The following is a 576,716-nucleotide window of genomic DNA, read 5'->3' on the forward strand; positions in this document are numbered from 1 at the left end:
CCAAACTCCCAATCCATGCCCCCACCCCCATGACTCGGCAACCACAAGTCTGTTCTTTATGTCTGTGAGTCTGTTTTTATTCTGTAGATAGGTTTATTTGTGTCACATTTTAGAGTTCACATCCAAGTGCAAATCCACTTGTTAGTAATGACCCTCTCTAAGCAAGCTGCCCCTAAACACTGGGCTTTTCATTTATTCCCTAAGTATTTATGGCGTTCAAGTGAGGACTTGGACCTGCGCCCAGGATCTCACTAAAATCTCAGAATAAGAACTCATAGGCTAGTAGAGAAACAACTGGACTTAGGAAATCCCAAACCCCTATAGTCTGTGAAATCTGATGACCATAGGTGGGGAAAAAAGACCATTTCAAAGCTCAAATTCACAAATCATACAACTATCTACAGACATGAAATTCAAATCTCCAGCCCAGTCCCCGGCTTCTCAGTATAATGGTGGTCAGCATACTAACACAGATCACAGCCCGTCCCAGCTCTGACCATCCAGACCCTATCAGGACAGGGGGACCTGCCTGATGGATGGCTCACTGTCAGGAAAGGTGGCTGCACACGTGGATAGGATACATGAGGTGGCTCGTAAAACTTATGAGCCATGTTCTGTGCTGTGACCTGGGTGAAAGATGGTTCAGCTTCAGTGGAGGGATAATTAAAAACAATTAAGTGTCACTGAGAGATGGCACAATTCAGCTCAGGACTTCAGGGGTACAACCTCGGGCTGTGAGAGGGCCAAGAGCCTAAGGCCCACATCTTATTTGCTTAAGAAAAATAAAAGATGGCTGAGCAATGGGCAATCCTGCATATTGATTAGTTGATGCCACATCCTCCTGTGCCTCCCAAGGTGCTGGGTTGCCTGTCTCTGAGAGGCACACCCTGGGGTTCCTTCACTGTATCCCCAGGTGATCCATAGGCAAAAGGAAAGAACACTCACATTCAGTATTGCATTCCTTTCTCTGATTCCTTGGCCATCATCTTAAGGAAAATGGCCCAAGGGTACAGAGTAAAGGGCAGAAGAAAATGGTTTGGAGGAGAAAAAGTGAAGAGAGACAATATTTAAGGACAGACAGTTCTAGGTGGAAACACAGAGGCATGGGATTCTTGGGGGTAGGGTGGAACCGAGCCAGGAGAATCATGCGAAATTAAGGGGTCGGTGCTGCTTTAGGATCAGAGCCGACATTAACAATATATTGTCTTGACTTCTTAGGGAATGGGGAATAATAATACTCAGAAGACGGATGTAGCACCTAGGGTATGATCATGCTCTGTCACTCAATTTTGTCCAACTCTTTGCGACCCCCATGGACTGCAGCAGGCCAGGCCCCTCCACCCATGGAATTCTCCAGACAAAAATACTGGAGTAGGAACCATTTTCTCCTCCAAAGGATCTTCCTGACTGAGGGATTGAACCTACATCTGTCGCCTCACCTGCATTGGCAGGCAGATTCTTTACAACTGCACCACCTGGGAAGCACCTTGTAGGTGGTCAATGAATGGCAGCCCCTTTGACAATCACTTGTGATTATCACTTTATTACTCCAAATATTATAACCTACTTGATAAGTGTGAGCCCCTCTTTGAATTCTAACTGTAGTCTTTCTTTGGGGGAGAAACAACAATTGTCACCATGCCATCCCCTCTAGAATGAGATAAAGAAGATGAAGGCTTGAATTAAGATTAAATGTGGGAAATATCTGTAAAGAACAAGAAACTAGGGGTTCTCGACTCTTGACTTCTTGCACTTCCAAGGGAAAACAAGAGCAAAGTTTTCCGGCGTTAGTTGTTCTCCATCACCACCTACACAGTTTAAGTGTCAGGGGGGTCAGGGTGGTGGTGACAAAGTTTGTATATCTCAACCATCAGCTTATATTGTATTTTGCATTCTTTCTTAGGAAAGCAAAAGTAAGAGTCTATCTAGCCTCAGCCCAGACACCTCAAATGATTTCAAAATACTTTTAAACTATCAACAGAGAAGTATAGAACCTTTGTCTTAATAACATAAGTGAATTTCCTTCTGAAATAAATAGGAACAGTCCTACAGAGGAAAGTATTAGTATATACAATAGGAATAGTATCTAACATTCACTCATTTCACTTTTGACCCATTTCCCACATGCCTGTTGGAATGGTTCATCCAAAATGAAAACACAATCATCACACACCCTTGATTTTAGGTTTTAACTTTTGGACACTTTACAGTCCTTCAAGGCTAAAACCTTTCACAAGGCTCTGTGATGCAGGCCCTGTCTATCTCATCAGTTTCATCTCATTCCCTTCACCCAACACTGGCTGGCTGGATCTGGATGCTGGATTCAGGCACAACTGCCCACTGGATCTGCATGTCTCTCCATTTCAACTACATCCTGAACCTAAACTCATTAGAGTAGGTAACAGGTCCTCCGAAAGCCACCTCGTACTTCTCCATTTATAGTATATATCCCAGGACAAAGTAACTAATTGTAAAACTAATTATTTAACACCTAATTTTGTTGATAAGACTCATTAGGGCTGGAATGGTGTTTTTCTTCCTCATCTTCTCAGAGCCTGGAAAAGTGTCTGGTACATAGTCAGAATCACTACTGAGTGCTTAGTAAGTGCTAGTCACTGTTTTAAGGGCTTGCATACATTAACCGAAGTAACCCTTATCACAGCCCTATGAGTCAGACATCATTATTATCCCTAGTTTATATTTGAGAAACACTGAGGCATGAGGAGATAAAGAAATTTGCCAGAAAAAAAAAGAAAAAGAAGAAGAAGAAATTTGCCAGAGGTCCCATAGCTTTGTGTGGTGGAGGTGAATTGGGAACCCAGACAGACTGACTTATGACTTCTCTTTTCTTAATTACAATTCCACATTGCCACATAGTTGGCATTCATAATTTGTTAAATTGGCTTGTCCATTTGGCAACCCAAGCTCCTGTCACCTGGCTCTGTACTTGATGCAGGATAAAGAATAGCAAAAAAGACACAGAGAACCCACAATAGGCTTGTCGTTTAGTTCTTAGGTCTCTGAATTCATAACATCCTTCTAGTTTTTCATGCCTGAAAAGGGAACTCCCAGTACAGTTCAACTGTTACCACCTCTGTGTGATATTCATTAACTATATCACAGATCTGCCCCCACATTTATGCCTTTGGAGAGTTTTGTTAAATGAGTACCCTACTTATGTCATCCCAACTTGCAGCATTAGTAGTAAATAAAATGGAGGAACAGCAGTGGGATACTGATTTGGACAGCATTCATTTTCTGATTTTAAAAAAAAGTACATTTAATCAGGAACTCATTCTGGTGCCTTAAAACTCTAAGAAGTGATATTGGACCACACTTGGACAAATTTGAACAAGCAATTGCTGAAGATACAAAAATGATTTCACTTTACCTATATTCAGCAGCAGCTGCAAAAATTCAGTTCAATTATAATTTTATGGCAGCATTTCTAAGTCTAGAGTTCTGACCTAGCCTAGGAGTAGTACTTGCCAAGAACTTGTAGTAATTCTTTCTTTGCAAATAGTTTGTAATATTTTTATTTTTTTTATTTTTTTTTTATTTTTTTTTTAAATTTTAAAATCTTTAATTCTTACATGCGTTCCCAAACATGACCCCCCCTCCCACCTCCCTCCCCACAACATCTCTCTGGGTCATCCCAGATGTATACTATCATGTAAGAATTGAATCGCCAGTCCATGTCTGACGTAGGGTGCAGCATGCTTGGGGCTGGTACATGGGGATGACCCAGAGAGTTTGTAATATTTTTAAAAGTTAAAAGTGTATGAAACCTGCCCACCAAAAAATGGATTATGGTTGTAAACACAAACACATATGCCCTCACACAGATTCAATTTTGCCTTCAGTAGCAGGGAGTTTATAAGCTTGAGACAGATTTGTGGATCAAGAGAGTCCCAAATTAAAAATGTCTGATCTAGAGGAACACATGGTCACAGAATTTCATAGACCAGTGCTGGGCGAAATTTGATACACAAATGAGTTGACTCAGCAGATCAGCATTAGGGTCTGAGATTCCTCGTTTCTTACAAGCTCCCACATTAGATCACTCTTACAGACCCATATGCCACACATTGATTAGCAAGGTGTGAGACAATCTCTTAAACATCAATTTGAGACTTCTGTTAAGTTTGGAGAAGAGGTTAGTTTGAAATTGAACCCTAGGCTGAGAACCTCTAGACTAAATTACCATAAGCCTTCATGGAAAAGACACTCATTTGCTTTAGATTAGGCTTGCTAAAAGCATCAAAAAACGTGATTTGTTCAACACCTCTGCCCAGAAGTGGCCTTCAGAACAATCTGCATGTATGGCCAACATAGTCCTACAAAAGCATTTGGATTTGCTTGAATGCTTGAGTTCAGATAACAGTGGGTTTCTGCCATGAGAGAGGATTTTCAAGCAAGTTTGTGGCAGCTACCACCATTCTTCATATGAAGTCTTTAATGAATGACAAATCAATAAATGAAATCAAAAGGAACACGGCAAGGATGTTCTGGTTCACCACTCCTATGAAACACTGCACCCAAAGTCAGAGCTAACTCAGTAAGGAAATAAAGTGACAATACCAAATGCTGGTGAAAATATGGAACTCTCAATGCTGGTGAAGATACAAAAAAAATCTTTTTTTTAAACCACCTTCATTTCATCATCTACCACCCACTCCCATCTATCTTCATCATCAATCTATTTATGAATTTGGTGGGGGGGCTTTTTGATGATATTCACTTTTCAAATACTGCTAAAAATTGCAGGGCACCATCAACGAAAGCTTAAAGTGGTAAAATAAAGGAAAGGAAGAAACAGAGAAGAGGAAAAACTCTGGAAGACAGCTGGAAAGTTTATTACAAAACTAAGAATACTCTTACTGTATGGTCTAGCAATTGTGCTCCTTTGTGTTTACCCAAAGGAGTTGAAACTTATGTCCACAGGAAGCCTTAGACATGGATGTTTATACTGGGTTTATTCATAAGCGCCCAAATTTGGAGGCAACCAAACTGTCCTTCATAGACTGGGTAAACTGTGGTACATCCAGACAACACAATGGAAAAGTATTTAGTGCTAAAAAGTAAAAGAAAAAAAAAAGAGCTAGCAACTCATTAAGAGGTGCAGAGGAACCTTAAATTCATATTAAAAGTGAAAGTAGCCAATCTCAAAGATGATATATGGTATAATTACAACTAATATATGACATTACAGAAAAAGCGAAACTACAGAGACCGTAAAATAATCAATGGTTTCCAGGGATTGGGCGACAGGGGTTGAATAGACAGAGCACAGTGGATTGTTAGGGTAGAGAAACTTCTCTGTATGATACTAAAACGGTGGACTCATGTCATTGTGTATCTGTTCAAACCCATAAAATGCACAACACCATGAGTGAACCTAAATGTAAACTATGGAGTTTAGATGATTTTGATATGTCAGTATAAGTTCACCAGTTGTAATAAATGGACCACACGGGGCAGGGGGTGATGTTGATAATGGGAGAGTCTATATATGTTGGGGGGCAGGGAGTACATGGAAAATCTCTATACCTTCTCTTTGATTTAAAACGTCTCTAAAACTTCTCTAAAAAATAAAATTTTCCAATTAATAAATTAGAAAATAAAACTGCTTTCCTTGTGGGTTAGGAGAATGTGAGGGAGAGGGAAAATCAGAGTTCTAAGTTTCTCAAAACACCTCCTTCCAGCCATACTGGTACCTCTGGAGTGCCTCTTAAAAGTTTCTCTCAAGTTCACTCGGAATGCACCTTGAAAAACACTGCAAAATTAGTGGGAAAGAATGATTTGGATCTGGGTTCCTAGCAGGTCGCTTCAACAGATAGGTTCTGCAGGTTTGGCCCAGATGACAATGCATTCACTTCAGGGATTTAAGAGTTAAAAAACTCCAGCGTTGAGAGGTCCTTCCCATTCCAAGATTTACATCTGCTGCTCTAAAAGTCTACGATTCCATTCTTTTCCAGCTTAATTAGTGCTGGTTTAAATACAGCATTAAACATTTTGATATTTGTCCACCCTTCCATCTCCCAAAATAAAGAGGCTGTTTTGTTAGAGGACTTTCACCGGACAGAAGTCACTTGTAATGAGCCTGATAATTATATTCCTGCTGCTGAGAACCCAGACCTTGCCCATTCTTTTCTCCACTTTCAATTCGAGTGTGTGGTTTCTGTGTGGTTTTTTTGAGACAATATTAACTTTTCACTTAACTGCTGGACAATACAAGGAGCAAACAACGGCAGCTAAAAGTCACGAAACAAAGGAAAGTAGAGGAAAAGAGCAGGGGAATTCTCTGCTGCTAAGGGATTTGTTTAAGGGAGGGACACAAAGATTTTATATTTCATAGCAGAGAACATTACAACGACATAGCCACACACAATGAAAACCTTGTGTTTTATTAAAATGAAAACGCTCGCTCAAGGCCTCCATTACTCATTTCCGGATAGAATGGCAAAACTTCAAGTCTGAAAAGACTCAAGTAACTATAATCAAACTTTCCCTGGTAGCAGCTGATAACACTCCACTTTCCAGAAATCATTCTGTAGATTGTGTAGCTCAGTTCTTTTCAGGGCTCTTAGAGGCTGAATTCCACACAAAAAAGGGCAGCAGCTCAGAAAGCCAGAGGACCCTTCATGCTGTGAGAGTCATGCCCACCATCTTATGGCTTAATCTGGTGGGTGACGCAGTGGGTGAGAAAACAGGGAACTACCATCCCACGAAGGTCAACACTGCAATACATCCGTCCTCCCACTCAGGAGAAGAGGCACCAGGGCCAAGCCACCCCGAAGCCTACTCACCCTGCTCAGCGTCTCCGGCACCCAGAAGGCCGGCTTTCAGAGATCGAGGTAGACCTCAGGTAGCAAACAGCAACCTTCCTGCCAGTGTCTCATTTGAGCTAGAAAACAGGCACCTGGCCTTCATGAATGTTGCTGCTGTGGTTAATGCGTTGCAGGTGTGAAAGTGTGTGGCTGAAATCTGACAAAACACCTGTCTTTTGTGGCACCATTAGATCCTCCTAGTGTGGGACACGACCCCCTCGGGTGTGCTTTCCCCTGCCTTGAAAGCCACAGTAAGCATTGTCCTGTAATTACAAAATCAGAGTCATCATTGCTGGGAAGAATTCCTTAACAAATTATACCTAATTAGTCTGAAATTACCTTTAATTCATGGTGAAACCATAGGCTTAACTGTGTTCTATAACACCTTCCTTTTTATCTTTATGCAAATATGATTATACACTATCAAACTGGCACCACCAGGCACAAAAAACAGCTGCAGCTACTTCTTTGGTTACTAAATGGGAACTGGACGGATGCCATTGATTATGTTTTCTGGAATGCTGCATCAAAAAATAATAATAATATCAGCCAGTTCCTTCCCTGTGAACTTCAGTCTTCTCTCCCGCCCACGGGCTGCTAATTGAAAGCTGTGAGATTGATCTCCCTTCCCCAACCCTCCCCCACCTCCTCACCACATTTTCTGTAGACACACGTGTGCATCTCACTGCTGCCCAATCTTTTAGAATGTCATCAAGTGTCAAAACATGTCTCATTTTATTTTTGATCATAACATCTTATTATATAGCTTCTTCTGTTCCCATTATTCCCATCTCAGAGATCATACACCTTTTAATTCAGTGCTCTTGGGTTTGTATACTTTGCCTTCAGAAGTTATTTGCATATGTGGCATGATCTAAGAGCTTTACTTGTACTTCTTTTTTTAATCTTTGCTGCAAACCTAGGAACTAGGATTCCTGTTATCATCCCCATTTTGCAGATGAGAAAACTGAGGCTTAAAGCGCTTATGAGGTCCAACAGCCAGAAGAGCTAAAACCGAGATTCTCACCCAAGCCACTTGCCTCTAGTTTGCTCTTATCACTATAATATGCATTCCCAGTAATGCCCATGGTCTCTCACTGATCCTCATCATTTCCAGTTCTCTTATAACAAATCTAGACACAGTACTGTAGGAATATTTTTCCAGTTAGTTGGCATGCAAAGGTATAAAGTACCTTTCTCATCAGAGGAAAAAATCATGGCTAGCATCTCACTTGGTACCAAAAAATTTGTCTGCTCATTGTATTTCTTCCTCCACCTCCCATGAAAGCATTATCAGAACCAAAGTCATGTTTCCTGTTTCTGTTAAAATTAAACAATGTTGGATGTTATCATTGGCATATAAATAATGGAGAACATTACAATGATGTAGGCCATGTGTGTGTATGCATATATGTATATGTGTGTGTGTGTGTGTGTGTGTGTGTGTGTGTGTGTGTGTGAAATGAAGTGAAAGTCACTCAGTCATGTCTGATTCTTTGCGACCCATGGACTACCGGCCTGCCAAACTTCTCTGTCCATGGAATTCTCCAGGCCAGAATACTGGAGTGGGTGGCCATTCCCTTCTGCAGGGGGTCTTCCCAACCCAGGGACTGAACCCCTGTCTCCCTCATTGTAGGTGGATTCTTTACCAACTAAGCTACCAGGGAAGCCCAAGAATACTGGAGTGGGTAGCCTATCCCTTATCCAGGGGATTGTCCTGGCCCTATAAGCTGAGCTATCAGGGAAGCCCACATATATAGGCACACACACATATACATATATATATATATATATATATATATATAAATTGAATCATACTTGGGTAACTTTAGCTGTAGTATGAAGAATTTTTTGAGATACTTTCTCAAATTAAGCCAGAGTCTAATTCTTCAGAAAGCAATTCCTCCTCCATTCTCTGGATAAATTCCTTGGAAAGTCAGCATTGGCTTTCAAACAGTCAATCCCATCCTACAAACAATGACAGCCCATATTATCCCTGAATTTAACCCAACCCCAGGTTCTCTGAAGACTGTTAGCTTGAAAAAAGAAACACAGATCATATCTAGGTTACTTTCTAACAAGCTATGCTTTTGTAACTAAAAGAGAGATTAATTTCTTGAACAATTTCAGGCATGGTATGCATAGCCAAACACATATCAGGTGCAGACATTGTACCAGGCACCTCCATAGGAGGTCTTGACATTCCCCTGGAATGCAGTGGTGAACTGGTTAAAAAAATAATTACAACAGGACTAGCAGTAAGGTTTTGGCTGAATACTACTCTTGTTCAGTATCAATCAATTAAAATAAAAGCATTTTCTTGATGGTTGCTCATAACAGATATCCAGACCCATCTGTGGCTATTTTATTTATGGCATTGCTGTTCTTCGCCAATAACACGTTGGCTAAAAATCAGGTTTTAGGATCTTAATCAGAATCCAAACATTGTCTTCTTATTTAACGCCTCCATTCAAGTTCATGTTACTGCCGTGCAGAAAATGGAATCTGCTTTTTGGAGACCGACCCTTACTGCTGCACCATGGTAATCTACACAGCCGGCCCACAGCTGCAGGATGAGCTATATTTCTTTACAGTATTTTTATTAGGCTGATTCCCACAAGTTAAGAACATTGTAATTGGAGACACTTCAGGGTCACATTAGTCTGAGCCCAATAAAATGAGTGGAGGAAACTAAACTCTCCTAGCTCCTTTCCGTGAAGCTTAGAATTTTCAACTCATTTCAAAGCAGAGGATGTCCCCTTCCACATCTTTCAAGTTTTGTAAACACTGAAAGTGCTACTGCCTTCCTTTTAATCAGTAAAGGCCACCAGCTTATGTTTATTATTCCTAATTATTAGACCCTCCACAAGAGAACATTATTTCTGACAATTTAGTAACGATGCAACCTGGCTTCCCTGGTGGCTCAGAAGGTAAAGAATCTGCCTGCAATGCAGGAGACCTGAGTTGGGTCCCTGGGTCAGGAAGATCCCCTGGAGAAGGGGATGGCAACCCACTCCAGTATTCTTGTCTGGAGAATTCCATGGACAGGGGAGCCTGGCAGGCTACAGTCCATGGGATCACAAAGAGTTGGACATGACTGAGTGACTAACACTTAACATTGACACAACCTGGTTGGTCCGTAGTATGATCCCCTCCTCCATTCTTCCCACTGTTAATGATTATGTTCATCTAGAACCTTCACACTTTGGTGCACTATGTTTTTCCCCCAAATAATTTCCTGTGACACTAGGTAGCAATTTTGAATTCCTATAACCATGGCTGGGTCTACTTGATGCCAAAACATCCAGTTGGGAAAATTTGGTCCAACAACTGGATGTTTGAACTGCACTAGGTCAAACATCTGGATGCTCCCAAATATTTTTTTTCCAACATTTGGAAATATCCACAGATTTTTCCCTCATGTAGACAAAACATCCAGATGATTAACTGAAAGCTTCCATTTTCATATGAATATTCGGCCACTAAATGTTCTTTGAGTCCTCTAGGTAAGAATAGCCATCTAGCTGTTTCACAGGCCATTTTTATACCAAAATAAGGGAAAGAAACACTACCCAATTCTCCGAGGCAAATATTAATTTTTTTCCACTAATTTTTAAATAATTTCACCACTCTCAAATACAAGTTATCTCCAGAATTAAAATCCTGCATTAAAAAAAAAAAAAACTTCACAGCCCAGGATATCATAAAATCTAGGAAGAGTCCAAGTGTTGATCTCAAAAAAGCAAGTTTCTTATTCAGTTTTCACAACTTATAAAAGTATTTTGGGGCTTCCCAGGTGGTTCACTGGTAAAGAATATTCCTGCCAGTGCAGGAGATGCAAGAGACGTAGGTTTTGTCCCTGGGTCAGGAAGATCTCCTGGAAAAGGAAATGGCAACTCACTTCAGTATTCTTGCCTGAAAAATCCCACGGACAGAGGAGCTCGGCAGTCTGTAATCCATAGGGTTGCAAGAGAGTCAGACATGACTTAGTGACTAAAAACAAAAGTATTTTTGATGCCATTAAAAGTCATTTATGAGGCTTCCATCTTTGTATTCCTTTCCTAGCAATGCTCTTTATGCCACCACCAATTGCCTTGTATCCAGAAACTGACAAAGCTAGTCTAGAAGATGGATATAGTAAAATGTTTACTATCATTGTGGTTAGATGAAGTTAATTCAACATTGCACCAATATGAAAACTAAAGAAAATGCAATTTTTAAAAAAGCAGCTCTGGAAGTTGGTAACCACCCTAAAATATGTTAGCTCTCCCTAAAATTGTGTATAAACATTGACATAACTATGCATCAGGTGGGGAAGAGAAAGAGTAGCTAGAGATTTAATCTGTCAAGTACTGTTTTTCAATGAGTACCTTCTCCTTAATAGGCATATTTTGAATACTCTTTATAATTATTTGTGAGTTGAGAGAACAGATGCCACTGATCGTACAGAGCTTATTCCCAGTTTTTGGCTGTATTGAAAAGTAAAATGAAAAAAATTCAAACATAGCAAAGACACTCTATATGTAATCACCCATAGCATCCATTCCCTCTTAGCCACGGTTAAGTAGATCTCATGAGGCTGCTATCCATACAGGCTTGTAAAGGACAAGGAGTATAGCTTAAGGAATCAGAGACATTTCTTGGAACCAGATGGGGTAAAATAAAACTGGGTCCCACAAGGAACGAGAACTAGGACCTGCAAAGCACAGAGGCCCAAGGGAGCCACGCTTCTCCTCCCTGTTTTCCTGAGATCGTGTGGTCATTCATCTCTCTGACCTCTGTATCCTTCTTCAATTGATCTCATCTCTCTGTGCCTTAGTTTCTTCATATATAAAATGAGAATAATGGTAGTAAAAAAAAAAAAATCTACCTCAAGGGTTCGACTTGCCTATGAATGACTTGATTCACAGAGGGTGCTTACTTAGAAGAACACCTGTCACATGATGAACACACAATAAATGGCATACATTGTTTTTGTTGTCAATTATTATTTTGATGGCACCCCACTCTAGTACTCTTGCCTAGAAAATCCCATGGATGGAGGAGCCTGGTAGGCTGCAGTCCATGGGGTCTCTAAGAGTCGGACACGACTGAGCGACTTCACTTTCACTTTTCACTTTCATGCATTGGAGAAGGAAATGGCAACCCACTCCAATGTTCTTGCCTGGAGAATCCCAGGGACAGGGGAGCCTGGAGGGCTGCCATCTGTGGGGTCACTCAGAGTCGGACACGACTGAAGCGACTTAGCAGCAACAGCAGCATTCTTTTTGCAAACCAACTCGCCTGCTTGCTCAGTGCTAATGGCTGCTGAATAGCTGCACTCCAATGACAGCTCCCAGCTCCCCAGCTTTTTCTATTGTCCTTCTTCTCACAGTTAACTGACTGCAAGGGTGTCTTAGTTGTTAAGTCATTTCTGACTCTTTAAGACCCCATGGACTGTAGCCCTCCAGGTTCCTCTGTCCATGGGATTCTCCAGGCAAGAATACTGGAGTGGGTAGCCATTCTTTCTCCAGAGGATCTTCCCAACACAGGAATCAAACCCAAGTCTCCTGCATCACAGGCAGATTCTTTACCATCTGAGCCACCAGGGAAGCCCAACTGACTGGTTCTTCCAAATCTGAAATTCTCAGGAGAGAGAGTATAATGAGCACAGCTTGGGGCAAATGTGTACTTCTGGCCCCATCAGCTGTTACCTAACAAGAGATGCCAAGGTGCCCACTCACTCACTCATGAGTGACCTGGGCAAACTCCTAAAGAAAGGAAAGTGGAGTAAGAAGAAAACAGAGGACATGACTAATGGGAGTATCAAGTTTAAACATTTTGATCATCTGTCTTTATAGTTTAAAATTAGAACATACAGTTGAACATAAAGAAAACAAATTTTTAATCTCTACTCAGAAAAAAATAGATTTGTAATATTTTGGTATATACTTTCTCATATATTTTATACATATATTTATTTATACTTTTTACAAATATAAAATTATACTCTGCACTTTTCAGTCATATTTTTCCACTTAATAACTTACTGTGGATATTTTCCATGTTACTAATTGTTTCTCTACAATGTTTTTCTTAATGGCAGGATAAAATTTGACTAAGTAAAAAAATATATAGTATAATACAAAAGCCTGTTGAACATTTGATTATTTCAGTTTCATAACTTACAACTGCTGCTCTAATAAAGCTTCTTTGGCATAAATCATTGTATATATATATATATATATATCATGTTCTTTACTTTTCTTGTCAAATTTCCCCCAGTCCCAACCAATGCCTCTAATAACAGTCAATCTGATCTCTTTTTCTATGTGTTTTATTCTTTTTATTTTGGGAAGCATAATTAACCTACAATTGTGTTAGCTCCTTTTACATGACATAGTGATTTTATAATTCTATACACTGCAAAATGATCACCAGGATAAATCTCATCACCATCTGCACTCTTCATTTCAAGTTAAAGAAATAAATATACACCAGGTCATTTTATTTTCTATTTTTCTTTTTATTATATTATCTAGGGGTTTGTCTATTTTAGATGGGGAAACACTGGAAACAGTGGCTGACTTTATTTTTTTATTTTTTTATGATGTATTTTATTTTATTTTATTTTATTTTATTTTTGGCATTCACTTTATTTTTTTTATTTTTTATTTTTTAAATTTTAAAATCTTTAATTCTTACATGCGTTCCCAAACATGACCCCCCTTCCCACCTCCCTCCCCACAACATCTCTCTGGGTCATCCCCATGCACCAGCCCCAAGCATGCTGCACCCTACGTCAGACATGGACTGGCGATTCAATTCTTACATGATACTATACATGTTAGAATTTTTAGGGGCAGCAAAGTCACTGCAGATGGTGATTGCAGCCATGAAATTAAAAGATGCTTACTCTTTGGAAGGAAAGTTATGATCAACCTAGACAGCATATTAAAAAGCAGAGACATTACTTTGTTTACTTTGTCAACAAAGGTCTGTCTAGTCAAGGATATGGTTTTTCCAGTAGTCATGTATGGATGTGAGAGTTGGACTATAAAGAAAACTGAAGAATTGATGCTTTTGAACTGTGGTGTTGGTGAAGACTCTTAAGAGTCCCTTGGACTGCAAGGAGATCCAACAATTCCATCCTAAAGGAAATCAGTCCTGGGCGTTCATTGGAAGGACTGATGTTGAAGCTGAAACTCCAATATTTTAGCCACATGATATGAAGAGCTGACTCATTTGAAATGACCCTGATGTTGGGAAAGATTGAAGGCAGGAGGAAAAGGGGACAACAGAGGATGAGATGGTTAGATGGCATCACTGACTCAATGGACATGAGTTTGGGTAAACTCTAGGAGCTGGTGATAGACAGGGAGGCCCAGCGTGCTGTGGTTCATGGGCTCACAAAGAGTTGGACACGGCTAAGCAACTGAACTGAACTGAACTATTTTCTTTTTTTTTTTTTTCAGAGAAACATCTCTTGGATTTATTTATCAATCTATCAGTCATTATGATGGCTTCAATGAGGGCCAAGCTGAGAAAGTTAAAGATAAAATTTGAGAACATAGTAAGATTCAGGGTATGACGAGGTTGTTGGTTGAGTATATATATTTTTAAATGAAATTAGTGGGTTCTGTTCTTCTGATTCTATCAAACTTTCTGAGAATGCAAAGTTCCTTTACCAGAGGGAAAACTTCAAGGCTATGTCATTACCCATTTACAGAATGCAAAGTTCCATATACGACCAATAAATCAATATTGTCAATAGTACTACTTGGATATTTATTTATTTATTCTATCTGTTTCATGCCTCAAGCACAAAGGAGAGGTATAATAGAGGTTCATACTACTATTATACCTCATCAGTTCTCCTTGCTTTTTGACATTTTCTGCATTATCTATTTTAATAATATATTTAGAACTCATTGTAAATTCACTGCAGATTGAAAATTCAAATACTTACATTGGCTTTCTTTTTACTATTTATTATTGAAAAAAGTGAAACTGTTAGTTCCTCAGTTGTGTCCAACTCCTTGTGACCCCATGGACAGCAGCCCACCAGGCTCCTCTGTCCATGGAATTCTCTAGTTGAGAACTCTGGAGTGGGTAGCCATTCCTTTCTCCAGGAGCTCTTTCTGACCTAGGGATTGAACCTGGGTCTCCTGCATTACAGGCAAATTCTTTACCATCTGAGTCACACAGGAAGCCCGAACTGTTTATTATTAGTTGCCATCAATTCTTGTCAGTCATATAGCAATATTACCCACCCTGTTTTTTCTGTCTGACTTGCCCAAGATACTGTTCAACATATACTAATCTGAAATAATTAGTTTCATCAAAAGAAAAATTTCCAAACAAGTTCAATCCTGACTCCCAGGGGAACAGAGAAAGGAACAGGAGTTAAAGATATTATTTAACTCATGAGGGACCCAGACACAGTCATGACCAGTTCAAAAGAGGATCTGAAGGAAGAACGGACATTATGGATCAGAGATATTGACATGAATGTATAAATGGAAACAAAGTAATGTTTTGTGGGGAGAGGGGGAGACCTAGAAAAGTAGTTTGACTGTCCAAGTCAGGACAGAATTTGCATGCTTATAGACAAGAATTAATTTGCTTTGCTATTAGTTAGCTACAACATAGAGTTGCAAAATAATGCAAAGAAAATGCAAGGCTAGAATTAAACAATTCAGAAAGGTATGCTGTCAGGAGACAAGGCAGAGTTTTCCATTATAGCACCTGTTTCCGTACAAGTTTTGTACTCTGTCACTTTTTATACTTTCTGTGTTTTCAATCCTTCCTTGATGCTTTATTTGCTTTCTATTTTATCCAGATTATGTCTCTCCCTCTCCCCATTCTCAATATTTATAAGAAATTAACCTAGCACTTGCACATTTTTCAACTGTGCATAAAAAATGTATTTTCCTCTAATCATTAACTTTAGATAGATTCCTTAAATGAGAAAATGAAAACGTTCACTTCTTCTACCACTTTTTTTGGTATAATCCAGTGTTTGAGGTTTAGTTTCTTGCTTTCAAAGGGTCACCCTCTTTTTAAAATACATTTATTTTAAGAATTATTAACATTTTATTGTTTACTTAATTTACTTAACATTTTATTGTTCACTTAAGATCAATATTTTTCATGATAATAGCCCTTTTTTTCTGTATTTCATTACTTCCTTACTGTTGAGTTTGTGTTTGCTATTCATCTCTTGGACTGCAAGGAGATCTAACCAGTTCATCCTAGGGGAAATCAGTCCTGAGTGTTCACTGGAAAGATTGATGTTGAAGCTGAAACTCCAGTGTTTTGGCCACCTGATGTGAAGAGCTGACTCATTTAAAAGGACCGTGATGTTGGGAAAGATTGAAGGCAGGAGGAGAAGGGGACAACAGAGGATAAAGATGGTTAGATGGCATCACTGACTCAATGCACATGAGTTTGGGTAAACTCCAGGAGTTGGTGATGGACAGGGAGACCTGGCGTGCCGCGGTTCACAGGGTCACAAGGAGTCGGACACGACTGAGCAACTAAACTGAACTAAACTGAAATGATTCATCTCTTAGTTGTTAGGAAACTTTGTGCACATGTAATTTATGCCTGTTAAGTGAGTGATTGTATAGCCAATAATGTGTTTCTGTTAATTTGTATGTGAATAAAACCTAGCTATGGCATAAAAATCTTCTGTTACAACCTTTTCTCCCCTTTAAAACTCTTAGAAAATCACTCCATAGTCTTATGGTGCTTCTTACTACAGAAGAAGAATCTGAGGCTGGATGGCTTGGCTTTTTTCTCTTATGTAGATGACCAGTCTTATCTTTCTAGATGCACATCAGATTATTCTTTGTTTTGTTTAGTTCTTTAAGACCTTGATCAGAATACATTTATTTGTTGAGCTATTTTCATTAATATTTCCTGGGATTTGTTGAGTTCATACAGTTTGCAAAATCAGAGCTGTATTCACTAGCCCATAGTTTTTTTAATTATTTCTTCCTTTCTACTCATTCTGACATCCCCTTCAGTAACACTTACTTTCTATAAGTGGGATCTCAGTAACATGCCCTGCAAATTACTTACTTCATCTCTTATTTCTTGGTCACTATCTCAGAATCCTGGAAGATTTCTATCTAGCATAGTATATATCTAGCGTCCATTCCCTTCTCAAGGGATTTTCCCGACCCAGGGGTGGAACTGAGGTCTCCTATATTGCAGGATGATTCTTTACTGGCTGAGCCACCAGGGAAGCCCACTATATATTCAATAATGTTGGTTAAATTTACAGTGGTGTTATTTGTATTCTTATTGCCTTTTTTTAATGCTGTTCTTAAATGTTTACTTTAGCTATTTTTTCTTGTAACTCATTTCAAGTTTCTGCTCATCTTTCAAATCAGCTCCAGTTTCAAATCTATTGTATTATCCTCTCATCTTGCAGATTTTATTTTATTGAACCCATGTTTTACTAGTAGATGCAAGATCCAAAAATAGTGTATATAATGTATTTCTCTTTCCTTTACTAATTTTTAAAATATGCTTTTCTGTATAAATAGTATGATCCTAACTGTATGTACAGTGAATTAAAAAAGCTGAAACCTAAGACTGCGGGAAAAGAACAAAATGAACCAAGAAGATAATTCTGTATCCCTCAACCCTAGAGAGTCTCATAAATTGATTCATCCAAGTATTGCAAAAAGCAGAATTGTAAGGTAAAATTAAAAACAGAAGAAATACTTGAAAATCTCTGCCACAGATGTGCTCTGACACTCCATATATTCAGCCAAGAACCTTATCCTACCCTAAAGGAGATTATGTCCCTGGAGACAGAAAATCAGCCAGAACCCATATCCTGAGCCCTCAGGCATAGCTGAAGGTGAACATGAGATACTATGCTGAGAATGGGGTTGAGGATTCCAGCAAACAATACGTGTTAAGTTATGAAACCTCCAATATCCAGGCAAGAACCTGGGGGCTTCCTCACAGAAATGATTCCCCCCCAAAACGGTTTCATATAGTGACACTTGGAGGCCACCAGCCTACAGGCCTCCTCACTTCAAATGTGAATATATGGCTGAGGTTCACCTCATATTTGAGGAAAGCATCTAACAGGAAAGATACACCAAAATAAATAAATAAAATATACTGGGAGGAAATAACGACAATGCAGCAAGCAGCAAAAGATTTTCAAATTTAAAATGCAGTATTATTAGTCTCTAATCAGAGACAACCTCTGCATCATGAAATAAGAACACGTTGCCATTTAGAAGGGAACTTTCAGAGAATAATTAACTTAAAATGATTTTTTTAAAAAGGAGGTGTGGGGGGAGGAAGATAATGAGATAGCTGAGGAAATCACCAGAAAGTGAAGCAAGTGCACAAGAAAATATAGAAATAGGAAGAAAAAAATTAGTACAGTCAGACAAAGGATCCCAGAGGTCCAACATCAAAATAATAGGAATTTCAGAAAGCGGAAATTTTTAACTTACAAAGAGCAAGTAATTATCAAAGAAACAATACAATAAAAGGTTCCTTCTTTAAAGAAAATGGATTTCTAGATTACGAAAGTCCAAGTGTCCTATAAAGAATAGACCCATGATGTGAAATATCTTTGTGAAATTCAGGACACCAAGAAGAAAGAGAAGAGCCAAAAGGTCCCACCCAAAAATAACAGGTTGCTTTAGAAGAATGGCAAGTGAGAATGGCATTTGACTAAGCAACATCCAGAGATAAAGGATAAAGGAGCAAGGTCTGAGTACACACGCACTGGGTCTTCCAAATTCTGTCTGCAATTATTTCCAAGTCAGAACCTTCATTCCAGCCAAATTATAAATCATTTGTTGAAGCCAAATAAAGACAGTTTCAGACTCTCTGGGCCTCAAAAAAAATGCTCTCTCTTGCTCTTTGCAAGAAGTCATTTGTGGGTGTGCTCCATCAAAACACAGACATAAACCATGAAAGATAGAAACGGAAATTAGGAAACTGGAAGTCCCATACAGTTAGAAACTACGGGAAATCCAGAAAAATGGTAGAGGGAGAGCCCAGGATGACAATTGTACAAGGAACCTAGATGGGGAAGGAGAATGGAGTAACCAGAAGGCCTGTGCCAAAACTGCTTGCCTAAAATAAGGAGATTTACTTTTTATTTGGAGAGTTTAGTGATAACTTAGTCATAGACACATAGATGCTAAGCAAACAAACAGAAAGAAGGTAATTATTACCTCTAGCTGAAACAAAAAGTTGTACAAAAAAAGAAAATAATACAAATGACCCAAAAGTGGCTCCACTGTGAACATTATTTACATACTCAGAATAGTGTGAATACGGGTTAATAAAGCGCTGCTATGATTGCAGTGAGAGATATGGGGGAAAGAACTTATATCCAACAACAGGAAATAATATCTAAACCTTAAAAATGAATAGCATAATGTAATGGTTACATTTGGAGGCAGCTAGTAAGAGTTATAGGCGCTTGCCTTAGAGGAATGAGAGAATTGGCAATGAGGAAAGGAGAAGGGAATTATAAATCTTTAAACTATCACTAAATACATGTTAGACAAAAATTTAAATTTACAATAAAGGAAAGCTAAAAAGAACACACTCAAAATATTTAAGATTCAGAGCATTCAGATTTAAGATTCAGATTATTTAAACTATATGCTCATTTCTTTATGATTCAGAATTATTTACAGGATCCATTTTTCCCTCAGTTTCTCATATTGAAATAGTGAGAAGCCTATCCAGGGCTGGTATTTCCCTCAGAAATAGGGTGGAGGATTTATCTTGGCTTCAGTTAGAGGATACATTTCAGACTTCCAGGTGATGGGCTTGAAGGTCATAGTGACAGAGGTAGGGGAAAGGGTTTCAACCTGAGTTTCTGGTAAGGCTACTATTCCAAGATTAGACCAGTTGTGAGGCTACATCCTTCCAGGAACAGAAATACTCTCCCTGACTATTCAAGGAGAGTTTCTTTACCATTTATGTCAGCCCTCTGCATCCAGTGCCCTGAAGATCCCAGGCTCGAGTCTTACCAGCAGCTCACACCACATCAGGGAAGAAACACACTCTCTCAAGAAGCTGCTTCTCTAGAACTACTACACCTGCAAAAGCTGGCATTCTAATATAACTACCCCTTGACAGTCTCTTGGACAGCAAGGAAATCAAACCAGTCAATCCTAAAGGAAGTCAACCATGAATATTTATTGGAAGGACTGACACTATAGTTCAAACTCCAGTACTTGGCCACCTGATGTGGAGATCTGACTCACTGGAAAAGACTCTGATGCTGGGAAAGACCGAAGGCAAAAGGAGAAAGGGGAGACAGAAGATGAGATTGTTGGATGGTATCATTGACTCAGTGGACATGAGTTTGAGCCAAGTCTGAGAGATAGTTAAGGATAAGGAAGCCTGGCATGTTGCAGTCCTTGAGGTTGCAGAGTCAGACATGACTGACCGAATGAACAATGACAACTCACATCCATGAATCTGCAGGTCAGATTTCCCCATTAAGCTTTCTGCTGCATCAATTAAGATCACTTTAGTTTCAGGAAATGACTTTTCCAGAGCAGCTACCACTGGTGCTTCTAGAAGCTCCTGCTCAGTTCATCCAGCCACCCAAAACTCTCACCTCAATTCTGCTGACCCCATTGCTGCTTTCTTCATCATCTTACACCCTTCTCTGTCTCCAGTCGGTTTTTGCCAAGTTCTACCATTGTCCCTAAGGTCCAAGATTTCTTATTCTTGTTTTTCACAAACCCACAAAACTCCACTGCAGTTAGTATTCTACCTTGGGGTGGGGGGGGGATCCTTTTTATTTAACCTCCATTAAATCCACTAAGAATTTCTCATCATTTCTGGCATTTGAATAACTCTATCTCCAGCCATCAGTGCTGAGGAACATTTTTTCATGACCTTTTCTTTCATTTATATTAATGTCACCATAAATATGGGCTTCTCAGGTGGCTCAGTGGTAAAGACTCTGCCTGCCAATGCAGAAGCTGTGGGTTCATTCTCTCAGTTGGGAAGATCCCCTGGAGAGAGAAATGGCAACCCACTCCATTATTCTTGCCTGGAAATCCCATGGACAGAGGAGCCTGGTGGGCTACAGTCCATGAGGTCACAAAAAGTCAGACATGACTGAGCGACTAAACAACAGTAGTATAAATTGGGAGACAGTAAAACTCAATGAAACTAAGCCATGCCATGTGGGGCCACGCAAGACAGGCAGGTCATGGTGGAGAGGTCTGACAGAATGTGGTCCACTGGAGAAGGAAATGGCAAACCACTTCTGTATTCTTGCCTTGAGAACCCCATGAACAGTATAAAAAGGCAAAATGATAGGATACTGAAAGAGGAACTCCCCAGGTCGGTAGGTGCCCAATATGCTACTGGAGACCAGAGGAGAAATAACTCCAGAAAAAAATGAAGGGATGGAGCCAAAACAAAAACAATACCCAGCTGTGGATGTGACTGGTGATAGAAGCAAGGTCTGATGCTATAAAGAGCAATATTGCATAGGAACCTGGAATGTTAGGTCCATGAATCAAGGCAAATGGAAAGTGGTCAAACAGGAGATGATAAGAGTGAACATCGACATTCTAGGAATCAGCGAACTAAAATGGACTGGAATGAGTGAATTTAGCTCAGATGACCATTATATCTACTACTGTGGGCAGGAATCCCTCAGAAGAAATGGAGTAGCCATCATGGTCAACAAAAGAGTCCAAAATCCAGTACTTGGATGAAACCTCAAAAACGACAGAATGATCTCTGTTCATTTCCAAGACAAACCATTCAATATCACAATAATCCAAGACTTTTCCCCCCACAGGTAATGCTGAAGAAGCTGAAGTTGAACAGTTCTATGAAGACCTACAAGACCTTTTAGAACTACCCCCCCCCCAAAATGTCCTTTTCACGATAGAGGACTGGAATGAAAAAGTAGGAAGTCAAGAAACACCTGGAATAACTGGCAAATTTGGCCTTGGAGTACAGAATGAAGCAGGGCAAAGGCTAATGGACTTTTGCCAAGAGAACACACTGGTCATAGCAAACACCCTCTTTCAACAACACAAGATAAGACTCTACACATGGACAACACCAAATGGTCAACACCAAAATCAGATTGTTTATATTCTTTGCAGCCAAAGATGGAGAAGCTCTATACAGTCAGCAAAAACAAGACCGGGAGATGACCATGGCTCAGATCATGAACTCCTTATTGCCAAAATCAGACTTTCCCTAATTTCTTCCCATTGAAGAAAGTAGGGAAAACCGCTAGACCATTCAGGTATGACCTAAATCAAATCCCTTATGATTATACAGTGGAAGTGAGAAATAGATTTAAGGGACTAGATCTGATAGATAGAGTGCCTGATGAACTATGGCCAGAGGTTCATAACATTGTACGGGAGACAGGGATCAAGATCATCCCCAAGGAAAAGAAATACAAAAAGGAAAATGGCTGTCTGGGGAGGCCTTACAAACATCTGTGAAAGGAAGAGAAGTGAAAAGCAAAGGAGAAAAGGAAAAATATACCCATTTGAATGCAGAGTTCCAAAGGATAGCACGGAGAGATAAGAAAGACTTCCTCAGCGATCAATGCAAAGAAATAGAGGAAAATAACAGAATGGGAAAGACTAGAGATCTCTTCAAGAAAATGAGAGATACCAAGGGAACATTTCATGCAAAGATGGGCTTGATCAAGAACAGAAATGGTATGGACCTAACAGAAGCAGAAGATATTAAGAAGAGGTGGCAAGAATACACAGAAGAACTGTACAAAAAAGATCTTCATGACCCAGATAATCACGATGGTGTGATCACTCACCTAGAGCCAGACATCTTGGAATGTGAAGTCAAGTGGGCCTTAGAAAGCATCACTACAAACAAAGCTAGTGGAAGTGATGGAATTCCAGTTGAGCTATTTCAAATCCTAAAAGATGATGCTGTGAAAGTGCTGCACTCAATATGCCAGCAAATTTGGAAAATTCAGCAGTGGCCTCAGGACTGGAAAAGGTCAGTTTTCATTCCAATCCCAAAGAAAGGCAATGCCAAAGAATGCTCAAACTACCGCACAACTGGACTCATGTCACACTCTGGTAAAGTAATACTCAAAATTCTTGAATCCAGGCTGCAGCAATAAGTGAACCATGAACTTCCAGATGTTCAAGCTGGTTTTAGAAAACGCAGAGGAACCAAAGATCAAATTCTGAAAGAGATGGGCATACCAGACCACCTGACCTGCCTCTTGAGAAACCTGCATGCAGGTCAGGAAGCAACAGTTAGAACTGGATGTGAAACAACAGACTGGTTCCCAATAGGAAAAGGAATACATAAAGGTGGTATATTGTCACCCTGCTTATTTAACTTATATGCAGAGTCATCATGAGAAACGCTGGGCTGGAGGAAGCACAAGCTGGAATCAAGATGGCCAGAAGAAATATCAATAACCTCAGATATGCAGATGACACTACCCTTTTGGCAGAAAGTGAAGAGGAACTAAAAAGCCTCTTGATGAAAGTGAAAGAGGAGAGTGAAAAAGTTGGCTTAAAGCTCAACATTCAGAAAGCTAAGATCATGGCATATGGTCCCATCACTTCATGGGAAACAGATGGGGAAACAGCGAAAACAGTGTCAGACTTTATTGTGGGGGGCTCCAAAATCACTCCAGATGGTGATTGCAGCCATGAAATTAAAAGACACTCCTTGGAAGGAATATTATGACCAACCTAGACAGCATATTAAAAAGCAGAGACATTACTTTGCCAACAAAGGTCCATCTAGACAAGGCTATGGATCTTCCAGTGGTCATGTATGGTTGTGAGAGTTGGACTGTGAAGAAAGCTGAGCGCCGAAGAATTGATGCTTTTGAACTGTGGTATGGAGAAGACTCTTGAGAATCCCTTGGACTGCAAGGAGATCCAACAATTCCATCCTAAAGGAGATTAGTCCTGGGTATTCATTGGAAGGACCGATGCTTTGGCTACCTCATGTGAAGAGTTGACTCATTGGAAAAGACTCTGATGCTGGGAGGGATTGGGGGCAGGAGGAGAAGGGGACGACCGAGGATGAGATGGCTGGATGGCATCATTGACTTGATGGATGTGAGTTTGAGTGAACCCCTGGAGTTGGTGATGGACAGGGAGGCCTGGAGTGCTGCTATTCATGGGGTTGCAAAGAGTCGGTCACAACTGAGTGACTGAACTGAACTGAACTGAAGCATCTGTTATAATTAGATTCAATTGAATGACAGAAAACTCAAAACAAGCTTACTGAAACAAGATAACACAAGTTTCTTCCCTCACATGAAGAAGTCAGGAGATAGGCATCTCAGCTGATACAAAGGCTCTTTTCATCTCATTGTTATGCCATCATTCCTAGGAAGTATTGCTTCTACTCATGATTCAAAATGGCTGCTAGGATTCCACACATCAAAGCTGTGTTCCAGGCAGGAGAATGGAGGAAGAAAGAAGGAATTTTGTGAATGTTCCCTTTAAAGTACACCTGCTAAGCAGCACCCAATTCTGCTTACATCTTTTTGCCTTGAGTTTACCCATACAGCTTCACTGAGCTTGCAGAGAAACTTTCAACAACATTGGAGTCATAAAAGTTCCTTAGAGATGACATGAAAAATAGTGGTTTTAGGGAAGTTAAGTGTATTGTATAAAAAAAAAAAAACCAAATCAAGGAAAAAAAGGTATGTGACCCTCTGGTATTCATAGTCTTTGATATGTTAGGAGAATAAACCACAGATTAAAATCAGATATAATAAAGAGAAGCAGAAAGAAGGGAGGGAAAATATATTGTTTCCACAAGAAAACTAAGTTTTCATTCTCTGAGTCTCTGCATAATTGAATTTGGGTATATTCATGCAAGAACAAAATGGTAACTCCTAAATAAGTATAATGTTGGAATAAGCAATCATAGTTTGGTCAATATATATTTAGATTATTACATTATATAATTTCTGTCAAATTCAATATTGTAATAGTTTCTTACAACTTAATGCATTCCAGATTTGAGCAAAAATCCTAGCACAAGTAGATGCCTAGTAAATACATATTAACTGAAGAACTGAGTAAATGGAAATTATACACACACACACACACACACACACACGCGCGCGCGTTTGTTGATGTCATGCCTTTAATAAAGAAAATTTGTCACATGCTAATTAGCAAGTGTTTATGAAGCTTCTCTAGTATACAGAGGGTAGTTAATGGATAATAAGAAAATAGGAGAAAATAGAATACATGGTTAATACTATTCTGAATCCTAAAACTGATCACCTGAGCAATACTTTAAAACCGATGTCAGGAGACAAATAACATCACGAGTCCCATCTTCTGCCACCAGCTTTCTAAGATAGGTGCCAACAGGCAGGCAAGAACCAACACACATCTAAACGGAAATAAACAAGGTACAGAAAATGTAGTCTGTTTACTAATCTCTGGCCAATTTTGGCCAGAATCCACAGATTCCCATCAACTTGAACCACACAGTGTTACCTATCTGCAAAGGCCTTTTTATACTGCCCATGTGGTAGGAAATTTTCTTTCTATGATTATGCTCTCAGCATCACAAGAGGTTTACAATGGTTCCCAATGAAAGCAAATAATCAAGTTTCATAATATAGGTTTGAGTCATCTCTAAGGAAAGTATTTCCCTGCCCTTGGTTGAGACTTCCAGTCACTCTTACCACAGTGCCTAGTGCTTTACTGGTCCCGACAATACCTTAGAAAGTTTAGGACTTGAACTTTCAACTTCGCCTCCCACCGCCCCTCTCCCCATACCTCATCTCTGTGACAAACCATGTAGAGTCACAATCTCCTTTCTGCCACTTTAAAGAAGTAGAGGACAAAGCTAGGAACTGAAACACAGAGCAAATGATCCAGGGAGCCTGAGTCAAGGTCCTCTGTACACACGGCCCTGATGAACGGCACCTTTGTCTGACACATAGGACAACCCAAGTGCAACATATGAGTCAACCACACTCTAGAAATGGCTTCTGCGTCTCCTGCAGCCTGATACTATGATAGCATTGTGGTTGCTCCAAAAACCCTAATGCAGACTCTGTGGATTCTTCTCTTTACTATGTGGTTTGAAGTCGGGCAGAGGGGAGGAGATCCTGGAAAGAAAAATTGCCCAGTGCACCATGACAGCTGTATAATTAGGCAAGGCAGGCCAGTGCTTACAGCATTTGTCATTCAGCAATTGTTCACACTCCAGGTTCCCTAGCCAGGTGCTTTGAACAATGAGGTGATGATAATATCTTTATGTGACCTGAGCCCAGAGAACATTCAAATTCAAATAGGCCAGGTTGAATCCCTAGTGGAGTAAGATGAGGTCTGCACTATTTTTTTAGTGTTTACCAGCCGATGTGCTGTAAAAGTGAAATGGGGTTTCTTAGCAAATTTTGGACATTACTAAAACAATATGCAAGGAAAAATCTGTTATATTTTGCCTCCAAATTTGGAGCTCAAGATGCAAGGCTGTATTTGTGAAAAGAGGGATGGAGGTTCATGACATTGTACAGAAGACAGGGATCAAGACGATCCTCAAGAAAAAGAAATACAAAAAAGTAAAATGTCTGTCTGAGGAAGCCTTATAAATAGCTGTGAAAAGAAGAGAAGTGAAAAGCAAAGGAGAAAAGAAAAGATACACCCATTTGGATGCAGAGTTCCAAAGAATAGCAAGGAGAGACAAGAAAGCCTTCCTCAGCAATCAATGCAAAGAAATAGAAGAAAAAAATAGAATTGGAAAGATTAGAGATCTCTTCAAGGAAATGAGAGATACCAAGGGAACATTCCTTGCAAAGATGGGCTCAATAAAGGGCAGAAATGGTATGGACCTAACAGAAGCAGAAGATATTAAGAAGAGGTGGCAAGAATACACAGAACTGTACAAAACGATCATTATGACCCAGATAATCATGATGGTGTGATCACTCACCTAGAGCCAGACATCCTGGAATATGAAGTCAAGTGGACCTTAGGAAGTATCACTACGAACAAAGCTAGTGAAGCAGATGGAATTCCAGGTTCAGTTCACTTCAGTTCAGTCACTCAGTCATGTCCAGCTCTTCAAACCCCATGAATCGCAGCACGCCAGGCCTCCCTGTCCATCACCAAATCCTGCAGTTTACCCAAACTCATGTCCATTGAGTCGGTGATGCAACTTAACCACCTTATCCTTTGTTGTCCCCTTCTCCTGTCTTCAATCTTTCCCAACATCAGGGTCTTTTCAAATGAGTAAGCTCTTCATATCAGGTGGCCAAAATACAGGACTTTCAGATTAAACATCAGTCCTTCCAATGAACACCCAGGACTGATTTCCTTTAGGATGGACAAGTTGGATATCCTTGCAGTCCAAGGGACTCTCAAGAGTCTTCTCCAACATCACAGTTCAAAAACATCAATTATTCTGTGCTCAGCTTTCTTTATAGTCCAACTTTCACATCGATACATGAAATGAAGTAAAGTCACTCAGTCGTGTCCAACTCTTTGTGACCCCATAAACTGTAGCCTACCAGGCTCCTCTATCCATGGGATTTTCCAGGCAATAGTCCTCTACTGAATTGCCATTTCCTTCTCCAGGGGATCTTCCCAACACAGGGATCGAACCTGGGTCTCCCACATTGTAGACAGATGCTTTACTGTCAGAGCCTTGATTAGATGGACCTTTGTTGACAAAGTAATGTCTCTGCTTTTAATATGCTGTCTAGGTTGGTCATAACTTTCCTTTCAAGGAGTAAGCATCTTTTAATTTCATGGCTGCAGTCACCATCTACAGTGATTTTGGAGCCCAAAAATTTAAGTCAGCCCCTGTTTCCACTGTTTTCCCATCTATTTCCCATGAAGTGATGGGACTGGATGCCATGATCTTAGTTTTCTGACTGTTGAGCTTTAAACCAACTTTTTCACTCTCCTCTTTCACTCTCATCAAGAGGCTCTTTCTTTCTTCTTCACTTTCTGCCATAAGGGTGGTGTCATCTGTATATCTGAGGTTATTGATATTTCTCCCAGCAATCATGATTCCAGGTTGTGCTTCATCCAGCCACAAGTTTCTCATGATGTACTCTGCATATAAGTTAAATAAGCAGGGTGACAATATACAGCCTTGACGTACTCCTTTTCTTATTTGGAACCAGTCTATTGTTCCATGTCCAGTTCTAACGGTTGCTTCCTGACCCGCATATAGGTTTTTCAAGAGGCAGGTCAGGTGTTCTGGTATTCCAATCTCTTTCAGAATTTTCCACAGTTTATTGTGATCCACACAGTCAAAGGCTTTGGCATAGTCAATAAAGTAGAAATAGATGTCTTTCTGGAACTCTTTTGCTTTTCCAATGATCCATGGGATGTTGGCAATTTGATCTCTGGTTCCTTTGCCTTTTCTAAAACCAGCTTGAACATCTGGAAGTTCTTGGTTCACGTATTGCTGAAGCCTGGCTTTGAAGAATTTTGAGCATTACTTTACTAACATGTAGAAGAAGGCAATGGCACCCCACTCCAGTACTCTTGCCTGGAAAATCCCATGGGCAGAGGAGATTGGTAGGCTGCAGTCCATGGGGTCGCTAAGAGTCGGACACGACTGAGCGACTTCACTTTCACTTTTCACTTTCATGCATTGGAGAAGCAAATGGCAACCCACTCCAGTATTCTTGCCTGGAGAATCCCAGGAACAGGGGAGCCTGGGGGGCTGCCATCTATGGGGTCGCACAGAGTCGGACACGACTGAAGCGACTTAGCAGTAGCAGCAGCAGTTACTAGCACGTGACATGAGTCCAGTTGTGCGGTAGTTTGAGCATTCTTTGGCATTGCCTTTCTTTGGGATTGGAATGAAAACTGACCTTTTCCAGTCCTGAAGCCAGTGCTGAGTTTTCCAAATTTGCTGGCATATTGAGTGCAGCACTTTCACAGCATCATCTTTTGGGATTTGAAATTGCTCAACTGGTATTCCATCACCTCCACTAGCTTTGTTCCTAGTGATACTTGCTAAGGCCCACTTGACTTCACATTCCAAGATGTTTGGCTCTAGGTGAGTGATCACAACATCATGATTATCTGGGTCATGAAGATCTTTTTTGTATAGTTCTTCTGTGTATTCTTGTCACCTCTTCTTAATATCTTCTGCTTCTGTTAGGTCCATACCATTTCTGCCCTTTATTGAGCCCATCTTTGCATAAAATGTTCCCTTGGTATCTCTCATTTTCTTGAAGAGATCTCTAGTCTTTCCTATTGTATTTCTTCTATTTCTTTGCATTGATCGCTGCAGAGGGCTTTCTTATCTCTCCTTGCTATCCTTTGGAACTGCTGCATTCAAATGGGTATATGTTTCCTTTTCTCCTTTGCTTTTCGCTTCTCTTCTTTTCACAGCTATTTGTAAGGCATCCTCAGACAGACATTTTACTTTTTTGTATTTCTTTTTCTTGAGGATCGTCTTGATCCCTGTCTTCTGTACAATGTCATGAACCTCCATCCATAGCTCATTAGGCACTCTGTCTATCAGATATAGTCCCTTAATTCTATTTCTCACTTCCACTTTATAATCATAAGGGATTTGATTTAGGTCATACCTGGATGGTCTAGTGGTTTTCCCCGCTTTTTACAATTTAAGTCTGAGTTTTGCAATAAGGAGTTCATGATCTGAGCCATAGTCAGCTCCTGGTCTTGCCTTTGCTAACTGTATAGAACTTCTCCATCTTTGGCTGCAAAGAATATAATCAATCTGATTTCGGTATTGACCATCTGGTGATGTCCATGTGTAGAGTCCTATCTTGTGTTGTTGGAAGAGGGTGTTTGCTATGACCAGTGCATTCTCTTGGCAAAAGTCTATTAGCTTTTGCCCTAATCATTCTGTACTCCAAGGCCAAATTTTCCTGTTACTCCAGGTATTTCTTGACCTCCTACTTTTGCATTCCAGTCCCCTATAATGAAAAGAACATATTTGGGGGGTGTTAGTTCTAAAACATCTTGGAGGTCTTCATAGAACTGTTCAACTTCAGCTTCTTCAGTGTTACTTCTCGGGGCATAGACTTGTATTACCGTGATAGGAGTGGTGCCTGCACAATGGTGCAGGAGTGGCAGCTGTGGAAAGGCACAGGAGCTACCCCATGCCCAAGCTCAGGGGCAGCGGCCAAGAGGAGCTACCCCACATCCAAGGTAAGGAGCAGCGGCTGCACTTTACTGATCCAGCTGTGAAGAGATACCCCACGTTCAAGGTAAGAGAAACCCAAGTAAGACGGCAGGTGTTGCAAGAGGGCATCAGAGGGCAGACACACTGAAACCACAATCAAAGACAACTAGCCAATCTGATCACAAGGGCCGCAGCTTTTCTAACTCAATGAAACTAAGCCATGCCCTGTGGGGCCACCCAAGATGGAGATGTCATGGTGGAGAGGTCTGATAGAATGTGGTCCACTGGAGAAGGGAATGGCAAACCACTTCAGTATTCGTGCCTTTAGAACCCCATGAACAGTAGGAAAAGGCAAAAAGATAGGATACTGAAAGAGGAACTCCCGAGGTCAGTAGGTGCCCAATATGCTACTGGAGATCTATGGAGAAATAACTCCAGAAAGAATGAAGGGAGGCAGCCAAAGCAAAAACAATACCCAGCTGTGGATGTGACTGGTGATAGAAGCAAGGTCTGATGCTGTAAACAGCAATATTGCATAGGAACCTGGAATGTTAGGTCCATGAATCAAGGCAAATTGGAAGTGGTCAAACAGGAGATGGCAAGAGTGAACGTCGACATTCTAGGAATCAGTGAACTAAGATGGACTGGAATGGGTGAATTTAACTCGGATGACCATTATATCTACTACTGTGGATAGGAATCCTTTAAAAGAAAAGGAGTAGCCATCATGGTCAACAAAAGAGTCCGAAATGCAGTACTTGGATGTAACCTCAAAAACGACAGGAATTCCAGGTGAGCTATTTCAAATCCTAAAAGATGATGCTATGAAAGTACTGCAGTCAATATTCAGCCAATTTGGAAAACTCAGCAGTGGCCACAGGACTGGAAAAGGTCAGTTTTCATTCTAATCCCAAAGAAAGGCAATGCCAAAGCATGCTCAAACTACCGCACTATTGCAATAATCTCACATGATAGTAAAGCAATGCTCAAAATTCTCCAAGCCAGGCTTCAGCAATATGTGAACCATGAACTTCCAGATGTTCAAGCTGGTTTCAGAAAATGCAGAGGAATCAGAGATCAAATTGCCAACATCCGCTGGATCATTGAAAAAGCAAAATAGTTCCAGAAAAACATCTATTTCTGCCTTATTGACTATGCCAAAGCCTTTGACTGTGTGGATCACAATACACTGTGGAAAATTCTGAAAGAGATGGGAATACCAGAACACCTGACCTGTCCCTTGAGAAACCTGTATGCAGGTCAGGAAGCAGCAGTTAGAACTGGACATGGAACAACAGACTGGTTCCAAATAGGAAAAGGAGTACGTCAAGGCTGTATATTATTACCCTGCTTATTTAACTTCTATGCAGAGTACATCATGAGAAATGCTAGGCTGGAAGAAGCACAAGCTGGAATCAAGATTGCCAGGAAAAATATCAATAACCTCAGGTATGCAGATAACATGACCCTTATGGCAGAAGTGAAGAAGAACTAAAGAGCCTCTTGATGAAAATGAAGAGGAGAGTGAAAAAGTTGGCTTAAACCTCAACATTCAGAAAATGAAGATCATGGCATCTGGTCCCATCACTTCAGGCAAATAGATGGGAAAACAGTGGAAACAGTGGCCGACTTTAATTTTGGGGGCTCCAAAATCACTGTAGATTGTGATTGCTGCCATGAAATTAAAAGATGCTTACTCCTTGAAAGGAAAGTTATGACCAACCTAGATAGCATATTAAAAATCAGAGACATTACTTTGTCAACAAAGGTCCATCTAGTCAAGGCTATGGTTTTTCCAATAGTCATGTATGGATGTGAGAATTGGACTATAAAGAAAGCTGAGCTCTGAGGAATTGATGCTTTTGAACTCTGGTGTTGGAGAATGCTCTTGAGAATCGCTTAGACTGCAAGGAGATCCAACCAGTCCATCCTAAAGGAGATCAACCCTTAATGTTCATTGGAAGGACTGATGCTGAAGCTGAAACTCCAGTACTTTGGCCACCTGATATGAAGAGCTACTCATTGGAAAATGCCCTATTGCTGGGAAAGATTGAGGGCAGGAGGAGAAGGGGACAACAGGATGAGATGTTTGGATGGCATCGCTGACTCAGTGGACATGAGTTTGGGTAAACTCCAGGAGTTGGTGATGGACAGGGAGGCTGGCGTGCTGTGGTTCATGGGGTCACAAAGAGTCGGACATGACTGAGCAACTGAACTGAACTTATGCCATCTAATAGAAGAAGGGTTTCTCTTATGGCTCAGTGGTAAAGAAGCCGCCTGCCAATACAGGGGATGCTGGTTCAATCACTGGGTGCTGAAGACCCCCTGGAGAACAAACCGGCAACCTACTCCAGTATTCTTTCCCAGGAAATCCTGTGGACAGAGCAGCCTGGTATGCTACAGTCCCTGTGGTTGCAAAGACACAATTGCATGGCTGAACAGTAGCAACAACAGAAGAAAGGAGGAGCTTGTGTAAGAGTTCGTGAATCTATCTCAGCTTCTCCTGGCTCCCATTTACCCAAAAGAGCATATCTCCCATTGGTAAAGTGATGATACATCATAACTTATGGTCATTTGTTAAATGGTTAAATACTATCAAAAATGTTTATTTCTTGTTGTTCAGTCACTCAGTTGTGCATGATTCTTTGCAACCCTCATAGGCTGCAGCACACCAGGCTTCCCTGTACTTCATCATCTCCCAGAGCTTGCTCAAACTCATGTCCATTGAATCAATGATGCCCTCCAACCATCTTGTCCTCTGTCATTCCCTTCTCCTCCTCCTTCTATCTTTCCCAGCATCAGGAACTTTTCCAATAAGTTGGCTCTTCACATCAGGTAGCCAAAGTATTGGCACTTCAGCTTCAGCATCAGTCCTTCCAATGAATATCCAGGGTTGATTTTCTTTAGGATTGACTGGTTTTATCCCCTTATAGTTCAAGGGACTCTGAACAGTCTTCTCCAACACCACAGTTCAAAAGCATTAATTCTTCAGTGCTCAGCCTTCTTTATGGTCCAACTCTCATATCCATACATGAATACTGGAAAAACCATAGCTTTGGCTAGATGGACCTTTGTCAGCAGAATAATGTCTCTCCTTTTAAATATGCTGTCTAGGCTTGTCATAGCTAAGGAGCAAGCACGTTTAAATTTCATGGCATCAGTCACTGTCCACTGTGATTTTGGAGCCCAAGATAATAAAGTCTGTCACAGTACCCATGTATTTGCCATGAAGTGATGGAACCAGATGCCGTGATCTTTGTGTTTTGAACGTTGAGTTGTAAGCCAACATTTTCACTCACCTCTTTCACCTTCATCAAGAGGCCCTTTAGTTCCTCTTTGCTTTCTAACCAGGGCTTATTTCCTCTTCTGGTTTTACAGAGAGGTGGCAGGAAAATGTAAAAGTCATCAAGGAAGCTTCCTTAAGCCTTCTGGCTCCACTTGGCCTCTTCCGCCATGACTTTTCATGCTTCTGACACTCTGTGTTAGTCCCTCTGGAGCCCTTATCTCCCATGACACTCAGTGCATAGAAGAGAAGCTATTCCCTCAGTTTCTCACAGGTAAAACTGGCTTAATTCATGTCTGCATTTTACCTTCTTCTTGTCTAAAAACCATATTGCCTTTTGAACTTATTTTCAATTTGTTTCCTTTCATGATGCTCTACCTTTACATGACCTACTGGTTGGAATCAAGGTTGTTTTTTTCTCCCATTTTTTCTTCTTTTACTTTCCATACCTTTCATCATGCCTTCATGCTCCGGACTTCCCGGGATACCTTATAGCAATGCCATATTTAATATTATCTACAAATATCTACAGATAATATCTGCTATTGACTGCTATATAGAGTGAACCCAGCTCACTCTGTTCTCTAAAATCTGTCCCTTTTCCACTCTCAGTGTTAAGCACACACAGCCTTTATTCTTATCACATGAACCTCACATTTTTTTATCCCCCATTCCCTCCATGGCTGATGGGCATGGGAGTCAAGGCTGTCAATCAGATTCTCTCACCAGGGAATTTGGAAGGGCACAGAGGATGCTGGAAAATCTGAGATGGTGTCTGGAACTAGCTTCTATGAGTCTGGGAGCTGTGGAGTAGCTATTCACATAAAGAAGCAGACCTAGCCTGTTTAAAGAGAAATGGGAAAGTGTGAATACATAATGTGATATAAGAGGCATGTAGCCTCAGAGAGAGCAAGGAAAGACCAGAGATCACCAAACTTGACCACCTTCCAGTTTTTCTCTAATCTTTACCAGGCCACTTTTCCTATACTTAGGATCTAGGAGATTCCCCCTGATCTAATCACCATTTCTAAGGTTTTCTTCATTCTACTCAGCTAATTTGAGGTAGGAGTCTCTTGTTTCTTTTGATGTGGGGGTGAAATTTCTATTACTTGAAAAATTCCAAAATAGGAAATTGTCTTTCTTTTGTAAGATACCTTGATGAACTACTTGGATGAGAAAGTGAAATCCAAACACCTGGCTGGTGTTAAGGTAACAAAAGAAAATGCTTAACTACTCTGCACTAGCAGATTTTTTCTGAAGAATAATTAATAAAAAGGAGAAGCAGAGGAAAGAATAAGAACAGCTGTGAAGATCAATCAAGGCTGAAAGATTTCACAGAGTGCATTTAAATTCCTCAGTGGTGGAGGTGTTCGCCCATTTTCAGCATGGTCACATTTAATGTTCAGATTGACATTGTCTATTGCCAAGGAAAGTTATGACCAACCTAGACAGCATATTGAAAAGCAGAGACATTACTTTGCCAACAAAGGTCCGTCTAGTCAAGGCTATGGTTTTTCCAGTGGTCATGTATGGAAGTGAGAGCTAGACTGTGAAGAAAGCTGAGTGCTGAAGAATTGATGCTTTTGAACTGTGGTGTTGGAGAAGACTCTTGAGAGTCCCTTGGACTGCAAGGAGATCCAACCAGTCCATTCTCAAGGAGATCAGCCCTGGGATTTCTTTGGAAGGAATGATGCTAAAGCTGAAACTCCAGTACTTTGGCCACCTCATGTGAAGAGTTGACTGATTGGAAAATACCCTGATGCTGGCAGGGACTGGGGGGCAGGAGGAGAAGGGAACAACAGAGTATGAGATGGCTGGATGGCATCACTGACTCGATGGACATGAGTTTGGGTAAACTCTGGGAGTTGGTGATGGACAGGGAGGCCTGGTGTGCTGCAATTCATGGGGTTGCAAAGAGTCTGACATGACTGAGTGACTGAACTGAACTGCTATAATGCAAACCCACGCCTTATCTACATTCCACCCTCCTGTCTTCCATACCTATGCATCCTTTGTTTGCATGTGAATTTTTATAGAGATGGTGCTATGGGCTGAGTTCACATCTACTTATTACGGTATGGAATTAATTTCAAGCAGCAAGAACCAAATGTAGAGGTAGGCATGACCTCTTGGTCTAACCTTGTAAATTCTACATAGTGTAAAATAGGGATTAAAGACCATTTTATTAGAATCCATAGAGCCCTGCCTCACATGTGCAAATGCAATGACTTTGACTCAGATATAGCCTCTCTTCTGCCTACAAATTCACTTGTTTGCAAACATATTAAGCATTTCTATATTTGATTCAAGTCCTCATGGATATATAAATCTAACTTGAATCTAAAAGCAACACTCAAAACACATTGCTCACAAAGGCTTTTGAGGTCTTCAGGTATAACGTACTAGAGAAGAAAGTGGGATGAGCACAGCAGTTGAACTAATACCCTCAGTGGCTCCATGAAATTGGAGTCAAGATATATTAGAATTGAGATTTCATTTTAAAAACAGACTTTTTTTTGCTTTCCTAAAAGATTCATGCTCGCTTTCCTTTAAATAACAAATTTATCTAATGCATTTAAAATATAAGATTTCATTTTGCACAATTGATTTGCAAGTAACTTTTTAAGAATCCATCTATTGACTAAGGAGAGGTATATCTGTTATGCAAAGTACTATACTTAAGTACGTTAAGAGTAATCCCAGTCCATTATTTCTTAGCCCATCAAGTGGGTATTTATGTTTGTTTTGTTTTATAGCTCCCCCCCCCGCCACACCCGGCTTTGATTTACATTTACGAGACAATCGAGATGATGTGAAATGGTTTTTATTTTTATGAGCAAAAGGAACCGCACCAACCACAAGCAGCAGAACACTGCCATGACTAAGTTATGTAGGTCTCCCCAGTGGAATGAAAATTAAAAGGGCATTTTGTCCCTATTTCCATATCTTATGGTGAAGTCATGCCCTAAGGATGTCTACTGGACTGCTGCTGCTGCTGCTGCTAAGTCGCTTCAGTCATGTCCGACTCTGTGCCACCCCATAAACAGCAGCCCACCAGGCTCCCCCATCCCTGGGATTCTCCAGGCAAGAACACTGGAGTGGGTTGCCATTTCCTTCTCCAATGCATGAAAGTGAAAAGTGAAAGTGAAGTCGCTCAGTCATGTCTGACTCTTTGCTGACCCCATGGACTGCAGCCCACAAGGCTCCTTCATCCATGGGATTTTCCAGGCAAGAGTACTGGAGTGGGGTGCCATTCAGTCTACTGGACAACTCAATTACAAATACAAACTTGTGTTTGCCCCTACAGTTGTTACCAACCTAACTCAAAACCAATTTGAATGTATTAAACTTCAGTCAAGCTTTGGAGGGTTTTTTCATGGTTATACCCTAGCAACTAACAAAAGAATCAGTCGAAATAATAAAGAATGGTTCAATTCACCTCTTTTCATGACTCCATGAGAATATATCATGAGTGTTGAGTTGGGATTTAGATATGCCCACCCTTTCAGTGCAGGAGACATGGACTCGATCCCTGGGTCAGAAAACTCCCTGGGAGAAGGAAGTGGCAGCCCACTCCAGTATTCTTGCCTGGAGAATCCCATGGACAGAGGAGCCTGTTGGGCTATACAGTCCATGGGGTCACAAAGAGTTATACATGACTAAGGAAATAACACCCAGCACAACCCTTCCTAAAATAAAAGTAAAGTTCAAGACTACATCACACTAGCTTCCAGTTATCCAAAAACTATCTATGTACATATTCAATCAATGAATTAAATATAACCCCATCACTGGTGCTACCCTACCTTGCCTGCCTGCACACACACACACCACCTCTGTTACACCTGAGTATATAAACTGGCAGTCTTTGAGCCAAACCTAGCCCACAAATGAGCTTCCTTTGGTTTGTATGTCAGTAACCATACTGTTATAAAAGCCTGGGAATTAACATTTGAAAATGAGTACATGTCACATAGAAAATCATATCTCTAGCTCTCTTAAGACATATGTTTCACATGGCAACAATCAACTAGAGCTGAGATGCAAGGTGCCCTACAAACCCCCTTGGCTTTGCCACTGTCCCTACCATACCTCAAAACATGTCAAGTCCACATGGCACACTTAGCTTGCTGGCCTCTATAAACATTTGGGTTTGCAACTTCTATGCCCCAATGTTTCCCTGCTTTCTACTGTACAATGAAATCAAGTTCTCCTTGAGTTCACTAAAAGCTATGCTGCTTCAATTAGTGAGCCTCAGGAAATGTGAGTTCATGTCTTCACTTTCTGCACTTTGAAAAATCCAAAACTTTATCCCTATATGTAACTTTTGGCTCAGTGGTAAAGAACCGGCCTGCCAAGCAGGAGATGTGAGTTTGATCCCTGGGTTGGGAAGATTCCCTGGAGGAGGAAATGACAACCTAATCCAGTATTCTAGCCTGGAGAATTCCATGGACAGAGGAGCCTTGTGGGCTACAGTTCATGGAGTCACAAAGAGTCAGACAGGACTTAATGATTATACAGCAACAAATAATTTTAAGTCTTAAAAACACAGGTGTGTGACTCTTAATGATTCTAACCATAAACTTATTTAGGTATCTTTTTTTCCAGCAACATGTTTTCATCTAACTAAATTGTTTTAATCCAACTGATTTAAAAAGTAACATAATTGTTTAAAATGATGTTGTTTTGAAAACTAATATGGAAGTAGAAAAAGGAATCATTGTACTTATAGCTTAGTGTCTAGTTTAAAAAGTATGGGACTTTCGTGTGTGTAAGAAAAGGTTAAAAAAAAGTTGATTGAAAATATGTAAAAGAAAGCCTGTATTAAGAAAAGTGCTAATTATGTTTGGGAAATGAAGGCTATTGTTTTTAGGAAAAATTCAGTGTAATCAAATATTGGATACTGTCAGGGGATGCTAAGGTGTTGTAACCATATACTTACAGCCAAAAAGCATCTATATTATTGAAATTCCTGTATTTACAATAATAATAGTAATTTTGCTGCTGTGCCTCTGAAATGTATAACCCTTGATCCTCTCTTTTCCCACTGAAGCATTTGTTCTATGATGCATGATTTCCAGAGAGTTCTCCTATTGCTCCTTGGCAAAACATACTGTATTGGAGGATATGGTTTGCATCAAAAAATGTTATTTTTGCTCCAATTAGGGGTTGTAATATTTTATACTGAGCCTTCTCTGGCATATTCAAAGATACCTTATTGAGGAAATTTCATTTTTATGCAACTTTTAATGTTATTATATACTTAGTAAAATACAACTAAATGACATAGTATTATCTGAGGAGCTCCAAGTCCCCTGGAAGTGATCTCTTTTGTTATCACCAGACACATGGTGAGATGAACCATTATTATCCTATTTCAAATGAGGGAAGTAAGATTCTAAGTTATTTGTTCAGTTCATGTGGCAAATTAATGAAAGAAACATATTCTGTGGAACAAAGACAAATAATATATCTAGTTCTCTGTCTGAATTATCTATAGACCTAAGATTCTATAAATCATTTTTAAATAAATTTGTCTCTGTAGAGGGATACAGTTGTTGGTCCCACAAACTATTGAAAAGAATGAATAAATATTGGCTTGGAATGGAATCTAGCCATGTGAATTTAATCTCTTAATTCTCTCAGAATTTCCAATACTTTGGGGACCTGTTGCAAAGAGCTGACTCATTGGAAAAGACCCTGATATTTGGAAAGATTGAGGACAGGAGGAGAAGCAGGTGACAGAGGATGACTTGGTTGGGTGGTATCATCAACTCAATGGACATGAGTTTGAGCAAACTCCGGGAGACAGTGAAGAACAGGGAAGCCTGCTGTGCTGTAGTCCAGGGAGTCTCAAAGAGTTGGACACAACTTAGCTACTGAACAACAACTCTCAGTTATGTAGTCGGTGTGAGAATCATTCTTCATTAGTTTTGGCAAGACTTAAATTAGATGATATACCTATTAAATCTCTTTGTTATAACAAGCTAACTTAACTCAAGATCAGTAGTTAGAGTAGTTATCTACCTACTGTTCAGTAGTTAGTTATTTTAACTATCTCACTAATTCTTAAATATGAGCATGCATCAGAACAACCCAGGGGGGCTTATTAAAATGCATATTATCAGGCCCCCTCCCCGGAGTGTCTTATTCAGTATATCTGAGGCCTGAGCATTTGTATTACTACCACAGCAAGCAGAGACATTACTTTGCTGACTAAGGTCCTTCTAGTCAAGGCTATGGTTTTTCCTGTGGTCATGTATGGATGTGAGAGTTGGACTGTGAAGAAGGCTGAGTGCCGAAGAATTGATGCTTTTGAACTGTGGTGTTGGAGAAGACTCTTGAGAGTCCCTTGGACTGCAAGGAGGTCCAACCAGTCCATTCTGAAGGAGATCAGCCCTGGGATTTCTTTGGAAGGAACGATGCTAAAGCTGAAACTCCAGTACTTTGGCCACCTTATGTGAAGAGTTGACTCATTGGAAAAGACTCTGATGCTGGGAGGGATTGGGGGCAGGAGGAGAAGGGAACAACAGAGGATGAGATGGCTGGATGGCATCACGGCCTCGATGGACGTGAGTCTGACTGAACTCCGGGAGATGGTGATGGACAGGGAGGCCTGGCGTACTGCGATTCATGGGGTTGCAAAGAGTCGGACATGACTGAGTGACTGAACTGAACTGAATTGAACTGAACCACAGCAAAAAGTTCAAAATGAAAACTAGTCAACCTTATTAGGTTTTGCACAGAAAAGCAAACCATAAACAAAATGAAAACACAGCCTACAGACTGGGAGAAAACATATGCAAATGATGTACTCAACAAAGGCTTAAAATCCAAAATATAAAAAAAGCTCATGTAGCTCAATAACAAAAAGTCAATCCACCCAATAAAAAATGAGCAGAAAATCTAAATAGACAATTCTCCAAAGAAGACATACAGATGACCATTAGGCATGTGCAAAGATGCTCAACATCATCATTAACTATGAGAGAAATACAAATCAAAACTACGATAAGGTATCGCCTCACACCAGTCAGAATGGTCATCATTAAAAAGTCTATAAATAAAAAAGTGTTGGAGATGGTGTGAAGAAAATGGAACCCTCCTACACTGTGGCTAGGAATATAAATTGGTACAGCCACCTTGGAAAACAGTATGAATGTTCCTTAAAAAACTAAAAATAGAGTTCCCATAAGGTCCTGCAATCCCATTCCTGGGCATATATCTAGACAAAACTCTAATTCAAAAAGATAGATGTACCCCTATATTCATAGCAACACTGTTTACAATAGCTAAGACATGGAAACAACCTAAATAAATATCCATTGACATGAATGGATAAAGATGATGTGATGTGTGTGTGTGTTTGTGCGTATGTACACACATATACCTATAATGGAATAGTACTCAGTCATAAAAGATGAAATAATGCCAATTACAGCAACGTGGCTGGACCTAGCCATTATCATACAAAGTGAAGTAAGTCAGAAAGAGAAAGACAAATACCATATGATAGCACCTATATGTAGAATCTAAAACATTTCACAAATGAGCTTATCTGGGAAACACAGACAGACTCACAGACATAGAGAACATATTTATGGTTGGCAAGGTTGGAGGGTGGATGGTGATAGGGAGGGATGAATTGGGAGTTTGGGATTAGCAGATACACACTATTATATATAAAATGTATAAAAGTGAAGTCCTACTATATAGTAAGAGTACACTGAAGTATATTCAATAACCATTGTAATAAACACTTAGAAAATAATATGAAAAATAATATATAAATATATAATATGTATAACTGAATCACTTTGCTCTACAAAAGAAATTAAAACAATGTTTTAAATTATACTTCAATAAATTTTTTAAAAAGAATTTGAATTTCTAACAAGTTTCCAAATGATGCTAATACATCAAGGTCACTCACTTTGAGAACCACTGCTTTAACACTGTAGCTAAATCACACTAAATATAATGCTTGAGACATAGGCCCCGAAAAAGGCATCATTATTTCACTGTTTATTGAAATTCAATGGACAAATACCAAATTACTTACAGGTCTTCAAAAGAAATTCTAATAAAAGTAAGAATAAAATAGCAATATTAGATGTACTGTAACTCCTATTTTCTTCAGTAAATCATTGATTTGGCTGAATAATTTTATTACCTGTCCAAAGCAATATGCTGACTTCACCACTATTTTCTAATTCTGTTTCTATAGGTAATTCTGTGATGACCAATTCTGGTGATTCAATGGAACTCATAAAAGATAGGCCTATCTATTTTATTAAACATAGTTCCTTGATATGGGCATTTGGTTGCTTTTACATTCTATGAGTACATGAATAACTCTGGCATTCAGAAGTGATAGTATTCTCTGCTCCAAGATCAAATCAGAAAGCTGTGCACATTCAAATAAGTTTAAAAGAAAGAAGACCTGTCTGTCTCAAGTTCAAATAAAGCATGACTAAGGCAGTGGAGGAATTATTTAACAACAGATCATCCTGGTAAAAATACTACTTCTGTAGCCAGGCCAAGGTGAGGATCGGGTTAGGTTATCTGCAATTCAAGTGCCAGATGTGTGTGTGCCTGCCTGTGGGTGGGTGTGCATGTACGTGAACTCCCTTCTAGACACTAAACACTCCCAGCCATGACTTCACAGAGAGTTCTCCTTACACAGAGCAATGTTAAGTAATGTTGCGCTCTGGGTAATGTTGTGCCCTCTTCATTCTTTCCCTCTCTTTTTTTGACACTCTGTCGAGCTAGCTACTGTTTTTCTCCAACCCACTAACTTTTCAATAAGTTTCCTGTCGTGCATTGGGATAGCAGTGTTCATGGAAAATTGCCTTGCCTGGGTGATGTGAGCCAACTCCCTCCCACCTTTCTAAAAAATAATTTAGAGACAAGTGCTTACAGTGCAAGAATTTACTCCAGAAGACTCCAAACCATTTGCTGACATTCTACAGTTTAATCCCAGCTTCAGTTTCATAACTGGCGCTCAAAGCAGAAGAGATGCTCAGAGATGCGTTCTTGAAAAGACACTTAGAGCCATTCACTTGAGGATTTAAAAAACATAAACCAATGTACTCAAATTGCCTGGAAATTATATGGAGCACTAGTACAGTTTGCTCTATAAAGAATCTGGGATATGAGAGCCAAGAGCAGTTCAATAACTAGTTGTGAAGGTAACAAATATTGAAATCAACATTTTCACAGGAGCCTATTATTGCTAAGAAAACCTGGAAAGTTCAACTATTTCATTTTCCAGCCTCCACACAGGACTCTCTAAAAAAGTATCAGTTTTGGAAAATACCTATTTTGGCCCCCATGTCAAGTTTTCTGATTGATGGTGCTTCAGCAAAATGACAATAAACTTAGCTAGCACATATACACTGTTTTTAAAACTGTGTTGTTGTTGAATCACTAAGTCAACTATTTGTGACCACATGGACTGTAGCCTGCCAGGCTCCTCTGTCCATGGGATTTCTCAGGCAAGAGCACTGGAGTGGGTTGCCATTTCCTTCTCCAGAAGATCTTCCTGACCCAGGGATTGAACCCGCATCTCCTGCATTGCATGTGGATTCTTTACCACTGAGCCACCAGGGAAGTCCACTTTAAGAATTTTACATGCATTAATTCATTAAAGCCACATAACAGGCCTGTGACTTAAGTTTTATTATCATCCCCACTTTTCCATTTCAGGAAGCTGAGACGCCCAGGGATCAGTAACTTGCTCAAGGTCACATAGTTTGTAAGTGACAGAGCCAGGATCTGAACACAAGAAATGTGGGTCAAGAGACTCTCACAGTGGAAGCTCCTTTGGACAGTGGAAAAACCATCCCCCCCCCAAATCCTTCCCAAACTGTCTCATGGAAAAAAATAATGAAATGTATTTACCCTAAGGCCGAACCCCTAGTTGCTTCTTTTTTTTCCACTGGATTGATGGTTAAATTCCATCAATGTGTGGAACTCCTGAGAAGCAGCTAACAGAAACAATCCCAACTATCTAGAAGCGACAGTGCTTCTGCCAGGTAACTAGTTAGCCTTTTGAACTCATTTCCTTAAGGCCTAAATTAAGGCAAAGGCTAGAGGTCACCAGACTCCCAGGCCACTGGCCGTCACACCCTCCCTTCTGGGTCGCACAGCCCTGGTGGCGAGGAGAACCGCAACAGCCACCAAGACGGAAAACAATTTTAAATTTATGTTTCACCCACAAAAACTCCATCTTCCTCAGATAACAGCTCCATTATCTCACCTGAAAACTCAGTCTTGACCTTTGCAAAGATCAGAGTAGTCCTTCCTGATTTTAGAATCTGAGGAAGGGGTTGTGTCAGCAACATAATCGAGGAAAATCGGTGCTGTGTTCCATCATGCGTGCCTCCGAGATCATCTGCGGAGTTCAGGGTACCCAAACAGACATAAAGCTGCCCTCAGGCCTTGCCTTTGACACTAGGAACCATCAGAGGAATCACTTTTACTCAGACACTTATTCCACACATTTATTGAAATCCCAGGCCAGGCTAATGCTAAGACAGTTAAGAGCTAACATCTACTCACGAAGACATTCCAAGTTTATTCCTCTCTGTGCCTTGCTGTCTTCCAACCAGAAACAATACTTACCCTCAAGTCCTTCCCAAAGATGGCATGCGGATATTTAGGATAGGAAAAATGCAGGAAGGAAAGTTTGTGCAAAGCCCCAATCCTTAGAAATGCAAATGTCGCTGCCACAGTCCATAACACACACACACACACACACACACACACACACACACACAGTCTCTCTCTCCACCCCAACCAGCATCGCTCCCTTCCAAGGAGCCGGCCAAGACACAGACTCAGCAGGAGTACTGGTGTCTCCAGCTAATGGCCCGCTTTAATTCCTCTCTTCCCTGAACACTTTTAAACTTTTTTTCTGGAGTCAACCCAAGCTGGGCAGAATTTCCAGATCCGTGGAGGTGCAGCATGCAAGCAGCCCATTTCCTGACAACGCTGCAAAGCTTCAGGGAACACATTTTGTTATTTCCACATTTATGAGTCCAGTTGAAGCCTTGAGCCTGACTCCTGACCAGGCCGCTCCCACCTGGGAGTCTTGTAGGGATTGGGGATGGGGGAAGGGAGGAGAACAGTGCTAACAAAGGAAGGGGCATGCGCTGAAGAATTAATAAAAAGAAAGTTTCCAATGGCTGCTTAGACAGAAACACTGGCATCCGAGGGGGTCTCTAAAAGGGACTGAGGTGTGAAGACTATTTTCCGAGCCCTGTTCAAGGCTCTTCCCATGATAATGTTCTGGCATTAGTGCAAAGAAAGCAAACTTGTGAGAAATGTGTTTCATTCTCTAAATGAACTCTTTCTCTTTTAAAGCAATCTAAAAGAAGCAAATGGACTCCACAGTATTTCAACAATAATAAAACTGCTCAGCACTTAATATATACACAATATTGTGCTAGGCCCTGGTGGATGGTATAAATAAAAAAGTAACTAGGGAAATTATTTTTTAATAGCTGTAAGGTGTCAGACAATGTGTTAGCCACCAGAAATGCCAAGACAGATAAGACATGGCTCCTGCCATTTGAGGAACTTTTAATCTGGTTTTAGAGAAATCATAGGGAAAAGAAAGCTGGCTATATTGACTGATGGTATTTAAGAAGCAGAAGCCCTTAGATCTACTCTTGTTTTTTTCTGTTTTCTTAAGCTGTATTGTTAACTGTCTGAAGTGGCTTGTCAAGAAAAGAAAATGTCTTTTTACATACAGATGGCTAACAGATACATGGAAGAGATAGTCAACATTGCTGTTTATTAGAGAAATGTAAATCAAAAATACAATAAGGTATCATCTAACAATGGTCAGAATGACCATCATCAAAAATTCTCCTAATAATAAATGCTGGGGAGGGTTAGGAGAAAAGAGAACTCTGCTACACTGTTGGTTAGAATGTAAATTGGTGAAGCCGTGAAGACGTTTATGGAGAACACTGGAATTCCTTAAAAATGCTATATGATCTGACTCCTGAGTGTATATCCAGAAAAACTGAAAACTTGAATTCAAAAAGATATATGCACCCCTACATTCATAGCAGAACTGTTTACAATAGCCAAAACATGGATACAACCTGAGTGTCCACTGGCAAATGAAGAAGCAAAGAAAATGAGGTGTAGATATACAATGGAATATTATTCAGCCATAAAAAATAATAAAATGATGCCATTTGCAGCAACATGGATGGATTACCATACTAAATAATGTCAGACAGACAAAGACAAATATCATATGATACTTATATGTGAAATCTGAAATAGGATATAAATGAACTACTTAGAAAAGAAGCAGACTCCCAGACACAAAAAACAAACTTATGGCTACCAAAGAGGAAGGGGGTTGATAAATTAAGAGTTTGATAGATACACTCTACTATGCATGAAATAGATAAACAACAAGGTCTGACGGTATAGAACAGGGAAATACATACCAGAAACTAACACAATATTGTAAAACAACTATGCTTCAATTTTTTAATTAAATAAATAAATAACATTTTAATTTTCAAATTAAAAAAAAAGAGTCTTTTGTTGACAAGACGGCTAGGAAGGAAGGAGCCACACCATTTCTCAACTGTAACTAAAATCATTAAAGAGAGGAAAGCAAAATTTTAAAAGGTGAGTCAAAAACAAAAATGGAACTCGCGGTGTACCGCTTCCCATTGAACTTCACCAGGGCAGCACAGCTGGCGCTACCAATACGGCTGACGCTGCCACGTGTTAGTAACACATTTCGAAGTAAAGGAAGACTTTACCTGTCTCTCTAGGTTTCAGCTAACGTGCAGTTTGAGCACGCGACAGGTAAATTCCCCACATTCTAGTTTCAAAGAATTAGAGGCCAGCCACTTCCCTAAGACTTACCAAGAGGCACCACATCAGAGGCAGCCCTGCACATGACACCCCTCTCTCCTTTCACACCAGTCACTATGGAAGGAAGGCTGAGGGCTAAGAGAAGTTGAATTTCTGTTTAAGGGTAGCACTGGCAAACATAGGTTAATTCCTCCTGCCTCATTACAAAAATGTTGTACACTACTTCTTCCTAGTTGGAGAGGAACGCTTTGGCAGAAGCTGTCAGGCAGTGCATTGTAGGAGATAAAATCTGATTAGATGTAGAGGAAGACAGGCTGGAATCAAAGCTCCCAAATCAGGGAACCTGGAGTGGGAAGCTTCTGCAAGTCCTTGGAAAAGGCACATACTTCACCCACCAGTGCACAAGCACTTGGATATCTGTAGCAAAGAGTCCATGGATGGAATCTGATCAACCAGCCTCCCCAGGCAGATGGCAATGTCTGCCTTCCTATCCCACCTCCACACTCTGACAACAGATGGGCAGAACAGAAGAGAGGAAGAGGTTGGGTGGTCTTATAATGTGAGATGGAAGGAAGTTGGTATTAATAGGCACAAACTGTTAAATAGGTACAAACTGAAACTAGTCCTGGACAACCAAGATGTATGATCACCTTGGTAGGCATGGAGGGTGTAAAAGAGCAACTCTGGCATCCCTTCATCTCCTTCCATCCTCATTATAACTGTATCCACTCGACCATAAATCAACCCACTTATTCTGGAGTGGGGGAGGAGGGGAGGAGAGGAAATGTTTCAAAGCAAGTTTGAGACTAAAGTTTAAAAGTAAATAAATGTCAGGATGAGATTTCCCAAATGACAAAAGAACCTGAAATTGGTAGGATCTGTTCAAGATGGCATTAAGAGAGATGCTGCCTTTAGAAAGTACAATTTTTTCAACACAACACAGTTGGAAAACTAGGGGGGAAAAAATCACCTTTAGATTTATACCAAGAAGTGGAGACTTAGGTAAAGTGGTTTCAAACGCATGCGAAAGCACAAAAACCCTTATTGGCCAAGCAGGCCTGTAAATGTATTCTAAGGAATAGAGAATGCACACTGATAAATATAATGATACCATTTAAATGAAAAGCAAACAGCATCAGGTGAAAACATATTTCCCTAAAAATGAGCAAGATAGTGTGGAGGTTCCTTAAGGAACTAAAATTATAGCTACCATATGATCTAGCAATTCCACTCCTGGGCGTATATCCAGAAAAAAACGTTCAAAAGGACACATGCTCCCCAATGTTCACTGCAGTGCTGTTTGCAATAGCCAAGACGTAGAAGTAATTTAAATATCCATCAACAGAGGAATGGATAAAGATGTGGTATAAATATATAAGCTGCTGCTGCTGCTAAGTTGCTTCAGTCATGTCCAACTCTGTGCAACCCCATGGACAGCAGCCAACCAGGCTCCCCTGTCCCTGCAATTCTCCAGGCATGAACACTGGAGTGGGTCGCCATTTCCTTCTCCAATGCGTGAAAGTGAAAAGTGAAAATGAAGTCGCTCAGTCATGTCTGACTCTTAGCGACCCCATGGACTGCAGCCCACCAGGCTCCACTGTCCATAGGATTTTCCAGGCAAGAGTATTGGAGTGGGGTGCCATTGCCTTCTCATATATATATATATATATATATATATATATATATATATATATATGGACCCAGACATTTAAAAAAACGAAATGATGCCTTTTACAGCAACATGAATGGACTTGGAGATTATCATCTTGAGTGAAGTAAGTCAGACAAAGAGAAATATCTTATGATATCAGTTATATGTGGAATCTAAAAAATAATGATGCAAATGAATTTATTTACAAAACACAGACTCACGCACTTAGAAAAGGATCTTATGGTTACAAGGAGGGAGGAATGGGGGGGAAGATTAGATTGGGAGTTTCATATTGACATGTACACACTGTTATATCTAAAACAGATAACCAACAGGACCTACTGTATAGCACAGGGCATGGTGGACTGTTCAATATTCCATAATAATCTAAATGGGAAAAGAATTTGATGAAGAATGTATACATGTATATGTATAATGGAATCATATTGTTGAATACATGAAACTAACACAAAATTGTTAGTAAACTATGCTCTAATATAAAAAGGTGGGGGGAGATCTATCCTGTTGGGGACTTTCATATATATGGAACAACATACTACTAAATATAATATATATATGGAATAATATACTAGCAAATACCAAAAAACAAACAAACCATGAGCAAGAGGTAAACATGCAAAACACCCGGTAAAAGTGCACAAGTCAGCAAACAGGGTTCAAAATCTCTCATTCATTTCTCACTTGGGGATCCTGCATGAGATAGTTAACCCCTCTGAGTTTCCATTTCCACATCTGCAAAAAGACAATCATGTAACTGTCTCAGAGAGCCGTGAATTTATATAAAGGCGCTGACAACAATAGCTAGTTGTGTTGTGGTCAACAAAGGCTTGGCTTTGGCTTCCCCCTCCTCTGGTTTCTCATAATAACACCCCAGAGTTCCTTGGAGAGAGAATGAGATAATGTACTAAAAGTACCGAGTACAGGGCTTAGCACAATAACCATAGATTTTCTTCTTCCATACTTAAATTGCTGAGCCACCATGCAGCTGGACTCTTAACAGCACCTAAACTCTGTGTTCTTTCTTACCTATTCTGTGTGTTCTAAGATCTCTGAACCAGTGAATCATCTGATATAAGATCTCTGAATCAAACTCGTGAATGTGTGTATAGACTTTGGGGCAGAAGGAGAAAAAAAGTTGCAGGTCCTAACTTTCTCCATGCTCACCCCTGTCCTAAACTCAGAAAAGAAAACAGGTGAAAAGTATTTAGGCTCAGGCATGGAAAGGATCAACTCTCACAGGGTTCAAGGAAAAGGAAATTAATATATGCTTTCTTCTTTCAACCTAATCTCAGGAAAAGGCAAAACTGGTTCAAAATAGAGTCAATTTTAGTGTGTAAAGGTAAAATAAGACCAAACAAACGAAGATGCAACATTCAACTAGAGAACTGTGTGGAAAGGAGATAAATTTACCTTCTTGATTTTGGATGTGGATTTGGGGGTTTACAGGCGAGTGGTACATAAATGAGTCTGAACTTCTCTCTTGCATCCACGTGGGCATCCTTTGGCTATTCCCCAGTAGAATACATTTGATACTGAATTCAATTAAACACATTTGATACTGTATTTGAGCAGTGGCCATTCATCTAGTTATGGTGACAAAGGCCAGACTCTCTAAGAGATGTTTCACAAACTTTGGGTCATTCCAGTATATACCTTCCTCTGGAACGCAGCACAGAGGAAATTGATTCTATCGTGGTAGGACTCAAAGCAGAAGCAATTCCTGAAACAAAGACCATGGGCTGGTTATAACATTAAATGGTGACAAAGCTTAGATTCATATATAAACGTTTTATGAGAAAAATACTTTCCAAATCACATATTCACTCTAATTTTAAGGGTGTCATGTGTATTACCTGGTTTAAGTATGGTATTATAGTCAATGTCGGATGACCCAAATTGGGAGATACCATCTGTACCTGCATGTGTTTGCGCATCTATAATGGGAGTGGAGGATAGTGATAAGTCATTATAAGGTGTTCAAATGGCAACCCACTCCAGTGTTCTTGCCTGGAGAATCCCAGGGACAGGGGAGCCTGGTGGGCTGCCATCTATGGGATCGCACAGAGTCGGACACAACTGAAGCGACTTAGCAGCAGCAGCAGCAGGCAATCCTTACTGGGCCTTCAGTAATTCTCATTTTGATGATGATACGATCCATTGGGAAGGTTGACCAAAGTGTGAGGATCTTTTTGTCATCAAAACTGAAACTGGGAGTTTGAACTGTCATTTAGTAGGTCAGGGCCAAGAAGGCTAAAAGTTAGACAACGCATAGATCTACCTCAAAGGCAAGAGAGTTAAAGGAGAAAAAGAAGACTTCTTAAGTATTTGCTCAAATACCGATAATACACCAGATGCTAGAGTAGGATGTTTATATATATAATTTTAATAATCTAATTAAATCTTAAATTTTTTTCTTTAATTTTTTAAAAATTGAAATATAATTGATTTACAATGTTGTGTTAGTTTCAGGTATACAGAAAAGTGATTTAGTTATATATAAAAATTTCAATTACTTCCATTACAGGTTATGACAAGGCATTGAATAGTTCTGGGAGCTGTATAGTAAATCTCTGTTGCTTGTATAGTAATTTATAACTGTTAATTTAATCTCTAAACAACCTATGACTCGTCTATCAAACATGCCAGTTGATCCCTCACTAAGATACTTTTCTGAGCTTTCATTAGTTTCTATCTCCAGACTCTTACAAATGGATCAGAAAAAATGGGTGGCTGAAATTGACTAAGAAAGGATTCAAAACCCATTGAGATTTTTTTTTTTAACATGAAATAATCTGATCTTACCAGTGGAGGTGATGGAATTCCAGTTGAGATATCTCAAATCCTGAAAGATGACACTGTGAAAGTGCTGCTCTCAATATGACAACAAATTTGGAAAACTCAGCAGTGGCCACTCCAAGAGGAGCTATCCTGCATCCGAGGTCAGGGGCGGCCAGGAGGAGCCACCCCAAGTTCCAAGCCAGGGGCAGCGGCCAGGAGGAGCAACCCCATGCCCGAGGCCAGGGGTGGTGGCCAGGAGGAGCAACCCCACATCCAAGGAGCAGTGGCTGTGTGGGCGCAGGAGGGCCTAGAGGAGCTATCCCATGTTGAAGGTCAGGAGGGCGATGGTAAGGAGATACCCTTCGTCCAAGGTAAGGAGCAGCCGTGAAGAGATACCCCACACCCAAGGTAAGAGAAACCCAAGTAAGATGGTAGGTGTTGCAAGAGGGCATCAGAGGGCAGACACACTGAAACCATAATCACAGAAAACTACACAATCTAATCACATTAGGATCACAGCCCTGTCTAACTCAGTGAAACTAAGCCATGCCCACGGGGCAACCCAAGACGGGTGGGTCATGGTGGAGAGGTCTGACAGAATGTGGTCCACCGGAGAAGGGAATGGCAAACCACTACAGTATTCTTGCCTTGAGAACCCCATGAACAGTATGAAAAGGCAAAATGATAGGATACTGAAAGAAAAACTCCCCAGGTCAGTAGGTGCCCAATATGTTACTGGAGATCAGCGGAGAAATAACTCCAGAAAGAATGAAGGGATGGAGCCAAAGCAGAAACAATACCCAGCTGTGGATGTGACTGGTGATAGAAGCAAGGTCCGATGCTGTGAAGAGCAATATTACATAGGAACCTGGAATGTCAGGTCCATGAATCAAGGCAAATTGGAAGTGGTCAAACAGGAGATAGCAAGAGTGAACTTCAACATTCTAGGAATCAGCAAACTAAAATGGACTGGAATGGGTGAATTTAACTCAGATGACCATTACATCTACTACTGTGGGCAGGAATCCCTCAGAAGAAATGAAGTAGCCATCATGGTCAACAAAAGAGTCTGAAATGCAGTGCTAGGATGCAATCTCAAAAACAACAGAATGATCTCTGTTCATTTCCAAGGTAAACCATTCAATATCACAGTAATCCACATCTATGCCCCAACCAGTAATGCTGAGGAAGCTGAAGTTGAACAGTTCTATGAAGACCTACAAGACCTTTTAGAACTAACACCCAAAAAAGATGTCCTTTTCATTATAGGGGACTGGAATGCAAAAGTAGGAAGTCAAGAAACACCTGGAGTAACAGGCAAATTTGGCCTTGGAATGCAGAATGAAGCAGGGCAAAGACTAATAGAGTTTTGCCAAGAAAATGCACTGGTCATAGCAAACACCCTCTTCCAACAACACAAGAGAAGACTCTACACATGGACATCACCAGATGGTCAACACCGAAATCAGATTGATTATATTCTTTGCATCCAAAGATGGAGAAGCCCTATACAGTCAACAAAAACAAGACCAGGAGTTGACTGTGGCTCAGATCATGAACTCCTTATTGCCAAATTCAGACTTAAATTGAAGAAAGTAGGGAAAACTGATAGACCATTCAGGTATGACCAAAATCAATCCCTTATGATTATACTGTGGAAGGGAGAAATAGATTTAAGGGCCTAGATCTGATAGATAGAGTATCTGATGAACTATGGAATGAGATTAGTGACATTGTACAGGAGAGAGGGATCAAGACCATCCCCATGGAAAAGAAATGCAAAAAAGCAAAATGGCTGTCTGGGGAGGCCTTGCAAATAGCTGTGAAAAGAAGAGAGGTGAAAAACAAAGGAGAAAAGGAAAGATATAAGCATCTGAATGCAGAGTTCCAAAGAATAGCAAGAATAGATAAGAAAGCCTTCTTCAGCAATCAATGCAAAGAAATAGAGGAAAAGAACAGAATGGGAAAGACTAGAGATCTCTTCAAGAAAATTAGAGATACCAAGGGAACATTTCATGCAAAGATGGGCTCGATAAAGGACAGAAATTGTATGGACCTAACAGAAGCAGAAGATATTAAGGAGAGGTGGCAAGAATACATGGAAGAACTGTACAAAAAAGATCTTCATGACCCAGATAATCATGATGGTGTGATCGCTCATCTAGAGCCAGACATCCTGGAATGTGAAGTAAAGTGTGCCTTAGAAAGCATCACTATGAACAAAGCTAGTGGAGGTGATGGAATTCCAGTGGAGCTATTTCACATCCTGAAAAAGTGCTGCACTCAATATGCCAGCAAATTTGGGAAACTCAGCAGTGGCCACAGGACTGAAAAAGGTCAGTTTTCATTCCAATCCCGAAGAAAGGCAATGCAAAGAATGCTCAAACTACCACACAATTGCACTCATTTCACACGCTAGTAAAGTAATGCTCAAAATTCTCCAAGCCAGGCTTCAGCAATATGTGAACCGTGAACTTCCAGATGTTCAAGCTGGTTTTAGAAAAGACAAAGGAACCAGAGATCAAATTGCCAACATCCACTGGATCATGGAAAAAGCAAGAGAGTTCCAGAAAAACATCTATTTCTGCTTTATTGACTATGCCAAAGCCTTTGACTGTGTGGATCACAATACACTGTGGAAAATTCTTAAAGAGATGGGAATACCAGACCACCTGACCTGCCTCTTGAGAAATCTGTATGCAGGTCAGGAAGCAACAGTTAGAACTGGATGTGGAACAGACTGGTTCCAAATAGGAAAAGGAGTACGTCAAGGCTGTATATTGTCACCCTGCTTATTTAACTTCTATGCAGAGTACATCATGAGAAACGCTGGACTGGAAGAAACACAAGCTGGAATCAAGATTGCCGGGAGAAATATCAATAACCTCAGATATGCAGATGACACCACCCATATGGCAGAAAGTGAAGAGGAACTAAATAGCCTCTTGATGAAAGTGAAAGTGGAGAGTGAAAAAGTTGGCTTAAAGCTCAACATTCAGAAAACTAAGATCATGGCATCCAGTCTCATCACTTCATGGCAAATAGATGGGGAAACAGTGGAAACAGTGGCTGACTTTATTTTCCTGGGCTCCAAAATCACTGCAGATGGTGATTGCATCCATGAAATTAAAAGACACTTACTCCTTGGAAGGAAAGTTATGACCAACCTAGACAGCATATTAAAAAGCAGAGATATTACTTTTCAAACAAAGGTCCATCTAGTCAAGGCTATGGTTTTTCCAGTGGTCATGTATGGATGTGAGAGTTGGACTATAAAGAAATCTGAGTGCAGAAGAATTTATGCTTTTGAACTGTGGTGTTGGAGAAGACTCTTGAGAATCCCTTGGATACAAGGAGAGCCAACCAGTCCATCCTATACAAGATCAGTCCTGGGTGTTCATTGGTAGGACTGATGCTGAAGCTGAAACTCCAATACATTGGCCACCTCATGTGAAAAGCTGACTCATTTGAAAAGACCCCGATACTGGGAAAGATTGAAATCAGGAGGAGAAGGGGACAGCAGAGGATGAGATGGTTGTATGGCATCACTGACTCGATGGACATGTGTTTGGGTGGACTCCAGGTGTTGTTGATGGACAGGGAGGCCTGGCATGCTGTGGTTTATGGGGTCACAAAGAGTCGGACACGACTCAGTGACTGAACTGAAGTCAAGTGAACTGATCTCACCAACATGTCATAAAACAAAAAACACCTAAACATTAAACAAGGAAGAATAACATTATCTCAGAATAAAACATGGTCAGTATTGAATATGTTTAGCTGTGAAAAGCTCACTGGCTCATCACAGTTTTTCTCGCTCCACCACAGAGCACTGACAACCTCATCAAGGTCTACGTCCCAGCTCTGGATCAACATTTGTGATGCTGACCCAAACATCTTGGGGAATTTGATCTTAGCCAGACCACTGCTTAAAGGATGGGGTAAAAACTCAAAGACTAATTCATGGTCCAGAGAGAGCAGAAAGGTCCCAAACCAGTGACCCTGAGTAAAAGAAGGGGGTTGAGTGGGATGGACAAAGGGGAGAGAACAAGCAGCTATCTTTGGAGAAGGACTATCTAGATTTCCTGGAGCTTTCCTCTGCTTCTTAGTAGGATTATTATAATCAGAAACCTATACTCTGAAAAATTCACTCTTTAAGAGTACTCTTTTCTTCTTTCTATAATTTGGCAAAAGCTTAAAAGCTTTTCTCTGACTCACAGAGTTTGTGATATCCATGGGTCTTTCCTTCTTTCTTTCAGCCCTTTTGTTGCTCTTTCTTCCCCCTCTCCAACATAATAGCAACATTTTCTCGGCCATTTTGTAGTTGTCTTCTAACTTACTAGAAGCTCTTTAAAACCAATTCTGCAGTTTAGTTATAACAATCAGGCAAAGCTACCAGCAGGAGAGGTAGAATATACCTGAAGCAGAATGAAAAATCCACAGGATTTGGAGCAGGTGGGTGAAATCTGCTTTTTGTTTGTTTGTTTGTTTGTTTTTGTTTTTTTTTCTATTTCATTTTTTTTTAGTTTTTTATTTTTTAAATTTTAAAATCTTTAATTCTTACATGCGTTCCCAAACATGAACCCCCCTCCCACCTCCCTCCCCATAACATCTCTCTGGGTCATCCCCATGCACCAGCCCCAAGCATGCTGCATCCTGCGTCAGACATAGACTGGCGATTCAATTCTTACATGATAGTATACATGAAATCTGCTTTTGAATCTCACGTAAGAGTGCTTCTTGGAAACACTGCTTAACTTCTTTGAGCTTCAGCTTCCTTATCTGCTAGATGTGTTTGCTGCTGCTGCTGCTGCTGCTGCTGCTGCTGCTGCTGCTACTAAGTCTCTTCAGTCGTGTCCGACTCTGTGCGACCCCATAGACGGCAGCCCACCAGGCTCCCCCATCCCTGGGATTCTCCAGGCAAGAACACTGGAGTGGGTTGCCATTTCCTTCTCCAATGCATGAAAGTGAAAAGTGAAAGTGAAGTCACTCAGTCGTGTCCAACCCTCAGCGACCTCATGGACTGCAGCCTTCCAGGCTCCTCTGGCCACGGAATTTTCCAGGCAAGAGTACTGGAGTGGGGTGCCTTTGCCTTCTCTGGCTAGATGTGTTTAGCCCTACCTAACTCACTGGGATGAAGCTTAAATAAGTTTATGTAGATCTAGCAGAAATTGCAATCAAGAAAAGCTAGTTTTTTCATCTCCCATTCTCCTTCTTTACCAATTTTTCAGAAATGTTCTGCCAGTTGCCTGTTTTGTAGGTCTTTCTAGTCTTTTAATTTATTCATTTCCTGTCATTATAAGCTCACTGTGATGGAAGATAGGCAGGCTTCAGCCAAGAGATTCAACTAAAACCCATTGGTTTGCATAAATATTGATAATTTTCAAGCACTGCTGACAACTCCCAACTTGTCTCTTCTTGTCTCTCTTGTCTCTCAGATATTCTCCCAGACAAAGAGGCCTCAGCTTCACACCAGCATCCTAAATAAGCAACCATCCAGGGCTCAGCTACCTGAAAGGAAGACTGAGAGGATTCAGTATGATTTTACATGGATTAATGTGATTTGGGGGAGGGAGGTTCAAAGATTTTGGGGGGGGAGTGTTTTTGTTTGTTTGATATCAGATAAAACCTCGTTTTAAAAAAGTACCCAGCATTTCCCTGGTGGCTCAGTGGTAAAGAATCCACCTGCCAATACAGGAAGCATAGGTTCTATACCTGATCCAGAAAGACCCCACATGCCGCAGAGCAGCTTAGCCCTATGTACCACAACTATTGAGCCTGTCCTCTGGAGCCCAAGAATCATTACTGAGCCCACATGCCACAGCTGCTAGAACCCATGCTCTGCACCAAGAGAAGCCATGGAAATGAGATGCTCACTCACCACTACTAGTGAGTAGACCCTGCTCTTTGCAACTACAGAGAGCCCACACACAGCATGAAGATCCAGCACAGTCAGAAATAAAGAAATAAAATTAAAATAAAAAAGAAAAGAAGTACCTATTAATTCAACATAAGAACTATTTGTTTTCTTTCTGCCTATATTTCTCCTAATGAGAAACAGTAAATCAATACACAGTTCTTATAGAGAGGCAAAAAAATTTGGCAGTTAGCCAGTCAGTGTGGGTTTTAATTCCAGCTCTGCCACTTACTATGTGACTGTGCCTCAGTGTGCTCACCTGTATAATAGAGTAATAATATTTACCATATGGAGTCACTATAAGAAATCAAAATTCAATAATGTAAAGTGTTTAGGACAATGTCAGGTTCAAGAAGATAGGTGGTCAGAGATTATCATTATTATTAAGTATTGCAGTAGTTTTTCAACAATAACTAGTGAATACTTATTGTTAGGTGCAGTGCTACAGCTACGAAAGGTTTAAAAAGGATCACCAGCACTTTGCTGTCAGGGATCTTATAGATAGGGAGTAACGGAAGTAGCGTAGATGATTTCATAGCTTATAAAGCACTTCCCAGAGTCAAGAGGTATAATTATTATGATCCTCAATATTTTGCACATGAATAGGTAGCTTTACATTAAGTGTCTTGCCCAACATCACTTGACTAGCAAATATCAATCCCTGAACAACCAATCTTTCAGGGATTTTGAACTCTAGATACCCATACTACTTCACCCCCAGTACATTGTGATTCGCACCATGTGTCAATGAGGATTTTACCTTCCTTCTACTTTTTAAGAATTTACTTGGTGCCTAATGATTCAAGTGAAGCCACAGCAGTTAGGCAGAGCATTCTTTCTCCCCAGGCACGTGGGGGCCAGGAATCCAGGGCATCCTCCCCATTCAAGAAGGAGAACCTTCAAATGTGGACACTGCCTTGTCTGGAAGCACTGTCAAAAGGCTTCCTTGCCCAAACTGAGACTAGAACTACAATCAACCTTCTAAAGGAATGTTTAAAGCTTTAGATCTATACTGAGAATGAATAATGGAATCTTTCAATGATTTCTGTCTATGGAAACAAGTGTATTTATTGATGATGACGGAAGAAAGGACCATTGGTAAAGGAAACACGGTTCATGTGCCACTGCTTTTGGAATGTCCAAGAAATGCTTTTGCCATTATGACAACTCCAGAATTGAGCACAGCACCTGCCACATAGTAAGTGGTCAATAAAAAGATATTGTGTGAATGAATAACTATGTTCTATACAAACTGTTGAAAAAGACTTTAACAGTCTGTTTTTGGCTTTTATTAAAATGAGAAACCAAGTTGGCTTTTAAGAATACTTTGTGGAATTTCAACATGCTCTGTGTGTTCTCAGTCCCTAAGTTGTGTCCAATTTTTTGAAACCCTATGGACTGTAGCCTGCTAGGCTCTGTCCACAGGATCTCCCAGGCAAGAATCCTGGAGTGGGTTGCCATTTCTTCTTCTAGGGGATCTTTCCAACCCAGGGGTCAAACCTGCATCTCTTGAGTCTCCTGCATTGGCCAGTGGGTTCTTTACCATTTGAGCCATCTGGGAGGCCCTGTGCAATTGCAATGGCTAATTCTGTCTTTCCGTTTCTTCTCTGATTGTGAGGGGAACAGCTCGGAACTACTGAAAGGGCAGTGGACTAGCTATTGGCCAGACTGGATTTCCCTCCAAGACGTGACATGGAATTGATTCAGTGACATGGAATGAAACAAGTTAAGACCTCCTCTCCAGATCTTGGTTTTCAATTTTGTCAAGTGCCAAGCTGGACAATGTTAGTTCAGCTCTCAATGTTTGTGTATTCAAATATAATCTTTATATCTGTATAACCTGAAAGATCAGCATGAAAAAGTATCTAATTAAAGTGAAAAAGAGGGACAAACATTGTCCTGTGTGGACCTCTACCCTCGTTTCAGGCAACTTCCTTTCTAGAGCTTGTCCTACCTTGACTGAGGTATTTGTCATCAAAATAGGTTTTAGTTTTATCAACTGCTGCATTACAAATTACCCAAACACTTAGCAGCTTTAAACAACACTCAGTCTCCTAGTGTCTGTGGGGCAAGATTCTAGGCACAACTTGAGTGCCTCTGGCTCAAGTTTTCTCAGAAGCTTACAATCAGGCTATTGGTTACGGCTGCAGTCATGTCAAGCCCAACTGAGGCTGAAGAATCTGCCTCTAAGCTCACTTTTGTGGCTGTTGCCAGACCTCAGGTTCTTGCTATGGTGGCCTCTCTCCATGAGCTATCTGAGTGTCCTCAAGACATGGCAGCTGGTGGTCTAAGAAGGGAAAGTTACCCCAAGACAAAAGCCAAGGTCATTTCATAGCTATTATTGAAAATGACATTCCATTATTTCTGCCATATTCTATGTGTTAGAATCAAGTCAACAAATCCAGCTCACACACAAGGGTATGAGTACTGGAGAAGTCATTGGGCCCATCTTAGCAACTGCCCACCACAGTCATCATTTCCAGACTCAAATGAACTTTACATATATACTTACTTGATAAAAGGGCAAGGAAGTTATCTCAGGCCTCTTTATTAGGGCATTAATCTTGTGTACTAATCACTTCCCAAAAGACTCCACCTCCTAATACTATCGTATTGGCCATTAAGATTTCAGTAAATGAACTGGGGAGGAGGGGAGGGTAACAACCATTCAGATAATGACCCAGGGTATATTTATTTTCATTGTGGGATACCAGTCTATGTACACTCAATAAGGAATTTCATACATGCTTGATGCAGGGCAAAAGTGAGGTGGTGATATAGGGAATACCATGGGGAGGAAAAGGATATGGCTCCCATTAAAAGGGAAACCATAGCAATAGTTATTGTGTCCTGCCATATACTAAGCATTATGGTGGACACCCAGCAGATATATAAAATGAGTTACATAAAATGTGTTCACGGGACACAATATATTTGCTCTTGTCTACATCCCCCAAACCTCTACCATCCTGCAAAGAGAAGAAACTGGAAAAAAAATTTCTCAACCCACTAGAAGACCAGAGACAGAATGCTATAGTGAATGGAAAATACAGATCTTTTGCACCTTCCTAGTCATAAGTATGCGATTTAAACTCTAGAAATTTCTTTATCTGAAAACAAAGCTGATATCACCCAATCTGAGCATCTCACAAATGTATGAGATATATGTTGAAGAATTATTCCAAGAAAGTGCTTTAAATATTAAAGCACTATGAAAAGGGAAGAAGGTGTTATGATTATGCAATTTGGGGGGGCACAGTGAGGGCACCAACTCTTGACCTGTCCCCATTTTTCAACAGATATGTGCAAATCTCCATTGGTCAAATACAGAAAGTATATTATTTTCAAAAAGTATGAGCCTATTAGCCAAACAATGCTCCACTAGTCAAAACTGCCTATATTGTGGTATGGTGACAAATAACCCCCAAATCCACATGCTGTAAACCACAAAACATTAATTCTTGCTCACACTCTATGTCTGTCCCAGGTTGACTGATGCTCTGCTCTGTGGCGTGTCAATTTGATGGGTCTTGGGCTAGTGAAGCAGCCATTGGTCCATGTAACCGGAAGAGGGGATGAGGGAAACTTACACATTGACTCTTAAGCACTCCGGTAGTGACACAGTTTTCTCACTGCATCATCCTAGGCAAGCTTTATGATGGCCAAGACTAACTTCCTAGGGTAGAGAGTTCTTCCTCCCATGTGCCAAGGAAGAAAGGAGTATTGTGGGAATCAGGAAGCAAGACTGCCTTCTGAAATGATAAAGAGTTTGTATTTCCAAGCTCCAGGGGACAACTAACCTGTGACGGAGTTCTAATTTGTAGGCAAAGACTTTTATTTATGAATCATTTAAGACTTTTTCTGCAAAATGCCTGATGACATCAGATTATTTTTTATTCTTTAAAAAAATGCAATATTTATTAGAAAATCCTATCCACATTTCCTGCTGTGTGTCTCCAGGTCATCTTTTCACATAGAGGAGTCTGAAGTGGAGCTGTGTGTGTCTGCATGTGGATGTGTGTGAGCATGTTCTTGGGATGTTGGAAAACGGCAAGGCACAACTGCCTTAAGGTCGAATTTAGTCAGTGCTTATAAATTTCTATTTGTAAGGTTAGTGACTTTGCCTCTTCTTATTTAGTGGCACTGAAACTTGTTAGAAACTTGTTATTTCACTTGCATCTGCTTTAGATTGGCCTTCAAATCACAGACTGTTCCCCCTCTCTGCCCAAGCCTCCTCTCCCTTGGATTTGTAGCACGAAGCTCATCCAAAAACACAGTGAACCGAGCCTTCATTAGTTCCGGCTTCTTGCCCCAGCTCTTCCATTAACTAACTCTATCACTTTGGGAAAGCTGCTTTACCTCTCTAGGCCTTATCTCTAACATGAAGGAGTTGACTGGAAGAATTCCTTCCAGCTAAAGTCCTTATGGTTCTAAGTCAGGCTGTGAAGTCAGAAAGAGAGTATGTCTGTTTCTTCCTCTTTCCTAAGTTTATCAGCAAAGGAAGGGGCTATCTCAGCAAAAGCATAGCCTCCCAATAGACAGCAGAATGCCTTTGAAGCTCATTCACATTTCAGTAGCTCTCAATCTATTATTTCCTCAGATCCCTGCTTGTCAGCCTCTGGGTACAGAATTTCCACGAGAAAGTACAATTTATATGCAGTGTGCTTTAAATACCTGCTTCCTTACTTAGAACAAAAAAGGTTGAAAACCATTCCTCTGAGGATTCTAACTCCAATTTTGAGAGGTTTTGTGGTGGTGGTGGTGATGTTGCTGATTTGACCACAGGTTAAGCAAGTAACTGTTATGTGTTTTAATTGTTTCCCCTTCTACATATTTTATGGCCATATATGCAATAATTGATGGATTCAAAACATTTCAGAGCATGGGTCTAAGAGAACAGGGTCATACTCATTTGTATGGTTTTGTTGGCATGAGATCACTGAAGAAATGACTTTAGGAGAAGAAAACCATTTCTTGGGTATGTAACTATAAACAGCTTCCTAAAAAGTGGCTTTGGGACGAGTTAATGATTTGCTTGAGAATGTCTCCAACACCTTGAAAATGGTTGATCTTAGATTCACAGTCTTTTCTGAATTCTTTGAGCTCCAATGAATAACTCGGGAAGTCTAAATATTTTGGTGTAATGTACATTTTATTCCAAACTCTATTGACTGAGCAATCTTGGGCAAGGTACTCTAATTCTCTGAACCTCTATTTCTTCATCAATAAAATGGAAAGGATATCTATCTAGCAAATCACTGTGAATAGTAAGGAAACTAACATAAATAAAGCTCAGAGCATAAAGACTATACAATACAGATGACCAACATCTTCATTCATGCAAAATTATCAAGATCAAGATAAGATTTGTATAGAGTGACATTTGTCAAGCGATACGTATCAGCCCATTCCAAGCTTATATCAAAATGTTACATTAGACATGTAAGGAACAGGGGAAGAAGAGGGTAAATTATATTTTGGCAAATTTGTCTCATGAGTAAAGACCACCAAGTATTTGGGTTTTGTCACAATGTAACTGGAGTGTTTTTAGCTTCCTTCCTGTTGATCACTGGGTTAGTAGTATTCATCCCTATTTTGTTTTATTCTCTGACTTCACTGGTTCCATAGTACACACAGAGCTGTTGTGTGTGACTAGATGTGGAAGGAATGGATGCAATGTATTAGGCATCTATTAGGTGGGGAATCATGAAAATTAATGCATATATAACTCTTTTTATAACTTTTATAAACAACTTGAGCAATTTATTCTCAAAGATCAAATATTTCATCATCATTCAAAGAACCACTCTAAGAAATTCCTTCCTAGTCATCAATTACATCTGAATTGGACCATAAATTACCTTGTACTATCAATGTTTTCAAATAGAAATCCTGAGAAGACATTGAACAAAGCAAAATTTCACCCTAGCAAGTTGTATCCGTCTTTCTGTGGCTGTTGCTATTTGGTCTCTACGCAGTGATTGACTGAAACCCCATGGACTGTAGCCCACCAGTCTTCTCTGTCCATGGGATTCTCCAGGAAAGAATACTGAAGTGGGTTGCCATTTCCTTCTCCAGGGGATCTTCTTGACCCAGGGATCAAACCTGTGTCTGCTGCACTGGCAGGTAGATTCTTTATCACTGAACCATCTTGGAAACCCATCTATATACTTCTACTTAGGAGCTAAAACAATTCTTAATCTCCATTGGTCACGTTTATCCTTCAATCTTTATTTCATGTCTTCAGTTCATTTCTTAAATATCTTTATAACTTCCCCACCATTTTCTGAGGAAAAGAACCAATGCTACTTCCCATGAGTTTCATGTCTTTTTGAAAAACTCAACTCGAGGCTCTGTTTCCAGGTCTCTGCTCATTCTTGCACATTACAATTTCTTACTTCAACACAGTTATCCCTCTTACTTGCATTCTTTTGCTCCTCTAGTCAAATTCCATTTGATTTTCTCAAGCCCCAACCAACCACACAATCTTAGCACTAGAAGATTTTCTCTAGTCTTCTTTCTATATGTGAAGAAACCTACACCTTGGAAGATAACCTGAATGGTACTTTCTAGCTCCAAATGCTTTTTCATATGAACCAAGCTTGACCTCTCTCTTTTTTTTTTTTCCTGGCTAAATAGAAAAAAATAAAAATAACTTCCTTTAACTTGAACATGTAATTTTTATTCTTTGGATTATTTCTCATCAATGACATTTGGGTGTTTAGATTACAGAGCAGTGTGGAGGAGAATCCGACGAAATAAGATACATGGCATATAAATACTTTTCCAAGCTCAAAACTCATGGTTAATACAGAGTGTAGTCATTTAGTCTAAGAAGAAGGGGAGATAACTGACAGACTTATTTCTTTTTGTCCGATTGCCACCTTACATCTGTGGTCTTGTGGTAACATGGCTGGTACAATTAGAAACCAAAATTAGAAACCAAGCAACCACAAGAGGAAAAGACTTCAGAACAACTCTAGGCCCTGACCCAGAATTTCCGGCGAAGGGCATTGCAGAGCTGATGCTTTGCTGCACACAGGGGCTCCAGTCTGTGGCTCTCTGAACAGCGAGCAATCTCCACGCACCTCACATGCATACCTGGCAACCTTCAGGCTCATTTAACTGAGACTTTTCAACAAATCTCAGAGCAAAAGAAAACTGGATAACCAGTTACTTATCTAAGGGCCATAACTCAACTCATCTTCAGGTGTCATCAGCCTTTCTACTGCCATGATACACCATCTGAGAAATATCCAAGTGTTTCTCATCAGGACCACTGATATGAACTTCCCTGACATTGACCTATGGGCTTTATTGTTATTTTAAAGAAAAATTATTGTCAAACACATGAATTTTTAAACATCTGTTTTTGTTCTGAATTCCTCTTTCCAAAGAGGTTTCATCAGTGAGAATTACTATCAAAGACTCAGGAATTTGAAAATATTCCCAAACTTGTACACAAAATTTAAACAAGTTGTCAAAGAAGTCATGGATTTTGGAGTGAAGGGGAGGAGGTTACAAAACATTTGTCCATGGTGATCTGGCCTCCAGGAACACCAAAGTTAAAAAGGATCTGCTAGATTTTTCTCTTTCTATCCAATCGTGCAGTGACATGAGGATAAATTCCAAGATTCACCACCAGTTTAAAACTATTTCATTATGATCCTTGGGTTGTCTGACATGTACATCACAAGCTCATCCCCCAGAGAGCCACAGTGAATTAAAGAAACACTTCAGAACCCTGCAGTCCAGAACTCTGGCCCTTTACCCACCATTGACACTCAGCTGGGTCAATAATGTTTGCTTTCTAAAAAAATACAGGCTTGCGATATTAGTCCTTTATTAAAACAGCCTTTTGAGCTGGTCTGTTTATGTGAATTTTAGAAAAACATTGTATTGGTGAATTATGTTACAATTAGTGAAATTTCAGGAAGGAAAGCATTCAGGACGTATGTTTCATGGCCATGTCACCAGAAATATTATTGCTAGTGTCTGATTTATCAACAATCTGCTAGAGGGATGATGTTCTTTTCTGAATTTTTAGAGAGTGGGAGGAAGACTTAAGCAGTTTGATGTGGCCAGAGACTGATTTATGTCTTTATTATATTGCTTCCCGTAACAGTCAAATAACTTTGTGCAGAAAAAAAAGGGGGGGAAGGAGTCATTGTACAGTATAATCACTATAAAATATACTATGTCTCTTTACACGGTTTCTCAATGTGAAGTTCTGTGTGACATTTAGAACTGCAGTTGGACTTTCAGGTCTGCTGAAATCACAATTCTCAGGTAATTACACAAGGTACATACTGTGGCTTTGCAACCACAAAGAGATGGCGTAGAGCAGAGGAAAAGATATCTTGGGGTGGAAGCACGTGAAATCCTGTGTTTTTTTCTTCACAGCTAATGAGCAAAAATAAACGCCACCCTGACACTTGAGGTTTTGACTCAAATATGAGTACCTGCGGGCTCAAAGGATACCACTGAAATCCACCTCAGGCCTGTTACTGACCACATGTGTCGCGTATGGTGTGTTTTAGGAATAGGGCTCCACAACCAGGGACAAGCTTAACTCAGACTACACTGTAGCTTAGGAGAACATGCCTGCTAGGATCCTGAATGCACTTATACCAGCCAGGGCTGGGTCAAGAGAGTATCATTTGGTCCAAGGAGAGAAGGCAAAGGCTATTTTAAGAACAATATGGTTTGGGGGGATCTCTGGGAAGTTTATAAGTTGTCAGAGAACATAAAATTTGCTCTACACATATAATTAAAATACAGGGTAACTGAATTCATGTGTAAGTCAGAGGAGAGCAGAATGGAGCCAGGGCATCATAATAAGCATTCTGGTTGAAGTGAAAAGCAATTTGTGGTGGGCCTTTCAAATTCCTACTTCAGCGGACCGACTTGGAAAGCTCACAGAGTCTTCCTGGCTGGGCAGGCTTACTTGCAGAGTTCTTTCATTTCCTACTCCCAGCCCACCACCCCCCAACCGAAAAAACACCTCTAAAAATAGCAGTGGGGTTTGGTTTTGTTTCTTTCTGCAGGACAAATCACACAGTTCTATAAATGATGAATGCCTATTTCTTGAGAGCAAACAGCTAAGTCAGACAGTAATCTGCATTCCTGTTCATAATGGGTGAGGGAGGGAACTAGGCCCTAAACCCCATCTCCTCCCACACTTCCACTGTGCCTATCAAATTCCAAAGCATATTTTAAAAGCAGATTTATGAAATGGAGACAGTGAAATGCGGGAAGGGGACTTTACAAAAAAAAAGAGCTCACTAACTCTCATAGAGCTTGCCATTCTTCGGACCAAACATCTGCCCACTGGACAGAATTATTCACTTTGTCCCAGGAGAGTATGGTGTCAGGAACGAGCTGTCCTCCCGTACAGATGGGTTCATGCAGGTTGCTCCACTGTTAACCATGTTACATGCTACTGCAAATTGGTGGGCCTCCTACGTCAGCAAGACTTGGCACCACATAGAAGTATTTGACTGTTATTTCTAATAAGCCCTATAAAATAGATCCCTCACAGTCACAGACCAAATTTAGAATGTGGTTGGCCATGGAAGAGATAGAAAAATACAAACAGATTAGTAAAGAACAAAGGGTCCTCCACATGGTTTTGTATTTAAAATGATCTGTAAAAAGGACAATCAAGCAAAACCTCCTAGATGTGGACCATTGCCTCCAGAATCTCAATGTCCAAATATTTTGGGGAGGACAGTCTCCCTTCCTTTTAAGTGAACTATTAGCTTAAACTATAATCCATACTGAACTGCAGAACATTCGTGTAGAAAGGGCTCTAGATCTCATCTAGACTACTATCATCATTTCCCCTCCTAGGGGAAAAAACATCCAAAGATACAGGGCAGACAGCTTGCAAAACTACAGCCCAGCCCTCTGTTCTGGAAGCAGAGTAGCACAATTAAGACACAAGCGTGGGTTCAGGATCAGAGAGCTGTGGTGTCAGATTCCAGCTCTGCCACATCCTAGCTGTCACTTAACCTCTCAAAACCTCCATTTCTGGCTGTCAGGTCAGGATAACAAGATCAAGGTCAGCAAAGGCCGCTCAGCCATAATTATGGCACCAGCCCCTGCAAAGGTGGAATTCATAATGGGAAAACTGTTTGAATTGGGTAAGATGAGAAGAGCAGGGAAAATTTAAATAAATAACTTTTAGTGGATTGGCAGGAAAGGGGGCAAAAACAAAACATCAAATATTCTGGTGCTGAAGTTTTCCCCAGAATCCTGGGGTTTCTAAAGCCTATCTTCTGAGACCAGAGGGATGAAGAGAGGCTGAGAGCATAGGATTCCAGGACCCCACCCGCTATATTACCCCTATGCCCTCCTTCAACCAAAGTAGCTTTGTAACTTTCTCATATTGGGCTTCCCAGGTGGTGCCAGAGGTAAAGAATCTGGCTGCCAATGCAGGAGACCCAAGATATGTGGATTCAACCCCTGGAGTAGGAAGCAGCAACTCATTCCAGTATTCTTGCCTGGAAAATTCCATGAACAGAGAAGCCTGGCGGGCTACAGTTGATGGAGTTGCAAAGAGTCGTACATGACTGAGCATGCATGCCATGCTGTGACATTTTGGGCTTCTGAGCTACATCCCATTGGAGAAGATATATACATATCACCCTCCCACCCCCATCCTAAAATGTTAGTGGGGAAACAGCACTGAAATGGAAAAGCTGGGCAGCCTCCGACAAGTCACCTACCATCTCTGCATCTCACATCTAACATGAGAGTTTGGACCATTCGTCCTTTTGTCTCCTTTTGGAGCCTCATCTCTTTCCCCTTAAAGAGCAGCCCCCACCCTGCAATGAGAGAGGCGCTTTCCTTTCCCTTCTTGATGGAGAGAAATCAGTAGACTGAGACCCAACCCCCTCATCATTCACTCCTCCACGCCAAGGGGAGGTTTAGCCTACCCAGCTCTCCTTCCCCTGACCACTCTGAAAGAAGGAGAGAAGGAAGGAAGTCAAAATGAACCAGGCATTTCTCTTTCGTCTTCCTAATTCACACTGCTGCTGCTGCTGCTGCTGCTGCTGCTAAGTCCCTTCAGTCGTGTCCGACTCTGTGCAACCCCATAGACGGCAGCCCACCAGGCTCCCCAATCCCTGGGATTCTCCAGGCAAGAACACTGGAGTGGGTTGCCATTTCCTTCTCCAATGCGTGAAACTGAAAAGTCAAAGTGAAATCGCTCAGCCGTGTCCGACTCAGCGACCTCATGGACTGCAGCCCACCAGGCTCCTCCGCCCATGGGATTTTCCAGGCAAGGGTACTAGAGTGGGGTGCCATTGCCTTCTCCGAATTCACACTAGACCCCCAAATATTGTCCTAGTGAGGGGAGAAGTGGTTCTGAATCAGCCCTCGGGGATGAGAAGCAGCTTTGAGTCATCCTGAGGATGCTCCTCATCAAGTGCCGGCTGCCTGTGTTTGTTGAACTCGGAGACTTGAATAATATTGTGCACTTTATCTTTATAGCCTCTTTTATGCTAACAGGCCTAGGGGTAGCAAAACAGGGCAATGTACTGCAGTCTGCTAAAAGCTTTGCCATTTGATTGCTTCATAATTCCACCATTCATCTAATTTGGAGTGCACATTCGTGCCACAAACCTGTCTGTCACCCTTAACAAGCTCTTTGGTACAGACCGGAACAATCCCCCATAATGTAAACAGCCTTCTCCTTCAGCAGAGAAAGAAAGCACACAACACATTTTTAACACTCACAGATGTAATTGCTTTGGACTTTCCCACCCATGGTATTGGATTTCTCAATTCCCAGGACTCCTCATCAACGGATAGCTTTTAAAACATTCTTGTCCCTATTCTTTCTTCAAAGCTACTTCAGGCACATTTTCTTAACACCTTCTGTGCACAAGCCACCGCAGCAGACAAAGCAAGCAATGGGACTCTCTGTTAAGATCTGGGCTTTGCTTCTTCGAGAAGCCAGTGTCTGAAGGAGTAAGACACATGTGGTTTTGCCTTCAGATCTTCCACCCAGTAGCTGTGTGACCCTTAAAAGTTAATCATCCTCCTCCATCTAAGTTTTCTCATTTGCAAAGTGTGGCTCCAGATATTATCTTCTATAAATTAGTACAGATCAATAGGGTAATATATGAGTATATGTGTATACACATATATGTGTATGTATGTATCATCCCATTCCATAACTTCCCACTGCACTCCCTGCCCCAGTCACTCTTTACCTCATAAACATAATACCAAAGACACAACCCAAGGGCAAAAAGGGAGTGAGGGAGAGTTGGAGGAAGTCAAGGGTTTACCACCAAATACATGTGGATTCCCTTATCAGTTCTTCAAGGGCTTCCCTAAAGATCAAGACCCTTCTTCCATTAACAAAATCCCCTAATTTGTACTATGTGATAGCTGACAAAATTGAATTGAAGAAGGATAGAGAGTAGATCATACCATATTGCCACCTATCTGTGTAAAATGTCAAATGTCTCTAAGAATAGAAACTGGGTGAAATAAAGAAAATTCTCAAAAGAGACCTACTAAGTCACATGGGAGAAAGTGAAGGGATGTCAAATCAAAGATGACAATGTAAATACTGTTTCAAAGTTAACAATCAGCTTGATTGATTTATTTCACTGTTTTGATGAGGCTGACTATTGGTTTGTTATCATAAAAAAGCAAATGGTATATTGCAAATTCTGTGAGCATCATGGGACCATTTCTTAATCATAGCCATCATAGTGGGCCAATAAGGGAAGAAACTCCTTCTTGAATGAATGTGTAAAAAAAAAAAAATGATAATAAATGATGTTGAAAAAACGGGGCCCTGAACAGCATCTTTATTTTCTAGAAATATTCAGTGCTGACAAAATAATGAATGAGATAATGAAATAAGTGGATAAATGACTGTAGGAGAACAGAGTGACCAAAAGACTTAATGTGTAGTTGAGCCTGGAGGCAGGTATTTTAAGGAAACTAAGAAGATGACACCATCCTTATGGCAGCAAGTGAAGAGGAACTAAAAAGCCTCTTGATGAAAGTGAAAGAGGAGAGTGAAAAAGGTGGCTTAAAGCTCAACATTCAGAAAACGAAGATCATGGCATCTGGTCTCATCAGTTCATGGGAAATAGATGGGGAAACAGTGGAAACAGTGTCAGACTTTATTTTTGGGGGCTCCCAAATCACTGCAGATGATGATTGCAGCCATGAAATTAAAAGACGCTTACTCCTTGGAAGAAAAGTTATGACCAACCTAGATAGCATGTTGAAAAGCAGAGACATTACTTTGCCAACAAAGGTCCGTCTAGTCAAGGCTATGGTTTTTCCAATGGTCATGTGTGGATGTGAGAGTTGGACTGTGAAGAAAGCTGAGTGCTGAAGAATTGATGCTTTTGAACTGTGGTGTTGGATAAGACTCTTAAGAGTCCCTTGGACTACAAGGAGATCCAACCAGACCATTCTGAAGGAGATCAGCCCTGGGATTTCTTTGGAAGGAATGATGCTAAAGCTGAAACTCCAGTACTTTGGCCACCTCATGCGAAGAGTTGACTCATTAGAAAAGACCCTCATGCTGAGAGGCATTGGGTGCAGGAGGAGAAGGGGACGACAGAGGATGAGATGGCTGGATGGCATCACCGACTCGATGGACGTGAGTCTGAGAGAACTCTGGGAGTTGATGATGGACAGGGAGGCCTGGCGTGCTGCGATTCATGGGGTCGCAAAGAGTCAGACACGATTGAGCGAGTGAACTGAATTGAAGAAGCTAATACAGGTCAAAGAATTGTTTGTGTGTTTTGTTTCATTCTGGTTTAGATCTGCTGGAGACTTCAATTATAAATTTTCTTATCTGTCATTCCTACCAAACCAAAAGATCCTAGAGATTGTTTCACAGGCCTCAGAGCCAGGCTCAGTCTGTAGGAGCATTTAATCATGATGATGACAAAGACTACAATAAGAGTAGTAAGAACAATAGCTATTATAACTGAAATAATAACAGTTAACATTTATTCAGGTCTTACTATGTTCGGACATATTTCTAAAAATTATATGTACGTGTATATTTAATGTTCACAAAATCCCTCTATAAAGATAATATTCATTTTCCACTGTTTGCAGAATTAACTTAATGTCTTTGTTCTCGATAATACACAATTACTTTTCAACTTACTATTCCACTGCCAAGGGCCACGACTGTCTGCCTTGGACCATAGCAAGTCTGCTATAGATAAAGGACTGCAGCAGGAAGAGGGCAAACTCAGAAAACCAACGTTTTGTGCCCTAGAAGTCATGAAGCCAACATCTAACTGGGCGGGGGGTGGGGAGGGGGCTATTCCTAAGTAGATGAAGAGTGTGTAATTTTTTTTTCTCATGTGCTTATTTATAAATTCCAAAATATGTAAACAAAAAACTGAAGAACCATTTTTTTCAAAGGAAGAAATATGCTACAGTCCATGACATGAATTTGAATCAACAGTAAAATATATGGTGTCCAGACATATTACAACCAGTGTCAAACACACATACAAAGAACACAAGGAATAATGTCATTACAAACACTGGCCAGGAACTCAAGAATTACTTTATTTTTCTGTCCAGTTTGAGGCCTGAATTCTCTAGGCCCTGAAAATGGTAATAAAAATGATTTTTGGAAAGAAAAACAAAACTCTCTAGGAAGGTTAAGAAAGCTGGGATGAAGGAAAATAAGAGAGGCAACCTATTAACTGAATTCAAGTGTATGAAACTTGTCATAAAAATGACATGGACCAGCTGTTCAATATCCCCATTTAGGACAAAACAAAACAAGTCTCACTTGGCAGTGAGAGTTCGGTGTGCAATGAGATGATCTTCTTAAAGATAAATGTGATAGACATGGAAAGTTCATAGCTCTCTCTCCCTAGAAATATTTAAATCTAATATAAACAGGAGGCTCTTTGGAGGTCTGCATGGAATAGTTTTACATGGAGCCTGACAAGTTCCAATCTTGCAATTCTAACCTTCCTCTGATGGACTCAATCTATTACATTAGAGCTGGGATGGAACACTTTTCATGTAGGGTATGAGTAAAACAAGCTTCTCCATGATGTGCTTGAAAGTTAACTCAATTGCAACCATATTAACAGTCCATAGCTGAAACAGCTGACCAAAATGTAGGCTCCTCCAAAATGTTCCCTCTAAAAGAAACTTTGTAACAGAAACTATTTTAGAATAATACTGAACCACCGCTCATGTCTTTTCTCTTGCTGAACTATATTAAAAACTAGAATTGTAATTGGACATGGTAGAGTCCTTCAACTGGAACCCATCAAGTTGATTTCGCCAAAACCCTGGTATTTTAGTTTCCTTTTTGGGGGTAAATTAAAAGAACATCCATGTTCCTGCACAAATAAACTCAATAGATCTAGTTTCTTATGTTTCCTGTGTGTGCAGTATTTATTTAATGAATACTCATTAAACATATAACAACGGGCCAAATACTTATGTGATACTTTACAATACTTAAAAGAATGTTCCTCTATAAATCTTATCTGATCTTTATAACAACAATGCTAAGCATATATATTATTATTTTAATGACTCTGAAATTAGGGTGCAGAAAAGCTAAGTGACTTGCTCGTGTCCTCTCAGCTAGTAAGCATTAAGGACTGAAACGGCTGAGGCCATGTGGCTAATCTTTCAAGTCTCTTGTTATTTCACCATTCTGTCCTACTGTCTCCATCTTTTAAGGGTTTACAGCATAGCTGGTGACATGCAGTTCGCAAATTAGAGAATATTAATATCAAATAATTCCATGACGTAGAAGTGTTAGTCGCTCAGGTGCATCAAACTCTTTATGACCCAATGGACTGTAGCCTGCTAGGCTCTCCTGTCTATGGAATTCTCCAGGTGAAAATACTAAAGTGGGCAGCCATTCCCTTCTCCAGGGGTTCTTCCCAACCCAGGGATCGATCCTGGGTTTCCTGCATTGCAGCAGATTGTTTACCACCTGAGCCACCAGGGAAGCCCAAATAATTCCATAAGGCTATGCAAAAGTCACAGGAATATATAACCAACTCTTTGTGACTCCATGAACTGTAGCCCACCAGGCTCCTCTGTCCATGGAATTCTCCAGGCAAGAATACTGAAGTGGGTTGCCATTCCCTTCTCCAGGGGATCTTCCCGATCCAGGGATCGAACCCAGGCTTCCCGCATTGCAGGCAGATGCTTTACCACCTAAGCCACCAGGGAAGCCCTTATAAACAAATGGTTAAATAATGGCATAAATCACAAGGGCTCCCAGAATTTAGAAAATGAAGCAGTCACGATGGCCAGAGAAGTCCAGGAGTGACAAAGGAATGGGACTTGATATCCTGGAGTATGAATAAAGTTTTATAGATTAAGCAGTGAAGAGAAAAAGTTTCAAATAAAGGAAAGACCAGAAGCATTGGGTGGGAACATCAGTGGGAGTTTCAGAGGATCATGAAGAGATTTGCAGGAATTGCCATGTCTGCATAGTCAATAGGGTGTATGATAGAATTGGGGAGAACGTTGGAGGTAGAATTAATATTGACTAAATACCATTCTCTAGGCACTTGAGAAGTCTGATATTACTTATTTCTCTACCCTAGAAGTGGTTATTATCCCTATTTTTCAGATGGGGAAACAGATTTCAGCCATGCTAAGTGGCTTGTTGAAGATAGTTTGGCTTCTTTGGTGCATTTTAAAACAGTGGCCACAACTGCTTCTATATAGAAAGCACATCTATTTTCAATATGCCTTTACCTCTCCTTCCAAAGAGAGGTGCAAAATATAAATTGGTGCAACCACTATGGAGAACAGTATGGAGGTCCCTTAAAAAATCTGAAAATAGAGATTCCATACGATCCTGCAATTTCATTCCTTGACATATATCTGGAAAAGATGAAAGTTCTAATTCAAAAAGATACATTCATCCCACCACTCATAGCAACACAATTTACAATAGCAGACATGAATACACCCTAAATGTCCACAGATAGATGGATAAAGAAGTTTAGGTGTGTATGTGCATATTCATATATAGATGGAATATTACTAAGCCATAAAATATAATGAAATAATGCCATTTGCAGGAACACGGATAGACATAGACGTTATACTAAGTGAAGTAAGTGAGACAGAAACACAAATATCAGATGATATCACTTATACATGGAATCTAAACAATGATGGAAATGAAATGACTTACAAGACAAAACTAGGCTCACAGACATAGAAAACAAACTTACTGTCACCAAAAAAGATAAAGTGGGGGATGAGGTTCAGTTCAGTCACTCAGTCATGTTCCAGTCTTTGAGACCCCATGGACTGCAGCACACCAGGCTTCCCTGTCCATCACCAACTCCTGTAGCTTATTCAAACTCATGTCTATTAAGTCGGTGATGCCATTCAACCATCTCATCCTCTGTCGTCCCCTCCTCCTCCCACCTTCAATCTTTCCCAGCATCAGAGTCTTTCAAATGAATCAGTTCTTCACATCAGGTGGCCAAAGTATTGGAGTTTCAGCTTCAGCATCAGTCCTTCCAATGAATATTCAGGAATGATTTTCTTTAGGATGAATTGGTTGGATCCCCTTGCAGTCCAAGAGACTCTCAACTCTCCAACACCATAGTTCAAAAGCATCAATTCTTTGGTGCTCAGCTTTCTTTAAAGTCCAACTCTCACATCCATACATGACTACTGGAAAAACCAGGGCCTTGACAAGACAGACATTTGTTGGCAAAGTAATGTCTCTGCTTTTTAATATGCTGTCTAGGTTGGTCATAGCTTTTCTTCCAAGAAGTAAGGGTCTTTTAATTTTGTGGCTGCAGTCACCTTCTGCAGTGATTTTGGAGCTCAAAAAAATAACAGTCTGTCACTGTTTCCACGGTTTCACCATCTATTTGCCATGAAGTGATGAGACCAGATGCCATGATCTTAGTTTTCTGAATGTTGACCTTTAAGCCAACTTTTTCACTCTCCTCTTTCACTTTCATCAAGAGGTTCTTTTGTTCTTTGCTTTCTGCCATAAGGGTGGTATCATCTGCATATCTGAGGTTACTGATATTTCTCCTGGCAATCTTGATTTCAGCTTGTGCCTCATCCACACCAGCATTTTCATGATGTACTCTGCATATAAGTTAAATAAAGAGGGTGATAATATACAGCATTGACATACTCCTTTCCTGATTTGGAACCAGTCTGTTGTTCCATGTAGAGTTCTAACTGCTGATTCTTGACCTGCATACAGATTTCTCAGAAGGCATTTCAGGTGGTCTGGTATTCCCATCTCTTTCAGAATTTTCCACAGTTTGTTGTGATCCACACAGTCAAAGGCTCTGACATAGTCAATAAAGCAGAAGTAGATGTTTTTCTGGAACTCTCGCTTTTTTGATGATCCAGTGGATGTCGGTAATTCGATCTGTTTCCTCTGCCTTTTCTAAAACCAGCTTGAACATTTGTAAGTTCACGGTTCACGTACTGTTAAACCATAGGCTTGGAGAATTTTGAATACTACTTTACTAGTGTTTGAGATGAGTGCAATTGTGTGGTAGTTTGAGCATTCTTTGGCATTGCCTTTCTTTGGGACTGGAATGAAAACTGACCTTTTCCAGTCCTGAGGCCACTGCTGAGTTTTCCAAATTTGCTGGCATTTTGAGTGCAGCACGTTCACAGCATCATCTTTTGGGATTTGAAATAGCTCAACTGGAATTCCATCATCTCCACTAGCTTTGTTCTTAGTGATGCTTCCTAAGGTGCACTTGACTTCACATTCCATGATGTCTAGCTCTAGGTGAGTGATCACACCATTGTGTGATGAAGATCTTTTTTGTTTAGTTCTTCCAGAGACAATTTAGGAGTTTGGGAATAACATATACACATACTGGGGTGCTCTTCCCTTGGGCACCTAAAGAGTTTGGTAAATATTTTGGTGTTGAATGGTTAAAATAGTGTTAATTGAAATCTTTTTGAATATGTTTTGGGTTTGGAGATAGATTATGGTATCAATTTATTGGCTGCTATTTAAATGAAAAAAATTACAATGCACTATAATGTTTGTTCTAATCAAGTAATGCTTGAAGATTGAATTTCACACTGCAAATGTGGTGCACACATTTATTTCTGAATGAGACTTTGTGTCCCAGCTGTTGAAATATTTGTGGGAAGGTGAAAGATTTGTGGACTAATAGATAACTGTGGCAGTGCATAAGCTTAATACGGTAAAAGATGTTTTCACTGAAAAGACAAATCATTTCATTTTTCATATATACACAGTCATTCTGGGTTACACGTATGCAAAACATCCACCCAAGAAGGATCTCTGACAGTGGGAAAGAGATATCTGGGAAAGAAAACCCATTTCTCCTCTGGAAACACAAAAATTGGAAAAGTAGAATTTTGGACAACTCTCAAGATGCTAGCTGAGAGTACATCAAATATTTCCAAGAAATTACTAGATTATCATGAAATACTATTTTCGCTTGTGGCAGAAATAAGAATACACAAATGGGTTTTTAAACAAGGTAGTTACCCATTTCTTTAAAAATTATGCAGATTTAACCCAACCAGTATGCTGAAGAAGTTGAAGTTGACCAGTTCTACGAAGACCTACAACACCTTCTAGAACTAACACCCCAAAAGGATGTCTTTTCCATTATAGGGAGACTGGAATGCAAAAGCAGGAAGTCAATAAATACCTGGAATAACAGGCAAATTTTACCTTGGAGCACAGAATGAAGCAGGGCAAAGGCCAATAGACTTTTGCCAAGAGAATGCACTGGTCATAGCAAACACCCTCTTCCAACAGTACAAGAGAAGACTCTACACATGGACATCACCAGGTGGTCAATACTGAAATCAGATTGATTATATTCTTTGCAGCCAAAGATGGAGAAGTTCTATATAGTCAGCAAAAACAAGACTGGGAGCTAACTGTGGCTCAGACCATGAACTCCTTATTGCCAAATTCAGATATAAACTGAAGAAAGTAGGGAAACCCACTAGAACATTCAGGGATGACCTAAATCAAATCACTTAAGATTATACAGTGGAAGTGACAAATAGATTCAAGGGATTAAATCTGATAGATAGAGTGCCTGAAGAACTACGGACGAAGGTTCATGACATTGTACAGGAGACAGGGATCAAGACCATCTCCAAGGAAAAGAAATGCAAAAAGGCAAAATGCTTTGCTGAGGAGGCCTTCTAAACAGCTGTGAAAAGAAGAGAAGCAAAAGACAAAGGAGAAAATAAAAATATACCCATTTAAATGCAAAGTTCCAAAGAATAGCAAGGAGAGGTAAGAAAGCCTTCCTCAAGTGATCAATGCAAAGAAACAGAGGAAAACAATAGAATGGAAAAGACTAGAGATCTCTTCAAGAAAATTAGAGATACCAAGGGAACATTTCATACAAAGATGGGCACAATAAAGGACACAAATGGTTTGGACCTAACATAAGCAGAAGATATTAAGAAGAGATGGCAAGAATACACAGAAGAACTATACAAAAGAGATCTTCACAATCCCGATAATCATGATGATGTAATCACTCACCTAGAGCCATACATCCTGGAATGCGAAGTCAAGTGCGCCTTAGGAAGCATCACTAAGAACAAAGCTAGTGGAGGTGATGGAATTCCAGTTGAGCTATTTCAAATCCCAAAAGATGATGCTGTGAACGTGCTGCACTCAAAATGCCAGCAAATTTGGAAAACTCAGCAGTGGCCTCAGGACTGGAAAAGGTCAGTTTTCATTCCCAAAGAAAGGCAATGCCAAAGAATGCTCAAACTACCACACAATTGCACTCATCTCAAACACTAGTAAAATCGTATTCAAAATTCTCCAAGCCTATGGTTTAACAGTACGTGAACCGTGAACTTACAAATGTTCAAGCTGGTTTTAGAAAAGACAGAGGTACCAGAGATCGAATTACCAACATCTGTTGGATCATCAAAAAAGCGAGAGTGGTCCAGAAAAATGTCTACTTCTGCTTTATTGACTATGTCAAAGCCTTTGACTGTGTGGATCACAACAAACTGTGGAAAATTCTGAAAGAGATGGGAATACCAGACCACCTGAAATGCCTTCTGAGAAATCTGTATGCAGGTCAAGAATCAGCAGTTAGAACTCTACATGGAACAACAGACTGGTTCCAAATCAGGAAAGGAGTATGTCAATGCTGTATATTATCACCCTCTTTATTTAACTTATATGCAGAGTACACCATGAAAATGCTGGTGTGGATGAGGCACAAGCTGGAATCAAGATTGTCAGGAGAAATATTAATAACCTCAGATATGCAGATGACACCACCCTTATGGCAGAAAGCAAAGAACTAAAGAGCCTCATGATGAAAGTGAAGAGTGAAAAAGTTGGCTTAAAGGTCAACATTCAGAAAACTAAGATCATGGCATCTGGTCTCATCACTTCATGGCAAATAGATGGTGAAACCGTGGAAACAGTGACAGACTGTTATTTTTTTGAGCTCCAAAATCACTGCAGAAGGTGACTGCAGCCACAAAATTAAAAGACCCTTACTTCTTGGAAGAAAAGCTATGACCAACCTAGACAGCATATTAAAAAGCAGAGACATTACTTTGCCAACAAATGTCTGTCTCATCAAGGCTATGGTTTTTCCAGTAGTCATGTATGGATGTGAGAGTTGGACTTTAAAGAAAGCTGAGCACCAGAGAATTGATGCTTTTGAACTGTGGTGTTGGAGAAGACTCGTGAGAGTCCCTTGGACTTCAAGGAGATCCAACCAGTTCATCCTAAAGGAAATCAGCCTTGAATATTCATTGGAAGGACTGGTGCTGAAGCTGAAACTCCAATACTTTGGCCACCTGATGCAAAGAAAAGACCCTGATGCTGGTACTGATTGAAGGCGGGAGAAGAAGGGGACAACAGAGGATGAGATGGTTGGTTGTCATCACCATCTCAATTTACATGAGTTTGCGTAAGCTACAGGAGTTGCTGATGGCCAGGGAAGCCTGGCATGCTGCAGTTCATGGCATCTAAAAGGGTCGGACACCACTGAGCGACTGAACTGACTGAACACAATCACAGTTCTTTATAGCATAAGTTTTAAGCAATCCAAGATTTTAAGTAACTTATCCAAAAGTCCATGAACTGTTGGAATTAATATTTGAACCCAGGACATCTGATTTCAAAATCAGTATGTTTGACCAGTGTCCATATGAGTACACATACACACATCAGAGAGAAAGAAAGAGAAATGATACATACATACATACTACATATAGACGTACAAACATACATAATGCTGCTGATTGACCAAATTACCTTTTTGTTCTTTAAATTTCTAAGACTTTGGACTGTTCTTTAGACAGGCATCTCTGCTCTGTCTCCCTTTGATAACAGTACTCGGATTTTTCTCTTAGAAAAAAAAAACAAACAAACAAAAAAAAAACCCTTCTCCTAAATGAACTTAAGACTGACTTCTACTCCAGCTCCAAGAAAATGATAGCTTCAGTCCAGGCCAGAGAACTGCATCCCCTGGCCGCAGAGTTGGTTCCTGTTTGTACAAATGAACTAATCCATGCCAGACCCACTGAGACATTTTCTAGCACACTAGAAAGAAAAAAAAGTTCTCTTTCTACCCAGACATGAAATTGGAAGGCACTAATGCAGTCATCATACCAACATATGGAGTCTGAGAAGGAAGCAAGACTTAGAAAGAGCAGAAATGATTCAAAGATAGAAATGGACCAACTCCTAAGGCCTTTGAGTCCCTCAGTGCCGCCATGGAGAAGGAAATGGCAACCCACTCCAGTATTCTTGCCTGGAGAATTCCATGGACGGAGGAGCCTGGTGAGCTATAGTCCATAGGTTCACAAAGAGTCTGACATGACTGAAGTGACTTAAGACTGAAGCAACTTAACAATGCAGGCATGGCCAAAGCCAATCTTACCCCTCTCCCACATGTATTGTAAACTTGTAAAACACTTTTTTTATGTGCACCAGTTTTAACTATTTTCTATTACCTCCAACAGCAGGAATCCCAAGAGGTACAGTTCTCCCTTCCAAGGAAGACGGGATAGGAGAGGGACAGACGGACCAGCTTCGATCAGAAAAGTAGAGCTCAGAATCTAAGTCAGGGGCACAGGGCAGAAAATGAGATTTCAGGGGTTGACAAGAAAGTATTAAGTCCTCCCAAAAACCTCAGGTTGTCCACTGTGTAGTGAGGCAAGGGTTCATCCCTCCCTCCAAGGTCTCCATCTTTATGTTCCTGGAGTTTCGATAAATAGCAGGGAGCTCAAAAATCCTTATTGAGAAGTTAAGGAGCAACATCAAGGAGCAAAAGCTTTGCTTGCTGTGCAGTACTTTTTTCCCTTTTCTCCCTCTCCCTCACACACATACACACATCCACACATACTTGTAAACACATACAGATCCATGCAACACTCAGACCTCAGTATAAAGAAAGCTTGTGAGGAAACGCCACACCCTTCCTGTTTCTCTCTTCTATCTCCACGTTATCCATAGGAAAATCTCTCCGTATCATGAGGGCTGTAACATAATCCAGGCTAAATCTGGAAATTGCAGAGCTGAGGCTGAACTAGACACTACACCCTTAACTCAATCTCACTGAATCTCTTTAAAACAAAATAAAGGAAAGGACAAAGACACATCATACTAGGTAGCCTAAGAATGGCCGCCTAAGTAAACCGTTGAGATGGGCTGGTCTGTCTCTTGTCAGTGTGGGCACAGACGCGGATGGTGCAGTCAGTGTACTTTTGTGGGGAGTTGTCATTGGCTACAAAAACAAGGCATATCTTTTTGCAGCAGCATTATTATAGACACACACACATACACACACACACCACATGAATGCTTTCTGGCTTTTCTATTGCCCTGTCTCAGAAAGATACAAAAAGATTTCAACTTAAAGGGGAAATGCCATTTCCAAGCCTCAGACTACCTTTTCTCTTACCTTTAGTCTCTGAGACCTCAAACAGAAACTGAGGTCAACAAAACCCAAGAAGCCAGGGCCATTGCCTTGCAAGGGTTAAAACTAGATCAAAATCAAATGGCACGCTGCACCACGTCTTCTGCATGACTGATACTGCAATCGATCTGCAGCGGTTCATTTTCTCTCTGGAATCTCTGCCTACTGAGAACAAATACAAACACATGTGGAACCAATAGGAAGCAGACGAAGGGCTTTAAGAGGGCTGGACCAACCTGTGTCAGAGAGTGCGCACTTAGCAGATGGGGCAATTAATAAAGAGTCAAGCGGGATGACTGTCAAGGTAGCTTGAAGTGCTAACAATCCTCTTTTGTCTGCCCGCTGCAGAGTACAGATGGATGCAGATTCAGAATAAGAACTGCATTGTGCCCCAGTTCCCCCCGTACCATGCCCCAGGATGAACAGAGGCCCAGGTGTCTGACACCTCCCATATTCTAGACAAACATGATACTGATTCTTGCTCCCTGCTAGCATTTGAAGTGCTGACGTGACTGCTAATCTGGGGGAAATAAGACTTTCTAAGTAAATTGGCCTTTCAAAACTATCTGAAAAGGGAGGATTTGCCATCAAAGCATTGACGGTTTGTGTGCACACCTCACTACCCATTGATTCCAATTGTAAATACAAGATTCTTGCCCTTCAGCCAACAGCTATGGGTGACTGAAGTCACTTAAGACTGAACCTCCAGCAGGTGCCACTCTATTTTTTTTTTAAGGTGGAGAAATGAGTGTAATGGTCCCATGAGGGCAGAGGAGGTCACAGTGGGACTCCTGGTGTTTCAGTGAATTTCCAGCTCAGTTCATTGCATTCTGCCCGAATTGCTCACCTTTGTTCTTCTTGGCTCCCCAAGCTACTGCCATCACAGACTGTAACCAATTCCTCTCGAAAACGGGCCCAGACAATGGAAATGTGTCTGTCACTCCCAAGGCAGCTGAGAGTGTGTTCTGTTGCCCAAGCTCAAGGCCAATCCAGAGCAATCTGGTTGGCTCCCAAGTTAAATGCCAACTCTCATAAATTCCTTTCCCACATAATCCCTTTCCCATAGACATCAGAATGGGGCTTCCCAGGTGGCACTAATTTTAAAGAACCTGCTTCCCAGTGCAGGAGACATAAGACACTCAAGTTCAGTCCCTGGGTCAGGAAGATACCCTGGAGAAGGAAATGGCATCCCACTCCAGTATCCCTGCCTGGAGAATCCCATGGACATAGGAGCCTGGTAGGCTACAGTTCATGGGACTGAAAACAGTCGGACACAATTGAAGCAACTTAGCGCACACGCAGACATCAGAATACCGTGAGGAAAGAACACGTTAGTCATTCTCCTGTGAACTCTTTCTAAGCCTTTGTAATATGAGATGCCCTACAGCTGTGAACCATCCAGAGACCTTCTCTTGAAATTTCCCCTTTGCTCAATATTCAGGGGAATCAGGATCTGGAATTGGCTGGAATAAAAACAAAGTTCATCTCCTCAGTTTATGAGAGATCACAGAATGATTACTAGACTGTTGTTTGTTGTCAGGCAGTGACTGACTTTGCTAAAATTAAGATAGAAACTTTAATTAAATTCTACATACCTTTCTGGAGCTCCAGTGTCAGCTGGTTCCAAACTTCAGGTTTCAAGCCTATCAAAATACAGTTAAGTTTTTAAGCTGAAGGGCAACTTCTTAATTCTATCAAGTCACTTGACTTAGAAGTGAGTGACAGAGAATCCAAGTGATGTGAGAAAAGTCATCAGTCTAGAGACAGAATCCGCACAAGAGCAAGCCCACATCTCTTGACTAGACCCAAAAGACTAGTCCTCTCTCTTCCACATTATCCCATCTCCATCTCTAAGTAGATGATGATATTCTATTTTTTTTTTAAACTCGCTAAATTTCACCCTTAGGCCCTGCACCTGTGCTTCTGGGGAGAAGGAGGGAGGAAACTGCTATGTCAATTCTTCTTTCAAAGGAAGGTTGAGAACAGTTCATCCACAGTTGTTCTGACAGAGCAATGTCCATATTTTTCCTCAGGTGACAAGTAGGGAGCAGAAATCAACTAGGGTCAGACCAGAGATCCTATCCTTTGTTAAAGATACCATGATAAAACAATATTGCCACAGGAAGAGTTGTATAGTTGTTTGGCTCACCTAACAATAAAATTCCTTCTGGTAAATTATTCACTATCCAATCTCTGCACTCCTCACTGGCTCCCCACGATTTGCAGAAGCCAGTTCTAACACCATGGCTTAGCACTCTGTTTAACATGAAATGATTTCTGCTTCCCTCCCTAGATATCTCACCTGTACTGGAAGCATTGTGGACCAAGCGAGTTTTCTCTCTTCTCTACGACAGAGTTGAGACTATGTGCATAGGCCAGAAATGACATTTTCCAGCATCTTCGGAAGCCTGGTATGACCTGAAATTAAGTCCTCCCAATGAGAGCAGAAAGGTCGTGTCACATCCAGGTGTGAGCTTTTTGAGTCCCTCTTGTACCAGATGCCAGAGGACACCAGCTGTGAGAGCAGGATCACAGGGAGAAGGTGAAATGTGGTTCAGTTGCAACAGAAGCTTCAGAAGATCTTACTGGGAGCTCTTCAGCTCTTCTAACTGGGTACACAGTCAGAATTATCTGTCTTGAAGTAAGGGGAACTGGCCTTCATACCTCTGTGTCTTAGATGCATACTATCCCAGGGGAAGAGGCAATTAGTTGAGGGCAATTTCCAAAAAGGGGTTCAGCTGAGATTTTTTTTTTAGCCATCAACATTCCCAGTAGCTGGGAGAATGGGTGTCTGCATCCCACAGGGGGTGTCTGGGCTGTGGACTACAGCATTCACTATACTGCACACGAAGCTGGTCTTTAACATCATGCCAAAACCATCCTTTCCTGATTTTGCACAGGTTGCTTTTCCATCTCAGCTCTTCTCCAGATAGCTAACTCCCACTTATTGCCCAAAACAGCACAAGTATTGGGTTAGCCAAAATTTCATTTGGATTTTTCTGGGAGTTGTCATGGAGAAACCAGGACAAGCATTTGGCCAAGCCAATACCTTCTCTTCCATCTTCCCTGACCTCCCTTAGATGACTTTGCTTTACTGCCTCTCCTTTCTATGCTCCCATTGTAACTTTTGCCATGATTATATCACATGACACTGGAATAATGATTTAAGCTCACATTCAAGAGTATACTCCTTGAAGGAAAGTACAATGTTTAGACCTCTGACATTGACGTGTCACCTGACTTATAACAGGCACTCATCCAGTGTGACTCACAATAAATGTGAGTAAATGAATGAGTTAATAACTTAATGAATGTTCACATACGCTCTCATTTAATTCCAAAAAGAATTTGAGGCAGCCAAATTTCGAAAAACCCAACATACTGCAGCTTATGGAGTAGTAGTTGAAAATACACAAAACCTGGCAGAAATGCATGTCTCACTCCACAGAATGGTGTGCTATTGGGGTATAAATATGAGTCTTGGAAAAACCTTTATTTCAATGCTACAGATACCCAGATTGGTGACAGCAGGGTATCTTCTCACAAGGACAAGAGATCTCAGCCAATAGCACTTTCAAGAATGTGCAAGCAAAGAGTTAACAGTCTCACAGCTGCCTTTCATTGGAGGTGTTAATGAGGTGACAGGGGGAAGAGATTCTTAAATGAAATTGCCTTCACTCATTCCAGTTAAATTCCAGTACAATGGAAAGCCATGAATCTCTCTCCACACAGCCTCTTTCCCCACCCTCTTCTAATGGGCTCTGACCTTAGCTCTTGGTTGCATGCCTTGGAATGGTCCGCTAAGAATTTGGAACTGCCCACTTGGTTTCCAAACCTCAGGTTGCCTTGGGGACATTACTATAATTTGGTTACCAGAGATACTTAGGTTAAGGGAAATGATTCAAAACATAATGCATGGTGTGATAGAACTGGGTTATCATCTGAGCAATCAGAAACTCAGGCATAAAGTCATTCTGATGTACTTTCTGCTTGTTTATTCAGAAATGTTCTGTTTCTGTGGCATGAATCAGAAGTAAAGGGCAATATTTTGGAAGAAAAGGATCCGTAAGATACTGTCCAGACAGAATCTTTGAAAAAGTTCTCAAACATAGCCCAAAAAAACCCAAAAGAATCATTCCAAATGCAAGTTTATTGCATCCCACAATACCCCCATCATAAAAGTTAGAGACAAAGATGCTACAGTGGGTAGATAGTGCTTAGGACACCAGTGATCTAATCTTGAGAAGACTACTCTTTCAAGAAACAGGTAAGTTAACATCACTATGATATAGAGAAGAGGTCTACAGTCTAGGGAGTCAGAGACATACTTAAGGGACTTGGGCAAGCCATTCACCTCACTGACTCAGTTTCTCATCTCTAAAGTAGGGCTGATGATTCTACCTCAGTGAATTATTGCAAAGCTTAAATGGAACAAGATGTAGGAAACATTTAAGACAAGACATAAGACTATCATCATCATCATCATTGTTACCATTCCTCATAACAATGAGGAAGAGCATTAGGCGAGGAATTCTCTATTCATCATAAATATACCATTTGTATGTCGAATACTAAAATATCTCATTGTACTATGAGTAGAAGAAGCTGCTCAGTTTTCTTAGGACTAGCTAAAGCAAATATGAAGAGAAATCCTAGTTGTTCAACCAGGATGCTTCTCTCTTTTAAGAAATTACTTGATCTCTTTGAACCTTAGTTTCCTTAACAATTAAATGAGTCTCATAAGGTCTACCTCATAGGGTTTCTATGATGTTTAAATGAGCTAGCAGCTATAAAGCAGAGTACATTCTCTGGCCCAGAGTAAAGAGCTTTATTGTGATGGTCCTTGATGTTTTTCAATCACTCTCTAGTTATCACATTAATCTTTATATGAGGATGCTGTTGAAGAATCCCCTATTTAGGGGAAACAAAAAAAAATGAATGCCCTCACCACCTAATAACTGTTTGTTCCAGTGACAGACAACCTTCAATTTGACCACACTCCACTTTCTAGTGAATAGATTCACATTTCTTGAACAATGTATATTCCCATTCCTTACCAATATGATAAATAAAATGTTCTCATGGTCATCAAAAATGGATAGAGGTTAGGAATATTCCATGGCAACAGCTATGCAAATAACACACACACTTTACATAGCTGAGAGGAAGCATAAGAGATCTCTAGGCCAGTTATTTACTTTTCCACTTACACAAATCAAACAGACCACCCAAAAATTCAATAAAAACTAGGCTAGCAGAGGAACAGAGAAGGAACTGGCAACCCACGCCAGTGTTCTTGCCTGGAGAATCCCAGAGACGGAGGAGCCTGGTGGGCTGCCGTCTATGGGGTCGCACAGAGTCGGACACGATTGAGGTGACAGCAGCAGCATCAGCAAAGGAACAACTTTTTAAAAAGGGATCAATAAGTTAGCAGAACTTTTGTCATATTCCAGTTTAATATTAAAAATAGAAGCAGCCCCTCTGTTCCTTCTGTTACATGTTTCTGTGAACATAAAAATGTTGTAAAATATAGTTTTTTAAAAAATAGGAAAGAGAACCAGATGAGTCTAGACATATTTCACAAGGAAACTGTAACTTCAAATTTGCCTTAAATAGTTTTTAATTTTGCAACAAGTTCAAACATGATATAAATGCACTTAACAATAAATAGTATCCTTGAAAATACTATGCATATTGGAAAAGCACTTGCACACTTACTGTTTAACTTTATCCTCATGAAAATCTTGTAAAACAAATGAGGAGAGCGTATCGTGCCCCAATCTTCACACAGCTGGGAGTCAGGAAGGTTAATAATAAGACCCAGGTAACAGCAAATTATTAGAAGGTTCAAAATTCTTCCAAATCTTCTTACCTCTTACTCCAGCAATATCACTTGTTGCATTTCACACAAAAGGAACACAACACAAGAATTCCATGTTGGAAGGGTTGGAGAAGCAAAGTTGGCGAGAAGCAACATGAGTAGACAGTGATGACTATTCTTGTGGTTAGCGTTATTGGAAAGAGAAAAGAAGAATGGGACTAGAAGAGAGGACAAGACGTTCTTAGAGTCTGGTGTGAGGTCTTGGTGCCAATTCACCATCCAAATACATGGTTTCTAAAGGAAACCCAATATTCATGCCTCGTGACATGTAACCCAGACTCTTTATTGATTTTTGACTTAGAATAAAAATACAGAAAAAGAAAAAATATTTTAAAACACAGTAACAGAGCAACAGAGGATATATAAGATTTAAAGGCGTTCCTGAAGGGAAAAAAATCATCCATGGCTCTCTCTCCTGCCTGTTACTGCAATCCCATTTGCTCCCCCGAGGGGACGGTGTCAGACCCCCATTCAGAAGGAGGACTAGTGCCCAGCAAAGCACTTTGGGAGGGTGGGGCTCTCTGGATGTACCACATTTCAGGATCTCCCTGACCTAGGAATAATGCAGTGTGGGAGGCCTGAATGATCTTAGTGAACCATATACCTCAAATACAAACATTCCTGGGATGTTAACCATATATTCAAGCACAACCTGAAATTTTGAAAAATGTAGCCATAATGTTGAATAACTGGGGTTTTGAACAATTATAATTGATATTTACTGAGCTTGTGAAAATCACTTGGTCATGTCTGACTTTTTGCAACCCCATGGAATTCTCTAGGCCAGAATACTGGAATGGATAGCCTTTCCCTTCTCCAGCAGATCTTCCCAACCCAGGGATCAAACCCAGGTCTTCCACATTGCAGGCAGATTCTTTACCTGCTGAGCCACAAGAGAAGCCCAAGAATACTGGAGTGGGTAGCCTATCCCTTCAACAGCAGATCTTCCCATCCCAGGGATCAAACCAGGGTCTCCTGCATTGCAGGCAGATTCTTCCCCAACTGAGCTATCAGGGAAGCCCTTATTAAACTTACTATTTGTCAAACACTTTACCAAGTGATTTTCTGGATCATTTCACTGAGTTCTCACCAAAGCTATAGTTACTTTTCTTATTTTAAAGATAAGGAAATTGAAGCTAAGAAGTTAAGTGTCTTGCCCAAGGTCAACAACAAATGCACGGAGCAGTGATATGAACCCAGGCTGTTTAAGTCTAGAAACACATTTATAACCATGCTGATTTTTTCTATGCCACTGGGAGCCTGACATTTTTCTTCACTTTCTGTTCTAAACCCCTCAGTTCTCCTGGACATATGAAAGACCTGCTTTTTTGGTCAAGGGTATAAAAAGTCAGAATTTGCTTCCTGATTATGTTATTCTCATAGACATCCTGTCAATTATAATTCTTTACACCAAACAGCAAGTAGCGCTTTTTTGGCACACAGTATAGTTTTTCCCAAAAGTAATGGTATATAGCTGATGTGACTGGCTTGTATGGCAACTACCGTTTCATATATTTTGTTTTGTTTTTCTGTTGGTTTTTATTTCTCCTGGAAGAACGCAGTTCTAAACCATCATTATACTGCTGGCCTAGAAATCTGAGTTAGGGAATTATGACTACCAATTACAAAGATCCTGGTGCCAACTCAGGACTTTACAAAAAGATACTAATAAAAAACTAGAGAAAAGTATGATAAGATATGAAGATGAAATTCCAAGGTTTGATTGACTTCAACCAACCAGCTTTACATGAGTTTGTTTTGTTTTTGCTTTCCTCTCTCAATGTATGTTTGTTTCTATAGTATACTTAAAAAGAAAATCCATTTCCTATTCTTGTTATTACAAAAGGATTCTTCACACCAACCCAAGGTCACTACCATGCAATTAATACTGTATACTGCCAATAAATTTGTTAGTTATAAATTACTACATTCTCCAGGCATAGATGATGGACATAAATTTGGAGACAGTCTCTCAGGAAATAAAAAATAAATGTAGTAATGGGAACATGCCATCCTCCATTGGATATAGGACATTTGCCAAAACAAGATAAATAAGCTAACCAGAATTTCAACATCTTCTTGGTGTCAGGGATTTTCACCTTTATTACTCATGTGCAAGTCCCCCTCTTTCACTTCCTGAACACTTGCCAGCACTGAGACCTACGCTGCAGCAACTGGGAAGCCACTATCCTGTTCTCAAAAGATAATCATCCTCCACACAGTTAAGTATTTGGCACAGCCATGGATTCGGGAGTACAGAAAGGGCTTTGAAAACATAATATTTTAATCATTGCTTTTTTAAACATATGCTTAAACTGCATTTTCCAGCTAAGGAGTGGTCTCGGCTATCATGCACATCTCCCTCACCAAGGAAAAGTTCTCAGGCCAACTTGGCATCTTCGAGCAATTCGGTTGATCTGGAACTCCTTCAGCTCCCCAGTTAGTGTTCTTCATGTCCAAATCCAGGTGCCAAAACTTTTACTGAGCAATAGAACTACTGCTTAGCTGCCTCTCTCACCTGCTGCTGTCACTGAGATAGAACTACTACTATGTTTAGAGCTGCTTCAAGAGAAAACTGTTGCAACGTGACTGCTTCAGGTTCCTTAGCTGTTTCAGTTAGTCCCACTGTGCAATTTCTCACCCAGAAGCACCTTTAAGCCCATTACATGGCTCAGTTGAACCAGGAACTGAGCTCAAGATGAACAGCACATTGGGGTGATTTATACACCTAGAGTGATCACACACTTGATTTGAGACTGTCCTGCATTTTACTGACTGTCAACATATCATTCTCAACAGAGTCCATTTCCACTCAGAGCTGTACCAGTTTGGACAACAATATGGTTGCCCTGATTACACCTATAAAAGACCAAAGGCTGTCAACAGATACAGATATAAGGGATGTTATCTTAAGCTGGAACATCTAACTGGTAAGTTTCATCATTCCCCTCCCCTCCCTTTTGGCAGTTGCCAGCAATTTCACCATCAAAGCTTCAGACCATAACCTCTTATATCTCTAGCATTTATCCGAGTCTGACACAAAAGGGAATAACCTTATGACTCTGTGTGATAGAAAATGTCAAATCACAAGGCATATTGTTCATTCACACCATCCAAAGTTATTTATTATATCACTACTATTTGTATGAACTATGGTAGGCAATAGGGATCTACAATGAAGCAGGTAAACAGTTGTCCTCAGGGGGATTGAAATCTCATGGAAAAGATGGAACTAAGATAATATTAGTGATATAAGTGGTAAAAATATCATGTACAATAGAAGGGTGCAGAAGGGCTAACTGACCTGGTCTTGAGAAATGTAGGGAGACTTCTTAAAAATTGTGACAGATAGAGGTACCATTTCATGCCAGTCAGAATGGCTTCTATCCAAAGGTATACAAGCAATAAATGCTGGAGAGGGTGTGGAGAAAAGGGAACCCTCTTACACTGTTGGTGAGAATGCAAACTAGCATAGCCACTATGGAGAACAGTGTGGAGATTCCTTAAAAAATTGCAAATAGAACTGCCTTATGACCCAGCAATTCCACTGCTGGGCATACACACTGAGGAAACCAGAATTGAAAGAGACATGTGTATCCCAATGTTCATCACAGCACTGTTTATAATAGCCAAGACATGGAAGCAACCTAGATGTCCATCAGCATATGAATGGATAAGAAAGCTGTGGTACATATACACAATGGAGTATTACTCAGCCATTAAAAAGAATACATTTGAATCAGTTCTAATCAGGTGGATGAAACTGGAGCCTATCATATAGAGTGAAGTAAACCAGAAAGAAAAACACCAATACAGTATACTAACGCATACATATGGAATTTAGAAAGATGGTAACGATAACCATGTATGCGAGACACAGATGTATAGGACAGTCTTTTGGACTCTGTGGGAGAGGGAGAGAGAGGGACGATTTGGGGGAATGGCACTGATACATGTGTAATATCATGTAAGAGACGAATTGCCAGTCCAGGTTCGATACAGGATGCTTGGGGCTGGTGCCCTGGGATGACCCAGGGGGATGGTACAGGGAGGGAGGTGGGAGGGGTGTTCAGGATAGGGAACATGCATACGCCCATGGCAGATTCATGTTGATGTGTGGCAGAACCAATACAATATTGTAAAGTAAAAAAAAAAATTTTTTTAATTCTGACAGATAATAAAAGGAAAGGAAAGGAGATGGGAGAAGATTCTTTTCTACATATTACAAAAAGAGGCACATTACAAGAACTGAAAGTTGGCCCCATGACCAAAGTAAAGATGGGAAGATGAGTAAACAGGCTGGCAGTAGGGGTGTGGAAGGACAGTGAGAAGTCATGTATGTCATTAAAAAGACTGGACTTTATACCAGGGTGATGGAGAATAAGAACCAGCCTTTCACAGAAGAGTGACTTGATCAGACTCAATTTTAGATTGACCACTCTGGTTACAATATTATGACTATGAAATCATGAAATGTTTTCTTGTCCTTAGGGAGAGGAGGGGACATTATTTCTGTGTGTGTGTGTGTATGTGTGTGCATGTGTGTGTGTGTTGAATGTGTTGAATCAAATCATCAATGAAGAACAGTCTCCTTGATAAAGTCAGCCATGACTCAACACTGAGGCATGCTGGGTTTAGTTGCTCATTCCAGAGCTTAACTTTCTGGTGTCCTTGGCCAAACTACACTGTACTTACTTGGACCTCAATTTCCTTGTCTATAATATATGAACTGCTGTATTCACCTTTTACACAGGGTGATGTGAAGAACTGCTAATGAAATGCAGCCAATTTATGGGGGAAAAGTGTTACAGAAATGCTTAATAAGTCCAAATAATAGCCAAGAAAGATGAAACGTGTGTGTCAACTGTTTAAGAGTGCAGTGGAAGGGTTTCAGTTATGAGATTTAATGATCTAGAGGCTCATTCTCACTAGGGCTCTGTCCTGGATAAATTTAAGACTGGGGTAGCAGTCCTGCTCATCAATTAAGAGATGATCATCTCAAATCACCTCTGCTCAAAGGCATGTCTTTGTACCTGGACTGGGGCTGACTTTCTCAAGAAGACTTCCCTGAATCTGCTGAGTCCAAGTCACAACTTGGGAAATCATATTCTGAGACTTAGGTCTGCAGGAGCATCATTTGCTACTTAAATGATATTTTAAAATAAAATAAATTGGGTGTGAAATAGTAAGGTCAATGAATCTCTCCAATACATTTCAGGTATTACAAAAGACCAAATTATTAGATTTAAACAGAAGAGTTATTGATACAAATAATTATCATTCAATGACAGCTACCTATATGTCAGGTGCTATTCTAAGTATTTTGGCAAACATTAGATCATTAGTTCCTCTCAATGGACAGTTATAATTATTCCCTATTATATCTTATTTCTCAACACTTGAGTCTGGAGAAGTTACATCCTGCCCATCTGTAAAATGACAGAGCTTGAATCACAACCCAGACTGGTACAAATCTCAGTTCATGCTCAATGTGCTCCGCAAAAAAAAAAAAAAAAAAGACTATTAAAAGGTCTATCATAGCTATCCCGTTGCTGGGCTGTGACTTTCTCATCTTGACCCAACCCTGCTGCTTATACCGTCAAAGGCATGTGAAGTTTCTCTTTCCAAAATGTGAGTCAGTGGAGATAGGAAGGTTAATTTATTTTTGTGGATACATGTCAGTGACACTATTTTTAAAAAGTACATCATGACAACTTGCACATCACACAAAATCCCTTCATGGGGTCATGCCAATATGACCCTAAACAGGAGGAGTGATCTGTCCCATTGGAAATGTTCTATCAAGAGCTTTGATGGTTCACATCAACATATTCAACAACGTGAGAAAAACCTGGGTACTTTTCAAGAAATAGATTCCCATGACAGAATAGAAATATTGAGATAAGACCCTCTGGAGTATAGATCCATAAACCCTGTATTACCGCTACAACACACCAAAAATTGATTATGATGGTTGTACCATCCTCAAGAGACTGAGTTTTAAAACAAAGCTTCAAGTTTTGTTGAATTGCACACCACGCAACTGCTGCAATTGTCCCTGAGAAATTCTGCAAAAACATAACTTAAATTCATTAAACATATATATTTCTTAAATTAAAAGATAATTTAAAAATCATATGCAGATATTCATTTATGTTCATACACACATATGTACACACACATCTAGGCTGAACTCCAGACATAGGTACCCAACTGCCTGTGCATGCCTGTGTGCGTGCATGCTCGGTCACTCAGTTGTGCCCAACACTTCTGACCCCATGGACTATAGCCAACCAGTCTCCTCTGTCCATGGGATTTCCCAGGCAAGAATATTGGAGTGCATTGCCAATCCCTTCTCCATGGGATCTTCCCAATCCAGAGATTGAGTCCAACTGCCCATTTGACATCAAACTTTACTATAATGTGTACAAAATCAAACTCCTGATCTTTCCCGTCCTGTGCTTAAACTTGTTCCATCTGCAGTCTTCTTGCCATTCATCAAGGACAAACTATTCTTCCAGTGGCTTATCATCTTTTCTGACTCAGCTCTTTGCTCACATCTCACATCCAAATCCACCATCACATGACCACTATCCCTCACCTCTACCGCTCTTGTCCTGTACAAGTCCCCGGCATCTCTCACTTGGAGCCTTACGATAGCCTCCTAGTTGGTCCTCTTCAACTATCTTTCTCTGTTATAGTCTATTCTCAGCCCAGTAGCAGACAGAGTAATCCTTTTAAAAGGATCCTTTTATTTGGAGAAAAGCCCACGCCCCTTCAATGACTGGCTTCCCTGGTGGCTCAAATAGCAAAGAATCTGCCTGAAATGCAGGAGATATGGTTTCAATCCCTGGGTCAAGAAGACCCCTGGAGAAGGAATGGCAATCCACTCCAGTATGCTTGCCTGGAGAATTTTATGGACAAAGAAGCCTGGCAGGCTACAGTCCATGGGATGGCAAAGAGTCAGACGTGACCAAGCATCTAACAGTTTGATGACCTGCAGGAGTTTACCCACTCCCATCCCCTAAACTTGCTGAGCTTATCTTCCATGACTCTCCCCACTGGTCACTTCACTCTAGTCACGCAGATCTCCTTGCTTTTGTTCTAACACCTATGGCAGCCTGCTGTCTCAGGGTCTTTGCACTTTGGGTTTTCTCTGTTTGTTCTTTTGCAGAGAGCAGGTCTCTCTCTCAATGGATTTAGGTCATTGCTCAGTGAGGCCTTCCCTAGCCACACCCATTTAAAATTACACACTCTCACCTCAGTCCTAGAATTCTGTATTTTTGTTTTCTGTGTTCTCCTTCTCCACATCATTTATCTCTACCTGATAAACTGTATATCTAGTATCTACCTGTTCATTGCCTATTTCCTTAACCAGAATGCAAGCTCCATGAGACAGGAGCACATGAAGCCCTTCTCTTGTTCTACTGGACTAATGCCTGGGATAGTGTGTGGTACATACCAAGATTTAACCTGCCTGCCAATACAGGAGATATGAGACAGCAGGTTCAATTCACATCTGGATTTGGAAAATGCCCTGGAGGAGGGCATAGCAACCCACTCCAGTATTCTTGCCTGGAGATCCCCATGGATAGAGGAGCCTGGCAGGCTGCTGTCCCATAGGATAGCAATAGACTCAGACACAACTGAAGCAACTTAGCATGCATAGCATTCAATAAACATTTGTGGAAGGAAAGTATGAATGAAAACAGAATGAAGAGGTAGTGAAACAGCAGCAGGAACCTGACCATGTGACTATTGCAGTGGGGTGGTCAGAAAAGACTCTGAGGAAATAGCCTTTGAACCTGAATGCTGAAGAGAGTCCAGCTATACAATGATCAGGAAACAAAACTTTCCTTGAGCATAGACTTTAAATAAGACTTTTAAGTTTGACAAATTTAAAAAGTAAAAAGGACTATGTAGGTGGATTTATGGCAAAAAAAAAAAAAAGTATATCAAACCTGAAAAATTACTGTCTATTCCTAAGGTTTCCACTATGGATGCTAGGAAAAAGTGTCCTCATATTTTCTGTCTGCCTGATTGTGGCAGTCAAGACTGAATAGAGTAATCAAAGAGAAAAACATAGTTCAGTTCAGGTTCCTCTGCCTTTCCTAAAACCAGCTTGAACATCTGGAAGTTTACGGTTTACGTACCACTGAAGCCTGCCTTGGAGAATTTTAAGCATTACTTTACTAGCGTGTGAGGTGAGTGCAATTGCATGATGGTTTGAGCATTCTTTGGCATTGCCTTTCTTTGGGATTGGAATGAAAACTTAATTTTTCCAGTCCTGTGGCCACTGCTGAGCTTTCCAAATTTGCTGACATATTGAGTGCAGCACTTTCACAGCATCATCTTTAAGGATTTGAAATAGCTCAACTGGAATTCCATCACCTCCACTAGCTTTGTTCATAGTGATGCTTGACTTCACATTCCAGGATGTCTGGATCTTGGTGAGTGATCACACCATTGTGATTATCTGGGTCTTGAAGATCTTTTTGTACAGTTCTTCTGTGTATTCTTGCCACCTCTTCTTAATATCTTCTTCTTCTGTCAGGTCTCTACCATTTCTGTCCTTTATTGAGTCCATCTTTGCATGAAATATTCCATTGGTATCTCTAATTTTCTTGAAGAGATCTCTAGTTTTCCCATTCTATTGTTTTCCTCTATTTCTTTGCATTGATTGCTGAGGAAGGCTTTCTTATCTCTCCTTGCTTTTCTCTGGAACTCTGCATTTAAATGGGTATATCTTTCCTTTTCTCCTTTGCTTTTCACTTCTTTTCACAGCTATTTGTAAGGCTTCCTCAGACAGCCATTTTGCTTTTTTGCATTTATTTTTCTTGGGTTTGGTCTTGATTCCTGTCTCCTGTGCAATGTCATGAACCTCTATCCATAGTTCATCAGGCACTCTGTCTATTAGATCTAGTCCCTTAAATCTATTTCTCACTTCCACTGTATAACTATAAGGGATTTGATTTAGGTCATACCTGAATGGTCTAGTGGTTTTTTCCACTTTCTTCAATTTCAGCCTGAATTTGGCAATAAGGAGTTCATGATCTGTGCCACAGCCAGCTCCTAGTCTTGTTTTTACTGACTGTATAGAGCTTCTCCATCTTTGGCTGCAAAGAATATACATAGTATTCTATGTATACTACATAATATACATAATATAAGAATACATAATATTCATAGTATATTCATGCAAAAAAACCATAGTAATACAGGTAAAACATGGAGACAGAATTTTACATCTCAGAAATAAACTTGTTAATATAAAGATCTTATTTTACTTCAAAAACCAATAATTGAAAAAAGTCAATCACTTTCATATGTACCAGTAATGAACAAGTGGAATTTTAATTTAAAAGTGCAATTATTATTTTCACTAGCACTAAATATATGTGAATATGTATGTAAAAATCTAAACAAAAATGTATAAATTTATATTAGGAAAACTAAAAATCTTTGATAAAACTCTAATCTAAACTCTGAACAAAATCAAACAAGAAGAAATTACAGGGAGAGATACTATGTGTTCATGGATTGGCAGACTCGATATTGTCAGTAAGCCAGTTCTTTCCAACTTGATCTATAGATTCAATGTAATCCCAATCAAAATCCCAGCATTATTTTGTGGATTTCAACAAAGTAATTCCAAAGTTCATATGGAAAAGCAAAAGACCCAGAAGAGTCAACTAATATTGAAGAATAAAGTTGGAGGACTGACATTACCCAACCTAAAGATTTGCTCTAAAGCTACAGTAATCAATACACTGTGGGACTGGTAACAGAACAGACTCATAGATCAATAGAAAGAATAGTAACCCAGAAATGTACACACATAATTACAGTCAACTGATCTTTGACAGGGAGGCCTGGCGTGCTGCAATTCGTGGAGTAGCAAAGAGTCAGATCCAACTGAGCGACTGAACTGAACTGATCTTTGACAAAGGATCAAGGGCCATACAATGGACCTAAGATAGTCTTTTCAACAAATGGTACTGGACACCACTGGAAATCCTCATGTTAAAAAAAAAGAAGAAGAAGAAGAAGAAATGATCTAGACATAGATCTTATACTCTTTACAAACATTAACCCAAATGGATCATAGACATAAATATAAAACACAAAACTATAAAACTCCAAGATAACACAGGAGAAACTCTAGATGACCTTGGATTTAGCAGTGATTTTAAATACAATACCAAAAGCACAATCCAAGAAACAAAAAAATTGAGGTTAGACTTCATTAAAATTCAAAATATCTGCCTTGCTTCACTGTCAAGAGGATAAGAAGACAAATCACAGACTAGAAGACATTATTCGTGAAAGACAAATCTGATAAAAGACTATTACATAAAAAAACTGAAAAGAACTTTTCAGTTCAGTTCAGTCACTCAGTCGTGTCCTACTCTTTGCGACCCCGTGAATTGCAGCACGCCAGGCCTCCCTGTTTATCACCAAGTCGCGGAGTTCACTCAGACTCACATCCATCGAGTTGGTGATACCATCCAGCCATCTCATCCTCTGTCGTCCCCTTCTCCTCCTGCCCTCAATCCCTCCCAGTATCAGAGTCTTTTCCAATGAGTCAACTCTTCGAATGAGGTGGCCAAAGACTGGAGTTTCAGCCTCAGCATCATTCCCTCCAAAGAAATCCCAGGGCTGATCTCCTTCAGAATGGACTGGTTGGATCTCCTTGCAGTCGAAGGGACTCTCAAGAGTCTTCTCCAACACCACAGTTCAAACGCATCAATTCTTCGGTGCTCAGCTTTCTGAAAAGAACTCTTAGACATCAACCATAAGGAAACTGAAAAACCAAAATTAAAAATGGGCCAAATACCTTAATGAACACCTCATCAAAGAAGATACACAGATGGCAAATAAACTTATGAAAAGATGCTCCACATCTTGTGAAAAGATGCTCCACCAGGGAAATACAAATTAAAATAAGGAGATATCACTACTATTAGGTATCACTATTATTAGATATCACACCAATTAGGATGGCCAAAATCCAGAACACTGACAACAGCAAATGCTAATGAGACTATAGAACTGTGGGAGCTCTCATTCATTTCTGATGGGAATGCAAAATGGTACAGTCACTTTGTAAGACAGTTTGAAGGGTTCTTACAATTCTAAGTATATTCTTACCATAAAATCCAATAATGTGCCTCTTTGGTATTTACCCAAAGAAGCTGAAATTTATATTCACACAAAAAACCTGCGCACAAATACTTGTGATAGCTTTATTCATAATTGCCAAAACTTAGACTCAGCCAAGGCATCCCTCAGTAGTGGTAACTGAACTGTGGTATATGCAAACAGTAGAGTATTATTCAGCACTAAAGAGAAATGATCTATCAAGTCATGAAAAGACATGGAAGGACCATAAATACATATTTCTAAGTGAAAGAAGCCAGTCTGAAAAGACTACATACTCTTTGATTCCAACTATATGAAATTTTAGAAAAGGCAAAGCTGCAGAGACAATAAAAAGATCAGCGGTTGTCTGGGATTAGTAGAGATGACGGGATGAACAGTGAGAGCAAGGAGGATTTTTAGAGAAACAAAACTACTCTGTATGACTACATTATGGTGGAATCATGTTATGGTGGACATGTGTGTTAGTCGCTTAGTCATGTCTGACTCTGTGACCCCATGGACTGTAGCCCGCCAGGCTCCTCTGTTCATGGGGATTCTCCAGGCAAGAATACTGGAGTGGGTTGCCATTTCCTTTTCCATATGGTGGATATATGTCATTCTAAATTTATCAAACACCATAGAATGTACACAGTTCAATGAACCCTAATGGAATCTATGGACTCTAGTTGATAATGATGCATCAATGTAAGTTTATCAGTGGTAATAAATGTAGCACTCTATGGAGAACACAGGGCTTCCCAGGTGGTGCTATTGGTAAAGAATTTGCCTGCCAAAGCAGGAGATGCAAGAGATGTGACTTTGATCTCGGGGTTGGGAAGATCCCCTGGAGTAGGAAATGGCAACCCACTCTTACCCACTGCAGTATTCTTGCCTGGAAAATTCCATGGACACAGGAGCATCACAGGCTATAGTCCATGGAGCCACAAAGACTTGGACATGACTGAGTGAGCACATGGAAAGCACAGGGCATATATGGAAGCATTTGTAACTTCTGCCCAATTCTGCTATGAACCTAAAACTTTTTACAAAAAAATGAAGTCTATCCTTTAAAAATGAGGGACAAAGAGAAAGTAAGGATGATATAGATTTTTGGCCGAAAAAACTGGACAATGGTGGTGATAGTACTGTGCTGGGGACACTGGAGGAGAGGAGGGTATTTGTGGCCCAGGCAAGAGCTCCACTTTGTAAATTACTCTACAAATATTAACCCTTTAAAGACCAAGAACCCATGTCATAAACATGTGATACCAAATTTACTACTTTCATGTGTCCAGACTTGTAAATAATATTTCTCCATCCATTTTTGTGCAAATACTTGAGCTGCTTTAAACTTTTCTATATGTCTACTCATACAGATAAATTTGGATAGGGATTGCTTAACTGCCCAAGGTGGGCCCACATTAAGAAAAAACCCCAGAAAGAAAGAGAAAAGTCAGACAGAGGTAAGGTTTTGAGTTCCATGCTGGTGTGGGTGGCCTGATCCCTGCACCAAACCTCAGGCTGAATCTTGAAAGACAATATGCCCATAGAAGTTTCCAGATAGATAAAAGGGCCTAAAAGCAGAGGACACTTGCTGTCCCTTTTCTGATTGGGACCCAGAGAGTTGAAGGTCTCAGTTATCTCAAGTACCCAGCAGGGGCAGAACCAGGAAAGTAAGCCACAAATCACCTAGCAGAGGGGCATGGAAGTGTCCCCATCATTTATCATCATCCTGAAGTGGTTGGTTGAACGAAATGTTTCCCATGTGCCAGAGAAGGGCAAAAACAGGAGGGACAGGGAGAAGGGAGAGAGAAGGGAATGAGAACTGAGTCTAGAGAGAATCAGTCAGGACTAGAAGCAGGTGACCTGGGGGAGAAAGCAGCCACGGGCTGGATAAGGATGCTCAGATCTCAGAGGAAATCCGCATGAATGAGCGACAATGGAGGACTCGAGGTCCCTCTCCCTACCCTGCTTGGGCACTATATAAATACCCAGGAGACAGAGCTACAATTTCATGAAGGGGAGAGAAAACCTTGAATTACCTGAAAGTTACATCAAGCCTCCTGGGCTAATAGGAGGTGTGAAAGAACAAAAGTCCAGTTAGAGAAAAACAAAGTTACATTTTAACACCCCTGATTATAGGGAAGGCCTGAGATATGTTATATATAAACACGAGCATCACTGACTCAATAGACATGAACTTGAGCAAACTACAGGAGACAGTGAAGGATAGGGAAATTTGGTGTGCTGCAGCCCATGGGGGTCGCAATGAGTCAGACGTGACTAAGTGACTGAACAGCAACAACAATAAACATTTTCAGTGTTCATCAGAAGACTTGGGTCTATTTGACTAACAAGGAATGTGAGCAGTTCCTCTGCTCAAATTATTCAAGATTCAAATTCAGAGCAAAATGTTTCCATTGCTCTTTTTCAGGCTTTTAGCTAAGTTTATTTGAGGCATATCTTGAGAACTTCAAGGTAAATTTTTTTTAAGTTATAATCTGAACCAAGTATGTTCCTGTGTGAATTAAGATTTCCTTGATATATTGCAAATCAAAATAAAATGTAGCTATTAGCTGGATGCTGAAGTGTGTGTAAGACTGGCACTGTCATCTAACTGCAGCTGAAGTAGTCACGTTCACTAAAGCAAGTCCATACTTTCCATCAACTGACTTTCTAATAACCCATATGTACTTAAACTTTAAAGTGCTTTTAATATTATTTATGTATTTTATAAATTTGAACAGTTTGAAAATGTCATTTCCAAAAAGCATTATTGCTGAAAATATTTATAGGCTACTACTCTATATCGTGGCCTTCCCAGGTGGCTCAGTGATAAAGAATCAGCCTGCCAATGGAGGAGATGCAGGAGACTTGGGTTCAACCCCTGGGTTGGGAAGATCCCCTGGAGGAGGAACAGTTACCAGACTCCAGTACTCTTGCCTAGAGAATCCCAAGGACAGAACAACCTGGCAGGCGCCAGTCCATAGGATTACAAAGATTTAGACATGAATGAGCAAGTGAGTGATTCTATATGATAAAAAATCATTCATTTTAAGCATAAGAATTTGGCAATATAAACTATGTGTGTGTGTATATATATATATATTATCATCATTATATACTAGCTCAATACTACTAATAATATTTCCTTTTATATTCTGAAAGAACACTTAACATGACATCTACCCTCCTAACAAATTTTAAGTGTATGAACCATTATTGTTGACTGTAGGTATGATGTTATAAAGTAGATCACTAGAATTTGTTCATCTTACATAACTAAAACCTATGCCTACTGATAATAATCCACTATTTCCCCCTTTCCCTAGGCCTTAGCAACCACCATCTCAGTCTATGATTTTTTGAATTTGACTTTTAGGTGTCTCATAACAGTAGAATTATCAGTACTTGTCTTTCTTTGTCTTGTTTCTTTTACTTAGCATTATGTCCTCAAGGTCGATCCATGTTCTCAGATGGTAAAGAATGCTTCATTTCAAAGGCTGAGCAGTATTCCATTCTGTGTGTATACCACATTGTCCTTTTCCACTCATCAGTAATAGACATTTAGGTTGTCTCCACATCTTTGGTATTGCAATGAGCATGTAATTACCAATATCTCTTTGAGATTCTGAATTTAATTCTTTTGGACAAATACCTAGAAGTGGAATTGATGGATCACATGGTACTCCTATTTTTAATTTTTTGTGGGACCTCCATAATGATAACTATTCATTATGTGTGACAAAGTATTAAGAATTTACATTTATTATCTCTTTTGATTTTTCAACTCTTTGAAGCAGATCCCATTGTTAGCTCCATTATAACTCTGGAGAAACTGAGACCTAAGTAATGTGTCCCAAGTCAGACAGGTAAGAATTGGTGAAGATACCTGATTTCAAAGCCTGAATCCTTAACCACTAGTGAGATTTTTTTCATTGGTTTCTAAAAACCCAGTAAGTCAACAACAGAGAAGTCTAAATCCCTTGTGATACTGAACCACTTTAGAAAATACTGGAACTTTATTGACAGCTGTGAGTTACATTTTAAGAACACAGTTTCTTGCTCTCTAGTCTCCTGGCAGCAGTGATCTGACAGAGGTTGCTGTAGGACAAAATATTCCCACACCTGGACATCAGGCAGAACTAACTTTTTCTTTCAAATGAAAATCCTTTTCATTCTATGGAATGAAAATTCTTTATCACTCACTGGCATGCTAAAGGATTTTGAGATAGCAGAAATAAAGCAAGACTCCACCTTTATGACACTAATGAGGCCAATAGAGCACAGTTGGAAGAGAAAAACATGATGTTACCAGAAACAGGCCAGCTCAAGGGAATCACTTATGTGTCAGATTCCACATTCTTCATGTGGGGCCATCAACCTAGTAGGGCCCACAGACCTTGGGGGCCTCAAACCCATGGTATGACTCTGTCAGTACCCTCATCCACAACTGGGTGTCTGCAAGTATAACCCACAGGTCTCAGATTCCTTATGACAAGCAGCCTTGAACAAATCTTGGCACATGGAGGCTGTGTGGCAAGTAAAAGAACACCAGGTAATGCTATGGGCAATGGTAGGCTTTTGATTCAGATAATTCAGAGCAAGTTACTCTGAGATCTTCTTTCATCTAACAGCTGAACGTAGCATCGCCTATTACTGTGAATACAATTCTCCTATATATGAATGAGTTCTATTCTTAGACTGCATTCGTAAGTCCAATTTGTTTGTAATTCCAGGAAAGTTAGTCTAGGTACCCAACTAACACAATTGGCTATATACCACTGCTTTCATGCTTGCTTCTGTATATCCTGGGCTTGAAATCAAGATACTGTATTTCTGTACTCTAAATAGCACTGTACAGAAAGTGCATAAAACAACCACTTGTTGAGGATGCACATGCATGACAACGTACCCCAGAAACATGAACTAACTTACATGATTGGACATGTGAATACATGTTCACATGTCTGAAAGTTCACTACTTAAATACTCATATGTAGGAGACTTACTGTATTAAATAGGACGTAATATGGAATTTGCTTTTCCTTGAGTCTCTCTCCCTCCCTCTCTCTCCCTCACCCTCTTCCTCTCAATTCCAGATTCTATCTTCCTACTTGATAAACCACTTAGCTAAGAGACATCACAAGCGCAACATGATTATAAGAGAACTTCTAGTCTCCTCCCCAAATTACACTGTCTTCATGAACTTCATGGTATATCCATCAATGGTAACCCATACCAAAAATTCTGGAATAGCTCCTACCTTTTCTTTACTCTGACAGCCAATGCCATAACCCCCAAGAAAGTTCTGTCCACTTCATGAGCAAACTCTCTCCAGAATATGCCCACTGCTACCTGTAGGCCACCATCACCTCTCTCCTGGGTATGCTAAAGACAACAGCCTCCTAATAGGTTTCCCTGCTCTGCCCTTTCCAACTTCAGTCTATTTCAACACAGTATTTATAGAGTCACACTCTGAAAACCTAGGTCAGATCACATCCTTTCTTTACTAAAACCTTGCAATGCTTCCCCCTTCATGCTGTGAATGACCTGCAAGGTCCTATGGTACCTGCATTGCCCTCCCTGCTCACTGCTCCACTCCAGGCAGACCAGAGGTCCCCAGGCACACCCCACCCTAGGGCCTCTGCTCTACCTACAGACTCTATCTGGAAATTTCCTCCCGAGCTATCACTAGGCCAGCTTCCATCACCTGTAAGTCTTCAATCCAACATCACCTTCTCAGTGGGCCCCACCCTCGACCATCTTACCTCATCTGCTAATTCTACCCCTGGACTCCTAATATATATTACTTTGTTCTACATTTTGTTTTCCACACTTGCCACCCTTTAATGACGCATTTATCCTATTTTCCTTATTGGCTTACGCGGCTGCTTGAATTGAGAGAGTCAATTCTTAGGTAGGCTGATAAGAAGTCCGGGGTCCCCCAAGAGGAGAGAGGGGTCTCAAGTTCTCAAGGAGGAAAAAAAAAGGCTCTCTGGTGGCTTTTGTCTCAAATCCCTAGATATTCCTTTTGTGGAATCTGTGGAAATGAACTGGAAGAATTGGCCCTAGTAGCTTGAGGACAAAAATCACTTTTTCCTCGCTGGTCGACCCTCCACCACCTCTTTTGCTATCATGTATACTAGCGTGGTGACACTTAGAAGGGACAGCTTGGTTGTTGTTCATCTCTTTATAACTCACCAAGTCTATTTTAGTCAGGACAGTACTCAGAAATGTGTACAGGCTCATGGATGATGGATGCTTCCCCTAGTAGTCCTAGCTTGGAAAACATTCCAGAAAACTACTCTGCTCCAGCCCGAGTGTCATCAGAGGAAAAGGACAAGTCAAACAAAGGTGGTGGTATGAAACCAGAAATCAATTTGGATGCCATCAGGTCTACCCCTGGTGTATCACCACCCCACCTCAGAGTAGAACCAAGGAAGGATGAGTAAGGTGCCTGCATTGGTAAAGGGCAAACTAAGTCCAACCAGGGAAGGAAAGCTTGGGTGGAAAGTCTGTCTACATCCCTATCTAGAGCAGGGAGGGACACTTCTAGTGGAAAGAAGCCATGGCTATGGATGCTGCTTTTTCCTCTCTTACAGATGGGAACTACCAGTTCCAGAACCACTCCTTTAAAATGTATTTTAAGAACTGGGGCAAGTTTGATCCCCAGAGTTTACAAAAAGACACACCTGATCTTCTTCTGTGATACTGAATGGCCACGGTATCCTTTGAAAGATGGCAGACAATGGCCAGTTGAAGGGTCTCTTAATTACAATACTGTTTTACAACTAGACCGGTTCTGTAGAAATCAAGGGAAATGGGTAGAACCACCATATGTTTTGCTCTTTAGCACTCTGTGAGACATGCCAGACTTGTGTCCTAAGTGTACAGATATGGGTGTGAAACCTTCAGCTCCCTCCAATCCTCTTACTTTGCCCCTGTATATGAGGCTCCCAACTGAACAGGCTGAGAATCAGAGCACCTGTCCAGGAGAGGTTGCCTCTGTCTCAGTAGAATTTCAAACAGTTCCAATTGTGGTCGAGGCTATCTAGAGGATCCAGAAAAGTACTTAGAAGCTTTTATGTGACTAGCTTTATTTTATGACCTTACTTAGAGAAATGTAACGTATATCTTGGGATAGATGCTGATCCCTGACTCAGTTTTTAGGGTTTTAGGGAAGCTCCTACTGTTGGAGGTGAATAGTTTGAGGTAAAGAGGGAACATGAAATAGCCCTCCTTCCTCCTGGGAGCCAAGCTGCTGCTGCTAAGTCACTTCAGTTGTGTCTGACTCTGTGCGACCCCATAGATGGCAGCCCACCAGGCTCCCCCATCCCTGGGATTCTCCAGACAAGAACACTGGAGTGGGTTGCCATTTCCTTCTCCAATGCATGAAAGTGAAAAGTGAAAGTGAAGTCACTCAGTCGTGTCCCACTCTTCACGACCCTATGGACTGCAGCCTACCAGGCTCCTCCGTCCATGGGATTTTGCAGGCAAGAGTGCTGGAGTGGGTTGCCATTGCCTTCTGGGAGCCAAGCAGTTCTCATATCAAAGCCGCTTTGCCAGATGAATTCTTGAAGGTTTCAAGCGCATGCATGCGAAGACTTTAGACTATGCTAAGTTGGCTGACATAGAACACAGATAAAAGGAGACTCCTAGATAGACTATGAGAGGCTCTGCGAAATTTTACTGATGTTGATCCCAAAAGTGCAGAGAGAGAAATGACCTTAAAAAATAGATTTCTCTCAGTTAGCTCCAGATACCTGCCATAAGTTATGGAAACAGGCATTTGGACCTAATCGGTATTTAAAAAACTGTTACAGCTGGCTCAAATGATATATTATGGTAGAGAACATGTGGACGAAAAGAAGAGGCAAAAAATAAAAGGAGCCATGGTGGGTTTCTCTGCTTCAAGGAAAGTTCTTTCTTCAACTCTGCAAATACCTTCAGCAACGACAATCGTTATGTGATGCCTTTTCTTGATCTGATGACATCTAACAATCCTAAGATGGCCTGATATAACTATGTATATAATGTGACTTTCAATTTTGATTATGTCTTGACTTGGTGGAGATCAGCCCTGGGATTTCTTTGGAAGGAATGATGCTGAGGCTGAAACTCCAGTACTTTGGCCACCTCATGCAAAGAGTTGACTCATCGGAAAAGACTCTGATGCTGGGAGGGATTGGGGGCAGGAGGAGAAGGGGACGACTGAAGATGAGATGGCTGGATGGCATCACTGACTCGATGGATGTGAGTCTGAGTGAACTCCGGGAGTTGGTGATGGACAGGAAGGCCTGGCATTCTGTGATTCATGGGGTCGCAAAGAGTCAGGCACGACTGAGCAACTGAACTGAACTGAACTGACTTGGTTTGGCGGCTACTTTGCCTTATATCTGTAACTGTAAAATGGAGTTTGTTTCTAACCATCTGAAAGCTTTTAGGTTACAAACGGTTGTTCAAGCTCCTACCAGTGTGACAATCTCCTCCAACTATTACTTGGGGCCCCTGGATCAGAGACTCTCAATATGAGGGTTAGGAGAATATGCTGCCTCAAAAATTTAGGCATGATGCCGCTCAAGAGCAGGAAGTAGTTATGGAATAAAAATGATGACCCTTTCCCTTGGCAGCCATATTCTCCTAAAAGAAAAGGGGGAAATGAATGAGTCGGTTCTTAGGTGGCTGATAAGAAGTCCGGGGTCCCCAAGGAAGAGAGGGGGTCTGGAGTTCTCAAGAAGAAGAAATGCACAAACTTATTTTTTTTCTTTAAGCCCACAGCTGATGATTACACAACAAAACAACTCAGCTTAAATTCTGTAGGAAGGGGGGTGGTCCTAAGATGGCAGAGGAATAGGATGGGGAGACCATTTTCTCCCCCACAAATTCATCAAAAGAACATTTCAATGCTGAGTAAATTCTACAAAACAACTTCTGAATGCTGGCAGAGGACATCAGGCACCCAGAAAAGAAGATCATTGTCTTCAAAAACAGGTAGGAAAAGATGAAAAAAGAGACAAAGGAGGTAGGGAGGGAGCTCCATCCCAGGAAGGGTGTCCTGTCCCGGGAAAGGAGTCTTAAAAAGAGAGAAGTTTCCAAACACCAGGAAACGCTCTCACTGCCGAGTCTGTGAGAGCCTCGGAAGCCTTGGAAGCACAGGGGGCAACATAACAGGGAGAGGGAGGAAAAATAAATAAATAATTAAAACCAACAGATTATGAGCCCAACGGTAACTCCCCCAGTGGAGAAGCAGTGCAGACGCCTGCATCCACCACTAGCAAGTGGGGGCTGGGCAGGGAGGTGTGGGCTACAGTGCTTTTTAAGAACTGGGCCAGAATGCCCTGAATGTAACCAGAGCGAACTAACTTGGGGTAGCATACCAGATGGTGGGATAGCTACCCCGCGAAAAGCTCTAACAAGACACCACCAGGACTGTGCACATAACAAAGGATGGAACAGAAATAGCTGGATGCAGACCATCCCCCACCGGTGACAGGCAGCCAGAGCCTGAAGGGCTGGAAGGGGGCAATTGCAGCCCCGGAGAGACTTTACCTACCAAACTGCAAGCAGGCTTCTTTGCTAACTAAGACTTCTTGAGGTTCTGGATAGTCACCATCTGCCTGACAAGGGGCGCCAGCGGTACACCCAGAAAACTGAGCAGCAGGGAAAGGCGATAAGTCGCAGCGACCACACTCACCAAACGTCTGAGCTACTCAGTCCTGGGAAGGGCAGAAAACGCAGGCCCAACCGAATCTGCGCCTCTGAGGGCTACCTGAGAGTGGAGCCTGAGCGGCTTAGACTGGGGAGGTGCATGCAGCCTAGGGCCGGCCACAGACGTTCCCGGCGGAGCAATGTAGAGCCTGAGCGGTGTGCGCTATGTGCAGGGGCATGCCCAGCGTGGCTGAGACACTGCGAGCACACGCCAGTGTTATTTGTTTGCAGCATCCCTCCCTCCCCACAGCGCGACTGAACAAGTGAGCCTAAAAAAAAAGTGTCCACCACCGCGCCCCTTGTGTCAGGGCAGAAATCAGACACTGAAGAGACCAGCAAACAGAAGAAGCTAAACAGAGGGAACCGCCTTGGAAGTGACCCCACACTGCCCACAACACCAGAGAAAGTCCCAGAAATATCTCTTACTATTTTTATGACCATTCTCTTTTCTTTTCTTGTTTTTTTTTTGTTGATGTTGTTTAATTGTTTTTTCTTCTTTTCTTTTTCTTCTCCTTTTTTTTAACTTTTTGAAATTTTTAAGTCCTCTGTTTGTCCTTTAATTGTAATTTTTATAACCTACTATCACTTTTCAAAAAAAAATGACCCAATTTTTAAAGCAAACGTTTTATATATATATATATATATTTATATTTATATTTATATATATATAAAACAACAGTGGTTGTTGTTGTTGCTTTTCAATAATTCTTGTGACTTTTTTTTTCTTCTTGTTCTTCTTTTCTTTAATATTGCATTTTTGAAAATCCAACCTCTAATCTAGAGTTTTAATCTTTGCTTTTTGGTATTTGTTGTCAATTTTGTACATTTATAAACCCAATCTGCAGTACCCAATTTTACCTAAGAGCAAGATTACTGGCTTGACCACTCTCTCCTCCTTTGGACTCTCCTTTTTCTCCACCAGGTTGTCTCTATCTCCTCCCTCCCCCTTCTCTTCTCTACCCAACTCTGTGAATCTCTGTGTGTTCCAGACGGTGGAGAACACTTAGGGAACTGGTTACTGGCTGGATCTGTCTCTCTCCTTTTCATTTCCCTCTTTTATCCTCCTGGCCACCTCTGTCTACTTCCTCCCTCTCCTCTTCCCTGTATAACTCCGTGAACATCTCTGAGCGGTACAGACTGAGGAGCACACATAAGGAAGTGATTACTGGCTAGCTTGCTCTCTCCTCTTTTGATCTCACCGCATCTCATTCCAGCCACCTCTAACTACCCCCTCCCTCTTCTCTTCTCCATGTAACTCAATGAACGTCTCTGGGTGTCCCTCAATGTGGAGAAACTTTTCATCTTTAACCTAGATGTTTTATCATCAGTGCTGTATAGATGGAGAAGTTTTGAGGCTACTGTAAAAATAAAACTGAAAACCAGAAGCAGGAGGCTTAAGTCCAAATCCTGAGAACATCAAAGAACTCCTGAATCCAGGGAACATTAATCAATAGGAGCTCATCAAATGCCTCCATACCTACACTGAAACCAAGCACCACCCAAGGGCCAACAAGTTCCAGAGCAAGACATACCACGCAAATTCTCCAGCAACATGGGAATACATCCCTGAGCTTCAATATACAGGCAGCTCAAGTTACTCCAAAACCATAGACATCTCATAACTCATTACTGGACACTTCGTTGCACTCCAGAGAGAAGAAATCCAGCTCCACCCACCAGAACTCCGACACAATCTTCCCTAACCAAGAAACCTCGACAACCCACTGATACAACCCCATCCACAGCGAGGAAACTCCATAATAAAGAGAACTCCACAAATTCCCAGAATACAGAAAGGCCACCCCAAACGCAGCAATATAACCAAGATGAAGAGACAGAGGAATACCCAGCAGGTAAAGGAACAGGAGAAATGCCCACCAAACCAAACAAAAGAGGAAGAGATAGGGAATCTACCTGAGAAAGAATTCCAAATAATGATAGTGAAAATGATCCAAAGTCTTGAAATCAAAATGGAATCACAGATAAATAGCCTGGAGACAAGGATTGAGAAAATGCAAGAAAGGTTTAACAAGGACCTAGAAGAAATAAAAAAGAGTCAATATATAATGAATAACACAATAAGTGAGATCAGAAACACTCTGGAGGCAACAAATAGTAGAATACCAGAGGCAGAAGATAGGATTAGTGAAACAGAAGATAGAATGGTAGAAATAAATGAATCAGAGAGGAAAAAAGAAAAACAAATTAAAAGAAATGAGGACAATCTCAGAGACCTCCAGGACAATATGAAACACTCCAACATTCAAATTATAGGAGTCCCAGAAGAAGAAGACAAAAAGAAAGACCATGAGAAAATGCTTGAGGAGATAATAGTTGAAAAATTCCCTAAAATGGGGAAGGAAATAATCACCCAAGTCCAAGAAACCCAGACAGTTCCAAACAGGATAAACCCAAGGCAAAACACCCCAAGACACATATTAATCAAATTAACAAAGATCAAACACAAAGAACAAATATTAAAAGCAGCAAGGGAAAAACAACAAATAACACACAAGGGGATTCCCATAAGGATAACTGCAGATCTTTCCCTCCAGACATACTTAAAGTGATGAATGAAAATAACCTACAGCCCAGATTACTGTACCCAGCAAGGATCTCATTCAAATATGAAGGAGAAATCAAAAGCTTTCCAGACAAGCAAAAGCTGAGAGAACTCAGCACCACCAAACCAGCTCTCCAACAAATGCTAAAGGATATTCTCTAGACAGGAAACACAAAAAGGGCATATAAACCCAAACCCAAAACAATAAAGTAAATGGCAATGGGATCATACTTATCAATAATTACCTTAAGCATAAGTGGGTTGAATGCCCCAACCAAAAGGCAAAGACTGGCTGAATGGATACAAAAACATGACCCCTATATATGCTGCCTACAAGAGACCCCCCCTCAAAACAAGGGACACATACAGACTGAAAGTGAAGGGCTGGAAAAAGATATTCCATGCAAATAGAGACCAAAAGAAAGCAGAAGTAGCAATACTCATATCCAATAAAATAGACTTTAAAACAAATGCTGTGAAAAGAAACAAAGAAGGCCACTACATAATGATTAAAGGATCAATCCAAGAAGAAGATATAACAATTATAAATATATATGCACCCAACATAGGAGTGCCAAAATATGTAAGACAAATGCTAACAAGTATGAAAGGGGAAATTAACAATAACACAATAATAGTGGGAGACTTTAATACCCCACTCACACCTATGGACAGATCAACAAACAGAAAATTAACAAAGAAACGCAAACTTTAAATGATACAATAGACCAGTTAGACCTAATTGATATCTATAGGACATTTCACCCCAAAACAATGAATTTCACCTTTTTCTCAAGTGCTCATGGAACATTTTCCAGGATAGATCACATCCTGGGCCATAAATCTAACCTTGATAAATTCAAAAAAAAATGAAATCATTCCAAGCATCTTTTCTGACAATAATACATTAAGATTAGATCTCAATTACAGGAGAAAAACTATTAAAAATTCCAACATATGGAGGCTGAACAACACGCTTCTGAATAACCAGCAAATCACAGAAGAAATCAAAAAAGAAATCACAATACGCATAGAAACTAATGAAAACAAAACAACCCAAAACCTGTGGGACACTATAAAAGCAGTGCTAAGAGAAAAGTTCATAGCAATACAGGCATACCTCAAGAAACAAGAAGAAAGTCAAATAAATAACCTAACTCTACACATAAAGCAACTGGAAAAGGAAGAAATGGAAAACCCCAGAGTTAGTAGAAGGAAAGATATCTTAAAAATTAGGGCAGAAATAAATGCAAAAGAAACAAAAGATACCACAGCAAAAATCAACAAAGCCAAAAGCTGGTTCTTTGAAAGGATAAATAAAATTGACAAACCATTAGCCAGACTCATCAAGAAACAAAGGGAGAAAAGTCAAATCAATAAAATTAGAAATGAAAATGGAGAGATCACAACAGACAACACAGAAATACAAAGGATCATAAGAGATTACTATCAGCAATTATATGCCAATAAAATGGACAATGTGGAAGAAACGGACAAATTCTTAGAAAAGTACAACTTTCCAAAACTGAACCAGGAAGAAATAGAAAATCTTAACAGACCTATCACAAGCACAAAAATTGAAACTGTAATCAGAAATCTTCCAGCAAACAAAAGCCCAGGTCCAGACAGCTTCACAGCTGAATTCTACCAAAAATTTCGAGAAGAGCTAATACCTATCCTACTCAAACTCTTCCAGAAAATTGCAGAGGAAGGTAAACTTCCAAACTCATTCTATGAGGCCACCATCACCCTAATACCAAAACCTGACAAAGATGCCACAAAAAAAGAAAACTACAGGCCCATATCACTGATGAACATAGATGCAAAAATCCTTAACAAAATTCTAGCAATCAGAATCCAACAACGCATTAAAAAGATCATACACCATGACCAAGTGGGCTTTATCCCAGGGATGCAAGGATTCTTCAATATCCGCAAATCAATCAATGTAATTCACCACAATAACAAATAGAAAAATAAAAACCATATGATTATCTCAGTAGATGCAGAGAAGGCCTTTGACAAAATTCAACATCCATTTATGATAAAAACTCTCCAGAAAGCAGGAATAGAAGGAACTTGGTGAAGGTGGAAGGTGAAGGTGAAGTCGCTCAGTCGTGTCCGACTCTTTGCAACCCCATGGACTGTAATCTACTAGGCTTCTCCGTCCATGGGATTCTCCAGGCAAGAATACTGGAGTGGATTGCCATTTCCTTTTCCAAGGGATCTTCCTGACCCAGGGATCGAACCCGGGTCTCCCACATTGGAGGTAGACGCTTTAACCTCTGAGCCACCAGGGAAGCCCTAGAAGGAACATACCTCAACATAATAAAAGCTATATATGACAAACCCACAGCAAACAGTATCCTCAATGGTGAAAAATTGAAAGCATTTCCCCTAAAGTCAGGAACAAGACAAGGGTGCCCACTTTCACCGCTACTATTCAACATAGTTCTGGAAGTTTTGGCCACAGCAATCAGAGCAGAAAAAGAAATAAAAGGAATACAAATTAGAAAAGAAGTAAAACTCTCACTGTTTGCATATGACATGCATAAGACTGTTGCATAAGACTTCACCAGAAAATTACTAGAGCTAATCAATGAATATAGTAAAGTTGCAGGGTATAAAATCAACACACAGAAATCCCTTGCATTCCTATACACTAATAATGAGAAAGTAGAAAAAGAAATTAAGGAAACAATTCCATTCACCATTGCAAAGAAAAGAATAAAATACTTAGGAATATACCTACCTAAAGAAACTAAAGACCTATATATAGAAAAGTATAAAACACTGATGAAAGAAATCAAAGAGGACACTAATAGATGGAGAAATATACCATGTTCATGGATCAGAAGAATCAATATAGTGAAAATGAGTACACTACCCAAAACAATCTACAGATTCAATGCAATCCCTATCAAGCTACCAGCGGTGTTTTTCACAGAGCTAGAACAAATAATTTCACAATTTGTATGGAAATAGCCAAAAGCAATCTTGAGAATAGCCAAAGCAATCTTGAGAAAGAAGAATGGAACTGGAGGAATCAACTTGCCTGACTTCAGGCTCTACTACAAAGCCACAGTCATCAAGACAGTATGGTACTGGCACAAAGACAGAAATATAGATCAATGGAACAAAATAGAAAGCCCAGAGATAAATCCACACACCTATGGACACCTTATCTTCGACAAAGGAGGCAAGAATATACAATGGATTAAAGACAACCTCTTTAACAAGTGGTGCTGGGAAAACTGGTCAACCACTTGTAAAAGAATGAAACTAGATCACTTTCTAACACGATACACAAAAATAAACTCAAAATGGATTAAAGATCTAAATGTAAGACCAGAAACTATAAAACTCCTAGAGGAGAACATAGGCAAAACACTCTCCAACATAAATCACAGCAGGACCCTCTATGATCCACCTCCCAGAATACTGGAAATAAAAGCAAAAATAAACAAACGAGATCTAATTAAAATTAAAAGCTTCTGCACCTTAAAGGAAACTATAAGCAAGGTGAAAAGACAGCCTTCTGAATGGGAGAAAATAATAGCAAATGAAGCAAATGACAAACAACTAATCTCAAAAATATACAAGCAACGTATGCAGCTCAAGTCCAGAAAAATAAGTGACCCAATCAAAAAACGGGCCAAAGAACTAAATAGACATTTCTCCAAAGAAGACATACAGATGGCTAACAAACACATGAAAAGATGCTCAACATCACTCATTATTAGAGAAATGCAAATCAAAATCACAATGAGGTACCATTTCACACCAGTCAGAATGGCAGTGATCCAAAAGTCTACAAGCAATAAATGCTGGAGAGGGTGTGGAGAAAAGGGAACCCTCTTATACTGTTGGTGAGAATGCAAACTAGTACAGTCACTATGGAGAACAGTGTGGAGATTCCTTAAAAAATTGCAAATAGAACTGCCTTATGACCCAGCAATCCCACTGCTGGGCATACACACTGAGGAAACCAGAATTGAAAGAGACACGTGTACCCCAATGTTCATCACAGCACTGTTTATAATAGCCAGGACATGGAAACAACCTAGATGTCCATCAGCAGATGAATGGATAAGAAAGCAGTGGTACATATACACAATGGAGTATTACTCAGCCATTAAAAAGAATACATTTGAATCAGTTCTAATGAGGTGGATGAAACTGAGCCAATTATACAGAGTGAAGTAAGCCAGAAAGGAAAACACCAATACAGTATACTAACACATATATATGGAATTTTAAAAGATGGTAATGATAACCCTCTATGCAAGACAACAAAAGAGACACAGATGTATAGAATGGAGTTTTGGACTCTGTGGGAGAGGGAGAGGGTGGGATGATTTGGGAGAACAGCATTGAAACATGTATACTATCAGGTAAGAAACAAATCGCAAGTCTATGTTAGATACAGGATACAGGATGCTTGGGGCTGGTGCACAGGGATGATCCAGAGAGATGATATGGGGTGGGAGGTGGGAGGGGGGTTCAGGATTGGGAACTCATGTACACCCGTGGCTGATTCATGTCAACGTATGGCAAAACCAATACAGTATTGTAAAGCAAAATAAAGTAAAAATAAAAATTAAAAAAATAAAATAAAAATAAATTCTGTAGGAAGGATTATATAACAACAATGTATCCTACTTGAGGACATGTTTCTCCTTCTCGAGAACCTTCTGACTAATCCTGTTATCTTAAAATGTATATTGTAGGAGTGGGTCTGGTAAGACATTTACAATATTAAGACATTCTTTTGATTTACTGTAATAACCAACTGAAAAAGTATATAGCTCCCTTGCTAAGACTAGCCAATGGGGCACTCTCCATCCCCCTTCTGATGTCTATGTCAGAAGCTTTCTCTGTTTCTTTTTCACTTTAATAAAAGCCTGCTACACAAAAGCTCTTGAGCGATCAAGCCTGGTCCCTGGTCCCGAAGCTAAATCTTCTTTGGAGATCACAAATCTGACACCGTTCATCATAAGCTATCAGAATTGCAGCTCCTAACGCAGAGTCGGACATGACTGAGCGACTGAACTGAACTAAACTGAGCTGAATTGTCAGCAGTCAAGGTCTTCATTGTTTCTGATGCAGTTCAAGCTTCCAGACAGAGCACAGGGTAGGTATCCAGTAAATATCAGTTGAATAAATATGATAACACAATTTTGTGCTTGTGTCCTTAGTTTCTTCAGTTGTGTACAACTCTGTGCAACCCTTTAGACTGTAGTCTGCCAGGTTCCTCTGTCCATGGGATTTTTCAGGCAAGAATACTGGAGTGGGTTGCCATTTTCTCCTCCAGGGGATCTTCCCAACCCAGGCATCAAACCTTCATCTCCTGCGTCTCCTGCATCACAGACAGATACTTTCCTGCTGAGCCATCTGGGAAGCCTGATAACATAGCTTAACACTCATTAAATCTCAACTCCCTTCTCCCTTCAATGTCTCATGAAGGTTGGGTCATTTGCCAAAACAAGCACTGAATAATTCTTAAATCTCTTGGAATGGCTGAAAGAGGATAATCTGGAAGTCTCTGGACTCCTGAACAAGCAAAATCTTGAGACAAATCAGAGAGCTCCAATATCTTTAAAAAACATTTCATGTTTTGATGAAATAACAATATATTTTACAAGTGGTTGGGGGAACCAAGTACTCTTGTACATTTTTTGCTAGCCCATAATAATTAGTTCAATGTCTTTAAATGGCTATTTCTAATGCCTATTAAAACTATATATATATATATATATATATATATATATATACCCTTTGACCTAGCTATTATATATCCAGATATATCTTCTGCAGATATTTGCATATACGTATAAAGAAGCTTGTATGAGAATATTCTCTTCAACACTTTTTTAATAGCCAAAGATTAGATTGGTAGGAGACTATTCAATAAGTTATGGGGTGCTTGCAATGGAATAGTCTGCAGCCAAAGAGAACAAGACATATCTATATGAACAGACTTGGGACTATATCCCAGTTGAAAAAAAAAAGGAGTATGAAACACTGCACTACAAGCTACCATTTGTATATAAAATACAGATACAAAGAAAATATGTGAATAAATAAATAAAAATACTGATAACAACTGTTACCCTAGAGGAGGAAATTGGGCTCTGGGAGGAAGTATGGCTGTGGAGATCTTTGCTCTTTGTACTTTCCTACACTGTTTGCATCTTTTATCAAAGGGAAGTGCTACTTCTTTGAATTAATAACTTTAAAAAACCAAACCCCTCTTGAATACAAATTATTTTGGAGAGTCACTAATCTCTGAAAGACTCTTTAGCTCAATATTTGTTTTTTCAAATTTACCCTTTCAGTTTCTGTAAAACTAGTCCTTTTATAGTTTATTTTTATTACCATGAATGACATGTTATTAGAATGGAAGCAATTTACTATTTTCACTTTCACTATTTTTAGGGTACAAATGTGATGACTGTCCCAAATGTTTCTGATACTATTAATAAACCTGACGCTCACGATCTAGTCTACAACAGGCTGGACAGGTCAGGGGTCCCTAAGGGGCAGAAATGCCAACTCCTTTTCTAGCTATTCTTCCTAGCCTTGTTGCGGGGGCAGGGGACACACAAAAATCAAAACACAAGCATGTCATGACAGCATGCTTCAGAGGCCTGGAAACTGCTTTGGGAGTTGTCGTGTCATGGATTCTAAACTTTATATCGGGCCTCTGGTGATCTCACCTCAAACTCTCCTGACTCTGCCTGGGCCTCTGTTTTCCTGTTTGCAAAGTAAAAAAAAAAAAAAAAAAGTTTATATCTCCTAAACTCACACAAACCCTGTAAGGTAATAGGCATAAATGCCAAATATAATACACACTACTGTTTCCCAATCTCAACAATAAATGTGCCAAAACAGTGGCAGGAAACCACATGTCTTAGAAAACATAACTTAGAAAAAAAATACCCTTAAAGGTCAAGAATTACAGTATTGATTCCCACTCATTTTAGCCTTTGCTTTCTCAGTGAATGATGTCAGTGAAAAACTGTGGACTTTGGAATCTGACAAGTCCAAGCTTGGACTGCCAAAGCAAGAGTCCCTTTAAACTAGGAACTGGGTATCATCTTCAGCTCATGCTCAGTGCCTCCAGCAGCACCCGCATTACTCAGGCAGTTCTCCTCCGGCCACTTTATCCATGCCAGGAGCTTTCATAACCACCTCTGCCTAGAGCCTCATAATTTTATTTCTGCAGACAGACCTCTCATTTAACTCTAGGCATATTTATCCAAATTAGCATTTCATTTTAGATGTCTAAAATATACCTATGGTCATGCTCAAACTCTCAGTCATGTCTGATTCTTTGCAACCTCATGGACTGTAGCATGCCAGGCTCCTCTGTCCATGAAATTCTCCAGGCAAGAATGCTGGAGTGGATTGCCATTTCCTTCTCTAGGTCATCTTTCCCACCCAGGGATCAAACCTGGGTCTCCTACATTGCAGGCGGATTCTTTACCAACTGAGCCACCAGGGAAGCCAAAATACATCTTAAAATACATCCAAATCCAGTGTGATAAGTGTCTACTCAAATTTGATTATCTTTCACAGTTCCCAGTATAATAATGGCCCGCCTATCAAGCAAGCTTTATGGGCAAAACTTCTTGAGTTATCTGTGTCCCCTTTCTCTTCGTCACCCCGACATCCAGTCCATCAAGTTCTTTCGGTTGAACCGCCTAAATAGTTTTCTAGCCTAGCCTCTTTACTCCATCCTATGCCCACCACCATTTCTGCTCTAGGCCAGCTGCTCTCTCTATGGCCAGGTCTTTTACAACAGTCTCTGGCCTCCCTTACCCTCGCTCCGTCCTGTCCCTCTTCTGTCTGCTCTCCACACTGAGACCACAGTGATCTTGTCTTTCATGTGCTGAAAAGTCTCCATTAAATTCAGTGTGTTTCAGACCAACATAAAAACAAACAAAGGGGACCTCCCTGGAGGCCCAGTGGTGAAGACTTTGCCTTCCAATGCAGGGGGTGCAGGTTTGATTCCTGGGCAATGAGCTAAGATCCCACATGTCTCATGGACAAAAAAAAAAAACTAAAACATGAAAAGAAAAATATACAGAAACAGTATTGTTATAAATTCAATAAAGACTTCAAAAAAACTTAAAAAAATAGAAAGGCTTATATCTCCAGCTACACACATACACACACACACACACACACACACACTCCAGCCACTCTGAAACCCTCCAGTCTTCCTGACTTGCCATGCTCCTTCCATGTCACAGACTGGGTATGTTTCTTCTTGGTTAACTCTTACCCTATACTTCCAGTCCAAGTATTTCAACAAGAATGTATTTCCTTCCTTCCCAGAGAATAAACATTGTATGATACACTCTTTTAATAGCATGGCTATCTCCACATTGGCATTTAAGATAGCCGCAGTTTTACATTTATTTAGGACATTGTGTTTTCCACATGAAGCTTTCCATTCAGGGAAGTTCCATGAAAATAAGAGTTGGGTAGATTTTTAGTCATCATTGCATCTCTGCTGCTTGAATCAGGAAGGTACTTAATGAACATCTGTTTCATGAGTGTTTCAATGAATACATTTTTGTGGGGAAGAAAAAGATAACCAAGCTTTGATACATTCTCTGCATGATCCTAAGCAAACAATTCAAAATTTCTAAGTGAAATGTCTTTACCTGTAAACGTATATAATTGATTCACCAGGTTTGGGGGAAGATTAAATAGAGTTGTATCGTGAAACTTTAGCCATGTACCTAATAGAATCTTTTTTTTTTTTTAATTCAAATCCAATTTATGGGTTTTCTAATTGTAGTTGACCTACAGTATTGTGTTAGTTTCAGGTGTAGAGCAAAGCGATCAAGTTTATATATATATATATACATATATATATATATATGTATATATATTATCTTAAATTCTTTTCTATTACAGTTTATTACAAGGTACTGAGTTTAGTTCTCTGTGGTACACAGTAATTCTAGTGGTTCATCTGTTTTGTATATAGCAGTGTGCATCTGTTAATCCCATACTTCCAGCTTATCCTGCTCCCATCTCTTCCCCTTTGGTAACCATAAGTTTTTTTCTATGTCTGTAAGTCTGTTTCTGTTTTGTAAATAAGTTCATTTGCAATTTTTTTAGAGTTCACATATAAGGGATATTATATATTTGTCATTGTCTTGTTATGATAATCTCTAGGTCCATCCATGTTGCTACAAACAGCATTATTTTTATGGCTTAGTAGTATTCCATTGTGTGTGTGTGTGTGTGTGTGTGTGTGTGTGTGTGTATAACATCTTTATCTGTTAATGGACTCTTAGGTTGCTTCCACATCTTGGCTATTTTATATAGTGCAGTTATGAACATTGGGGTACACGTTTCTTTTTGAGTTATAACTTCACGTTTTCCAGATATATACCAAGAAGTAGAATTGCTGGATCATATAGTAACTCTCTTTTTTTTTTAAAGGAACCTCCATACTATTTTCCATAATGGCTGTAACAATTTACACTCCCACATACAGCGTAGGAATTCCCTTTTCTCCACACCTTCTCCAGCATTCTAATAAATGATATTTTAATACAAGTCAGTTCTTTCCTCCTTGACATTGAATCTGATACTTTGAACAATGAAAGTCATCTCTTACTAAATAAACAAGTGATTTAATAAAGACATATGATTTGCTCAGAAAATTCAGTGTTTCAAACAGCTGGAGGGACAAAAATAGGAAAGATAAGTTCCAGGGCTCTAGGTCATAAGTTCCAGATTAGAAGGCAGTAGAAAATGCAAAACAGAAAGACAAAATAATAATCTACAGCAATCTCATCCAACAAAACAATTTTTTCACAAACCCACACAGGATTCACTGTCAAGGGAACTAGAAGTGCTGTGAGTTAAGCAAAGAGGAAGATTTTCAAGCTGGAGGCAGGTAAGACTCAGGTGGGGCCTTTTAGGGTGGGTAGAGGAGGGCTTTCCTGGTGGCTCAGTGGTAAAGAATCCACCTGCCAATGCAGGACAAGCAGCAAGAGAAGAATTGGCAATGTATGTGAGTGGATGTGAGGTGGTCAGCTCTGGAAGGATGTAAGAAAGAAACAAAGGGAGCATGGTTGTTCCAAGAACAATGAGATCAGTTGCCTGGACCAGGGGAGTCAGAGTAGATAAGGCTGGGTGCCTGGTTAATAACCAGGTGTATGAAGTTTTGAATGCTAAGGTAGGGAAATTGGACAGTTCTCTGAACAAAAATACTGAAACTCTAAACTCTTACAAATGTAGATGTATCCCAACCACTTCAAATCCTAATAAACTACAACACAGCTTCCTTAACTTGGTTTCTAAATTTCTCCAAGATCACACTTCAGAGGAAGAAAGGAGGAGAGGAAGCAAAGAAGGAAGGGAGTGAGGAAGGCAGGAAGGAAGGAAAGGAAATGGACAAATTGACATCTGGCAAACAGCTTATGCCTCATAAAGTTTCACATTGCATATAAATACGTGGCTGAAGCCTCCATGACTCCCCAAAGCATGTAGGTAAAGAGCATGTTGGCTTTTAGTGTGTTGGAGAGATGGCATCTCTGCTCCAGTGTATGCCTTTGACACTTTATCCACAGGCCTCCCCATATCAAAAGTTTTTGCAAGGCCCACACACAGAGCAAAGGAGCATGGAACCCCAGACGGGGTGTTCATGTGCTTGACTACAGGCCATGAAATCTTTTGTGAATTACCTTAAGGATTTTGATTCATGGGATGATTCTGGGTGGCCTGTTCTGCCACCTCTGCTACATTCCTCCATCAACCTCACCACCCTCCATTTCCCCTATTTCTCAGCAATCCTAGGAATATATGAAACAAAGGACAATTAGTCTTCTACAAAGTAAAGGGGAGAAGTTCAATACAAAGCAAGTGATATATATGTGTGTGTGTGCATGTATGTACATATATATACAGATATATGTGTATCACAAAAGCAGACTTCTTCATATAGACATGAGGAACTTTAATGCACCTGGAAAATGAAATCTACAAGTTTCAGCAGCAGCCTGCAATGCTCTACTGCTTTTCTGACTTAGCAGGCAAGAATACCAGCTATACCCCTTTCTAAATTCAGTCACTTGGCTTTTCTGAGATTCTACCACCCGAGCAAAACTGAGTACTGTCTCATGACAAAACCAAGCTCTGCCATTCCTCTTCTCCCTGGTGGAAGGGGAGTTCCCTTCACCCTTTACCTTCTGTGAACAACAGGTATACCTATAAGTGTCTAGTAGCCACCTGACTACACGAATGCTTTCAGATTGATCTAAATCCTTCCCTGAAAGTCCATGTCAAACCGCCAAGCACCACCCACTAATCCCAGACTAGCTCAGGCCCACCTGAACTATATTTACAAAGCCAGATCTTTTTTTCATAGTGTTCATCACAGTTCTCAACTGCATATTTTGAGTGTTGTATTTATAACATTTACCCCCTCAATGGACTATAGCTCCATAGGGGCAGAAGAAGTGTGGATTCTGTTCTTACTTATATTCTCAGTGTCTAACACAGTACCAAAAATATAAGTGATAACCTATAAATATTTAAGGAAGGAAGGAAGCAAAAAGGGAAAGAAGGAAGGAAGGAAACAAAGAGGGAGGAAGGAAAGGATGGAGGAAAGGGTTGACAGGGGACCTTCTTCCCATCTAAGTCTTTTAATGTCTCTGCCTACTTTTTCTTCTTAATTTATGAAATCCCATAAGGACAACTACTGACTATAAAGAGACAATAGACTCTCAGGAATTCTCAGACATAAAGGGAGAGACAGAGGAAAGGAAAGGAGGATTAGAGCCTAATATTTACCTAAATGGGACATTGTAAAACTATCAAAAGACTAAATCTTAAGGTTTTCTTTTGTGGGTTACTCATGGATTAGTAAGAACCAGGAATAGTTAGATTCAAAATAACATGTGATAATTATAAAAGAAGTAGACACAAATTGCTGTGAGACTATGGTATTGAAAAGGTACTGATCCCACCTCAGGGAGAAAGGTAAAGTGTGCTACATGAGATCTTTATAGAAGTGACATTTGACCTGGACTCTCAGGAGTGAGCTGAAGATTGTATTATAGAGAAAGAAGAAAAGTCGCTGCCCCAGAGGAAAGAACACAGTGAAGTCCTGGAGAGATGAATGGGCCTGATAATCCAGAAGTTGAGGAAAGGCTTGGGAAAATTAGAAAAGAAGATATAAATTGAGAGCTTTGGGAGCCTGAGCTAGAGAAATTTTCTTCGACATATTTCCCTTTAGAACTGAAGCAGAGAAGGAAGGGGGCAGAACCTGGACAAATGTAGGGAGGAAACATGATAGAGGAAAATGCAACAGAGAGTTTTGGGGCCCAAAGGACAGAACTCAAAGTGTTCCATGGTCTAAATTTGCCCCATTGAACAACCCTTATTTAAACTCTCTAAGCCTCCCTTTCATCACTTGGAAAAATTAATATAATACCTACCTCAAAAACCCAGCACAGAGCTGGGCTTTTAAAAATGTGCATTTCCTCTCCTTTGTCCCAAAGTGCCTTGTGTGGGGTAGGGGAGCGGGGAGGAAGGTGGGGAAAAAAAAATGTTTTATGCTTTCTTTTCTTTATGAGTCTCATTTGACTTCCTTTAACCATCCTTGATCTCTCTTTATCACTACCTCCCCCAAGCAATGAGTGTTGGCTTTGATAGATCATAATTTCTTCAGGTGGCTCCTTTTTGGTCATTGTTTGGTTCCACTGTCATGCCAGATCTTGGCATCTCTACATGTTCCTATCCCTCAAACAGAAGCATTGTCAAAAGGTTTCAGTTTTCTGTTTGTAATTGCTAGGTTGAATACCAGGGGTCTTTTCACCTCCTGCCCAACCCACATCCTCCCTAACTCCCACCGCAGCCAACCATTCACGCTTCCACAGGGCAGATGGAAAAGGAGTGTTGAAGCTCCCAGGGAGCCTAGCTATTGTTTGGGAGAACTGGAAGCCACAGTGCTCAGAGTCCGTCCTCCCTTCTCACCACACACCCTGTTTCCTGTCAATCATCCTGGAACACCAAGTGCTGGGCCGACAGTTTTGTCCGCAGGATGTTTGTTTGCAGGCACTGCCTTCCAAGTCTCAAAGCTCAAGACTTCCGCTGACAATCCAAACACTAAAATGATAAAAGGGGGGAAAACCCTTGGGCAGTTCTTTTAAAGCCTAATAAAGTCTATTTATATTTGAAAATAGCAACAGGTTATCTCAACTTGCAGAGGTTGAAGAGGCTAGGAAGCCTGATCTTTAAAATCCTGAGCTCCTGGGAAGTGGAAATACAGGTTTCCTAGAGGGGACACTAAAAACATGTCCTTAAAACACCTTCGGTGTATTTCCATGGCCATTTTCCATAAATGATCAACTCCTGTTTTTATGGGTACATTGGACTGCTCCAAGGGCAAATACCTTGCAATTAAGCCATGAAGTAGAAGAATTTGCTAAATATATGTGAATAGAAATTTAAGATTCTCAACCAAGTGTGTAGGATAAATTTAAGAACTTGAGGTCACTGGGAAATTCTGCAATACGACTATTTGAGAGACTAATGATTGCATGTGAATCTCATTGATTGTTTGAAAAATAATTTTAAAACAATATATGTTCTTCAGAGAGCAGGTAACAGAGTTTTCCTATATGTTAATAGTGAAACGATACCCTGGTTGTCTTCCTGAGTCACTCAATAGTTTACTTGAGATCCCTTGGCCTGCCTATTCCTATAGATTCTATATAAATAATACACAGGACTTTTGAATATTTTTGTATTTACCACCTACTACTTTTAATCTTTATATCTCTGGGGAATTGACATCAGCTTTCTGAGATCATTTTGCCCGATTATACAGAGTGAAGTAAGCCAGAAAGAAAAACACCAATACAGTATACTAACACATATATATGGAATTTAGGAAGATGGCAATGACGACCCTGTATGCAAGACAGGAAAAAAGACACAGATGTGTATAACGGACTTTTGGACTCAGAGGGAGAGGGAGAGGGTGGGATGATTTGGGAGAATGGCATTCTAACATGTATACTATCATGTAAGAATTGAATCGCCAGTCTATGTCTGACACAGGGTGCAGCATGCTTGGGGCTGGTGCATGGGGATGACCCAGAGAGATGTTGTGGGGAGGGAGGTGGGAGGGGGGTTCATGTTTGGGAACGCATGTAAGAATTAAAGATTTTAAAATTTAAAAATAAATAAATTAATTAATTAATTTAAAAAAAAAGAAATCTACTCGATGAAGAGTTCAAAGTAACAGTAATAAAGATGCTCAGTGAACTCAGGAGAACAGATGAACATAGTGAGAACTTTAATAAAGAGAAAATAGAAAAAGGAACCAATCAGAGATGAAGAATAGGGTAACTGAAATGAAAAATATGCTAGGTGGAATCAACAACAGATTAGATGATGGAGAAGAATAGGTCAGAATTTTGGAAGACAGCATAATGGAAATCACACAAAATTTTTAAAAAATTAATGAGGATATGGGAACTCCCTGGCAGTCAACTGGCTAGGACTCAGTGCTTTTTAATGCCCAGGTTCAATCCCTGGTCAAGGAACCAAGATCCTGCACAAGAAGCAGCATGGACCGAAGAAAAAAAAAAAGGAGGCTAGTTTATGGTATTTCTGGGACAATATCAAGCATATTAACATTTGCATTACAGAGATCTCAGAAGGTTAAGATAGAGAAAAAGTGTCAGAAAACTTATTTGAAGAAATTATGGCTGAAACTTTTCTTAAGCTGGCACAGGATATAGACTTTCAATGAAAGCCCATAGAGTTTCAGGGACAAAATGAAACAAAAAGAGGACCACACTACAGTGTATTATAATTAAAGTGTCAAAAACTGATAAGGAGAGCACTTCCTTGGTGGTACAGTGGATGAGAATCCACCTGCCAGTGCAGGGAACATGAGTTCAATCCCTGGCCTGGGAAGATTCCACATGGCCTGAATAACTAAGTCTGTGTGAGACAACTAATGAGCCCTTGCTCTAGGGCCAATGGGCCACAACTACTGAGCCTGTGTGCTGCAACTGCTGAAGCCTGCACACCTAGAGCCCGTTCTCCACAAGAGAAGCCACCACAGTGAGAAGCCCCAACACTGCAATGAAGAGTAGCCCCCACTCTCTGCAGCAAACGGAAGCCCACACACAGCAACAAAGACCCAGTGCAGTCAAAAATAAATAAAATAATAAAAATAAGATAAAGAGAGAATCTTAAAGGTATCAAGAGAAAAACAACTGGTTATGTATAGGAGAATATACATAGACTATTAGTTGATTTTTTAGCGGAAAAGGGAGTGACATGATATATTAAAAGTTCTGAAAGGAAAAAAATTTTGCTCAGGAAAACTCTACCTGGCAAGTTTATCATTCAGAACTGAAGGAGAGATTGTGAGTTTCCAAGACAAGCAAAATTAGAGGAGTTCACCACTGCCAGCCATACAAAAAATGATAAAGGGACTTCTTTAAATGGAAAAGGTCATAACTAGAAATAAGAAATTATATTAGAGAAATATCACTGGTAAAAGCAAACATATATTAAAGGTAGTGGATCGATAACTTACAAAGCTAGTATGGGAAGTAGCAAAATCAACTATCAGTTCAGTTCAGTCGCTCAGTCATGTCCGACTCTTTGCAACCCCATGAATTACAGCACACCAGACCTCCCTGTCCATTACCAACTCACAGAGTTGACTCAAACTCATGTCCATCGAGTCGGTGATGCCATCCATCACCATCGAGTCAGTGGTGCCATCTCATCCTCTGTCATCGCCTTCTTCTCCTGCCCTCAATCCCTCCCAGCATCAGAGTCTTTTCCAATGAGTCAACTCTTCGCATGAGGTGGCCAAAGTATTGGAGTTTCAGCTTCAGCATCATTCCTTCCAAAGAACACACAGGGTTGATCTCCTTTAGAATGGACTGGTTGGATCTCCTTGCAGTCCAAGGGACTCTCAAGAGTCTTCTCCAACACCACAGTTCAAAAGCATCAATTCTTCAGCGCTCAGCTTTCTTCACAGTCCAAATTTCACATTCATACATGGCCACTGGAAAAACCATAGCCTTAACTAGATGGACCTGTGTTGGCAAAGTAGTGTCTCTGCTTTTGAATACGCTATTTAGGTTGGTCATAACTTTCCTTCCAAGGAGTAAGCATCTTTTAGTTTCATGGCTGCAATCACCATCTGCAGTGATGTTGGAGCCACCCAAAATAAAGTCTGACACTGTTTCCACTGTTTCCCCATCTATTTCCCATGAAATGATGGGACCAGATCCCATGATCTTAGCTTTCTGAATATTGAGCTTTAAGCCAGCTTGTTCACTCTCCTCTTTCACTTTCATCAAGAGGCTTTTGAGTTCCTCTTCACTTTCTGCCATAAGGGTGGTGTCATCTGCATATCTGAGGTTATTGATATTTCTCCCAGCAATCTTGATTCCAGCTTGTGCTTCTTCCAGCCCAGCATTTCTCATGATGTACTCTACACATAAGTTAAATAAGCAGGGTGACAATATACAGCCTTGACGTACTCCTTTTCCTACGTGGAACCAGTCTGTTGTTCCATGACCACTTTTAACTGTTGCTTCCTGACCTGCATACATGTTTCTCAAGAGGCAGGTCAGGTGCTCTGGTATTCCCAGCTCTTTCAGAATTTTCCACAGTTTATTGTGATCCACACAGTCAAAGGCTTTGGCATAGTCAATCAAGCAGAAATAGATGTTTCCCTGGAACTCTCTTCCTTTTTCAATGATCCAGCAGATGTTGGCAATTTGATCTCTGGTTCTTCTGCCTTTCCTAAAACCAGCCTGAACATCTGGAAGTTCATGGTTCACGTATTGCTGAAGCCTAGCTTGGAGAATTTTGAGCATTACTTTACTAGCGTGTGCGATGAGTACAATTGTGCAGTAGTTTGAGCATTCTTTGGCATTGCCTTTCTTTGGGATTGGAATGAAAACTGACCTTTTCCAGTCCTGTGGCCACTGCTGAGTTTTCCAAATTTGCTGGCATATTGAGTGTAGCACTTTCAAGACATCATCTTTTAGGATTTGAAATAACTATAGTAATTAAGGGATATACAAAAAAATGTAAAATGTGACATCAAAAAAGTAAAACAGGTGAGTGGAGAGAGTTAAAATGTAGTGTTTTAGGATGTATTCAAACTCAAGAGATCATAAACTGAAAATAGACTGCTATATACATTGGTTGTCATACATGAATCTCATGGTAACCACATATCAAAAAACTATAATAGAAACACAATAACTTAAGAGCAAGGAGCCCAAACATAACGCTAAAGAAATTCATCAAATCACCAAGGAAGAGAGCAGAGAGAGCAAGAGAAGAAAGGAACACAGAAGAACACAAAGAAAGAAAGAAAAAGAAAACAATTAGGGAAATAAGTATACACCTCTCAATAATTACTTTAAATGTAAATGAACTAAATGCTCCAGTCAAAAGACAGAATAGCTGAAAGAATTAAAAACAACAACAACAACAACACAAGACCTATATATATGCTGTCTACAGGAAACTCACTTCAGATCTAAGGACACACACAGACTGAAAGTAGAGGGATGGAAAATGATATTCTATCCACATAGAAGCAAAAAGAAAGTTGGAATAGAAATATTTGTACCACAAAAAATATTTCAAACCAAAGGCTGCAAAAAGAGACAAAGATGGGAATTTCATGATAAAGGTATCAATTCAATAAGAGGAAATAACACTTGTAAATATTTTGCATCCAACATAATAGCACCTAAATACATAAAGCAAATATTGACAGATATAAAAATAGAAATTGACAGTAATACAATGGGAGTAGGGGACTGTAATATCCCACTTACAGCAATGGATAGATTGTCTAGACAGAAATACAGCTTAAAACACACACACACACACACACACACACACATACACACTCAATGGCCTTAAATGACATATCAGATTAGATGGACTTAAACATGTATACATAACATTCTATCCAAAAACACAGAATATACATTCTTTTTGAGTGCACATAGAACATTCTCCCAGAGAAGGCAATGGCACCCCACTCCAGCACTCTTGTCTGGAAAATCCCATGGACGGAGGAGCCTGGTAGGCTCTAATCCATGGGGTCACTAAGAGTCGGGCACGACTGAGTGACTTCACTTTTACTTTTCACTTTCATGCATTGGAGAAGGAACTGGCAACCCACTCCAGTATTCTTGCCTGGAGAATCCCAGGGACAGAGGAGCCTAGTGGGCTGCGGTCTATGGGATCGCACAGAGTTGGACATGACTACGCAACTTAGCAGCAGCAGCAGCAGAACATTCTCCAGGAGAGGTCTTTAAGCCACAAAACAAGTTTCGATAAAGTTAATAAGATTATAATCATATCAAGCATCTTTTTTATATCAAAGGCATAAAACTAGAATGAAGCACAAGAAGAAAATAAAAAAAAAGAACACAAATACAAAAAGATTAAATAACATGCTACTAAACAATGGGTCAACAAAGAAATCAAAGATGAAATTTAAAAATTTCTAAGACAAATGAAAATGGAAATATAACCTTCCAAAATCTATGAAACACAGCAAAAGCAGTTTTAAGAGGGAAGTTTATAGCAAATCAGGCCTACCTCAAAAATCCAGAAAACTCTCAAATAAACAATACAATTATACACTTAACAGAACTAAAAAGAGAAAAACAAACAAAGCCCAAAGTTAGTAGAAGGAAGGAAATAATAAAGATCAGAGTGAAAATAAGTAATGGAGACAAAAAAGAAATTAGAAAACATCATGAGACTAAAAGCTGCTTCTTTGAAAAGTAAACAAAATTGATAAATCTTTAGCTAGACTCATCAAAAAAAAAAAAAGAAACGCCCAAATAAAGTCATAAATGAAAAAGGAGAAATTACAATTGATTCCCTAGAAATGCAAAGGATCATAAAAACTACAGTGAACAATTATATTCCAACAAATTGGAAAACCTAGAAGAAATGGCTAAATCCCTAGAAATGTATAATCTTCCAAAACTAAATCAGAAAGAAATAAAATATCTAAATGTATTAATTACTGGCAAAAATTTAATTAATAATCAAAAACCCTCAACAAACAAAAGGCCAGCACCAGACACCTTCATAAGTGAATTCTATCAAATATTTTAAAAAGATTTAATACTTAGACTTTTTGAACTATTCCAAGAAATTGAAGAAGAAGGAAAGCTTCCAAACTCACTGTATGTGGCCAGCATTATCCTGATACCAAAGCCAGACAAGGATACTACAGAAAGAAAATTACAGACAAATATCCTTGATCAATATAGATGTAAAAATCTTTAACATAATGGTAGCAAGACAAATTCAACACTACATTAGAAGAATCATATACAATGATCAAGTAGGATCTATTCCAGGGATGCAAGGATGATTTAACATTAACAAACCAATACACTACCCTAACAAAATATAGAGTGAAAATCATTTGATCACCTCAATGACTGCAGAAAATGCATTTAACAAAATTAAATGCACACTTATGATAAAAACTCTGAATGAAGAGGCCATAGAGAGAAAATATCTCAACATAATAAAGTTCATATATGAGAAGCCTACAACTACTATCATACTCAAGGGTGAAAGCTGAAAGCTTTCCCTCTGAGATCTCAAACAAGACAAAGATACCTGCTCTTCCACTTTTATTCAACATGGTATTGGAAGTCTTAACCATAGCAATTAAACAAGAAAAAGAAATAAAAGTCATCCAAACTGTAAAGGAAGAAGTAAAACTGTTACTATTTGCTGATATGATATTATATTTTAAAAAAAACCCTGAAGATTTCACTGAAAAACCTAGTAGAGCTAACAAATGAATTCAGTAATGTTGCAGGATACAAAATTAGCATACAGAAATCTGTGTTACAATACACCAATAAGGAAGGAGAAATTAAGAAAACAATCCCATTTACAACTGCTTCAAAGAGAATAAAATACCTAGAAATAAATTTAGCCTAGTAAATAAAACACCTGTATTCTGAAAACTGTGAGATACTAATGAAAAAAAAAAAATAAAGGTGCCACAAATAAATGAAAAGATATACCATTCTCTTGGATTGGAGGAATCAATATTGTTAAAATGCCATTATTCAAAGTAATATATATGTAGTCAATGCAGTTCCTATCAACTGCAGTTTTTATTTGGATTTCCTTCATGATTTTTTCACAGAACCAGAACAAATAATTTCAAAATTTGTATGAACCAAAAAAAGATTCTGAATAGCCAAAACAACACTAAGAAAAACAAAACTGGAGGTATCAAGGTTCCTGATTTCAAACTATACTACAAAGCTTTGCCAATCAAAACAATATGGTACTGGCATAAAAATAGACACACAAATCAATGGAATGAAATAGAGAATCCAGAAATAAACCCACTGACATATGATCAGTTGATCTACAATAAAGGAAGTAAGAACATACAGTGGGAAAACATCTCTTCAATAAATGATGTTGGGATAACTGGATAATCTTGTGAAAGAATAAACCTGGACCACTATCTTATACCAAATATAAAATTAAATTCAAATGGATTAAAGACTTGACTGAAACCACAAAACTCCTAGAAGGAACCATAGACTGTCAGCTCTTTGACATCATTCTTAGCAACATTTTTTTGGATCTGTCTCCTTAGGCAAGGGCATGAAAAGCATAACAAACAAGTGGGACTACAACAAATAAAAAGGTTTTGAACAGTGAAGAACACCAGCAACAGCACAAAAAGGGAGAAGATAATTGCAGATTATATATTTGATAGAGTTAACATTCAGTATATATAGAACTCAGACATCTTAATATTTTTAAAGTCTAAAATAGACATTTTTTTCAAAGACATACAGATGGCTAACAGACACATGAAAAAATGCTAACCATTACTAACTGTGAAGGATATGCAAAGCAAAACCACAATGATATACTACTTTACTCCTGTAAGAATGGCTATTATCAAAAAAGGCAACAAATAACTTGTAAAGACAAAAATGTGGAAGAAAAAGAATACTTGTTCCCTTTGAGAGGGAATATAGACTGGTGTAGCCACTATGGAAAATAATATGGAAGTTCTTTAAAATTAAAAATAGAACTACCATTGGATCTAAAAATTCTACTTCTGGGTATTTTCCTAAAGAAAATGCTAATTTAAGAACATATAAGCACCCTGCACTCCTGTGTTCACTGCACCATTGTTTATAACAGTCAAGACATGGAAACAATCCAAATGCCCATGGCTGGGGGAAAGGACGGAGAAGGCAATAAGAGTCAGACATGACTGAGCGACTTCACTTTCACTTTTCACTTTCATGCATTGGAGAAGGAAATGGCAACCCACTCCAGTGTTCTTGCCTGGAGAATCCCAGGAACGGGGGAGCCTGGTGGGCTGCCGTCTACAGGGTCGCACAGAGTCAGACATGACTGAAGTGACTTAGCAGCAGCAGCAGCAGCAGCAGGTGAATGGATAAAGAAGATGTGATATACAGAATATATAAGTATATAAAAAATATATACATAAATATGTGTATTATGTATATAGGAATATTGTTCAACCATAAAAGAGTGAAATTTTGCCACTTTAACAACATAGATGGAGCTAGACGGCATTTTTAGTAAAATTAGAGAAAGACAAATACCAAGTGATTTTACTTGGATATGGAATATAAAAGAAAAAACAAATAGAACAAAAATAGTTTCATAGATACAGAGGAGGATCATAGGGAGATGAGCAAAACAGCCAAAGGGGATTAAGAAGCACAAATTTCCAATTGCAGAAAAAGAAATGTCATGAGAATATAATATACAGAATAGAGAACAGAGTCAATAATATGATAATTTTAAACCATGACAGATGGTAAATAGACTTATGGTGATCATCTTGTAGTAAATATAAACGTCTAATCACTATATAGTACGCCTGAAACTAACAGAACTTATGTCAATTATACTTCAGTTAAAAAAACAGCCATCAGAGTACTGAAGAATGTAAGGATGAGGTTGACACAAACTCACCTTCAAATGATGGCAGTAAAGCACAATGTATGAAACCAATATGAAAATATGTAACAAGGTTATTAAAATACATTAATAATTTTTGATCTGTAACACCAGTTGTGTAATACCTATCCTAAATGGAAATATGGTTAAAGCTCCATGTGCAGATTTATTTATGACATTGTTATTTAAAATAACATTTTCATTAAAAATGGAGATACCCTAAATGTCCCATAACAAGGAAAGAGCTAAGTATGTCATAATAATATCAAAAATTATGAAGCCTTTAGGAATTGTGTTTTCAAAGAATGCATAATGATACTGAAGAATAATAACGATGTAAGGTAACTTAGGAAACCAATGAGGCGCTGTACAGTATCTTAAATGCACTCTCTGTATTGTCCAAATTTTCTCCAGTGACCATAGCTTTCTTTTATGGTCCGAAACCAAGCAATGCATATTTCGCCAACAAAAAAGGCTCAGCATTCATAGATGGGCTATTTTAAAACCTGCAGCAATACCCCAACTAACAGTACTTTAGAAAGCCAATCATACTGTGCTTTACATTGCTGTTAATTCAAATATCCACTTAGAAACCCAAAAGATTTTGATATGAAGGAAAAACGGTTGCTATTTCATTTTTCTTGGTCCATATTGCTTTATCTAAGCAAACTGCAAAGTGTCCTAAAAGCCATATGGGAGATGTACTTCCTCACAGCTGCAAAGGAAACATTTGTAGAACAGAAAACACTAGAACTCACAATATATTCTTAGTTAGAGTAGAATGGAAAGCACATGAAATATTTAAAACATGGAGCTGAGATTTCATTTTAAAATACTTTAATTGCCTGTACAGAGCTCTTCCTTTTTTATTTCAGGACTCAGTAGATTAGCGACAATAGATGAGGGGAGTAATAGGGTGGATGAATGAAGGAGCAAAGAACAACGGTCACTTGGAGAGAGAACAATCCCTAACAAACCACAAAGAGAAACTAAGGGTTTTGTATTGCTTTGTTTTTTCCCCTAACAGAATCGTGTTTTGTTTCTTACATAAGTTTTGGTGCTGTAAAATGTGACACGTTTTATTCTGGTCATTCCCTCAGAAAAGCCAAACAGAAACCAGCCCTCATGGTTTCGAGAGAGCAAACCTCCCCTCTCTCATGTTTCAACGACAGCCTCCACTTGGGCCGGGGAGTGTATCATATATCATAAATCACTCTCTGATAGATATTTGGCAGGCACTCAGCACCCCAGGCTATGCAACCAAGTACAGTATGGAAAAATTTTAAGGTGGAATCTTGATTTTGTAACTTAAAGACTTAATAGCACCTCAAAACATTTTACTACTTCCTGGTACACACACACACACAAAGCCAAGAAGTGGAATTCTCCATATGGTTTTCAACTTTATAGGATATATACACAATAAGCCATACAACTATAAACCTGGAGGCATTCTCTTGCTGTTGTTAATTCAATTCCAGTGAAAATGGAAAAAAAAAAAAAAAAAACTTGGAGAGTTTGCTCACAGCCTACCCCTGAAAGAGTCAAGTCCCTAGAAATTCTAGAATCTGCTTTTTAACTCTCCAATCCCCCACATTAACTATTACACACCTTCTTAGAAACTGGAGGAGCAGAAGGACTAGGGGGTGAGAGGCAGATTTGATGGTAAGATAATAACTTGCTGTCAAAGGTACTGTCAAAGATTTCAACAGGAAGGCTTAGCAGTTAACGAGAGTCATAGAAACCCCAGCAGAGTCTGTCTCCTGATTCTGGGCCCAAATCTGACATTTTGAGGGCCTCTGAGTGTGCACTCCCACCTTCTCAGATGTTGTAAACCATTTCAGACTTACATATTCTTCCTCAGGAGGCTCTTTCAACAAATCAAGTGGTTTTTGGAAATTGTAAATTGCCTTTAACCCCTATATCACATCCCCTCAGCCAGCACTGGGGATCGCTGGAAGACTTTGCTCCCAGCAAAGCCACTGCTGTGAAGTCAGGAGAAACTTTCTGTGCACAAAGGGGTTAACTCCATGGTATTTGGACTTGCCCGAATGTTCTCAGTGTTCTGGGGCTGAGTAATTCTTAGAGGGCTAAATAGAAACGGGAAATGCAGTCTGGGCGATAGGGCATTGAGTTCTTCACAAAAACATAATGCATGGAAAGATACAATAAATTCAAAATGTCAGGCTTAAAATTAACATTTCTTTTCTGCTGTTGTTGATGTTGTTCAAAAATTAGCCATAGTTTGGATAGGCTAAATAGAAAACCTTCAATGCAGCTGAATTAGAGTTTTTCTGTCCAGTCTCAATCAATTTGAGAAGAAAGTTGAAGTGAAATTTGGACAAAATGGGGGCAGGTGGGGGATATTAAGTGGTTATATGTGTATGCTAATTCACTTACTCTGACTTACCAGTGCATGTGTGCTAAGTCACTTCAGTCGTGTCCCAGTCTTTGTGACCCTATGGACTGGAGCCCTCCAGGCTCCTCTGTCCATGGGGATTCTCCAGGCAAGAATACTGGAGTGGGTTTCCATGCCCTCCTCCAGGGGATCATAAGTAATTCACAAAATAACTTATATTCTAATCAAATTACATCATTTCCACTCCCCCACCCTGTTGTCACTAATTTATCTTGAGATGCTGCTACTTCCCATCAATGAACATCTCAGGCTTGGTATTAATAAACTCCAAGGCTCACTGTTCCCCTCACAGTCATTTGAGAACCCACCTATAGTTGGCCATCAAGTATAAGACTCACCTCCTAACCACTTTTAGAAGAAAAAAATATAAGGTGTTTTTTTCAGGAAGCCCTCAGCAATGTCCTGTCCAAGCTGGACACATCTAATAGCGTTTCAGTACTCTCCAATCCTCTGCCTCTTAAACCTGTGGTTCTCAGCCTAGGCTGCAAGCCAGGATCCCCTGGGTAGCTTTTAAAATTTTCCAAAGCCCAGGCTACACCCCAGACGAATTATATCAGAGTCTCTGTGGGTGGAACTGAGGTATCAGTATTTTTCAGCCCCCAGGCAATTCTATGTGCAATTCTATGTTTCTACCCAGGGTAGAAAGCACCATCCTGACTGTTGTTTCTGTATCTAGGCTTGCTCTCCTTCAATTCCACTAACGTTAGAAATGGGGTTTCAAAAGTAATACATACGGTCATGTTTTCTTCCCATTTCATGGTTATAAGGGCTCCTTAATGCCTGCAAGAAAATATTCAAATACATTAGCACGACAGTCACATCTTCCTGCACTCCAGTTCCTTCTCCAGCTGTGCTTCCTGCTAATCTCTGCCTCCACACTAGCAACCCAGCATGCAGAACTACCCAAGCCCCCATGTACACACATCCTAGTCTTGGAACTACTTTCTGGCCAGAAAATTCTCTCTCCCCCCTGCCTAATACCGTCTCATATCTATCTTTTATTAATTCACTTTTGGATTCAAGTCTATTGTTTCTCCTTGGGAAGTCCTTCCTGTCCAACAGTCTCAGGTTGGGGTAGATTTTATCACCACTAGTGTAGCCCATAAACCCTAGACATATCTGAAACGCAGGCAGAGAAGAGGCCCGTCAGCACCAGTATTATCCCCGTATCCTAGTGTTCCCTCTAGTATAACTGGAAAGACTGTCCACTTATTTGTTTTCTCTCCAGCTAGATTATGAACCACTGGGAACAAAGATCTTGTCCGCCATTACCTATGGAGCCCAGTTCAGCATCTGGCCCATGGTGGCGACACAGTGAATGACAGGGCTGAGTGAGCCAAGCCAGCTCTACCTAGGAAACTTCACGTTCAAATTCAGTCTTACGTTGTTCCTGATGGGGAATACTTCTCGTGTTCTCTGCATCCTCTCAGTGAAATCCAACCCACTTTTCCTATGGTACCTACAAATGGTCCGCATTCTAGAGCTTCCATGAGATGCTACTGAGAGGTACCTGCGAGGGGACAGCAGTTAGATTTCACATTAAGGGTCAAAAGGCCTTGAGGGTTATATTCTCAGAAGGGAATGACCTCTGCTACATGTCAAGAATCAAATAATTTCTGTGGCTTCCAAGGCATTGACTAACATCCCAGTTGATTCTCATTGAGAAAAAGATAGGAAACACCACCAGACATAGGTCAGCATGGGAAGAGATTTAGACCATCAAGCTCTACTTTGCAGTTGTGATAGCCTGGGTTTCAGCACGAATGGGATGAAGGTAAAGAGAAAGACCTTGATACCATTGCTTCTGGAAGTCCTGCTGGCCACAGCCATGCTGCCTGCCCCAAGAGCTGAGGAGCAAGGGTTAGTCAAGAAGACAGAATGTCCCACGGTGACCTCCTGAAAGCATAAAACTAAGCTAGTGGAGATGGCTGTGTGTGACAGGAAAAAACAGAGAGGCAGAGAAGGAGAAAAAGAAGGAGCAAGGAAAAGGACAAGGGAAGGAGAGAGATTTTAAAGGTAAGATGAAGAAAGGACAGGAGAGGGTTGAGGAGGTAGCCATCAGTATAGAATCACCTGCCTGTGTGCTGTGCTAAGTCGCTTCAGTTATGTTCAACTCTGTGCGACCCTATGGAGTATAACCCACCAGGCAGCTCTGTCCATGGGATTCTCCAGGCAAGAATACTGGAGTGAGTAGTCATGCCCTCCTCCAAGGGATCTTCCTGACATCTTTTAGGTCTTTTGCATGAACCCACGTCTTTTACGTCTCCTGCATTGGCAGATGGGTTCTTTACCACTAGCACCACCAACCCTCTACAAAGTGAAGAGTCAATTTTCATTTCACAGATGAGGACAATGCAACAGAAGGCAGTTAACTGAGTCAACGTTAGGACTCTGCTAAATAATAGAAATAAAAAGAGGAAAGAAAAGGAGTAAGACTCTGAACAGCATATATGTGTAAGAAAAGGAACATGTGGGAAGCAGGAAAAGGAAGAAAAACAGGGAGAAAAGGCTAAGTATATAATTTAGAAGCAAAGAAGGCAGTGTTTATGTGTCCCAGACATGCAGCATGAAACCCACGTTGCCTGGGACCACACCAGTCTCGCCCTTCTCTGAGTATATGGACCTTAGTTAGTTAGTTAGTTCAGTCGCTCAGTCATGTCCAACTCTTTGCAACCCCATGAATCGCAGTACGCCAGGTCTCCCTGTCCATCAACAACTCCCGGAGTTCACTCAGACTCACATCCATCGAGTCAGTGATGCCATCCAGCCATCTCATCCTCTGTTGTCCCCTTCTCCTCCTGACCCCAATCCCTCCCAGCATCAGAGTCTTTTCCAATGAGCCAACCCTTCACATGAGGTGGCCAAAGTACTGGCGTTTCAGCTTTAGCATCATTCCCTCCAAAGAAATCCCAGGGCTGATCTCCTTCAGAATGGACTGGTTGGATCTCCTTGCAGTCCAAGGAACTCTCAAGAGTCTTCTCCAACACCACAGTTCAAAAGCATCAATTCTTCGGCCCTCAGTTTTCTTCACAGTCCAACTTTCACATCCATATATGGCTACTAGAAAAACCATAGCCTTGACTAGACGGACTTTGGTGGCAAAGTAATGTCTCTGCATTTGAATATACTATCTAGGTTGGTCATAACTTTTCTTCCAAGGAGTAAGTGTCTTTTAACTTCAGGGTTGCAATCACCATCTGCAGTGATTTTGGAGCCCAAAAAACTAAAGTCTGACATTGTTTCCACTGTTTCCCCATCTATTTCCCATGAAGTGATGGGACCAGATGCCATGATCTTCGTTTTCTGAATGTTGAGCTTTAAGCCAACTTTTTCACTCTTCTCTTTTACTTTCATCAAGAGGCTTTTGAGTTCCTCTTCACTTTCTGCCATAAGGGTGGTGTCATCTGCATATCTGAGGTTATTGATATTTCTCCCGGCAATCTTGATTCCAGCTTGTGCTTCTACTCCTTTTCCTATTTGGAACCAGTCTGTTGTTCCATGACCACTTCTAACTGTTGCTTCCTGACCTGCATACAGGTTTCTCAAGAAGCAGGTCAGGTGCTCTGGAATTCTCATCTCTTTCAGAATTTTCCACAGTTTATTGTGATCCACACAGTCAGAGGCTTTGGCATAGTCAATAAAGCAGAAATAGATGTTTTTCTGGAACTCTCTACATTTTTCCATGATCCAGCAGATGTTGGCAATTTGATCTCTCATTCCTCTGCGTTTTCTAAAACCAGCTTGAACATCTGGAAGTTCATGGTTCACGTATTGCTGAAGCCTGGCTTGGAGAATTTTGAGCATGGACCTTACCTGGGCCCAAACCCAGGAGCTCACCTGCTGCCTGACCAGGCTGTATTCTGGAATTTCAGAAATAGCTTCAGGGAAAAAGTCTGCTTCAGGTGTTTCTGGCTAAGCCTTTGGTAGACTGTGGAGAGTGTGGAAGAAGATAGAACATGCACCAGACCTAAGAATCTGTGCTTCTGCTTGTGCCTGGGACCCCAGCCTGGTTTGGCTAACATCTCCAGGCCCATTGACTGAGACAAGAGGCCTTTCCAACCCCACATTCGCACCCCAAATACATCCTGCTTGGAAATTGCATCCTGGTTCTCTGGAAATCGCAGGCCAACTGAAATGAGCTTTGTTCTTATTACTGTTGTGCATTTTTTAGGGGAATGTTTGTCAATTTTAAATGTTAATCCGAGTTTCTAAGTTGGAGCAACCCTCTTTCTCTCCTTCTTTCCTTATGTGTTGACACATAAGAGTCACAGCTTCAGAGAGTCTCACCAGCTGGGTGGGAACCATAGATTCAGGATGGAGGTGAGCAGCCCCCAAATTGCTTGCATTCCTTTTTTCAGTTATCAGCCATCATTTTTCAACAGGCTCATATAACATGCCAGCCTGAACCCACAGAGCTCCAAAACTATAGCTATTTGCTATGGGAATGTTACTAAAACAACAAAAACAAGTTGTAACCAAGTACCCGGTTGTATCAGGCATTATGAGGCTAATAATATCACCATAACATAATAACACATTTTATAGAGCACTCAACATTTCACAGATGGTTTTCACACAAATTATTTCATTTCATTGACATTAGCAATCCTAAGTGGTAGGTGGGGCAAATATTTTGCCCTCTGCCTGGATAAACATCATGAGGTCCAGACAGGTTAAGACATTAGTGCAAGTTCATATGCTTCCTAAGAGGATGTGAAATTGAAACTTCTCACCCTGACTTTGGCGCCCTTTCCGCTGTCTCATAGATTTTGATGTTTCACTCTCTTCTAAGAAAAAAATCTCACTATAATTCACACTGGTGGTATTATTTCTGATCTGGAGAATCTTAAAAGAAAGTTTCATGTTTGTTTGCTTTTGTTTTGCTTTTTAAAAAGAACTGGAATGGGCTATTATCTTACTTAAAAACCATCTCTTCTTCAGACTAAATACCACCATTTCCTTCAAGCCGGAAGATCGGAAGAGATGCAGAAAGAGAGGTGTGGAGAAAAAGCCCGAAGACATTCCCTTCCTGGGAGGGCTCAGCACAGAGTGCCTCTGACTTTCTGGGGAGCAAGCCCATCCAGGGGTATCTGAACTAAAGGTCTTGATTTTTTTTTAAAGTACTTAAGCACATTATCTGAGGCATGATTGCTGAAAGGAAAATATCATCATGCAGTAAGTATGCTTCCAAATTACTAAAATGAACTGACCTTTTTAAACAACCCTAAGGTTACTTATTAGCCCTGCTCCTTTCAAACAGTGGAGGAAGATGAGTGGAACTTTTTAAAAAAAAAACTTTTTTTGTTGTTCTTACTCTCATCATTGAATATTTGGTGACCATATGTGCTTGGCTTATTTTTTTTAATTGTGTTTATAATTCTTGAAAAAGCCCGTCTCCCAGGAATGCATTGCCTGCTGCAGCATGCGGTTTTCATGCACGCATGTTCTGTTCATGCATAGGGTATTCTCATTGTAATCATTTCAGTTGAGGTCCTGCTTAAGTATAGCATTTCTTTATTGTAAAGAACTAGCTGACTTTCCTCCTCAAAACTAGAAAAGGGTAAATAGGCAAGGGACCAAAGTACATGTGCTCATGAATTACAATTAGCACACAACTTCCAGGGTATGGCACCATTTTGTTGATTCCTTGAGGGCAAGAACTGTGCTTTATCCATATCAAGGAGATTCCCTGCATCCAAACCTGACTGTCACTTACTCAGTTTGATCTTGGTTATGCTATTGGACCTCTCTGTACCTCAGTTTGCTCATCTGCAATACCACCTTTGAAGAGGTACTGTGAAGGTTGAATAAAATAATGAATATTAAAAATCTGGCACAAAGTACTCAAGAAATATTAGCTCCCTGCCACATTATTCACCTTAGTATCCCCCCAAGGAAAGCACTTGATTATTTGTTTGCTAATGATTTAAGTATGCCAAATTCTTGCTTTAATTCTTTTTTCTCTAAATTAATAATCAGACAAAGAAGATATAAAAATAAGGCCAGAGGATGCCAGATATAATAAAAAAATGTAGGAGGGTGAGCTGGAGGAGTAGCACAGAGTGCAAGCCTGCCCAACTTCAAGCTCATCTTAAAGTTCTAGATGTAAGGAGTGGATCATAAAACATTAAGTGGATGACGTCAGCTGACTTCAAGACTCACAGCTCTTCACAGCCTGAGAGTACCCTCTTTCAGAAAGATTCATTATATAATTAGCACCAAATATTCATGATAGAGTGTTTCAAATTATTTTTGTCACAGCTTGTTTAAAGTAGTGAAAAATTAAAAACAATATAAATGTGTAATAATAGGGGCATGACTAAATTGTAATGACTCACACAACAGAATACCATTTGGCCAATGTAAGACAGATCTGTATTTACTGATGTGGAAAACTGTTTACAATGGTAAGTGAAAAATGCAGGTTACATATACCCACCCATATGTATAAAATGGACAATTTTTTCTGGTATATTTGTGGGCAAATTTGCACAAAATTTCTGGCAGATTATACAGCAAATCATTTTCCTCTGGGTGATGGATTTGGGGTACATTAACTTATCTTCTTTTTGCATTTCTTAGCATTTTCTACTTTGTCACTACTATCCATTGTTTCTGTGATTAAAAAACAGTAAGGATGAAGCACGGAGTTATTTTCAAGTAATTAAATATTTGTCTATAGCTTCTCATTCCTGATAGTCACTGCTTTGAGATAAGGCATCTTAAATTGGGTGATCTGAAAGCCTTGATTTTGGTCAGCAACATTTCAGTCTCTGTCTTAAATATACATTGAAAAATATATGTATTTGATATTATAAGGGGAAAAATAAACAGTTCCTGCCAAACATAAAATGTAATCGAAAGTTTGAGTTTTGAATTGTATTTATTTGCAGTGAATCTGCTTTTTGTGATATGACTGATGGAGGAAGTGCCAAGGTCATAGTGTGCTATTTGCCAAGATATACTAACTAGTGAAGCAATGACAGCAACAAATTGTAAGAAGCGTTTACATACAAAACAAAAAAAATCTTAAAACCAAGCAAATATCTTTAAATATAGCAGCTAAAAATGTAACCATAAACACTGAAGAAATAAAAGCTGTCTCTAAAATTACAGTTAGCTCAGGCAAAGTAATGGGTAAGATCTATCTAACTTTCAAAGGACAGATAATTCTTATATACAACAAATGTTCTCAGATCATAGAAGAAGACGGAAAGCTTCTCAGCTCAATACAAAAAGCTAGTACAAATCTTATATTAAGTGTATGAGGACATTTAGGGAAATGTATAAAGACTTGAGAGGGTACACTTCAACTAGAGGTCAATCTCACTCAGGTACATAGAGGAAAAAAAATCTTAAAGAATAAGAAAATTTAATCCATTATTGTATGAAAACAAAATGAAATAAGATTTTCTCAGAAATGCAAGGATAGTTCAACATCAGGAAATCCATTATATGTTCACAAAATTGATAGATTACAGTAAAATTTTTTAAATTACCTAAATAAATAGATAAAATATTTAATTTAGAAAAATATTTTTCCAAGTATCAAGAGGAAAAGATACATAATTAAAATGGCATTATAATGCAAGACTGTACAGTTAGATCAGTGAAATAGAATAGAGAGTTCTGCTAATGGATCCAGGTCTATTTCCATGTATCAGTGTAAATTAATATTAACAATGCTATATTCCAAAATGATGGAAAGAAACTAAATCATTAAGGAAAATCATGCTGAAATAATTTTGTATTTATTGTCCATTAATTAGGGGGGAATTAATGAATACTCCTAATTCCTATTGTTATTATTGTTTAGTCTCTAAGTTGTGTCGGACTCTTTGCAACCCCATGGACTGTAGCCCACCAAACACCTTTTCCAGGCAAGAATACTGGAGTGGGCTGCAATTTCCTTTTTCAAATTCCTATCGTACCCCCAAATAAATTCCAGATTGTCAAACAAGCTTAATACAAAAATAAAAGCATTAGAAAAGTACATGAGAGAACATCTTCTAGATATTTTAAAGAACAAAAATAATGAATAATTAAAACTTGTAATGGCAAGTAATATCTTTAATAAACTAAAATATTGTAGCAGATTGGAAAAATATTTGTAGCATATGTAAAGGACAAGGGATGAAGATCCAGAAAATATAGATGTTACGAATCTGTGAGACAAATAAACCAATAGAAAATGGATGAAGGCTATCAACAGACTATTCACAGAAGAAATGCAAGGATATATTCAAGGCATATATAAAAATATACTCCACCTCATTACTAACCAATGGGTTATTTTCCCATCTATCAGTTCAGTCGCTCAGTCATATCCGACTCTTTGCAACCCCATGAACTGTAGCACGCCAGGCCTCTGGATCCATCACCAACTCACAGAGTCTACCCAAACTCATGTCCATTGATTCGGTGATGCCATCCAACCATCTCATCCTCTGTCGTCCCCTTCTCCTCCTGCCCTCAATCTTTCGCAGCATCAGGGTCTTTTCAAGTGAGTCAGCTCTTCACATCAGGTGGCCAAAGTATTGTAGTTTCAGCTTCAACATCAGTCTTCCAATGAACACCCAGGACTGATCTCCTTTAGGATGAACTAGTTGGATATCCTCGCATTCCAAGTGACTCTCAAGAGTCTTCTCCAACACCACCATTCAAAAGCATCAATTCTTCCGCGCTCAGCTTTCTTTAGAGTCTACCTCTCACGTCCATGCATGACTACTGGAAAAACCATAGCCTTGACTAGACGGACCTTTGTTGACAAAGTAATGTTTCTGCGCTTCAATATGCTCTCTAGGTTGGTCATAACTTTCCTTCACTCCACGGTCCATGGGATTTTCCAGGCAAGAATACTGGAGTGGGCTGCATTTCCTTCTCCATGGGATCTTCCCAACCCAGGGATCAAACAGGGGTCTCCTGCTTTGCAGACAGACACTTAACCGTCTGAGCCACTAGGGAAGCCCTCCTAGGAGTAAGCATGTTTTAATTTCATGGCTGCAATCACCATCTGCAGTGATTTTGGAGCCCCCAAAAGCCAAAATTTAAATATTGATAATATGCAGTGCTGATGAGGGTGTGGTGGCAGGAAGGGGGGAAGCATTTCATGTTTTGTTGATGGGAATACAATCTGTAAAACATAAACTCTGCCTTTGAAAGGTAATTTGGCAATATTTACCAAATTACCTGTAATAATACTTGCTTGAGCAGTTGCATTCTTAGAAATCTCTCCTACACAAATGCTCCCACTTAATAATGCAGAACCTAAAGCAATTTAACTGTCAATTAATTGAAGTATCTTTAATAATATTAATGGCATTTTTATTCTACAGAATATACAATTGAAAAGAATAAAGTAAGCTTTTATTTTCTGCTCTTTAATGATCTGCAAGACATGTTGCTTTAAAAAAAAAAAGCAAATTATGGAGCACAAAGGGCAATATAATATGGGGGGAGCCCCAAATGCTTGAGGAGGAAAATGAATAAATATTTGCTCTAAACTCTTTTCAAAGATGGAGATATTGGAGGCAAAAGAGTAAAGAGGCACCTTTAGCCACCATCTTGACTTGTGATATCTCATTGTCAGAATCAAGATACTGAAACAGTCATTGATTAACAAAAATCATTATTCGTTCTTGCCTCTAGTTAACTGTTATTTGCTCAAATCATATTTGTAGACTTGATTAGAGTTTACTTACAAAAAACTTCAATTATAATAATACTTTTTGTCCATAAAATGCTTTACAGTTTATATAGTACTTTCTAATTCATTATCATTCTTGGTCTGGAAAGCAAATATTATTACCCCTACTTTCCAGGTGTGGCAAAATCAAATGAGTTGTCTAAAATTACAGAGCTAGGAGAGTATTAAATCTGTGCTTTCCTATCCTATTTCCATTGCTTACGGTATGACATCAGACCCAAGGTCACTGAATGAAAATATTGCTGTTAATAGACTCTTGGATACTAAAAGATGACTCAATTGGAGACCAGCTAAAGGAACTTAGTTATTGAAGAACACAAATTCTCCACTGAGCATTTCTACATGTAACATTGTCCCAAAGCATGAAGACAGCAGTAGTGTCCACTTCCAGTCTTACATAACAGCCTAAGAATTTATGTGACTTCCCTGAACACATGGCTAATAAACAGCAGAGTCAGGCCTAGAACCTCCTTCCTCTGAGCCTAATCCACTGATCTCTTCACCACTGCCCTATCACCTTTGTATCATATTCCTCCCACACAGTTCATCTTGGTATTAAGGATGCAAATTAAATGATCATAGTGGAATATGTACAAATTAAGGTTTCCTGATCCTTCTTGCTAACTACATTCATACTGCTTTGAAAATATGAGAGATTGTGATAAACCTTAGCCCCACGTTATTGAGTACAGAGTCAATTAAAAAGACCCTACTACTAACAAAGTCTAGAAGAAACTTGATTCCAGCAGATTTCTTTTCAGATGAAGGAATGAATGGAAGTCTGAGGTAAAGTGACTTTTTCCATGTGAGTTCAGCAAGTATCATAGACAGCTGCAAATGCTGTTCTCCTCTCATTTCCCTGTCCTGTCTCACAGATTAGAAGATTTCACCTAGCATAGGAAATCCCAGAGAGACTAAAGAGATGAGAGGGTAACAAAAGGAAATCCAAGTCTGAAAACCTATGTTAAAAAGAATTTAAAAAGCAGAACTAATGGCATGAAATTGGTGTTTTTATATGTAGTCTCACAATTTTATTTTTAGAATGGAGTCCATTTATTTAGGGTTTGAATCTGTCATCTACCTTCTTTTTTTTTTCCTACCTATTGTATTCTTTTTCATTCTTTCTTGCCTTCATTTGGATTAATTAAATATTTTATTATTCCATTTCCCTCTTTCTCAACTTTCTGGTTAAATATTCTTTTATCATTTTTTAAATGATTTTCTGACAGATTTCATTATGTGCCCTAGATGTATAGCAATTTAGAGTTAGTAATCTTATTCCATTCTAAGCAATGGGTCTTTAGATACTTAATCATATTTACCCATTCTTTTCTGTATATTCAAATATTTTTATTCTTCTCATATTTTAAATCCCAAAGATATTTTTGTTTATTTTAAATGTTACATATTTTTAAAAAATTCTACTCAACTATTTATTCTTCCTGTTGCTCTCCTTTATTTTCAGTATTCCGCTTTCTATATGTCTTCTCTCTTACAGTATTTATTTCAGTATGGGACTACCAGCAAGAGTTTTTGAAAGTTTCTCACAGTTTGTTTTTACTTTGCCTTCTCTCTTAATGGAAATTTTTGCTAGATGTAGAATTCTAGGTAGAGGGTTTTCTTCCTTCAGCTTTTTAAAGATTTATTACATTTTGGGTTCCATCTTTGCTGTTGAAAAGTCACACTTACTGTTGTTGCTTCTAGGCAGATAATTTATCTTTTTATTGGTTGACATCAAGATTTTTCCCTTTGGTTTCACCAGTTTTTCTAGATTGTATCTAATGCATTTTTCTTTGCATTGATCCTGCTTAAGACATAAAATGCTTCTTGAATCTAAGGTTTGCTCTCTCTCCATCAGTTTGGAAAAATTCTCAGACATTATCCTTCAGATGTCTTATATATATCTGTATCAGTCATTATTTTTCTTCCTAGCGCTTAAGTTTTTATACATTTTGATAAAGAGGAGCTGTGTCCAACCTCTTGTTAGTATCTGCTGACTTTTCATGTTTCTGAGGTATCACTTCTGGAACTTCCATTTGATTTCCTTTATAAATGTCACTGTTTAAATGATCCACACTGTCTTCTATTTTTCTGAATATATTAGTCATAGTTATTTTAAACTCTGTCTGCTTGCTCGAATATTAGGCTCATCTGTGGGCCCACTTTTACTGGCTGCTTTTACTCTTAGCTTCATTTGGTTTGGTTTCATGGCATATCTGTTTATTTTTGTTCAAATGTCAAACATTAAATATTAAAAGCTGTAGAGAATCTGGATGCATCTGTAACTTCTGTCAAGCAGGTAGAATAGGGCACATCACCTTTGTCTGATCAAAAGAGTTAATGCAAGACTGGATTTCAGTGTTTCAGTCTTGGCTTACTTCCAATTTGACCTTTCTGGTAAAGGAGCAGTGTCTTGACTGAAAGCTCAGGGTATTCAACAGTAACCTCACTCCCTTGGCAGAACCTGAAGTCAAATGTTGTCTCTGCATCACCTTGAGACTAGTAAAAACTCCATTTGCTTCCTTGGTACTACTGATTTCTGAATGGCTTGAAACCTTAATTCCTGGCTACCTTCATAACTTTGAATTTCCAATTTTGTCTCCCAGATTCTGAGACAAGACCGAATACCGTGATCAACGTCTCTGACTCTTAAGAGATGTTCAGCTCATCATTTTATAAGTCAAGGAGGGAAATTTGCCTAAAATACCAACCCTATTTCAATCTGTTTTCCTTGCTACTTCAGTTATATTTAAGAAAGAAGTAGACAAAAGCTGAGGCTGGTGCATGCTCAGTTGTGTCTGACTGTTTGCAACTCTATGGACTGCAGCCTGTCATGCTCCTGTGTCCATGGGATTTTCAAGGCAAGAACACTGCAGTGGTTGCCATTTCCTCTTCCAGAGGATCTTCCCCACTGAGGGACTGAACCTACATCTCCTGCATCCCCTCCATTGGCAGGTGGATTATTTACCACTTGAGCCATCAGGGGAGCCCTGTACAGGATCATGGACCTTCAACTCCTGGCTGTTTTGGTAGGATTTTTTTTTTCATGTTTAAAAAGTATGTATTTTAAATTTCACATAATTTCTCCAGTTGTTCTCATTTGAAAGAACTGCTATGAGACATTTAATTATTGGAAATAGAACTCTTATAGAAGATGTGATGTGAGGGAAATAATATATTAGTTTTTGCATAAGCCTCAATTACAAATTTGGTTAATTTTTTGATTAAAAAATACAGCCACTATGGAAGACAGTAAGGAGATTCCTTAAAAACCTAGGGATAAAATCCCATATAACCCAGCAATCCCACTGGTATGCATATACCCTGGGGAAACCAAAATTGAAAAAGATACATGTACCCTAACATTCATTGCAGCACTATTAACAGTAGCTAAAATGTGGAAGCAATCTAGATATCCATCTACAGATGAATGGATAAAGAAGCTGTGGCTCATACATACAGTGGAATATTACTCAGCCATAAAAAGGAATGCATTCAAGTCAGTTCTAATGATGTGGATGAACCTAGAGCCTATTATACAGAGTGAAGTAAGTTAGAAAGAGAAAAACAAATATTGTATACCAACACATATGAATGGAATCTAGAAAGATGGTACTGATGAAATTTTTTGCAGGGCAGCAATGGAGACACAGACATAGAGAACAGAATTATAGACATGGGGCGGGGGAGAAGAGGGAGGAAGAAGTTGGGATATATGAAGAGAGAAACATGGAAACTTGTATTACCATATGTAAAACACATAGCTGATGGGAAAGTTCTATATGACTCAGGGAACTGAAACTGGGGCTCTGTGACAACCTAGAGAGGTGGAATGGGGAGGAAGATGAGAGGGAGATTTAGAGGGAGGGAACATATGTATCAGTTCAGTTCAGTTCAGTCACTCAGTTGTGTCCGACTCTTTGCAACCCCAGAATTGCAGCATGACAGGCCTCCTTGTCAATTACCAACTCCCAGAGTTCACCCAAACTCATGTGCATTGAGTCGATGATGCCATCCAACCATCTCATCCTCTGTCATCCCCTTCTCCTCCTGCCCTCAATCCCTCCCAGCATCAGATCTTTTCCAATGAGTCAATGCTTTGCATGAGGTGGCCAAAGTACTGGAGTTTCAGCTTTAGCATCATTCCTTCCAAAGACACACAGGACTGATCTCCTTTAGAATGGACTGGTTGGATCTCCTTGCAGTCCAAGGGACTCTCAAGAGTCTTCTCCAACACCACAGTTCAAAAGCATCAATTCTGCACTCAGCTTTCTTTAGAGTCCACTTATCACGTCCATACATGACTACTGGAAAAACCATAGCCTTGACTAGATGGACCTTTGTTGGCAAAGTAATGTCTCTGCTTTTCAATATGCTATCTAGGTTGGTCATAACTTTCCTTCCAAGGAGTAAGTGTTTTTTAATTTCATGGCTGCAGTCACCATCTGCAGTGATTTGGGAGCCCAAAAAAATGAAGTCTGACACTATTTCCACTGTTTCCCCATCTATTTCCCATGAAGTGATGGGACCATCTGGTCCCATGATCTTCGTTTTCTGAATGTTGAGCTTTAACACAACTCTTTCACTCTCCTCTTTTCCTTTCATCAAGAGGCTTTTTAGTTCCTCTTCACTTTCTGCCATAAGGGTGGTGTCATCTGCATATCTGAAATGATAGATATTTCTCTTGGCAATCTTGATTCCAGCTTGTACTTCTTCCAGTCCAGTGTTTCTCATGATGTACTCTGCATAGAAGTTAAATAAGCAGGGTGACAATATACAGCCTTGATGTACTCCTTTTCTTATTTGGAACCAGTCTGTTGTTCCATGACCACTTCTAACTATTGCTTCCTGACCTGCATACAGGTTTCTCAAGAAGCAGGTCAGGTGCTCTGGTATTCTCCTCTCTTTTAGAATTTTCCACAGTTTATTGTGATCCACACAGTCAAAGGCTTTGGCATAGTCAATAAAACAGAAATGGATGTTTTCCTGGAACTCTCTACATTTTTCCATGATCCAGCGGATGTTGGCAATTTGATCTCTGGTTCCTCTGCGTTTTCTAAAATCAGCTTGAACATCAGGGAGTTTATGGTTCACGTATTGCTGAAGCCTGGCTTGGAGAATTTTGAGCATTACTTTACTAGAGTGCGAGATGAGTGCAATTGTATGGTAGTTTGAGCGTGCTTTAGCATTGCCTTTCTTTGGGATTGGAATGAAAACTGACCTTTTCCAGTCCTGTGGCCACTGCTGAGCTTTCCAAATTTGCTGGCATATAGGGTACAGTTCTTTCACAGCATCATCTTCTAGGATTTGAAATAGCTCAACTGGAATTCCATCACCTCCACTAGCTTTGTTCGTAGTGATGCTTTCTAAGGCCCACTTCACTTCACATTCCAGGTGTCTGGCTCTAGGTGAGTGATCACACCATCATGATTATCTTGGTCATGAAGATCTTTTTTCTAACGTTTTTCTGTGTATTCTTGCCACTTCTTCTTAATAGCTTCTGCTTCTGTTAGGTCCATACCATTTCTATCCTTTATTGAGCCCATCTTTGCATGAAATGTTCCCTTGGTATCTCTAATTTTTTGAAGAGATCTCTAGTCTTTCCCATTCTATTATTTTCCACTATTTCTTTGCATTGATTGCTGAGGAAGGCTTTCTTATCTCTCCTTGTATTCTTTGGAACTCTGCATTCAGATGCTTATATCTTTCCTTTTCTCCTTGGCTTTTTGTTTCTCTTCTTGTCACAGCTATTTGTAATGCCTCCCCAGACAGCCATTTTGCTTTTCTGCATTTCTTTTCCATGGGGATGGTCTCGATCCCTGTCTCCTGTACAATGTCACGAACCTCTGCCATAGTTCATCAGGCACTCTATCTATCAGAACTAGTCCCTTAAATCTATTTCTCACTTCCATTGTATAATCATAAGGAATTTGATTTAGGTCATATCTGAATGGTCTAGTGGTTTTCCCTACTTTCTTCAATTTAAGTCTGAATTTGGCAATAAGGAGTTCATGATCTGTGCCACAGTCAGCACCCAGTCTCTTTTTGGCTGACTGTATAGAGCTTCTCCATCTTTGGCTGCAAAGAAGATAATCAATCTGATTTCGGTATTGACCATCTGGTGATGTCCATGTGTAGAGTCTTCTCTTCTGGTGTTGAAAGAAGGTGTTTGGTATGACCATTGCATTCTCTTGGAAAAACTCTATTAGCCTTTGCCCTGCTTCATATACCTATGGCTTATTCATGTGATGTTTGGCAGAAACCAACACAATTCTGTAAAGTAATTATCCTTCAATTTAAAAAGCTAATTAATTTAATAAATACATTTCATGACATTACACATATACTTACCTCAAACACAAACAAATCCATATATAGCTAGTGAAGTCCAAATAGGGTCTGTAGATTGGACTAATATCCGTCTTCTGGTTTTGACATTGTATTGTAGTTATACAAGATGCCAACTTTGTGGAAGGCAGGGTGAAGTGTCATTCACCCAAGTTACAAAGCTAGTAAAGCAAAAAATTTAGTAGAGAATTCTTTTAGTAGAGAATTATTCTTTTGATAATAAGAGCAATATTTGCTTTTCATAATAAAATAATTTAATGCAAAAATGTGTAACATAGGATGTTAAAATCACTCTAGTTATCATCACAAAGGAAACTACTGTTAACAATATGATGCATCTTTATTAAACTTTATGTGAAGAGTCATTGTGATTTATTGGATAATTTTAAGTGCCTTCCTGTGCTCAGTCATGTCCAACTCTTTGTGACTCCATGGACTATAGCCCGGGCTTCCCTGGTAGCTCAGTTGGTAAAGAACCTGCTGCAATGCAAGAGGCACTGGTTCAATTCCTGGGTCAGAAAGTTCCCCTGCAGAAGGGATAGGTTACCCATTCCAATATTCCCAGGCTTCCCTGGTGGCTCAGGCAGTAAAGAATCTGCCTGCCATGCAGGAGACCTGGGTAAAATCCCTGGGTTGGAAAGACCCCCTGGAGGAGGGCATGGCAACCCACTGCAGAATTCTTGTCTGGAGAATCCGCATGGACAGAGGAGCCTGGCAGGCTACAGTCCATGGGGCTGCTAAGAGTCAGACAGGACTGAGCGAGTAAGCACAGCACAGGACTGTAGCGTGCCAGATTCCTCTGTTCATGGGATTTCCCAGACAAGAATACTGCAGTGGGTTGCCATTGCCTACTGCAGGGGATATTCCCAGCCCAGGAATGGAACCCTGTCTCTTGAGTCTCCTGCATTGACAGGCAGATTCTTTACCACTATCACCATGCTGGGAAGCCCAATTTTAAAGTAACAGTTCCTAATTATTCTCATAACTTTTAAATGATGGCTTTCTCCTCCATTTCTTCATAATAGACTCAGGATGTATTTTAAATTCTCAGGGACATAACTCTGTTTTACACATTTTCTTTCTGACATTTTTTAATTCCCAAGTACTCAAATTATTCCTTATTGATTTTATTAATTTTCAATCATTTATTCTTTTTTGATATTTTAAAATTGTTTATTACCTGTGTATACTCATTATGCCAAGAAAAGTGAAATTTGCTGTATCCTTAAGGTACAGTAAAATTTTGCTATCAAATTAGATATCAAAGCATGATTTTAATCTAACAGGCAAGGAAAACAAATCTGTTGTTGCAAGGGAGGGGGTGGTGCAGGGGAAGGATGGAGTGGAAGTTCGGGGTTAACAGATGCAACCTATTATATACAGAATAGATTAACAACAAAGTCCTACTGTATAGCACAGAGAACTATATCCAGTAGCCTGGGGTAAAGCATAATGAAAAAGAATATTCAAAAGAATATATAACTGTGTCACACTGATATACCACAGAAACGAACACATTGTAAATGAACTATACTTAAATATATATTTTCAAAAAGCATGGTTTTATTATGCAAGGACATGCACTGTGCTGAAAGAATACAATGCATGTGGATATTCTTAGACAAGCATTCATCACAGGAAAACAGTGGTCACAAAATTTTTAAATTAAAATGGAATATCTTCTGTGGCAAAATTTTTTCACAAAAATAAAAAATGAGAACAAGTCTGTAACCAAACTAAGTTTTCAAGGAGTTCATTTGTTATCCATGCAAGGAAAACTGTTTTCCAATGGCGAGTTATTCAAATAGTATTTGATCAAGCATTTGTTCTTAAGATAGTTTACAGTTATTGGGTGTAGTGTTTTGATGCTATCACTTGTATTTTTCATTTAACACAATCAAATGCATATCACTGTTACATTTTTATGTTCCCTATTCTTGTGTGTATGTATGCCTTCTCTTTTGTTAGGTTCATTATAAACATGCCAGACAACCTATGGGAAACATGTGACAAGTTTGTGTCCCCTTGAACAATTCTTAGCAACTTTCAGTAAACAGACACTAATTTTAAAATTTAAAAATACATTTTCTTAAAAATTATCGAAGCTTTATCTTTGAGAACTGCCACAGTTTTCGCCAAAATGTACCCTTTGTGACGTTATAGGATAAACTTTTGAACAACTCACCTAAGAGACATTCACTTTATGACATTTAAGTTACTCTCCATCTCGACTTCAGGAAGAAGTAATTTTCCTTTGCCACATAAACATGTGAAATTATGCCAATGGGGAAAGTAGGCTCTAGACTCTTTAAACTATATTTTTAAAAGAAATTAGACTATGTGAAGTCCACTGATTCACAGATTGGTTGTTTGCAAGCATGCCAATTCAATTGGGGCAATTTCCTTTAGCCCATTAGAGAAAAGTTATAGAGAAGCCCAGTGTAATCTTCTGAATTTATGGTATCATCTGAGAAGGGATATTCTGTGACTATGAAAAGTTATAGTAGTTTGAGGCTAAAAGGAGTGGGGGCAAATGGTATGATTACGCTTTCCTTCATGAATCAATTCCAGATGTTGCCATTAGATTCTCTGAGTGTTGAACGATAAAAAATATTGGTGCTGGAGAGACCTTAGAGATAATCTAGTGGAAACTTCTCCTTTTACTGAGGAGGAAACTGAGGCCTGAAGAGACTATGTGTGCAAGTCATCTGGTCAGGTAGGAACAGAGATGAGCTTAGAACCCAGATCTCTTGTCTAACTCAATAATAGTCCAGTGATTTGGTTCCCATAGATGAGAGTAATTAGAAAGTACCCAGACAGCTTTCAGATAAGTATCTCTTTTCATCCCTCTACAACCAGGACATAATATTAATCTTTCTTTTTTTTAAGCCTGTATTATATAGATGCCTGAATAACAGAAAGTGTGGGAGGCACATTAGTAGGATAACTGGAAAAGATCTAAGGTCTTTGATGAGTACATAACCAGAAATATACTGTTGAATTATACTATAATTTGTTTCTTCTTAAGCTTCCCTAGTGGCTCAGACGGTAAAGCATCTGCCTACAATGTGGGAGACCCGGGTTCGATTCGTGGGTCGGGAAGATCCCCTGGAGAAGGAAATGGCAATCCACTCCAGCACTCTTGCCTAGAAAATCCCATGGACAGAGGAGCCTGATAGGCTACAGTCCATGGGGTTGCAAAGAGTCGGACACGACTGAGCGACTTCACTTTCACTTTTTGTTTCTTCTTAAATATGAGATATCGTCTAAATTTTCACTCGTAATAAATGTCTCTAACTGAAGAAAGTGTATCAAGTACATGTGACATAGACCTGCTACTCACTGAAATTTTTTCAAAAACAAAAATATCACCTAAACCACTGTACCATTCTTAATATTTCAGATTAAATGACTTTCCCTTCTCTTTTCTAGAACTGTTGCTGTTGTTTAATCACTCAGTCATGTCCAACTCTTTGTGACCCCATGGGCTGCAGCACACCAGGCTTCCCTGTCCTTCACCATCTCCCGGAGCTTGCTCAAACTCATGTCCATGAGTTGGTGACGCCGTGCAACCGACTCTTCTAGAATTCTAATATGATATCTTGATTCACTGTTTATTTGGGGAATTTGAGATGGCTCTTTAAGAATGACCACTTTACAAGTGGTCATCTCATATTCCTCCCTCCCACAGGGACTCGAGTCCAGTATTTAAGTCCCCATGGCACAGAGGCACAATGTGCACTACATGAAAACCAATGCTGGCTCTCCATTCTGGCAGGAGGAACACACGCGAGGGCTGGGGACCAAGGAGGAGGCAAGAGACGAGGCAAAAATCTCAGCACGCAGGGCTGCAATTCATTTCCATTCAGTTCCTAATTACCAGCCGATCCTAATAGAGAAGTTCTAAACTGCACATTCAGTTTGAAAAATTCTATTCTCAAGTTCTTTCTTGCATCCAAAGAAGTAACTTATTAAAGTATTAATTCAAAAAGCAAATATAGGGACAGCTCAATCTAAAGGCATATTTTACGATCTAGTTTGCCAAAGGGAAAGTGTTTCTAAACTCCAAGCTTCAATTTCCTTATCTATTAAATGCTGAAAGTAATCATCTAGATAGCTTTAGCTCACACTCAGTCAACATAATGCACGTAAAAGAGCTATTGGACAAGAGCATTGTTACGGGTTTGTCGTATTGTTGTTAATAGTAGTCTCTCACCATGTAATCACAAAGTACCTGCTTTAAAACAACGGTGCTCAGAAACATTACCTTAGTAATATTAATTGTTAAGACTCTTCATTTCTGAACATAACAGAGCAGAGAGACAACATAAGGCAAGTGCCATAACCATTTAATAGAAAAGTGATACGTATATACACATTTTTAAGCATTCAGAATGCCCAAGAAGAAATCTATGAATATCTGATATCAGTCTTTTAAAAAGTGCAGGAAACTAATAGTTTATAAATTAGTATTAATCTAGAATGATCCTATTACCTCAAAGAAACCAAATATTTGAAGCTTACGTGACATCAAGCACAAGGGGGTTTAGTAATAATACGTAAGTGCATGTACCTCTAAGGAATGTTGAATGGTATTACACAGGAAGTACCATGGGGATTAACTGAATGAAAATGTGTGTTTACAGCAGGATTTTAAAACAGAATTGCCTCATTTTGAATAAGTGTCTTATTAACCTGCCCTACACCCATGTACCTGAATTGAAAGCAAATATGATTGAAAGAAAACAGTATCCCTAGATAGAGCCCAGACAAAGAACTCTTAGATCAGAGAGATAATTTTAGTGAACAAGTAAAATGGTCACCATTCTGCAGAGTGTGTTAGAGAGAAGCTGTATCAGTCAGGGCAAGCAAGGTTGTTCTGTGGTAACAAACAGCCCACAGAAATTTCAATGTCTTGAGTCAAAGGTTTATTTCTTATTTTTGCAGAGTTTTCTACAGATCTGGAGGTCTCTCCTGGTCAGCCAAGCTTCATTTGTTAGCTCAGGATCCCACTCCTCTTCAATCTTTTGTCTCCCCCAATCAACACATGCCCTCATGGTTGCTGTAACAAAAGAGCAAGCTGACAGATATACAGACACAATCCAGGTGGTGTGCAGTGGTAAAACAATCTGCCTGCTAATGCAGGAGACACGAGAGACATGGGTTTGATTCCTGGGTCAGCAAGATCCCCTGAAAAGGGAAATGGCAACCCACTTCACTATTCTTACCTGGAAAATTCCATGGACAGAGGACCCTGGCGGGCTACAGTCCATAGGGTCGCAGAGTTGAACACAACTGAACACACAGTCCTTGGTCCTTGGCATTTCATTAACACATGGGTTTTCACTCACTCCTAACTGGCTAGAATTAGCCACATTGCTCCATGTAAATACAAGGGGGTGAGCAGGGAAGTACACTTTCCCCATGTACTATTGCATGTCACTAAGTCTTTGCCAAAGAGGCTCACTTTCTATAGAAAATTACTGAAAATGACTATACATAAAATGTATACCTAAAATGTTTAAGTCTTGAGCAAATACAGAAATAAAAATGACAACTATTTAATAAGGGCCAGAACATTCCAACACAGACAATATGGAGAGAGGACATCAACGGACACACAGATGTTAAAGGTAATCATTCGAACTAGAGAAAGCACTGGAAATGATCTGTAGAATCAGCTGTATATCTTATTCATTTGGTGGTACTAGAACATACTCAGCAACTTTTACCTGAGGGACACTGTGCAGCACAGATTCTATCTTCTCTAAATGTACCCTTTTATTGGTTTCATAAAGTGCAAATTTAAGACTATCTAGATGGCTGGACTGTTGTAATAACCAAGGTGTTAGTATCAAGAAACAGCAAGATAGACTACAGACAGCCCTTAGAGCATGGTACATATTTCATGCCATCAAATTCAGCCCTTAAAATTTCAAAATGAATCATACCCGAGTGGGAAATGTGCCACTAGACACATTTGTAAGCACTGGCCAAGGGGAAGTTTTGTCTGATAAATTTTCTTTCCTTCAGGATGTCCTCTGAAATAGGTGGCACTGTCATTTGTATCCTGAATAATATGGAGACTTTCCCTTCCTGAGTCTCTCTCCCAAGGCCACACACCAGCAAAAGCTTAAGGCAAGTCAAGCCTATGATGCATCTTCCGAATGAATAAAGCACCAATGGGTCTTTATCTGTTAGGAAGAAGTGGTGACAAGTTGTACAATAATCAAAGGCCACCTAGATCTCATGTCCATATGCAGTCATTTTAGGACCTAGTAATGCCACTGTCATTTACTCTTGCTACTTTTTCTGCTAATCAAAAGAGTTTTTACTCAAACTAAGTTAATCAGGACTCAAACAGTATAGTTTTGGGAAACATGGTATCAGGATCTCTAATCTAGGGAAGGAAACTCCCAAAGCCCCTTTGAATAAAGGGCCTCTGGAGGGAGAGTTTACTGGGAAAGCATATCTTTCCTTTTCTTTTTTTGAACATAGTACAAATTTATGAGAATACCCAAAATCAGACTCGAGCAAATTAAATCAACCAGGAATGTATGCTTCAGGTAGAGTGGAGGGATGGGGCACGGAAGCATGCTATGTTCTGCTGAAAAGATCTCAGAAAGGGAAGCACAGACTCAGCATTTTTTTTTTTTTCCCACAGAAAGAGCATTGTCTTTATTGTCCAAATCTGAAATCTTAAAACTTCCCTTGCATTCTAGAGTACGGTATTCATGCAAATATGTGCCCTTTTGCACTCAGCTTTGTTACCTCTAATAAAAATGTAACACCAACATTATTTTGGGAAAAGGCATTAAGGTATTTTCAGAGGTCTCACAGATAGTTGGTGAAATGTACTCAGTGACTTATGTAAAAAGGATCAGCAGCACAATTTATAGATTAAATTCCTCTTTGTATCCTAGGATTATACTGGACTTCATTAGTTGTTCGTTAAGGGCCTCCCTAGTGGCTCAGATGGTAAAGAACCCACCTGCAGTGCAGGAGACCTGGGTTTGATCCCTAGGTTGGGAAGATCCCCTGGAGAAGAGAATGGCAATCCACTCCAGTATTCTTGCCTGGAGAATTCTATAGACAGAGGAGCCTGTCAGGCTACAGTCCACGGGGTTGCAAAGAGTCGGACATGACTGAGTGACTAAGCACAGCATAGCACAAAAAAGAATTGTCCAGAAATCAGCAGGCAGGATGTAGTTGAGCATTTGCTGATTCTTCTGTAACTAAATGTTTGTTTGAGGTAGTTGACCAATGTGAACTGGAGTTGGATTAATCTCTGACCTGAATGTTCCTCTCAGCAGACAGGGGCCTGGAGTATTCTTAAATGTCCTCATGCATGAAATAGTGGTTCTCAATAGGAGTATGATTGGACCATCTGCTAACATTATTCCAAATACACAGAGCAAAATAAAAATCAAAGGAACTGCAGCCCATCAGATTAAATATTTCTTCACCACAAAAGATACTAATTGCTAAGAGTCCTCTAAGATACACAGGAGAGATCATTGAAACCATTAAGAAGTTGGGACCTTTTTATACAACAATGTATCCACATTTTGCCTGCATGCATTTGCTAAGTCACTTCAGCCGTGTCCGACTCTTTGCAACCCCACGGACTACAGCCTGCCAGTCTCCTCTGTCCATGGGCTTCTCTGGCCGAGAATACTGGAGTGGGTTGCCATGCCTACCTCCAGAGGATTTTCTCAGTCCAGGGACTGAACCAGCATTCCTTATGTATCCTGCTTTGGCCAGCAGGTTCTTTACCACTGGTGTCACTTTTTGGCAATATCAATTAACTCTGCTTTAAAACCGGAAGTGATTTTTATCATTTTCTACTTCCTCTCATTTCCCGTACTTCTACTGTCCAATTTCTGTTGCTTTTCTTCTTTTCCTAGGTTACTGTTTATGACTTTCTTATTCCTTTTTGCAACTGCTGTTCTCTTGGTTGTCTCATCTTAGTTTCATATTTAAATGAATGCAGTGTTTATCACCAGTTTTTACTACAGTCTGTCTATTCCTAAATTCTTTATTTTGACTCAACTTGTTTGGAGTAATTTTTCATCAGTTACTTTTTTCAGGGAAGACTTATGGGTGCCATGTCTGTTGCGTTTGTTCCTATTTCAGGATGTCTGGATTAATCTTTATATCTGAACAACAGTGTCTAGTTTGTTAAGATTCTTTCCTTTTGAATTTGATAGACATTTATCCATTGTTTTTAAAGTACCTATTACATATAACATCAAATTTCTCTTGATGAACATTATGCCCTTTTGAGGAAATTTTCTTTTATTACATTTATAAATACTTTTCCTTTTCCATTTCTCAACTTTAGAAACAGAAAGAGTCCTTTTGCTGAATCATTTAAGATATCTTTGTATCTTCATCTCTGCTTTGTCTTAATCTCCATATCTTTTTCCCTCTGAATTCTCTGAAAATATCTCAAGCCTTCTTCTAGAAGCAGTCAATTTAATTTCTTGTTAGGGTGCTTCTTAACAACACACGATGGAATTATTTTAACTTATTATTTCATAAAAGCAATAGAAAGGATTAATTGATAAGGGTTGATGCTTAAGCATGAACCATATCTGGTTAACTAATATAAATGAAAGTCTCATTATATAAGGTTAATTTACAGTAGAAAATTCACTTAAAGTGAATACATTTAAAACAAAGACTTGACTGAAATTTAAAACTATGAAGGCAAGTTTGTCTCAGTTTAGGTTATAATCTGTTAATTTTTAAAACAAAGAAAAGGATCAAGTGTTTGAATTTCAGGATCATTTTTTGACAAAATTGTATCACTGCTCATTATAATATCTCCTTCCCTTCACACATGACTTTAATGAAATGATCATAAAGAGAGTCATTTCTCAGGGCTTCCTTAACCTTTTGACACGTAAGTCATTGTCTTCCAACATACCAGTCATATGACATTCCTTGGTGATTTTCTATTCTCCAAATGTTAACTGATCTAAAACTACGAGATGTGCAAATACTGTGGTTAAAGTGATTTTCCAATAGCATTTTTATGAAATCTCATACCATTTACAAAGTTTTAAATTTAACCTTGTAATCAGGTTATATTGGTATTTTGCATTTTACTGCTGGATGCTGTAAGAGACTGACCAATTCAGACATCAATATGAAGCATTTTATCGTCAAATAGCATTTGGATGGAGGCAATTTTTACATGTGTTGAGTTCTGTCAGTGTTTCCATTTCCATTTTCCTGCCTACTTTACAATTCCAAATACTTGTAATTAATAAATGTGTGTATTAATGAATAATACATTTATTATTCAGACCCTAATAGTAACAAAGACTATTCAAAAGGTACTACTTCAATAGGGGTTTTGCAGTAGAGGAGAGAGAGAGCTTAACATACAACAAGGACAAATGGAGATTTATAGCCAAGGATCAGAGAGGGGTCAATGGATGACAGATTATTAAGAGGCTAAGGGGGTTATTGCAAGACCAACTCAGAAGGATACTTGCTAAAGGAAGGTCAGGATGATCAGATACCAAGTGTGGGAGATTTTTGAACAACTGGCTCAGCAGGAGTCTTGCTAAATAAAACTGGAGTAAGCAGATCAAGGACAGAGCCCCAGGTCAAGTCAAAAGAAGACTCAGAGGAACCTGACTCAAGTTTGGTCCAGGACGGTGTTTGTCCCAGTACTGTCTGAGCCTCTCTCCTCCTTTTCATCTTATTAGATGGGCTTTGCCCTTGAGTGCCTCTGTCTGAGTCAGTGTCTCATACTGGATTCACCCTTTCTTAAAATAAGGGCAATTAACCAATTTCAAATTTCTCAGCCTCTCCAATGACAACTTCTGTGGCTTCCTCTATTTACTAGCTTACAAATCTACATGGCTCTGGATCCTCCAAAGATATCACTTCTTCCAGGGTAAAGGCATTCTGTTAGTTCTCTCTGCAAAAAGATCTCTTTCCTCATGCTGCTGTGGACTTTGGAGTTTTACAAGCCTCTCTGGATTTAGGTGGGAAAAGATAACTTCCAGGCTGATGGCAACCAGGAAGACACCCCCATTCCTGAGAATTCTTTTCCCTGTGGTTGTTTCCTGACTGCCTCCCTCTATCAGATATCCCCCGGAAGCAGCTGGACTCAACTCTCCTCTGCTTACTGCTTCAAGCAGGATTTCCTTTTTAACTCTTTCTTGTCTAAATATGTGTGGTTGGCTCCAGACTACCTGTAATGGGCTAAAATTGTGAGAACGCATAAATCTAACTTAACAAATAATTCCACTATCTGCAAATGGAAGCAAAATAGGCCTATTATAAATAACTTCTCTATGCAGAAAGTGTATATGTCATGGCCAGGATAGTGTAGCACAAGTTGCTCTTTCAATCTTTTATTTCCACTTTCAGAGCATATTCAGTTGTTGTATGTGTATGAGATATATATGTATATCCCAAGGAATAAGACGGTAATGGATAGATGAAGTCTTTATATACATTAACACATGGATTCAAACTTGAGATTTCTTACTTGCTACCTTTGTGACTATGTGAAAAGGTTATTTGACTTGTTTGTGCCTCAATTACCATATCTCCCCATTAGGGTGACAATGCTTCCTTTACAGAGCCTCTGGGAGGATCAGGGAGCATAGATGTAAAGGGCTTAGCATGGACCTTGGCAATGAGTAGACTCCTGATAACTGGTAATTATTCTGAAGACTAACTTATAATGTTACCAAAGAAGAACCATTTTCTATAAGGGTAAAAGCTTTAATATATGACTTGAATTCCCGTAATCCAAGAGTACAAAGGGATCCTCAGCCTCTGCTCCAGGTTGGGCTGTTTTGAAGACAGGCTGGAGAGCAGTGTAGTAATATATCCCACCTAACCTCTACCCAATGGTGACAAAATCCAACAACCTGCAGCAATGATGGCTTCTTGAACCTTGGATCTTTTGGAACTTCAGGTTTTCCCCCTAACTACCCCTTCCCTTTGGCCTATAAGCAAATACTTAAAAGAGATGAACATCTCACCTTAAGGACCTTATGACAACCAGCTAACAAATAACCCAATGAATCTTCAATCAGCACCCAGCACCCCCTCCGACTTGAAAAATGTGCAAACAGAAAACAGAAAAAGGATTTTCCCCCCAAGAATTCCTGTTTGATATACTACCTTGACCTGCACCCAGCAGTTCAAATCATGAAAATAAGAATCTTTTATGGTTACTGGGAAAACTCATAGTTTATCATATTTTGTCGGCTGGAGAGGAAGAAAAGACTTGGCCAGATTCCTGAGGGAGAGACAGCCTGTCATATTTGCTGAGATTTATTTATGAAAAAGCACTCAGGATGATCCTTTGAGCAACATGCCCCCCTTCTGCTTGGAGCACCATTCGTGCAAGGCGAGGAGGAGAGCCTTCCAAACCGTCCAGAGCTGAAGGTAAAGAAAGGAGAGGACCAAAATAAACAGGGGAACACTCCCAACTGCCATCATTTAATCCTCTTGATTATTTAAACTTCTGCAGAATAGTGATTGCATATTTGAAAGTAATGCATCTGTTCCTTTCCCTCCCCACCCCCATGAGGTTTTCTAATCCCGAGGTAATTACGTTTTGACAAAAATTTATTGGGACATCTGTTTTTTCCCTTAGATCTGCAGGTCACTGTGCGACTCTAACAGCAGCCCAGCAGAGAGCTGTGCTGGGGAAACGGAACACAATGGCTGGGGGGATCCAGGGCGCGTGCTGGGCACTGTGTTTCAGTTACAGACAGAAAGGGCAGCCCCCCGGTGTCACCAGCCCACGCTTTTTTGTGTGCCCCCTTGCCTGGTACTCAGCACAGGATTCTGGCCTGGGAGGTTGAGGGTATCAATGGGGAGGGAAAGAAAGAGGGCTGGCTGGTAGCAGGCTGGCAGTGTGCATGAAGATTCATGCATTTGCTAGGTTGGCATCCAATATAAAAATAATTCATGGAGGGAAGAGGATGGGATGCAATGCACAGGCCATATGTTTGGAACCCCTGCCCATAATGGCTGGCTGTGGTAACCAGCGTCTGGTGCCACCAACTAGATTAAATTATGGTACCCTGTGGAGGCACAGAAATCAGGAAGATTTCACAAACTTTCGGCATTTGCTAAAACATGGAGTATCCTAGGAACTTTACCCATACATAAAACTTCTTCTATAATTTTTTAACAACTTCACTTTGGTTTACTCTTTTCAGTGGATAAACCACCAAAATATGCTAACTTCTATTTTTTCACAAATCTCAGCTCCTAAAGGAAATCCTTAGATCAGAGTTCCACGGGGAACGCCTTTTCTCTGTGTTTTTATGCCTTGGAGCCTTCATAAGGAAGTTTATTTTCCTGGTGTCCAACCCAATATCTTGACCTAATGTTTGAAAAAGAGTCTGAGTGCCTCAGTGCCAAATGAAACCATGGAACATTCTGAGGTGTTTCTGCCATTAAGAACTTAATTAGGAATTTTAATAACTAAAGTCCCATTTCCCCTTCCTCTGGTCTATTGATAAAAAAAAGGATTTATAACCAAGATATTTCTCTTACAGATAGACTCCAAACTACAATCCACACCTTTCTTTTCCCTGAAAAGTATCAAACTAGCTTTACGATTGCATATAAATATCCACTTTCCCAAACTAAATTTTAAAAAACTAAAATGCCTCTGGGTACAATAGAGCATCTCTTTCATGAATGAATGAAAGGCACGCTATTTCCTAAATTTTTGTATGAAGGAAAAGGGGGAACAAATCCCCAGTTTTTTGATGAAAATATTGAGAGGTAGAGACAAGGGACTAAAGGTCTTTCAAAAATACTTTGAGGCCAAGCTGGACATGGAGCTCCAAGTTCTGGACCTCAGTTTTAGGCTCCATTCTTTGGATTATCAAAGTAGCCAAAGATTAAAAAACAACAACAACAACAAAAAACAACCATCTACTGGCTTCATCAGAATCCTGGTATCCCGTGAGATACCAGGTCACCTGTGGGGAGAAAAAAAATGTTTCTCTAGAATAAGTTTAGAAGTACCAGCTTAAAGAAATTTAAGCCGGCCATTTAAGGCTGGGAGTCTTCAATTTTTTATGGAATTATGGCGCTTAAGAGAATGAAAAACCATGGAGTATATCTTAACTCAGACTGCTGTAACAAAATACTATAGAATGAGTGGTTTAACAACAGAAATTTCCTTCTCCTAGCTCTGGATGCTGCAAGTCTGAGATCAGGGTATCAGCCTAGTTAGGTTCAGGGGAAGGCTCTCTTCCTGCCTTGAATATGGTTGCTGTGTCCTCACATGGGGAACGAAGGCTCTGGTGTCTATTTCTATTCTTGTAAAAGTACTAATCCCATCATGGGGGTCAGGTTTCAGGGGGTGCCTCCTCATGTCCTCATCTCACTGTACTTCATTACCTCCTAATAACATCTCACCAGGTTTAGGGCTTCAACAAATGGATTTGGGGGGGCCACAAACCTTCACAACAGGTTGTTGTTCAAACATTTTGGCTGCAAAGTTATGAGTTTTATTTGGACTGACCTTCAGTTTTAAACTTGATGCAGTAGGAATATCCTAATTGTCCTATGGCACACAACACACAGAAAGTACTCAGTTATTTTAGAGAGGAATTCGTTCACTCACTTTTTTAATACTGTTTTTGTGCCAATATCTAGAACATGAATATTGGTGGCAATACAAACCACAGCTGAAAAATTTATGGAGGACAAGTCTGTGTGTGCATGGGGGTGGGGAGAAGTGATGGTGAGTGTGTTCACTACAGTTAAGGGAAAGGCAATTGACATACTGAGGGCCGTTGAGAAACAAACCTTGAAGCATACCAGTGAGCTGCTGCTGCTACGTCACTTCAGTTGTGTCGACTCTGTGCGACCCCATAGACGGCAGCCAACCAGGCTCCCCCATCCCTGGGATACTCCAGGCAAGAACACTGGAGTGGGTTGCCATTTCCTTCTCCAGTGCATGAAAATGAAAAGTGAAAGTGAAGTGGCTCAGTCGTGTCCGACTCTTCGTGACCCCATGGACTGTAGCCCATCAGGCTCCTCCGTCCATGGGATTTTCCAGGCAAGAGTACTAGAGTGGGGTGCCATTGCCTTCTCAGACACCAGTGAGCACACACTCTAATTTGGGAACTAGGAGTGTTACAAGCAGTTCATTCAGGTGCCACCGTGGGTTGTGTATGCACGTGTGTGTGTTGGACACAGGTGAGACTGTGGAAGGGGACCCAATCTTCTGTTCTTTATTTGAACAAAAGCTGTTAAGATTTCAGGATTAAACTCCCTAGAAACCACTGCCCCCATCTCACCTGATATTTTTAATGTACTTTCTTTCCCTCATCCTAATTTTCTCCCTTATTTTTAATTGTTTTCTTGTGTTACTGCACCGGAATTGCATGGTTTATTCATCAGTATGCACTCTTAGCCTCCTTTGCTGTAGCTTTATGTTTGTTTTGCAGTTTTCTTGCTTTGTTTCTCCTCCACAGCCTAGAAATGAAGTTTAATATACAGAACAAGAAGAAATTTCCAGGATAACAAATCTCCACTTCTTTGGGCTAGAGGTTATGGAAATACTTAGAGAATGGACTAGGACTTCTGGTAAGATGACAAACATCTATTAATGTTGGTCTCCAGAACCCATGATATTCCTCATGCTCTCAACATGAAATGCTCCCCACTCTCTGGCTCTTCCCATCAGAATCCTAACCATTCTCTAAGAAACACCTTCAGTACCTCTCCACTAAGTCCTCCCCAGGACCTCACTGGGAACCAGCCTCTCCCTCTTTAGCACTCACATAAACTTTTTATCTACCGCTCTGTCCCTCAGCTTCATCTTCCGTAAGATGAGAATAAGAAGAGGACCAATGCATGTGATAAAACTTTTACATGACAATCCCATGCTGGATCTGTAATTCCTGGGTCCTAAAAACACAGAATGTTATCAGAAGTGTGGTAGGTATTTCATAAATGACCATTGAACTGACTTAATAACAGGACTCCTGTTGGAAGTGACAAGGAGGGCTGTTTTATCTGCATCTCAGAAGCAGCATGGAGGCCAGCAGAGCATCTGGCTAGGAATTAGGGAAAAAAGCTCTACCTCTGGCTTGAGCTAGCTACTCGACACTGGGAAACTCACTCTGCCTCTCTGGACCTCAATGGCCTCCTTCTGGAGATGAAGCAGTTGGGCTGAGTGAGAGCCACATTTGGTGGGCCAGGACACTACAGAACAGCCCAATAACCCAAATACACCAATATTTCCTTCATGTGTGACAGGACAGTCAGTCCTGCATCAGAAAACAGCCAGCAGCCTGTCTGGCTGCAAGGGAGGGAGTATTTGGGGTACAGGTCCCACATTCACATTTAGGTAAATTACAGATGAAACTCTCTCACTCCAAGATGAAGATAATTTGGTACTTCTTGAGGCTATTTTCCCTTCACCAATGTATTTACAATGGCGGTCTCAGTTTTCCTTTCTTGGACATCATGGGGGCATTTTTTTAACAAATAAGATCTGTACCCAAACCCACCAGTCTGTTTAGTAGGACACAGATGTGCTCATTCGAGTGCAGGGGTGTGTGTGTGTGTGTGTGTGTGTGTGTGTGTGTGCGTGCATGCGTGCGTGTGTGTGTGTGTGTGTGTCTGAGTTCTCCCTGCACACAAAGAGTGGCAGCTGGATGGATGGCCTGCCGAGGGGTGAGCAGAGGGCCCTCTGCCAAATGCTGTTCCTTTAATTCACCTAAATGCTGACCTTGAAAAATTGCCCTTTATGGGATGTGATGAGGTGTGAATTCAATCTCCATCTTCACTTGGGTCCTGTCATTTTCTGCACCATGATTGCCAGTTGTGCCAGACAACATCAACTGGCCTGGCAGAGGGTGGGGGAGATTGACAAGGTCCTCTGGGGAAGACTGACATCAAAAGACCTTGCACACTCATTTCAATCCTGCGCCTCCCTCTCACCATCCTTTTTCTTTTTCTGGCTGCAATCAAACCCACAAAAGTTGGTACCGGTTCAGTGACATCACCCATATGGTTTAACCGCACCCTCCTTGATTCTTGGTAAACAAGGTGGGCTCACCTGAGATGAGGTCTTGGAAAGTGTTTTCTTCATTCTCTTCGCTTCTTAAATGTTTTGGGATCCTAACCCAGAGCAACTCACACTTAGTCTGTAATTTTTCTTGTGCTCAAGGAATCAAATGCAGTCCATTTAACTTCATCAAATCACTGACAACAGGCGCTGATACAGAGGATGGAAAATATGCAAGGCCAGAGAACAGCCAAAATCCGACAGCTTCTATCAGTATTAAAGCCAGATGTTCCACTGACTGTTCAAATTTGATAAAAACCCTCCAATGACAAAGGCTTCTCCATGGGATAAGTGGGTCCCAGGGTCCACTCCTCAGTATGGGGTTTGTGTGGCTGTGTTCTAGGCCACTGGGTGGCATTAACTGCTGCACCAGGGCCTCTGTGAAGGCAAAACCGGTCCTCCTTTGTCTGTTGGCTTCTATAGGTTGTTGTGGCTTGAACAAATCTGTTTACGCTACATTTGCTATGGCAACGTTTATCTGATAGGGACAAAAGACATTTTGATTCTTGAATTAATAACACTTGAGTCAAGCCGATGATTCAACAAGATGTATTCAAACAGTTTAAGTGAAGGCAATGTTTTCGCAGAAGCTAATTAATACAGGCACAGACCTTTGGCTGAAGTGATCTAAATGTGCAACAAGCCAGTGTTACCGTGTTCTGTAAGCCATCACACTAGCCCTGCCGTGAGTGAATGGAGAGGGAAAGGAGTAAACGCACATCCTGTTCACATGAGCCTCAAATCAGAGCCTAGGCGATTGCACGTTTTAAGGAGGACCTGCAGAAGGGGCTTTCGCTCAGCCTGACAATGTGTTTGATTGCACTGTAATGGATGAGAGGGCCCTGAACACAGACAGACTGTGACTTCACCTTCCAAACTTCCTCTTTGGCTCCGTGGTGACTGTAGGCTATAGTTGGCCCAGTCCTCCTCCTATTTGCCCCTGGCTGTCACCCTCACAAGGCTCAAGTGACTCAATTTCATGGCAGACCTTTTCTGGAAAACAGATGGAGCCCCAGGGGCTCAGGTAAATGGGTTTCCCTCCTTCCCCCACTACAACTCCCCAAAAGAGGTTTCCTTTTCTTCCCTCCATTGAAAAATTGCCAAAACCCATTCTGTACAGTACAGCTAACCCCTCAACAGGCAATGGAGAATGATGTTAACTTAAACTTCTGCCTTATTAAGTAACAAAACCCAGAAATAATGTGATCAAAGCCAAAAGACACAAACTTCTGCCATCTTTCTTGAGATAAAAGGAGTAAAACACCCATTAAATGAAGGAGGCTTGGACACTTAATAAAAATAGCTAATTAAGTGTTGGAGTAACTTAGCATTTTGCCTCACGAGCCCTGCAATACTCAAGACTAGCCTGTATCCCCTCCAATCTCACTCCTTCCTGCTGTGACTCAGGACATCACATAATTCTTTTTTCATTCCCTTCATTGTGTGCCAAGGACTGTTGTGTGCACTGGGAGTATGGAAGTGAGCCGCAGAGCAGATTCTGACTCTCAAGTAACGAACACTAGCGGTAGTAGGGGTGGAGAGCAGGACAGGACAAGCAGGTGTTAAGTGTTTCGATGAAAATAAATCAGCAGAAGAGGAATGAATGGAGGTGGGACAAGACAGGGGCTGTTAGTTGGCCAGCTCATCTGAATCCTGAAATGCTCATGAGAATTTGTCCCATGGAACACAACCCTCCTCCTCTTACTTGTGCTGTTAGACAGTCTATTCTTCACCAGTGGGAGTGAATTCTGTGCCTTAACTCCAGATAAATTTCCTCTTCTCTTTTTTTCTCACTGTTAATCTGCAAATATTTGTTAACCCCTACCACAGACCAAATAAAAAAACAACAATAACAACAAAAATGAAAAAGGCTCAGGGCCCATTCCATAGGGCCTACCATCTAGTTAGGAAGATAGGCCATTGAATGTCCCTAACTCCAGTAGGTCTAACGCTATGGTTCTCTACCATTCCTGGGCCCCAAGAGTAATCTGAACAGAGAATTAAAATGCATACATCTGGGATCCACCCCAGATCTGCCAAGTGAAGATCTCTGGAGCAGGAAGGAGACCAGAGTATTTGCATTTTAATCACCCCTCCCATAGATTAATTCTAATGTAAAGCACAGAGTGAGTGCAACTGTTATCAAGGAAACAACGTTGGAAGAAATGAAAACTAGTCACTAAAGCTCCTTGGGGCACATCCAAGGCCTTACCTAGTTTGAGATTTTGACCTTTTAATATAGGACTAGCTGGGACTCCATCAGTGAAAATGTTAAGGACAGAAGATGCGAGTTCAAATCCAGTACAAGTTTGGTCCAGTTTCCTGGACGAAGGAGGAAATAATATCTCTTTTTTTTTTTGGAAATAATATCTCTTATGATGAATGTCATGTAATTTAAATGAAAGAAAATATCCAAGAACAATGATTGGTGCTCTTTTCAGGGAATAGATACTTTGAAATGGTCAGTTTCACTGGTGTTGGTTTCCTTCTAGAGAACTCAATGAGATAAATGCTTGACTGTGATTTAAAGTCCACCACGATGTTCCTTCAGCTGTTTCCCTATGAGCAGGAAAATATTTAAGAGAAAAGCATTCCTACTTCCAGGTTTTCTTTCTAGTCCATATTAATGATTTGATTGCTTTAGCAACCAACCATTTTGGTGAGAAAAGAACAGATCAGACTTGATACTAGAAGCTGGCCCGTTGGTCACCAGGAAATTATAGGAACATGCAGCTAGGAGGGCTCTTTAAGATCAGCTAATCCAACCTCCCTGTCTTTTATTTCAAAAACGCAGGACCCAGAGAAGGAAAGGAATTGGCCCAAGTTCACAGAGCCAGCCAATAGCAGAATGGAGACAAGACTCTAGAGAAAGGGAGGTTGTTTAAAAAGTTTTTCTCTGGAGACCTTGTTATTCCATGCCAAGAGCCCTAGGGTCAAGAAGGAGAGAGAAATAGTGGGGATACTTGACTCATGCTTCAACTAGAAGAAGACTGCTTTTGATCTTTTTTAATAAAGCTAAACAACAAGATTGCTGGGAGAAATAGCAACAACCTCAGATATGCAGATGATACCACCCTAATGGCAGAAAGTGAGAGGAACTAAAGAGTCTCTAGACGATGGTAAAGAGGAGATTGAAAAAGTTGGCTTAAATTAACTCAGCATTCAAAAAACTAAGATCATTGCATCCAGTCCCATCAGCTCAGTTCAGTCGCTCAGTCGGGTACGATTCTTTGCAACCTCACGAATTGCAGCACGCCAGGCCTTCCTGTCCATCACCAACTCCCGGAGTTCACTCAAACTCACATCCATCAAGTCAGTGATGCCATCCAGCCATCTCATCCTCTGTCATCCCCTTCGCCTCCTGCCCCCAATCCCTTCCAGCATCAGAGTCTTTTCCAATGAGTCAACTCTTCGCATGAGGTGGCCAAAGTATTGGAGTTTCAGCTTCAGCATCAGTCCTTCCAAAGAACACCCAGGACTGATCTCCTTTAGAATGGACTGGTTGGATCTCCTTGTAGTCCAAAGGACTCTCAAGAGTCTTCTCCAGCACCACAGTTCAAAAATGTCAATTCTTCGGCGCTCAGCTCTCTTCGCAGTCTAACCCTCACATCCATACATGACCACTGGAAAAACCATAGCCTTGACTAGACAGACCATTGTTGGAAAAGTAATGTCTCTGCTTTTTAATATGCTATCTAGGTTGGTCACAACTTTCCTTCCAAGGAGTAAGCATCTTTTAATTTCATGGTAACTAGACAGGGAAACAATGGAAACAGAGACAGACTATTTTCTTGGACTTTGAAGTCATGTGGATGGTGACTGCAGCCATGAAATTAAAAGACGCTTGCTCTTTGGAAGAAAAGCTATGACCAACCTAGACAGCATATTAAAAAGCAGAGACATTACTTTTCTGACAAAGGTCCATATAGTCAAAACTACGATTTTTCCAGTAGTCATATGAGAGTTGGACCATAAAGAAGTCTGAGTGCCAAAGAATTAATACTTTCAAAATGTGGTTTGGAGAAGACTCTTGAGAGTCCCTTGGACTGTAAGGAGATCAAACCAGTCAACCCCAAAGAAAATCAACCCTGAATATTCACTGGAAGGATTGATGCTGAAGCTGAAGCTCCAATACTCTGGCCACCTGATGCAAAGAGCCAACTCATTGGAAAATACTCTGATGCTGGGTAAGATTGAGGGCAGGAGAAGGGAATGACAGAAGATGGCATCACCAACTCAATGGATATAAGTTTGAGCAAACTCTGGATGATAGTAAAAGAGAGGGAAGCCTGGCATGCTGCAGTTCATGGGGTAGAAAAGAGTTGAACAAGACTTAGCAACTGAACAGCAGCAAATTTTCAGTTTGCTTTTGAAAGTGAAAGTGTCAGTTGCTCAGTCATCTCATGGACTGTAGCCAGGCTCCCCTGTCCATGGAATACTCCAGGCAAGAGGACTGGAGTGGGTTGCCATACTCTTATCCAGGAGATCTTCTCAACCCAGGGAATGAACCCAGGTCTCCCTCACTGCAGGCAGATTCTTTACCGACTGAGCCACCATGGTTTTATATGAAGAAATAATGTTACTATTAAAGATAACAAAGCCACTGCTGGGCATATATCTGAAGAAAATCATTATTCAAAAAGATACATGCCCCTCAGTGTTCATTGCAGCACTGTTCACAATAGCAAGGGCACGGAAGAAACCTAGATGGCCATCAATAAAGGAATAGCTAAAGAAGATGTGATGCATACATACAATGGAGTATTATTCATCCATTAGAAAGAATGTAGTGATGCCATTTGTAGCAAAATGGATGGACCTGGAGGTTATTATGCTAAGTGAAGTAAGTCAGAGAAAGAGAAATAGCATATGATATCACTTAGGTGTGGAATCTTTTAATAAATGATACAAAAGAACTTATTTACAGAACAAATAGACTCACAGACTTCAAAAGCAAACTTGTTACTAAAGTAGAAGCATGGTGGGGGGGATAAATTAGGAGTTGCGGATTAAAAAAATACACTATTATATATAACATAGATAATCAACAAATACCTACTGTATAGCACATACTTAATATTTTGTAACAACCAATATGAGAAAAGAATCTGAAAAATAATTGATATATGTATAACTGAACCACTTCGCTTTATACCTGAAATTAAATGCAACATTATAAATCAATCATACTCTAATACAAAACAAAATTTTAAATAAAAAGAGTAAGTGGACTACACGGATATATTGTAAAATATTAAAAATAAAAAAATAAAGATAATAGAAAAGCACTGTATTATACCTTCCTGTAGTTCTCAAAAGTGTTATTATTTGCTTCCTTCCTACCAGCTAATTTAGTGCAATCATCATCAGAAAACAAGAAAACAATCTTAGAAAATGTCCTTGGAACTAGGTGTTTACATAATATCTTCTCATCCAAATGTCCTTCTTCATTATAACAAGATAAGTGTATCATGAAACTTCCACTGAACAACTGCAAGTGAACAACGGATGCAAGGAGACCCCTTAGGTTTAAGATTACAACTGGAAACCAAAGAAAGTCCAATACAAGTCTTCGCAAATGTATTGTTATAGGTTGGAGTATTTAATTAGCTCTTCACTATAAAAAACCCTTGTATCTATTTGTAGTTAGAAAATTAACTTTTCCATTTTTCCCTTATGATTTTCAACCAAGAATAAATACAAATTCTAGTTATGATTAAAGGTAGATGTATCACAGACTGTTACTTGCCTGCCAAGTAACCATTCTCTCCTTATGAACAAACACTAGTTTTATTAAAGGAGGAAACAGGCCCATTTGAATATGTAATCAAACTCTCCTGCAGCTAAAGAATGTCATGTGAGAGAATTATGACTGCTGGGATGTGAGTACAAGTGACAGAGAGGGACTTCCAGAAAAATCTCTTAAGGCATGACTTCACATACTTATTTTGCTCTTTATTCATTCAGTTTTCCCTATATGAGCATCGGCATGATGGCTGGCATGCCAGCAGTCATCTTGACAATATGAAGTTAAGAGGTACACCCTGTGGATAGTGGAGCACAAACCTAGAAGGCCCTTAGTCTGATAGCATCAGGGAGCTGCCATGTCACCCCGAGTACCAATCCCCCAATATATTTTATGTGAGAAAAAAACAAAACCCTAAATGTCCTCAAGTCACTTTTGTTGTTGTTGTCGTCTCATTTTTTCATTTCTGTTACTAGGAACCAAAGAGAATTCACAGCTTAAATAGCAGGCCAGCCAAAGTACTATAAATGAAGCTAAGTTTAAGAGTATTTCCTATGTAACAGGAAGCATTATTTGCCAGAAATCTGCCCAAGAAAGCTTGTTCAAGTGAGATTTCCTGACTTTTTTATGTTTTTCCAGATCTGAAACTTTTGGAAAGCGTATATGAACAGTAAAGTACGTGGGCAGTTATCCAAAGAGAATTGCTTTATGTTTGCCCAGCACTGTACAATGAACAGTGTTGGATATGAGTTGTCAACGATTCTATATTTCTAAGAGTCAACTCAATAAAAGAAAGTTAAATTTCAAGCCATTTTCGAGAGGAGCTTATTTTATATGAACAGGCCATTTAGGGCACACTACTAACTCTGAAATCATTTTCAGACTTGCCATATGACTGTAACATTAAATGACATCCATACCTACCACCTCTTTGTTTGGCCTTTGTATCGGTTCTTTCAGGCAATAGAGACTAAAAAGCGTGAAACCACTGAGCCTCCACTGGGGCTCCCCAAAGCCATGCCCGAGCATAGGAAATGTGCCCTGAACACATTTGTATATGTGTCAGGTATAGAAAACAGCAAACTGAGACAGAGTGTGGTGTTTGAAGTCTTGAAGTTGACTGATGAGCTGGGTGGGAAATGGCACTGAGAGTGTTTCTCTCCAGCTTTGGCAAGACAGAGGCAAGCAGTCAGGCTCAGGAAATCCTCTCAGCCAGACACTGGGCAAAAAGGAGGGGATCAATGCAGGTCTTGAAGGCATTCAGACAAAGCCATCAGCAGACAGTGGCAAGCTGGAGTCCAGAGTGGGACCATCAAACCCTGGCAGCAGTCTACCCCAGAGATCCTCAATGAGGACACCAAATAGGAACAATTTTGCCCAGTGATGTTGATGGACACACCAAAGGTGGTAATTTACCTGGCAGCATTCATCATTTCCACAGGCAGGCCATACTCTCTACTTACATAATGAGATTAAGATGTAAAGTATATCCTAGTAGTTAACCAAGGAGAGTGAGGCTTCAAAAGATGAATAAATTGGCACCCATCACATAGACCAGAAGAAGCCACAGAGCCAATGCTCACACTCAAAACTATCTGCCTCTAAAACCTATGTTTGAAATTCCTGAACCATGTAAGCTCTCTGAAAGGAAAACCTTCCCAAAGTTGTTGGCCATATGTCTTTACTGCAGAGTCATAACTGAAGCAAAGGTCCTGCAGCTTTGATGAGAAGGTTGGTTTTTACCCTATAAGGCAGTGTTTAATTTCCTTGAGCTTTTTGGAAAATAGAAAATAGTTCATGGATTCTCCCCCAACCCGCCACCATCCACCTTCATGAAATTACAAAGAATATAAAGATTCTAATCTGGAAAATAATGAACCTGGAGACATTCACAAGGGATACTGGGGTTGGGGGTGGCAAGGGGGGCAGAGTAGGGCAGGGGAGCCACTGTCACAGGGACAGTCACGCGTTGGTGATACGCTGTACCACATCACACCTCTACTCTCCTAATTATGGCTTCCTTCATTCTCCAAAATCTGTGCTTTTCCCAATATTCTAAGGCACAAAGTCCAAATTTTAGTATATAGCCACAACCGCCCTAAGAAAGCAATAAAATATCTTTAATACTATGCCTGGAGTCTAAAACTCACAGGACATCTTCCAATCAATGTCCCCACATATCCACTGAAGAAGTCACGTGAAATGCAGTCTTCCCAGAATACAAGGACACTGCTACACTTCACTGCTCTGCATCACTTCCTACTACCACCTAAAATGCCCTTCCGCTGGTCCCCCGCACAGCATAATATAACCTGTCCTTAAAGTCCAACTCAAATATCAACTCCTTCAAGATGTTTTCGTTGGGCCATATGCCTTTACTTCACCACTTCACTGCTCACATTGAATTGGCCTAAGAGAATCAATCGCCATCTGCACATTAACTAGGTCTCTGTTAGGCCCCATGGTGTTGTTTATTCATTTTGTTTAAGTGTGTCTGTGAGCCAAATACTATAACATTTATATACAAATCTCCAGAATCTTACAAGTACCTGATATATACTGGGGCTTCCCATGTGGTGCCAGTGGTAAAGAACCCACCTGCCAATGCAGGAGACATAAAAGCCATGGGTTCGACCCCTGGGTCAGGAAGATCCCCTGGAGGAAGGCATGGCAACCCACTCCAGTATTCTCGCTGGGAGAATCCCATGGACAGAGGAGCCTAGTGGGCTGCAGTCCATGGGGTCATAGAGTCAGACACGACTTAGCATGTATGATACATAGTGGACAGTCAATCAAGGCAAAGAGCATGGACAGATGGTTGTGATGATTTCCATCAAGTAAATAAAAACAGGTCTTAGCTTATTATTGTTTGAATGTTTTCCTGGATTTACAAAATTAGCCATCATGAATCATCAATTCATTATGTCTAAGACAGGAAAGTTCCTAAGCAAAAATCGGAACAAATTTTTCAATTCTGGTCACACTCTAACTGCTCTAATAATCAGCAATTACTGAACAAATGTATTGTGTCGACATTTTTCTAAGTACTTTCCATGTATTGATTTACTCCAATATCTAACAGCTTGGATCTTCCAAGGTCCAAGTAAGCATTACACACAGTGAAGAGAAAGTCTACCAGGTAGACTTAGTCAAGATTTTCAGCTCCAAGGCCCTCAAAGATTTATCTATAATAGTAAGATTATCTGAACCATTTACTTATATTTATCACTTATAAATAGATATATAAATACTGAAATATTTACAGATCATAATATGATAGCTGATATTTCTGACAAAATAATCCAGTTGCCAGAGGGATGTAGAAATAGAGAATACCATCAAACATGAGCAGTCATTAATGGAAACTGTTTACAGCTGAGTTTAATTTTGCATATATTTGAAAATCACATTATAGTCTTTTTTCTAAAAGAAGAACTCACTTGAACCATAATCTTAGCAACAATGCAATTAATAGCAACTGGCTACTCTTAGGTTGGTGCCTTACACTGACTGTCTGTCTCTGCACCTTCTATTTCTCTTATAGCACTCTCCACGAGGTGTAGTTAGTTTTTGTACTTGATTTTAGTCTGTCTCTCACTGAGTTTTAAGTTCAGAAAGAAACAGGTCTGATTTATTGCTGAAACTTCAGCAGCTAGTACAAGACCTGTGCTGAATGGGAACTAAGTTAGTATTTCAGAAGGAAGGCAAGAAGAAGGAAAACTTTGTTAGCACCACAGAAGACACTTCACATCTCATTTAGCATCTTCTCGTTTAGTCACCAACTCTTTGCAAACTCATGGACTGCAGCCTACCAGGCTCCTCTGTCCACATAATTTCCCAGACAAGAATTCTGGAGTGGGTTGCCATTTCCTCCTCCAGGGGAGCTCCCTCACCCAGGAATAGAACCCATGTCTCTTGCATCTCCTGCACTGGCGGGCAGGTTCCTTACTCACTGAGCCACCAGGGAAACCCTAACATTCTATTTCATTTAATTACAACCAACCATGAGAAAAAGGCCATGAGACACAATACATACATGCCTTGCTCTAGGTCATCAGCTGAGAGGCAGGAGGGCCAGAATTTGGAGGTGACCTGGATCTGCTAGGCAGGACTGAGAACCCAGGTATGCACCACCCCGAGCACCCCAACATACCAGGTTAGTGCAGAGACGATTTCTGCTCACAGAGGATAAGAATGGAACCTTGATTCAACAAACAGCTAATATAAAGCAGGCCTGACATTCTGAAATCAGACCTATGTTAGTCTTCCTATTATTGAGTCTCTCATTTAATGAACTCACTTGGAAAATACATCTCATGGATGGCCCCTCCATGGTATACCATATCTACTACCACACCTAAAAAATCTGCCTGCTGCCCAGACCAAATACTGGGTAGATCACTGCCCCAGATATATACTGAATATAGATTTGAATTTATGCTGATGAGTTTTTGAAGATACCATACAAATGTTATATAAAGAACAAATACCAAAAAAAAAAAAAATAGGAGCAAAGCAGAAACACTACAATCAGGATAGGGTTATAGTAAATTAGGGTTAGGTAGACCTTGATTTTAATGTTGTTGTGAACCTCTGGGACAAAGATTTACCTTCCTTGAGTCTGTTTCCTGAGCGTATTGATATGGATAACAGTGGCTTAAACACCTTACAATGAAACCTCCTTCCTCTAAAATTCTCATAAGCGTGTAAGATACTGTGAGAAGCAGATTGAATTTATCCTCTTACCTTCTTCCTCCTGCGTTGGTTTCGGCGTATGGAGCCCTTCTGCCTGGCCATCTGAAAGTCTTTGGTGTAACTAATAACCCAGCTACTCAGCCACGCACCAGCCTGGGCTACAAGGACCTGTCTTGTCTCAGCTTGGCTGGCCTGGAACCCAGCCGGCACCCAGGTGGTGATTCCACAGCCCAAGCTTGGGAGGCCAGCCCCTCTCTGGCCTGAGATTTGGACTCCAGAAGGTGTGGGCAGCTGAGAGGTGGCCTCTCCCTGCCAGAAAAACCTCCAGAGCCATGTTTGGAGCGTCTTCCCAAATGTATTCCCCACTGGACCTTCATTAGATCTGTTAAACTAAAAAAAAAAAACAGTACTCACCACACTGACCTTCAGGTATTTGAATGAGACACTGGTGCACGGCTCAGTTAGCATGGAGGACAAAAATGCCTCCACCATACTTAGTACTTACGTGTCTCTAACTTCTCACCCTCAGCCCTAATTACGCTCATCTGAACCTAACATGTGTGGTCACATCACTCTTCCACAAAACCGAACGCCAATATTTGACAGTGGGGAGACCTTCCAGATGAAACAGCAGTGCCATCAGCCTCAATTTTCCCTGACACTACTCCAACACTGTTTCATAATGGCTCTTTAGAATAAAATATATTTTCCTAGAAGTCTAGGGATGTAACAGCTACATCTCGGCAATGAGAGTAGAAACTTGGTCAACCGCTAGCATGCTGGTTTCTCATCACGTGTGTGTCAATTGCAGAGAGTTTGCCTTTCCAAAAAAAAAAGGCTTGAATGATGGAGGAGGACTCCTAGGAGATGAGGTATCCATCAATACATGTGAGGCTTCCTGTTTAATCAACCAGTTTAGAGAAATGAAGGAGTCACCCTAGAATGTTTCCTCGACTCATCCTTAAGTTTATCATCCCTCAAGTGACTCGGTGTTACTCCAGAAATAAGCTGCAGTAATAATGCTCCCTTCCTTCCTTGCATTTTTTTTTTAATTGGAAGGCTGGGATCTATTTGCTTAAGCAAGATAACTATACCAAATTAGACAGTGCTTGTTGGAATAAGGAATGTATAAAGTTTAAAGTAAATAAATGATTTTAAAGCATGACACAAGCAACACAAATAATTATCATCAACCTTTTCTGATCATTTGGGATCCATCTGGGGAGAATATTCTACCAAAAGAAATTCCCTCCACAGAAGAACCCCTGACAGGCTCAGCCTGGGTCTGGAACAGTGATTCTCAGCTCTGATTACAGTGGATTCACCTGAGGTACTTTTAAAGCTAGTCAGGCCCACTCCCACACGAGATTCCAACAGGCAGCTAGGCTGGAAAATCACTGGCCTCAAAAGAAAATGGTGGCCTGTGAAAGCTGAGGTCACCAGGGGACTTGGGAACCCCTCAGAAACAGGGTCACCAGCGGAGTGTACCTAATACTGCCTATTATCCAGGAGTCTTGGTTCCCTGAGCTTCTCGTCTTGTCGGGTGAACGAAACCCTGGCTACCTTGGTGACCAAGCTTGTCATCACTTAGTATGTACTCCAGGCAGGACAACATCATTGTCTCTGCTTGTTTCTCTCTCATCCTGCTTTGGCTTCTTGGTTTCCTCAGAGTCAGCCGTGGGACACAACACTAACAGGTAGATAGAGGTAATAATGCCTCCCCACCATAATAGACCTCTTTCACAGTCATCCCTCATCTAGGATTCAGCTCAGGTGTAGATGGAGCAGCCTGATGACCACAATCACCCTGAAGATTTGTGAAGTATCTGCGAGGTGGCATAGAGCTGGAAACTTTCCACATATCGTTTCTGAAGAAAAGATACTATCTTCTGTTGTTGGGAATATTGGCGCTCAGAATGATTAGGCAACTTGATCAAAACACGCATGGCTGAGACCCAAATCTACCTGGCTCTGTAACTCATAACTTTCCAGGCCACACTGCCTGTCTTTAAATCTTGACCCTTAAAGTGTTTCTGATCCCCATCCTGAAGTTCCATGAAGTCCGATCCATGAGAAAATGCAAAGGTACCGGGGAAGCAGAGAGTGTGGGGCAGCCAGTCATTCCTGCCTTCGCACCTGTGGGTTTGCTAACTGGCCAACTCCTGACAATGAGAAGGGAAGGAGAAAGGGACAGGACCAGGGCAGAGGGAGGGATGAGCTGACACCCTTGTGAGAGAATCAGAAGCTGCGGAGCACAAACCGCTGAGGACGGAAGGAGACAGGAAGAGAGAGTGCAAGTCCCAGGAGGCCAGATGAGGCCAAGGTATGTTCACATGCACAGACTTCACTTTGCTCTCTCCCCTTAGGACCTGTTCCTTCCTTGGCTGCCGCCAAACAAAACTCATTTGACTCTTATCAGATTTAACCTAACCTTGGGAAGGCCAGTAACTCAAAAGCAGTGAACCGATTTCTGCTTTCAGAGTGTGCATGTCAGACCCCTGGTCAGGACATGGTGAGAGAAATGGATCAGGAGGAGTGGGGGAATGTGTTTTGGGGCCAATAGCGTTATATGTAAAGGGAGAAAAATAAACAGAAGTTAAGTTTTACTCAGTGCTGACCTGGAGTCCACTCTTCAATGACCCCAGCTGGTGAAAACCCTTTGTCCCACAGCAGCCAAATGTAGGGCCAGCGCTACCGTTCAAATTAAGCCAAACAGTGAAAATCGAATTTTTGGTTTCTGCACGTGACATTGGCTTCTGAGACTGGGTTGATCCTTCCCTGCTGTCCACGTCTCTTCTCCAGGCAAGGGGAGGTGGGTGTCCATACTGACATGGACCTCCCTGGAGACCCAGGCTGCATGCTGATTCTCAGGCCTCTCCATCAGCTTAATCAAAAGCCACCTGCGGGAAGCCGCTGGTCAGATGGACTTTCCCACAATCCCCAGTTAGCACAACATCAAGTCAGAAGGCTGCTCTGGAAGCCAATACAAACAGAGCCAGATATGTTTTCCCCAGGGGGCCCTGATGTCCAGATGGGTTTCTCAGCTTGGCTGCTGCCCACACATCCATGCTGGTGAGCCAAGGCTGGGGGTTGGTTTTCTAATCTTCCCACAGGTAGACAAGCTGCTTCCCTCAGCAGAAACTCAAGAGTGAGGGTAACTTTGGGAATCAGGAAAGGGGAAACCCCTTCCTGGCTACCCTCCTTGTCCCTGTTAGACAAAAAGAAAGAAAAGAATACCATTGTAAGGTGAAAATGGGGCTGAGGATGGAGCACTGGGGAAATAAATGTTAGAACATGGTGCTAATCAGGCAAGAATATGAGATTTTTAAGTAACTGAAGTCTACTTCATGTCCTTTGAAATTCCATATGACAAGCCTTCTGGGGCACTGAATATGGCCTTATTCCACAAGGTCATCCATAAATGTAGCTGTATAAAGACTGAGAGAAACAAGATATCCAAAACTGATAACAACAATGGCTAGCACCCTTTCTGGTCCATCTTATTTAATCCCCACAACAACCATTTAAATCTCTCCTGGTGGCTCAGACAGTAAAGAATCTGCCTGCAAAGAAGGAGACCCAGGTTCTATCCCTGGGTCGGGAAGATCCTCTGGAAAAGAGAATGGCAACCCACTCCAGTATTCTTGCCTGGAGAATCTCATAGATAGAGAAGCCCAGTGGGCTACAGTCCATGGGGTCAGAAAGAGTCAGACGTGACTGAGAGACTAATACTACTAATTCCTATTGTTCCCATTTTACAGATGAGGATACTGAGGCTTCAAGAGTTTTATTCACCCACAAAGTTTGTCCCTTTGCCAGGTACTTGTCATAACTTACCATGTTTATTTCTATCACACTGGAGTTGCTCTTATATTCTAGTTAAAGTGTAATAGAAAGCCTGCTCTACCCAAGCAGAGAAAGTGTAGGAAGGAATAAGCCAGTTTTGCTTCCTCTTGTGTCCCTAGTGCAAATCATGGTGCTGGCACCTGGTTATTACCAGTAAAGTTTTTTGAGACAATGAAATAGTCATCTTGGTCTCAGCTTAATGGTGAATTTTATTCCACAACTTGGAAACCAAGAAACCTGCAAAACTAAAGCCCAAGGATCAAAAACACATGTATAGTGCCAGGTTATATGAGATTAATAAGGGTTTCATAAATGAAAAGATGAATGAATGAATGGTTGCTCTCTCATGAGTGTTTCAGGGCAAGGCTGGGCTATATTCCTATGCCTCTTCCTACCTGATTTTCCATGTCTGTATTTTTCCACGTATGTATTTCCATGTCTGTGTGCCCCTTTGCTTAGAAACTTTTGGCTTAGAAAAATCAGGCCTGAAGCACAGCTTAGCCGTGTGAAATTAAGCCTCTTAATAATTCCTTATTGAAAATCACAATAATGCGTTTCTTTAAAACTCCCATGACATACTTTATCCTCTTATCTGTATTTATTTCTTCCAATAAACAAGCAAATTTAAACAAACCCAAGAAATCTTCTAAGTTCTTTTTCCCCTTTTGCAGGAAAGACAGTTCTTTAGACATAATTTCTTTAAAAATAAAGTGCATATAATTTTCCAGATTCAAGACTTCTCTATTTGTGGAAGATTCTGAAAATAGAAGCATCTGCCATAATATCAGGGGCTTTGGAGCTGAAGCGTCTGTCCAAACTCACAGACTGGTATTTCAAAATATTGAGGTAGTCTCCGGCATAGCCGTGATGAATTTTGTCAGGAGAAGGAGGCCATTTTCAATCTTGGACCCCCACCTGGTTTTGCCTCTCTGTTGACTCACGTACCTGCCTACAGCAATACGCATTGGTTTTGGCCTGTGCTGGGCCACGCACCATCAATGGAGTCCATTGTTTTCCAGCAGGGCACCTGCACAACAGGCTCAAACAATGAGGCCTTACCTCAAGCCCCTCCTTTCTCCTCAGGGTACCCAAGGTGAAAGAGAACTTGTTGAGGCCTGGAAGCCCACTTGCATCATAATTAGACTGCCTGGCCAAATGAAAACCACCACCGTCTCTAGGAACAACTTCCAAGTTTGGGGTACTCGCAAAGCTTTGGGCCAAGGCAGCGTTAGCACAGGACCTGTGCTCTCCTCTTGCTCTGAATGAATTTAAGGAGTGAAGACTGAGGAGAACTGCCAGGCACCGTACCTCTGCCCCTGACTTTGGTCTGGTTTTCACAAGCAAACATGCACACTTAGGCTATCCTCAGACTTGTGAGCTCATCATGAGTGGAGCCCCATAACCCACCTGCACCAGGGCTTAGCCAGAGCCACAAAACACGGAATTCCACACTATGGAAAGTCTTCTCTCAGGAAGTGACAGTGCGGCTACGATAACAAAGACGGTTCAATTTTAAAATGTTTATTTATGACAATAAAAATTGTTCAATTTTTTACAGTCTATGGGGTTGCTCGATGGACATGAGTTTGGGTGAACTCCGGGAGTTGGTGATGGACAGGGAGGCCTGGCGTGCTGCGATTCATGGGGTCACAAAGAGTCGGACACGACTGAGCGACGGAACTGATGGGGTCGCAAGAGTCGGACACGACTGAGCAACTAAGCGCGCACACATGCACATGTATAAAATAGATAACCATGGGAATTTGCTGTATGACTCAGGGAACTCAAACTGGGGCTCTGTAACAACTGAGAAGGGCGGGAACATATGTATACCTGTGGCTGGTTCATGCTAATATATGGCAGAGGCCAGCACAGTATTGTGAAGCAAGTTTTCTTCAATTAAAAATAAATAATTGGGGGAAACATATTCAATTTGTAAAAGTTTTACCCTTTCACTATCTTACCTATTTGTTGGTTTATTTGACTGTAAAAGACACGACACAAAGGTAATGATTATGGCTTTTGCAGTCAGGCATACATGGGTTCTAAGCTTTTGTGACTTTGGAGTAAATTGCTTAATCTCTGATTTCCTCTTTCTTTCATTTGAAAAATGGAGAGATTGACAGCTAGAATATTACTGAGGATTAAATTAAATTATTGTATGTAAAATATTTAGTACAGACCCTGAACCACAGTAACGGGTACTTAATAAATGATCACTATTACTCTATTGTTTTTTATAAGCTCAGTGATATATTAATAAAGACTATGGTGGTAGAATAACATCTTGAATGAAATATTGAGTTTCAAATGTCCACCTTCACCAAAACTTAGAGGCTTAAAATTTTGAAATTAAAATTGATTAATTAATTAACCAAACCATTCTCACATAAATCCTGGAAAACAGAGATGGTCAATTTTAATCCAGTTAAAGTTGCTTTAGTTTTGATTTGAGGTTAAGAGAATTCTACAACTTCAAGTTCTATACTATTCAAAAGAAGATAACCAAATGATTTCATTGGACCAAACTGTAAGACACATGTTAAGTAAGCAATTAAGGTCTGCTCATTGAATGATATTTAAATCTACCATTTCCACTATTTGTTTGAACAAGTCATCTCACCTCTGGGCCTCAGTTTACTCATCAGTAAAATAGGAATATGATTAGTACTTACCTTTCATGAGCCTTAAAAGGATTAAATAAGATAATAGAAGTAAAATACTTAGCCCAGGGCCTTCAATGAATGTTGACTATGCCCACTCTTGTGTTAATGCCAACAAAACTGTTTCCATCTTAAGTTCCCTGCCCTCTGTCATCCTCTGTTCTGTACCTTTTTCACTGTTTGGGGGAAATCTTGGTATTGGTGGCTCCATGGTGATTTCTAACACATGCTTTTGATTTGACTTATTTCTCCACACAAAACTCCTTTAAACTGGATGGAGAATGCGTCCTGAGAGTTCTCACTGGAGGGGTGGCCAGTGGAAACAGAGATCCAGAACCAGCAAATCGGAAGGGGAAACCACTGAACCTGGAGCAACCCATGTGATTTCATTAGCACCAGGCAACACACTCACAATTTAGTAAGCGCTCCCAGTGAGGACACATAAGCTGGAGCAGAACCCAGTTTTGATTTCAAGCTACCCAGGAAAGAGGTCAAGGAGAAAAATGAATAGTCTCTACCCAATCCAGTGTGTTTCTATTCTCATGAAGGGAAGATCACACCAGTGTTACACCTTTTGTCCCAAACCTTACAACAAATCTGGGTCTTTTCTGCTTAAGGAATTTATTTATATGCAAAGTTTTTCAAGGAGATAAAAGTTAAATGCAGCTATATGTTTAACTGATTAATCAAAAGAGGAGTAGATAAATCAGAGTAAGAATAGATAAAATCAGAACGTCTCTAAAAATTCAAAGTACATATATGTTGTATTCGTGAGGAACTGACAAATGTATCAGAAAAACTGAAGAACCTTTAAGAATGCTTACTTTATCTTTACTATATGCCACTGCTCTAATTAGTTAATTAGTTAAAGGCTAGCTATAACCAGGACTATCATAAAGCTAGATCTAAAATGGAATATGTATAAGAAAATTTTCTGTGATCCTCTTTTATGACCTGTAAGTGATATTTACATCTTTTTTTTTGGTTTATGTTTTTACTTTTTCCTTAATCTGATTCTTGCTTTCCCTAGGATGTGCCTCACACATTAAAATGTTTGTATTCATTGAAAGTTGTTAATTATACTCTAGTTTGTGTATGGACTTTCTTCCAAATGAAGGATGCAAAGGAGACTATAATTTTCTTTCCTCTGCCTATGTCAGCTATAAGATGAAGAAAAATTAATTAGACTCAAGCCTTGACTTAATTTTTTTTTTAATTTTTGCAATGGAAAAGAATGTTTATGTGTACAAATAGGCAGGATTATCTATGTTATTATCATCTAATTTGAACACTACTTTGGAACTGATTATTTTGCTAGATTATGACACAACTCCAACAATGTTTCACAAAAGTTCGCACTTAAATTAATATGGAAGCTACATGTATGCCCATGTACTCTCACTTCTGCACATCCCTGAAATTCCAGGTTACATTTAGTTTTGTATGGAATACTCTTTAATAGGAATCAACTCTTTCTGGTACAGAAAAACTAATTATTTATGATTCAACCAGTGTTGCTGGTTTAATAAGTCAAATGAGAACGATAAGGCAATAAAGAAGTGGGGATATTTAAGTATTCTGGATAATTTGGTTTAGTATGGCAAACACTAGGTTATTTATGTATTTGGGTTTTTACAAATTAGACAAGGAACTGTAGTAGAAATGGATTTGGGGCTGAAACTGATATTAAAATATCTCAGTTTGAATTTGTAATCATGATAAAATTACATCAGTGTGACTCCTCTTTTATGTTCCTTGGATAGGTGTAAAACCACTTAATTTTTGTACTAACAAAGAGAATTTGGATTCTGGAGGAGTAAAAATGTGAAAAAGAGTAATTGGAAGAAACAGATATGACCGTGGCAGGGTGGATCTGACTCACCTTCTAAGTCTCTCTTTCTGAGAAAAGTCTCTTTCACTCTGTACCTTGAAGGGTACTGGGCTGATGGTGGAGGTGACAGGCATGGATCCCGTGTAGCCCTGGGCTCGTTTACTTCTGTGGTCACCCTATTGGGGGTGGGGAAGACGGTGAAGGTGCTTTTAAGGGACAGAACAATCCCCAGCTGTTGTTATTAAATGTGGGCAACCCCCTCAGGTCATCAATCCCACCATCTCCATTTGTTACCCCTGCCTCTTGACACAGTTATGCTACCTGCCCTGTCCTTCCCCAACCCCCCATGAACTGTGACCATCTGCACTTTTGACCCTCACAGCAAAAAACTGCATACTGCAAAAACGTCTTCAGACAACCCAACCAAAGAGAATAATCTGTTAAAAATAAGAATGGTGAAAACTTGGAAAATGCAAGTTTCCACCTCTATTTCGCCCTCAATCTCTCCTTTAGGCCCTTAACATGGACTACTTTGGTCCCATTAAAATCCAACACCCCATAGTACTCCAGAGCGGGGCATTTTGTTGACATGGAGGAAAAGACCATTTTGATATAAGAGACACCGTGAGCATCATCAGTTTCCAACCTTGGACAGAAAGAACAATTTTGGACCACCTGAGGATGATATGGGGACATTTGGGATTGGGTGAAGAGGGAGTGAGGGGAAAACCAAGAAGGGGGATTCTACAGTGGGAGGGTGGGAGGAAAGACAGAACATTTGCTTCCTGTCCCATGGGAGCAGCTACTGTGTCCTGTAAAGACTTTGAGGGATCCTCCGTATGAAGTCTGGAAAGCTGCATATCTCAGGCTTATCCAGTTTCTCCCAGTCCACTGCAGATTTCACCACCTTATCCAGTCCCCACCTTGAGAGGAAAGAATGGAGTGTCATGTGGTGGAGCACAGATGCCAGCTGTCAGCTTGTCCGAGGAGGGAAGAGTCAGACGCTGCACTCTCGCCTGGGGCTTCCTCTGCTCTCAACATCTCTCCGTTCAGCTCTCACGACTTTCCTCTATTTGAGAAAACTCCTATTCCTTGCAAATTCTTGTGTGTCCTATAAAATAAAGCTATTTAGAAAATTAACAGACTTAAGAATTCAATGCTTTTCTTCGTTCACAAAGAAAGCAAAGTATTGGTATCACCTGAAGGGAACTTCTAGAAACTAAGATCAGGTCATGTACAGGTATGCAGTTTCCATTCAAGCAATGGTCTCTTGGAAGGACTCTGTTGAATAATCTCTCAGCAGAGACTTACTGGCTGCCACAGAATTAAAACTAGAAGGGAAAGGAAGTGATGCTCTCCAACCAGTAGCAATCCAATTATTTTCAAATCACAACACACACACACACATACCAACAGCCAGTGAAAACAATTAATGTCCTTACATCTTCAACTCTAAAAGAAACAAACTAATCCATTTACTTTTTCTAATAGTCATGTATGGATGTGAGACTTAGACTGTGAAGAAGGCTGAGCACCAAAGAATTGATGCTTTTGAACTGTGGTGTTGGAGAAGACTCTTGAGAGTCCCTTGGACTGCAAGGAGATCCGACTAGTCTATTCTAGAGGAGATCAGCCCTGGGTGTTCTTTGGAAGGAATGATGCTGAAGCTGAAACTCCAGTACTTTGGCCACCTCATGTGAAGAGTTGACTCATTGGAAAAGACTCTGATGCTGGGAGGGATTGGAGGCAGGAGGAGAAGGGGATGACAGAGGACGAGATGGCTGGATGGCATCACCCACTCGATGGACTTGAGTTTGAGTGAACTCTGGGAGATGATGATGGAGAGGGGGGCCTGGCATGCTGTGATTCATGGGGTCGCAAAGAGTCGGACATGACTGAGTGACTGAACAGAACTGAACTGAATGGGTCATAGAGCCTTATGGTGATAACAATAATAATAGCAATAAGAAATTACGTACTGTAAGAACTTTACATGCACAATCTCATTTACCTCTCAATAGCTTAATGAGACAGGTACTCTTACTAGTATCTAACTTTACAGATAAGGGAACTGAGGCAAAGAAAGTTTATATAACCTGCTATACAGCTGACCATTTCTAGCATTTGAAACAGGCAGTATAACTCTAGAGCAAAGACTTGAGATATTTGTGTATTCTTCCTCACAGTTCACTGAAGAACTGATACTTTCTAATTGTGGTGCTGGAGAAGATTATTGAGAGTCCCTCGGACAGCAGCGAGATCAAACCAGTCAGTCCTAAAGGAAATAAAACCTGAATATTCACTGGAAGGAACAATGCCAAAGCTGAAGCTCCAATACTCTGGTCACCTGAGTGCAAATGGCCGACTCATTGGAAAAGACCCTGATGTTGTAAAAGATTGATGGCAGGGGGAGAAGCAGGCAACAGAGGATGAGATGGTTGGAAACATCATTGACTCAATGGACATGAGTTTGAGCAAACTCTGGGAGACAGTGAAGGACAGGGAAGCCTGGCATTCTGCATTCCAAGAGGTCCCAAAGTCAGTCATGACTGAGCAACTGAACAACTTCCTCACTACCATCTCTCTTCTATCCCCAAACCTTGATTGATGCTAACGAAGTCAAATGTGTTCATAAGAGTAAAAAGTCTCTCAACAGGTAAAAATTTTACTTCAAGTATAATATTCTTAAACTATTTCCTATGACATTTCTTAATCTTCTAAAACATTTAATCACCATCTCATGATGGAACCTTCCAAAATTTTTCTTTTGTTTTTTCAATAGATTGTGGTCAACTGATTTCCCTGCAACTCCACCCACAGCAGTATAAACCCACTATATCAGGGTGATTGGGGGAGATGAAAGAGACCTGAGCCATAAATTAGAGGTGGTGGGATCAGGCCATTGGATTTGTCTCAGCAAGTCTTCAGTTGGGATGGTCAAATTCCAGGCATTTTTATTTCTTTTCAATCAAGCTTTCATTAGTTTTGATTCATTTGTGCACATTACTCAGATGGATCCCAAAACCATTTAAGCTGGTTCCTTTTCAATTAGCTATTATTGAACTGCAGCTGACTCCATTCAGAAATGCTGTATTCAAGGAGCCTGGATCTGGGATACCATCCTCAATTTCAGCTCGTGTCCCACCTCCCTGTGAATAAGGAACATTAACCTCCCCCTCCCCTTACAATGAAAAGTAGCTCTGCTCCTTGGAAACCTTAGATGCTGCTCCTTTTCAGGCATGGGGAGAAAGGAATTCTTCTTCTCCAGTAGTCACAAAACCACCAAACCCACAGCCACAGGTTGGCCCCAGGACTTACCTCCTCCTGTTGAATGTGTGTGTTTGAGGCCCTGTGGTTTTTCAGTGGAGGAGACCACAGTCCAGTCATCCTGGGCACACATTACATCTTCACCTCACTGCTGGAAGGCCTTTCTTGGAGAGTAGGGGTTGAAATTCTAGAACTGCACTTGTATTTTTACTGCCATTGTTTAGAGAGCTTGTGAAGAGTATACGTATTAGGAATTGCAAGAAGGGTTTTCACAGATACACCCGTGCCCAGTGCAAAACTGGAAGTATCGAACTGGAAGAGTCATCATTCCAGACACTAAGAAATTAAACCCGGGCTACAAAATTTCCAAATGGAAGGACCAAGATCCACTTCCAAAATACTCCTGACCCCAGCACTGATGCAGGAAGAGTGGTGGGATGAGACGGAGGAGGAAAACAAAACATGAGGCCAGAGTCTGTAGCATAGCTCATTTTATTGTTTAAACAGTTTTTGCATAGGAAATATATCTGCTTCCAGTAATTGACTGCAGTATGAGCAGCTGCTAGCAGTATAGGCTGGATATAACAGTAACAATCACATTAAGTCAAGCTTGATTTACACCAGTTTAAAACTTGTGGCAATTGAGTTCATTTGCAACCCACAAAAAGTACCCAAAGAACATTATCCTCCAACCGGGCACAATAAAACCTTTGCTAACATTCTGGCCCCTTCTGAGGCTGATCCCAGTGGTCTGAATGCCAGAAATTAAGTAACTGTCATATAATACATCCTACTGCTAAAGGTTTGTTACACGGAGATTGTGCATGTGCCTCTTTTTTGAAAAATTTAATTAAAACACAAGGTTCTGTAATTATGGCCCATGAGGACAAAATGCCAAAAGTTTTAAAATGGATCAACCCTGGTGTGTAGCTAGCAAGCAATAACTGACTACTCGTCACCTACAGTTGTACTAAATGTATCTAAAGAAACACACAGTCCTACAAAAGTTGTTCTCAGAGAAATATCATTGAGGTGGGGGGCACCTCTTCCCAGGATGCTAAAAGTTCTATATGATATAAGCACAAATTAACAGCTTGATGAAGACATAATCTACTGCAGCTTTGAGAAGCCTATTCCTGGGATGAAGTTACCCCTCACATTCTACAATGTTGTAGAGATATTTTTTTTTCCAAGAAAATGTCATTTGAAACATATTTACAACTGAACTCAACAGAGACTGTGAAATTGAACAGGCACTGCTCATTTGTTTGAGTTTTTTGGTAAACATTTTGCTGGTTTTTTTTTTGTTTTGTTTTGTTTGTTTCTTTCTCGTTTTGCATCAACTTTTTTCAGTCCATGCAACTTCAATGCCCTCGATGAAGAATGCATAATAAGCCATACTTCTTGAAAAAAAAAAAAAGACTTCCTTCTGCATAAAAAGATATATCTGCCACATCAGTCCCTGTAGCACAGTTTTCAAAACCATTCTGTCAAAAATACAGTAATACAAGACCGGCTTTAGTGTCACCAGCTCACACTGTCTCCTGTGTAATAGGCCACCATTTATTACCGGTACTGATCATGCGATAAAAGTTATCAGAGGCTGGGGCTGGCGTGCTGGCAGGCTAGTGCCACTGAAGCCTTTTCACAATCTCAACATACATTTGAATTGCAACACACAGATATTTCTAAAGAGTCTTAACTAGGGAACCCTTTTATTATTAAAAAAAAAAAAAACTACTTACAACCATTGAAGAAAGAATTGCAACAACAACAACAACAAAAAGTAAAAATTGACCGTCTCCAACTTGTCCCCTTTGACTATATGAACAATGTCACCAACAGACCTGTGGCACGGACACAGTACAAAGAGTTGTCATGGCAATGAGTTTGGCTGATGCAAAGGTCATTGTGCAGGGTCAAAGGGCAAAAATCAGTGGTCCATGTTACCCCCCAACTGCAGTGCTCCACCCCACCCACACAATTTCATTAGGAATTAGAAAAAAAACAGGGGAACTACCAGAAAGTGCAAAAAATGAAGAAGGCAGCTTTCAGCTCCTTCAGCATGGAGTAGAACATTCAATTTTAAGCTTTTACTATTGAACTTGAATAGCCTGCACATTAAAAAAAAAAAAAGTTTTCTATAGAAACCCAATTTTTTAAAGTCCAGGAAGCATGCAGCTGGTTAATGTTAACCAAAGACCTTGACAGGAACATGTAAACTATATTGAATGTCATGCTTGGGGCCTATCTGCCAGCAATATTGTAGTTGTTTCATTAAAAATGAATACTGTACACTGAATATGGGATAACTTTCTGCAGCCTTCATCGTTTCACACGATACATAGAGTTTGAATCTAGGTAAAGAACATATGTCCTGGTGTCACACTGCTGAAATGTCCCTGTGCAATCTCTTTTGTTGAGTCCTTATGAAGCTACAAGTCACAAATCCAAGATTCTGCTCCCTGAGGACACGTTATGTGAGACATAGCACTGTTTTGTCATTTTCTGCCTATCCTGAATGCTCTGTGAAACAACCTTAAATACCATCACGTAACAATCACAAAAACTTTTGCTAAAGGCCGTTTATACTAATAAAAAGACAGTGGTGCTTCCGACATTCTGAAATGCTCTGAAAACCAACTTTTCCAATACTAAATACAACAAAATAACCTTCATAAAATATAACTTTTCTCCATTTACACTTTTTAAAGGATTAGTATCCTATGCTTTTCAAGCACAGGAATCTGTGAAATAACTCCTAACATGGACAGATTTTTTTTCTTTTTTAATACATAACTTAAGAGCCTGGAGAGTTTTAACTCAAGTCCAGTCTCCAAACAAGGAATATTCTTGTTTACTTTAAAAATGGAAACAACATATAGTTCCATTATAATTGTTAAAAAGTTAGCTTTACAAACATGGGAATTTTAATTTAAAAAAAAAATTCTTAACAAAACTATACAGTGTACAAATTACTGTCTACAAGGTAGGCGGTTTGTGAAGAAGACCTTTCGCTCTTCTTGCTACTCGCAGCTTCACAGATTCATTCACATATTTTTTTTTTAATGGAGCTGCCCACCCGAACATTACCCCATAACTATATTGCTATAATTACGATTTTTGCCATGTCTTTATGTACAGTCTCCTTCACTGCCTTATTCTTTTCTTCTCCTTAGACAAGCCCTCAAACGCTCATGTTACTCCAGAGGAAACACTTCAGAGGCACTGTGAGGGGTGGGCTGAAAAGCAACGCAAGGAAAGTTGAACAGTGCCATGGAGCCAGGGGCTGGAGACGCCACCCCCTACTGATGCCCTTGGGTGACCTTCACCATCCTGTAGCTCTGCAATTCTGGGGAGGGGAGGGGCGTGCAAGACCTGCAAGAGGGGGCCCTTAGTCACAAGATACTTCCTGGTAAAAAGAGAAGGAGGCCAAAATGGATTTGAGATTATATAGAGAGTAGGATCTTTTTAAAGAGTTTTATCTCAAAGGGAAGGGAGAAAAAAAAAGATTTTAAAAAAAGCAACACTTGAACTAGGCTTTTGTATTCAAGAGGCAGGCAGGAATACCCACAGTGTGTAACTTATGCAGCTAGAGCTGCTCATTCACTGGCAAAAATTTTAAAAAAGAGAGCAAGTCTGCTCTTAAGAAAATACTGTGTGTCCTGTGAGGTGGATTTGTTCACCTATTAGGTTGAAGAGACCTGAAGAGCTTGGCTGAGATGATCTGTTTTCTACCAGGGCAAGTCATCACAAAAATGACTGAACTTACTTTTGAACTTGCACTGCAATGATCCTGCTGTGCTTTTCAGCACTGGGGCTATCAAACTGAATGGGCTAATCAAATACAATTCTCAGGCCCGTAAGCATTGTTCTAAAGTCTTCGTCATTAAATGATATGCTGTGAGAACAATAGACAGTTTATTTTATTAGGCCATGGCCTGGGGGAAGGGGGTCAGGGGGCTCCTCATGGCAGCCCACCATGCGTCACTAATTCTAAAAGAGTTTCCTTCTAGTAATGAATTCCCTCAATGGAACTGGGGGGCAGTGGGAAGAAGTAAAGTAGAACCAGCCTCCATTCACCCTCTAGCCCTCCAGGGAAATTAAATCCAATATATATTTGAGGTACCATCTCTTTAAAAAAAAAAAAATCCCATCAGCCTCTAATGGGCTTAATTTATCCACAGGAAAATTCATTTCTTAAAATTCTCTATTTCCCTTCGGCTTGGGTTCTCAGTTTAAAAGGGCCGGTAAAATGAAAACTTAACAAGATTTATTTATTTTTTGTTGTTCTTTAAAAATTGAACTTTGATTTTAATCAAAGTTAGAAGTCCAAATACATTTAATAATAGCAACCCTCTGTTCAATCTTCTGGATATTTAAATAATATATCTTTTTTTCCAAGCGCGCTACCATCCACTTGAAGTAGTGAGACATGGGTAAATCACAGACTACCGTTCACAAAATGAAGAAATGGCGCAGAGAAGAGGTGGGGAAAGGATATGAGAGCGCCCCCTCCAGCAGGATGGCAGATTTTAGAGGAGAAAGCAGACTGAGGTGTTAAACCCCCAAAGTCGAAACATCTGCTAGATGCACTTTTCAACAACTATCTTTGCCAAATATGAGACAGGCTCATTCTCCACTGTGGATCCAAAACTTTCAAGGAAAACGACCACCCCCAACAACAACAGAAAGATAAGACCATTTGTTTTAAGCCAAGTCTGCCTCCAGGAGAACTGGTTGTGTTCACTTGTTTTTACTCCTGTTTGTTGTTATGAAAACCAGAAATGAGTTCAGCTTGCACCCCAGGTGGGGAGTTCGAGAGGGGGAAACCTGTGTTTAAGTTGAAGTTTGTCACAGTAGGCAGAACAGTCGCTTTGCAGCCCAGGCCCATCTCAGGGTGCACTGCTTCACAGCTACACTGTAAAGTGTTAAAAATCCTCCCACCCACCCCAGAATATATATATATGTATATTAAAAAAAATCCCCTGTCCATCTCTCAGTACACAAAAGGACCTCATCACACTGCAAAAATAGCAGTACCCACTTTGGTCAATTAAAACAAACAAACAAACAAAAAAAGCATACATTATTTTTTTTTAAATCTGTGTACTTACCTATAATAACCAATACAGCTAAAAGCACTACCTACATAGGCAAAACTTGGTATTGCATAATTCGTATAAATTTGAAACCCCTCCCCCCCAAATATTAATTGGAAGATGAAAAACATGAAAGGTTAATAGAAAAAACACCAAAATACTGAAAATATTGCTGGTCGATTACAATTTTTAAGCGGCAACTATACACAGCCATGATATGCTTTATAAATGTGAGATAAAGGTATAACTGTCTAAAAAATCCATGATGTCACACATTTTTCTTCGTCTGGAGTACAAAATATTTTGTCATAAAAATGGTAAAGATTTAAAATGATAATAAATGCAGCAAAACAAGTGTAGTGATGTCACTTTTTTGTGTGTTTTTTTGTAGTTTTTTTTTTGTTTTTTGTTTTTTTAGATTTCAAGGCAAGGCACGTAATGTGGACATTATATCTTCGTGCAAATTAGGATTACTGGAAAGAGTATTTTTAATTAAAATTTTAAGAGACATAGAGGCAAAAATGTGTCTGCCCATGCACACTACAGATCTGTCAATACAAGAAGTTTGTTGAACAAGGCTAATGTCTGAAAGCACCATGCAAGTATTCAGCACCCTGATTACATGTGTTTTCTCAAGAGTGCGTTTTTACATCCTACACCCTGGCATTCCCAGTTTGTAAACTGTAAGCTTTACCCTTGTGACATGGATTTGCCTGCCTCTTTGTCTCTAGAATGCAGATTTTATAGAACCTTTTGTACACCCTATGGGTTCTTGATGCAACCAGTAATTTTAAATAAATAAATTCTACCTCCAAGGAGGCTGCAGCTAAACCAACATAAGTGCTGTGTTTTCATTAATTTTTTTTTCCTCAAGCACATGATTTGTCTTGATTTAATGCCTTTTTACTGCCCTCAAAAACTGAGGGGAAAATAAATTCGTTCAAAATTCTCTTAAATTCTTTTTAATCCCCTCAATTTAGAGTCCAAGGGCTGAAGGACTTATAATCATGATTCCCCTTTAGATATAAATTTATAAATTGCACTTGCCTCTGTTAAGTGTTTCTTTTGTGGGGAAAATATTATATTAATTTTTACTGTTGCATGCAGAGATAACACTTCACCTACAAAGAGGCATTTCTTCCATAGAGCCTTTTGTGTTCAAACTGTTTTTTTTTTCTTTTTTCTTTTTTTCCTTTTTTTTCTTTTTTTTCCTCTTTTTTTCTTTTTTTTTTTTTTAAGATTTCAAACTGGGTTACACACTGGAAAAGGCTGGGTTAAGGGCCAAAATTTAATAAATCTGTACTGATAACTAAAGGCTACAGAGATTTCATATATATTTCTTTTAACTTTTAGAAATCAGAGTGCTTATAAAATGGCTGGCTCATGGCTCTGTCACGCCCAGCACCTCTGATGCCGCCTCCTAGCCTTCGTTGGTGAGATAACCAGGAATAGTGATTCCATGCGTAAACAACAAGATACTAAACCAATAAAACTAGCTTATCATGCAAATATTAAGGCATCTAGAAAGTCAGTTAAAATATATTGTCATAGAGACAGAACATCTATTTCCCAGCGGACTTCATGTAACAAAGGCTACTTTGCAGGGGCTGCGAACTACCATCAGTGAAATATCATCGACCCTTTTTATGTCATTACAGTTTCAACCTTAAGGGAATTAGTGATTGTAAGTGCTGCGATTGCTGGTCTATTATCTTCTTTCTTCAGTTTCCTTCCTTTCTCCCTTTTTGTTTTGTTTGTTTTGTCCAGTCTTCCTCTTTTCTTTTTTCTAAAAAAAATTCTTAAACTAGTGTTGTATTTCATTTTTTCCCCTCAGTTGCTTGTTTCTGCTTGAAGGAAAGGTTCTCCGATTATGTTCAAACCGTAATTTTGGACATTTGCCGGTAGGATGGGTGTCCTATTTGATACTTGGAAAGGAACCAAGCTAGCCCAGGTACCAGGACTGTCGGCAGGAAGGGGGCAGGAGAGGGGCAGGAGGGAGGGAAGAGAAAAAGAAAAAAAATACGTTAAAATCTATAACAATATTAGAGACATAAATTCCATAGGCATCAAATTACTACTATGACTTTTCCAAATTAAGAGTCTAATATGAGATACATGTGCTTATAAATTATACATATTATGCATATATAAACTACATGGTCTATTTCTTTTACAGATGGTAAGACTATTGTGAGGCAGAAAATATCTCAAGTAAGACTCATCCACAGGTAAGCACTAATTGACTGAGAGAGGATATTCTTCCTAAAATATTTGGTCTGTTTTGATGTAAATATGGTATGATTTTCTGTCAAGAAGAAAAGAGCAAATCTATAACAGTATCGATATATTTTGCAAGTTATATTCTGATCTTGTTTTAATTCACAACAGTTGTGATGTATTTCAGGTTTTTTTACCTGCCTATTGGTTGAACAAAATTGAAAGCCATAATGAAAATGATTCCTTTTCCCTCACAATAAGAGAAAGTATATTTTCCAGGAAGGCCAGTGCATAATACTTAGTTTGAAGCTGACACCAGAAACCTTTTCCTCCCTGTCAGTCATGTTTCCACATCCCAGCTGCTCTGAGTTTGGGAGCTGGGAGAGGGGTATGGGTGGAGCTCTACAGGGAGTAAGCAGAGGAGAGTCTTGCCCGTCTCCAACTGACTCTAATTTCACCTATGCTGTATTTGGGGCTATTTAAAACAAAAAATTTTGAAAAACAGTTGTCTAATTGCTAGTGGCATTAGTTCAGTTCAGTTCAGTTGCTCAGTCGTGTCTGACTCTTTGCAACCCCATGACTGCAGTACACTAGGCTTCCCTGTCCATCACCAATTCCCAGAGTTTGCTACTGGCATAATCCCTCACTAAACAAATATCACACAGAGGAAAATAACACAAGACCTACATATCATGGACAACCCCATACCATACATTTTGAGTATACCTAACTAGATGCATTGTTAGTTTCAATATTCAACTTGGAATGAATGTCAGTTAAGTAACAGCTGCACAAATAATCAGGAACCAAGAAAACACCCAACTGACAATTCCATACCCAGTTTTGTCATGGTCTGGCATGGAAACTCAACTTCAGTGTTTTAAATTTAACTGATCCTCTAAATTTAATTTACATTCTTTTCTTTATTTTTGGAACCAAGAAGTGAGATGGATTCTACTACTGTAGCTATCAAGCTAGACATTCTCATTTTTTTTCATATTTGAATTCCAAAGGTACAAAAACTTTATGGAATATTAACTTGAAGAAACAATTTCCCTACCCACCCACCCCCACAAAGAAAAAGCTTGGATTAAAACAAAATAACTTGGTATGTACCTTTTTTTAATTTCATGATACTTTTAAAGAAATAATTAGGGTTATTACTACATGTCTAGGTACATACTTCTGAGTTAATATTTTAATAGGAAAAACCTTACAGTAACCTCTTATGCTCAAAGGATTTTGTGATTAGACTATGAGCTCCATAAAAACAAAGTCCATTCTCTTTTTGTTCTCCATCTAATCCAGTACTTAGTACATTATAGGTGCTCAATAATTTTTGGATAAACAAGAAAATCAATTAAATATTCCAAATCACACCCAACTATTTATTTTCTAAAAGTGTTGCTCATAATCACATAGTTTCATGAATACACTGCAATTTGGCCCTCTATGATAAGAAAACTGGCATCTCTGGACTTAAAATGAGAGATGTTCCATATTAACACAAATTAACTATGCAGGAGTAACCAAATAATACTTGAAACCAAAAATTGACACTAAAAAGATATGTCATCATCAGATGAAAAATCATAATTCTACAGAATAAAAAGTTGTTATTGAAACTTTTTCTAAGAGACTTAATTGTTTTCACATATTTCTTTCTTCCCACACACATCTTCAACAAGTATTTCTGCACTTTGCATCACTGATGGGAAAGAGTGTTACATGACACATTATTAAATATTTTCCCTCTACTGTCCTTCTACTGCACTTAGTTATATAGAACTACAATAGCACTACCTCATATCATAATTTTCTGTACCTATGATTACCTTACTGACTGAAAGGTAAGATCTGTAAAGAAAATGACCTTATCAACCCTCTTTACTGGCCATAGCTGATGCTAATCATTTCTTAACAAATAAATGACTAAAATGGACCTCCTTATTTTATAACCTAAAGCAGGAAGCATGTATGAAAAACAGAAAGACTAGCTCAAATGGACAGTCCTTGACAGTAAAAGACAATGTCAACAACAAGCGAATCACTTTGCAAAATTAACGAGTCCCAAATTAAATGGGCTCTAGGAAGTCATTTAGAAACTACATACTGTAGGAAAATAAAGTTTATCTTAATGCTTGAAAATAGATGTGGCTCTTAAATGGAGAAGTTTACCAATTAATGGTGGAAAAGATAAAAATTCAGGGTTTAATTTGCAATAGCTTTCTTACCCAGTTCTTTAGAAAAGACATGTATTGTTACCTTTGGAAAATCCTCAATAAAAATAAATAGATGCTAGTGACTAAAAGGACTCTTGCTGCACAATATCTAACAAATTCAATTTAGATGTTTATTTAAACCTTTCGAACCTCCCATCCTACATTATGACCATGTCAAAACTGCAGTGTGTGATATATTTGTCAATACTGTTTATGAGTCTTTGGGGAGAAATAAATCTCAGACATTAACACTGTGCAGACCCCATATATGAGTTTATAAGCCTCTTATTGCCAATTTGGAGGTTAAACTCAGAATTATAAGCACAGATATTTTTAGAAATTTTTGGTAGTACCGTTGAAAAAAAATCTGGTAAAACTAACTCAAAGATCATAATAAAGAAAAATGTTTAATCAAACAAAATAACCTAGATCATTTAATTTCAAAAAACAATGCCTCAAATTGTACAGTTTTTTGGGTAAAAAGGTAACAGTGCTTTTTAAATATCAAGTCTCTCTACACAAGTCAATGCCAATAATCACCAGAATGGATAAAATAAACACACTTTCATATTTATGTACATATACCAACTAGTTATATGTAAAATGCTTTCTGATTTTAATTCCTAATAGAATGAAAATTATATGGACTTTAATTTTCAATCCAATAATCTGTGTCCCTATTAAGAGATAAGAATAGAGCTGAAAGATTTCAAAATATTCAAAGTCAAATTAAGGTTTTCAGCAGTATATCTTCAAGCACACACATACTTGGACTTCATTAAATTTTCCATTGCCAAATCACCTTTTTTTTAAAAGGCAAACAGAAGATGAGCATGACTGAAAGCACATCTTTAAAAAATATATATACCTGCCATATTATAAAAGAAAAAAAAAAGAATACAAGCACTTCACGGAAAAATCAGGCACCAAAAAAAAAAAAAAACCCAAAGATTTCGACAATACCACAACACACAGCAGAATTCATGCTAGTGACTCCTACTCTATATACGCTTTCAGTGTGTATTGAGATATTTCCTTAAAAATGAATAAAAGTTGAATAAAAATTCTATTAAAAAATTCAATACATCTGACCTCACGGATACTATTTTCATATGATTCTGGTCAAATATATGATGTGGTTGTTCCCCAGAGGGAAGAAGCAAACAAACAAATTACATTAATGGTGGGTGATGGTATGGCTTCATTTTATTCTGATCAGACTATCTGGGAAGCATTGTGTTTCTTCCCTGTATCACTCTTCAAGAGAAACAAACTGTATGGCATTACTTTGGTGAAAAAATACACCAAATTATGTCATTTGAAAACAGGTAAAGGGAGACAGGCAAGACATGATAGTTGAGTTGAAAAGAAATATAGATATCTTCCATGTGGTTCCAGTAGACAGAATTAGCATACAGGGAGAAACCTTCAGAAGATAATCACGCTGATGGCCTTCTATAAACAAGATATCATCTTGGGTGTTTCACACATCCTATGTCACTTAATCTTCTCAGAGAATTATCGACATTGCCATCATTATCCCCTTTTCACAGATGAGAAAGTTGAGGCTTAAACTCACCCAAAGTTACCCAGCAACATCTCAGATGTGAATTAGTTCTACCTGATTCCCAAGGCCGTTTAACTATTACATTGCTTCCCTGGGAAGTTAGACATTAACCAAACATTTAAAAGAACTTTTGAACACAGTTTTCTAAAGGCAAAACGTATTCGCTTCAAGAGACAATGAATTTCCCATGCCCCACACTGCTGGATCATAACCTGGCTAGTATTGCAGCAGACTTGTGCACAGAACATGCGGTTGGTCTAGGTGATCAAACAGCTCTGAAATTTGATATATCTATCTATCTCCTTTGAAAACAAATCCAGTTCAAGTTCTATTAGAGGGACCTTATGGTGAGGATTAGGGAGGAAGAAGATACCCACTTCTTAAAAATGATACACTTTTCATATGTTTAAAATCCAGGACAAACTGGATAAAACTGTTAGTCTTTGCATCCCGAAGGAGTAAAGAGACAAAGAATGAAAGTGAGAAAACTCCTTTGGGCGAGTCAAAAGTCGATGGTTGTGCTTTTTAAAAGTTATGCATTCTGTGACTGTGTATTCTAGGCCAAAAAGGATGAGGTTCTTAGCTTTTAACTTGGTAACAACCCAAGAACCACGGGGCACAAAAAAAAACCATATATGGAATCATAAGTTGAGTAAAAAACCAAAGACATAGGCTTCCTTCAATTATTCAAATTGAAGAATGGCAAGTTTCAATGCGCATCTGCTAATGCGCTAGGCAACCCACGTGTCAAACACGTTATAAAATGTCAAAGTATCCAGTGTTCTAATATTTTGGGGGGACTAATCATATCGCCCATTCAGATTTTGCATACTGATTTAACCTTAAGACTACCACATCTGCTTTAGAGATTGTACTCTTTCAAGAAGCTTAAAAAATATATTACAGGAATGAAGCACTGACAACTGTATATACTCACACATACCTAAACTGTACCAGTAGCCACATTACTTATAGATAGCAATAAAAATAAGCAATGGCCCAGAAAGCATGAGATAATAAGTAAAATAAATACTTTCGTTTAAAAGCAAGATTTGCCCTTAGTTCCACCGTTCCTGTTTCAAATACCCCCAAGACGGAAAGTTTATTATTTCCTTGGCTAACTGTTCCTAATTTTGTTTCCATAACATCAACACACAAGTATTAGTATCTCTCCTCAAATGCACAATAAACACTTTTCCTATTAACAGCTAAAATCTGCTAGAACAACCAATCAAGAGCAGTATAATTAAGTATCAAGTCAAAACCATGCTGTCCTGGATGTGTGCATTTGGACTGGCAGCTTATTTCAATATAATACAAACACTACAGACTATGTCTTATGAAAAAAAATGCCCACTTAGGCCAGAGGAAGGAACATAGGAGTGGTATTTAAGTACCCAAATATTTACAAATTATTAAATTATTACATAAAATTAATATATCTAATAATTCATTAATGTATTAGAGCAAAGAAAGCAGTATTTATTAAATATACCAGTTACTACCATTTACAGAGTGTGTCCTATTTGCCAGGCACTGATCTATGTGCTAGAGCTAATTTAAAGTTTTCAAATCTCATTATACATCTGTAAGAAAAGTATGATTATTCTTCTAATTTTACAGATGAGGAAACTGAAGCTGGAAAATTGTGTCTTGCCCAACTCCTGCTGTTAGGCTGTAGAAGCCAGAATTTGAAATCTAGCAGTGTGGTTCTAAAGCCTACATTCTTAACCATTATACTTCACCTCATCTCCCTCTTTTATGAGACATATTATTTATATTACTAAGCAAGAATTCATAATTTCCCTGAATTATACAAGGGATTTCTATGAATTAAGGTCCATATCATTTAGGCACAATGGAATTCCCTAAAAAGTATAACTTTTCAACACAAAAAAGTGTATTTTATTTATCTAATTCAAGATTCTTTTCATCTGAGGACAATAGTTGCATTTTTTCATGTATATACAGACGTTGCTGCATGTCTATAAATTGCTTGCTTGCATTCCACTTCGGATGCAGCTAAAACCAGAAGTGAAATATACAAAGTGCTTTACACAGGTCTTGGGTTTCTTCAATTTATTTCCCCATTTTTTAAGGATCATTATTACCATTGGAATGATCCTATTTGCATGCAAGATGATTTCTAATGATTGTTACTATTTGTAATAATCTGTTTTGGAAAGCTCCCTGGCTGGCTCTTACCTGAACTGCAAAGTACTCTTGTGGGCTCTCTGGGAAACACCAAATATCATAAACTGCAGGTGGCTCATGGAATTATTCTAACTGCAAGCAATAGCACTTCATAGTAATGAAAGAGAAATGTATTTGTTTCTTAACTAAGTAGGTAAATAGCTTGCTTTATTGCTCCTCTTTGGGGACCAACGATTTTGAAAATAACATATCAAATTGGTAGGCCATCAAAGCTCATTAATTTATATTCAGTTGTTTCAGATGTGTTTTGTTATCACGGCATGCTGGATGGCATGTTAAATTTACCATGTGTGAGTACTAGCATTTTCTAAGTGAAATAATGGTATATGCCAGTGAAATATGTTATTTAATCAACAGCACAGGGCAAGAAGAGTCCTTATATATGCGGCCACTGCAGTTAAAGGTCTAACGTGCTCATTCTAATGTCTGTACCGTTAGCAAACAGCTCTTACAAAATCCTAGACCTTTCAACAAGGTAATCAATATACTTGAGAGTAATAAAAACTTATTTCCTTAAAATGTTTAGCCATAAGTAAGAAAAACACTCTTCCCCTAAACTGGCCAAATTTAAAAAACAAAACTATGTTAGACACTCTTCGTGTTTTAGAACTGAAAATGGTAGAGAATCATTATTGTAAATAAATTACAGTATACAGACGCATATGTATATAACAATTTATGTAGCTGTGGGAGGTTTTAGCCAATTAAAAATATAGAATTATCAGGATCAAAGTAGTGACTTGATCTCCTCCCATAGAGAATCCTGTGTGTGGATTTCCCTCCTCCTTCTCTAGTCTGTATTCCTCTCTGTCCCCGGCTCCTTTTCAGGGCTATTGTTACAAGTGCTACAGCCCCCTTATTAGCATATGTGAGTCTTCAACAGCAGACAAAATTCTCTACAAAAATAGTGCCTCCAAATAGTGTCTTTCACTAGAGAAAATCACCCTAGGCATACTAAATTAAATAGAAATGTAAGTTTTACACAAAAGCAAAATGTGATCTTTCCCAGATAATTTTCCTTTAAAAGCAAAAATCAGTGTTATTTGCACCATTTCACCTCTAAAAGACAGAATTTTTTTTTTTTTTGGTATCAGAATTCTGAAGCATAAAATCACAGACTATTAAGGAATTGAACATGTTTTTATGTTATGCCTGCTACTCTGTTCACATGTACAAAAAGCCTTCTGTCATAAAACAAAAATTAACAGAGGAGAGAATAACTGTAAATTTCTACAATTTCTAAATATTCAAAATTTGTCTTCTTCAACGTCTTAAATTTTTGCCTTTTTCTCCTTTTGTAGTTTCTTATTACATTTATTACCCTGTTTACTCAATTCATATACTTTGTCATCTAAGTAAATATGACTAAAAACACACTGTATACTTCCTAATAACACTAGCAAACATGAGAATGGAAAAAGGAAATTATTAAAGGGTGCGTTGGCCAGTAACAGAGCTAAATTTCTTGGGAAATTAGTATATATGTAAATATGGCACTTTCCATTAAACATCTTCAAATAAAGTAGGTGTTTAATGTACTTCTTTCATCACAAAGGGTTAATCAGCAAGGTTGACATTTGGGAATTTTCTGCATCATGCTCCTCCCTCTCCCCTAGTGCAGCCAAAAATCATCTGACAGGAAACGTAAGATTAAGTTTGTCCTACCTAAGCGAACAAAGAGTGCTCTGAACAGGCCACTCGTTTACTGCAGAGCGGGAACTTTTCTAATCCTGCTGGAATCTGCAGTGCTGCTCAGAAAATATCGTGGAAAAAGTTGTTTTCTTTCCTCTGACATCTTGTCTGTGTTCATCCCATTTCGGTCACACTGCAGATCCTGCTGCTTCTCCCATGAAGGTTAACGTAAAGCTCCAAACATAATCATGTGGAAAATGGACATTATTGATTCCTACGGTCCATTGTTCCCCTATCCTAAGTCCCTGAAGTTCAAGTTCAATCTGGAATTACATCATGTCTGGTTTCTCCTGGTTACCAGACGGCTTGAGACGTGACCACAGCTACAGAAAAAACAAACAGCCTTCTTCACGCTTCGGCTCCCCTATCGATTCAAACGTAAACTTTTTTTCTTTCTCTCAAGTATGCTTCAAGTATGGAGCATGGTTAATTTAGAGATTAAGTTCCAAATTAGATTATCTAATGGCATCTTAATGGATTGCTGACCCATTTCCTGTGGGATGGCAGCATGCAAGTCTGGCTGGAATACAATTAATTTCTTAGGAAGTCTTCTGAAGAGTTTCCTAGATAAAAAGGAAACGTTGTGTTGTGCAAATCTTTCTTTACAAATGGAGAAAGTTAGGCAAAACGGCAACAAATCCCCAATGTATTTTTCAACAGCCAGATTACAGATAACTGCGTGTGTATAAACACCAGATCAAGATTATTTTTAAGAATGCTCACATTTTAATTTTGGGGTTCCTAACAGGTGCAAATAATTTTCATGAAAAGAGAGTAGTAATTCTTTTAAATAGAATATCCAAATACAAAGAGCAACACTAGTTAACAGGTTTGGTTCCCAAACAATGGTCATGTGCAATTTTGGCTTTTGCAAATTCCCCTCCTTGAACTGGATTCTCCCATTCAGCCACCTCCTTATCAGCATTTCTATCATAGTCCCAGAGTGGTGCTAGGGACCCAGAATGGTGTGTAAAAAGTTGAACATTTTGAATACACGTTAGAGCTGACAGCTGAAAAGGAAATTCAGCACTCTGAGAATAAAGCTCCCCCCAGGAACTCCAGGAACAACCCAGCTGTTGTACTGTAGTTATGTGTCAAGATAACAAACTGAAAGCAGGAAATGCTAAGCTGGTGAATTTGTAGGGATGGTCTACGTCTAATGTAGAAATACAAGTTAACTCTTAACATTACCTAAAACCAGTACAGGGGTTTAGGGGAGAATGGATACACTTATATGTATCGTCTAATGTAGAAATACAAGTTAACTCTTAACATTACCTAAAACCAGTACAGGGGTTTAGGGGAGAATGGATACACGTATATGTATCGTTAAGTCCCTTCACTGCTGACCTGAAACTGTTCACAACATTGTTAATCAGCTATATCCCACTACACCAAAATGTTTTTGGTGTTAAAGCCAGTACACACATCACCCGCATCATACACATGTCATATGTTTGTGCATGACACATGTATACATACATACATGCACGCACATACCCATGCATACACGTGCATGTACATGCACACCATTTATGCACACACATTATATGCATATGTATATTTTACATACAAACATAATTTGCAACACAACAGTGAAAATTATTTTGCTTAAATATTCATTCTTAGGTCATTGAGGACGTATTTCACAAAGAAAAGTTTAAAGGATGAAGCAATGAAAACGGGACAAGTTTGAGGAGAGGGTTTTGCAAATAGACGTAAATGTATGAAATGCATGCTATTATTCCTTTCTTTTTGCCCTCCTTCTCCTGACCAATCAGATCCAAATAATCTTTACTGGCTGCTAAATTTCTCCTGGGAAATCAAGCAACTCTCTAGAATTGCAGTAATAAACGACAATTTCTTACAAAAACATGTGTAAAGTCACTACAGAATGAAGTATTCAACTCACAGAAAGGAACTGCTAACACGTGTAACATGGAAAATAGCTGATAAAAGTCTCTTCGGTGCCATTCAATTATGGCATCAGCAGAAACACAAAAATCCCTCCAATTATTTCAGTAAAATCTTCATTTATTCATTATTTCAGAGGCTGAGCAAATGGTTTGTGTAAACATATCCTTCAGTAACACGCACATGTTTATTTTAGCCATCTGAAGGCTGCTGCTATGTTTATAGAAGCCATCAGACACATACAGCCACTCACTTGTGGCTTTGCCTTTTCTTGAAAGAGGTGAAGGGGGAAAAGAGGGACTGAAACAATAAATCCAGTTTCTCTTTTGCATAAAGTACTCCCTCCAATGTTTTAAAATAACTTCTGTTTATATTATTCTTGGATTGTCCTGTGGCTTTCTTGTTCATTCAAATATATTGCTCTTTCATATTTGATAGTACAAGCTATGTTCTGGCTATAGCTTCAAGAAAGCAAGCCAGTTAGGGAGTTAACTGCTGTATTTGTTTATACCCACATAACTCACAGATATAACAGTGTAATTTGTCCACATCAGAGGACAAAGCACAGACACAACAGTACTCTCATGAACAGCATAAGCAACTCATCACCTATTACCCTACTAAGAGCTGAGCCCCTCCGGACTCACACAGAAGTGAGCACTCTGCCAAGGGATTTCACTCTGGGTTAACTGCAGTACCTGACCTTTGAGTTAGGGAAAAAAAAAAAATCACATTTTCAAGATGCAAGCAACACACACACACACACACACACACACACACACACACACACACACACTCAGCTCTCAAAATTCTAAGGTCAAAACAACAAAACACCTTCAGGGTTGCAACTTAATAAGTCTGTGAAAACTTTCCAAAGGAGTCAGCATCAGTTCTGAAAGGAATGTTTATACACTGGGATTGGGGGATGCATGGAGAGAGGAGGATGGAGGAAATCTTCCAGCTTTGATTTATGCTCGAATAGCTCCCTGGGCACTGCCATTTTCGGTCCCGAAGAAGAAACTGCCTTTGACATGGAAACACCTCTACAGAACGATGGGCACAAAGCAGAAAAGAAGGCGACCATGGACAGTGATTATACCAAGAAGGTAATGGCAGCAAACAGCAATCAAAGTAAAACCAAACACTTTCTTTGCCTTGTTCTCTGCTACTGCAAAGTCTCCAGGGGTCCACAATAAAAATAACCTGATATTTTCTTTATTCCACTAGGACAGAGGCAAATGATTTAATTTATTTAGATCCTTAGAAAGTTGCAGCAATGGCCTGAAGATTTTAGATGTCTGTTATCTACTTTAAAAGTGATAGCGTTACAGACATTTCTGATTTTTTTTATATCTTTTTCCAGAAAAAAATCTATTATGCTTCATAAATAACTGCAAGACACATATTATAAACCATGCATAAATGATGCATATGTTGTACCACAGACATGGCCTATTTGTATGATCAAATACAGATTCTACTTGTGCCTATTTTGGATAAGTATAACAAAGCAAAGCAAGCTGCTGTCTCCTTTCAGTTCATTTATTCTGAACTGTAGGATACTTTTATTTTAAGAATGGTGAGGGTGTGTATCAGTCATGCAGTGTCTGGGACTGCCCACCACAGAGTTTCAATAAATATCTGTTGAATGTATGAACGTTTCACCTGCTATTATCAATTATGTGCCCCCTGAATCATGATAAAAAGGGAAGAAACAAACCAACTACCTTTGTCAAGCTTTTTGAAGCATTAAAGCCATTCTACATATCATTATCTACTAATCCCCAAAAATTATTTTGGAGAGAAAAAATAAAATCCTAAATGAATTTATTTTTTTTCCTGAGTGATTATGACCTGAAGCTGATGACCACACCAACTTGTCACCAGGAAGGTGATGGGTAAGATGAACAAAGCTCTCTTAAGAAATGAGTTTAGTCATCATACTAATTCACCGAGCCCCTGTGTTCTGCGATGATTCATTGTCCACTCACCTTTTCTGTTTGGGAACATCAATTTTTGAGTTGAAACATTACTAAGAACTAGGTGCAGTTACATTTAAGTCTCCAGCAATTTATACCCTCATTTCACTTTAATGTACTTTAGCAATACTACCCAGTTTTAGGTAAGTAAATGTCAGTCAGTAACCCACAGATTTGGAAACTCACACAGCTACATCCACATTAAAAAACACAGGCACTTACCAACTAACTTGCAATTTTTTCTAAATACAATAAGGATTATATGTAGAAATGGGCCATTTAGCCAACCAACAGAACATGGAATGTAAGGATAAATAAAATTATTATCCAAACACTGTGTTACCAAGTCAAATCAACTTTTAAAATAATAACAAAGACTATTTAAATAAATAAATAGTTTATCTTCTTTCACTGAGTGTATCTTTTCTTTCTAAATATACACTGTATTTTTTTCCAAATGGACGAATAATATAAGCTTCATGGAAAAAAAAATCAAAAAGGTAAAAATTTATACATTTTAAAGTGGATGTTATAGTAGTCTCTAAAAAGAGGAAAAGTCATATGGCATTCATTTCAGACAGTGAATTTAAAAAGTCAACAAGCTTTTAAAACAGAAACTAACTAATTTTCTTAATTTTTACCTGAGTAAAAAGTGGAAATTTTATTAATTTCATTCTTTGAAACTCTACTCTTTTTTTCCTATCAAGCGTATGAAGATGCTTTTACAACCAATACTAGAGAATGTACTTTTAACATAGGGATGCTCAGTAAAGAGAAGATGACAATCAGAGAGGAGACGGAAAATTACGTTGGCTCTACTTTTGTTGAACTCCTTATGGGGTTACCTCAGTCTTCTATAAATTTTTATCTCATTACATATGATTATATCATGAATTTTAATCATTTAATTTGTCAATTTGACACAATTTGTTCTTTACTGAAATAATTCATAAGAAGTTGAATTAGCATGACCTACTTTCTAAAACCCAAAATGAGACACTATCAAAACTACTTTCAAAAATGAAATTTTAGAGTGATCATCTCAGCCAACCAAATCAATTCTCAGTGATTCACATCAAGGTACAAACAGAAGTTAAAAATTTTTTTAAACCAAATTCCTTCTCTAGCTGTTGATTCCAACAATCCCCACCCCTCCACATACACACTGCAATTCATGAGTGTTGCTAATAAACAGTTAAATTGACTAATCTGAACATTATTTTATCTTTCCTCCTTTGAGAAGGGAGTAAATGAGTCTAAAATAACTTAAAGTTAACAGTAAAGAAAAAGAGCTGAAATGAGAAAAACCTATAATGGGAAAAAGCCAATATTTTACCCTCAGATAGCTGAAAAGTCTTCCCTAAAACTATGATTTCAATTTTCAGGTCCTAAATCTAGGTGCCAAATAACCTCCTCCCCCTCCCCACCCCACCCTCACCAATATTATAAACTGTTGACAACATCTGACAGCACTCAGAAATTCCAATCATTAATTACTATTTGCTCTAGTCTCCTACTAATTTGAAGTTATATCTCAATAAGAAATAAGGAGGAAGAGGGTAGGGAAAGAGGAATGGTATAGCTAAAACAACTAAAATTTTAATATATACTTTCTGTAAAGCTAGTTAGAAACAAACACTGTAGCTCATGTAATTTTTAGGTGTAAGTGTAGGGTTGGAAATAATTAAAATGTTACCTTTGCCAAGTAATTCCCAATGTATCCTCACTGGTACTGGGGTATAAATGCCTGCCGTTTTGATTCATGGTCCAGTCACAAATCCTCAGCTGTCAATTGAAACCTAGCAGTCAGATATGGATCGAGCAGTACTACAGTTTTTAGTATTTAAATGAACACATGCAAACTAGTACTGTACATGGCATTAACCTTATTTTCCCAAGAGGCAACTTAAAAAAAAAAAAAAGGCAAAGAAAACCTCACTCTGAAAAGCAAAATTCCTAGAATATATTTCAGAAAAAGCTATTGCAATATGCTTCTCTATTAATTAAAGCATACAAGAGAAATAAGTGCTTAGAACATAACAATTAGACATTAATTAGATTACAAAATGAGCTGAAATAAAAGCAAACGTTAATGTTCAATAGAGAGAGAGATATCTTAGAAAAAATTTTTTAAGCTTTTAAAAATATATAACATACCAAATCATCTGCACTGAATAAAATAATCAATAACTTTAAGCATGCAGTTTGCAAAACACAGAAGACATGCAGTTTAGAGGAGAAAGGCCCCACTTTGTAAACATTTCCCCTAAGTTATGATTAGAAGCATCAAGGGGTTCCATTTTAGATATTTACTAATTTTACTCAAACTGGCATTTTTTTTTCCAGAAAGAGTTGATACTTTATTTAGTTTCTACTTTATTTTAAACTCAGAGTAATGGCATTGGAAATCCTTTACCACATTTGAATAGAGTGAGGAATGCACTGAATACTAGCTGAAACAAATTCTTCCCAGCTCTCCAAATCATCAGCTCTGCCCTTCAGAGGTTGTTCCAGTAACCCTATCCAGCTCTGTTTGGTTAACAGCTGCCCTACAGTGCTAGCAGATTTATTGAAAAGATATATTGCTTATTTTTATGCTTAAGAAAGTAAACTTATCTGGCTTTGGGGGGAACAAAAACACTGGAAAATCATGGGTTTTAATCTGTAGATAGCTATGCTGTAAATTAACTGAATCTCGCACTGAAAAGAGGACTTATTCAGAGCAATCCACTAAACCTGGCGTGCTGCTTTTCAGTAAGAATTTCTAGAAGATGATGATTGGAGCCAAAGTCCCTTTAAACTTATGATAAGTTACTTTAATCCTTTCTGATAACAGTATGGCTAAAAAAAAAAAAAAAGGCCATTAAGAACCTTTCCCTTTAAGACTAGTTTCTACATACTATAATAGTGATTCTGCAGTTTGAGAATATTTGGTTTTGCTTATGTTTCTACAGCTCTCTGAGGCTCAAAAATACCATCTAAAATTCCCCAAACATGCATTTTAATTACACTGAGACTTCAGGTTAAAGAACTTTAATTAATCACATAATTAATTAGTTAAAAAGCTGAAATAGTTCACTTAATGTAGACAGTTAAAACATATGTAAAATTTGCTTAGGATACATTTCATAAATAAGCCATAAATCAGTAAAGAAATTAAATTATAATGAAAAATATTCTTAAAATGGATCTTAATGCCTGCATGAAGGAGAAAATGTATACTTCATTCATTTCTAATCAAACAGAACAAAATTTTGTGACAAGATGTTTTAAAAGTTCTCAACATGGAGCATTTAATCAGAAATGCAATGTAATTAGGCAATCTGAAAAAATTTTTTTTTCAGTAAGAGTCACTTGCCTCCTTCAAAGTGCATTCTTTTCAAGCAATACTAGGAAAACAATCTAAAAACAGTTGAAGGTGTTTGGCTTTGTGTAACAATTATCTTAATGACCACTCATAGATTCTGCTCTAGTCCTAATTTTGAGTCAGTTAGATATTCTGAAGAACGGAGGGCTATATTTAGAATTACATAATTCTGCTAATAATTAATTTCAGGTTAGTTTCTATGAGCCTCTCAGAGTACACTGGAAAACTTCAAAAAGAGAAGCTAGCTTCACAAAGCCAAGTGAACCTAAGTATCTCTCACCGGTTGGCTTGTTCTCAGAAAATTGGGAACACTACTGTCTCCTTGGAAGAATGCATATGTGAATCAGTTTTTTTTTTATGTTCATGTTGCTAGTTTTTTGCCTGTTTCTGTTTATTATTCCTACAAAATGTCCAGTAGGCTATCTTTGGCCACCTGTTGAACACTTAAAATCAACGTAGTCTTAGATGTTTCTTTCCCAGCAGTAGTCTCAAAAGGATTAAACCTCACTACAGCTCTTCATTTTCAATCATATTTAAGGTACATGAGAACAAAATATCTTCTTCCAAACAGACAGTTATGCTTAAATAAACAAAAAACAACTACTGAACATATTTAATAATAACCTAAATGCCAAAGAAATGGGTAGGATATTAATTAGTGTTGATTTCCCTTCAGTTACTGAAAATATAAAATACAATTTAAATTTATTTAGCTATTTAGATTGTGGGCTGGCATTATCAACATTTCCAAAAATTTCTGAGGAGAAATATTTATATCTGCTTATATGTTATAACCTACTTAAGCCAGGTAACTTAATGAAGAACCTTTCTCTCAATTTTTTTCTTTAACTAACTTCCTTTTGCATAAAGCATCCTTCAATTAATACTTAATAAACTTCATGATTGAGCAAAATAATTAAAATAGAAACTGCATATTCACTGAAAGTTTCCATGACACTAATTTCTAACAAAATCAGTTTCTAAGAATCTTGTTTGAATATGATAGTTCTGACTCAGCAAATTTTGAACAGATTCTCAGGTGATGAAAAGTTAATATTAAGTGTACTTAGGCTTCTTTTTGGAACAAGTTAAATATTGTTGGTTTAGTATGATTCAGAATTTCTAACCAAAATGGATTTTATATTAAGCTTTAAATGTTTAAAATGGTAGGTAATAATCTTATTTGAATTTAGGGTGGTGAATCCTCAATTTCTATCCTGTGAGATAGCTGGTGTTATGTAATTTAGCTATCAATTACTTTTTAATTAAATTTAAAATTTTAATTTTAAGTGGTACATAAATATATGCCTTTCATTAACGTAATTTTTTTCTGCAAGGCTTCAATAATACCCTAGTGATTTTTCCAATAATTTTTCCTCAAAAAATAGGAGGATACTTCCCCCCCCCACCCCCTGCCCCCGATAGTAACCAAATTTAAAAGCAGGAGCAAAGTAGTTTAGAAATTTAGTTGAAGTTGTATGTTTGTAGCAACTCTTACATTTGTAACAATATAGACCCTTTGACAGACTTGATTGCATGCATATTCTTACATAAATACACAGATAAAATTTAAAACTTTAATTTATATGTACCCACAAACATGAAATTAAATTTTTAGACAATTAAGGAAATTTTTATATTAAAACAATTATGCCCAGATTTCCAAAAGAAAACAGAAGGTAAGGTAAAGAAGTTAACATTCTCCTTTAGAAAAGCTATGATTGAAGAGATGGGGCTGAAGAAGTCCAAACAACTTGAAAAGAAGGCAAGGTAAAGTTTTCACTGCAGATGTTCTTAGGATGAAGTTCCCTAAAGGCTTTGGAATGAGAACCTTATTCTAAGTCTAACTCAAATGAGTTTGAGAAAAACAAGGATGGAGACCATCTAGCTTCTTCAAAAAATTCCGCCTAAGGGGAAACACCTAAGATCTGGATCTTGTCCTAGCCTACAGAGCACTCAGATATTCATGTAGGTAGAATCAACATTGCCTGTGATTTCAGAATAAGAGTCTGTTTATTCACATGAAGGCACTCCATTGTTATTAACAGGGGCTTCTGTAAATGCCTCGCAATTAGCTTTGGGAACAAAAGAAAGAAGGTAAGAAAACGTTCTACTTTGCTGGACTCAGCAAATAGGCCCATGTACTAACAGTCCCTTATGATGACAACAGCTCTCAGTTGAACCAGTAAACCATTAAACTGTAAACAGAATAATCAACACAGGCAAATTTATCTTTTTGCTTTTTATTTTCCAACCTTACACGGACCCTCAAGGCAGAATCTTGAAAGGTGTATTATATGTTTTTTTAGGTTTCTTCATTTTTCCGGATAGCCCCGGAAAAAGAAAAAGAAATAGATTTTTGGTGTGTGGAGGTGCTTTTGGGGTGGGATGCTTAAAAATATTAATCCTTGAGGATTCATACTTTCCATACTTTCTTAACTCTTAGATTGATTTTTATTTTATTAATTATCTCCCAGAGAGTAGATAAAATGACTCTGAAGGAAAAGGGTATAGCCTTAGTCAACAAGCAAAATGGTCAAGATAAAACTGTGATATAGGTGGAACTTATAAATGACACATAAAAATGAAAAAGATATTCCAGGTCATCCTGGTACCTTAAAGTCACATCTAATATTACTTTCTGAAGCCTGTGCTTCTTGAATATTTAAAAACATGGTAGAATTAAGTTAAATGGGTATGCCTAGTTCAAGAGCTAAATAAACACTACTGATAATAAATTGTAAGAACTATAAAATGAAAAGTTTTTTTTATTTTTAAATGGAGGCTACTTTTACCTGTAAAATTTAAGGTTTCAGGGGAACTTGGAGATCCCATAGTTCAACCTCTTCATTTTCTCTTTCCAAGATAAGAACACAGGACAGAAGGTTTCAAGGCTTGTCCAAGCCTAGACATGTCCTGCCAAGTCAACACTAAAACCACACCTTCTGAATCCTAATCCCTTTCTCACCCACCATACCAGTTTGCTTGTCACTGTTCTTTTCCTACCCTGTTTTTCATGTACAGCTCAAAAATATTTAAGGCTAAAATGTCTATAATTTTAACTCTTTATAATTTCCCTTTTCCCCCTGATTCTACTTAAAGGTTCTAAAGTTAAAATGATCAGAAAAGACAATTTTCCCTTTGTGAATGTGTTGATTGAAATTTAAAATTATAGTAAACATAATTTTATTTTTATGCTATCTAGAATAATTTATCTGGATATTAACATTTCATAACCAGTAAGTGAATGAATCAATGAATGATAAAGCAGACTTTGGAAGGTTTCTTTCTTTTTTTTTTTTTAAATTTAAGAACTAGCCAAAAAGCTAAACATTTGCATAGTCATTATTTTGAGTGAAACTTCCTCTAAATGTGTTTCCTTTCCAGCTAGCATATGTGAAAAGTGACCTCTTATCCATTTACATACCTACCCAGAAGTCATGTGATAGGGTTTTACGTCAAGCTGTCAATTATGATAACAGACACAATAAGAACAGCCCAAGTGTTGATAGCCTGCTTCCTGACTTTATTGAAAAGTTGGCCTTTCAATTGCTTGCCTTTAATAAAAGACTACCTTGCCAGAGGTTTTCATCTACCTAGCTTTGGCTATGCCATTTGTCAGGACAAATATTATAAAGAGATTTCAATGAATATCTTGGATAAATAAAAAAAATCTTACAGAGGCATTGTCTTAAAAAGGCCATTAGATAGAACAGAAATTTTCAGCATAACAAGAAGTCCTTTCAAATTCTAGTTTCACAGTTAGATCAAGAAAAGTATTGAAAATATTTTGATAGAAACTAGCCCAGTGATTGAAACTGAAATAAGAGCATCATACAGCCATGCAAGAGATGTAACATGCGGAAGCCAGGGCACCAAAAAAATCCATGCAACTAAGAAGTAATGCAAGGACTTGAGCTGATTAGGCCACTGACTCATTAATAAGTAGCATTATTAATAATCTCTAATAATAAGTAGCATATATAGTCAGGAGATTATAATTTTGAGATATGAAAATAAGCCTTGTATCTTATACACTAGAGCTCACTTGACTTTGTTGTTTCAGGGAGGTAAAAGTGACCTTCCATTTGCTCCATCTCAAATCTATATCAAAGGTTATTTTGTATTCTAGTAGCTGGTTCCAATAGCAATCTTTTATTTCCAAACAAGAAGCGTCTTAGCTACAAACTTTTATTTCTAACCTGCAATAAAGGTTTTTTAAATATGCTGTATTGATGTATGATAGTAAGGATTTAAACTTTTATAATGACCTCACACTCAAGTATAACAGTGACCACCAAATTAACTGATTCTTTTACATTACCAGACTTTCCAGGAGAAAAAAGACCTGCAAGATAGCAAGCTCATTATGAAGCTGATCAGATTAGAAAGCCGTGCTAATTCAAGGAAGTGGTCTCATACTCACTGTTTATACTAAATTTGTTAGACTAGATTTATACAATAATACAATAATTTCTGTATTTTCTAAGCAATACCCAACACTCTGCTATATAGTTACCATTTTCCTAGGAAGATGAAACTTGGGAAATGTAGTTTCTTCATTGCCTATCATAATGAATGTTCACAGTGTATTTAGGAAGTATAAGGCAGAAAGGAAACACTACATTTTACTAAACTTCTATGAAGTTAAGCCAGAGAAGAGGTCCCTGACACTTCTGAAAAGGTAAAAAGATATTTTTCAGCAAAGACTAAAGAGTTCAGTTTGCCAGAGACCCATGAGTTCTTCAAGCCATGACACCATCTTCCAACAGAAAAGTCAAAGAAAAATGAAGTTCCAATTTGAAGTTCTGATTTTAAGATTTCCCCCATGCCAATAGTGAATGCATTAAATAAGTCAATCATCCCAAAGAGAGTCTGGTTCCAGACCTTGAACAACACTCAAGATTGAGTTAAGAAATAGAAGAAAATTTCAAAGTTCTGATCAGCTGGCACGAGCTAATGATTATAACTAACTTCAGGGCTGTTTTTAATTGAAAATACTCAAACGGTTTAAATAAATATTTTTGAAATATTCTTTATGACTGTGTGATTTTGTTTTTCACATTCAAATGAGATAACAAATTTATAATAGCAGTAAAATTCCTATGTCAGAAGTAACTATTTCAAGGCAGTTAGCAACCAGTATTGATCAGTAATAATCATTACAAAAAGGAGCACAGAGATGTATAATTACTAATAACAACTGCATGTTTACCAACTTAATGGTTATAAAAGCATATGTTTTTAGTATTCAGATCTGCCAAAATGAACATATTACTCTTACCAGTGGAGTACAGGGTTAATTTTAATATTTTCATTCAATTTAAGAAGTCAGTGTCCTTGTAGGTTAGAAATAACTACACTGAAAGCTCTGCTTTAGTGTCATTGTATGGAAAGATTATTTATAAGATAGTCAAAATTATTCAACAATTTTAAATTTATTGTTAACTCTAATTTATATAGGCTATATTAAAGTTCTTTTCTAAGGAAAAAATAGCACTCGACAATGCACATCAATACTTTTCATAACCTAAAAGGATAAATCTTTATAAAACAGTCGCCAATAAACTGAAGAATGTACCTGGGGACAATATTTATTCTTAAGGGGTCATGTATATTAAAAGCTAAGGGGTATGTTTAAAAGAACTCTCTCAGACTAAAACCATTGCCTTTCTAATTTTGAATTTCTCCTAGCTAATATAAAATGATTGATTACCTTTATTTCATGTACCCCTTGATTTTTCTTTTCATTCATCACTGAGTACTTTAAACCAAATGCATTTAAAACCTGCTGCTAGAAGAGTGGTCTCTTTTAAATCTTTGGAAAGTAATGAAAGGACACAGTAAATCAATCTCATTTCTGCTGTAGAAAAGAATAACCTTTACTCTACTGAAGTCATTTAAACCATTTCTGTCCCTCTGTTCCTAGACAGTAAACATAAAATTTCATCTCTAGGATTCTTTTAAAATTTGAAAGGATTAAATTAAATGAAATCTTTTAACTACAGCCTTAGTTTAGTAATATACATGTACAGTAAGATATGCATATATATTCATTTTCTGCTTGTCTTAAATTGTAGCTTATTATGAATTAGTATATCACACTCTTTCAATTCAAAAAAGTAGCACCAACTCTTTCATTATACAAAGGACAAATTATCTGTTTGTATGGTATTTAAGTTGAACACTGTATTTTTCATTATGAAACATAATTTTTCTTCTAAAGATCAATACACATTATATATTCTATAAATATATATTGCATTTGATGAATCAAGTCATATTTATATTGTAAGATGTCTTCACTTGACATTGTCTAGTTAAATAACAAGTGGTGGCCTTTGATGAAAAAAGTTTGTAGTTCTGGATCTTATATATATATTTCAATTTATGTGCTCAGAACTCTATCTAGATTCACTAATATTCTCCTGATGCTCATAAAATTTTCTTGATTTATCCTTGGACATGTGAAAGAAGTAACTTTTATACAATCAACTGTTGTGATCATAATTACAAGAGGCTCTAATGACAGTCACAAGTGATAAATTAAAAAATTAAAGCTGCCTTAGGCGAGGACAGGAGGATGGGACGATTTCTTCTAAATACATGAAAGTGGTTATCATGTTCTAAATGTGTTTGGGGCTAAAGGTTTAAATAATAAAGGCATGATTCTATGAATTAAAAGTTAACTGAAAACTAGAGATGTGTCATAATGCAAATCCCATGATAAGAATATCTGAAAATATGTGGAATGATTTCTAAGAGAATAAGTTTCTAAATCTATAAATCCTGCATAGTTTTTTTTAAAAAAACACAAGGAACATATACATTTTTCAAAGAGAACCATATTCTAGTAATTATAGCACATTTTATATTATAGCAATTTTAGAGGTGAAAAAAGGCAACATTTCAGAAAATTATGTTGAAAAGCCAATAGCTGGCAAAACCACTAATTATTATTTGGTATTTTCATAACTGTGTACAGATGTTTTTAGTTAGTTCTCACTCTTTTGTTTTGTTTTGCTTTTTTTAAACCTGGCAAAACGTCAAGTATCTTGAATAAGCTATCATTTTTATGATTTTCTCTGAACTCTGCATGTGGTGACCTTTAATATAAGCAGTCTGCCACCTTCGCCTGCAACTGGGCAGGATCTGAAAATTCCACGCGAGGCACAGATATGCATGATTAAACTAGGTGGACAGGTCTAGAACAAAAGAAGCTGACATGAGTACCTGTACAGGCTTGTTACATCTGTAAAAATTCAGATGCACATACAATGTATATTATAAATTAAGAGCAAGGTCATTAATACCAACTCTTTCTGATTCATTATAGACTATTTTTCCATATGTAATATTTTGTACACTGTTAATTTCAAACTGCTCTGCTATCAAAACTTGGGAGCAGCAAACATATGCATCATAAAATACATTTAAATTTGGAAGTGTTTAGAATTATTTCTGTCATCCTGTAACTGGAATCATGGGATATTTTTATTTGTATGGTCCATGCTTTTGACTATGGCTAATGTGTTTATAAGCTACCATTAATCCTGGCTGTATATTTTCAGTTTGGATAAACACTTCATTTGCATTAAATTTACAGCATTAATGAGATGTGAAATTTAAAATGCTACTTGAAACATAAATGATGTACGAAAGCAGAACCAAAAAAAGTGTTTTATCACATCTGAAATCAGTAAACTATTTAACCCTATTAAAATAGGAAGGATGTGTTGCCTGAGATTTCACCTTCATAACTCATCTTGAACCAAAAAAAAAACAAAAAAAAACAAAAAAACGAGGAGCAGAACTAGAAACATGAAAGTGTCAAAACCAGAAAAAGGAAACACAAACTGTGACTTGTGTTGTATTTCTACTCTAATGGCCTTTAAATAGTTGGCAATTTCCATCTTGGAAAATTATAGGCCGCTGTAAGTTCTCAACAGCCAATAAGACTGAGAAAAATATTCTAGCTGAAACACTGTTTTCATGGATGTTATGGATATATGCTACAGAGAGGGAAAAGGTCTTGAGCCAATTTGAGAAACCGTGCTTAGAGAAACAAGAAACAAAAGATAAATGAGAAAATAGTTTGGAAAATGAAATGATCAGTTTCTTTCTCAGAAGTCCCGTGAGCCCCATTCTGAGTCCAGATCTGAGAGACAGCATGGAGAAAAGCACCAATGCAAAAGCGTGGCTACACCATCACACCTGGGTGAAACTTGCCCACCTGTTGCTGATGTAGGAAGGATGGGTCTCTTGGGCTTAGTCCCACATATCGATTGGCTTGAGATGTGCCTGAGGCTGTGTAGGCTGATTAAGGAAGAACAAAAACAAAGATAAAAATTGTGAACTATCAAATGAACACCTTGTCCACGTAAAAGAAACCCAGAGAAGTGGGACTTGCAACCGAAAAAAAAAAAAGATGTATCTCTATTTCTCTTCTCTTTTGTGTGGGTGAATACCAAGTGATAGAAATGATAGTTGACCTCAAGTCACCTGGTTTATCCTTCTTCTCCACCAAATCTATCCAGGAACCATATCCTATCCTTTGCTGTGGTCATCTCATACAAGCTCTAGTTACAGTCTTGCAGGAGTACCAAAGACTTGCTAAGTAGTAGAGTCTTTTTCCCAGATATAACTTTTTACTAGATATTGGGTGTCTAGCAACAGAATAATCAATGATGGTCTGTGGTTCTAAATGTAAAATCAGACTGAAAGTCTGTTAGGAAAAAGTGAAAGCTTTAAATGATGGAATTTAAGCAGATGTACTTGATGATGCAGGATGAAAAATGTCTTACTGAAAAGTCTTACTAAAAAGAAAAGTTAATATTATTAACATGAAGCAGAATTTTTATTATATTTGAGAACATGTTTCTGAAAAAAAAAAAAAAGTGATTTCTTTTCCAGAAGTACAAAAAGCCAATCTTTTGTGATTGATCCAGGGAGGGAGTTGACAGCCCCTTTTAAATACTTGGTCACCAGGTAGTAAGTGCATAAGGTGAATACTTCTTAAATTATTATGGTCTCACCTTGCCAGTACTTTTCATTTAGGTACTTTTTGGTGCAGAGTGAATTTTCCACAGAAAATGTCTCCCTAGTCCTAAAGAGTTTTGCTTCTTTTCACAAAGAAAGGACTAATGCATCTTCCAAGCACTAAGCAACCCCATTGTTCCATGTCAGAATAAACAGGAAAACTAAATTGTCATCATTTATGTTACATTTCTAGGTCTGAAGAAAGCTAAAATATTTGGTTCAAAACCTCCAGACTGATGAGGAATCCAGACATTAACTTTTAAAAGACTTTTTAAAAACCAATAATTCTGCCATGTTCGTTTGATTCAGTGAAGCTTTTTTAAGTAAGCTTTTTAAAACAATGAAGATTTTCACAATTCACCTTTTATTTATTCCTGAATGAAGTACTCATGCAATGGCAGCCATAAACAGCCAGCGGCCCCCATTCAATCTCCAGATCTCTGGAATTCAATGCACAGCACTGAAGAGCCTCACCCTTACAGAGTGGGCACCAAGTGTGTGTTATTCTTTCTTTTCAACCATGAAAAAGAGGTTTCCTTGGCCTCTGTATTTAATTTTATTGACTTATGAATTAACTGGCCAATTTTTCATTATCAGTGGTGCCTGCGGAATTGTAGCTACAATTTTGTTTATAGGAAAGAAAAACAGCTCACTATATCACTTTTATGAAGGATGGAAAATGGACTGATGAAGCTATCTTTATATAACCAAGATACTCCTTTTGACTATTTTATGATTTTGTAAATCAAATCAGATCCCTTTTTGATCAACCTGTATGTGAGTATAAGAAACAGTTCATTAACAAACAGGCTGACAGTATTCCCATAAGTGAGCTGTGATCATTTCAGTTTGATTTTTCCTTGAATCTTATCTATTAATGACAATGTAGGAGTAGGTACCAGAAGTTTCTGGAAATTTTAGCTACTTAAAAAAAAAAAAACACCTTTGTTTTCTATTTGCTTTTATTTAAACTTCTGACTTTGTTTGCTTGAAGATGCCAAGGCATCCACTTTGAAATTTGGATGTAGTATTTTAGCCACTGTAATGTACATGGCTAACCTGTAGCACTAAAGGATCCTTAATCTTCCTTGACTGAGTCTGATCCATTTCTGTGCATTCAGGGAAGTATTCACTAGTGTAGGTCCCTCTATCAACAAACCAGTTACTAAGCATTAATGACTATTAATGGGAATTACAAGCTTATCTGGTTTTTATTAGCCTATGGGGCCTCATGAATTTTGGGAAAGAAATGCTGAATTCACTGTACACACCAAGTATTGTCCACTTTTCTTGTAAGGTTCTTGCCAAGTCTTTCAGGGGCCACACATACAAAAAAAGAGCATCTTTCCAATGGCCAATAAAGAAAGAGCCAGTGGCTCTGAATCTCTATAATTTCACACAGAATTTTCAGAACATCGGGATTTTCCTGCTCTAACAATGCAAATAGAAGCTCTGGATTTAAGAAATAAGAATAATTGAAGAGAAGCAAGCTAATTCCTCCTGACTAGAACTTTATCCATTCTACTTTATTACCAGTCTGTATACATCAACTCCAGTTTTAGAAAGCTGGCAGCTTGGATGATGAAGCCAATTAAAAAGCTTTGCAATAATTTCTTGTGTACTTCTGGGCACTCTGTACAAAGAAGCAAAGGAATCGTTTGGGTTACTGGTATGAGCTACTGCCAATTCACCGGCTAAATCTCTGACATTTCAGATGTTCTGGCCATGCTAAAAGGCATAATACCCGATGCACCATGATAGAGTAAATAATAAAAAAAAAAAAGTTGCAGACAATGAAAGTGCAGGTGGTTGACATGTGCCTAAAACTAAGCTTTGAAATGCTTTCTGCTCTGAACATTGTGTGACTGTTTCTCCCAATGACATAAGTACCGTGATATAAACATGCAATTATCTTACAGAGGTACTCATCCAGTCTGCCTTGTGAAGGGGCTTGATTTCTATAGGAACGCTCCAATAACTAACATTTATCACATCTCTCTTTGGGTGATATAAAAACCTTGCACACTGTTATGTCATTAGGTGCATTTTCAATGTATACCTTGAACAAGCAGGCACGACTTACTATTTTTGTTATAGCTATTTACTCAAACAAATAAGCTTCTCCCTTTTCAAATACTGAGTGAAATTTGATAAGAGAGAGCGTGTGAGAGCCAGGCTACATCATGCCTGCTAGTTCCACATAAATGAGAAATCTCCATCTGGTTGAGTAGCTGGAAAAGGTGCTGGGTTTTCCACCTTGGATCAGATATCCAGAGGTGCCCTCGATGGACATTTCTCATTTCCTACAGAAATACTTACTGGTTGCTGTAGGTGAAGCTGCCTCACCTTCAGTGGATGTAGTGATGGGTTTAGTATCTGTCATGGGCAGAGTCACAGGCCGCACTGCACTGGGATGGGGAGAGGGTGCCAAGACAGGAGTGAAATGGCCAGGCACTTTCCCTACCACTTGACCACTGCTGTTAGGCTACAAAACAAAAACAGAATGCCGGGTGAAACAATCCCAAAGGCAGTCATCCCGTCCAGCACCTCCACTCAGCACACTCGACTGCGGGGGCCCCGCGCGCTGTGTGTAACCACCACACAAGCCCCTCAGATCTGAGCTGAGAGGCTCCTCAATGGTTAGGAGTCCTAAGAAGCAGCAGCAGAGTTTAAAAGAAAGTCTTCGGCTACAAGGCACTTGATATAGGTTTAGTCATTTCTACAACACCCTGAGAACCAGGGAGAACTGAGCCTTCCATAGAGTAGGACAGAAAACTCAAGTGGAGACTTTGATGCTGAGCCTGAGGCCAAAACAGAAGCCCTTAGTGATTTCCTGGAGGAGGAAATGGCAACCCACTTCAGTATTCTTGGCTGGAAAATTCCACTGACAGAGCAATCTGTCGGGATACAGTCCATGGGGTCTCAAGAGTCAGACATGACTTGGTGGCTACAGCACCAAGCTAGAAAGCTAGCTTGGGCTCACCACTGAGCTAGTAAGAATTAGAAGCAGTGTTTCCTTCTTTCCTGCTCTTCATGTGCTAAAATGAGTCAATTTTGGCTCTCAGAACACAATGTTTACCTGCATAATGATATCATTGAGACAACAAAGACAAGAATTTCTAGGAGACCAAACACACTGAACTTAACGATTATCATCATTTATAGTCTAGGCCCATTCTTCAGCACACAAAAATTTTAGCCCTTGCTCACACACAGGTCCACTCATACACACACATCAAGCAATTTCGATTCTAGGGTCTCCACTCAACTTGGGATGGTGTACTTATATAAACAGGTAGAAAGATATTTAAAAACCTTTAAAATTTCAGGGTCTATATAATGATATAAAGGGCTGAACTAGGTCTGACCGTACATGTATAAATAAAAGATTTCCAATGTAAATTAAAATGTGCTGAAGTGAAGCAGAGGGCAATCAAATATACTCTGATCTTTGAATTCTTACTCTTCCATTGCCAGACCTAGAGAGTTGCATAAAACATTGATTGTTGACATTTGTGCGAGTTAACTGAGAAAATCCCTGGGCAATGATAGAAAAGATATTATTATCTGAGTTTTAACCCCAGTACAAAAATAGTGTCCATTCTAAAGGCACACTGTTTGAAAGAAATACTGGAATGTATTTTTCTAGACAGAATGCTATTCTTAATTACATTCATGTTGGAATTCTCCTCTACATAATGTACATAACAACTTGCTATGAGAGTATTCTCCACAAATATTTAGTCTTCATAATCCGTACCACTTTTAAAGGCAAAGGAAGCAATAAAGCAGAATATTTATCTAAACGCCTGCATATAAATTACAAGTCAATGATTCTTTAAAGAAAAAGATGAACAGCTGAGAACACCTAACTATCAGAACTTAGAGACATGAACTAAATCTTGGTTGGGTGCCTCAGAGGCCACATGACTTACTCTATAAAGAATGAACTTTTGAATATCCTGACTATTCCTCATGACTAAATTAAGTATTTAACTGAAGTCAGGAAAACTGACCAGATTTTCCCCTCTGTGAAAACCTAGGAAAGAATTATATATTTAGACTAATTTTATTTAAAATATTCCATTAAATAGCATGGCTGTCTCACTACCCAGTGCAGCAGCAGTGTAATTAATCTCCAAATTGCTGTGGGGACGACAAGGCTTCTGAGTTGCTTAACAAGCAAAATCAGGGCAGCCTTGGAGGATACTGGGAAGGAACAGTCAACAGTCAACTTGACTACAGGTCAACAAGTACTCATTTCCTGCCTGCTCCCCATTTTTAGAGCCAAAAGGGTGAATATCAAGAGTCCTATTTGGAAGTGCAAATGAACTGGTTTTGAGTTGGAGTTAAACATCAAAGCAGGTATAATGTTGCTGCAAAAACAACTCCACCATTTATAATAAAGGCCTACTTTTTTCCTTTCAAACTGAAAAAGTAATTTGTTTCTAGAGCAGGTCATCAACTTCTGGTTATGTGATCATTGCTAAAAACTGCTTTGTGTATCTCCCCCAAGAAAGAAGAGTGACCTCATTTTATCGTTGGTGGTTCATTCGATGGTAAAGTCTTTCTCTATATTGTCGTCACCAAAACAGTTCGACAGTACCTACTTGAGAGCACAGAACAGAAAAGTGACAAAAATTGCCAAGAAAATGCTGCCATCGAACATGATATTACTTTTCCTACCCTGCATGCTTCATCTACTGGAACTGAACTGACATAAACCAATAAACAGATGTTTCTTTCATTTGAAAAAAATAATAAAAGTGACAATGGAAGAATTCCCAAGCCAAAGCAGACAACTTTTCTGCAACTCAGGGTCAGAAGAATGAAAGGGTTATTTCTTTTTCAGTTTTCTACTGGTTCAAACAGATGAAGCCACATTATAAAGCTTCTCTTTTAAGGTTGTTAATAGATGAACTTTCATATTGTAGATATGAAAAGAGAGACAACTTATCTGCAGATGAACAGCATTAGGAAAGGATTATACGACTTAGTACATTGCTCCTATTATACAAAATCCTGAGAGGGATTTTTTTTTTTAATTGAGATGAGAGTAAGATGCTTCTCAGAAGCTGGGTTTTTACCTTGAAAATATGAAGAAAAACTGAGAACAATATAGGCCGATTATCACCTAATATGCCCCCTTAACTTATAAAGAAAGTGAAATATACGTAAAACAAGCAATGAATAATTAAAGAAATGCAGAACACTAAAGGCCTGATTTTAATTTGCATAATTTTTCCCCTAACAGTGCCTAATTAAGACATCAGTTAAAAAAAAAATCCAATGGAACTCTAAGATTTTCCACACTGAATTAACGTTAAGGACTTTTAATGGATGTCTTAATTAGACTTTGTTATTCATGGAAATTCTACACAAATTAAAATCAGACCTTGTGTGCACTGTTCCCAGCTGAGTCTAGCAAAATGCTCTATGGAACTGAGACTTCTGCATCTATGCTCTGACAGCAAATTTTATTTCTAAATTGATATACCAAGGTCCTGTTTTACTTAATTATTTAAGCCATTAAAAGTGCTATACCATTTGAACATTTTCTTCTGAAACACAAATCATTTAACTTTAAATTCAAAATTCAAGAATGGTATACTTAGTATTACTAGTCAATGGAGGAACAAGTGCAAGTAATTTAATTTTAACTAACCAAAACAGTGCTGAATATGCGATTAAAAAAAATTCAGAAGGGACCATTTTGCTCCATTTTAACAATTAACACCAAAGGGATTTTTTTGTCAGATCTTTCTTTTTTAAGTCTCAATTAATATGCACATACTATTTGCTGGCATTTTAGTAAATGAAAAGCATTAATGACAGAACACTTATGAAAATCCCTCAGAGCACTAAAAATGGTGGTTGGAAGTAGACAGGAGTCTTGGAAGTAAAATAGCAAAGCCAAATACCAAACCCTAAGATTGAAATTTCATTGCAGACTTTGGATATTACGATGATTGATAGGCCAGGTTTGGTATACTGTCTACTTGATAACGAAAAATCCTCTTGCACCAAATCCCCATGATGTGACCTCTCCATAGAAGAAATCATATATTAAGGAAGTGAAGAAGGCACAGAGCTACACCATTTATACAAAGAATCCTTCAAGCCACTGCACAGTTTACCATTAAAAAAAAAAAAAAAAAGACACTTCTGGTAATGCCACTCATTATGAAACACAGTCATGTCTGAGCAAAGAATATTCAAGTAGTCATCAAACACTGAAAATGTTTACATTACCAAAGCTTATTTTAATACCTAATAGTTGGTCTATAAATACAACTGTAAGGTCTTTTGCCTGTGTTTATTTTAGCTCATACTTCGCTCCTGCCTGAAATGAGCACTTTGTGTCAAACCAGGTATTTCAGAGGTGTGAACTCCAGCTCAGGACATTTTTGTCAATGGACTTTCTGCCTTAATTTTCTCTTTATCCAATGGAAATCCTAAAACATCAAACCAAGAACATCTTCACAAATGTGCCCCTTTGGGGAAACAAACTTCCTACCTGTCATTCAGCCACCTTTCAATAAAAACTTAGTGAGTCACCGAGAAACTTTCTGAAGATGGATTTCAAAAGCTTGCTGTTCTGCCAGACACACTGTCTGAGTGAGCTTCATGGCTTGGGGTTAGACCTGTGCCATGGCCCTTAGGCTCTACTCATATGTTCTCTCTCATTTTTACCTGGCTGGTTTGCGGACTGGATGGATCGTAAGAAGGTACATAGTTCTTCAGAGTGTCCTGAGGATTCAGGTGGGGAGGATATCGGATTGTTGGATGAGAGAAGTAGCTCGATGGGGCTGGAGGAAGAATAGCTTGTGTTGGAAACGGCAACGGTGAGGGTGGAGGTGGAGTCCGGGTCGAGATGACTGTAAGAGACAGCAAGGCCAGATTAACTCGTCAGCTATTGTCCTTACAGCTCCAACCTGACCCTGCAGAATCTCAGGAAACTAAACAACCAACAGCTCCTCATTTTTTTTCTGATTTGACCAAACTCTCTTAAAATAAGCTAGTCTTTTATTTGTATTCTCCATGCCTGGACTGCTAAGTACACACAGACATAACGTCCAGTCTAGGAAATGAACGATCTCACTTTCTAGATCCATGAGTGGTTTTAAAAAAGAAGTTTCTCTTTTATGAGAGTGGAAGTGTTAGTCGCTTAGTCGCGTCTGACTCTTTCAGACCCCACTGACTGTAGCCTGCCAGGCTCCTCTGTCCATGGAATTCTCCAGGCAAGATTCTCTTTTACAGGTTAAACTAACACTTGGTAAAACGTTTCTCTAAGCAAAGTTATCTCCCACAAGAACACATTTTTTGATTAAAAAGTCTTTGTGTCCTAAGTTGAGATCAAGTCATAGCAATAATTAGAGGTCACGAGACCCACACATTTTCTACCAAAACTTAAAACAGAAGTGTGCTTCAATTTTAAATAAATATTTTCCACTATTTAGAAAGGAAGCCAATAATTAGTAAATAATAACGTCCTGAACAGTTACCCAATAATTGTATAAATGCTTATGAATATTTGAATGGAAACCTGAGAACTCTTTTTTTAATGAAAAAGTTCCTTTTAAAATCAAAAGAGTTCTATTTTCTTACTCTCAGAAATGCAAATTTTCATATAGGCATATTAACTTACCCATAAATCACATATTTTGTGAAGAGAAATAATGTACAAAACATATGTAATGTGGATAATGTTTAATATTACTGTAATTTTTCAACATTAGATCATAATTTATTATTCAATTTTTGAAATATAATTATTAAGTTTAAAAATGGGTAAAGAATGTAATTGCATAATCATTATCTCCTCAATGTTGAATTTGTACTTTATATAAGTACATTTGAAGAGTATCAATCAGTATATGCATAAGTAAAGATTAAAGATTCTATATATCCAAGTTATAGAACATTATATATGATAAATGTTTAGTTTTTTATAACACAATGTAATAATATGAAAAATAAATTCCTTCCATGACCTTTAAATGAAGATCATCTGGAATGACTAACCTAAACTCTGTAATCATATACAAAAAAAGTTACTTTTAAGGATATTGCTTATCTTCCCCAAAGAAAACTTTCAGAAGATACAAGAAATTTTAAATGTATATCATAGCAGAATCATAAATTCAGTTTTATGGTCACAACTTTGCTCCCTGAACAACTTTGCTCTCAGGGAACAAAGTTTTAGAAAGCACGTGAAATACTCTGAGTTGCTGCTATAGTACAGATTCCTGGGCCTAACCACAGACCTACTAGATCAAAGTGTCCCATGTAATCTGTGCACACACCGAAGTCTGAGCATCCTCCAAAGGGATGCAATTCAGAGAACAATCACATATTTCCTAAAGCAAAACTCCTTTTTGAAATACTACTTTAAGAGACATACACACTTGGAGGTATAATTTAAGAAAATGCAAACATATAAATTAAATTGCTCATCTTTTGACTTAGTGTCAAAGTGCTCTTAATTTCAGCTCAATTTAACCATGGTTTTTACTTACATCTGTACCCAAACCCTTGGAAGATATATAAATAGCTCCATTGGGTCTTCTGGGCTTTAAGATCATTTGGTATCAATAGTTTTGGAAGAGATCTCTTTTGATTTGAACTGACACATAGCAAATCAGAGCTCAAAACTCTGGGCTCCCAAGAACTTGTACTCAAATAAGCTCTAGTTGGCCTGATACAAACTAGGTAGAATGCAGAATTTCCATGAAGGTAAAAATGGCTACCTTATTAATAAAAGTCATTCTAGTCTTTTAAAGACAGAAAAGCCAACTACAAAGAAAAAACATTTCCCTTCATTATAAAAGAATCCATTCATACATACATGTACTTAAATGTACTCTTTGCCTAGATATTGCAATGTCTTCCTTATTGCCTTCTTTTCTCCAGTCTTGCTCCTTCCTAATCCTGTATAGTCTCAAATGAATAATTTTAAAAAAATCATTTAAATCATGGAACTTCTCTGCTAAATATTTCAATTGTTCCCTATTGCTTCAATAATAAAATTCTAACAACTTCACATGTTTGTATGGTCCTCAAGTGCTTTAAGTGGAGAAGGAAATGGCAACCCACTCCAGTATTCTTGCCTAGAGAATCCTGTGGATGGAGGAGCTTGGTGGGCTGTGTCCATAGGGTCGCACAGAGTTAGACACGACTGAAGCAACTTAGCAGGTATGCATACATTGGAGATGGAAATGGCAATCCACTCCAGTATTCTTGCCTGGAGAATCTCAGGGACAGAGGAGCCTGGCGGGCTGCCATCTATGGGGTCATGCAGAGCCAGACATGACTGGAGCGGCTTAAGGGCAGCAGCAAGTGCTTTAAGACGCAATCTGGTCCCACTTCCTTGGCCTCATCTTTCTCCTGTGCAGGGCACATTTTGGTATTGTGTATTCCTCAATATACAGCAGTTCCTTGCTGCAATGACCTGCACTTTATTGATACTCGCTGTCTGCTCTGCCTGAAATGTCCGTCTCCCTAGCTTGTTCCCTTTTGTTGGGAACCTACCTCTTCTAGGCATCTATCCTCCTCCATGTATTCAATCCTGTTTGTATTCAATGCCTAGCTGGTGTTGTGGTCTCTCTCTCTCCCCACTATACCATTACTCATTAAGGAGAGGAAATGTTGCTCCGGACAAGGGTACCACAGCTCCTAATGCATTACATACTGAACATACCATACACACGGTAAAAGACAAAGGTGCAGGGCTTGTCTGGATCTTCCAGGGTTTATTATGTAAAAACGTACTGTTGAATTTTTCCCAAATGTTAGAAATATAAATAATCAGATATCATAAGGGGTGATCTGACTTTGAAGTTCATTTTGCCCCACTCAATATTACAAATGTATGAAATAGTTACTGATTTTTTTTCACTTATCTTAGCAGTCCAATAAATAAATGTAAAAAAAATTATATACCAATTTGACTTGTATATTCTTCTCTTAATTTTATAATTGTCTTAATGATAGCATTGAAGGCTATGCATTTTTTAAGAACCGTGACAATACCTATCAATATATATTCATAGACCAAACTTAGGAATTTTATTATCAACAGTTGTTATATCCCTTGAATAAAGGTTTAAAACCTAGATTTATTTTTTGAAGAATAAGGAGTTGCCTCACTATATATTTAAAGCAATACGAGTATCACTATAAACATATTATTTTTTATATAAAAAAATTTTTCTTCACCTTAAAGTCAGCCTACTCTTCTCTAGGGTTTAAGAGCAATAGGAAGAAAGTATGCAATATTGCTGATGAATTATATCTCATTTTTAATTTTGAAAGAGCATTTGATGTGAATCATCCTTCAAAGTATAAATGTGAAATATTGGATTCTTCTTCCTATTTAAATTATGATATTAAACATAATATCAAGTGTACTAGCCCACAGGAAGGATTTATATATATAAAATAATTGTCAAAATGTCTCTTATTTTTCTGATTAACTTTGCTCCCAAACAAGTAGTTAAAATATTGATTTCTATAGAGAAAATAACATCTATGGAAATAGAATCTATACATCAATGCTGCTAGAAATATTTTAGACTCAGCAGTATACATGAAATTCTATCTTTCTCTTAGTAAAATATATAGAATTAGGACCAATATGGAAGCTACTGTTAAGATAACTATATATTTGCTTATTTCTTGTGATTATAGTCTTGATCCATCCCCAAGACTTTGGACTCTGCAAACAAGAGGGAGGTTTCTCCTCTATGCTTGAAACTCCTCACCACTGTGTGCAACTCCAGGTATTCCGGGATGGTGGTGCTGGGGGAAAGTGCTCAATCTTGGTGAGGAATCTTGTGGAGATGTAGAGCTGAACAATGGCTTTTCGGGCTTCTTCATAGTAGTCGGAGAAGACATATCTACAGAGAAAGAGAGGAAAGTCCAAGCTTTATGACATTCTCAAGCTACAAGTTTCATACCAACCTAGTAAGAGATCTCATTTGCCAGTGTCTTGTGATTTTTGTATGTCTGGCTCTTTTAATACATTCCGAGTCAAAGACCCAGCTATGTTGGAGTTTTAAAATATCTGTCAGAAACAATCTCTACTGAAGCTTCATTAAAAGTATCATCAGAATTATTTCAACTACTAAATGAATCTTGAACTTAGCATCCCATGGTACTTTGGTTCACATCTAGGTCTTTTCTAACCTCAGCATTTCATTCATAAGTGTATCAATTCAGGGGTTTGTCTTTTGATTAACTGACTATGTATGGAAGAAAATAGAAGAAAACCTGGTGCAAAAGTGAAAAATAACCTTTGAGTATGCTGGTAAGTATATCAGTAATTTAAATTTTTTTATGACAAACTAAATCAACCCTGAATATTCACTGGAAGGACTGATGCTGACGCTGAAGCTCCAATCCTTTGGCCACCTGATGGGAAGAATCGACTCACTGAGGGTAAGAGGAGAAGGGTGCGACAGAACATGAGATGGTTAAATGGCATCACTGACTAAACAGACATGAGTTTGAGCAAATTCAGGTAGGTAATGAAGGACAGGGAGCCTGGCGTGCTGCAGTTCAAGAGGTTGCAAAGAGTCGAACATGGCTTAGCAACTGAAGAACGATATCATTTGTTGAGCAAAAAAGACATTCCCTAATTTGCTCATTCTGGAGATATTTAGAGTTCTTCTATTTGCTAGCTAAAGGGAGGATGTTACAAAAAATTAAAAAGCAATGGCTGCTGCAGGGATATTTACTCTTAGTGAAGAGAAAAATGATAAGAAAATGCTTGCCAGTATCAAGGAGGAGGAAGCATGCTGACAGCAGAGGTACTGCAGTGTTGGATGCTACTTCTCCAGCCTCACTGTACAGGGACATTGATCGCCTCAGCTTCCTCAGGTTAAGGAAGCGATGCCATGTTTAAAACATGGATGGCGGTGACATTTCCAGAAGAGGAAATGTTCAGAAGATGGGAGGCACAAAATCTGTTTAAGTAGTACATGTAGTCTCTACGTCAACAAGTACAAAGATGAGGGAGGAAGTGAACAGCTGGCAGGACCTGCACAATGAGTGGTCACAGACTTTGTGTATAAATGTCTAAAAATTTACTCTAATAAGGAAACAGTACTGATGAGCAAAATAGGATCACATTTGCTGTGTAGAGCAATCTCCCTAAAAACTACAGGGAAGATGAATTAGTTGAAATAAAAACAGCCATCCTGGGTATTACTTGAGAAGATTAATTAATATAGTCATCCCATAGATATTTACTGAAGGTCTAATATAGGCTAACACTGTGCTAGTTGCTGGGGACATGATATGACCTAGATTTGGCTTCAGCCTCTGTAAAACTTGATACCTAGAGAGGGAATATAGACAAGTTAAGAAGGAATCATAAAACAATGTAAAAAGTGCTGTGACAGAAGTATTCACGGCTTTATTCATTCATTCATCCCACAAATATTTTATACTGCCAAAATACTGAGACTTGGAAGAACAATACAGACAGAGCTAATGTAATAATAGATACTTCAACAGAACTGACCCAGTTTAATGAATAACTAGTGTAGAAGGTCATTGTCTTGGGTGACTGTGAGGTTGTACCATGCAGCTAGTTCGAATGGGGGATTCAGGAGGAAACCCCGGTTGGCAAGGATGCGTACCCTTTTTCTCAACATCTTAAGTAATGTTAATTCTTATAGAGTTTATAAATATAGAGTAAAATATTCCAAAAATCATATGAGCTATTAAGTTTAGATTTCCATTATCAAAAACTTTAAATATACACCAGGTAGACAGAATAGTAATTCTTCTATGGCACTCATCACCCAGCTTCTTCGACAATTGAATTATTTCATTTTTATCCCATCTATACTTGCCCTCCTGTATTACTTTGAATCAAATCTCAGGCATCATATAATTCCACCTATAAATATTTCAGTTTGTATCTCTAAAAAAAGAGAAAATTTTATTTCAAAAAACCCTAACTTTATCACACATAAAATATATTTACAAGTTGCATTTTTAATTGGTAACTTTTTGACATGAGAAAAAAATTCATGGTGCTATTGATACAAGAAACTAGTTATCATTGTTTTACCATTTAAAAAATTACCTAAATTCTGGGAAAAGCATCTGATAAAATTAAATATATGCTTTCAGTTCACTAGCATGGAAAGAATAGATATGCTACTGTAACCATAGCAGACATCAGTCTATGAAAAGATGACAGGAGTATTTGTAGCCTTAAGCTACAATTTGTGACTAACTGGTTGTCACTAACCTATGAGAACTTTGATGAGTCAGTGTACCATTTCCTTACACTCTCTCAAAAAGGAAAAACACATTTCACTAACGAAATCACAAAATTAATAGTGTTACCAAAAAGAGAGAAATTTTTAAACTATTTTAAAAATACACAAAGGAAGTTCATTTCAGCTAAATTACCTTGAAAAATGCCAAAAATATTAGTTAATTTCACTTAAGAGCTATGCGATTTTGAAAGGCAACACCACAAATATACGTTTAGGCCTGCTGTAAGTTAATCACAAATATACAGATTATTAGAGGTAGAAAGAACTGCTTTTTCCATCCCTCACTTGATAGGTGATGTAATAAGTTTCCATTCCAAATTTTTAATTTAAAATTAACTCAGAAAAAGAAACACAAGTTTCTATTGACAGCTTACATTGTACTTCAATATAAATTTTGAATAAAATTAACCTGAGTAAATGAGTTTCTAAAGACTCCATACTACAAGCAATAAACCATATACTGAACATCATTTAAAAGCAGTTAAATATGACCATAGTTTGGGAAGCAAAATATGAATGTCATTCTGGTTATGTCATTTCTGGAGAAGATCAACCAAGGCTATTGCAACTACCATAACTATTTCAGGATTTTCATTAAACCCATGTGAATTTATGTGAGCTTCTTTTCATAAAGGTCCCATAAATCAGAGCTGTTTGTACAGATAAGTTCAACAATACAGGTGATTATGTAATTTTTGAGAAATGAAGCCTTTGCAATTTCTTAGTCAAAATGATACACTTGCTTTACTGGGTAATTATTATAGATCTGTTTATTTTTCTAGTTTTCTTTAGGAATATACTGAATAATGATACCTTCATGTTCAAAACATACAGAGGAATTATAGATGCCAGCACTACAGAAATAATAAAATTCACTCGTCAAATTGTAAAAGGGACCACAAACTGCCATATTTTCTAAATAACAAAATTACCTTAAGCAAAAATAAGAATGTGAAGGCCCACTGTCTCTACCGAAACAATTTTTTTTTTTAGAAACAGATAAAGACTGGGGGTATTAGAAAATAGACTTAACTGCCTTTGTTTTGCCACTATGAAATCAACTGGGCTCATTAATCATCTTACATGCTAGTAAAGTATTGCTCAAAATTCTCCAAGCCAGGCTTCAGCAATATGTGAACCGTGAACTTCCAGATGTTCAAGCTGGTTTTAGAAAAGGCAGAGGAACCAGAGATCAAATTGCCAACATCCACTGGATCATCAAAAAAGCAAGTGAGTTCCAGAAAAATACCTATTTCTGCTTTACTGACTATGCCAAAGCCTTTGACTGCATGGATCACAATAAACTGTGGAAAATTCTGAAAGAGATGGGAATACCAGACCACCTGACCTGCCTCTTGAGAAATCTGTATGCATCCCAGGAAGCAACAGTTAGAACTGGACATGGAACAACAGACTGGTTCCAAATAGGAAAAGGAGTACGTCAAGGCTGTATATTGTCACCCTGTTATTTAACTTATATGCAGAGTACATCATGAGAAATGCTGGACTGGAAGAAACACAAGCTGGAATCAAGATTGCCGGGAGAAATATCAATAACCTCAGATATGCAGATGACACCACCCTTATGGCAGAAAGTGAAGAACTAAAAAGCCTCTTGATGAAAGTGAAAGAGGAGAGCGAAAAAGTTGGCTTAAAGCTCAACGTTGAGAAAACTAAGATCAGGGCATCCGGTCCCATCACTTCATGGGAAATAGATAGGGAAACAGTAGAGCAGTGTTAGACTTAATTTTTGGGGGGCTCCAAAATAACTGCAGATGGTGACTGCAGCCATGAAATTAAAAGACGCTTACTCCTTGGAAGGAAAGTTATGACCAACCTAGATAGCATATTGAAAAGCAGAGACATCACTTTGCCAACAAAGGTCCATCTAGTCAAGGCTATAGTTTTTCCAGTGGTCATGTATGGATATGAGAGTTGGACTGTGAAGAAAGCTGAGCACCGAAGAATTGATGCTTTCGAACTGTGGTGCTGGAGAAGACTCTTCAGAGTCCCTTGGACCGCAAGGAGATCCAACCTGTCCATCCTAAAGGAGACCAGTCCTGGATGTTCACTGGAAGGACTGATGCTAAAACTGAAACTCCAATACTTTGGCCACCTCATGCAAAGAGTTGACTCATTGGAAAAGACTCTGATGCTGGGAGGTATTGGGGGCAGGAGGAACAGGGGACAACATCACCGACTCGATGGACATGAGTTTGGATGAACTCCGGGAGTTGGTGATGGACAGGGAGGCCTGGTGTGCTGCATGGGGTTGCAGAGTCAGACACAACTGAGCGACTTAACTGAACTGAACTGAGTCAATAAAAATACATTGGTGTACAGGATGTAGAATGCACTATACTTAAGGTGACAAAAATGGGGCCCCCTCCTCTTTCACAAAGGAGAAAAAACCTCTCTGGCCTGAAGAGAGAATAAAAATAAAGGTCAATTATCTGGAAGAAGTAAAGATAGAGTCACTAGCTATTACATTTTAAGCATGAATCAAACTCAGATTATTTTAATTTTATTTTAATGTCTGCAGTCCAACAGACTTCATGCCAAACTGAAAAATGATATCATTTCTAAGTTTAGTGCTCTCATATTCTACAGAAAAAAAAAAGACTGCGGAATAGATACATAGGAAAGATGGTCCTTTCTGTGGAGAAAAACAAATGTCAAGTTTTTCACAATCTAATGTCCCTCAAGCAGGAAGAATCATACATAAAAAGATTATGTTGAAAATAAGCTGAATAATAATAAAACTTAATAATATATAAATATGTAATAAGTTGAATAATAATACATACATATTAATGCATACATTGAATAATACATGAAATAAAGAAGTTGAAGAGAGAGCAAGATGATGAAAAAGGTTTTTCTGGTTTTTCTTCTGGTGAGAAGGAGGCCGGAGCTGCTGGTGGCAGATGCAAGGGAAGCAAAGGACTATGAAGGCTTGAAAGCAGACAAAGAAATTTAAATGTGACCTGGAAAGCAGCAATATACAAATAATTTGATTTCAGATGGAAAAACTTTCCAAAACTCTATTTTTTTCTTCTTCCACAACATGGCCCATTTGATTTGTATTGGGTTAAACAAGAATTTCCTTTCTATACTCCTTAAATATTCCTCATTGTGGTTCAGCATAAAAAGAATAGTTGGAATCATCTTCTTCAAATGGTATCTTCTTCATTTTAAGATCTAGCATGGTACCACATTTTTACATAAATATTTCCTTATCATTCTATTAAACTTTAGCTAGTCTAATTTGTTTATGGTGTCTTGGGAGTAAAAAAGACCACGGGGGATGTATTTCTAACTCAGCACCTTTCCTAGCATATGATGGTCCCTCAAGCTAGAAAATTAGGTCGTTCTGTCTTCTTATTCCATTTACAGAACAATATTTTATCCACTGAACCAAACTGACTTATTTTCTTTTTAAGTAATCCCTCCTAAAAAACTCTGGAGGTCTAGACTCCTTAATGATCTTTTGATTGTTTCCTAAATGCACTGGTCATAGCAAACACCCTCTTTCAACAACACAAGAGAAGACTCTACACATGGACATCACCAGATGGTCAACACCGAAATCAGATTGATTATATTCTCTGCAGCAAAAGATGGAGAAGCTCTACACAGTCAACAAAAACAAGACCAGGAACTGACTGTGGCTCAGATCATGAACTCCTTATTACCAAATTCAGACTCAAATTGAAGAAAGCAGGGAAAACTCATAGACCATTCAGGTATGACCTAAATCAAATCCCTTATGATTATACAGTGGAAGTGAGAAATAAAGTTAAGGGACTAGATCTGATAGAATGCCTGATGAACTATGGAATGAGGTTCCTGACTTTGTACAGGAGACAGGGATCAAGACCATCCCCATGGAAAAGAAATGCAAACAAAGCAAAATGGCTGTCTGGGGAAGCCTTACAAATAGCTGTGAAAAGAAGAGAATTGAAAAGCCAAGGAGAAAAGGAAAGATATAAGCATCTGAATGCAGAGTTCCAAAGAATAGCAAGAAGAGATTAAAAAGCCTTCTTCAGCAATCAATGCAAAGAAATAGAGGAAAAGAACAGAATGGGAAAGACTAGAGATCTCTTCAAGAAAATGAGAGATACCAAGGGAACATTTCATGCAAAGATGGGCTCAATAAAGGACAGAAATGGTATGGACCTAACAGAAGCAGAAGATATTAAGAAGAGGTGGCAAGAATACACAGAAGAACTGTACAAAAAGATCTTCATGACCCGGATAATCACGATGGTGTGATCACTCACCTAGAGTGTGAGTGGAATGTGAAGTCAAGGGGGCCTTAGAAAGCATCACTACGAACAAAGCTAGTGGAGGTGATGGAATTCCAGTGGAGCTATTTCAAATCCTAAAAGCTGATGCTGTGAAAGTGCTGCACTCAATATGCCAGCAAATTTGGAAAAGTCAGCAGTGGCCATAGGACTGGAAAACGTCAGTTTCCATTCCAATCCCAAAGAAAGGCAATGCTAAAGAATGCTCAAACTACCGCACAATTGCACTCATCTCACACGCTAGTAAAGTAATGCTCAAAATTCTCCAAGCCAGGCTTTAGCAATACGTGAACCGTGAACTTCCAGATATTCAAGCTGGTTTTCAAAAAGGCAGAGGAACCAGGGATCAAATTGCCAACATCCACTGGATCATGGCAAAAGCAAGAGAGTTCCAGAAAAACATCTATTTCTGCTTTATTGACTATGCCAAAGCCTTTGACTATGTGAATCACAATAAACTGTGGTAAATTCTGAAAGACATGGGAATACCAGACCACCTAACCTGCCTCTTGAGAAATCTGTATGCATCCCAGGAAGCAACAGTTAGAACTGGACATGGAACAACAGACTGGTTCCACGTAGGAAAAGGAGTACATCAAGGCTGTATATTGTCACCCTGCTTATTTAACTTATATGCAGAGTACATCATGAGAAACGCTGGACTGGAAGAAACACAAGCTGGAATCAAGATTGCCGGGAGAAATATCAATAACCTCAGATATGCAGACGACACCACCCTTATGGCAGAAAGTGAAGAGGAACTAAAAACCCTCTTGATGAAAGTGAAAGAGGAGAGCGAAAAAGTTGGCTTTAAGCTCAACATTCAGAAAAAGAAGATCATGGCATCTGGTCCCATCACTTCATGGGAAATAGATGGGGAAACAGTGGAAAAAGTGTCAGACTTTATTTTTCTGGGCTCCAAAATCACTGCAGATGGTGACTGCAGCCATGAAATTAAGAGACTCTTACTCCTTGGAAGAAAAGTTATTACCAACCTAGATAGTATATTCAAAAGCAGAGACATTACTTTGCCGACTAAGGTCCATCTAGTCAAGGCTATTGTTTTTCCTGTGGTCACGTATGGATATGAGAATTGGACTGTGAAGAATGCTGAGCACCAAAGAATTGATGCTTTTGAACTGTGGTGTTGGAGAAGACTCTTGAGAGTCCCTTGGACTGCAAGGAGATCCAATCAGTCCATTCTGAAGGAGATCAACCCTGGGATTTCTTTAGAAGGAACGATGCTAAAGCTGAAACTCCAGTACTTTGGCCACCTCATGCGAAGAGTTGACTCATTGGAAAAGCCTCTGATGCTGGGAGGGATTGGGGGCAGGAGGAGAAGGGGACGACCGAGGATGAGATGGCTGGATGGCATCACGGACTTGATGGACACGAGTATGGGTGAACTCCGGGAGATGGTGATGAACAGGGAGGCTGGGCGTGCTGCAATTCATGGGGTCGCAAAGAGTTGGACACAACTTGAGTGACTGAACTGAACTATATTACTTCATCATTATTTCATTATTATTTTGTTATTATATTATTATTTTGTACTTGTTACATCCATAACATGCATCTGTATGCATCTGTGTGTGTATATATACACACACACACACGCACACATGTACATTTTGTAAAAAGTTGACTAATGTCTTACTACGTATAGAAGATGATTTTATCAAGGGCACAAAAAACGTGGAGGATAGAAGATCATGCTACTCACAGAAAGAATTTTTTAAATCTAGAATTAAAAGAAGGAAGAAGAGGTAGAGCAGACGTTGCGTCTAGGCAGTTTATTTTAGAATCTCTTGCACATGAAAGAAGCTATCTGGTCGAGTGATAACCAGTAGTGTAGGATGAGTGAAATAAACACAGTCAGTCTTAAAATGTATCATGAGGGGACAGACACCGCCAGATGAGAAAGAACTGAATGTAAAATGAACAGAAAGAACCAAATAAGTCACTGAGCTTCTAAGAAGTGTAAGAAAAGTGCAAGATGTTAAACAAGACCACTTGTTTCTTGTGCTGATGACACAGCTCAGCACAGAAGACAGACATCAACTATAAAAATCTATTAAACAATTGCAAGTGTGATAATATTGGGTCATAGAAAGGATTCTTCTAAATGGCAAAAAGCTAGGAGTCTGTTGCTTTTTAAAGGAGGTTCACATTGATGGTGTTCATCTTCAGTGTCCACACCCATGTTTACATTTATAATTGGACAATTAGCTATGGCTTTAGAAACTAATTGTGTAGTTAAATACATAATAAAAGGTTGCCATGTAAGGAAAGGTTCACGGAGAATACTTCTCTAAGTTGGTTCATTTAGACTTAAGCATACCTTTAAATAAATATTTTGCAAAAGCATGTTATCACATAAATTTTACTAGCCATACTATAATATTGCTGGCACTCTGACATACATACATCCTAAACCCTGAAGTGTCATTCATTTCACAGTATCACTTCAAAGAGATAAAGGTATAAGCAAATAAAGCAGCTAGATCAACTCATTTCCCAACAAGGTATTTTCATCTACAAAGGAAGAGCGTTGCTGTGAAACACAGCGTATGTACTTGACTCGTCGGCAGCTTGCACAAATGGCGCCCCAGATGTATATCTGTTCAAGTCAGCCCAAGGCAACAATTTTGATCAATTCTAATGTGATAAAATGCTGCAGGGAAAGTGTGCAGAAACGTGTTTACGTCAGCCCTTAATTAAACTGTTGTTCACTTCCAAAGAACCTTAGGATTCACTAATGAGACATGAGTTTTGGCAATTTCTTCATCAAAGCAAAGACCCCTTCCTCAGTCTGTAGCAGCCTGTCATCCAAGTCGCTCCCGGGATAAATGTCACATGGCACTCCAATCAGTTAGCCACCTGTTAGCAGAACTTCACTGAAGTCAACTAGTGATCTAGGGCAAGCTCAAACAGCCACCTTAACACGTGCCCGTCTGGGACACCTGCTCCTTCACATACAGGAGAGCAATATGTTATCTTTCCCCATATGCTTCAGTAGATGAATGTTACAATCTAATTTTTATCACCTACAAGAAACCGTATCATTTTCTTTTTTTAAAAAAAAATCCTATTCTTCTTCTCTATATGACACGGTTTACAGGTTTACAACGATTTGAAGTCAATTGTGTAAGATCACACACAAATTCTTGAGTGCCTATGAAGCTGTTCTTTTCAAGCATAGTATAACACTAAATTAAAATATATTAACTGTGCCATTCCTATGATTTAGAAAAACCTATTTCATTTAATTAACAAAGAAGTAAATTGCCTCAAAATCTTTTAAAATTCCAATCCTTTTACATCTTAGTAAGTTGTCTTTCTCATTTATCTGCTACACTTGTAAACAAGTCTAAAAGAATCCTCCAGATACAAATCACCTTTTGCTAACATCTGTTATTTTCCAATATTTAATATTAAGGTATATTTTATTACTAGGTGCTTAAATAGCTATAATCATTGTTAAAAATGTCTCTATTTTACACATTATCAAGTTTCTGAGCAGATGTTACAGTATTCCTTTTTTTTCCTTTTGCAAAGGAAAGCTCAAGGTGCAATGAAACTTTGGCCCTTTGGAATAAGCATGACACAGATAAAAGAAGAAAAGTACATTTGTGGGAAAACTTAGCTTAGGGAGTCCAGCGACTGGGATTTGATAAAATTGTATTATACTGACAAGTCTTCCTAACTTAATACCTCTCATAGTTTCCCAGGTTCCTTTATTTATTTATTTTTTTACAGGTTTTAGACTTTTTAGAGTTTTAAGAAGCTTTAAAAATTTACACAAACTCTGGATATAGAATATCTCTTCAGAGATCGAACTCTTTGTTGGATGAAGGCAAAGGTGGTCAACACGTTCAACACTGAGAGTCTGTCAAACAACACAAAATGGAGTGAAATATAAATGTGAGCTAAACTGGGGAATTCCTGCTTTCCATTAAAATGGTGGGGTGAAAGCTGGGTGACAACATGAAAAAGAAATGACCCATCTGTATAAAATAATAACGCTATTTATAATACATGAGATAATAAATGAGAGGCCACTAAATCTGGTGTGTGGGACGAGTTCAGGAGCTGGAAATCCGATACTTTTACTTCAGGCCATAAATCTAGAGTCAGTCCCAAGACAAGGAAACTGCCTGGGCCCTGTGCCCAGAGGACGGGGAGAAGGTAGGAAAGATGACTCTGCCAACTAAGCTCTAAAAGAGACCAAGGTTTCTCTTTCTCCGTTTCTGCCTGGGGGTAAATCATGGGGAAGAGAGGAAAGTTTAGAGGAGAGGTTACTTATAACTGAAAAAACATTATGTAAAACCCTGAAATTACCAAGCCCAGAGCTCTGATGTATTTATTTCTATTATTTCCCTGGGGGGAACCACACTGACCCTTACTTTCCTATTTTCCCTGTAGATAATGTAAAGATGCGGGGAAGTACCCAGAGCGGGCATGCCTGGAGGACAAGAAAGGAGAGCGAACACTTAGGCGTCTTTACTTGAAAGTTGTGTGCATTCCACTAGGTGCCCTCTACATTTCCCTGTTTCCTCCACAAAGAAATGGGATGGGGGCTCTCCTGGGTCCCAGGAAGAAAAGATGTAATTGGATGCCCAATGGCTTACATGAAAGATAAATGAGAAAAAAAGAGGTGCATGAGTAGACTCATAAGGCATTGATTCACTGTTCTTTAAATACATGTCAGAGGACTTGCTTCAAAATTGCTCATAGAGCCCTGTGCTCTGTCTAAATAATATGGGTAGGACAGTGGAGTTAAACAAACCACTCAGGCACTGCTAGTGAGAATGTAAGTTGATAAGATCTTTCCAGACTCTGTGCCAGTATTTATCAAAAGCCTTAGAAATGGACATAATATTTAACTCAGGAATTCTACAGTAAGAGTACAATTCATTGAGCATCTATCTATTATATTTGGTGACTTAATGCCAGGCAGTATACTAGGTACAGGGCTACAGAAGAGAGCTAGACAGGAACAAAATGATGAAACTCAAGTACAAAGATTTGTATGCAATGATTTTTACTGTATCTTTATTAATTATATAAAAAGTTGGAAACTATCTAAATATTCATGAGCAAAGTAGACCTTTAAAACTGTATAGTATAGCCAAAGGGTAACATACACTGTGGTCATTATGAAGTGGAAATTGAATGACATGGCGTGAGTGCATGCTCAGTTGCTTCAGTCATGTTTGACTTTTTGTGACCCCATGGACTGTAGCCCTCCAGGCTCCTCAGTCCATGGCATGCTCCAGGAGAGAATACTGGAGTGGGTTGCCATGCCCTCCTCCAGGGGATCTTCCCAACCCAGATTGAACCAAGGTCTCCTGAGTCTCCTGCATTGGAACTAGATTCTTTACTGCTGAGCCACTGGGGAAGCCTGAATGACATGGTAACATGATGTTATATTATAAATAAAAGACCAAAAAAAAAGAAAACAATTTATAAAACAGCATATACAAGCCCAATTTAGTGCAAAAAAATTACTTGAAATAGAATATATAGGATATCCATAAAAATATTTATATAGAAAACAGACTGGCATATGTCCAAATATTAACATGAGTTATCTATACATGATAGAATTATAGGTAATTTTTATTTTCTTGTTTATAATTGACAGTTTGGTTTTCAAATCTCCCACAAATAATTTTTCCTTTTATAATAAAACATGGTAAAATACATATTTGGAGAAAAATACTGCCTGTGGCTCCATAGAATATTTTAAATAGTTCTCAAGGATGGGTGAACAATATCAGATATTGATAGTGTGTCAAACACTACACTTTAAGAAGGAAATGCCTCATTGGTCTTAGGTATTAGATGCTGCAAAAATGCAAAATCAAATGCTTCAATATAACATTTGCAATCTAGTTGACTAAAGGCAAACTAATGAATTTGAGAATGCAAGTGAAAAGAAATATCTGAATATCTCTTTCTAAGGACTCTTCTAAATGTAAAATTTTGTGATTCTGTGGCAAATATGAAAAAGTCCTTCCCACACAATCCAAGTTAACAAAAGCTCTGAATGTTATGACAAAACCTAGGGACTTAATCTCCCTACAGTAGTTTGATGATGATGCCAGATGATTCAAAAAACAATTAACTGCCTGTTAAGTATCTCCATATATATGTATGTATATATATATATATATATATATGTGTGTATATATATATATATATATATATATATATATATATTTGCCATACTCTAAAATGACTTTGGAAAATCAGCAAGCTACAGTAAGAGGTGATAAGATATATATCATCTTCAATTAGATTTGTCAATCTTTTCTTTTTTAAAGAAATATGTTCTTTTTCAAAGGGGAAAACAGAAAATATGGTAGTCTTCATGTTAAATATATGAAAATTCTTACTTTATAATATTTGAGTTATATAAACAACTACACTTGAGTATAATACTGTATCCTTAAGCAGTCTGAAAACTTTTGTGATAATTTAAGTCTCTCTATATAGTATATTCCAACCCAAGCCTGTAAGCAGCATGTTTCTACAAGTCTCTGTTTATCACAACTCTAGTGAAAACAAAAGTCTCCAAGCTTCACCCACACCCAATGCCAAGTTAAAGCTCAAACCCCTTTGAAGCTCACAAACACCTTCCTGACACATAAAGAAAAAGTCTTAAATAATGAGGAACAATGCTAAAAGAGTGAATACTGAGTAAGTGAAAACTTCATTTTTAAAAGCACTTCTAAATACTTTTGTCCATTAAGCAATTTCATTTTAACAGACAGACAAGGATAAAGTGTCTTGAGTAATGCCAGAAAATCTAATTTTCAAGGAGGAAAAACACCAAACAATTATGCAAGATTTGGAGTATATTTTAGATGCTTATTAAATATTGGCATAGGTAAATAGCTGTTATTCACCATGCCTCTGGGGAGAACTGCTTGGCTATAGAGGCTTATTAGTGTTAAGCATCTGAGAGCCATGGACTATAAAATAAAATCAATACCGTAACCTTAACTGTAAAAGTCAGAGAGATACTGGAAGAGTTCTAATTTAACAAGATTACAGATGACTTTTTAGAGAACATTTGGGGAAAAGCCATGCATTTAGAAACATTTACGCTGTAAGACATCTCAAGGTTTAGGTTGTTACTAATGGTGTTATTATACACGCTGGTAATTGTTAGGGTTGACTTTACTGATGTGTTACTCTAGTGGATTTACAGGAAAGTCCTAGAAATGATTTGGAACTTATTTCAAATAAAATCATCAACCTGAGGTAGTAAACTAATTGCTTAGGAACAATTATGATTTGATGTGGTTTACTATAGAAGACAAAAAAAATCATAAAAATTATAAAGTCGTCACTTTGGCAGTTCAATGTAAATACAATTACTCTGCAAAATATTCCATTTCTCTTCAGGGAAAAGTAGTCAAAACTGTTATAAATTGTAGTGTTTAAGTTCAATCTAAATCTATATTTTTCCTTTAACAAATGTAAATGAAGAAAAAAAGAACATCCTGTCAATGAAATTACTATGATGGCAAATTTATTATCCTAATGGTTTTAGAAAGCACGTGAAATTGATCGGTAACAAAACCTCTATTTAGTAATGGACCAATTACATTTGTGAGATAATGTCAATGAAACAGAATATTGTCACAGGATAATGGTCTCCTATTGCTACATCCCTAGTCATTTAGAGAAAATAAATGTTGCCGTCTGGCTGAGTCATTTATTTTCAAAGTAGGAGACACTGATCCCATAACAAGGTTCTGTTATAATAGCTCAGTCTCTCTCAATCATCTGTTGTACCAGAATGGTGCAGGACAAGGCATGTATCTGTAAGAACTGCACATTCCTCAGGTATAAGGCAAAACATATGATGCCTCCAAGCACCTACAGAGCCAATTATCATGTTATTCAACGAGAGTATTTGAAACAAACATCTAAAAACTAATTTAGGAAATTGAAAACCTTCAGAATTTTAAAAAAGTTTCAGGTTAATGAAAGCTTAAAGACTCAAGTATTAAAGATCTATAAAATCTCTGACTTCAATTAATTTAAAATCCAGAACATTAGAACACAGTGTTACCTTAGTATCCAACTTTGCCATCACACAGATGAAAAAACTCAGTTTACTGACATTCAGTGATTTGTCTAAGGCCATACCACTATTTACAATTTCCTGGTCAATTAAATGTAATTCTTAAATTTTGACACACCCAGCTCATTTCAAACTGAATGCATATCACACACCTCTACTAAAGACATTCTAGACTTTAGGATTATTTATTAACAACATCTTAGTATCAAAAGGAAAAGAGATGCTGAGCTCAGCCCAAGGACTGTATTCATGAATCCCTGAAGTTTATGCTTCTGTCATCATGTGGGTTTGTAATGAAATTTCATTTGTGTAAGGAAAAGAAAAACTGTCATATAGGTTTGGTAACCAGTTTGCAAAACCATGAACAGAGCATGGCTGACTTCTTTGGAAGGCAGTATATATAGTAATAATGAGTATGGATTCAGTAACTAAAGAGACACGGGCTCCGTTCTACCTCTGCTATTTATGATCTGTGTTTCTATGTCAGATTTCTTAGCCACTAATGGGCTTAACAAGCTGTGGGAAAAAAAAAAGTTTGTTTCTAAAGAGGGTTGAAAATAAAAATATATCTAAAGCCTTAGCTCAATCCTGAAAGGGAGTAAGTGCTCAATAAATGGTAGTCACAAATGGCAAAAGGGTCTGGTTTTCCTCATTTACATGTATTTGTTGAACAGAAAAATTAAATTTATGTGGTTTCTTCAATAAATAAATGATATATAAAAGGGAATAAATATAAAAATAGTTACCAGAACAATTATAGGTTAAAGACTAGTTGAAAATACAAGTATGGTACATGGACTGTTTTGGATCTTCATTTAAACAAAAAACCTATAAGATATTCTGGGGAATTTGCACATGAGTTATACAGTACATATTAAGGAATTATTGTTGTATTTGTTAAGTTAAAAATGATATGGGGGTTATATTAAAAACAAAATTCACTGTCTATTAGAAACTTAAGTATTCACAAGTAAAATGACACAAAGTCTGGGATTTACTTTAAGATACTAAAAAAAAAAACCTAGGAGATACTAAATGAAACAAGATGGGCAAAATATTGATGACAGTTAAAGCTGAAAAATGGTACATGGAAGTTCACTTTAAGATTCTTTCTGCTTTTTACATTCTCTATAACAAAAAGTTTTTTTAAAACTTTAAGTAGCATGCTTAAATATTCAAATCAGCTCTCCTCCACATTTATCCATTGAAAGCACTCATATCTCCTTTTATTTTTTTTTCCTAGTTCAGAAACTTTATCATGGCACAAAGTGTAAGTGCAAGAGGTTTTTTAAAAAAAATAAGATATAAATTTTACCATCTCAAAATTGTTTTGACAATTCTTCTAGAACCTAAAACCTCATAAATTCATCTCTACTTTTATTCTAGTTCTATAAGGTTTAACAGAACCTTCCATGAAGCTCCCTAACAAGAACTGTTCAACTGCCAAGACACTTTAAGCAACGTTCAGATTCTCCTAGTCCATTTCTCCCTACATAAGTAAGTTATATCGATTCCTTGGTGGGTGGCAGGATAACAGAAAAAAAAAAAAAACTTAGCCTTTGAAAAAGAAGACTAAGGCTCTGGTCTTAATATCTAGACACTCTAAATGAGACAGCCTCTCATACTTAAATGGGGAGTGTGTGCTCAGTCACTAAGCTGTGTCTGATTCTTCGTGACTCCAGTAGCCCACCAGGCTCCTCTGTCCACGGGACTTCCCAGGCAAGAATACTGGTATGGGTTACCATTTCCTTCTTCAAGGAATCTTCCTGATCCAGGGATTGAACCCATGTCTCCTGCATTGACAGGTGGATTCTTTACCACTGAGCCACCCAGGAAGCCTGGGTTGCTTACCTGTGAAATAAGGAGTTTGAAGGTAAAGAATCATCCTGCAATGCGGGAGACTCAAGTTTGATCCATGGGTTGGGAAGATCCCCTGGAGAAGGGAAAGTCTACCCACTCCAGTATTCTGGTCTGGAAAATTCCATGGACTGTATAGGAGAAAAGGAAATTATACCCATTTGAATGAAGAGTTTCAAAGAATAGCAAGGAGAGATAAGAAAGCCTTCCTCAGTAATCAATGCAAAGAAATAGAGAAAAACAATAGAATTGGAAAGACCAAATATCTCTTCAGAAAATTAGAGATACCAAGGGAACATTTCATGCAAAGGTGGGCTCAATAAAGGACAGAAATGGTATGGACCTAATGGAAGCAGAAGACATTAAGAAGAGGTGGCAAGAATACAGAGAAGAACTATACAAAACAGATCTTAATGACCCAGATAACCACGACGGTGTGATCACTAACCTAGAGTCAGACATCTTGGAATGCAAAGTCAAGTGGGCCTTAGAAAGCATCACTATGAACAAAGCTAGTGGAGGGGATGGAATTCCAGTTAAGCTGTTTCAAATCCTAAAAGATGATGCTGTGAAAGTGCTGCACTCAATATGCCACCAAATTTGGAAAACTCAGCAGTGGCCATAGGACTGGAAAAGCTCAGTTTTCATTCCAATCCCAAAGAAAGGCAATGCCAAAGAATAAGCCAACTACTGCCCAATTGTACTCATCTCACACGCTAGCAAAGAAATGCTCAAAATTCTCCAACCCAGGCTTCAACAATACATGAACTGTGAACTTCCAGATGTTCAAGCAGGATTTACAAAAGGCAGAGGAATCAGAGATCAAATTGGCAATATCCACTGAATCATAGAAAAAGCAAGAGAGTTCCAGAAAAACATCTATTTCTGCTTTATTGAATATGCCAAAGCCTTTGACTGTGTGGATCACAAAAAACTGTGGAAAATTCTGAAAGAGATGGGAATACTGAACAATCTGACTTGCCTCCTGAGAAATCTGTATGCAGGTCAGGAAGCAACAGTTAGAACTGGACATGGAGCAACAGACTGGTTCCAAATCGGGAAAGGAGTACGTCAAGGCTGTATATTGTCACCCTGCTTATTTAACTTATATGCAGAGCACATCATGAGAAACGCTGGGCTGGATGAAGCACAGGCTGGAATCAAGATTGCCAGGAGAAATATCAATAACCTCAGATATGCAGATGACACCACCCTTATGGCAGAAAGTGAAGAACTAAAAAGCCTCTTGATGAAAGTGAAAGAGGAGAGTGAAAGAGTTGGCTTAAAGCTCAACATTCAGAAAACGAAGATCATGGCATCCGGTCCCATCACTTCATGGCAAATAGATGGAGAAACAATGGAAAGAGTGTCAGACTTTATTATTTGGGGCTCCAAAATAACTGCAGATGGTGACTGGAGCCATGAAATTAAAAGATGCTTGCTCCTGAGAAGAAAAGTTATGACCAACCTAGATAGCGTATTCAAAAACAGAGACATTACTTTGCCAACAAAGGTCCATCTAGTCAAAGCTATGGTTTTTCCAGTAGTCACGTATGGATGTGAGAGTTGGACTAGAAAGAAAGCTGAGCAGCAAAGAATTGATGCTTTTGAACTGTGGTCTGTAGAAGACTCTTGAGCCTCTCTTGGACTAAAGGAGATCAAACCAGCCAATCCTAAGGGAAATGAGTCCTGAATATTCATTGGAAGGACTGATGCTGAAGCTGAAACTCCAATACTTTGGCCATCTGATGCGAAGTACTGACACATTTGAAAAGACCCTGATGGTGGGAAAGATTGAAGGCAGGAGGAGAAAGGGATGACAAAAGATGAGATGGTTGGATGGCATCACTGATTCAATGGGTAAGCTCCTGGAGCTGGTGATGGACAGGGAGCCCTAGAGTGCTATAGTCCATGGGGTCTCAAAATCATGGACACAACTGAGTAACTGAACTGAACTGAACTGATACAGTCTATGGAGTCACAAAGAGTTGGACAGGATTGAGTGACTTTCACTAAGGCTTCTAATAATATGTGTTCTTATGTCTGAAAAATCAACTTCCTATTGTGTATGATATTGGTATCATAATAACCAAAGAAACTGGGTTTCCAAGCTACTTCAAAATAAACTTTAATAGGAAATCAGTGCATAATGGATTTGAAATAAAACCTTTTTCCATTTCAAGAAACTTTTTAGGGCACTCTGTGATAATGAAGCACACTGGGTCCCATGGGTTTTCCACTCCCCTAATTTAGGCTGTGTTCCCCCAATCTAGAAGCACAGCATCACACACAGCAAGTCATTTTTTTCAAACCGATTATCCATGGTGGTTTTTCTGCAAAATGCTGTATTTTCAAATTATTAAGGCTCCAGGGAACAGAAGTTGAGTATCACTTCCCACTTATAAGCAGTATTGTCTCTTCTAACATGTACACAGGTTGTGCTCCATCCAAAACACATGAAAAGAGCACACATATCTGTTATAGTAGTCAGGATAAGGATTCTGATGAAAGCCTCACCAACAATGTACTGTTTTCCTTTCTGTTTGAAAGATATTCATAATCTGATTTTTCATCTATAGCCATGTGGTTGAAGAAAATGAAAAAGACTGTGACGAAGGCATCAACAGGGTTTGCCCTCTGATAACAGGATGATATATGGAGATTCACTGTAAGTTCTGTAAGAACTGTAAGTTCTTGATTTTTGTTTTAATAATAAACTGAACCAAAAAAAAATTTTTAAATTGTGCTTAAACAACATGTATCCCTCAAGATCCTTTGTATCCTTCCAGATCACTTGTATCTTTGATTTTAATTCAAAATCTGATATTTGAACATTTCATATTTAATCCTTGTGATACAAACTCTAGGGATATAAGGAATTGTTGCTGTTCTATCTAGCCCCTAAAGCAAACTTAAACATTCAAGAGATTACTAAGCTGTTTCCTTGCATTTTTCTAGGACATCACTGAATGTTAGTAGTTATTCAGCTATTTGTGAAAGCTGCTCATTCACCTACTTCTACTTAGAAAAACCTTGAGAGTTTATCATTTGTCAGACTGTAGTTTGGGCTAGGGTTGTTTTTTAAAGTTTGAATATATGATGGTTTCTCCCTATAGATTCTTAGATGGTGGGAAAAAGGGTTCTAAGGTCGCAAACTTAATAAACATATACTGCCAATATCCACTCAGAGATATTCATATTCATAGCAGACAGTAGCATGTTAAATATTCTACAAAATGATTTATGAATAAGAAAGTTTAAAGTTTTGTATAAATAAAATTTTCCAATCTTAGTTGAATGCTCTCATATCTAGCTCATCTATTAATACTCTTTGCCTGTTGGGCTGCTGTCTATGGAGTCGCACAGAGTCGGACACGACTGACGTGACTTAGCAGTAGCAGCAGCAAACTTGAATTATGAAAGGCTAGTCTCTGATTCTGGTTCTATTGGTGACTGTTATTTATTTCCTGTACTTGATTAAATGCATGATACTAAGCTGGCATTATTACTCTTTAGCCCCGAGTATTCCCTAGAGGCCGTTGGCTTAATTCATTAGATATTTAATACCATATCCTTATAGAACTCTATAAAGTGCAAATTGAAATTGAGCACAACATATAAGACTCTATTACTAAACAGAACCTTTGCAAATTCATCACAAATAAGTCTCTAGGGTTTGGAAATATATTACAACTTCAAAAAACCTAGCTAAAGAGACTTATTTGTATGACAGAACTGTAACTTTTTTAAACAGTGTTTTTTTCTAGTACCTACAATAAGCAGAACACTACTCCTAAAGACTGTTTTGAGAGTCCAGTATAAATTTTTAAACTGCTTTTAAAATTGTGATTACATACCAACACACCTCTAAGTAGTGCTAGTTTTTGCTAATATATCAATTTATTGATTTTTGTATAAGATTTATTTCTCATAATGCTCAAAAGTAAGATGGTCATGCAGACAGATTCTTCATAATCTGATTTACATTATTCTCTGTGAAGCACAGTTTTCATAAATAATAAAAATAAATAAATAATAAAAAAGTATTTATCTGCTTCTGCCATTCTAATAATCGCTGATTCATCTAAGCCTGAATATAAAACTCCTAAAACACTATTTAATAGACATTTAGTGATATAGTAAAAGTATTTGTAACATACAGCTGGGCTTTATAAATGGAAAATTTAACAGCTTCTCAGTCTGATAAGTATTCGAACAACTAGTAATCTTAGGTAAAATTTTTAGTTTGTTAAATTTCTGGCCTTGAAAATACTACAAGCTTGAGTCTCAAGAAAGCAACTTAAATTAGAGGAAAAACTCAGACCTATCTCTATTTTTCCTATTACATCATAAGTTACAAAGGACTAGTTTAATGATTTCAAGGGAATTATATCAACAAGGAATTTAGTCTATGAATTGGCTCAGGTGGAAGAAATTTCAGGTAGACAAGTTCTCAGATGGAATATTTTGTGAGGTTAACTATTAGAATAATAAAAGAAACTTTCAACAAGCAAATTGATAAGCTGACCCGGTTCAATTAATTTAACTATTAAAATCTAAAATGATGGAAAGCAGTATCCAAGAAACTAATTTGTCAAGAGCGGTAAAAGCAGTCACGCAGTTTAAGACTAGGAAATTCAAAACAGAGACCAAGCAAGAAAAAACTATTCCAGAATCTAGGAAAACAATGTAATAGCAGCTGTACATCCCTTTGTTACTGCCCCAGTTTTTTTTTTTTCTTCCTTTATATATAAAAGAATACAAAGCTAAAACATAAATATTATATAATACAGATGCTAGCAAATTTAATTTCTGCACTATTTCTCAGAAGAAAATTAAGCAAATTATAAAGATTCCTACAAAATGTTTAACACTATTAAGCACTGTTCAGTTGTTAAATGTTCTATATTCTACAAAACTAAAAACTACAATGATTTTATGAAATGTAACATTTTTGCATTCTGGAAGACAAAAAATATAACTGTAATACGCTAAAACAAAAACACTTTTTGCATTAAATTTTTAAAATTACAGGAGCATTTCTCATTGCATGAATTTAGATCTTTTAAACTTTTACCTAATGTTTTAAAATGAAATTAGGATAATCATTTAGTTACACTATATCCTTTATTTTTATCTACTTGGAATAAATCTGAAAGGTTTAGGTTCGTGGTTCAGATTATCAGGAAAGGTGGAATGACACATACTGTCCATAATTTTACTATCTTTGATTCACATAGTTCACTCGGTTTTAAGGACTATGGCAAGTGTAGATTTTAGTGCAAAATTGACATGAACAGAATAAGGCAGATGCAGGAAATAATTCACAGTAAATTTTAAACATTTCTGCCAATTGTAAACACAAGTATATTTTAAGCGACCAGTAAGTAGTCACTGAATACCAATTAGGGCAGGGGTTTTCAGACATGTACTAAAGCCATTACAATATCAAGTGGTACTCAATATGCCCTTTAGAATACTCCCTTCAAGACGACAGGCAAGTGTGACTAAAGAACTTGTGAAGATGGACAAGAACAGCCATGAGGCATTTTATTTTGAAAATCTGAAGAAAGCAATTTTCACCGAACAGAAGCACTGCATTTGGTTTAGGAAATTTATAAAGATAGTACTGTCCTGCCCTCATGTTTTCATTATAGTTGAAGTCTTCTTCCCACAGTGGCTTATTGTGCACATTACAAAACCTTCAGGGTCTCAGAATCAAAGTAACACACATTTTTTTTAAGCATGTGTGAAAACGAATCATTCTTCCTTACTCTTAATATAATATGCCTTTACAGACTTCTCCAATAATTCTAGTCATCTTGATAAAAGAAAATCACCAAGACAATACAATGATTTTACAAAGAGAAAGAATGACAGTTTCTCTTCTACTTTTCAAAAATGTTTTACAATATGATTTGAAATTGGCTTTATTCAGCAGGCTGAAAGAGGAATCAACTCTTACAGGGTGACACTCTCTATCATAAAGAACACCTACACTTCTGCACAACACATCCATTGCCACACATTCATGACGTTATTGTTATTACCATTAGAATCTTTTCCAGAACAATTTTCTGACGAGGAAAATATGGCTTTGTTTAGAAAAAGCTGACAACGTCAGTAAAACAAGCAATAAAATATAAAGGGTTGAGGGTTTAGCTTTTCTTCTTACTCCCACAAGTCTGATGAAGGCTCTGTTATTTCTGGCCTTCGCTAATGAGACTGGTGTTTCGCCTATCAGTGGTTCACGTAGCCAGCAAATATCTATTTGCCTCTGCTGAGCCCCACGTGTTGCACATGGTTCCTAGGCTCTGAATACACAGTAGCCAAAACAGATAAAGTCTCTGTCCTCACAATGCAGACAGACTCAGACAATTAATCCCATAAGCAAATATGGAACAACATACTATGAGTACAGAGAGGGAACAATACCAGGTGTCAAGAGGTTTCAGAATGAAATCCCTCAATTTAGGCTGGGACATGAAAAATGACCAAGAATTTGCCAGGTGAAGAGTCAGAAGAGGAGTGTTCCAGAGGGCATGGCTTATATGAAGGTCTTGGGTGTTACACTTCCAAATCTAAACAAAGCAGTCGGCTCAAGCACGAGAAGGAAGCAGACAGCCCCTGCTCAGACTGGAGCAGTGGTCAGAGGCCAGATTCACAGAAAGATCTGTGAATCATGTGAGGGAATCCTGATTCTCTCCGAGGAGATGTAACTGAAGCAGGGGAATGATATGACGTTATGTTTTAAAAGATGGTTCTGTCTACAGAATAGATCGGGGAGGTAGGGTAGGATCTCAGAGCCCAAACTCTTCAGCTGATTTTCAAATCCTTTCTTAAAAGACCTCCCATTATTTCCACTCACACAAACAGCCGCCAGCCACAGGGCACACACACGGCCATTCGGAAACTTACTTCCCCACCTCAGTGCTTGACTCTGTTACTCTGTTACTGTCTTCATCCACCCTGCCCCCTGCTTTACAGGTTAAAATCTCAGCATGCTAAAGGAGACCCACCCGACTCCACCTGACTCAATGTCAATTCCTCCATGAAGACTATTTCACCATTCTTTAAATCCTATGGCACTCAGTAGAAAAACATGGAGCAGCAGAAAGGGAATCCTGAATTTTGGCTTTAACTGCTAAGCTTCAGGACTATTTGGTTTCCTGAGATTACTGGACATGCAACTCCTCAACCCTCAGATACACTCGCCCAAGTTATGGACTGAAAACCACTGATAATGAGCTTTTTTTTTTTTTACATTTTTAATTAAATGGAGAATTTTAAAGACAACTTTCAAATACACTTTGTTCTGCTCTATAAGTCATTTTTGCACACATACCAACAAAGATTGTTAGCTAATCTTTGCATCCATGTTTAATAATCTCCCTCTAACTGTGGCAAAAAGGCATGAGTATATCTGATGAAATATATTTAACCCAGTAGACTTTAAGAAAGAAAAAGAGCAAAGTATGAATTTAGAGAGTCAATTTTGAAATTTTGAAATTTATATTTTTTCCTAGAGCTGCCCTAGAGTTAGGTTATAGTTTCATCTAGAAGAAATAACTAGATTGACTCAGACACCAAGTGTCTAATATCACACTTTTATTTATTGTTCACATTGTACCTAGTTCCAAAAGAAAGCATGGTTTCTTTTAAATGAGAACTTTCAGTAACTGGCACCTGAGAACTGCTTAAAGTTTGGCTCCACCTTAAAATTCCCCATTAAGAGGAACAAACTGATCTGACTGAATGAGAATTTATGCTCCTGCTATAATCCAACCAACTAATATGGCCAGACCATCATTAGTCACATACATACTGAGGTTTCTAAAAGATTACTCTGTCTAAAAAAAAAAGTTCAATTTTAATAAACACGTAAATATATGGGAATTTTGTAACTTCAATAACATTGGATCAGTTGCTGCTGCTACTAAGTTGCTTCAGTCATGTCCGACTCTGTGTGACCCCGTAGACGGCAGCCCACCAGGCTCCCCCGTCCCGGGGATTCTCCAGGCAAGAACACTGGAGTGGGTCGCCATTTCCTTCTCCAACGCATGAAAGAGAAAGCTCAGTCGTGTCTGACTTTTCGAGACCCCATGGACTGTAGCCTACCAGGCTCCTCCATCCAAAGGAGTTTCCAGGCAAGAGTACTGGAGTGGGTTGCCATTGCCTTCTCCGATTTGATCAGTACATGACCTTAAAAAAACTGTACTGCAATCATTTCGTGAAGAAATATAATCCATATTGATTCAATTATGAAATTTTGACTAAATGAAACTTATGGAAGGAGCTGACATTTTCCTCCATTGTCCCTAGAGGCGACTCCTTATCACTCACCTTGATCTCTTTCGTGCCATGTTCGACTTCCAGCAGCTGGTGAATTCGGAGAGGGATAAAAGTCTCCTGTAGGACTTGGTTCCATATTTTCATCTATGGATATAGTTTTGGGTCTTTTGCTGTTAAAATATGACAACAGTTAATGTTAATGGGAATTCTAGGAAGATGTGTATCACCTAAAAGTTTATAATCTAAGAATATTCTTGCTGGAGAAATTTCCACAAACACAAGTAATAATATCCCAGAAATAATGGTGAGTATTCAAGACATCAACAGGAGTAGCAAGCATTTCCAGTTTTTTGTATCATTTATTATAACAGTAGAATTATATTTGTGTAATGAATAGGATGTCTCTTATATTTACCTTTTGAAATGTATTTCCAGTAGTAAAATACTATTTTTGGTAGTTAAAAAGTGAATTCTTAATGTGATATATATACTAACTTAAAAATTGTTATTAAGATTGCACCTAAATCATAATTATCAATATTAATAATGTTCATTTGTACAGTACTTGCCATTAACAATGTAATCCTCTCATATGAATTCATAGATAAGTAAGGTCCATAACCTTTCTAAACTCAATTTAATTATCTGTAAAATGGAAACAATAAAACATTGCTCAAAGGGGAATTGTAGGGAGGATTAAATGAGTTATTAAATATACAGCTCATACATTTAGTGGCGGCACTTATTAAATAGTAATTATTAGTAGTAACCCTATAATTAATAATATTAAAAATTTATAGTACTTCTCTGATTATAAACTGTTTCATATATTCTTATTTACCTTTTCCTAAAAAAAAATACAGTTGCTGATCCTTTACTCTTAAGGTCAACCATGAAAATCGTCATTGCCAAATTCAAACCCAATGGTATAATTCCAAAATAATATATTTTAATAAAGAAAACATGGTTTTATCACTATAACTAAGAAAAATGAATATTTAGAGCCACAATTAAAAAGCTATTCTATGCCACATGCAATATTGCTTAATATATGCCTTCATCTCTCCACCAATATTCTATTAAACAGTTATGAATATGAAAATGGATATTGTTTCCTTAAAGTAAAAAAAAAATTCTTATTCACACTCATGCAGGTAAAAACTAAAAAAAGGAAATCTTCTGAATAAACTTGAGGTAGTGATAAAATCCCACAGACAGAGGAGCCTGGAGGCTGCAGTCCATGGGGTCACTAAAAGTCGGACACAACTGAGTGACTTCACTTTCACTTTTCACTTTCATGCATTGGAGAAGGAAACGGCAACCCACTCCACTGTTCTTGCCTGGAGAATCCCAGGGACAGGGGAGCCTGGTGGGCTGCCGTCTATGGGGTCGCACAGAGTCGGACATGACTAAAGCGACTTAGCAGCAGCAGTGATAAAAAACCTAATATCATAGGATTTCAGAGTTGTAACTGACTTTAGAAGCCACACACATAATCCAATCCTCCATTTTATTACAAGTAGGAAGACAAATTTGAAGAAAATCAATTGTCCAGAGCATGTTAATTGTAGCAGCCTGACTTCCTAGACTGTACTCTTTCAAAATCCTGGAAACATGCGCATGTCTGGGTATACTCATAGATACATTTGTGATTAAGATTTAACTCACAACTCCCAAACTATTAAAATTATGTAGAAGATGGCAATTTCTATTAGTGTTAATTCACAGTGAGAATAAATAGTAGATATTTAGTTTCTTTCTAGGGTATCCAAAATTAGAATGTATTTTTAAACCCCTCCTTCAATCTAATTCTTTCATCTGTGAATCAACAGTAAATACAGGAAAACTTGAAATGAGGGAGAAAAGATTTTTACAAGGAAATAAAAGATAAATGTTTTTTAAAACTTTTTTATTCTAAATGACATAGTATTGTATTTAATACTGAATGATCATGAGGAAAGAGCTGGTGGACAAGATACCGATCCATCATATAAAATAAAAATATTACTATTCACATTTTAAATTTAGAAAAATCAAAGCATTTTAAACAAATTACCATATCACAGACAATTTTAATAATAAACCTAATACTTGCTATGAAATTTTCCTATAGGAAAACACAGTTTGACCATAAATGACACACAATTAAATTAGCTAATAAATGTACAAATGTGCACCACCCCATAATTAATCCAAATGCAATTAATTTTTGTTACTGAGACTAGCATAGGAAAATGGTTACCCAGATTTTTTTATTTTTTAAAGTTGATATTATAAAATACATGTTTTGCTCTGGAATTCATGTAGGATCTTTTATCTGATCATGGGTATTTTCAGTGCTCTGAAGATGAGATTGGTCTTTCTGTATTGAAGATTCGACCTCCAAAAACCCCAATAAAGCTACAATATCTGTTTATCTTGCCTTCTCTTTCACTCAGTCCTTTTCTATCATTCTACAATAAAGGAACATATCATGACATTCTAATGCACAATAACTTTCCAAGCTAATTTTCCCTCATTTAAATAGAAGATTTCCTTTTAAACTCCTGAAGGTTACAATTAGAAGGTTAAGAGAGAAAAATGAGAATGTCAGCAGAGAACTAACTAAAAGACAAAGTCACCTCACTGTAGCTCTTTCCCAACTGGCTCAGCCAAATCTCAGAGCAGGTAATACTTTCACTGGTAACTAAAAGTTAACTAAATTATTCAAAGAGCATCAACTAATTGAAGAACTTGGCAAACCTGTGGCCTAGAATAAGGCCTTTTAAAGTTAAATAAATGATACATTTTATTTTTCACTTCATTATCCCCAGTTTGGACATGCTATTAGGATAAAAGTTGGGTGGATCAATCCTAAACCAGGGCAACATCATTTTTAAGGTCACCCCAAAATAATTATATGACTTGTGAAATTACAATACTTCATAGAAGATAAAAATCATATTAATACATTTTCATAGTTCCCTTGTCCCCCCACCCCCGAAATGATTGTTTAAAATGCTCTGAACAACAATTACACTTAACTTTCAAATTTCAAAATACGTTTAACCAAGAAAGATTAAAACTCTGTGAAAAATCAGCAAAAAATCTTGAACTGTTTGTTTTATTTCCCTGTGTTTACTGGCCAACGTATCTATGTGCATGTATCCCTACCTACTTATTTGCATATCAGACTGAGAAGAAAAGCAGTTCCTCTCTCAGTTACCTGCTTGGTGGAGAAGACAAAGACCTCTGAAGATTGACCCCCGAGTTCATGTCATGATAGTATGGTTGGCTTGGGATTTCTCCAATTGGAAAGTTGACTCCAGTTCCCTGGGTTATGGGCGCTGAGGAATAAGACAACAAAAAGAGCATTGGGAATGGCATTTCGTACTGTCATCTCTATTCAGGTATAATAATCTCATATTTTCCATGCCTCTGGGCGAGGATGAGAGGAATTCTCTTTCCCTTAAGACTCTAGTATCAACCATCCACTGGTTAAGACCTGCAAGCATCCTCACTATGCCAATGTTCAAGTGTGGAAACTCAAGGCACTAAAACAGTCACCACTGGTTATCCCTTCCTCTACTCGCACTGCCCAAGCTTCTTTATTCAGTCCTTACTGTTAGCCGTCACTACATCTGCCATCCCACTAGTCTATGGATGCGCCACCGGGAACACACATGCTGATTATTGCTCAGGACAAAGCAAGCCCCTCTGTACTAACTCAGCTCTTAAAAATCAAATTATTGTTAAACAAATCAAATTAAAATATTTCCATAAAAATATTATTTTATAATAATATTAACATTAATATTAAAGTACATTAGATATCATATTTATAATTATTTGATATAAAAATAATTATTGTATTAGGCAAGTATATAAGTAAAATCAACAAATATGAAATAAAAGTCAAGATTTCTTTTTTCAAAATACATATTTGGTTTCATATATGAATGGGAAGTACAGTTTTACTCTATGTCTTGTTTTTAAAAAAGTTTATATGCCCAACTTCATAAGTCATTTAAAATATACTCTAGGAGTTTTATACTTTAAGGTATAAATCAAGAAGTCTTTTTAGTTTGCTGATATATTGTGAACTGAGATTTTTTATGTAAGTATTGGTTGTCATACCATGGATTACAGCTTTTTAAATTTTTAAAATTGGTTTCTAAACCTCTTGAATAAATCTTTCAGGCAGCACATTGTATTAGAATGAGAGTACTGGGAAATAGACAGACTTAATATTTTAACTCCCTCTGCCATTTACGTGCTATAAACCTCAGTTTCCTAAACTGTAAAATGAGAATTATAATAAGCTATCAAATATGACTATTTTGAGGATGAAATGAGGTAAGGAGTGATAAAAGTCTATCATGATGCCTAGTGGATAACAGATATTCAACAAGTGTGAGTTCCCTTTCCTTGCTTTCTCCCCCAAAACTCTTCCCTGGCAACCTACAGTGGTTAGCAAAGATGTAATGGTCCAAAAACCTATGAATAGCAGTAAATAGGTACAAATGAATCTATCCACTGAAGGTCTGTGCATTCAACAAGTTATTGTATCCATTACTGACAGGTGCCGAAAGGGACACAAAACTGTCTGAGATATAACATAGTTCCTGTCTGTAATAAGACACATTGGGCAACAAGTTGGGTAAACAAAACAGTCATGAAAAGCACGGAAATACAAGCATAATGCAGATTATAGTGAAACTTCCAAAAGAATGACATGATCAACAAATGCTATAGGATTTCAAGGGAAGAAGCATCCAATATAAGCTTGAATGGTCCAAGAAATCTGCAGAAAGCCACAGCTGGCCCAGGGCTCTAGAGGATGAGGTGGGTACTAAAGGGAAGTTACTCTAAATAGCAGTTGCTACAAGAGCAAGGTCATGGGCAGAGATGACATGCAAGGTGGAGATCAGCCAGGCTGGAGTCAAAGGACAATGATTAAGAATAAATTCTACTTCTTCACCTGTTTTCACCAGGCCTTCAAGATCATCAATGAGGGAAAGTCTATTCTAGCCCATGGCAACAAAACTCTAGAGCCTCTGAGATTCACACTACAACAGAGAGTCCACTTTATCTTCCCCTTTCTCCAAATTAACCTCATGTTGAGTATAAAATTCCAAAGGGACCACTGATTTTCAAGGAATTTTTCTTACGTAGAATTTTTAATAGACATCTGAAATGTGTTCACTATCAGTTGAACTGTATTTCAATATCAGGCAGGCCAAGACTAACAAAGCATCTTTTTAGAAAATGTGATTAGAAGGTACACGCTTTATGGCAGAGAAATAATTAAGGAATATACAATTGGATATAGCTCTATTAAAAATTAAGTCAAAATAAATTAATACATACAAGATTAGTCTCAGCTGTAAAGATCTGCAGTTTCTGCCTGCTGTTAGGTTGTTCATATTACATAATATGATTTAGCTTCATTTTATATAAACATGCTAGTTTTCAATGTATAACTATGCCTAATGGCTTCAGTTCTTTGGACAGTTAAAATGTAGTTGCTTGTTGTGGCTTGAGGTACACCAGAGGTTGAAAAAAATGCAAGGTAAGAAATCCCACAATAACCACATGCTTTAAAGTTTATTATTAGAACCATGTTCTACGTGACATTGGAAGGCAGAGTAGTGCTGGAAGGAGGCATTTGAGGGGCTCAGTGAAAGTAAAACAATCTGTTTGGCTTTCGACGGTAATAATGGATACAATTCAAAGAACTGAGTTACCAACAGGAAACTTACATGTTATATCTTATATCAATTAGCTGCAATTTATTAAGCTCATGCAATATTTAGACAAAGATTTGTAGTTCCTATTTAATAAACATATGGCATGACAGTCAACACAGATTGCTTGACCATAAGCATACTAGGTATAATTTATAGGAAAATGACAATTACAGATCTTTGGAAATATTATTTTTTTTCTAAATTTTGTACCAGAAGGATTATTTCAAAATATCAAGGAAGCAACACAAATAATTTATTTACAAATATTGTATGATCTCACTTACATGTGGAATCTAAACAAACAAAAAACAAGCTCATAGAAAAGTTTACTAGAAGTGGGTATTAGTGGGGAGGGAGAATTGGAGGAAGTCGGCAAAATGTACGAACTTCTAGTTATAAAATAAATAGATGCTGGGGATGTAATGTACAAAACAATGACTATAGCTAATGTAGCATATATATATATATATATATATATACATATAAAGCAGTTGAGAGAGTAGATCCTAAGAGTTCTCATCACAAGGAAATACCATTTTCTCTTTCTCTCTCTTTCTGACAGCTGCATGACTGCATGAGATGATAGACATTAACTAAACTTACTATGGTATTTCACAGTGTATGTCAGTCAAGTCAGTATGCTATATACCTTAAAATTATATAGTGCTACATGTCAACTAAGTCTCATTAAAACTGGGGCAGGGGTGTGAGGACAAGACGGAGAGTAAAGCTTTAGTCATGGCTTAAGAAAAAACAAAAGCATTTTGTATACAGATTTACACACAAGCAATAGAAAATGTACTGTAGATTTTGACACTAAATGGGAGATTACAGAAATTAAAGTAGATTAATAATGAACACGGCCAAATTCTAAAACAGCACATGCACAAAAATTATCTAATGACAAAGTGTGTAAGAACAGCAAGTCCCGGCAGATAGGCCTATTTAAAAGCCTCAGGAAAAACTTCTATCAGATGCAAAGATCATTGTTAGCACCTCTCCCAGAGAGCAGCAAGGGGCCTTAAGGCTGCAAATCATGTTTAAGAGGCTGCCAATACCCTCTTAGAAACCAAGCTCAGAAGAACCTCAGATTCTAAGGGTTAGAGGGCAACCCTTAATCTCTCTTATTGTTCTCCTCACTCCAAAAGCTGATCCTAAATCAACTTTTAAGATGGAGATAATATCGTTCACCAGAAAGATCACTATCCTAAAATTGAACAGCTTCATTAGCTAAAGTCAACATGCACATTAGAGGGTCATACCAGAGTAAAACCCCACAGGACAGAAACCATTAACATATCGTAAACCCTCAAGTCAGAATTTGTGATGTACAGCAAAAGGGTTGTGCTGAAGTTGATGTTTACTTAGCAAACCCTATTTCATAAACAATGAAGTTCAATTGTATAAATAAGGTTATAATGTAGATATATTAAACACTTAGGAGAATAACTTCTCAAGCATTTCAGAGACACCTATTTACATATGGGATAGAAAATGTTTGCTGAATTAATTAGCTAATGAATGAATATAGATAATTAACATACTAATTACAAATCAGTAATGCTTGTTATAACAGATAACTTAAAAATCTCTAAGAGAGGAGAGTGTGATTTAAGAAAGAATGAATGATGTATGTTAAATTTACCTCACTTCTGAACTGTTACAGAAATACATTTTTTAAGTTTCAAATTCAGATTTCTCACAGTATCAATATGGGTTTTTATAAGTTTTTATATGGCTCTCCCATAGCATCTAACATAATGTTACCTCTAATGAGGAACTAATAATATTTTCTGACAGATAACACTATTATCCTTATAAGAAGGATAGAAACATAAAACTGAGAAAATTACAAATTTAAACAAATAATTTCATAAAGTCTCATAACTGTAGCAGCATAGCCTCTCTGCTAAAGAGCAACACACACACACACACACACACACACCTTCAAATACTCCCTTTCTTACACAATGCTATTAAGTGGTAGTAAGTCACTCAGGCACGTTCCTTTACAAATTAAAAATAAACATAAAAAGTTCAAATACTGCAGTCTTAGCACAACACATATTGATCAGGAAAAACACAGAAGTCTCATGGCCTTGGTCAGTGAAATAGACCACCAAAATCCTCTTGCCTAGCAAACATGAATGCAATAGACACAGGGATACAGGATATGAAGTTCTGGTCACTTATACTACTCCTTAGTCAACAGACAAAGCCAGAAGTATTTGGGGCATAATATTTATCCACTGCAGAATTATGTCAGAAAGGATGCTACTAAAGTCTTAAATGTTTATTTACAGCTCTGAAACACAGGCTAGGTGCACTAGTCACTTCAGAAATCTGAATTTGAGAAACTACAGTTCCAAAGACAAAGTCACCTATGGCATTGGAGACTACTTCACTGAATGCCATGCTGAAGTACTACCTATACTTAGCCTCAGCAACTCTTTTTTTTTTTTCTTTTTAGATCATCATAATTCTTGTTCATGACCTCTGAATTCGACCCAAGTGAAAAACACAGCTTAAACAGGGACCAGAGTGGCCCTACATCATCTGAATAAACCATTTCAAACTGTGACACTCCCTATCAAAATGCCAGGTGAAAATACAGCTATCAAAGGTACATACATAAGCTAAATCAAAGAAGAGAGCAAGTAGAAATGAGTCACTCCCTTCAGCATAATCAATGAGATCAGAACTGCCTCTTACCTATATCTGCAGACACCATCATAATAACTAAAAGAGGTGATCAAGAAAACTTCCTCCTTGCTTAGTTAGCTGACCAGGTAAACTTACTCGAGAAAATTCTCCTCCCAGCTGCCAAGAATGGTGTCTCAGGTGAGGTGGCCAGTGAAAACAATTTGGCATTGTTTTGGATAACAATGCTTTCTATCTATATCCAACCACAATCTGCAAAGTTAATTTCTGCATCCCTCTACACTCTGCCTGTTAGCGTGTATATCCTGTACATCTCCAAGCCCCCACCAAAATGTTAGCAAAATGAAAAAGCACTTATCTACAGGAAACTTATGTGGGTTATCATAACAACACCGAGTACATTTAATTAATCACACTTCCTTTGATATAAATGACCATCTATGGTCACAGAGTGAACAGTGAATTAAATGAACACCAACAACACAGCAAGCAGAACAAACTCCAAATTATTTTTGTACTACAAAAAGTACTGATTTAAATGCAAATATTTCAGAAAGCCAGACAAATTCACTTGTGAAATCAAAAAGTTAGAGATTTTAGAAGCTCAAATTCTCCTAATACATAGTTCCCTTCATACTGTATTTCACTTTCAAAATATAAGACATTTTAAGTCATAGTGTATAATTAAATAATAAGAGTTTACTTACTTCTGGATACCCTCACAAGTTCTGATACATTGAAGACTCCAGATTTTACAAAACTATCCTCAAGGTATCCTGAAAATAAACATCAAGAGGAAAGAGATCAACATAAGCAGGAAGCAAATAAATGATTTAACACTAGAATTCACTCAAGTGTTTCAAACCGAAGGTTCGACTAAAAACCAAGTATGCGTACAACAAAGACACGTTAAAAACAAAATGCTGGAGAAATGCAAACTGGGTCTTTTAAAACAGAAGTTTACAGTTTAGAAGCTAAATAATCTCTCAGAAAAAAATTGTAACTTTCCAAGTGTACAAGGCAATTGGTCTGGTTTTATTTGCCTGGCTCATGCATAGGGAATGAAGGTTTAGGGGCCCTTGGTCAGTAGCACCTGGTAGACTAAAGTCCAACCATTTGAAAAAAAAAAAAAAAGAAAGAAAGAAAGAAAAAGGAAAACCACAACCACAATTAGCACCTTGTTGGAATTACTTCAAAGATCTCTGGAAACCACTGTTCTTTAACAAATCCTTCCCTGAGTAAAGAAAAGTGAGTTGCTGTTACCAGCCCTCCCACCTTTGTTCCCTTCCTGAATCACACAAAAGCAGAACCGGCACACAGAGCAAATACTTCACACGGGCCTATTTCCGTGCACCTTTAATATACCTCACACAATTTCACTGCTTTCTCACCCTGCTGCCACTCCCTGGTACTCCATTTCAAAAACAGGATCCTTTTTCTGGCAAACAGTGGTGAGGCCAGACCTCCAGGAATGCCTCCTGACCCTTCAGGGACCTCCACCGGTCAGGAGCCAGAGTTAAGTCAAACAGGCTTTCTGGCTGGCCTAGCTCTGCCCAGGACTGGAGATGGGACTCTCACCGACTGTCCTGTCGCCAGGTTCTAGCCATCGAGAAGAAAGTTTAGGGGAAGAACACCTCAGGTAGATGGAATGTGGATACTCTCCGCTGCCCCAGGGAGAGAATAAGTGTGAAAATCCTCAGTATTCGAATGCTTCCAGGGAAAAACTCTAAATTCCAAGAAATGGCAATTTGATCCAATGCTGCAGAGCACTTTGGGGCTGACTGAGAGATTGGATTTAGTGTAGGAAAGACAGGCACGAGTGGTTTAGCAACATGGTACACTCACGTCAAAGAGCTGGGCTTTGACTCCTGACTACACTTTGCCACCATGGCATCCTGGAATAATTAATCATAGTAATTAATAGTGAACTTATAGGAATTAATAATAATAATTGTCCTGGAACATTAGACTCTTTGTGCCTCAGAGTTTTCATTCATATATTAAAGATAATATCAATAAAATTAGCTACTTTACAGAGTTATGAATAAGTGAGATAAAACTATAAATGCAGAGTAGGCACAATTAAACATTACCAATAAATTAGGACTGGCTCATGGAGGCAACAATCACGCACACACTGAAATATACACACTGAATTCCAGTCTCAAGATAACTATAAATAACCATTTAGAAACTTAACCAGAATGAGAGTCACCTCCCTACTTTTTAACCATACATAGCATGAAAAGACAGAAAATCATTTAATTAGTACATATACTTCACTGTTGGGAATAAACAGAGGAGCTGTATATGTCTGAAGGCTGTCTGAACACTGTTTTATATCCATCCATTCACCTTCTTTAGAAAAAAGAATGAAAGAATGAGAAGAAATTATGAGATCTCAGCTGGTGATAAAACTCAGGTCTCATATTAAATCATTACTTTAGAAAAGATATACATTTTTAAGAGGATAAGAACTAAATGTCCCCACTTAATGCAGCTCTATTTTAAGAAACGCCTACTTCTTGAGCAGTTAATTTTCTGTCAGGCTGAATTCATTTCAGTGATTACTGAGAAACTTTCAGATAGATACCACTGTACCAAGCGCTAAAAGCCACTGAGACAGAAAAGGACATCAACTCCCGCTCTGTAGCTGGAGACAAGACAGTTTTAATTTCCTGATTGGTTATCATTATTGTTTTTGTTGTTCTAAAGTATAATAGCTTACACTGTACTTTATGTATAGTCAACATTTCACATATGACAAGTACATTAAATATAGAGACTTTACTTATCATGATGACAGCTCGCGTGCTTAACCAACCAGACAAGGTTATTCGCTCTGTAAAGGCCCACGCTCATGCCGTTCTCACATAGCTGCCTCTGATCAGAAGGCCCTCTATCCACACTCAACTCTCAGCCTTCCGTGTCCAGCTCAGCCACCACCTGCTCCATAAACTGCTTCTCCACCCTCCTCTCCCAACCCCTAGGCCAGCTAAAATTGATCTCTTTTTCTATATTCACATAGCACCGGGTTTGTACTTACTTTACATCACTTTGTACATTCAAGTTTTCTAAGATAACTGTTTTCAAGTCTTGTGTTTTTTCTTCTTTGGGGCAGTAACTGGGTTTTGTTCATCTCTGTTTCTCCCCTAACAAGTAACTCAGAGCCCACATATACACTAACCAGCAAACACTTGCAGAAAAAAACTGTAAAATTCAACTTTTTGAAACATGGTCACAAATGCATACCTTAATAATTTTATAACAATGAAGATAAAGATAGCTCAAGACTGAAGGATACTTTTACTGATTCTTGTTATTCCCTGGAATTTGTTTGCTTAGGAGTTTATTTAAGTTATTGGGCAGAAAGGGAAAGTGTAATGATTACAGTCAGATTATATCTCTAACTTTGTTGTGTAACTAATGTACAGCTCTAGGCATTTAGTATAAAATAACTACCAAGGCACTAGCAGTGTTCAAACAGTTCACAAATATTTATAAATTGACAAATGAGTGAATAAATGGTAAATATTTCAATTTATTTATACAAATTATACCACGTGTACCCTGATGCTGGGAAAGATGGAGGGCAGGAGAAGAAAGGCGTGACAGATTACGAGATGGTTGGATGGCATCACTGACTCAAGGGACGTGAATGTGAGCAAACTCTGGGAGATAGGGAAGGACAGGGAAGCCCGGGGTACTGCAATCTATGGGGTCACAAAGAGGCAGATATGACTTAGTGACTGAACAATACAGGCTAACATTTCACTATATGGATATTATCTGAAGTTCATTTCCTTATTACTCCAGAGTAGTCAGGACTCTATTTGCTTCACGCTCAAGATGGAGTGATGAGTGGTCCATGAGGAACCAAATCCTAAGGTAGCAAATAGTCACCTCAAGGTAATCCTACCAGGAAGAAGAAAGTAAGACAGTCACACACAGACAGACACAATGACTATCACATGGAAAAGGAAAGGCAATTCAGAATGTTGCAGGATGCTTCTCCACTCCCTATCCCCAATTCCCCGAGTTCCAAGGAATTTGGATCTACAAGGAAAACTGAAAGAGCTATTTTACTAAAACTGTGAAAGGCATTAGAAGTAGGTCCAAACTGCTTTGGCACCCACAAGCAAAACTGCAACATCATAGGTCCCACTGGGCTCCACTCCTGCATGGGGCATAGCAAGATAACAATGACACCATGACCTTATGTGGGGCAGGGACGGGGGTTGGTGGGAATTAGCCAACTGGAAGCCTGGGAGAGACACCCGAAGCAGACAGCTGCCCCCTTCATGCATCTCTGCATGCAACACAGCCTTTACAGTGGACAGGCATTACCCAAGATGAGGCAGCCTAAAGAAAAGAATCAGGGGGTGATACGGTACTTGGACAGCTAATTGTGCTTGCTCACAAGCATACAAGAGATAGTACTTAAGGACTCTGGGAAAATAACTGGAGAGGATCATGCAGCGAGTCATGAGCCCTGCTATGCAGTATAGAAGGTAAGACTCAGCACAACGCAGGTTCTTGCTGTTAACACAACCCCATCTGTAACCTCCAGGCTGTTGGGGCCTTCTAAAAACATGGTTTGCATGTGTTATATAGACCACTGTGAATCTAGAATAGCTGACACAAAGGCCAAAGATCTTAAAGCAATTTGGAGACATTCATTTAGCAAACTCCCTTTATCTACCAAAGGAAATATGAGCATCTCTGAGACAGAGCAGCTGCTTAATGGTTACAGAGCAATATTACACAACAGCTTATGCCAGGAAGCAAAGAACAACTTAGCATTTATGTGATGCTGTATTTACACTACATGTATGCTTTTTAAAAAATAAAATTGAGTAGGAAATAAAGACCTTTGCAAACTGAAAATTCTCAAAGGCAATATCAAATTATATTATTTTACACTTTTTATTTTTCTCTAACAAAAGCAACAATAAATCACTGCTCAGAAGTTAATATAGTGTTTAACCTCCTTTACAAACAATAACAGAGTGACACAATGGCATATCTAACTGCTAATATCTCAAATTATAATCAGCACCATTTAAATGTTAAACAACATTCACACAGAAAATCCAAAGGAAGACTGATAATGGCTCATTTTTATGGTCTACTGTGTTCTATTCTTGAAATTAAAAAAAAAAAAACCCACAGAAAGCAGTTATTAAATTCATGAAAGCTGTCTTCGAGTATTTGAAGGACTGTTAATGTAGATGGTGGATTAGACTTATTCTGCATAGTCCAGGAACTGTTTTTTGGCTCAGTAAACAGGTTTGTCACCCAATAAGAAAAGTCCTAGAAAGGAATGTGAAACCTTGCAAAGGTAATAATAACCAAGACACGCCAAGCTACGAAAATCTTAGAAAGCGTGAGTTCATGCCAAGTTCGTAGTTATCCTCAAGTTGTTACCATTTTACAGATGAGAAAACTTGTATCTGCAAACATAGGGGGTTTCCCAGTGGATATCAAGACCCCTCCCCCCGCTACTGCATTTAAGAATTCTCATTATGGATCGGAAATTGGATAAGAGTGTCTCAAAAGCCCACTGAAACACTTAGAGTCCTCTCTTTCTTACATGGCGGTTTTCCTGTTTCCTTGCGTTGTGCATTTGGAAAAAGAAGAGGACACTGGATATCACACAGGCATGCTCCAGCTGTGGGATTCCAATTATTCACTTCCTTCAACCGAGTGTAAAGATGCCTAAATCCTTTTGCTAATGGATGCAAAGGGCAAGAACACTAGATTATTTCATACTAACTCTTTGCTGATCTTCATAAAACTTCAGCTACAAAACCTAACAAGCTGGTGATTTTCTAAGACAGGGCTCTCTTCAGTTTCCTAACTGGTCTGAACTGTCCATGGTTAAGGATGGAAACTATGATTATAAAATAGATACACTAATTATTGCAAAGGCAATGATTCTCTGCACAGAGACTGAACCTCAGCCTACAGCTAAGGACAATATTTTAGTATTAGTTTAGAATGAAGTTTGTGCTTCAATATGAAATGTAAATCCCTGATGGTTATTTACATGATCTGACAGAGAGAACTTTTCTGACTTTAACACACTCTGATAGTACTACATTAATATATTTTTTATGTTTGTTTAGTTTTTCCTTCCAGTCCATTAAAATTTTCCTACATAACATATAAACATGTATTTTTATAAAATTGATATCAAATTTAAATAAATGCATATCCTGACTTTTCCTAATTAACATTATATCTTTCCTTTAAATTAAATAGCATGATTTTAATGCCTGTATCATATTATACTGCATGGCTGTATCATACTTTATTTGACCACTCTCCTATTGTTTGGCATTTTAGGTTATTTCCCATTTTAAAAAATATTATAAACAGCACTGCCATTAACATCCTTGTACACAAATCTTTGTCAGCAATTCTTGTGATTTTCTTAGGCTGGAGTTCCCAGAAGTGGAATTACTGGGTCAAAGGACATAAACTCTTTTAAAGCTCTTGGTAAAAACTGTCAAGCTACTTTCCATAAAGGTTTTTGCCAATTTATATTCCCTCGGGCAGATCGTGAGTGTTTCATGTCACTTCCCCATTGCCAGAATTACATATTAGACATATTAATGGGATTTGTTTTTAATTGTGGATAGTTGATAGAGAAAAGATATCATTACATTAATGCTATAATTTTCACTAATTATAATAAGGTAGGATTTTTTCAGAGACATTCTCATTTCTTTGAAGAGAACATTCAAATACATGTAAATAATAAGAGTGATAGCAGGAATATTTACTCATAATATTAATGAGAATACTTTTAGTAATAATTTGGCTATTCATTGATGATTGATTTCTTTCTCAGTATTTGACATATTCACTTGTTTCTAGTTTTCTCAGAGTTTTTTAAAGTTTTCTGATCAGAATAGTTATTATTATTAAATGCCTTTTTGGTCTTGTAGAGATTATCCTTTTTATCCCTTACAGCATTTTTTGTTGTTACATATTACAGACTTCTTATATTATCTTTGTTGGTTCATGGTACATACCTCTTTAATTTACTGTTGAACTGGTTTATTGACAGTTTCTTCCAAATTCCCTATATGTAGGTGGGATACTTTTGTAGGAATTTTTGTATTTTATTTTCTAAGTTTTTACATCAGGGTTATATGTGTGCTTCATAAAATGGACTGGATGAGTCACTATCCTTTATGAAAATAAAATACAAAAAGTTGAAAGTCTAGAAAAACTCACTGGTAAAATCATCTTCCCAGAATCTGTTTCAGCAAAGATTCTTAGACAACTATTAGTCTTTCAAGAAATTTATTCCTATTGTCTGGCCTTGAAATAGTATTATTACAAATTATTGAAGAAAATCAATTTTTGCAGGTTTTAAAATTTCTTAGCACATATACTTTATGGTTTACTAAGTGGACTATGTTTATTTTTACTGTATGGACATTATAGTAAAATAAATATTATATATTGTTATAATATACTACAATTAATATAATTATATTAAACCACATTAAAGTATACTAATAAATTAACTCTGTCACTTACTATGTAAACTTAAGGAAAGCTAAGCAATTGTTCTATGCCCCCTATTTCTCTTCTTTAAAATACAGATGATAATCATAGTACCACTAAGTCAATATGTATTACTGTAAGTCAGGCTGTATTATTATCTTCAAATAATAACAAAAGAGGTGTTTAATTCTAAGAGTAAGAAAGGGAAGGTAGAATTTTACAGTGAGGAAACAAAATGTAATAGGAGCTAATCAAGACAGCCAAAATAAGGATATAAGATGTGAAAATAAATGATTAGTATAAAGTAAAATAGGAAGAATAAAATCAAGTATATCAATCATTACAACAAGATTGAACTGAATTATCCAATAGAGAGCATTAGATTAACGAAAGCATACAAAATCTAGCTGTTTTTAAGGAACATACTTAAAACAAAATGAGAATAAGAACAAAATGTTGAAAATAAAATAGTAAGCAAAGAATTTCGGCAAATTAAAAAAAAAATCAGTGTCTATTAGCAACGGTTAAGATGCAATTTAAGGTGAATTACAATAAACAGGATAAAGAACATTATTAATGAAGTACATAATCAATGAAGAAGATAAATCACATATCTCACATTCACCAAAAATATTCTGGAAAATGCATAAAATGAAAGCCAATAAAATACAAGAAACTTGATAAAAGTATAATTATAGTGAGAATTCAGAATACATTTCTCTTAGATGTGAACATGACTGCTAGATAAAGACTCACTTTCTATCATTCAAATACAACTTATACTTTGTTGGCATATCCACAGACATTTTATAAAAATTGATCATGTCCTTTACCAAAAAGAAAACGTTAACAAATTCTTAAAAGCAGAGAACTGTTTCTGGCCATCAGGCCACTCTGTCTCATCTTTGGCAAATAAAACTAAAAGCGAAAAAAAAAGTGACCATATCTTCTAACCACATGAAAATTAAGAAAATTAGTAATGAATCAAACAGAAAGTCAAAAGAAAAACTGTCAACTATCTAGGAAGCAATGAAGAAAAAAAGACCAAAAAAAAGGAAAATTATTCGCCATAGAAAAACAACAGAACAATCCAAGAAAAATTAAAAAGGGAATTAAAGACAAAAGCTGAAATTAATAATATGGAAAAAAGAGGAATATTTAAAGCAAAAAAGGAAATATGATTCTCCAAAAAGTCAAACAAAACAAAAAAATTATTTACAAGCTTCAAGTACAAGAATAGAAGGGAGACATAACCATAGAAACCAAATACATTAAAAGAATTATGAGAGATTAAAACATGAAACTTACTGACTTTGAAACTTAAATGGGCAAGTAACCAAAATTCAGCAAAGTGGAACCTGAACAAAACAAATTGCACAGTAGTTCCCAAAATTCGCTGATCATTTGAAGCCCATGGGGTTCTTGAAAAACACTTTATGCTTGGTTTCCACTCCCAGCTATTCTGATTTAATTGGTATGGATGTGTCCCAGACATGCAAATGTTCTAAAAGTTCCCTAGGTGATTTCAATGTGCAACAAAATTTGGGGACCACCATGCTAGTCTTTTTTTATTCAAAATGTGATTCCAGAACCAAATGCATTGGCATAACCTGAGAGCTTATTAGAAATGCAGAAGCTCAGGTTCCACTGAGATGCTTAGAATCGGCAGCTTAATGAGCTCAGGTGTACTTTAAAATTTGAAAATCCTAGGACAACATAAATAAGTATTTTTAAAACCACCTTTAAAAATGGCATCAGGTACAGACGGGTGCACAGCTAGATTTGAGCTATCCTTTACTTTGCCTTCAAATCTCAATGCTATTTACATGTTCCCAGGCTGTAGAGAATGATGACAAGCTACCTTATGAAGAAGGCTCTCTCATAACTCTTCATTAGGACAGCAAAGTTTAAATAACTAAACGTGCAATGTCCCTTATCAAAACAAAGCAAGCAAACAGCCAACCCAAAGTCATGCAAACATAAACGCATGTAATGCATTTATGCAAACATAAGTTGCAGTTAAATGCAACGTTGAGAATCCTAGATAAAACTGAATGCATTCAATTCATATATTTAAATTGAATATAATACTGTTATCAAAAGAATGATATGCTATATTATCATTAGAGTTTATTTCAGAAATGAGGGTAGTTCACTGTCAGGAAATTTATCCATATAATAGAGAAAAAAATTAAAAAACAAGCAAATGACAACAAAGAACAACACATGATTATGTCAATTGTGGCTGAGAATGTACTTGACTCCACGAAGAGAAGGCTTCCCTGATAACAAATCTAAGCAGAAAAAGAGATAAAAGCAAACAATAGAGACTCTTCAGCAAAAGCCAAACTAAATTATCCTGAAAGGACAAAATCAGTCTGCCATTCTTAGTTATCCAATCTCTTTAAATCTCTTCCTCTTTTCAGTCCTTAAAAATGTAGTCTGCAATAAACCAGTAACAAAAAGGCAAATATTGTATGATTTCACTTAGGTGAGGTATCTAGAGCAGAAAAACTCCTAGAAACAAAGAAGAATGGAGGAAGAGAGAAGAGAGAGTTGTTATTTAATGGGTACAGAGCTTCAGTTTGCAAGATGAAGTTCTAGAGACCAGCTGTTCAACAAAATGAATAAACGTTACACTACTGAACTTTACATCTAAAATGGTAATTTTTAGTTATATGTATTTTACAACAATTAAAAAAAGTGATCTGCAAATTGAGACCCAGATAATTGTTATTGTTATTGATATTGATATTCAAGAACTGCATTTTAAATAGGAAATTATGTCTATAATCTTATTTTCAATACTTGGCTTGCATGCTAAGTTGCTTCAGTCGTGTCCAACTCTTTGCAACCCTATAGACTGTAGCCTGCCAGGCTCCTCTGTCCATTACTTAGACATAAATTTCTATTTATTATTTTTATTATTAGTCTATTGGGCTTCCCTCGTGGTTCAGATGGTAGAAAATCCACCTGCAATTCTTTAGTTACAGTAGTTACAGGATATATATAACTATCAGTATATATCTAAGGATTTTCTCTAATTTTTTTTTTTTTTTTTTGGTGCATCACTTTGTCAACTGCAAGAAGTTTTCAAGCAAAATTTTTACAAAGAAAATAAGGGACTATTTTTTGACACAACAAATAATAAAGACTATATTTATATCCTCTTTGACTAGAAATAAAACACCTCGAACATTAAAAGAACTTTAGGTAACTGGTTTTCTCTAATCTCTACAAGATTCTCCTTTCTACTTATGAAATACAAAAACTGCAACAGCATAATATTTCGATATTATTACTATTGGCTAGGAATATCAGCCTTTTTAATCGGCATATTTAGATCATTTTTAGCTCATAATAGTTTTCTTCATTTGTCCTTGACTCTATTTCTTTCCTAAAATTTCTGATTTCCTAACATGAAAACCTAAATTAATGTTTGATTTTCTATTCTTCCATCATAAACCTTTTCCCCAATTTTAACCTCTCTGCTCTTTTCCTTTGCTTTTGGAACAAATATCTCAAGTTTGTCCTCTGTATCAGTGATTATTTACACAACATCAGCTATCTTTTTTATTTTTCCAATCCATATTTTAACTGTATGAAACCAGTTTTAGTTTTCCTGCTAATTTTTTTTTAATTTAAATTTATTTATTTTAATTGGAGGCTAATTACTTTACAATATTGTATTGGTTTTGCCATATATCAAGATGAATCCGCCACGGGTGTACACGTGTTCCCCATCCTGAACCCCTCTCCCACCTCCCTCCCCATAGCACACCTCTGAGTCACCCCAGTGCACCAGCCCCAAGAATCCTGTATCCTGCATCGAACCTGGACTGGCGATTCATTTCTTATATAATATTATACATGTTTCAATGCCATTCTCCCAAATCATCCCACCCTTTCCCTCTCCCACAAAGTCCAAAAGCCTGTTCTATACATCAGTGTCTCTTTTGCTGTCTCACATACAGGGTATCGTTACCATCTTTCTACCATATATATGCGTTAGTATACTGTATTGGTGTTTTCCTTTCTGGCTTACTTTACTCTGTATAATCGGCTCCAGTTTCATCCACCTCATTAGAACAGATTCAAATGTATTATTTTTAATGGCTGAGTTAATACTCCATTGTGTATATGTACCACTGCTTTCTTATCCATTCATCTCCTGATGGACATCGAGGTTGCTTCCATGTCCTGGCTAATATAAACAGTGCTGTGATGAACATTGGGGTACATGTCTCTTTCAATTCTGGTTTCCTTGGTGTGTATGCCCAGCAGTGGGATTGCTGGGTCATAAGGCAGTTCAATTTCTAGTTTTTTAAGGAATCTCCACACTGTTCTCTATAGTGACTGTACTAGTTTACATTCCCACCAACACTGCAAGAGGGTTCCCTTTTCTCCACACCCTCTCCAGCATTTATTGCTTGTAGAATTTTGGATCGCAGCCATTCTGACTGGCGTGAAATGGTACCTCATTGTGGTTTTGATTTGCATTTCTCTGATAATGAGTGATGTTGAGCATCTTTTCATGTGTTTGTTAGCCATCCGTATGTCTTCTTTGGAGAAATGTCTATTTAGTGCTTTGGCCCATTTTTTGATTGGGTCGTTTATTTTTCTGGAATTGAGCTGCAGGAGTTGTCTGTATGTTTTTGAGATTAGTTGTTTGTCAGTTGCTTCATTTGCTATTATTTTCTCCCATTCTGAAGGCTGTCTTTTCAGTTTTCTTCTAGTTTCCTTTGTTGTGCAGAAGCATTTAATTTTAATTAGGTCCCATTTGTTTATTTTTGCTTTTATTTCCAATATTCTGGGAGGTGGGTCATAGAGGATCCTGCTGTGATTTATGTCGGAGAGGGTTTTGCCTCTGTTCTCCTCTAGGAGTTTTATAGTTTCTGGTCTTATGTTTATATCTTCAATTCATTTTGAGTATATTTTTGTGTATGGTGTTAGAAAGTGTTCCAGTTTCATTCTTTTACAAGTGGTTGACCAGTTTTCCCAGCACCACTTATTAAAGAGATTTGTCCTTAATCCATTGTATATTCTTTCCTCCTCTGTCAAAGATAAGGTGTCCATAGGTGAGTGCGCTTATCTCTGGGCTTTCTATTTTGTTCCATTGATCTATATTTCTGTCTTTGTGCCGGTACCATACTGTCTTGATGATTGTGGCTTTGTAGTAGAGCTGGAAGTCAGGCAGGTTGATTCCTCCAGTTCCATTCTTCTTTCTCAAGATTGCTTTGGCTATTCGAGGTTTTTTATATTTCCATACAAATTGTGAAATTATTTGTTCTAGCACTGTGAAAAATACCGTTGGTAACTTGATAGGGATTGCATTGAATCTATAGTTTGCTTTGGGTATTATACTCATTTTCACTATATTGATTCTTCCAATCCATGAACATGGTATATGTCTCCATCTATTAGTGTCCTCTTTGATTACTTTCATCAGTGTTTTATAGTTTTCTATATATAGGTCTTTAGTTTCTTTAGGTAGATATATTCCTAAGTATTTTATTCTTTTCATTGCAATGGTGAATGAACTCATATGATGTTCTATTCATTGAAGCTCTTCTCTCATCTGTTCATTTTACGTAAGCCCCTTTTCTAAGAAAATAAAATGTTTCTCTGAAATTTGCTTTTAGTTCTTCATTTTTAAAGACATGTTCTTCTGGATCTTAATGATAAATCCTTTCCCTTGTTCTTTAGTATTTTCTCCAAGGACATAGTTGGTTGTTTACTTTTTATTTACCGGGTACTCAAATTTAGGGTTGTGCTTCAAAAAATGCATACAGTTTTTAGACTGAGATGGAGGGCTGTAGAATTAACATAACTGGATGTGGATTCCTTTGTTATCATTTCAGTTCAATTCAGTCGCTCAGTCGTGTCCGACTCTTTGCGACCCCATGAATCGCAGCACACCAGGCCTCCCTGTCCATCACCATCTCCCGAAGTTCACTCAGATTCACGTCCATTGAGTCCGTGATGCCATCCAGCCATCTCATCCTTGGTCGTCCCCTTCTCCTCCTGCCCCCAAACCCTCCCAGCATTAGAGGCTTTTCCAATGAGTCAACTCTTCGCATGAGGTGGCCAAAGTACTGGAGTTTCAGCTTTAGCATCATTCCTTCCAAAGAAATCCCAGGGCTGATCTCCTTCAGAATGAACTGGTTGGATCTCCTTGCAGTCCAAGGGACTCTCAAGAGTCTTCTCCAACACCACAGTTCAAAAGCATCAATTCTTCGGCACTCAGCCTTCTTCACAGTCCAACTCTCACATCCATACATGACCACAGGAAAAACCATAGCCTTGACTAGATGGACCTTAGTCAGCAAAGTAATGTCTCTGCTTTTGAATATGCTATCTAGGTTGGTCATAACTTTTCTCCCAAGGAGTAAGTGTCTTTTAATTTCATGGCTGCAGTCACCATCTGCAGTAATTTTGGCACCCCCCAAAATAAAGTTTGACACTGTTTCCACTGTTTCCCCATCTATTTCCCATGAAGTGATGGGACCAGATGCCATGATCTTCGTTTTCTGAATGTTGAGCTTTAAGCCAACTTTTTCGCTCTCCTCTTTCACTTTCATCAAGAGGCTTTTTAGTTCCTCTTCACTTTCTGCCATAAGGGTGGTGTCATCTGCATATCTGAGGTTATTGATATTTCTCCTGGCAATCTTGATTCCAGCCTGTGTTTCTTCCAGTCCAGCAGTTCTCATGATGTACTCTGCATATAAGTTAAATAAGCAGGGTGACAATATACAGCCTTGACATACTCCTTTTCCTATTTGGAACCAGTCTGTGGTTCCATGTCCAGTTCTAACTGTTGCTTCCTGACCTGCATACAGATTTCTCAAGAGTCAGGTTAGGTGGTCTGGTATTCCCATGTTATCATTTGTTATCATTTACTAGCTGGATAAATTTGATTATTTAATATAAATAAGGAATAATAATAATGATAATAATGATGATAGTACAACAGTGGCTACCATTTTTTGTTATATGCCAGGCTCTGGCACTTTAAACTCTATTTCAGTTCAATTTTCAGGCTTTTTCTGTTTTATTAATGACTGAATAAATACTTAAATTCTCTACTCCCCACTCCCCACCTCCAATTCTCATTTGTGAAATGGGAATAATGATAGTAATGCTGAACTCACAGATTTGAAGCAACTATTAAATAATAACGTATATATGAAGTGTTTAGGGTTTAATACACAATTATTTGTAATGGCAGTAGTAGTATGAGTAACAGTAGAATTTCCAAATCTAATCAATTTCTAGTGACTGCTGGTCCTTCATCTAATGAACCTTTACCTAAAGCGACCCCATAGACAGCAGCCCACCAGGCTCCCCCGTCCCTGGGATTCTCCAGGCAAGAACACTGGAGTGGGTTGCCATTTCCTTCTCCAATGCATGAAAGTGAAAAGTGAAAGGGAAATCGCTCAGTCGTGTCTGACTCTTAGCAACCCCATGGACTGCAGCCTACCAGGCTCCTCTATCCATGGGATTTTCCAGACAAGAGTACTGGGGTGGGGTGCCACTGCCTTCTCTAGAGAACATAAAGATAATTTTAAAATCTTATAAATTTATAGAAATCAAGAAAACATTTGGTATTAGCAAAAGATAGATCAATGAAATAGAGCAGAAACACACACATAAATATGTGGCTTTGTATATTTGATAAGTATTCTCTTCATTTTTATATACATAGATATATATTTATATAATAGGTAGATATGCAATATATTATCTGTCAATTATACCTTAATAAAACATAAATAAAGTACCTCTTTAATCTATAAACAATGGGGTTGAAATTTTTAGAAAGTAATATTTCCAAAAGAATCACAAATGAATAAAGAATAGTCAATGTAGTCAGGAAAATTTTTGAAGATAATGACTCTCATTAGTCCTGCAATTTTCACAACTTCTAGAAAGCTACCTTACCTGCTTACACATTCATGATCATATAAACTCTAGGAATATTTTGATATTTGTACCAAACAAAAGCATGAAATAGCAAATAGACCTTCTCTACAGTTCATTAGTTTGGGAGAAGAGAAAAACTGGATGCATCTGAGACTGGTATCCTGAATCAGTAATGATATTAGAGCACTACAATTCTCTGTCTGATGCATCCCTACCAAATTTACCATTGGACATGCTACACAAGTTAGAAGTTCAGAACATCTCTCAGTCAGTCTGTCATGTCTAGCACGTAGATTATCTTCAGGGCAGAAGAAGCTCACCATGACTGTCTCTATGAAACACTCTGCTTCTGCTGACTTAGGTCAGATTTTGGAGAATGCAACCTCAAGAACAGGTTAAAATGTACTTAACCTATTGTTGGTCTAAGCCTCTATTGCCTAAATCTTGAACACTGCTGAACACTGTCTCTGGCCAGGCACTGCCTTAGATACTGGGTTGACAAATACAAATAGTCTTCACTTGAAGGTGTTCAGAATCTACTAAGTGAAAAAGACAAGTACAATGTGATGAAGGTGGCGTTATTGTAAACTGTACTGCAGAGAGTGTCTGGAGAAGTTTCACTGGTGAAGCATCAAGGGAGTACAGGCAGAAAAACACAACAAAGACAAAGCAGAGGCACATGGTGAACGCAAAGGCTGGGTGCAAGGTCCACGTGGGCAATGGAAAGGCGAGCAGAGGACACACCATTATGGGCTGCATCAGATGCCGTGGAAAGATTAGGTTTAGCCTAGAGTGGGAACCTTTAACACAGACAGGGGAGGAGAAAGAAATAATTAGATGCTCACATTCTGGAGAACACCAGGGCTCATTACAGAATGTATCACAGGGACTAAGACCTAAGGCAAAAATACCAGTTACAGAGAGTAAGAAAATTAGTTTAAAAATCTAGGTGCTCTAGTTAAAAGGACAGAGTGTCAATATTTTCTAAAATAACACATTAAGATTCAGAACTTAAAAAAATATTTTGCCTTCCTCATCTGTTCTAAGAGTAACCCCATCAATAGTCTTTCCTCGTCTCTCTGCTTCTCTTTCTACATGCTCTCTCAAAAATTCATGGATAATCCACTATTCACCAGTCAACACTAGGTAAAGCAATGGGTTATTTCCAGATGTCAACTAGGGGCATATTAAATATAAAATAGCAGAATGCTATCTGCTAATATGTCAGCAAATTTGGAAAACTCAGCAGTGGCCACAGGACTGGTAAAGGTCAATCTTCATCTCAATTTCCAAGAAGGGCAGTACTGGAGAATGTTCAAACCACCCAGACAACTGCACTCATTTCCCATGCTGGTAAGGTTATGGTCAAAATCCTGCATGCTAGGCTTCAGCATTACATGAACTGAGAACTGACAGATGTCCAAGCTGGGTTTAGAAAAGGCAGAGGAACCAGAGATCAAATTACCAACATTTGCTGGATCATAGAGAAAGCAAGGGAATTCCAGAAAAACATCTACCTTTGTTTCACTGACTATGCTAAAGCCTTTGACTATGTGGATCATAACAAACTGTGGAAAACTCTTAAAGAGATGGAAATACCAGGCCATCTTACCTGTTTCCTGAGAAACTTGTATCCAGGTCAAGAAGCAACTGTTAGAAGTTTGTACGGAACAATTGACTGCTTCAGGACTGAGAAAGGAGCATGACAAGGCTGTTTATTGTCACCCTGTTTATTTAACTTCCATGCAGAGTATATCATGAGAATCGCTGGGCTGGATGAATTACAAGCTGAAATCAAGATTGCCAGGAGAAACAGCAACAACCTCAGATATACAAATGATATAGCTCTAATGGCAGAAAGCAAAGAGGAATTAAAGAACTTCTTGATGAGGGTGAAGGAGGGGAGTGAAAAAGTCGGCTCAAAACTCAGTATTAAAAAAACTAACATCATGGCACCTGGCCCTATTACTTCATGGCAGATAGAAGGGGAAATGGTGGAAGCAGTGACAGATTTCCTCTTCTTGGACTCTAAACTCACTGTGGATGGTGACTGCAACCATGAAACCAGAAGATGTTGGCAGGAAAGCTATGACAAACTTAGATAGTGTGTTTAAAAAAAACAAAGACATCACTTTGCCGACAAAGGTCTGTATAGTCAAGCCTGTGACCTTTTTAGTATTCACATACACTTGAGAGAGCTGGACCATAAAAAAGGCAGAGTGCCAAAGAATTGATGCTTTCGAACTATGGTGCTGGAGAAAACTCTTGAGAGTTCCTTTGACAGCAAGGAGATCAAACAAGTCAATCTTAAGGGAAATCAACCCCGAACACTCATTGGAAGGACTGATGCTGAAGCTGAAGCTCCAATACTTTGGCCACCTGATGCAAACAACTGACTCATTGGAAAAGACCCTGATGCTGGAAAAGACTGAAGGCTGAAGGAAAAGACAGTAACAGAGGATGCCATGTCAACGGCATCACCAATGCAATGGACATGAACTTGGGCAAATTCCAGGAGAGGGTGAGGGACAGGGAAGCCTAGCATGCTGCAGTCCTTGGGGTCGTAAAGAGGTGGACACAACTTGGCGAGTGACCAACAACGAGCAGAATACTTTATTATGTTCTAATAAAGACGATCATTTATTCCTTGCTTACTTATTTAGAAAACATTGTTCAGTTTGAAAGAATTCATTTCAGAAAATGACTGCAACCCAAAATACTAAACTTTGAAACTAAAATCTGCTATACCTACAAGAGTGCCACAGAATAAACAATGGAGCCAGTACATCATGTCACTCATCACTGGCACGTGCCGGTGACCTCTGTACCTCACCCGAGTAAGGGGCTCTACTGAGACAGAACAAAGCTCAGAGAAATGCATATCTCATACCATTTGCCATGTGACTTCCTTGTGCTAGACTTCCCTGGGGCCTCTCTTCCTGGATTTCCTGAGATCCCTAACCCCCAGATTACAACACAACCCCCTACCCAAGTCTCTATCATAGCTTTGAGTTCCAGACCTTTTTTTCCTAATGGCTCATAAATACTTAAAAAAGACATGAAAATCACAGATTTACTGAGATATAATTCACATACCCTTTTAAAGTATACAATTTAGTAGTTTGCCGTATCTTCAGAGTGTATCTATCTAATTACAAATCATTTTCATCACCTTAAAAGGAAACATGATACCCATTATTAGTTATGTGCCCATTTCCCTCAATACCTCTAAACTCCTGTCTTTATGGATTTGTCTATTCCAGACACGTCATATCTGTGGAACCTATGATGTATATATTTTTAAATATATATCATATCAATGCTTATTTCATGTCATTAACAAGTATATGTGATGATTTTAATGATGATAAGATCAAATCTGAAAGTCAAGTGGTTTTTCTGTGTTCTTCCTCCTAAATGCATTGGGGAAATGCATGTGCTCAGGTAAAGAGTACAGGTGAGGAAGGGGCTATATCTATTAGAATCAAGAGTTGGAAATATCTCAGTGCAAACAGGAATGTGTCCCTAATTCTACATAAAAGAAAATGAAAGAGGGCAAGGTCCCCAAAGGCCAGGACACAAGTTAAAAGACCCCAAAAGATTAATAACAGCTTTGAAAAACAAAACCTAATTTTTCTGTTAAATTTGTCAACCACTAATGATATTATGTATTGGGTTAGCCAAAAAGTTTGCTCAAGTTTTTCTGTGATACCATATGGAAAAGCCCGAACGAATTTTTTGGACAACACAATAAAAGCCAAGAGTCAAATTACCATACAAAAGTATTTGCTTAAGTTACTTGATACCTTGATACTTTTTGATAGTTACAGAAAAAGAAATGAGGTTTTAATTGATTTGCCTAATAACTTGAAAACACATTCTTCGATCTTATGAGGTAGAAACAGATTAAAATCTAGAGGGAGGTGTATGTGTATGTTGCTGCTGCTGTAAAGTCACTTCAGTCGTGTCTGACTCTGTGCGACCCCATAGACGGCAGCCCACCAGGCTCCCCCGTCCCTGGGATTCTCCAGGCAAGAACACTGGAGTGGGTTGCCATTTCCTTCTTCAATGCATGAAAGTGAAAAGTGAAAGTGAAGTCACTCAGTCGTGTCTGACTCTTCACAACCCCATGGACTGCCACCTACCAGGCTCCTCTATCCATGGGATTTTCCAGGCAAGAGTGCTGGAGTGGGTGCCATCACCTTCTCTGGTGTATGTGTATATACATACATATATATGTATATACATATATACCTATACACATACACACACACACACACTTAGTATTTTATTCTGCTTGCAATATACAGAATTGATCCCTTTTCCAAGCATGATGCTCTTATATGCAACCTGGGGTCCCCTGGGTGCCTTTGTATAGGACGATCCATGCAGCAAGCTTAGCTTCTGCAGAGTTCAGTGATTTTAACTAGCCTGGAGCAAGTCCACTCTCTCTGTGATACCAAACAATCGCAGCTTTCCAGCTGTGAGGAGGAAAATGCTTTGCATTATTAAATTGTAGCCATATGCTGTAAAAGCCAACCTTGTAAATACAGAGAGGGGAAAGAATTTAAATTGAGAGGAAACTTCAGACGCAGGCAGTCACTGTATAATAAAAGGAACCTGAGATTCCTGAGTGAAAGGTCCATCACCAAACTGCTAGGGGCAGAAGGCTGAGCCACAGCCTAACCTAGGTGAGTCACGAGGGAGACTGCTTTTCACACAGAGACTCCAGCCCTGCCTATGGGGAACCTAGACACTCAGCAAAGAAAGTGAGACTTGCTCTCCAAAATTTGACAAACTGCAACTTATTTAGGTGCAAAGCCTCTTCAAAGTTTTCTGGAAATAGGTGCAGTATAAAGTAAGCACATGCATGCAAGCTAAGTCACTTTAGTCGTGCCCAACTCTTTGCAACCCTATGCACCATAGGCACCAGGCTCCTCTGTCCATGGGATTCTCCAGGCAAGAATTCTGCAGTGGGTTTCCATGTCCTCCTCCAACAGATCTTCCCAACCCAGGAACTGAACCTGCATCTCTTATGGTCTCTTGCACTGGCAGCCATGTTCTTTACCACGAATGCCACCCAGGACGTACATAAATTAAGTGCCTACATCAGTATATTTTCACTTGGACTCTATGTTACCTTATGATGATATTGTTTCATATACCACAAGATCAATCTATGCAATTATAAAGTGAGGAGCTGGGAAAAAAACGAAAGCTTGAATAATTAACCATAGCCCAAGAACTAGTTCTTTCTGTCACAGCTTTGTGAAAGGAAAGTAGTTTTTAGGTTTAAATTACAGTTGTGAATGTGTACCAAGTGGGTCTCCGACCTATACAAACAAAGGTAAAGCACGTGAACTTCAAAAGAGGGATGCAAAAACACAACGGAGGCGCTGAGGTCCAGCAGCTGTACTAACCTCGCAATGAAGCCTCCTCCTTCACCAATGCTCCGATCCCACATCTCAGAAACTCAGCTGACATCTCTCCCCAAGTTCACCCCACTGAGACAAGGATTACTCAGGAGTGCCCTCCATCATTTCCTTACCACCTGCCCACTGCTCTTTGTCTTGGCAGCTACAGCTGTTGAAACTGCCACCAGGGACTCAAGAGTGGTTCTCTCTGTGAATGCCAGGGGACCCAGACTGTCCTGCCAAGTCATCTCAATACAAAGATTTTTCCTTTCTTTCTCTTCATGGCACACTCACCAATACTTAGACCAAGCCTAGTCAAGGCCAAACTGTTCTCATCATTCACAAAGCAATGCACCACAATAAAGTGTATCATCCATCGGGGGTAAGGAAAGAGAAGCAAGGACAAAGGTGCCAATAATGCAGTGGAATTACTACTAATTAAAGGTTCTGACCTACGGAAAAAATGAGTTAGTTTAATTTGCCAATAACTAATTGGGACCTTGGGAAAATCACTTAACTTTTCCGCACTGTTTTCATACATAGAGAATTGGACTAGCCATGGATAAGCACCAACAACCTGTTTTTTGGAGTCATGTTTCCAAGCATGTGTCAAACAAATAAATATACTGAATTATTAATGAGTCTTAAATTACTCATTTAAAAATGTTAGCAGTTTCACGGGGGTATAAACAAATATAGGTAAAACATAAAGCAACAATCATAACACAGGTAGAGAAGCCCCACTCTGCCTGGGACAATCCAAGAAGACATAGGGAATGGTGTGGACGTAAAGGATGAACAAGAATTCCTAGGGTGGATATGGCAGTCCTGGAAGAGAAAGGGCAAAACACCTGGGTGAAAGGGAAAGGAAAGGAATCTGATATACTTGCATTTACAGCATTTAAAGTCATGACCTGGAATATGAGTATATAAGGAGCAAATGGATACGTAGAGGATGAGAAAGGATCCTGAGAGAGAACTTAGGGACGAGTCTAGCCAAGGGTGTCTGTGGAGATTCCAGTGGCCCTTGTGGAGATAAAGTCTGGCAGGAAAAAAAAAGGAATTGAACTTTGGAGTTGTTACCCAAGGGACACAGGGTCCGAAAAGTCCGAAATGTCCAACAAGAAGTTGGGCACTTAAAACATTGGGAAAGAGACCTGTTCCAAAGGCATGTATCTAAGAATAATGAAAGGTGAAGGAACTTAAAAGTCACAGGGGGATTGAAAACAGAGAACTAAAGACAGAAATGTGTTAATCAGTAACTAAAAGAAAACATTATGGTTCCTGGATTACCAGGAAAAGGCCCTGTTTTCAGGAGCACAGGCAACAAAAGCAAAAACAAACAAATGAGACTGTATCAAACTAAAAGACTTCTGCACAGGAAAGGAAACCACAGTGAAAAGGCAGCCTACAGAATGAGAGAAAACCATTACAAACCATAGATCTGACAAAGGGTTAATCTCCAAAATATATAAGGAACTCCTACAGCATAACAGCAAAACAAAACAAAGACTAGGGCTTCCCTGATGGCTCAGACAGTAAAGAATCTGTCTGCAATGAAGGAGACCTGGGCTCAATCCCTGGGTAGGGAAGATCCCCAGAAGGGAACGGCTATCCACTCCAGTATTCTTAACTGAAGAATCGCATGAACAGGTATGGCAGGTATACTCCACAGGGTCGCAAAAGAGTCAGACACAACTGAACAACTAACTCATGCACAGCATAATAGCAAAACAAAGAAAAAAGACAACTAATAACCTTATTTAAAATGGGCTAAGGACTTTAATAGCCTTTTATTCAAAGAAGATATACAAATGCCCAACAGGCATACGAAAAAAGGCTCAATATCACTAACTGTTGTTAATTCCAAATCCAAATCAAAATAAGATCTCACTTCACATTCATCAGGACGGTGGCTCAGATGGTAAAGAATCTGCAGTGCAGGAGACATGGGTTCAATCCCTGGGTTGGGAAGATCCCTTGGAGGAAGGCATGACAACCCACTCCAGTATTCTTGCCTGGAGAATCCCATGGACAGAGGAGCCTGGCGGACCACATTCCATGGGGTTGCAAAGAGTGGGACACAACTGAGCAACTAAGCACACACATTATCAAAAAATAAAAATGATAGTAAGTGCAGTGGAGAACGTGAAAAACTGGAATCCTTGCACACTGGTGAACGCAAGCATGCATGCATGCAAAACGGTACAGCCATTATGAAACACAATATGAGGAGTATTCCTCAAAAAATTCAAAGCAGAACTACCATATAATCTAGCAACCCCAGGTCTAGGTATGTATTGAAAGGATTGAAATCAGGATCTCAAAGAGATACCCACTCTCATGCTTATAATAGCCAAGATGTGGAAACAGCTTACATGCCCATCAACAGATGAATGGACAAAAATATATGGTATATGCATGGCTAGTCACTCAGTCATGTCCCACTCTTGAGACCCCATAGACTATAGACTGCCAGGCTCCTCTGTCCATGGGATTCTCCAGGCAAGAATACTGGAGTGGGTTGCCATTTCCCTCTTCAAGGGATCTTCCCAATCCAGGAATCAAACCCAGGTCTCCCGCATTGCAGGCAGACTCTTTACCAACTTAGCTACAAGGGAAGTCCATATGTTATATACATACAGCAAATACTGTTTAACCTTTTAAAACAACAACAACAACAACAAAAAACCCACAAAATTTTGCAGTATGCAACAACATGAATGAACCCTGAAGATGTGATGCTAAGTAAAATAAACTAGTCATAGAAAAACACCTACATGAGGAATCTACAATAGTCAGTGTCATAGAATCAGAGTGAAATGGTGGTTGCTAGGGGCTGGGGCAAAGAGGAAATAGGGAGTTACTAGTCAACAGGCAAAAAGTTTCAGTTAAGATGAACACACTCTAGAAAAGTGTTTTACAATACTGTTTCTAGAATCACTTAAAATTTCTTAAGAGGGCAGACCACATGTTCAGTGTTCTTGGTGAACTAAAGCTTTTTAAAAAATTAAACCAAGGGAAAAATTTTTCAGTAGCATATCATCAATTAAATCAAATGTTCAATAATACCAAAACAGGAATAGAATGGAAAGGAACCATATTGGATTCAGGTCATAAAAAGTGAATTTAATGAGAATCATTTCAAGTAGGGACAGAAGTCCAATTGTAGGAGAAGGTAAGTAGAAATTTTAGTCTTTTATATTATGTCATGAAAAAGGAGAGCAAGATGAGTCACTTGGTTGAAAGGGGTTGTCTAAATGAGGGCCAAAAGGCCTAATTTTTTTAAAGAAATAGGTTTCCAGAAAGGAGTTAACAGAATAAGGGAGTTATACTGAGAGGACCAGGAAGAGTAAGGGATAGAGAAAATCTTCAATGGAGAGAGCTGGTAGCTTGTATGTAAAGGCAAGTAGGAAAATATTTATACAAGTGAATATAACAGACTAAGATACAAAGTGTTGCCAGTGGGAGAGTAATCTCAAAAGATACATTTGTACCCTTTCTCACCTCACTATGAAAAACTATGCAACAAAATTTCGTTCCACATTTCCTGTCATGCCAAAAGGCCTGAGGAAAAAACTGACTACCATAAAACCATACTTCTATTCTACCTTGAGACTTTAAAATATGTTTCCTTTGTCTCTTTGATATAATCTCTAATATTCTATTCTTATGCACCTTATCTTGATCTGTAACGTTATCTCATCTGAAGTCTTTAGGGGAGTACAGTGTAACAATTTAACAGATTTTTATTGGGATTCACAACAAATGATACTTCCTGCAGAAAGTCTTCTTGATAAACCTAGCTGGAGAGAAAGGAGGATGAAAAAGTCCTCCCTTTTACCTTTCACCAAGAACCTGCATGAGTGTGACTGTGCTGAGTTACAGAGAAGGGGGCTGATGTGGTCATGCTCCTCATGGCCCTTGTGACCACTGTAAAACTTGGAGCCTTGATCCAGGGGAAATCTGTAATTCCATTAATTGTTACTAGTCACTTTTCACTTCAGACACACTTCAGAAAAGTGTCTGACTCTGCGACTGCATGGACTGTAGTCTGCCAGGCTCCTCTGACCATGGAATTTGCCAGACAAGAATACTTGAGGTAGCCATTCCCTTCTACAGGAGATCTTTCCAACCCAGGGATCCGACCAGGGTCTCCTGTATTGCAGTTGGATTCTTTAACATCTGAGCTACCAGGGAATACACTCCTTATAATGGCTGGAAATAGTAACTCACAACTTCAAACTCCATAACACATGAGTTGTAGCACTAAGTGATACTATCTTTTCACAACATGTGTAAAATATTGTATGTACTTATGGACAGAAACTTTTTTTCTTTTATTTATTTATTTTTACTTTACAATACTGCATTGGTTTTGCCATACATTGACATGAATCCGCCACGGGTGTACATGAGTTCCCAATCCTAAACCCCCCTCCCACCTCTCTACCCATATCATCTCTCTGGGTCATCCCAGTGCACCAGCCCCAAGCATCCTGTATCCTGTATCGAACATAGACTGGCGATTTGTTTCTTACATGATAGTATACATGTTTCAATGCCATTCTTCCAAATCATCCCACCCTCTCCCTCTCCCACAGAGTCTGCTCTATACATCTGTGTCTCTTTTGCTGTCTTGCATACAGGGTTATCATTACCATCTTTCTAAATTCCATATATATGCATTAATATACTGTATTGGTGTTTTTCTTTCTGGCTTACTTCACTCTGTATAATTGGCTCAGTTTCATCCACCTCATTAGAACTGATCAAATGTATTCTTTTTAATGGCTGAGTAATATTCCATTGTGTATATGTACCACAGCTTTCTTATCCATTCATCTGCTGATGGACATCTAGGTTGCTTCCATGTCCTGGCTATTATAAACAGTGCTGTGATGAACATTGGGGTACACGGGTCTCTTTCAATTCTGGTTTCCTCGGTGCGTATGACCAGCAGTGGGATTGCTGGGTCATAAGGCAGTTCAATTTCTAGTTTTTTAAGGAATCTCCACACTGTCCTCCATAGTGGCTGTACTAGTTTGCATTCCCACCAACAGTGCAAGAGGGTTCCCTTTTCTCCACACCCTCTCCAGCATTTATTGCTTATAGACTTTTGGATCGCAGACATACTGACTGGCGTGAAATGGTACCTCATTGTGGTTTTGATTTGCATTTCTCTGATAATGAGTGATGTTGAGCATCTTTTCATGTGTTTGTTAGCCATCCGTATGTCTTCTTTGGAGAAATGTCTATTTACTGCTTTGGCCCATTTTTTGATTGGGTCATTTATTTTTCTGGACTTGAGCTGCATACATTGCTTGTATATTTTTGAGATTAGTTGTTGGTCAGTTGCTTCATTTGCTATTATTTTTTTTTCCCATTCTGAAGGCTGTCTTTTCACCTTGCTTATAGTTTCCTTTGTTGTGCAGAAGCTTTTAATTTTAATTAGATCCCATTTGTTTATTTTTGCTTTTATTTCCAGTATTCTGGGAGGTGGATCATAGAGGATCCTGCTGTGATTTATGTTGGAGAGGGTTTTGCCTCTGTTCTCTTCTAGGAGTTTTACAGTTTCTGGTCTTATGTTTACATCTTTAATCCATTTTGAGTTTATTTTCGTGTGTGGTGTTAGAAAGTGTTCCAGTTTCATTCTTTTACAAGTGGTTGACCAGTTTTCCCAGCACCACTTATTAAAGAGATTGTCTTTAATCCATTCTATATTCTTGCCTCCTTTGTCAAAGATAAGGCATCCATAGGTGTGTGCGTTTATCTCTGGGCTTTCTATTTTGTTCCATTGATCTATATTTCTGTCTTTGTGCCAGTACCATACTGTCTTGATGACTGCGGCTTTGCAGTAGAGCCTGAAGTCAGGCAGGTTGATTCCTCCAGTTCCATTCTTCTTTCTCAAGATTGCTTTGGCTATTTGAGGTTTTTTGTATTTCCATACAAATTGTGAAATTATTTGTTCTAGCTCTGTGAAAAATACCGCTGGTAGCTTGATAGGGATTGAACTGAATCTGTAGATTGCTTTGGGTAGTATACTCATTTTCACTATACTGATTCTTCCAATCCATGAACATGGTATATTTCTCCATCTATTAGTGTCCTCTTTGATTACTTTCACCAGTGCTTTACAGTTTTCTATATATAGGTCTTTAGTTTCTTTAGGTAGATATATACCTAAGTACTTTATTCTTTTCGTTGCAATGGTGAATGGAATTGTTTCCTTAATTTCTTTTTCTACTTTCTCATTATTAGTGCATAGGAATGCAAGCAATTTTTTGTGTTGATTTTATATCCTGCAACTTTACTATATTCATTGATTAGCTCTAGTAATTTTCTGGTGGAGTCTTTAGGGTTTTCTAGCAATCAGAATCCAACAACACAATAAAAAGATTATACACCATGACCAAGTGGGCTTTATCCCAGGGATGCAAGGATTCTTTAGTATCCACAAATCAATCAATGTAATTCACCACATTAACTAATTGAAAAATAAAAGCCATATAATTATCTCAATAGATGCAGAGAAAGCCTTTGGAAAATTCAACATCCATTTATGATAAAACCCTCCAGAAAGCAGGAATAAAAGGAACATACCTCAACATAATAAAAGCTATATATGACAAATCCACAGCAAACATTTTCCTCAATGGTGAGAAATTGAAAGCATTTCCCCTAAAGTCAGGAACAAGACAAGGGTGACCACTTTCACCACTACTATTCAACACAGTTCTGGAGTTTTGGCCACAGCAATCAGAGCAGAAAAAGAAATAAAAGGAATCCAAATTGGAAAAGAAGAAGTAAAACTCTCACTGTTTGCAGATGACATGATACTCTACATAGAAAACCCTAAAGACTGGACAGAATCTTTTGAGAGAGCAAGGTTCATTATGTAAATCACTTCTGACTCTTCCACAGCATCAAGTCTAGTGCCACATACCAAACAGACGTCCATTAAATATCTGAGGCTAAAAATCTACCTATAAACAGCTCTTGCAAGGCTGTTTATTGTTCTTGCTGTGGAATGGTGCAGGACAAATGGCTGTCTCTACTCATATAGAGCTTAATCCATCCACACCCTGTCTCCTGGAATGTAATAATTAAATCTTAAATCAGCAACCAGGTAGCACTCAAGTAGTAGTATCTGTAGCCTAACAGGGCAGATAATTGGGACAATATAAATAAATCTGATTTCATGTCCTCATAAAATATTTCTAAATTGTCTTTCTCCTCCAAAATTAATATTACAAGTAATCAGACTGGACCTATTGAAGAGGCTAGGAATGGAGCCAACTGCTATGTGGATCAACTTTTGAGGAGTGGGTGATACAAGAGTACCCATAATGCTTGGGCTTCCCAGGTGGCACTAGAGGTAAGGAACACACCTGCCAATATAAGAGACATGGGTTCGAACAGTGGGTTGGGAAGATCCCCTGGAGGAGCGCATGGCAACCCATCCCAGTATTCTTGCCTGGAGAATCCCATGGACAGAAGACCCTGGCAGACTACAGTCCATAGCGCTGCACAGAGTCAGACATGACTGAAGTGACTGGGCAAGCATGCACACACCCATAATGCAAACTGTCAAAATCAGTAGCTAAGGACTATGTGCCCTTCCAGACCTTCTAAAATTAATCTGCTAACAAAACACATTTCCCATCCACCCCTCCTCTGCTCTTGAGTTCTGTCCTCAGTTTGAACATTTAAGAAATATACTGAATGTGATGCCTTCAAAGAGTTAAAGGATAAAGAAGAAAAACTCCTCGGAAACAAAACCTGTTAGGAAAAAATCCTTTGATTTTCACACTGACTCCCATGTACCTCATTCTCAAATTACTTAAAAGCTGGTTTACCTATAATGTGAGGTCTTACTATAGTTAACCAACCCTTTTACTTTCTTTCTACTTATACTTTTATGAATAGAAGGGCTGTTTATAGTCTGTTGCATATTGTCAAGAGCTGAAGTTTGGAATTACATCTATGCTACCCCACATCCGAAGTCAAGGGAGGCGGCCGAGAGAAGCTACCCCACACCCAAGGTCAGGGGAGGCGGCTGAGAGGAGCAACCCCACGTCCAAGGAGTGGTGGCTGTGCGGGCACAAGAGGGCCGAGAGGAGCTACTCCATGTTCAAGGTCAGGAGGGGCAGCCAAGAGGGGATAACCCTAGTCCAGCAGCTGCGCTTTGCTAGAACAGCCGTGAAGAGCTACCTCACATCCAAGGTAAGAGAAATCCAAGTAAAACTGTAGGCGTTGCGAGAGGGTACCAGAGGGCAGACACACTGAAACCATAATCACAGAAAACTACCCAATGTGATCACACGGACCACAGACTTGTCTAATTCAATGAAACTAAGCCATGCCCTGTGGGGCCACCCAAGATGGACGGGTCATGGTGGAGAGGTCTGACAGAGGGTGGTCCACTGGAGAAGGGAATGGCAAACCACTTCAGTATTCTTGCCTTGAGAACCCCATGATCAGTATGAAAAGGCAAAATGATAGGATACTGAAAGGGGAACTCCCTAGGGCGGTAGGTGCCTAATATGCTACTGGAGATCAGTGGAGAAATAACTCCAGAAAGAATGAAGGGATGGAGCCAAAGTAAAAACAATACCCAGTTGTGGATGTGACTGGTGATAGAAAAAAGGTCCGATGCTGTAAAGAGCAATATTGCATAGGAACCAAGAATGTTAGGTCCATGAATCAAGGCAAATTGAAAGTGGTCAAGCAGGAAATGGCAAGAGTGAACATCAACATTCTACGAATCAGTGAACTAAAAGGGACTGAAATGGGTGAATTTAACTCAGATGACCATTATATCTACTACTGTGGCCAGGAATCCCTTAGAAGAAATGGAGTAGCCATCGTGGTCAACAAAAGAGTCCAAAATGCAGTACTTGGATGCAATCTCAAAAACAAGAGAATGATCTCTGTTCATTTCCAAGGCAAACCATTCAATATCACCGTTATCCAAGTCTATGCCCCAACCAGTAACACTGAAGAAGCTGAAATTGAGCAGTTCTATGAAGACCTACAAGACCTTCTAGAACTAACACCTAAAAAAGATGTCCTTTTCATTATAGGGGACTGGAATGCAAAAGTAGGAAGTCAAGAAACACCTGGAGTAACAGGCAAATTCAGCCTTGGAGTATGGAATGAAGCAGGGCAAAGGCTAATAATAGAGTTGTGCCAAGAGAACGCACTGGTTATAGCAAAACCCTCTTCCAACAACACAAGAGAAGACTCTACACATGGACAATACCAGATGATCAACACCGAAATCAGACTGATTATATTTTTTACAGTAAAGATGGAGAAGCTCTACACAGTCAGCAAAAACAAGACTGGGAGCTGACTGTGGCTCAGATCATGAACCCCTTATTGTCAAATTCAGACTTAAATTGAAAAAAGTAGAGAAAACCACTAGACCATTCAGGTATGACCTAAATCAAATCCCTTATGATTATACAGTGGAAGTGAGTAATAGATTTAAGGGCCTAGATCTGATAGAGTGCCTGATGAACTATGTACAGAGCTTCGTGACATTGTACAGGAGACAGGGATCAAGACCATCCCCATGGAAAAGAAATGCAAACAAGCAAAAATGGCTGTCTGGGGAAGCCTTACAAATAGCTGTGAAAAGAAGAGAAGCAAAAAGCAAAGGAGAAAAGGAAAGATATTCCCATTTGAATGCAGAGTTCCAAAGAATAGCAAGGAGAGATAAGAAAGCCTTCCTCAGTGATCAATGCAAAGAAATAGTGGAAAACAACAGAATGGGAAAGACTAGAGATCTCTTTAAGAAAATTAGAGATACCAAGGGAACATTTCATGCAAAGATGGGCTCAATAAAGGACAGAAATGGTATGGACCTAACAGAAGCAGAAGATATTAAGATGAGGTGGCAGGGATACACAGAAGAACTGTACAAAAAAGATCTCCATGATCAAGATAATCACTATGGTGTGATCACTCACCTAGAGCCAGACATCTTGGAATGTGGAGTCAAGTGGGCCTTAGAAAGCACCACTAGGAACAAAGCTAGTGTAGGTGATGGAATTCCAGTTGAGCTATTTCAAATACTGAAAGATGATGCTGTGAAAGTGCTGCACTCAATATGCCAGCAAATTTGGAAAACTCAGCAGGGGCCATAGGACTGGAAAAGGTCAGTTTTCATTCTGATCCCAAAGAAAGGCAATGTCAAAGAAGGCTCAAACTACCACACAACTGCACTCATCTCACACGCTAGTAAAGTAATATTCAAAATTCTCCAAGCCAGGCTTCAGCAATACATGCACTGTGTATTCCAGATGTTCAAGCTGGTTTTAGAAAAGGCAGAGGAACCAGAGATCAAATTGCCAACATCCGCTGGATCATCAAAAAAGCAAGAGTTCTAGAAAAACATCTATTTCTCTTTATTGACTATGCCAAAGCCTTTGACTGTGTGGATCACAATACACTGTGGAAAATTCTGAAAGAGACGGGAATACCAGACCACCTGAACTGCCTCTTGAGAAACCTATATGCAGGTCAGGAAGCAACAGTTAGAACTGGACATGGAACAACAGACTGGTTCCAAATAGGAAAAGGAGTACGTCAAGGCTGCATATTGTCACCCTGCTTACATAACTTATATGCAGAGTACATCATGACAAATGCTGGGCTGGATGAAGCACAAGCTGAAATCAAGATTGCTGGGAGAAATATCAATAACCTCAGATATGCAGATGACACCACCCTTATGGCAGAAAGTGAACAGGAACTAAAAAGCCTCTTGATGAAAGTGAAAGAGGAGAGTGAAAAAGTTGGTTTAAAGCTCAACATTCAGAAAGCTAAGATCATGGCATCTGGTCCCATCACTTCATGGGAAGTAGATGGGGAAACAGTGGAAACAGTGTCAGGCTTTATTTTGGGGGCTCCTAAATCACTGCAGATGGTAGTTGCAGCCATGAAATTAAAATACACTTACTCCTTGGAAGAAAAGTTATGACCAACCTAGATAGCATATTCAAAAGCAGAGACATTATTTTGCCAACGAAAGTCCATCTAGTCAAGGCTACGGTTTTTCCAATGGTCATGTACGGATGTGAGAGCTGGACTGTGAAGAAAGCTGAATGCCAAAGAATTGATGCTTTTGAACTGTGGTGTTGGAGAAGACTCTTGAGAGTCCCTTGGACTGGAAGGAGGTCTAACCAGTCCATTCTAAAGGAGATCAGTCCAGGGTGTTCATTTGAAGGAATGATGCTAAAGCTGAAACTCAAATACATTGGCCACCTCATGTGAGCGTTGACTCATTGGAAAAGACCCTTATGCTGGGAGGGAGTTGGGGCAGGAGGAGAAGGGGATGACAGAGGATGAGATGGCTGGATGGCATCACTGACTCGATGGACATGAGTTTGACTAAACTCCAGGAGTTGGTGATGGACAGGGAGGCCTGGCGTGCTACAATTCATGGTGTCACAAAGAATCAGACTCAACTGAGCGACTGAACTGAACTCAACTGATTCTTCCCTAGCAAATCCCATAGATGGAAAAGCCTGGTAGGCTGCAGTCCATGGGGTCTCGAAGAGTTAGACACGACTGAGCAACTTCACTGTCACTTTTCACTTTCATGCATTGGAGAAGGAAATGGCAACCCACTCCAGTATTCTTGCCTGGAGATTCGCAGGGACGGGGGAGGCTGGTGGGCTGCCGTCTATGGGTCGCACAGAGTCGGACACGACTGAAATAAGTTAGCAGCAGCGGCAGCTATGTATCATGAAATGGTGCATTTCCCATCCCCATTAAAAAAACAACAACAACAACAACTTGATTCTGGTGGATACGATAAATGAGGATACAAGAATGAGTGGGTATGAACTTATAAACTAAGGAGTGAATGGACTATTGTTAAAAAGTCAGACTTGGGGCTGGTGCATGGGGATGATCCGGAGGGATGATGTGGGGTGGGAGGTGGGAGGAGGGTTCATGTTTGGGAGCTCATGTACACCCGTGGTGGATTCATGTCAATGTATGCCAAAACCAATATAGTATTGTAAAGCAAAATAAAGTAAAAATAAAAATTTAAATAAAAAAATAAATAAGTAAAATAAAATGCTTTCCATGAAGAATAAAACAAACAAATAAATAAATTTTGTATTTTAAAAAAAAAAGTCAGAGTAAATATTTCCCTTTCTTTGATCTTAAACATGAATGATATTCTAAAATAAAACATGCCCTAAGGTTATTTAGGATCTATGGTAAATTTCTGCCATCATATGCAAACAGCAAAGATAAATGTGGCTTTATTTCTATAACTATTAAGAGAGTAATGTTTGTTCCAAATGCTAAATTTCGACAAAAACATTGTGAAAAGTCAAATATAGGCCCTAAGGATCCCTGTAGATGATAAGTACAATTGCAGATGCTAGTTTTCTTCATAATTATTTGGTTGGTTTCATTAGATTCATGACAACCCTTTGGCAACTTCAATCTCAGTATCAATAAAGTTGAGTAGGGGAGAGATGAACCTCAAAAATTGTTTGATTTAAAAAAAAATTTTTAATGCAAAACTAGCATATTATTATAGTCAATAGTTACTACTATGGACCAAAGGAAAAATCAAACAAGAAAAAATACCTTGAGACAAATGAGACACACCAAACTTTATGGGCTGCAACAAAAGCAATTCTAAGAGGAAAGTTAGTGTGACAAATATCTAACTCAAGAAATAAGGAAAATCTAAAATAAACAACCTAAATACATACCTCAAGGGACTAGAAAAAACAACAAATGAAGCCCAAAGTTAGTAGAAGGAGGAAAAAAAATAAAGACTAGAACAGGTATAAATGAATATAAGGTAAAATGACTATAGAAAATACCAGTGAAATTAAGAGCTAGTTCTTTAAAAGATCAACAAAACTGACAAACCTTTATCTAGACTGACCAAGGAAAAAAAGATACATGCCTTAAATAAATAAAGTCAGAAATGAAAGAAGAGATATTACAACTGATACCACACAAATACAAAGTATCATAGGAGATTACAATCAACAATTATACTCTATGGAATGAACAACTTAGAAGAAATGGATAAATTCCTAGAAACATACAACCTACCAACAGTGAATCATGATGAAACAGAAATCCTGAACAGACCAGTTACTAGTAAGGATATTTAATCAGTAATCCAAAACCTCTCAAAAAATAAAAGTTCAGGACTAGACCACTTCAGTGAAATTTTTTTGGATATGTATTTTATTGTTTAGAAAGTTCCAACAGAGCAATTATTAAGTACCTTTGTCAGGAGATGTCTACAAGAATCTAGATTGGAAAATAAGGACAGGTAGAACTGCCCTGCTCTTCCTGCAAATCCACACTGCTGCTGCTGCTAAGTCGCCTCAGTCATGTCCGACTCTGTGCAACCCCATAGACTGCAGCCCACCAGGCTCCCCCATCCCTGGGATTCTCCAGGCAAGAGCACTGGAGTGGGCTGCCATTTCCTTCTCCAAATCCACACTACATTGGAACAAACAGCCAGCGTTGAGGTACAGGTGATGAGGTGCAAGACACAAGGTCTACCTAGCATCTGCCATGTGCGTGCAGACCTAGATGAACAGTAGAAAACTTTATAGATGTAGATTTCAAGTGCAACCCCAAATCACAAATGACTTTCTTTGGCAGTGCCCAACCAAGACACCAGAATAGAATCTGTAGAAAACCAAATCTATCATGATCAGCTATTCCCACCTGAATACAGTTAACCTACCAAGATTTCAAAAAAGAATCAATACAATCCTTCTCCAAATCTACCCACAAATTAAAAGTATGTACAAACTCATGAGGTTAGTAATACCATGGTAACAAAAGTAGAAGATGTCATTACAACAAAAAAAATTATACACCAATATCCCTAATGTACATAGATTAAAAAAACCCTTAACAAAATATTAGAAAAAAAAACTCAATATCACGTTAAAATTATACACCGTGATCAAGTCAGATTAATTCAGGTGATACAAGGATCATTCAATAACCACAAATCAGTCAATGTGATATACTACATCACAAAAGGAAGGATAAAAATTATTCTGTCATCTCTATAGATGCAAAAAAAGTATGACAAAATTCAACATCAATTCATGATAAAAATTATCAACAAAGTGCATACAGAGAAAATGTACCTCAACATAATAAAGGCCATATATAATAATCCTGCAGCTAATATCACACTCAGTGGAAAAGCTGAAATTTTTTTCCTCTAAGATTATGAACTAGACAAGGATCCCCACTGGCTCCAGTTTTATTCATCATAGTATGGGAAGTCCTTGCCAGAGCAATTAGAAAAAGAAGAAGAAAAAAGAAATAAAAGGCATCTAAATTGGAAAGGAAGAAGCAAAACTGGTACTATTTACAGATAGCATAAGATTTTATACTGAAAACCCTAAAACCCAATCAGAAAACTATAAGAACTAATAAATGGATTAAGTAAAGTTACAGAACATAAAACTAATACTCAAAAAATTGTTGCATTTCTATATATATTAATAATGACCAGAAAAATAAATTAAAAAATAAGAAAACAATCACATTTATAAATACATCAAAAAGAATAAAATATCTAGGAATAGATTTAACAGAAGAATTGAAAGAACTCTATACTGAAAACTAAAAACATTAATTAAACTGAAGAAGACACACATTAATGGCAAGATGCTCTGTGCTCAGGGATAATAATTAATGTAGTTAAAATGTCCACAACACCCAGAGTAACATATACATTCAATGCCATCCCTAGCAAAATTTCAATGGCATTTTTCACAAAAATAGAACAAGCAGTTATAAAATTTCAGTGGAAGAAAAGAAATCCCAAATAGTCAAAGCAGTCTAGAGAACAAAGAACAAACCAAGAGGCATCTTACCCTGATTTAAAACTGTATTACAAAGCTATAGTAATTAAAAGAGTGTGGTATTGGCATAACACAGACATAAGATCACTGGAACAGAATAGAGAGCCCAGAAATAAACCTAAACATATATGATCAATTAATTTTTAACAGTATGAAAGGCAAAAAGATAGGACACTGAAAGATGAATTCCCTAGGTTGCTAGGTGCACAATATGCTACTGGAAATAATTCCAGTAAGAACGAAGAGATGGAGCCAAAGCAACAAAAACACACAATTGTAGATGTGACTGATGATGGAAGCAAAGCCCAAGGCTGTCAAGAACAATACAGCATAGGAACCTGGAATGTTATGTCCATGAATCAAGGCAAATTGGAAGCAGTCAAACAGGAGATGGCAAGAGTGAACATTGACATTCTAGGAATCAGCAAACTAAAATGGACTGGAATGGGTGAATTTAACTCAGATGACCATTATATCTACTACTGCAGGCAGGAATCCCTTAGAAGAAATGGAGTAGCCATCACAGTCAACAAAAGGAGTCCAAAACCCAGTAGTTGGATGCAATCTCAAAAACAACAGAATGATCTCTGTTCGTTTCCAAGGCAAACCATTCCATATCACAGTGATCCAAGGCATTGCCCCAACCAGTAATGCTGAAATAAGCTGAAGTTGAACAGTTCTATGAAGACTTACAAGACCTTTTAGAACTAACACCCCAAAAAGATATCCTTTTCACTATAGGGGACTGGAATGCAAAAGTAGGAAGTCAAAAAATATCTGGAGTAATAGGAAAATGTGGCCTTGGGTATTCCAATGAAGAAGGATGAAGCAGGTCAAAGGCTAATAGAGTTTTGCCAAATGAACGCACTGGTCATAGCACACACCCTCTTCCAACAACACAAGAGAAGACTCTACACATGGACATCATGAGATGATCAACACCGAAATCACACTGATTATATTCTTTACAGTAAAGATGGAGAAGCTCTACACAGTCAGTAAAAACAAGACCAGGAACTGATTGTGGCTCAGATCATGAACTCCTCACTGACAAATTCAGACTGAAATGGAAGAAAGCAGGGAAAACAACTAGACCATTCATATATGACCTAAATTAAATCCCTTATGATTATAGAGTAGAAGTAACAAATAGATTCAAGGAATTAGATCTGATAGAGTGCCTGAAGAAATGTGGACAGAGGTTCATGACATTGTACAGGAGACAGGGATCAAGACCATACCCATGGAAAAGAAACACAGAAAAGTGAAATGGCTGTCTAGGGAGGCCTTGCAAACAGCTGTGAAAAGAAGAGAGGCAAAAAGTAAAGGAGAAAAGGAAAGATATAAGCATCTGAATGCAGAGTTCCAAAGAATAGCAAGGAGAGATAAGAAAGCCTTCCTCAGCGATCAATGAAAAGAAATAGAGGGAAACAACAGAATGAGAAAGATTAGAGATGTCTTCAAGAAAATTAGAGATACCAAGGGAACATTTCACGCAAAGATGGGCTTGATAAAGGATAGAAATGGTATGGACCTAACAGAAGCAGAAGATATTAAGATGAGGTGGCAAGAATACACAGAAGATCTTCATGACCAAGATAATCACGATGGTGTGATCACTCACCTAGAGCCAGACATCCTGGAATGATGTGAAGTCACGAAGGCCTTAGAAAGCATCACTATGAACAAAGCTAGTGGAGGAGATGGAATTCCAGTTGAGCTTTTTCAAATACTGAAAGATGATGCTGTGAAAGTGCTGCACTCAATATGCCAGCAAATTTGGAAAACTCAGCAGTGGCCACAGGACTGGAAAAGGTCAGTTTTCATTCTGATCCCAATGAAAGGCAATGCCAAAGAAGGCTCAAACTACCGCACAATTGCGCTCATCTCACACACTAGTAAAGTAATGCTCAAAATTCTCCAAGCCAGGCTTCAGCAATACATGAACCGTGTATTCCAGAACCGTGAATTTCCAGATTTTCAATCTGATTTTAGAAAAGGCAATGGAACCAGAGTTCAAATTGCCAGCATCCGACGGATCATCGAAAATGTGAGAGAGTTCCAGAAAAACATCTACTTCTGCTTTATTGACTAGGCCAAAGCCTTTGATTGTGTGGATCACAACAAACTGTAGAAAATTCTGAAAGAGATGGGAATGCTGGACCACCTGACTTGACACCTGAGAAATCTGTATGCAGGTCAGGAAGCAACAGTTAGAACTGGACATGGAACAACAGACTGGTTCCAAATAGGAAAAGGAGTACGTCAAGGCTGTATATTGTCACCCTGCTTATTTAACTTCTATGTAGAGCACATCATGAGAAACGCTGGGCTGGATGAAGCACAAGCTGGAATCAAGATTGCTGGGAGAAATATCAATAACCTCAGATATGCAGATGACACCACCCTTATGGCAAAAAGGGAAGAAGAACTAAAAAGCCTCTTGACGAAAGTGAAAGAGAGTGAAAAATTTGGCTTGAAGCTCAACATTCAGAAAGCTAAGATCATGGCATCCGGTCCCATCAGTTCAGTTCAGTTCAGTCGCTCAGTCATGTCTGACTTCTTGCGACCCCATGAATCACAGTACACCAGGCCTCCCTGTCTATCATCTACTCCCGGAGTTTAGTCAAACTCATGTCCATTGAGTTGGTGACGCCATCCAGCCATCTCATCCTCTGTCTTCCCCTTCTCCTCCTGCTCCCAATCCCTACCATCATCAGGGTCTTTTCCAATGAGTCAACTCTCGCATGAGATGGCCAAAGTATTGGAGTTTCAGCTTCAGCATCAGTCCTTCCAATGAACACCCAGGACTGATCTCCTTTAGAATGGACTGGTTAGGTCTCCTTGCAGTCCAAGGGACGCTCAAGAGTCTTCTCCAACACCACAGTTCAAAAGCATCAATTCTTCGGTGCTCAGCCTTCTTCACAGTCCAACTCTCACATCCATACATGACCACTGGAAAAACCATAGCCTTGACTAGATGGACCTTTGTCGACAAAGTAATATCTCTGCTTTTGAATACGCTATCTAGGTTGATCGTGACTTTCCTTCCAAAGAGTAAGCATCCGGTCCCATCACTTCATAGCAAATAGATGGGGAAGCAATGGAAACAGTGACAGATTTTATTTTGGGGTTTCCAAAATCACTGCAGATGGTGACTGCAGCCATGAAATTAAAAGATGTTTGCTTCTTGCAAGAAAAGTTATGACCAACCTAGACAGCATATTAAAAAGCAGAGACATTACTCTGCCACCAAACGTCCATCTAGTCAAAGGTATGGTTTCTCCAGTAGTCACATATGGATGTGAGAGTTGGACCATAAAGAAAGCTGAGCACCGAAGAATTGATGCTTTTGAACTGTGGTGTTGGAAAAGATTCTTGAGCATCTTTTGGACTAAAGGAGATCAAACCAGTCAATCCTAAAGGAAATGAGTCTTGAATATTCACTGGAAGGACCGATGCTGAAGCTCAAACTCCAATGCTTTGGCCACCTCATGCAAAGAACTGACTCATTGGAAAAGACTCTAATGCTCGGAAAGATTGAAAGTGGGAGAAGGGGATGAAAGAGGATGATATGGTTAAAGGGCATCACCGACTCAATGGATATGAGTTTGAGTAAACTCTGGGAGCTGGTGATGGATAGAGAGGCCTGGCGTGCTGCAGTCCATGGAGTCACAAAGAGTCAGACACAACTGAGCTACTGAACTGAACGGAACTGAGTTTTTAACAGAGGAGCCAAGAATATACAATGGGTAAAGGACAGTCTCTTTAATAAACGGTACTGGAAAATTTGGACAGCCAGATGCTAAAGAATGAAACTATCTGATTGTACTCAAAAACTAACTCAATGGATTAAAGTTCTGAATGTAAAACCTGAAACCATGAGACTTCTAGAATAAACATAGTAAACTCCTTGATGTTGACCCTGGTAGTGATTTTAAAATCTGACACCCAAAACAACAACAACAAAAGAAGAATAAACAAATGGGATGACATCAAACTAAAAAGCTCTGCAAACAAAGGAAACCATCAACAGAATGAAAAGCAACCTACTGATGGGGAAAACTATTGATAAAGAATATATCAGATAAGGGTGTAATATCTAAAATATATAAAGAGATCATACAACTCAATAGCAAAAGAATCAAAAAAGCTGACTTAAAAATGGGCAAAAATCCTCAATAGATGTTTTCCAAAGGAGATATACACAGATACATAAAAATATGCTCTATATCATTAGTCACCAGGGAAGTGCAAAGCAAAACCACAATGAGATATCACCTTGAACTTGTTAGAAGGGCTATTATCAAAAAGAGAAGACAAGTGTTGGAGAGGATATGGAGAAAAGGGTGGGAATGTAAATTGGGGCAGCCACTAAGAAAAAAGAATGGAAGTCACTTAAAAAATTAAAAACAGAACTATGATATGATCCACTGATTCTACGTCTGAGAAAATGAAAATACAAATTAAAAAACCACACACTCCCATGTTCATTGCAGTGTTATTTACAATAGACAAGATACAAAAACAACCTAAGTGTCCATTGATGGGTAAATGAATAAAGAAATTGTGATATGTATGTGGTACACACATAGAATAGCATATTATTCAGCCACAAAAAGAACAAAATCCTGCCATTTGGGACAACATGGATGGACTTGAGGGCGTTATGATAAAATGAAATATGTTAGAGAAAGGCAACTACTGTATGATCTCTCAAATATAGAATTTATATAAACATAAAATAATGTCTTAAATGCAAGATAAGCACATTGCTAGTTAATAGATACACTTTATTTAACTTATTCAATTATTTATTTAGTTCCATTTTTATTCCAGAAAGGATATAAAATGACAAACTATTTGACATTTACCCAATATATGATCTTAATAGTTGCCAGAGATTTTGCCAAACTACATGCAAAAGCACCTCAGAAAACAATACAAGCATCTGACAAATTTTGCAAAAAAGAAAAGCAGGATAAGTCCATATCATTCTAGGTAAGAAAGCTCTGGTTAGTGATACTTAGAATGCTTCATAAGCTCTCAGTATAGAATTTGCAAAAAGTGTCCTAGGATTCAATGTTTCCTTGTTATATTTCCAAGAGACAACTCCCCACAAACCTACACTCTTCCTGAACTCCAAAATGAGGCATCCACTTTTAGCTGACTGAGGGGCAAAATCCAACTTTGAGACTGTCTTGTTTTTCTTGGAAAGCAACTACCCCAGGACTGGGCAAGAGACTGAGATTGGGAACTCTAAAAGTTCATAGCCCAGGGAATATAGAGACACAAAATAATATAGCCCATCAAAGCTCATTTCAAAAGATTATAATCCAATCACACACCTTCTCAAAGTGAAAGTGGGGGGTTTAATCATTCAAAATAAAGTTAGGTCTGTGTCTAAGTTCCTTACTTAATGGTTTATTCTCTTTTGGTCCACAACAGTTGTTTCCTATAGTTGAGACAGGACTCTTGCAGTTCTATTGCTAAGAAGGGATTAATTTACTGTTCAAAAAGAAGCATCTAGATATAAACATATAACCTTTGACCCCAAAATAAATAAGAAAAACGTGAATCATACAAAAAATGAAGTAGTCTACTGTTTCTTAACCAAAATAATACTGTCATGTCCTTGGAAAAAGTCAGACTTTTGGGGCACCTTATCCCAGAAAAGATTATGGTGCCCATCTCCACTAGGTAACAAAGGATAAAGACAAAATATTAAATCACAGAATATTAATAGTATAAGGAAATATTGCTAAGACTATTTAACTTATTTGAGTATTTCTTTAGGTCCATTTTTATCCAGAAAGGATATAAGGTGACAAATTATTTGACATAAATAACATTAAATAACATATTATTTGTACTTTTAAATAATAAAAAATATTATTTTATTATTTAAAAAGAAACAGAAACAAGATAAAACATCTCTATTTTTTCTCAATAAAAAACTATTTAAATGCATTTAAAAATAGTGAGTAACAAATATTCTTCCTTCCCCAAAATGTATAGCTTTTGTTCAAATACCTGTGACTAGTTTGCTTACTAAATACGAATCTCAAGAAGGCAACACTAAACTCTAGCTTTAAAAACTAAAAGCCTATCTGTAGACTCCATACTACAGTATAAAGAGCTTCAAGGTCACGTTTCAGAAGTTCTTCTGAATCAGCAAGGAAATGTCTCCATGTCAGACAGTCATGTCTGATGCTGGAGAAAATCCAAGCCAGAGGCATGCCCCATTTGTGGGAGATTCATGCACCTGTACTTATAGGAGGATTGGATGTGATTTCCACCTTCATGTCAACAGAGGAAAACAGATTTCAAAGAGACGTTGCCTTGAAAAGATCTTGAATTTTTGTCTCTTCCCAACTTGTTATGCAAGAAACACAGAAGAAGAAGGTGGCAATGTCCAGAGGTTGCTCACTCCTAGTGGAAAACTAGCAGTGACAAGACAGTGCTCCCACTCAAGGCAATCTTTTTCAAAAGTTTACTTTCTCTTTGTTACAACAATACAAACAGCAAAGGGATCTGACCGTTTCATTGCATATGGTAGTAAGTTGAATTTGTCCATAAAGATATGGACCCTTCTTCTTATACTAAATGTGAACTTTGGAGATTTCACACTTCAGCCAATGCCAGAAAGCAGCTGAACAGAGGCTCCTAGAGATAAATTATGCTCTAAAAATACCAAACAGGCTTATATTTATGAAAAGAGCTTATAATAATAAGTATAATTTATCCCTACTGACTGCAAAACAATAATCTTAATAAGTTATGATTTTTTCACATTTCCAATTAGAAACTTTAATATTCCTAATGGCTTGATTTATTTCAAGGTATTACAGAACAAACTCTTGCTTTTATCAAACAGAATTCCTTCATAATCTCCACTATTAGACCAAAATATAATGATACACAAAGCAAGTTAAAACGATGGAATGCTTCTGAATCATCAAAGAAAATTCTAATTTTATTCCACTTAATTTTGATATTTTATGTTTTATTATATTCTATCTCTGAAAAAACTGGTAACCAATGTACAATTTACATGTACACAGTATTCAACTAATCATAGTATGCAGTTACCTACAACACTCCAGTCTTAAGACATAGTTCTCAAAAGATTGATTTCTAAGGAAAATTTAATAGGAAAAAAAATAGAGACGTTTCATCTTGATTGTTTCTGTCATATTATATGGAAACAGATACGTTAATAACTGTTACATTGAATGTAGCAAAGGAAAAATTTAAGCAAGCTTCTCAACAAATACTGAAAAATCTAATTCTGTCATTGCATAACTATTCTGAGATTATTCATTCAGCTCAAGCACAGAACATTTTTAAGCGAGCATGATTCTTTCTGTACATGTTCAGAAATGCATTTCAAACAATAACAGCTTTATTAATTTCAAACGAAGCTGTCATTCAAATGCAAAGAACATATCCTTTGTTTAGTCTGACTTACAATACTTATCAACTCTTTTTCTAGTAAAGGTTTCCCTCCTTCCCCGTTCTTTGTAAAATGAGTAACGACGGTTTTAAAAAATGTTTGGATACAATTCACTTTTGGTTATCATGCTACACAGAGGAAATGTTAGTCAACTAAAAAGAAGAAATTTTAATAAAGTTGAAGACACTGCAAGCTGATAAGTTTTCTCAACTTTAGAAAATTTGTGACAAAGTTTAGTATATTCTAAATAATTCACCTTTGTGGTTTCATCCACACAGAAAATAAAACAATCAATTTAACTGGAAATTACATTTAGATCCTTTCAGTTTTTGAATGTTTCATTAGCAATTTGTAGTCATATTAAGTGATTTTGATGAAAGTAAAGAAAAATCAATTTAGTATACATTTTAATCTATAACTAGAGATTTTTAATCTTTGAAGGATATTCTACTTTTGTCATATAATATGATCCTGTACAATATAGAAGAAGTTAATATGTTGGTGAAAAAATTTTTCCTAAGATAAAAATAAAGAACAAAATATAGGCAAGGAAGAATCCTGCCTTCAGTCTTTCAGGAAGAAAAAGTGTATTGACTTTGCATCTTTACTTATGTATTTACTTGCTATATCTTTCTAATATCATTTTAAAGCAAGACTGTTCTGACATATTTTCTTGTAGTTTTGAGGATTTTTCAGGTATTTCAACTTCACATTAGCAAAGTATTATTATAGAAAGATCAAGCAATTAAGGACCTAAAACTGGGTCGACCTGTGGAAACTTTTATCATTACCTTTTATAAATCTGGGGTTTATTTTCAATGAAAAGACACATGAGATCCTTTTGGGACGTGGAGGGTATATGTGATTGATTTGATTTTTTTTTTTGCTTTTGTTTTCATTACGTTATTCTTAGAGCATTCTTTTACTAAAGTCAGAGGTACAATTAAAAATCTTATAAGATTAAAATTTTAGAAATTCTTCTTTGCACTAGTTTTTACTTCATCAGAAAAGATACTACTCTTAAATCAACATCAAAATTCTATGTCTTCAAACTTAGGAAAAACAAAATCATAAAGACAGTATGATTTCTTATAAAAGCCAGTTTTAGAGCTGAAACAACTTCTGAAAACCAAGAAAGTATTGGGCATACATTACATGAAAGGAAAAGCCTGATTTTCATTATTTCCTGACTCTGGGAATTCTATTAAGAACCTTACGGAATAAAAATTTATTTGTAAAAATCCCTCATGAAGACATAATCATCTACCACCAGACCCCACCTTTTAAAGTAATGAGATTTGATAAATTATAATAAGAGTATGAAAATTTTTACTTTTTCTTGTGCATTTTAAAAGAAAGAAAACTTTTTGGCTTTTCAAACAGCAGTGCCTTTTAGCACCTGAAGGATACACAACTAACTATAAAATACATGCATATTCATTTTCAAAGAAACACCAACAAAAAGTAAAACATTAGTGATTAGGTACATACTGATGACGCCAATGTGGAGGTATTTGCCACTGTGAAGGGTCTGAATAGAATCACATCTTGTCCCGATCATACCTGCCCTCCAGAACAAAATAGGCAGCTGACCAATTAAGGGGTGTTTATCTATACAGTGGTACCTTTGTTCTCCAACAATGTCAGATTGCAAACGTCCTGGAACACATATTTACCTGGAGGATTCTTGGCAGGATCATTGTGGCTTGGACTTCCTGATTGTCCAGAATCTGTAAAGAAATCACAGAAAATGTTTTCTTTTTAATTTGTTTTGAAAGAATTTCACAATACTCAGAAGGACTTAAAAAATTTTTTAAGGTAGAACAATGAAGTCAAGTGTTTAAATAAAGTATACTTTCCTAAGCCTTTCAGCAGCAATATTTTATTTATTAAACCACATGAAAATCTGTAGATACGTATACATATATATATTTCTTTGTCGAGAGGAAAAAAATGTAGAGATCTATAATATTCATGGGGTAAGGAAAGGCTTTTTTAAAACAAAAGGTCTGGCGACAATGCCACTGAAGGGGATTTGAAGGCTGGGCCTGTCAGGAGCAATATGAAACAAATAAGACATATTCCCTAAAAATGCAATTTGAGTGCAGTTAAACATGCTTTTTTAAAAAACCTGAAAGTGTTTTTATCCAATGAGTAAAACTACACAGAAACTAGAGTCCATTTTTCCAGGATTTCACGTGCATACATACATATCCACTCCAATAATCCCCCAACCTACTGGATCCAGGCCCAGATTTGACTGCATCCCATAATAGCGATCGATTTGCAAACACCAAGAAAAGCATAAATTACTAGGTAGAAACCAACATGGCTTTGTGGAGAGTAAATTGTTGGATCAATTTAATTTCCATCTGTGATAGACAGACAGACTCGGCAGATAAGGAGAAAGAGATCAATGCGGAACATCTGAATTTCCTATCCCACGTTATTCCTCATCAATGATACAGAAAGGAACATAGAAGCTACAGTACTGTTAGGAAACATGCCTTCCTAACTAATCTGACACTGTTGTGTTTGGCTCACTCCTCTTTCCTCTATGTCCCCTCTGCATTTATCTGTGTCATTTGTGCCATATTATTATACACTTACTTGTAAGTTGCTTTGTAATCTTCTTTTATTGGTTCCAGCATTTAGTTTTGTCTCCCCAACTAAATTGTATGCTCCTAAGCAGAGGCAGAGATTCTGTCTACTTCTTTTGTGTCTTCCTCAATGTGCTGTTCACGGCTGTGAATGCACTGGGCTGGATGGCTCAGATTCAGCAAGCTTTCTTTGCTTGCCTAGGAAAGGCAATTTTGAACTTGATAGTGAATTTCAGCAAATGTGACAGGTGGCCACAGACAAAAGTCTCTTTCCCCAAACCTAGCCATTACACCTAAGACAGGGATCCAGTCTTATTTAAGCAGAAACATCTTATGCTGGTGTTTTTCAGCAGGGCTACTCTGCTCTTCCATTGAAGTTATTAACATACTGCAATTGCTGCTTCTACTATTAATTGCAAGGACATTCTTTTGACTTTCTTTTGTATAAAACTTGGTTATTTATTTCTGCCCTTTGCCTCATGCCTGCTAACTAGATTTAATGCTGAAATCAGAACTGTTCCCCTTCTTCCCATATCCTTGTGCCTTTTTTCTTTTTCTTCTCCCTCCTTTTTTTTTCTTTTCTTTTTTTTTTTTGGCCCTAGAACACTTTTTATAAAATCTTCGTAAATATATTTAATGATTCCCACATTATCTTCCAATTTATTTCTAATTTTTCCAAATGGAAACGAAACCAGTTAAGGACTACTCCTGCAATCTGAGTTCTGGCTAGAGTCATCTCCAGACAATCAAAAAGAATAAGATTCTCTTCAAAAGGTTTGTCTCATCTCCCATGAATTCTATTAGTTTTTCTGGTTTTAAGGCAAGACTCAGTGACTTCTAACTTAGGAGATCAATCTTTCTCTTTCTTTCTGCCCATAAAAGATGGCACAATATTGGCTACTTTCCAGGCATGGAGTATGATAGCTACATTAAAAAAAAAAAAAAGATAAATTACATGATGTTGCTATAGCCTCAGCTATTTCTGCCTCGAGTTGCTCTGACAAATGTCCCTCAGAATTGATACTACGTTCCAGCTTAATTTCTCAAGTGACTCTAACATTTTGAGAAGTTTCTACTTACAAGGTGAACCCACTGACCAGGGACTCCCCATGTTTTATGTTTAATAAAGCTACTTCACATTTATGGAAGTCTACTTCATAAAGTAGACTCTTCACATTTATGAAAGTCTAGGTATTCATCCCTCAAGGAGGTTAATGCCATCTTCGTGACAACACAATGGGAGGCAGATTAAGGCTGTCCATCTGCAGGGTACAGGAGCTGTATACTCCAGGTGAGCCTCAGCAGGTTTAGTTAAACCAGTTTCAAAACAGAGCACAAAATTCTTTCCCAACATCTTGTTGCTGAAGTTTGGACCAGTAACGAATTAAGGTCTCTTCCATTCCTAAGAAAGTATTCCATCAGAACAATGACACACCCTGTTACCATAATGGCCCTTTGGAAAACTCTATTTCTTTCTGCTGTATATTACCCTTTTCCCCCATTTGCAACAACTGCAGATAACAGCTTCTTCAACTGAAAAAAAAAAATGAAATTTCTTAAAAAAAACCACAAACATTTGAGGGAGAGCTGAAGTAGACCCTAAATTTGAATCGTATATTTGCTTTTAACAATGCCACTTTCTAAAATAACCTGGCATTTACTGACACATGATGACAGATTTTTCCCTCATATTCCAATGTCTGTGCCTTCTCATGAAGTAAAATAGCATAAGTGGGATCCCCAAAACACAGAAGAGGCCCCCTCAAAGCAGGAGAACACTTACTTCTCCAACAGTAAATTCTAACTCTAATCTATTCTTAACTCTTATGTCACCTCATATCGGTGGTCACTTAATTCCAACTGCTGGAAAAGGAAGTAACCAGGGAGTTGCAGTTGGCAGAGAAACCAAAAATGAACTGTTATTGTGGTTAACTTCAGAGAAAGAATTACTCAGACCACATCTAAAACCCTTCCAATCCACCACCTAGGTCAAATTACTCTATACCCAAAGGTTTTCTTTAACTGCTTCCAACATTTGTTCAAGTTGTGTGTGCAAATGTGTGTGTACCCACACATCACGTATTATAGTGAATCCCAGCTCTGTCGCTCAGTAGCAGTGTGATCTTATTACTTAACTCATAGGGTCTTCATCTTTAACTATATTACTACCTAATTTACAGAATCACTGCTAAGATTTTATTATATAAGCATTAAGTACTGGTCAGACACCTCTTATACAATTAATTATGTAAAAGATATTATTAAACATAAAAAGGACACATTCAAAAAATGACTAATATTTTTTAATGGACTTTCAGGAAGAAAGGGAGAAAAGGGATATGACTAAATCTGTCCATCCCAGTGTAAGCATCTAACATTGTCTGTGTTGAATTAACTGAAGATGGGCAAGTGTGTGCCTCTTGAATTCCTCTGTAAATACGTTGGTCCCACTCTCCCCAGAAGGGAGGAAGGCACTGCTGCCATTTCGAGGCTCTCAGGGAGCTGTCGTGCTCAAAAGTCAGGAGTGAAAATTACCTTCTGGAAGACCGAAGTCTTTGAAGAAGGAGGGCAGTCAGAATGGGAACTGTGAACTGACCAGCACCCTGAGTCTTGAGATACTGATGCCATGAAGAAAAAGAGAGGGAAATGGCTCTTGAAGGCAGCAGACCCAAACCAGTCCCATCATTCCTTTCACATTTTGTTTTCTCTTCCTTGATCTCAATCTATATCTTTTACACTTCTTTGTCTCTTTCTGACTTGACAGAATGTAGGACTGAAATATATTTTGTATTACATATAAAACTTATACTACTCAATCTTTCTGTCTTAAAAGTGTGAATTAAACACAATGCATTTCTTCTAGGAAAAAGAACAGTTAAGCCATTTCTAAATTAGTGCTTTTTAAACAATCAATTTCTCTTCCCCCAAATTAAAGATTTCAGGACTAAGAAACTTTCTCATCTACACATGACACTTACTAACCTTCCTTCAATCCTTGTATCCACTCCTTTTTAAAAAGCAGCCAATCTTTCATGTTCTTCTACTATTTAAGCCTCACCTAAGAAGTAACCAAGTTTCTCTAATGACTCAATTTTGTGGCAAATCCTGGGATACTTAAGTGATCTAAATGACTTGTCCAGAGTTACATGGCAACTATTAAAACATGAGTTCTCTACATGGGCCACCCATTAAGACACCCTGCCTCTTGAGTGGTTATGAAGCAATCTCATAATCAGGCAAAGCCAAATGACATTTCACTCAATTAAAGATTTCTGGGAACTTTACATTCTCCTAATCTCCCTCCTCCCCCATCATTTACCAATATATTTACAACCTTCTTCAGAAATTTAAAAATCCTTAAAATTCCTACACATTTTTTCTAACTGAAATTGTAAATAATTATTACTCTCACTGATGTCCATAGACTAACTGATGCTTTAGAAAGAAGCCAGCTTTAAATATATTTAGCTTGGATTCTCATTGCTAAACAAAGGAAATTCTAGTGTTCTACTGATAATCTGGTGGAAGTCCAATAAAATGTTTGTTAAATATACAAGATAAATAAATAATAACCTGTTAAACGTTTGTTACTGAGTACTAACTTTCTTGGGGTAGGCGGGCAGTGGGCAGCGGTGGAAGGGGATGAACTCAGTTATCTGATGTGCTTGGATCATCTCAACTGTGAAAGATATTTTTGAAGGTCATTCACGTAAGCATCAATTAAATGAGAATCAATAAGGTTTATGGAGTACCTTCTGTATTCCAGTTACTAATGTTTGGAACATAATGAGTTCTCCATAATATGTATTAAATTTCCATTTAATTTTCATTATTGACCCTTAAAATATTGTTTCAAAAAGAAGATTATACACTCTACACATTCTAGAAGTTCAGAGGTTGCTAAGACAGAAATGCACAATTTTTTTTTAATGCACACTATGATAAAGAGCTATGTGCTGTGCTGTGCTCAGCTGCTCAGTCGTGTCTGACTCTTTGTAGCCCGCCAGGCTTGTATGTCCATGGGGATTTTCCAGGCAAGAACACTAGAGTGGGTTGCCATGTCCTCCAGGATAGGAGCTGTAAGTGAGTGTATATCAAGAGGAAATAATTGGTTCTTCCTATTTGCAGCCATGAAATTAAAAGACGCTTACTCCTTGGAAGAAAAGTTATGACTGGATAGCATATTCAAAAGCAGAGACATTACTTTGGCAACTAAGGTCCGTCTAGTCAAGGCTATGGTTTTTCCAGTGGTCATGTATGGATGTGAGAATTGGATTGTGAAGAAGGCTGAGCGCTGAAGAATTGATGCATTTGAACTGTAGTGTTGGAGAAGACTCTTGAGAGTCCCTTGGACTGCAAGGAGATCCAACCAGTCCGTTCTGAAGGAGATCAACGCTGGGATTTCTTTGGAAGGAATGATGCTAAAGCTGAAACTCCAGTACTTTGGCCACCTCATGCGAAGAGTTGACTCATTGGAAAAGACTCTGATGCTGGGAGGGATTGGGTGCAGGAGGAGAAGGGGACGACCGAGGATGAGATGGCTGGATGGCATCATTGACGCAATGGATGTGAGTCTGAGTGAACTCCAGGAGTTGGTGATGGACAAGGAGGCCTGGAGTGCTGCAATTCATGGGGTCACAAAGAGTCGGACACAACTGAGTGACTGAACTGAACTGAACTGATGACGGATAGGTAAGGACATGTTATAAAATATATCAGAGGGAGGGGACCTCAGGAACAGGGTCTTGAAAAATGAACAGATCTCACATCTTCCTAATACATATTCCTCTTTACTACCAAGGTAATCTCTTTAAAACGTAAAACTGCTTAAGCTTCTTCTCTGCTAAAATTCATACATGTATTCGCAATACATAAGAGAGAAAAACTTCAAAAACTTTAGGATGCCATTCAAGGCACTCTGATCTGGCCCCTACTGACACCTGGGTCACACATTAGCCTCTCAGTTCCACGTGTGCCACACCTCCATTTGATGCCCCTGAGTCTTTGCACATGCTGTCTGTCTTTTTCCCCCCTGAATTCCTCCATGTTGAGGTCATTCCTTTCAGATTCTGAACTATATGAAGGCAGGGCTACTGCCTGCTTAGCTTCATGGCCCTAATCTTTGCTAGACTGTCTCACAGATGTGTTTGTCAAATGAACAGAAAACAATTTGTCTATAAACTACAGAGGTGCACAAAGAAGAAAGACTAGAATAAAAGAAAAACTAGGCCTGCTTCCTCAATGCAGAAACATCTAAAAATAAATGCTGAAAATGAAATTATTTACAAAACAGAAATAGACTCACAGACACAGAAAACAAACTTATGATTACCAAAGGGAGAAAGAGTAGGGGAGAGATAAATTAGGAGTTGGAATTAACAAATACACATTTCTATATATTAAATACAGAACCAACAAGGACCTACTATATAGCACAGAGAACTATATTCAACATATTATAATAATCTACAGTGGAAAAGAATCTCAGAAAGAATATGTATATGTATAACTGAGTCACTTTGCTGTATACCTGAAAAGTTGTAAATCAATTATACTTCAATTTAGAATAATGTCTTTAGAAATTATTCACAATAAAAAAAGAGAAGAATCAAGCAGGCAAACCTTTTGTAACAAGAAAAGGGGTGGGTCTCCCAGCCTATTGTAAGTCTTAGTTCTCCCTTTAATTTTTGAAGAAATATTTGGAAATGGAAGGGAGTAGATAAGAGGAAGTATTTTGAGACAGAAATTCATATTTGGCTTTCTCCTACAAAAAGGAGATGTTTGTGGGGGGGTTCCAGGAAGCAAGAAGGAAGCCAAGAAGCTTTTGATGATCTTTCTATACAGGCTGTCTTTCTAACCCAAGGTGACGCTTATTTTAGGAATTCATTTTACTCTCTGACACCATGACTTGAGTATCAACAGAAAACCACATTTGAGAGGCATTAATTTTATATATAATTATTCTGGTGCAAAGAAGCAGTTGAACAAGGTACCCTGTCAGGTCCCTTCTGGCTCTAAAATTCTGTGACTGGCTAACAATATAGCTTTTATATCAAGGGATATCAGAAGAGTAAATGAAATCCACACTGTAACCTGTTAACCTACAGATAGCCTCCTGCTAGAACTAAAATTAGTCATCATGTGATAAAGGGCCCCTTTGTCATATTCCTCTGCTTTAAGCAGGTAAAGAAACAGCCCATTGTCACCTAAAGAATACCACAAGAGTTTTCTAAAGGCTTAGAATAGTCCCCTTCTTTTTCTCCAAAACATTATTAACTACCAACATACTAAAATAGAACATTTTTATAAATTACATATATAGTATGCCAGGAAGAGCTTAAGAAAGAGAAAAGCCAGTGTAAGAAACAAACAAAAACCTGAAGGAAGGGATACAAATCCGTGCACTTTATAACAAGAAAACACAAAGTAAGACAAAAGACATCCATCTTTTACAAGGAGAGAGGAGAAAACTTTGCTTCTCCTACACACCTCCCTATCCCTGTGTAAACTGTCCTGCCTCCTTCTCAGGAGTTTACTTTCTATGAGCACTAATTTCCCTGGCATTTGTTGTTAGCTTGTGTAATCAAAATTCTAAGAACGTATTCTGCTGTATTTTTTTCAGCAGCACAGTAAAAAATCTATATAGCTTCAGTTTTCATGGAGGGCTCTTTCATCAACTGGGATGGCACAAAACTAGAGTTTGGCAATATTTCCTTTTTCTGCTCTTAAATGGTTATTAGAATACCATAAAGAACCTGGGAAAACTAAGTGCTTCCTTATCTCTCATAAGCATGGAAACACGCGGCAAAACGCTCATACTCTCCCTCTGTGCTTCAGTCTGTCCATTCTCAATAGGACATTCCATGATACGGCATCAAGTTCCCTGCAAAACTCGGGTAACCAGCCATCCACGGGAAGTGGTCGTTAACTCTGTCACTTTGTTAATGGAGCCATCGACATATTTTTGCTGTCTGTATCCATTCCCCTAAACTCAGTACTGAGCAGACAGAGAAATGAAATCTCTCCCAATACTTTTGGCAGATTCAAAATAATACTTGGAATACAAGGCTTTTTACATATTTTCAATCATGCATTTTAATCTATATTATTTTCCATCTGAAGACCCATACCTTCAGATCTCATTTTGTATTGGTTAACATGGATTTTAAAATGTATCTTCAACATAGCAAAACACAGAGATTTTAAAAAAGGTTGCTATTAAAAAAAAATTGTTATGCTGAGGCTCCTTACAGATAAAGTAACTTATTTAACCAAAGAAAAATATACAACAAGAGAGTAGATAGGTACTATCCCCTCTATTTCTTATCCTACACATTCCACTAGTTCTATTATTAAACTTTCTTTTACAGAGCTACTTTCTCTTTCTGCTTAACAGGAGGATTAGAGGATCTGTTTGAGCTCACGACCAAAATTTGTTCACAAGTGATTAGCCAGGAAATATAGGGCACTGAAATTCAAGGGGGTAAAAAAAATCACCTCCCCATTTGAGAGGGTATCTATTCATGCCAGGAGACTCTTCACCAATGCAGTGGGACAACCCTGCCCAAGAAGTATGAAACCTGCCAACATGTCAGACCAGAAGTTTGCACTGCTTCATTAACTAGCACCAAACTCTCCCAAATGAAAGCAGGGATAATTGTATCTGACCTTTCTGGCCTAAGATTAAGTTCAGTGACTCTCTACTGATCCAGGGATTGAGTGAACCAAAGGTCACAACCAGGATCATCTAAACTTCTTGATTGCAAAGACTTTAGTTTATAGAATGTAAAGATACTATACTGGTCATTGTCAAGACTGCTAACTTTCTACAGTGTGTTTTCAATTAAGTAAATAAAATGCGGTAATTAAATCAAGATTGTGTAATATGTTTTTGATTTGTAATCTCATTTAAATTAATTAACTGACTCAATCCTTGTTTCGGTTTTAAACCATCCTAGTTAGGGAAAGAGTCCCTGGGAGAAATCCAGTTTTCTATCTTTAAAAACAAGGAAAAGCAATCTGGCATACTTTAAAACTGAAAAAAAAAAAAAAAGATGCACCAGCAAAATATACATACAGAGGCAAGAGTGTTAGTGTAGAAGAAGGAGGAGTTTTATGGCATGGTTTTGACTAAAAAAAATAGATCTCACACTAGAGAGAAATAAACCAAAACATTATTTATTCAAAACATTTCTTTTCCAATTTTATGAAGATTGCATGTTTGTTGGAAGCAAAACATTTCCAGCTGTATTTTAAGTTTCTGAGGAGAGTTGTAAGATTTATAATCTTTCATAAATGCTGCCCATATCTCATAATATTAGAAGAACACGCCACTGCGTACTTTAGAAAACAATTTGCCAATGCACTCTGCCACATGAAAACAATGAAGCCCTTTCCAAAACCCCACCAGATCCAGGAGGAAAAGATGAGATGAATGTTCTGTCTTTCCCATCTGGGAAACATTGTGGATTTCAGCTATACTATGTAATATACTTTTTTTTTCCCCTTGGAAACCACGAAACCTGCATTTTATAGCAAGGTATGTAGTGCAAAGAGAATGCTGGTGAAATATGAATCTGAAAATGAAAACCAGAATGTCATCAGACTCAAGAGCATAATTGTGGAGGCAAATTGAAAAATCAATGCAAAATTTCAACATAAACCAAATGCAACATTTGTGATCCTATTGGTCTGAAATGTTCTCTTAAAAGGAAACCAGGGCAAAAAACAAACACTCTTACCATCAGTGTCCTGAACAGCACTGGTTACTCTGCCTGGCACAGTAATTCATTATATGCTTTATTTTTTCCTGGGGTCTTTATGCGCTATTCTAAGTCCTACGCATAGCACACTCCGGGTACATATGGCCCGTCCCTGCTATATCATTTCTTGTTGTTGTTATTGTTGAGTTGCTAAGTCGTGTCTGACTCTGCGACCTCATGGACTGTAGCCCGCCAGGCTCCTCTGTCTGTAGGATTTCCCAGACAAGAATTCTGTATTGGGTGGCCATTTCTTCCTCCGGGGGATCTTCCCAACCCAGGGATCAAATCCCCCTCTCCTGCGTCTCCTGCACTGGCAGGGGGATTCTTTACTACTGAGCCACCTGGGAAGCCCTATATCATTTCTTATATTTCTCTCAAACTTAATACAGTATTGTTTATCTAGATTAAAACCAGACATAAGACTTTCTAATATTTTGCTGGCAATCTTTCTTCTCAGAGAACAGGACATGTTTTCTCACAACTGTTTGGAGAGTCAGACTCCTGGGTTCTACTCAGTAACCACCAATACCTGTGCTTTGACCCTAAGCAAACCACTTCATGCCTGAATCACTTTGCATCTTACCCAATCACTTAAAACTGAATTTAAAAAAGGTAAGAGCTTTTAGCTTTAGTCACAGTGAAAACATGCATAAATATTTGTGCAGAAATGCATTTTTTTAAAATATACTTTAAGGTTTAATTTCCCACACTCACCCCTCCCACCCCAAAATAGCACCTAGCTAGCTGTCCTCTGTTTTCACTCTATACTTCACCTTGGAAACCCTAACAACACAGGTAAAGTTCTGTGTTAGTGTTCAGGTCTCCTGCTGGAGTATAACATTCATGGGGTCAAGATCCATATTAGCCTTACTCACTGCCTGGCATACAGTAGACGTCCAATCAATATGTGATGAAAAAAGGACCACTCTTTACAATGAACCGGACCTTGATGGCTGATAGCTCTTAAAATACTTTTCATCTTTTTCAAACTATAATTGGCAGTCATCAATCATAATTTTTACTTGTTTGGTTATTATCTACATATAGTGTATGTTTTAGTGTCTACAAGTGAAAAGTGAAAAAAGTGAAGTCGCTCAGTCGTGTCTGACTCTTTGCGACCCCATGGACTGTAGCCTACCATGGGATTCTCCAGGCAAGAGTACTGGAGTGGGTTGCCATTTCCTTCTCCAGGAGATCTTCCTGACCCAGGTATCGAACCCTGGTCTCCTGCATTCCAGGCAGACACTTTAACCTCTGAGCCACCAGGGAAGTGCAAACTCCCCACAAATACAAGCAAATGATGCGGTCAGTGACCAAAGAGTCATATTCTTACTTCTTCCCGTGCTCATTTTACCACTGGCATATGTTCTTAAGAAGAAATGTTTCACTTCGACAGATTTCTCCATTGTTGAAGGTAAAATATATAATTTGCCCAATTATTAAAATGTTTATATTTAAATCATTACACGAGTTTAGAGAAAAGAAATTACTGGGTTTTTTTTAACATACCCTACTAGTTGTATGTCATCAACAAGTCAGCCTTGCTTTATTATTAAATCATGGCTAAGTCTATGATGATGTATTCGTAAAAAAATAAACTTATGTTTAATCAAAAGTGCATAATCATTAGCAGAGAAACAGAGTAAGACAAAGAGGATATACATTCTACCAAGGTACAGCAGATTTGTCCATCAGACATTCATACTACTTTTGTTTATAAAATAACTGTATCATAATATTGGAGGAAGAAAAACCAGAGAAGTCACTTGATGAAACAGGAAGCTTGCTGATGTGGCAGATAATGGTATTAAATGTCCTAACAGTTCCTTGATAAGTAGTTCAAAGAACTTACGTCCCCTTCTTTTCAGACAAAAGTTAATTTACCAGGAATAAAACTGCTTGAATAATACCATCATGTGAACTAACATTTTTCTTAAAGGATAAAATGAGGAAACAGATGAGGAGTACTTCCTCCAAATGAAAACTGTGCATGAGAGGAAAGTAAATTTTTTTGATAAAATAAAAGCCAAAAAATACCCAATGAATATGATTTTAATTCTTTTTTTCAAGACAAGGTCAGAACTATTCTAATAAGTGGAATAATATGTTTGAAAGAACTCTGAAAAGTTTATAACCCAACAGAAATATGATTTGTTATAATTTTATGGGGCAATATTACTTCAAATGATCTTTTTAAGAGGAAAGCTAAAAATGCAGGTAAATTTAACCAAGAATAATAAAAAGCCTATTACAGCAGCCTACCATGGAATCCAATATTCATTCCTATGGTTACTTAGAAAATGAGAAAAAATGATGACCATGCCCACGTGCTTAATCAATTTAAAGAAGGGAATCAGGAGTATAAGGACACAGAGCTGTTGACCATGTGCTCAAAATTCCTTCCATTTTGTCATTTTACTCAGTTTATCTTCAATGGAGATTCAAATGGACTCCTTATGATTCAAAAATCTCTAACCTAAAGAATATGGAAAAGAACAAGTTTCTGCATAATGTCCCATCCATATGTCTTAGGCCTACATGGTATCAAACCTATGTAATTTTATACATCAAATGCCTTCCAGATGCGACAAAATTTTAACACAGACCAACGTCAAGTTTTCACTGCAGCCTCATCTCCCATGCTAACAAAGATTACTTTCATTGCACATAGCACAGGGCTAATGTTCAATTTTCCAAATTGATTATTACACTGCCATTTCAAACCTGACATTGCCATCCAATCAAGAAACAAATTACAAACTCTGCCACAGACCCAAACCTCCAAGAAGCAAAAATCACAAAAGAACCAAGAAACCACATCATTATCTTCAAGCTGTAGACACTGCTTGATTCCAGGAGGAGTTGAACTTTTCCTAGTCCATTCTTAAAATCTCCAAAAGATGGAAAGGGAGAAGGTGCCTATAATTTTTTTGTGAGAGCTACTAACTGGCATCGGAACAACTGAGCCTGTCACCTGTTGTTTTGGGTTTTAAAGACTGGCTCTAATTAGAAAAGATCAAATACTTCCTGACATTTACAGTATGTTAACATTTGAAAATTAACCAACAAGATCATTCGTAGAGAATTTTCAAAAGCATCTAACAGTAACACTATGATGAAAAGATACAAGCTAAATTTTCCAGTAGGATTAAAAAAAAATTTAGTTAACGCCAGTAAGAAAACCTAGTATGATAAGGCTTTGGATAATATCCTGCAAACTTAATCCCTCTCACAAGATCAATGCTTTGAACTCACCTCAATTCTATCCCCCAAGCCCACCTCCAAAATCAGAATTGCCATGTAACGGTAATGTGTCCTTGGAGACAACCCTCCCTCTGTTCCTGCAAATTACATTTCCCAGCTCTGTCAGCAACTGGCTTCAAGTTAGAGGCACTGGTGGGAGCTGGGAAATGCAGAATGGGAAGAAAGAAGGGGAGGTATCTCTTTCCTTCTGTCTGTTTTAACAAGTAACTCCAAGCAATGGCTGTCTCACTTGTTTTCTAGCTTTCACAGTGTGGGTTGCTCTCTCTGTGGCCTCCAAGGCAATACCACACCTTCCCTTTATCCCTCCAGTCTTAGTTGCAATAGTGGGTTCCTACAGATGCTAATGTCTGGGTTGCCTCTGCCATCTGGCTTTTCACCTCTTCTAACATCATTATAACTGGTCTCCCCTATCTTATTCTTTCTAGTAGACTCTGGTAGGAGCCGTATTATTCTGGATCCTGACTGTGTTTTTTGACATATTCATTACTTTAAAATAGATGTCAGGTAATGGAGTCATCAGTATTGGATTAAATATAATATCATTTAGAATATTAATACATTTCAGGTATTTGTTAGGATTCTCATTTTAAAAAGTGACAAAGTACCGTCACCATTCAGTATGAAATGCTATACTCCAGTCTTTTATAATGCACGATATTAACACATAAAGATAATCAACATTAAAAAAGATTAACTAATTAGACTTTCAACGCCAAGCTCTAAATCCATCTCTTCCAGGAGATCTGATATTCCCACCCACCAATCCAGGTCCCATCCAGGTATACGATCTCAGAGTTAGTCTTCCTCTTACCATCTCAGAGTTAGTCTTTCTATCTAACTTTTAACACATAACATGATAACTGGGTTTTTCCTTGTGTATGTGACTTTCCTATAAACATGACTGTTCCTTGACTACTAGATCAGTTTATGAGCCTGATTATTTTTATAGAACATTGTATATTTATTTCTGTCTCATGACACAAACAACTCTGACTTGCTTATCAATTATCTGAATAACAAAGAGTATCACGTGGAGATAATGAAAAAGCTGTCTTACCTACAGACTGACATATATCAACACAAGAAATATATACTTGAATAGTGGCTCAGAAGGTAAAGAATCCACTTGCAATGCAGGAGACCAAAGTCCAATCCCTTTGTTGGGAAGATCCCCTGGAGAAAGAAATGGCAACCCACTCTAGTATTCTTGCCTGGAGAATTCCATGGGCAGAGGAGCGTGATGGGCTACAGTTCATGGGGTTGCAAGGAGTTGAACATAACTGAGCAACTAACACTTTCACTCTCACACTTAAAAAGAGAAATAATTTCAACATTACTTTCTCCCTCACTTGACATCCAGCATTTTCACATCAGTCATAAAATGAGAACATGCACAAGTATTTTCTTCAGCCAGGACTGCATAATCTATGAGGCTTTACCGGAACACTCCGCAAATAGGAGAAAACAAAGTTGGCTATGTTTGTATGCACAGGGAAGTATATGCATACTTCTCACAATATCAAAATATCAAAACTTTGCAATCATAAAGGCAAACAGTATGAATGTGCTTGATATACTACATAACACCCCACTGCTGCTGCTGCTGCTGCTGTTGCTAAGTTGCTTCAGTCGTGTCCGACTCTGTGCGACCCCACAGATGGCAGCCCACCAGGCTCCCCCGTCCCTGGGATTCTCCAGGCAAGAACACTGGAGTGGGTTGCCACTTCTTTCTCCAATACATGAACATGAAAAGTGAAAGTGAAGTCTTTCAGTCGTGTCCAACTCTTAGCGACCCCATAGACCCTACCAGGCTCCTCTGCCCATGGGATTTTCCAGGCAAGAGTACTGGAGTGGGGTGCCATTGCCTTCTCCGTAACACCCCACTAGAGGGACATTATTATGGAAAACATAAAGCGTTCATCCACATTAATGTTGTTGCCGACTTACAATCCATGTTGCCGACTTCTGATGAAACTATTGACAGGATGACACTGGTACCTGGGAGGTACACTCAGCTGCCAGAACTGCACTGTAATGCCATGCCCTTCTATTTCCTCTCAGTCATCTGGAACTCTCCCACTCCTCCCCACCAAAGTTTTACTTTCATGCTTCTCTTGTTTTAATGAATTCTTTTGTTTAATTAATTGGAATATACTTGCTTTACAATGTTACGTTAGTTCCTGCTGTACAGCAAAGTGAGTCAGCTATACGAATCCATATACCCCTGTTTTTTGGATTTCCTTTCCATTTAGGTCACCACAGAGCAGTGAGCAGAGTTACCTGTGCTATACAGTAGGTGCTCATTTATTTTTCCTGTTTCTTAAACATTATTGTCCTGGTTTGTGATAGCGACCACCAAACATCATATGGAGAGTTCATCAACTGAAAATCATTGTTTATTACATTTTTCTAAACCGGAGCCTGAAATCTATTTAGTCAATCATTGTCATTTGAGGTGAAATTTGTAAATTTAATTCAATAAATTTTATTGAAAAAAAGAAAATGAGTTATAGTCTAAATAGGCATAAAATGAGCATGAAATAAGCTGGATAATAAATTCTACTTTTTCATTTTCCTATCCCTTCCCTTTATTTCAAATGAGAAAATTCTAGTACAATGAATAAGCCAAAAGACGACCTCCATAACATGACAGTTGACACAGTGCACAGACATTGAAAACTACAAGAATAATGTTGAGACCAGAAGCTAGAAACAGTCCTTGAAATTCTCTGGAAACATGGATGAGGGGCAGGAAGCCTAATGCCAAATATAAATGAATCTAAATGTTAAACAGTTTTTTAAAATTTATTTTTTCTTGAAGGATAACTGCTTTACAGAATTTTGCTGTTTTCTATCAAACCTCAACATGAATCAGCCATAGGTATATATATATATATCCCCTCCCTTTTGAAATTCCCTCCCACCTCCCTCCCAATCCCACCCGTCTAGGTTGATACAGAGCCCCTGCTTGAGTTTCCTGAGCCATACGGCAAATTCCCATTGGCTATTTATTTTACATATGGTAATGTAAGTTTCCATGTTACTCTCTCCATACATTTCATTCTCTCCTCCCCTCTCCCATGTCCATAAGTCTTTTCTCTATGTCTGTTTCTCCACTGTTGCCCTGTAAATAAATTTTTCTTTTTTTTTTACTACATAGATCATATTTTGTAGTTAAACTTTCATTGTTAAGTTGCAATCCAAAAAAAGAAAAAATTATCGCCAATTTTTCCAATATACTCTATATGCGGATTCTGTGATTTAAGAATCATCACACAGGAATCTATAACTCAGAGCCAAGATAAAACAAATGAAATTGAACTGACTACAAGCAGATAACTGAAATTATGACAGAGGTATTAATAATTGGCCCAGAAATAGGTGTAAAGAGGTACCCTCCTACCAATGGGCTGATAGAGCAAGAAGAACTAATCTCCACTTTCAAACAATGTATCTTAAGATCTGATTGGAAGCCAATAAACAGAAAATCTCCATCCACTTACAAATGTCACAGCAGATATAATGGAACAGAATAACACTGAAATGGTTTATAAGGAAACAATTTTTTAATACTGGAAGGGGGCTGTGTCCCCTCAATCCAGCATGTGTATGTTCTTTCTCTCTCCCTCATGGAAAGAGTAAATCTCTTAGCGTGACATCCTCTAAGTTCCTTTATAATGTGCTACACCTGACCAGGATGGAAATCTTCAGCCTTAGCATGTCAGTTGGGAATAATACTGCAGGAACCAGAGTGCTAACTGTGGGGTCTCTCTACCCAAGACGTGAACTGAAACCACTCATTTACTTTACTGGACCAGTCAACTCCCAGAAGAAGAGGACTTTTGCTACAACTAACCTAAGCAGAACTAAAACCAACTAACGAAGACAGACAGCAAGGTGGAAACCAACTTACCAAGACAAGACAGCAAAGCTCTGTTGTCTGCCTGAGAGGAGCACAGCCCCTCTCCCTCCCGTGACACCGGTAAAGAAATGAAAGAAAGAAAGGGGGCTTAAAAGAAAATGATGCCTGTCATTTTACATCTTGTTGACAAAATATCCAATTTCTTACCAAACTGTATATTTAAGGAATACTTTAATAAAGTAAAAATAGGATTTAAAAGAAGTCTAGCTAATTTTGCAAGGATGTGAAATAGAGAAATACTCTCTAAGAAAATGATAATTTCTGGACTTTGCTTGACAGTATAAACTATAAAAATGAGAAGACTTTCATTGGGCTGCGGCCTCATTGGTTGAACTTTATTCCCCTGTTCACATGGATTCATTTTCAGCTTAACATTCATTAAGCATTAAGACACAACAAGAAGTGTAATGATGACGAGATAGTCTCAAGACCATTACTCTTCCCATGAGATGCACAGGGAGGATCTATGATAAGGGAAAGATGACTTCATTTGTGTGGGTTAGAGGGGAAAACTTGGAACTTACTCTAGAACTTTGAAAATCAAAAGAGAGCTTCAAAATATCACACATTTGTATTATGCCTAACTTCTCATTTTTCCCATTAGACGGCAAGGTCTGATAACTGGGGGATGTTTCTGAGTTTTCAGCTCCTGGTTGGGAAAAGAGATTCCTGTTCACAGGAGGAAATCCTACCACTCCTGACCCTCCCCAATACCAGTACAGAGGACACGTATAGAGCTACACCAAAATATGCCACTTTAACCACTAAGCAAACAATAATAATTAAGAACATCACATTAACTGTGTCTCTTTCCCAGAGGGTGTAACCGCCAAGGCTCTTTGAAATCAGATTGAAAGATGAGTAGCAATTTGAAATTAGATTAGAAGATAAGTAGCAATTTTACAGAGAAGGCAAAGGCAATCCACTCCAGTACTCTTGCCTGGAAAATCCCATAAGATGGAGGAGCCTGGTAGGCTGCAGTTCATGGGGTCGCTAGGAGTCAGACACGACTGAGTGGCTTCACTTTCACGTTTCACCTTCATGCATTGGAGAAGGAAATGGCAATCCACTCCAGTGTTCTTGACTGGAGAATCCCAGGGACGGGGGAGCCTGGTGGGCTTCCATCTATGGGGTCGCACAGAGTCAGACACGACTAAAGCGACTTAGCAGCAGCAGCAGCAGCAATTTTACTCCCAAATCTCCAATTCCCATTAAAAAATAGGGCTGAAATTCCTTAGACCCACCCTCAGAACTATAGAATCTATGAGTAAAAACTCTAAGTCAGAACACTTAGATTGGCTCTTCGTTAAGTAGTTATTTAACCATAGCAATTTTGACCATTGGCTTCTTAACTGAGTCAAAGTTTGCAATCAATCCCATGGAACTTAGGCAATTTAAGAATTTGTAAAGAGCTATAAAATGTTTAAGTGAATTATTTAATTCAGAATTATAGATGTAAGTTTTCATTAGTCTTTCACTGATGATAGAGATGAATGGTAATTTGGGCCCGGTCAACCAAGAATTTGTAGAAATCCATGTCACATAAGTTGGAACAACTAGCTATTGACAGTGAGGCTCTTTCTTACCTTGCATTTGTACTAAGTGATAAAGACAGCAACAATGCCTTACAATTTTCAAAGCACTTTCACCTACATTGTTATGCAATCTGAAAAGAGGTTTTCTTTATTCTCAATCTTTCCAATGGCCAGGAAAGAATGTAGCTTGATAACCTGCAGAGTAACAGGAAACCTGAATTCTTCTTTGCAGTTGCACTGCTGACTTTTTTTGTGACCTATAGGATGTTACTTACCCTCTCTTTGCCTCAATCACTTATTCCAAACAAGCTATAATAAAACTTTTTTATCCTAGTCCACTGGGTATTACAACAATGAATTTGATAGGATGTCTCCAAAGTACTTTGATCTCTATGGGGAAAGCTGCCACAAAAATAAAGACATTGTTGTGATTATTCTAATTGGGTTATTTGCAAATGGAGCTTCTTGATGGAGCCCAGCCTTCAGATATAGAAAAGAAAATTCTGCCAGTCCTCTGGGGTGCAATTGCCTCTTGGCAATTATACCCATAACCACATTTCCTTATTACTGTTATAAAAGACTATGGTTTAAGGGGAAGCAACGGGGAAGTTTAAGAAAAAATATGCTGTTTCTTTTCAATGGAAGATGCTGATGGTGCAAATTTGGAACCCAAGACTATAGGCAAACTCTCACAGAACATGTGTTCCATATTATTGGAGATATTGTCAGTCATGTCAGAAAAGCAGGTGTCCCTGAGGCTGCAGCTTTTCAGCAAATTTTGGAAATAGTTTAGGGGGAAGAAAAAGGCAAAATTACAAAGGTAACCTGGGCATAACTCTAGGAATGCTACAAATAAATGACCAAAAAAAAAAAAAAAAGGTTCAAGACTATCCTTACCAAAAGAGATAGCATATCAGAAGATACAGGAAAATTAAACAGAGCTTACTTAGTAAGGAAATGCTAAGGACAATTTTACATGAAAAGCCAAAAGAGAATACTGGGGTTACGTTGACCGTCCCTTGAATCTATAGGCAGAACACACGGTGTTCTCTTGATTAAATGACAACAGCCGTGAGAATCAGTAGGTACCTCAGTTTTAGGCACTGTAAGAGCTCCATATTCCCCCAATAGAATCTTTTCAAATTAAAGAAAACCGCTTGGAATTTTGAAATGTTAGCAACATGAACTTTCTTTCAGTGAGAGGTGTTTCTAGGCTCATCACACTATAACTCTGCAGAACATTACAGGTGGGCTACAGGTGGTAAGATAGCCAGGGTTGTTCCATATACAACCTGTGGTGGCCCTGTGTGTCATGGGAAAAAACTTTAAAAACCTTAAAACTGAGGGTTCAAACAAGAGATATTTATTTAGATAACATTTCTTATTAGTATTTTTTAAAACGTCAATCTTCCGAAAAGCATTTGTTGTTGTTGGTTTGCATACAACCTGAAGATTCAAATTAAGATCTCGGTCTTCCAAAAGATCAACTGAAGGAAACAGGTGGGACAATTTGCTGTTTGGTGACAATAAATGCTACCTGCCTTATCTTCATTTCATAATCAGTGACACCTTCAGTCCACAAGTTAGTGAGCATCAGAATCATTAACGATGCTTGTTAAAAATTCAAATTCCCAGACCTCACTCCCAATGGCTGTGATTCATACAGCAGTGCTGGGGCCAAGGAAGTGGCACTTTCAACAGGCACCCCAGGTAAACTCTCCTGTGCACTGTTCTCAGACTGCTTACCAGGATGTTTCCTTGCAAACTGGAAAGCAAAAGTAGCATGTGACTACATAGAGTCCTAAAAACACAAACAGAATTGCAGACCTCAAGCCAAGACCAATTTCCATTTTACTCTCTCTCTCTCCCTGCCACGAGATGCACCAGGAGACAGCTACAGCCAACAATCACATGTGTATAGTGAATCCTAAAAAGCAAACTACATCCAAATCCACATCGAACCATTCTGAACTCTATCACACTTCACAGAGCTTTAAATAGAATTCTACCAGAAACATCATACCCTGACTGGCCAAGGGATTATTTGGGTTCTGTTGCTTTATCCAAGTGATCCAAAGTGACCCCAGGTTCCACTCTCTGCATGTTCAGTTGTACACTCTTCTCCAAGTTGAGCACCGAAACAGAAGGATTTAAAAGAAAACACAAATATTGGCATAGGTGACTTGAGGTTGCTTGACCTTTCCGAAGGAAGATTTTTGGCAGTGGTGTCTTGGCAGCTCCCTGGAAGGCAAGGCCAGGACACAAAGAGGAAGACAGGAAGCCAGGAACTGGCCATGTGTCCTTGGCAGGCAGCAGTGCAGCAGGGTGAACCACCTCGTCCCTGCCAAACCAGAAACAGTGGGGAAAGCCCAGCTAATTGGCAAGTCACAGACGGCCACAGTGTACATCCTTCACTTTAAATGCCTGATAAAATTAAATGGTATGCCAGACCCTAATCTACTTAAACAGGATCCAACTTTACTTTCGGAAACTTAATTTGCTCCTGCTTGTGCTTCCTCAAGGAAGTGGTGAAGCAGTATCTTAGGTGGTTAAAGGGCTGGAGAGATAAAACCAAGTAAAAATGTACTAGAGTCTAGTACATTTGGCTTTTTGAAAGGGCCACATATATTTGTGCTTTCAATTTTAACTAACAAGCATTCTACTTGCTCATTTATTTTTATTCAGAGGCAACTGTGAAGTTGACATTGCATGTTGAAGATGGACCTCAGCACATTTGAAGGCAACAGGTATTTTTAAAAAGGACTTAACAAAACCTGCTAAGATATCCCAGGAGACGGCAGAGCTGCACCCAGTTTGCAGCAGGCTATTGTTTTAACTTACATATAAGTTGGCACTTATTTTCTAATATAATCTGTATGTTCTAGCATAATATCACCATTTTCTGAGTCTTTTACTGCTCAGCTGGGGAGTCACACAGAGAGAACAGGTACAGAGGGGACTGTACAAATAAACCTCACTGCTGCAGTTAACAGGGTGAATTCTGGGACCTGGAGCTAGATGCGTAATCTCCCCCCAAGGGAATGTCTGAAGGCTTCGTAAGAGCAATTAAAGGGGTATGCTCAGAGGTTAGGCACCTTTCCTTTTCTGTGAAATCGTTCATAACGTCTCCAAAATCCACACAAAACTTTCAAAGTCGCTTCTACTATTTTCAGTACAAGTAGCCAGTGGTGAAGTGAGATGGAAAAAAAAACCACAAAACTATTTCTAACAGAATTAGGAGAGAAGAGAGATTACAAATAAACATAATCCATTGTTTTCTACCAGATATTTCTTAAGGTCTATAGAAAATTAATCTGTTAAGCAACCCAGGACCACAGTCTGACAATCTGTTTCACCGAAGTTACATGCTAAGGTGTAAAAGGCAAGGGCAAAACTTAACACTGCCTGACTACCATTTAAATTAAGCAAATAATAATCTTATACACAATACCAAGCTCTCAGAATCAATAAGTACAGATGTGTCCTAACTCTAAAATCACTGTTTCTATAAATCACAATTTGCCTTCACCTTCTCAAACTCTACCTAATTGACTTTGGACACTAAGTATCCGCAACTTCTAAAACTTCTTCCCTTTTTCTCCAGGGAACTGATCCTTCCTCATTCTAAGACTGTCTTTTGGGTGTATCTTTTCAATTGCTATGGCTGTCTCCTCATTTGTAGGGTCCTTGCATGTTGCTGATCTGTAAGACAACCAAGCAAGTGGCCTTCCATCTTGTCTTTACCGGTTCCCCCTGAACAAACTCAACAAGCTCCATGTTTACAAATATTGCCCATTTGTGAGGGATTCTAAACCTCTGTTTCTAGGCCTAACCTCTCTATTCAACTGCAAAATCCCCCCTGATGTTGCCTAGTGCAAAACTCATGCACACTCAGCAACCCCTCTTCCACACCTCAATTAACGGCTTCCATACCCACTCAGTGTTCCAAGCTGAAAACTCAGACATCTGGAAACCCCATCTCCCTAAAGCCTTACATTCAATCATTGGGCTAGACTCTATCTCTTAAGTCTACCCCGTTGTTTCCTCTGGAAACACTGCTAAAATCCCTCACTGAGCCTTCGTGTCTCATCTGACAATAGCCTCAGCCTCCTCAAACCATTAGGATTTATTATTCACAATGAAAGCAGACTCTATCCTCTGCACTGCCAGCCAGGAGTCACAACACTTCAAACTTTAAAACATTTGAATGATCCCTTATTACCCTGAACAATCAATAATGATGCTCTTCATCATCACCTGGCCCCAACCTAGCCTCATCGCCCACTGCAATCAAAAGACAACCTTCTCTCACCCCTTTTCTCATCTATGCCCAATTTCCCAATATGTCAACTCCAGCACACTCTGGAAATTCCTAGAATATGTTGTGCAATTTCAGGCCTTTATGCTTCTGCCCACATGGTTTCTCTTTCTAAAATATCCCTTCTTCAAAGCTATGAACTCCTAATTCATTCTTCAAAGCCCTTGAATTCTATCTTTTCTTAAACTTACTTTCTCCCTGCTAAGAAGGCCACCCCCAAGGCCCATCACTCCTTGCTCTTATCTGTAATACATGACTTGAATACTGCATTACAGCTGATGGCACATATGCTGCTTCGCTGCAGAAGACTGTGACCTCTTTGACTGTAATAAGATTCCCATGTACCAACCCTCGAGCTCAAGCTACAATAGAGACCAAAACACCATTTGCTCCTCTCTTCATGCAGCTTATAATTTAATCCACATTGTGCTGACTTCATCAGCACTTACTGATGGATAAAAAGTTCTTTTTGAAATTGATAAATAAACAGTATCCCCAATTATTATACTTTGAAAATAAAATTGACATAATACACACATATCTTTCACTGTGACACATTTTTTTTGTTTGATTTCTGCTTTTAATGAATAAAACACCTGACAGAAGAAAAGCCATTATAAATGCCTTGTTGAGCTGTGATAAGCAGAATGCACAAAGGTGATATGATAACAAAACAGCTATGGAAGCATGACACAAAACTATAAAATAATGATACCACAGCTCTATAATTCTCTGACTTCCACCATCTCTCAGAATAGTAGAAAGGGATCTGTTGAGCTTTGGAAGCCAAACAGTCAAACACGACTTCAGATTGAACATTACTTTATGGTCACATCCATAGATTGAATGGTGATGGAGCCAGACTGAATGAGGGATTCAAAAGGAGTCCTGAGGCGAAAGCATTATAAGAATGGTTTTCTATTAAGAAAATCCATCATTAAGAGGAAAAGCTAATTTTTAAAAACCATAACCAAGGCAAAGTTTCTAAGCGGTAAAACAGGAAAATACAACTTGAAAATCTTTTGTCTTAAAAAAAAAAAAACTATTCATGTGTACGGCATTTATATGGTACTCTCTAATCTATTTGAGAAACATATAAGCAAATCTATGCAAAGAGATATCCTGAAATGTGATGTCATATTCCTTATGAAAAAAAAAATACCTTCCTTTTTCATAATGTCAATTAAAACCAAATTTAGCTTTAAAACTCCATGACCTCTACCATTTTTTTAGGTTAGCTGAAAAGGATCTATTGATTGGCTTTGTGAGCTGAACAGTTGAATGCTACTTTAGATAGAAAATTATTTCTTTCACTCTATAAGAATAATTATCACGGCGATTACACAATTATTATAATTATATCTGTAAGAACTGTTATTGGGAATTTATCTCTTGAAACAGTCTCATGCCTTGCAGGGGACATTTATCTTTTTTAATGATCACCAACACAAGTGTCTTTTCTTGTAGCTATATAAGTGATTTTACCTCTTTCTATTAATATCCTCTCCCAGGCTTTAGAAGCCAAAGGAGACAGCCCCCACATTTTTCTCCTTAAAGACACTGTTTCAGTTAAGCCAGGCCTGTGGCAGTTTTTGAGACAGAAAGCTTACACTTCCCCTTCATGGCAACACAACCTTCACCATGTGCTTTCCTAAATGGATGGAAAACCCCCCAAAAAAGCCCCTCCAATCTGTGTTTCATAAACTGTACTCCAAGAGAAGTAGCAATAAAGTTTATTACAGACCTAAAGTATCTGCATAAACCCGGTTAATTGAAAAGTGGGTGGAGAAGGCTGCCAAATTAAATGTTTACATTAGCACAGCTGTATTGTAAAAACATTCTGCCCCCTGTGCTTTGTAATTATAAGATATTTCTGGACTGTGTATCTCTACAAAGTTTATCTCCACTGCCAAGAGTGTCTTGGCACGGAGCGGCGGCAGCTCTTGGCAGCCAGGAGCCCTGCGCGCGGGCAGGATCTAAAATGGCTGCCAAGCGGCCTCCTGAAATGTCGCCGGCCTGGCCCGCCTCACCAAGGGCAGAGGGCAGCCGGCGGCCGGGCAGACCCACGACGGCCTCGCAGGAAGCCAAGACGCACATTCCCACAGAAAGACGGCCTGCTATCACAATTATTTTTTTTTAAGTTGCTTGAAAAACTACAAAGCAATATTGCAATGTTCCAAGTTATAAAGTGGTGACAGGGGTCTTTTCTGAATCCCACTCACCTCCACATGTTAGTGATGCCTATGCCCACAACGTTTGCTACTCATGAGAGGAACTCATGTAATTTTCTCGGGAAAAAAGTAAAGTCGGAACTCCCCACTACAGGAAAATACACAACAGGAAAGCTTAAGCAAAGACCACATTTTCCCATTTTCAATGCACGATTCTGACCGGATTTAGAGTCTGTGGCAAAGCATGTATATATGCAAAATGAAAACCAAAAAACTATTTAATTTGCTTCCTTCTCTTTCGTTAAGGAGCGATGCTTCTTTTACATCGTTAAAGTAACAAATTTGAAGGGGGAAAAAGTTTTCTATGGCAAATATCCATAGCACAAAACCTACTTAACTGTAAACATTGAGACCAAACCCATAGCGACTCCAAGTTCCAAGAGCTGACCAAAAGGAGGGAGGGCTGGAGACAGAGGGACTGCATGGAACTCCAGCCATCCAGTTTACTCCTGGGGGGAGGAGGGAGACTGTGTGTGGGGTGTGTGTGTGTGTGTGTGTGTGTGTCCAGTTTACTCGTGTGTGTGTGTGTTCAGTCCTATCGGACTCTTTGTGACCCCATCCAGTTTACTCCTGGGTGTGTGTATGTGTGTCCAGTTTACTTGTGTGTGTGTCCAGTTTATTCTGTGTGTGTGTGTGTGTGTGTGTGTGTGTTCAGTCATATCGGACTCTTTGTGACCCCATCCACTTTACTCCTGGGTGTGTGTGTGTCTGTGTGTGTGTGTCTATGTGTTCAGTTTATTCATATGTGTGTGTGTGTGTTCAGTCCTATCGGACTCTTTGTGATCCCATCCAGTTTACTCCTGGTGTGTGTGTGTTTGTGTTTTCAGTCATATCTGACTTAGCAACCCCATAGACTGTAGCCTTCCAGGCTCCACTGTCCATTGGATTTTTTCAGGCAAGAATACTGGAGTGGGTTGCCATTTCCTCTTCCAAGGGATTCTGACCCAGGGATCAAACTCACATCTCCTGGGTCTCCTGCATTGGCAGGTGGATTCTTTACCACTCAGCCACCTGGGAAGCCCTACTCCTGGCAGGAATGTACACAACACTTGAATTACAAACGTACAGCTAGATCTTGCCAGATGTGTACTGTCTCTGTCTTATTTTCTCTCTCTTAGACTTAAGTCCCAGCTAAAATGCTATGTTCACAGCTGCCAAATATTGCATAATGAGGTCACTGGATTCTTCTCTTTTAGGGTGTTCCACAATTATAAACCCAGGTTGAGAGACACAGTAGGCCTGGTATACTATCCTATAATCATTATTGGCAGTGATTATGGTTCCGTAATTCTAAGCTTCAACTGAATCCAACATTGCCTCTGCCGAGAGATAATTCAGAGGTGAAAGATGAATTCCATGATGCTGACAGAGACCGGTGGCACTCATTATACTCATGGTGCTTATTCCCTAAATGCCCAGGCTTTCTAGCTTTAATTATAAGTCCACACACTCAGCAGAGCCACACCAATAATTTCTACTTTATTTTTTAAAATCCCCATCATAAAAGAAGAAACGCCAATGTCTCTTTAACGGTGTATTCTGAATACTGTTCTTTCTCCCGTACTCATCTGAAATATATATAAAGGTGCCTATGTACACATACTTCTCGAGTGTTTTTAAGGTAGAAAATTTTCTCACCATTATTATAATCCTGCACAAAAAAACATATGGGAATTTTCAGCCATTGTTCAATTAGTTATCAAGAGAGTCAGTCACACGGCTGTACAATAGCAGGCCACTCTTTAGTGACTGGTGAACCAAAGTTGGTGTGTTCATAAAATATTCTTCACTATTGACTTACTAATACTTTTCAAACTTGAGCTTTGTTTTTTTCACTTTCAAGTAAGTTTATGGTTTGATACCATTAACTTCTTTTTTCCCTTGAGAGTTCCCAAATTCTAAAATGACAAACTATTGGACAAACAGAGGAATTTAACAAATGTTGATCTATCACCTACTACATGTAGAGACTCTGCTATAACATACAGAAATAGGAGATTGACATGTTTTACACAAAACACTAAAAAATAGTTTCAGATTTTTTCTTATGTGAGTCATTTCAGGTACATATTGCCAAGTAGATATATTCTGTATCCCCAACTAAAGTACAAATGTCTAAAACTCATACACTTTATGTCTCACTGAGTACACAAGACAGTGAAATACATACAAAATAGATCCCTACACTGGAAAGGAACCTAGTGAGGATAGATGCAATCAGTTACACAAAGCACCAGTGCCTCATATGTTCTATGTGTTTAAATGTTCTATACCCTCTCTTTCATCAGCAGATATCTTCTGGATAAAGAACAATAAATAAGGGCAAGGCTAATAGTCAGTGGGCATTTGTTTACTTGTCCAAGAGTGTTCTCAGTACTCTAGGTGGCTTTCTTCCTTGCAATAAATACTGTGTGATAGGTATTAATATTGTTAGCCCCATTTTTCAGGTAAGAAAACTTGCCTCAGGCTATTCCACAAACAACTAAAACAGCCAGGAATTAAACTCAATCAAATCTGACTGCAGAATCCCATATAAATCTGCTAGTTTCTCAAATTAGAAGTGTCACCATCAGACTGAAAGAGAGAGGCCACATAGAGGTTACTCTTCTACAATTACAAGGTTTTTTGGGCAACCTTCCTAATTTTTGACACATAATGTCCCAATTTTCCTGGCGGAAGCCTCACTTGAATGAAGGCTGCTGACTGTAGTGAGTTTATGTTGTGGTTTGGTAATGTGCACAGGCTGGGAGAAGGATGAGACCAGAAAACCCCTTTTGCCCGTGGCAGGCCACAAATTGAGGACTAAGTCGCTGCATGCAGTTGAATGGCGAAGGGCCAGTTCAGCGTGAACAGCTCAGTGCCGTAATAACACGTGACCACCAGATACCCTTTTCAAAGTCACTGCCCTCTTCACTCCCCACAAACCACCTAATCGCCCACCAAAGTTCTGAGACTTCACCACAGGCTCAAGTAATTCCCCCTCTAAGCCACATCTTGCAAATGACAGCCTGATTTCTCCCCCTGTGCCGTTTTTCCCTTGAATGTTACTTCAGGCTTAGCTGTACTTAACCAGGGTTTGGGGTCTGATCTATCTGTCTACTGATACAACATGGCTGCAGGGAAGAGCCAGCTTCCATTGCCACCTGAAGGAGATCCACCAACCCCACTCTCACCATATCCTCCTCCTCAGATGAATGAGATTCAAAGAAAAAGTGCAAGGGCAAAATGCTCCTTTGCTTCAGTTTAGGTGGTTAGTTTCAACACAGAGCACAGAATCATCAAACTCACAAGGTCAAGCAACACAGGATGATGTCTCCACTTGAAAATACAGCCAGCCACACCCAGGATACGAAATCTAAAATGAAAGATTATTTCCCACCCCCCAAATAGTTTTATTTCCCCCCCAAATACACTTTGAATCATCTTTCACATTTTATTCTCTTATTTGTAATCTTATTTTATTTATCTATTTTTTATTTGTAATCATTTTAATAACCTCAAGATAGATCATTTTTAGAACTCAAGGCAAAGTTCTGGCTCATCTTTAAGAGAATAAACTGCTGCTGCTGCTAAGTCGCTTCAGTTGTGTCCGACTCTGTGTGACCTCATAGACGGTAGCCCACCAGGCTCCCCCATCCCTGGGATTCTCCAAGCAAGAACCCTGGAGTGAGTTGCCATTTCCTTCTTCAATGCATGAAAGTGAAAAGTGAAAATGCTACTAGGTGTTAAATTCAATGGCTGTTTGAATTTTCATTGTAATTGGCACCCATTCTAACATCAAGGTTAAACTGTCAAAGAGAAATAAATTAAGCATATTTCTAAATTTGTTAATTCAAGAAAATTGAATTACTCTCACTTCCACTCCAGACAAAATCATAGATGAATTTATGTCTCAGAAACTTTAGTATGAATTAAGATCAGACTTATTCATACTAACTTACTCAAATCCATAAAAACAAACATGGCCTAAACTTATTCTACTGCCTTGCAAGGGTAATATACTAACATTCTCTGGGTAGTTTTACTCACCAAAGATTTTTTTAAATAACTGTTCAGAACCACTTTTTATAAAATAGTATAAAATTTCCCCATATTCCCCATATTATGGTCACTCCAATGACCATAATATAAAAATCATTTTGCCAAAAAAATTTCCTGGAAATTTTCCTCATTTGAGGTGCCTGTGATTACTTTCACAAACTGAAAAAGACTACTCAACATTCTTTGAAGGTGCACAGTATTCTATTTAGGGGAGAAAGTACATATTTCAAAACATGCAAAAATATTCATTATTTTTCAAATAGCTGCAGCATGAAATTTACCTAGACCTGATTCAGCCTATTTTTGTATTTATTTTCAATATGATATCATTTCTGCCCTCATTCCCTACTTGAAACACTCCACCTTTAGGGTGGTAGGGAGAAAATGTCAAAAGTGGAAGAAGAATGAAACTATATGAAAATAAAAATGCTTTCTGATTTAAAAATATAAGTTTTCTGATAACTTACATGTCAGAACAGACAGGAAAGAAACATTTAATGCTTACTCATAGATTTCTTTCCCACATAATCTGTACAAAATTATGTTATCTCTGCCTTTTGAAGAATTAGTAGATCATAGATGAATTTTTTTTTACATAAATAATGAGAAAATGCTGCAGATTATGCTTCAAGCTGTTTTTCACCGAGTTTTGGTTTCTTTTTTTAATAGTCATTCTTACCACTTACTTAAGAATGTTCCTTTCATCATTAAATAATTGTTCCTCTCAAATACTAAGCTGGTATTTCTTTAAACAAAAGCCATGTTATTACACTGCTGATAACTTTAGGTTTAGAAGAAAAAAGAATCAAAATTGATCAGCAAATGCAATGACGAGTCCTGACAAAGACTCAACATTTATTAGAAGGCAACTGCTAGAGAACGTGGCCTTAATTGTGCATACGTATTTTTACTCATTAAGATGAATAACCAATAAAATCCCACACTATGGTGTCCCAGCCTTATAACACATTAATAAAGTTTCTTAAAGGTTCTGGCAGGGGGCCAGCACAGTCCATTAACTCTTTGCAAGTTGTAAAAAGAAGGAAAGTCATTTCAGTCTGTTTTGTGGTTATGAATGAAACAGCAGGCAGCCTGTATGGAAACGTCACTTTGGATATGGTACTGGTAATGGATGCTTTGCTGCTCAATCAGAATAGTGTGGGGAGAAGTTAATGCACCCCACACATCCCAAGCCCTGATGCACTGCAAAGCTAATCTAGTTAAAGGTGGAGGGAAAACAGCAGAGGACTTCAGGTTCAGAAGATCTGTTTATTCCGCTAGTACACACTGCATCTGGATAATCGTGCCCACTGTGAAACACAAAATTATAGAATACATTTGAAGTGACGAGGACTGCTTTTCCTTGATTATTCTTTTTCCTAACAAAACGTGCCTTCTGGGGCATCCACTTAGTCAAGTCTGGGCTGTAAATTAGTAAAACAACTTTAAGTTAATGTAAGAGGCAAAATTCTACCTTGTAACTCTCTGTTTGGCACACTTGAATTAAGTCATACAAATCACTGCAATGATTGGTAGCTTGTGTTTGTCTCTGACTTTGCCTAACAATTTGAATTGGAGAGCGATATTCTCCCCAAAGCTTTGCAGGGCCATCTGTTCTCATTTTTCGTGACACTACAAACATTTTCCTTTGGAAAATGGATTCAGTATTTTGCTTCCTTTTCAGAATGAAGAGTGGAAAACTTGAATGAAACTAAATATATAAAAAGGCATCCAAGTTGTACAACTAAAGTTGTAAATGTGGAGGGCATTTAAAACATTTTTCTTCTGGTTAAGATCTCTACCCTTTCATCTGCTCCAGGATCAGGAGTAAAGTTCCTAATTTTTCTTAAAAAAATGTTTTTACAAAAAATAATTTGAAGTATTTACAAGGTCGGAAAAAAAAAAACTAAGAAAAGATTAACAACCTTGAGTTTGAGAACATCAAAAATTTAGAATAGCTTTACAAATTGTTTTTGGCATTTCGATGGTAAAGGAAATACTAAAATATAAGCATACACAAAAATGCACACAGTCTTCTTAAACTCCCAACCCAAATATGAATAGCATCATTAGTCAGTTACTTCTGATTGTTAAAACCACAAATTGGCTGTAATGATCTGTCACTTCATATGAGGCCAAAATATAAAATTTCAAGCAGAAGAGGTAATACAGTAAGTACAATAGAAAACACCTTCATTATTTTAATTTTGTTCTGTTTAAAATTTTGCTAGGAAAAAGAAGAAAGAATATTTTAAACTATCACATGTAAATGTTCTTGAATGAGTCCTAAAAACTTCCCATTTCAAATTTCATTTATTCAGAGTCACTTTTAATATGTATCAAGATAGCTGTATCTCTTGTACACTGCAGATTTTCCAGGAAGTTAGTATGTAATGTATTTCTGACTCAGTAAAACTAAAGAAATCCTAGTTAACAGGTTGAAATTGTACTGAAATCATACATCTGCATGTACATGATTATTTTGTCTCTGTTTAGACTAAAAGTAAAATACTTAATAATCATTCCCTAAAGCTTAGAATATTTATAGCATACCTATATGTCTACCATGTGAGGAATCACTCCAACCTGGGAAAAACCCAAAATAAAAACACAATCTTTCATTTAAAAAAATACTGCACTTAACTTCATGTCCATGATACTGTATTTTTAAAATATGTATTGTCTCTGTTTAATGGCAATATTACCTGTGTTAATTTTTTCAATCTGGAATTAGAATTAATTTTAAAAACTGCATTCGAAAAACAACGTGAATTCAGGTATTAATGGATTTGGGAGATTTCTTAAAAACAATATACTTCATTCCCTAGAATACTAGCATGGAACTAAATAGAAATGTACAGAAACACAATATATGGGCTATAAAGATTTATCTACATTAGTTAATTTAAAAAATAAAATAAAATAATCTTAGTAACTTTAAAATGACATTACTATAAAAAGTAGTGCAAATGGAGAAAAGCTTTGACCACTCCACTGTCTACTTCTAAAAATATTAGGATAATCCCTTAAGGCAAGGGACCAACAAACTGTAAATCAACAGAAGACACAGAGTCCAGAGGCAGGAGCAAAACAGGGTAAAGGACGAGTAGGTGGTGAGCGTGAGGTCAGAGGTTTGTTCATTTATAACAGAGATGCTAACCCCCCAGCACAGCGATACTGATGATCTCTCTACCTCTCCTACAAGCCCAGCTTGGGGGCACCCTTCAGGTCAGGCCTCTCCTGGACCCTACAATGAAGTGTGAGTTGAACCATACGGTGGCATGTTATTCAAATGACTAACTTTTTTTTATGACAATGATATTGCCCTTAAAGGAAAGGAAGTGTGTACTTTGGAAAGATCTTCAACATCAAATAATGAACAAAAGATTAAAATATTTAAAGAACTGTCTGTCAGTTCCCATCAAAGGAATATATCCCTGGGCTTCATAGATAACTGCATTTTAGCTCGTATTAATTAACACTACCGCTGCTGCGTCACTTCAGTCGTGTCTGACTCTGTGTGACCCCATAAACGGAAGCCCACTAGGCTCCTCTGTCCCTGGGATTCTCCAGGCAAGAAAACTGGAGTGGGTTGCCATTTCCTTACTACTGCCTAGTGTAAATGCAAATAAAGTACCACTTTATAAAGAAGCGCCGCCACCTCTAGAGGTAGGCGTGTGTGTGCGTGCGCGCGCTCAGTCGTGTCGGGCTTTTTGAGACCCCATGGACTGTAGCCTGCCGCAGTCCCCTGTCCATGGAATTTTCCAAGGATGCTGGAATGGGTTGCCATTTCCTACTCTAAGGGATCTTCCCTACCCAGGGATCGAACCCTCATCCCTTATGTCTCCTACATTGGCAGATGGATTATTTACCACTAATGCCACCTGGGAAGCCCAGAGGTGGGTAGGTGGGCATTCCTAAGAAATGAACTGTTTCCATGCTGCTGCTGCTAAGTCGCTTCAGTCGTGTCCGACTCCGTGCAACCCCATAGACGACAGCCCACCAGGCTCCTCCATCCCTGGGACTCTCCACCCAAGAACACTGGAGTGGGTGTTTCCATGCTAAAGAGACATAAGTATATAACATTTCAGAGAGATCCTAGCATACATCTACAGAGAACTTATAGAACCTGCTTAAATGAACAAATCAAAAGATTCATATTAATAACCACTATACTTCAATTTAATTGATGAAAGCAAAACTACTCCAATTCATTTTAAGGTGTGATGAGTCACATAAACCACTCATTGACTTAAATTACTCACACGCTTTTGCTGCTGTTCTGTAAGGTTATATAAATAATTATACCTTCATTTAATTTTTAAGCTGAATCACCTCTTAAAGGACAAAATTAAAAATATTAAAGTAGAGTGTACCTCACAATGTGTTGGTTAAGTGTCTCTAGAAAATAAGAATTAAGAAAAAGTCAGAAGGAAACTAACAACTTAAGATGAGTCAATACAAAACATAGGATTTGAAGTTTCAAAGCAAAAATTTCCTTATTAAAACTAAGTGGGGTTCCTACTGATTAATTATGTGAATAATTTAGGAAATCACCTTAAAATATTGTAATTCTTCCAAACAAAAACACATTTCTAAAATGTCTATTCTTATAATATTGCCTACAACACTTGTTTAATAAATGTTTGCTAGATAAATGGACTTAAACTCTGCAATAAAAACAATATCACTCACATTTATAAAGCTTTACAACCTACAAAACACTTTCACATAAGCTTCCTTATCCTAACAACAGTGTTGGTAGTTATTATTAACCCCATTTCATAGATAAGGAAATTAAGGCTCAAAGAGATTGAATGTTTTACCCAAGGTCATAGACATAATAAATTCACTGCTTAGAGAATAATTAGCTTAAGTTTAGAGAAGTCACTTCCTTCTTCCCTATTCTGTTCTGAGACACACAAACATAACATTCATTGCATGTGAAATATACAAGCAAATATTATATATCAGTCACTGCATACTTAAATTATTTGCCTATTTCCATTTATACTTTTGTAGACACTGTTTTGAAAAGGTAATATAACATAATTATATCTTCCTTTCAAAAATTTTCTGATAATCCTCTCATTGCCTAGGAAGTTTACACAGCCTAAAGACAGAGCAGAGTCAGGAGACTCATGTCTTAATTATCAACCACCATTAAGTTCATCTTTGATAAGTTAGTTATTCACCCCAGTTCTCAGGTTCATCGTAAGTCAAATAAGGGATTTATAACAAACACTTTCTAAATTCCTTCTGTCATCCATGCTCCACAGCAGTGGTTCTCAAGCTTTAACACGCCTACAAATCATCTGAAGAGTGTGTTCTAACCCAGCTTCAGGCTTATCTTCAGAGATCTGATTATTAAATCAAATCAGAATGGGGCCCATGGCTCTGCCCTGCTAAGAAGCCCATGACAGACTGGATGCTGCTGGTTTGGGAACCACACTTTATAAACTATAAATTTGTATCCTTTTTCACATTTTGATTTCCCATCTCTATTTTCTTGGCCCTACTTGTGTTTACACATTTGAAATGTATTCTATGTTACTGAATATAAAAGTCCTGCTGAGACCTGCTTATTCAGAAGTGCAGTGAGCATAGAAGGAGGCATGCACTGTAAAGACGGTCATCATCCTGGATAATTTAAACTTGAAAAGATGCTATTACTTAAAATATGTACATACATTGTGCCTATGCTTGTATGTCCATTAAGAAAATCTGGAAAGAGAAGAAATTTAGGAATGAGTGAAGGACTAAGAAAGAAACAAGGGGAAGAAGGACATTTGCTTTTCATTTTTACCTATATGTGGTATATAATGATTTTCTGTAAATGTATTACTTATTAATTTTTAAAGTAAATAGGTGTGTAAAAATAACTCATGTCAAGCTCATGAATGGGGTTCTTAGTAAAGCAAGAAAAGAAAAATAATGGCTGGCACAATCTTTATTTATAATCTCCAAAGACACCAACTAGAACATGTTTCTATAGACGCTGTAGTATATTTGTAATTGGGGAAAAAAAAAAAAAAACAGGAAGTAAAACAAGCAGCTTAAAAAATTTTGTCTCCGGTGTATATTTAATGGTGGTCAATGAAAAATAGAAGTGATAGCACTGAACATCTGCAAATACTAGTTGAAGGCAATTTTATGAATAAATGATTGTTAAAAGTTAACTAACAAGGAAAGATTTGGGTATTTGAGAATTAAAAAATGTCAGAAAACAAATGTGTGAAAAGTTATACTGAAGTGAGAATTTTGCCTATTCTAAATTTATAATGCATTCAGATCCAATTGTAAAAAAAGTAAAAAGTACATCAACAAAAAGTCATAAGAAAAAGAATTAGAAACTGTTACTTTAAAAACTGTCAGATAAACTTCAAGGATTACTTTCAAGAGTCAGATAAAGACAGACCATTTGTTAATGGAGATTTTCTCTGAATGATGTACTGAGATGGAGTCTAACTTCTTACCTTATATACTTCTACAATACAGCAATATTACTACAAAAGCAATTATTACTCTTATTATCTAAGCAAAATTTAATAAAGAATTCTCAACCTGCTTGTCCACTTATTTGCATTATAACTTGGATGAATGGCCCAATATCTCAGAGCTCCTTTAATCAACTTGTAAAAGATAAAAATGTAATCTCTTCCAAGCAGGCCTGAGGTGAGAATTGAGACACTACATGTAAATTCCCAACATAGTGCCTTGTTCGTGGTGAGTGTGCAATAAATAATAGGTATTATCATTGCTCTTAGTAATGACGATAAAGCTGGTACATTTCCAATTCGATCTGACACAGCAGAATTTCAAGTTCGTCACATATAATATTCAATATAAAGAAAAACACAGATGCTTCCCTGGTGGTTCAGAAGGTAAAGAATCTGTCTGTAATGCAGGAGACCTGGGTTTGATCCCTGGGCTGGGAAGATCCCCTGGAGGAGGGCATGGCCACCCACTCCAGTTTTCTTGCCTGGAGAATCCCCAAGAATAGAGGAGCCTGGCAGGCTACAGTCCATGGCGTCACAACGAGTTGAAGACGACTGAGCAACTAAGCACAGCATAGCAGCATGTGTTCAGAAAAGATAGGGTGCCAAAGGTGAGCTGAGAAGCTAATGGTCAGTGGTCAGGAATTTTTGTTTTTTTCATTTTTCTGAAATGAATTTACATAAAAAATAAAACACCTAAACCATTTTAAACTAATGGTCATCTGCAAAAAAATGTATATATATATATATATATAAATTGACAAGCAGGCTGGGGTGATGCCACAGGGAAGGTCTGTATTAACATGGAGGCATCTATTAGTTTATCCACTCTGCTGACCCCTCAAAAAGTCCTGTGAATATGGGGCAGACACAAAAGAACTTCAGAGAAAGGCCAGAAGCAGGATTCAGGTGGGTGCCACCAAGGTTTATCTGTATCCACTGGTAGGAATGAAGATTCTGTGTATGTGTGTGTAGAAAGTTGAGTTTAGGAGGTAAAATTCCACAAACATAAGAAAATCCCAGAAGAAAGATACTGTATGCTCCAAAGGGTTTACATTACCCTTGCTACAACAGCAAGGTCAAGGCCACATTAACAGTCACTTCAATTCCATCACACTCACGTGACACTACGAACTATGCTGTATTTGCCAAAACTGCTTTTAGAGTCACGCTAAAGAAAGGAAAATAAGTATACTTTCCAGTAAAAAATCTGCGTCCAGCAGCCCAGCAACTAAAAGTCATTTATTTCACAAGGAATACTCTGGCCTGTTTGTATAGGACATGATGCTTTACACTACAAACTAAAATAGCTATCCCCATCCATCTTCTAAAATATTGCCATAGCAGCATAAGTAAGTTATGAATAATTTTTGGAAAGTGCTGTTGGGCAGAACTCAATAAAATTAAGTGGAAAATATGTGAAATGATTTAATATCTGAATTCTTAAGTATGCTATACTCAAAAGTCATATTCCATGTACTGAGCTGACCATTTTGATCAACTGCCTTATAATGCCCAAAGGAAAAATAGTATGAATAGTAATTTTCAAACCTTCTGGGCAATAACTTGGCACAGGTTACGTCTTTTACATATATTATATGCAACCCACACTAATTCCTATTCAAAGTAGACAGAATCTAAATTAGATTGCCTTACAAATTATTTCTGGAGGGTGCATGAACAACCAAAAGATTAAGATATAAATTATCTAATTATTTAATAACATTGGGAGATAGAAGAAAAATACAAACTAAGCAAACTCTAAATTTACATTATTTTGGAAGACTCATAAAATCCTGCTGTGAGTGGTCATATTGCTAATTATTTTATTTGAGATAGATAAAACAAATAGGAGGGTCATTCTGAGGGAAGAGAAAATCAGAGTAAGAAAATAAAATATTTATGGGCAATGAGGGGTACAACAATGTAAGTCATTAGATTCTGCTGTGAGTGAGTGAGTCCAAGTCGCTCAGTCCTGTCTGACTCTTTGAGACTACTTTGCCAATAAACTCTATTTTCTTTTTCTTTTTTAATTTTTGGGCCACACCACGATGTATGCAGGTTCTTAGTTCCTGGACCAGGGATCGAACCCATGCCTCATGAATGAGAAGTGTGGAGCCTTAATCACTGGATCACCCTAAACTGTACTTTCTGCAGCAGACGTAGTCTCCTCTGTAATTGCTGAGAGTTCTATTACTGTGTGGCACTAACAGCATTTTTAAGAAGAAAACAAAGATTGCTGAACCTAACAAGGGAATAAGAATAATGAGGTGTGAATGACAAGGCAGCATTTGGAAGGAATACATTTTCCCGAAGGAAAAATACCAAAGGAACAGGCCAGTTGTCCAGGAAATACAGACAAACATGATCACCATATTCAAGCCAAATATAAAATGAAATATTTTTTAAAATTTACAATTGTTTTGTTTCCATGATACATTCAAGAATTTGATTCCAAATTACAAACTCCAAACTGTGTTTCTGATTTCACTGCTTTTCTTAAACTACCATAAATGTTTTTCCTCAAGCAGCACCTGATAAAACCCAGACTCTACCCACTGGCATTTTATCCAAGCCAACAGATCTTCGAAAAGGCTCCTGAAAAAGATTTTTCATACATTAATCCGAGACTCTGAAGGTCCTGGGCAAGCACAAGTGAAGTATTATAGAACTCTGAGTTGGACTCCTGGCCACCAGAGAGACCAATGACTATCCATGTCACTCAGCTAGTCCACAGAGATCCCTTCCTTTCTATATTTGATTTTGGTATTTAGTTTATTGGAGATTTTACCAAGGGCCACAAGAGGCTATTACTACTGCCCAGAGTTGGTCAAGTGTTTGGCATCGGAAGTGCATGGTCCCTTTTTCCCCATGAGTCCGAAGTAGAAAAGTATTTCTTTCAATACATTGATCTTATCACAGCTGATGATATATTTCTATTAGCCTGTAGTCTCATAAGTTCAGGCACTTTCAGCTATTGATCTACCAGCCACTGCCATCATCAAAAGACACTTATTAAGTACTTGTTTGTTTACATTGCTCTTGGAGGCACAACACCAAGTGACTGTTTTTTAAAGAAACACTTTCTATCCTCTAAGGAACCTAAAACCATTCCTCTCTTAGTCTATTACTAGCTCTAACTGGAGACCACTTACTTACCGCCTCAGTCTCCAACTACAAAAACATTTCTCAAGTGCTCAGTTCAGTTCAGTCGCTCAGTCGTGTCCCACTCTTTGTGACCCCATGAACCGCAGCACGCCAGGCCTCCCTGTCTATCACCAGCCCCCTGAGTCCACCCAAACCCACGTGCATCGAGTCGATGATGCCATCCAACCATCTCATCCTCTGTCATCCCCTTCTCCTCCTGTTTTCAATCCTTCCCAGCATCAGGGTCTTTTCCAATGAGTCAACTCTTCGCATGAGGTGGCCAAAGTACTGGAGTTTCAGCTTCAACATCAGTCCTTCAAATGAACACCCAGGACTGATCTCCTTTAGGATGGACTGGTTGGATCTCCTTGCAGTCCAAGGGACTCTCAAGAGTCTTCTCCAACACCACAGTTCAAAAGTATCAATTCTTTGGCACTCAGCTTTCTTTACAGTCCAACTCTCACATTCATACATGACCACAGGAAAAACCATAGCATCTTAAGTGCTAGTTCTTCATTAAAAGGTGGCTAATGAAAGAGGAGAGTGAAAAAGTTGGCTTAAAGCTCAACATTCAGAAAATGAAGATAATGGAATCTGGTCCCATCACTTCATGGGAAATAGAAGGGGAAACAGTGGAAACAGTGGCAGACTTTATTTTGGGGAGCTCCAAAATCACTGAAGATGGTGATTGCAACCATGAAATTCAAAGATACTTACTCCTTGGAAGGAAAGTTATGACCAAACTAGATAGCATATTCTAAAGCAGAGACATTACTTTGCCAACAAAGGTCCGTTTAGGCGAGGCTATGGTTTTTCCAGTGGTCACGTATGGATGTGAGAGTTGGACTATGAAGAAGGCTGAGCACCGAAGAATTGATGCTATTGAACTGTGGTGTTGGAGAAAACTCTTGAGAGTCCCTTGGACTGCAAGGAGATCCAACTAGTCCATCCTAAAGGAGATCAGTCCTGGGTGTTCATTTGAAGGACTGATGCTAAAGCTGAAACTCCAATACTTTGGCCACCTCATGCAAAGAGTTGACTCATTGGAAAAGACTCTGATGCTGAGAGGGATTGGGGGCAGGAGGAGAAGGGGACGACAGAGGATGAGATGGCTGGATGGCATCACCAACTCGATGGACGTGAGTTTGAGTGAACTCCGGGAGTTGGTGATGGACAGGGAGGTCTGGCATGCTGCGATTCATGGGGTCGCAAAGAGTTGGACACGACTGAATGACTGAACTGAACTGAACTGAATAAAACTCATGTAGATAAGCCAGTTTGGAAGAAATCTTGATTTTTAGCCTTTTTTCATCCCTAAGATGTTGCATCTGATGGAGTTTTATACAACCTATTATCTCCTCTCTGCCACATTTAAAGGCTTTTTCATTTTTTAAAATGTTTTATATTTAGGACTACCAACATTTTCAATAAGAATAGCAAATCTAAGGGGCAAATAATGATATCATTTATCACCTTGATATAAACATTACTATTTATTATCTATATATAAATTTAGATGGTTGGACAGATGGGCAGAGCTATACTGTGTCCTGAGAAATTTTAATATAGAGTCATCTTGTGGCACTAGGTTAAAGAAAAGTTTGAGTTGAAAAGACTTTTCCAAATAAGATGTAATTTAGGGTTACAATGTCAAAACTATAAACCTCAAATTAAACTTACTAACTATTTTGGTTTGCAGACTCATTTACTCAAAATCACAGACAACTCTACATTTGTTGCAAGAGAATGAACTCAAGGCGGGATCTTATTCATTCACATGTTATTCCCGTTTTATGTCTTATGGAGGAGGCATGTTTGCTGGGGTTTGTTTTGTTTTGTTTCTTTTACTAAATGGTGAGTAATGTTACAGAGATAAATGTAACTGCCTACCAACACCCCAGGGCAGAATTCAGGAAGAAAGCTTGAGTAAATCACACTACATTTGACAACATTTAAATGACAACCCACTCCAGTATTCTTGCCTGGAGAACTCCATGGACAGAGGAGCTGGTGGGCTTCAGTCCATGGAGTCACAGAGGGTGGGACATGACTGAGTGACTTTCACTCTTTGATGAGATTTAAGAAATTCAGGGTTCTTCAGATGACAAGAAAATGGCATGTTCTTGTTTATATGGTGGAATTAAAGCTATGGTGAATAAAACAACACATCAAACATTCTCCTAGAAGCCAATATTTTGACTTGCTATGTCAGCATCTACCCTGTGACTCCAAAGGCCAAGCTTCCATGCCTGGAACTGGAGCAACTTCCCCATGAGAGGATGGATCTGCACATCAGCTACTTCATCTCCAGTCCTGAGAGAGCATCAGAGCAGCCGCCCTCCTCTGTGGTAAACACTAATATCAGCATGCCATGCCTTCTTTACAGTGAGCCCAGGAATACCCGCTTCGCCCCCAGCTGGGGTCTGCTGGGCTCATGAGCCTCCTTTCCAGGTGGCGAGAAGGCAGAGTCAGGGAACAAGATCCCCTGACATCTCTCCACCCAGGATTATCAAACACATGTTCTAAACTTTTCTCATTAATTATTACTGATAATAATGACCATGTAGGTCCATTGCAAAGTCTTACACCACAAAGAGAACAGTCCTTTCTAATTAATACGTGCATCAAGGTAGATGCACCTCTCTGAAGCTGTCGTAAAGCCCTTGTTGTGGTTCTCAGGCTCAGAGAGAGATGCTCTGATTCTGTTTCATGCACTGGAGTAGTGGAATGACTTAGCATTTCCAAGTACTAAGAATCTGTGGCGGGGGGACAATTAAAAGGTAGATTATTCTGCATAAGGGGTCTTCCTTCCTACCAAACCTAGAGTTCTAGGGAAATCGGAAACCCTGCTTCCGGGAGCCTTGGTTTCTTCTTGCTGTCACTCTGGATGCTAGGCTCACGGTGTCCTGGCCGGTGGACCACAGCCGACAGGCCTCACATCTCAGTGTGCCCGTTACCCCCACACCCTCAACACTAACAAATCTCAGCCCTCCCCTTACTTCCTCCTCTTCTTCTGGCCCCTCTCCCAGCTCTTCACTCTTCCCTAAGAAACCCTCATTTCCTTTCCAGAAAACTTCCTTCATCAAAGTGTCACTTCCTTGTTTTTGCCCCATCTCATTATTAAAACTCAGGCAGGTCCAGACGATTTTCCACCACTTAGAGCTTCTGCTCTTCAACCAGTGAGACCTAGCTCTGCTCTTTCCCCCATCTCCCCAACACAAACACACACCCCATCCCTGTCTTCCTTCCTGGCCCTCTCTGCCCCTCCCAGGGACAGTTTTCTGCTCTGAACTAGATTTTATCCTGCCTATAGCCTATCTAGCTTCCTCCCAAGTCTGTGAGCTTTTCTATGACCATAATTCACAGCAAGTGGCTAAACTTTGTGTTCCCAGGTCAAGTCAAATATTGACACAATCAGAAATCCTTCTGCCCTCCTGAGTCAAGCTTCTGATTGATATCCGCACATTTCACTTGAAATCCAGAATCTTCTCCCTTGTAACCTGGCTACTATCCTATATCTCAAAGTGAAAGGCTTCTCTTGGCTTGAAAGGTTAACCCCTCCACCTAAATCCCAAAGTTTGAAATCTCCTATTCCTTGAATAATATTTCAAACCAGTGTTATACACTCAGTACTGATCATATGCTAAAGTGAGTTAGTTGCTCAGTCGTGTCCAACTCTTTGTGATCCCACAGACTGTAGCCCGCCAGGCTCCTCTGTCCATGGAGTTCTCCAGGCAGGAATACTGGAGTGGATGGCCACTTCCTTCTCTAGGGGATCTTCCCAACCCAGGGATTGAACTTGAGTCCCCTGCATTGACAGCAGATTCTTTATCATCTGAGCCAGGAGGGAAGCCCAATTATAAGCTAGGTACTATGTAAAGATGCTTTATCATACCCAGGCCTCACAATAACCCGATCAGATATTAATAGATTAGACTGAAACACTTAAGATTTCAGATATTCAACTGGTTTTCACCTAGAGAACTGTTATTAGGTATTTATATGTGCAAAATTATTGGCCTCATTTCACAGTAGGAAAAACTGAGGCTCAATGAGACAAAATAATTTCCCCAATGTCACACAACTAAGACCTCAGAGCTCAGGTCTCACTACCACACTGTCTCTGGAGCATGTCTCACACCCAGCTTTGCAGACCTGGCCTTATCTGCAGATCTTTTCTTAGGCAAAGCTGATTTTTCCCTCCATTAGTTCCTTTAACAGACAGACAAAGACCCATTTCCCTCCTTGAAGTTTTCCTAACAAATCTGGAGCCAAGCTAATCCCAGTCTCCCTTGAATCCATGAGACAGTAACATGAACTCACCCACTGATGCCCTCTACCCCTCTCCTCATTCTTTACCAATGGGCTGTTTCTTCTCAAACTAAACATCACAGTTGTCAAGGACAAGAAACCCTAAAAGGGACGCCCTTTCCCCTCCCGTGCCACTATCTGCTCGTGCATAAAGTGAAGCTGTTAGCCTCAAACTGGCTTCTAGATGAAACAATGAAAATGAAAAAATTGAATTTAATTTACAAGTGAAGTGCCAGTATATAAAGTAGATCAAGGTGAACCTGATTTAGAGGGGGAGGCATAAATAGACCACCTACTTAGCATCACCCACTATCTTTTCCTCCATAAACACAAATGACTACAAGCTTGGCTTGCAACTGGAGGTAGCAAGTTGTCAAGTCTCTTTGACCGTTGGATCCCTCTTTCCAATGCTCTGAAGAAGCCCTTCTCAAGCTGAGCTGTACTAAATCAGTACAAAACAGGGCATGCATGCGTGCTCAGTGTCTAAGCCATACCCTATTCTTTTTGCGACCCCCTGGACTGTAGCTTACTGGGCTCCTTTGTCCACTCCCAAGAACACTGGGAGTGCATTGCCATTTCCTTCTCCAGGGATCTTCCCAACCTAGGGATCAAACCTGTATCTTCTGCACTAGCAGGCAGGTTCTTTACCACTGAGTCACATAAGCAGTACTAAAGCCCTTTGGATATTGCAAAGACTTCCTCCCATGTCAACTGCTTCCAGTCTCTCATTTTTCCCAAACATTTTCTACATTCCACTACTGTTAACTTTCTAGAACACTGCTTGGAGCCCATAACTCTCTTGTTCAGACGACTGCAGTAGATCCCTATTACCTGCCGTGAAGGCAGAATTCTAAGTTGGTCCCTTAAATGTCCTGCCTCTTGGTCTACACACTCTGCGTAGTCTCAGGACTGTGAATGTGAGAGGGTTTAATTCCAAGATTAGATTATGTTACATGACACAACTGACCTTAAATTAGGGAAGTAATTCAGGTGAACCTGATCTAGTCACATGAGCTCTTTAAAAGTAGAACATTTTCTCTAGTCTGTCTCAGAAAGTAAAGTCAGAGAGACTCAAAGCAGAAGACGGCATTAATGTGCCGTTGGTGGCTTAAACATGGAGATAGCCACATGGTAAGGACAGGGGACAGACCCCTGAGAGCCCACAAAGAAATTCAGACCTCAGTCCTCCACCCATAAGCAGCTCAATTCTGCCAATCGTAAGAGTGAACTTGAAAACGGATTTTTCCTCTGAACTTCCAAAGCAGACCTCACCCCACTCCTTGACTTCAGTCTTACAATAAGCAGCATAGAGAATGTAGCCACACTGCGCTGGACTTCAGACCAACAATAGTGCATACTAATAAACGCGTGTTGCTGTAAATTGGTGGTAATCTGTTACACAGCACAAGAATCATCTACACCTACTGAATAAAGTCACTTCATGCAGTGTTCAGGGTCCTCAATGGCCACTCCCTGAATTCTAGGTTCAGCTCCCCTGACACAAAGTCAGACACCTCAAGACCCAGGGAGCTGAACCACTGTGCTTTTGCCCATGCTACTGCCCCAGGTCTGTCCTTCTCTTTTTCCACAGCACTTGGGAACCAGTATGCCATGCAGACCAGATCAAATGCCATTTTCCTCCTAGAACTTTTCCTAGTCTTTGGACTCAGTGTTAATCCTGAATTTCTGCTGCCCCCTCAGAATATTACCTATAGCTCTATCTTGTCAGTTACACAGCTATCCAGAGGCTCAGAAGATTATTAACTCTCAGAGGAGTTAGGCACTATGCCTGGATCATAGAGCCGCAGAGTAGGGACTTGACCACAAAACTCTTCTCTTCCTAACAGAAGCCAGGCTGCACTTTGGGTACTTTGAGCAGCAGAGTGGATCTCGGACCTAACTACTTTAACTGGGCCCTCCACTTTCTAATAAGTGATTACACTAGATGCCAGTTCAAACTTGTGATACTAATTAATTTTTATGTTGCATTACTTTTCTGAATGGCAGTCAATTTGCAATAATTCTAGAATGCATAACTCCCACCCACAGTTCCCAGAAGAAACACAGTTAGATACGAACACTGTTAAAAATTAGCGTTCCAGAATTTTCTTTTTAATTTTAGGACGTTTATTTACAAAAATATAACCACTCATTATTTAATAATTACACTGGCTTCTTTTGTACTCTGAGTACTTTCCCTGTTGTACAATTCCATGGGAGAGAGAAATCAAAAAGGAAAATTTTGAAAAATTATGTTGGACCTCACTGTTTAAAGAAAAGAAAAAAATGAAGCTGTTAAAGGTATAGGTTAGAGCCAATCTAACTTCAGTGAAATGGAAAAACAGAGAAACTTCCCTATCAGTTCTAGCTCAATTCCTCTACACCTCCACCTGATAAGGAGATGGCGGTGCCTGTGATTGATAGGGGCTTCCCTGGAGGCTAAGAGGGCAACTGAAGCAGTAGGAACCTACCGGGTCCCACAGGCTCTAGCTGTGGCTTCCTTCCCAGGCACCTTGCATTCTATCAGCCCCTCAACTACACTCCAGTTTGCCAAGAAGCCACCAGTGAGTGTTCTGTATATCTTCTAGGATTTTGTCCTTCTAGTAAATAGGCTTCTACCTAACCCATCAACAATTTAAAAACTACTCAAAGACATAAGCTCATAATAAAATGAAACCAAAAAAGTCCCTCATTAAATTCAACCTCATCCCTTGTAAACAACTTTTTATTGAGTAGATCTTTCTGACATACTCAGAAGGCCATATTCAAAAAGCATAAAGTGGAAAACAAGCTATAAAAACTACACCACACTGAACAATTATATGCCAACAAACTGGACAGCCTAGAGAAAATGGATAATTATTAGAAACATACAGCTTACCAAGACTAAATCAGGAAGAAGGAGAAAATCTGAACAGAGCAAGGAGATTGAATCAGCAAAGAATCTCCCAGTGAAGAAAGGACTAGGACTAGATGGCTTCCTTGGTGAATTTTACCAAACATTTAAAGAAGAAGGAACAACAATTATTCTCAAACTCTTCCAAAAAACTAAAGAGTCAAGAACACTCTTAAACTTCTTTTATGAAGCCAGCATTATCTCAATACTAAAATTATCCCAATACTAAAATACTATAGGCCACTATTCCTGATGAATATAGATGCAAAAATTCTAAATAGCAAACCAAATACAGCAGCATGTTAAAAGCATCATTCACCATGTGCAAGTGAGATATATTCTTGGAATGCAAGGATGATTCAATATATGCAAGTAAATCAATGTTATTCATCACATTAATAAAATGAAAGAAGCATATGATCATCTCAACCGATGCAGAAAAACTATTTGACAAATTTCAACATCCATTTATGTCAAAAGCTCTTAATAAATTAGGTACAGCAAGAACATGTCTCAACATAAAAAAGGCCATACATGACAGTCTTGAAGCTAATATCATACTCATTGAGGAAAGATAGAAAGTTTTTCCTCCAAGATCAGGAGCAAGACAAGGAGGCCCACTCTCACCACACATATTCAACATATTAATAATACTAGAAGTCCTAGCTAAACAGGCAAGAAAAAAAAAGGTATCAAAATTGGAAAGAAAGAAGTAAAACTGTCTCTATTTGCAGATGACATGATTTTATATTAATACACAGAAAATCCTAAGTCAATAAACAAACAAAAAGCTGTTAGATCTAACCAGTGAATTCAGCAGAATTGCAAGATACAAAATTGGTAGCATTTCTATGCACTAATAATGAATTTTCTAAAAAAGAAATTAAGAAATCAATACCATTTACAATACCATCAAAAATAATAAAATACTTATGAATAAATGTAACTAAGGAGTTGAAAGATTTCTATTCCAAAAACTATAAGACACTGATGAAATGAATCATAGTAGACATAAATACATGGAAAGGTATCTCATGTTCATGGACAGGAAAAAATAATATTGTTAAGAAGTCAACACCACCAAAATCATCTAGAGGATTAATGCAATCCTAATCAAGCTTCCAAAGGTATTTTATTTTACAGAAGTAGCAAAAACACCAGTAAAATTTATAAGGAACCACAAAAGACCCTAAATAGCAAAAGAATCCTGAGAAAGAAGATCAAAGCAGGAAGCATCACACATCCTGATTTCAAGCTATACTATAAAACTGTAGTCATCAAAACAGGAAGTTACTGGCATAAAAAAAAGACAAATAGATCAGTGGAAGAAAATCGAGAACCCAGAAATAACCCCAAGCATATGCAGTTAACTAATATTTGACAAGAAGGCCAAGAACACTCAATAGAAAAAAAAAAGTAGTCTTTTCAATGAGTCGTTCTAAGGGGTAGTAGGGGAGGAACGGATTGGGAGATTGGGGTTAGCAGATACCAATATTATATACAGAATGAATAAACAAGGTCCTACTGCATAGCACAGAGAACTATATTCGATATCCTATGATAAGCTATAATGGAAAAGCATACAAAAAAGGGTGTACACATATGTATAACCAAATCATTTTCCTGTACAGCAGAAACCAACACAACATTGTAACTGTACATCAATAAAAAATTTTTTTAAAGTTAAGTGGTACTGGGATAATTAGCTCTTCACATGTAAAAAAAAGTCTCATTTTTTAAAACTATTTTATACTACCCCATATTTTATACTACTCTCCAAAATCAACTTGACTTAAAGACTTAAATGTAAGGCCTGAAACCATGAAACTCCTAGAAGAAAACATAGAAACAAAGCTCCCTGACATGGCTCTTGGTAATGATTTTTGGATATGATATTTAAAACACAAACAACAAAATCAAAAATAAACAAATGGGACTATATCAAACTAAAAAGTTGCATAACAAAAGAAATCATCAACAAAGTAAAAATCACATACATGATAAGGGGTTAATACCTAAAACATATAAAGAACTCAGGTTTTAGATTAATATACAAAACAATTCAGCAGCAAAAACAAAAAACAATTTAAAAATGGACAAAGGAACTGAATAGATATTTCTTCAAAGAAGATGCATGAAAGGCCAACAGGTATATAAAAATATACTTATCACTAGTTGTTAGGAAAATGAAAATTAAAACCACAATGAAGCATCAATTACCTCATCACTGTAAAAAAGACCATCATCAAAAAGACAAGAGATAACAAATGTTGGTGTGGAAGTGGAAAAAAGGGAATACATCCAAAGGTAACAAAAACACTAGATAGAGAAGAACAAATATTGTATGACCTCACTTGTATGTAGGATCTAAACAAACTTACAGAAAAAGAAATCACACTTGTGGTTACCAGAGGCTAAAGGTGGAGAGTGGGAGAACTGGAGGCTGGTGGTCAAAAGATACAAACTTCCAGTTACAAGGTAAGTAAGTACCAGGGATGTGACTACAGCTAACACATATAGGGAAGTTGTTAGGAGAGGAAATCCTAAGAGTTCTTAATCACAGGGAAAATATTTCTTTTCTTTTTTCTTTATCTATATAAGAAGACAGGTGTTAGCTGAAACTATTGTGGTAATCATTTCACAATATACATCAAACCATCATGCTGTATGCCTTAAATGTATACAGTGATGTATGTCAATTATTTTTCAAAACTGGGGCTTGGGGGGGAAAGCCACACTAGCATTTTCTGAGACCTCTGCTCCACTGATAGCACAGCTGTTTTCTGGTCGCCACATCATACCTCCATGCGGAGACCCTATTTCGCTAATCATGGAACACTATGACCTCACCACTAAAAATAAACAGCTAAGAACCAAGGAAAGTAACTGGAATTGAAAGAGTCCTGAACAAAAATCAGCTTTATATGACCTCAGTTTAATCATCTGCCCTGTCTTGCTCTTTTCCAGAATTACATATTTTCCATTACCATATTTTCTTTACCACTAATATAGGTATATAGTTGCTTCCCTTCAAGGATATTAAGTGGTTTTTTAATTGTATAAATTCTCCTCTGAGAGCACTTTTTATATATGACCTGTAGGGTTTGTTTATTTGAATGCATTTGATTTGGATATTAAGAATTCAAATCCTAAGGAATTCTATGAGAAAATGAATAAATATAAATTCTGTTCTCAAGAGGCCAGAGATTCTTCAGTACTGGATTCATCCTTATACTATATTCTTCCTCAAGTAAAGGGCACTTTATATGATGTATTTGAAAGCAATAAACTGAACTTGGGATGGAACAAAGTGATGGATTGTGTCTGGGGGTTTTGTGGTTTAATGGCTTTGGGTTTATGAGGAAATTTTGTTTTATGAAAACAACATGAAAAGGCTGTCATTGTTTATGATATTAAAGTCTAATGTAAAAAAAAAGTAATGTTTTCCAGCTTAATAAGCAGGCATTATGCTCAGAAGCAGATCTGGCTCTATCGAATTCTCAGACTTCAGTCCCAAAGTTTCTGTAATCCTCTACGAAAAGATCCAAAAAGTATTCAGAAACACGGAACAAAATAGTTAAAGGTCCAAGACAATACATTTGTTTCTATTGAGTTTTTCTTTTACATTAGTTGTACGTAACATTTGGTCATTGTGATGAAATACATGCTATTTCCTTTTGAATATAACTAATTTTAACAAAACTGATTAAAATATGACTTAGAATATTGGGTAAATTTTTAACACTAGTTCATAAGATTCAATTATTGTAATCTTAAATTGGCTCTCATTGTTCAATAAACATTATCAAAATAATTAATTGAGAAGGTATGGACTCCACATTTTAAAGAATGGGTTTTATTTTTCTAAAATCATTTAATGATGACAATTTGGCTTTGTAACAAGAGCTGAAAACATAATTCATTGAGAGATGAATCATCCCTCTACCAGTAAGCCAATAAGAAATATTTTAAGAACATTTTTCATCAAAATCTATTCAGTAAAACCACCTTTTAAAAAGCAATGAATGTAAAATCAATGAGTCTCAAAGAACAGAAAACAAAAAAAGTTGATATAACTTTTGTTAATTGAAGTTTTAAAAATTATTCCAGATAATTGCTAATCACATTTTAAAAATAAACATTAGATTAAGACAGCCAAGCACACCTTAAAAATGAACATTCAGCTAATTCTATCTTTGCCATGGACTAAAAATTTAATTGGACTTTTTGGTTAATATTTTAAATGGCTTTCTAACATCATAAACTCAAGGTGTGTGTGCGCATTCCTAAAGATGCCCAAAAAACTACTACAATTTTGAAAGATTATTTATCCATTCAAAGCTTTCTGCCACTTACCATTGACTAATGAATTACCATTCCTTGGTAAAATTTTATTCCTAGACTGTGACATCCCTGTGGAAAGAGCCTATGCTCTTTATTCCTGCTGCTGCTGCTGCTAAGTCACTCCAGTTATGTCTGACTCTGTGCCACCCCATAGACGGCAGCCCACCAGGCTCTCCCGTCCCTGGGATTCTCCAGGCAAGAACACTGGAGTGGGTTGCCATTTCCTTCTCCAATGCATGAAAGGGAAAAGTGAAAGTGAAGTCGCTCAGTTGTGTCTGACTCTTAGTGACCCCATGGACTGCAGCCCACCAGGTTACTCCGTCCATGGGATTTTCCAGGCAAGAGTACTGGAGTAGGGTGCCATTGCCTTTTCCGGCTTTTTATTCCTAGAGGTTATTATAAAACATAGAATATCACTGGGTACTCAGAAACTGTTTATTGAATGAATGAAAAATTGATGAATTTTTTAAATCAATGAACATTGTTCTGAAATGTCTCTCTTATCTATTTATTAAAGTCTTTATTGAATTTGTTACAGTATTGCTTCTACTTTCTGTTTTTGGGTTTTGGCCGTAGGATCTTAGCTCCCTGACAAGGGATTGAACCTGCACCCCCTGCACTGGAAGGCGAAATCTTAACCACTGGACCACCAGGGAAGTCCCTGAAATGTCCCTCTTTAAACTTGAAGTGTATTATATCATGTATTATGGGGGGGGGGGGGGGGGAGGGGGGCGAAACAGAGATCCTTTGGATTTTCATGAATTGGATATTCTTCCCTGAACTTAAGTAACAGGAATAGTATCATGAGAACAGTATGATAATTTAACAATGCACCATGACTTACTGGTAATCATTTCTTAGAAATAACTTTCCTCTATTGCTACATAATGGTTGATGGGAAGATCCACTGTGTGAGACATCTTAGATAAGCAGGCATTTGATAATAAGCCTCATAAAAGTTGGTTTAATTCTCAATACAAACTGTCAAGGTAGATACTATTATTACTAGCCCTATCTTAAAAATAAACCTTAAAGAGAGGCCTCAAGAGGTTAAGTAATTTGCCCAAGTTAATGCTGCTGTTGAACTGCAGAGAAGAGCCTTCTAGGTTTCCAAGCCTGTGTTCCATCCACTGAACTACAGGGTCTCTCAGTACTTGGGAATAATCCATATCTATGAATTTAATTTTACATAATTTATTTTTCCAAGTTTACTTTAATGCTGGGCTGGAGGAAGCACAAGCTGGAATCAAGATTGCTGGGAGAAATATCAATAAACTCAGATATGCAGATGACACCACGCTTATGGCAGAAAGTGAAGAGGACCTAAAAAGCCTCTTGATGAAAGTGAAAGAGGAGAGTGAAAAAGTTGGCTTAAAGCTCAACATTCAGAAAACGAAGATCATGGCATCTAGTCCCATCACTTCATGGGAAATAGATGAGGAAACAGTGGAAACAGTGTCAGACTTTATTTTTTTGGGCTCCAAAATCACCGCAGATGGTGGCTGCAGCCATGAAATTAGAAGACGCTTACTCCTTGGAAGAAAAGTTATGATCAATCTAGACAGCATATTCAAAAGCAGAGACATTACTTTGCCAACAAAGGTCCGTTTAGCCAAGGCTAAGGTTTTTCCAGTGGTCATGTATGGATGCCAGAGTTGGACTGTGAAGAAGGCTGAGTGCCAAAGAATTGATGCTTTTGAACTGTGGTGTTGGAGAAGACTCTTGAGAGTCCCTTGGACTGCAAGGAGATCCAACCAGTCCATTCTGAAGATGATCAGCCCTGGGATTTCTTTGGAAGGAATAATGCTAAAGCTGAAACTCCAGTACTTTGGCCACCTCATGCGAAGAGTTGACTCATTGGAAAAGACTCTGATGCTGGGAGGGATTGGAGGCAGGAGGAGAAAGGGACAACAGATGATGAGATGGCTGGATGGCATCACTGACTCAATGGATGTGAATCTGAGTGCACTCCGGGAGTTGGTGATGGACAGGGAGGCCTGGCTTGCTGCATTCATGGGGTCGCAAAGAATCAGACATGACTGAGCAACTGAACTGAGCTGACACACTTTTTCAAGAAAAACTATATTCTAATTCATTCTGAATCACTCAAGTTCTCTTCTTTTAATCAGGTTTCTTATCTAACTTTTCATTTCTATGTATCTTTTAAAAATATATATAGGAACAGTAGAAGCAACTGTAAATATACTGTGTTGAAACTGACTTAAAAATAAGCATACAGCAATGGAAACATATACATCAAAGACATTAGACTCTTCATATGACCCTTATTTTTACTAATAGTAATTCCCACGTCTTAATGAAATAATCTACTTGAGCCCATGTATGAAAGCCTACTTATTCTCACTACCCACTCAAATTTAGTAGTCAAATAGCAAACATTTCATTGTTTAATATTTTTGAGATATGTCAATTACATACAAATTGTAAACTGGGGTCATGCTTAGTTTTGGAAATATTCCAGTGAAAAAGATTCCTTTCTGGACAGGCTTTACCATTATGTAAGAAAGGACCTCACAGTTTGCCTCTCTCAGTCCATATGGGGTCTCCCTTTTGACCGTGTTTCAGTTTTATTAGAGTTCATCACTAATGTGGTTTCTCTTCCACTTGAACCCAAACTCAAATCAGTTTAATGTCATGTTCCTAGTGATTCAATATGAAACAGGGGCATATCAAAAGATCTTATATTTGTGGGATCTTAGAAATTATTTTTTCCTTTCACTTTTTTAAAATCTTTTTAGGTGATATCTTTTATTACTATCTTTATTAGGTATACTGTGTACTCAGTTGCTCAGTCATATCTGACTCTTTGTGACCCCATGGACTATAGCCCTCCAGGCTCCTTTGTGCATGGGATTTCCCAGGCAAGAATACTGGAGTGGATTGCCATTTCCTCCTCCAGGGGATTTTCCTAACCCAGGGACTGAACCCGCCCCTCGGCAGGCAAATTCTTGACCACTGAGCCACCTGGCAAGCCCATTAGGTATACTGCTGCTGCTACTGCTACTGCTGCTAAGTCGCGTCAGTTGTGTCCGACTCTGTGCGACTCCATAGACAGCAGCCCACCAGGCTCCACCGTCCCTGGGATTCTCTAGGCAAGAACACTGGAGTGGGTTGCCATTTCCTTCTCCAATGCATGAAAGTGAAAAGTGAAAGTGAAGTCGCTCAGTCGTGTCCAACTCGTAGCGACCTCATGGACTGCAGCCTACCAGGCTCCTCCACACATGGGATTTTCCAGGCAGAGTACTGGAGTGGGGTGCCATTGCCTTACAAAAAGGCTTTAGGAAGATTCGTGGGGGGAAAAAAAAAAAAAACAGGAAAAGACAGAATCACTTAAATTCAATTAGAAAAGAAGCATCCTAAGTATTACAAGGAAACAGAACAGATGAGATTTAATTTCATATAATTTCTGCATTCACATGTAGATAATCCCCAACTTACTAAGGAACAGAGCTCCAAAAGCTCATAGGTGAGTCAGTGGTCTGGAACCCACACTGAAATCTCCTATCAAAAGAGTATCATACAAAGTAACTAGGTTTCCATACCAGTTGAAGCCCAATTCAACCCTGAATGCACTTCAACTGTGATACCAATAAGAAATCTGAGTCGAGGGAAGCTGGCCTGAAGACGCATGCCAAAATGGAGAACATGTTTTTATACAATAAAGTCATTCATTCATAAGACATTAATTGAGAACCAAGAAGCTACAGAGTGTCAGTTTACATGTTCTAATTCTAGAATTAAAGAGACTTACTTTTTAGATATAAACTGGAGATAAAATAATCCCTTAAAAGAAATAACATATGGAAAGTTCTTGGCACATAAAAGATTAACTAATTTTAGTCTTTCCTTTGTTTCCCAAGGGACAAAATAGAAAAGGGAGGACTTAGCTTTTTCTCTTTAAATTCCTGAAATAAACCCAAGTTTGATTTCTAAACTTTCTTCTCTTTCTGTGGGCACTCCCATCACCCAGACACCCATCCTCCCAGGTCCTGTGCCCCATGCCCTTCGACCTCCCACTGTGCCAAACATTAAAAGTATCACCTCTCAACCCAACCTCATCCCCATTCCTGCAGCCAGTAATGTCCACCAGGTGCTAAAAGAAGAGCAAATGATATCAATTAAAGCAACTGCTTCCAGTAATTGACATTTATTTTTTAAGAAAAAGTCTATCAATCCCAATAAATTTCTAATTAGTATAATGTTTCAGAGAGTAGAAGAATGATGTAAAAGAATTCAGAAAGATGTTTGGGAACAGAGAGATAAAGGAATAAAGCCATTCCTTTATTCCTTCGGTATGAGGAAATAAAATGAAGAACCATAGAGTTCTATGGAAGTGCAGCCTCAAGTGGGCCCACATGGATTGGAATGTCCACATTGGGGAAAGCTTCTCCCAGGATATAAGCCCAATCAGAGTAGGAATGTCATCTGTTCAAATTAACCCTGAATCTCAAGGACCTAGAATAACTTCTGGCACATCACTGGCCCTGCATTGCAGAAAATGTGTAAAAATCAGAGGACATTGGCTTAAATATAGACCTGAAGAATGAGTCGAAACTAGCTGGGAGACATGGAGATAGCAGAAGTGATGGCCTTGGGTAGAAAGGAGCAGGGGTCTTCGGCCAACTTAGCAAGGAGATTATCAAAATGATGAGTCAGAAGCTCTAGGGAAAAAAGTGAGAAATGAATTTGGAGAGGTGGGCAAAGGCCAGATATGTCCGAGCCTTTCAGGATGTTTAAGAATTTGACCTGTCTCATCACAAAGCCCCAACTTGGACTGAACATTCCACAAGCAGAACAGCTCTGGCAGGGGGCAGGGGGCAGGGGGCACAGGGCAGGGGGCAGGGAAGACTCTGGGGTGGGGGGCATGGAGGAGGAGTGGCAGCAGCCTCTGTCTGTTAGGAAGATGAGTCCCTGGAGTGTACCTTCCGAGCTCCCATATCTGCATCAGGACTCACCACAGATGAATAAACACACCAGGGATACTTGAGTCCTTCGCCTGAGGTGCTTTCATGAAGGAAAATCATACTTGGAGTCATTGTTTAGAAGTTCAGACAGTTAGCTAAGCATGCTGGGATCATTCACCTAAAGAAGGACATGAAAAATGAAAACATTTTGCTCCTGAATCTGTGTGTGTGTGAGAGAGAGAGACAGAGAGAGAAAGAGGGAGAGAGAGGACATTCTGTCGGGGGACTGACTTTAAAAGAAAGGAGGATTACACACTTCACTGTTCAAGGGTGACAGAGAGAAAACGAGGCTGGCACCAAGCAGGAAGCCCAATCCCGTCTGAATAAAACACTGCACGTTTATGCAATCCCTGGTACCCGATCTTTTATCACAAAGTATTTTGATTGCAAAGAGAGAGAAGTGCTAAGTAAAAATTATTTACTCTGGGTCTATTATGAAAAGAAAAGATTAACTCTCTAACACTTCGTTCATTTTGAAGGTGTATTTTCTACCTTCCCAGTATGATTTATATTAATGAGAGGTTTAAAACAGGTTTTAACTTAAGAATGATTGCTGATGGTGAAGTGAGTAATTATACACCTTCTGACAGGACACGTGAATGGCTCATACAAGGGAACTGCATAACATGCCAGGCTAATCCTCCCTGCATAAAAAGGGAGAATGCTTTGCAAGCTGGCCGATTTTAAGCTCCAGTTAACAAAAACCCTTTTTGTTGGAGCCTAAAACAAGAATGGGTTAACAAAAGCAAGGAGGGAAAAAAATCTTATTTTTTTTTCCCTTCTTCACAAAATATAGTATTACAGGACTTAAAGGTTTTGAAAGGCCACGATGCGGCTGGAAGACTTGAGAAAGGGGCAAGGTCTGGGCCAGCAACAACAAACTGAAAAGATCCCAAGGAAAATCAGAACCTCTTATCAGTAGGGAACGTTATGATGTGATTCCAGTTTATGGCTGTTTTTTTTTTTTTTTAATGAGTTAAAGGTGTAGAGACCAGGAAGGTGCCAATGCTCCTTGCCTAGGTAGAGACGAAATCTAGGGTTCATGGATGTGAAAAAGAAAAACTGTAAGCCATGGTGGGCGAGTCAACAGTGTGTGTGCCGTTTCTGCATGGCTGCGTTTTCTCATACAAGAGCCACTTCTGGACAATAACAAGACCCCGGAAAGCATCTGCTTAGGGATTACGACCCGGCTACACTGAGAAATGTTCTGTTAACATAGAGCGACGGTGGGCTTAACTCTGTGCGTGCCTGGCCTGCCCACTGACAAACACACAATACACACAGTGGTCCTAGATGCTTTCTGAAGACGACACTCAGCTGTGGGCACCACTCACCTGCTCGAGGGAAGGAAAGGAAGAAATGAAAGCCGCCACATTTATTCCACATCATGAGCACTGAGAAATGGAAGACCAAGGTTGGCAGGTGCCAAGAAGGAAGCCCGGAGAAGCAGATCATGTCTTGGAGGATAAGGGAACAAGCCTCAGTACTGAATTATTTCTTAAGAAGGACATCACCTTAGAGAATCTCAGATTAGAAATTTAAGGAACAGAATCCTTATATTCGTCTTCTATGTCTCTTAAATGATTCAGAGAATCCTAAATTTTGACAAGTTTCTAACATGATGTGAACTATTCGTCTTACTTTAGATATTAACATGGATTCATTGGCCTGCATGGTAAATTCTGCCCCTACAGTGGGCTATGATCACAGAAGTCAGGAATGCCCTCACCTACTCGCAGGGTGCCCTGATGCAGTGCCCAGGACAGCCAGGTCTCATAGAGCAAACCAACACACCCAGCGGGACAGGTCAAGAGGACAGGCCTGCCTCTGGCTCCTTCCTTCTGCTGACACACTCTGTATTTGCTCTTGACAGGATGGAGCAGAAAGTCTTCACTTTTTAAGAAGGCCAAGGCAAAGAACAGGAAGCTGAAGCTGTGGCATTTCCTAAACTAACTGTATTACGACTGCTCTTCAAAAGATCCTTTACAGACATGTAGTTAAGCCCTAAAGATAATAAATTATGCTGCAACTGTGATATCCACACAAATGTAGTTTTAAAATACTCTCTTTCCAACTGAAAATAATAGGTAAACCTTTTCTGTTCCTTCATGGGTATCTGGAAGCTGGAATTTCTAGGTATGGAAAAATTTCTTTGAAAGTGATCCCAAAATTTTTCATGAAAAATATCTAACAATTTATCATAAAGAGGGTTGTAAAGTTTGAGGTTCAGCATTTGGTTCTTTTGCAGTTATTCTTTAATATCTGCTTTCAAAACTACATAGATTGCAAAATAAGCCTATATTCAAGGCAGAATAAATTAAGTAGTACTGTAAACTTAAATATCTGTTTCACTCAAGTCTATCAATTTTGATCTGAAATCAAACCAGAGGACACTTCTGTCATCATTAGCACTCTTCCCAAATATGCAAAAGGAAACTGTTCTGAATTTTATATATCATCTAACATATATGAAGCACCTATCAATTATAATTACCAAAACAAGAATCAAAAGCAATGCTTTATTATTCTATTACTTGTCAAGGAAAGATACCTCGAGAATTTCTGTGACTCTTGGAAACATAAGTTTGGAGCCTAGAGACCTCTGTCTCACTGAACTATCAAACGCAGGAGAAATTATCCCACAGAAAATGTCAGAGGATTACTGCCTAGATTGGATGGCAAAGAGATTCAAGTTATTAGCATCAAACACATTACAAAATGCCCAGGCAAGGAAAGTCCTGGGAACAAGAACCCAATACACTTAGACTTATCCTGGTGTAACAGGATAAGAAGGAATAAGATGGGGAGAAGAAGTGTGCAGGGATTTTATTAATCTAATTTCAAATTTTTATTTCTTTATTCACACATATATTTAAACTTTTCATTATTTTAAATTTTATTCAAATAAATTTAAACAAAATTTTAAACTGGCTGGTGCATGCATGAGTTTGTAGAAATATTTATCTATGTTTGTATGTCTTAAATATTTAAAAATACATTTTTAAGAAATTAAACCAAGGAAATTAGGAAAGGAATAATGAGGTGAAATCACCAGATCTAAGAATTATAGGGGAAAAAACAGCTTCAAGGACGTACACTTGGTCTTTTTGAACAGACCAAAACAACCTAATCTTTTCAAATTTAAATCCTTTACTATAATCAGGGTTCAAATGTGGCAGTCTTACTACACAGGCCTTCACAACTGATAGGTACTTAATAAAGATATGTCTGTTGATGACAATGATAATTTTACTCAAGCAGGACATTACAGAGAATGTCAGATGATTGAAAAACAATATAAAGAATAAACACTATGCCAGAAAAAAATTTCTCATGCAGTTTAAGAACCTCCAATGGAAACTTAGAAAGAAGACTGTCAGACTGATTCATTTGTGGGATTCCTAAAACCACCTTTACTAACCATTTCCAATCCTGAGCTCTCTGAGGCTTCACACATGCTGTTCCATCTTTCTGGAACACCACCACCTCCCTTCCCCTGGTTAACTTTCATTCCAGCTGCCTTCACAGATCTGGTACTTGGGTCTGTCTCATTTTTGTCCCCATGAGATTCTATGTTACAATATCATAACTTCTCCCATATTTCCATCAAACTTGGTTGGCTATCTCCCTATCCATACCTTACAGTTACTTTGCTGTTGTTCAGTTGCTCAGTCATGTCCGACTCTTTGCAACCCCACGGACTGCAGCACACCAGGCTTCCCTCCATCTCCCAGAGCTTGCTCAAATTCATGCCCACTGAGCCAGGAAAACCATCCAACCATCTCATCCTCTGTTGTCCCCTTCTCCTCCTGCCTTCAATCTTTCCCAGTATCAGGGTCTTTCTAATGAATCGGCTCTTCACATCAAGTGGCCAAAGTATTGGAGTTTCAGCTTCAGCATCAGTCCTTCCAATGAATATTCAGGGTTGATTTCCTTTAGGATTGACTGGTTTGATTGCCTTGCAGTCCAAGGGACAGTTACTTGAGGTTCATTAATTCCCATAAAGTCAAGAACAGAATCCGTTCTTCTGACCTTTGCATTCCCACTATCCATACATCTACTGCGTCAGTCACTCAGTCATGTCTGACTCTTTGCCACCCCACGGACTGTAGCCCCACCAGCGCCTCTGTCCAGGAAATTCTCCGGGCACGAATATTGGAGTCGATTGCTATTCCGTTCTCAAGGGGATCTTCCCAGCCCAGGGACTGAATCCAGACCTCCTGCATTCTAGACAGATTCTTTACTGTGTGAGCCACCAGGGAAGCCCATACTTCTACTGAGTGATTGGCTAAATGAACACTATGACTATTCTAAAATCTTTCCACTTTCTTCTTCAATTTAAAACATACACAGAATAGTCCCACATATATCCATTCTCTTACATCCAGGAAGATATAGGTATGCAAATCTATGTACATATCAAATATATGCGGTTGTCAGATGAAAAAGTGACACAGAACAAATAACTTTCTTATGCAGCTTGATAATATATGTGTTGAATGTTGAAAGCAGCTGTTGACACCAGATTTTTAGGAAATAATCACTAACTTTCTACATTTTATTCCTTTGAATTCAAGCTCAGGAAACTTAAAGAAAAAGATCTGGGTGGCAGCCTGTTGGAGTAGAATGAGTCCTGTATAAATCCTAAAGGAACTGGGTTCTTCGAGACTGCTTCCTCCCTAGCCTAGGTGAGACATTTAGCTGTAAAGGCCTCAGGTTCCTTATCTATAAACGATTAGATTAGATAACAAGGACAACAACCAATATTTATAGAGCTTTCAGTTGACGACTTTGACATAGGCTTTCTTATCCTAAAAGACCCCTTTGGGTTTTCATGTGCTGTTAGTTTTACTCAAAATTTTTATTTGGTTACATACCATTTACCTAAGTAAATCCAAGAAGTAAATTTGTACAGATAATTAATTTCTTATTAAAAAAAGAAAGCACTGTTGTCCTGAAGTATCTAGAATGACTGGAAATGTAATCCTGAATAACAATTAGCTGCTAAATTGCCTTCAAAGAACCCACCACCTTTTGTTCTGCTGTTCCCAGAAGCAACACTGGGACCTGCCTATTAGTAAAGATCAGGGGCTGGCTTTACTTGTCCAGAGAGAAAAAAAAAAAAAAAAAGAGTCACTTCTGCCAGAAAAGACCCATCAGAAAGGATGCCTCTTCCTACTAGATCACACCATTTCTCCCCAAGGCTTGAACTTGAACTGCTTAACTCTACAATACTCATGAGATTTTTAACGTGATTCCTACTGAAGTTCAGTTCAGTTCAGTCGCTCAGTCATGTCCAATTCTTTGCGACCCCATGGACTGCAGCACACCAGGCTTCCCTGTCCATCACCAACTCCCAGAGTTTACTCAAACTCATGTCCATTGAGTCAGTGATGCCATCCAACCATCTCATCCTCTGTCATCCCCTTCTCCTCCTGCCTTCAATCTTTCCCAGCATCAGGGTCTTTTCCCAGAGAAGGCAATGGCACCACACTCCAGTACTCTTGCCTGGAAACTCCTATGGACGGAAGAACCTGGTAGACTGCAGTCCATGGGGTCGCTAAGTTGGACATGACTGAGCGACTTCACTCACTTTTCACTTTCATGCATTGGAGAAGGAAATGGCAACCCACTCCAGTGTTCTTGCCTAGAGAATCCCAGGGACAGTGGAGCCTGATGGGCTGCCGTCTATGGGGTCGCAGAGAGTTGGACACGACTGAAGTGACTTAGCAGCAGCAGCAGGGTCTTTTCCAGTGAGTCAGTTCTTCACATCAGGTGCCCAAAGTACTTAAGTTTCAGCTTCAGCATCAGTCTTTCCAATGAATAGTCAGGACTGATCTCCTTCAGAATGGACTGGTTGGATCTCTTTGCAGTCCAAGGGACTCTCAACAGTCTTCTCCAACACCACAATTTCAAAAGCATTAATTCTTCAGCATTCAGCTTTCTTTATAGTCCAACTCTCACATCCATACTTGACTACTGGAAAAACTGAAAGCTCAATGCATTTATTCAAACTCACATTTAAGAGCAAATGACTAATATCATATGATTTCCTGAAAGCAGGTTTAGATAGAAGATAGGAGTCAGCTCCAGGGGTATCTGGGCTCTAGTATGAAGAGTACACTGGGTACTTTCAAATGCAAATTTAAACCATAAAAATAATACCACAGTAATCAGTCTACCTCCATCTAACATTTCTATAGCAAAGCTTCTTCACAAAGATACACATATACAGTATAGATAATGACTGAATATGGGACTGCTCACTGACAGCTAAAGTAAACTGATATACTTATGAACATAAGGTTCTCCGTACTGTTGATTATAGCTACTGCTTTTGAATTTATTTTCCAAAGTTGAATGACCACAAAATAAAAGCGTCTCTTTACAACTTCTCTTTCTCCTTATGTTTGCCATCTCCCAAAGAAGACTCTTTAATTTCATCTTGAGAACTTCCTTGTCAGTAATTGTCAGTGATGGAGATAGAAATTAAAATTATTTGAATTCTACAAGCTGCTTATGCTCATAACTGTCATAAAACAATGTTATACCCCAAATGCTCTAGTCCTCTGGGAATGTGGGTGAGGGGTTCACATGAAATAATCCATTTATGTCTCTCCAGGTTTAGGCCAACGCATGGAGAGTAGTATGGGAATTGAGAAACATATCCTTTCATGCTGGACTAACCAAGGCAGGAAGTCACTATCCTCTCTTAGTAGACCAAACAATTCTCACTTCATTGCTAGAATTAAATTCCAGAGAATTTTTTGGATTCTATTTAATGAATGAGGATATATTTTTCATGTGGTGTCATTGTTTTACTACTTCCCATGTTTATTTGGACAGATTCATAGCACTGGGTAGGAAATGTATTGGTTGGCAACTTCAGTTTTGGAAGAGAAAGTAAACACATGCTGATTAGCAAACAGTAAACTCTACTGTGTTTAATTTTGGCTTCTCTTTAAAACACACACACACACACAAAACCACTATTTGGTGTTGTGTTCCAAGTAGGAGCATTTGTCCCTAAGTTCCTTCCTAACCCCTTACTGGAGGGCTTCCAGAATTACTCTCATTTTTTTTTTTCCCTTCTCCCCCAACACCAGTGGCAAACGCCAACATTATTTAAGAAAATACTTGTGCATATGGTATCCTCCTAGCACAGATTTGCCATCCAGTTGAACAGTAGGGCCACTAACCCACACAAACTAAACTGCAAAATTCTGAACTGCATAAACATAAACAATTGTTTTCAGCTCTGATACATTCAAGGTAAAAATCACACTTCAGAAAATCCCAGAAAGGTTACTGACTGAAAACTATCATGTCTGAGAACGGAAGGTGGTAAATATGAATTTCAAATGCTCTCTTTAGAGCCAACTTCTTTCATCGTCCTCATTCGCTTGCTCTACTATGGCCCCCAAATTATCTTTCAATTTTAAGTTTGTACTTAAGCTTATCCTTAGCTTTCTCCTCATCCATCCTTAGAGGCTTATCACAAGCATTATCACCAAAAAAGTGTCCAGGGACAGCACATACATACACAGAAAATCCTGAGCATCTTAGATATACCCCTTCCCATCTGGCACAGACCCTTTCATTATTTCAGTGCTCCATTTCATAAAAACTCTGTTTGAGCTTTCATTCTTCATGACTAAAGCTCACCTGCCATTATTCAGCTTCCCATGAAGCTTTGTGAGGTGCACAGAATGTAGTCCCTGCTCATTGAATGGGAAAGCAAGGCATCCAGAAGTACAGAACTTGCCAAATGGCCCAACAGCAGAGGTGAGCACCATCTCTGGCAGGTCTGCATTGCCTGTTCCACAGACGTCACTATGAATCTGCCAGGTTCCGTATTGTGGTAGGTACTATACCTCTATCTAGTATGTTCTAGGCCCAGGCAGAAAGCTGTTAAATAATCAATGTTCCAACCCACAAGAGGTTCACAGTCTACTGGAGGTGAGAAGCAGTACACCAGGAAACAGGTGAATATAAAATATGTCAGGGAGCCAAATGGGAAACAGTCGAACAGAGGAAGGGCAAAGAGGCTTGCGGCGGGGTAGAAATGGGTGGAGTAGCGGGAGAAGGCCTTTCTGAGCCCACCTCTGGGTGACAATGGCAACCCATGCCAGTATTCTTGCCTGGAGATTTCCATGGACAAAGGAGCCTGGGGACACCAAGAGTCAGACACAACTGAGTGCCTAACTTTAACTGTCTGGATGACGGGAAGGGACAAGTCCTGCAAGGACCTGGGAAGAAAGGCTTCTCAGCAGCAAGAACAGCAAGAGCAAAGTGCCTGAGGCTCAGCTATGCTGGAGGAGTGGTGAGATGGCCGGCGCTGCAGGTGCTAACAGAGCAGGTGGAGTATGACCTGGACAGGAGAGGGAGGCAGGGGCCAGGGTTATAGCCCTCGGAAGTCACCATGAGATGGGGAGACTGCAAACACAAATGAGACCAAGCTAGAGAGAGGGAAACCAGCGTGACGTGCTTGATGCACAAGCTTACAATGAAAAAGCCCTGCATGAAAAGGAGCGGGTGCCATCGGGGAGAGGCTACATGGGCACAAACACACAGAAGGACCCCGCTCTGAATTTTCTACACACTAGGAAAACATTTTCACACTGGCTGACCCTATCAAATATAAAGAAGTGGCTCAACAGCATCCAGTACCTAAGAGAGACCAAAAGCATTTCCTTCTGTAAAGCTCTGCAGCTGAGGGCTTACATCCGCCTGGTCCAATCAGTTCATTTCCAAACAAAGGTAGGAAATGGCTGCATCCTAGGATTTCATTGTGGGCTCATGAGTCAGTGCTTTGGAACTTGGTATCTTTGGAAGTGAGTGTCTATTCTTCACGTCTCTTGCCACAGGGGGAAAATGATATAGATAAACAGTAATACAACTTCACCCTACTGAGATACGAATCTGTGGGCTTTTCCACCCCTTCTCAAAAATAAATGAATGAATGACTGAAATTCAGGTCCCACTAATTTTTTTCTTTCCCTCTCTCTTTTGTTTCCTAATTCCCAGTCTCCCATGTGTTTCCTAAACAACATAAAGTCAACTGATGGTGAAAGTATGCTATAAGATAACTATTCAAAGGCTGTTATCTTATACTATGTAGTTTATAAGAAATTTGTATTCTATAAAAGTGCCCAATAATGTATCCCATAACATAGAGATCTAAGAAAATTAAGAAATTTGTTGTAAAGAACAAAATGATTTCCCATAAGGTAACTCAAAAGATGTGTGGAATTTTATTTTCAAAATGTTTGAACAGTAATTTAACTTTGAAAACTATTTTTATAAAATAGTCACAAAGACAATAATATACAAATTGCAATTATATTTTTGTAAGGTGTTCCCATCATTTCTGCATGCAGTGTACAGTGAGCAAAAGAGAACGGAGCGTGTATGTGTGTATAGATGTGTATATGTATATATAATCACACACACACACATATTTAAATATATACACACATATACCCAGTATACACGTTTTCTGCTTTATTTTACTAACTCTATCATGCACCTGTGTGTGTGAGCAATTGAAAGCCTATGGGCGAAGCGTGTGTATGGAACTTTGCTTTCTTGGTCAGCTTTTCCTGGTCTCTGACCATTCTGTAACTGCCTGGCACTTAGAAGTACTGTTATTAAATTACTATTAAGTTTGAACTACTAACTATTACCGTTAAACTAGAACTACTAACCTAATCTGTCGGATTAGACTTTTGAGGAACTTGTGATCCACGCCTTTAATGTGTACTTTTATTTAGACCTCCCCAAGCTTGGGCTTCCCTGGTGGCTCAGAGGGTAAAGAAACTGCCTGCAGTGCCAAAGACCTGAATTCAATTCCTGGGTCAGGAAGATCCCCTGGAGAAGGAAATGGCAACCCAATCCAGTATTCTTGCCTGGAGAATCCCATGGACAGAGAAACCTGATGGGCTACAGTCCGTGTGGTCACAAAGCCTGGCGGGGTACAGAAAATGGGGTCACAAAGAGCTGGACATGACTGAACAACTAACTAACTAACTAACTAACTAACTATATATATATATATTCTAGGAATATTATCCTAAATAAAAAATGCTTCAGAGATATACTTAACCTACAGGATATTTTCTTCAGGAAAAAGTATAGAAACACCTGGATTGACATAGCACTCTCATTTCCAATGAAAGTTATAGAAGAAATTATGTATTATATCTGAACTAATATTAGAATCTTATTATCATATTATTACCTATGATGGAAAAGGGAAAAAAAATAAGGTAGACAAGTTTAAATGAGAATGGGAAAGGGGTCCCTGACATAATGTAAATATACATAAATATATCAACCAAACATCAACCCAATTAATTGATAACAATATTCTTTGTGAGCAATGTGGCATAACCACAAGAAACTTACATGGTTATAGTGAGAAACTTCAGAAGCAGGGTATTTTCATTTAAGCAAAGTAAAAATTATTTTCAGAATACTGGAGAAATCTGGTGTTTTTTACCCAGGCAGAATGGATTATGAAAACAGTAAAAAGAATCTCCAGAGAGACAGAGTGAGTTTATGTGCTAAGGAGAATATTATACTTCATTTTTCCAATGTAGAAATAAACTGAGAAAAAACTGAAGGGCAAAGCAAGAATGGAAAAAAATAAAATCACCCCCAAAATGATATAAAATGTAATAATAAAACGAGGCTATAGTTATAGCTTATATTAGTTTTTGTCCTTCCATTAAAAATACCTTAAAGTGCATTCCTCTTGGCTATATTATCAATTTCTCAAATAATACACTGGTAAATTTCCAAAATCTCATTAGGTATATAAATTACATGTATAAAGGTTCTTGTATAGCCTGTGGAAACACTTTAAACTTCTTCTGTAATATTATTTCTTCAGCAAAACTGGGCCTAAACTTTGGAAAAATTCCTAGAGAGTGAAACATCCCCTTCTTGTTTCTTTCTCCCTCCCTTCCTCCCTCCCTCTCTCTCTCACTCTCCCCGCCCCTACCTCTCTCTCTGGATAGTATTACCCTACTACATACCCAGCCATATATCTTTACACTCCAATTTCCTACCTATTCCCCTATCCATACATGTATAATGCTTCCATTTTGAAGCATATGGCTGGGGAGCCAAAAGAATTTAAATTGCCTTCAAAATGTGCATCGCATTATAAATGGTGTGAAAAAAGATCTCACTATTCAGCTCTCAACTTGGAGCAGAAAGCAAAGAGGAAGCAACACAAGACTGCTTCAAACTTTATCCAAAAACTCAACAGCTTCACTTGTTTATAGAGGTACAAAAAGTATGCGACACAGTTTATAAAACAAGAACGGCGTACTGTACGCAAAAGTAAAGTTAAAAGCAAAGTATAGTAACAGCCCTATCTCGTTACAAACACTTGGCAGAGTGTCTAAAGTACCATGGTCAAAAACACGATACTGTCTGAGCTGAACTTCTGCCAGAAAGCACTCCCTAAGTCCAAGTCTCTTTAGCCATCATCACCACCTCATTTGGCAATCTCTCCCACGCCTCAGTTCATCTCCTCAAAATGACTCCACAGAAACACGGAAAGCAGACAATCTCCCTAGCTATACAGGCTGCAAGTATCACAAAGTGGTAGCCCTGGCAAGCCACGGTGTAAGAAGCAGTTCTAAGGTTAGAAAGCCAGGACCAACTGCACATCCTTAAAGCTGATTTGCATATCAAGTTGGGCAGGGCTGTCTTCATTTTTCGTAATCCAGGGCTTCTTCCCTACTCTCACAGTAATTCCAAAGGGTCTTTCTGAATCAGCAGCAGCTGAGAAAGAAGGCACATGGTAAGAATACAGTCAGGCACCAAACATAATACATTTTAGGCAAATGAGGGGCAAATGTATTCAGAAATAACCTGCCATTTAACCGCTCTAGGCAGAGCCTTTGAATAATTCCAGATCATCAAAAGACTGCACCCCTAGCTAGATATGCATGGCATACTAGGCAATACCAAGGCTGGAGAAACATCGAGACTTAGGTAGTGAGCAGATAGATAAACAGAATATGTCAATGTGGACATCTATATCTACATTTGGCACTTACAACGAAAAAAATGGCAATGTGTAAGACAAAAGCACAAACATGGCAATGAAAAGATAAGTGATGGAGAGAAAGAGCTGCATGAATTATTAATATTCTTTGGGCATGGAAGAACTGGCTTCCAAATTTTTCTTTAATTCACTTTTCTCTTAGCATATTACCTAATTCAAAAACACAGATATTCTGATCTCAAGTTTACAGCTTGCCATATTTTCTAGAAAATAAACAATAATTAACAAATCTCATAGTTGTCCACCCCCCCACTTCTCTTCAAGAAACTTTATACTTTGATATGTAGATACATAAGCTACTTCTGGATCAGGGCCCACAAACATATGTTTCCAAAGGAATAATATGTACAGGTTAATCTGGTGTGTACCAGATGTAAGAAAAAGCAAATTCAAAACCAGAAATATCAGTATGCAACAGAAAAATAAATTTCTAATTAAATCTCATTCTTCCCCTCCTTATAGGTATAGGATCTAGGAAAACTAATCACAGGTATAACTTTTTTAACTTTCATCTGAAAAAGAAAAATTCAATTTGACCCATGAATCTCAGTTTCTTATATACATACGGTTGCAAAAATAAGATGATCATTTATAAATGGGGTTCTCTGAGTGGACTTCCTACCATATGCTGATATTAACAAAAAACATTTGAATGAAATAAGACCAGAAAACTGCAAACACAGAGTTTACAAGGTAAACTACGCAGAAAAAAGGCTGCAAAGCCCAGGCCTCCATCAGACCTTTAACATATTAAGCTTCAATTACAAAAACTTTAGCCTTCTCAGTAAGTGCAGTAGTGAGTCTCCATTTATCAAACCATTCTGAATGCAAAGTCCACACACTACCTGCACACTGGAATAACTTATGCGTTCTTTTCTTAGATATTAGAACATGCTGCTGCTGCTAAGTCGCTTCAGTCATGTCCAACTCTGTGCAACCCCATAGACGGCAGCCCACCAGGCTCTCCCGTCTCTGGGATTCTCTAGGCAAGAATACTGGAGTGGGTTGCCATTTCCTTCTTAGAACATGCATGAGAGTATTAAAAACCAACAAAAAATTCCCCCTCTCTCTAGAAGTCTGAAGAGTCTAAAGTTAAGTTTGTATTTACTTTTTTCCTGTGCAAGCCTACAAGGATTTGGTCAGACTTACGAAAGTTATTAGGAAAACTTCTGCAGGAAGAACTAGATCAAGGATTCATATCACCCATGTCTAACCTTTTCGGGGCACCATGCTCTCTCCCCTTGTTCTATACATCAGAGATGTCACTGTAGTGAAAGCCAAGTTTTAATTTAGAATTTAATAAAAATTGATTAAGCATCATGGAACACAAACAAAGCTGCTCCATAAATCTTTCAGCCCTTTTTGTGCTAGGGAGAAAGCAAGCACTGTCTGCTGAAGCAGATGACAGATGCTGGCTTAAAGATAAGTATTATTTATACTTCTGTACCAGATTTCTTCTTACGCATATCTTATCATGTATGGGTATATGATCAACAAAGCAATTTTGTATCAGTTCAAGACATTCGAATGTACCCTGGCTCCATGGGAATGCGTTTAAAAGTTCCGGTCTAGGGTTCAATTAAACCAAGATGGAGAGAGAAGAAAGCTTTGAAAGGAAAACAAATATCAAGATGGTTGTTATTTGAATGTTCTTTCACACACAGGCTAATGAATATATATGCACTGAAAATAACTTTGTTCTGAACATATGCCTATGCATTTTAAATAAAAGATGCATGTCAGAAAGATAAGAGGGTTTACCAAATCTAACCACATCAAGATATCTCTATATTAAACTGCAGTTATTTGCACAGTATGTTGGTAAAAAGACAGCACCTTGAAAGAAATCCAATACTTATGTAAAGAGATCATAGATTTCACCAAGTCTGCGAATATTTTAGTCATCTTCAGTTTAAAAACTTCGATCTCATTCTTTCCCTCTTTATAGACACAGAAACTATGAAAACCAATCACTTGATGAAAATTCCAAGAGGTTTTCTGACTTCTAACAGGGTGGGGACAGCCATGATTGGAAGAAGTAGAAGCAAATTTATATAACTGTTTCAAAAAGCATCATATTCTGCATCACAAGGCGTTTGAAGGTGGAGAACCTGGCATGTGACTGAAACAAACATTAACTCAGAAAAATAAGCCACCAGGTAGATAAGAAACAGCAAGCATACCAGTCTTGACCCACACCCCATCTCAACCCCAATTCCTCATCCCTTCCAGGATCCAGAATAAGGGCAGACTTTCATTTTTTGCTTTTGGGGGTTCTTTTGTTTTGTTTGAAGGAAAATAAACTGGGCATAAATGAGTCTTCAAGTCCAGCCTGAAAACTAATCTGTGGTTAGATTCACCTAATTAAAGTTCAAAAATCAAATGAACAAATTTGTGTTCGTCCATTTCTCTATACAGTATCATGTTGTCCTTCACTTCCCTTACGTTTTCCTTATAACAGTTCTTCCTGAGAATTCTCAATCTCATTTCTGATGGCCTGAAAGCTGGAGATATTCACTACTCAAAACATAGGAAACCACAAGTGGTGAGGCTGGGGTAAGAGTAAACTGTCTGGGTGAGCCCGGACCATAATCCTTGCTGCTCAAAGGTGTCTTGCACAAGGATGAGATGGAGCCACAGCTACAGCTGCAAACATATGCCAATGCTTTAACCTGACACCAGTAGCAAAATTAAACTGTCTGGCTTCTTAGAAATTACTGTATTGCTATCTCTTGAGAATTAGCAATGCACTAAAATAGGATACACAAATCAGTAGTTTTATGTGGTAATACTAATCTATCATATGTAATAATTTTTCTTTCCTGAATTATATATGAAAATACATCCATAAGAGTGCAGCAGTTATGAGCCAATATTTTCAGGAATTGCTAGTGTGTATGTGTCTTATGTATACAATTTTACATAAAAGCACTAAACCACATAATTGCTAAAAAAATATCCAGGTTTCTCTTTCCAATTAAATGATGCCCTTTATTATATAAAAAGTCAGGCTGTAGAGAAAATGATAAATAAGGGCTATTTTTAAATGAACTTATAGTAGAAAACAAAGTTAGGGACTTCTCTGGTGGTCCAGTAGCTAAGATTCTGTACTCCCAAGGCAGGAGGGCCAGGGTTCAATCCCTGGTCAGGGAATCAGATTCCACAAGAAGCAACAAAGAATTCACACATTGCATCAAAGACAGAAGAAACCCTGTGCTGCAACTAAGATCCGGCACAGCCAAATAAATAAGAAAACAAAGGTAAAATAAATACCACATATATATATAACTGAATATACACCTGAAACTGATATAACATTTAAATCAACTGTACTTCAAAAAATTTGTATATATACACATATATGCAACTGGATTGATATATTTTCAATCAGCTGATTTAACATGAGAAGTTCAAAAAATGTTACTAAACAACTTACCCTCTCACCCAAGAAAGAAAGAATTATATCTCTTCTGAGTTAACGAGAATGGCTAAAGTTTTTCAGATAACTTTCATCCCCATACTATCTGCAGACTTGCTTCCACCAAAGAGTAAAATAAAATTAACTGCTTAGCATGTTTTGCAATATTTCTAAGTTTGCAAAGCATGCCCAGCTCCGGTACTTAGCTGTTTGACCTCAGATAAATTATCTGACCTATCAGTTTGGTTTTGCAAGTCTACTTAAGGATAACAGGCATAAGGTGTGAATTAAATAAGATGCAGGAAAAGCATTTAGCAAAATGCCTGGAATACAGCAAGTACTGAGGAGACGATGAGTACTATTACTTTCAATTCTTGCTGCTGTTGCTTTTCTTACTAGTAAAGGATTCATGATAAAAAATCTCTGGCCAGAGACAGATCTAGCTTGTGCCCCATTTCTCATCTCTTTAATTCTATGACACTGAGCTGTCCTGATTCTCCTCCTACTTCTGGGACTTCTCACTTCCATTCTCCTTTGTTCATCCCAAAGTTTCTTCCATTTCCTTAAAAGTCAACGTTCTGTAAAGCCACATTCTTGGCCCACTTTCTCACTGTCTGCAATATCAAACCCTTGGCTTCAAAGGTTTGAGATAACGACCAAGCTAAATTCAGACCTGTATTTTCATTTGTCTACCAGACATCACCACTTAGAATGTTCCTAAGTAACAAAAAGAAAAAACCAAACTCATTCTCTCACCTCCAAACTTTTTTCATGCTCTTTAATCCCATGGACAGAAGAGCCTCGAGGGTTACAGTCCATAAGGTCTTAAAGAGTCAGACACTTACTAAAGCGACTTAGCACACACATCTCCATTGGAACTGACATTTACCCAGATGACCAAGTTAGAAACGTCCAGAATCATCCCCAGCTCGTCTTCTGACCCTCAGTATGTCTCTGCTTCCTATTCCTAACAATGCAGCCTTTTTCATTTTCTTGCTACTCTCCTGATTTTCACAGCAGCCTTAGTGCAGCTTCGTCGTGTTCAACAAATATGATGTGGAAGACAGTCAAGCACATCTACGGTGTGCCAAGCCCTGTCCACTCTGAATGCAAAACAAAACAGATGCAAGTCCTTCTCTCAAGGTCCTTCATCTCAAGAAGTGGGAGAGATCTGTAAACACACAATGATACAGTATTATGTGTTATACAAGCCTGTTATAATAGGCCCCCATAACCTATAGGAGAAGGACACAGGACAGAGAGACTATCCTGTTTGGACAGGTCAGGAATACCTTTACTGTGGACACTGCTCCAGAACAATGTTTTGAAGGCAAATGGTAGTTTGGTGGGAAGACAAACAGTAGGAAAGGCATTCTACACAGCAGAAATAGCACGTGCTAGACCTCCACCTATAGCCTCTAAATCAAGCTATATATTTTCAAAATATGCCTGGCCGAAGCTAAGGTCTAACTATGATACTTCCCCTTTTCCATAAGACCTTCCACAGCCTTCCATGGTTTCTAAAATAAAATCCAGATGAGCAGGCAGTTGAAGGACTCCAAATTCTGACTCAATTAGCTGGGAGACAGCATCCACTGGTCTCCATACACCATTCCTTGGGTTCAGCAGGTTTTGTCATACAGGACTGTGTCCCAGCCATTAGAAAGCCTCTCTGCCCTACACCCTTTGAAATCCCATTTATCCTGTGATACCAAGATTCACTTTTCTGAAGCCCCCGCCCAGCCCCCGCACCTACCAGGGACCCTGGATTTTTTTAACCCTGAGTTTTCAGACTCTTTAAGTTAACACTTCTATTTCTATACATCGCACATCTGGATTTGTAGAGTGAATGCCCACATGTTTGTCATTTTCTAAAACCTGTTACTCTAACTGGGAATGTCAATGAGCAATGTGTAAATCCCTTTACCCAAAAGAAACAAATAAGTATTAGAACACAAAGTCTAGGTAGTACGGTGGTGAAAAATCCTCCTGCCAATGCAGGAGACACTGGTTCAATCCTGGGTCAGGAAGATTCCCTGGAAAAAGAAATGGCTACCCACTCTGGTGTTTTTGCCTGGGAAATTCCATAAACAGAGGAAACTGGTGGGCTACAATCCATGGGCTTACAAAAGAGTCAAACACATCTGAGCACGTGTGCATGCCCACACGTTAGGAAACACTCTAGGGACTTCTCTGGCAGTCCAGTGGTTAAGGCCTCATGCTTCTACTGCAGGAGGCCCTGCATGCCATGCGGCGCAGCCAGAAAAAAAGGAAATACCCTCTACCAAGCCCTCTTATTCAGTGCCATTAATAGACATAAAGGGTTAGAGGGAAACAGCAATGCAGAAGTGTGGTTCATACAAAACCACTAATATCTAATTTCCTACTGACTGAATGGGTCCCCCCAAAATGCATACACTGAAACCCTAAACTCCAAAGTGACTGTACACAAAGACAGGGCCTTTATGGAGGTGAAGTGAAAGTCGCTCAGTCGTGTCTGACTCTTTGCGACTTCATGCACTATACAGTCCATGGAATTCTCTGGGCCAGAATACTGGAGCGGGTAGCTGTTTCCTTCTCCAGGAAATTTATGGAGGTATTTGAGGTTAAATGCGGTCACGGGGTGGGGCCCTTATATGATAGGATTAGCGTTCTCATAAGAAGAGACCCTAGGGAGCTGCTTCTCACTCTCACTGACACAGGAGGACACAGCAAGAAGGTGGCCTCCTGCAAGCCAGGCATAGTGCCATGTGGGCACTATGATTTCTGATTTCCAGCCCCATAAACGGTGAGAAAATAAATGTCTGTTGTTGAAGGCAATCTCTAGTATTTTGTTACAGCAGTAGGAGCTAAGTCACTTACCCTAGCCAAAATAACTGGAGCAGTCCAGGATTGAGTGTTGAGACCGATTTTTCAAATCTCTGATGACACTCAGTACGTGTAATTTTGCAAATCAATTAATTTCCCAACACTGTAAGAGTTCTGTCACCGATTTACAGAGAACACCGAGAATGTGTGGCCTTCCGTGAGTCATCCAGGGAGAGACGGTGCCCGAACCCGCAACACAATTCTAAAGTCCTGGCTTTCAAAACCTTGTCCTAGAAAAAAGTATTCTATATCCACAGGAAAATATGCCAGTCATCTAGGTATGACTGGCTCGGCTCTGTGCTGCCTTGGGCCTGAAGGGCTACCTAGCATGTCCCGGGCACCACTGCAGGGCAACAAGAAGATCAGAGATCTTATGCCTCTGAAACATGGGCTCTGAAGTAGGAAGCTGGGGGCTAACGTCTACATCCACCACTGACTACCTATTCAGTTCTGAACCAGTTACACAATTTCACTGGATGTCAGTTTCTTCATCTATTGAAGGAGGATTTTAACACTTACCTTATAGGGTTACTGTGAATATCAGAAGTAAGATACAGAAGGGCACAGCCTGCTGCCTGGCATACAGTCAAGACTTAGCAGGTACTAAGCCTGGATGTCATCTCATCAACAATTCCACTCCCACCCACATCAAAAGCAGGAATGTAAAAAGGGAAAGTTGTTCAGTCATGTCTGACTCTTTGTGACCCCGTGAACTGCAGCCCACCAGGCTCCTCTGTCCACGGAATTCTCCAGGCAAGAATACTGGGGTGGGTTGCCATTTCCTTCTCCAGAGGATCTTCCTGCCCCAGGGGCTGAACCCAGGTCTCCTGCATTGGAGGCAGCTTCTTTACTGTCAGAGTCACCAGGGAAGCTCCAAAAGTAGGAATAAGGGTGGTTTAAACTTTCTTTTTATCCATAAGTGGGTTTCTGCCTCTGTTTGTTTGATCTGGGTGTTTTCTGTACATTTACTACTTCCTGGTAGTAATATCACTAATCTTCCTCTGGGAGCCATTCACCCCACTCTCTGAGATCACAGCCCTTGGATGTCCTGCCTTCATCCACTAGCCCCAACAGCAGGCAGGTGAGTTGGGCTTTGCTGATAACAACAGGGTGCAAATTCAGTGACTGGCATGGGGATCCAACGAGAGCCAGCCCAGGAACTTTTCCTGGAACCACTGAGAAGGGACCACGTTCCTCCCCACTGAAGATGCTCAGCTGATGGAAGGTAAACCTGCAGCTCAGCCACTGTGAAAGGGAACCCTGCCCAAGAGGGAAAGTAACCAAGAGGAGAGCGGAGGAAGGCAGAGAACCTTCCTTGTTACATCATCAGAGCACCTGAATCAAGCTACGCCTGAGGATGCTGAACTTTTCAGTTATATCAGCCAATAACTCCCCTTTCTCTCTTCGGTCTGCATGACTTCAGTTCCTGACACTTGCAATTAATATACAGCCTGAATGCCAGCAAGAATTTGACACTTTTCAATGACCAAAAGGATCCCTGGAAGTAAACAGAAAGAAAGGTTAGGAAAGAGAGACAAAAGTATGGGCAGCATTTTTCAGGGACTATGCCTGAAAATGTCAACGGGTTATTACACACCTCAAAAGCATTAGCTACATTAGTGAACGAAACCACGGCAATGTCCATATTAGTGCGAAGACAGCTGGAGACACTGGTTCACTTCTTACATTTCAGTAGCAGGCTGTGGGAACAATGGGGATGCGCTAAACTAGGCTGTCAGTGGTATTTTAATGACAGGGAAAAATAAACCCACAGGGTATCTTTAATTTAGTTCATTGAACTACAGCATTAATAATAACAGATAATTTTGTTAAATTCCGTGTCAACTAAATGCTTCAAAATTAGTATTTCCAACCACATATAAACTCTGGGGAGTGGATATTATTATCCTCATTTTACTGATATGGAAATTAGGACTGAAAGAGCTTAAGTCCATTGATCAAGTTGAAATAGTAAATTGTGGAGCTGAGATTCAACCTCAGATCTGATTTCTTGATTTTCTTAAGTATTACCACGAAATGGTCTTACCCAGAAGTTTTCCTGGTATATAGGAAGATCCCCTTGCTTTACGTTTTCCTGCTGTCACCTGCCTCTTCATCAAACTACTGACTATAATTCTTCATTCCGTGCTTATTTTTATGATCATTTGATTAGAGGCATCTTTGTCGCCCATGAGACCAGGAACTCCCTGAGTGCTAGACTAGCACTGTTTTTGCTCATCACTGTGTACCGCCTGGTGAAAGCAGATGCTCCAGTAAGTAATGCTGAGAAAACAAAGGAGAGGAAGAAGGGATGGAGGGAGGGAACAGAATGGAGGGAGAAGGGAGGAGACAAGAAGAAAGCGAGAGAAACAAGGAAGGAGGGAGGGTAACCCACGACTCTTGGATCGTGCCGTCACCACTCCCAAGTCCATTCTTGGATAAAAGAAGGCCTGACGACAGTGGTGACTCTGCCCCACACAAAGCGCTAGACAGATGCGTCCCTGAACCATGCAGGAACAGCACCAGGAATGCCAAAGTCTTGTGTGTGTTTTCACTGGCTGGTCCCCCAAACCACACCTGGTAGGAACAAAGAGACTCAGAAGTTTCACCTATTTGTAAATTCAAAACCCCTGAATCACTTGCATCTTCTCTTGGTAATTCTTAGGGTGACGAGCCAAATTAAAAACTCCTGAAAATGTTCCTTTAACCTGACCGGTTGTCACTCTCAGTGTTTAGCTGTACTGTGGGGGAATGGTTCTTTTGAAGTGATGGCCTGTGGAGCATTCCTGGGCTGGGGGAAGGGAGACAGGAAGTGCTGGGACCAGAAAAAGCTCATTAAACAATATCTGTACCTATGTTATCTTTCTGCTCCCTTCCTATAAATTCTCTTGTGGACAATAATGTCCCCAGGTTGCTGATGTCACAAATCTCTTAAACATGAGAGGCACTGTACTATTCCTCAAACATGGCTTTTTGGGAGAAAAGATCAGAGAGGCGTCGGAATGAAAGACTTGACCCGGAAGGAAGAAAGAAGTCCAGAACGCCAGTTTTTGCCACTAAAACTCCCGCTGTGGACCAAGATACACAACACATCACTGGAACCGCACTCCCTCGGCAGCACCACCACAAATGCCATCTGACTGTTGAAAGATGTGGTAAAGGCCGGACTTGTGGTCGCCAGCTGAGACTGTCACAGCTACTCGTGGAAAACAGAGTGCCTCTTAGGAAAAATTACCAGCACGAAGCATTTAGTCCGTAAGTTGTGTCCAACGCTGTTGCAACCCCACGGACTGCAATCCACCAGGGTCCTCTGTCCATGGGATTTCCCAGGCAAAAATTCTGGAGTGGGTCACCATTTCCTTCTCCAGGGTATCTTCCCAACACAGGGATCAAACCCATGTCTTCTACACTGGCAGGTGGATTCTTTACCACTGAGCCACCAGGGAGGCCCCAAGCAAGCTTAAACACACCAAACTCGTCACCAGGAGCACAGCATGTAGAATTATTTGATCAAACTGTTTAACGCTACCAACTGTATTTTAATTTAACAGGAATAAAAGATAAGAAGCCATCACCTTTTCCAGAGAAAGATGCGCAGATAAGCACCCTTGAGAAGTCAGGTTTATCCCCCAAAACGGGTCTCTCTGGCCTAGGACACACTGACTGCAACTAGTCCCTTTCTTCTCGAAAACTCTGAATTATCAAGTTTTATTAGAAAGACTATGTATGGATATATCAATCATAATAAATAAATATATTAAATGTTCACAGTTTTTCAAAGGCTTCTCTTAGGTAATATCCATTCCCAAGGGATGGCTAGCATGCAAATCTGACTTTTTGCATAATTAAAAATGATAGTATTTTGTTTGAAAAATAAACCAGACTAGAAACTTCAAGGAAAACTCATCCACTTGGCATTCCTTTGGAACATACACATAAAGGGCTTTACAGTAGTCCTCCCTGCCTATGGGTATTTGGTGTGCAAGACAGGAATTCCGTGTGTGAGACCTGAATGAGGAATTGAACTTTCCCTCTAAAGTTGTACCTAACTGCATGCCATGATATATGGACAGTAGCTAAAGAGTTAATCTTTAGCAACTCTGCTCAAAAATCCTAATGGCAGACTGCCCATCATTCTTTTAGACAGAGCTTGTCAGGAAAACTAGGGCAGCTTGTCCAGCTCAGCAGTCAACTGATTACTAGTGAACTCAATGGGGCTCCCAGCCAACCCCTGAGATCGCTGCCAGCCCCTTGGGTATTCAAAGGCCAAGTTCCAATGTGGTTTACTTTGCCAGAATCACATGATGTCAGTGCTATTTTCTTCTGACCAGACTAACCAGTCATTCAGGTTCCTGCGAATGGTATCAGTGAGCTAGGCCGGCACTTTACTGCTAGAGGTCACAGAGACACGGAGGTGCTGGGCCTGTCACCAGGGCCCAGGGGCCTCTGGAGTCTCTTGTGCAAAAGCAGCTGATTCCAGTTTGTCAGCCCCAGCGACCCAGATCCTGCACTCTGTCCCATGCCCCAGAGTCCACTCCATGACCAGCAATGACTCAGGCTCCCTGCACGGGGACACTTAGAGCCTAAAACCGACAGGTGCGACTTTCATAAATAAACAGCCAGGTAGGAAAACAACAGAAAATGGGCCTTGGCTTTCACTCCTATGACATTATTTGAGGTTTCACAGGCGAGCCGCACACACTCTGTGGGATTTAGTCAGCTTTATCCACATGTGCCCACATTCCCTGCACGGTGCTGTGCTGTGCTGTGCTTAGTCGCTCAGTCGTGCCCACCTCTGTGTCCCCATGGGCGGTAGCCCACCAGGCTCCTCTGTCCATGGGGATTCTCCAGGGAAGAATACTGGAGCGGGTTGTCATGCCCTCTTCCAGGGGAGTCCTTCCAACCTAGGGATCAAACCCAGGTCAGCTACACTGCAGGCGGATTCTGTACCACCTGAGCCATCATGCATGCTAAGCTGCTTCAGTCGTGTCCGACTCTGTGCGACCCCATGGACTGTAGCCCGCCAGGCTCCTCTGTCCATGGGATTCTCCAGGCAAGAATAGCAGAGTGGGTTGCCATTTCCTTCTCCAGAGGAGCTTCCCAATCCAGGAATCGAACCGGGGTCTCCTGCATTACAGGAAGACTCTTTACCAGCTGAGCTACCAGGAAAGCCCTCCCTGCATGTCAGTAAGACATTAATTCGTTTTTACACCTACCTGGAGGTTTTTCAGCTGTTGCAAGATTTGCAAGAGTGCTTGCATCTAAGGGGTAGCCAGTTTTAAAAACTGTGGCAACTCTTAGCTCTCAGTAAAAGAACACTTCACTCCCCAAAACACAAGGTAGAAAATTAAAAATGAGACCCACTTTTTAACCTTTCCTTTCTTCAGGAGAAAGTATCAGTGTCAGGAAGGGCAACTGTAGCCTATGGACTGCACTTTCAAATTCTGGAACTTATTTCCCAATGCTTTAAGTACCTTAAATTATTTCTAATTTTCCTCTTTATGATTTCCTTCTTAGGGTAGCATGAGACCTATTTATGATGAATTCACTTTAAAAAAAACTTATTTTTAAACAGCCTAAGTCTTACAAAATATTTTAAAGGCTAAAAATATTATACATAGAATTTCTACTTTATCATAATATTTAGCTTTTTCCATCCTTTCTTTTCCCTGCTGGTAAATAAAGTCATAAAACTATTAAGAAAAAATATGCACTAATTAAGAATTATGGCCAGTTTTAAACATTTACAATTTTAAAAGAAAACAGGAACTGGTTTGGTTTTAACAGGCAAAAGAAAAACAAAGATAATAATTCTACTAACTCTACTATAAGCATAAAAGACAATACATGTTTGATATATGAATGAATATTATTCACTGCTGGGTACATTCTTAGTTAAGTATTACCTTGGGGAAGCCTCTGAGCAAAGTGACTGAGAAGATGATTATGAGGACAAGGTATCTTAAGGTTTACTAGTGGAATTTTCCATGTTCCTTTCTGCCACAGCTTTTTTGAGGGGATGGATGGCCTTTCCTTTTCCCTGCAGCAAAAGACTGCACCCATGACAATCACCTGTATTAAATCCAGATAAACGTTTACAATCAGAAGTCAATCTGTCAAGGAAGTTGCTCGATAAGAAAAGACTGGAGAGGGAGGGAGGAAGGGAGACTGGAAGGAAAAGGAAAGTTGATTCTTAGGACAGAAAGAAGAAAAATAGACCCCCCCCCCAAAAAAATTATTTTACATCAATGCTTCATAATTTTCATTCATTCCATCCATGAAAAAGTTTAAGCAGACTGGAAACAACTTCAAAGCCAATGTGATCACCAGTTATTCAATCAAAATCAGGTGCTATAGTTAGCTTTCCCTGATGGTTACAGCTCATCTTTGACTATTCAACTTGTCTTTTGTCCTGGTCTTTTATTTCTTTCTCAGATGCATCATCATAGCATACCTCTAACATAACATCTTTAATGAATGAACAAATGTTTGAAAAAGAGAATCTTGCTAGATACAAGTTCTTTGGTGCAAAGGGACTAAGCAGTCACCACCAATTAGATTATAGCTGGATAATTTGACAGTTCTCAAGATGACTGTTTCAAGGAAGGCTGGAAACGCACAAAGAGAGAACAGCCCGTTTGCGCGTCACGCGTGCTCTTCTCTGCTAGGACAATAAAACCAAAAGTCCCAGGAGGAAAAAAGAAAGAGAAATTCTGATCCTTTTAACAGTGAAGAAATAACACATAAATAAGATGTTTTAAGTCAAGTTGGTTGAAATTCTCTTTTGAGAATAAGTAATATCCTGGAGGCTGCCTCCAGATATTTTTGAGGAATTGGTACAGTAAGTACACATTGCTCAGGCCAAAGTTCAAGGCTCCCCAGGAGGGAACCACACTGCATTTTCCCCATAGGCTCCTGCTGCACCATGCATGGGTTCTTTATTCTAGCCACACTACAAAACTGCTCCTGCATTTTCCTGCCCTTTGACTTTTGTTTATGCACAAAAGGTAACTTTGGTTCACCTGATCCGAATGCCTCCCACACATTTGACAAAATCTGTGTCTTGCTGCTGCTACCAAGTCACTTCAGTCGTGTCCAACTCTGTGCGACCCTATAGACAGCAGCCCACAAGGCTCCCTCGTCCCTGGGATTCTCCAGGCAAGAACACTGGAGTGGGTTGCCATTTCCTTCTCCAATGCATGAAAGTGAAAAGTGAAAGTGAAGTCGCTCAGTCGTGTCCATGTCTTGAGATCAATTAAAAACACCACCCCTCTGGGTGCAGAGACAAGAGAATCTTCCTACACTGTTGGTGGGAAATTGATGCAGCCACTTCCTTAAGTACAGAAGATCCTTTAAACACTAAAAACAGAGCTACCATATGATCCAGCATTCCCACTCTGGAGCATATATCTGGAGAAAACCCTAATTCAAAAAGATCCATGCACCCCAATTTCATAGCAGCATTACTTACAACAGCCAAGACACAGAAGCAACTTAACCGCCCATCAACAGATGTATGAATACAGAAGATGCGGCATGTGTACACACACACACACACACACACACACACACACACACAGAAACAGTGGATACTACTCAGCCATAAAAAAGAACGAAATAATGCCATCTGAAGCTACATGGATGGGGCTAGAGCTTATCATAAAGTCAGAGAAAGATAAGTATCATATGGTATCACTTATTGTGGAATCTAAAAAAGTGACAGAGATGAATGCATTTACAAAAGAGAAACAGACTCGTAGACACAGACAACAAACTTATGGTTAAGAAAGGGGAAAGGGGCAAGGGAAGGATAAATTAGGAGTTTGGGACTAGCGGTACAAACTACTACAGATAAAACAGATAAACAACAAGGACCTACAATACAACACAGGGAACTAGATTCAATATCCTGTAAAACTATAATCTCTAAACACAACCTCTCCATAAGATGCTTCCTCCTCCCCAACCACCAGCTGAGCCCCTCCTCCACACCTCAGTAGCTCCACACCTATTTACCAACATGAGGGGTTCTCACATACTTGCCAATCTATCTCCTCCACCCAACATAAACCTATAAGAATGGAGACTTGACCTTCAGGGACTTGCACACTAATGACTGTCTGCTGATTGGAAGCAAACAGATGAGGTACATTGATTTTACTGGGCCCCAGTGCCTCGGTTTTCTAATAGCCACTCAAAAGCTTTTCATTCATCCAAAAGCTTAGCTGCTAAAATGCCCGTGTTCATAACAACACACAGGTATCTGAGCTAAACAAGTGAACCATCACAGTGTCTGTGATTATTAAACACAGATTAATATTATTAGATTATGAGGTAAGATTATTAATGTCTTACCAAGAATAGAATTATCTCTTCATCGGAATAAGGTTTGTTTTGCCTTTTTTTTTTTTAATGTTTGGTTGGCATTCTGTGTACATGTGTGTGTAAATATGTATATGTGTTTTAACAGGCAGGGACTAGAGGAGTAAGTGGTAACAATGACTTTTACCCCTCTTCAGTGAACTTCAGACCAAACTATTAAGTTATAACCCTCAAAATATTAGCATATGAAAGGACCAATCTTGTTCCCAAATTAGAATGTGAAATAAACTTGGCTGAACGAGGAGGGGTCAACTCTTGGGTACTTTTTGTTCTGCAGGTGCACAAGAGTCTTACCTAATGTGGCGGCCATTCTGCCCCTAACATATACAGGGTACATCCTTAGTGCAGAACCACATGCAGACTGAATCTCAGTGATATTACATATCAGGGACTTTGAGCAACTAACTGCCTTGTTTAACTCTTCCCACTAAATGAGCATGTACTCAGTGACTGGGGGTGGGGAGTGATAACCTCCATGTTAACCAAGCATGATCTAAAAGTGTAGGTCATACTAATGCCCAGGTAGGAGTGGTAAGATTTGGATCTAATATAATTAATATAGACAGAAACGTACTTCAATTTCTATAAACTATTTCAAGGGTAGGAACAGATTAACCTTCCTAACATCCTTTAAAAGGTAACAAAAATTAGGATTCACTTTTATTGATGAAGCAGCGGAGCATAGAGAAGTTATACAAGGTCATGAAAAATTAACTTTAAACAATTCAGTTCGTTGATCAGTCTTGGTGTGCTTTATAGAGCACTTAACTGACCATAAGGATGTCACACATGACAAATGAGCAAATGATGCTCTGATTGCCATTCCAAAACTTCAGACTCAACTCTACCTGTTCAAGATATCGCTAGATTCCTTTAGCCTCTGTGCCGCAGTTATGCCGATACGGAAGTGGTGAACTACACAGATTCTGAAATCAAAGCACCTCATCTAAACCCACCACTCATTAGCTGTGTGATTTTGAAAAGTTCCTTGATGTCTCTCTTATATGTAAAATGAAGCTAATAATGGTACCTGCTGCCATATGGCTGTTGTGAGAATTAAGAAGAAAACGTACTCTGTAGCTTCTGTTTTACCAAAGGCAGTCATTTTGACCTACATTTTCCAGAAGCCTCAAACCAACAAAAGTACGGATCAAACTCCAAAGAGGTTGGGTTTGAAGGTAACAGAGTTCTTCTTGAATTTCTTGTCTTAACAATCTAGCTTTTCATCTTTCATCTCACACCAAAACATAGTTACAGAGGGAACCACTGTGGCCAGGAAGAAAAAAATGTATTAACCATGTACTCATTTTGCTTTGTTGCTGTTCAGTTGCTAAGTCACGTCAAACTCTTTTGCATCCCATGAACAGCGGCATGCCAGACTTCCTCATCCTTCACTATCTCCAGGAATTTGCTCAAACTCATGTCCACTGAGTCAGTGATGCCATCCAACCATCTCATCTTCTGTGGCCCCCTTCTCCTTTTCTGTGTATTTAGAAATAAATCCATTTCCTTAAAAATTTTAACTAGACAAGTCCCCCTCCTTAAGAAAGAAAATTGTCCCTTTAATCCACACTCCCAACTTCACTGCTATAAATCAAGAAGAAAATATATCAGGAGAATGGGATAGAAAAAAAAAAAAGAGAGAGAGAAGGACTCATAGAAAGATATAGAGAAAGACAGGAAGGAAGGAAGGGAATGAAATATAATATTCATATTCCTGCCTTGACTTCACAGACTTCCAAAAAGAAAGAGAATATGCCATACCATTAACACAGTTTAGAAACACTAGCCTGCTTGGCAGCCGCAGTTACAAAACTACAAGCATCAAGGTTACTTAATAGTCATGAGCTCATAAATTGGACCCAAGGTGACAAGACCAGTTGGGCAAAAGGGATCAGAGTTGGAGGATGACTTGCTCCAACACTTTATAGATTACAGAGGCTCTCTTCAGAACCTGAAGAGACAGATAGCATTCTCAGGCTAACTTTCGGACTTGCCTTCTAAACAGAACCAGGAACTAAGTCAGTCCCCACAGCTTGGTTTGACCTGGCTTCACCTCTACCCCGGTTCTAAGGAGATTCTGCCTCTTCAGAACTGAGCAGATCTGAAAGAACCCTGAGAGGAAGAGCCCAATTCCTAACAAAACCTTAGTCACTCGTAGAGATCAAGAAGTTTCGCCTAACAGCTTAGCAACAAGGGCTCTAAAGCCAGACTGCCCTGGTTCGACCTGACTGGGACCACTCCTAGTGGTTTGGCCTTGAGCAAGTCAGTTCCACACAGAGCCTCGGGTTCCTCACTTAAACATGCGTGCAGGCCTAGTTCCTCAGTCATGTCTGACTCTGCGACCCCATGGACTGAGGCCCACCAGGCTCCTCTGTCCATGGGCTTTCCCAGGCAAGAACACTGGAGTGGCTTGCCATTTCATTCTCCAGGGGATCTTCCCGACACAGGGATCAAACCCGAGTCTCCTGTGTCTCTTGCAATGCTGGCAGATTATTTTACCCACTGAGCCACTGGGCAAGCTCCCCTCAATGGGAATCAAAGTGAGATTACTGTGAACATTAAATGAGATGATACACATGTATAACAGGCCAGTCTCAAGTTCGTTGTGGATACAAGGTGCTAATTTATTCCAGCTACTGCACAGCTAAAGAACCTGCCTGCCAATACAGGAGATGTAAAAGATACAGGTTCGAGCCCTGGGTTCCCTCGGAGGAGGGCACAGCAACCCACCCCAGTATTCTTGCCTGGACAATCTCATGGAAAGAGGAACCTGGTGGGCAATGATCCATAGGGTCACAAAGAGTTGGACGTGACTGAAAGGACTTAGCACAACACAGCTGCAAAGCCTGTGAAACACTGGAGGTGGCTCTCTCATGAGCTGGATGTTAGAGTGAATGCCCCAGGCAGGGCCAGCAAAAACCAGCATCCCTGGTGCTTCACTCAGCGTGAAATGAACAAGGATTAAAATGTCAAAAATCCTTGAGTCATAAAGAGATAATTCCAGAGATGACGCCTATAGTGCACCTTCTACGGTGTCTTTGTCTGAATTTATCAATACATGTAGGCAGAATTATTGGTTGTACTGCTAAAGGAAGATAAGATTTTTTTAAAGGGACAATGGTTTTTTTAGAGCCTTATATCACTTTACAGCTCCTATGATTAGGTTTTATTTAATGCAATCCAGTAAACTGTCTGAAAATTGTGGGCTTTTTTTCCCCTCCATTTACATTTTTAGTGGTGGTGGCTGCTGCTGCCGTCAAGCATCCTGAGTGCTCTTTTATGGGCATGCGTGCTGAGTCACTTCAGTCATGTCCTATTCTTTGCGATCCTATGAACCATAGCTCACCAGGCTCCTCTGTCCATGGGATTCTCCAGGCAAGAATACTGGAGTGGGTTGCCATGTCCCCCTCCCTTTTACGGACATAGTAAGCTGTAAAAGAGCCTCTTTGATGACTCATGTTAGAATATAAACTCAATGGAGACAAAGGTACCGCTTATAATGACTGAGAACTTTCATTCAGATCTTCTCCTTTTATAACTGCTGTGATCTAACAGGGCAATTGATTTCAACATACAATTTAACCAACAGGCTGGTTAACCTTGCCTGCTTATTAGTAAAGAAACAGTGCTTTTAGAATTATGCTGAATAACGTGGCCCTTCAGGTCAAAGAGCTTTGCAGGTAGGTGAGAAGAGGATGGTTTTAAGTATCTGAAGACATTCGACCTACCTGTGCTGCCCTTCCAGATCTGCTTTCTTTGCCAGGGCCCTCTTCTGCCACAGAGCAGGCAGCAGGCATAAAACTAGCCCGTACTTCCTGGGATGAACCCTGATGAGGTCTCACTACTACCAGCCTTATGAAATCTCTTTCTGCTGCAGCTACCAGCAAAATATTTTTGTGTTTGCCCCTGGATGTCTTATAGAGGAAACCATGCCAAATGAGTTTGCTGATCATTGATGTGAACCAGGAAACTACTCTGAGCAACAGTCCCACTATTCCAGCAGTTTACTTTTCTATAACGCCCTCATTTTGTAATACTCTTTTTAGACAGCTTTACACAGTGGCTTCATACATCAGGTTAGAAAGGATGTCATTCCATTTTAAAGCACATTGCATGGAAACATTATAACCATAATATATACATACGAATCTTTCTACATTCACATCACACACACACACACACTTGCTAAACTTGAAATTGAACCCCAGGACTAACAACAAACACATTATCCCTGGTTCTTTTTATGATGCCTTCTTTCTAGGATCTGCTTTCATTCAGGAGCTCCTACAAAATATCAGTGCTTCCCCAGACCATGTTCTAAAGTATATGAACTATTAATAAAAGTTCCTTTAAGGAGAGAAATTCTACAATCAAATCTGTCATTTTTCTGAGGACAAATCTGATCCACAGGCATGCAAGACCGAAGAGAATCACTTAGGTATTGTATGAACCCGGCCAACTATTCCACAGTCACATCTCGGAGCAATTTTGTTGTTCTCTCTCTATTCATTGTTACACAGAAAGCTCGTGAAGTGATAACACTGTTCCTTTGTTTAAAAAATAAAGGCTACTGAAAGAAAGGCCAATTACTTGTGATGGTGACAGAAGTTAAGAGAAAGTGAAAAGGCATATGGAAGTGGTGCTTCTTGTCCAAATACAGACACCTGGGGAACAAACTGTAGTCCACGGGGCTGCCTGTAAATTTAGAAATTCATGATCATCCTTGAAATATCTCTTAGAAGTGTCAAGGGTCTACTATACATTGCTCTAAGTGTTTAGGCACCATGGAAATAAACTGGACATAACTGTAGATGTCTCCCGAACAAGATACTATCTTACATTTGATGGAGGAGAAATTTCTCACACAAGTGGCTTATGAGGCTCTAGAGAAAGGGGCCCAGGAGTCCTGTCACATATTATGATTGGAAAGGTCTTCTGACCGAATGTTATTTATGGATCCCAGGTATTTTAATCAACTGGGGTTGAATTTGAGAACTGGACTCCAATATCACCTCCAGATAGGGTCACATTGGTTCGTGTTTAGCTTTGTAGAAGAGCTTCTGATGGCAATTTGAAGTGGGAGGCTCCAAGGAAGCACTCTCAGGGACAGGTGCAAGACTGAATCGCTGGATCCTCAAGGGACCCATAAGACACTGGGCCAGGAAAACAAGTAGGAAGAAGTCAAAGTACATAAGGGTTAAGTGAGCACCCACGGACTTCAGAGGCATGGATCTAGTTACTCCCGGACAGTGAAAGCTAAAGGCAATGGAGCCTCCAAGAGACTCTGGCCTCCCTTGGGCAGCTCAGCATCCCAGTGACTGCACCCAGGGCCCGACTGAGGACCCCACACAGTAAGGAATGTGTCCAAAGTCTTCCAAACACAAAATGCTTCCTTTTAAAAATCACGTAACTTTCCTTTTAGTTCGTGTTCTTATTTAATTTATGGAGCTTTTGTAAAACTCCCTAGTCATTCTCTAAAATTTTTTTTTTATTAATCTCGCAGAAGGATAGTCTAACTTTTCCCCAAATCTCCCTAAATCTCACAGCGCTTCAAACACTAGGGACTTTTCCCCTCTCCTCTAGAGTTTTGATTTCCCACGAAAGACAGCCATTCCGGAAAGACACTAAGGAAATCAACCTGAATATTCATTGGAAGGATTGGTGTTAAAGCCGAAGCTCCAATTATTTGGCCACCTGATGCGAAGAGCCAATCATTGGAAAAGAAGCTGATGCTGGGAAAGACTGAGGGCAAGAGAAGAGGGAGCAACAGAGGATGAGATACCGACTCAACAGACATGAGTCTGAGCAAACTGGGAGCTGGTGCAAGACAGGGAAGCCTGGTGTGCTGCAGGCCACGGGGTCACCAAGAGTCAGGCACGACTTAGTGACCAAACAACAACCAGCATGCAGACACGTGCTGTCAAACTTTTCTGGCTACGCAGCTAAGGCAACATGTAGGTATGTGGGTAGAAAACATCTAGTACCAAGACTACTGCTGATTGCCAAGCAGAGTGACCAGCAAAATGCAGACTCTTACAAGAGAGCTCAGACCCTGCCATCGGAAGACCAATCACAGGTTGGTTAGTTTCACAGAGACCTACACTTATCGGTGGGTACATAGTATGGCCCCATGGGACCGGATCTTTCTAAACTTGCGTATAATCAGTCAGAGAGCTACTCAAACAGTAACAAGAGGGAGGCTGCATCACTGATTCCTGTTTCTCCGTCACAGTACATTTTGCCCTTTCAATGGCAAGACACGTGGGTATACTAGACTGATGGATCAAGGAGAGGAAAGATTTAAAAAAAAAAAAAGCCAAGACAGCAGGACTTAAGACTAAACAGCAAACTTGATGAAGGGGAAGAAAGAAGGAGCCACATCTCAAGCTTTTGTTTGAAAGTGACTATAGAACATTCACATCACATGTCAGCCCTTAACGAGGTGGTTCAGTTGAGTATATCACATTTGTCATTTTTCCTCTGTCTATTCAGTTCATCTCAATGAATCGTACCTACCTTCCAGGGCTCCTCCTTCTTCTCACCCTCCCCACCTCGGCCTCCTAAACAGAGGCCACCAACTTGATGGTATATTTCAACCCTGGCTTTGATGAAGAGGGTCAGCTTGGCACGCAGGTAATTTCCCTGTAGATTAAGAACATTTACTTTCTTCCTGCTGGGTCCCTCCCAGAGATACCATCAAACGTCTACCTACGCAATTAGTTTTCACAGGTGGCTGTTTTGCCTCCAGTAAAACTACTTTCTTTCCCCTTCTGCAAGTCAAAGCAGAGCGAATGCACATGAAAACATTTCAGATATGAAATAAACACTTTCATAAAGGCAGCTATGATGCAATGCACTGTTCCTGACTGACCCAAGTCATGGAATGAACTCCACACACCAGGATCAAAGTTGAAAGGAATTATTCCTGGGAGAAGAGGTAGAGGAAGATTTGGAAGGGAGAGAGGGAAAGAAATAAGGTGAGGAAGAGAAGCCATAATTTCAGCTGGTTCATAAGCCAAAGGGGTTTTCCAATGTCTTTTCTGCTTTAGCAAACTTCCTGTTCCAAGTCTGTGCTCACCTACACAGAACTGAAAGTGGGGGCTACAAAAATGTCCATACACATGAACAGCAGTGGCTGATGAGGTGGTTGGTACCTATTTGTTCTGTTTCTGTTGCACCAGGACACTTGCAACATGAAACTATGAAGTTGTGAGATGTCCTTGTTTCTCTGGTCCTTTTTCTAAGAAAAAGCTCCAGTTTTAGAGGCAGCCATTTCCAAGGGGGAAAAAAATTTCAATGTCGACATAAATCCCTTGAACTAAACATCTGTTTAAACTGTTTCTAGGTCAGGGGTCTAAAACTGTGAAACACTAGGGGTGCAGACATGATTTCTTTCCCAAGGCCTCCAAGAGCTACAGTCTGCACACCGCTTGCAATATTGTTTAAACATCTGGCCCTCTTCCCCTAAAAGGAAAGGCGTGATAGGGTAGATTGCCATGGCTTTTTGTTTTAACCTATAGCATGATTTTGTTATTTGTGCAGCCTCTAAATAAACTACCATTAAACAAGGTAGGCCGTTCCTTTAAAACATTATTTAAGTGTTTTGATGTTTCGATGGCATTCTGTATGGCATGAGGAGACTTGTTTCATAAAAGCTGCAGACTCAAGGATGAGCAAGAAGAAATGGTTGCCATCAGTTCTTCCCTGTGCAGAAAAGCTCTTCCAGGATAGATTTTTCTCTCCCAGCACTCTCCTTCATTGCTCTGACAAAAAAAGAGCAAATACCCTGATTTTGAGGTCAAGTTCAACACTTGTATTTGACTATGGATAAAAAACTGTGTTTAAAATGTTAAAACATAAACTCATTCCAAAAAGATGGGGGTGGGGGCAGGGAGAGAGAAGAGGGACACAGCTTCCCATGTGGCCTGGCTGAAACCTCAGAAATACATACATATGAAATTCAGCACTGGTGACAATAATGGGCACTGAGGGCCATACACAGGTTGGTCACCCAGATTCCTCGTATTTACAGCTCCAGTCACCCAAAGAATCTGTGTTATGTATTCATTATGGAGAATAATTATGGATCTCAGTGGTGGAAGAGCTTAGGGAGAGCAAAAGGGAAAGTGAGTCTTAGACAAACGGAGCAGCCCATTCAGTGAAAAGTGAAAGCGAACAGTGCAAACTATGAGCTCAAATATCAGTGTCTGTACTCAAGCACTCACCCCCCAGAAACCAGTATTGCCTCTGTGTCATGTCTGCCCCTAAAACACGCAGGCGGCAAAGAGGCAACCCTAAAAAACTTCCAGTTCAAGTGCGAAAGAGTGATTTTGCTGATGCAGTACAGAACAATAGTCCATGGTTGTCAAGTATCATAAAGGGATTAGAGTTTTGTTTTGATTTATTTTAATGTACAAAGGAAGAAAGGAGACACACTTCAAAGGGTTTGCCTCTGGCCCAGACTTCCGGCCTTAGGGAAACAAATTTCCCAGCAAACATTATAGAAATATAGAAATGCCCATTTTAAATTGACCAAAAAAAAAAAAAAAACAACAACAACAAATCTTTCTACTAAGACTAAATAGATGTTGTATACAAAAAGTCAAATGCTTTTTTTCCACCCTCTCTGATACTAGGAGACATGATCCATCACACACCCCAGCCTTATTCCATCTGCCCAGTCAACAGCCATTCTTATATCCAGAGAAGGTTATTTCTATACTTGTGACTTTTCAAAACTCAAAAGTGTATACCCAATAATAACGTTCTTAAGAATAAAGAAAGTAACTACAAGAGGTTAAATAATTATCAAAATAGAGAAACCAAAGGAACTGCTAACGTCTGTGTATACAGGAGCATTTAGGTGACAATAAAAGACACATTATCGGTTTCTTCAGAAAAATAAAAATGATCAGCGATGAGTTTTTATGTGTCTCAGGATTATCCATTATAGAATAAGACAAGTATTTTCATTAATTATTCAAAGATTCTGTTACATCTTCTGCTACAACTCTATAGAGATACTCTCTCCTGACTATGCCTTATTTTCAACAGACAGTATTTCTAGGAGATGGAGAAGACAAGAATTTCAAATAGTTCTGAAAAATATGAATTTTTAAATTCCAATCAGAGGATGTGAAAGCCAGTAAGAAACTTAAAAGGAAATCTGGGCTATCCCCACACCTAAGGCAAAGCCACACCTAGAGCAACCTAAGCAGATAATCATCTAATTTTAAAATAAATCAGGCTCCATAAATTCCCTCCCTAAATTCCTGAGCCTAACACCCTTCTACTCATGAAATTCCTTTCAAGCTACAGTCTAAGCACATTCAGTCATCACCAAGTGAATAAAAAGACACATATAGTGGATATCACGAGAAACTCTGCAGGATCAGTCATAAAAATTACTGGATCAGAACTGATTTACTGCAACTAGGGTTGTCCCAGCAAAGTCCTTTGGATCAGAATTCAGAGCAAAGGTACACACTTTCCACTATGGATCCGATGTTATATCATACTTTCAACTAGGAATATCTACTAATCTATCTATCTATCTATCTATGTATAAACTACAAACAGTACCCAGCTTTGAGGGAGGTATTATGGACTTAAAATTTGTGTGCATGCCCCAAATTCATATATTGAAGTCCCAAACCCACCCTTGTGACCTTGATCCAATAAGATTGTGAGTGTGTGTGTGTGTTAGTCACTCAGTCCTATCTGCCTCTTTGAGACCCCTCAGACTGTAGCCTGCCAGGCTTCTCTGTCCATGGAATTGTCCAGGCAAGAATACTGGAGTGGATCGCCATTCCCTTCTCCAGAGGAACTTCCCAACCCGCAGGCAGATTCTTTACTGTTTGAGCTACAGGGAAGTCTAATAAGATCCAATAAGATTAGTCTTTATAAAAAGACACCAGAGATCTTGCTTGTTCTCTCTCGGCCATATAAGGACGCCATGAGAAGGTAGTCACCTACGAACCGTGAAAAGAGGCATCAGAAACTTCTTGGCTTCTAGAGCTATGGGAAACAATGGTTAAGCTGCCCAGTCTACAGTATTTGACGATGGCAGCCACGGTGACTGAGACAGGAGGCATATCATGAGCACCCTGATGCTGACTATGTGTCCTTCTCTTTGGACACTCATCTGTCTTCCCTGACATCTCTGAGACAGCATTCCTCTCATGTTTAGGATGACTCTTCTAGTTTATTTATTTACCCCTCAAATGTGTCTTGAGCGTCAGCTATGCAGCAGGCATTCAGCTACATGCAAGATATCTCGGAGAGTTTACAGGGCAGTGGGGAGAAAAAGAACGAACCGAACAGTTCTAACAATACGTGGTAAGTCCTACTACTGACAAGTACAAAGTACTGTAAGAGCCCAAAGGACAAGCCACCATCTCAGACAAGGGGGGTCACGTATTGCAATGTCTCAGATGGGCCTTGAGGGATGAACAAGAACTAGTCAGAGGCAGGATGGAGGATAAAATATGTCATCTTAGTGGGAGGACAGTGTACACACACGCAGAGGGTGGGAGATGTGAGGGCCTCTCCCTTAGACACTCAGTGTAGACCTCCCTCAGGGGTCCATTCACAGCCCTCAGATCTTCTCTAGAAACAATCCCTCCCTTAATAGCTCCATTTACTTCCAAGCTTTCAATGACACTCAATTCTGGATTCCTAACCAGAACCCTCCTTTTCTACTCTAGCACTCTTTTTAATAGACAGTTCATTTCAGCAGGGCATATGACCAACAGTTTGACTAAAACCTGAGTATCCCTTCCTCAGATTTGCTCTTGCTCTTGGATTGCCTGTGTTTGCAAGCTGCCCTAGGCTTCTCCCCATGGTATAGCCATCTCCTCCTCCTCCCCCGCCCCTTACCCTTCATGTCCATCTATCATCACACTCCATTTCATCAATACCTCCAGAATCCGGTCATTCCTGCTGATTCTGTACTCAGTCAGATCCCAAGCATCAAATCTGAAGATTAATCTTTATTATTATTACAAATGACAAGACACTTCGCTTAACAGAAAACTGCAAAAATTCATGTATGAAAACAGAAAATCCAAAAGATAAAGACAGACAGGAAATGGAAATTGCTATCACAGACTCCAAACAGAGATGAACAGACAAACACACACGAATTTTGAGCTCTGAGCCGTCGGTCATACTGGGAAAAGACAACCGTAACACTGACTACACAAGTCTCATCATAGGATGAAAAGAGGCATGCCAACAAATTTGTTGCCTGGACTTCTCAGAGGCATAGAATAGTATCGCATTGAATGAGAGGCAATGAACAACGTAACAGGAAAATGCAGTTTTTATAAAGTAAGCAAAGTCGTCTATATACGGGTCTTTACATGTAAAATATTTCTTAAATATTTTGTTTACAGTGAAGACCACCTAAAGTTAAGTGAGGATTCTGCAAATGGAAGTCTATCCAGGAATACCGTGACGTGCTTCTTATAGAGAGCTCTCTAACAATCACGAAAGCATCACCTGTCCCTGAGACCATCTCTGAAAGTGCCAATGCCAGAAAGGGACTTTTAACCAGAGCTACATTGATAACGGAGGTCACAAACTAGTATCAAACATACTAGGATACTACTGTACTCCTCATCCTTTCCTATTCCATTTCCTCAACAAGGGTTTGCCATAAGACCTTAGCTAACAGAGACTTCCCAATAATCATCTCCAGTTTAATCTGTATACTGGTATCATCACATTCTCTCTGTTCCATCACAATCTGAAATGACCTGTTTATTAATTTGTTGGTTTGACTTGATCATTCTTTCCCAACAGAAGGCAAGCTCCCTGAGGGCAGAGCTCATATTTGTCTTGTTCATGATTATATCCACAGCCCTTAGAAATATCACTGGCTTATTGCAGGTGCTCAATAAAAATTGTTTAAATTATTGAATATGAAGTCTATATTTTCTGTTTTAAATCTTTATATGCAATATACAAAATACAGGGAGAAGACAAATATTTTACATGAAAATTTTAAAGCCTGGCCTAAAATGTCCCTTTCCCAGTTCCATTTTCTCCCTTCTCCAATACATCTTTCATTTTACTGTCAAAATTGTCATATATAAGACAATCTAATTATAACTTTCAAGAGACTTGTGAAGAGTTACCCACTGGAAACTATTCAATGTGGCAACTGAAACCACCAGCAACCCTACTCTTTCCGTCTAGCCTCTTATGAGACTCTCCATTCCTACGCAAGCTAAAATCTCACCGCCCTCCTGGTTGTTCGTGACCCACAACCACCAGTGTGCCCGTACCCGCTCCCAATACTTACCTCTCCTTATGCTAATTCCAACATCCAGGAGCCCCACCCCCTCACATTTCTGTCTGAGAAAACTGTACTCATCTTTCTAGCTCATCTCTAGAAGTCACAAGAGCCTTCTCTGTGACTTGTTTCATTGGTTTTGGCCCCACCATGTGCAGCTTGTGGGATCTTAGTTCCCTAACCAGGGATTGAACCTGGGCCTTCAGTAGGGAAAGTACAGAGTCCTAACCACTGCACCACCAGGGAATTACTGCAGGAGCTTTCTTTGGATTCTCATAAATTACTAACTCCCTCCTCTCCTCTCCAACAGTACTATTTATCTGTCTGTACGTCATTGTCTACCATCTGTTTCATACAATTTGGGTGGTTAGCTTTATGCTTCTATTTCCATTACTAGATCAGATTACAAACTCCCTGAGAACAAGGATCAATACTTTATTGGTCTTTATAGTTCCCTAATATTTAGCACACTAGCATATTGCTAGGCAGATATTATGTTTACTGAATTTAACAAAGGTTCCTTGAACTTCTTATTTGCATAATTAAAACAATGAAAGAGGCACTGATAATGTCTGCTCTGGATTCAGTTTTATACAGTCAAAGGCCTGGGTACAGCACCACCATTTACTAGATAAGAAACAGAATTAACATCCACTTTACCAGCTAACAGATTTCAATGTTATACAGTTGAAGGCCTGGATACAGAGAAACCCTTTACTAGATTAGAAATATTTGAAGAAGTTTCAGAATTCTTAAGTACAAGGTTCAGAATCAAAAGTGTGCTACTTCTTTGCTTTCAGTATTGCTCTCCAACCAAGATCCAGTTTGCCAAATCACAACATCATTCCCAAAAGTAGGGAATCAACAGAATGAATGAATTCAGCCATATGCATCTATCAGGCTATTGAGCAATGAAGCATACAGGCATAAAAAATGGTATTGCGACATATGTGTTCTTATTATCTGCACACAATGCAGCTATGCATTTCACATATAGACACATCTGAACCCCAATTTTACATACGAAGAAGAAAAGCATTCATGCCAACTCTCAGCACAACACACATCACATCAGTTTCACAACTGGTGGCCTTACATCACTTTATGTTCCATATGCCTGCATGTCCAAAATATTTTTCCTTGTGACAAATGATTGCAATGTAGAATCAGGTACCGTTTTTAATGAGAGAGGCTACTGGCTCTAACTGTATGCTAACAAAATCTCAGTCGTACTGAAACAGGGTATTGGGGAACAGCTTTGTTTGCCTTCTCAGGGCTCATTAATTTTTACTTTAATCATACTTCAGAAAACTAAAGAAAGGAAAGGAAGCTGAACTAAATTTTTAAAAAAGTGGTAAGCTATGTATATTAATTTTACATTACATATTTTGGAAGGGTAAATTCATTATTTATACAGGTGCTACCTGACCTCTGTCCAGGGAGTTATTCATTTTAACCTATTAATAAGCATACTATAAACAACAATGAAAGTTACGTGACCTTACACAGCTGTCTCCAGCCACTGTACTTCCATCGTTAAGGAAACTGTTAGATGACCCTGTTGTCAGAACACACTAAATCTGTCTGAATAGGGAAAACAGGACTTTTTCTCCACGGGATAAAGCAAAAATCCTGGGCAGAGCTGCTGTTCCCACTGTACAGTCACCCTTGTTATTTATCATTTATTATTTACCTATGTTTTTGGTATAAGCATTACAGGAAGCTTTTATGCTGGTTGTAACATATAATCAGTTGCTTATTGCCAAGGGAAAGACTTTTTCCCCAGAAAGACAATCTGTGCACACACTAATTTGAAAGACAGGATAGGAGCTGCAAGTGTTTTAATAGCCCATTATCAAAAATTATCCTTGGCTATAAAATCCCCAGACCACTGGCTTGAGATCAGCTCAAAGAAAAATGAGATTACAGAATTTAATCTAGTGAAGGGGAGTGAGAGATGAGTTTTAAAAAGCCTTAGATCACCAAAAAAAAAAAAGAAAGAAAGAAAGAAAGAAAAAAAGACAACAGACAGAAACAAGATCAGCTTAGATTAAACCTGCCACATGTTTACCTCATACAAATCTAACACATTCCAAGATTGATTTTCATTTTTTAAAGTATGCTGCTGCTTCACAATATTTTAATAAAGAGTGGGGAAGGCTCAGAAAAAAAAAATTATATGGTGAGGTGACAGGAAACAAAACAGTATTTTGTCTTAAATTTGCACAACCTAATTTATAGCAATAAAGCAGAACCTATGAGTTCTGGTAAATGTCAGGGCAGTCATGTCCATTACATATGTGGGTAGGTATGAAGCAGAGTCTCCGTAGGCCCTTCAAAAATTGCACACAGCCGCCCTAATGCAAACCAGAAGTCTTAGCCCTCTGGATGAACACAGGATTCATTCCCATGTGGATATTTACAGAGGGTCCCCTCCAACCCCACCCCATCCTCATTTATGTACATTTCAAGAGGCCAACAGGAGGCCATCACCATGGAGGTGGCTCACAAGAAGATGACTCCCACCCCAACAAAATCTGGCCCAACCCCTGCAGAGCAAGCAAGAGTCCTGTAGAACCTCCCTTTCCCCCCACCCCACAACCTCTGCTCTCTCACATCTCCTCCCCCTTCTCCTCCCCCCACCCCGCCCCACGAGCATCTGCCTTGCCCAATCTCGCCTGGGCCAGCTCCAATAACAACATCTGCTTGGCAGCTTTTCAAGCCCACGGATAGTTATCTAACTGAGGCTTTTGTGCCATACTGTTTATTCTATGTGAAGAAATGCCTCCTTAGTTGAAAGAGTACTTTAGAAAAACTGTGCAGCTATTAGCAAGTGAAGCACAAGGCTAATAACCCCCACCTGCTCATCAAATTAATTATGACATCTGAGTCATTATAACTCAGAAAGAAAACATGACTGCAGATTTGTCACATGTAGGAATAAACATGTATTAGGACCAGGAAAAAAAACAGACCAAGAGACTCAGCTGGACAAAACACATGCTTCCACCTTGCAGAGACTGGAAATACGGATCCTATCTTCTCAAGTGAACGGATGAAAAAGGATGAGCGGTTGGCCAGACAGCCACACTAACATTAAATGGTGCAAAATGAGATAAAGTCAGGAGATACGGAACCTCAAGAAGAACACTTAAGGAGTCAATAATAATTTCTTTAAACAAAGCAAAACACAATACAAAGCCATCCCACCACGAAAACTATTCTGTTCAAAATTAATGCGACCCCCTTCACTTGGGCAATCTTAGATACACTTGCAAGAACCCAGGAGACAGAATATCTCCCCTAGGTAGAGAAGGATATTTTAGCAATGCTAATAATAGTCTAGTAAGAAAATATATTCAAGATGAAAATAAAAACCTGTCATGAAGTTACTTAGCATTTCCTAGTTTTATGAACGCATAAAACCATCATTGTTAAAATTAGGCAAATTCTGTTCAGTAGTCATAAAAATATTAAAATTTAAAGTCAGACATTTAACATTATATTTCACAGCCAGTAGTGTTTTGCTAATATTTCATAGTATTGAGAGTAGCAAGTTTTCAGTGTAGTTTTTCAATAAACTTAAAATAACCAGCAATCTCTTGCTCATTCTATATATTTCTGGCATTTGCAATGATAAGATATCTTTTAAAATATCTTATCCCCAAATTCTGAACGTTTTCATTATGATTTAGAAATATATACAAGTATATTTTAACAAAAGTAAAAACTGTTTTAAATAGAGTATGAATTAATAGATGACCCATCCAATACAGCCATGACATACTCTTTGCCATTATTTTAAAAGAAATAAAATTCTGGAAAGACATTTGCATGAATCACAATAAAAAGTACTCCCATTAAATACTGGCAACCATAAATTTAAAACCTCTTTACCTTTCTGCAGTATCTTTATTACTGAAAGAACTTTTCAAATTTTTTGGAGTTCTTGTGCTGCCCATAAGAAAACACGAATAAAAGCATATTGATATTTTTACTAAATGATATTGGCTTACTATATTTTATATTCTACCTCTAGAAAAGTCATCCCATTGTAGCAAAAGCTATATAACCAGCTCTGGGCAAATAAACTTCTTTTCATTCTCTTTTATAAGCAGCAAAACCCACAGAAGAGTTCATTTTAACACAGAACATGTTAAATTGATAAATCCTTTGAGGTTTAATATAAAATGAAAGCAAATCTCAGGAAGCAATACAATTCATTTTTTTCTCTCTCTCTCTCAGTGAAACAATTCTGTATCAGAATCTAGTGCTGAGTTGATTTATGTAAATATGTTACTTAACCTCAACTTAAGATATAAATCCAGAGCAAACATAACAACGGCAATCCGGACACTCTACTCTGCCAAATCAGAAGATTTAGTCAGCCTAGACTAAAAATGAATTAAGATTATAAGAAGAGGGTCAGTCCTAAGTCAGGAAAACACGCCTGGCCACAACAGGCCAGGGAGATCACTTATTAACTAGGCAGCGATGCTACAGAACTATTTGCTACGCGTCTGGGAAAACACGTTCCCAGCTTTAAACTCCACAGCAAATCAAGGCACCCTTTTTAAATGGGTGCATTTTCTGTTTTTTTTCCCCCCACTGTCAATCCTGAAAAGAAGTTTGGCTCTCTGTTTATTATCTGCATAACTGGTCCACATGTTGAGCCAGAAAAGGCCAGCGTCCTTAAAGGTAACGTGGGCCGGTGCCCGAAACGGAGAGATTGACTCAGGACTAGGAGGAGTTAACACCTCCTTCCTGAAAATAATCTACAAGTTGCTTTTGAACAACTGTTTCCCACAATTATTAAATTCCTTTACCATGATAGGTAACAGTTACGTATCCCAAAGAAGTATGACGGTGGACTCTAAGGCAGCAGATATCCGTCTGTCTCCTGAGACAAGCACACACAAACAATTTACAGCCATGCTGGTCAGGCAAGCTGTACAGAAGTCTGTCTGGAAGGGCCTGAAAAGTCAACACGTTATTCTGCAAAGAGTATCCTTAGCAAGTATCAGTGTTTGTTGTCAGCAGAACTTCGCAAATTCTAAAGGCATGCCACAAAGAGGGCTACAGAAACCCTAGCGGTTCCCAGATTCTGCACAGCACAGGGATTCTCGTAGCCACTTAATCTCAGCACGCATCTCCACCCCTACTTCCTTCCCAATGGTATGTGGTCTTGAAAACACAAATGTTCAGGTTTCCTGAAGCTAAGCTGCAAAGGAAAAGTCTCCTCCCAAGAGACAGAGCTGCAGGCCCTTGGTGCCCCTGAAACTGTTCACCACAGTACAACATGATGTGACGCTCACCACAGCTAGACACAGAGAAACAGTCTTTTTTTCACCTCTGATGTCATGTAACAGATAAGACCATGATTTGAGATTGTATCAGTGAGTCATGTTATCTACAAAGTATTTTAGGAAGAGTTTGTTAAGAGGGCCATAGTATCGCAAGGCTAATAACCTGAAGTGTCTAAATGGCTGGGGTTCTTCTGAAAATCATCTTGAGACACTCTACTGGAGGAAGAGTCGAAAATGACAGATGCAGAAGATTTTGCAGAAATGAGACACTTTCACTGGTAGTTCTTGATTCTACCTAATCCTTCTCTCTCATTCTTTCTCCCTTCCCTGGCTGGCATTTTCCTTCCCTGTGCATACATAGACACACACATACACACACACACACACAGGAAGACATCCATTAATATTAAGAACAGTCTTCTGTAATGTTTTTCAGAATTTCTCAGGGGCTTAGGAGGGCTGCAGCCATGCCAAAATTACAAGCTTTCCTCTAGTCAGAAGGGATGTCTTTTCAAAGCCCAGCCCTCATTTTTCAGTCTGATGTAAGTAAATTTACCTCTGTGTGCTGAGCTGGGCAGCTTTTCTTTGTTGTTTTTGTTTTTCTAATAGCTGCTGCTCTAGCAGAGCTATTCATTTCAAAGGAAAGTTAGAAGCATTCTTCTCTCTTCCCCTTTTAGATTATTCGCAGTTACTGACTCTTCTGAAATCTTAGATTGGAACAGAAACCTAAAGCACAGCGCCGTCTGAACAGCACATCACCAGCACTCCTGGGATCACATTTCTCTAGAACAAATGTTCAATATGAGGCATAAGAATTAAGTCTAAATAGACTAAAATTCACCAAAAAGAGGGAGTAAGCAGTATCTTTTTGTTAAAATAAAAAATGGACCTCCTCCATTCTGATTGAAGGATAATCATCTTCTGAAAACACTGTTTAAGCACCACACAAGAGGTGGCAGAGTTCTGTGTGGTTTTTAGTGAAATTAACTGATTTCTTGAGAAAATCAAAACAACTGAACTTAGGCAGTTAGTTAACTTTTGGAAACATTGTTTAAGCAACCAATAAAAGAGAGGTTTCTAGTAGATCTGTTTCAAGAAAAAGTCAAATTACTGTCCTAGACCACTCACATGATAAAATCCAGCGGATAACCAATGGCTAAAAGTTCTTAGCGCTAGTCCCTGCCTCAGTCTGTCCGATGGACCTCAGTTCAGCATGGTAGATGGCACTGATGGTAATTTGCGATGAGAGTTTACATGGATTGGGCCAAGACTGCCTCCCAGCATGCACTCAGGCCTGCATGTTCTCCATCTGTGCCACATATTTAAATGAGATATCCAGACTTCATTACCTTTCTTGTGATCTCATGTCAGCTTCTTCTTTATCAGTCAACGTTCACCTCCTCTAAAGGAACACACTTGAATTGACAAGTTTGGGGGTCTTGGTAATTGTCAATCTCAAAGTCAGAGTAAGAGAATTAATAAAGGGATATAAATGCAGCTGGAATAAATAGTGAGAACAAAGTACATGGAGGCAGGGCAGCGAAACCCTGCCAGGCCAGAAAGATTCTCAAGGCTACCTCCTGAGTCAGCCCAACCACCAGCATTACCTTGAGGGATAACGAACATGTATGTAAGCGAAAACCCAATTACACATTCAAGCTTAAGACTTTAGCCTTTTAATTTCCTCATCGCAAATACATATCTGAAAGGTCATGAGTATGATACTCTCCTTCCCTAGACACTAAGAAACTGATATAAAATGAAGCCTGCAGGGAGGACAACACCTTCCTGTGAAATTTTTCAAATGGTGCTGCAAATAGATAAATAAAACAGTGACAACTAACTCCTTCTCCCCATCTAACTCTGTTCCCCATCTCCCCTCCCCATTTTTTTGTTTTTTACATTTGTGTGAATTCAGTCTCCTTAATCTATCTAATCCTATTATGCCTAATGAAACCAAAAGACTAAAAGTTGTTATGGGCAAACCCCTACCAGAATACCACAAACTTCCTTGAAACTAGGAAGGAAAAAAAAGGAACTCAATCATAACCAAAATGTGTTTGAACACACACATAGCTCAACCAATTACCAATTTGCACCTGTAATGTGAGAAGGTGCTTACAAAGAATTACATGGTCAGGTACTGTGGGTTTCTTTTTTTTTTTTTTTTTTGGTTTTTTAATTAAGCCCAAAAGTTCTAGCTTTATCATGCTTAACTTTTGAGTATGAGATTCAGAGCCTAGCACTGATTTTCTGTGGATTGGAGCCATTTAAACTGCAACAGAAAAAAACAGTTGAGGAAGGATCCCATACTTAAGCTCAGCTCTTGACTACCTGTTGGGTGAGGATTTAATGGTTCTCAGTTGTAAAATGGGGACAATATCTATCTCGTCAAACTAAGATGAATATTAAATGAGATGGTGTAAATAAAAGACAAAAGGAAATACATTAAAATACTCCACGTGCAATTACCTTCACAGCAGTATGGCTTGCAATTCAAAGGCATGGATCTGAGAAGGCTGAGAGGTGGAGGGTCCAGGGCCTAATTTGTGGACTCAGGCAGGCTTCAGAGAGATCCTACCTTTGCTACTTCCTTGCTATGTGACTTTGGGCAGCTTATTTTAAACTCTTTGAGCTCTGATTTCCTCTTCCTTAAATGAGGAATGGGCTTCCCAGGTGGCCCAGTGGTAAAGAATCTGCCTGCCAACTCAGGAGACAGGAGATGTGGGTTCTATCCCTGGGACGGGAAGGTCCTCTGGAGAAGGAAATAGCTACCCACTCCATATTCTTGCCTGGAGAATCCCAGGAACATAAGAGCCTGGAGGCTACAGTCCACAGGGTCACAAAGAGTCAAACACGACTTAGTGACTAAACAACAACAAAGAAGGAATAATAATGTCTAAGGGAAGCTTGCAGTGTTTAAATAAAATGCTACACAGAAAAGCCCTTGACTTTAAAAAATAATATTCATGCAAGGGGAAGTAGACCACACCAGAAATTTCTTATGGACCATCTGTCTTCCACATCTGTCTTGTTAATATAACTTCATGTAGTTACTTTCTAAATATCTTCAAGTATTCTGGATTAAATTCAGATTATGGGCTTTTAAAAACTGTATCCTTTCTACATCAAACAGAAACCTTGCAAAGGAACAATACTTTGGTAAAAGAATAATTTATCAATGTGAGAAATTTATTCATGGTGCTATGAAGATTTCTTTTCTTATAATGAGTTACTACTTGTGACCCATTTGTACAAAACAAAACCTCAAAATACATTTTAAAAACAAACTGGATATCTTAACCTTCTTTAAAGATAAACTGCTTTATATGTTGTGCTTTGAGGAGCATTTTTAAGTAATAAGTTTGCACTTATACTGAAAGTAAAAGAGAAAGTAACTGCCCAATAATCAGCTTTATTTTTTGCTTTCTATAATTCAGAATTTTGAAAGAAAGTCCTCAACTCCCCCCGCTCCTGAAACAAGTATAACACACACGGTTTGCTGGCAGAACTTACTTGAAGCATCTCAGCAATATGAATATATGCGTACTTGCATGCACACACACAGACACACTCTAAAATTTTTGAATCAATAAGTCATTTGGAAGACTCTCTAGAAGTGTGCCGAGGCATGTTTTTGGTGTTTTGCCAAATTATGTGCTTCTGTTTGTGGCTTTCAAATATGGATTAGACAGACGCACAAGCATGTACTGCTTGGCAAGTAGCAGCAATGGTCTAGTCTGAATTTAGTAATTTAAGCTTTTCATTAGTCCTCTTAGGTGAAAGAAAGAATTAACAACAACTTGTTTGAGCTCTATCTTTATATCCCTTTGTCATCCATTCTTGTTCACTTGCCACAGATCAGAAGCCAAAGGAATTTCAGATGTCCTCTGCAGACAGACCCAAAGTAAGGGCTTCAAACAAGTTCAAATGTCAAGTATACTTAAACTTGAACCTGAACTTTTGTTCATTGTTATCATAAAGCTATAACTCTGCTTTTCCAAATTCCCCACTGTACTTGAACATCCAGTGTGCCTTCTTTTTTTTCTGACAAAGAAACAAAGATAAAAATTACCTAATGTGGTAAAAGATCACTTGAGATTGTTATTTCTCATGTCTTCAGATTATCATACGCAAAAGTCAACTTCTACATGACAAAGAGCTCACAAAGAAGTGTCTGTCTCTATGAGTATATCTGGGAGAAGCTCCTTGCTGCCTTGTTTATGCCATAGTCATTCTAAACTTCAGAGGTTTAGCAGTCAAGACCAGACTCCAGTGCTAAGTTCAAAAACAATTCCAAAGCAAAGTGATCCATAAATCCTGTCACAACCATCCTCATGACCAGTATGTTTCTAATTAGGACGAATAAAATGATCATTATAATTGTCTTCTGTTCTCCAGGTCACCTTAGAGAACACCAAGGGACATTCAATTGATTTGTAAATTTTGACATTTTCTTCTGTTTGTGGGTAAGAATAATCCTGATACCTAATAGAAAAGTCCACAAGAACCAAGAGGTAGAAAGGATTAAATGCTGACAGTGGTCCATTGTTAATTGAGTCCCCTGTGTGAAGCTATAGAAAGATTAGTTTATACAGCTGCTGCTATTTGTCATAACACTGCTAACAAGACACATATGTTCAATCGAAGTCTTTCTTTGGATCTCCAAACCTGGACAGTTCAATGGTCTGAAACATCCACAGAAATCAACAAACAACCGTATGGAAAAGGAAGACCAGTGTATCTCCTCCAGTCGTCTCAGACATCAGGAAAGAAAATACGTAAAGCTATGAGCAAGCACAGCCTAGAACATTCAGATGTGGAGGTTAGAGAACAAAACGTGAAAAATAAAGGTGAGCCAGGGAATGGGGCAGGACCCTGGAAGAAGCATTACTGAGGTGTAACGTTTGGACTGTACAGAGGGAATTTAGGCCTTTACCCTCAGCATGATTCATAAGCGGTGACTTTCTCTGGAGAAAGTGAAAAACTAGGACTGCGAGAAAATATCACCAGTCAGGGCCTGAGGCTAAAACCTTGTCCTGTGTCCCTTACATTTCCCAGCAGTACAAGTCTGCTCCATCTATCAACTATAGGAACACTGAGTGAAAAAAAAAAAAATGTATGGATTAACTTTAGATTTTCAGTAAGCTATCTAAGAGAGGCTAAAAATCCAAAACAGGCTCAATACAAAAAGATTACCAGTACTACATATTAAGCAAGGTGTCAAGAATAAGTCAAAGTTCATAGTCTCAGGCATTTTTCATTAGCGCAGAGAGAGAAAGTAAACAAAAAGATGTCTATATATCTGCACGGACGGCTTCCCTGGTGGCACAGACAGTGAAGAATCCGCCTGCAAGGCAGGAGACAAGGGTTCAATCCCTGGATTGGGAAGAGCCCCTAGAGAAGGAAATGGCAACCCGCTCCAGTGTTCTTGCCTGGAAAGTCCCATAGACAGAGGAGCCTGGCAGACTACAGTTCATACGGTCACAGGAGTTGAGCACAACTTAGAGACGAAACCACCACCTGTTTACACACACACATACACATGAGGAGGAGCACCCAATTACAGTTCACAAAGCCCTTCCATGCATATTATCAAAATTATCCTCTGGAATTATTACTAACACCATTGTACAGATGGCGAAACTGAAGCTTTAGTATCCATAACTGGTAATGGAAACAAAAGGCTCCTAGCAGAGCCCTTAAAAGTGAAAGTGAAAGTGTTAGTCATGCATTTGTGTCTGACTTTTTGAGACCCCATGGACAGTAGCCTGCCAGGCTCTTTTATCCATGGAATTCTCCAGGCAAGAATAATGGAGCGGGTTGCCATTTCCTTCTCCAGGGGATCTTCCCCACCAAGGGATCGAACCTGGGCATCCTGCATTGCAGGCAGATTCTTTATCGTCTGAGCCACCAGGGAAGCGCCTTCTTCTATACTATGCAATAATAACAGAATATTATGTCTATGGATCTCCATGAATGAAAGAAGTCTATCAGGCCTGAAAGCTGTGCATCCTGTTTTCATTATTAATAAATATATTCTCAAAGTTATATCCCCTTTCCATTACCTTTCACACAAACATTTTACCTAAGACAGCTAAGCTTGAGAGCTTATGGAAAACCCAAATAGGGAAGCTGAGGCTAACAGTCATCAGACTGTCTCCTCAGAGATGGCAAGTGGAAGAGCTCTAAGGACACTACAAGGAAAAGGTTATGAGGCAGGAGGAATTGAAATAACATACTTCAGGAAACAAAGTACAAATCAAGCTGGATGTAAGTTGCTCATCTACAACTCAATGCACCTAAAACATTTTCCTGGATGAACATTTGCAGGCCTTACCATGTGCTGCTTCTAGTCTGAATTTGCTCCTTCTACACACTCCTTCCTCACTCCTTCTCTCCAGTTATCCTATTAGGAGGTGGCTGAAGAGCACGTCCTGAGCCTCAGCAGAAGGTTCAATTACCATAAAGCTCCCAAGCTCCCAACAATGGTCTTATAAAAATCATGCAAACTCAAGAGGTGAGAATTGGTGTTAGATTCCTCTTGCATATTCTTCATCTAAAATAATCCTCCTTCCCCCACGTCTTGTGTGCATTTGACTAAAGCACCAAAATACACTTTCAACATAAGTAGCAGGATTGCTTTACAAGCAGCTGAAGTGCCCATTCCAACCTATTAACTTGATCCAAGATGGTACTTCAAAACAACACACTCTGGAAATGACAGGTAGAATCCAGTATTTTATTTCCAAGGAAGAGAAATTAATCTTGAGCTCTGTATATCTAGTTTAGTACAAAGTCTGCTAAAGAGGTTATTCCTATCCTGGATTAGCTTCACTAAGCCAGCTTAAGATCTGATCTAAAATAATAGATTAACAAAATTGCCTATGTCCAAATCCTAATTCCACCACTTACTAGTTCTGTGACCTTGGACAGATGACTTAACCTTTTTGTTCCTTGGTTTCTTCAAATATATACAAAAAAAAAAATACAGATAATAACAGAGCTTGCTTCACAGGGCTGATGTAAGAAATAGCTGGATACGTACACGTGCATACACACATAAACACATAAACTCACAATGACAAACTCAAGAGTTTAAAAAGAATGCTGCTATTTATCCACCAGCATCAAATCTTTACTCCGGAAGATCTATCCCTACCAATTTTAACACTTCAATCTTTCCTACCCTGGCAACCTGATTTTATTGATTTTAAAACTAGATGTATTTCCTATAAGATCAATGCTCCTATGTTTAGTATTCAATTTATGAAAGTGAAAGTATTAGTCACTCAGTTGCGTCCAACTCTTTGCAACCCCATGGACTGCAGCCCGCCAGGGTCCTCTGTCCATGAGATTCTCTAGGCAAGAACACTGGAGTGGGTAGCCATTCCCTTCTCCAGGAGATCTTCCAACATGCCTTTAAAAATGAGGCATCTCATTGGCTAGTCTCCTCCTATAGCAACCAGTTCACAAAGAATTTCATTCCTGCACCAGACACTGTCAGGAAACGGAGAACCTAGAAGACAGCTCAGGATGGAAACCCAGGTGAGATCTGTGGCTCCTTGGAGGATACATCTCTTTTGTGACCAACAGAACACTCTCCATGACACATAGCAAAACAAGAACAAAGTAATTCCTGAGATATAGGAGAAAGCCCAGACAGATCCAACTGGTAACAGTGGTTTCCTTGGACAGGAGCAGAAATTGGTTGGAGGAATGTTAGCTGTATTTACTCCAGCTCTGACAATGAGAAACTATTTGAGTGTCACTATACAACTGAAAGGCTTCCCTCGTGGCTTAGCAGTAAAGAATCTGTCTACCGAGGCAAGAGATGCAGGTTCGATCCCTGAGTTAGGAAGATCCCCTGCAGAAGGAAAAGGCAACTCATTCCAGTACTCTTGCCTGGAAAATCCCATGGACAGTGAAGACTGGCAGGGCACAGTCCTCGGGATCTCAAAGAGTCAAACACATCTTAGCAACTAAACAACAAAGCACAATTAAAAATAATATTTTAAAGCCTGGACATAGTGCTATCCAAAGTTCTACTCTAAAATTTGTGACATAAAACAAAGTCTTACATTTCTTAGTACACATTCTAGTAAGAGTGAGTTTCAATCAACATAAGGAAAATACAGAGACTAATCAAACAGTATCAAGCCCCTATAAGTCTTTATGGCATTCACGGAAAGTCTTTAGGATTTATTTGTAAATATTCATTTATTCGTTCTAACTTTCCCACTATGCATCTGTTTTCTCTATCCAATACCAAAATACATGCACACAAACTCCCAAAACTGTATAATGTTAGGCCAGATATCTTAAATACCTACAGGGTACTAAAAGAAAAGCAAACATTTTATTGTTCCACAAGCATGCTGACATGCACTGAAAGTGAAATAGACAAAAAAAATTAGGGGTGCTTGAGAGTTATTTATGTTTGAATAGAACTTTCTGCTCTGTTAATTCTGAAGTTCATTTCATATCATATAAGACCCATATGAAGTGAACAAACACAAGTAAACAAATTATTTTCTATATAATTCATCTCTAGTTCTATGATTCAATACCAAATATTCTTCAAATTTATGAAGGTTCTCTTTTAATTACTGCTTCCAAACTATGGACTCAACTCAGTACTGTTTCGAAATAAAGACTCTCCTTTGTATTTCATATCACTGAGGTCATTCAAAATATAAGATTGTTTCTTGTAGTAATTTTTCTGGAGATTTCCTAGATTGCAATATCTCACATGCAAATAAATTAGTGATCCAAAAACTGCATTGCTTCTTCTTTGCTACAATATGTAAGGTGAGCCAAAATGGGAAATTACATATATTTTTCCAGATAAATCCTTTTAACACCCTCAAATAATCATGAGAACAGCAACAAAAACAAAACAAAAAGCCCAAACAAAAATCTGCATTGCAGTTGCTAACTTGAACCATGCCAATGAACATTCAAAAGATTAATCAAAGGCTTGACAGTTGTTAACAGTTCAACATAGTTCCCACAATTATCCAATTAAACATAAAATGCAAATAGGAGAAGTCTTATGGGTTCCATAGAGCATGAATATCAGGCTGCTTCAGAAAACTATTAACTGTAATGTACTGTTTGCTGAGTCAGAAGAAAGTGAAAGGAGAACCAGTCCATTTATAGAGGAAGGCAAGCAGTAGAAAAATAGAGTGGAGAGACACATAACTCAACTACTCTTTATGTGGTCATATAAACACAACAGACAGTGGTAAAATCCAGAAAACAAAATTTAAGTAACAATTATTGTAAAACCAAAAGAATGCAAAGCAATGACTTTACCCTATAATTCCTACTGGCTGCACTATACCCACAGCATACTTCAACCACACTTCTCTAGCTTGCTGCTAAGTTAGAAACATGGATGTAATTATAGTTGTTGGCTTTTGACTCTGTCTATAAACCATGCAGAGATAAACTGCTATTAGTGAACATACCAACTCCATATAATTGTGTTTTGACATTATAGGTAAAAACAGTGAGAAGAAAAACTAACCACAGCAATTATAAACAGCATGTTCAAGGGCACGGCAGGTCACTTATGACCTTCACTAAATTGCTGTAATCCCTAAGCTGCATTTTCACACATTCAGATGCACACACGCACACACACACAAACAGGTGCATGTTCCACACCTGTCTTTCTTAAGGAAACAAATTAAGTGAACACAAAAACTACTAAATCATGTGTTCATAAATACCCAAAGGAGTACAAAATACGCACTGCATGGGTCAAATATCTGTGCTTTTTATAAATCGGTATTATATTTTAAGAAGCCAAATTAAATTTTAGAAGAAACATTTTGTGGTAAGTGTTCCCTCTAAAAATATTCTATTTTGCAGCTCTGTCTACTCAGAGGAAAAGAAGGATTGAGGCAATTTGATCCAGTATCAAAACTTCTGCTACTGTATAAGCAGGGTTTAGGTTGCCTTTTTTGGAGAGTAATTTTGTAAATGCTAAATCTATCTACTCACGCTGATAACATTTTTGTAACAATGATCCAACTATTTACCTCATTTCATTGGCTACAAGCAGAACTATTACATCCATTTCTTTTGTTTTTATAATTGTCAGTCTTCCCTCCCCCAGCAAAGGGTATTAATGGGCACAAGAGGACAATAAACACCCAATTGTTGTTGTTTAGTCATTCCTGTCGTGTCTGATTCTTTGTGACCCCATGGGCTGTAGCCCACCATGCTCCTCTGTCCATGGGATTTCCCAGGCAAGAATACTGAAGTGGGCTGCCATTTCCCTCTCCAGGAGATCTTCTCAACCCAGCTATCAAACCTGTGTCTCTTGCATTGGAGGTGGATTCTTTCCCACTGAACCACCTGGGAATCCTGAACATTCAATCAATATGTAAGGGTGGTACTCTGGAATAAAACACAGAATTGTTTTCAGTGACCTTCACCCTAAAGCATAATATGGTTTACCATCAGCAACAACATAAATGCAAAAATCACAATAACATTACATTGATGGCCCATTGCAGAGGTCCTGTTTATAAGTGAGGTAATCTATTTTCTGAGATTATTCATAGAACTGGCAATATAGAAACATAATCTTTAGAAGGTGTTGATGCCATGAAAATCATCTCATCTACTTGCATATTTCTTAAAAAGTGTACAGGGATTTGTTTGTTTTTATTTTTTTTACAAATGCTAATTTGGTCTCCTTAATAAGCTGAAATGCAAGAGTACATTTTTTTCCCACAGATCAGGAACAAGCTCCTGAAGGTGGGCTTACTTGCCCCAAACCACAGAACAAACGAGGAGCCAGGCAGCCAAATGAACAGGGCTCCCAAGTCCAAATACCCAGGTTCAAAGCCCTGTGCTTTCTCTTACCCACTACTGTACAAATTCGGGTCATGGCTGAATCTCTGCCCACCTGATTATTTTTACTTCTACCAGGAAGAAGATGATGCTAAGAGTGATGGCTTCCACATCAGGTACTAGTGAGGATTAATTGAGATACAGTAAGCAGAGTCCTTAAACACACTGCCGGGAATATAGTAAGAGCTTAATAAATATAGATGCTGTGACTTTGTTATGGTTACTGCCATCTTAGAGCTGGCTAAGACAACTTGGACAGGGTTAAAAGATTAAATAAATAACCACATAAATATCAAACCCAGAGATTAAAGTCTGGCACACATTCTAAAAGGAAACTAACTGACGTAACTAAACATCCCTGTAATTCTTGACTGGGGTGGGGGGGTGGGCGAGGGCAGGTCTTGGGGAATGACTGCACTGGCTGTCCTTAAATATTTCCTAACAAAATACTCATTGATATGTGTCATCCCACCATTCACTAGATAGAGGTTTAATGAATTTAGATTAAAGTGAGAAAAAAACCATACAAATTAAAACTGGGGTAAAATGGCAACAGTGCGTTAGTGTCTGTATCCACTTTATCTTGAAGATCAAAGTTCCTCTGCCTTAACTGCCACATTCCAGCCCAGACAGAATAGTTTCTGTGTAACTAACTGGCAAGTCTAGCATCTTGACTGAGAGTTCACAGTTAAGGGCTTCAACATAATGTCTTGGAGCACAATGAACTCCTCATTCAGGGCAAGAGTGATCCTGATGGTGTTGAGGGCTGCACGAACTCGAGTGGATTCAGCCTGGGCCTTCCCTGGTCTTTACATAAAGCATCTCTGAAAGGAAACCAAAGGAACGGAAAGAGGAAAGAACCCACACTCATGTTTTGGGACGAATATATAAAGCCAACATTTTTTAACGCTTTCTGCCAACATCCAGGAACACTGGAAAGTTTCCTGTCACTTGCTGCTCACTGAGGGACAGAACAGCAGTGTCTGGGGGAACAAACCAGTGTACATCCAGGCAGCTAAAAAAGAAATATTTACATTGGACAGAAAAAATAAATGTAATTATTTCTTACTCTAGATGGGAAGAACCACACTGAGATTTGGTGACAGTTCCTTAACTAATAGGCATATATGATTGTAAAATGCAAATAACATCCCCTGAAAGTGAAGAATTAAAAAAATAAAAATAATTATTCTGCCTGGAGATGGTTGAAGGACAAGCTTTGTAAATGGCGAAGTAGGAGTAGTGAAGTTGGAATATGAGATGGGAAGGAGGCAGTCATGGGTTCAAATCTTAGCTCTGTCGCTGACTTCCTGTTTGACTGGAGAGTTAATCGATGCATTCAACCCCAACTTCTTCATCTATTAAAGGATGCACCTACTTCTTTGAATAACTATAATGATTACAGTAAATAATTAATAATATGAATTCATGAATAATTCATTCAATACTTTGGCCACCTGATGCAAACAGACAACTCACGGGAAAAGACCCTGATGCTAGAAAAGATTAAAGGCAAATGGAGAAGAGGGCAGCAGAAAATGAGATGGCTGGGTGGCATCACCGATTGGACATAAACTTCGGTGAACTCCGGGAAATGGTGAGGGACAGGGAGGCGTGACGTGCTGCAGTCCATAGGGTCACAAAGAGTCAGACACAACTTAGCAACTGAACAACAAGTAATTCGTGGGACACACAGGACATTCTCAACACCCTGCAATTATTTTTGATATTGCTGCTATCAATACCAATTATTACTACCATAATAAAGCAGCAATAATAAGATGGATCCCTGTCTTTTCTGAAAAGAAAGAAGAGCCATGTCTGCATCTTCTCATCACATTATCCTTCTAAGTCTCACTCTCTTATCAAAAAAGGAAATCAATCTACTAAACCGAAAGGTCAATGAAACATAGAGGATTCGGGGATGAAGCAGTGTTGCTCTGTGAACTCTAGGATGATTTATAAATCTCATGATCCCTGACCTAAATAATCCACAAAGCAGGCACTTAAAATTCAAAAATAGTTTGTTTAGAAAAACTGAACAAAGAAATTATTATGGAAACCAAAATACCTGTCCTTCATTCAAGTGCTTGTTTCCTTCCAAAAGCTCTCATTGCAGAATGATGCCAGAGTACATTTACTGAAAAGTAAGCAGATGTCAGTAAACCTGAGAAAAATGTCCCAGCTCTTCTAACAAATAAGAAGGACAGAAGAAGAAAAACTGTTCTGAGACTTGCCAGGAAAACCATTAATTTAGCATGGTGTGAGTGAAACAGGCAAGGTTTTTTTATCATAAACCAATCATAAAGGCCATGATGCCTATTCTTGAAGAGCTGGATTACCATGTATGGCTCTTGACTCGCTTAATCCTCTCTTTAAGGCTGTTTTATCTTCCCTATGGATCCTTTGTGGTCTACACAATAAACACATCCAATTTCAGGGTCTCATATGAAAGCACACGAGAACAAGGGGAAGCAACAAAATGAGAAAGACTGCATCGTTTAGGAGAAAAGATTAGCTTGGCAATCACTACAACTTTTACTTTCCGTATCAGAATTACTCAAAATTGAAATAAACAACTTACAAGTCAAAGGTAAAACAAATGATGACGTCAATCCTTTTAAAAATGTGTGTGTGACTAAGTCAAAATAAGCTTATCTTTTTCACTTCAATTATCCCTCACTTGGTAACATTTTGTCCCTTCTGCCCTGCTGTGGATGGAGTAACTTCACCATCTAGAAGTAGGATTAAGAAGGAACTCCATGGAATTCTCTAGGCTAGAATGCTGGAGTGGTAGCCATTCCCTTCTCCAGGGGATCTTCCCAGCCGAGGGACTGAACCCAGGTCTCTCACGTTGCAGGCAGATTCTTTATCGTCTGAGCCACCAGGGACGACCTAGAGACAAACTACGTGGGTTCCAATTTGAGTTCAGTCACTAGACTAGGCCACGGAGTTCTCATGTGTGGAAGGACAGTAACGTATCGACCTCACGTGGTTAAGGAGGAAGCAACAAGTCACATGGATAAAACTCTGCAAAGGATGCTTCATCACACAGTAAGTGCTCACAAAATGTTAGCTGAACAACTACGTACCAAAAAGCATAGTGGAACTTTGCCACAGCCGAGAAAATCCTAATCTTTTCTGCTAAACTATGCAGTCATTCTCATTTGTCATTTCCTCTTATCCTAGTGTGCTTTCGTATGAGACCCTCTACTCACTAGGCAAGGCCTTTTCAAGTCATTAATTCATGTAGCCCTACTCAGAGCTTTTAAGATTATTATTATCCCCACTTTACACAGAAGAAATGGAGCATCAGGAATTTTAAAACTGGCTGACAGTCATACAGGTAAAAATGATCAAAACAAGAGTTTTAGACTCAGTATTCCTGATTCTAAATCCATGACACTGTTTTCATGGCTCCTTCCAGCAAGTTCCCACCCCCCGTGCTTCTAGTCACTTGCCCTAGTCATCCATCAGACTGACACATTAGCTTCAAAATCTACAACAGATCTGCTGACATCCAAGGAACTCTGTTGAGTGTCCCTCCAATGCTACACGTCTATTCTGTTTCTTCTATTAATTACCATCATCAGCTCAGAGCCCAGCAAGTACTCACTCTTCCCCAGGCCTCACTACGGTTCCTGATTCTCTCACCTCTGAATGGTATGGTGCTAATGCCACTCAGAGTCCAGTGCGACGGCTCCAGTTAGGAGCAAGGCCAGAGTTCAGAAAGGCATCCTGACATGTTTCCAGTTTCCTGCAAGAAAAGCTACCCACGACTAGATGTCCCAGAACATGCTCATATTACCATGAGTGTGCGCGCTTAGTCACTGAAGTTGTGTCCAAATCTTTGTGACCCAATGGATTATAACCCGCCAGGCTCTTCTGTCCATGGGATTTCCCAGGCAAGAATACTGGAGCGGGTTGCCACGCCCTTCTCCAGGGGATCTTTCCAACCCACGGATCAAACCCGAGTCCCCTGCACTGCAGGCACTGGCTCCCACTGAGCCACCTGGAAATTACCATGTGCACCCGTCAAAACTATTATTTGTCATATGGATGAAAAATTGTTCTTTGAAATTATCTGTTCTCACCATCTCACTTTTTTCTCAGAAATTGTCACAAGCTTTCCTAAGTCATTTCCTTCAGATGATACTCACTAACATTACTCTTTCCACAAAGTGTTTATCAAGAAGCTAATAGTAACATTTCTCAGTTAAGAAAAAATAGTTATAAATACTGGATAATTCCTCTTAAATTGTCGTTCCCTACTAAAAAGTTAGCACAATGTCCATTTTCTCTATATTGAAATCCCAGTGTTCGGCACAGTGCCTGATTCACAAGCCGGTACTCAGTGAATATTTGCTGAATGACTAAGCAACTTGTTTGTAGATAGGCTGGCTTTAAAATGCCATCGTAAAATGAAAAATTGAGACATTTCCTAATTTCACTGTATCTGCATATCATAATCAACATTCAGCTTGAGAATCAACACAGTGTAAACATATGTGTGTGTGTGTATATATATATGTATGTATGTATATATATGTTGATGAATAGGGGAAGAGAAGCATGAAAAAAGAGAAAACTTGATCACTGCCCTTTAAGAACTTATATTCACATCTTATTTGTCTGAGGAAGTATAGAGGAACAGAGATTTCACACACTGGATTCAATTCTTTCTTCGGGTGTTAAGGCTGCTAACCTTTAATGCTTGAAAGCTAATCTAAAGAAGTTACCTATGTCATAGCTAAGGCCAAAGGATTACCAAGGTTTTCATTTATATTTTTTCTCTTATTTCTATATGCAAACATTAGGTATAGAATAGGTATCATTTACAGAAAGCAAAATATATTAGAAAAATTCAATATGTAAAGCTGGGGCTTATTTTATTGTTGTGTGTGTCACTGTACAGGTCCATTGCTCTTATTGAAAAAAGAAAGTATAAATTTGCTTCAAATCAGAAATTCAGCCTGACATCTCATCACACTGAAACAATTCTTTTTTTCTACTGAACTGGAGAGCCTCACTTGATTTTTAAAATAATAATAGTGATATAAACTGGACACGAAACTAAATTCAGCTATCTTTAGAGTATATTTTAAATAAAATATTTCTGCAGCATGTCCTCTGGTTTCCAGATTTTTTAACTGCCTACAGAATTATCATCTCAGTTTTAAAATGTTTAAAACAAATTATTAGATATATGACACTTAACAAATATGTATTCACATTTTCCATTCAGAATTATAAATAATAAAAAATACTAAACTAAATTTAAAAGATATTAAAACATTTTTAAATCATGTATACAGGATTACACTGAATTCTAAGAGCTAGGCTGCATATAAGAATAATGTTGTTTAGAATTACTAGAATATTATTACCTACCCTAAAAAAGAGATTAATCAATTCAAGCCATTTAATATTGAGTATGTTGGCATCTGGGTTACAGCTTACTATTAGACTTTTCCTTTATTAACAAATTATTAAAAACACCAAATCTGTTACCACAATAATAAAATATATAATTCTCATACAATATTGCCAAATAGAAATCATTTACATAAGAGGTAGATGCTTGGTTACCTGTCTCGTTTTGTTTTGTTTTTATGATATGACCCCTGAGAAAACTCTGCTTGAGATCCACCTCCTCTCTGTGACCTTTCCAGGGCAGTCCCACAGGGTGTCCGCTCAGAGAGCTCAGTAAATCCAACTACATATAGTAGCTGGTAAGACTTTAGTTGGCTGTATACCTATTCCACTGTCTTTTTCTTTCTCACTGTAAGTGACCATTATCTTCTCTTTTCTAGTTATAAATTACTTGGGAAAGGTCACCCATATTTTCACCATTCTTTCCTAACTCCTTAAAATGCTGAAATGCTTAGTACAGAGTTCCCACTCAATAAATGTATTTCTCAACCACTTTTCACCTGTATACCAGGTGTTTTATATTTTTTTGAAAGATACATTTTAATAAATCCATACATGCCCACTTATTTGACTGTATGATATATGCAGAATCATATAAATCACATACCAAATAAAAAGAATTAATGTTCCATATATATGCCTATATACACACTTGGGCTTCCCTGGTGGCTCAGCGGTAAAGAATCTGCCTGCAATGCAGGTGACCTGGGTTTGATCCCTGGATTGGGAAGATCCCCTGGAGGAGGGCATGGCAACCCAAGTAGTCTTGCCTGGAGAATCCCCATGGACAGAGAGCCCAGTGGGATGCATTCCATGGGGTCGCAAAGAGTCGGACATGACTGAGCGACTAAGCGGAGCACACAGCATGCATACACACAGGCACTCTCTTCAGGAAAACCGAATAATGACTGATCAAATGAATAGTAATGGGGTAACGATTATTACCCAGTGACTACTGAGGAAAAGTTGCCAACACCAAAATTTTTTAGACACTTAAATTATATCATTAGTGAAATGGGTTTTAAAATATGTAATGCATTTTTAATGATTAAGACACAACAGTCAAAATTATTCTTCAGAAAATAATCTTACCTGAAAGACTAAGAATCTCTCATCTAAACTTTTTGTGGGACTATAATTCAGTGCTATCAGAGACAAAAAGGAGAAAAAGTATTTACCATTCAAGCCCATGAAAGATTTGGGATTTTAAAGTCTTGGTTTCCTGCACAAAATCCCAATGCCTCAGGTAGTCTTGGCTAGGCAACAGTTACAGATATGTTGTGTTTTTTTCTGATTATGTTTATGTCTAAGTCTTTCTTATACCCCAGGAAAACGCCTTATGAAAAATGGATAGTGTAAAGTATACTGGATTCTAAGCAGCAATTGCTCCTGGGAAAGGCTATTATCTTTCAGTCACCTACAGATACTGAAATGAGCATGGTGATTCGTAGGTGGTTCTGTATCATTCATTTCTTTATAGATCAATTTTGAGACATTACATAGCAACTAAAATAGTTTAATTTTTGCTTTCTTAATATGTTTCTTCCTTCTTTTAGTAGAATGCTGCTAAGTCGCTTCAGTCGTGTCTGACTCTGTGCCACCCCATAGATGGCAGCCCACCAGGCTCCCCGTCCCTGGGATTCTCCAGGCAAGAACACTGGAGTGGGTTGCCATTTCCTTCTCCAATGCATGAAAGTGAACAGTGAAAGTGAAGTTGCTCAGTCGTGTCTGACTCTTTGCGACTCCACGGACTGCAGCCCTCCAGGCTCCTCTGTCCATGGGATTTTCCAGGCAAGAGTACTGGAGTGGGGTGCCATTGCCTTCTCCGTCTTTTGGTAGAATACTATCCCTAATTTAATGCCCTGTCCCACAAAAGAGAGATCAAGTCTTTCACATTCCTTAGAATAGGTGGTAAGCATTCATTCATCGACCAAATAAGTACTTAGTACATACTATGAGCAGGCACCATACTGGTTGCTGACTACAAGACATAGCAATAACTGCAAACATCTTATTGAGAGCCTACAATGTGATTGGCATGGTGTCAAGCATCTCACAAGCATTTTCTCATTTCACCCTTGCCACCCACTGCAGAGCTCAAAAACCTGAATCTCAGGAAATATACCTAATTTGCCCAACCATATAATGAATAATAGCAAAACAAACATTTAAAGCCGCAGCTTGATTCTAAAATATGTTCTATTGCTAATACAGACACTACACTTCATATGGTTTTATTCTAATCACTCCTGAAACTGAAAGCACAAATAAGGTACAGATAATACTTCTTATACAGTCACCAGTCACTAGTGGAAACAGAACACAAGTCTCGGGAAAAATCAGATCTCTCCAGTTTCAGCAACTTCCCTTAAATTACAACTGCAACAGTTCTCTGATTTGCCCCTAATATTTGTACACTGTTTTAAGTAGTTTATTTTCATTCATTCCACAAATACTTATTATCAGTTTTATAATGTGCTCCCATGCCATTTCCAATGATTTTGACGTGAACTTACATAACATCCATCTTTTATTCATCTGTTTTTCTGTCTACAATCGTGCCTTTAAGACATGCTTTCAAGCCTTCCTCATAAACTTTCAAACTAAAAGCTACTAAAAGTAGCTGACATGAAACTTTTTCTAACACTGCTAATATCTCTTCTCTAAAAGTTATCATCTGCTATATTCAGAGGTGACTTGATATACATAAGCATATTACAGGACACTCATATAACACAATTGACAGATAAATCTTTCATGTCATAAAAGAATTCTCACCATAGCAAAAGGATTCACTGAATCCCCTTGTGAATTTATTTTGGTTTCTAAAATTAAACTAAGAAAAAATGCTTAGAAACATCTCTTAAATAAAAGAAGGCATATGGATGTTTGCTTTAAACTGGAGAAAAGCAATTTTTTTAAACTAGGACGAGAGACATATACCACACAAAGGAAAATGGAGACGTGGTAATTATCAAGCTAATCTGAAAATTGTAGACATCCAGGAAGCAGAACTTAAACCAGTTCCTCATAACCAGCTCCCAAGTTTTCTTCCAATACCTGACTTTCAAAAAAAATTTCTTCTTACAACCAGGCTCAAACATGACCTTTAATGGTTACTGGAAATCTGGCAGCACATTTTTAATGGATCCTTTCTGTTTTCTAACTACAATCAAACCCATATTAGTTGACCATAACTTAAACAATTTTTCTTCACCCACTGAAAAGATAAATACAGTAATTCTCATGAAAACCCCAGCTACAGAGTGACTTCAATAGAATATATCCTATGAAAAGCTATAAAAGAAAACAGCCAAACTCTTGAAACAATTGATTTAAATAAATTAAAAATGATAACGTATGTCTTTCAATCACAAATTTTCTCTTTGTACCTAAAAAAAAAAAATGCTAAGTTCACAAAATAACACTTTTCTTTATTTATCCTTATTTATGCTCTTATAACAGTAAAACTAACACAAGCAGCCGAAGTGGCTTTGAGTCTCTCTCAGATTCAGTACCCGCAGCTGTAAAGTGAGACGGTCCCTAGGGATCCTTCCAGCTCTAAAAATCTATGAGTTAAAGACCGCTTTCTTTAAAAAGCAAGCTTTTTATCTAGCTTGAACCAAATGATTTGACTATTGGACTTTGAATTGAGCAACATGAAAGTGTTACTCAAGAGTCAAGTTATACATTTTCTATTTCTCTTTAATAAATAAAGTGTATTAAAATCCTAGATTTAACAAGAGTGTGCTAAACTTCATTAAATATTGCTTAATGTGAAGGGGATCTTCCCCTGCCAGGGTAACCAGAAGTCAAATTCCTCAGATTCCGGTGCTAAGAGGGACAGTGAAAACCTTCTGGCCAACTCTCTCACTTGATGGACAGAGAAACCAAGTCAAGAAGAGGTGCCAGATCCCCCAGGTACTTGCAGGAAGGAGGGCTACCCATTTTCTTTTCTTTGGCTTCAGTGTCTGCTTCAATCACTAAGTAGCACAGAGTGAAACTCTACATCAGTACACAAAGGAACAGAAGAAGGTAATTTCATTACCAGGTCACTAAATAATTTAGAGCCTAATTTTTTTTTTTAATGCAAAGACCGTATGTTCAGAAACCTACAGTTCAAAGTACATTAAGTAAAACCAAGTCCATATGCAGATATGTCTTCTCCCATACGCATCTTAAGAAAACAGCAAAGAAAAGAAATAATTTATCATCAGCCCCTAGGAAAAAAAAATCTGAAATTAAAAGAAAGAATGGAGTAAATCTAAATTGTATATTTTGATTCCTTCTAAAAGGATTAAATAACAGAATTCTAAATGGTTTGTTTGCACTTTCCATGCAATATGTAGATTAACCATGAAATTCTGTTTGGGACACTTTGACATCTGTTTTCAGTGCATTACAATGAAATCTGGGGACTTGATACATACATTTGCTGTAATAAAACTGTCACTAATCAGTGTTTTCCAAAATATTGCCCATAACTATTACTATTCAGTAGTCTCATTTGCATGATCTAATATTGTTGCTACATCATGTTTTTCCCTGACAATGTGTTAGCTGGTCCCAGGCACATGGTCTGAAATGGCTACAAACCACTCAATAATTCCAGCGCTTCCATAGTACTCTGTACACACGCCTGCAATCTGCCCCAGAATTGAACTAATACTGCATCCTTCAAGAAATCTTTTCCCAGTAACTGCAATACCCAAGGCTGAATTCACATCCCTAGGTGTGAAAGACTCCATAACAAAAAGAGAACCCACATCGAGGAGGAAATTATACCTCCTGAGACCTCCACAACAGAAGATGTGAACACAATCCTAATTCATAAGTCCTTTAACCAATCCGTAATAATGCCGTTTGAATACTGAGTACAGAGTCTGTCCTTGACTTAAACCATTTCTATGAAACACAGAACAAGATTGGACCAGACTTTAAAATCGAGTCTGCTTCACTTTCTCCAGAGTTAATAAATAGCTGTATCAATGCAAAGACCAAGCAAGAAACACCAACTCACAAAGAGTTAACATATCTCCTGGATATTAGGTTGAACAAATGCTTCCATTTCATGTTGTACATATCTGATGTGTCATGTACAAAGCTTGGAACTCACAGGGAAAGTGATTCTGAGAGCCCAAAAAAGGTCTTCACCAAAAAAAAAAAAAAAAAACCAAAAAATTAATCTATGCTAACTTGAAATGAATTCCATATTTTATCAGTACTTAGAATCATATTCATCTTCCTTCACAGTTCAATATAATTTCATTTTGCCCTCCTATGAACTCATTTTAAAGTCAAAATATATTTCTCTATACACATGTTTTATATTATACAAATGTTGGATACAAAAAGCAGATTAATTGTAGGCCCTAATACTGTGTTGTTAGTACTAAGAAGTCATTCCAAATGTTCTAAAAGGGATTAATGTAGTCTAACAAGTCTATTTAATTATTGTAAGACCAGTGATCCTCATATTACTATAAGCAGCTTTTCCTTTACTTGGACACTGCAAATAGAACAGACACTGTTACATGATAACTATACGTCTAACCAAAAATACTAATGCTTTACCGTCAGGAAATTTAAAGAAACATGTTAGCATCTCCATGAGGCTAAAAAAAGGCAACCAATATTTAAGAATCATATATGCATTCCCATTTCAGGTCCATATTAACTTTAAATCCTAAGTGCAAACAAAGCTTTTCAAAGTAGAAAGACAAAATACCAAATCCTTCTGCCATCAACAGCAATCCAGTTTACATATGTCAAAAAATTGGAGTTGTACATTTGTCATGTACTAAAATACACGCTTCTTGATTTTGAACAGAAGTGCAACTGAATACCAGGTAAGTTCTCAAAAAGAAGAGGCAGGACACAGATTATTAAAAATGATGTGCCAGGATCTAAGCCAGCTGATAATCAATGTTTTTATTCTACTTTCTGCATACCCCAGTTACTGTTTAACAGACGAACAAACAGAGAGGGAACTTCTCCTATTAACTCCTGGTCAGAACTCCTCAGTATTATTATAAAATGCTTCACAGAAAAATATGAATCAGTTTTTGCACTGCGTCAGTGTGACATGTGATTTAAGGTATTTCCCTGGTAGCTCAGACTACGGGTAAGGGCAAACTGTCCACTTTCCAAACCTGCTGTACAAAGTGACTGAGGAAAGCAATCCACAGTCCATGGAAAAGAAGCACCATGACTGGTTCCCAAGAAAAATCTGGCCCATCAAAGAGATTTCAGGACCACCCAGATCCAACCAACCAGAACCACAATACTCAAAGGCTAATCCCAAATCTGAGAAGAAGAGAATGTTTCAACCACTTCCCACATGGCTTTCAGATGTTCTCAGAAAAAGCGACATCATTTTAAGTAAGAAATATTACCTTTTTTTCCCCTTAAGATTATTTAATTAATGTTCTTAACACCCTAAAAAGGATGAGTGAGAAAGACTGACTTAAGGAGGAAGATTTTCAGTGGCAAGAAAGTCAAAACAATTCATGTAACTAATGAAGCATTGTGAATTTTGACCCAAGTGGATATCATTTCTAAATAAGACAGTCTCAGACCTAACAGTCCAAAAAACCAGCAGCTTCTTCCTCAAGAACAACCCAGTCCATATCATCACCACTTCTGTCCCACCAATTGTAAAACATAAGTGGAGTTCTCCCAGCTGGTGCCCATTTCATTATATATATATATATATATATATATATATACATATATATATATATATATATACACACACACACACAAAAGTCTTACGTTTTCACTGGAGTGCAATGAATTATCAATACAAGAACTTCCTAGGATACCCTTCATCTGACACAAAGTTATTTACTCCAAGAGCTACTAATAAAATAACTCCTTCCTTTCAATGATTCCTAGATTGATCAAGAAATTAACTGTCTGGTAAGTCTGACATAAAAGATTGCTAAAACTATACACTAATTCTGCTGCTGCTACTGCTAAGTCACTTCAGTTGTGTCCAACTCTGTGTGACCCCATAGACGGCAGCCCACCAGGCTCCCCCGTCCCTGGGATTCTCCAGGCAAGAACATTGGAGTGGGTTGCCATTTCCTTCTCCAATGCATGAAAGGGAAAAGTGAAAGGGAAGTCGCTCAGTCGTGTCCAACTCTTCGTGACCCCATGGACTGCAGCCCACCAGGCTCCTCCGTCCATGGATTTTCCAGGCAAGAGTACTGGAGTGGGGTGCCATCGCCTTTTCTGACACAGTAATTCTAATTTAAACTAATCTAAAACCCACACACAACTAGTTAATCTCATGCACCTACTAACAAATATCTATCCACACCACTGTACTCAGGACTTTCATTTTCTCCTTGGAATGTCTTATCACCTGAGATACACCCAAACTAACTGACAAGCCCATGCAGCGACGCCTAACCCATTCTCTTCACTGCTGGGTATTTTCTCTAGGTGTCTACCTTATGCCATGTTGCTTTATATAGAGCAATCATTACTCTTACTAACATTATAGCTTTTACTTATGTGAATTACTTCATGTAACCCTGAAACAGTCCTGTGAAGTAGGCATCCTAACCCCATTTTACAAAACAGAAAACCAAGGCACATGGAGCTTGAGTGACTTAGCCAAGGTCACTAAAGCTGATGAAGAGTAAAATCAAAACCAGAATGAAATGTCTGATTAATGCACTTATTTTCCTGTGCTTTATGAAAACTAAAAGCCAGGAAGAAGGGAGATATGCTCAACTCTGAAGGAATCCAAATTCTAAAGCTAACCGAATATTTTAAATGGTATGTTATTTACCCTTCAACCTATGAATGAACCATCCTTCTTGAAGTAATTCCTGCAAGATCTGAGCTGTCCTTTTTTTTCCCTCTGCATTCACTTCAACTCTGCGAGACACAAACACACACACACACACACACACACATCAATTACCCAAGATCCAGGAACTTCCTCTCTTTAGCTCAGCAGCTGAGATCTGTTATAAATCATTTCAGTGGAGGAACTGAGGCAGATTTCTGGAAGAAATCGCAGACATTTTTTAAACCCTTGGGGGCTGGTCCGCTGTTCTTGTACCACAGTCCCACTGCATATGACCGATTAGCCCACTAACCACATCCCAACTCAATTCTATTTTGGCTCTACTGATGAGACACCACTGAATGAGCAGAAAGGTCTGAGAGGTGCTTTCAAGTCTAGATTAGATTTTATGGGACAGGAGAGAGAAACTGAGGCTCTTGACTAAAACCAGGTTTTTTCATTCACCCTCCTTCCTTGGGTCTGAGGATGCTGGATTATCAACACAATGCTGAAAAGCATTTAAATTCCTTGATTCTGTGAACATTCCTGGGGGAAAAAAAAATCATTTAAAATAGCAAGACTCAAGAAAAAGAAAAACCTTCTCACCTGCCATTTCAGATATTTTAAAAATGGGAATAGAAAAATCACACGCCTTTTCCCAAGGTTCTAGTGCCTGGGCCACACTGTCTCCCATCTGCCAGTGTCTCCACACACATGGATAAACAGTATGGGACACACGAGTAAGGAAATGCACATTCTAACTTAAACTTCCTCTCTTCCTCTAATAATTTAAAAATAAGATGTAACAGCTTGGATTTTAAATATTTAATCTGGCAAATATAGGGAAAAAAATCATGAACTACAATGTCATATTTGGCAAAGAAAAATTTGGTAGGATAAAAATATCTGTGTTTTAACATTTTAGAAGGCATTTCCAATATTTTAAAAATAAAATTATTTCACTGCTTCGGAAGAGAACAGAGGTAAAATTCTCTATTTTTGCATAGGAGGGTTTCATAAAGACGGGGAAAAAAATTTAATATTCGTTGAAATAAACATTGAATTTCACATGCTGGCAAATGTCCCCAAAGAAAGAAAAACTTCAAATTTACTAATGGTTCACTAATGTTTTGAAATATAGCCATCTAAGTCATAAGAATAGGTCTCCCCTAAAACTATAAGATGGACTATATAAAGTTAAAACATGACTCTCAGTTCTTAAAAATTTGTTCTAATCCTACATGTTTAGCATACAGCTTTTTCCAATGCCAGACAAGTTTAAGAGGTGAAGTTTCAAAGTCAGTCATTTTAGGACCTACACTAACCCAAAGCATGACTAAGTTTACCAGTTTTACCCTATATAGTGACAATAAAGTATTTTTATTGTAACAGCTGAAAATGTTGAAAAGTAATTATTAAGGAAACCATAAATATAAAAAGCTGAAAAGCCAACCTCGGAAGAGAGGGGGTAGGTAAATGGTGATATGAATAATCATAAAACACGAAAACTGAACATCTAAGCAGAAGGAATTCAAATTTCTCTAAATGCCCAAAGATCCCCCACTTCCTGGAGCAATGAGGGCTGCAAATTTGTTCCCATCGCTCTCAGCAGACAAAAGAAAGTCACTTCTACAGCTAGACCATGTCAAACAGAAGACGTGGCTGCTGCGGAGGGACGCCTGGAATCCACTGGGGTGTAAAGTCAGGGCTGGGGCTTTTTGTCAGCTATTACCATAAAAGAATAAGAGGAAACAGTGACATTACTACACAATAGAAAGGTCAAACAGCTTGCAGCCATTTCATGACCCAGACAAGTCAAGGTCAAAGGATTCAGGTAGCAACTTAGCCAGGGCATAAGTTACAGCACAAATGAATTGTTTTAACACATCAGCTTTGGTCAATTAAACCTAACAAGGCAAGTTGCATCACGTAGCAGGGTTCCTGACACCAAGGCCAGAAGCTGAGACCGACCTCATAAAACAAGGCTTTTAACATAGCATAGCAAATTTAAGGTAATCCATCCAGAAACTGCAGATGTCAGAATAATAAAATACAAGTTGTCCTAAGCAGGAACATTTTTCACACTTTAGAATTCACTAATAGAGGGGCATAGACTTCATACTGACATACTCGTGTTATTAACATGGACATAAATGTAATCCCCTACTCACATGAATTACAGAATATACCCTATTTCAAATAACCATCCTAACATCTGTGCCCATGATCAGATTTTTGTCCTAAGCTCTACCATTCCCTGTTAACAACAGTAACTTTCTCCATGTACTTTTTTACAATATGAGTTTTGAAAAACTGAAGCTTAAAATAAAAAGTCTTCAGCTTCATGCTGCATCAGTATAGTAGTGTCACAACATGAACTGATGGTTATTAAATGCTTTTGTGCAGTTTTGTTGGAGACACAGGTATTATATAATTCAACTCAATACTATTTACTGAATTTTCTACTTTGAGACATGGAGTTGAAGCTAACCTGAATTTTAAAAATTCCAATATATTTAAGGAATTTTTTCTCAAAGGCAATTCTTATTTTCCTTTTTTGTGCTTGTTTAAACAAATCCCATTTTCAACTGATTTGTTCTTCATCCATAACTTACTACATGCTCTGAACTGCCTTAAAATGGGATTCTGAAAATAAACAACCTCCAGGCAACTCTCAGCTAGTAAAATTACTTCATCCATCACCCCATATTTTCAATTATATAGTCTTTATTCAGAGTTCTTTAATTCATCTGTGATTCATCAATGCTATCCTGTTTAAACTATCATCATAAACAGTGAGAATATGTGTATCTAACTGTTTTATTATATACAATATATTTATGTGCAAGAATAATTTGCATTCCACTCTTAGAACATTGCTTGATATAAATTTCTGAAGATTTTTTTTTCTTGTATGTGTGGCCTTCAATTCAGCCTCAAGGTCTTTTCACCTCATTGGTTAACTGGTGGTCATTTATTCCAATTTTCTGAATAATATAACAACCAAAATGCCCAAGCATTCAAGTCCCATTAGCCTCACATCCTGTAACATCCAGTCTAACACAAACTAATCCCACAGACTCCTTCCTCCAAGACACGCACTTAGCGTTCGCAAGTTCTCTGCAGGGCAGTGATTTATTCTCTATGCTAAATCCCAACAACAGAATTCAGTGAAATTAACCACATCACATCATTAGAGTTCAAGGACCCAAGAATGTATTTTAAAATGAGATGACACACCACATTGCCGGAGAAAAAGTGAGCTTGAAGAGGAAGCTCCCCTCTGGCTCTGCTTGGCGTAGAGGAGTGCTACCGAACGCGCGTTTCCCATCACACAACCACTAGTTCTCTGAGATTTCTAAAATTATTCCTCTGACACAAGGATGGAAGGAAGAAAGGCTGGAAAACTTTGCATTGAACACAACATCAACTGATCATTTTCTCTGTCACAGCAAACAGACTAACAGACTCCTCGAGTGTCACAAGTCAAACTTTCCTCAACTTCAAACTAGAAAATCCACTCTTTCATCAGCTGAAGAGACGCTTCCACCCAAAGTCAGTTTCAGACCCAGGGATCACCCTTGCCTTTGCCTATCTTTTTCAGGTATGTAGGAATTCCCTATTTTAAGGAGCATCTCATAGGCTATTTCCACTCTCTAAAAACCTTAACCTTCCAACAAAGCAGTAATGAGCCCTCAGATTATAAAGTCGGTTAGCATGTAAGCCACTGAGATGACAGAAAACTTATCTCAACTTTTAACAGCTCCAGATAATTCTGGCTCATCTTCTCATTGAGTCCCTCCCTCTTCAGGGGCTGAAATTCCAACTGGTCGGCAGGGATGGCAAGAGTCAGAGTGTCATAAAAACAGTTTCTTAAGCCCATTGGTCTAGTTTTTCAGTTCAATCGAGCAGAATGAAAGTTTATGAGGAGACAGACATTACTAGGTAGATATCTTGGATTGTTGTTCCAAATTATAGTGCCAAACTTAAGAGGAAAAAGTTAATGGTGGATTAAAACTTTAATTTCCTTTTGGCAGTTCCCTCGTAAATTCCAAATTTAGGGAAGAATGAGAAAGTAAATAAAAAACCCTATGAAATCTATAGTACACCTATGGGTGGACAGACCTCTCAGACACCACTTATAAAACAGAAACTTTCAAGAACTGAAGCCTGAAGCCAAGGTTTCCTTCAGTGGCTCCTGCCCAGCTGGGCCCATAGGCACTCATTCTTTATCTGTTAGGGAGCACCCTCTGGAAGACCTAACCATCATCTCCTGTTATTGCACTGTTTCAAATAACCAGTATTCCTGAAAAATGAACATCATTTTGGTTCCTTTGCATATGGAGTTATTTTCCCACCCAAGAAGCAGAGTGCACTAAATCTAAAAATCTAAACACATAATCTAGTTGAATATTTTTTTTTTTTATTACAAGATATGCAGTGCTGTGTATATGGTGAGAAGGAATAAGGTGGGGAGAGACACCTAAAGCTGTCAACAGGGTATTTTATTGATCTTTGCTGCCTCCAGAAACTGGATGGTCATCTACTTTTTAAATACCTGAAAATCATAATTTATACAACAAATATCATACCTCTCTCTCCCTCCCTCCATTTCTTTCTCTATTTCTCTCTCTCTCCCCTTTCCCTTTGAAAAGTGAGATCATATGAACAGCAATGCAAGAGCTTAGTTTGCCACATCAGAACACAGATGCCAAGCTTTCCCAGCTGGCAACTGGGGCCTCAGAGTTTAACTCTTGAACTGTCCAGCAAAACTGTCTTAGGGTGGGAACATCATGGCCAAGAGGGCGAACTTCTGGCCTCTCGGATTGTGTTTTCGCCTTATCAGCGAGAAAATTGCTAAGTATCTTATCTTACAATATGTGTTCCCACAAAGGTCTCATTAAGCCTAGGAGCAAGACATGCCAGTAAGAGCCCTTCTTTATCTGGCGAATTGTGCGAGAGCCAGAATGCAAACAAACGTGCACAGAGTTCATGAGTTCAGTCAAGGACAGGATTCTAGATGCGAAAACTTAACAGGGTTCCCCTAAATCAAACATGCATACAAACGTCATGCTTTCTGAGCATTTCACAATGTAAGCACACCGAATCATCCTGGAGAGCAGCCTCATGTTAACAAATTATGAAAGCTTCATTTTCCCTGTAGTGGGAAATATCTGCAAATGAAGCAAAATTTATTAAAATGGTAAAATATGCTGTCAACTTGCAAGCAATTACCTACTTAAGCTTTTCATTTAAAAAATAACAATTGTTACCCCAAAGAATTCTAAAAGTCAGTAACTGAGGGAGGAAGACAATTGTTAGCATTAGCTTCCTCTCTAATAATATGTGACAACCCGGAAGGATTCTATTTCAAACACAATAATAATGATTACAACTCCCCCTGTAAACAAGTCACATTTTTTCACAACTTCAAAATGTACGTTGATTATCATATCATTTACCAATAAAACAACAGAAGTTGCCATCCACAATTTTAAGGATTCCACCAAGCTAAAACAGAAACTCTTCTCTCATGAGAGCCATAAGGTTCCGGGCACCTCTCTAGCACTCCAAAACATGTTTAACAGGAGTGCAAAGTACAGTTCAAAAATTAGTCAGGCTGAGTTGCAACTCGAATCTGGCAAATTCATGACAACAGTTACTCTCTCTTGAGATCTCGAAACTTCTTTCTTCAAAGCTCTTCCCTCAGAGAAAGCCCAGCCCACCTTGCCCACCCCTCCCTGCCTTTTTCCCCTTCAGACAGGACACAGACTGGCTACTCAAGGCTTCCACAGGCCAGACTTCCTTCTGTGCAGCCTGCTAATCCTTCTGATTAATTAATGAGATAAATATGGTTAACTGGAAACCAATGTTCAGGCAAACTATCCGGGAAACTTCAACCAAAATTATTTTGGCCTTTTTGTTGGTCTTCCTGGTGTCATGTTTCCTCACGAAGGTTCTCTCATTTCTTATTTTTTTTTTTTTTTTTAGCATTTACACTGTTACACATTACTACTTACTACACATAACTAGAAAAAAAAACAAATGTCCTCTCAATGGCTTACGATAAAATTTGGAAGTGTAGAAACTGAAGGAACTAGAAATTGCCTAAGAAATAAGCAGTGATGTGACTGCCACAGTCACTCCTAGCAAGTGCATTCCATGTCACTGCAGCCAGCTAGCCCTCCACACCCTTCCCAGAGCACACAGGGCATCCTACAGTACACTTCTGTCCCGAGAAGGTGTCCTGTGCAAGGCCTGCCTGGTTTTTGGTTTTTTTTTTGGTTGTTGTTTTTTTTGCTTTGCTTTCAAGAAGGCAATAACAAAGACAATATGGGGAATAGGTAGCACCTGCCCAAGAATCACTGGACATCTTTAATATCTTGGGAAAAACAGAGGACACGTTAGAGCTTTTTTCCTTTCATCGGTCATCATCTTAAAAAGAAAAAAAGGAAACCGAAAAAAATAAAAATAAAAGGAAGGGTTTTCTATCAGCTAAGGTTTGCTGCAGCAAACAAGCAAGCAGCTTTCATTCAGGGATTGTCAAAAACTTTCCAGTGTGCCCACTGCAATGCGGATGCCAACCAACGAATCAAAGGCATTCAGCAACTAGACAAAGAGGGTCTGATGCCAACCTCGGTGCCACTGGCAACCGTTATTGGCATCCAGCACAGTGTCTGCCTTTTTTTTCCCCCTCGCCTGGCACTTCACAAACAAAATGGCGGTTCTTGTAGCAACGAAACAGCCGAAGCGCAGCCCTCTGAATCAATACCGTCAAATGATTTTATGGATTTAAATGCAGGGACTCCCACATGATGTGTGTATTTTAGGTAAAGTGGGGGTAGCATCATTTAATAAATGACTATATTGAATATGACTCTTTCCTAAACATAGAGCAATAGAAAAATGGACTAAATTGCGGTCAACCAGACTCTAGGCACAGGAGAGGCTGAATAACAAAGAGATTTCGCTTTAAAGGAAATCCTGCCTTGCGGCCATGGGATGCAAAAGTCTAATGAACTATATATCAGAAATGATTTCAAAATGCATACATTCTCCCCAAAACTGTATCAGATGCAGATGTAGCACTATAGCTTGTGTCAAAGCTCTAGTAACTCTTTCCACATTTCAAAAAAAAAGATGAGGCTGAAGCTGCTGGGCATGAAAAAAAAATAAATAAAAGTGTGGGTTGAACCAAAAGAGAAAGAGGGAAAAAGCACAGGAAGTTGGTCAACAATGAACTTTATTATTTGCTGGTCTTTATTTCATTCTCCAGAAGATATGCAGTTTGTGATCTTGTGTAAATAACCAAGAGGACTATTGACATTTCTAGATCTGGAAATTGTCAATATATTGTAACATCACTCCACACTGCAATGCGGATGCCAACTAACAAATCACAGGCATCCTGAGCTAAACAAAGAGGGTCCGATGCCAATCCTGGTGCCAGTGGCAACCATCTTTGGCATTCTCTCTGTTCCTTCTCATGTTTTCCTCCCAGTCGTTTAGAAGTGGGGAAAGAAAGAAAAAAGGGGGGAAAGGTAATTCTGTTGCTCATTCTTTGCAAACATTACATTTTTCCTTTCTGAATTTTCTCTTGTGTTTTTCTTTATACTTCTTTACCTGATTAATAAAATAGACTTAAGTGGGTTTCCATGCACTTAGAGGAGAAGTAAAAAGTCACGATGGGAGATATGCAGCTCTCTGATTGACTACAGATTAGTTTTTTTAAATGCCCTCTTCAACCAACCGCACCACAAAAATATGTAATTAATCTACATTTGACCAAAGGAAAAATTTTTTAAAAGGGAAAACACAGAAGCATCTTGATGTGACTTTTTCAAAGAATGCGCCATCAGATATTATAAAGATATGATGTATTCACAAGTAACAGAAGATATAAATTAGGTGCGCAGTGTAAGATAATGAAAGGTTTTCAAAATGAGACTCAAAACAACAACAAAATGAATTTTTTATCTGAAAATGTGGTCTCCAAGAGTTACTTAAAACTTTATGACTATCACGACCGATGGTTTAATGCAGAAGGCATTTATGCATTTTTTCTTTCTTCAATCTATCTTCCCAGATCCAAAGGATATGTTCTTTATTGTCAGTTCATCAACTAAGACAGTTGGCCGCCTGCCCCAGGAGTGAGTGTACATGTGTGCACACCTCAAGGAACAGCCTTCAAGCAAGTTAAAATGCAAGCAGCAGTGAGGTGCCTGCAAATCTTCTCTCCCTGCACTAAAAAGTTACATAACCCACTTTCTAAAACTTTACTTCCAGCCTTGACTTTCATGACAGAGTTACAACACATTTACAGTCAATCCAACACATATATACGGCCCACCTTATAATGTCACCTCTTAGACAGCTGTCAATCAAATTAAGTGTCATGTGCTAATGAGTTTTTATTTTAGGACACACAGGGAAAAAACACTTTTTTCCCCAAACCATCATTACTTCAACTTTACCTTTTAAACATATAGAAATAGTATATGCAGTCTTTTATTTAAAAAAAGAATATTTCCAAATATATGATCTCAAGCACCATTATTTAAAATCAAACTAGAAATGTTTAGCTAACTTTTAAGCATATCTCTAAAACTATACCAAGGAAATGTAAAGAAAAAAAACACATAATAATACCTAGATTTCTGAGTCAAAAGTAACTCTGATATTTTATATTTTGGGATGATGAAGTTCATACAATTGACTATATCCCACACTTACATAACAAACATCAGATAACCATCTGCCACCTGGCTATCTGCAGGCCACTTTCCCTACCACCTGGCCAAGTTAAGAAATGTACCACCAACTATGGTAGATTAAACTACAGTCCACTTTCAGTAGATTTTTTTTTAATGTTTTACTATGGACTGTTGCTAATACAAGCACATCAATAAATATCGATAAATTTATTTGAAGTAAAGAAATTCTCACCTCCTTAAAGAAAATGTATTAAGAAAAATAAAAATAATAAACATATTTCATGAACCCAGAAAACACTCAGCAAAAAATATCACCTATTTTTAAATTATTCAGGCAACATTCACCCCACTCTCTTTATCAAGGATTTTTTAAAATAGGTATGGAATGCGGTTTCTACATTCTTTTTGAGATTTATTTTAAACCAGCGTAACCAGTCTACTTTCTGTTTTTGTTCTCTAAGGAGAGCTGCGACTTCTCTCCTTGGTAAGTTTCATGAATTTACATTCAAGTAAACGGACAGTATTAAGTGTTCCCAAATCACTCTGGGAGAATATTAGAACATAAATTATTTAAACAAGACCTATAATCCGTTTAATCTACAGCGAATATTACACAATCAAAAGTAGGTGTTGACAGAAATATTTAAATTAAATAAATCTAAGTCTGCATAAGATATACTTTCTGATACTGGCTATCTTAAGCATTCTGTAATAGGAAATGTTCATTCTATTTTTCAGTGCAGTAGCACTAGATTCGTGAACAAAGTTCATCTACCTCGTTAGGAAGCTAATACAAAGACTGTTAAAGAACAGTTTGACTATTCATAAACCAAGTTACATTTTCAAACTGGCAAAAGATGACTAGATGTAAAGAATGTAGCCGAGGACAAAGAGCAAAGTGTAATCAACTATAGTCTTCAGATTATTCTGTGTCTTTGAAAAGGTGTATTATTTCAAAGACATCTGAAAACGCATCTCTTTGTGGTCTTTAAATATCCACGCCTATCCAGGTAGGAAAGCTCCATGTGTATTTCCATGGCTTGCACATGGCAGTGGACAAGCGAGTGGAGGAACAGGGGCATGCCACTCTCCCCAGATCAGGTGAACAAGAGACCTAGGGGCCTCCAGGACCATCTAACCCAAGCCAGGTGCTCTGTGCGTGGGGTCTGCGGGCAATGTGTGCCGGGCTAGAAGAAAGAACAATCTGCTCCTACCTTGCTCCTGCACGTAGTATGCCAAAAACAAATCAAGCTCCTTAACTGATACTGTGATATGATGTGGCTGGACACAAAGTGCTGGGTTTGTGCAATGTGGGGATTTCATGAGCCGCTCTCCATCGGTACTTTCCAAGGGGATGCCTTTGAACAGGATCACCATGACTAGATCCAGACGCCAGACTTTGTCTGCCTGTCGCAGGCAGTCGATTCTCCTAATCTTACCCTTCTGGTCAGGATTGGATAAGACACAGCACGGGTGCTTCTTGCCAGTCACGGTGAGCACAAAGTCCTCTCGGTACTCCTGGCGGATATCTTTGCGCAGTTTGGCCAGGAGCCTGGATGCCCACTTCTGTTTGATTTCAGGCTTTTCGCTGAGAAGCTCATCTTTGACTGCTCTTTCTTCATCTTTTGACATTCGCTTCTCGTGCTTTTTAAAGTACTTGCGTTTCCGAGCCTGCAGGTTGAACCAAGTATAGGCGATTGCACGGACGTGTGGAAGTAGTGCCTCGATGAATGGGTGAAATTCATCCTGTGGAAGATGAGGGGGAAAAACAAGACATACACGGTCAGTTTAGTTTGGTAAAGGCTCCAAACCATCAGACCACAACCCATTCCCAATTCAGTACCAGAAGTTACACATAAAAATAACATTCTTTTCTTATTTAAAATTATCAAAATAGCAGGACCAGAAGAAAATAAAGTATGCCAAGCTGCCCCTTTTCCACCAAGACTCACAGGTTGATTCTCCCTCCTAAAAAAAAAAAAAAAAAAAGGAATAAAGATTCATGTTTGTATTTCCACTCTGGCCCCATCCCCCTCATTCCCACCATGCATCCTATATTCTTTAAAACGTAAGCAACCAAGGTGCTTGGCACCTAATTCAATATTTAAATATTTACTTGACCAACTAACACTAAGCAGTACCATTTTACAAAGAACACAGTGAGTTTTTTTTTTTTAATCGGAGCAGAGCTGTTCAGAAGGCAGGAGCGATGGCACAGTTCATTTCTCTTCTCTGTGGCACAGAAACACAAAGCATATAGATGCTCAGTGTAATGCCACACAGTTCCCGCTTTTGGAGCATGCTCTCAGCAAGAGGCTGCTGGTGGCACAAAGAGCATGCGCCATTAAACTTGATCCATTTTCTTATCAAACGTCCAACATTCCAACACTGAAACAGCACCATTCCAGGAGTGGTAACTAGAGAAACTGGTATACAGTGAGGGAAAGTGGGCAAAGGACACAGCTTGTCGTATCGGTGTCCTGAACAGAAGGTTTCCATACTTGGAGCAGCATATTCCCTCCCTCCACCAGCAACACTAGCCCCCAACACACACATACACACACACAAAAAAAAATACACGCATGCATGCTCTTACTCTCTCACAGATCCACAGACACACTCTTGCATTTTTAAATAAAAGTTTCTAAAGTTTAAAACAGAATTGACTCAGATGTTCTTCCAGCAGCTCTTCCTATAGAATCTGAAGCCCCACTGAGTCAGTTAATTTGTTTAACCGATCACATGAGTATGGCAATTATTCTAAAACCCTTAAAAATCAATCTGAGGTGAACAATGAAAAATGGCAACTTGGCACCAACTTTACATTCTTTGTGTCTCTGCATGCGGTGGCAGGGTGACACCAGGAGTGCACTGCAGGTCACTCCCTGCTTTTGTGGAATCAATACAATTCATTTGCTACACTTCTGAATTCTCGGACAGGGCTGTGGGTGCACATATGCATGGGCTTGTGAATCTGCACGTGGAGAGATCCCGTCCAGTGAATTAAGTGGTTCACCTTAGGCTCCTGCGTCTTTCCTGCCTGTTTCATCCAAGCCTTTTGTAAGGCAGACAGGCAGCTAGGAGTGGCAGATAATCTGCACCTACAGTTATTTCAAGCTACTTCCCAAAGCAGTCAGTGTTTCATTACTTCCTGCCATAGGTAGAACCTGTCTCCTAAGCTCCGGCCTATTACTGTTCCGAGAAAGAGCTTAACATCCAGGGCGTGCACACTGTAAGTGGGCAGTGAGGCCAGATCTGAAACAAATGAGAACTTCCACCACGGCCACTTTTCTCGTGACTGTATCGTCACCTCAACCGCAAAATAACTTTCTCTAATGACTTATATCCCAAGTTAGAATTGACAGCCTAGTACTGGTCACCCTGAACTATATGGAATAAATTCTATCTAATCAGCAGTCTGATGAATTCCATCAGGTAAAAATGATGAAAGTATCATGAATGACTCTAACAAAGAAGATGCCCCCAAACTCCCATAGAGTTACGAATTCATTTTCAAGATCATATTCAGTTTCAATGTTAAAGATTGCGGCATGTTCGCAGTCTATAGTTCGGATCCAGAAGAGTTATACATCCCATCCGATCAATAATGCAATTTTCAAGTGTTTTAACATATTGCCGTGAAATGTTCAGAGAGCAGGATCAGCCTAAATCAAAATTTTATAACAATACAGAATGTGGATGATTACATCACAGCATGAGGCATAACCAAATGCCATAGAGGAAATCATTAAACCGATCAGTAGTTTCCAGCAGAGACTTGAACAATTCAGTTACTATGCGAGCACATTAAACTAGGCCATGGAAAGAGTTAAACCACAATCTGTTCTTTGTGTGGGAAGGCAGCCCTGCTCACAGCAACCACAGCCCATGATAAGACCTCCCTATCTCCATACACTTTCTGATGCCATGCTTTCAGCGTTCACTGTAACTACAAAAACTTTGTTTATCTCCCTTAGAAATATATGCAAGAGGAAACCCTGCTCGAGGAAATGTGGACTCATGCTTTGGGAACTCACTTCCTATAATCTAACTTCTCCTATGATTTATTGATATGATTTAAAAACCCACATATATACTCACAAACTAAAACCTTGAAATCATAAAGAGTACATGCGATGGGAAGAGCTTTGTCTCACTCACTTTACCCTTGCAGTATTATTTTATTTATTTTATTTTAAAATGCAGTATTATTTTAACAGATATTAAGCAACGTGGTAACTCTCAAGTACTTTTATCCTTAAGTACTATGTTCAGTAACATTTCATTTTCTTATAAAGACTTCAAATATAACTTTGATTACATTTGTTTGAGTTTCTAATCGTCTATCATGTAATAGATTTCAAAATCTTAACAACTTATTTTAAACAATCAAAATGCAACACCGAGGGCTTAAATTTAGAATTTCTTAGCAAACGCACATAAAACACTGCTTTTTTAAGGTTGCCTTTAGCTTGTTGCCAATGCTGCCAAGTAATGTTTTAAAACATAGTTTTTTTCTTTTGATAAATAGAAGCAGCAAACTTTCTGAGTCCACAGTTGCCTTACAAATATCTTTCAGGGCTTTACTATTATGCGAATTCCTTTCAAGTAAAACGCTTACTTCTGACACGAAGATATCCTCAAAAAATGGTAAGTAGAGTTTTTCAATAAGTCACATGTATTTTTGTATTAACATGACTAAAGTACCATCTCCCAAGTATGATTGTTTTCTAACGCTGAGTTGTAGTATATCTGTAGTGATTCTGAATGGCATCTATATGAAGCATAGTAACTTGTCTTCATCAAAAAAATGATTAAGGTATTCAAATGTCCTAATTAATAGGTTATCACAATAACACTATAAACAACTATGAAAATTGTTTTTTTAAGAAAGCAAAGCATTTAAATAAGCTAATATCTAATGTCTCTATGCTAAGGTAATAGGCCACCTTGCTCTTGCAGAATTTTTATTAAAACACATTGGCATTCAGTAATTCTTTCTCTTTTCAAACTTCCTTTATTAAACTAAACTGATAAAATAAACAACCTAGTTACAAATTTCAAATATAAAAGTAAATAGTCATAATTCCACTGGAAATATTTATTTTTCTTCACAAAACAGTGGTCTCCATGAAAGGGATGGAAAATTAGACCAATATAGAGGTAGAAGAGTAAATACTAGATGTTCTTGGAGCACTGCTATTTAACAATAAACCATTTTTATAAATGTACCTTCAGAACCTGAAAAATAGTGAAATAAAAAAAATTCAATACAATCATTCCAAGTGAAAGTTACATTATTAAGGGTTTACATTATTTTTAGCAAAAGCAAATACAAAATCCTATATGATGCTTAATTTTCTTTTTACATCTGATTCATACTGATGTAAAAATACAGATTTATATCCATATACTGATAATTTTGAATAACACTTTGATAAATATCAACCATAGCCTCTTTTGAAACTTCTTTCTAAAGCCTAGATATCTTATAGCAACAACGAAAGCACTTTGCAAAGTTTTCAATCAATTAAGAATGTTTCTCTATTTTGTATTTACATAATCCTAAAAAATGTTTTGCTACAGCTATTTTTATTAAGTTCCTGTAATACAAAACTAAACTACTGGTCTGATATCAAAATAGCATTGTTAATACTACTTCTGCAACACCTTACACTATCTATAAAGTCACACAGATATTAAAGGGAGAATTTTAAAGCTAAAATTTTTCTTCTAATCTAGGCCTTAAATCCCCAAAACAGTTTCAATATGTCAACCTAGATTTACATTATTAAAACAGTAGAGAATATCAGTCATCATGAATTAGTGTTGGTAAGTATGTATCCCTGAATACTAATAGGACAGTCGAATGACTACACTGTACATGCTCCTAATATCCCATATGTCACGATGCTACAATATTATTTTTAACTTACACAAATTTAGATAAAGCTAGTGACTTTTCGATTCATATCTAGAGGAAACCAAACATGCAATGTAATCGCTAGCAATGTTTCTGAAAAGTCGATGCTGGCAATATGAACCAATACAGAAAAACAATCATTCACAGGTGAGAGCAAGTAGTGCAGCACTTTGCATGTGAAAAGCTTACCTCAATTTGTTTTATTTGAACTATGCTTCAATAATGTAAAAATAATATCAAATGGATGTGGTTTACCAGAAAGAGGAAAAAATCCTGCTGATGGGTAATATGAAAGGTAACTTTTGCAACTGAAGGCAATTCGTTATACCTGAAACAGTTTCATCACCATATTTACTGGCCATTATTCACAGCCTTAAAAATACAAATAGGTCAGCAACTCATCTTTTCCAGTTTTGTTAAATTAAAGTGCATGTTTATTTGCTGAAAATAGCCATATCTAAGTTAATCACACTCAGATGCCAAACAAAATATAAACAATAAAAAATGTGTCAGCCAAAAAGCTACAGGACTGTATCCAATCACTGAATAAGCCTTATCATTGTTTTCATCTTCATTCACAATTTATGAATGCCTCAGTCCTTTTGAATCACAATGGCTTCTAATTGTCATACAATTGAAATCTTAATCATTTGTCCATTACAAAAACGCATCATCATGATACTGGATTTTTTAAAACTTGTAACACACCTAAAACTAGGGGACACTTCTTGAGCTATTTATAGTTTTTAAGCCAATGTCAAAGAAAATGGTTATCAATTACTAATCGTGGCATAGCCTCCTAAAAGCTGCAGTCAACTCTCCCACACCTTTAGAGGTTTAAAATACTGCTTCAAATAACAACTCTAGGCTAAGATATTTAGTTAGTTCGTCAGTTGCTTAGTTAGCCGGGCAGCGATGAAAGCCGCCCCCAGGTAAGTCTGTTCCGTCTCTCCACTTTTCCATTTGACCGATCGGTTTAAAATTATGTAAATTGTGTTCCTGTAAAAGTATAAAGCCAATATTTTATTTCATAACACTGTACCTGAAATCTTAGGACAATTTTCAAAGTGAATTTTTGAAAATGACCTTACTTTTCCAGCATTACTTTCTAACCTACGCCCCAATATCGTCAAATGAACAGGTCTCCACAAAATGAACATGTTTTAAAAGTCCTTTAACTTTCATCCCGACCAACTAACTAGAGTCCACGTCTAGATCGCCTTTGTGGCATGATCACTGGTAAACCTCAAAGTGCGGATCGCGATGGACTAGAGTTTCAGATCCCCAAATTAAGCAAAGGAATAGTCCCCGGACCACAACCTTCGACTTGCTTCGTCTCCCGCCCACTGCCTACAGCGGAGTCCAGAGGCGCCCACAAGGACTCCTACTGGAGTCCCTTCGCCCAAGTTCACTGCTTGTTTATTAAGGCTCAGTTCCCCCCCCCGCCCCTCAAAGCTTCTCTAAAGCCGGAGTCCACCTCAGCGCGCAAGCAACCAAAAGAGGCAGCAGACACCCTGGGCAGGGGCGCAGCAAGCACTCCAGGGGCTGCAGGCGGGCTAGCTCTCGCGGGCCCGGGCCCTGCCCATCCCTGGCGGCCTCGCCCGGCCCAGCCGCTCTGGCAGCACGCGGGCACCCGCTCTCCGTGCCCAGCGTGCCGGGCTGGGCGCGCATGGTGATTGTGAGCTAGGGGCCGCTCGCCGGCTGTGGTGCCGCCCTGCAAACCCCGCCGCAACTCCGGACCACTTCTGCTGCTGGGTTACCAGGGTGTGCGGAGGTTAACTAAAACCATTAGTTGTCCGCGGACGAGAGCAACAAAACAAAGGCATTTCGGGCTAAAGAGAAAGCTCGAGAGAGCGACTGAGACATGTACCTGAGTGAGACAGATGGGAGAATACATCATGACTTCGCCTTAAAACGCACTTTCCCGGAGATGCCCAAGAAAATCTTCGAGAAGCAAGAATTTCATCTATTCATTTTACAGTCATCTGAGCCCCGCGATGCGATCAATCAGGACAGGGCTCTGCGCTGGATCACCGCAACTTCACAACAAACCCAGTCCTCCTTAAATAGCCAAAGATTCAAGTTCACTCGGCGTGCTAGATTTCCCGGGGTGAAATCCAATCTACACTTTTAACCCTCCTGCAGTCCGAGCGCGCTGGCCGTGCTCGCCGAGGCCGCCGCCGCCGCCGCCGCCGGTGCTGGCTGCTTTTCGCCTGGGTTTGGGGTTTGTTTTCTGTTTTGCAGTTGTTGTTGTTGTTGTTGTTGTTGGGGGCTAGGGGGTGCGCGAAGGTTCGGTGTGGGTCGGATTGGGGTGGTGGTTGGTGGTGAAATGCTTTTTTAAAAAAGGCGGGGAGGGGGGCGCAGGAGAGAGGGCGGGAGGGAGAGCGAGGAGAATGTGTCACCGCGCTGGGAAAGTTCAAGGTTACAGCCCCAAGCACTGCGGCAGGATCCCGGAGTGGCGATCGCAGGCGAAACTTTGCCGCGAGCCGACCATGTGTGTGCGCGAGGGGGGAGCGTGAGCGAGTGCGCGCGGGTGGCGGGGCGCGCGCGGGAGAGGGCCGGGGTGGGGGCGGGGTGGGTGGGGGAGCCGGCAGAGGCCGGGGTGAGGGAGGGGGCGCGAGCGCAGGTCTCCCGGGCGGAAGAGGTTCGCGGCGCGCGGTCCCCGGCTGCAGCGGCCGCCGCCCGCGCCGACTCCTCCACGCCCGGCTGCCCGCCCGCCGCCCGCCTCGCCCCGCGTCTGACCCGGCCGAGCGAGGAGGCTGCTGCTGCTGCTGCCGCGGCTGCCCAGAGCCCGGGGGTATCGGAACGCGCTCCTGAAAAATCCCAAACGATAAATCCCGCTCTCCCGCTCGGCTCCAAACTCCTCTCTTTCTGCTCTGGGCTCTTTTTTTTCCCCTCCCTCTCTCGCTTTCTTTCGTTGCAAAACTTGGAAGTTGAAAAATTCACCGGTTCCACCCTCTGGACCCCGCTCGAGCTCTCTCCAAATCAGACTTAAGGATTGTTTTATTATTTAATTACACAATCATCGCTTTACTCCTCCTCCTGCAAACGCGCATTCCTTTTGCACCAGCCTCTCCACACCCCCCGCCCCCCACCTTCCTCCTCCTCCTCTTGCTTCTCTCCCTCTCTCTCACTCATTTGTTAAAGCTCTCATACCACTGCAATAGAACCACAACTTTTTTTTAAATTTTAAATAAATGATCATTCCGCCCTTTGGGCAAGTCCCGCGCCCTTCCCCCAACACGTACACACCCCGAAAACCCGCCCTGTAAAAAGGTATTCCGGTGTTCGCTGCGGACTCTTTAAACCGCGGGAACCTCCGAGTTAAGAGAAGCCCTGAGCCGAACTGGGCCCGAGAAAGGAACGAATGGAAAATTCCCTCACACCCAGGCCGCCCCGGGGCCCAGACTGGGGCGCCGACTCTCGCACCCGGGGCAGGCGCGGTCCGCCGATTCCGCCGGCTGAAAGGAGGAGGGGGAGACGGAGGGGGGATGGCTGAACGAACTTGGACTTAAATAGTTGGGGCACGCCGGCGCGGGTGGGAACGGGGCCCATCCGGGGTCTCCCAAGCACGGGCCCGCATCCCGGGGCAGCTCCGCACAAGTGGCGCGCCTCGCCGCGGTTTGCCGCCCTCCCTTGGGGGTGCCCGGTGCACGTGGCCTCGCTCGGAGCCGGAGGATCGGGCCGCGCCGCCGCCTCCTGCGCCCTCCTCCTTCTAGTCCTCCTCCTCCCGCGACTCTTCTGGCTCACTCCCAATCCCCACCCCTCCCCGGGGCCCCGGGCGCCGGCGGAAAGCCGCTCCCGCGCCGCCGGGGTGCAGGCAGGGCGGGGCCGCAGCGCGCCTGGGGCTGCGGGGCGGGCGGGCGCGCGCGCTAGCGGGGTGCGTGTGTCTCTAGAGCCCTGCAGAGGCCGCCGCGCCCGCCTCGCTCCCGCGCGAGGCCCCGCCCTCACCCCGCCGCGAGCCGCGGGCCCCGAGTGAATGAACTTGATTTCGGAGATGTGGAGGCCGGCGCTTTGCCTCGCACTCTTTCTGCGCGCGCGCGCACACATATACATACACACACACACACACACACACACACACACACACACACACTCCGCCCCCCAAATTCCGGTTTTCGGCCAGGGGTGGGTGGGGAAGAGGTGGAAGCAAAGGCTGTGCAGACAATGGAGAGAGGAAAAGTGAGTGCCAGGGGCTACGCGTCTACCTAGCTCGGGGGCCCCGGAGGGCACTCGAAGGCCCCAGCCCGGGGGCGGGGCCGCCCCCACTTCCAGCTGTGCTCTGGAGCCGTTTGGAGGTTCTCCTGATTCCCCTTTCCTCTCTCTCGCTTGCTTCCTCTCGATTTTTTCCCCTCAACTTTCTCCTATCTCTTTCTCTCCGCTCTTCCCACCCCTTCCTCACGCGCCCCCCACCACCACCACCACCAGCGGACTTGAAGGAACTAGTGACTTTTTCCTTCACCGAGTGGGAGTTATCCACATCAAGCATTTCACAACGACACATCAAGAAAAGTAGGCAGGTTCAAGTCAACCATGAAATGGTCACTTTTTAACCCCGTCCTGTCCTCATTAGGGAAATGCTCAAACACAGTCCGTTTTCAAAGAGCGCTCTTAATGAGGCGAGCCTGCCAAGTCCACCAGCTGCAGCCCCCGTAAAGCAAGAGCCTAAAGAAGAAAGGCGGTGGGGAAGGAGGGGGAGTCGAGGAGGCCAGGGTTGGAGGGGGGAGCTTTGGTTCTGGGAAGACAGGTAAAGTCGGGGAAATTTAGAAAACCCCCCGAAGTTAACCCTTTAGGGCACACCCCACTGGGAGCGGAATCCTCTAGTCCGGGTTCTGACAACGTTAATTTCCTTTGTGTGGGTCATTTCTTCCTTTTGAAAAGCCAGAATAAAGTTGACAGTCTTTATAGATAAAAGAAATGAAGTGACAGTACGGGTTAATCCGAAGAAATACTAATTTCTCTCAGAAATGTTTAAGCAATCTCATCCTAGATTTAAAAAAAGAAGAAAGCCCAAAACATCACTTTGTGTTGCACATTCTGCTGCAGCCCTTTTCTCACCCTCTTACAAGGTCTGAAGGGTGGGGGGTGGGTGCGTGGAAGCGCTACTGATAATACCAGCTTTAACTACTGGAGTTTCCCTTTGAACAAATATTCCATTTAACCGGGGTTAATTTACCATAAAAGACATTCCCGTTGGCACGAATACTCTCCTGTCCTTGAACACACCTCTTTGAATGCCTGGACTCTTACAGAAGCCATTATTTCGGGGTCTCTTTAAAAATCAAGCTCCCATCTCTCTTTCTCTCCCTCCCTCCCTTCTTCCCTCCCTCCTCACCACACCACCCCCAGTGAAATCTTGGCACCCTGCAAGTGCTCCGTTTCAGCCAGAGATCCCAGAACCAGCCGCTGTCCCCTGGCAGAAGAGGCCCAGTGCTGAGCCCTGGGCAAGTGTCTGCAGACATCGCCACCCCTCCTCCCTTACTAGTTTCCCTTACCAACAGAAACCCTTTCCTTTTGCCACCCAAACTAGGTCGCCTCCAAAAGTTTCTCACGAGCTTAGAAAAGAAGAATGAAAGACAACTCTTAACACAGAAGAGCCCACAAAAGCTACAGCAGCACCAGGGGTGATGAAGCAGCAACAGACCCAGGTAAGACCCCCGAGACCTAAAGATGTCTGGGGCCTCCCAGGCCTATCACTTAGAGGTTCAAACCTCTCCCTGTCTGTAGGGCACTTACGGATGAGCATGGAGGATACTTGGTGGTGGGGGTTTTGATTTGTTTCCAAGAAAAAGGAAAATAAGAAAGGAAGGGGAAACTCAAAGGGAGGAAAAAATGAGCAACAGAGACATGGGGTACTCAGTGGATTTGGCTTTGACTGTCTTCTTAGGCCTTGGAACCATGGGTGAAATGGCTGACATCCCCCCAACCTCACCCCACCCAGAACTCTGCTTCTTGTGCAGCCAATACCAGGGACACTGCAAGTGTTCTCAAGATGAACTCTTAAGATAGCCTTTTGTAAAGAGGGACTGGGGTGGGGGAAGGGGGTAGACCGTGACTTCTCTCAGCAGGACACTTCACTGTCTGTGGTTTCAGAAATGCCAATCTTTCAAACACCAGGTAGGAAAAAAAAAAGGAGGAAGTGAGAAGGTACATATGGTATTTTAGCCATTTTCCCTTTTACCCAGCATTTCTGTGCCATGGCATTAAGGGTGGTTTGAAAGTATCTCTGAAAAGCTTCTGATGCTATCAAAGTGGGCGAAACACTTTTGAGACTGGTACTTACCTCTCCTAAACTTCTCTCTCTCACACTCACTGAAAGAGTTAAACTAATTTCATTCACCCCAAAATCTGGCTGGAAGAAAGAAGTGAAAACCTTCTGTAGCAACAGGAAAATCTGATATTTCAGAATCCCTAAAGACCTCCTCCCTAGATCACCTATTCCCTGCCGTCTTATAGAGGAGGAAAGTTTTTGTTTTTTGTTTTTTTTCTGACAGTTTAATTTCAAGAAGTGCTGGAGTGTCTGTTCTTCAGGTGACTGGATTTTTCAAAACTCAGTTGTATATTTGAAAAAGTAAGCAGTATTACCCAATTGGAGCCTTTCACTGACCTCCAGAGAGGAGCATAACATCTCAAGGGTCTTCCAATATTGATTTCCTTTTAGTCTTCTCCTTTCTAAAGAAATTCAGTGACAGGGTGTAAATCTCGAGTAGTTTAGGGAAAAGTTCTTGGAGCTTAACAAAGCTGTCATTTTCAATACACTCGATGACTCTTTTTTTTTTTTTTTTTTTTTAGCTCTTGCATGTGACTAGAGGGGTGGCTCAACAATTCCACACACCCTGGCTGCATGGCCAATATCAATATTTTAAAACTAAATACAAAAGAGACAGATGACCTCCTGACCCCAGGAAACAGGCCTGCAAGACTGCAAGTATCCACTACACCATGCCCAGGGACCTTTTCTTCTTCCAAATGAACCACAAAAATCATACATGTGTAGCCTGGAAAACACGATTTTATATCCACAAGCAAGAACATCAAAAATCCACTCAACAACACATGTATAAACAACCAACAAGTACTGAAATTGCCTGTACTTGATGGGAATTGCAAAATCATGCCCAGCTCTATCAGCCCTTAAAGTACTACTGTCAAATTAGGGTAGCAATTTTTCCCTACTACAAAATCCCAACGGGTTAGCTTCCCCACCCCCATTGCCAGCGCTTTGCCTTTCACTGAAATGAATAAATAACTGTGGATTTTTTCTTTCCCCATCCTCGGGGAGCTGTTCGGTGTCCCCTGAGGACAAAACTAAATGAGAAAAATGACGCTGTTAATAATGTCACTGCTGAAATGCCTGTACTCGACTGTTTAGAAAAAAAAATACCGTCCTGCTAAGTGTGCCTACATTTCGGGCACATTTTCAAACCACCACTGAATCTGTATGTAGACTGGCCAGCATTAAGTTTAGCTGGTTTTCACTTCTGTACAGAAATGAGGCTAGTTCATCAACGGAGATTCCCAGCTTCTAAAGACATTGCTTTCTGGGATTACAAAGTCAGCATTTGCCCTGTAATTTTTGTATGATTTTAAACTTTGAAAATCACAGTAATAATTGTCTTGGTTCACTAACAATACTTCAAAACTTACAGGCACCTTCACACACAGACTTCTTTGCTGAGCCTGTGAGAGTTGTAGCTATTGTCCTTTTTCAAAATCGCTAACACTTAAAACTATACCATCATTTTATTTCTACATGTAAGTTGGTTTTTGTTTCCTATCTACATGCACCTTTGTGACATGAAAAAAAAAATTGGCTTTAATGAGCTGTTGAGAAAGCTTTTATGCAACATGGCTAAGTTGTCTTTATATTGTTCATGAAGAAAGGTAGAAAGTGCACTGCAAACCAACGTAAACTTTCTGCATCCCTTTCTGTAAATCTGTTCTTGAAAACTGCGTTTCTGTTTCAAAACCAAAACAATCATAATAATAAGACTGTTCATTCTAACTTTCAAAATAAAATTTAGCCAACAATTACATAATTACAATGATAGAAAACAAACTGCTGGGCCTATACAAAATGCATATTAATATTTTAAGTAAACTTTGTCTCTGAGATACATCTGAAAATATTTTACAACACACAGTAAGTTAATAACTTCCAAAGCAATAATATTGTCAAATTGTGTGATGTCACAAGCTCCAAAAGCAAAGATACAGATGTTCATGACATCACATTCACTCATAATTATGTTGCTGCTGTCTGACCATCTTAAACGGATGACTCTGTCTACCAAAGAATAAAAAGAATTTATTTTGGACATCAAACAATGAAACTGTCACCATTTATTGTATGAAACACTCAGCTAATCAATTTCCTATTAAAACAGCTTTCAACAATACTCAGCTTTAAAATTCATCAGGGCCAGTAAAAACCTCTTCCCAGTGCACAAGAATGCAGCCCCAACCACGTACAATAATTACCCTTCTAATACTTTTATTGCCCAAGCGCTTTTTCCTGTGCTCCCCATCAGTGAGGCAGGAATCTGCAGTATATTGTATCAGTGAATTGGAGTGCTTGACCTTTGCCCACATATGATTTAATAGGGACTTTTCAGCACTGGTGCTTTCTCCATCTCTCATACCATTAAATGAAAACATCAAACCTCAAATGTAAAACTGGAAACCACAACGTTTTGTGTTTCACAACTCTTTGCAGTTTTTACTTAGATTGCTTAAAGGTCAGCTTCTTTGCCTCACCGTGCTCTGCCCCATAGAGTAAATGTACTCAAAAGTCACACTCATTCTGATTTTGATTAAATCTTGAACTCCCCAGATACACACATGCACCCTGCTTATTTACATGTGCATTCTTTCCTAACCACATAAGCATGCGTGTATGACTTTCTGGATTTATTCCATTTTAGGGCTGATTTAAATGTCTGTTCAAGTATGGGTTCACAAGTTAACTTTTTCCCACCCGATGGAAAGTTAAAATTACAAAGGATGGTGTTATAGGATCCTGTCAAAGAAAGTTAGAGTTAATCTTGTGTATTTTGGCGCCTTTTCCCTGCCAGCTACTGTACTTGGTTGGGGGGGCAGGGGGGAGTTGGGGGTTGGAGATCTTGTCTGTCCTGTCTCAAGTTCAATGGCAGTTCTTCTAACCAGAGGAGAAGATGGCCATGTTCACAGCACTAATAATAATTCCAATCACGCCACTTCGGCATCTTGTGTCAAAGTCGAAACGGGCTTCCCCGCCCCCTCTTCAACCTGAAAGCTGCCAAGTCCTCACACACTCTGCATTCAACCACAACTTAATGGATGGGATATCGTGCATTAAAATATGTCCCAGACATACTGGCAAAGAGAAGACAAGGGAAGAGGGAGACAGACAGACACATACACGCGCACACACACACACTTTGTTAGGCAGGGGAGAAAAAATACTAGAGTGAAAACAGCAGGGCAGGAAAAAAAAACAGGAGCGGGAAGAAATACATCATAATCTTTTTCTTTTTCTTTAAGTAGAGGGAAGAGTGGGAGAGGGCTAACAATTCTATCCTGCCACTTCAGGAACAAGGGAGTGGGGGTAACTACACTTTGGAATGAAGAATGATTTTAAAAACGCCAATACACTAATCAGAGCTAAATAAATACACTTTTAAGTGAGAATATGTAACAAATCTGTGCAGGGAAGAAAAAACTGCTCCGAAAAGAATGGACTACAAGGCACAACTAAAGTATCATTTGTACAGTAATTTTTTCCATCATGGGGAAGGGGTTAGGGAGATGAAGCAGAAAAAATGCTACATTTCAGTTTTGGACTTACAATGTTATCCACGGATTCCTATCATAAAAGTGTGGCATGTACACTAAAGTTGACAAAGTTGTGGTTTTTTTAAACATTAGGTCTGAAAACCCAACATATGGCTCAACCTGTAAAGCAGAAATGACATTTAGGTTCTCTTTACAATGTACAAAGGGGAAAAAAATCTGTCTGGGAATAGAAGGGGATGCAAGAGACAAATAAGCAAATAAAATTCTTCATTTCAAAGCTACATACCACTGCTTATTGCAATAAATAAGAGATGTTGAGTTTATAACAGAACCCTGGCCCGCTGACTTCACGTATCTCAGGTACAGATTTGTGGATTTTTCTCCAGTTGTTTTAGTGTCGCTTTTGTATTTTTTTTAAGAGCGCAACCCAGGAGTAGGCTCTTACTTTTGTTTTTAATGATAATTTCTGCAATGCCACAATTCCTGGCCCGAAGAAGAAAAGGCGGTAAAAGTCAAGTCTAAAAACAGGCAACCCCTCAGCCTGTCTGGATTTCCAGTTTGCTTCCTCTCACTTGGAGAAGACGTGAGCTTGACTTGAAAGCCGTCCAGAGTGCCGCGTCTGTATTTGTGTGCGTGTGTACGTGCGTGCGCGTGTGTGCTTGGTGGGTTTTATTGTTGTTTTAGCAGGGCTGCTCCGGGGTGAGGGCTGCCTCCCCGCCCGGGCTCGGAGCGCGCTAAGGCTGATGCACCCGGCACGGCCGGGAGGTTGCGCGCTCTCCTCTTCCCCGCCCTGGAATCCTCAGGGCCGGCGGCGGCGCTACCCCGGAACCGCCGGCCATCCGCGCACCCTTTCCGCGCCCGGCCCGGCCCGCGCTCTGCGGCCGCCGCCTCCCCGGCTTTCTCTTTCTCCGAACCAGCAGCCCGGCCCCGCCCCACCCAGGCCGGCTCAGCGCGCGGGAAGCGTGGCTCTTCGCTTCCGCCTGGCGGCGGGAAGGAAACCGAAAGGAGGAGCCGGGGGCGGGGGCGCGGTGATGCATATTCATTAGGGCGCCCGCGGCAGCGGAGGCGGGAGCGGGCCCGAGTGGGTGTGGCGGGCTGCGCTGCGCGGGGGCCTCTCACGAGTGGCGGCTCAGCTCTTTGTGCCGCCGGGCGGGGCCGGAGCGCGGCGAGGGCGGGCGAGGAGGGCGGTGCCGCCAGTCTGCGGGGCCGCCAGGCTCCGCGTGCCTTTGTGCTCCCGCGCTCTGGGGCCTCCCCGCGGGCGTGCGCCAGAGCCGAGCCCGGCCGAGCGGCCGCGGGAGACGCGTCACCAAATAATAATGAGACGGGATTGGTGCTCTTCCCTACTTGACGCCGGGTTGCTGGGTCCGGTTTGCCAGGCCACGTTTGTTTCGTTGTAAAAGGAATTCTGAAATGTTCCTCGCTGCGTAGCCTTATCATTAAAGCAAAACAACCAGAACTCTACTATTTATAGGCATGCAGGTAAATATCAACAATTCAGGGGTAGGTTGAAGAAATAATTTGGAGAAAGAAATGGCTGCCCACTCCAGTATTCTGGCCTAGAGAATTCCATGGACTGTAGTTCATGGGGTCGCAGAGTCGGACACGACTGAGCGACTTTCACACTGTTCACTGAAGAAATAACCCCAGAGAAATATGCAACCCAAAAGTAAACACTCTAGGTGAGATGTGCTGGCGGGTTCATGTTCATAAAGCTGTTTGAATGAGTGTTTTTTAAACTTTATGTAATTTTTGCTTAATTTTCAAGTAATCCAGTTATTTTGCATTTTAAGCATCTGTAATGTGGTATAACAATGCTTAACGGTTAAATCAAGTTCTATAATTCTGATCTAAAACTGAAGTATTGAAAGTAAAAACATAACACTCGCCCTAAATTTACTTAATACTAACCCACCTGTGTTGAGAAGGATTTTATTACAGAGATCCTGAGTAATTATGTAAGCACAACAGACAGCAATAGCTTCAAATATCCTCTAAAAACCCTACTCAATTATGTGATTACTAGTGGGACCGGAATAGCTCCCAATGAATTGTTCTTATCTTTCTACTAAATGTGAGCACGTCAGTGTTTTAATCCCAATTATATTTATCCTCAAAGTCCAAGACAACTTAAACAATATTGTTCAGGTTCTTTGTTCCTACAATACACATTATAAAACAGAGACATTTTGGCCTCATTATCCAAAAAAAGTTTTTCTTTTTTTCCTCCCTGTTCCAGCACGGTCATACACACATATATACATGCATATATTACATACATATAGTATGTACATGTTACATATATCTTTGTGAATAGTGTACATGTTTAATTTCAATAAGTACAAAACTAAACCAGATTGACCCAGGTGAACTTTGGAAAATGCCAAACTTTAAAGTGGGTTATTACCATTTCCCCGTTTTCCTTCAGAAAAAAAGCAACACAGTATATCTTACAGCTTTGGGAGAGAGATGAGGGAAACACACGTGTATGTAACTCCCCATTTAGCTATAACTTCCCAAGGAAAATTAATTATTAACATCTATCTTGTTCCAAGTTAGCTAATTTTAACCACTCGAGTAGTATAGCTAAAATTCAGCCTACCCAGGCACAAGCAGATCTGTTTCCATCCTAGGATTTCCTAATAGTAGTTTCATGGTTCATAAAATCACATTTAGCAATAAGGAATCAAATATAAAATATTAAATTTCAGTGCAGCTCAATTAAAATATATTATTTAGGGTGGTGGAAGGAGTGTTTAAATGAGCAGTGCTATCAAATTATAAGACTTTTATATGTGCCTGAGAAAGCTTCTCTATTGTAATTATTTGAAGTCCATACCAGAATTACCAAAATTTCCCCACGTCTATTTCATGCAAAGAAGAAAAGATGTTACAGAGAGAATCCAGTTTTCTTTAGGAAATATCGCAAGACACAAAATGGGAAAAGGAACAGGAAAGGGGAAAGGGAAGGATTTCCTCTGCTCCTGGTGATGACTTGAATGAATCTAGATTTAGTGTCACCCATCAGAGAATTTCTTCCTAAGCATATTATTTAGTAATAGAATGTATCATTGCATGTCATGTTCAGGATTATAGATTTTCTCTTTCTATTTGCATGTCATTTGTTTCTTTTGACATGTGAAACTCGCGAGAGTACTTACTCCTATACCAATCACTCTTCTGTCTGTCAAATATGTACATATATTATAATTAAATGATATCTAAGATTTATAAACTAAGGAGATTAAATGTCCTATAGAAATTGGTCTCACTAATTTGTAGTCACTTCAGCAGGTTGTTCCTCCTAAATCTTTCAATGGCCTAATGATTGTGGTCTTCTAATCTTCAACACTGATTGATCTTCCAGTTTTTACACTTTCTGATATAAATAAATATGTAGAAATCGGAGCGTTTGAATATAGATACTTCTTAAATTAAAACTACCTTGCTTAGAAGTCTTTCCTAATATACTTAAGGTCCAGTGTCTTTTTATATTTAACTTTTTATAAGTTATAATTAATTATTCATTAAAAAATCAGGAGTATCTAACATTACTTAGGTGTTTTAACCTTCTGACACATCTAACTGAAGTGATTCCAGTAGAAAAGCTTTTTGTTTTTTCCCTTCCTTTCGTTAGAGGCATGGTTCATTCCTTAGAACTTAATAGAAGAGTCTCCACTACACTGAAACTTTAGATTTTCTATTTTTTCCTAAAGCCAATTAACTGGTAAAGCAATTTCTGTATTTTTTTCGAATTAAGAATTTTTTTAGTCTACAAGCAACATCTGCGTGTGTTTATCTGAGAATAATCACTATATAATTATTTCCAAAAGGCATGCATTATTATAATGCTTTATGTCATAATTGAAGTAATTCCTCTACCCCATCTAAACCAGTAATTTTCAGTCATTACTCCAAAGGTGTTTATTTTATCTTACTTACCTATTTCTAAAAAATGTAGGAAGTGTGTTTTTATTTCTATTATTTTTACTATTAAAGGGTACACACTAATTTATTAGATTATTATATTTAGTCTATTATACTAGCAAATGTGCAAATTTAATGTATATAATATAGTGGAATATTTACAGTTCAATACTAAATAAAACATAATACCATCTTTTAAAAGAATTGAATGATTACATTTTAGAATTAACAATGCAAAAGGTATAAACCTGTGTAAACATTCATATTTCATATTACCCCCAGAAAATAGTTTCAATTACTTCTTAATTATTTTAAACATAGTAGAGAGGCTTAAATTAGGACATTTATAAAGTGCCAACTTCTGGCATTTTTTTGGGTTCCATAGCTGAGAGCTACCCCATGCAACTTTGAAAAGTAGAAAAGAATGGATATCTAATATATTATTGTATAAGAAGGATCCCCAAGTATAAATAACCACCTCTGGTGACACTTTTTATTTTTCAGTAATTATAACAATCTTTAGCTATTGACTGGGAAAATAAACAGTGTCTTTGCCACAGACATAGTTGCTCATCATATGGAGATATATCTGTGGCAAAGACTTCAAGAGATTATCAGATAAGGGCTTGCAATGGAGTCAAAACACCACACTGCCCAGGACAGGCACACCAGGTCACTTTCTAACTACTGAGAGTATGGGTACAAAAATAAATATACACATGCGGTGTTTCTTCTTTCACTAGCTGCATGCTGCACCTGTGCACACATATATCTGATGACATCTGCTAACATAATAAATCTCAAGTGGTTTGTGGTGTCATCAAAAATCTGAGATGGTGGTGTGGCTCACAGCCTCACCAACCCCAGGCTCTGGTCTTGTTAAATTTCACAGGCTAAATAGAGGCAGACTCAGACTCATTCTGTACATGAACCAGAGGTTTTCAAGAGTGGGTTAAGGTGGTTTACCAAAAGGGGGAAAAAAAAAAACCAGCCTCTAGTTATGACTCAATGTGTGAAAAAGCGGCTCTCTGATTCAATGGGGATAAATCAAGGCTATCTTCCAGCTTCAAAAAAATCATTTTTATCTCAGTTGTTATGAATTCTCAATTTCAAGGTTAAATTCTCAACCTCTCTTAGCCGACTTATGGTTTTAAGACTTACTTTAAAAAAATGAGCAATTAAATCTTCACAACTTGCTTACTCACACTTTTATTTAACTTTAGAATTTCAACCATCAAAATGTCCATGAAAAGAAAACAATAAATTTGAATGAATTTGGGCTTCAGCAATGATTACATTAAGCAAAGAAAAAGCAAATGTTTTCTCAAAAAATTTTTAGGATATTTTGTGCCATATGTAAGGTTTCTGAAACAACAGAATCCCTAAGGTATTTTTTTAAACCATTTTCAAAAAACAGAAGCATCTGGCAATCCAGAAATCAGTGAGGCAACAGGACGCAAGAAAGCGCTAGACAGTATACTGGTCCTTCTCTACAGTGCTGGCAGAGGACCATCCTGCTTTTTGCTCAGTGGACCATTTTCAATGAGAAAGTGAAAGTCAAGTCCCCTGCATCCACATCCTGGGGCTGATTGTCCTCAGTGTCAAAAGACACTTCTTGATGTATCTAGAACGTGGTGGGATTATTTTCACTTTCCCACTACTAAAGAAGATCAATAACCACATTTTTGTGGATTTATTCCCCAGCTAAGAAAGTCTAGATGCAGGCCAGGGAGTAGAGGAAAAATTCCAACTTTCTATAGACATGCATCGCATATTTAGTATGGGGTTGGATACTACCCTGCAAAGATGGATAGATTTTTGAGAATTTCTGCATTTGTGATAAAAAGACCTTCTATTCCTTTGTGCTAATATTCTCCTCTAAATTTGTTTATAACAAAGTAACTTTCCCCCAGGGCATCTTGAAAGCCTTCAAATAAACACATTAAATAACAACCTTTGGTTTTCTGCTCACTTTATGGGTAGTTGATGTGGATTTATAGAATGAAAACAGTGTTGATAGAAAGCAAAGGAAAATGTAATTAGGGACAATAAATTACCCTTTCCATCCTACCACCCAGTAAAAGCACAAAAAAAAAAAAAAAAAAAAACCACACACAAAAAAACCTTGTATATTATATTCAGAAGCCAAACTAATAATTCTGTGAAACTTTTGATACCACTCTTAATTCATGATGTGGGAAGTATTTTTATAAATAACCAGGTTGGGGGGAGGGGAGGAAGAATAGTACTAATTAGGTGGGAAATTTCAGGCACATGGAGTTTGCCTACATGCAACTGAACACTGTCTGCTTTTATTGGTTAAGAATGTTGACAAGCAAATACAGAGATCAGGACAGAAATATAAGTTTTAAGAACATAATTTAACATCAGTCACTCTCCCTTTTTCTCCTTTGTCTGGTACCATTCTTACCCACTCAATATTTATTTTATTATGTTTTTCTTTTTTGTTGTACAAGCAAGGAAAGAGCAGAGATATTTTAGCAAATACAAATGACATCCCCCTACAGTCTCATCACCTATAAATTTGTTTCATTTGTACGTATTCCAATCTAGTGTTTGCTTTGCTTCCATGCACATACTCTATGTGCATGGTTATAATATTAAGGTGGATAGAATTTTGTCTTTTAACTTTTCCACTTATCTCTATCATTGACATTAGTGAAACACAAAACTTAAAATATTAAAACTAGAAGACACTTTTGGGGCTTCCAGGCGAGAGACAGAAAAATGAAACCAGCAACATCTTGCATATTGCCCTCTCATATTTTTAATGCTGGATGTCACTGTCAATATTTTAAAGTTGCGATGTCTTACTTGAAAATCCAAATATCCTCCTGCCCTTGAAAAAGTGGGAAGGAGAAGAGACAGTCTGGGGAGGAATGTTGCACACAGGTTGGAGCAAAGCAGCCACTGCTGCCCCGCCACTCCCATCCCTGTTAGATGGCACATGGTCCCCACAGCCCCCACCACTCCCTGCCCCCTTATGCTAGTTACCAACGCGCCTCTTCCTCCCCCTCTTCTACAACCTTTGATCTCAGACAAATGCTCTTCCTACAGTTGAAAACTGGAAAAGGAGTTTCAGAGAGGTAAAAGTGACTTGCTCAGGGTTACAAAGCTAATGAGTAGCATTGCTCACATTGTAAAAGAGACCTCCTGACTCTAAAAGAAGCATCCTGTGTATTCACACTCATTCCCAAGCATGTGGGGAAGTGGGATTCTGGGTGCCACTCCGAAAACCTCACCAGAACTTCCTTGGCCACAACCTCCTTTACAGACTGAAATGTCCCAGGTCAGCCACCTGCCACCTGTTCGCTCCAAGTCACAATTAACATTTGATGTGCACAAGCCGGACATCTGCATCTCCATAAGTCCTGGCCCTGCTCACAGGGACTCCTGTTCTTTCTCTTATTAAAAACAAAATATCAGAATGCAAGCACAGGAAGCTGATCACTTACAGAGGTAACATTCAATCTGCTATTAATACTGTTAATAAAAGTGTTACCTAATGAAAAAGTAAAAAACTTTATGATATTCTTATCAGACCTATCTCATAGAGGTGTGATGAAGTACCAATACCCTAGCAAACCACCACTTCCTAGAAAATATAAAACTCCTGTATCTGTACAGAGACTATTTTTAGACTGTTAACCAGGACGCATGGTTCAACCAAGAACCTGTGTGTGTGTGTGTGTGTGTGTGTGTGTGTGTGTGTGTGAGTTTAAGATTTTGGAAAGTTTTATAAACGTTTTAGAAAATGAATCATTGCTAGCTGTGGTTTAATAAATGGGCTTTATGAAAAATAATAAAAATGTAGACCATTGAAGAATGCCCAGTGTCTATTTCTGTGTGGACAGTTCTTAGGAATTTGCCTAGAAAGAGGGACTTGAAAGACGAACTGCAGTGTCCTCACTGCCTTTAAGTGTCCCATGCAGTTTGCACTTGCTGGTAGTGCTTTGACCTCCAGACAGAACACCTACTCTCTAGGCTTTGCTCCCAATGGGAGAAGGACCTAAGAACATGCAGACAACGTCATGGAGTCACATGCAAATAGTAAATAATTGAGAAGCTCATCTATTATGTACTTATTGAATCTACAATTACTTTCTGGCAGACACGAAAGTGATCTGTATTCAATCAGGCTCTAGGCTCATTCACAGAAATGGTCTTTTTTGAAAATTTTTATTTTATATTGAAGTATAGTTTTTTTATAGCATTGTGTTAGCTTCAGGTATACAGCAAAGTGATTCCGGTATACATATATACCTATTCTTTTTCAGATTCTTTTCCCATATAGGTTACTACAGAGTACTGAGTAGAGTTCCTTATGCTCTACAATAGTTCCTTCCTGGTTATTTTTTATGGTAGTGTGTATATGTTAATCCTAACCTTTTAATTTATACCAGAGGGGAAAGATGGGGGAGGGAGGGATAAATCAGCAGCAGTGTTCACGGCTCTTATTCTGGCCAAAGCAGCCTCTTAGTTGAACATCAATAAGGAGGCCAGACTCTCTGGGCCCATTTTCCCTTTCCCTGAGGACCAGATAGGCGCTATTCTTCTGTATTATTTTAAATAAGTATCTGCAAACTGAATCCTCTCCTTTGCTGTGACCAACCGCAGCACCTCAATTAAGGGAGGTCTCCCCTAGGGCGATAGTTTTTCCCGTTAGGTTAAAATGAAAGTCATGACAAGTGATAATAATTACCACTTACTGAAGCCTAACTATGGCTGTGCTCTCTGCTCTGAATGTCATATATATTATTTCAGCCCTTTTAAAGATGTGGAACCTGAGGCAAGGAGAGATTATGTCACCAATGGAAGGTCAGGGTGTTCCTAATCTCAGGGCTTCTAATTCCAAAGCCTGTGGCTATAACAGACCAGTACTTGCAGCAAGAACAAGGGCTAGACTGTAGCCACCTAGGTGAGCGTGGCAGCATCACAGGAGTTTGCCTTGGGATGTTTTACAAGTATTCCTTAATACATTTTTATCACTCTTCTTTTGAAATTGCCTTTAGAACCCCAGGCACATTCTTCTTAAAATATTATCAATGGGATAGATCTTCCTCCTTTGAACGTGGATTTGAGTTTTGGATATGACCATGATTCATTCAATACCCTGTAGTGACTAAAGAACTTATCAAGCTGGGTAAACCAGTTTGGGTTGAAAATAAAGCGAGATGGAATGTAACAAGATGATTTTCATTCTCCAGCATGTTCTGAAAGTAATGGGATAGAGGCTTTACACTTGGACTTAGAGGCACCAAGGTTTGGGGTTCAAATCCTGACTTAGTCACCTAAAAGCTATGCGATTCTGGGCAAGGTATGTAATAATTCTTAGCCAAAGTTTCCTTACCTTCAAAAAATATGTAAGAAAATAATTCCCACATCAGGATTACTGTTTGAGAAAAGAATATCTAAAAATAATCTGCGTCAGAATATGTAGGAAGGTGTCTGAAATTTAGTCCTCTCTCAGTAAGTATTTTCTGAATCTATCAGATTATTATTTGTCTCTGTCCTTGTTATTCCAATGTGGTGAGAGATAATAAAGAAAAGTTAACAGTTTGTGATAATGACGGGACTTCAGAGGCCCTCTGAGAGCCTCTGGGCCTGGTATATAGCATTTATTTGCAATTACACTTGAAGAATCAAGAGTGATGCTTCTAGCTCTCTGATGCTAAGGGAGATGGATTGAAAGGAGGCTATAATGTGAGTTGAAGTTTCTGGGAGGCAGTTTCTATCTCAACTTTACTCCTAGGCGATCTCTAGAAAGGTACAAAACGTAACAACCTATTAATCAAATGCTCTTTCCAACACAAAGTGCCCTTTCCAGCTCAAGGTGGAACAAGCGGAACTGCTCTTGTGCTCAGGAACAGTTTCCAAACAACTGACTTAGTGGCAGGCATAGAATGCTGCTACCCAAATGGGAAGCACTGAGAATACCCCAGAACCCATCCATATCCTTAGTGTCACTTGGCAACTGAATGAGATGATGTAACTTTGAGGCAACAAAAGAGCACCTGCTATTTCCAGAAGACAGGGTGTGAATAAACCAAATAGTCTGCTAGCATAGAGGAAAGAGACTTGGAACGGGGAAAGGAGCAAACGGAGAGTTTGTGTGGTGGTATTCCAAATTCATATACCTGCTAGGCTTCCCTGTGAGGTCAAAGGGGTGGTCTGAGAATTCTGGAAACCTGGAAGGAAGATGTTTACTGAAAGAAGGAAAGAGAAGTGTACAAAGCTTTTTACTACATACAGTCAGGGGTATCTAGCAAGGAGTGGCAGAGAAGGCAATGGCACCCCACTCCAGTACTCTTGCCTGGAAAATCCCATGGATGGAGGAGCCTGGTGGGCTGCAGTCCATGGGGTCGCTAAGGGTCGGACACGACTGAGCGACTTCACTTTCACTTTTCACTTTCATGCATTGGAGAAGGAAATGGCAACCCACTCCAGTGTTCTTGCCTGGAGAATCCCAGGGACGGTGGAACCTGGTGAGCTGCTGTCTATGGGGTCACATAGAGTCAGACACGACTGAAGTGACTTAGCAGCAGCACAAAGGGGTGGAGACAGGAGCAGCCTCTGAGGGCTGTAGAGCTCTGGCAGCTGATCTAGAATCACCGCAGGTTCTCCTTTGCAGCATCCTGCAAGTCTGAATACCTAGGGCCATGTTTTTCATTTCAAGATGACATGTTCATTTTCACACTGTAACCCTTAATTAGCCACTTAACTCATTTAATGTTGTGGTGCTGTTTTGTCACCAAGTCATGTCCAACCCTTTGTGACCCCATGGACTGTAGCCTACCAGGCTCCTCTGTCCATGGGATTTCCCAGGCAAGAACACTGGAGTGGGGTGCTATTTCCTTCTCCAGGGGATCTTCCCAACCGAGGAACTGAACCTGCATCACCTGCATTGCAGGTGGATTCTTTACTGTCTGAGCCACTGCTGCTGCTGCTGCTGCTAAGTCGCGTCAGTCGTGTCCGACTCTGTGCCACCCCATAGGCAGAAGCCCACTAGGCTCCCCCGTCCCTGGGATTCTCCAAGCAAGAACACTGGAGTGGGTTGCCATTTCCTTCTCCAATACATGAAAGTGAAAAGTGAAAGTGAAGTCGCTCAGTCATGTCTGACTCTGTGCGACCCCATGGACTGCAGCCCACCAGGCTCCTCCATCCATGGGATTTTCCAGGCAAGAGTACTGGAGTGGGTTGCCATTGCCTTCTCTGGTCTGAGCCACTAGGGAATCCTTAATCTTCTTACCCATCCTATAAGAACAGGTACAATACTGTTTCCATTTTACAGATGAGAAAATTAAGGTACAGAGAAACAAACTTACCTAACCAAGGTCAATAGCTTCCAAGTTTCAAAGGTAGGTTACGCACTTAGGCAGTCTGTGCCAGGCCCTTGGCTCTTCACCACCAATTTCATGCAAACGTTTTCCTCTCCCCTGCACACCCTTCCCCACAATACCGTGACTTTTTGCCCAACTTTAAAATCTCTCCTCTACCTGTAGGGCTCATTCTATGTCCCACAACTCCCTAACAGGCAGCCATAGTGTGGGTACAACTTAGCACAACTACAGAGTAACACTAAAGGCCCAAGAAGACTTAGTCACTAAGGAGAAAAGACTCTTTAGCATCTTTGCCTTCATTCTTTGGATCTCTAAAGGGGGAGACCTAAGTGACTACCTCCCTCTCTCTTCTCAGCTTTTAAAAAATAAACAATCATCCAATCATTCAGTGGAATATTATACACCAAGGAAAAGAACACACTTCTCTACAACAGGCATGTAGAAAAGTGCACATCATAAGTGTATATTAATAGTTAGGTGGATAATCCATACCACCACTATTCATTTTAAGAAATAGAAAATTACTGGCAATTAAAAAAAACACATCCCATTCTCTGCCAATTACTACTCCCACCATCTTTCCCAAAGACAGCACTATTCTCATCTCTAACAATACAAAGTTGTATTCTCTGTTTTTGAACTTTATATAAAAAGGAAGCATATGATATTTACTCTTTTATGTTTGAACAATTTTGTTCAACATTTCATATGAGAGCTCTTCCCGCTGTTGCAAAAAACAAAGTTGTTTTGCTTTTCCACATTGCAGTATGGAATTCTATTGTATGCACACAACGCCATTTATCTGTTGTACACTTGACCACCACCGGCTTTTTTCCAGTTTGGAGCCAATACAAATAAAAGGAATAGAAGCATTCTATATGCTTTCTGGTATGTGTGTGTGTATATATATATATATATATATATATATGCATTCTCTTAGGTGTACACCTAGGAGAATTTCTGGGTTATGAAGTAGCCTATGAAAATTTTTAGTAGATAATGACAAAAAATTTCTAACATGATTGTATTAATTTACACTCCTACTAGGTATAAGAGAGATTTGGTTGTTTCACATTTTCACCAACACTTTGTATTGGTTCCTTTTTATTTCTGGAGAATAGAAATACCTGAATATGGTTTTGAAAAATTTTTTTCAACTTTTAAAATTATTTATTGATTTGTGGCTGTGCTGGGTCTTCACTGCCGTGAGGGCTTTCTCTAGTCACAGTGAGTGGGGGCCACCCTCCAGCCGTGGTGCACGGGCTGCCCATTGTGCTGGCTTCTGCTGCGGAGCACGGGCTGTAGCTGCTCAGGCTTTGGTAGCTGCAGCACGTGGGCGCAGCGGTTGCGCCTCACCAGCTCTAGAGTACAGGCTCAGTAGTTGTGGCATTACCCTGTGGCATGTGGAATCTTCCCTAACCAGGAATCAAACCTGTGTCCCCTGCATTGGCAGCTGGATTCTTCACCGCCAGAAGTCCCTCTCAATGTGGTTTGAATTTGTACTTGGCAGTTGATTAATGAGATTAAGCTGCTTTTTACCTGCTTACTGACCATTTGGATAGTCTCTTTTGTGAAATGTCTGTTCAAATATTTCATCCATTTTTAGCTGGGCTCTCCTTTTTTCTTTTCTAATTTGGAGTTCTTTACACATTCTGGACATGAGACCTCTGCCAGTTTTGTCTGTTGCAAATTATCTTTCCACTTACAATTTTGCTCATTTAACAATATCTTTGTGAGTTTTAAAATATATATATAAAGGATTAATGTCCATATAATAAACTGAAACATATTTGAAGGGTACAATTTAATGAGTTTTAACATGGGTGTAAATTCCTGAAATTACACCACATACAAGATAGGAATAATTTTATTCACCTCCAAAAGGTTTTCTATGCCTCATGATAATTCCTCTCTCTTGCTTCCCATGTCTTGAAAGGATTGATCTGCTTCTGTCATTATAACTCGGTTTGTATGGTCTAGATTTTTATGCAAATAAAATCACTCAGCTTGTGCTCTTTCTCACCTGACTTCTTTCATTCACTGTACTTTGACATTTACTCATATTGTTACGTGTATCAACAATTCATCTCTTTTTACTGAGCGGTGTGCTCTTGTGTGTTATACCACAACTTATCCATTACCTGCTGATGCGCAATTAGAATGCTTCCAGTTTGGGGGTATTACAAGCAGTGCTACGATGTACGTTTGTATACTAGTCTTTGTATGGACATAGACTTCTATTTCTCTCAGGTTAATAACTAGAAAAGAAATTTGAGGGCATGTGGTAGGTATCTCTTTAAAGGGTCAACTTTTTAAGGAACTGTCGAACTGTCACCCATAGTGGCTGTACCATTTACAATTCCATCAGCAATGTGTGAGAGTTCCAGTTTTCTCCTTGTCCTTACCAGTTTAGTATGATCAACTGTTTTCTCCTCAACCGTTCTAACAGGTATGTAGTGTGTTCCATTGTCATTTGAACATTTGTTTCTCTAATGGCAAATCGTGTTGAACATCTTTCCACGTGCGCATTCAGTTCAGTCGCTCAGTCGTGTCCGACTCTTTGCGACCCCGTGAATCGCAGCACGCCAGGCCTCCCTGTCCATCACCAACTCCCGGAGTTCACTCAGACTCACGTCCATCAAGTCAGTGATGCCATCCAGCCATCTCATCCTCTGTTGTCCTCTTCTCCTCCTGCCCCCAATCCCTCCCAGCATCAAAGTCTTTTCCAATGAGTCAACTCTTCGCATGAGGTGGCCAAAGTACTGGAGTTTCAGCTTTAGCATCATTCCTTCCAAAGCAATCCCAGGACCGATCTCCTTCAGAATGGACTGGTTAGATCTCCTTGCAGTCCAAGGGACTCTCAAGAGTCTTCTCCAACACCGCAGTTCAAAAGCTTCAATTCTTCGGCGCTCAGCCTTCTTCACAGTTCAACTCTCACATCCATACATGACCACTGGAAAAAACCATAGCCTTGACTAGACAGACCTTAGTTGGCAAAGTAATGTCTCTGCTTTTGAATATGCTATCTATTCTTAAATCTTCTTTCATAAAGTGTTTGTTCAAAATCTTCTGCCCATTTAAAAAACTGAGCTGTTTATTATTGCTGAGTGACTAAAGTTTCTTTCTGTATATTATGGACACAAGTCCTTTATCAGATATTTGATTCACAATATTTTCTCCCAGACTGTCACTTTTCTTTTCAGTCTCTTAACTGTGTTCTTTGAAGAGTAGAATGTTAAAATTGTGAGGAGGTCAAAATGATAGATCCTGCTTTTGGTTTCATATCTCAGATATTTTGCTGAATCCAAAATCACAAAGATTTTTCTCTTTGTTTCTTTTGGAATTTGTGGTTTTATGCTTTACAAGGAGGTCCGCTTTGAGGTAAATTTTGTATATTGTGTAAGGTATGGGTTGAAGTTCATTTTTTCCCGTATGGATACAGAGTTGTGTCATACCATTTATTGAAAAGACTATTTTGATCTCCACTGAATTGCCTTTATACTTTTGTTGAAAGTCAATTGTCCATATATGTAAGGGTCTATTTTCTCGACTTCCTATTCTATTTCGCTGGTCCATTTTTCTCTCTGGAGGCCAATAACACACTGTTAATCACTATAGCATTATAATAACACTTGAAAGCAAGTAGTGTTAGTTCTCTAAATTTGTTCTCTGTAATATTATCTTTGGATGAACTCTTCTGTTGGTCTTTTGATGTACTCTCCTAGTGTTTTATTTGTTTGTTAACAAGTTTTCTCTAAGAAACCTTGAATACACTCAGACAGACATTCTTCTTACTTAGAGCTGGAAATAACACACGTCCATTTTAATTCTTTCAGTCCTTTGGGCTTAAATGTCATCTTAATTCAAAGATCTTTGATAAAAATGCATGAACCCCAAAGCGTGTGCTGTTGTTGTAGTATTAAACCAAACCATCATCTGCTATGATGGCAACTGACAGCCAGCTGAGAACCTGAACTTTTTTGGAAACAAACTGTATAGACTGACCTCTTGGGGGCAGGAAAGCCCAGGTGAAAGATTAGTGGGAAGGTTGCCTCGGTTCATAGTAATTCCTACAAGTTATCAGTCATTGGATGAGCTTTTTGCATATAGCATCTTATTTTATCTAAGATCTTTGTAATTTCCCATCTAGGAATACACTCTGGAACAGGATCAGAAAGCCTTTTTTGTAAAGAACCAAATGTTTATGGTGGGGTCAATTTCCCAGTCTTGGGTCAAGGTATTTGCATAGTACCACACACATAGAAGGGCTTCCCTGGTGGCTTAGATGGTAAAGAATCTGCCTGTAACTCAGGAGACCCCGGTTCAATCTCTGGGTCAGGAATATCCACTGGAGAAAGGGAGTGGCAACCCATTCCAGTATTCTTGCCTAGAGAATTCCATGAACAGGGGAGCCTGGTGGGCTACAGTCCATGGGGTTGCAAAGAGTCAGATATGACTGAATAACTAAATCTTCCTTCTTACATACTTAGAAAAGTTCTGTGCTTGGTTGCAAACTCTGCTGTCCCCATGTTGAAATTACTGAAAGCTTTCTTCCTTAGGTGAGCTTCTGAATTTTCATTTTAAATGAAATATTCTGCAGTCAGTCCAAATTGTAGGCTTTGCAGGTCGTACAAGTCTCTGATGCACCTACTTGCCTCTGTCCACATTAGAGGAAAGTGGCCATAGATGACATGTAATAAGTGAGCCCAACTGTGCTTCAATTAAACTGTATTTATGAACACTGAATTGGAATGAAGTGTTTATTTTTATATATCATGAGACGTTTTTCTTCTCTTATTCCTCTCATTCATTTGAAAACATGAAAACTTTTCTTAGCTCACAGACCATAGAAAATAAGAAGTGGGTTCTCCTCAGCCTGCTGACAGTAGGTTTCTGGCCCCTCCTTGGGGAAAGTCCTGCACGTGTGCAGTAGGTGATGTGGACAAGAAGTTCACATTAGAACAGTTCGTGAATGCTGCAAACCAGAAACAAACCAAAAGTCCCCACAAAGACAGAATGGTTGGTTAAATACACTGCTGTGGATTTATATACAACATATGATTGAAAGAAAAGAAGCAAGTCATAAAAGAGTACATGCAGTGTGATTTTATTTATATAAAGTTCAAAATAGGCCCTCATAAACACTAAAACTAAAGTACAAAAACAAAAGCAAAGCAACGATCATAGGAAAAATAGGGCCATGATTCCCTCTCAGGAGGGGAAGATGACAGGGAGGCAGAGACTTCTGAGGTTCAGGCAACACTATCTTACTTGACTTGGGTCATGCTTACATTGTTGTTTATATTTATTCTTCGAACTATACCTTCTATGCAGCTGCTCTGAAATGTACATCTCATCGTTTTTAAAAGTTCGGTTCCTGGCGCTAACCCTAAATTGGCATTTGGACCCCCATTCCATAGTGAGGGAGGTGGGAGGCCTGGGGTGGGGAGCAGCCGCATGCCCAGGCCACATGTTTCCAACTTCCTGAAGCTCCTCTGATATCATTTTGAAGACCTTTGGCATCCATCTGGCCCTGGGCTTCCACATTTGCCAAGAAGAGTCTTGGCTTTTATAGCATTCAAATGTTTTTCTTTTCAGTTTGCTTTCGTCTCAGACACTAATGCTCTCTGCCAAATTCCCTCAAGGTCAAATCTACATTATTATGGGTTCCATTGTCTTGAAGCCTTTCTTGTTTGCAAATTCCATTTTTCCTAATTTCAAAATATAATTATAAATAATTCAATCAGATTGAATTGGGCAGTGGATGTGTGTGCTGGCTACTTTCCCTTTATCCCCCTGCTCTTCAGTGTTTATTCTCTTCTTAATATTTCTACCTTATGGCTTTCTATGTGTGCCTGTATGTTGTCACTAACTGGACAGGGCGAAATTAAAAAAAAGAAAACATGTATTCAAGGTTGGAAAGGACATGAATTTAGGAGTAAACCAACTGGAGTGTGAACCTCACTCAATCTAGCAGCTGTGTGTTCAAAGCCAGTGACTCAGCCTCTCTGAGTCTTTTCTTTCATTAACAGAAGTGACTACGAGAGAAAATCATTGTGAGAATGAGATGTGTGACGGTTAAACAGAAAGTCTGTGAAATGTACCCAGCTCTACCCCTTCTGCAGGACTTGTGGACGTGCGTGGGCAATACATTTCGGGTTTCTTTCTCTCTCCCTCCTTTCTATTCTCCTCCCTCCCTTCCATCATTTCCTTTTGCATGATTTTTCTGCCTACCTCATTAACCTCATTAATCCAGCAATTCTCTAATGAAAGAAAAAGATGGTAGAAATGTTAGGGTCAGGAAAAATTAAAGGTGGAAGATTTTTCTCCGAAGCCTGGGGAAAGAGCATGGGACACACTTTGATGATCCATTTCTGTCCTTTTCCCTTTCGCCTCCTAGGTCTATTCACACCTAGAAGTCCATGAGCCATAGCAAGACTGCAGCCAGAATCTTTAGAGAGCTTAAGATAGTGCAGCATGATTTGAGGGATTAAAAACCGTGTTAACAAATCACTTAGAACCTTACCTGGCATACTCTTAGCACTCAATAAATGTTGAATATTATTCTTGTTATTATTTTCCTGATGATTATTATTGCTGTTCAAGACAAGCACCCCAGTACAGGCAACCAAAGTCATAAGGCCATTAGCTGCCTTGTTTGCCAAATGCCTACCCCAGTTACAAATATAGCAATAGTTGTTTTTTTTCAGCATTTCCCAGCCTCCTGTGTCATTTCCCCTGCTAAAGGTTTCATTCTGCCTTTTCCAGAACAAACATCATTATAATCACTTCTTGTTCACATCTCTGATATCCCCATGGCTCTTGTTGCTCTCACTGGTAGTAGCAACACCTCTGAATTTACCACCATCTGCAAATATCATTAGCTATTGTTTATTCCCTCTCCCACACTATTAATGAAGATGTTAATTAAGACCAGAACTAACACTGACCCCAGTAGCAATCCACAAGACATTTATCCAACTGGATAAACTTCTGTTAGTCATTACCCACTGCTCCTAGACATTACCACCACTCCATTCCCTTCATCTGCTAATTTGTAAGAGAGCAGGGGAGAGAATTAAGGGAGCCCAGTATTACTTAAAAATTAACACTCTGATACTTAGGGTTTGTAAAGAGATTTGGTGGAACATCAGAAGGGCAGTTGTCAGCATTATGTATGAGTGAAAGGAGCCAGCTTCCAAAAGAATTTGGTAACTGCCTGGCTCAGCTTATGGGTGTCAGAGAATTTAGCAACACGCTGTAAGGCTGGAGGACACCAGCACAAATATTAGACTGCGTTTCAGCTGCTTTCTTTTACAGATGATCAGACTGAGACCCAAAGAGGCAAAGAGACTTGTCTAAGGTCACTTCCCTAGCTCATGCTAGAACCTGAATTGGAACTGGGAGTTTTAACTTCCTGTCTCATGATCTTTGCAGGAGCCAAGTTGATCATGCTTCCCAGAGGTTCTGTTCAGACACCTATGTTGTTAGCATTTGCCCACTAAATCCTAGATGCACAGAGCAGTGTCCATCAACTTCATCTCTTTGTCCCCAGCAAACCATCTCCTTTAGTAGGAGTTCTCTGCACACTTATTAAAGGAATGAGTGTTATTCACCATGATGCACTGTGCTCTCAACCTATAAATTAGTAGTTCTCAACCTTGGCTAAACATTACAATCACCCAAGGGAGCTTTTAAAAAATGCCGATGCCCACACCACACCCCTTGAGATTTGAATTTAATTGGATTGAGGAGAGACCAGGCACTGGTAATTTTTTAAATCTCCCTAGGTGATTCTAATGCAGCCAGGGTTGCAAGCCACCTCCCAGGATAAAGTATTTTTCCAAAGACTCCAAAATGGAGAAGTTTCTTGTTCTATAGAATGGCATCAGAACAGAACCATGGTAACTTAGCAATCAGGAGCAAACCTTTCTTTTAAACAGGAAACTGACCTGCTCTTCAAACCTTTTCCATGTGAAGAATGCAAATTACATTGCCAACTCAGAATAATGTAGTTTGGAATCTATTAATTTGATGCTGGTATTTACAAGGGGCAATTTTTCCAAACTTAGCTTTAACCATGGGCATTAGTACCAACTTAAAGCTCTCAGGTAGCCCCAAAGGGACTGACTCCTTTACTACAAAAGCTGGCCCACTAGAAGCAAAGTCAAGCAAAGGCCAGAGGACTTACCAGTGTTTAGGGGTTTATTTAGACATCAATACTCATTGTACCCTCTGCAGTAACAAATGCCTTGCTGCCATTGGTATGGCAATGAGGCCTTAGTAGAAGAAGAATGTAGGTCAAAAACAAAATAATGAGACCTAATCTCAGGCTTCTTCCTGGACAGGAGCACAAGAAGAGTAGAAGACAAGGCTTTGGAAGGTCTCAGAGGCTGCTAGCCTCCTAGCGTCACACTTCATGGTCTTTTCCATTTTCAGGGGGCATCCCTAAATGACCAAGTGCCCAACAACACTCTTACCTGTCAAAGAGGGAAATTCAGAGTGCCCATGTATGGTGGCACAGGTTGTCCACTGCCCAGGGGAACCTGGTGTATGGGGGTGGAAATCTGAAGTGAGAAAAGGTGTTTTCAGGAAGGACAGAGGGTTCTATTTGCAGTTCGCAGAAAGGCCCCACCTGGAAACAGGGGTGCCTGAAGAGGGAGAGAGACAAAGACACAACCATATCCTGGTTATAGGTAGCAGAGGCCTGGTGATGAAGGCAGAGAAGAAGAGATGAGAAATGATGGAAAGTGTTGGGGAGAGGTTACAAGGAGCTCTCCACCCTCACAGAATACGCTCCAATATCAGTGCCCTCCATGGTTGGGAAGGTGGAGATAAAACAGGAAAATGTACAGGAAGCCAGAGAAACATGGAAATGGAGTATCTGTAGAAAAGACAATAAGATACACAGAGAAAGGAAGTCCAAGGTGGGAACGTTTTTCACATATTCACTCTCTCACTAGTCGAAGTTAGGGCCCCTGCCACGCATGGCTCATGGGCTTGCCTGCTGCTGTCACAAGCTGGTTCAGCTTTGGGGAAAGAGAAAGGAAGAGAAGGCGTCCTGGCAACAGTCCCTGATGGAGGGTCAGGACAGGCGCCTTAACCAGTGAATGCTTCCAGATGCACTGAAGTGTCCTCCCAAAACACTGCCCAAGAAACAGCTTAACCAGAGAGTGACTCCTCTAGAGGGGGAAAAAAAAATCAGTCATGTTGACAAGGTCAAAATACCAAGAAAACAGCCTTCCCAAGTGAGCAATTCTGGGTCAGGATCACAGTTCATTAGAACATACTCTTTTCTGCTTCTCCCTTCTTAGACTTCTTGGTTAGGGTGTGATTTTTAATATATGCACCCACACAGAGGCTCTCAGGGTACACAGTATCTAATAAAACATGTAAAAGATTGGATTTGGGAAAGGATTCTCTCCCTGCTAACTGTTGAAAAGAAAGACTCTAAGGGAGGTGCTGCAGTAGTAGCCAAATACTGCCATCCAAGGACAAATTAGTCCAGGTGGTATTTGGGCATGGAAGGAGTAAGTTATGGTGTGGTCTGCCCTGTTCCAATACTGGGACTCAGCGAGAGCTCAAATTTCCCTCAGGGTCTGGAAACTGAGGCAATTTGGACGGTTTCCCCTTTGGTTGCACCGTAGAAGGCTCAGGGAGAAAGCCAGTGGAGTGAGAAAGAAGGAAGCAAGGAAGGGAGGAAAGGGAGGAAAGGGAGGAGGGAGGGAGGAAGGAACACAGTTAGGGAGGACTCACTTATTGAGCACAGACTGCTTGCCAGACATTGCTTTTGGCTTTTTGATTCATGCAATTCTGCAGACACTATAGAACACCACTGTGAGGTTGCTATAGTTGCCCAGCTAATGAGTGGCCAGGTTATATTCAAGTCAGGTTTAATTTCCAGTTTCCTCTCTTTTCCATGGACTAAATCTACATACATATACACCTGTGTATATGCTTGTGCATATGTGTTTTATCACATCAGTGTTTCATAATACTGCCCTTGTCACCAAGCAACCAAACAATGCGGACAACTTTCCTGTTACATTTCTGTTTTTTATCATGTCCTCAAGCTAATCGGTTTTCCTCTCTTCAGAGTGGCCTCCAATGTTGTCGGCACCAGACTTTGCCTGTATATTATTGAGGAAAGGGGGAGAAGAGGAAGGGTTGATGCCAAGGGAGATCATTCGTCCTGGTTCTGTTGCCTGCTGGGCAGGATTTGTTTTCCTTTTTTGTGGGAGGGGTGAGTGCCACTGTTTTGCTGCCCTGCACCACCAACTGGGAATTCTCAGATCTCCTTTAGATAAACAGCTCAGCCCTCTTCAATCCACAACCTTCTAATAGTTGGAATCTTCCCTTTGCCTTGGACAAGCTTGGAGAAGCCTTGGAGAAGCTTCTTTTCAAGCAGTCATCCCATACTTCTCTTAAAGAGGCACCTCCGAAACAGGCATCAAAGACCTTGCCCCTTTTGCCAACAACCTCTGTGTTGTTTTCCTGAGAGGAAGGGGAGAGGGGCTGGGTTGGGGGCTACATAGTCATGAGGCTGTATCTCCCTCCCCAACTGAGGAGAGCTGACCAGGTTCTCCCCCACTCCCATCCCATGTCTCCCTGGAGCTCACACAGATGCTTCAGGAGGAGATACTATCACAAAAGGGTTTATTAGGGAGAGAAAAGTGTGAAAAGGATGGAGCTGTTGGCAGGGACGCCTGCTCCATGGTTCAGCCTCTGCTGTCTGCAGGCTCCATTGATTGATCCTTCCTTTTTTTCTCCACTCCCTACCTTCCAACGGTTTATATTCACTTTACAAAGAAAAGCCATCGCCAGGCAAAGATGTTTATAGCATTGTATTAAAGTTTGGTGGAGAGGAGGGGAAAGGAAGGAAAAGGCTGGATTGGGGGGTGTGGGGGGGAAGACCGTGAGAGAAAGCAAAGGCAGGCATGCATGAGAGGCCGGAGCAGCAGCTGAGAAGAGCAAAAAGGACTGCCGGGGACAGGCAGACAAAGTGTGCCTGGGGCCTTATAGAAAAAGCGCAAAGACCTGAACAGGAGAAGCAGTTAAACACCCAAGTGCAAATGGACTTTGGGATTCTCCTGGCAGAAAGGGCTGCCAACAAAATACAAAACAAGCCACCTTGACGACCCAGAGAAACAAGTTCTGAGAAGGCCGTTAGGAGATGCCCAGAAAAGGGCCAGGAAGTAAATATATAAAGGGCAGAGTATGCTAATATGCTGTGAGCCTTTAAACTGGGGGCGGGGGTGTGAAAGAGGGGGACAGGGAGAGAGAATATGAAGGTCTGAGACAGAGCAACATCAAGTGAAAACAAAAGCAGCACAGAGACAGACCGGGACAAAACACACACACACACACACACACACACACAGCCAGACCCCAAGAGAAGGACACACAGAGACAGTCACACACAGAGAAAGACAGGAAAGGGCTGAGGAAGGGGGGTGACGAGTGGGAGTGGGGTGAGAGAGAAAGTCTCCAGCCAAATGCAGGAGACTTGGCAGTGGGACAGCAGCGGGCGGGCCAGGCAGTAACTGCACTTGCTGTGTCTCGTCTATTGTTGTCTCCGAGGGGGGGATAGGGGGAGTTGTTTGTTTGTTTTGTTGTTTGGCCTCTTTGTCTCTTTTGTTCCAAGTATTGAGTTTGCTTCTTTCCCAGACACTGGGCTGATGGAAGAGCTTTATGGATTTTTCTTAAAGAGACAGGATTAGCTAGTGTCCTAGTATTAGCAATTTCTCACTCCTAACCAGTTCCTGCCTAAGTGACTGTTTTATTAATTTTTTAAAGGATTATATTAAGAATGGAGAGTTGGTGTGTATGCTGCTTTTTGTGGTAGTAAGAATGAACGGGTCCGTTTCACCCTCCCCACTAAAGCTCTTCCTATGGGGCTGCCAATACTGCAGGAGGGGAGAAAGAAAAGACAAAAAGGAGAAGAAAATCCTACAAACAACAGTAATAGGGACCATACAGAAATAATTCCAAACACATTGGTAAATGTTCTACTTAAAAAAAACAACAGCAACTAAGCCTCAAGATTTGAAATATAAACCTGAAGTTGTAAATAATCAGGAGAGGGGCTTTGAAGAAGAAGGATGGCTCTTCATCCCTCCGGTGACACTGCCAAGGCACTGCCCCACCTCTTGGTGTTACACCCAGCTTTTCCCAGGCTCCATCCCAGGAGATAAACGGCACAGCCATCAGGCTCTGGGTCACTCCCTACACCCTCCTCGGCCTTCCTGAAAGGAAGTGACCATCCACATGCTGGGGCAGCTAGGTGTCACAACGCTGAGCAGAGAGTTGCTTTCTATTCACTTGAGGAGAGACAGGGGAAAGGGGTGTCCCTCCAGCCTTTCACTTCTTTGTTTCCAGAGAGACTTCTAGTTTCCTGTTCCAGTAATGGAACTAGGTTTTGGTCTGCAGCAGACAGCTTCTGAAGGAAATGAAATTTTAAAACACTCCCAAATTCATCTAAGTTGGGTTTTCAATACCTCTGTAGTCCTCAGCCAGCCCTTTTCTTAATCTTACTTTCCTTCTCTCCTCTCCTGCCTTAAAATCTCCCAGTGAAATCTCGGGTGCCAGAGATGAAAAATAAATAAATACAGCCCTAGGACTATGGAAGGGTAGGTGGGGGTGGGGATGGCAAAGGGAAGTGGGGGTTCCTTTATGCACTGATCCTTTATACTCAAAGTAAACCGCAGTGGAGTCTCCTGCCCCCAAGCCAAGTGCGGCTGGGCACCGCTGGCTCTGGGGGGTTAGGGTGCCTCTCCTCCGCCCTTCCCTTGAGAAGTTTGGGGCTTAAAAGACTGACAGCTTTGTCAACTGCTCAGACTCGGGGGTGGCAGGATAAGAAGTTAAGAATCAGGGCAGCTTACACCCACAACTTTATCCACTGCCTTCCTCCTCTACCTTAATTTTTCTTCTCTCGCCTCCCTCTTCATCCCCACTCACCACGCCTTTTAAAAAGCCGCCACAGGCATCTCACCCGCAGATGAAGCGGTTTTACTGTTACTGCTGGGTTGCCATTTGAACGGGCCGGGAAACCTCCCGCCTTCCCAGGCCACACTCCGCTGGGTTTTCTCCCACATAAGCTTGGTGGCAACGTGGGCCGGAGGAGGCAGAGACCAGCCCGGGGGTGGGTGCGGGGAGCAGGGGGTTTCGGGGGGGCGAAGGGGCGAGGAGGTGGGACATCGGTCCCAGGCAGCCGCCGAGTCCTAGCGGGGCCTGTGTGAGGAGCGCCCGGAAGGAGCCCCAAACGAGTGGGGCATGCAGGGCAGGTGTTCCCCAGCGCAGGGAGGTCAAAGGGAGGAGGTGGGGAGGGGCCAGGTCTCAGCTGCTCCCTCCGGTAGCCATTTGTGGGCACCTTTGTTTTGGGTAGATTTTCATGTCCGTGGTCACACGGGGTAACAGGCAGCCTAACCTTGAGTGCCTGGCAAACTCGAGTCTGATGCTGGGGACGCTAAGGCGGCCGGGCTGAACCCATTAGCCCCTAGGGATGCGCGCGGGGCAGGCGTCGTCTGCAAACGGCACCAGGAACCCAGCACGTGGAAGGATCGAGGCAAAGTGCTGGCCCCAACCCTCGGGTTGGGTGGGGGGGAGGGGGGTTAGTCCGATCCCCAGCCCAATCCACTGGGATTCAGAAATGATCCCAGGACCAAGAGTCTGCCCCGCGCGGTGTGCAGAGGATTACGTTTCTCTGCCCCGCACCCGGCCGGGCGGTGCACCCGGGGATCCAGTTTCCTTCGGAATGTTCCCGTTGACTTGGTTTGAAAGTTGAAGCCCCAGGGTAGTAAGGCTGGCTGCAAAAATCTCCAACCACATTAATCCTAGACAAAATAAAAACACAATAGGCCGCAAACCAACCAACTTGGGGCATTTGTGTGGGGGTCTCCTGGTGGGGCGCGCATCGCTGCGGAACCTGGAGGGAGGCAACCTTTCTACCTCGAATTTTCCTTGTGTAGGAAGACCTCAGGAAGGTGTTAGAATAGGGTCTCCCCTCTACTGCCTACTCTGTCTCCTAAACTGGTATAAAAACATCCCTGGAACCAACTGCAGCCGTAGCTCTGGCGGGGATAGGGGGCGGGGTGGGGTGCGGTGGCGGCCCAGGAGGCTTGCCTTGAGGCTGAACTCCGCCACGAATTTGCCCCCTCGCCAGGATGGAGGGTCTCTCAGGGAGGCGAAACCCAGCTGGAGAAATCGCGGCCTGGGAGCCCCTGGCCCCACTTGCAAGACAACCCGCCCGGCGCGAAGGATGTGTCCCCCGAACCCCGCGCAGGGAAACTGGAAGGCAGGCAGCCTCTTGAGCTCCAACAGAGTGTAATCTCAAAGAAGAAAAAAAAATCTTTAAAATGAAAAGGGGGGATAAAAAACTAAATTTGAACAAAACTAAATTACAAGCCCACAGGTCCCTGCGCCGCAAACGAGGTGGGGGAGGAGGGGGCGGAACGGCCGAGGCTCTGAGAGTGGGGGATGCGGCGCGAAATCCGTCCCCTGCAGAGTCGGTGCCTTCGGGGGCTCCACTGCCGCACGCTCCGACTTGCAAGGTTTGGACTCACACGGGAGGCCGAAGGTGGGAGGGAGAGGCGAGAAAGAGAGGTGGAGGGCGGGTGTGTGTGGGGGGGTCTTTTTCTCCTCTCGCCCGCTGCAGCCGAGGCGAACTGGAGGTGGTGAAGCTGTAGAAAACTTTGGAAAGTTTGGGTAGCGTGGTTAGCGGTGGAGGCGCAGGGCAAGCAAGCCGTACTGGGGAAGGCATGCGGGAGCCGGCTGGGTGTTATTGGGACCCCAGGTCCTCAGGCGGTTAAAGATCCAAGTCTCCCGGGTCAGGTTCGCTTATGGCCCCAGAGGCTTCTAGGGGCCCGTACCCCGGGAAAGTTTGAGAACGTTTCTCTAGGAGACTGACCAGGCAGAGCCGGAGTTCCGCGATTTGCGTCGTGCGGAAAGCATTACCCCATGACAGCGCAGAGCTCGTCTGCCAAAGCGGGATTAGATCCGCTGGCTCTAGGGCCGGGTCCCCCACCTTCCCTCACCCGGCGAGGGCCTTGCGCGCGCCTAGGATCTTTGGGGTGATACGCGCGGTTTCCAGTCGCGCGCCGGGTCTCCATGTACCACGTGCGTCCACGGACTCCGGCGGGCACCTTTGGGAGAGTGCCCCCGAAGGGAGGGGGCCACGCAGCCAGGATCGTGCTGCTGGGACGACATTCCAGCTGGTGCACATCCTTGCTGGAGGCAGGACACTGTGGCCCAACCCAACTTCTCCCCGCGCCCTGGGAAGGAAGTGTGGTGCGCTCGCTCGTTGGAGCGCGAGGCTGCCGCCGCCCATTCCACATACTGCCTGGCATCCTGCTTTTCCTCACTGCACACCAGGGAAAGGCATAATTCAATTATATCATCCAAGTGCAACACAGCCTTTTCCTCTTTTGCCCTGGAGCCTACGACGTTTCGAAGGCGAATCTCCCAATTCTGAAATAAATACCTATCGCTCCAAAGCCGAGCTGGGTTCTCTAGTAACTACTGAGGGGGGAAAAGAATTCAAATCGGATATGAGTTTACAGCCTGAAGCGGCTTATTTAGGCTCATTGAGTGCCATTCCAAATGGCACAGCTCGCGCTATTTCGAGAGAAGTTGGAGATTGGAGAGAAAATGGGGTTATTTAAAGTGACTCCCAGAAAGCAACTTTTCTTCTCCTTGCTCCATTGGTGACCGCGTCCGTGCTCCAGTTTAATGCAGCCCGTGCGACCCAACCTTTGATATTTAAGCCTTGCCAGCTCCGGGTGAAACTACCTGTTGGGAGATTCCGCAGCCTAGACATTCGGCCCTCACTTCCCCGGAGCAATCCTGGCAGCGATGGGATGGCTCTGGGGTTGGCACGAGAAGGGAGAGGAGCGGAGAGCCGGGAGCAGCGGACAAAGTCAGCTGCGCCTGGCAGTGCCCAGTGAGCTGCGCCCGCTCCTGCTCGCTCTTGGAAAACTGTTAATAGTACGCTGAGCGGGGCCCCTGGCTTCAACGATGGGCCCAAACTCAGCTCGAGTCTCTAAATTAGGAAACCACGAAGCGGTGCCGTTTGTACTGGCACCTCGGTGCAAGTCTAACTTTAAAAAACAAAAAGCCTCCAGGCGGCTTCCTCGGCGCCCACCCCCACCCGGCACTCGCATACCCCGCACTTTCTCCGGCACCAAAATTCCCTTTACTACTTCTGGAAATTCGGAAAACTCCTCAGACGCTTGGACGCGCTGCAACCCAGAGGCTGCTTAAAGCTCTTGCAGGAGTTGCTTGAGGGAAATCACTCTGTTCTTACGAGCAAACAGAATCTCTGTATTTTAAAACAAACTGGATGAGGGAGTGGAGCTAGGAAGGACAATTTGAGCAGTCTTTGCAGCCTGTTGGAGGAAATTTCGGAAGTTGCCGACAGGGGCTTGTCTCTCACAGGAACCTGTGGCAAGGACAGTTCGGGCTGGGCCCTGGGTCTAGAAGTCTCGCTTGGGAAGCACACAGCCAGGGTCTAGCTCACGCGGTTTCATAGCATTCTTTCCGGCAAACTCTCCGGCAGATCCCGCCCTGACATTAAATTGGGGTGGACGTTTAAACGCAGGCTGGGCTAAACCGGAAAAATTTCCCCCAGACGCGGAAGGCATGCCGGGTTGTATCTCCGATGCGGGTTTCTGCTTTTTGATAACGAACCCCACTCTGTTTCGGGAGCAGTGGAATTGGGAGAGGCCTTACGGAGGGGCCGATTTGGCGGTTGGAGGGGCGGAAAGTCTGTGAAGCTAGGGGTACAGTGGAGCTTTATTTCTCGGCGCACGCGCTTCCATCCCCTGGTTACAAAGCACCCGGCTGAAAACGAAATGGGGAGAAATATTAGGCAACTGCAGGGAAGAAGGGGGGTAATCCTCGTCTTGTTTAGGATGCTCGTTTTGACAACAGAGACTGAGGGGCTGTGTAGAAGAAAGAGAATTTATTCGTGAGAATTAATTGCACGGGGATGAGTATTGAGACTTCGAACCTAAAAGACAGCTCAGAATCTTTCCCGCGCCACAGTCTCTTTTTATGATCCTGGCAATATTAGACTGTTTGGCCCTTAAGTCGCACACCTAGTCCCAGACCTTAGTGGCATTTCCCATACCCATGTGCCTCCTTCCTGTGGACTCATCTCGGTATCCTTGCCCAGGACCTAAGGGAGTCTGGAACAACTCTTGCAAAGCTTGCTCTTCGCAGGGCGCACACACATGGGTGGGCTTTCCCCACGCGTCTGTCTCCTCTGCCCCAGAGACCCCTCAGGGGCCTGGGAAACCCGAAGTATTTTCCAGCGCTCAAACTCGGCACTCCTGTTCTATTTCAGTTCAGTCCCAGGGGCACGGACCCAAGGATAATAAACAATGCTGCTTATTAGAGATACAAACGGGCACAGAAAAGAACCACACAGAAAAGCAAGCGCAGAAAGCATTTTAACAAGTGGCCAGACATTCAGAACTGCAATTGAAATTGACTTGTAATGTACAACGGAAGGTATTTCTCTGAAAGACACTGAAGTTCGAGGAATATAGGTTTGTCAAAGCGTGATGATTGATGGAGCAGTTTGTATTTACTTAGTTTTTCTCTGGAAATCAGGCAGAGCTGCTGCTACCTGCGGATGCCTCTCTACAGGAGACTCCTTCCTCCACCCTCTCCCCCCATCCCTTCCCGTCTCTTAGATCGCTAGCCTCATAAAAAAAGGGAGGGGTCTTTCAGGTGTCCCCATACTTTGGTACCGTTATTTCAGATCCCACAAGAACAGAAAGCACTGCCTTCTCTTTAGGCAGTGACAACACGGGCTTCGGGAGGAGATATCATTGTAACAGTCATGGTCAGATAATTCAGAGATACGAAAAAAAAATCCACTTTTCTCCTTTTTAAAAAAATAGAAATGTAGATATTTTTTGAGTCTGACCTCCAGAGTGGGGACGGGGGGGGGGGGGGGGCTGAAGATTCCTCCTGGGGAGCGGGTAAAACCAATTTCTACCCTGCAGTGGCCTTGGGAAAGGGCCTCCCATATGCTCTGAACACCCCCCTTACAATGTCAGAAAAATATTCCTGCCTCCAATATTGGCAAGAGGCTGCTGTGACAGGCGGTGCTGCTTTAAATAGGAAGAAGACCACAGGGTGAAAGGAGTCTCAACCTTCCTACCCATCAGACTACCTGCCATCCTCTCCCCAAAGGCCCAGCGCTGGCAAAGGAGACTATAAGGAAAAATTTGATTTTGAGCAGGGTGGGAAGTGAATCCACGCGTGTTCCAGAAACAAGCCTCCATTGGATTCTCAGGAGCTGGGTTGCCCCAGAAAAGGTCTCCCCAATCAAGCTGCTGAAGTGTTATTGTCTGAGCATCTCTGCCTTCTATGAGCCAGTCTCCCCACTTTTGTTGTGCTGGTGATAGTGGTGGTGGTTCAGGTAATGTTGGAAGAAACCTCAGAGGTGTTTTTGTCCAATTCTCCTGGGCAGCTCTCCTTATGGTTGTGTTAAGGGGAGGGTCTAGTCTCTCCAAGGCCAGCCCTGTGCCCACATAAAACTCTCAGCCTAGGAGACTGGACTGGGGCTGACCCTGGCTGGGCCTTGAATTTCATCCCCTCTGCCAACCAATGACAACTCTTTCATCAGGAAATCATCATGGTGCCAACTGCACCCAGAGAAGAGCCTAAACTATCTTTTCCCACCTTCCCCACCCTCTTAAGTTGATGGCCTTCCCAGTGTTGATGTATTTTTGTTTCCTAATTTAATTCCTGTATTATTTTAAAACTTGTTCAGCTGTGTCTGGCCCTTTCCGCCTACCCTAGTTGACAACTTTTAGGAAGGGTCTCTGATGAACTCAAGATTAAGAGACCTCCTTTGCAAAGCGTGTAGCTGAGTTTTAAAAGGTGCCTTGGTCACTTTGGAGGGGGAGTTGAGCCCTGCTCTGTCCTCCCCATAGTTTTTCAAATCAACTGGCCTGCACCTCATAATTTTACAGATGAGGAAACAAAGGCTCAGAGAAGGTAGTTGACTTCCTCAGAGGACACAGTGAGCTGAGAGCGGAGTCTGCACTATACTCCAAGATTCTTGATTTTGCATTCCGTTTGCTCAGTTTTGAGGGTCTTGTGATTGCTAAAGTAAACTACTGTTCAGGAAGCATCAACTCCGTGCCAGAACACGTGCACACCAGACACTTTACGTAAGTCATCACTACAGCAGTTCTGAAGAGCATCATTAGCCCCAATAAAAATTTTAAAATCAAATTATGAAAGTAATAATATGCATAAATCAAAATACAAAGGGGCATAAAATGAAAGTAAAAGCCTCCCACTCTGCTCTTCCCCCCTGTCCAGAATACCACTGACCTTTTTCGTCCTTTAGTGACTCTCTTCCCTATCGGATAGACCTTACCATTACTTTATGAAGAAGGAGAAGCCAGCTCACATTAGGTGGACTGGCTGGGGCTATCTGTCCCCAGGCTCAGCACTTCCACCCTTCTGCATTAGCTAAGGTGAGTGGGGAGAAAATGGAAGTGAAGAAAGCCAAAGATAAAAAGAAGGGTCACGTTAGAGTTAATATCACCCCTTCCTTTCCTCTCTTCCTGCCCCATCTAGGCACTTACTCACGCCAGTTTTTCAGGAGACCAAACCATGGGTCTCTCAGTGCAGATATCCTGCGGCTCATCTGTGACAGCAGTTGGGCCCACAGCTCTCCTCAGACCCCGGTCACCTGAGTACTGCCCCCAAAGTGCTGCCCCTGCCCTGTGCTAGCTCCAAGGCTGGAGCAGATGTCTTGGGCTTGAGACTTTGCTGCCTGTCTCTGAGAGTTGCTCTGAGGCTAAAATGAGAGGCAGGGAAAACACTGTAAACTTGACATCTTTCCATGTAAATAGAGCAGCTGCCTTTCAAAGGCCTGGATAGGAACCCTGTGCCCTACTCCTGTGGAACAGTGGATTTTTAGGGATCTAAGGGTTTGCATTTTGTCTGTGTTCTGTCTGTTTGTAGGGGCAGGGCTACAAGTGTGTTTTAAAGTAGAAACGGCTGTTTCTTTATCCCTGAAAGATGACAACTCTGAGTCTTTGGTATCTGGGTGGATTTCTTTCTACTGGAGAATAGATACAGCCAAGCTGTCGAGGGTAGGAAGAGGCAGTTGCCTTGCTTGGGGTGCACAGTGGAGTGGTAAGAGGTGTGGCTGAAAGGATGCTTCAGCTGGTCCCCGAGGGTAGGTGTCTACCTGCAAAAGCTGACCTGAGATTGTTCAGGGGCAGGAGGGGTGGTGAAGCTGAACACTGCCGGGTTGTTGGGTGGGGGGGGGTCATTTCATTTTGTTTGTTATTATTTCTTGAGAGGAAGGGGAGGGCTATTAGAAAATGAATGTAATAATTCTTCCAGAAAGCTAGTCTTGTCTTTGAGGCTCCTTCATTCTGGAAGAATCTTTAGAAACATCCTCAACTGAGGGGCCTCCAAGTGACAGCAGATGATAAGCTAGGGCCTGGGTCTCCTAAGCTTTGCAGAGGAAGAGCAGCTGGGGTTGGACTGGTGCCTCTGAAAAGCCCTTTTAGAAACTTGACCAGAGTCCAGTAACATGCCCAGATCTGAGATGAGATGGAGGGAGACTGTGAGCATCAGGGAAGAAGAAACGGTTTTAAAATGAATGAAGCGGCCCGGGGAGTGGGTTGGTTCCAGAGAGAAACCATGAAAGGAGTGAAAGTCAGATTTTCGGGGAGGCCCAGCCAGCTGCATAGCCTGCTTTCAATGCCTGTGTCAGGACAAAGGATGCTGCGCCCCCTGGTGGCAGACTGGCGGTCGGCGCCCGCGCGCTGCGGCGGAGACCGGCGACCAGACCCAAGGACCAGCTGGAAAAGTCGGCGGGTCAGATGCCTTTTCTTCTGTTTGCAAAGGGAGTTGAAGTTGAAATAGCCTTTGCTTTCTCAACTCTGCAGTCTAAATAGAGACGTTGGTGTAAAGTGAGCGGGTTTTGTAATTCTGGCATGCAATTTAGGCCGGCAGGACAATGCCTGTTTAGAAGTAACCTAGTGGGGTGGGAACTGCCCTGGCTGGGAGAAAAGATCGGCATTTAAGCGCAGAGCTGGTCTGAGTCTTTAACATTTTAAGAATCTCCCATTTTCAGTTTTAACACAAAAGGGGCTACAGTAAGATGTTTTAAAATACTTTTGCTGGGATTTATGAGATAATCATTACTCTTTTGCCAGAGCCTTGCACATTACTATTATTATTATTATTTTCTATTTATGTGCAGGTGCAAATGTTAGGTTTCAGCATCCTGAGTTCCCTGATTCTGAGCAAAGATTTGTGTGGCTCCTTTCCTTTAAAAATGCAAAACAACCCTCCCTTCATCGCAGAAGCCATCCTCTCCACCTTTTGTGGAGCCTCCTGCAAAAAGCCGCAGAGTGAGTGCAGGTCTTTAGTCTCTGTTCTGTTTCTTTTAAAAATAAAGTATGAAAGTGTTGTGCTGGAAATTATGCTGCTAAGTGTTACATGTGGTAGGTGTGAATGTATGTTTCAATAGTTCCAGGCACAAGACCAAAAACTTCCCGAGAATTAGCAGAATTTTCAGCTATAATCTGGCTAACATTTCAGCAAATAGGTACAAAGGCCTGTTTGGGAGTGTGCCGCCTCCAAGGAGCTGTAGAGTTGGGTTTCCACTGACATGTTGAGCCGTCCCTTGTATGGTCAGGTGATGTTCAGTGGGATCAGCCCCAGGAAGAGGTTTGTGGTGGCTGTGAGTTTCCTCTCCTAAAACCTGCAGATCAAGTCTCTGAGCAGTCAGTTGTACCCCCAGGGCAATTCTTTTTGCTCTGCACTTGAAGTCTTATCATGGCAGAATGGGTACATTTTTTGTTTTTGTGTTTAAGAAACTGATTATAGTGCTTTCAAGGATCACTTGAGTAGCGACCTTAGTAGGCAGAGCTTCAGGGAGTATGTAGTCAGGGTTGATAGTGTAATTAGCCCATATGCTTCCCGGGAGGAGCAAGGCTGCCTCTCTGAGAGGAAATGGGATGAAAACAGAGCCCACACAACACGGTGGATGGTGGCTGCTGAGCACAGGGCTGGTGCTTTGACCTGGAGCACTGTGCCTTCAGTTCCCTAAAGTGCAAGTGTGAAAATGAAAGTGTTAGTCACTCAGTTGTGTCCGACTCTTTGCAACCCTGTGGACTGTAGCCCCCAGGCTCCTCTGTCCAGGGGATTCTCCAGAATACTGGAGAGGGCAGGTATTCCCTCTTCCAGAGATCTTCTCAATCCAGGGATCGAACCTGGATCTCCTGCATTGTAGGTGGAGTCTTTACCATCTGAGCCACCAAGGAAGCCGGAACAACTGTATACTGCACTGAATGAACTGTGTTGGGTTCCCTCCACAATTTTATATGTTGAAGCTCTAACTCCCAGTACCTCAGAATCTGACTGTATTTGGAGATAGAACCTTTAAAAATATTATTCAATTAAAAGGTCAGTAGGGTGGACTCCCATCCAAGGTGACTGGTGTCTGTATAAGCAGAGGAGATTAGGACGCAGGCAAGTACAGAGGGAAGACCCTGTGAAGATATAGGGAGGGGGAACCTCAAGATTGAGGCCTTAGAAGAGCCATCCTGCTGACACCTTGATCTCAGCTGCATAGCCCTGAGAATTGTGAGAAGATAAACTGTCATTGAAGTCACTCAGTCTGTGAACTTTGTCACGGTAGCCCTAGCGAAGTAATGCAAGCGGCTTCTCAGCACCAGCCAATTTTGTGTTTCATTTGGGGAAGAAAACCTAGCGCACCAAATTTTTCTAGTTTTTGAGAGAGGTTAAGAGTCTTTTGCTCCTTAAATGTTGGCAGCAGGGCTGATGGCTTCACAGACAGGCAATCTGTGTAGTCCCATGAGACTGGTACTCAGAAGGGCCTCGGTGCTTGGTGTCACGTGAAATTATTCAACGTTGAACAAGGGGTTTGCATTTTCACATTGCACCAGACCCCCCAAACTATGGAACCAATCCAAACATGAAGTTTAAATAAAATTTAAACATGGTTAATTAAGAGTGTAGGGGCTGAAACAAAATATGTCTGAGGCTGCATGCAGCATGGGACACAAGTTTAAACTTTTTGTTGCTAAATAGATTATGACTTCCCATTCCCCCAGTGTCCTCGTGAAGGAATTTGTGAAGCCCAGAGGTTTCTGCGGGTGGGAAGAACAGTGCGCATAGATACTCCCCAGGTGTGATTCCCTGAGATTCTAAATACATGAGCTAGTGTAACTCTATCAACATCAATAACAACCACACAACTTTTTTCTTTTTCAGGGCTGGATGATCAGAACCTCAAAATAAGAATATGTTGAGAAGAGGTCCAACAGGAGGAATTAATGTTTGGTTTAGGGTGGAGAGCTGGGCTGGCTCTGTGTATGCCTGATGCTGGAAGCTCTCCGAGAGCCTTGCTCCCAGGCACCTAGTTGGGCTCTGGGAAACAAACGGAGTATATGCCCCGCTGTGACCCCCATGACTCTGAAGGGCAGTGCGGCTCCCTGGGCCGGCAACATGGAGGCAGGACAGTGACAGGAGAGGGCGGGCTGGACCACAGCTTTCTGCCCACAGCTGGGGAGCAGGACTCTTTCTCCTTTGGGCTGAGCCAGTCTCAAGATTCTTGAGAGGTTTCCAGCTGGGTTAGGAGGGCTGAGCTGCGAGAGGGAATCTGGGCTGCCTATTTCAAGGTGGGCCTAAGCCCTCGACTGTAAGTGAATGAGGTTCCTGAGGGTCGTGGTGCGCGCCATGCCCGTTGAGTCTCATTCGGAAGGGAAAATTTTGCCCCTGGAGAAATGAATGTCAGTCATCAGGGAGCAAAGTCCCGGCATATTATGGAGAGATCCTGTTTTTAAGGCTCTGCACTGATTTATAGAAACTCACTGAAAATATTATAGTGGAATGTTCAGTCAGGAGGTCTGCTTCTCCAGTTCTATTTCTGCCCAGGACTGGCTAACTGGAGAGTGTAAATTTTAAAAGAAATAATTTCATATGCACATTTATGCAAACTCCCTCAGGGGAATGAGTGAAAGACTGTTTGAGACACTCTGAATTTTTTGGAAGAAAGCTGCTGTATAAATTAATATGGAGTGTTTTTTTTTTTTTCTCTCCATCCCAGGTCTGCAAGACAGAACTGGAAAGAACTCCTCCCATCTCTCATGGGAGAAAATGAAGCGCTCTACTGGCCTCTATCAGAGAAGCTAAAAATTTCCCTCTTTTCTGCAAGTGTCCCAAACCCCATGACTCTTATTTCCAGGTCAGAGACTAAGATTTTATTTTTATTATTCTTTATACTTGGCTTATGGAGAGTGCCCAAATGGCACTGTGATGGACTAATGATTATGAGCCTGCTGTGGGCAAGGCCAGGCCTTGCGTGTGAGAGGAAATACTATCAAACCTACTCGGTGATTTGCCCAAAGTCACCTCCTACATTCTTCTGACAAACAGCGCCCTCCTCCATCCTGGAGTTGGCGAGCAGAGTCCTCCTCTGGACTGAACCAGTCCCAGGATTCTTAAGGGGTTGAGGTAGTGACCCAAAATCTAAGAGAACTGGAATTCGGTATGTGGCATTTCTGATTTCATTCCTAAATGGTAGTTCCCTTCAGCATGTGGAATATAAGAAACCTCACTAAAAATTTTTAACTTAAAAGGCCACTGGGTTAAGACAGATGAAAATTATGTCCACATGAAAACTTGTCCACAAATGTTCACAGCAGCGTTATTCATAATAGCCAAAAAGGAGAAACAGTTCAGACAGCCACCAACTAAATGAATGGCCTAAACAACTTGTGGTTTATCCTTACAATGGAATACCATTTGGCAATAAGAAGAAATGAAATATTGACACATATTAAAATATGGATGAGCCTTTAAAACATTATGTTAATTGAAAAAGCCAGTCACAAAGGAACAATTATTATATGATTCTATTCGTATGAAATTCTTAGACTAGGCAAATCTAGAGAGAAGAAAATAACTAGCGGTCACCGAGGGGAATAGGTCAGAGTGCAGGCATTGGAAGATGATAGTTGAGTAGCTCAGAGTTTCTGGTGGGGGAGTGATGGAAATGTTCTACAGTTAATTGTGGTGAAGGTTGAACAACTCTGAGAATATGCCAAAAAACAGTGAATTTCTCACTTTAAATGGGTAAATTGCATGATGTATAAATTGTATCTCAATAAAGGTTTAAAAAAATTTTTTTAAGATACTCTAAAAAAGACCATTGGTTATGTCTTTTTCTGAAGTTTATTGCCTTGGGATAGATATGAAAGTGTTAGTTGCTCAGTCTTGTCTGACTATTTGCCACCCCATGGACTGTAGCCCACCAGGCTTCTCTGTCCATGGGATTCTCCAGACAAGAATATTGGAGTGGGTAGAAAATCCAGGGGATCTTCCCAACCCATGGATTGAACCCAGGTCTCCTGCATTGCAAGTGGATTCTTTACCATCTGAGCCAGCAGGGAAGCCTTGGGATAGATACGTCTAGGCTTAAAAACAGATTGTATGAACCAAGAAAAGAGAATGTGAAAACTGATTTTTATCTCAGGTAGAGAGACTAATTTGAAGAACTACACGTAGCCACAATACCTGTAAGTTTCAAACTGCTAAATTTTTTTCCTAAGCCTGAAATCATTAATATCTCTGTAAACAATGATGGGAAGTGGCTTTGTCTTTTTTGTCTTCTCCGTATTATTTTCTCTTTCTTAATAGCACCCCAGCGTTCTCTTAAGGAACCACCAACCTCATTTGCAGTCTGGGTGGTTTGCATGTTGCTGACCCTATGTTTTAGGCTTTACGACTCCAACCTGATCAGGTAGCAGATTCTACCTAGTGGTATTGGTGCTGAATCACATCAGCTCTTCTGAACCCACCGGTAAATTTTCAGGAATTTTGTGAGCCAGTTGTTAAACATCATCACCATTGAAAATTAAAGTATACGAATATATAATTAATAAATTATATTTAAAACAAAGTGAATAGGTCCTCAAAACTCACTACTTTCTAATCATTTGAATTCATTACTCTATTATCTATGCTCTTAAGGCTTTTTACATCTATTGAATCTGGATGGTGGAAGTCCTACAGACTGTGCATCTTTTCCCAACTTCAAGTTCAGTGACTTCCAGTTGACAGCTTGAAAGTGGACGTGGTGGCAATATTTACACCACAGAGGTAGGCAAATACTGTATATAAGGGTTTTTCCTTTTTGTCAAGGAGATTGTTAAACATTTACCAGCTAGAGTGGGTTGAATGGTGTCCCGGCAACAGTTATGTCTACATCTTAGTCCCAGGAAGTTGTGAATATGATCTTATTTGGAGTAGGACTCTGCAGGTGAAATTAAGGTTCTTGACATGAGATCATCCTAGATGATCCCACAAGGCACTAAATATAATCACATGTGTTCTTACTTGGAGGGAGATGAACACAAAAGCACAGAGGAGATACACAGATCTGAGGAGGAGGCAAAATGGTCATTGAAGCAGAGATCTGGGTAAAGCTGCTACAAGCCAAGGAAGCCTGGAGCTACCAGAAGCTGGAAGAGAAAAGAAACAGAATCTCTACTAGAATCTCTGAAGGGAGAACAGACCTGGTGACATCTTGATTTTGGATTGCTGCTGCTGCTGCTAAGTCGCTTCAGTCGTGTCCGACTCTGTGCGACCCCATAGACGGCAGGCTCCCCCATCCCTGGGATTCTCCAGGCAAGAACACTGAAGTGGGTTGCCATTTCCTTCTCCAATGCATGAAAGTGAAAAGTGAAAGTGAAGTCGCCCAGTTGTGTCCGGCTCTTTGAGACCCCATGGACTGCAGCCCACCAGGCTCCTCTATCCATGGGATTTGCCAGACAAGAGTACTGGAGTGGGTTGCCATTGCCTTCTCTGTGATTTTTGGATTAAGTAAGTGAAGTCCCTCAGTCATGTCCGACTCTTTCCTTCTCCAGGGGGTCTTCCCTACCCAGGGATCAAACCTAGGTCTCCTGCATTGGAGGCAGACGCTTTAACCTCTGATTACTGACCTCCAAAAATGAGAAAGTAAATTCCTCTTTTTTAAGCCACACAGTTTGTGGTCATTTCTTTTGGCTGCCACAGGAAGCTAAGGTACCATCAAACCACTGCAGCACTATTATATGGTTCAGTGATGGGCATGTAACCCATGCTAAGACAATGGGAGGTCAGCTCCTATTGTAAAAGAAATATACTCCTACTAAAGGTTGCTAAGTGGTTCAGTCTTTGCCAGAATACTTGCCAAAGAAGGAGAACAGCATAGAAAGTGGTAAAATCGGGATGCAGAAACAGAAAGAAGAGAGTCAGAATCCAGACAGTGTTATTTGAGAAGCTGAATCTATTCTACTATTGAATTTTTAAAATTCTATGAACAAATTAATTTCTTTTCTTTCTAAACCAAGTTCTTAACCAGTTGTTGTTCAGTTACTCAGTTGTGTCTGATTCTTTGTGACCCCATGAACTGCAGCATTCCAGGCTTCCCTGTTCCTCACTATCTCCCAGAGTTTGCTCAAACTCATGTCCATTGAGTCAATGATGTCATCCAACCATCTCATCCTCTGTTGCCCCCTTCTCTTCCTGCCCTCAATCTTTCCCAGCATCAGGATCTTTTCTAATGAGTTGGCTTGACCAATATAGACATGTTAATTTTCAGAGCACAGATAGGATTGTAAATACATAAAATTGCTGTCATTTCATTATTATTTAAATCAAACATAACTATATGTCAAACAGTGAACAATCTGAGATCTATCTGAACAAAGCATGCTTATTTGTTCCACTGATAATTACTGAGCCAAACATGTCTCAAACATTCTACTCAGGACAGATATCCATCTATGTAAGAGCTAACAATTTATTTGCCTGTAAGGAGTTCAGTGTAACCCACATTAATGAGATTACCAGCAGGATTAACTTTTCATTTTGTAGTCCATATTTTTCCAGACAGTGCTAAATTCATGTAATTTCATTATTCTTCCTAAAGAGAATTTGTTTAATGCACAGCTAAAATACTTTAACTTGTCTATGAGATTACATTTAAGTACATTCACAGATCATAAAAAAATCTTTTGGAGTTTTTAGGTTGGGAAAATATAGTTATTTCCAAACGATGTTGTACCTTTCGTAATTTGTACATTTCAGCAATTTTCACTTTGTATCATCCTTAGTAATTTTTTAATGTGGGCAAGCACATTTCTGAAAGGAGCGTGCCGCAGAAAATCCTAGGGACATATATACAGTACTGAACTATTTTTAAAGTAAAATCTTTTCATCTTCAGCTTTTCTATCACTAAACCATTTTTCCAGTTCAAGAGGTTTAAAATTAATTTTCTCCCATAATCCTATCTCTTACCTCTACTTTCAAATACCTTTGTCTTTTGATGAGCACATTTTGGATGAATTCCCAGTCAACTTTTAAAATTTAATTAAACTCAGCTAAGTTTAACTCAGCTTTAACAGATAGTATTTTAATAGCTGATTAACTGGGAGCCCATCTTTAGGAATTCTAAGAAAAAAAGGTTGGTGAATGTTGCATGTTGATAAAAGTTCTAATACTGATGTCACTAGCATCAATAAACAAATGCCTGCTTGTGTTGATTTAAAAAGACAAACTTTCAAATGCAAGTATCCAACTAATACATTATTCTGAGTATTTTATATTTGCTAGTAGCATTACTTATCAAAAAGAGACTTTGAGTATTTTCAAGTCAAAAAACCCACAACCACAACCACATAGGGAATAAGAGATTATACTGAGGACATATACATTAATCAGTCAATAACAATTCAAGCCCACTCTTCTAGGATAATTCTCCTTCTGTACAAAAATGTAGCCACTAATGGGGAGAGATGGATTGGGATTTGGGAGTTAGTAGACACAAACTGCTATTTATAGAATGGATAAACACGATCCTATTGTATACTCAGGGAACTATATTCAATACTCTGTGATAAACTGTAATGGACAAGAATATGAAAAGAATGTGTGGGTATATGCGTGTCATCTGAATCACCTTGCTGAACAGCAGAAATTAACACAATGTTGTGAATCAACTATACTTCTACAAAATACATTAAAAAAAATAGCTACCAAAATTTTGGAGGTGATTAGGTTCATTATCAGCTTAGAATTACAAGGAACCATGGGGAAATTAAAACTGTAGCTTTCAGACTCCCCATTTTTATAGCCTCCTGGAAGCCTAAAATAAAAATGGGGAACACATCAAGCTGAGCAAAAACAGAAGTAAACAGTCTCAAAATAAGTGTTTAGAAAGCTGCTAAATAATTAAATATTACTCATTCTTGATAACCCTGGCTATGGAGAATTCAAACAAGTTTGCTCTTTTCCTAAAGCTAAAAAGAAACTCACCACCGAAGTTGAAATACAAGGAACCAGAAAAAATCAGTGATTTGTTCCCTGATGGCAACTTTATGCCAGAGATACTAGAGTTTCTTTACACGGAATTGTTTTCTTCCTGTGGAAAACATCGATAGGAATCTAGGTGAATGGATATAATTAAGTAGTTGTGTGGCTCTAAAATGCTTTCCTCCCGCCCGCCCTCCCACCCCACCCCTGCCGCCCCCATCAAATGCCTCAGCGTTTTCCCAGGAACCAGAAGAGGAACAGCCTTCAGAAGAGTTAGGCCCTCGAGATATTTCCAAACTGCCTGGAGGAAGGCTTGGACCAACTACAATAGGGAATCATCCTGCCTTGGACACGAGTCTAAATTGATGACCTAATAGGACTTTTCCAACTCTGACTGCCACAATTTTATGAGCATCAAGAACTGGGTATCTGCCATAGTCAACAAACAGAGCTTCTCCAGAGCTTCTCCATCCCCAGAAATGCAAATATACCAAAAACCTGGGAGCACAGTCTCCCAGGGCTCAGGTGCCACCTCTAGGCTTTCACCAGGTATGAAATGGAAATACTTCTCTGGTAGGATAATTCTTAAAGAAAAGGAAGTATGTATCACTCTTCACGTTACCTTAGTTTAAAAACTCTAAGCCAGAGCAGACCCAACTGCTGAGAAACGGGTGAAGAATAGCTTAGGGGTCCCTCTTTCTCAGGTGGTGGTGATTCAGTCGCTAAGTTGTGTCCAGTTCCTGCACTGTAGCCCACCAGGCTCCTCTGGCCATGGAATTTTCCAGGCAGGGATACTGGAATGGATTGTCATTTCCTCCTCTAGGGGATCTTCCTGATCCAGGGTCTTGAACCTGGGTCACCTGCACTGGGGGGTGGATTCTTTACTAACTGAGCCACCAGGGAACCCCTCTTTCTCAGCCCGCCCCCGCCCTGCTCCAAAACCCTGTACTTAACTTTGTATTTGTAATTTTGCATTCTTTTTTGTTGAGTCCCCTTAATCAATAAGCTGTAGACCCTTCCCCTGTCCTTACAAATAGCATCAAATCTTCACTTGATATGAGTGTGAAAATTAAACACAAAGTCCTCTTCATCTTCTATGGCTATTCTTTACCTCTGGCAAGTCACTATTGACCCTGAAGCCTCTTGGTTTGAGCCTCTGGTCCTCACTTGTCCTCTCAGCCACAGTAGTGGTTCAAAATCCGACTACCATTTAAGCTTATTCTCTTTAACTCCTTCGTGAAATAACCCTCCACTGTGGGCTAATTATTGCAATGGCTTACAGACTCTAAAGGCCAGAAGATTTTCCATGCGTGGTCCTCCTTTTGGTTAAGCTGCATCACTGTTCCAACATCAGCTAAGTTTTGTTTTCTGTTCAAGTTGAAGGATGTGGACTAGGCTTCCACACTTTCTCAACAGGCTCTCTTGGCTCAAGAGACCAAGCCACAGAAACATTTACTTTTTTTTCTGATTACAAAAGTAACAGCATGTATATAATATACATCCATAAATAACTTGAAACATTGTAATATATAGCACAGAAAGTGAAAATCTTTCCTAATCCCACACAGCTGAGAAAACCAGTTAACATTTTTTTCAAGGCATATATTAACATTTTATTTATTATTTTACAAAACTGGGATTATATTCTCAACTTTGAAGCATGCTATTTTCCACCTAGCAATATGTCTTAGACATATTTCCCTGCTAGTCTGCAAAGAGTGATCTTCCTTTTAATCTTCCTTTTAATGGCTCCATGGTATTGTATTGTGCGGCTGAACCAAACTTTCCTTAACCAATTGCCTGTTAATGCACATTTGGGCCCTTTCCAGTTTTCTCTGTAACACAGATTCTTGCAAACATCATTTTACACTTACATCTTTGAGCAGTTGTAGGAGTGTTTCTCTATGATGAATTCCCAGAGGGTGAATTATTATCAGGTCAAAGGGTATGAGCACTTCATTTTTAATAGCTATTGCCAAATTGCCCTCCAATAATTTTATACCAATTTACACCCCAAACTACACTGTAAGGAGGAGCCTGCCCCCCCTCCCTTAGCAACACTAAAATCGGGCAATTTAGGGATGTCTGATGTGAGTTAGGAGTTAAGAGATTCAGCCTGCGGAGTTTTCTCCCTTTGTGAACCGCTAACAAAGACATCAAAAGTCTCCCCCTTTCCTTGATGAGCCCTCTGCTCTCAGTGAGCCAATACCCAGACAGACATCTAGCTAAGATGAGAAGCAAAAATTCTAACACCTGATCCTTGTGCCTAGCTGGATTAGAGATGATTCACAGTGAATATATAAGGAAATGTGTTAGTTCTATAATACTTAATAACTTAATCATGAAAGAAATATAAAGAGCAGTCTTGACTTGGGCAGAACTGTTTTAATGTAAACAGCACATTTAATCTTATAGTATCAGAATACTTACCTCTGCACAATTCCTGGAATTCACTCCAATGTTTAGTGGAGCAAAGTCATTTGAAGAATCTATTCTTTAAAGGTATGTGTTAAGTGACTCTGAGTCAGCCCATTTAAGAAGAGCTCCATTTGCCAACATCCAATCTAAAGGAGCTCATTTTGAGGATTACTATGGTTTATGTGTCCAGAATTAGGACCACTGGGCACTAGACTGGGAGGAAACGTCAGGATTTATCCAGTCAACAGATTTTGAAACTCTAGCTCTACAAAGCCTTGATGTTGCTTCCGGGAGACACAAGTTGACAGAGGAGTAAGGTGGAAGGTCTTAAAGGTTCGTGGTATTCTAACCCTAATTCCACAGGAGCCCCACTTTGATCTGCTTCATATGGTTGGTTATACAGCATGTTATCTGGAGCAAGCCAATCCCTTCCTTTCCTCATCTATAAAATAGACATGAGAGTAGAGAATGTTGAGAGTAGTGAATTTCAAATAAAATAATACTATGAATGTGGTCCTGTATGGATGCAAAAGTTGGGCTGTGAAGGAGGCTGAGCGCCGAAGAATTGATGCTTTTGAACTGTGGTGTTGGAGAAGACTCTTGAGAGTCCCTTGGACTGCAAGGAGATCCAACCAGTCCATTCTGAAGGAGATCAACCCTGGGATTTCTTTGGAAGGAATGATGCTAAAGCTGAAACTCCAGTACTTTGGCCACCTCATGCGAAGAGTTGACTCATTGGAAAAGACTTTGATGCTGGGAGGGATTGGGGGCAGGAGGAGAAGGGGACGACAGAGGATGAGATGACTGGATGGCATCATTGACTCGATGCACGTGAGTCTGAGTGAACTCCGGGAGTTGGTGATGGACAGGGAGGCCTGGCGTGCTGCATTCATGGGGTCGCAAAGAGTTGGACACGACTGAATGACTGAACTGAACCGATGCATGTAAAAGGCTTCCCTGGTGGCTTAGACAGTAAAGAATTTGCCTGCAATGCAGGAGACTTGGGTTTGATCCCTGGGTCAGCCCAGTGCCCTGCACATCCCAAAGACTCAATAAATGTTTACTAATTTATTATATATGATTTTCCTTTGAAAATGGATTCTGCTACTAAAACATACAGTTTGAAACCACCCATTTATTTGTTAGTCTTTCACACAAGGTCACTCTTTCAGATGGAGTAGTGTTAAATTTTATTTCCCAAGTTCTAATCCAATGATCCTATTCTAAGACCTGGTCCACTTTCATGGAGACTGCTGGAGGCGCTGAGAATGATTGGCCTCCCGCACACCAGGTGGTTTCACTCATGAACCAACCAGCTAAGATCACATCTCCTCTATCTGCATCCCTATTGATTCATAGAAGAAATGCCAATGTATGGAAAAAATGGTTTTACTTGCCTTGTGGGAGAAGGTCCCTGCAGGTTCACCATAAGAAATGATCATGAAGGTTGGTTAAAAATATTACCAAGTTGCCATCTCTTCCATGACTGCGAGGACAATAGAAACGAGTTCAGAAAGGGACACTTAAACCTTCTATGTTTGGCTGAAGTTTCCCTTCTTGGCCAGATGTTTTTAAAAGGAAGAACTCAGTCAACAAATGTACAGTCTTATCAAGCATTTTCTTAGGAAAGTTTGTCTTTGTGTAGGGGAAGTTTCCTAATGAATCACAGACATGAGGCTAGAGGGGGAGAACGTTTTCCCCTTTGAATGGTCCAACACAAGACTGAAATCCAGGGAATAAGGAGCAAAACCTTCCAAACTGTGTATCTTTTCTACCCAAGAATGCCTTCCATGCCCCTCACTGCTGTTGTGGGAGAGCCAGACGTGGGTTTGGGGAGGGGCTTCTCTGTGTCAGGGCCATTTGGGGTCTGTGCTAGACTTAGGAACAAGCAGACATAAAAGCTGTAGAATTAAGGGTTGAAAACAGCATTTAATGAAACCCCTCCCTCCAGACGCTCTTGATCAAAGTCTCTCCTTGCACTAAGACAACCGATCTACAGTTGCATACATAAAACTTTGGCAACACTCTGTCCTCATGGTTTTCAACAGAGGTTTTTAGACCTCTGAAACTGGGCATCATCCCAGAATTGAGATCCAGTTGCATTACGCATACCAGAAGACACACCACCACAGCCGAAGCCCGTGCAACCACTTTCTTTTAACCTCGCGTCTGTGAAAAATTACTTTCCAAAAAAATAAGTGAAACCCGATGTCTTCTCCGGGTGGTTATTTTTGCGCCTATGAAGTCAATAAAACTCTCCAGATTTATTAGACAGTCCTGCTGCGGGAGACAAGACCACTTCCTATTCCCCAGCAGAAATGTGTGCCATTCCTTTCTGTAACCTTCTGACCACAGATTTTTGTTTTATTCATTTCTTTTATTTTTTCCCAGAAAATTTGTCAAAACCTTCTAAGATAAGTGGCTTGGCCTGCACTAAAATCCCAAACTCTGGCATCCAAAAGTGACAAAATGAACACATTTCAGGCTCCTCTAGCTTTTCTTCTTTCCTTCCTATTTTAGAGAGACCCCCATTTCTTTTCATCAGAAACAGCAAGGAGTTTGGGTATCTTTCTGTCAACCTCTCTAAACACTGAATGTATCACCTACCAAGTTACACTCCTGTGGGCATCCACTAACCATAAAATGATGCCCATGATAATGACAACTGGAATCGGTTCTATTTACTGAGCCCCTACGGTATACGCTGGGGTTCTCCCGTATGGAGATTCAAAAATGTAGAGGATGATATACATTCTTCCCAGAGCTTAGCATTTACTTGGAGAAATAAACATGTAAACAAATATAAGTCATTTAGTGTGACAGATTTCTTAATAAACAGAATCATATGGGATATAAAGACTAGAGCATGGAAAGGTAATGATGGGTTTCTCAGAGGAGATGACTCTTGAGCTGTGTGTTTAAAGATGAGTTGGAGTTTATCAGATAAACTTAGGGTAAGGCATGTCATACAGAGAGGCTGCCAACTGCCAAGGACCAGAGGTGTGAAATAGCATGCTACCTGTGGAACCTAAGATGTTCTGTGCAATGGGAATGAAGGTCAAACTGTTGTAAGCAACCTGTATTCATGCATGAATGTGGGTAGGCTTCTTAGGAGAAAGGGAACTACTGAACAGGATGAAGATTTGGCGCAATTGTGATAGCATGTTCCACAGAGAGAGCTCAAGGGGTTGAGTGCTATCCAGGAGGGAAATGAAGAAAGCCTAAACCAAGCCAGTGTGATGGTAATGAGAATGAAGATTTAAGAGTGATAGCAAAGCAGAAGACATTAAAAGGTCATAGAATGAAGGTTCTCACTCCAGAATGACTATTAAGCAGTTGTATTTCATTATTTAACAGTGAAAATTACTTCCAAAATACTTTTAATATTAAATTATGGACTCACGACATATCTTTCTCCATTTACTTCCAAAAATGATTTGCAGTAGGAAAGAGGTTGTAGCAGCAGCCAGGACCACCATGTGTGACTGTGTAACCTCGGCCATCTACAGACTGATGGAGAGCATTTGTAGGGAATCATCTTTAGTTCAGTTATTCTGAATATCAGTTAAAGAAATTCATACCAGCACTATCTTGACTAGCTTGAATTTTAATTATCCTCCTGTTAATATGAAACACTTATCTCAACTTAATTGGTACTTCCTTGGATGATAACTTCTAGTTCACTTACTCATATTTTCAGGGAACTGAGAGAGAAGGTGGGGCTTCCCAGGTGGCTCAGTGGTAAAGAAACTGCCTGCCAATGCAGGAGACAAGAGATATGAGTGTGGTCCCTGGGTTGGGAAGACCCTTTTGGAGAAGGAAATGTCAACCCACTCCAAAATTCTTGCCTGGAGAATCCCATGGATAGAGGAGCCTGGCAGGGTACAGTACATGGGGTCATGAAGAGTCGGACATGGCTAAGTGTGCATACATGCACACAAACACACGTGAGAGAGAGATAGAGAAGGTATTCTTGGCTGCTGCTGCTGCTGCTAAGTCGCTTCAGTCGTGTCCGACTCTGTGCGACCCCATGGACGGCAGCCCACCAGGTTCCCCCATCCCTGGGATTCTCCAGGCAAGAACACTGGAGTGGGTTGCCAGTTCCTTCTCCAATGCATGAAAGTGAGAAGTGAAAGTGAAGTCGCTCAGTTGTGTCCGACTCTTCGCGACCCCATGGACTGCAGCCTACCAGGCTCCTCCGTCCATGGGATTTTCCAAGCAAGAGTACTGGAGTGGGGTGCCATTGCCTTCTCCGATTCTTGGCTACACCTACTCACTTGGTTTTGGCAAAGGAAAGAAGATGAAGTGCAGCATTTTGGGAATCAGATGACTCTTAATATGTTCCCTATGAAACTAAGACATACCGAAGCTCAGTTTTCCCAACTGTATAATGGACCAACATTAATGTCTGTCTCATAGTTTTGATGTAAGAATTAAATGAGCCAATGAATAGCAAGTACTTGGCACATAGTAAGGTGACAGGTCTTAGTACTCTCTAGGCTGTGCTGGGTGCTTGGAATATTTTGCTGTTGTTGATTTAGTTGCTAAGTTGTGTCTGACTCTTAAGCAACTCCATGAACTTGTAGCCCCACCAGGCTTCTCTGTCTATGGGATTCCCCAGGCAAGAAAACTGGAGTGAGTTGCCATTTCCTCCTCCTCCTTTGGCAGGCAGATTCTTTACCATTGAACCACCTGGGAAGCCTGCTTGAAATGTACTCCTTATAATCTTCTTGTTTTATAGAAAAGGAAACTTAAGTTTTCTGAGGGCCTTTATTTATCTTTGTATTTCCAGTCCATAGAAGAGCATCTGCTTCAAAACACCTAAGTGTCTTGCTAACAGGGATTGCATAATAACTTGTCCAAAGTCAAACATCTAGTAAATAGCATGATTAGTATTCAGACCTATGTCTGCATAATTCCAAGGCTGGTGCTCTTTTAATAATTTCCCAGTTTTATTGTATAAAAAAGGACATGGAATCTGATTGAAGTGCTGCTTTGTACATTTGTTTACTACTAGTTTTCAAATTATTTAATTGTCATCCTTTAGGGTTCTCAGTATGTGCTGGGCTGGCCAAGAAATTCATTCAGGTTTTTCCATAAGATGTTACAGAAAAACCCAAACAAACTTTTTAGCTAACCCAATAGTTTCCATTCATATCGTTTAAAGGTTATTTCCAGAGCATTTCTACATGGGTCAAGATCATGGTTTGTAATTTTTGCTTGAGTCCCTTGAGTCCCATTTCACCTACTAGAATCTACAAGGGACACTTCAGCCTTAACATCTCCAAGCCAGAGCTCATCTACCAGCTGCCCCTCTTCCTTCTCCAAAATCTACCCTCCAGAAACCCTGCTTTCCCTTTTGTTTTGGTAAATGACATGTTCTTCCACCCAGGCACTCAAGATTTTAGATTCAATCTTTAATCCTCCTATTTTCCTTACTCAACTGGTCACCAAGTTCTATTGTTTCTACCTCAAAAAAGGTATTTTCAGATCTGGCTTTCCCTTTTCATCTCAGCTGCTACTGTCTAATTCAGTACAGAGGTCCCTCCGTACCTGTAGGGGATTGGTTGCAGCCCCTGGCCTCTGCCAGAATACCAAGCTCCATGGATGCTCAAGACCTTTATATAAAATGACGTAGTATTTGCATATAACCTACACAGATCCTCACATATACTTTAGATCGTCTCTAGATTACTTATACCTAATAAAATGTAAATGTTACGTAAATAGTTGTAAATACAAAGTAAAGCTGTGTAAATTGTTGCTGGCAAATTCAAGATTTGCATTTTGAAACTTTATGGAATTTCGTATTTCAAATATAATCTCTGGATACAGAGGGCTGACTGCATGTCACCATCTTTTGCCTGAAGAGTTTGGACAGCTTCCAAATTGACTGTCTTACTCTCAGTACTTTCACTCACCAGCCTTTTGAAGGCAAGACGATCTTTCTCTAACTTAGAACAGATCGGACACTCTCCATCTCTAAAATCTTGGGCAGTGCCCCTCACCTTCAGCTTAAGAGGTTATACTCACTCCTGTATAATTATTTTAGTTAAAACTGAGCCCAGTCAGATTTTCCTGCCATTCTTCTCATGTGTCCTTGGCTTTAGCTCTCCTGAACCACTTGCTCTTCCGCAAATGCTGAACACACCGTGGGACTGCCTTTCTTCCAACTGCTTCCTCTGCCCAGAATGACCTTCCTCTCCCTTTTGGCCTTGAAAACTCCTGCTCATTCCTTAAGGCTCAACCCAATATCACATCCAGGGTGAGGCTCTTTTCAGATCTCCCAGCTGACTCAAGGAAAATTAATTTTCCTTTGCATTCAACAAAACGCTTCCAATATTTTTATTAAAATTAGTTCTTATGTATTAATGATCCATGGAAACTTAAGGGCAAGGACTGCTTAATTCATTGATGTAAGCTTTATCCCAACGTAAGGCTAGTTAAGGTTTTATTTTTTTTCTGTTTAAGGGAAAAGACCACATTGTTTGTTTAATAAATGATTAATAGTGTAATTGGGCTTCCCTGGTGGCTCAGCCAGTAAAGAATTCACCTGCAATGCAGGAAATGTGCAGGAGACACAGGTTTGATCCATGGGTTGGGAAGATCCTTTGGAGAAGGAAATGGCAACCCATTCCAATATTCTTGCCTGGGAAATCCCATGGACAGAGGAGCCTGGTAGGCTATATCCGCAGGGCTGCCAAAGAGTCAGACAAGACTGTGCAACTAAATAATGATAACAACATAAGTGGTAAAAGGAAGATGAGTCAGATATTTGAGATTTTGGTCTTGGACATGGTACATACTCAACATACGTCAGTTAATCCATGAACACCAGGGATTCCCTGGTGGCTTAGATGGTCAAGAATCTGCCTGCAATGTGGGAGACCTGGGTTCAATCCTTCTGCTGGGAAGATCCCCTGGAGAAGGAAATGACAACTCACTCCACTATTCTTGTCCGGACAATCCCATGGACAGAGGAGCCTGGTGGGCTACAGTCCATGGGGTCAGAAAGAGTCAGACATGACTGAGTGACTAACACACACACATCCATGAACAAATCTACTTTATGAATACTTAACCTCCCTCCAGGCACAACGTTGCTTAAGAGCAGAGGTAAAGAACAGCTACGACAAGGACAGACTGGCCTCAGGATCATATGAAATAGAAATCCATTAAAGCCAGATCACTCCTAAGAGGTTTCTTTCAACTTGAATGCTTTCCTACCCTGCTATGGGCCACCCTCAACATAGGAGGTTTTAAATGTTTTAAAATCTTTCTTAGAGTTCCATCCATCTCTTTGTTTAAAACAAATTTTCCTCAGTCCTTTCCAACCTGCCAGAGGACCAACATTTTCTTGAAGTTATAGATTGCCTATAATCGCTGAAACCTTTATCTTTTCCTCCTCTGTATGTCAACTTTGTAAATGAGTTTTTCTTTTCTGTTGTAGGAGAAAATGCTAGTGTAAAGAACCATAATACTAAAAATAGCAAAGTTCCTGCTTCATAGGGTATATAGTCTATAAATCCCTCTTGAAAGTTATTCAGTGGTTTATAGGATCACTGAAATGCAAGTCAGGTCTCACTGGATAAGGAGTCAGAGACTCTAGGTTCTAGTTCTGGCCTATATCTAGAGTCACTTGAGTGATAGTTGGGCAAGTCACTTAAAACTCTAGGTTGCAAATGCGGAACACCTAGGCCAGACTTGGACCACAGAAGTGTGTTGTTTAACCCTTATAGTGTTTGAATGAGGTGACATTTAATTGGGAGATTCCATATAAGAATGTAGGTTTATATTTTCTCTCAAGAAATCAGATCTGGCCACAGGGGTCCCAGATTTCTACTCATTTTGTACTAGTGGACCCCCTGACCCTTTAACATGGCATGGGGCCCCATGACTTCATCATTTTCTACTGACCTTTAGTCTGCTCTACACAGAGGCAAAATATTGGTTTCTGTTTGTCCATGCACTTGTACTCAGAGTGATATTAAAAACATTTAACTACTAAGGCATGGGACTCACCCATCAGAATGGATTACCTTTGTGCTAGGTACAACATCCCAGGGATGCCCTGTTCTCCCTAGCTGCTTGACTGTTGGGGGAGGCTCAAGAGCTCCTGGGGCAAGGGCAAGGGTGGCATCACTGAGAGGCTGAGAGCAGTCTCCAGATGCCGAATACGGTATAAGGACTTTGCTGACTGCAGGAGCACATCTCCTGAATTTAAGCTCTGCTTGATCTGTTGTTTTCTTTGATAATATATTTCTGTGCCCATGTCTCTTATTGAAAACAAGTAAATGAAAGAAAACTAGATTTTTTTTTTTAAAGGCAGAATGGTTTTTCTTGCCCTTGATTGACTTGTTCATTTACCAACTGGCCGCTACAGCATATGAGTTTGATTTCCTGGTACTAACCAATCTACAAACTCTTTTCCAGCCTAAGCATAAGGAACCTCTAATTTTATCCATTTTATAAATGGAGTGAAAATTTTGCAAAACATCTTGAAGAATTTTGCAAATCATTGTACAGAGTTTATATAAGGTCTAAAACACTATTTGAAATAACAAATCACCAATAAATTATCTCCATTTTCTTATTGGGCTTTTCAATTTTAAAAGTACTCTGATGTTCTTTCTTTTTTCAATTTAGCCATGGCTATTTTTCAAATGGAATTAATGACCAAAAGCTAGCCTCATTCTCTAATTACAGTAAGAGACACTAGACAGGAGTTGTTCCAGACACTGACCCATCTTGGCTCAGGGGGAGGCTCTGGGCAGTTTTACTATGTGCTGGCTTAGTACCTGGGGCCAGGAAACATCTGTTAGAACATGCGGTCCAGCGGGTGCTCTGCTTAATTATAAAATGGCATTGCAGAGTCCCTTTGAGTTGGCGGGCCTTAGCTTCTAATGCTATACGATCAAGAAAAATGCAATTCTTGATGTTGTGTTAACTGAATATCCAAACTGAGTATTGCAATGCTTTAAGAAGAGTGAAAAAGTTAAACTTTTGTCCTCGGGGAAAAGGTATGGGGAAAAACGAAACAAAGAAATGATTTCTAAAAGCAATTGAGAAGCTTAGATCTGAATGGGTATTCCTTCGATAGGCAACGGGGGAGCTGAGGTAGGAATGACTCACGCTTCTAGAATGAACTGTTTATATAGTGCTTCCTCCTCTTCATTCCAGGGATCCTGTTTGGAAGGTCAGGGACAATGACAACTGAGAAGAAAAGGCAGAACTGGAGAAGAGTGAGTGAATGCTGGGAGCATCCAGAGTCCTTCACCTTGAATGAGACGACACGCTTCTGTACTGAGTTTATCAATCAGTTATGGCCCAGGACTTAGGGTTAATATTTGGAACACATACACTTGGGAATTCTTCCTAATGACATGAAACTCTTATTAGTCCTTACGAGAACCTACCTTCCCAAATCCTCTTATACAGTGATGAGAGAACAGAGCCTATTGTCAGCAATGTCTGCTGGAGTACCTTTTGTCTCATAGCTTGTAATCACTTCCAGACCGGCGTATATTTATGATTTACATAATGTTATAGAAGAAGAGGTCTTAAAGGTTTTTTCCTCTAAATCTTTCTGAATTATTATTTTAGACTCATTGCCAGGTTTTTTTCTTCTTTTAAGGAGGAAGTTGATGAACTTTTAAACATGTCATTACATGCTCCGAAATAGCAACTCTTTGTTCTTGCAGAGTTTCTTGTGGAAATTTTAGGACTGTGTGTGTGTGTAAGTGAGTGAGTGAGTGTGTGTGTGTGTGTGTGTATTTAGAAACAGGTAGAAAAGGAAATGGGTGAAAAGGAACACTTGAGGTTCACTGATAAAATTAAACACATATTGTGCGTTTCTGTTAGAAGAAAAGTTGGCAGATTTGGGAGAATCTTACAGAACATTTGGAGTAGGTTTTGGAGGGGCAGCTCTATGTTCACTTTTCATCATGTTTCAGTAATTAGGGGTGGGAGCTGAAGGGTTAAGCCCTAAAGCAAGAAAATATCTCTAGTTCAGAAAACAAAGGGAAACTTGCATATTTCTGAAGATGACATTGGATCAGCCTGTGGATTTCAAGCAATTATGCGATATTATGATCCCCACTGAGCATGCATTAGTTGGAATACTGTTCTTTCTATTTCTCCATATCCCGGGGTTGTACACTGAAAGAGCCCTGTTCAACTTCGCATGTCAGAATTTTGAAGGAAAAATTATAGTAAAATATGTTTAAAACAGTGGGGCCTTATGTGAGTGAACACAACATTTTCCAAGGCTTTCAAAAATCCTTCTGTTAAAAATATGGTTTTTATTTTGTTTCTTATAAATTTTTTTTTTCTTTTCAGTCAAGCTTTTGCCTCCCCTCCTTCCTGGAGAAAATCAGAGAGAAGTTTCAAAGGATATCCATAACACAGCCTACATTTAGGGCCTGGGGATGTACAATAGATTTGTTTTAAATGAGACACCCCACGTGGAAAATAAACAAGTGAGAAAAGTTCATCTGTGGATATAACTCCAGTTCCAACAACTGTGGTGACAGTCACACTGTCTGAGTAAATGTCCCCCAGAGTCATCTTGAGAGCAAAATGATTATTAATTGAGGTTTCTGTGAGTTGAAAGATGGGTTGTTCATAAAGGGGAGGAACTTTTCCAGACCTCGAGAAACTGAAGACTCAGCTCCTGGGCTGTTCTAAAAGGTGAGGTGTCTTTTAAAAATTGAATTAATTAAAAACATAATTAAAAACAAAACAAAACAAAAAGCAGGCACAGCAAAGTATACAGATTAGGAATGATGGTGAATGAATTCGATATTTATTTTATTCTATGACAGTCTTTCTCCAAAGGAGGGAAGTAATTTGTTTGATCAGTTAGGGAAAGCATGTCGCTGTTAATGACAGAGATCCTGTCTCTGGATTGCTGGGGCTCACAGGGTGATTTCTCAAAGTCACCAGGGACTTTCATCCTGTGGCCAAGATGTCCCGCTAGTCATTGTACATTCTCTCCAAGCATGAAAGAGGAAAGGGTAAGGCAAAAAGGAAAGCCCTCCTACCCTGATTAGTTCCCTTTAAGGAGCTTCCACAGAAGCACATCAGAACATTTCCACTTACAATTCAGTGGCCAAACCTTTGTCACAAGGCTGTACCTAGCTTCAAGGGAACCTAGAGATGTGGTCTTTTAGGAAGAAAAATTACTCTCCTAAATGAAATCAGGATTCTATTACAGTAATAAGGAACAAGCAGGTATTAATGTGAAACTTGAGGTCTCTATCATACTCATATAAAATATCCTTAATGCCAGTATATAATCTAAGAATCACTGATGCTTCTGTTTGAATTATATGGTGTTTAAGGCATTAGCTTAACAACCCAATTTTGCATTGAATTGTCTCAGTACACATGGCCAAATTGAATTCTTTTATACGTCTCTGATCTTTTTCTCCACTGTTAGTGAAGTTTAAGCTACAGAAGTTTGGAAGTACACAGCTAAGGAGCAGAAAAGTCCATCACTCTTGAGCCTTCAAATTTAGCAAATAGTTCCTTGTTTAGAAATTATCTTGATAAATGATTGCATCTTCTGCAATCTTTTTCTTCCCCATACTACTGGAGCTTACATTTCCTACATTATAAAAAGGTGAACATTTTAGAAAATTTGTGGGTTCATAATTGGAGAAAAGGAAGAAAATATGAAGACTGGCACCAACTTAGAAGACACTATTTCCTGCATGGTTGATTATTCTCCTGTGAATTTCTTCACTCCCCTCTTAAAATTCTACCAATTAAAGATTCACTTTGGTTCCCAGGCATCCCTTTCTTAAAATGTCAGTTTATAAAAAGAGATAAAGTTATTAGTCATTCAAAAATCAGTGCCAATTACTTTAATCGGATTGCTTTCTTATTGGCTATGATACAGCTTCACTTAATGGGAGGTATTTATTTATCTAGTTTATTTATCTCGAAAAATAATACACACTGGTGGCAAAAAATTCAATCTGGACAAATAAATATACTGTGTAAACAAGTCTCCCTTTCACCCCAGATTCCAGGATTCATTTCCTTGGTGATGGAACAATTACTAAACATTTCTTGTGAGCTTTATCTAGAGACATATTCTGTGTGCAGAAGCATACATAGGTATAAACACACATATACATGCGATGCAAATATATAAAAATCCTTTTGTTTTACCCAAATGATCAAATATTTGTGTATATTATTTTGGAACTTAAAAAAAAATTATTGAAGAATTTTTTTTTAATCAGCATATACACCTAGTACATTAGAAAAACTCTGCTAAAATAGGAGTTTTTAGGAAGGGAAGTAATTCTGTATTTATGGAGCATGGAGCATTTGACTTTAATATTTTATTGTGAAATAACTGTGTCCTGGGGCCTATGAAGGAGAACGTTAAGAGAAAGGAGAAGAATGGGCTGGCCTGGAATCTTAATTCCCGTGTGTGACATTGTTCCTACAGAAAATAATGTTCTAAGTTTGTAATAATTAAGTTGAATACACATCTAATTTCCCTGGAATCGACCCCATTTATGCTTGTTGTCCTGGCATACTGTTTGACCACTTTCATCTTCCAAAATGGTCCCATTTTGGATGATAACTATGTACTCACTGTTCTAATAACAAGTGGACAAATTAAGTATTTAGAATCAGCTGCAAAGATTAAAAAGGCACCTGACAGTGGGGGTTTGTCTACTTGGGACCCTGCTTGGCTCCTTACGAGCATTAGGATCTGGGTAAGTTGTTTCAGGGCTCTTTGCCTCCGCTCCCTCAGCTTTCTAAAGGGAATAGTGACTACCTCAGAGTGGAGTTAACAAACGCTCAGTTCACGCCTGAGAGGGGCTCATCACCACATCTGCTCCATGTTTGCACGTGGTCCTGCTCAGTTGTGCCTGACTTTCTGCGACCCTGTGGACTCTGTATGTAGCCCATGAGGTTCCTCTATCCATGGGATTTCCCAGGCAAGTGGGTTGCCACTTCCTACTCCAGGGGATATTCCTGACCCAGGTATCAAACCCACACCTCCTGGTAGATTCTTTTACCAGTGACCGCCTGGGAAGCCCCACTTTATATGTAGGGTTCAATAAATACTACTCATTATTTTCACAATTTTCCTCCCTTCACCTGCTGGACCACTTCATTCTTACACTGTATAAAACTCTATGAACTGAGATTCATTTAAAGGAGCAGTCATCATCTTCTAGTGATGGACTGTGGTAAAGACATTTAAGAAGAAAAAAACAGATGAGTACCAGACAGTGATTGTTGACTGGAGGGACCCATCTCTCCCGCCCATCCACAGCCCTACAGAAGAGGGACGTCAGAGTGTGGTTTGAAGGTAGAGCAGCACTTTGAACTTCAGACGTGATTTGATTTTGGCTTTGATATTAAATGTTTTTCATTTTAATAGCATTAGAAAAGGGTGTGTGCATTTTCTCTACCAAAGAGGAGATGCATTTGAAATGAAGGGGAGACACTGTTGTAGCCACTTGTACTTCACAAGCAGAGCTGTATTTTCTGTTGAAGAAACTACTTCAGAAAGAGGGCTCATGAGAACTTATAATCAGTCATGCAAGATGCTACATCTTAACATCATTCGTAACTTTCCATATATTTACTATTTCCCCCCAATGCATCCCTTAATGGATCTCCTTCTGGCAGAAGCTACATATTAAGCAATGAATGCTGATTGTTTTTCAGACAACCTGGAAACCCCTGAGGACTTTTCAGTTCAGTTCAGTTCAGTTGCTCAGTCGTGTCCAACTCTTTGTGACCTCATGGACTGCAGCATGCCAGGCCTCCCTGTCCATCACCAACTCCCGGAGCCTACTCAAACTCATGTCCATTGAGTCAGTGATGCCATCCAACCATCTTATCCTCTGTCGTTCCCTTCTCCTCCTGCCTTCAATATTTCCCAGCATCAGGGTCTTTTCTAAGAGTCAGTTCTTCACATCAGGTAGCCAAAAAGTATTGGAGTTTCATCTTCAACATCAGTCCTTCCAATGAATATTCAGGACTGATGTCCTTTAGGATGGACTGGTTGGATCTCCTTGCTGTCCAAGGGACTCTCAAGAGTCTTCTCCAACACCACAGTTCAAAAGCATCAATTCTTTGGCGCTCAGCTTTCTTTATAGTCCAACTCTCACATCCATACACGACTACCGGAAAAACCACAGCCTTGACTAGACAAACCTTTGTTGGCAAAGTAATGTCTCTGCTTTTTAATGCACTGTCTAGGTTGGTCTTAACTTTTCTTCCAAGGAGTAAGCGTCTTTTAATTTCATGGCTTCAGTCACCATCTGCAGTGATTTTGGAGACCCTCAAAATAAAGTCTGCCACTGTTTCCACTATTTCCCCATCTATTTGCCATGAAGTGATGGGACCAGATGCCATGATCTTCATTTTCTGAATGTTGAGCTTTAAGCCAACTTTTTCACTCTCTTTCACTTTCATCAAGAGGCTCTTTAGTTCTTCACTTTCTGCCATAAGGGTGGTGTCATCTGCATATCTGAGGTTATTGATATTTCTCCCGGCAATCTTGAGTCCAGCTTGTGCTTCTTCCAGCCCAGTGTTTCTCATGATGTACTCTGCATATAAGTTAAATAAGCAGGGTGACAATATGTAGCCTTGATGGACTCATTTCCCAATTTGGAACCAGTCTGTTGTTCCATGTCCAGTTCTACCTGTTGCTTCCTGACATGCATACAGATTTCTCAAGAGACAGGTCAGGTGGTCTGGTATTCCCATCTCTTTCAGAATTTTCCAGTTTGTTGTGATCCACACAGTCAAAGGCTTTGGCATAGTCGATAAAGCAGAGGTAGATGTTTTTCTGGAACTCTTTTGCTTTTTTGATGATCCAATAGATGTTGGCAATTTGATCTCTGGTTCCACTGCCTTTTCTTTAACCAGCTTGAACATCTGGAAGTTCACGGTTCACGTATTGCTGAAGCCTGGCTTGGAGAATTTTGAGCGTTACTTTACTAGTGTGTGAGATGAGTGCAATTGTGTGGTAGCCTGAGCATTCTTTGGCATTGCCTTTCTTTGGGAAAAAGGCCTTTTAGGGAAGGTCCCTGGTGGCTCAGAATGTAAAGTATTTGCCTGCAAAGCAGGAGACCTGGGCTCAATCCCTGGGTCGGGAAGATCCCCTGGAGAAGGTGAAGGAGGAAACAGACAGAACAGGCTCCATCTTGAAAGCAAGACTCCATCTTGGGCCAGACTGTGGGCTTTGAGCTCTATGCCCAGTATCAGTGGAAACGACATACCAACTGGAAAACCAGGCCCCCTGGATGGAAGAGCCCCAAGGCTCATACCTAGACTCTTTGTTGCCTAAAAGAATACCCTAATTATCTGTGTAAGCGAATAGAATCATAAATTCTATTATGCTTATTGGGGTATGACCACAGGCCTGTTGATAATTGTCCGCTGTTAACTACCTAGGCTTAACTTTGATTGTATCTTTCTTTTCCTTTGTTCAGACTAGTTTCAGGGAATTTGGGGAGGTGGGTTTGGGCATGTACACTTAGGGTATATAAGGTTTTCAGAAAAACTGGTCAGGATCCTTGGCTAAGAGGAGACTATGCCTTGGGCCCACCGGTGTAATAAACCACACTCCACTATCTGCATTGTCCTTCTGAGCGCGTTTGTTTCCCAGAATGCGTGGCTACAACAAAGGAAATGGCAACCCCCTCCAGTATTCTCAGCAGAGAATCGCATGAACAGTGGAGCCTTGTGGGCTACAGTCCATAGGGTCACAGAGAGCTGGACACTACTGAGTGACTAGCTTTTAAAGGAACTTTGACTCAGAGTGGGAGTGGGAGTAGGAGGAGCTATTCAAAGAATAGGAACAGGTATTTTCCCTTCATATTCATTTTCTTAAAATTGAATTAGATTTCTATGAAAAGCTCTTCTGTAGAATAGCAACCTCCTTATGGTTTTACCAGCTGAGACATAAAAGGCTATTTGTGGTGAGCTGTAAGTTCTGAATGCAGGTGAAAATTCCCTACTTGCTAGTTATTTGAATGATAATGAGAATAATATTTTACATAAACCTGACCTTTTTAACCAGGGATCTTAAAATCCTTAGGTCACTGTGGTATATCATCATTTTGACTCTGGGTGAGAAGGTTGCCTGAGAGCTTGATTAATTTTCAAATTACAAAATTCCCTTCTCTTCCTTCTAAAGTAATTTATTTTAATTAAGGTAAGAAAAACATCATGTGATCCTTTGAGGGCAGGATATAGGAATATTTCTGGCTTCTGCCATTACTTCTTATCCAAATAAGGTACAATTTTCTGGATATTTTTGCAAAACAAAATGAACTTAATTCGGTAACAGTCTCACCTCTGAGCTACAGGTTAATGGAAAATTTTAAATAAGCTCTTAGCACCACAATAAAGAAACAAACAAACAAAACAAACTTCCTTTCACCTAGATCAAGAATGCATCTGGGTCTTTAAACAAGGGGAAACCTGGAAGAAGCAACCGAGGAAATCCAGCTTAACCATACTCCTTACAGTGGTACAGAGGTTACAAAACGTGTACTGAGAGCTTGAGGGCTAAAGACAATGAGCCAAAAACAAACCAGGGACCAGTTGTACTTGCATCAGATTTTGATCAAATGAACTGGTGAGATAAATAGAAAAGTCTACTGGGCAGGTCAGAATGAAAGGGAAACGGCTTCACTCACTTGAGCTGATCCTTAACTCATCTGTCTCGAAAAGAATACAGAAGATGAATCCTCCCGAAGTCCAGGCTCTTTCTCTCTCACTGTACCAGGGAGACGATGAGAGGGAGTTCTGCCTGAGAAATGCCATCGCACCCAGACAACCCCTGCCTGGAGCCTCACGCCAGATCACTGAATCATTGACTGGAGCAGTGATAGAAGTGGCACCATCTCCGCGGCTCTCTGCAGCGCTTGGTGTTTTTCATCCTAGCATCTGATCCACATACCTATGCTGCAGAGCAGGCTTTTCCATCCCTGCTTCTCAGAGCAGGAATCTGAGTAATGCACACAAAGCCACACAGCCAGAAAGGGGCAGAGCAGGAACTCACGCCCAGGTAGTAGGGAGCTAAGTGTTGCCACCAGCCCTCCTCGCCTGTCCCCGCATCACCCAGATCTCAGCCTCACTGGGGCCCAGGTTCTCTGACCCTGGATTTTGCTCACTGTGGCCGCCTGATTTCCTGGGCTATAGGTCATCAAAGCATCTCCAGAGTGAATCCCTTCTTAGCAGCTTTGGGTACAAACTGCAGTGGCTGGTTTAACGCCCCCAACGGGGCAAGTCTCACTGTGCTTGTGGTTTGTGCCCACTTCTGACTGGCCCACAACTTCCACTTTATTTCAATTTGTTCCTGTTCCTGTTTTTGGCTGAGAAACGGGGTTTCACATCTTGGCCCTTTGTCCTCTTCCCCCTGTGAAGAGCCAACTGATTGTAAAAGACTCTGATGCTGGAAAAGATTGAGGAAGAAGAAGAGAAGGGGGCGACAGAAGATGAGATGGTTGGATGGCATCACTGACTCCATAGACATAGTTTGAGCAAACTCTGGGAGATAGTGAAGGACAGGAAAGGCTCACATGCTGCAGTCCGTGGGATTGCGAACAATCGGACATGACTTAGAGACTGAAAATCAACAGCAACACTCTCTTTTATTCCTAATCGGTAGTTTATCCTCATTTAAAAAACAAAACAAAACCCATGGACCTCAGTGCTCGATCCCAACGTTTATTTATGACTAAAACCCACTTATGAGCAGGTGGTTGTCCCAGCAGCACTGATGGACATGTGGAGATTGCTGTAACTAACATCATCCAATAGAACCTTCCTGATGGAAATAATTATAATCTGCACTGTCTCACACAGTAGCCACCTGAAATGAGGCTAGGGTGACAAAGGAACTGGATTTTTTGGTTGAGTTTTAATTTTAATTTCCTTTGTCCATGGAATTCTCCTGGCAAGAATACCAGAGTGTGTAGCCATTCCCTTCTCCAGGGGATCTTCCTAACGCAGGGACCAGACCCAGGTCACCTGTATTGCAGGCAAATTCTTTATCATCTGAGACTCTAGGGAAGCCTCTTAATTTAAGTAACTAGTGGCTACTATAGTGAATAGTATGCACAGGATGGGCATCCAAGGATTGTTGAAAGATGGCTACATTTCTGGATATCTCAGGATCTTAGGTCACGCCTGGAACTTACATCTTACTTCTGGGAAACCCAAGGAAGGGCTACTTCATTAGTAGCAAGTCCCCAAGGATCCAGAGTCATGTTTAAAAATAAAGACCTAGGTTGGCTTTGAACTGGACATGGGAATGGTAGAAGAAGCAGGCCTGGTCTAGCTGGGACTAGAACAGTCTGTGGGACGGGAGATTAGGTCAAATTATAGAGGGAAACATGCAGGACGAAACTTTGACCTTTTTACTTACTAGCTGTGTGATCTTGGGCAAGTTACCTGCCTTCTCTGAGCCTTGAAATTCTCATCTGTGAAATAGAGAATAATCTAATAATGATATAAATGATATTTGTGGATCTTCTAAATTTGATGTGAATAAGTACACTATTGTGGATGCAAAAAGCATTTTCTAAACTGTTGCTACGTACTAAGTTGCTTCCGTTATGGCCAACTCGTTGCAACCCTATAGACTGTAGCCCGTCAGGATCCTCTGTCCATGGGATTCTCCAGGCAAGATACCTCTCTTTAAATAGTAATTATCATTGTTCTGGGCCAGTATCTGGAAGATCTAGGGAAGCTGTGTGCACACAAGGTGTAGGATACTTCCAGGTAGCCAGTGGAGCTTTGTAACTGACAGCAAGTGAAAACACTGCGGGAAAAGGGGATGTAGTATAAGTGCAGGGGCAGGGGGAACTCTGTCCCAGGCTCAGGGAAGGTCAGTGGTGTACTTGGGGTTCGGTGTGGTTAAGGTGCCACATCAGGCAAGAAGACAGGCAGTGAGAAAGCCCCTGGAAGTGTGGGCCCATAAGAATGTAAGCTTCCAAAGATGATGACAGCAAAATAGTGGCTTACATGTAGCAACCACTCAACAAACATTTGGTGAACGCATAGACAAATAAGTGTCGGGTGTCTTAAGTCCTCCCAACTCAATCCACTTACAGAGGGGAATGAAATAGTGGTGCCACGATGTTTGGCACAAAGCATCAGCCTTTCATGTCTGTTTCAGCTGGGAAAAAGGCAAAAACCCTGAGCATTTGCTGTGGTTTTTACAAGGGCATTTCAACTAGGCTCTTGTTCATTTCTAACTATGTAGTTTGTCTCCCTTATTATAATCTACAGAGTCTGAGGGCAGGGACAAAGTCACCTGGCTCCTAAGAGTTACCGAGGAAGTGTTTGAATTATCTTTCTGAAAGAGTTATAATCTAGGAGACACTTCTCAGACGACAATCCTTTTCAATGCCAAGAGGAGGCCTCCAGACGAGCAGATGAATGACCACACCACTTCAGAGAACATAACAGAGAAGCTGGAGCTTCCGTCCAATCGCTGACCATACCTGGCAGACAAAGAGCGATCCCAGAGAGAAAGGAGATGGACATCCCTTCATTCTGGTTCCGGTTTATCAGGACGGTGACTTGACAGAACCACTCTTCCCACTAGAGCATAAGTGAGCACTGTGAGGCGAGGGATAGGACTGTGTTGTGCTGGCTACTGGGCCATCACAAAGCTGGGCACGCAGGAGCCCTTCAATAGGCAGTTGCTTAGCACAACCTATTTGGAATATAGTTTGGTATTATCGAGTAAGACAGGCACACCCAGGGGAGAGTGATACCACTCCTAGGACTATCTTTAAGAAAGTCTTGTCTAAGTGTATCGGGTTACATGTGCAAGAAAGTTCAAAGCAGCACTGTTTGTGACAACCCCCAGATGGAGACAACCTAAGTGTCTTTCGATGGGATTAAAAAAAAAAAAAAAAAAAAGCTGTGATATATTCCCTTAGTGAAATATTGCACCACCACAAGAATAATTGGCATAGATGAACTACAGTTGCAAGACTGGAGATATGCATTGAAAAGAGAATGAAAGTCCAGAAAAGAAAAAGCAAGCAAGAAATAGAAGAGAGAATAGAAGTTTCTACAGACAGGGCAACCCTGTGATATTAGATGTTTCACTTACTGAGTTTCTTGGGCTGGGTATCTGGAAGCCTCCCAACAGTGTACAAGTTGGAAAGAAGCAATGAAGAGATATCAGTTTAGCCTCGGGCTCAATAAAGCAATGTGTAACTCTTAAAAAGAGGATTATTGGGCAAAGGGAAGATGACAGAAATTGAAAACAAAAGGTAACAGGCTTATTCCATTCCTGAAACCCTTCCTAACAGCTTAATGAAAAAGAGCTTGGGAGCAAATTCATTTAGAAATGTCTGTAATCTGTCACCTATGTGAAGTTTAACTGCTTAGTTAATCTGTGAACAGTTTTATTCATAAAATGGATACTGAATTACTCTCAAGTAAATCTTTTATTAAGGATCCAGTACTGAAATAGAAGTGGATCTTAATATACCATTGATTACTCTTCTGATGCCCAAAATGGGCGGATCTGTTTGCCTTCTAGGTTGAGCGGAAGGAGGTATCCCAGAATTAATAATTCAAATAGGGCTGTTACACCAGGAGGAGAGAAAAAGAGTGTCAAGGCAGTGCTAAGAATCTGGGAAGGCTGCCAGCAGAGTTTGCATGATTAGGGTGGATAAAAACATAAAGAAAAATATGGTCCAGTGAGTATTGATCTGTTTCCTTTTCATTTTTAAAGGGTGGTTTACTTTTAAACAAAATTGTGTGATTTTCTAGTTACTATAAGAACATACATGATTCACAGATTTCTTTTAAAATTAAGAGTTTCTGTAAGCAGCATGCTAACAATCAGAGAATTTGATCCTTATGCCTTTTTTTAAAAAAGCATCTTTTATGAGGGCAGAGAGCGCAGTCTGAAGATTTCCACGGGACCTTCTCATCTATGGCCACCTTGCAGAGCATCACCTACATTGCCATATCTAAAGCCCATTAAAATTTACAAATTAAAAGCCAGTGGGAAAGAACATAATCTTGGCAACTGCCTCTTGGGAAATTTTACAACTGCAAGAGTGCCATGGAAGAGTGCTTTAAATACCATCGTGGTTCATCCAATCTCCTCACAATTGTATAGGAGGGCATGTGGCCAAGGCCTTGCAGGGAAGAGACCAGGGTGCCCGAGCTTGTGATTGGCTGGGGGCGAGTGATGCTAAGCGAGCCACTTAGCCCACTCTTGCTTCATGAGGAGCACGCCACATGCTTCTTTGCACATTCTTTTAAATCCTCGTGTGGCTGGCATTTGGAAAAATATCGACTGCAACCAGACGTGGCAATCCTGATGACAGCTCTTGAAATCCCATCTTTCTCACAGCAACATCTACTGTCAGCTCCCCACCCCTGTCACCAGAGAGCCTTCCCCACCCAAGTTGTGCTCCAAATAGAAAGAATTTCAGATGTACTTGTTTGGCTGCCTCCTCTAAAGGCCTTGACAAATACTCAGGTGGTAAATAGCCGGAGAGAAATGCTGCTGATAAAATTAGTTCAAATATTTCACAGAAAACAAACCTGACACCATCCTGACACTTGATAGCTCAGCACTTCCGAACCTTTCCAAGCCCTCTTGCCTTCAAAGCCCAAATGTCTTGTTTTAAATTGCCTTTATTATTTTCCCTTCCCAAAGCCCATCCTTGCCACCTCCTCCCTTCAAAAAATAAAATAAAAAAGAACCAGATGGTTATAGGATTGTCCACCCCAGAATTTTAGATTACAAATAGCTGTGTTGAAGGTTAATATCCAAGGTCAGGTGTTATTAATATCTATTTGAATTTTGTTCTTCTGGTCTATGATATCATCTGAGTCACCCAATTGATTTATAACATGGTAATCCCGGACCATCATTCATATTCCTGAAATTCTATTCAGGGCTCGATATCAACTCTCTCTTTAATACCCTATTTGGTTTTGTCTGATCAGTAACCTTACAGCCCTTCCTCTTATCTCCTCCCAACAGGTAACACTATACCTGATGTTCAAGATCATTTGATTGATTTTTTACCCTGCCATCTCCTTTTCCTCCATTTTATTGCAGAAAAATATTTAACCACTTTCTTTCTTTCTTTTTTTTTTTTTTTTGAGAAGTATTTCCATGAGATTTCTCTCCCCAAAGTCTGTTCTCCACTTTGATTTTCTGGTAAATTGCCTCTTGAAGTTACACAGGGGTGCTAACTTGTCTGTATCCCATATGAGGCATTTATTTCTTCTATGTAGCTGAAAGTCTTGGGCTCAAACTGCCAGCAGGAGCTGACAATCCTCAGGACTTTCTATGCACATGCCACACTAAGGGCTACGATTCTCACCTAATCTTCACAATAATCCTATGGGGTAGCTGCCATTATTTTCCTCACTCAGCTGACGAGAAAATCGAGGTTCAGGGAGGTTTCAGAAACTTACCCAAGTTCATCCAGTAATAAACACCAAACTTGAGAACTAAGATTTCAGTCTTCTATTTCTGAAGCCTGTGCTTATTATTACTTTTTAGCTACTTTCCACTGATTATGAGGACTATAACTGATGGGCAGTTTACAGGATACAATTATTATACACAAGTGGGCTCGGTGGTCTTTGCAAAACATGTATTAACACTAAAATTGTATCAGCATCTGGTATACTTAAAAACTTTTTTTTGGTACATCTAAAAATAAAATTTATTTTTTTTAACCATTTGAAGAGTAGCATGTGGTGATACAGAAAGTTCTTTATTGGAAGGAAAAAACATCAATATTCTTAGCAACTCAAAGACCACTATAGTTAACACCTTAATATATATATTTCTTGCCATTTTTTCTATGCATAATTTATATATTTGTGATCTTCTGTATACATAAATTTGAATCCTGTATTTCTTCATCAGTATCATAATAATCACTTCCCCAGAGGTATTTCCTAACTTTTTGATTGCCATAGTCCCCTAACTGCAGTCAGAAGCATAGTAAGATCCTGATAACACATGCTGAATCATAAGATAAAATCTAGTCATTCATTATTTTGAAGTCTTCATTGAATTTGTTACATGATTCCTTCTCTTTTATGTTTGAGTTTTTGGCCATGAGGCATGTGGGATCTTAGCTTCATGACCAGGGATCAAACTTACACCTCGTACATTGGTAGGTAAAGTTTTAACCACGAGACCACTAGGGAAATCCCTAATCATTCATTATTAATTTCATCAAGTTATTGAACTGATAATACATATGCTTATTCAAAATTTCAAATGTAGAAAAAGATAAATAGAAAAGTCTGCCTGTTATTCTGGACTTACAAGGATACCTTCTGATACAGAGTTTGAAAGTACAAGCTCCCAGTTTTCTTACTACCCACTTCTTGGACACATACATCTGAATAATTCAGTTCCTTAAATTCTGGACTCAAGAAATCAAAGTCCAAAGAGATATTTTTCCTCTAGCAAAGGTCCATCTTCTGAGCTGTCGCCTTTTGTCCTGGAATTTTAGGTCTTCAGGTAAGTGACAGACCCTTCCAAAGAGCCATATCTACAGAACTCAGTAAATAATCATAATCCCATACACACAATAATTCACATTTTAAAGAGATGAACACATAAGGGACAAGGAAAGAGTTTCACTCTCATAAAGTAAAACACAAGATTCCACTAGGAAACAAAAGGAGCCTTAAAATTTCTCTTTGCTACAGATCAGTGCGTGGCATTCAGTATAACAAATGTTGGTGTTTCCATATTCATGCATTTACTGTACTGTTCGGGCAAAGTACCAGCACTGGGGAAGGCAAGCTTGGAGATCTGAGATGAATGTTTTCTAGTGTAGATTCTCAAAGTCTGTTCTATAGGATAATAGTATCTTGGGATGTTATTAGATGTTCCACAGAAAAAGGAGATTCCACAGATGAATAAGTATATATATTTTTAAAAGAAGGAAATGAAGGGTGAAATGAACCAAATAATTGCTTTTGAACTGTGGTGTTGGAGAAGACTCTTGAGAGTCCCTTGGACTGCAAGGAGATCCAACCAGTCCATTCTGAAGGAAATCCGTTCTGGGTATTCTTTGGAGGGAATGATGCTGAAGCTGAAACTCCAGTACTTTGGCCACCTCATTCGAAGAGCTGACTCATTGGAAAAGACTCTGATGCTGGGAGGGATTGGGGGCAGGAGGAGAAGGGGACGACCGAGGATGAGATGGCTGGATGGCATCACTGACTCGATGGACATGAGTCTGAGTGAACTCCGGGAGTTGATGATGGACAAGGAGGCCTGGTGTGCTGCGATTCATGGGGTCACAAAGAGTCAGACACGACTGAGCGACTGAACTGAGCTGAAAGAGTAGGACCTCAGAGGGCACACTTTGGGAAAAGATGTGGCACTCTGGTAGCTTTGGCACTAAATAGGTATGTTTTGGGACTAGGTGACTAAATTATTCATCACTGTTTGGCTCAGCTTACTTAGGTAACCATTTAATTATTATGAGAAAATAAGTTTTTACAACCATTTTGCCAATAACTATTAGAAACAGATCTTGAAGACTTCTGTAACCTTGGGTTCAGACCCGTGTTCTTTTCAATATGGCTACATTGTTTAGAGTGGTGAGCATGGTGACAACATCCCTCTAGTATTCTTGTCTGGGAAATCCAATGGACAGAGGAGTCTGGCAGGCTACAGTCCTTGGGGTTGCAAAGAGTCAGACACAACTGAGCACGCATGCACCACTGAAATACAATCACTAGGTAAAACGAGGCTCAAGTGTTTTCATCGGAAATATGAACTAGAAAACAAAAAACTTTTAATGAAGAATAATCCTAAAAATAAAAGGTAAGCTATAGCTTGCAAATACATATAACCAACACAAAATTAATATGCAGAAAACAGACAATCATTGCAAATCAGTAAGAAGAAACAATTCAATGGAAAAATGAGCAAAGGACAGAAACAGCCAATTCACAAACCACAAACATATGCCAATAAACATATGAAAGGACTGCCTGCTTTATCAAGAAAATGCAAATTAAAACAAGATATCATTTCATGTCTATGAGACTGGCAAAAAATTTCAAATCTTTCAACACAGGCATGTACAATTATTTTGGAGAATAACTTAGCAATAATTATTGACTAAAATGTGCTCATTCTAAAACACAGGACTTTGACATCTAGGTACATTTCACATTTCACATATTAGGGGGCAGTGTTTTCCAACTCCCTTTCCATCATGGCAAGTTAGAGAATGATGATACTCATATAACACACTGCAGGTAATCTGATGGGGGGTTGCTCACAGCAGGAGGTGACCCATCCAGGGGTCTGTGCTCCCTTTAGGTCCCACTTGGCTTGCCTGAGGGCTCAGAGACCCGATCTTCTACTCAGCTGTGAAGTCCTGCTGCACCATTGGCTGGAAAGCTTTGCCCTAGAGAAGTATACTCAAAGAGATATTTGCAAAAATGTCTACCATAGAGTTTTTAATATACCCAAACGAAAACAAAACAAAGTGGCTGCAACAGCGTAAAAGCTCATCAGTAGGGAAATGAATAAATAAATTATGTTATACAAGGGAATACCATATAGCAGGTAAAATTCATGAATTTGACTACAGGGATAAGTTGCAAAACCATAATGCTGAGTAAAGAAAGCAAAATGCAAAAGCATCCACATACTATATATCAAAATATATGCATGAAAACTGTAAGACAGTCAAAACTGTAGATACTCACATATTTGTTAGGTAAAGATATGAAAATATGCATGGGCATCGTATTACCACCTCCAGGGTAGCGAATGTCCTTGGGAAAGAAGAGATGGCCATGGGATTTGAAAGTGAGTGAAAGACTCAAAGGATATGTGTGTCATCCTATATCTTAAGAAACAAAACCAAATGAAGCAAATGTGGCTAAAAGTTATATGCTTCCCTAGTAGCTCAGCTGGTAAAGAATCTGTCTGCAATGTAGGAGACCCTGGTTTGATTCCTGGTTGGAAAGATCCCCTGGAGAAGGACAGGCCAACCCACTTCCTTCAGTATTCTTGCCTGGAGAATCCCCAGAACAGAAAAGCCTGGTGGGCTATAACCCATGGGGTTGCTAAGAGTCAACACGACTGAACGACTAAGCACAGAGAGACTCAAAGGATATGTGTGCCATCCTGTATCTTAAGAAACAAAAGCAAATGAAGCAAATGTGGCTAAAAGTTATGTGTTAAATCTAAATAGTAAATATATAGGCTTCTAATATAATTTCACTATCTTTTTTGTGCATTTGAAATATCTCAAATTTTTTTTTTAAAGCTAGATCAATGGTTCCAAACCTGGAAGCATATTAAAATTACTGAGGAGTTTAAAAAATTTCGCATGCTAGGACTACATCACAGATCTACTAAGTCAGAAACTTAAGATGTGGAGCCTGGGTATCAGTATTATTGAGAACTTCCCCAGTTATTCCAGTGTGCAGCCCTGAGTTAAGAATCACTGAATAGATGATCTCAAAAGTTTCTTTCAAATAACATTCTCTTAAGTATTTTAATCGTACTGTTTCTTCATATGGCTTCAAGTGAACACAACTGAGTGAAAAGCCAGGCTCTGTTAATATTCACTGAGACTTTTCCTTCTATCATAACCAGTTGTCTTTTATGGCTACTTATGCCTCTTTTGTTTTCTAGAACCACATGTTACTCCTCTCCCGTTTAGTCTGTTCATCTCTCCCCCTTTCTCCTACCACCTTTCTGAGTCCATCCCAACAGGCACTTGATCCAAGCATCACAAACTTAGGCTTTGAGTCATTCATATGCACTGCTTTTGAACATATTAAATAGATCCATATGCTTATCTACAGTAAGATAGAGGTTTTTCCTTCAGAAAATAGAATACAAAAAAATCATTCCAATGTGTACACTTAAAAAAATTTTAAATAGGCATCTAAAATGAAGCAGAAATTAAAAGTAACTTGGGCCAGAATTTTGAACATTAAAACATTACAGAAAATTGGTAAAACATACACCAAATATAAATGTCTACTTTATATCCAAAAAAGTTACTCTTTCCCTGCCACATACACAGAGACAGCTCTTATAACGGCTCCACTTCAATCAAAGTTGGATCACGAGTAGAACAGTAACGAAAGTGGCCTTTTCCAACATTTCTGCCCCTAAAGACTCTTTATTATCCTCTCCAACTTCAGAAATTCCTATGAAGTCATCATCAGCCAATCAGTTTCAAATGGTCTGAAATAACTCATGTAGTCAGCCACACTGAGTTGATACAGAATCAAAGAAATGTGACATTCTCCTTAGCCTGGGCAGTTGTGTCATGGTTAAACGTATGATTTCCATTAGATTTCCCAAAATGTGGAAAAATCGCTTTCAGACCCTCAGCACTACCTCCAGGGATAGTTATTTTAGATTAGAACCCTAACTAAAGGGCCATTGTCTTGAATAAGCCCTACCAAAATCTGATCTCAGGGACAGTAAGAAAGGGAATGCTGAAATAGAATATATGTCAACAAACCAGGAAAACTTCCAACACTACTGAAGTTTCACTGGAAAGCAGACTGATATCCCAAGGGGAGGGGGCAAGGGAAAAGAAAGAAATCATGTCATAGTTCCAAGATTAGACAGACCCAGTTCGGAGTTTAGCTTCTACAGTTTTCAAAGGCATGACCTTGGGAAGGTTACTTCATCTCTCTAAACCTCAGTTTTCCCATAAAGTATAGAAAATGTAAAGTTAACTTCCATAACCAAAACCCAGATCTTGGTTTCTAATGGTAGTACTTTAAGTCACTAAGTTGTATCTGTTTGTGACCCTATCGACTGTAGCCCACCAGACTTCTCTGTCCATGGGATTTTTCCAGGCAAGAATACTGGAGTGGGTTGTCATTTCCTTCTCCAAGGGATCTTCCTGACCCAGAGATCAAACCCAGGTCTTCTACATTGCAGGCAGATTCTCTACTGACTGAGCTCAGGGAAGCTTGGTTTTTAGCACTATTCTCCAATAGGAGGAAACAGGACTCCTCAGAGAAATGGCTAATTTCTGGGGCAAGGACTATCGAATTATGAGCCTGGAGCACCTTGCAGTGTCAGAAAGTAAGAAAATACTCTAAAAAAAACAAACAAGGGTGAGGGAATGCCAAAAGGATGTTAAGAGCTGACTGAAAGAGCTCCCAATGGCCAAAACTGAGATAATTTAATCAACAAAATAAACAATGTGGTATTGGATTATAACCAAAAGTATAAGATAAATATCCTTGAGTCCATAGTGATATAAATACATGATTGAATAAATAAATGGGAAAGAACAGGCAAATCACTCACATGGAAAAATTCCAAACAATTCATGTAGCTACTGCCCCCTCAGACATGGGCTATGCACAGAGATTTTCTTCTAGAATATACTATTGAGGCAAGAAGGTAGGGGGTGGGAAAAAACCACCTTTTTACAGTGGAGAAAACCTGACAAATACTACTTCAGCCAGGAGTTCAAGCAGCTTAATATTATCAGTGATAAATCACGTTGAGAGCAGGCACTCTTTTTTTTTTTTCCCCTCACATTGCCCAGTTTGTGGAATTTCCCCAACCAGGGATTGACCCTCTGCCCACTGCAGTGGAAGCCCAGAGTCTCAACCACTAGACCAGCAGGCACTGTTGGTACAATGTGAGAAGAATGCCACTTTACTCTATGGCCTTCCTCCCAAGCATCTATTACTCAATATAATTATGAGAGAAATAAAAACTGAGGGACACTCTACTAAAGAAACTTGACCAGGGTGCTCCGAAGTTGTCAGGGTCACCAAAAATAAGAAAAGTCTGAGAAACCGTTACAGCCAAGAGAACCTAAGGAGATAGAATGACTAACTGTGTTATGAGGTTGTAGGACAGAAAAAGGACCTTAGGAAATATAAAGTATGGACTGTGGTTAATAATTATGTATCAATATCAGTTGATTAATTAGTAATTGTACCTTACTAATGTAAGAGAATATGGGAAACTAGGTGGAAGAGTGTTTAGGAAACCTCTGTACCACCTTTCCAGCCTTTCTGTAGGTCTAAAACCATCCTAAGATCAAAAGGTTAGTGTGAGAAATAGTTACCTCATGGGATGGGGATGAGGGTTAAATTAAATAACAAATTTAAAGCACTTAGCACAGTGCCTGGCACATAGTACAAGGTAATGTCTAGGAATTGTTGTTGTTTAGCAGTTTTAAGCCAGAGAAGGCAATGGCACCCCACGCCAGTATTCTTGCCTGGTAAATCCCATGGACGGAGTAGCCTGGTAGGCTGCAGTCCATGGGGTCGCTAAGAGTTGGACATGACTGAGTGACTTCGCTTTCACTTTTCGCTTTCATGCACTGGAGAAGGAAATGGCAACCCAGTCCAGTGTTCTTGCCTGGAGAATCCCAGGGACAGGGGAGCCTGGTGGGCTGCCGTCTCTGGGGTTGCATAGAGGTGGACGCGACTGAAGCGACTTAGCAGCAGCAGCAGCAGTTTTAAGCAGAGTTATTTTGTGAACAGTCTTACCAATTCATTCTAGAAGCATAATACTCATATTACTTGGGGAACATTAAGAAAGAACTAACAAATTCGACCGCCTTAAGCATTTATTTTATAAGCATCAATAATCTTGAGAATCTAAGATTTTTATCTTTGCTGGGCAAGTCTATTTCATTCATTGCTTTAGTTTTCTAACATTATTCTGCAGGTCAGGATAGAGCTCCGAGTAATGAATTGGACAATGCTTCTGAATTATTAAACTCGCTCTACACAGAGCTGGGCAATGTTCCTTCTAATAAGTTTCCTCCAACTCTGCCTCTTTATCCAATGAATTTCACTTTAGTTATTTTATGAGAAACGTGCTACATACACCTCCAGCATATTGGACCATCTCTGCACTGCTACAACCCTGCATATGACCTGAAGAGTGCATTTTACCATCTGGTGTTTGCTCCCCCCCCAAAAAAATCTCTGGCTCCTACTTATACATGCATCCCTGCTACTTTGTCCACTAAGCCTCTGTGACCCTGCTTTCAACTCAAACTGGAGGTTGCAGTAACCTTCTCTGAGTGTTGTATTTAGATTTGCTTTTGAGCGCTGGAGCCCAGTGTTGTACTGAAGGTATCCACAGGCATTCTGCAAGATTTCTCCCAGTATGTCAACTCACTCTGGGCTGAGGCCAGCTTCAGCTCCACCTGATAACCTTTTCCACATTTAGCACCAAGCTGGGCACATCCAGTGCTCCAGTAAACGTTTATTAAAGTGATACTAATTTGGATGCTATCCAAAAAGTAACTGAAGCACTCAAAGGTTGTGATTCTTCTCCCTTCACAGAGGTTCCAGAGAGGGCTTTCCTGAGTTGTCTAGGGACTATTCCAAAGACCCTATGATAAAATAAAAGGCTCCAGTGATTGCCTGCTTTTCCTAGTGTTTTTTTTTTTTTTCTCACAGTATAATTCTCCCTCTTGATTTATCATTATCAGTGTTCTTTTCGTTTCTTATTAACATCAGTTACTGTATTCTTGGCTAACTAGCGTATATAGAAATGGTTAAACCCAATATGTTCCATTTTTTCAACACCAAGGAAGGGGGTTTTGAGACTGAATTGCTGTTTGCTAAATTATACAAACAGCAAAAATAAGACTCTTATCATCTATCCATCCATCCACTTTCAATAGCATTTACTAATTGATATACGCCAGGTGTTGTTCTGGGTACTGGAGATTTAGGGATGAATAAGAAAGTCCCTGCTTTCAAAGATCTCCCAATGCAATGGCGGTGGAACAGATAAATAAATACAAAAGCAACATGACAGGTGTCATCATAAGAATAATGTGGACACTGGTTGGTGGAACATACTGGTAATGATGCTTGGCCCCCTAAAAAACATTATTTCATGGATTTCTTCAAATAGCTCCCTTGTCTTGCAGAGGATACAGAAGGCTGAGAATGACCTTGCCTCTGACATTTCCTAGCTTTGACCATCAGCAAGTCATTGAAACATCAGAGTTTTAGCTTCCTCCTCTGAACAACAGTATCATTACAATTAATGCCTAAAAGTATATAAATTTACTGGGAAGATCAAATGAGAGATCTCTGCAAACTCTGAAGGGCTGTAAGAATGTGAATAACTATTATTGCATTTAACACAAGACAAAGGAGAACATTTTCACCTTACAACCTCCTCTAACGGTACTCAACCCCTTCAAGAACTGAAAATTTTGTATGATCTGTTTAATCAAGTTTTACTTTTCTGCTTTGACTAGCCTGATATTGGGTGGTTTCCTCAGATCTCTGGTGCCCAGGTTTCAATGCATTCTGTGAGAGAGTCACTGCCTGGCCAATTTTAGGCATCATTAGAGGCTCCACCAGAGAAGGCAATGGCAACCCCCTCCAGTACTCTTGCCTGGAGAATCCCATGGATGGAGGAGCCTGGTGGGCTGCCGTCTATGGGGTCACACAGAGTTGGACACGACTGACGCGACTTAGCAGAGGCTCCACCCCTATGACTACCCAGCCACCTGGTTAGCACTTTGGAAGATCCAGTCGGCTTCGAGACCCTTGTTTTTCAGGCTAGTTAGAGATAAATTCATATTTTATAGCAAAAAAAAAAATTTTTTTTTTAATCAAGAGATGCTACATCTTCAAAAAGTAAGCTTGGATCTTGTTTGCAAAAGGTAGTAGCGATTGAGAAGGCGAGTGAAGGTGAGAGCTGGAAAGAGAGTCGGAATACCCTTTGGCACTGGCTGGCATGGGCTTGGGCGTCCTAGCTGGATCCAAAGCAAACAGGCCGACAGGACATGGAGCCGCATGCTTTTCTTGTGAGCCCAACAAATGTAAAGCTCCCTTAATCCACACCAAAATAAAACTGAAATGTAAGCCGAGAGGAGCCCAGACCCAGCGTGACCTCTGCCATGGCGTCCCGATATCCATCCTCCCACCTATTGAGGTCCCTGGCCTGCAGAGATTTCACCTAAAAAAGTGCTCCCTCGTCCCGCCCCTCCCCCCTCCCATATTCTTTTGACATTTTTTGCCACCCAAACAGCATCCCCAAATGCCTCCTTGGGTGACATCGCAGATAGCCATGGGTTGCTTCTGGTATCCCATCTGTTCCGGCAGGCCTGGCCTCCGCGAGGGCGAGATGCGAAGGGAGTGTTGAGTGGAGGCTGGGTGGGGGCGGGGTGGGGATCGGGCCTTTGAAGCTGTTTTCTTCTATCGGGCGCTGCAGCTGTCGGCGTTGGCTGCGGAAGCCCGTGATTGTCCTTGCAGCTCCCGTTGCCGGCGGTGCACTGTGCTTTGGGATATTAATTGGGCTTTCATTATGCGAACGTACCCAGAGGCTTTTGCAGTTGATTCCTATATCTATATTGATTCATAAAAAATGCCAATAAATAACAGCTCTCTCAAAGCAGCTTTGCATGTTTTGGATAATGAGTTGGTTTATGTCCCTCTCTGCCCAACCCCCCCCCCCCATCCCCCTTTTTCTTTTTTTTCTTTTTACCCATTACCGCATAATAGATCACAGAATCTTTAGGACAATGGACAAGCGCATTGGCTAAATCACCTTATTACAGTTCCATATAGTTGAAAAGAGGCTTAATGCTAAATTATCAGATCCCAGCTATTGTGGAAACCAAGGAAGAATAATGCTTCCAAATAACCTGGTGGTGCCTCTGTGCGCTCATTGTCCAGGGAGCTATTGGCACGCCTGCCACCGGAGCGCTCCATTGAGTCAGCAATCCCCTGAAATGAACGGCGGGGAGGAGGGGGGGCCGCCAAATTCAGGCTGGGAGTGAGTCTCTTTTACTTTTAGGTATATTCGAGGTTACAGGATATTTTAGTGCCTAAGCCTTTAAAATGTTTTATATTTGTGGGTAACTGTGGGCAAAATTGTTATTAGATTTGAAACGCCCCAAATTAGGCATGTCGCAGACGACTTCGGCAGGCAGAATTACCGTATATTATCCCACATAAAGTGGAGATGAAAGCAGAAATTGCACATCCGTTTCATTTCACTGAAACTTTTCAAAGGAAGGAAGGATGTTCATTAAAAGTTAACAGTGACACAGCTGTGCAGAACTCTCAGAGAAAATGTCATTGTCACGGGAGCCTGACTGTGACCAAGTATCATTCTCCATAGCAGAATGTGAGGTTCCTGTGGTCTGTTGAGCTGTTGATGGCATTGACAAAGAAGAGCAGTGGCCCCAGGAGTGTGGGGATGCAGATGGGTTTTGGAAGACCATTGTTCTAGCTTGCGTGCCATAACTTTAACAGGAAGTAAATTTGATTTTGTTTCGGAAAACTAGGTAGAATCAGAGATCCTAAGGACACTCTTCCTCTTCATTTCTGGGAAGAGGGGTGGATAGCATTTCTTTATGATAAGCTATCTATGCCCCATTCTCTGTTTTTGTCTCTCTTTTTCTCCCTTCCGTTTTAAATAAAAGGCCTACGGATATTAGATGGGCAACAGTGAAAATACTAAACAAACAAAAAAACCCACTGCCTACTAAAACTGAAGCTTAATAAAATTGCTGTTGCCCTGCTCCACAGCATACTGTTTTGTGGTATTATATTTGGTTGTCTCTCATACAATCTTCAAAAAAAAACAAAACAGTGTAAACAACAGAGGCTTAGATAAATATGCAAAGATAACTGAGTATTCCTGCTATTAGATAAATTCCTCTTGAAGAGCTTCATGATGATTCAGTGATGGCAATGGAAATTTGGGTAGTAAAAACAATAAGTGCTAATTTTGGAGAAAACAATTCATATTTCTCATCTCCAAGAGATTTAAAAATATCCAATGTGATATTTCTCTTTATAATTTGAAAAATGGGTTAGAGAATGAACATTTTTTCTTTTTTTCAAGATTTGAGAAATTCATCACAAATCTCTATCTGACCCAAGACTAAGAAGAAACTCAGAACCAATTTAAGAAAACCATGAAATTCCTCTCCTAAGACCATATGAAGTAATAATTATACCTTGGAACCAATATTCTCTTTCAGTTTAATCAGGAAATAACAAGATAGCCAGCAAAATTATGCAAAACCTTTATCCAGCTGAGGTGTTCTGCTGAAGTTGCTATACAAATGTACCTCTATTAATTAAGATATATTAATAAGGATGAAAATAAGATTCCATTCAGAAGGGTACAAAGAAGATGTAATGGGCAGTCACTGCCTCTCAGGGCACACAAGATAAAACAGATATTCAAGGGATGATGCCATTCTGTCATTCTTACAGTTTTCTCATATTTCTCAAATCATTCATCACTAGTATGTTTTTTTTGTAATGGCCTTCATTTATTTAGTACTCACTATGTCCCAGGTTCCATGCAATATACTCATTTGATATAATATGAATGTTTCTCCCGCTATTATTGAAAATGCCAAACATCAATGGCTTCTTATTTATTTTTGATAAGGACTTTGGAGTGGGGTATAATAGCAGAGGTGTGAAAAGGACAAAGAAAGGTATTTATTCGCATTTTGTAAAACCATCTCCAGTTTTCAGCTTAATTTCTTCTTAACTAAACGCACAATAATTCAAGGCTTGTGGTAAGGGGATAAACTTCAGAATATCTATACTATTTCTTCTCCGTGAAATGGTTAGTTTATCTCCTGGCCTTTTCTACTCTTTCCCTATACCATTTCCACACGATCCTGTGCCAGCTCCGTGAAAGCCTGGAAAACCAGCCCTGCAACTGGAGGGACACTTGCCAGAGTGGCCATATTTTCTGAACCTCAAATTGAGACATGTAGCCTAAAAAACAGGGGCATGTGAAAGAGAAACTAACTAAACTTTGTGAAATTTAGACCCTCCCAGAAAAACCTACGCATAGTGTTGACTTTCTTTTGGGAATTCCTGGGTTACAATTCAGGACCTCATGCCAGACAACCCAGAAGTCAGTAGAAACTGGAATTCTTGCCACATCCTGAGTGGATCTCTGAGTAGACTCTTGTAGGCTCTGCTTCTCTCAGTTGGGCCATTTGACAATGTTTGCTCCAGGTCACCCTCTCCTGAGTGACTATCTCAACTTCACAGGCATGAACAGAGGGTCCCGCAGTTTAAGGGCCACTGATATATCCTTACAGAGCAAAGCAAGCTGTTAGAAATGAGACAGAACGGGAACAAAGCATGCAAAGTCTCTGCTCCACTCAGAATCGAGCTCTTAGATCAGTATCAACTCAACAGTAACATTCTAGAAAAGTCATTCAGCCAATGTGTTTGAGAGGTGGGGATTTGATAATTTAGCCACTTGCCACATGTGGCTACTGACTGCTTGAAATGAGGCTGGTGTGTATTCAGATGTGCACGAAGTGAAAATACCTATAGGATCTTGAAGATTTAGGACACAGGGAAAAAATGTAAGATATTTCATGCATAATATTTAAATATTGATTACATGTTGAAATAATATTTTGGAAATATATTACTGGAATTGATTTCATCTATTTCTGTTTTCTTTTTTAAAAGTGGCTATTAGAAAAAAAATTAATGATGTGTGGCTTATGTGTAAATTCACATTTAAGGCTTGCATTATACATTTCCACTGAACCGCATTGGTCCAGATAGTTGGACAGAGAAATAGAACACAATTTCATAGGCCAACGCAACGCATTTTTAGAAATTACCTTTGCTTGGCTCTTAAGTTTGCAGTTGACAATACTATGAAAGTGTTACACACACAATGAGAAAATATTTTACATGCACACTTTTGTATAGATATGTTTTTGACTAGCAGTGAGTTATTTTTTTCAATTAAAAACTATGCAAAGGATTTTTAGACAATTAAAATATCAGCTTGAAATACGGGCTTACAGATACATACTCTTTAGTTTTTAACTTTTACTTAGTGTCCTCAGAATCATAAAAAATGATTTTGTCTTCCAGCCCTCAAAATATTAGTAAAATAAGTTTACTTGGATTAGGTTTTTAAATTCTTTAAGTGCAGAAGTTATGTTCATGTAAAAAAAAAAAAAGTCAGTGTTATACATTTGGGGAATCCAGTCACTACTCCGCAAAGAAAGAAAATATTCAGCTGGAGATGTTTAAAGGTTGCATATATACTCTAGGTTTTATTGTTAGTCATAATTCAAGAACGTTCTTGCCTTTTTTAATTAAGCAACTTGGTAAATAAATATCTAACATTTAATTTAAGCAACAGAGTATTGCCCAAATGTACTCTGTGACCAGCCAACATGCAAGCTTCAGATTCTTTCACCCGCGTGTTGAAATCGTCTTATATGACAATTTTACCTTGGTGCATATAACAGCTAATCGGCTATAACAAATAAGTACTAGATCAAAGGCAAGAACACACATTTTTCTTCACTAGCAAGTCCTAGGATTTAAAATTTCATTATCACCTCCGAGGCATGTTTTCATAATAAATAGTATCATGCAAATAGCAGAATGGATTATAAACAGTAGCTTTATATTTTGTTTACTTAAAATCATTTCAATTTATACTTATAATAAATACTTAATCTTTAGACATAAAATGCTTTCACACAAGGACAGGATTCTTGCTTGCTAAGTGGACAGGGATGCTATTATTTCTTACTCAGAAAAGGTAAAAATATGTGCATTCAGAAATGTTTTGCCATAGTACCTGCAAACCTATGTTTCTTCATGCTAAAAGAGGTCAGTCCAAGGCTGATACCAAAGGGATGGTTTTGCAGGGAAAAAGCTCCATTTTTTTTTACTTTGGAATTTTTTGTTGTTGTTTTGGCCCAACTTTGGATTGTTGGGGCATCAGGTAAGAATCTGTAAAATCACTCATCCTTTACACGCTGGGTGATACAGAGCACAGCTGTCACTTAAGTTAAGCTATCAGCTAAGAATAAAAGCACGAGAAAGCAAACCAACCAAAACCTAAAGAAAACAAACATGCTTATCACATAATAACTACTGAATAATGCAAATATTAACAGAGCAAACCAAGCAGGGGGCCTCCATCTCAGGATGAAGAAAAGCCAGCAAGGAGAAGGCAGTGACTGGGAAATCAGATCGGCTCTTCCTCCTCGGTAGAAAAAGTGGATCAGGACTGACATCTGCTGGCCTCGCTAATGGGATGTACCCATTGAAACAGGGTCTTGGAGAACAAAACATTCTGGTGGGGTGATATTGCATCACTGGGGTAGGGAGGAGGCAATGGCTTGGCAAAGCCTTTCCAGTGAGCCACCTGCAGAGTGGCCAATCAGCGGTCTTTCCTCCAGTCAGGAGTAGCCTCGGTTTTTTCCTCTCTGGTATTTCACCTTCGTTTGGATCCATGAATGTCTCTTTATATCACCACAGGAGGGGACAAAACACTATTTACACAAGTTTCAAGAAGTAGTGGTCAATTAGATAGTCAACAGAGATGACAATTTTGAGTCTTTCTCCAAAGGCTCATTGGAAGTTAAATTATTTTAAAAGGCTAAATGTTTACCCACAGCATGATAAGATTGGTGGCTCTTAGCAGTACCAAGCTAGTGTATCACCCTCTCAAGGCTTCATCAATTCGTTGTCCCAACTCTGACTTTTGTCATGCCCTCTTCCACTCTCATCGTTACCCCCTGGAATCTATCTGACTGGGAGATTTTGTCCTCATGAGGCCTTGCTTCCAGTCTCCGGAGTCTTAGATTTCTAAGCACAGTGTTATCTATCACTGGGAAATGCACGTTTCCATTGGCTTGGAAGGCATGAGAAGCCTGGGACAGGGTCTGTCTTACTCAAGTCATCTTCTGTGTACGTAGCATTGTCCCTACTACATCGTAGTCACTCAACAAATATTGACTGCCTTACTTTAAAAGTTGAATATTCTATGTGCCCTCTTGTTGCTTTTAGGAATGTAATTTCTTTTTGATGGATCTGAACAGAACTAATTAGTCAAGTGTTTACTTAGATACGGGGCTCCCCTGGTGGCTCAGATGATAAAGAATATGCCTGTAATGCAGGAGACCCAGGTTTCATCCCTGGGTTGGGAAGACTCCCGGGAGAAGGGAATGGCTACCCACTCCAGTATTTTTGCCTAGTTTTGATTGGAAATAAGCCACGATGCTGAGCACTCTGAGTCTTTCATCAGTGCTCACTTCCTTATTATTTCAGTCTCATCTCTTACCGGAGGCACAGTCCTACTGTTTGTAATAGTAAAGTTAGCTCATGGTTTATAGAAATTCTTCCCCGGAAAAATCCTTAACATGCTTTAACTCGATGATAAAAATGGGACTGGTGGGTTCAAAATCTTTCCCCCTCTATTCTTCTGTGGCATCTAAAGTGTGTTGAAAGTGTATGTGACCGCTAGCAGATACATGTGTGTGCCTTCTGGTGTATGTCTGCATAAGTCTCTGGACATAAACAGCTTCAATTTTTTTTATAAAGCATATAGAAAAAAATGAAACCTGGAAAACTTTCCCCAAAGACAGAAGGAGGATAAAGACTGAAACTTTGACTACCAGGGAGTTTCAGAGGCATAGTAATGACACACCATTTTTAAAAACATTAGCAAAAACCATTTGGCCTAGGACAAAGCTGAATCAAATCACCACTGAAAGTGCATTTTGGAAGATGGAGGCAAAATAGTGCATGCAAAGCATTAGCTTTTAGATGAAAATTATTAGCTTATGCCAAATGAACACAAATCCCATTTTCTCTTTTTACTTTCTTTCAGTTTCTGTACTTTGTTCCCAGTTAATGTGAAAGATGAACAAAATAATTTCACTCTTCTTAAATATAGTTGGAATAAACATTCCTCTTTTTTTTTAAGATAAAAACTCCAAGTGGGTAATTCTGAGTGTTTATTCCAGTGGTTAACACTGTTATGGATTTCATAATTTATATAAAAATATATATTTAAAATCCTCTAAACTCCAATATTATTCTCAGATTTAAAATAATAGATCTTAAAGAAAATAAAGGGCTTAAATTATTGGGTCATATCATCTCAATATTTATAACTCCAGTTTCAACAGTTTTATTGAAAATATGTTAATTTATATTTTGAAAAAAATCAAAGGGGGAAATGAAAATCATCTTGCTCAAACCTTTGCAAAGCATTTTGCTTTTTATATACCATGGTAACCTAATAAAGACACTGTCACTTGGCAGATGGCGTGGCATGTTAGCCTCAAAATAAAATACTAGATGCCAAAATTATTAACTCCAACATGTTCAGAAATTTTTTAAAAATCAAAAATTAATTTTTAAAAAATAATTTTCTCTTTTCTCATGTCATCCTGGAACAAAAAGTACTCAACTTGTCAAAAAAAACCCCAAACGCTCAGTACCTATTCAAAGGCTAGTTACAAATATGCAAATACCAAGAAGCATTTGAAATATGGAACCTGGAAAAGATGACCTGAGCTAGTATTCTCAGTTCTATTTGAGACAATTTTGTCCAACACAGAGACTCTCCTCTTTCACATTGTTTGAAAAGAATATCTCTTTTGGCTTGTTCTCACAGCTTTATCCCTGCACGCCTCCCAATATATCGTCAGTGGGATAAAGACTTCCCTCAGCTCTGTGCTCCTGAAATCTAAGCCTCTTGGCTATGAAATGGTATAGTATGGGTATGGTTGGCTCTCCAGGCCATGATAAGCCCTGCTCAAAGTAAAGTCTTGTTTCTTTAGGAAATAATAGGTTTTTATATGTGGCTTGAGTTGGACTATGAAGAAAACTGAGTGGAGAAGAATTGATGCTTTTGAACTGTAGTGTTGGAGAAGACTCTTGAGAGTCCCTTGGACTGCAAGGAGATCCAACCAGTCTATTCTGAAGGAGATCAGCCCTGGGATTTCTTTAGAAGGAATGATGCTGGAGCTGAAACTCCAGTACTTTGGCCACCTCATGCGAAGAGTTGACTCATTGGAAAAGACTCTGATGCTAGGAAGGATTGGGGGCAGGAGGAGAAGGGGACAACAGAGGATGAGATGGCTGGATGACATCACTGACTCGATGGACGTGAGTTTGAGTGAACTCCAGGAGTTGGTGATGGACAGGGAGGCCTGGCGTGCTGCGATTCATGGGGTCGCAAAGAGTCAGACACAGCTGAGCAACTGAACTGAACTCAGCGCATTCACACTAGGTGGTAATGCGCCTATATCCCTGTCTTAGGGTGTAAAAGAAGATGTGGGGTACCCTTTCCTCTAAAATTTCTCATGCTGTTATGGAGGCTAACATTGTTATATTGTAATTTTTTAGAATCTTCATTCAAAATTTAAATGATATGAGTTCTTTCCACTCTCTTCCTTTTTTTCTCATCTTTCCAGCAATCTCATTCAGTACATCACTTTTTAACCTTGTCTACATTAGTACAAGGGCTTCACTTGTGTCTCAGATGGTAAAGAACCTGCCTGCAATGTGGGAGACCTGGGTTTGATCCCTGGGTTGGGAAGATCCCTGGAGGAGGGCATGGCAACCCACTCCAGTATTCTTACCTGGAAAAATCCCATGGTGGGTTACAGCCCATGTGGTAGCAGAGCTGAACACAACTAAGTGACCAAGCACCACACATCAGGACAAAAGAAGTGAGAGAGTACTGCATGTCGTACTTTTCTTGCTAAGTAATACAGAAACGAAGAAGATGGTTTCATCTGGAGAGGGAAGGATGAAATGGTTTTGCCCCATGTTGGCTGACTGTTTTTCAAAATATTCTCATGTAATTTCAGTGCCACCCAAAATGTCTACAAATGCAAACCTTTTTCTGCCCAAGAGATGTCATAACTCAGGTTCCCAGAAAGGAATTCTGTGCTCAAGAGACACAAGGAGATTCCTGTGAGATAGACTCAAAGCCATTATCCTACTAAGCAGAAACCTCAAGGAGAGCTTTCCAAATAAATGTGCCAATGATATGAATCTCCTGGGATATTTTTTTTAATTTCCAGATTGAATATCCAGTATGTCCTTCCAAAACAGGAAACTTAGAAAATCTTAAAAATAATCTGGCAATATTTACTGGTCTTTCCTTCCACCACTGGCATTCATTTTCCTTTCTATCATGTAAATAGATGAATGCCTCTATCAGAAATCAGGCAGACACTTCTGAACTGTGAGCTTGCTATGTAATACTGAAGCTCTATTACTCTTTTTGATGTTTTGATATGTTTCACCAGTCCCTACTGGCCATCGGAAGAGCCAGGAACAGATGTACTTACAATAAGCACACTTACTGGGCAAGGGATTCTTTTAGTCAGCAAATATTTGTTGAGTGACCACCAAGTACCAGATATTATTCTAGGCATCGGGATATAGTGGTGAACAAGAAAGGTCCAGATGAAGACAACCTCAAAATTCTCAATGGCTAGGAATTAGATGATATATATATCATCATATATATCATATATATTTATGGCCTACTTTATTCTGTATGTATGTATTTGTGTGTATATACATACATATATCAATATATATGTATATACTTGTGTGTATATACATACATACAGAATAAAGTAAGTCATTTCCTAAATTTTAAAATACTCTCTCCTGCCAGCTTGCCATTTTTGGCTGAAATTTACATCATGGAATTGATTTCTTTGATTGAATTGATTCTCTGTATTTAAAGAATATCTCATCCTAGGAGCTATAACTGGGGACAGGATCTGTTCACTATATGATGTAAAAATGGAGAGTTGATTTCCTCGTCTTTTTTTCTATAATAATGGAGTTGCTACATGATCTAAGCTCAACCTCTAAGCTAACCTCTGATGTGTTTGCTCTGGCTTTGATTTGGGAGCTAGTGAGTTAAATTAACTAGGAACACACTGAACCCATTCTGGGTGCGGACGGTGTAAAAGTAGCAGCAACATTACCCTTCTACATTGGCGGTAAAGCTTCAATGTCCAGTCTTGAGCAGCAATAGCTATGGCACCCTCACTTGTCTTTTGTCTGCCATGATTTTGGCAGTGGTTCTAGTGTACAGGAGAGACTCCTTGTAGTTTTTTATCAATTTATGTGTTACTCCTCAGCATAAGCTGGACTCCATCTTTCAGTCTCCTTTCTGAGCTACGTGTAACCGTATTACTAAGTTTTGGCTCATAGTTAGAGTGAAAGTTGCTCAGTCATGCCTGACTCTTTGAGACACCATGGACTGTCCAGGCCAGAATACTGGAGTGGGTATCTGCTCCCTTCTGCAGGGATCTTCCCAATCCAGGGATCAAATAAAAGGCTGCTGTCAAAAGAAAGATGCTACTTCCAAGGTGAATCCATAGAACCTCCCACCAGATCCTTCATAATCTTCCTGCTTCCATCTGTTAACTGACTGACAATGTCCGGAATAACCTCGGCATAACCAGAATAACCAGATTATCACATGTTGAATGTGGCACAGCCTCCATCAGCCTGGGTCCCCAGATGACTGCAGGGAGTAGATTTTAGTAAATATGAAGCTTCTATTGTATTATGCCATTATGATATTAGGATTTATCTTTATAGCAACTAAATTTTCCTAACTAATGTACACATTTGTACCAGAAGTGTAGTGTTTCCATAATAAAAATCTAAATTCATGATTTTGGGTATGCAATGAGGATGTGAGTGGCAAGGAAACTCGCTTCAGAGGCTGGAAAGATGAAGATCTATGTTATGCAGTAGAAAACTCTGATAAAACTGTCTCTTGATATAAGTCAGAAGACAAGTCACGTGTATGCTGATTCTTTAGCTCTAGGGGAAAGGGTTGGAAAGCAGAATGTTAGTAGCAATTTGCAAAAGAGTGGATGAACTCAGGCAAGAATTGGCTTGCTTTCAAATGAAAATGAAACTGAATGTCAGGAACTAGAGGTGTTGAAAAGTTGGAAAAATTGACTGCTTCCAAAATTCAAACAGTAAGAAATCAGATTGGATAAGACTCAGCCCTGCAGCTAAGATCCAATCAAGGGTGTGGTCTTTCTATCTAAGCTCAATGGCCTTAGGCGGTAGATGGAGAGAGTCATAGGCACTAGGAAGCAAAACCGTAAATCAGGCTTGAGAAGAATGACCAGGAAAGAACTTTGGGTACAGTTACTAGCACATGAAATTGATTGGAAGCAAACAGATTAGAAGTCTACTAGGTTTTTGATGGAATTATACTGCCAAAGAAACCATGAACTTGGACTAAAATAAGCCTCTGAGTATCAAAATAAATTTTGCGCCTCTAAATTTATTAGCAATGTATGAGCTTTGAAAGCTACACAGCCTCCAAGGAGGACATACTTTCTTCCAAATTTATCAGAAGTGGCCAAAGAGGGAAAGAACAAAGAAGCTTACAGATGATGGAGCAAGGAGTCATGAAGATCAATGGATGAGAGAGTCTCTCTCAGGAAGCAGAACTTGAGTTTATTCTAGACGCTTTCCTTACTCATTCCCAGGGGTAGGGTTTTCAGGAAGCCTGCCCATTAGCATCCAACATCTTTACATACCAGTGATCACTGACTATTTTCTCTTTTCCACAAGGGTGGGTTTGCCACAATTATTTTTGTTCTTATTCTATCATTGTATATCAGATGCTTTGGTAGGAGGCAGTAGGTAATTTGTTCTTCTAGGAAGAGGAAGCTGAACCATGATGAGCCATGAGCATGAACCTGATGGAAAATACTGAGCATCCTTAGAGAATCTGAGCTTTGAGCAAATTCAGTGATAGTTCATGGCAAATAGATGGGGAAACAATGGACACAGTGGCAAGCTTTACTTTCTTGGGCTCCAAAGTCACTGTGGACAGTAATCACAGCCATGAAATTAAAAGATGCTTGCTCCTTGGAAGAAAAGCTATGACAAACCTAGACAGTGTATTAAAAAGCAGAGACATCATTTTTCTGACAAAGGTCTGTATAGTTAAAGCTATGGTTTTTCCAGTAGTTATGGATGGATGTGAGGGTTGGACCATAAAGAAGGCTGAGCACCAAAGAACTGATGCTTTTGAACTGTGGTGTTGGAGAAGACTCTTGAAAGTCCCTTGGACTGCAAGGAGATCCAATCAGTCTGTGCTAAAGAAAATCAGTCCTCAATATTCATTGGAAGGACTAATGCTGAAACTGAAGCTCCGATACTTTGGCCACCTGATGTGAAGAGCCAACTCATTGGGGAAAAAACCCCTCATGCTGGGAAAGATTGAGGGCAGGAGGAGAAGGAGGCAACAGAGGATGAGATGGTTGAAATGGCATCACTGACTCAATGGACATAAGTTTGAGCAAACTCCAGGAGATAGTGAAGGACAGGGAAACCTGGTGTACTGTACTCCATAGGGTCACATAGAGTTGGACATAGCTGAGCAACTGAACAAAAACAACAGTGACTGTATTTGAAGTTATCTTTCTCAGGGAGGAGATGATTGTATTCTCTTTGTGGGAAGAAGCATGGCATGTATATTTGGTGATAAGAAGATGGGCTGGAACAGAGATCACTAGCTGTTCCTCTATCTTCCTTGGCCCCAGCTGGACTATATTTCCTGACCTCTCTTACTGTTAAGGAGGCTTCCCAGGTGGCTCAGTGGTAAACAATCCACTTGCCAATGCAGAAGTCACAGGAGATGCCAGTTGGATCCCAGGATCAGGAAGATACCCTGGAGGAGGAAATGGTAACACACTCCAATATTCATGACTGGAGAATCCCATGAACAGAGAAGCCTGGTGGGCTACAGTCTATGGGGTTGCAAAGAGTCAGATGTGACTAAGCTCACACACACTTACAGTTAAGTTTGGTCATGTGACTGAGTTCTGACCCCTAATATGAGAGCAAAAGTGATGGATGCTGCTTCCAGTCTTGGCCTATAAAAACTTCACACATGGATCTCCATTCCTTCTTTTCTCCCATTTGCTGACAAAATGTTGAAGCTCCAGGTGATCTTGAGAGTCAGGTGTAGAAATTGTTAAGGCTCTCATCAACTCAAATTCCTTAGTGATCGCATGGAGCAAGGCCTCATCTTCTTTCCTTCAAACATCAGCTGAAATTTGCATGCGGAATATTGCATCTTGTCTTAAATCATTTGAATTTTACAGTTTATCTATTTATATTGATAGTCTGTCAGTATTGTAACTGATATACTAGTTGCTGCCTTATCATTTTTCCTGCACATTTTCTAAGCCTGGTGTGGTCTTGACCATCCTGTGAGCCTCTGAATATCCTTCCAATTTATTTTTTGTCACTCAGAATTGACTTTTCTTGTTTGCAACTAAAATCTTTGATTGGTAGATTAGTGAAAAGTTAAATAGTGGCCTTTGCAAAATGGCTGACCCCTAACCATTTTACAAATGTTAAATTTCCCTTTGGTTTAACTGGAAAGATCAGTTTAAAGCTTCTATTTTGTGAGTCAATATTAGAACCTGTAACAGAGTCAGATAATACCTCAATGAAATAAAATTGTCTCTGATCCACTGACCAGCTGTTTAGCAATGATTTGAGGAAAATGTTATATGTGATGAAAATTGTGATGAAATGGGGAGAAGAAGTCTCCAGTGTTACTGGGTTGGGAAAGACCTGATGACTATTTAATCAGGTGCACTCCCCTGCTCAACTCAGGGGCTGAACTCAGGTTGGAACGAACATTAAAAGGAATCAGACAAAAAGCAACTTTGTCCACTTAATTTTTCCCAAGAGGATCATTAATTATAAATAACATATAAAATCCAGATAGTGTATAATAAAAATTCAGAGCCTTCTCAAGATGGGAAGTGATAAGTGTTACTTGAGAATGAAACTTGATACCCAGAAACCACACTAGGATGTAGAACATTTACAAAGGAAAAGAAAAAGCGCTCAGTTCCTATGGTGTAAGTTTGCCTGCACAGGAAAATTTTAATAAGAAAAATATGCCTGAAGGTAGGTAGAATTATACCTTTATGGTTATATTTCAGACCATAAGGTTTAGTTAGTTTCACTCCTGGTTACAAGGAATAGCCAATTACATTAGTTCAAGTAATTAAGGCTTATTATAAAGATTCACATGATAATAAGGGATATGGAATTTTCCAGAAATCCAAGAAGAGCCACAGAAGCTAAATTTCATAGATCTAGAACTATAAGATCATACAGAATTTTAGTTTATCTCTAAAGACCTCTGAAACCTGATTCTGTATATCTTTCTAATTCTAAACCATGAACATATTTCAGCTACTTTTTATATCTTCCTTGCCATCAACGATGACTGATTTATTCCATATTTCTTTGTCCTATCCCTAGGGTATAGTTTTCTTCTTCAGGATTCAATATCATGGCTTGAGTTCCAGCCATCACATCCAAGATTCAGAGATCAGGACAGAAGAGGAAATAAAAAAGAAAAAGGCAAAAAGAATGTTCCAACTGTCATTGTAAATTCCTGGAAGATACCTATAATACTTTTGTTTATATTGTCTTCATCAGAATTTATTTATGGAAGGTTGACAAGTCTAATCTTAGATGATCATGAATCCAACAAAAATCAGATGTTTTATTCATGTGGGAAAAGAACATAATTGATTTTAAGAGGTGAGGAAACAAATGAGAATCGAAGAGGGAATAACAGCCCTTAGAGTTGTAGTTTATTTTATTTAACAAACACTGAAGTAGTACTTATTAGGTTTCAGGCACTCTTCCAAAATGCTTTACAAATATCAACTCTTTTAATCCTCATGGCAACCCTATGAAATAGGTGCTGTATTATCTCTGTTTTACAGATGATGAGACTAAGACACAAAGAAGTTAAATAATGCACCCAAGTCACCTGTTAAATAGCAAAACCTGGCTTTAAACCAAGTCAGTCTGACTCAAGTACTTCCACAAACTTGGGATTAATAGAAGGATGCTACTAGCAATATGCTGGTAAATATTTAACAACTGGTTCTCTGGTGGGGAAAAATCCCTGATTTATAGTGTTGGCTGTTATCCATGGTGCAAATACTCTCATCATAGATAAATAACCTCAAGAACATAGATAATAGCAAAATGTAGCCAAATAATTAGAAAGTGGTGAGCTTTGAGTACTTATTAATGTTTTATTTTTAATGTAATTGATTTAATTATAAGCTTTATCACTTAATTTTTTAACACTGGCTATGTTTAATCATAGGTTCACAAATTTTGTGAAAATCTAACAATTGGCTCTTATGAGCAAGTGCAAGTCACCTTCAGCACAGTTTTGCACTGAAGATTGTAGTGACAGAAAGTCAGGAGTCAGAGGAAACAAAGAGGATAACAAAGAGCATAACAAAGATAAAACAAAGAGAGCGGGTGTGGATATTCCCGAGTCCTCAGGTAGATGCTGCTCTTGCCTCACCAGGGGCACCCCTCCGCCCTGATGCAGCTATTCGGACATCTCTGCTCTGCTCTGCGGCCTCGAATACTTAGCTCATCCTGATTCAGACTCAGAGCACAGATGCACATACAAAATTATGAATTTAAAGTCAAGTCTCATTAGTTTTCTTATCATTTCTGTTGATAGAGGGAATATCGATTTTAAAGATAACCCAGTCTTTGGGACTAGTCTTTTGTTAGAGTTCTGTTATCTTGGACACCTTGCAAACGTCAGCAGTTTTTAGCAGACCTCTGATCCTTAAAAAAATGTTGATTCGTGATAAGTAAAAAGGCATGTACTATGATTCTTAGAGATGTCTGTTTCCATTTTGACAGTTTATAAAAATGAGCAAAAATTTTAAGATGCTATTCATTTAGAAATGTAAACATCCCTAACTTTCTATTACTTATCACAAAGTCACTGTTAAATGAAGACAAAAATAGGTTTTATTGAACACATATTACTGGATATTAGCAATTTTCAAAGATAGTTATGGGTACTGGTTCTTAGACTCTCTTGGTCTCAACATTATCCATATTTATGATCTACCTGTTGTTGTTGAGTCACTAAGTCATGTCCAACTCTTTGTGACCCCATGGACTGCAAGATGCTAGGCTTCCCTGCCCTTCACTATCTTCCAGAGCTTGCTCGAATTCATGTCCATTGAGTTGGTGATGCCATCCAACCATCTCATCCTCTGTCACCTCCTTCTCCTCCTGCCTTCAATCTTTCCTTGCATCAGGGTCTTTTCCAATGAGTCAGTTCTTCGCATCAGGTGGCCAAAGTATTGGAGCTTCAACTTTAGCATCAGTCCTTCCAATGAATATTCAGGGTTGATTTCCTTTAGGATTGACTGGTTTGATCTTCTTGTAGTCCAAGGGACTCTCAAGAGTCTCCTCCAACACCACAGTTCAAAAGCATCAATTCTTTGGTGCTCAGCCTTCTTTATGGTCCAACTCTCATATCATATACGACTACTGGGAAAATCATAGCTTTGACTATCAGGACCTTTGTCTGCAAAGAGATGCCTTTTCTTTTTAATACTCTGTCTGGGTTTCTAATAGCCTTCTTTCCAAGGAATGATACAAGGATTAGTTCAGTTCAGTTGCTCAGTTGTGTCTGACTCTTTGCAACCCCATGGATTGTAGCAGGCCAGGATTCCCTGTCCATCATCAACTCCCAGAGCTTGCTCAAACTCTTGTTCATTGAGTCAGTGATGCCACTGATTTCCTTTAGGATGGACTGGTTGGATCTCCTTGCAGTCCAAGGGACTCTCAAGAGTCTTCTCCAGCACCACAGTTCAAAAGCATCAATTCTTCAGTGCTCAGTTTTCTTTATAGTCCAACTCTCACTTCCATACATGACTACTGGAAAAACCATAGCTTTGACTAGACGTACTTTTGTACTAGGTCTCAAGTTTTATTCCTCCTTGTATCTTGGTTTCTGTTGGTGGCCTTTCCCAAAGCTCCTAGACTGGTATGGTGATCAGCCTCCATAATGTCCCCCCGAAAACCCCTCCTGGTACTTATGGTTTGTATAAGTCCCTCTTAAATTGTGTCAGAGTTGATCTGTGACCAGTAGAATATAGCAGAAGTGATGGTAAGACATTTTCTGCTGTTAGGTTGTAAAAACACTGTAGCTCCTGGTTCTCTCTCAGATCACTGATTCTGGGGGAGGATGGCAGCCTGAGGAAGAGGCCCACATGTGAGGAACGGATGCGAATAGCCCTGAGAGTGAGCTTTCTTGGGAGAGGATCCTTCAGCCCCAGTCAAGCCCTCAGATGAGTTCTGCACTGGCTGACATCTTAACAGCAATCTCAGGATCATGTCTGAGCCTGAATTACCCAACTAAGCCACTTTTTTATTTTTTTACTCTCAGAATCTATATGAAATAGTAAATATTTGCTGTTTTAAGTTGCCAAGTTTGGGGTGATTTGTTATAAGTAAATAAGTAATGTAGGGGCTTAGATTATTTTCCCCTGTGTGTGTGTTAGTCATTTAGTCATGTCTGACTCTTTGTGATGCTATGGACTGTAGCCCACCAGCCCCCTCTGTCCATGGGATTCTCCAGGCAAGAATACTAGAGTGGGTTGCCATTCCCTTTTCCAAGGTATCCTCTCAACCCAGGGATGAAACCTGGTCTCCTGCACTTAAGGAAGATTCTTTACGGCCTCAGCCACCAGAGAAGCCCATCTTGCCTTATGGTCCCAGATAATTCATTACCCAAGACTGCAGTCACTCATTCATGGGTCTGACTCCTCCCTGAACCTTTTCTGCTTTGAGGAAAGGAATTTGGTTGACTATTGAATCTCCATACCTAGAATAGTGCTTCACACAGTAGGTCTCAATAAATGTCATGGAAGAAATGAATAATATGAAATGAGATAATGGACATGGTTTCAGACCACACCAGGATTACTGCTAGCTAAAGAGTGAGTCAGCACAGGGCAAGCTGGGTTATTCTCTTGAAGTGTGAGAAATTCACGCTGAACATTCATTTCCTTTCTTCTGTTTTTACTGGCCTGCCTACCATCCTCCCATCTAACTCACAAGTCAAGTTCTATCTTTTGTCACCAGTCAGAGATCTTGGAGTGGTAATCTGGGGTCTAAGGAAGGAGCAGGATTCAGGAGAAAATTATTGCCACAGTAGGTTTCTCCCAACTCTAAGTGAGAAGGAAGAGTTTCTACAATTCTCCAGACTTGGTAGACACGACCTAGAGGCGACTGCTCAGGATGTGGGGTGTAGCATGAAACTAGACCAAGGGACAAGACAGAAGTAAGGGTGGGACATGGGGCTTTTAGATTTTATTTTTTTTAAATTTAGGTACTTTTTAAAATGCCTGTTAAGAAGAAGCATAAAGTTCAGTTGCTGCTCCAAGTGATGTGGTGTCTGGTTACAAATGTTCTGGGACTGGCACTTCTATTTCAAGACCCAGCATTGCTCACTCTAGGACAGCCATGCCACAGACCACCCCTTCCCTTTACCTTAGACCATACCTCTCTAACTGACAGAATACACATGGTGGGAGGTTCTCAAAGAACCCCTGAATGGCTCTGGACAGCCAATTGTCATCAAGGCACTAGTTCTCAGAATCTGTCGATAAAGTCTCAAGGAAACATTATGAAAATTCCAAAAAAGCCTTTATTTCGAAAGGACTAAATCTCCAGTGGCGTGCGTGATAACAGAGATCCCATTTTAAGGCAGGTGGAACCTTCTTGGTTTGCTGAAAACCACATCATCTGGGGAAAACAATCAGGCACATTTAAATACCTTCTACTTTGTCTTTTCACATACTCAAGAATGTGGGGGAAAGGATGACCCATCTTGTTGTCATTTCACATGTAGAACTTTTTGGGGAGAAATATAAAGCATTCAGCTTGGTATTGTGTGCAGAGTCCTGAGCATGGAGCTGGATGGTTTGATTTCAAATCTTTCATCTGTTATTTCTAATTGTTTAACCACAGGCAGTTAGCTTTTCTGAATCTCAGTTTTTTTAACTGTAAAGTGAAAACACTAGTAATTACCCCCAGCATTCACTAAAAACATGTTAGCTGAATCTGAATAGGTTTCTCAAGGCCAAAAGAAATAAAAAAACTGCAAGTGGAACTTGGAAATGCTTGATTAAATCTAAGGCCTGGAGAAAAAAGTAAATCATAGGATGCCTACCCACTTAGGATGTTGTGCAGCTATTTCCAAAGGTAATTTAATATCATTGCAGGATGCATAAAAACAGCATGACCCATGAGAGCCCAAAATGGTACTTCCATTGACCATGTCAAGCTCAGTCTTTTGTTTCTACAATTTCAAAAGAATATTAATAAAATTGAGAATATGTTGGTAAAAGCCATTAAAATAGAGACAGCATTGCAAATGTCTTGCCAGAGTTAATAGGCCTAAAATCCTATTTGGTCCAAGAGTCTGAGCTTCTACTGTTTCCAATCTTACAGAAGTACAGTTCACTTCTGTCTACTTGGCAACTACTATTATCTTTAGGAAAAATACCTCTATGTCAAATCCACACAGGCCTCCCAGAAGTCTAAAGAGGCCCATGCCATGCCCAGGTTTCATAATAGCTAGACATCATTCTAAAAATGAAGATACATGGAAGCCTAATTGGATATCAGCTGGCGAAAATAATTGTTTGCCTTCTGGGCCCCCTGTCCTTTTTATTTTTCTCAAATAAAGAGGTGACCTGATAATTTTACTTCTGGGTACCTCTGTTTCCTCATTTGTAAAATGGGGTTTTTATCTTCTAGTACAGTTAAGAGAGTTAAATGAATTGATTTATATAAACACTCAAAGTGTGACTGCTCTCTCTCTATATATATATACAGTTAGTACATGCTACAAAAATGAGAGTTATTATTCTAATGATCACTATTAATTTATAACGGAAATGGCTTTTATGCAAATATTAGGGACGATTTCAAACACTTTCTCATCCACTAAACTCCAAAATATTTACAAGGATATAAATACTAGGTCCCCTTTGATCCTGGCCCCCCAAGGCTAAATGTTTCTCCGGAGGCCTTCTCTCATCAGCCTTGTATAGTTCTCCCTACACACTGCCAGGTAAGTAAAATCAGGTGGTCTTTCCATTCATTTTCTATTGCTGAGTAATAAGTTACCATGAAGTTACTGGCTTAAAAGAATACATACTTATCCTACAATTCATGTGGGCAGGACTCTGAGCACAGCTTGCGTTGATCCTCTGCTTAGGGTCCCCCAAGGCTGCAATCAAGTCTCACGGGAAGGCTTGACTAGGGAAGAATCTGCTTCCAAGCTCATTTAGGTTGTTGACAGAATTCACCTTCCCGTATCGTAGGACTGAGGGCCCTAGTTTCTTGCTGACTGTTGCCTGGAGACTGCCCATGGTTTTTTGCCGCATGGACTTCCCTAAACGAGCAAGCTGAGTCTCTGGGGCCATGATCGCTAGGCAGCTGGGGTCTCGTAAGACACGATGTGGTCACACGAACGACATCCCACCAGCTTAACTGCATTCTGTTGGTGAGAAGACAGTCACAGGCCCTGCCTGCACTCAAAGGGAGTTGATCATACACAGCGTGGGTGTGAGGAGGCCACCTCAGAGGTTTTCCATCACTGCCACAGAGAAGAAAGGCCATGCCCAACTTCCATTTAAATTATCCAGTTCATTTTCTGTTCCAACCACAGAGGTCAGGCAAGGTTTTATAGTCTGTTAATTAGAGGGATGAAACATAGGGAAGGCGAGGGAAAGTAGAAAGAACTGAGTTTAAGAAAAGGTCAAAGAAGAGACAGTTACTCTCTCCATGTAAACTGTGGAAGTGGTGATGACAATGTCCAAAAACAACTCCTTAAATTCCCAGAGTCCCTTCAAGATGGCTTTGGGGAAGGCAGTCTGAGCAGGCGGGTACCTGAAGTATTTGAAGTCCAGGCCTAATTTAGCCATCCTTGGACCTACGGATTGGAATCATAAGAATGGAATCTGGCCTGTGACCATGAACAAAACTACTTGCCATGTGGATTAATGAAAAGATACTTTTCACTTTCTGTAAATCCTTAAAGGATTATTATCAAGATGGTGTGTGCGTGTGTGTGTGTGTGTGTGTGAAGTTGCTTCAGTTGTGTCGGACTCTTTGTGACGATATGGACTGTAGCCTGCCAGGTTCCTCTGTCCATGGGATCCCCTAGTTAAGAATACTGGAGTGGGTTGCCATGCCCCTCCTCAGGGGATCTTCCCAACCCAGGAATTGAACCCGAGTCTCTTACGTCTCCTGCATTGGTAGGAGGTTTCTTTACCACTAGTGCCAACTGGGATGCCCTATTATCAAGATACCATCCAATTATTCTCTATATCTTCTGAGAAGGGAATAGGGAGAAATGGGCTCAAATTTCAGCAAGAAATTTGTGTAGATCTAAGGAAAAAAGTCTTAACAGTAATGATGATTAATCACTGAGAACAGGCTATTAAAAATGCTATAAAATATCTGTCCTCTGAGTTGAAAAAAATCGACTAGACACCTATGTAGATGGTGGTCCAAATTCAGTGAAGGAGATGATCCAGACCTTTCCTTATGCACATAGTAACACCTCAAAAATAAACACTTCGTAATGCCTTAGTCATTCCAGGATGTTATAAACTAGACTGAGTGGCTTATAAAGAACAGAAATTTATTTCTCAGTTTCGAAGGCTTGGAAGTCCAAGATCAAGGTGTTGGCAGATTCGGTGTCTGGTTAGAGCTTGATTCTTAGTTCAGAGTGGCTACCTTCTCCTTGCGTCCTCACAGGGCTAAGGGGCAAGAGAGCTTTCTGGGGTCTCTTTTTTAAGGGCACTAATCTCACTCGTGTGGGCTCCACCTTCATGACCTAATCATCTCCTAGGGGCCATACCTCCTAACACCATCACATCGGAGGTTAGGTTTCAACATGCGAATTTACAGGGAAACATTTAGTCTACAGCAATTAAATATAATGAAAAGGGTTTGATGTCATGGGGAGGGAGGTGGGAGGGGGGTTCATGTTTGGGAACGCATGTAAGAATTAAAGATATTAAAATTTTAAAAAAAATTAAATTAAAAAAAAAAAAGGGTTTGTTGTTGGTGATGATCAATCCACTAGCAGTATTTTTAAAACTGAGATCCTCGGACAACCTGTGTCAAATCCACCTGAGGTTTTGTTTGAAAAGCCGATTCCCAGGTCCATCTGTGGCGGTAACAGATTAAAAATCTCTTGAGGTGGAGCCTGGGCATTGGCTTTTTTAATAAGTATCCCAGGAAGTGTTTATACAAATTGCAGCTTGTGAACCACTGTAAATGAAATACAATTCATATCTGAACTTGAATTCCTTCTTTCCAATCTTCCAATCTCATCCTTACACCACCACCCCAAACCCTAAATTTCAAATCCACAAATACTGTCTCCTCCTTTGGGCAGCCAGAAAGCACCCTGGATCCCCCTGACTTCCATCCCAGATACGGTCAAGCAACCAGACTACATGGATATATTCAATGCTGCTGCCATTCTAGTTCCCCAGGGAAATTACGTAATAGGTTTCTGGCACATATCACAGTTACTAGAGTTACAAATGAACCTCCATCTCATCTCTCCAGGAGACCTACGTTCTGAGCAAAACCACAACAATATGCCTGCTGCCTAGACCTCAGGGTGCAGAGTAGGGGCATGCTTGGAAAAGTGTGTGTGGTTTGCTGCGTGGAAACTTGGGGTACACCATTCTACCCACTGCAGAGCTGTAGTCTGAAGTGTGTCTCTACAGACTCTACTTGAATTTTTGCAGGACCCTATTAGGGTCCCCAGGAGAGTGCTCATATGAAGTCCAAGAAATCTGAGGAAAATGTGGAGCTTACATGATGGACTAATTTCATTTCAATAAAATTCCCATATTACATTCAATGCGCCTGGCTTTATTAAGTTTTGTCATAAACGCTGGGAACACTTCCAAATTTAGGCTTGCACAATTATTTTTATTGGTGCGTTAACTAAAAATGGTATATGCATAAGTCAGAGTGTACATTTGACTTCATCTGGGGAGCTGAAATGAGCTTTAGTTTGATTTATAGTTATTTTACCCCTGTAAATGAGATACAGGAAATCGGGGTTAGAGTTTCTGATCACAGCATTCCTAAACCCTCTGACGGTTCCATCCACAGCTCTGCTATGTATCTAATGAATTTAAATTCCAAATGTCTATCGGCAACCCACAAAGTCACCAAACAAAGAGGCTGGCTTGTTTTCAGACTCAGAGCCATCCAAACTGGTCCAAAAAAATAGAGGTTTGTTGCACTAAAGTGAGACTGGGGAGCTCTCGGTGCTTTGAAAGTTTTTAATTGCTATGGAAAAAATCCTTTCAAAGATTTTTCCCTTAACATGGGCCCCTTGGAAACTTTTCATAGGGGAACTGTAAAATATTTATACAGCTAGCAGCACTGTTGGAAAAAAAAAAAAGAAGCAAGCAAGAAAGAAACAGTGCTGAATGAGCAGCAGCCTTGAAGTGAGCCCTGCAGACTCAGGGCGTCCAGGGAGGGGAGGTTCCTGGGATTTCAACCCCCTGGGAAATAGAATCAATCCCTTTCAGTTAGGCCCCAGACAGGGTCGACAGGAGAAGGCCCTCTGTTTAGCTTAAAGCTCTGTCAGTGCCATTTGAAATGTTTTGTCTTGAAACAAGGAGCCCCACATTCTCATTTCGCACCCAGTCCTGCACATGACCGGGCTGGTCCGGCTCACAGAACTCCCCCAGGACTTCTGTTTTCAGGCATATCAGTATGGTTGTCCCTTTTCTTCTCTGTTGGCTTCCCTCTTGCTTTTCCTTTTCTGCAGGAATCTATGATTCGGACCCACCCCCATGCCAGTCCCCAGTGGCATCAGCTCCACTTCCCATTGGTTCATCAGGCTGGCATGCATTCTGCCTGCACCTCTTTGTCACCCTAGGGCATAGGAGGTGAACCATCCATACTGAGAGTTTCTAAAAATCATGGCATGGTCTTTGTGACTAGACCAAAAACTGGAGAATTTTGGAGTTGAAAGGAACTGTGGTGATCTCATTTTATAGAGTAAATTTAGTCCTGGAGAGAGGAAGGAAATTTGCCAAGGCTACTTTGTTTGTGAATATCAGGATAGGGACATGGCTAGCTCATTCTACAACACCTGTAAAAAGGGGTTAGCGTGGACAGTCTCCAAACAGCCCCCAAATTCCTGCCAACTCCTGCTTCAGTATTTTCTCAACACTTTAATCAACAATGACATGATTAAAGAGAAGGCTGAAGAGATAATCACTTTCTTCACATCAACCTCTCAAATAATTTTACTTCCTCCCCCACACACTTTATCTTTTACTGGTGAGGCTATTTCATAGTTAAAAAAAAAAAAAAAGCCAACAGATGTAAATTGCATGACCTCTTCATGGCTCCAGCCTACCCATCAGTGATGACAACCAAGTAACCAATGGAAAAGGAAAAGAAGAATCCAAGAGCTCAAAAAAATCCACAAAGTAGATAAATTACACCAGAGAAATCAAGATTTGGCTACATTACAGTAGCTAAAGTACTAAGGGGCAAGATGAGCTATGGTCCTGAAAGTTTCCAACAGAGGAGAATGGATTACAGAATTACCACAATCTCGTCCATCAGAAGGGACTCTCTTGTCTCAAGGCTGACTTAATTGCCATAATTCAATTAACATACTTTCACTAATTATATATAAGCTTTTAAATGACAGTTCAACAGTAGCACCACTGAGAGTAAGCCACTTTTTTTTTCATTTTTAACTTAATCTTAAATTAATTATAAATAAATTGCATTGATTTCTTTTTCACATCCTGCTTTTAACTGTTTTGTTGCAGAACTAGCACGCAATTTAAAAACTCTGGGTCTTATGTAAGAGGCATTTAATACCATGTGAAATAATTGTGGTATTCATAAATATAGAGACGAAAGCTTTTTCCTTCCTTCCTTTCTCCTTCCCTCCCTTCCTTTTTCTCTATAGATGACAGTTCTCACCAAAAGCTAAATGAGATCATAACAATCACACCAATGGAAAGAGAATTTACTTAGCAAATTCTTGACCTAGAAATAGTATTTTATACATGTCAAGAAATATTTGTTAAATTAATATCAATTATTGGATAAGATGCTTTGGGCATGATAGAAAAAAGCTGAAAAGGCATCAAATCCCTAGTCCCTGATCTCAAAAGCATAAACATTCTTTTAGGGAACAATATGTAAGTATATGAACATGACAGGTCATTCAAAAGGAGTCCATAGCATATAGTATATAATAAAAATATAAAAGGAATACATTGGATGCTAAGAGGAATACCTAGTATACAATATAAAAATGGTAAATCAGATTACCTCTTCCACTGAGGAAGATAAGAAGATGGGTTATCAATATGAGTTATCATATCTACATACAAATGAGAGTTGACAAATGCAAATTACTTGTTGGAAATCAGTGGACAATGGATGTATCACAACTAGAGACATTTTAACAAAGTAAAGAAGGCCATACTAGGATCGCTGCTGCTAAGTCACTTCAGTCGTGTCCGACTCTGTGTGACCCCATAGGCGGCAGCCCACCAGGCTCCCCCGTTCCTGGGATTCTCCAGGCAAGAACACTGGAGCGGGTTGCCATTTCCTTCTCCAATGCATGAAAGTGAAAGTGAAGTTGCTCAGTTGTGTTCGACTCTTAGCGACCCCATGGACCGCAGCCTACCAGGCTCCTCCGTCCATGGGGTTTTCCAGGCAAGAGTACTGGAGTGGGGTGCCATCGCCTTCTCCCATACTAGGATTGAGCAGGTGCTAATTTGAGCAGAAGCACAGATTCATTCCTTAAAAATAATTTTTATCAGAGTTTAGTTGCCTCACAATGTTGTATTAGTTTCTATTGCACAATAGAGTGAATTAGCTATACGTATACACCACCAGATGGTCAACACCAAAATCAGATTGATTATATTCTTTGCAGCCAAAGATGGAGAAGCTCTGTACAGTCAACAAAAACAAGACCGGGAGCTGACTGTAGCTCAGATCATGAACCCATTATTGCCAAATTCAGACTTAAATTGACGAAAGTAGGGAAAACCACTAGACCATTCAGGTATGACCTAAATCAAATCCCTTATGATTATACAGGAAGTGAGAAATAGATTTAAGGGACTAGATCTGATAGATAGAGTGCCTGATGAACTATAGACTGAGGTTGGTAACATTGTGCAGGAGACAGGGATCGAGACCATCCCCATGGAAAAGGAATGCAAAAAAGCAAAATGGCTGTCTGGGGAGGCCTTACAAATAGCTGTGAAAAGAAGAGAAGCAAAAAGCAAAGGAGAAAAGGAAAGACATAAGCATCTGAACGCAAAGTTCCAAAGAATAGCAAGAAGAGATAAGAAAGCCTTCCTCAGTGATCAATGCAAAGAAATAGAGGAACACAACAGAATGGGAAAGACTAGAGATCTCTTCAAGAAAATTAGAGATACCAAGGGAACATTTTATGCAAAGATGGGCTCAATAATGGACAGAAATGGTATGGACCTAACAGAAGCAGAAGATATTAAGAAGAGGTGGCAAGAATACACAGAAGCACTGTACAAAAAAGATCTTCATGACCCAGATAATCACGATGATGTGATCACTCACCTAGAGCCAAACATCCTGGAACGTGAAGTCAAGTGGGCCTTAGAAAGCATCACTACGAACAAGCTAGAGGAGGTGATGGAAATCCAGTTGAGCTATTCCAAATCCTGAAAGATGATGCTGTGAAAGTGCTGCACTCAATATGCCAGCAAATTTGGAAAACTCAGCAGTGGCCACAGGACTGGAAAAGGTCAGTTTTCATTTTAATCCCAAAGAAAGGCAATGCCAAAGAATGCTCAAACTACCACACAGTTGCACTCATCTCACACGCTAGTAAAGTAATACTCAAAATTCTCCAAGCCAGGCTTCAGCAATATGTGAAATGTGAACTTCCAGATGTTCCAGCTGGTTTTAGAGAAGGCAGAGGAACCAGAGATCAAATTGCCAACATCTGCTGGATCATGGAAAAAGCAAGAGAGTTCCAGAAAAACATCTATTTCTGCTTTATTGACTATGCCAAAGCCTTTGACTATGTGGATCACAATAAACTGTGGAAAATTCTGAAAGAGATGGGAATACCAGAACACTTGACCTGTCTCTTGAGAAACCTATATGCAGGCCAGGAAGCAACAGTTAGAACTGGATATGGAACAACAGTCTGGTTCCAAATAGGAAAAGGAGTACGTCAAGGCTGTATATTGTCACCCTGCTTATTTAACTTATATGCAGAGTTCATCATGAGAAACGCTGGGCTGGATGAAGCACAAGGTGGAATCAAGATTGCTGGGAGAAATATCAATAACCTCAGATATGCAGATGATACCACCCTTATGGCAGAAAGTGAAGAGGAACTAAAAAGCCTCTTGATGAAAGTGAAAGAGGAGAGTGAAAAAGTTGGTTTAAAGCTCAACATTCAGAAAATGAAGATCATGGCATCTGGTCCCACCATTTCATGGGAAATAGATGGGGAAATAGTGGAAACAGTGGCAGACTTTATTTTGGGGGGTCCCAAATCACTGCAGATGGTGACTGCAGCCATGAAATTAAAAGACGCTTACTCCTTGGAAGGAAAGTTATGACCAACGTAGACAGCATATTGAAAAGCAGAGACATTACTTTGCCAACACAGGTCCATCTTGTCAAGGCTATGGTTTTTCCAGTGGTCATGTATGGATGTGAGAGTTGGACTGTGAAGAAAGCTGAGCGCCGAAGAATTGATGCTTTTGAACTGCGGTGTTGGAGAAGACTCTTGAGAGTCCCTTGGACTGCAAAGGAGATCCAACTAGTCCATTCTAAAAGAGATCAGTCCTGGGTATTCTTTGGAAGGACTGATGCTAAAGCTGAAACTCCAGTACTTTGGCCACCTCATGTAAAGAGTTGACTCATTGGAAAAGACTCTGATGCTGGGAGGGATTGGGGGCAGGAGGAGAAGGAGACGACAGAGGATGAGATGGTTGGATGGCATCACCGACTGATGGACATGAGTTTGCATGAACTCCGGGAACTGGTGATGGACAGGGAGGCCTGGCGTGCTGCAGTTCATGGGGTCGCAAAGAGTCGGACAGAACTGAGCGACTGAACTCAACTGATACATATATTCCCTCTTTAGAGTCACTTTAAAAAATATTTTTTCTGGAAGCATACTTTGATTTACAATGCTGTGTTAGTTTCAGGCTTACAGCAACGTGATTCAGTTATATATATGTGTGTGTGCCTGTGTGTGTATATATACATATATATGTATACCTGTATATATAGTTTTGGGCTTCCTTGATGGCTCAGGCGATAAAGAATCCACCTTCAGTGGGGGGGACCTGGGTTTGATCCCTGGGTTGGGAAGATTCTCTGGAGAAGGGAATAGCAATCCACTCCGGTATTCTTGCTTGAAGAATCCCATGAACAGAAGAGCCTGGTGGGCTACAGTCCATAGCGTCGGAAAGAGTCGGATACAACTGAGCGACTAACACTAGATATAGTTCTAGCACAGATTCCTTGTGAGGTACCTTTAGAGTTGACTTCCAACAAAAGTATATATTCTTTGCACCAAAGTATACTCTGTTTTATATTTTTCATGATTTTTGATTGAATAAAAAATATAGATATGGGTCAGAATTTTTACAGATATTTAAGACTCCAAAGACAATTAATTACAGTAGAATTCAAAGAAATATTTTTTTCTTAAAGGTTATTTGTTCCACTTTTCTATCTACTTCATTTTATTCAGATCAAAATTTTCTCTTGTGCATTTTCAACTTAATAATGTTACAGGAAGTATGGAAAGGACAGGAAAACTCATATGCCCAGTAATGAGATCAGATAAACTGGCTGATGTCAGCTCAGTAGGTTGAAAAAACAAGAGACATTTTTAAACTGAGGCAGCTACCATGCTGCGCAAGGTTTTAATAGCAAAGGAAATGTTAGCCAAGAGGATGAGCCTAACCCCTGTCAGGTCAGACTAAGCATCACTTCCTTGTGGAAACTGCCACCTCTTCCCCATTCAGACATGAGGTCTCTAGTTATTAGCTACTTTTCCTTATAGGACACCAAGTACTTGAATTTGATTAATTATTAGCAATCATTGACTGCTAGCTCTACCCAATAGGCCACCATCTCCCTGACTGTCTGCAGAGCTTACATTTGCTCACCACCGTATTTCCAGTCTGGCACATGGAATGTCTTCTATAAACATTCTTAGGGAGTAAGAAAAAGAAAGTAAAGGTTTCTCGCTCTGCTAAGGTCTCTGTATTAGTTGGACATCTTTCAACTTCACGATAAACATCCTTTTAAACTTTAAAAGGCGATAAGGCTTAAAGGCCAATAGGTTCATAAAACCAAACCTTGGAAAGGCTGACCTAGAGACAACATTGCCTCACCTTCGTTTCTAGACATTCCAAGGAGGGATTCCAGCTGATTCAGCACAGATCACGTGCCTAGAGCTTGGCTAGAAGGACATGGTCCTTAACTGGCCCAATCTGGTCCAGTGGCCACCTCTGTGGCCAAGAGAGAGTGCAGAGTGCAGTTCCCATCTCCCACCGGCTGTGCTGTGAGGGGAGGAGAACATTAGGAAACAGAGGGGAAGCTGACACGTACATTAAGCAGTGGGTTCACCGCTTCCAGACCAGGCCAGCAGAGGCGGGGTCTCCATAGTTTTGGCTTCTCAACAAAACAGAAGTCTTGGTATGGACGGCTTTTATTTTACTTATTTAACAGCCATAGGGATTCATGACAGCTCAAATTACCATTCTTATTTCTATCAACTCTTTCTTGAGGAACAAGTATGCCCACAGGCCAACAGCAATTTTATCATACAAATTAACTCAACGAATGCTACCAATATAACTACTTCTGATCAAACGACTTAGAAAATAAAGCCTATATCATGTTTTGTCTTGAGGAAGACTGAGGGAGCAGGAAGTGGCAATAGGGCTAGGGGGCAAAAACCTTCTACTTCATTCTTAACGATGCTTTATTGCCCCTATCCATGAAGGCACAGAATGACCAGTAATATCTGACTCTTCTGGGATTCTGGAACTCCCGACTGTTTTCCTGTGTGCTCACCATGTTTTCTCAAGCTGAAGCTACTCATGTAAATCAATCCCGCTTGCACAGAGATGTATATGATGGGAGGATTTTTTTCTTTGTGAGTTATACTTTCAGCCCACATGTGGCTGCACATGAAATATCAATTTTTGCCCCACTTTTACTTTGCATGGCGAGTCAGGCCTCTTCTCTGTTTACACAGGGACAGAAGAAAAGTTTGAGGAAGGTAAAAGGGTCGCTGGGCCCATTATCCCGGCCGTCTACGGTTTTCTCTTGCCATTTCCTCTCATCCATCATTGTCCTCCCTAGAATCTCATCTATATCCCTTGAGATTTGGTTGTTTTTCCTAGGTAATGCTCCTTTTAAGGAATCTATTTTAAGATCATTATGTTCTCTGCAAAGCACTTTTGCCAGAACTTTCCTGTTGATACCAATTTTCTCTCTACTCAGGTTCTGTTTTCACTATTGAGGCCGTGCAGGGAATATTTGCATTCCTTCTGATTGTGGGGAACGGTGCAGTAATCTTACACTATATATATTTTTATATTGAAAGTCATAAGATCTTTATTTTGCATTCCTTAACCATGAGCCATCATACACTTCCCATCCTGCAAAGGGGCAACTCAGGAAGGCCTGTATCTCCACTAGAGAATTCCCAGAGAAGACCAAGAATTGGGTTTTTTTACTTCTCATTTTGCCATAAGGGGATTATTCTTGTTTACTTTGGGATTGTTGTTCTTTATTACTAAATTGTGTCAGATTTTTTGAGACTCATGAAGTATAGTTCCTCTGTCCTTGGGACTTTCAAGGCAGGAATACTGGAGTGGGTTACCATTTCCTTCTCCAGGGTACCTTCCCCACCCAGGGATCAAAATCATGTCTCCTTAAAATGTCTAGCATCTCCAAGTATCTAATTCCCAGGTATTTCGTGCTTACAACACTGATGTCAAAGCTGTTGTCATTAAAAATAAGTATAAGACTTAGAGAGAGTAGAGGGCCCAGTTAGGAAACAAACAAGATATAGAAATATGGGACTTCCCTGGTGGTCTAGTGGTTAAGAATTCGCCTGCCAGTGCAGGGGACATGGGTTCTATCCCTGGTCCAGGAAGATCCCATATGCCATGGGGCAACTAAGCCCTGTGCCACAACTACTGAGTCCATGTGTTGAAACTACTGAAGCTTGTGTACCTAGAGCCTGTGCTCCACAACAAGAGAGGCTATCGCAATGAGAAGCCCAAGCGTTACAACTAGAGAAAGCCCATGCACAGCGATGAAGACCCAGCATAGCCAAAAAAAGGGTAAGAGAGATATGGATACAGTTGCCTTAACACTTTGCTTTGCTGACTTAATGAAGGCAAGATGGAGGAATAGAGGTTTCACCGATTCTGGGGACAAAAGATTTCTGCATCTTTCATCCCTATATTCTTCAGGACACTGTTTCCAGATGTGAAAAACAGCGTTCTGAGGTCAAATAGTTTTGGAAAACAGTATTGCAGAATTCCCAGAACATATTAGTGTATTAACGGCTCTATGGTTTCCCATTAAATAAACCTATTTAAGTTTATCTCAGCATTCCCTAAACTTACTTGAGCTTGAAACACTCAGCACGGTTTACGCAGAAACCACCTGCAGAATGGCATTCCTTGGACCACCAATTAGAAGACAAGGAAATACAATTCTATTATCTTAGAACTGATAATGCTCTTTGTAGATATGGAAGACACGAAGAATTTAATTCCTTCTTAAAATCACTGTATCACTACCTCTTTCGGAGACTTCAGCCCAAGGACTTACTGACTCAGAGGGAGACCTCTGAGGGTAGGTTCTGGGCATCTTCAGCAAGATAATAGGTGGGAGAGACAGGTGTCACAGAGAGGGAGAGGATTTTTTAAAGTTTTCTTTACCTCCAGGTTGAGCCCGTCTGGGGTTAGGTCTGATGGACTAGGTAGAATTTTACCAAAGGGGCATCCAGGCAGGAAGAGGAAGCAGAGAAGGGAAGCCCATTTTTCTAGGGCGGGGAGCATTTGGGGGACAGTTAGAGAAAGATGAAGCGCGAACTGATCAGATCTGTCCCAATTTCCCCTCCTGAGCCTTTGGGCTAGAGGAGGGGAGGAGACTGAGTAAATACGGTGTGCTCAAGTCCCCAGTCCTTACTTAGGGGAGGTGGGGCTTATCCTGTGGCAGGCTCAGGTGGAGTATTTAGAATGAGTTGTATGTACTGTCTGTTCTGAGTTTCTGAGTGACGTGGATGACCCACCAATTCCTACTGCACCCAGATGAACAGTGAATCTTCCACGGGGCCAGATGGGTCATGTGGCAGGGCTTTAGAAGTATCCTCAGCATCCAAGAGAGCCAAGATGCAGCCAAGTCAGCCAGGAAGGGCTGCGAAACCCCGACCAAGAGGAGAGGAGGCAGAGTATCAGGCTCACCACCGTCACCTGCAGCACGTGTCCCAGCAGGAGCAGAGGGCAAGAGAGGGAGACGGTGTGGTCCACCCCCTCCTTCTACCTTAACAAGATCATGTGAGCCCTGCTCCCTGCCCCAGCTGTATACCTGAGGCCACTTTGTAGAGAGCTGGGAAGAAAGGGGCAGAAGAAAAGTGAAGACTAAACCACTGTTCAGCAAGACTGAGCTTTACCTATAGGGAGTATTTACCTTTGGGGACTGGACTAAAATTTAAACTGAGTTAGACAATCATTTCCTGCCTTTCCACCCATAGGGTGGGGCTTACAAGAAAGATCAGATTGATAATAAGCAATATAAAGAGATTACATTTTCTCTGTACATCTGGATTTTAGTGGGATTGAAATTTCAGATATTGCTGTATCCTTTTTTGTGCATATATTCACAAAAGCTTATCTCAGGCCACCTAATCCCTAGTTTTATTTTACCTCAAACCGAAGGATTGCCACAGTACATCAAAAGTCGATTGTGTGAAACTGTAATATTAGTCTGCTTGGCTGTCTATCTTATTGGCGATGAGCTACTTCACTGCAAAAGCATGATTTCATTCATTCCCCACCCTGCAACACACACATAGAATAACACCTTAGTAGAGACTCAGTAAGTGTTAGTTGAAATAATGAATGAGTGAAAGAATGAAAGAAATATGGTCAGCCTCTGCATCTCGGTTGATTCTCCACAGAGGGATCTCACCTGGGTATTCTTTTTTGTTGTTAATTGAAGTATAGTTGATTTACAATGTTGTGTTAATTTCTGCTATGCAGCAAAGTGATTTATTATACATATATATACATATATACACACATTTTTCTATTATCTTCCATTATGGTTTATCACAGGATATTGAACATAGTTCCCTGTGCTATACATCAGCCCTACACTCATAGCACTATTCACAGTAGCCAGAACATGGAAACACCCAAATGCCCATCAACAAATGAATGGATAAAGAAGATGTGATATACATACACAGTGGAACACTGCTCAGCTATCAAAAAGGATGAAATAATGTCCTCTGCGGCAACAAGGATGGACTATAGTGAAGTAAGTCAGATAGAGAAAGACAAATTCCATATGATATCACTGATATGTGGAATCGAAAGTATGGCATGAGTAACCTATCTGTGAAATAGATTCGCAGACATAGAGAACAGACTTGCGGTTGGTGGAGGGCAAGGTGGGGAGGGATGGAGTGGACTTTGGGGTTATCGGATGCAAACCGTTATGTACAGAATTGGGTATTCTTTACGATTGCAAGAAGAAAAATGAGGCTTCCTTGGAGAGCCTGGCAGCAGCCATTCTCCTTTACAGCCACAGTGTCCTTTCTTCTATCTCCATCTGTTTTCAATGGTTTACTTTCTTTTCCCTTTGCCTTTCTTCCCTGGGAACTCTTTGGAAGTGAAGGTGACACTGGCCTGGAGAATGGAGAAGTTGTCCTGTCTGGGAGTATTCCCAAATCCTCCTGAACTACGACTCAGGAAGTCTTAAATTTGTATGACAATTTTTGGCTTAAAGGAAAAAGAGAGTCTTCTATTCACAGTCTGATAACTTGCTAATCTCTACATAAATTTTCTGCCTCTGCCTTCATCTTGCACCTCCTCTCCTTTTATCAGTTGTAATCTCTGTAGGTCAGATGCTGGCTACATGTTTTGTCTGTATGACTTCTCTACCTCTTCTGTGTTCCCATGACGCTTTAGGATGATACATTCTGATGGACTGCAATTGAATCTGTGCCTATTTTCTCCTTTAGATTGCGTGCTTACTGAGAGCTTTCTTTTTCGGCATTATTGCATCTCCAGGTTTTATAGCATGGGCTCTTAACATATGCTTGCTAAAAGATTAAACCAGATATTTTGAATCTTTAAAAGCAGGAAAATAAAACCTTACTTTCCATTGCATAGAGGACGTTATATTTCTAGCTGCTTCATCAAGCCTACCAGATGTCAGAGAATGTCCACCCTCATCCTCACTACTCCTCTAGTTGAAGAGATGCCTGGATATTTCAGGGAGTGCCCAGGAAGACAATCAGAAATAAGTCCATTTTCATCTTCTCACTTGCACTGCTTTTATATGTGCCTTGCTCTGGGAACCTCCTAGAGCTCCTAAAGATCCAGAACCCCAAGTTGCTAAGTTGGGCTGGGCTCCCTTCAAGACTCACTGCATTGGAGCTAGGCTGAAAACCCAAGAAAGACAGGAACAAGGTTCCCGCCTTTCTGCTTGTGCCCTTCCCACAAAAGCTGGAAGAGGTGTGTGTTGGTAGCTATCTCTGAAAAAGTCAATCCTTGACCCCTTTTGGGTCACAGTGCCAAAGGGAACCTTTCTCTGGACTCGCCACTGGGGACAAAAGATCTGTGTGTACTGGCGTCAGACCTGCGGTGTTCCTTTACATCATCTTATCATGCTGCACGCCAAGTACCAGTTGACTTAATTGTTTCTTCTATTAACCTGAAAGCTTCATGGAGACAAAGATATAGTCTATTTGTATACTCTTACTTGATGGACAGGGAGGCCTGGCATGCTGCATTTCATGGGGTCACAAAGAGTCGGACACGACTGAGTGACTGAACTGAACTGAACTGAACCATCTCTTTGGGCTTCCCTCATAGCTCAGTTGGTAAAGAATCCGCCTGCAATGCAGGAGACCCCAGTTCAATTCCTGGGTCAGGAAGATCCTCTGGGGAAGGGATAGGCTACCCACTCCAGTATTCTTGGGCTTCCCTTGTGGCTTAGCTGGTAAAGAATCCACCTGCAGTGGGGGAGTCCTGGGTTCGATCCCTGGGTTGGGAAGATCCCCTGGAGAAGGGAAAGGCGACCCACTCCGGTATTCTGGCCTGGAGAATTCCATTGACTGTATAGTCTATGGGGTCACGAACAGTCGGACATGACTGAGCAACTTTCACTTTCACTTTTCACCATCTCTTTACCTTCTTTACTTATCATTGTGCCTGGCATATATTAATAGTAATAATTTAGCAGTTATGAGCGTAACAAAGCTACAGTGAATACTGTACTCTTTCTGAACCACACACTCTTCAAAATGCTTTGCTTATACCAGTTCATTTGATCCTCACAGCAATCCTTTGAGGGAGAGACTATTAAGCCATGGGCTTCCCAGTTGGTGTAGTGGTAAAGAATCCACCTGCTAGTGCAGAAGACAACCCAGACATTCTCTGGGTTGAGAAGATGCCCCTGGAGTAGGAAATGGCAACCCACTCCAGCATTCTTGCCTGGAAAATTCCTGTGGACAGTGAAGCCTAGCAGGCTACAGTTCATGGGGCTGCAAAGAATCAGACACGACTGAGCACAGAGCACATACACAGAGGCACAGAGAAGCTTACTAACTTGCCCAGGGTCATCTTAAAAGTGATGAGTAGAAGTGGACTTGCAACACAGGAATCTGACTCTATAGCTCATGTGCTTCCCCATTAGAGACCACACTCCACAGCCTAACTAGAGAACACAGTACTACATTCTACATTGTTATGCAGGACGACAGGCTCACCTGTGAAAGCAGATATAGTCAGACTGGCCTAAGGACACCACTTTCAGGGGGCTGAGGGGACTCCCAGCATGTCAGAGTTTATGAAAGAGATAGGGAGTCCGAACAGGATGTCGTCAGAGTAGAGAAGGGTATAAAAGAGTGAATGGTTTAAGAATATAAAAAAAGTAAGTAAGGAAAGTAAGGGGTACAGTTAGAGGTTGATATAAGTGTGCGAAATATGAAGGATATGTCTAAAGGAGATTTTAAACAAATTTCTATGTGAAGCTATCTCTAGAATTGCCCCAACACCTAGAAAACCTTTAGTAAGGACCTTCGTTATTTTTTAAATTTGGCTTTCTTTAAGTAAGATCCCTTACTGAAGCTGGGAGTCTTACTACATGGAGTTCCAGAATTGACTTAACTTTATAAGCAGTCTGAGTTATGTGAGTTAACTGTTACAGCCTCAACTCTGTCTCTGCATCTCTTGGGGGAAGAATGAGGAGAAATGGTGATGGTTAGAGCTTAAACGTGGCTGTACTTAGGATATCCGATCAAATTCCCTCTTGTTTTGGAATTTGGGATATGTGCATTCAAGAGACTTCGAAAGGGAAAGAGAGAAGGAAAGGAAAAGATGTACCAAAATAAGAATGAGAGAAAGTGAGAGAGGATGTAGAAAAACCCGCTTCTTTGATTTGTATGGTGTGATTTCTGAAACTGCTCCAGCCTCTACATAAATCTATAGGATTTATGCGGCTTCATTAATCACACTTTCTTTGAAATGGAATTTTCTGCCTCGGAGCCTTTGAACGTTGACATCCAAATACAATATATTCTTTTAAAATCACCTCTGGATAAAGGCAACACTGTTGAGGTAATTCCCCCAGATTGTAGGTGGAGTCTGTTTAGTCCTCAGATCTGGATGATAATATGTTGAAAATAGAACCTCCCTTCAGAGAACAGAAGAGTTCTGGCATGATTAGGATCCCAGTTGCAGACAGGCTGGGCCAGAAATCCATGGAGAGGAAAAAAAAGAAAGAAAAAGAGGTCCTTGTCTTTGATGAATAATGACAAGCAGCGCCATCTAGTGACAACTCATGTTTATATTGGAGTCACTTGACGGTGACCTCTCTGCCAATCTCTTTGCTTATTATCAAACAGGCTGGAAAACAAAGAGTTCATCTTTCTGATGGCAATGTGACTTGAAATCAGAAGCCAGGGCTTAGGTGAAGACATGAGAGTGTTAAAACTTTTGACAATCAGAGTTCGCATCCAAAGCATGTTTTTCGGTTTGCTTTGGGGGGCTGACTTTTGAATGCTGTGAAGTTCAAAAAAGCAACAGAGAACAAAAACTGGATTCCTGGGAAGGGATGGAAGGAAACACTGTCATCATCCCCAGGAGCCACACTAGATATGCATCACCTTCTCTGCCTCCTCGTGTTGCCCCTGTTCTGCTAATCAACTGAAGCACAGAGAGGTCAGGTGCAAAGTCAGACTGTCAGAGCAGCAGCAGTGGGATTTGAATCCCCACCTGCCCAGAAAAACGTTCTCTCTGATTCAGCTTTTGAGGGAATTTTCGTTCACGAGGCAGCTCCCAGGAAGGTTCACATTTCCAGGCCTGGCCACAGATCTTCAGCTTTTCAGGGTGACATGACTGAGATAAGTCACAACACCTTAGGACAGGTAGGGGCACTGGAAACGTGTCTCATACTTCTTACTGGCTGAGCTAGAGAGACCGGAAACTGCCCGCACTTCAACTCTCTGTATCCGGATCCTATGGATGAAGTTGCAGCAGCTGGTGGGGGACAGGTAATCTCTTTCTGCAAGTCATCACCAGCTGCCACTCCTGGGGACACTGCTGCTCCAATGAGTTGGGCCTTAAGACCTCCTGCCCCCACAGAGGAGATGGCAGTCACATCCTAGCCCTGCAAGGCTCCCTGAAAGTGAATTGCATCTATTTCGATTTGGTTCTAAGAAATCATTTTCTATAAGTTAGTATATTTTTATTGCACAAAACAAACTACCTTCTTTATAATCAGGGACTAGATAGAGGTCGAGCCCATTTACTGGAGACTGTTCAATTAATAACTTGATCAGAAAATGCGAATTTGTTTTATTTATGGACATTCACTAGAGTCTGGAATCAAAAAGACTGGAATATAAACTCTCTTCAATTCAGCAGGTTGGTGATAGAGATCAAGAAGATAGGGTCTGAACAAAAAAAGAAGATCAGTCTGGCCTACTATATTGTAGAGAGCAAGAAAGAGGCATTCAGCTAAAGCCATAAGCTTATGGTAATAAAGCAAGCATATGTAGTTTTGAAGTTTTAGCTACTCAACTACAGTCACACAGGTAAAATATTTTATTTGAACAAACTCCATAGGCCCACTATAGAGATACACCAACATGAGGGACATAGATAGCTTATACAGAGAATTAATACTTCCTCTTGCTATTTCAGTTGATGTCCAAGAAAAGAAGTACAAGGAATTTTCCTGACTTTTCAGTGAGCAAAATCATTTCACAATTTGAATAAAACCTGTGGTTTTTTCCAGTAGTCATGTACAGATGTGACTGTTGATCCATAAAGAAAGCTGAGTGCTAAAGATTTGATGCTTTTAAATTATGGTCCTGGAGAAGACTCTTGAGAGTCCCTTGAACTGTAAGGAGATCAAACCAGTCAGTCCTACAGAAAATCAACCCTGAATATTCATTGGAAGGACTGCTGCTGAAGCTGAAGTTCCAATACTTTGGCCACCTGGTGGAAAGAGCCAACTCACTGGAAAAGACTGTGATGCTGGGAAAGACTGAGGGCAAAAGGAGGAGAGAGTAGCAGGATATGAGATGGTTGGATAGCATCACCAACTCAATGGATGAGTTCGCACAAACTTGGGAGATAATGAAGGACAGGAAAGCCTGGCATGCTACAGCCCATGGGGTCACAAAGAGAGGGAGACGACTTAGGGACTGAACAACAACAAGGCAATAACGCTGTCATTGATTGGTGAAAACTATAGCTGCCAAAACCATGTGATCCAAACCAGGATTCTTTTAGAGTACAATATTTCATCCATAAAGTTAAAAAGTTGTCAGGGACTCTAGTTTGTGTATGGCTTACCTTTGCCCTGTAATCCTTTATAGCTGACTTTTTTTTTTTTTTAGTTGATTTTTTTAAAAAATTGGAGGCTAATTACTTTACAATATTGTGGTGGGTTCTGCCATACATTGACATGAATCATCCACGATACACATGTGTCTCCCCATCCTGAAGCCCCCCTCTCTCCTCTATCCCCACCCTGTCTCTCTGGGTTGTCCCAGAGCACTAGCTTTGAGTGCCCTGCTTCATGCATCGACCTTGCACTGGTCATATAGTTGACATTTTTGAGAGATATTTTTTGAAAGATTAGATCAGAGTCACTCTAGATCAGCAGGTATGCCTGCCTGCTAAGTTGCTTCAGTTGTGTCCGACTCTTTAAAATCCTATGGACTGTAGCCCACCAGGCTCCTCTATCCAAGGGATTCTCCAGGCAAGCATACTGGAGTGGGTTGCCCTGCCCTCCTCCAGTAGGTACAGGCTTCGGTATAAAATGCAGACAATGTGAGCATGGAAGCAACAATGGGGTCTGTTGAGATATGTGTAAAATGCTTTTTAAAAAACTAAAAGCAGATATTGTCTTGAAATTAATATGATTAAAACTTAGAATTTCTTCTGATCACTCAGGCTTTAACATTTCTGAAAACCAATTGGATATGGGTTTTGGAACTAGAATTCAATTTATTTTAACATGAGCAAGAAAGCAAGATAGTAAACCCAGTGTCAGCAAACTCTCTGTTGATGAAAACAAGCCCTGATTTCTACGATCTGCAATCACGGTAACATGTGAAGAGGCGTGAACCAGGATGGTAAACTTGAATAAAGATCTGGCCGCTTAGTGGATTCTAACTTGTGCTATCCCTGGTTCAGAGTCTATATTATCACTTTTTAAAATTTCTGAAACCACGGCAAGGACCCTAATGGAAATCTCAATCTAGAGTTTCTACCAATGGAGGTTGATGGAGGAGGAGAGTACCAGGCACCTTGAATAAATAAGAATAAATATTATTTGTTACAACCCTACTATATGCCAGTGTTGAATTTGTATTACAGGCCTCAGTACTACGTTTTTTATTTGTTTGTACATTTTATTCTTTTAATTCTTGCATGAACTGCTTACTCTTCGTTCATTTATTTCACTCTCAGTACTTAGGTAACTTGCCCAAGTTCAAGGGGGTTTTTGTCAGAAGACTCGGAAGACTTCATGCTCTCACCTGGCCAAGGTGGGAAAGCAGTCAACCGGGGCAAGAAGGCCCCCTTTGGTGGACACAGAGGAGAGAACATAAAATGCTCTCTTGTTCAAGCAGTTCCTCCAACTATGTCCCTAAGCTCCAGAGTGAGTCCGGAAAGTCTGACACCCTCCACTCCCCACTCCCCAACTGCTTTTCTTTCTTCACAAGTCACTAGAGATGTTAATAGTTTGGGAACTGAACTCATGAAGTTTGTTGGATTAGACGGCCACCAAATGGTGAATCAAGTAATGCGATGGGAAAATAGTGAGGTCGCTCCAGGGCTGGCAATTTCCTCACTTTGGGACTGGCCTTAAGACCAAGGGAAGGGCACCTTTTGTGCTGTGTCACTCTATCCCTGTGGACATAGCTGATTGGTCCAGTAATGCACACCTGACCCAAACGAAGCCAATCAGATCTTTCCCCAGGACTTTTGTGTACTGGCACTCAGGGGCTCTCCTGCAGATAGCAATGCTGTAAGTATAAAGATTAGGTTTTGCTGTCACCTGCCACACTTTCTGCCATGTAGAAATTAGTTTGAGAAAATAAAGATGACATGCTGAAACAGATATGGGATGAGGTGGAGAAAGTGTGTCTTGATCATCTTTAATAGCCTGGTTCCTATTGTTTCTAAAGCCCCATTGTTCCTGCACCTAGATCCATCCCTCTCTTTAAATCAGTACATGTTGTGTTTCTGCCACTTGTAACCACTGAATCCTGGCTGACACAATCTCATTCCTCAAATGATTAATTCATTGCATTTTCAGTCTCCTGGCAGAACACAAATAACCTTGGCTTGGGCTTATTTTTTTATTTTCTTAAAGTGTTTTAAATTAAACAACAATTGCAATTCAACAGTCTTCTTAGAAGCATTGTTAGTACCAGCCAGCTGAGAAGGTCATGTAGACTTGAAGCAGAGGCCAGGCCCTTTGGAGATGGGGAGGCAGAATTCCTGAGAAATACAGGCCTGAGGGCTGGGGTGGGGTTGGGCAAGAGAATAAACCACAGGAAGAAGAGATTCAGAGTATAAAATGGTTTTGAAAGTTGGTCTGGGAGGAAACAATAAACACATTTTTTAGAGCATTACATTCTGAGGCTTATCAACCTACGTGTGTATGCTAAGTCACTTCAGTTGTGTCTTACTGTTTACCACCTTATGCATTGTAGCCCGCCCAGGCTCCTCTGTCCCAGGGATTCTCCAGGTAAGAATATTGGAGTGGGTTGCCATGCCCTCCCCCAGGGGATCTTCCTGACCCAGGGATCCAACCCTCATCTCTCATGTCTCCTTCATTAGCAGGTGGGTTCTTTACCACTCTCACCCCCTGGGAAGCCCTGGTCAATCCAGGTCCAAAATCAAATAGAAACTGCTCTCTTTTTGTTGTTTTGTTTTGTTTTGGAAGAGACAGGCGGTATTTATTGCAATTGTTCTAGAATATTATTTCTAAGAATTCACTGATTCTAAAGGAACTAAATAGAATCTGTGCCTACCCTGAGCATATATTTTTATTTGAAATCCTTTTTAGTGTTACATAAATAACCAACATGAGTTTTTGATAGGCCATCCGTGAAACAGAGGCTAAAGGCTTTAAAAAATACCTTCTAGTGAGCAGTAAGCTTCATTATTACACACTTATATTTGACATTTTCAGGCTGTATGGTTCATGTTTTTAAATCCTGGAGAAAGACCCATTAAAGTTGTGTTACTCACACTAATTCAACATTTAGCCATTTACAATACAAACCCCAGTCTTTTGGAAAATGTCATTTAAAAAGTTTCACCATATATGGACATAATTTATTGCTTGAGCCACATTGTCTACTTAGAATATGCCTTTTATCAGACCCAAATGCCCACTTCAGAGAATCTCATTTTGAGCAACAACTGGCTCCTTACATTATCCAATGAGGCAGGAAAGTTAAATTACAGCCAGTTCATATCATAGAAACAAAATGTTTCCTGCAATTACTGATAAGGGACAGTTCATTTTCTCTCTGTCATCCTGAAAAAAAAAAAAAAAAACAAAACCCTCCTAACAACAATTCATGCCTGGTTAAACAGGATTTCCACATCTACTGCTGATATCTTTCCAAATAATTCAGGGTTGTTATTACTGTACAGCCCTGGCAAGGCTCAAAAGCAAGCGGACTTGACGAGTCTGCTCAAAGCAGAGCTTAAGTAGTTATAATTAATAATAATTACATGCCCACTACACTCCAGTCTTATCATATTATCCGTCAAGGCAAATAAAAAAACCCACACACAACACACTTACAACAGGGTTAGTGCGTTAATAAAGACACTCTGCACATGTCATCTTTCTAAAGTTTAAAATCTTTGCAGCGGTTCTGTTTTATTGATTTTTATTATTTATTCTATGTCTGGTTGCAAAATTTTATTAAATGGGCTTCAGCTTGGGACCCGTGCTATTCTCTTCCAAAAGTTCTCTCCCCTCCTGCCGTGACTCGGATTCGAACCGAGGTTGCTGCGGCCACAACGCAGAGTACTAACCACTATACGATCACGGCAAGCTACAGGGGAGCTGAGCACCAGGCTGCCTTTAAGAGCCATTGCAATATTAAAATTTGTGGAAACACTGCCATCTATTGCCTAAATACATACATTTTTTTAACACCGGTGAAGAGGTTTCAATAATCTCCAATTATTAAAAGGAACAATAACGAAGTGATTGAACATGAAATGAACATTGTTTCCTTGGCTGATGGGAGAAATTGTATTATATAAGACTCACTGGACTCACTGTCAGGAAATGATAATCAAAGTAACCAGACTGCGAGAACCCAGCCTGTTGACTCATGCTTCCTACTTTTAACCAATTATGAATACAGATTTCCCACCCTCAACCGCCACCACCAATTACATTGCATTAAATGACATATGAATCTGAGCCTCTTTTGTGGTTTCTCCACCACGAGCCTTCTTTCCATATGCTTAGGCAGCAGAGATATAAAAAAAATATGGCAAGAACAAAATGGACTGAGGACCTGAGTGAGTCAGGAAGGCTTGCTCTTCCTATTAGAAGCCAGGGTGAGCACGCTCTGATAAAGGAAAGGTATTCTTTCAAACCCATTGATCCCTAAAGCTTTTTTTTTTTTTTCCCCTGGGATATTTAGGTCTTGAAGTCACAATAATGCAGAAAAAAAAAAAAAGCTTCCTAATAACATTAGCTTCCTAATTTCTTCCACCCAGAGAAACTGGAGAGCTCCATGCTTAGTAAGATTCAAGGAGGCATTTTTAAGAAATTTCTTTGTTTTAAAAATTAAAGTAGTCTGGACAAGATATTCCCCAAAGGTTGAAAACCTTTATAAGAGAAAACACATCAAAACCCTCTTTATAATCACTGGAGTGTTATGGGGTGTCTCCTTTAAGCCTTCTGAATGGAGAGGCCTGGAGTGGCTGGGGTAGCTGGCACTGTATAGGGTGGCAAGGACTGAATCCATCTGTTGAGTGGGTGCCAAGAAGTCCAGTGGTTCTGAAAAGAAGGGTATTTCTGCAAATAAAAGCTTCAGACACAAACAGTCACCACCCCCCCGACCAATCGCCTGTAGCACCTTCTGCACATGCGCACGCTAGTCTCTTCAGTCGTGTCCCACTCGGCAACGTTATGGACCCGCCAGGCTCCTCTGTCCATGGGATTCTCCAAGCAAGAACACTGGAGTGGGTTGCTCCCCTCTTCCAGGGTATCTTCCTAACCCAGGGATTGAACCCGAGTCTCTTATGTCTCCTGAATTAGCAGGCGACATAAAGAACTACTAGCACCACCTGGGGAGACCATAGTCCCTTCTATCTTCCTTCAAGCTCTCACAAGTCCATTTTCCTTCCATGGCGATGGAAGTACTGCCCTGAGTCCCTGAGCCTGCCCTCTGGCCTGATCAGCAATACAGGTGGGTGAATCTGGTCAAAGGTCACTCTGTGGCAGGGTGCAGAACACGTCTCCTTGCTGGCCAAAAGGAGGTTCCTGAAACACCATCTTTCGTGTTCCACCCTCATACTCTTTGCTATGGGCACATACCAACAGAGCAAAAGGGACATCTCTGTTTTTGTTTTTGTTTTAATTTAAATCAACTCTCAGAGTACAAATTGTGGAAACAGATTTTCTAGTCTGTATGCAGGTCAAGGAGCAACAGTTAGAACTGGACATGGAATAATGGACTGGTTCCAAATTGGGAAAGGAGTACATCAAGGTTGTATATTGTCACCCTGCTTATTTAACTTATATGTAGAGTACATCCGGAGAAGGCAATGGCACCCCACTCCAGTACTCTTGCCTGGAAAATCCCATGGATGGAGGAGCCTGGTAGGCTGCAGTCCATGGGGTCACTAAGAGTCAGACATGACTGAGCGACTTCACTTTCACTTTTCACTTTCATGTATTGGAGAAGGAAATGGCAACCCACTCCAGTGTTCTTGCCTGGAGAATCCCAGGGACAAGGGAGCCTGGTGGGATGCCGTCTATGGGGTCGCACAGAGCCAGACATGACTGAAGTGACTTAGCAGCAGAAGCAGCAGAGTACATCAAGGGAAATGCCAGGCTGGATGAAGCATAAGCTGGAATCAAGACTGCAGGGAGAAATATCAATAACCTCAGATGTACAGATGATACCACCCTTAAGGCAAAAAGTGAGGAGAAACTAAAGAGCCTCTTGATGAAGGTGAAAGAGGAGAGTGAAAAAGCTGACTTAAAACTCAACATTCAGAAAA

The 576,716-nt window shown here is 39.6% G+C and overlaps 1 protein-coding gene and 1 non-coding gene across 10 annotated transcripts; both read right to left on the bottom strand.

Moving 5' to 3' along the window:
• Positions 1–194,894: 194,894 nt before the first annotated feature.
• NFIB (nuclear factor I B) lies at positions 194,895–450,784 on the bottom strand. Of its 9 annotated transcripts, none has more exons than XM_069576577.1 (12): positions 448,931–450,120; positions 442,352–442,883; positions 308,787–308,840; positions 264,616–264,684; positions 258,724–258,844; positions 255,570–255,688; positions 230,430–230,564; positions 226,360–226,544; positions 222,013–222,151; positions 218,861–218,943; positions 208,957–209,045; positions 194,895–195,415 (listed from the first exon to the last, which is right to left on the bottom strand). In XM_069576577.1, exons 1-12 carry the CDS (start codon positions 448,958–448,960, stop codon positions 195,286–195,288), a joined length of 1,686 nt encoding a protein of 561 aa, XP_069432678.1. In that variant the 5' UTR covers positions 448,961–450,120; the 3' UTR covers positions 194,895–195,285. The 9 variants fall into 9 exon arrangements, with proteins under 9 accessions (XP_069432678.1, XP_069432676.1, XP_069432681.1 ...); XM_069576575.1 differs by having other exon boundaries at positions 221,986–222,151; XM_069576580.1 differs by having other exon boundaries at positions 442,577–442,883; positions 448,931–450,057.
• A 123,666-nt stretch (positions 450,785–574,450) lies between these two features.
• On the bottom strand, positions 574,451–574,522 carry TRNAH-GUG (transfer RNA histidin (anticodon GUG)). The gene has a single exon. It is a non-coding gene; the product is annotated as a tRNA-His (tRNA).
• Positions 574,523–576,716: the final 2,194 nt, after the last annotated feature.

This window comes from Ovis canadensis, chromosome 2, assembly GCF_042477335.2.
Source record: "Ovis canadensis isolate MfBH-ARS-UI-01 breed Bighorn chromosome 2, ARS-UI_OviCan_v2, whole genome shotgun sequence".
Taxonomy (NCBI): domain Eukaryota; kingdom Metazoa; phylum Chordata; class Mammalia; order Artiodactyla; family Bovidae; genus Ovis; species Ovis canadensis.

Bases quoted from the DNA above. Each gene is read 5' to 3' on its own strand.
- NFIB (XM_069576575.1), bottom strand. From the start codon at position 448,960: ATGATGTATTCTCCCATCTGTCTCACTCAG. The intron at 222,152-226,359 runs GTAAAAATGAGA...TTTGTTTTGTAG, and splicing joins CCAGTCCGCAAACCAGCCAG to CCTAACAGCAGTGGTCAAGT. The intron at 218,944-221,985 runs GTAAGTATTTCT...TTCCTTAATCAG, and splicing joins AGCTTCACCTACAGCAACCA to CCTACACAGCCTCAGGCACA.